Raw genomic sequence first — 571,802 nt, 5'->3', positions numbered from 1 at the left:
GGGGTTGCTGGGAGCTGCCGCGCCTTGGTGCAGATGTCGGAGACCTCAAATGTCTGCCGGAAATTACAGCTCATGTCGGGCCGGGAGACGTGCGCTTCCCCGGCTGGGGAGCGCAGCGGGAGCCCCCCTACCCCGTGCCGCCCTCCCCGCGCTGGGGCTGGCAACTCCGGCCCTCGCCAAACCCAGCTCGTAAATTAGCTCGACTGGAGAAAAATGCACGTAGGAAAATGTCTCGGAGCAGGAAAAGAGGGGAAGGGAAAATGAAAGGTGGAAAAAAAAAAAAAAACAAAACCAACCACCAAGCAACCTTCGCCGGGACAGGGTCGTGAGGAGGCCGGGCCCTGCTGGGCGGGCAGCCCGGGGGGGAGGCTACGGCCGCGGCCATGGCAGGGAGGCGGGGAGGAGCGGGGCGGTGCCCCCAGCCCCGCGCAGGCCGGCAAAGCTGCCCGGAGAGGCCGCCCCGCTGCGCTCGGCAGCCCGGAGCGTTTCCCAAATAAACGCCGCAGCGGCGGCCCTGCCTCGCTTCGCAGTGAGGGCGGCCGGGACAGTCCTGCCCCACACCCGCGGCAGGGGGGAGGCGAGTGTGCCGCGCTCAGATCCGCAGCCTTCATAGCGGCGACCGCCTGCAAAAGGCTGGGAACGTGGGAAAGTGACCGGGTGTGCGCAGCGAAACGGGTTACAGGAGGGTGTTGTAAGTGAAGCAGAACGTAAGAGCATTCGGGTGCCCTGGGGAATGTCTGCCGGAACAGCGAGAGCAACACCTCAACTGCCTCGAACAGCCAGGAGCAGGGTGTCTCATGCTGCCATTTCAGCATTACTCACCCCAAGGATCAGGCGCTTCCCCACCCAGCTACACATGAGCAGGAAATTACAGGCTGCGCTGCTCCCCGCCTGCCTGAGCGACTGCCATATCATATGATACCCACCAGAGCGGCGTGTCCGATGGAACAGCGCAGCAGCGAGTGCTTAGGGAAACACTAATGTTTTGTGGAAAAGACGTGCTGGGCTGGGTCGGACTGTCATTTGGTGTCCTGAATGCATGCTCCCTCTTGCACATCTTGCCATTAATTAAAATACCGGATAAAAATGAAATTGTAATCTTTCTTACACTTGCTGCTCACTGATTTTTCTTCTGGTAGACTCCACAGGCAGCCCTGGGTGGCTTAGGTGTTGCAATTCCTCTCTCTCTTACTCCATCCATCCAATTTGTGGACAAACTAATTTTTCTTCACACCCAGTGTTCACAAGATCTTTTTTCCTGTAGCCATTGTATCAAGGGCTCTGCATCTCTCATCTTTGTTACCATAGCATTCATATCCCAGATCAGATGTGCACTTCTCCCTGCAGTACACAGCAAATGGAGCTAGAAAGGTCATCTCTGCAGCACACTGTCATGTCCCTGGCTTGAATTTATCTACTTCCTACTTAACTGAGTTTAAGGAACTTCTTACAATGAAAGTCACCTGTGCAAGACTGTGCATTCATCTTTTCCAGTACGCTTCTCCCTGTCTCCTCCAAATAATACTGTGAGCTTTTGCTAAACCTGCCAGTCTCCTCACGTCCTTTCATGCCGTTCTCTAATACCTCTTTGCTCCACCTTTGGCAGCAGCATCTCTACTCAGGTCAGCTTTCTGCAGCTAAGGTAGTTTCATCTCTTACGGTTTTGTGTTCTATTCATTCCAAGCACCACCTTAAAGCTCTTTCCTTCCATGTGTTTTTAAAAGCTTCAATCTGTGTGAATTTTCTGAAGTCTGAGAAAATACAAAGTCCTGTTGCAACCTACTTCAGAGCTGAGGAAAAAGGTCTTTTCTTGCTTTTTTGTTTTAATGAAATTAAGTATATCTGAACCAGCTTCTCACCCATCCAATTTGCTTTTAGTTGACCAATGTATCAAAAATCATACATGCATCTGACAGACCTATGATGTCATACACTCTCCCCCCACCAGATACCTTGTGATCACACAAACCTTTCTTTGCAAAATCAGACATAAATTGTCACTGCAAAACCATGTGCTGCTACTCATTACTCCTCTTCTATAGTAATTGTTTTCCTTTCACTATTGGTCTGTGCTTGCCTTTTTATAACTTCTACTCCTGAGGGCAGAGTCCAGGCTCTTTTCTGTTTCTGCAGAGTGTTAAGTGCCTTATGGGCATAATAACTTCGTTTAGTTAATAACTGCTAACAATTTGCATTAGTATCATATGTCCTGCCATGTCACATCAGACCGCTGCTCCAGCCAGTCAAACGTGAACCTCTGTCTCATGGTGCTCTGAATCAATTGTCCCCCGGTGAGGTGAGGCCCTCACGTGTGGTAGTGCTTGGACACCCAGTTCTGGTCTCATTTTGCAGAGTCTGTCCAAGACTTGCTCGTCCTTAGTGAATCCATTGCCCAGCCAATCTCAGATCTGAGCTCCTGCATAAAGGGACAGTCTAGGCTAGGTGAACTTGGTAGCCTATCTGACAGAGTGAGATTAGCCAAAGTGTTCAGAGGCAAGGATGATGGCTCTGTAATATTCCCAGCATGGCAGTGATCTAGGGTAGACAAAACACAAGGATTAAGTAGGACTCCTCACTGACCCCAGCCCTTCTGTGCCTCCCGGCACTGGGGGTTGGAACTTCCTTTCACCCAATTCCCAGTGCCTTTCTGTTCCTTAGAGATGTCTCTTTTTTCTTTAAAATACAGTATTTGCTTCCCTAATATCATGCAGTAGCAAATTCCACAGTTTATCCTATAATGCTTTGCTTCAAGGAGAGATAATATGTTTTTGGTAAAAATCAACTGATTTTTTACATCCTGTATCAATCATACTGAATTATGAAGAAAACTGGGAGTCTCCTGGGAGCGTTTGATGACTTTAAGTGGAAAGAATCAGAAATGTGAAACTTGGGTGAAGAATTTCAATTAAAAGGAAGCCGGGAAGACTTCTGAGGCAAGGTGGACCCCTGTATTCTATTCTAAGAAATATTTTTTGTTTGTATATCTTATATTTCATACCCTGCACAAAGCCTTTTTCAACAGAGAATCCTACACTGAGAATCAGCAGATGGATGATTCAGCACAAAAAATAACACATTCAGGAGAGGGGAAATGAGCTACTCCTTGAACTTTGTTCATTTATCTACTGTTTGGTCTTTGCAGCGTGACTGTCATCCTGCCTAGGAACGGGAAGAGACTTTCAGGCAATGAAAGCAGTATGAGAAAAGAGAAGGGACAAGACTGCATTGCCACTTGGGAAGATTTCAAGGATGATTGAAAGTGCTGTTGAACTGGGAAGAGCCAGAAACTGAATTGCTCATTGTATGCAGTTGGAAGCCGTGGTGAACATTCTGCAAAGGCTTTCTACTGGGAGATGACTCTGGTCGCTGCTCCTTCCATAGCAGCTGGTCCCTGTGAGACACTGCAGCCTCAACACAACTTACAAGGGTAGCTGAAGACCTGAAAGAAATGCTGGTGCACCTGATGTTTATGATATACTGTCCCAGGAGTCATGTGAGATTAACAGGTGGTAAATGAACAACGTTCAAGGGGTAGCTCATTTCCCCCCCTAGCATGACCTAGTTGGTGACTGAGATATCTGTTGTTTATAGGCAATGATTCCTCAGAAACAAATCAACTAAATGAACAAACTGGGTGATAAAGTAGAACCGAGAACTGCATTGTCCTCCTCAGAGTCATAAAAATTCGTCCGTTTTACAACTGCTGAGTGCTTTGCCAATATCATGCCAAGGTGAGAGCAGTGGGGGGAAGGGAAGGATATTGAAAAGGAAAATAAATAGGCCAGGTAAACAGTGCTGCTGCTGCTGCTGCTGCTGCTGCTGCAGAAGCCCTGGTTGCCATGGCAGCTGAGGTGAAGAAGAGGAGGAGGAGGAGGAGGAGGAGGAGGAGGAGGGAGGCAGATTGATCGATAGTCCTGTGCTGGCTCATCTAGCTTCCATCCACGTGCTACTACAGAGGGAGAGAAAATCAAAGAGCCACACGCAGGGTGGCCAGGTCTCCAATTCAATACATGGCAGCAGCTTGATCAATAGCTTGTTGGAAGGTGGGTAATTGACTCCCCTTCTACCCAGGAGAGAGCACAGTGGTGACAGAGATGTGTTTGGTAGCTACTGATTCTCAGCTCTGCTTTATTACCCAGCTTGTTCATTTAGGTGATTTGTTTGCTTGCTTGCTTGAGATCCCTCTTCAGTCTGATTTCTCCCTGTACCTGTCAAAGATGAGCACCAGCTGCTGGAGCAGAGCCAAACTGCCCCCAAGTTTCTGAGTTGTTTTCCCTCTCTTCTCCTTTATCCTTCTTTGCTCATACTGGGGTTTTTATCTCACATTGGCAAGGGGTTTGACAGGGAAAGCTAGAAACAAAGACAACCTTTTCTTCTGGGATTTCTTGAGCTTCCTTTCCTGGGGTTTGGAGGGACGTGATTATGGCCCATCTAAATACAAGGAGCATACTAGCCCCTCAAAAAATTTAATAATTAAGTCTATTTTTGCACCTCACAAACCAAGTGAATTATAGGGAGAGATTTACAACAATTATTTTTGTATGTCTGCCCTTCTCCAGAGGAATTATCTGCAGAGGATGACTAGGTGATGCTATCAGAAAAGACAAAAACCAAAGAGAGGTATCAAAGAAAAGGGCAGGAATCAGGGCATGCTGAGGGAAAAAAAACAAGAAAAAAAAAAAAAACAAAAAAAAAAAAAAAAAAAAAAAAAAAAACAAGAAAAAAAAAAAAGTAGAAAATAGGAAGATGCAGAAAAAGTGTTATTTCTGAGGAAAGCACATACTCATGAAATACTGAGATAGTGTAGTCTAATTTCTCCATTGCTACCTAGACCAGGGCAGGGAGCTTTGGCACAATGTACCCATTTGACCTTGATGCAGGCAATGCTGCATTTTGTAAACCAGCCTGTATGATACAACCAAATTCACCCTCATGCTGAATAAGCTTCTGCAGGTGTTTTCCAACAAAACATAGGGGAATTTGAGAAGCAAAACCAGGACTTAATGTTTTGTATTTTCTGTCAAAGCAAGAAGGTCAAACCTCCCTATCGCCTTCTTGGGACACTAGGAACATAATTGACTTCAACGGGGGAAAAAAAAAGGCCACTTTTTTGTGGTGCAACACCCGTCAGCAAACTGATCACAAAATGGTAAATCTAGACTCTGAGATGCTCTGGAAGGCAAGGGCCACCTCTTTGCTCTATACTTGTCTATTGTCCAGCTTGCTGGAGTCCTGGTCTACAGTGAGCACATAGGCCTATAATAATAATAAGAGCAGTAGTGCATTGCTGGGTAACTGATACCGCTTTGTAGAGCAACTGGCCCCTTAGGGTATAGATAAGAAGAGGCAAACACACAAGAAATATCACTTCCTTCAGTTCCCTGGATTTTTCTTGGAGCTAACACATTTAAATGCACTGATGTTCAATTTTATTTAGCTTCTGAATTAAAAATGAAAACTCGCTTGGAATTCTGCTTCCCTTAAGTTAGTTGGCTGCAGTCCAGTTCTCAAGGCTTGTGCTTTTAGAGCTTGATTGAATCCCAGAGAAGTCACTGAAAATTGCTCCACTGATTTTAATGAGTCAAACCACTGCATGAGGAGTAAGCTATAATCTCTCAAGGCTTTTTTTTTTATTATTATTATTTCTTCTGTATGCTTTGAAGCACCAGCTGGTGTATCTCAGAGACGCTGGATGTAAATCACAGTGGGAAGAGGGGGCTGTGTGAGCACAACTGCTCCCTGTTGCATAACCTAGAAGATGCAGGTTAATTCAGGCGATGCGTACAAGGTAGAGACTACAGCTCTTCTCATTCCCCAGTGTATCTGCCTCTGGAAATATTTACAAACCACCCAAAGATGCCTCTGTGCCCTGCAGAATATTTTCCTTCAGTTCCTTTGTGAGTGGATAAATAAGAGCATCCTAACCTCTGGGCACAATTTATGGCAGAAATAACTAGCAGGATGATAGAACAGCTCTAAAGTAAATTACTGAAAATATTCACCTGCCAGCTCTCCAGAGAAAGCAGGCAGGTGGGTGAGCCAGGATCAAGTCAGACTAAAAACCTTAGAGGAATAGAGTAGTTTCTTCTAGTCATAAAGGAACAAAATGTGTTTGCAGCACCTGCAGGCTGTTTCCTCACTTGAAGGAATTTGGGAGGTTGAACAAAATATTATAGTGACAATGAAACAGTCTGTAGTCAAATTTGCACTTGGGCAAGATAAATGAAAGGACACATAATATTCAACATTACAAATTCCTACACTACCTGCCAACAAGAAGCATATTTATTTGCTGAGTCATTATGTCTGACACAGACTGAAAAAGGAATGGGGTACATGGAAGACATGGGAAAGGCAGGACAGATCTCTTACATGTCAGTAGGACTCCAGAGAATCAGCTCAGCGAATCTTGCTGCTTAATGTGCAAATTCAAGGGCCTGGCTACTGAAATGTAGTTTAAAATCTGGGAAGAATGAGTTGCTCCAAATACTCTGTGAGCATATGTACAAGGGGAATAATGTAACACACAAACAGGCTGTGCCTTTCTCAAAAGGGACCTTTCTTAAAGGGCTTTCTGAGGCTACATGGGTGTTGTAAAAGGACATATCTCATCTGCTTCTGCGTTAGTGTACCTTCACAGCTGTATCGGGGCCATGAAGACAGGTAAAGCACAGGATTATGGTAACACTGAGGATACTGTATCCTAAAAATGTAACAAAAACAACTGCTGGCTGCACAGATGAAAGTACCAGTGCAGCCATTCTGCAGTGCACACCATAAAGCTTACCCGAGGCCTTGAAACAAGGATCATGCAACAAACCCAGAAGGGTCTGGCACGGAGATGTCTGACTGGCCATCTGTGGGCTGTGATCAGGCCATGACATTTTCCTTTGACTACCACCTTGGCAACAGAAGAGCTAGGAAAAGATGATTAAGGAATCCCTTGAAGGCCATTTTTAGTTCATTCCTGCAAACTCGAGCCACAGGCTCTTCAATTGCTTTTTTGTCCAGCTGTGGGGGGGAGGATAGTCTGGAAAGCTGCTTCTCACTGTACCTGCAGATCATCACAGCATCCACAAGGCATCTGAGAGAAGACAGTGCTGACTTTGGGTCCTTTAGCACTGGAAAAACTGGATACTTTGGTAGCTGACAAACTGTTCTAGGGAAAACACAGAGAACAAAGAGTGCATAAGATGATCATTTGCTTTTAGAAGAGCAGCCAGTGGGCATGAGAGACTGAGGCACTGGTCTTTGTAAGGATAGAAAAATCTTTCCTAAAACTGACACAGACTGGGACAATTCTTGGGAGGGTCATTGCGGCTCTCAGATCTGCTTCAAATCCACAAAGTGTGACAGTGCTTTATTCCCTTTACCTCAGCACCAAGAGTGAGTTGTGACCTGGAGCACTCAGTGTGCTCAACTGAAAGTCTGTTCTTGTGCCCAAACAAGCAGCTGTCTACATCCTGGGTGTCCTATATTACACCCAAAATGTGAAAAGAGCCTGAAGTCTCTAACTTGACCTTAGAGCACCCTCAACCTGAGAAGCTGAGCCAAGGCTCATCAGTACTGTAACTTGAATTCTAAGCTCTCATGCTGCCGAGATGCATTGTTGTATGATTAATGGATGCCATTAAACTAGAGTGACTCGTCAGCCAGCAGTGAAAACTCAAGAGAAATACCAGACAGTCAGCCACAGTCAAGGGAGCTGAACAAAAAAAAAAAAAAAAAAAATTAAAAAATGCTTGTGGTTTAAGAAAACTGACTTTCAATCTCTCCAAGATTGCCCCATTCTAAATTGTTAATACACACTGATACACTTTAAGACAGATGGTAGGGCCACCTCGTGCCCGTGCAACTCCCTAGGCAGGAGGAATGGTGTGAGTCCCAGCAAGGACAGGGCATGACAGAGTCAGTCAACTTTGGTCCTACCCTGACTCCTGTTCCTAGTGGGAAGGCAAAGCCTGGACATTTTGCTGATGCTACCTCAGGTTCTTTTAGATGTAACTGGTTACACAGAGAGGTTGCTATGAAGAGGAAGGTAGCAGGCAGCTGGTAATAACTTCAGCTATGTCAGTGCACCTGCTCTGCTGGTGATGGAATCCTACCTATGCAAGAATTTGCACTAAGTGGGCCAAGCAAAGTTAGCTCCTAATTGTAGTCAAAATGCACTTCAGTTAGCTCATCTGAAGCAAATCTTGGTGATGATTTGGGGGTTTATAGTGCTGATAAGCTTATCACTGGTCACAAATGCTTGAGAAAAGAGTGTATTGAATGCAGACAGGAAATACTACATATGCTTTTTTGGCACAGAACAGAGTGAACATTGTGCTTATTAAGCAATTAAAATGCCAGTTATTTGTGAATTTGGACCATCTCTTATGGGTTAGCATTTGATGATTTCTCGTGCTACGCAAGAGGCCAGCTGTTTACACCAGTGACAGAATCCTCCTGAACCGGGGAGGATGTGGCGGACAGAGCCAAAGGAGCGGACAGAAATGCAGCTCAAAGTCCTGGGAAGCTGGAGAAAAGCAGGCAGCAGGTATCAGAAGTGTATAAGGAGGGTGCACCCCGAAGCAGGCAGGATTGCAGGTGCCTCCATCCCTGCACTGCCACATGGATGGTTTTAAAGCAGAGCCAGTTGCCATAGCAACCGCACCTACCAGAGCTGCCAGCCGTCAGGATGCAACTCCCAGGGAAGGTAAAGAACCAGGCTGACCTACCTCCACACTAACCCCACTAGCAGCACAAAGCCCTGTCCCCGGCCAGCTGTGCTGCTCCCAAGCCAGAGTTTTCCCTGTAAGGAGGAAGGCCAAGAGCTCTTCACTCAAGCTCCCAGTGACAGCTGCATCAGCTGAACAGCAGCTCCTGATTTGGAGCAATGCTCAACCAATTTTTGGATTCCCAGGAAATTAAGATACTGAGCTAAATTTTGTCATGTTGAGGAACAGGTCAGAGGACAGGAGAACACACAAAAGAATTCTCAGCAGAAAAGAACAGAGGGATCCCCCTTTTCTGACATATTTCCAGACAACTGCTTTTCCTTCCCCTTGCACCTACCTTTCCATCTTGCTTTTAACTACTACTGCTACTTCTTTGCTGTTGCTTTTTGTTCATACCCTCCCTTCCGGTGTTCCAGCAAAATCTCCTGCTTTGTAGGCATGATGCCAATGAAAACTGATGTTTACCAGCTCTAGTAGGGTTCATTTTCTTACTTACACAGTTCACACTTTCTCCCAGAGAGAAAGAAGTCATGGAGGAGGGAGGCTGCCATTAGCAGGATTAAATGTCAGACACCTGAGAAAGCTGACACTGAAGAATTGATGGAGGCAGTTCTTCATGAACAGGTGGCTACATCATAAAAGCTCTTACACCTGATACTACCCAGCCCCAGGCTGGCAAGCCTTGGTAGAAGGGCCAGTGGCCAAATGGATCAGAGACCTCTCATGCCAGGCAGGCTTCTTCTAGGTCTGGACTGGACTGGACTGCAGTGACTGAGTCTGCGCTCTCACCAAAGCCTGCTTCTGCTCCTTCTCTGTTGTCTTACCTGGGCTGTGAATCTCACATCTTTCAGCAGGATAGAATTTGTCTTACACTGAACACCAGGGATAAAAAATACAGGGAAATTGTTAGGCTCTGATCAACAAACATTTTCAGGAATAATTTCATCTTACTGACTGTGGAAATTTGTGACAGTTCTGAGCTCAGGCAAATCAAGCAAACTGCTCATTCTGATACTGTGAGAGAAAGCAGCAGCAGCCAGAGAAATGGAAAGATCGACAGTTAATTGGAAATGTTACATCTGCTGTTTATGCAAAAGGCATAAATATTTATATCCTGAAGGCTGACTTTTGGGTTTGCTCCTCAGCAGGAAGATATTTACATTTCGAATGAAGACTTTTTTCTTTCTCCTTCTCAGTAAACGTGAGCAGCTTATTATTTCTTTAAACAGAAATCCGTAGCCAAGTCCCCCAGTCCTGTTAGTCACATGCATGCAGATTCCCTTGGCTTCAACAGAAATTACAGGTGTGTGCAGATTGTGGCATCCATCTCCCTCTTTATTATAGACAGAAAGAGAGTAGTGGGACTGAAATGAAGGGGCAGGAACTGAGATCACAAAATGAAAAGGCAGAAAACGCAGTGACAATTCAAAGGCACCTGAGATAATAAACTGCTTTTCTAAATCTGCTTTTGGTAGGAAAATAATGAAAGTTTGCACCTTGAAAGATTTTATAACATTAGCTGTATAGAGCAAGGAAAGAAATACTTGAAAAATTTAAGTACAACACTACATTGGATTAAGCTGCCTTCACCACAGTGTGATGAGTGAACCAGCTAACAAAAGTATTTACATATGCAGTGATTCTAGAAAAAACAGGGAAATATGCTGAACTACAGCAATATTAAGAAAACCAACTGAAAGTCTGTTATCCTGCAAACCATTTTGTGCCCTATCTGGCCTCCACATCTCCTGTTTCTCTTTGCTTTTCCTTGCTCCTGTGCATACTGAGCCAGGCTTCATCTCCGTCCCTGTCCTGTCCCATACTGCAGTGCCAACTGCATTGTCCTCAGCTTGCTCACCCTCCTGTCCCGTGGTCTCCCATCCGGCTCCACTCTGTATCCTCATCTCTGCCTGCTTCCATCCTTGTTCTCTATCTCAAATTTCACCGGCTGTCCTACTCACCTCTCACTGCATTTTATTTTACCACATGTGGCTCCAGCCTCTACCCTCATCCCCGTCATTTCCCAATTTGAGGCTCTTCTCCATCATCTTTCCCTGTTACTTGATCTGTTCTTGTCATCTTCTCTCTCCATCTGCTCTCTTCTCTTTGCCCAATCCCAGTGTCAGCCCTTGAGTCTGCCCCTTACATTCTCAGAAGACCTCAAACCCACACATCTCTGTGTGGATGCTGAAGCTGTTTGCCTTAGTCTTTTCTACAGCATCATTAATTTCTCATTTTAATCATTCCCTCTGATTAGCTGTAACATTAAAGCTAAAAAAGAGTTACAGATAAGCAATAACAAAACACTCTGATGAGATGTAGGATGGTGTGGATTATTCTCTTTAGTACTTATCAAACACACTGGTCCACCCCTGAAGGCTGGAGCCCACATTACAGTGCTGCCAGGCATCCAGCCATTGCTTGAGGGTCCCAGACTTAGGCCTTGGACATCTCAAACAGTGCCTCTTGCCCCCTGTTTAATGATAAAAACAATGCCTCTTTCAGGGACTAGACATTCTCCAAAGATATGATGTCATTATTTGAAAGTACTTGTATGAAACATGGTTAGTTTATAGAAGGAGAGCCTGCTGTGAACAAGAGGGATACCTGACAGGAGTACTGATTTGTGCCTCCGTGGTGCAGAGCTACCAAAATAAAGCAGAGCATTCACATTCCCAAAGGATCAGCAGATCAGGTCAAAGGTATGGTGGAATTTACTTTCACCTCCTTTTTAGCAATCACTGGATCATTTTCAATGACTTCTCCCTTGCCTCTCACAAAAAAAAAAAAAAAAAACACCACACCAAAAAAAAAAAAAAAAAAAAAAAAAAAAAAAAAAAAAACAAAAAAACACACCACCACATCAAGATCACAAGAGGATGTTGGCATTCTCCTCTGGTTTGTCCCTTGTTTCTGAAATCCTAGAATCTCACAGCAAGATTTTATTTTAGTTTAAGGGAATTTTTGTGTGTGTTTTAAAATGCTTTGTCCTCTGGGACTATTTTTTCTGGCTCACATCGTTTCTGTTTCCATGGCAACTACAGCTGGCTCAGATGTGCAGTTGCCATGGCAACTGTCTGGTCCTCCTTTCAAATGACACATTGAAACAGGAATGATATTTGCATCCCCAATGATGTATGGAGCAAATCTCTTTCACCGCACATGGGGAAGACATAAGACAACTGTATAAAATCAGCACAAAATCCAATTTAAATCCTCTCACAGAGGGTTTTAGACAGCTGGCGATATGAGAGAATTGCAGAGAAATTGGGCTTTTCCATTGAAGGGCTTAGGGGGAGGCTGGCACTTGACTGGCATTTTCAAAGTCTGTTCTGGGCAAAGCAGTATGCTTGGAAATACCCGCATAGGAAGAACACAAGATATTCCAGGAACAGCTAATTCATGTAAAAGCTACCACATCTTACTTTCTGTAAGATCTCAAGATAAATTATTATGTGTTAAGAAACACATGGTAAAATATACCTCAGTATTTCATCCTAAAGAACAGATCAAAGCTTGCATCACTCATGATGGTATCTTGGATATGACTACTGTTAGGATGCCTGGGACCCTCTTAGGTATGCACTGTTCCAGATTTGCAGAATAATAACACATATCCAACTCATGTCCCCCTCTCTGCATGTGTAGCTCCCCAGACATCAAGTGGGAGGTGCCCTGCAGATGCACGGCGACACCACGAGGCACCGTAACTGCCTGCCCATCACAAGACATAGTACCAGAGGTGCATTTCTCTTCTGTGACATCAGGCAAAAAGGTGACAATGGTAGGATTCACTGTGTAGCATATCTAAGGGCTTTGTCTTTAATTTCCTTGTGTCATCTACATGTGCCTGCATTCACTCTGTTGTTTGTCTTCTTTGGTTTTCGTTTTTTCTATCTTGTTGCTACTGTTAGGACAAATTGTGAAGAAAGGCATAGGCAGGTCTCTGCAAGGCTCTGCTGGTTCTGTCCTCTTCACTTGTCTTCTGTAGCTTCCCTAAGGATTTTGATGTTCCTAACAGGTTAACAAAAGACAACAGCTGTGCAGTGGAGTACTGTGGGGAAAATGAGTGCATTTCCTTGGGGAAGCAAGGAGTTGGCACCTTTCTTTTACACCATCAGCAGCTGTCCCTGTGCTGTCTTGGGCTTTATCATGCTGCTGGGCTGAACATGATTCTCCTTGGAGGGGTGCAGTTGAATCTGAATGTTCTGCTTTCCAGATGGGCGCTGTCCCAGCTGCCTTGCTTGCAATAGTCACAGTCCAAAAGACTGAATTCCTGAATTAGTGCATGGCTTTGAGGTGAGGTAACTTTCCCATCTTTCCCATCAGCCAAAGCAATTTAAAAACAGTGCTGTTAGAAAGGACTAGGAAAGAGCAGGAATAATTAAAGAGCAAAAATTACCACAGGGTCCAAGTCTAGCTTCTCTTAGGGCACGGGGCTTATACAGTACACCTTATTATTTAACAATTTTGCCCCTTTCATCAACTCCTACTGGTGTCTCCAGAACTTACTTGGTCCCATTGACCAACAGAATATTGTAGACAGTCATTAACAAATTTATTCTACTGTCTAATGTCAGAGGAAGATCATTATCCTTACTGGAAAAACAAGACACTTGAGAGCCAAGAAACTTGCCTAAATCAGGTGATCTATGAGAGCACAGGGACTGGAACTCAGGAGGCCCTCAACTTAGGCATTACATCCCTTCAGTGAAAGCATGGTTTCTTATCACTTCATTTGTGCCCAGAGCTTTTAAGCGGCAGCACCTCTGCCATCCGAATACAGTAAAAGCTTTAATGTGTAAACAATGGGTCAAAAAAAATTCCAAATAAGGTGCTAAGTTCTGTGTGGCTTTCCTTCTTCATTTTGGGGATTTTCAGGAAAACTACCCTTTCATTCAAGAGTGATGGAATCAATATGTGTTTCCATCATTTATGTTGGAAGGAGCACCATAATACAACACTCTTTCAATTACAGAAGATGGAATCAATACATTTCACCTCCTTTTATGTGGTTAAGGTCTAAGTCAGCATAGCCCACCCTGTATTTATGGGGGTGGCCTTAATATAGCTCACTTTCATTTAATGGGGAGGAACTAATATGTCTTGCTTTCACTTCCAGGGGGTGGGAAGAAAAGAATCAATAAATCCACCATCATTTATTGGGAGGGATCTATAGATCTCACCTTGATTTACCAGGGAGATCAATATCTCAACCTTCATTAAAAGGGGTGGTATTTTGGACTAAATATGGTTCTAAATAAGGTTTTAGAGCAAATTGACAGAATATGTCTCTCCATGTATGGGGAGACGATTCAGTATGGCCTTCATATATATATATATATATATAAGGCTTGGACACCATATGTTTCACCAGCTAACACAGGGGTACATGCATTTCAGCTCAACAATAGGACTGGGAAGACAAGGGCAGGTTCAATACGGTGGGGGTGTGGACTCTGCACAGTGGAGCTTCTGACTTGGAAATCTGTTTGTGTTTTGCTGTTTATGAAAGGCAAAGATTCAGTTCAGAGTGTGAGGAAGCCCCTGGATTCAGCATAATATATCTTCTTCTACAGAAGACAGTCCAAAGGCAGTTCTTTATTTAGGCAGAGGTAGATATGGTGGGCTCCCTCATTTACAAAAGCTGTATTCACTATTCCTTATCATGCTTAATAGGGAGCTAATGTGAACTGTACATTAATTGTAGGAGGAAAAAAAGGAGTATGATGTATTCCAGGATGACAACATTGTGGCAGCCTATCTGAATGTCTGAGAAAGAAATGCTTCTTCACAGCTTCTCAGAGCACAGTGAAGCAAGATTAAGTAGGTATATTGCTATGAAGAAAAGGGAAGATTCACAAGAACCCAGCCTACTTTTACATCAGACCTGTTACTGGCATGATTTTTCTCTGCTGCATCGCACAGTCTGCAGAAAAAGCTGATGTCACTGCATTTTAGAGCTGCTACTTCAGGCTGCTTCAGGTTACTTTGTCTCCAAAAGACACTAATCACCACCCTTCATATCATCCTCCCTCGAAACAGCTCAAAGCACAGCTGAAAAGAGTGTGACTTGTCCTTTAATCACCTATTAAGCATCTAACACCACAGGACTCTCGTGGACACCACAGCAGGGAGCCTTTCAAATTTAGGCTACTGATTTGATAGGAGCTCAGATTACCAGTGAGTGACCAGAAATAATGCTAGTTGATGCAGCCAAGGGGCTTGCATGATATGAGTTAGGGGGCATCAGTACAATTCCCAGAGGAGATATGTCAGAACAACTTGGGAAAAAAATATCAACCCAAGTGCACACCTTGTTGGGTTTCTCAGCAGGAAGCCTGTGGACTGAAAGGACCCCAGAGATCGAACTGCCCTGTCACTTTTCATTATGTGCAATAGCTGCACAGCACACAATCACCTGCAGCTCCCATTTCAAGGTGAAAAGATAAAAAGCAAATAGACAGCACTGCAATATTACCATAAAAATACAGTGTCTTGACAGCATGGCAATCCCTGCTGACCTCTCCTTTTTCCCAGGCAAAAAGAGGAAATGGGCAAGCATGAGGTAAGGAAGCAAAAGCAAACTGGTTTTGACTCAAGCTAGCTGCTTCTTTTAGCTGGTGAAAAGGTGCAGCAGATTTCTGGGAGGCAGATGGGATGTGCCTTTTCTAACCCTGAAGTAGCAGGAATGCTTATTTTCATCACTGCATTGCATCAGCATCACTGCTTCTCCATCCTGGCTGCTTGTAGTGCTGTACTTATAACTGTGTGTCTCTGTGCAAAATGACTTTTCACAGTCTGCCTTTTTATATGATACTGGGTTAACTAGGTAGACAGACAGAATGTGAGAATTCCTATTTGCCCATAGTATTTGTATTACAAGCAGGATAAATCCACAGTCCTTCCCTTCCAAGGCTCTCATGCTACCATATTCTCTTGTCCTCAAAGACACTACCACTTCATTTTTTTTTTTTGTCTCTTTTCAATCCAAAATATAACAGCAGTGTTTCTAAATCTCCCTTCCTTTATGCCCTAATGTCCTGGCTTTGCCTCCTGCCTTCCTTCTGTTTCTCTCTGGGCTCTTTCTTTAAGACGCCCTTCCTTAGACCTCCAGGTAAGCTTCTCAATATTGCTAAAAAATATTAACATCCTCCAGTCACCTCCATAAACCTATGTAATATTATGTTATATCTCTTCCTAGTCTAATACAATGGTAAATTACAGAGAGAGAGAGAGAGAGATTCAGTATGCCACCCTTTTTTTCTTAAAGCTTTCTGAGAAATCTTCAGCAGCTATGGAGTATGAGTTCTGATGCTACTGAATTCTTAAGGCACACAATACAAGCGGAGTCTCCCATGACTACTCAGATGAACTCCTGGAATGTGATTTGGAAAAAGACCAGCCATGTGGAGAGGATCCAGCAGGCTACCTCTGAAATTATTGCAAATTCCATCCAGAACTGGAATAAACCAAGGGAAGGAATAAGAATATCCTCCTTAGGGCAGAAGTGTGCCTTAATTACAGAATATAAGAGACCACATGGTATGATGATGGGCTTGTTAGAAGAATCTGAATTCATATCCAGCTCTTACATGATTCTTTTTGTTAGAAGAATTCAAAGTGCTTCACCAGTGGCACAAAAATGATGATATTTAGCCAAAAGCAGCCAGTGGCAGGACCACAAATGGAAACCAGCTGTCCCAAGCATCCTGGGAGAGTGTGCTAGTTCCTAGCCATACTTTCTCCCATAAAAGGAATAAGAAATGAGTTCAGCTTCTTGCACGCACCAACTGTAAATAAGCAGAAGGACACATGTGAATCCTTTCAGGGGTCACCTTCATAAAAATACCTCTTTTCTGTAATTCTGCAAGCCCTACTCTGCATATGTTCTCCCCCTTACTTCTGCCTTTGTCTACCATAGCAGCCAGTGAAGCTTGGGCACAACTTAGAGCAAGCCTAACCTGCAGAGAAGTCATTGCAGCTCCAGCTGAAAGCAACACCAATTCCTCTTTTCTTGGTATGAGCAGATGAGCAAATTCAGTGCAGTGATTGAGAAGTGGTATTTTGTGATCCACAACGTATTTTTACACCTTTTCATCATGAGATGACCATGCAGGCTTTTTGCACTCTTTCCGTATCTGTTTGATTGTGCTTTCAGTAGCTGTAAACAAGGACACAATAACAGTCTTCCGTCTGCATGGAGTCTTGTTCTGCATTATTCATACACTGCCTTCCTATTTCACACACTTATGTCAGTCCTCACTCAAGCAAAATTCATGCTAAATGATTCACACTCTCTTTCTCCATGTATCTTTCTCTTTTTCTCTGTCTTTGAAATGGGAATGAGAAAAAAAAAAATTAAAAAACCCCTGTGATTAGACTTCTCTCTCCCTTTTTCCTTTTCCCCTCCTCAGCTAGACCCCAATTCCCAGTGACATCTATATCTGGTCTCTTGATTTTAGTGTGCCTGATGCAAAGAAAATGGAGCAGAGGAGCCATCATTGTCAAAAAGTCTCACCAATATTGTCCTCTTATGCGCTGATTAATTATAATTTCTGAGATTAAAGAATGAAACCTTATCATCGTTGCTTCCACCAGAGATCAATCTTATATTTCTCCTTTCCCTGCCCTGCCTCAGGACATTTGCCTGAGAAGCTTGCACACCTATCTTAGGAGCATACTAGTTGCTCCCGGGCACTTGCTGGGTAATAGGCAGTTCTGTTTTGCTACTTTCATGACTTGATATTCGTATGGGATTAATAAAGGGCCAGCAAAAAGGCACACGTTGTGGCATTCTGTACACAGGGATGAATCCCAGCTTTGTGGTTAGTCTTTTTCTGCTTGCATATATGATTCATCTGAATGACTTAACCTGCAGTTGCCTGACTGCAGTTCTCCAACGCTACATCAAGAGATGACTGAGGTGCTGGTGATGGGTTGAAGAAAGCAACCAAGGATGCTGGAGCCAGTTTTCACAGTTCACCCCACAGGGGAGGTATCAAAGCCAGAATGATTTTAGATTACCATACATGTCAGTGTCCGAGACTGCATTTTTCTATCTTAATATGGCTAAAGGGTTGCAATCATTCCCCTCAGAGCAGAAATCCCTACTGTCATCTATGATTTACGTCATGCTCAATGTGCTCTAAGGCACTGCATCAGGGGATGTACTCTCAGTGCACTAAGAAACTGAAACTACTGTTGAATGCAGATGACTGCCAGCTGAATAGACTTTCTCACTGGGAATTACCAGTGCTTGCCAAACTGCAGTGGGTGGCCATTGCTTTTCTTGGGGAATGTGAAAGGTTCCTTTGGTTTGTTAGAGCCCTGAGTAAGACCAGTGTAACTAAGAGATACCTACCTCCCACTGAGATCCTGCAGTGCCATAGTCAGCAGAGACTCTTCAGCTGATGCCCTGCCTGTAGTGGCAAATAGGCTGAGTGCTTCTGTCAGGGCAAACCACATAAAAGAGTCTTAGTTTAGGGGTTTTTTCCTCCTCATGGTCCTAAAATATATTTGAATTTTACATTTCATCTGTTGTGTTTTAGTGTCTGCTACAAAAGCCACCTACTTTACTGAAACCTGTGAAGCATGAACTTTCCTTCTGGAATCAACCATTTAAGTCCAATTATACTGTTACCTTTTCTCTGAAACTGGCTGATGTCGGAGGATTATGGGGAAGGTACAGACAGCCCATTGATGACAGATGGTTTGAGTGCAAGAATTATTGCAGTAATACAGTAGTTTTCAAATAAAAAATTTTGCTTTATGGAGACTTTGTAATGTTGCTGAGAAATTATCCTTTGTAAGGATTTGTACCTCTTATCTAGAAATGAAACAGGTGTGGCTTCTTGCATTGAGAAAATTAGGGAATAAAGCAAGCAAGGACTTACTTGAATGAGTTTTTTTCCTGATATTGATAGCAAATGCTCTTTCAGCTTTCCTATATTCTTCCTGGTTAAAGGCTTTTGAAACAATATGAACATTTTTTGTGGTCTTTACAGTTTAGAAGCCTGTAAGCACATCATGGTACTTTTCCACATTAGCCGATTTTTCAAAGAACATCAGCCAAAGGAAGCTGTCTGCTGCCAAGGAAGCTCTGCAATTGCGAAAGTGTGAAGAAAGACACACCAAGAGGAATGGGAATTCTTTTATCCCTTCACACACCAAGACGAAGGGAAATTGTTTTATCCCCTCCAAACCCTGCCCCATTCTGTGCAACCTCAGTTTCAGAGCAGTGATTATCCTAACATCTGGGTATGCTCAGCTGGGTTTGTTCTTGCTGGACGATATCAATCAGACCTAGCCACTATTGCTAGTGATGCAATTTCTGAGTGGCTTCTTGGCTCAGTTCAGGGGTGGGATCCTCTTTTTTTGGGTTAGGACCAGCTTCATCCTGGCTTCCAACAATGGGTGGAACAGTTTCCTTGCCCAGCCTTTCTCTGCAATGCCTTCATCTAACTGTTTTTTTGGGGTGACGATGGAATGCTGACATTTGTGATGCTTTGTTTCCCACCCTGCCTTTTTTTTGCATCCAGAAATCCTCCAGAGACACAAATTCATCTTCCACACTGTGAAGCAATGCTGGGAAAGGGGAGGGACTGCAGACTGATTTCCAGGAGACTCCACTGCTCAGCAGAGGGACTGTATCCAGGCAACCTGCTTCCCCTGCCTGAGACAAGAACACACAGCTGGGACTTTGGAAAACTAAGAAGAAGCTACTGTAAAGAGTGGGCTACATGGGGGCAGCAGGGGAAATGGTGCAGGAGGGAGCCATGTTATTTTGAGCAGATTATTTCTGCGCTGGCATCTTCATGACGCTGGACCCAGCTGCAGTAGCCAACTCAGCCACCCAGCTGCTCCTTTCTGGGTCCCCACCAAGAGACAGGAAAGGGAACAACTTTTTCATTCAACATTTCATTCATAGGATGAGCCTGGGGAAAGGGCTTGCCCTACCTTTTGCAGGAGCCATTCCCCAGCTCCTGAGCAAAGAGGAGTATAGTACACTACAATCCTGCCTCCTGGGAAACAGTGAGAAAAAGCCCTGTGTTGTTTGGAAAGCTCCAATCCTGCACCATGATGGATGGACAGACAAAACAACACACATGGGCAGAAGATGCTGTGAGACATCAGAGTGGCCCGTGCTGAGATCCTCCACAGACAAGCACCTCAGGAGTTAAAACCTCCTGTACTGCATTGCTTTCTACCTCAGCTGGTGCAGGTGAGTCTTAGATTCCGCACACCTGCTTTGGCCAAGTTCCTAGGATTTGGACCCAGCTTCAGACCTCATCTGACACATTACCAGCCAGGAGCAAGGGTGGGCTGCCAACAGCTCTGCAAAGCACAGGAAAAGCCTCTCCACAATGACCGTCTCATTCTCTCCCTAAAGGCAAAGACCTGACTTTCTCCTGGACCCAGCACCTTCTTGCTTGTCAGCTGTTCGTTGTTCACTGGCAAGTCCCATCTAATAGCAAGGTAAAAGGTATGTCCTTTAAGTGGAGCTGCCTACATGCCTTCTCCTCACACCTCCGGAGCGTGGGTCTGGCTTTGATATTTAGGGACTCTGCAAGGGATGAGGAAGCCCATAGCCCTTTGGCGAGAGATCCTTCAGGCTTCCAAACTGAGGGAAGTAAAATTGCTCTTCGTTTCTCTTTTGTCTTTCTCTCAGTCATACTCTAAGAGTGCATACTGTCCTTCACCTCAATTAGTCCCCTTTGCTTACCACAACTCTATTGCATCTCCCTATCTCTCTTCCTACTCTTCCTTTACTGTCTCCCCTTCTTCATACGGTTTTCCAGATCTGAGCCCCATCACCCTGTCTGCCTGTGCTGACAAGACTGCTTAATAAGCAGAGCTAGGCTAGGAGGGGCTCCTACCCACGGCTCAGGCATTTCCTGACCTTTCAAGTGCCTCTCTCAGAGGAGTATCTCCGTTGCCTGCCCTTTGACTTTTTTCAGTGCTTTTTAACCTGTGACTGAGTAGCTCACGAAGCGCCGTTTGCCAAGAGGAGAAAAATGAACGGGGTAGGGGGGAGAGGAAGGGGAGGGGCAGGGGTCTTGGAAAGAACATTAAGGAGCTAAAAATAACCATGGGTCAACTCTGAATGAGCCTGAGGCACTTCTCCTCCCCCTGCCCCCAGCTGATGCCGCAGTCAAAGAGAGGACAAGCAGCCATGAAGTATTCTGTCTTCGGAAGCGGCTCCTCTCCCTTCCCTCAGGGCGTGCCTGCTGCCAGGACGGTGATTGCTACACTGCTATAGAAAGAGGAAAACAAAACAAATTAAAAGGATTCTGCCCCAAAATAACCCCTCTGCCTTCTGGCACCACGTCAGCCACAAAAAATTCCGTGAACCACAGATGTTAGGCAGGAAAAGACCTATTAGTTCCCATCGAACCTCCAACCAGGAGGTGGGAGAAGAAGTTAGTGCCAGATTATCCCCTCCAGATTATTTAAATCAAGTATATCAGATAGGAAATTCTCTTTAGAGACAACAGACAGAGACACAGGCCCACTTTGAACACAGTGATTCCCCTTCAAGTTTCCATCCATGTCTGATTCAGAACGGCTCATAGGGACGAAGCAAAGAAGATTATAAAACACCATGGCATAACATCTGGTGTTTGGTAAGATCTAACTAAGAACTAAAAAGAAAGTTTTGATTGTCCTAACCCATGACTTGCATGAGGAAGTTTCACCAGCTTGCATGAGAATTAAGGAGTAAGAAACACAAAGTCAAGGCAAGTGTTTCTAATGTGTCTGGGGAAAGTAGTACTACTAATTTAAAAACACTACACATGGTATTTTAAAAACCTACATATAACTGTAAAGATAGCAGAGGCCAGCAGAGGTGAGAGATGCACGTGCAGCAATCCAGTCTTTAACTCTCATTTCCCTTCTTTCAGATCCCTGCCTATTCAGTATAGCAGACATCTTAAAGTATTCAGCAAATGAGGACATCATCAGCCTTCCTTCCAGTCCAGTGAATTGTACCAATTCCAATTTGAAACTCAGGTTACAATATCTACTTTCTCTCTCCAGTCTTCTTACAGCCTGAGCTTAGGCACAAGGGATTTAGGACTACTGGAAGGCTTGACGTTTTTTCAAATGTAGGTCCTACTAAAGACAGTGATGCACACCTTGCCAGCAGATTTCACAGTTGTAAGCTGACAGATGAGAAGTATCAGTATGCAGATATAATGAATTGTGATCCAGGTTCTCAGCTTCATCAGTGTTCCTGTGACCTTTCTGCTGTCACTCATACACTTCCTCATTCTTCTTAACTTCTACACCATCTTTTTATCTGTCCTTGTCATCCAACTTCTGCTCCTCTCATACTTTGAAACTTGAGAGAGAGCTTAAGACAGGAGCCAAATGATACTTGCCAGGTGTGGAGGATGCAGGCAATCCCGCAGTGATGAGAAGCATGATCACACAGATTTGCCATGTATGGTGCTACATGCTGGGATTAACTTCAAGGTCTGGGGAGCTTTGCTTCTCTAACTATTTACAGTATAAAACAATAAATGAGCAGCTCTGCAGTGGAGAGGGGAAGTGGGTGAGATCCTCACAAATTTTGTGCATTTCCCTCCCTTTGACAATCAAATGAGAAGGAATAAAATTGGCTACAGAAGTGGCTACTTCCTATTTGTCACCAGCCTGCTAAGCAGTGTACAGTCCAAGGAAAACATGAAGTTCAGCCAAGCTGAGACTTCCCAGCTCTCAGACTGAGGACATTCCCACTGCGTTCCCTGAACTCTTCTCTAACGGCCCTGCTGACACCTGTGCGCATTCACTGGTGTGACATAAAGTCAGGGGAAACTGAACCAAACACATCCAGGGACTTGCGAACACATAACCCAGCTAGTTACCTCTTCAGGCAGAACTAGCTCACACAGAGCACAAAAAAGGGATAAGACAGCCCAAGAGTCCTGGCAAGGGATATGGTAAACTGCTATAGTGAACAGGCCTGAAGGACCTAAGAGAAGGATGTGGAGGTTCTCATCATGAAGCCCCCGGAGCAATTCATCTAACATTTGCCATGAATACTATCCTGTGGGGAATAAGGGGATGAATGGAATGATCTAATCCTGCCTTCCAATCCTGTGACCAACCTAATTAATTTCAGGCATTGGTTAAAAAGGTAGTCTGCAGGATGCTCCTACAAGACGCTTCCTGAATTCATATTCTCTTGTGTCTTAAAAGTAGCCTTCTAGATTTAAGAAGGTACTGCTTGACATGACTAGGGAAGTGCAGAGCTGAAGCCAAGTCTATGAGAAAACCCCTACTCAGCAGCACCTTTATTTTAAGTTCCCAGCACCTGACACTGGAAGGCTGCCATTCTCCTCTAATCCCAGAACACAAACGAGACCAGCATTTTCCCACTGCAAGCTGCCTTAAGATACCATCATTGCCTTTTTTCAGAAAGGCAACCTGGACTGTATCAATGAGTGGTCTGGTGTCCAGCAGAAAAATGTGACTCATTCTTTCTTTGTCACAGTCAAAAGAGCCACAATAGGACATGGTGCCCCTGATGGCAGGAGACAGGAGAGGATGACCCAGAAGGTCATCCTAGAAAACCCTTTCTTCCAGTCCTGTGTTGCTTGCCCAGCGAAACTGAGAAAGAAACAATGCTTTCAATGCTAAGAGAAAGGATCGGGAGACTTTAATTTGTCCCTATCTTGCCACTGACTGTGAAGGGTTTACTGTATCCCTTCTATTATTTTACCTGTAAAACATGGGCACTAAAACACACTAAACAAAAGAAAAGTGTAGAATTCAATGAATGGATAATTGTGTATCTTGGGAACAAAGTATGCATTTCCAATTAACTGAAAATATCATTCTCTATTGCCACCAGCCTTTGTAAAGCACCCTGCTCAGAAAGAAACATATAATACACAGTTAGCAGCACACATTATTAAATTATTCGTTCACCCTACAATTCTATATGCCAGCATATTTATGCTGTGCCAGTTGGTTTGGTTTCTAGGTGAGGAATGCACAATATTGAACTCAAATTAATGAAATCAAATACCTTACATATTGGGATTTGAAATGCTACAGATTATTTCCAAAATAGTTAACAGAGCAATCTATGGCTTTCCATGTTCAGGAGGTTTTTATTGCTGCAATTGGTGATACAGTTTGGGATCACTAAGACAAAAGATGTTACATAAATACCAATGCAATAGTATATCTACAGTTTCTCGCTAACAAAATCCCAAAGGCTTTCTGCATACTTTGCATAGTTGTTTATTACTATTACTAATTTTATTATAACTTTTTAAAAAGTCAAGTAATATAATTATTCATTATTATTGTAATTATCATTCCAGATTCTCTGATATATTTCCTTTCAGAAGGGACTAGAATCTCAATGACTACCTTCCAGTTTGGGCAGGGATCTATCTTCTGGCAGTTTCTATCTTCTCCCACTTCTATTCAATTTCAGCTGGATATAATCTGATTCCTTCCATAAGAGATGATGAAAGTGCTACTCTGTACTGTTAAATAATTGTCATGACAACTAAGAATGACTGCATTTCAACAGTGGGATAAGCAATTTCTGTATTTTATCTGTAAATACTTGGCATGTTTCAAATGTAAATGCTTACCTAAAGAGTTAATTTCAAATATTTGTGCTTAGTGATCTTTATCCCTTCTCTTTTAATTTCTTTCTAGTCCAGATCTCCTGGTCTAAGTGGGAGGAAGGATTACAGAGCTCAAAGTGTCTTTAAGCTACTTAAATACTTCAGTAATTCTGGGCTAGTGGTGGGTCAGTTTAGCTCCTAGGGATCATGCCAATGGCATCACCTGCTCAAACAAGACAGAGCTAAAAGATGGGACCTGCAGATCTGAGCATTCATGGGCCAGATGAAAAGAAATCATACACCAGACTAAGATGGGAAATCACAGTTGCAGGATGAAAAGGGAGCAGTTGTAAGAACTGAAGATTTCCAGAGGCAGTTTTTAACCACTGGTTTGAGGATCAGCTGTGATTTCAACAGCCACAACTACCCAACTGGACTGAACCACCTCCAGCACAGGAAAAGCCTCAGGGAGAAGATGAAAGTTTAATTAACTAATGCTTGTAAAATGCTTTGAGACCCTCAGATGGAACACACTAGAGAAGCAGAAAGACTTAATTATTTTTACCACTGATATTATGGGGAGCCATTGATAATATCTTATTTAGATGCTATAGTGCTTTCATTCTTTTTAGGCTGGATCTGATCTGCCCGTGGTATCTGAGACCTAAGAACAACTAGCAGAAATAATGAAATTATAATCTCAAGCATTTGGTTTGTAAAAATCAAATATTCCTCTTCATACATATGCTCAACATTTTGTCAGACCTGCTGCTAAAAAGTAATCGACCTACAGCATAAGCAAACCTTAAACCAGCCACTGAATTATGCCTTTGTCTCCTGCTACAGCAGTTCTTTTTCCCTTATTTCCCTTTACATGACTTTGCAACAGGAAATGTAGCTATTAGCTAAATGGCAGCAAAAGATTCATACTGCCATTATCAGAGTTAACCTGCTGAATAAGCACAAGGAGATACTGGCTAGTTTAGCAAGACAGGAAAACAGATTCCAGATCCTTTCACCTCCCTGTCACCAGGTTCAGCCCAGTCTAGATTGATTATTACAAAAATGCCATTTGACACCTTTTTGGCACACTGGACAAAATGAACTGGGCAAGGGAAGGATGGAAAAATCTCAGCCCAAGTCCCACTGGGACAAGTATCAACACTACAAATGGCACTTCTTGCCAGGTCAGAAAAGAGACCATTGCATTCCTCAGACACGTTACTTCCAGGAGGGCAGCAGGAATAATGTCAAAACCATGTTAAAAAAATGTACCCTGTCCTGCATGTACCTTTTAAATGTCAAAATTAACTGAGTGCCTTCCATCATAAAAAATACCCACTTTAAAGGGCAGAGGTGAGAAAGTAGGTATCAGTAGAGGGAGTGTTATTTGCAGGTGTTTTCCCAAAAGTAGCTGCTTTAGGAACGTGCTTCAGGAAAGAAACGGGAATCTGGGAATTACTGTTAGTAATCTGTTGTAACTCCATGTTACTAAAATACATCTGCACCCCTGCACTGTATCCGTCCCTGGTTTGTTTGCTGCAGGAAGCATAGCTTATTTGGAATGAAATTCTGACTCTCAAAGTTACAGTATCTTAGAGACCCTTGAGTCTTTGCTATAACACTTGGGCACTGCCTTGTCCTTAGCATATTTTTCATTTTGATACCTGGTGCCCCTTCAGATGTTCTTGTAAATGCTGTGGTCAGCATGGATCTTATTGCGGTTGCCCATGCACGTCATATGAACAAGCCTGGATTTTTTAAGGAACTGTGTTTGGCATATCACAGAATTGTAGAAAGTTAAGTGCTGCAAAATTATGGAACTAAAACTGAGGGCCTGAATTTGCAGCAAAGCTACCCTGAACTTTATCTCTTGTGATAAAGAGATAAACCACTTTCTGACATTCACAAGGAAGGTTAACAGAGAGATAATTTAGCTGACCTTTGAACATGGTTCCTTATGGGATGCATATCTGATAAATTATGTGTGTTACACAGAATAGATAGCTGTGGGCTTTTCTGTATGGTGCAAGATTTATGAAGTTTCTTGGTACTGCAGAAGGCCAACAACAAGGAATGAGGACTCACTATTTTCGTGCATCTGTAGTGGTTTGAATCCTGGATGAAATGGGTTTACCCCTTGTAACTCCTTGTCCTGGCTGACAGGATGAGAAAATTCATAGATTAAAATTTTGAAGCTCGGGCACAGCAGCATAACCAAAGTGCTTTGTGACCACTGCTATGACAGGATGAGCAGGAGGAAGGCCCTAGCCACATTCCTTGAGAGGAGAACAGGAACACCTAGACGGCCACAGCTCCTCCACAGCCACATTGATGTGTAGATGTATAACCCTGACCCAAGCCCAAACTACAGTTAGACCTTTTTACTGGATGAAGAATCAAAGCATGAAGGGATGCCAGATTCAAAAGCTATTTAGACACCTAATTATGCAGATAGATGCCAGCTATTATTTTCAGAAAACACTGTTCAACAGCTAAGAGATCAGTAAAAATCTGCCCCAAATCAGCCTACAACCAAGCAGAAAATCACAGGGGTCAGAGAGGTCACCAGAGGAACAGCAAGCTGCTGAGTGTCAGCTGCTCTGCAGGAAGCACCTTGGTGCATACTCCTCTCTTTTGGTAAAGGTGAAGTAGTGTGAGGCTGCTGTGGTTTCTGTTGTCTGTCAACAGGAAGGAATGAACTGTCTCAGGTTTAGTGTGACATAAAGGTGTGTAAATGGATACTGCGCTGCTAGTCTCTTGATACAGAGGCGACTTACAAGGCAGAGCATTACAGTTCCTAGAAAGAAATCCAACAAACTCAGAAAATAAAACATTCTGACCTACTTTCACCTCCACTAACCTAGTCCTTCCTTAAAAGCTTAAGCAGACACATTCACTTGTTGCTAGGCTCTCAGCAGCAGGATTTGAAGTCCAGGGATTCCAGTTATGCTTAGCAAAGGAGCATGTAGTGGTGCCCGGAATACAAAGCCATTGTCTCTCACCCCCATTCTCACAAATAGGAGGACTGATAGCTTGAATGCGTTTGCAGCTCTCAGTTGAGCTCAGCTTTTGTGAAAGCCTGTAAGCAGAGAGATGGGTCTCAGAGCACTCAGAGCACTAAAACCTTCTCGGGTCATAGCAAGGGCTTTCAGAGCCGGGATCACCACAGAACTTTGGCTAAATCACTCTGACCAGCTTATCGTAAATGAGGATGATAACATGTTAGTGTCTGACTGACCAGGAACACGGATATGCAATGTGTGAAGGTGAGGCTAAAAAACTAGATGTATTTTCTTCTTGGGTCCTCTGAGGGTTTGCAACTCACACCCTGTCTGAGAGCACTGGTGACCTGGCCTCAGAGATGGAAAGACAAGAGGAGATGCACAGGATTTTAACAACAAAGTGTGTTTGCAGTTCCACTAGTGCTGAATCCAGGAAATTTCATTGTTCACAGCATAGGCCATGACCGCTGCAGCCTGCTTTAGAAGCAGTGACCTCTGCCAAATGGTGACAGAACTCAGCTCCTACTTTCAGCTTAATCCTGACCTGCAGCTCCACCTTTTAGCCCCTGGCTTCCCAAATCACTTTGACAAGACACTGAACTCCTGACCTACAGAATCCTCTTTTAGTCCAGTCCTTATCCCGCTCTGTCTCTATCGTTTCATCACCCTGAGCTCTGCTGAAGCCTCTCACTCTGGATCTGTGACACCTTTCTTATTCCCATACTGAATGTACGAGCAATGCCGTTCTCACCAGTAAACTCTTCTGCCCGACCCTTGCCAACACTCCTTGACCCTTACAGTACTGGCTTTGTTAGCCACACTGATGGGTTAAACTGAACCCCTCCCAGTTTGAAGTGCCTCTGCTACTACAGTTCTGGGCTCACCCTTCCTCCAGCTGTGTTGATTCACCTCCCTCTTAAGAGACTCTCAGCATACTTTATTCTTAATGGCTACAGCCTGCAAAGATGCTGAAACAGGAAGCCAGATGAATGCTGTGCAACCTTGGGAATGCAAATTCCATGTGTCTGTGAAGTCAAAGCAAGCCATTTCCTTCCCCAGTCCCTCCTCCCTTCACAGGCGTGCAAGCTGCAGCTAATAGGAAAACACACAGGCACACACAAAGCTTTGTCCATACTAATTGCCAGGAGCTGAGGCCCAGTCATCCTGTTGACTAATTTGTCAGCCGCTGCTGACTCAGCAATCTGGGGAGGCATTTTCTCCCATTCGCTTAAGTGCATTGGGAAGTAAATGGCTCTTATTGTTCTTTCCTTCCCTTCACTCTGGTGTCTGTATTTGTGGACAATTCTTGCCCCGGGCTTGACCTTGGCTGCAGCAGTGACTGGAGGGCTGGGATTGCCACGCTAGTGGGCCTCTCATTAAACCCTAATGGAAAGAACAGGCTCAAGAGCGGCAGCAGAAAGAGGGGGGAATGTGTGACCTCATCTGGAAATAGCATGTACTCCAGCAGGGCAGGACAGAGAGGAGAGTGAGGAAAGAGCTGACCTGAATTTTGTGCCTTACATGAGTTAAAAACAAGTGAGATCAACAAACTAAGCCGTCTGGAACAAACATCCCTAAAACAGCCTGAAATATGCAGGACTTCCTCACTGAGTGCTGCCTCTGCCCTTTGCTTGAACAGCAGATCTGGGCAGGAGCCCAGGCAAAAGTTCTCAGGCCAAAGGGAGAAACTGCTGCTGGTGAACTGCAGATGACACGGGAAGAGGCAGAGGCACCCTTGGGCCGATGCTGCAGCAGGACAGACACCTGCAGCCGCTCCACGCAGCGGCGTGCCGTTCTGAACAGCCGTGCAAGAGGGCCGTCCCATATCCTGGCTCTCTAAGGACTTGTTTGCAAAAAGCTTAATGGAAAATGAGAGACAAAGTAGGGGAGGAGACAGAAAACAAAGTCCTGTGGAATTCCCTTTATCCCAGACCGTTCATGGAGATCAGTGCCCCAAAGTGCACAGGTAGGACAGCCCATATTGCATAGGCACATCTAACCCAACGCACAGTGGCCAAAAACATGAATTTGTCCCACAGCTGTATGAGCCCATGCACACTTTTAAAGTGCACAAACCTATATGGAGGGAGAAACACCACTGCGTGCTAAACTGCTGTCTCATATGCACCCATTATTTGTACATGGGGCTTCTGTTTGGTCATATCCCTGGTGTATCCCTGGTGTATCCTGAGCACACCCACCAGCCCAGCTCTGCCCATAGGCCTGACTCAGTCCATCCCTGACCGAGTAGCTCTGTCAGTACTGTGAAACTTGGCTTAGCTGATAGCAGCAGAATCAAATCCTTTCTTGGAGAACGGCAAGCAGAGCGCATTTCTGCAGTCACTGCGGAGGGAGTGCTGTGAATGCATAATACTGCTTGGCAGAACACTACAGACAGGGATTCTGTTGGAGTGTCATCTGGAGGTGATTAAATAATTCATTATCAATAATACTGAGAATTTTGGCACTATTTTCATTGAACAAATATTCACAAATATGTTTCCATTCCATCCCATTTAATATGCAGCTCTACTGGACTTTGTTTCCGGTAGAGGTAGGAAAATAAACTGGAGTCTGTAAGATGTGTGGATCCCAGAAAATTTTAGCCAGTGTTGCAATCAGCAGGTGGCATTTATCTAATTGTCTATTTGTGAGAAAGGGCTTTGCTATGCAATGTTTTCTTAAGCAGTCTGGGAATCCCAAAAGTGTTTATTAAGAGATCTAGTCATTTATAGTATGTACAACTTCTGTCTGCATTTTCTTTAAATTCTTTCATTTGCAAATTCTCAGAAATACCAGGTTTGCTGTTTTTCACTTTGACCTGTATGCCCTGTTTATTGCACTTTGAAGAAATTATTCTTCTTTTGGAGAGTATTCTGCATGTCAGTAAGATGAGTAGGTCTTCTGAAGGTAACAGGCATGTTTTTTTCAGGGTCACTGTTTTGAGAAAGCCTTAGAAAACAAACCTTCTTCTATCTTTCTCTGGCTGCCAAAACAGATATGAAACAAAACTTTGCAGGTTAGTCCTGTGGGGTTTTTTCTAAACATCCTCAGTATAGCCTGCTCTGTTCCTGACTTGCAAGAGTCTAGATCATTGTTAGGCTGTTAAAGAATTTGCTTTTATTCCAGGCTTTCTGAAGTTCACTTTTCTCATCTCTTTCTGTCCATCTCAGTTTAGTTACAAATCTCTCTCCTCCTGGGAATTTCTCTGCTCTGCTAGTGAGTCTGCATCCTTTTATATGGCTCATAAAGAGCTCATGGACTCCTGGGAGGTTCAGAAGACTATAATGAATAACTCAAAAAAATAATCATTCCACCACGTAGAAATACTGAGAGGCTCTAATTTCTATTGAGGGCAAATCATACGAACGTGGCCCTTCTAAGCCAAACCCATTTTAAAATAGAATATTCCAACAATCACTGGAAGGCTTTTTAGAGATAAAAAACTTCTCACTGTCCAGACAGCCCCTTCATTAAATGCCTCATGTAATTCGTTGGAATCTCTCCATATTAGGCATAATACCAAACACTAAAATGTATCAGGTAGAAAGAAATATGAAAGTGAAGTTGGGACCTGAATTGTCACAGAAAATTACTTCATAATGTTAAATTGAACTCATGACCACAGTCCCATAAAAGTGGGTATTTATCAATGATCTGAACGAGACAGATCCTTAGTCTTGGCTGTACTCTATGTATGTATTAAGTTCAAGGACAGAGGTGGTCTTAAACCACCCTTGATGTCACCAGTCATAATGTGCTGAGTTCTCTGATGTAAATTAGAGCTGACAAATGACTCTTACTAAAGAGGTTTGATATTTTTCTAGATGTTGGAAATCAGTCACAGGCACAAAGTCAAGACCCTTTACCGTGGAGGGGTTTACAAAACCTGGCAGTAAAATGTGCCACAGCACTTCTCTCTGGCTGGAGAAGTGAGACCCTTCAGCAGTCTAGGGCCTACACGAGAGCCCCATCTACTCACCAGCACCACACTGCAACCTGCACCTCTTGACCAGCTTCACAGTGTGAAAGCAATAAGCTCTTTGGACTTCTTTGTAAATCAAGAGTTAGAGCAGACTAGGCATGTACTATCTTTTATTCTTACTGCAAAGTGTTTTCCAAATAACCGTTAGCTTTTCTTTCCTTTCCTGAGAATGAGGATGTTTCTCCAATGTATGAGGAACTCAAGGAAAAGGAAAATCCTACCTTTTTTATTTTAAAGGGGGTACTTTTATTTTATTTATGAGAGAAAATAATTTCTTCACCCATCAGCTTCTCAAAAGAAAATTATGATTTCTGTGAAAAAATGTGAAGCCAAATAGAAAGAGGTGAAAACATGATCCTGAAATACTACAGCCTGTTTCCTCTTTTCCCTTTTTCTTCCTTTTTCTTTCATTTTCTTCCCTTTTCCTCTGCCTCTTAGTCCAACACTATCTACCTTCTCTGTATAAAATTAGAGGTTTACAAAATCCAGTTCTGCTGCTGTTGCCGTGGTATCTAGGAAAGTCTTGAGAAGCACAGGCAATAACAAACCAGGCCAAGCTTTGCATAAGTGACTTCTCTGAAAGAGGGAAGAGGAGCCAGTGCAACCCCTGTGGATTTAGGAAACAAGTAAGAAGCTTCTCATGAAAGGAAACAAGCAATTTCCCTGGAAATTGCAAGGGCACTGGTCACCTTTTCAGTACTTTGGCTTGAGTGGAGAGTCACTCAGTCTCTCCTGCCACATTCCAATGGGACCTAAATGAATTACAAAAAAGCAGCAGAGTACTTCCCCTTTGGGTGATCATGCCTGTGGTAGTGCAATGCTGGGGAAGGCTGAAGGGACAGCAGGGAGCTCCCATGTGTCTCTACTTCTGGGTGACAGCACTGAAGCAGGACAGCCAGGTTACACTGCAGAACTGACTCATTTGTTCTACACCACCAACCACCAGTGTTTTGGAAGGACTTGTCTAGCAACATTAGCAACATTAAAACATAGGCTAAATTGGTCCTTAAGCCATCAGTTTTTTCTGAGGGATGGATTTTTTCTCCTGATTTCACCTTCCCCTCTTGCTACCCTCCCTGTGTTTGCATCTGGCCTGATCTCTGTGGGAGCTTGGACAGCACTCTCTACCTCCAGTTTGACATCTGGGGTTAGCAACACCAACATCCATCCCAGAGAGACAGGCTTTGTGGGGGTGATGTTTGGTGAATTCATGTCTACAATCACTTTGAGATCCTCTTACAGTCTCACAGTAGAAAATTACTATTTTTGACTGCTGCTGTCTCTCCCATAGGCCAGTTCTTGGGAGAACTTCTCAACCTGATGCTCTGCCTAAAGCTCTTGTGCCCTTTATACAGGGGTGTGACAGTTCCTGAGCAGAGCCTCCTTCACACAGGTTATTTCTGTATCAGAGTTGCTGCACACTAGGCTGCCTAAATCCGGTGCAATCCAGGAAGAAATGATTCCTCCTCTGCCTGCCCTGCTCACAGCGCGTTGTCACCTACTCCATGAACCACGCCAGATGCTGTGCTGCAGCTTTGCTTTTACTTGGGGAATTACATGCTAAGGTGGTTCCTCCTTCCCATCCCCCATTATCTCCAGTCACAAAAACAAGCAAATGCTTGTGAGCTAATCCTGTGCAGAGACTTTATTAAATAAACACAACTGGTACTGGTGACTTGTTTGTTTGGGGTTGGTTTTTTTTTGTTTTGCATTTGCTATCTTTGGAAAGCTAATCCTCTGGAGTCCACCCAGCGATTTCAGTCACCTCCAAATAACACTTACTAATAATCTTAATAAATCCATCTCCTAAGCAGCAGTCACTACTGCCTGGCACTGAATTACACAGAACAGCTCAGAAGCTCTGCTTCAGCTGACGCCCTTGCCCTTGTTTATCTTGATTATAAGTGAAATGGAGCACTTGCTCCATACATTCTCAAACCTCCTTGAATGGCTCTTTTGGGCAGTGTGACTGCACACATTAATGAAGAGGAAGGTGGTCAGGAGGATGTGACTTGCAGGTTTCCTCTTTTCCTCCACCCTGCTCCAAGCCAGCTCCTGAGCACTTCTCACAAGGTTGCTTATATCTGGCTTAAGAGAGACATATGAAATGTGTGTGTAGCCATAAAGAGAGAAACTGTTTGATTTCTAGGGAAAAATTAAAGCTCATCATCAAAACAGTGGTCCTAATCAAAGCAGGGAAACCTCAGGACATATTCTTCACACTTTTGGTGGCTGGTCTAAGTACTCATGGCAAGAGATGGGGTGTCAGGACATAGACATTCTATTCTCATCTATTTACTTGGCTTTTTTATGTTCAGACAAGTTATATAAGGAGAGATCCATCAGGCACCAAGACTGGCTTATATGCATGTTTCTCAGTTCAGACTGCAAACCTTACTCTTCCTGGGTTCCACAGCCTAATTTAGGGTCCCTGAAAAGTGCTCCTGTTTGTAACTTGGCAGAGCTCCTGTTTATAACATTATCTTTCCCCTGCTACTTGTAGACCTTCAGGCCTTCTATGATGATCTCATGCCTTCTATGATTATCTCATGCTTAACATGCTTCCTCCACTTCGCTCCTGAAGAACTTCAAACTGACACACAAATTCACACAAAGACTCCTTCAGTAAGTCTCCATTTCCTTCAAAACAACTCTATAAGAGGCACTGCTCTGCTTAAGTATTATTAACTCCTGGTGGTACTGATGGGAAAATTAAAGATCCGTGTGAAATGACTAGCTTATAGCAGTGGCAAATCAGGTACCAAGGCAGAGAGAAGACTGGAGATTTCTTGCATTTAGATCCTCAGTCGACACAGCCAGACCCTTTTGAAGTTCTTGGTTTAATGATTTAATCACAGCTTATTATATGCTCTGAAATATCTGGATGACAGACATTATGCATATTACCACTTTAACTTGTCTGTATGTCTCCTTTAGAGTGGCTGACACTACAGGCAGCTTCCTTATTATACCACTGGTGAAATCCAATGCTTGCTACAGTCTGGCTCCACTTTTTCTGACTGGTTTTCAGTATTCTGTGTTTCACAGGGAGAAGAAAGCTCTTGGGAAAGATGCCAGGGTCTTGGCTTTGATTACACTAATTGAGAAGTGAGGCAGTTCCAAACCTCTACCAGCAGAAACTGATAGAGAATTTTGTAGCACTGATGCCCTGTAATACTGGAACTGGCACAGGCAAGGCTGGGCAGAAAGAGAGAATCCTATTTCTAATACAAGCTCATCCTTGCTTACGACCATCTCTTCAGAGTCAAGGCAAGGTTAAGCCAAACACTAAGAGAATTAAAAGGTTTGCAGTTTTTATCCTACATTAACCATTTGGCCTCACCCCTCCAATCACCCTCTAAGGATTTTGTCAGCTAAACCTTCTTCCAAGACCCCTTTGAACCATTGGGGAACTACAGATTTTGGGGAGTTTATTTTTGTTCTGCTTCCCTGTGTTGTGCTCTTTGAGATTCTGAATGCCATAAGCAGAGGCCATATGAAGGGGAGAGACACCAAACCAAACTGCCTACAGGAATTTGCTGTGTTAAGGACTACTATGAAATTAAAAAAAAAAAAAAAAAAAAAAAAAAAAAAAAAAAAAAAACCTTTACAAGGAACATGCTATGAAAAAGGGACTGATTGTACAGGCAGAATAGATAACATTTAAAACATTTGTTATGGGAACAGGAGTTTGCTGTGTGATGGGGGGAAGGGAAGAGAAAAGAAAATACATGACTGGAAAGATAAGACAGAATACTATAGACAAAAGAGAAAGAAAGGAAAAAAAATAGTCTCATTTTCTTTTTCATTCATAGTTCTCAATTGTGAAGCACTTTCTTGACAAAGACAAAAAAATGCAAGCGATCCCTACATTTCTTTTCCCCTTAGTGTATAGTACATGAAAACTTATCTGTGCACAGAAAATAAATGCAACTCCGACACTTAAAAGGAAGAAGACTGAGCAATGCAGACACAGAATGACAGATAAATATGGAGATGCACAGATACATATGGGCATAGAGCCACAGATACACAGCACCCACAGACATGAGAAAGAAACAACACAAAACCCATGTGCATGCAGCAGACCCCCCACACGCACACATCCTGAATAAAAGCAATAAAACGCTTCTAAATACTAGAATTTTGCACTACCAGACTGGTTTCACTATGAAGCAAACAAAAGGCTCTCCTTGTCAGAGCTGCGCTCCCTGTGTCTGCCAGCCCGGCATGGCAGCATGCAAATCCTGCCGCATGCTCTCCTCTTCTACCAGCCTGGAGTGCAGACACCCAGCTCAGCCAAGGTCTGTGCTGTCAGAACTTTTTATGTGGTACTAAAAAACTCAGCAAGTTTCAGATGGCTAAAACGCTGAAATCACTGCCTCTGACTAATCTTCATTTTCTATTTAAGCTGCCCTTCCCCCGCCCCCCCCCCCCCCCCCTTTCTGACAGCGTGCTGATTACATGCAGAATTTCCAGGCACAAAAGCGAACTGTATTTTAGCTATGTGTACATGACTGTACAATCTCCCGATCAGAGCAGCATGTGCTTTTCTCGATGACAACGTTGAGACAGAACCCGGGTGTCGGGTGGCAAAAGCTGCAGCCAGTTTCCCATAAGTCTATTTCTGGTGCAATGCAAGTGCTTGAGCATGGGGCTGGATGTATATTTAACTCCACATGCTTTAATCCAAAGAGGTCAGGAAATAGGAGCATGAATGCTCTTGTTGTGGCAGATGGGAATGTGTTGGATTGCCCACATTGTCAGGCAAGGGGCCCTGGGCCTGGAGGTAGTGCTGACATCATTGTCTCTCTCTGGGTTTTGCCTGGAGCCCCAGACACAGAGAGCTGTGCAGACAGTAACCCTTTCCTGCCTGAGCGCCCGTCTAGCACGCTCTGCCACAATCTCCTCTTTGTCACTCTATCTGCAGTCGCAGCCAAGGCAGCCTTCAAAGAAAATTGCTTTGGGCCTGCTACAGCTGTGATATTTCCCTTCCAAAAGAAATAAATTGTATCAGCTCTTGGGGGAGAAGGTTAAACTGAACGGGAATGTGTCACCTCGGCTGCGGAAAAACACAAGCCCAGTAGAAAGCCTTGGCATTTATCATCATTCAAGTACACAGATAGGAGTGCACAAGGACACAAACCTTCTGCTATAAACACCCAAACCTAAGTAAATTTAGGACTACATAAAAACTTGACATTTAAATACCCTTGACTTAAGGCAATCATATAAAACCAGGAAAAGGAACAAGCTAACCAGCTTCAACCTCAACTTCTTCAGTGCTTCCAGTGGTTTTCAGACCTTCAGGAAATGGCTGAGGCTCAACTAGTCCAGTTATCACTTTGCTCTGCCTCGCAGACACTCCTGTTTCTGATCTCGTGCTCTCATTTCCCCACCGACACAACCTGTCCCTGACACCTCAGCAGGTACCCAGGGGACTCAGCACAACAGGGGATCAAGTGTTAGGTCTGCAGAGAAACTCTGGCAATGCCACGAGAGTATGCAAATAAATCCAGTAAAATCAAAATAAATCAAAAAAGTCAGCGCACACAGAAATATCACTCTGTTTCTATGCATTGCTCAATAGCTTTTAAGCTCTCTTACAGTTTATCTCCACCATCCAGACTGATGTAACAGCAATTTGGAGAATGTGAGACAGCAACACCCAATCAGTAGCTCTTGGGAATCTTTAAAAGTACCTTTCCTTGTATATCATTTTCTTCACCATTCTTCTCCGTGGTGGCATGGAAACAAGCCACGAAAAAAAAAAAAAAAAAAGAATTTTGCAGAAAAAGAGTTTCATTCTGTGTTTGCACTTTTCCACAGACAGCAATCCCCCTATGATTTGGAGTAATTTTCTCTTGCCTGTTCCTTTTTATTCTAGCAACATTTAAAAAAAAAAAAAAAAAAAAAAAAAAAAAAAAAAAAAAAAACCACTAAGAAAATATGCACTCACTGTTCAAATAACAGAGAAGGACTAACTCCCTTTGCCCCAGTAATGCCAGAGAATTCCACAATGCACGCTGACCTCTCCTTCATTCAGCCCTGCTCTGCCCAGGGATTACAGCAGTCTCACTACAGGCTTGTCCATGCATGGGCTGTGATTCCCAAGATTAATGATCTTTAATAAATGCAATTTCAGCCTTATCCACATTTTCTGACTTCTCTGTATTCCCATCTTCGTTCTCCCTTTCTTGATGTAAAAGTAACCAACATTGTTAACACTTCAGAGCAGGAATTTTGCATTTTTACCCATATGTAGATGATCCTGCAGCAATACTGTGTCATAAATGAAAAAACAATTTGGTGGTGTGTATCTGTGGATGCACTGAACTGCAGAGGGGAGTATGAGAAAGAAGACAGCAGTGGTTTGGAACAAAACATATTTAGGCTCTTGTATCAGGGGTTGTGAAACTGAAAAATGAGACAAGTCTTCAGTCTCACCTGCAGCTTCTCTGCAGTATAAAATTAACCCCTGCCTGAACACAGGGCTATGAATTTACTTTCCACACCCACACAATCCTCTGCTTCATGTAGGAAAAAAGACAAAGGCAGAGCATATGCTTCTACCTGCTCTCTGGGCAGCGTTGCTGCTGTGGCTGCGGCATTGAAAAAAAACCAACCAAACAAAAAAACCCCACCATAACAAAACCTCAAAACAAAAAACACCCCGCTGTTCAGACACAGTACCTCACTTCAGCTCCTGTTCTGCTGGGATCCACATTAGCCTACAGGTAGGTCAAAATTAGAGGAAAAAAATGGGGCCCACTTTCTTCCCCTGTTCTCCTAAACTGCAGATAACTATTGAGTGTTCACGTTCAGTGCCTCAGGCAATGGAGTAGACCATGAGGAGATGATTAAAGTGCCTGGACTGCAAAGAAGTGTGAGGCAGAAAGGAAGTGTTAAACTTGCACTAAGCGTCTGACTTGATAAGTCTCCATTAGATGGCATTGGCAAAACCTTGTAAACCTTAGGGATCCCCTGCTAGCTACCAAAAAACCCCCAAAAATTTCTGTGGTGAGTGTGAGCTCAAAGTCTTCATTTCTAAGATCCTGTCGTAAATAATTTGACAAGTACCACTCCACAAACCTTGGATTTGGACTGCAGACCGGGCCAGCCTTTTTCAGTTGCCTTTCAGGTCCTTCATCTGGTGCCAGTCTAACCCGTCCCGCGGGCTCCCGGCCCAGGCTGTGCGCCACACAGCCCCGGTGAGTCAGCAGTCCCGAAAACAGCCTGCCATGGCTGCCTGGCCCTGCGCTACGAGAAGAAACCCGCCATTGTCGCCGAGGGCATGTGCACATGCCTGGGGCCGCGCCGTGCGGGTAATTTGCCTCAGTGCACATGGGTGCGGGTTTATTGTGTGTGAACCTACACGCATGAGAGAGGAGTTTCCGCTGGGATCACCAGAGGGATTTTTTTTTTTTTTTTTTCCCTGCTAGGAAAGGGTTAACCGGAGTGCCCTTGCTGAGCTCCGTGTCTCCTTGCATTCCAGGGTAAATGGTGTTTTGCAGAGCCCGGTTACCTATGGCAACAGCGGAGAGGAATACTGCAGGCGATCTTCTGAATCACAGGATTTACAGCCCGTATGTTTATTCTGCAGTGAAACACTTCCAGCCCTGCTTCTGATGTGAGCTGGGAACCGCGAGAGGGCTTTACAGAGCCATTTAAAAGGCAATGTGAGCTGGAAGCGAGGCATTTTTAATCAAAGGCCAGGTTTAAAAAAGAAAAACATAGCAGAATCAGAGGAGTCTCCAGAATGAGCTCCGGTGTCACCAAGTACCTGCAAGTCACACGCGCCGCCATTAATAACCTCCTCACAACTTCGTGGCTGCTCTCCGAATTTCTCACCCCTGCCTCAGCTCTTGCACAGCCCCCCTGGGCAAATCGGCAGCGGCTCCGCAGCCAGCACGGCCGGGGCACGGCTCCGAACGGGCTGCCCGGGGCCTGGAGCAGTACCCGGGCTGGGCACTGCCCCGGCGGCTGCAAGAGCGCAAGAAAGCATCTGCTTTCATTCTGTGCACGTACTACTGACTTACTGACCGCTGCATGGGCGGTTTTCCTTATGGCTTGATAAACGCTTGAACAGGATTTTTTTAAATCATCACAACCGGAGAGAGTATTTTGAGCCTGTTAAGAATTAAGAATATTTACGACAACGTTTGAAAAACAAGACTACAAATACATACTTTTATGTATAATTTTGAAATGCCATTGGCTTCGCTGAACTAACTGTGTTTCACCTCAACCCTTCTCAGAAAATAAGCAGTTCCAGGCCTGGCTAAGCTGTGGTGGGAAGTCATCTGGGAATTCAGGAAGCTAACGGCACAAGCCAAGGAGCTGTGGTTGAATGCTTGAGCAAAGATTCATTTCACCTAACTCCAACCCTCAGAAAGTCGGGAATCTGGTTTCAGCTGCCTCTGTCGTAAGCAGAGATAAATTCAGTTGCTCAAAGACAACTCATCACACCTAAAAGAAATACCTGTGTGGCTGAGTGTGTGCTTGCAGGTGCATCTTGCAGCACTGGAGACAGTGATGCAGTCTTGGTACAATCAGGGCAGGTCACTGTAAACACGGATAGACAGACACGTCAGACCAAACCCATATGGAAACGTCCAATTTATACTCTTCGTTCTGGAACTTGAACGCTCCCATATGTTACTGCTTTTTTCCTAAGAAATTTTCCGTATATGCTCCATATTAATCAAGCTATCTCAAAGCTTGAGAGGAAAACATTATCCTAGCTGAATGAGGAGATGGATGTTTTGCAGTAATCTGCTGCTCATTTTTGAAAGCACAGAGACAGGTCATTCCAAACTGTACTTGCTGTAACCTAGGAGGAATTTGCCTTGCTGATAAATATTTAACAGTCACAAAGGACTTATCTGCTAGTCCTTGTATGGACACTCTTTCAGTAGGTTCAAAGCACTACACACCATTTTTCAGGGCTGCTGTTCCAAGTAATTTTTTTTTTTTTTTTTTTTCCCAGAAAGGGAAAGGAAAATCAAAAGTAAGATACAAAACAGTTGGATCACAGGGCTTCTGTGTGAGCCCTAAGAATTCAGAAACAGGCATATGTGTTTAACTCAGATTTTTGTTCCACTTAGCTAAAAAGAAAACATTTACTTTGTCTTAATATTTTTCTTTCCCTCAATTTAGAAGAGAAAACAGAATCTGAATTTATTGATCCATTGAAATTTATTTGGGAAATCGCTTTGCAGGCTGGACTAAGATAAACAGTAATTCATAATATATGTAGCAAATGATCATGCAAATCACAGAAAAAGAGAGAATAGAAGATAGTGGGAGGAAAAATTCATCCCTTAGATGGAAAATGAATGAATTTTTAAAACAGTAGAACTGGCGGGGAATCTGCTGCCTATCCGTACATCGCTTTCTCGGCGTACCCGTCTATTGTATACAAACATTAAATACAAAATTAAAAATGTAGTTCAGTTTGCCTATTCATCATTCCCAGTTTAATGTTTTTTGTTTGTTTGTTCGTGGCTTGTATTCAAGCTTTCTTTACAGCAGGGAGATGTAAAGGGCTGAAGGCTTTGTATTGTGCAGTGAAATCACTCAAACTTCAGATGATTTTGGTCAGATGGAGGGAGGGGTCTTTCTTTTTCCCTACAAATCAATCCTGGAATTTGCCTTGCATCTGGCTGAGGTTGTAAGGTTTTAGAAAAAGAACTGGCAATTCTGCTAGCAGGAGGAATTTTGCATAGTTAAAGAATGGAGTTAAAGCAATCTCTCCTGCAAAAGCATATGTGCACCCTTGTGTTAGTTCCTCATTCTCCACCATTTCCTGAAATCAGGGCTTAGGGAAAAAGCACATCGACACATAACATTTTTCCATTAGCAGAGCAAGCGGGGGAAGGTAATGGTTTGGGGGGAGGGGGTGGTAATCAGAGATCTGCTTAGTCTTCATAGAAAGAAAAATGCCTGGGCGCCTGCTTTGCCATAAATTGCATCTGGTGGTTGGAGCTGCAGCAAGTTATTAAAGCGACTGCATTAAAGTCATAATTCAGCAGGTCAGCAGCACGGTCTGCAAGCCCTCCTCCATCACTCCTCCCAGCCCCATTTTCTGAAGGGACCGAACACCCGTTGCCTGAATCATCTCATGCTGCTGCACTTGGTGGTTTTTCCCTGGGAGGGGAAGGAGAGGGGAGAAAAGAAGGCGAGCTCGTGCTACTGACTTATTTTGCTTTGCAGGGTCAAGTGGAGATGGTGCTGCACACCCAGGCCTCGGCAATACAGGAAAAATCTCACTTCCCAAATGTAGCTTTCCCCCCACAGCAGCAGGGTGACTCCCTGGCTCCAGGCCTGCTCATTCACAGTAAATTGTTCTCCCAGCTTCCTCGCTGGGCTGGGAGAGGTGGAGGAGGGGAGGAAATCAAGATGTCAGCATACCTCAGGGTCGGGGTTGAAGGCAGAGGAATAGATATTGCTTGTGTCTGATCAGATGGAGGGATGGGAACAAAAACAACATCCCACAAACCTCAAGATGGATGCCGGAGCGGGGGCTGTAAACAGCCAGCTTAGCGGAAGGCGCTCACTGTCGAGGTCAGATGCTGGCTCAGAGGAGGCAACATTTGTCTCACATTTTGTCTTATTATACTTGAGCTGCTCCCCGCCTCGCTGCTATGATGAAAGCTGCCTTCAGATAATAGCTTCCATTTTGTTTTCTTCAGTGAAAAATCAGGCACATACTACATTAGAACAAAAAGGTTCAGGCATCCCAAGCAGCTTTTCTGATAACAAGCTTGTGCACATGTGACTAAAAAGAGATGTGTAGGGGAAAACTCCATTGAACCCCAAACTAAAGGGAAAGTGGATTTTCATCTCAGCCTCCCAGTCAAAACCCATGATTTATTAGAAAACAAGATTTTTTTTTTTTAAGTGAATCACCTTGCTAAGATCCTATTTAACATCCTCAAATGCAGAAGGTCATCACGACCAGGGTTGGGTCACCTTTTGTAGATGTGACCCATTTCTCCTGTTTCCAAGGGAACAGAAGTGCCCTGGAGTCACCCTTGCACCCTCAAAAAGTGCTCTGGGGTTCTGTTTTTGTTGGCTTGGATGTAGGGAGCACAGCAGGCCACAGGGTGCTTCCTTTCTTCGGATGCTAAATATTTTCTTAATGAATCTAAGGAAGAACACTGAAGTTGAAACTGCTGAGATGACAAATAGGTGTATGAGGTCACCCAGCAGTACCAACTCAAGAAAAATGCCAGGTTTTCAGTACACGTTCATGGAACATGGAAAACAGTATGCCAGAGGAAAAAAGCCTGCACTCTGCTTATTCTCTTAGCAGCAAAGATTCCTTGCTTAAAACCAACATGCAAATGTGTATTTTTCTGCAGATTACATGTGTTAGAGACACTCTCATTTTTCCTTCTGTTTTTCACTAGCAGTATAAATATATACCTCACAGCGACTCCAGCAGAACACTGGGGGATGGGTTTCTTCTGGCTCCACAAAATTGTCACACAGCTCCCTTGATGCACAGCCACACTTAGACCCACAACTATGGAGGACAAGTAGAACATGCCATTGCCTTCTGGGTCAGGGTTTTTCTTCCCATTGAGATTTTATTATAGGCTTGAGATCCTCTGAGAATTAAATCTGCTGCTTGTCTACAGAATAGATAATGGCAGGGCAACCTTCCCACAGCACTGTCTCCTGCCAATGCGGCTCAGCCCTGACCTGGCTACCATTCATGACTGGACAGAGCAGAGTTCATTCTCTGTATCCCATTCATAGCCACTGCTCTTTGCAAATAAGGAGCAATTTAGAATCCAATTTGATTTTTTTTATTTTTTTTTTTTTTAAAGAAGAGAAACCAACCAGCAAACCAAGCAGGAACTGAGCTGCAAGCCACAAAAATGATTTCAAATAAATTTCATTAATACAATGTGGATGACAACAATGTCAGAGTACTAGTAATCTAAGGAAAGTAAAGAAGAATACAGAATTAAAATACAGAATCTCCCATACCCATACAGAGCTGCTTCAAACCTTGTGTGTGTGGCACTCACTGGGGCTGCTTCGAAAACATTCGTCACTTTAGTCTCCATCTCTATCATTTACTAAAGCAGTAGTCGCGATGCCCTAAGCACGTTAGAAAAGTAAGCAGGTGGGAAAAGTGATGGGAGAACTTGTACGGCTGAATGCTCGTCTGTATTTTGCAAGACTAAAAAATTGAAAAAATGTATTTCCTCTGCCTACAGTCCTCTCTGGAGCTTGCCCCTCAGTCGTGTTTGTGCTTCCGAGTGTTCGGCAGTTCAGACAAGCGCCAGGCACTGTAGCTGCGATTGCCGTATTTGTTATTCCGGATGCCACAGCAATGAGACAGACATTCCTATGTGAGGTCTACGATTTTCCCCCAAATGTGAGGATATTAGTCAAGCTCCCATTACAACGTGAAAACAGTGCGCGTATTTCCAGAGTCATTTCTAGCAACAAGAGGGCAGCAGGGAGCCTCCAGCAGAGCCCGGGATCCAGCAAGAGCAGACGGGTGTCAGCTCCTTATTTCCCGACTGCTTCTGGCTGCGATCATAGATTCATAGAATCGTTTAGGTTGGAAAATGGAGGAAAGCCCACTTCTTGTGGAATATAATACAGCCAAACCCCAGGTTAATACACTTGGGGGTCTTAGCGTGTTTCTCAAGCAGATGGACTTAGGAGAATCCCGCTCATTCTCTTCAGGGTATCTCTTACTTGTTTCTTGTTTCTAAAAAATCTGACGGTACAAATAATTTTTCTTCATCAAGCATTTATGCTCTTTCACTTCACTCGTAAGGGACGAGCTGGGATGTTCAGAATTTAGATTTTCAATAAGCCAGTTGCTGATCTTTCGTATATGTAATTCAACTTGGTAAATGTACTGGATCTCACCATTAAAGTGGGGTTTGAGGTTGAAACCACCATTTCAAACCTGCAGGTGCATCCTCACCAGTGGGACAGAAGGACCATGAATGTAATTTAATTTCCTACAGGATTCACCACAGGGAGTATTATCCCTATCAAATTCTCACTCCTCTGGCTGGCTGTCCACCTCCCTCACAGCCAGGTGTACAGAATTCCGCCCATGGCCGTATCTCCACGTTCTCCCCTGAAGTACCCTAAAGAGAAACAACCTGTGAAATGTCCCTAATATTTTGGAAGCATTTAGTGTGCACAGCTGCAAATAAACTACCTGCAGAGGCATTATAGACATGTTTGGGAAATTCACAAATCAAAGGCAGAATGTGATTATTCCTACTGTTCAGACAAAAATGTAGACTAGTATTTGTGAAGAAATTTGAGAGCAGCTTCACCAAGCAAACTACAGTTTAGCCAGACTCAGAGCTGCTGTCATTCCCTGCGACAGGGCTTCTCAGTAAATCACAGCAGCTGTCCCTCCAGCACCAGCAGCAGCCGGGAACACAAGGAACCATTTTTTCTCTTTCCAGCGCAGAAGCAACACAGGAAAGTCACAGAGCAGCACTGAGTCAGGGCTCTGCGGCACAGTAAATTTCTGAGGCTGCCTGGTATTCTAGGCACATCCTAACAGCAATAAACTCCCCAGCATCATATCCCAGCCAGGAGAGAATCTGGAGCAGCTAAAAATATAACCCATGCATCTCAGATGCTTGCACACAGCAAACTATTGCCTGTGACCTCCACACCCTCCTCTCCCAGCACACACACACCCAAGGCAGGTGGGGATTGGCCCCAGTTCACAAGGCAGGGACTAAAGACAGCACCCACTCTACATTGTGATGGGCATTACACACAAATTTAGGAACAAAACTGGGTTTCTTGTAGAAAGGAGAATTTATTCTTTCTTGGTACATGAGAAAAGTCAGGTGGGGTCTGCACTGCCTTGGTCTTTGAGGCACTTTGTTCAGCACAGTGGAACACCCCGAAGATTCTGGCATTAGCAGGCACTATAAATCTCGAGGACACCACATGTGTGACCGGATTATATATAGCTCTGCTTTCACATTACACACAACTCCAAAACACCACACAAAGAAGATAATGAAACATCCACCTCTCCAGTCATCGCTCTCTAATCTGAAACGGCATTTCCAGGAGCCATTTTCACTCAACCACGGAGTCTAGGAACAAACGCGTTCTCACCCTCCCACTCACTGTCAGACAGCCCCACAACTGGCACGCACGTACACAATCACACACATATTCATTCTCTACATTTCTTACCAAGAGATACAAAAAGTCTCATGTATTTGCAGTTTATCACATGCAAACATACACATCTCTCCCCTTTCAGTCATGAAAATACACAATCAAAAACGCACTCAGGGTTAAATTCTATTTTCACTTATGCTATGCAAATATAAAAGCTGAATACTTCCATTAAGATAACAGATTTACAACTGTGTAACTCAGATCAGAATATGGTGCTGACTCTCTCATACATAAATTTCCATAGTTGCTCCTGAATTTGTCTTTTTCCTCAGCCGCCTCTCTGTGCATTAATCATTCAACATTTAAATCAGCCATCCACTTGCTTCTTTTTGCTTTGTCAATGAAAATTGTTCAGCATTAATTATAAAACTCATTCTCTGCTGAGGTTTTCTTGGATTTTTTTCATTAGTGGGTGGAAGTGTCAATTTACAGTCATCTTGTTCTGTCTTCAAAAATACCCTGTGTACCAGCTATACTGCAGAACACATTCTCTGTGTGAGAGTGCCTGTAAATGTGTGTCTGAGCTAGTGAATGTGTGAGTTTGTAAATGTATATGCAAGATTGGGAGTGCATGTGCATACATGTGTATATGTAGAAAAGATATAGAGATGGTGTTTGAATTAGCGAGGCTAAATGTTTCTCAGGCTTTATTTACCAGTTTGAATTTTAGCCATTTTCTGAATTTAAATATTTTAATTGTAGTAGTACAGATGATTTCAAGTTACAAAGCAGAGTTTATGGCAACCGTAAATGTATTTGAAATCAAGTATCTTTGGCGACAACGCCACAATACACATCTAATTTTTGTAGCAGTAAAACCTCTCCAGATTTGCTTTCATACTTTATAATCAAAAGGATTGGACATTCTCGGTCCAGCATCCTGTGCGATTTTTTGCAGTACAAAACCAATGCAAGTGCCACAATGCATATGGTAAGATAATAAACCAGTATGCTGTAGCCAACAGCATATCACAAGGTAATAAAACACAAGGGCTAGAGAACTTGGTTTAAATGGGAAACATTTTAGTGTATGGACTAAATGCAGTAAAGATGGAGGCTGACTAAACTTGTATTTGCAGGTGTGATATTCACAATTGTGAATGTCTTACTCTGTTACTACAAAGCAGAAAATACTCCAGCGTGTAAATGTTTTCCAATCTTTTCATTATACTGGGATGCTGCAACCTATATTTAACCCAAGGGGAGGGATGTTCTCAAAAAACAATTCAGTCCTTGGCAATCATTTCTGCTACCAGTTACATAAAATGTTAGACCACTTTAGCTGCCAGGCAGGGAATATAAAAAAGAGAGTGAAAAGGCAACCAGGAAAAACCTATATCTCTTTGCAAAAATTTATTACGAAGCAATAAAAGATCTGAGTCAAGAAACTACAGTAATCTCCCAGGCAACAACAGAAAGATGAACGGTGCAAGTGCAAATGCTCTTCCCCTTCTGGGATTCTGGTATGAGTTTGTCCTGTCCTGGTGCATTTACAGTGTCATGACCTTCATGGGGGCCTTGTTTTGTGGAAAAAGATGGTTCAGGCAACCAGGTATGTGATGTACTGACTTCCCTTCCCTTCCCTTCCCTTCCCTTCCCTTCCCTTCCCTTCCCTTCCCTTCCCTTCCCTTCCCTTCCCTTCCCTTCCCTTCCCTTCCCTTCCCTTCCCTTCCCTTCCCTTCCCTTCCCTTCCCTTCCCTTCCCTTCCCTTCCCTTCCCTTCCCTTCCCTTCCCTTCCCTTCCCTTCCCTTCCCTTCCCTTCCCTTCCCTTCCCTTCCCTTCCCTTCCCTTCCCTTCCCTTCCCTTCCCTTCCCTCAGCCTGGGCTAGTGGCCATTGAAACACTGAAATGTGGTGCTTGTTCTGGATGCTCTGTGCTGCTGAGATGGAGGTGCAGTTTCAGCTCAGTCTCAGAGGATTGCTGCCCACCCCAAAATCCTGCTCTGCAACAGGCATGAATTGTCTCAATTGCAGAAAACACACCAAGTGAGACTCAGAACAGAGATCAAGAATGGAATGAGTCCTGAACACTAAACTGGCGAGGAACAAGAAACTGTTGAGAGAAGGAAGCTAATACTACCCACGCTATATCCATTCTGTGAAAAAACAAGAAACCTTCAATCTCCAAGGCTATCAGGCAGTGCTTTTCACTCATACTGAAAAATGGGAAAATAGAAAGTTCCTTTTTACTCTATGATGAAATGATAATAAGTAGAAATTACAGTCTTTAGTCAAACAACAGAGCACCTCTCCAACAGAAGTTCTGCTTTAGCTAAACACTCAGAGAGTGAGCTGGGAATACAGCCCAGGGTTTGGGTTTATTTTTTTGTACAGACCCCTGCATGTGCTGCCCTGATGAGGTTATCATACGAACAAAGAGGTAAGACAGCAAGTCAAGCAGTGCTTTCTCTCCCACCGATAGAACAGGAGGAAAAACGTGAGTTTGATTCTCATTTAAATCAAAACCATTTTGTATGCCCAGGAGTGAAAAAAATGAGCTCAAAGTCAAGTCTGTGTTAGGGAGCACTTCTCTGGGGTAGGTAACCTGTGAAAGCACCACAAATATACTTCTACAGATGAGCCACACTTTTGTGCATGGAACAGGCTCACTAGGTGAGGAGACTAAAAGAGCTGTGGCCCCAGCTCTCACATGGCTTCCCACCCAGAGCACAAGCTTCAGATACATCATGCAAAAGTGCCTGGCAACCCTCCTTACCTTCCCCCCCATGCCTGCTGCTGTGCATTCCTACAGAAAGTAAGATGTACTCCATCTTGTCTCCTTCTCTCAAGAAAAATAACCTCTGCTAAAAAAGGCATGTCTTTGCCATTATAGACACATTGACACTAGAAATACTTATTAGCAGAGCTACACTGGTCAGACATCATCTGTACCATACTCATGTCAGCAGAGCTAGGACAGACCGGCCCTTAGAAGGAGAGAAAAGAATTTTGTGCCAAATTCTAATTTACAGCCATAATTTTTTAGAGTTCTTGCCAGCATGAAGGAGCATTGGAAGAAGCATATATCGTACCTGTTTTGACCCTGCTTGCACTTCTTACTAGTGTGAATGAGAATTTGGAACTGTGAGTCCATATGTGCCTTTAAATTGCTTCCAGTTTCTCTACATGCTTATTTTAGCAGTAGTTGTCACCCATGTGTATGCAAATTAAGCTTGCAGAGGAGCTCTGAGTAATAGGGAGAAAACAGCCTACCACTGTTTATTAGACTACAGCTGATGCCACAGTAAAAAATGCTGTTGGTAATTTTAGTTCCCTTCCTCAGGGACACTTCCTGCTCTTCCACATCATTGTGAAAACTGCTGGTGACAACGCATCTGATCCCAGTACTGGGAGCTCCTCAGAAAGACTCATAACAAAACAGGCTCTTGAGCCTGGTTTTTTTGGTTGTTTTGGGGTTTTTTTCTGCTAATCTTCCAAGTATGGATCTTCTTTATCTTCCAGATGAGAGCTGAAATGCATAGCATGGCAGAACAAATGAGGCTTTTCTATCCTTTTCCCATGGATCTCCTTTTCCTAAAGTCACAGAACTTCATTCACAAGAACTGTCAGCTCAATTCCTTTCCTAGCCGTGATATTACCTGAAAGAGTTTTTAATGCACTTAGATTTTTGTATTGTATTTTCAAACTTTTCATCTTAGGTTTCATTGTCTGATAAGTCATCTAAGACTTTGAAAGCCACATTTTCCTTTGAGTGATTCTGTCTTCTTCCACTTGGCAAGTGTCACATTTTTCTGTGATTTTCTTATGGCATTTAAAGCAACAGGAACCTTTTTATTTACTTCTCTCACTGGGCAATCACATAATTCCTAATTTCTCTAGAAAAATTTACAACTCCAGAGTTACTGCACCTGCAAAATCATCCAGAGAAGGCCAGCTACTTTGTCTGACCTCCAAAGCTGGTGGCAAATTTTGGTTTTTATTTAAGCAAAAATTCTGAGTTATTGAGATACATATATTCAAGTTTTCAGCCACTTTACATATTAGACATATTCTAAATTTGAATGAAATCATTTGCACATGTGCAACCTACATTTATGCATGCAAATCAGGCAATTAGGTACAAAATTACCTGATTTGCATACATAATGCTAGAACTGAGCAAGTAATATGCAACAAAAAACACATTCTATTAATATTATTTTCTTCTCTTCTGAAATTAGTTGCAACTGGATTAGAAAATACTCAAGATTTTCATCACTCAAAGTGATTATATGATGAACGTTTCTAGGTCTATTGATATGCTGGATAATTACACATCTCAAATGATACTGATTTTGTATCATGTTTGGTAACCTAGCGTGAAGTTCATAATAAAACGTGCAATACTACCTTTTTCATGTTTAGAATTCAACTTAAAATTCATTTGTACGAATAAATCTCGAGTGCATGAATATTAAAGCATAGCAACACAAGACCCCCAAAATTTGCTTTTGAATTAAAATTGATTTTTTTTTGCTGTTTGTGTAATGCAGCTGCTTTTCCACGTACACAAATATGGAGCTGCTGTAAAAGCATCTGAATATGTAGAAAAAGAGGCCAGTGAAAACCATTTGTGGAGTCTGGAGGGTATTTCCTACAGTACTGCAGTTGTAAGCAGACAGGTCATATCTCACAGATGAAACAAGAAGCTTTTCCTCACTACAGCAACACTAGAGGAGCCTGCCTTACTGGAAGGTAAGTGCATACCCTGGGAGGGCTCTGGTGATACCTTTGACCCTGACCTCTCCCGTGACTCTGCCTCCCTGCTCCGCACATGTACCAACACACTTCTTTTGGTTTGCTTCCTTTTGCTGTGCTCTATCTTGCTCAGAAGGCAAACTCCTCAGGCACAGACCTGTCCTATTTGTCTACAAAGCCTTATGCATACTAAGGGGCTTTAGCTGTAGAATAAATAATAACTGCACTTCTGCTGTGGTGCAGAGACATTTTTGCATGTCTCTAACTGTTCTCATGGGCTTACCTCCAAACCCCTTTAAGCAGTTCATTATAATTTTTAAGATGGGGTCACCAATACTCTTTCAGGTAAGGGCAGATCTTGGTTCCTTGTCATGGCGGTACAAAGCTCCACATAGCATCCAGCATTTCATCCCTCATGCATCCTGGCATTCACTTTCTGATCAGATGCCCATTTTACAGACAGGAGCTTCCAATAAGTTACCCAGTGGCAATCAGCCCTTCCTGACAAATACCCTGGTATCTTTAATAAAACTAGGCAATACGCTTAGGAAAATTATTTCCTCACAGCATGCACGACTGCATATGCCATAAATATAACCTGCTGCTGTCTGCATCATTCACCTATCAGCAGTGTGCCAAGTCCTACTGGTTTGATTTTCTTTTTTGGCTCAAATGGCACTTTCAAACATTTCAACATCCCCTCTTGGTTTTTCTCCTTTAGTGTTTAAAACCTAAGCATTTCTAAGACAACCGTGTCTTTGTCTTCTAAAAACTATGTTGCACATCTTTGCTGATACAAGAATATAACAGTAACGACCACCAAGGTATTAGACAAGATCCGCATTTAAGAACCATCATCTTGCAACAACCTTGCTTCTCAATATCTATTGTCTCTCATTTCAGGAACAACTTTGTTTCTTATTCATTGACAAATTGATAATGAGGGACTCTTCACATCACAACCTATTGGTCAACTATAATTAATTTTATTTCCAACGCCTCTGCTGCTCTGCAAAGTTTTGCTGCTCATAACTATGCAGTCATTTGGCTTTTATGTGTCTGTTTATCACAACAGATTCAGAGCATCTCTCAAGCATTTAAACCCAGAAAACTTTGCATGTCTCCCTTTCCTTTTCATCCCCACGTACTGAAGGATAGAGTTTGTATAATTTTTCTTTCTTGCCTTTGCCACTGGCACTTGCTCTTACTTCATCCTCTATTTCAGGTTAAGGGTCTCCAGATCTCCTTGACACGCATCCCAAAAGAGTTGCATTTCCATTTCTTGATCTTTCCTGACAGCAACCATCCCTTTCAACACTCAGCAATTTCATTCTAGAAGGAAATATATATAGAGGCAATTCAGCACCACCTCTGTAAGCTCAGGAATTTGTAAGAGGCACTGGAAAGTTCTGCAGGCCAAGAACGTAAGCTCATCTGTAAGTGATAGCTCAGTTGGTTAGAGTACAGTGCTAGTAACACCAAGGTTGTGGGTTTGATCCCTGTATGGGCCATTTACTTAAGAGCTGGACTTGATTCTTGTGAGTCCCTCCCAACTCAGAATGTTTTGTGAACTCTGTGATACGTATTTCAAGCTCTGAAGGTAAAAAACAACAATAGTTCTTCAGTCCCAAGTAAGGTGTACTTCATTCTAATCCTGACATCTATCATTGTCACTTTCAAGTGACAATGACTCATGGCATTTCATCATTCGTATTTGTCCCACAAATCTAATTTAACCTCACAAATTCCCAAAGTGAAAAAAAAAAAGTTTTGTAGGAGTTGCTATGTTTATATCACAAATAACAATGCTACAAACAAATTGCTAAATGCAACCTGCCTAAGGACCCGTGATCCTGGAGCAAACCAACTATGTAAAAATCATCAAACCCAGCAGAGAAGGAGCCAGAGGTATTACAGAAAAGACTTAGAAATGGGAGCAAAATAAATAGATGGAATTTGTGTGGTTTGCATTGCTGCAGCAAGCAGATATGCTCAAAGGAGGACAAACTGCTGACTGAATGGACTTGGGACTCTTGAGACAGAGAAATCCTTAGGGAAAACAAACCAGAAATTTGTGCACCATCAAGCACATTGACGGAAAGATGGATTGAATCACTAAGAGAAAAACAGAGCAACTACATAAAAAATATTGGCAAAACCAATAAGCAGATATATGTCAATGGACTCTTGTGCTGTGAGGGGGAAAGACAGCAATGTCACTTATCTGCTGATGAAAAATCAGTAGCAGACCAGGTACTCCTCCTGCAGAGTTAACAACAGCAACAGGAAGTGCAGCTTGCACTTCAGCAGGAGAGACTGCTGCAATGTCCACTGACATGGAGCCTGGGAGTACTGCTGGACTGGCAGAAGGTGGTTTGGCCCTGCTTAACTCAGGGCTGGTGGAGTGAAAACACACATGCACACCTGCATCTCTGGATGCCTAATGCTGCTGCTGTAGAGGGTTAAAACTGAGTAGCTACAGAAAAGCTCCCCTCAACAAAGGAGGGCCAAGCAGCATAAGGAGTGTTGAGCTACTTGGCTCTTGTTCTGGCCAGGCTGAGGGTAGCTCCAGAAGCATACCCTCATGGCATCTGGGGGGATGTGCTCATTTACACCCAGGGAACATCACTACCTGTGTGTTCAGAGATGAAAATAGCCTTGGAATGACTTCCACAGGGTGTGCTGGTAGAGCTTAAATGGATTGCCACCCACCTGAGAACTCCTTCGTGAGTAACTTGATGGAGGAAGTGGCATGGAGGGAATGAATTCATGTTAGACTATAGCATTTTGCTGCAAGAGGTAAGGAAGAGTCATTAGTTCTACAGCAGCTTACAGAAGGTCCTTTTGAGAGCAGGGATACTCCAATGTTACACAGCTGACATGCAAATTTGCACAAGGGAAAGGATTATTCACTGGACCATATATAGGTATGTGCCCATCATACACAGACACGTGTGCCATTTGAGACATGGAGCTGTTCAATAGAGCAGTTACAGAAACTCCTATGTAGTAAGTGGGTGGTATAAAGTTGAATTGAGACCAAATGGTCTTAAATTGTGTGGGAACTCCGCTGTGAACCAAATGAAAAACCAAGAGAAGTCTGGTAACTACATTGCCAGGATTCCTTAGGGAACAACAGCCAAAAAGGCTTAAGAAGCTTACTAAGAGAGTTATCCATACCCAGACATTTTTAGGCATCAAAGAAGGTTGGTGTATCAGTACACAGACTCTACAACCCTGAAACAGAACATCATCAAGAAGTCTGTGTGGTAGTGGGATGGGTCCCCATCAAATTGTAGAACTTGGTTTGGACAAGACCCTGAGAGTAAGGAAGTGTGTGCTGCCAAAGACTGATGTCTTAAGTGCTTGCAGCAAGTGATACAAAATATAGTGACTCTCGGAGCACTGGGAAGGAATCAGGCAACTCTACAAAGCTCATTTGAGGAGGAAATGGTTTGGAGCTGATGTTCCCACAGACTCAGACCAAGATATGAGTATGAAGAGTCCGCTTCAAACAGGAAAATAACTGCTCTAATCTGATCCCTTGCTTCTAAAGTTTGAAGAATTTTACTGGCTTTAAGCATCTTCCATCTTTTCTGAGCTGGAGGACATATCTGACAGCTACACATGCGGGTCAAATGAGGAAGAATACAACTGTACTGACATGTTCTATGCTGAAAGGATTATTTTCCTTAAAATACTAGAAAATAAATGTTTAATTTTACAGAAGTCCCCCTTTACAATAACAGAAAGGAAATCTGGGGTGTTTTAAAGTGGCATTAACCTAATGTTGTTGTTTTCAACAAAGATGCTATTAAGAACTTTTACTGTTATATAGTTTATGTTGCAAATTATTTCCATAGCAACCTGATCACGTCATATATTTTGGGTTATAACTCAGAGGGAGAGGGGATGGGAAAAGCAAAGAATGGAGACTACAGAGCAAAACCTGTCCTGATTATTACCTGAATCTTGAATGTTCTTTTTAGTCCGATTTGTTTAAAGAGTGTTTATTTGCAGGCAATGTTGAGGATCCAGCCAGGCTGCACCTGCCTTCCCAGGCATGCTCAAACACAGCCTAGGATTGCACATCTTCAAGGGAGAGCAGGGTGGGGTTCCTTCAAATGACAGAACATTCTGCAAGGAGGAAGCTTCAAGCTGTAACTTGCAAAGTATGTACTGTAAAAATCCAGCCATCAGAACACGGAAGATCTATGCAGAGACCTGCATCTAATCACGCAAAAACCTGAAAGGAGTTGCTCTTTGTATTAAGCATGTGCAGTGCAGTTCTCAAGAAATGCTGTCATCAGTTCTAGCATGAGGAAAGACAGGTACAAAAGAGCATGAGAATTTCTGCATTGCTTCCTGATATTTAACTGTCACACAACCCACTAGACATTCGATCAAGGCTGCTGACTAATGAATCTATCTTAGGCCAAGGGTCCTCATTAGCACAATGTGACTAGATATCCACAGATCACACAACTGATACTATCCTTGATGCCTGCACCTCTTCCTGACTCCCCTCCAGCAGAAATGGTGCAGTGAGCACAGCTGAATGAGTACAGTTGCAGAAAAAAAAGTTAACTGGAAGGGGGGGATAAAGAGCTAGGGGTTGGAGTCAGAGAACCACTTAAAAACCACACCAAATGTTTGCCAAACAGTATGTGCACTTAGCAAGGTACAGCTCTTGAAAGGCTGCATCTTTTTGATAAGATACATAGCATAATCTTTCATTGCAGGAGATGGGATACAATAAATGTGCCAACTGGCCCTTCTTATCAATGCAGTCTGAATTCTTCAGGGAGGAATTATCTTTATATGTAACAGGGAGTCAGGAACATCAACAATACTTGAGCAAGTAATAAAAAATACTCCAAAATTTACTGCTGCAGGAAGACAAGAGCATTTTCAGTTGTTTTAATCTCAGATGTTTTATACTTTGTCTTCTTATTTTACAGAAATCAGTTATAGACACTGAGAGGGCTCTAAGAGAAAATGTCTAGCATATCAAGCTAGATCAAACAAACTTTCAACATCTACAAGTCAGTGGCCTATATTTTCCAGTAGCAGACCAGATATTCAGGCTTCCCACTCCCTCGCTAATTCTGCCCCTAGCTCTTACATACATCAAACCTACAACAGTGTATTGTCCTTACTCCAACAGCGTGCCGGTCTGGACACGTTCAAATGAAAACCTGAGCTACACTATGATCTTGCCTCTTGTTGCCATGATGTGTGCAGTGAAGAGTAAGATAGCCTTAGATAATCCGGAATACAGCAATTCAAAGCAACCCCATCCTGTCTTTGATTTGGATGTGGTGTGCTTTCCATCATAGCCAAAGGGGAGCTCCTACCTCTGACACACAGGTATGCACTCTCCTTCACCCCAGCCCTCTGTATGTTGCATCAGCAAGAACAGCAACAGCCTCCAGCCTCGGAGCTATCAGAGTGAAGGACGTACGCTCGCTACAGGCAACTGGCCCGGCACTGAACGTTGTTATTCCCAAACACCTGTGTCACACAAGCGCTTTTCAGTTCAGCTGCACAGTTGTTGGAACAACATGCTTTTATTCCAGAGGAAAGGAGACTAGCATTTGGGGCGGTAACCGATGGCTATGGACTCCCTTGTTCTGATAGGCTGTGTGACCCTGGCTCAAACACTTGAGATTACCCATCTGGAAAATTGATAAACTAATGCGGTAACTTGAGGAGTAGCTTCACCATTTCCTAGGCGCAGATCTCAAATATGGTTAGCAAAGTCCCAGGCAGCTTTTCATAAAAAGCACTTGCTTAAAGAAGGGCAAAATGCTGTTTTGGAGTCACACCGATTCGGTGCTGTCCCCCCTGGAGAAGCCCCCTATGCCTCGCCAGTTTGGCAGCCCAGAAGCAGAAGCAGGCTGCTAAATCTGTGGTTTGCCTGAGGAGCGAGCGGAGGCTTGCAGCAGCATGGCTGCTTTCTCTGCACATTCCTCTGGTGACGCTGCTTATTACCCAGCATGCAGATAACCCTGAGTCAAGGCTTTGGTATGAGCGGCGCTGCCAGGAGCTGCGTGCTTGAAATAGAGGGTTACAGTTTAAACCGAGGTGAAGCGCCGTCCCCAGCCAGCTGCACCCCGCCTGCCTCTCCTACTCGGCTGGAGCCAGCCACCCCTTCACCTATTTGCAGAAAAGGAGCTTTCCAGTCCCTCCCCTCCACCCCATCGCTCACCCAGGGATCATTCCCATTGAGAAGCTCTCGGTATAATAGTAATCCCGACGAATTTAGCTGCTGCTAATAAATCCCACCCTCTGCCCCTCCCAACCTGCCTCCATGCAAATCCATTTGTAGGTTACTTGAACAATAGCGGAGCTGTAATCAGCCCTCCCCTCTGGCAGCCTGCAGGGAGGGAGGGGAGGAGGATGATGACAGTGGGGAATTCTGCTCGGCTCCTTGAAGCTGCACAGACATGTTTCGTGTCCCCATTCCCGTTCCCTGCGCAGAGGCGGGCAGGCAGGAGGGCAGGAGGACAGGCAGGGAATCACATGGCTGTCTAGGTCGGCCCAACCCAGCGGCAACTGCGTGCCCTGGCGACCCTCCCCAGCCCAGCCCGGTTTGGTTCAGTTCAGTTCAGTCCCTGCCTAAGCCGCCATGCCGCAGCAGTGCCAAGCCGCTGCGCGCTGCGGTGGAGTTGCCAGGCTCAGCCTCCACTCCCTAAACAAAGTAAAGGGCCTTTGCGCTGGCCAAAAAAAAAAAAAAAAAAAAAAAAAAAAAAAAAAAAAAAAAAAAAGAGAGAGAGACAGAGAAAGAAGACACCCCAGTGAAGCAGACTTGAGCGAACTGGTGGCCTGGCACACCCAGTACTGCCGGGAGAGCAGCGCCAGCCAGAGAAAGGCTCAGCTCTCCATTACAGGGTCTTTGGGGACGACAGAAAACCAGAGTCTTCTCGCTGTTAAAAATGATCGTGTGGGAAGGGGGTGTTTCCCTGAAAATAAATTGCTATTTGCACCAGTTCACATCTTAAAGGCTTCTTTGCAAAGGGTCATAAAAGCAGCAGCGAGTGCATGTGGCCGGTCAGGGCTACGGAGGGGGGTGGGGGGCGGGGAGGGCCGTGAGCCGATGCCAAATCAGCTGAAACCTAAGAAGCTTGACCTTCCTCACCTCCACCCCTGCTCCCACCGCCTCCAAAAAACCTTACAAGGGCGCTTCGGGAAGGCAAGGCACACAGCAGCGAGAATGCAGCCGCAACCCGGCAACAGGCAGGGTTGTGTGGCTGTGTCAGTGAACGGGGGAAGAGAGTGCTTCAGGGTAGCTGCGTTCGCTCTCAGCAACACAGACTTACACCAGCATGGTTCATTGCATCCAGCCAAGCAGTCAGACCTTGGAATCCTGAACCTACCTAGCCCCAAGTAGCTCAGCCAGTCCAACCAGTCACAGACTGTACTGGCCAGACAGACTTTTGGTGAGCATCCTCCCCTTCCCATTCACATGTCTAACTGCTCCCTTCTGCTGTTCACTCTAAAGTTCCCTGAATGGCTGAAAGAGAGTGGGTTTGCTGTCAGAAACTTGAAATGGCATGTAATCTCCCATGTTTCTTCTCATGGAGTAAGGCAAGTCCATTCCCAGGGAGAACTGGATTCCTGCAGGGCCTCCCAGTCGGGGATAGCAGCATGGGGCTGGGCTGCCCTATGGCAAATATGTGGAGACAGAAATGTTTGTCTGGCTCATCAGAGGAGCCCTGTGGTAGCCTCAGTCAGTGCACACATGCCTAATTCTTCTTTTAAGACATACATCTGAGAATAGACTTTGTATGCTGCTCTTTTCACATCACCCTATCATCAGAGGCACTCCCCTTCCCAAACTGCATTAGAGGTTTTAAGTCAGGGGCTGAAACAACAAAAGCTTGACTACATGGTTTTCAGAGACTTTGAAGATAAACCCAGCAGTGCGTGTTTCTGTACAGGAAGGTATAACCGTGCCCGCTGCATCTTCTAGGGGATGGCTGTGAGGACAACTCTGTAGGTCCAGAGCTGTGTTTTGGGTAGAAAATGCATGCTGTAATGGATTCTGATGGCTGAATGCCAAGGGGGAAGCTGTTCTGCTTCAAGAATAGCCTTATGAGAGTCAGCACTACAGTGACAGTTCAGTACTCTGCTGCAGATCTACAGGATGTGTCACTTTGGCAGAGAAAGAGGCTGCTAATGCACAACAAAATCCATCCTACAATGAATGGAGAATGACTGCATTTAAAAAAAAAAAAAAAAAAAAAAAGGCAAGACCTAGGGAAAAAGGAAGCTGCAAGGCAACTACTGCATAGTAAGCTGGGAACCTGAGAGCTCTGAAGACAAAGCCCTTTCCCTTGAGGGGAAGAAAATCTCAGCTCACAAGACACATAAAGAAGCAGACAACCCTTTTTCCAGTGGCTGCTGCAACCCTGCAAAGCTGTGCTGGCAGCCAGCCTATTTGAAGATATTGCAGTTTCAAAACAATGTTAGTCCTGACTAGTTTGGGAGGCAAGCATGCTCATATGCACAACATTGCTGAGCAAATAAAAAAGATAAGAAGGTTTGTATTAAATTACACCAGTTACCATTGGTAAACTCAAGCTCCTGTTGGAATGGTAGTATTCCCCCCAAATGGACATAGCAGCTCTTCACTGCACAAACATGTCTATCTCCAACTCACACACAGCTGCCAATGCTTAAAAAACAAACATCCAGTGACACACATGTTCTAACCCATTTCTAAGAAAATAGGCTACAAGGCTATTAAAAGAAATGTCAAGAATAATCTAACTGGGGGAAAACAAAACAAAACAAAGCAAAAAACCCCAAAACAACAACCCTCCCTGGGAAAATAAACCATTTAAATACTTCCCCATTACAAGAAGGAATGAAAGCACAATAAATGACCATCTGGACAAATAAATTAACTTACACCATTTATTCAAGCAAACATTGGGCTGTACCTTAAATAAGTGGCAAGTATGGGGGATTGGGAGCATTACTGTAAAATACAGAAATCAGCTGAATCTCTGTATGTGAGACACTCAGCAGCTCCCTTTTCCTCCTCGAAAAAAAGGTTACAACTTGTTTGTCAGCTGTGGACATCTTCAGAAAGATAAAAACCTATGGAGTGGGTTCAAAGAAGTGCCGGCTAGTATGCCCAGACTGGCTGCTTAATGAGCCCGAGTAAAAGAAAGGGTCACATGGTTACAAAAAAACCTCCATACAAAAAACACCCCGTAGCTATGGTTAACTTTAATTAACTGCAGTATTACAATTCACTTCAAGCTTATTTTCCACCTATGTCTACTGCACCTTACCTTTCCTTTCCCTGCTAAAAATCAAACTGCTTAGTCTCGTAAGTGGGCTTATGTTTCAAAAAATAAGAGCTTTTCAAAAATTATCTGAAATTTAAAAATTCCACCAAATGGGTCTCTTTCTAGCTATAACTACTAATGAATGACTTCAAGACTACAGGAGAGGTTGTTTATGTAAATCAGGGTATTCACGTTTCTGTGACATTATTTAATGTTGAATAGCCAGTAGTTCTTCTCTTTTAATGGCAGCTGCAATTCACAAATGAAAATTATTTCTCCTTAAGTTTAAACTTGAATTTCAACCATGTGTACATTTTTTCTCCATCAGTAATGAGCTTACAATGTTAGTCTCCCTATCTCAGAATTTAAAAATAAACTGCTGTGTGAGAATTGCATGCTTAGAAATAACTGAAAATAGGATCAATACAAATCTATACGCTAAAAATCATGTAAATTGTATCCAACAATTAAATCATAAAGGCTGACTCTGACAATTAACTCAAAACATTATTTTTCTGCATTGCTTCTTTGATCCATTACATAAGAACAATATGTTTGGAGATTTTAAAGCACTGATATATCACTTGGCAGAAAAAAAAAATTAAATATATATATATATATATATACACACGCACAGAGTCATTGTCTGAAATCACAGATATAGTGATGCTAAATACTAAATCTCAAAACATAACAAGCCTCACCCCCTCCCCACACACATGAAACAGCCAGAGTGTGTATCTATGCGAGACAGCAAAGATCTGTAGGCACACTAAGCATACAGTCTCAAGGCTTCTACCATCCTTCCCACCAGGAATACAAATCAAGTATGTATTAAGACCAAGCAGATACCAAATGCCATCCAGACTTTCCTTTATATAACTATGGGGCTTTGGTGGGTGGGGATCCTTACTATTCAATAAAACTAAGAGATCATAACCCATGATACTGTTACATTTGGAACCCTGTGTTCTGCTGGTCAAACTGCAATGGATTTCTGCAGTGCTGCTGGTTTTGTTTCAGGTTTTCCCCATTCCTCCATTTGCCTCACTGGAAAGGACAAAGTTCACGTTAGGTTTGTTTGCATTTTCTAGCTAGCATGAGGCCTGTGTATTTACTTTGCCTGTTGATCACTTAACAGGTATTACACTGCTCGCCTATCTGCAGAAAATGCCAATGTCACACAGAATAGTTAATTATACAAAGAATCACATATAATCATTTCAAAAAGAAAGCACACTTCAGTGCTTAAAGGAAGTTTCCTTGCCTGAAAACACAATAAAGCCCCTGAATTGTTCATCAATTCAAAAAGCCAGTGCCTAAATGGGGTAGCAACCCACCAGCTGCAACACCAACTGTAGCTGTTCTTTCACGCTACCCTTTTCTGTGCTCTGTTCAGCTACAGCCCTGCCTTACCATGAGTTTGTGGCTAATGTCAAACTTTGACAACCACTCTTAAAATCAACTAAAATTATTAACCACGTGATGCTGGGAGGTCTTTTAGTGAAAAGAGGGCTTCATTTTAAATCTCAAGCCTTATTAAATTGCACAGGCAACGTATGCATCCTGTATTGCAAACAGCTTGCAGCTGGAGAGCTGGTGGGGGGGGAGGAGAAGGGAGGAGGAAATGAGATGCAGGAACAGTAAATAGAAAATGCTTAGTCAGCAACCGTTACTGCAACATTAAAGGTGAAATGTAAATAGGCACCGTGCCAAGATTTAAGTAATTTTGATAACACCATCAACATCATAATCTTACTACATATAAGTGAAAATGTGCATACAAGTGCCACAATTATCACAACGAACTGCAGACTCTTGGTATAATGGAGACCTTTAAAAAAGGCAACATGGCTTGTGCATACTGCCTAAGCTTAAAGAAAAATAAAACTTGCTACTCGAGAAGTATTAATATCAATTGAATTTATTACAATTTACTAAGCTCCAAGGCACATTACAGTGTTCTGTTAACTACAGAAATGTATAAAGGACAAACAGAGCATGTTTCTCATGTACAGCATTTTGCTCTACTGTTCAAAAGCATCCGTGCATCAATAAAAGCAAAAACAAAAAACACATGAAGATTAAAAACGTTCAGATCAATAGAAACAAACTGAAACATTTTCCTTACAAACTTGCAACAAAAAAACACCCTCCCCCCACAGCCACCCCACCGTTTTGCAACAAAAAAAAAACCCAAAACAAACAAACAAACAAAAAAAAATAAAGTGAAAGACTAACACTCAGGGCTTGTAAAACGTAAGCTGTCACCATTTTTGTAGCAATTTTTTAGGCATCAACACTGGCCTTGGCAAAATTTTTTTTTTTTGTCTTTTGTGTTTTTCTTCTTCTTTCAGAGAAGTGCATACATTTACAAAAATACACACCAGCAGCAGGTAATCGCTAAGGGCTATTAACTTTGTACCTAGCCAACACACTGCCAAAGAAATGAGAACAGGTATTATGTAGTAACCAAACAATATTATATTCTGTTTAACAAAAACCAGCTCTATCCTTCAAATGAAGAAGAGTACATACCTTTGTTTCAAAATATAGAAACATACGACGAAAATAATGTCTATACATAAGACTAACTTTTGCAGTTTGTTATATTCACAATTCTACATCTTCAGGAGTCTGAAGGGATTGGATTTCTTATTCAAGGGTCTCTCTCCTTTTTCACTTTAACGTCCCCAGCTAAAATGGTAGCGATCTCTCCCTGCATAAATGCCCAAGGCACATTGGAACCGACTAGGGGGCATTTCTCTCCACTGGGGCAGTAGACTTCGCCAGTCGCCCCTTGGGCCTTGATGCTCTCTCTGGAACAAGGGAAGCAGAACTTGTGGCTGGGCACAGAGGGGCACTGAACAAAGTGGGTGTCCTCCAAGCGTTCGTGGCAAATGGTGCAGCACAGGGGCCCGCTGTTGGCCATGGGGGAGTCCGGAATGTTTTGGGGGTGCACTTGGTCCATGGCGGGGTGGGTGCTGGGGGGAGGAGGGGCCACTTGCAGATTCATGTCCCCGTTGCGAGAGGCCAGACGGCGCTGGCCCGGCACCGAGGCCGGCGACACGGGGCTGCTGCTGTTCCTGCGGGTGGACGTGGTGGAGTGCACCGAGCTGCCGTCCTTGGGCGAGTGGGCATTACCCAGCGTGTCGGCCACCGACATGAGCGCGGCCATGGGGGACTGTCCGTTCTGGGGGGCGGACTCGGGTGGCGTGGTCCGGTTGGAGTGAGGCCCGAGGGGCGGCGGCGGCGGGGGGCCCCCGCCGTGCACCGCCCCGAAGCCCCCGGCCGACATAGTGAGCTTGAGCGCTTCGCTCTGGCTGGCCATCCACTGCTGCCGCTGTTGCTCATCGCTGAGCTTCAGAGCCCCCTCGGCCGAGTCCGAGGGCTCGGGAGAGGCTTTCCTCTTGCGCATCGCCCCACCGCCGCCGCCGCCGCCGCCGCCGCCAGGTCCCCTAGAGGCGGCGGCCGTGCCCTGCGCCCCGCCGGCCCCGGCCCCCGGCCGCGGGAGACTCACCAGCGCCGTGGGCAGCATGGGGCAGCTGGCGTCCAGGTAGGGCTGCGGCAGCATGTCGGCGCCCACTAGCTCCTTGAAGAAGCGCACAGACTCGGGCAGCAGGTCCCCCAGGAGCCGCCAGTCGCCAGAGCCGTGCTTCTTCTCGTACTCCAGGTACTTGAAGCCCGAGGAGAGGCCGCGGCCGAAGTCCTTCATACAGTCCTGGTACATCTGCTTGGCCACGCCGGAGGCGCTGGAGAAGACGGTGCCGGAGCCGCTGGGGTACTCGATGAAGAGCTTCAGCTCATAGTCCATGCCCGGCTTGGAGACGGCGTCGAAGGCAAAGACGCGGCCCAGCAAGGCGTGATCCTTCTTGAAGCGCACCTCGTAGGGGGTGCAGCCGGCCAGAGTGAGGAGCGTGTCCCGCACGATCTTGGGCTTGCTGGCCCACTCCTCGGCCCGATTCCGCAAACTCTCGCTGAGCTCGGCCAGCGCCTCCGCGTTGCGCTGCTTCTCCTTCAGCTCCCGCTCTTGGTCGCTGCTGGATACCGAGCCCGGCCGCTTGCCGCAGGCCTCGGAGGACGAGCCGCCGCCTCCCCCGGCACCTCCGCCGCAGGTGCCCCCTTGGGAAGAGGCGGAGGGAGCCGGGGGACCCCCGCCGCCGCGGCCGCTCAGGCCCCCGTGCGGCGGAGGCAGCGCCACGCCGGAGGCGGCGGGGCCGTTCAGCAGCGTCTGTGGCAGAAGGTTGGGGGGCACGTTCATCTGAGCGCCGGCGGCCCCCGGGGGCAGGCCAGACACGAGCCCCCCGTGCGCCCCGCGACGGGATGAGGAAGAAGAGGAGGAGGAGTTGGGGCTCTGCCGGTTCAGCTCCGGCGGCCCGTCCTCAGGCGGCTTGGGGAAGCCATTGGGCCCCCCCAGCCCGTTGGGCAGGCGGGCGCCATGGCCGCTGCCCAGGCTGCCCGGCGGCGGCGGGTACTCGAAACGGCTGCGCTGCTCCGCCGCGGCGGCGCTGAGCCCGTAGCGGTCCAGGCTGGACTGGGTCAGCCCCGCCGAGGCCGCCTTAGAGGTGGCATCCACATGGTTGAGCTGCTGCTGGGCTGCCGCCGCCGCCGCCGCTTCTTTGGCGGAGAGCGTCACTGCCTTCACGCCGACCGGCGGCGGGGGCCCCGGGGAACGACCGTCCTGGAAGCAGCCGTGCGCCCGCTTCAACTGCCGGGCCGTCTCGATCACGAACTCGATGCGGTCGGCGCCCTCGTAATTAACGCAGCCTCGGCAGACGGGCTCCGTGAAGTCCCAGATCATGGCCCAGGGCATGCGGGGCAGATCGCATAGGTAGCACGACTGCCTTCGCGACGAGGACACCTGCGCGGCGGACATGGTGCTGCTGGCTGGGGAGTTGCTGCCGCTGCCGCCGGGGTAGGGGCTGGTTCAGTCTATCCCCCCGGGCTGCAGGGGGGGTGGCTCTCCGTACCTGATCCCGTTGCCCGTTTCAGCAAGGGAGGATCGTCTGCTTTTACTTCGCTCCTGCTGCCGGAGACGGCTTCCTCTACCTGGTCCTGCCGCTGCTGCCCCGCTGGGGTGGGAAACGCTTCCACTGCTCCTCCGGGGGGCTGGCTGGGTGGGGGTCGCCTTCTAGCCGCTTCTGTTTCCCTGCGCTCTCTAGCTCTCCGCTTGCTGCTGCTCCTCCTCCGGGAGGAGGCGGAGGTGCACGGAGGAAGATGGGGGGGTCACCTTCCACCCGCCACGGCCGCCTCGTGAGCTTGCAGTTCTGTACGTGCTGATCCGCCGCCGCGAGCAAGACGGGGGCACCCGCACGGAGCCGTTCGGTCCCGGCAGCGGCGGCTTCCCCGAGCGCCGGCGGAGCCGCGGCAATCCAGGAGCGGCGGCGGCAGCAGCGTGGCGAGCGGCGCCGCCTGCTCCTCACTCACATCCTCGCCGCTGCTCGCAGTCCGAGCGCGGGGTGCTGCGCGCCGCCGCGTGTGGCTGCGCGCCCCCTCCGCCGCGCCGCGCTCCCCCCGCGCCGCGACGCCCCTCCCCTTCTCCGCGCCGTGCTCCCGGCTCGGCTGCACCCGGGCGGGGCCCCGCGTCACCGCCGAGCGCCCGCGCCCCGCTCCCCTCCCCCCGGCCGCCGGCGCGGAGCCCACTTGTTGCGCGGGGCGCGCATGCCCGGCGCGCTGCCCGCGCCCTCCCCGGCGCGGCCGCAGCTGGAGCGCGGCGGGGCGCGGGCAGCCTGCGCTGCCGGCTATGTTTGGAAACTTGAACGCCAGATCGCGCCCTCACTCTCCTCCCCGGCCGCGCTGCCGGCCCCCCGCCGCGGCACCGCGGCCAGGGCGCGCATGCACAGTCGTCGTCGTCGTGGTGGGTGGTGGGTGGTTTTTTTTTTTTTGTTTGGTTGCTTGGGTTTTTTTCCCTGACTGCGCTTTCTAAGTTCAGACGTCTCGCTTTCGGGATTTTGTAAACCCGCGGTTCGCCCCGCTTTGCTTCCGTGACGGCTGCGCGGCTTTCTGCCACCGCGACTGTCGGTGGGATTCCCGTGCGCTCCGGCTGCTGAGGCAAATGGGGGATCCCGCCTTAATATCCGATTTCGTGTTTCTCTTGCAGTGATCCCAGTGACAGAATGACACAGTTTTTGTAAGCCTGTGACTGCATCAGAAGCTCTTCCACTTTTGATTTGTTTAAACCAGCCATGTTTGCTAAGTGTTTAAGGTTGGGCTGGGAAAGATAGTGCTGTGCATTGCTCAAGGGTGTAGGAGAGGCCAGGCAGGTGAGTAATCGTTGTGATCTCATCTCGCTAATGCAAAGGGACATAGGATTTCCCCGGCGTTGTGAGAACATACAGCTCTTTTTTTTTTTTTTTTTTTTTTTTTTTTTTTTCTCCTTTCTTTCCCCCTTTAAATAGCTAGCTAACATTTGCATAACACTGTTAACAGGCAAATTACTCAAAACAACCTCGGTTCATGCAAATAAGCCGAGAATTCATTTCACTGGGAGGAAAACAAAATAAAACCCCCCGAAGCTTGCCTTCTCCCGCCCGCCATCCCCGAAGTTGCCCGCTCCCCGCCCGGCCCCGCGGCCACGCCGGTGCCCGTGCTGGCCAGGAGGGGCTCTGTAGAACCCGCTTTTGCACTCGGTGCAGTCGGCGGCTGTTTTTGCAAACATCGACATCGCTGCCTGCGTCCAAAGAATAATAAACTGTCTCTGCGGGGACGCGGTTCGGCCGGGACCCGGCGCGGTGCTCTGCAAGCGGCCACCGGCACCGCGTCACTGGTGCGCAGCCGGGCGCACGGTGCCCGCGGAGACAGCGCGCAGCGGGGGAGGGCCGTGGGGGAAAGCGCTTGCACGCTCGGCGAACGCGGAAACTCTCCCAGCTGGGCTGTGTTGGATGGATTTCTTTCTTTCAGTACCTCTTCCTGATTCCTTTGTTGCTAGAAACGCTGAAACCCCGGTCACTGCAGGTTTCCCTCTGTGCTGTAAAAGGACATAGTGTTTCTATGGCGAGGTGCCACGGCTTCCTTACACCGGCACGCCAGCAGCCATGCAGCACCGACGGGGAAAGATACCTTCTATTCGATTAATAACGTTTTCGAACTCACACGACAAAAAGCCCTTTCTTTAAATATTTCATTTCATATCACCAATGCGTGTCATTTCCTTTTTTAGTTGTCTAAAGCATTTTGTATGTGTCTGGTTCTAATATAAAAAGCTGGCAAATGAGTTTGATTATACATGCGTGGAATTATTTTATAGGGAAGGCTTAAGGAAATTCACACGTTGAAGTTACAGAAATGGTAGGACGATAAAATACAGTTAGAAAATCAATTGTGCTAAAGTGACTTTCAGGGGAACCTTGTAGATGCAGTAAGTAGAGATAGAAAAGTCTTCGAATTATGTGAGTCTCCTGTGTGCAAACTGACTGAAGAAGATGCGCTAAAGGGGAGTGGATTTCACACTTAGAAATTTCACACCTAAACTGTGGACATTACAGAAGCTTCACAGAAGTATGGCAGATGAAAGCTGGTCAAAGTAAAAGTCGTTGCTTCCAGCCACACTGATTTAGTGACGGCTGCAGGATTTCTACGTTAGTATGTCTTTACTTGACTAAACAAGCATGTGTTCCCTCTGATTCATACTGGAACGTCAGCTCCTTTCTTATCCTTTTACTGTTCCATGTTGACCTTCATATGAGGAGCAGAAATGGGCTGTGGTAGGTCAGCCACTGCTTAAAAATCTCGGGTTGAGAGAGCTGAAGCTTTCCCTTCATCCTGCATGTCTGGGAATTCAGAACTGCAGCATATCCTGACTGTATTTCAGTCTCCGGGTTACACAAATCCAACACATGACAAGGCACTCCATGTGCTTGAACTGCCCCTCACCCTGGATCCTCGCTCCAATGAATCCTCCTGCAAGAAAGCCCTTTTTTGGTAAACTCACCTCACAGGAACAGACTTCTTGGCCCACAAGAGCAGACTTATAGTGGGTGTAAACAATAATCACCTTAGATATAATCTAGCCTCAGAAAACCATTTACAGGTGCTGTCAACTCCCTTTATAGTTTGTGAATAGAAAAAGAGAGAGATTAGCATCTGTGACCCGACCAAACTGCCTTTACTCTTACTTGCAGGATACACAGTTGCGGAAATATGTTTGTCTTTCCGTAATGATTAAACTTTGATTTAAACTTTGGTCATGGGCACGTACTGTACCATTACGCAAGCAGCACTTAAGGATGAAGTGTCAGCATAGCAACAATATGGCCAGCAGCAGCAGTGATCGCTGCAAAGCTGATTGATGAACAGAACTGCAATGTAAATGCAAATAAATGCCACGCTGTGGCACCTTCACAGGGAACGACTTGTCAGTATCAATCTAATCTGGGTAGGGAAAAATAGATTGAACGGTGGCAATGTAACAAGCTTCCCATCTATGGCAGCACTGTCCTTGCAAGGGTAGCAGAAAGCTTTCCTGCTCACCTTCTACTTTTTCTCTTTGCCATGTGAGTGACGGGATAGGAGCAATGCAGATCGGTCTTGCTGGATTTATACTAAACACGTCTGGTGTTTATTTATCTCTGAAATAATCCAGGGATTAATGTTACTTTTGGAGGAGGCAAAGAGGAAGCCCCAACAATGAATCCATTCAGGTGTCTAATCTGGCTAACTGAAAGAAAGAAGCGAGCAAACAAAAAATAGCGTAAGAACCCCCCCAAACAGACGATTGTTTAGTGAGATGAAGGGGAGCGCAAGGAGGAATGGAGCTGGGGCTGCAAACAATTGCTACCCAGCTACTGCTTTTTGTGCAGGAACACAAGTCAGCACTGTGGGTGCAGCATTAGGGATTCTGCAGAGATTGCCCAAGGTTTACGACCTGCCAGTAGTCCGAAGGGACAAAGACTATAATTTTCACAATCAGAAGTGAAATCTACTTATTCCTTCCTTTCAGTCCTACAATAAATGCTGCCATCCGATAATCACTTTCCCTTTATTCCTATTACCATCTTTATTTGAAAGTACACACATGCACATATGGGTCTGTGTAACAATAAAATGGCAGGTGAAGCATCAATTTAAATGAAGGAATCAAAATGATCATACAAAATACAGCGTGCAGGAGCTGGCCACTACCTTTCCTAGTGTCACCAGCAGGTATGGAAAGCAGAGGGTGCAACACGCCATGAAGGACAAAGTGACAAAGCCCAGGTGGCCTGGCTGCACCCCAGGCACTACCCCATGCCGGTCCCAGACACGAGCTCCCAAAACACGGGCGTTACTGTTGATCTGGGTGAGAGAGGAGTACGGTGGATTATCGATCAGCAGCCCGGCGTTAATTATGCAGAATAGAGGACAGCCCCAAAGTTTGCAAGTGATAATAATTAGGAGCCCATGATCTCAGCAGCTTGGAAATGAACACTCTGGTCTGGCTCTAAATGCTCACAGCCTGGGAATATGTTTAACTCTTTCTTGCTCGCTTTACAAAGTTTTGGCATTGATCTCTGCAGCCGTCACAGCAGCCGGCTCTTCTGCAGGCACTCACCTACAGAAATGGCTCTTTCTTTACCGATCAAAACAGCAGCTACAGCTGGGAAAAAATACAAGAACGAGAAGGGTGGCACACTCCAGAAAGTGTAATTTACATGGATTTACCTCCAAATAGCAAATAAAATCCGTCACAATCAAATGACTGGCTTCAAAACAATTCAGAGATTAGCAGTGAACAGAGCACTTGGTGGTAAAGAGTGTGTGCAGCAAATCAAAACACAAACACTTCAGGAAGAAGTTGCATAATTTTGTCAAATTAAAAGTTAAACAACATTGTCTTCTACCAGAAGCTGCCAGGAAGTGTCAAAACACTCAGTTACAAAGAATAGGAGTAGTTACATGTTTCTGTTTATCGTTTCAGTTCTCATCTCGTTATAATTCTGGTTTTTTTCCTACCATTTTTCAGGTAGCGAGCCTTGTGGACATACAGAGCTTATTGCGTTCCCACCTAGGAGCTCTCCTTAAGACACATTTGTTAACGGACGTCGCCTCTCGTTTCCTCTGCTTTTCCCGGTCCCCTTTCCCCATCGGTGCTGCTGCGCGGAGCCGAGGGCACGGCGGGGCGGGCGCTGCCCTGCCCGCAGCCCGGCCGCCCCACGTGTGCAGCCGCGGCAGCGCTCCAAGGCCCCCGACACGGGCTCCCGCCTTTGCCCCGGGAAGCACCCAGGGGTCCCTCTCTGAGACCCACTCCACACCGATTCTCCGACAGCTGTCTTTAAGGTTTGAAAACCTGCCTGGGAGCCTAGATTTCCGCACATTAACCTTTGCCAAATCTTACGGTGCAAAATAAGACGCCTATAATTAATTCTGCTCGCTCTGCAAGGGACCAGCGACTGGGCAGTGTGTTTTAGTCTGGGATATGCAGAGCTGGGGCCTCCGCTGTTGTTATTTTTACTTTTTCCTGGACCGTTTTCATCTTACATCCTGTGGACGTAGTAAACAATCAACAACAATGAATCAACTGAATCGGTACATTTTTTAAGGCTATTCCCACTGAGAACCACTTGCACTTTCGTGACAGTTAAGAATCTGCCAAATATTAGCTTAGTTACCAGCAAGACAGGCTCCTCCCTCCCTTCACCCCATACACAGATTGTTTATCAAAACGTGCTGCCAAGAAAAATATCCCTGCTTTTGGCCTCCACCAGTGATTAATAACACTTGAGAACTGAACAAAACTTTACTGTGTTTTCCGAAAAATAAGGGAGGTGGGAAAGGGGGGAAGAAAAAAGAGAAGGAAAGAAAAGAAAAGAGAAAAGAAAAGAAAAAGAAAAGAAAAGAAAATGAAACAGAAAAGAAAAGAAAAGAAAAGAAAAGAAAAGAAAAGAAAAGAAAGGAAAGAAAAGAAAAGAAAAGAAAAGAAAAGAAAAGAAAAGAAAAGAAAAGAAAGAAAAGAAAAGAAAAGAAAAGAAAAGAAAAGAAAAGAAAAGAAAGAAAAGAAAAGAAAAGAAAAGAAAAGAAAAGAAAAGAAAAGAAGGAGAAAGAGACCCTGACACTCTTTTAAGTTATTTCACTTGGCATAACCTCCTTTTCCTCTCTAACTAGGCCATCTGAAAAGACCAAACCCACTTTTTCTCCAAGACCATGTTACAAATGCTGATTAATATTGTTATTGAAAGAAGGATGATATGGACAGAGGATAACGGTGAGGATAGAAGGCGGGGTGGAGGCTGTTTCTTCTATTAGCACATATCAAGATGAGCTAAGGGGAGAAACCAAGAAGAAAAAAAAAAAAAAATCATTTACTTTTTTACAAAGACTGTTGGTAAAATTCCTAAGGGAGACTAACTGCCAGAATTAACTGTCTTGGTGTATTACTTTTAGACACTACTGCCTGGGTGAATTAAGTCAAATCTTCAAGCAGCAGCCAAAGATAGCTGCAAGCTGAAAAAGAGGCTCTATATTTCCTTGGGTTTTTTGGTGAAACTCACAAATTTGTGGAGATTGTCTTTGCTCCAGGGTTTTCTCATCTCTCTCTCTCTCTCTCTCTCTCTTGCCTTCTGGGCTATTTTTACTACTTTAAATTTGGCATTATAAATGTGTTTTGTAATGGGAAGACAAGGTAAGAAACAAGCAGTTGTTCAGAAAAACAGAAAAGTAATACTGTGAGAATGCACCCTAGCATACCGTATCTATTTATGTGTATACATACATGTGAGACTATATGTATATATGTAAGTAATATCAGGTATTTTTCATTACTTTGTTCTCCAAAAGATATTATTTGGTAAAAGATAATAAACAGCTCTTGAACAGTGGGATATAGACTAGTGGGATATAGACTAGTGAAAACAGTTTACTGAAATTAATGATACTGGATTGAACCAAACCTTCCTCCCTTTGGAATTAGTGCCAGACATAGTTTTCCTGAACCCAGTCCAACTGCCTGAGCGACAGACAATTTTCATTTTATTTGTGCTAAAGGCTTATGACTAGTGCTGGAAAATGAAGCCCTTACCCTTGATCTCAGTGCAGATTAAAAAAAAAAAAAAAAAAAAAAGCAGAACTGTGCCAATTTGTTTCCTCTGCCAATAGAAGCCCTTGTGCTTTGGGTAATGCAAAACAATAAAAAGTTCACATGAAAACTCTCCACTGAAAGGAAACCCACCAACAGCCATATATCTCTGCTACACTCATCAGTCAGTTTCTGAGATTCTCAGAATCTCAGATATCATCAGAATACAGAGGGTAACCAGCAACACTCTCTTATTTTTCTGTTTCACATCTCACAGCTATGTATTTGATAATGACTGCTAAAAAATACTGCACTGTAAATAACTATCCTCTCCCTTCTGCTGACACCAATCTTCCCACATTCAGGTGGTGCATATAGATTTAGGGCTGTGCAGCCCCTGTTATCGGAGCTAATTCTATTTCTAAGGGATGAAATACACATTTGACATACACACCCCGAGTTATAAACAGTGGCTATACCGTAGTGCTGTCAGCCAGTTAATCTGATTGCTTTTTCCTAGATTATTAATAAAATTAGAATCCCAAGCAGAAGGCATTTGCTTTCATTGTACAGTCTGCACTTGTGACATGGTACATGTGGAAAATTTTGAGTGCACTGCAGTGAATGGTCTGGGGGTTAGTTTTTAGCTTCCGCTAAGTACCTGGCAGGCTGCCATGCTGAAGGATTCTGGGAACTGAAAGGCTCCCAAGTACAAACTGCCAGCATTAAGCAGTCCTGACAGCTCTGCTCCTTCCACACTTGGCAGCAGTTCAAAGTGCTCTTTCATTTGAAAGGCTGGAAGGCTGCCATGTGCAATGCAGATTTGCTGTGCCTGCTCTCATAAGGAACTGATAAATGCCGTTGCTGTTGCCATGGGGACGGGAGGCTATCAGAATGGCCTTGTGATCTGCAGCCTCTCAGCTCTGCAGGTTTGGGTTTGGGGGGTTTGGTGGTGGTGGGTTTTTTTGTGTTTTTTTGGTTTTTGGTTTTTTTTTTTTTTTTTTTTGTTGGGTTGTAATTTTGTGTGTGTGTGTGGTTTGGTTTTTTCTCTCTGAGATGGTGAAATAAATGTTCTAGAGAAGGTTAACTCTTGAAGGACAGGAAGCGCTGATTTGAAAAGACAGGGTAAGCCTCTGTTCGTGGCTCCTCCGAAGTGCTGGGAACAAGATTAACACATACCTGCCAACTGTCCCTATTCGGGAAGGACTGGTTGCAGGGTTGGTTGTTTTTGGGGTTTTTTTTGTTTGTTGGTTTGGTGGTTTTTTGTTTGTGGGTTTTTTTTTTTTTTTTTTTTTTTGGAAGGCAGGAGGGTGGGAGGGAGAGAGGAAGTGAGAAGGAAAGACCTTCTCCCCACTCAGTCCCTTCAGATTTCTCTTCTTGCTCATGATCTCCCAACATAATTAAAAGGCCATCCTCTTTCTTCCCCTTGCTAACCCCACACAGAGTTTTCGGATGCTCTGGAAATGAATTAATTTACCACTGGATGTTGTAGCCTGCCCAATGTCTTTAGCTCTCATTAACATCAGTGGACAGCTAGCAGGATTAGACCCATTATGCGCACTTCACGTGTGGTTAGTGTGAGTGAAAAGAATGAACAGTGTGATATAAGACTGCATGTTTAAGAGCAATCTTAGTGATGATGCAAGTCCTGAGAGTGAATCTTGGCTTGTCCTAGTTCCCAAAATTAAAATAAACACTCCCTTGAGCTATGCACAATTTGAGTGTGTATAGATGAGTGTGCATATCTGCTTCTGTAAAGGTGTAGAGAAAAATATAAGCAGCAAATATTTTAGTCAGAATTTATACCCATTTCTCTACATTGTCTTTTTAAATTTTCCACATAATTTCTTCTCATCTCTGCTACAGCAATAGATTTGTCTTCCCTAAAGATATTTTGCTGCAGTCCAGTAAACTGAATGCTGTTCAACCAAGGCAAAGTCTGAGAATTACATCATAGCAGGGAACAATGGAGTCCATCACTGCTCTCCCTGACCACGCAGCAAACTTCAGAGCAGCATTTAAATAGATCAGTATGGACATGCATCTATGTTTACAGGCACATGTAAAATGCAATATGCATTCAGATAGCAGCACAAAACAGGAAAAACAAAGCACTGGGGGAATTTTCTTTGTATACTCAAGTATTAACAGTCTGAGAGCCTTGCTCAAACCTGGGGAAAAAAGTCATCCACCCCCCATGTGAACAAAACCTCCTTACTCTAAACATGGGGCACGGCCTTTCAGAATTGTATACTTGTATCTTTCCAATATATGTGAACAGGCATATGTGAAATGAAACATTATAACAGAATTTCAAAGCTGTATTCGACAGATAATCTGGTTAACCACCTGCTGGTTAAAATCTAGCTTTTTAAATAAACGCCACCACTCTCACTTATTTGACTCTTGCTCCTCTTTAGTTTTACTTATTTTTTTACTGTATTCAGTTTTGAAGCTTTTTGGCTGTGAAGGTGTTAATCAAAGATTTGAATAAAGAAAGTAGTCATTTGAAAAACATACAGGAGAGAATTTTTAAGGAGATACAGAGAAATATGCACCATAAGTGTGTGTATACACACATACCCACACACCCCCTCTACCTTTTCTGAATTCTCTTCTAGCTTATATTTTCAAGCAAATTAAAGCATATGTGATTCTGAATCTTGTATCTGACATCAAATCCTGATAGTTAAAATAATCAACATATTCAAATCAAGATAAAAGCTACTTGTATACATTTACAAAGAAATTTGAAAATTACAAACAAGGCGGTATTTCATAAGTCTTTGCACCACAATGAGCTAGGCCAAAGGAAATATTTCTTCCTGATTTCTTTGGATTATAATTAAAGGGGAAAAAAAAAAAAAAAAAAAAAAGGAAGAAATGTGAAGTTAATTGTAATTCTACTGTAATATCTTTACCTGATTCTCTCTGGGTTCTTGCCTATGGTTGTCATGGTAATTTGATAATTCTGGCTTGTTCTCTACACATTCTGTTTGTCTCACTGGATTTCCTGATTATTCAGAAAACTCTTTTAAAAAACCCTCCAGTCTCTCTCCCTCTGCCCCCATTCTGGCTCAATCCTGCTTTTTTCATTCACTCAGCATACAGGAATGTGTACTATTTTGCTACTAATCTGCTAGGGTGAAGATGTTTGCTCCACTTACCTGAAAATGGAGATAATGAGCACACATACTGGAGTTCTTCTTAAATTATCTTCCATAGTCTATGATAGGGGGTAGAGGTGAAATGTGGAAAGATAACTGCATATAAATTTCTTGCAAAGTACTTGGATCTTAATCCTATAGATATTATTTAGGGTTTAACTGCTGCATTTCTGACAGCAGAAACATGTATTTAACTGTTGCCTTTTCAAATGTGACAGACACATTTGTACCTAGAGCGAGAGTTAGAATATATTCTCTCTATATGACAGAGTAGAAGCAATATTTTTATTCAGGGGTTCAGGTGACAATTTATGCCAAAAGAAACAAACTGATCCTGCTTTAAATGCACCAGTGAAACTCAAAGAAAAATGCACAGAGCTAAGTAATATTTAGCTCAGGTGTGTAGTTACAAAAGGTTTATGTCATTGATATGTGCATATTTTAAAAGCATTCGGCATTAAATTACTTATACAAAATATATATGTACATATTATAGATGTATACATAATATATATGTATGAAGGTACATAAAACTGGGGGGGGGGGAGCTGTGGTTCTTCGGTTCTTTCCCAGACAGTACAGGATTTTATGATAAAAGCATGGAGTACCATTTGTACCTATGGTTACTTTAAATAATTTGCTTGAATATTACATCTCATGTTATTACCTTTCATAGTCCTCGTACATTTAGCCTCTACACTCTTCAAGAAAGGGTATGAATTTTATTTTGCTGGTCAATACCTCATACAACTACAACATGAAATCATAAGAATCTCAAAGAATTATTTCAAGGCAAGTAATTCACCATCATTATTAGTCATTACTGAAACGCTGGTCCAATTTATGACAATTTTGATGCAGTAATTTCCACTTTACACTGTCTTTACAATGAATCAATTGAATCTGCAGTGCCTCTGAATTAAAAGTATCTGTATCAACTAGAAGTACCTGTATCAATGAAAGCTACAAATTCTTCTGTGTGGTGTCTTTTGTTTACTTCTTCTTCTCTTTTTTGTACTGTAAAGCACATTTGGGATTTCTTACTAAGTGCTTTTGATGGCTACATGCTGTGGAATCTGCTAAACTCAGTAAGCAGTTCAGCTGTGACAGCCTCTCTGTCCCAATCTATTGCCATAATCTAGCACATCAGTGACATCATCTGACAGTCTGTGACATCACCCTGTGGATCACAAGACCAGTAAAGGTTGCTGTTGGTGTCATAGGTGGTATTTGTAATGTGTTCACACTAGTTTTTAACTGTGAAAATGCTGTTAAAATAACCTCTTGTACCTAAAAAATTATTTGGATTTTTTTTCAACTGTACAAATCCTTTCTTCTTCTTACTTTGATTTTCAAATTTTTATTGTCAGTAAAATAAAAATTACATATTTTATCCAATTCCTATGTAATGCAATAAAGCAGCAAGGAACACATTTTCTCTTACATGCTAAAAAGTACCTATCACTGCCACTCAGCAGAAAAGATTTTAGTAAATCACATATAGGACATCTAATGTTAAAATGTTCTTGAATTTACTTTAAATTCCTATTTATTCATGCATTTCTAGAATGTAGACACTGCAGAAAATCAATAGACCATACACTTCATACTTAGCACAAAAATTATGCCCTCTTTTCTGAAAAGAAGTCTGAGCAGGGCAATGGTCTCTTTTATCTTCTGCTAACACCTAATTATTTTTTATGAAACATATCTAGTAGCATTTATTATTTGAGCAATCATAAATATTTACAAAGAAATTATAGTCTTGAAAGCAACCTACATGCTGATGCTTTTTTTCTTTTCCTAGAATGTTGTTTGTTTACATACCTGCTAATTGTTAAAATTCAGTAATCTATAGTGATCTTACTTTTATTTGTGTAAATTAGTGAAGTCTTGCTGCACAAATTATGAAGGCTTTGCCATGCAATTGTACTAGGCTCAGCTATTTCATTTAAAAGTCAGCGTGACCCAGTCCAATTTTTTTATTACTGTTATCTTTAGTTCTGTGAAGCCTTGGAACATTTCCCAGTCTGGATCTATAGAACGTTTCCCAGGAAAACGTATAAAGAGCCTGTGTTCTGCTTTACTCTGCAGTGCCTGCGTGCTTTTGGTGGGCTACATCTTTGAAGACCCAGCCCATGCACGGAGTCCAGTCAGGCTGAAAAATTTAGTAATTGAGATATTTTACAATCTAAAATCTCTTTTAAACAAAGGTGTGGTTTAGCAGGACTGGCTGCTTCTGACCTCTTTCAGTCTCTTATTATTGCAGCTGCTATGATGTAAGGCTGAGTATGGTAGAGCTAAAGAAGCTGGGGCTCAGGGAGAAATGCTGAGAACAGCTGTTTTACTGTAAACATTAACAAGGGTTTGACTTCATTTGCAAGCTGGGAGCATTCACAGTTTCTGCACAAATAATACTTGGGGAATTTGTTCTAGATGTTCACAGCACACACACAAAAAATTATCCCTTCTATACACTACTTCAGCTTTGAAAGAAACAAATTCTCTACAGAGAGATGCATTCCATTCAAATCAACAAGGAATTTTTCACATTAATACACAGCTTCACACAGATGATACAGACATACACACAGGGAAAGAAGAAATATTTATCTGCTTTAGCTATTTCTAAAGCTCCTATCACATTAGTATCTAAGTGCCAATTAGATACCAAAAATACTCAGTTGTAGCAGACACTGATGTCTGCTGATTATTACAGAGCTACAAACAGAATTCTATCCAAGAGGGCAGAGAGGGACTTGAATGCTTTCCCCCTAGCTCGGTGCTGCAATTCATGGATGTTAGGAAACAAATTTCAGACCTCATTTCCTTCATTGCATTCTTGAGGCTGCTTTATTCTGAAGCAAATGAAAAATCTCAGACAAAGTGACCTTTGCAGGGAGCAGGGGACATTCACTGACACCACATGCATCTGCATATGCACACACAGGCACATGGGCCAGATCCTCCAGACACTGAAAGCTGGTTTTCTGCCACATTATCACTGCAATGGAGTGTTGAGGCAGCTCAGCCAGCTACTTGCACATCAGCCAGTGCAGATATGACAAAGCCTCAGCTGGTGTGCAGCCACTGCAGAGACTGCAATGGCTCTTCCTTTCCTGAGTCCTTGTGACAGGCATAGAGTTTAGAAAGGGCTGGGCCAAGCCTGTTTCTCATGAGTTCCCAGTTACCAGAGTAGTTTCTTGGGTACAGTGGTAGTCCCTGCAAAATTCAGTAGCTCTGCTGGTGTTACAGTTTACACAAGGGACCACACTGGCAGGGAGACAGCCCTAGGATGATGTAAGGATGGCTTAAAGCTGCATTTTCACCACCCTCACTGAAGCCTGCCAAGAACTGCTTGGCCAAAGCTTGGAGCCTGGGCAACAGTCCCTACTTACAGACTCCTTCTAGAAACTCCCCGTATTAAATACAAAGCTACATAAATCTTCACTATCGTCTTCATTTGCTACTATTACTGTTCACAGCTAAGTAGCATAAACTCTGCTGAGCCTTTGGTAAAAGACCAGGCAAACCTGGAATCCAGAAAGGCTTGTTAAAATTCACCACTTCATCATAAAGTTGTGCCCCTGCTGTTGGATATGGAACCCTTCAAATGAGAAATAAAATTACTGATTGGATATGTGATCTTTTTAATGTTCCCAGGACATTTCCCACAAATCTGGAAGTATTGAATTTAGTATATCTCTAAAATTCAAAGCTAGTTAACTATATTCTGTTCTTAAAATGTTTGGGTTTGTGCAGAATAAAGGGAGGTTTTTGGTGTTTGTCCTGTTTTATAGTGTTAATCTCTTGTGCAGTGAAACAGCTACTGTCTCCTCTTCCAGAGTGGCTGTGTTTCTTCAGATCATTATTTGCTTTTATATTTTGGTATGAAGCAACATGAAACTCTGTCTACCTGGTACAGCTATAAATAATGCTTCTCTTGCATCCCTGTATATAGTGGAAAACAAAAATATTCTGTGTACCATTTGTTCCTGACCCCAGGTATCTTTAAATCTCCAATTAGAGTTTCACCATCCAAGTGTGACAATGGAGGCTTTGAAATGCACCTGGAAACATATCTCCCTCCCTCCCTCCCTCCCTCCCTCCCTCCCTCCCTCCCTTCCTCCCTCCCTCCCTCCCTCCCTCCCTTCCTTCCTTCCTTCCTTCCTTCCTTCCTTCCTTCCTTCCTTCCTTCCTTCCTTCCTTCCTTCCTTCCTTCCTTCCTTCCTTCCTTCCTTCCTTCCCTCCTTCCCTCCCTCCCTCTCTCCCTCCCTCTGACAAGGTTTCAGACCTCTGGAACCACATCTGTTGTGAGTTAACCTTTCCCTAGTCATACTCTTTATTGTACAAATGGTAAAAAAAAATACTCAGTTGTTTACCTAGATCTTGTAACCAAAACAAGGCCCAGGCTGTCCTCTTCCACCACCCATGCCTATAATTTCTTCTCAAGCTGAATGCTGAATGGGGCTAAAGCCAGCATATTATTATGTTTGGAACCAGGTTCAGTCCAGGAAAATGATACAAATGAACCTGGGAAATAAGCTGCAGCTTGAGAAAGTAATAAAGCATGTTAGAGTGCTCATATGTAACTGGAGATAGGGGAGCTGCTTCCAGAACAGGGACTGGAAAGGACATACTGGCACCTGTGTAATTTGTGAACCACTGAAGTCAAATTCTTTCCTCTGTGTCTTGGCAAGGGTAGTGATCAGATGAGATGCCATGGCCTGGCCAAAAGAGAGAATGCTCTGGCACTACAGAAAACTCTTCTGTAGCAATTTTTTCCTGTGCTAGTAGCTCTTCTCACCACCTCAAAAGTGCTTCCTGAAGCATCAGCCCAAGCTCACTTTCTACAACTCAAAGAAACATCTGTCACCACCACTAGAAACACTCAAAGAAAGAGTGTGATGAGGCACCTTACAGCACTGGGTGAGCAAATAACCCTGCTCAAGGCTTGCAGCACATATTCAGGCTGCTTTATCAAGGTATGGTGATTCTGAAGGACACTGAATGCTCTTTGCCAAAGATTCCTGGTAAAACTAGGTCCAATGGTTTTGGCACTATATTGAAATTCTATTAAACATCCCTATAAAATGAACATTTGGTCTTGTTGTCTGTTCCCATTTACTAATCTCTCCTAGAACCCATCTTGCCTACAAACGTGCCAGACACACACAGCTGTCCACCAGAAAGCAGATGAAACCAACAAATTGGGTAACTCACAACACTAACCCACACTGGTTTTCCTCTCATTTAGAGACCTGAGAGAGGCTGACCTCTATGCATACAATTCAATGCTATTGATTCACAATCCAAATTATAAATACTTTTTTAAAAATTCACCCATTCATTGATACATCAGAAATAAAACCTCATTTCTCAAATAAGTGTATTTGAAAATCAATCTGCCACTTCTGGGCCTCACTGCTGTCCTCACTCATATGTCAGCACCCACCACAGCCCATTTCCTAATGTTCTTCACGCCAGTGTGACACTTCTGGTCATGAAGAACTGCACATATATCCCTTCTGAGTGCTCCCTTACAGAATGCTGAACCAGTCAGGTTTAAGGAAATCATTGCAAAACTGTAGAAGTTTAGGTCAGAAACTGAACCTCCAAAAAGCCAATCATATTGCTCACATTGCTTACATGAAATGTTCTAATTAAAGAAAAGGGGGGTGGGGAATGGGTGGAGGAGGGAAAGATTCCTGCTATTTTCCTCAAACATTTTTCAAAGTCAGTTTTTCTCTAAATATAATCCAAAACTTCATCTGTAAGGGTGTGTATTTATTCCAATCCAGGCAGTGCTTGGGGGAAACACATAAAACACCAAACTGTATCACAAATGTTTTTGATTAGAAAAACAACTCCAATCTAGCTTGTTATCTGAAAATAAGCATAGTCAAGCTTCTGTAATGGGAAAATGGCTGCATTCTGTAACAGGTCAAAACAAAAATGTACCCTAGTCAAAGATAAAGCCTGACCTGATTTTTGAAGCTTTTCATTTTAAAGCTATCCAGAAGAGCCAAAGGAATAATGGAGCACTTGTAAGAAGGAATACAAAAAACCCATCAGTGCCAAATACACTGGGAAAGGAAATATGATGGAGACTGTGAATCTCTGAACTAGACTTCTGAGGTAATAGCCTGAGGATCAGGAATTAGTTACTCAGAACTTCAACCCCACAGTGCCAAAGTGAAAGGTGCTGGGTTCCTAGAGGGGAGTTCAGAACCTCTTGTTCTGTGTCTAGATTTCCTGTATAGAGCATGGGAAAAATTAGGCATCTCTGAGTACGGTATTCAAAACATCTGTTTCTGCAGTTTATCCAGTGACTATTTATATGAAATATTTAAGAAGCAGGCCAGTAAGAGAATCTAAGGTTTTGTCTGTCAGATGGGTGCCTTAACCAGTACAGTCATGCTTTCTCTTACGCTTTCTCTACTCCCCGTGACCCCCCTTCTCTTTCTCTGAACCAATGAACTTAAATTATTTTCTCCAGCATGGCACAGTTTCAATAGGAAGGGTGGAGACTGCCTGCCTCCAAAACAGCTTGCAATCTGGTGGTCAGGCCGCTCTCCTGGGACGTGTGAGTCGGAGTCTCCTCACGCACAGAACATTCCTGTGCTCAGAGGCAGGAAACAGTGAGGGTGCACTTGAGAATTCACTTTTTTTTTTTTTTTTTTTTTTTTTTTTTTTTTTAACTGTAGCTGCTATGATACAGATAATAAAAGGAAATATTTAACAATAACCATGAGAATTACCAACACTTATAGACATCTTTAATCTTTGAAATTCCAAAACAAACAATGGACTATGCTGAAGCAACTTTGCCCTTTGGACTTAGCAGAAGCACCCAAGAATGCAGAAATGGGCTTTGCTGTACTTCTTAAAATGTTGTAATGCATGGGGTTTTTTTGTGAGCTAGATCAACTCTGTAGGCTGAGTCAGAAGAAAATTCTGCTTGCACAGTATCCTTTTCTGTCCACTCTGTGAAGACTCACTAATACCATTTCAGCTTTAACTTTCTTCAGCTCCTCTTCCTCTTGAGCAAAACTATAACAGTTGTATTTAAGCACTGTGCAGGACCTCAGAGGGGTCTTACCCACAGGTATGTACATTTGAATCACACGGCTTCCTATGAGCTTATTGTCTCTTGGGGCACCATGCAAACAACAGTGTACAAGCTTAGGTTAAGACATGAAGAAAGCTACTTCAGCTTGTAACTGGAAGTTCAGGAAAGAGCTTGAAGGAAGCAGAAAATAAAGCATGTTGGATTTTGTCCCAGACGGTGAGAATTAATAACCTGACTTCCATCAGCATACCTTGAGATCTATTGTAGCTATGGCCAGTTGACTGCCAGGTTGTTGGTTTTACATGGATTTGACAGTTTTGCAGGTTGAATGACTTTGAATCTACTTTAATTCCTAATCTATTTAAATAAAAGAAAAAGAAGAGGAATTTCTCAGTCTGCATAGCACAGCTTCTGCTGGCAAAACTCCACAGAGCTCATAGAACAGTAGGAAGGGAACTTTCCAGAAAATGGATGGCTCTTTTTCTGGCCAAAGCAACACCTGCTGCTCAGACAATGACAGCCAGTCAGTCCCAGGCTGTCTCTGTGCTGCAACCAGCCAGGAGTCTTAGCAGTGCAGGTCCTATTTCCAGGGGTACTCCACCATCCCTCCAGCTCCTGCACTTACATGAGATGCAGTTGTGATGGCCCCTTGCAGTGCCTTCATTTGAGTCAGCCTCTCTGTGCCAATTGCTGTGTATTGGCAGACCTTGTATACTGAAGGAACATGAGCCAAACCTATCTCAGTTTTCTCAGTTTCTAGTTTTTTGACTCAGGAAGCTTATGTAATGCGGGAAGCTATGGTTTCCCAAGTCCTCTCCATAAATAGTGTCTTTGGTGAGCTTTTTACTCCTCTATGACCCAATCGAATCACGGGCAGTTAGACTATAACTTCATGTCAGTATTCAAATGTTTTGCTGAATATGGGCCTAAGTAAGATGTATTTAAAGATAAAAAGATTCATAAAATTATTGATTGGGAACCTTTGTGCATACCTTAAAAAAATAAGAACTAGTGATATTTTTCTAATAGTTTCAACAACATTCTACACCAATTTTTTTTTTTCCTACTTAAATGTAGAGTATTAAGGCTTGTGAAATATGTGCTTTTACTTTAGAGTTTGCTATAATTTTTGCTTTTGAATTTTTTTCACCATTAAACATATGTGGTTTTCAGTGTTATGCATTCAAGATGACCAGTTTGGGCTATGATAAAGGAGGACTCCCTATAAAAGAACTCCCTTTTCCAGCAGAAAATCTCTAGCACACGACAGTGGAGAAAAAATGAATGTCACCTATTCTGTATCAGCCAACATGACATCCTAAAACCTTAGCATGTATTTTTTTTTTCCCGATTCACACAAATTCCTACTGCAATATATATTGTGGCATTAAATATTTTGAATAATTTAGACATTGAATACCACTCAGTTTCTCTCACAAGCAAACACACAGAGACACATATATGCAGTATTATATTCTCACCACTTACAATTATGAGCCTTTATCATAACAATGGCTACACTGGGAAAACATATATTCTCACTGCATCTTTGTTAGACATGTCATTTTACACACCTGGGCATGTGATATGGGTTGCACACACTATTCCAATCTGAGGACCTTTTGAGAAGGCAAGATGTGCCCACATTCTCTGAGCACACACTGAATAAGCAGATAAGAGCAACAGCACAAGAGCTATGCTCTGGCTCTGCCTCCCAGCAGCACCAGTCCCTGCAACATGTGTTCCATTCTGACTCATTTGCGTCACACAGCCTGTGTGTGTGTGCAAACAGGACTTCAGCCAGCACTGTCCATCATCTTCTGCTTTGCAACTTTGATATATACACATGGTGCCTCTTGCTGCAACTTCTGTTTCTGTGCTATCGGTTTGGATGGGATCAGACTTTGAGGAAGTAACTTAGACACAGTGGGATGGGATATGAGGGTTCTCAGTGACTAGAGTTTGGGGCTGCAGGACTCTCCCTCACCCTGGACAAAGGGAGATGGTTCTGTTCAGAACAGAGCAGCTCTGCTACTTATCTAGCTTACTCCTGTAGCAGTCTCTATCAAATACACATCTCTCCAGCAAATAGAGGATGGGAAAAGATGAGTATGCAGAGGAGGACTGCTTCGCTTTCTACAGAGAGAGAATGGACAGTAACTCCACCACTTTAGATAAGGAGTCACTCTGTGCAAACAATTGGAGCCTGCCCAGCACGATGATGGGCTTTAACCTCGTGTCCATAAGCACAGAGATCTGTTCACAAAGTCTAGACATTCCTGACTCCTGCAACCAGACAGAAAAATTAATTGTCACCTGGCTAGCACAGATGTCCTCAGCTCCACCATACCCAAATGGTGTTGCCCTGAGATCTGTTATGGTTTGACACTGGCCAGATGCCAAGCACCCAGGAAAGCTGCTCACTCATCCTCCTGTTACAGCTGGACAGACAAGAGAAAAATGTAACAAAGGGTTCATGGGTTGAGATAAGGACCAGGACAAAACACTCCAAGGGCCAAACAGGCTCAACTCAGAGATATAAAGTGAGTTTATTACTAACAAAACGAGAGAAGGATAATGAGAAGTAAAACAAGTCCTTAAAAACACCTTTTCTTCCTGCAACCCGTCCTTCCTTCCCACCGACAGCACAGGGAAACAGGGGGTGGAGGTCTTGGTCATTTGTCACCCAAGGTTTGCTTCCACTGCTCAGGAGAAGAGTCCTTCTCCTGGGAGACCGTGGGGTCCCTCCCGTGGAAGACAGTTCTCTGTGAACTATTCCAACAAGGGCCCAATCTCATGAGCAGTAGTTCTCCCAAAACTCCTGCAACGTGAGTCCCTCCCATGGGCACACATTTCTTCCTCACTCTTCCACAGGGTGCAGTCCTCCAAGGACAGGTTGCTCCAGCCTGGAAGTAAGGGTCCTCTCTCTCCACTGGGTCTCCCACTGGATCACAGCCTCCTCCAGGCATCCAACTGCACCTGCACGGGCACCTCCCCCATGGGCAACGGGTGGATCTCTGCATGCCCTGTGGATCCATGGGCTCCAGGGGCACAGCTGCTTCACCACGGTCCTCACCACAGCCTGCAGAGAAATCCCGGGTCCTCAGCCTGAAGTACCTCCTCCCCCCACCTCCTTCACTGACAGTGGTGTCTCCATGTTGTTTTCCTCACATATTCATACCTCCTCTTCTTGTCTGCTGGAATTAAAACTGTGTCACTACTTTTGTTTCGATTTCTTCTTAAATATGCAATCACAGAAGCATTACCATCATCTCTAATTGACCCAGCCTTGGCCAGTAGCATGTCCATCTTCAGAGCCATCAGGGATTGGCTCTACTGGACATAGTGGAAGCTTCTACCAACTTCTCACAAAAGCCACGTCTGTGGCCCACCCCCGCTACCAAAAACCAGGCCATACAAAACCAACACAAGATCATAAGACAGTCACCCAGAAAGTATGGTCAGAGGGACAGGGGCCAAGGGATTAGCCAATTATACCTCGTGTAGAGGGCCTTCAACAAAGTTATTCAGAAGAGATTTCACTTCCCAACCTATAGAACCTTGCTGAGTACAAGGAAGAATACAAGGACATTATGACAAAATGTAAGCACTGAACATGAGATTCTTGTATTTTCTACATTGGGATATTGATTACAGTTTGATCAGTGCTATCTATCTTGTGCTCTCCTGGTCATGCTGTCCTACCAGACAGGGAGGCAAACATGAGTATTTCATCAAGCACTAAACCCCTGATGGGTAGAGAATAAATGAGCTTTCGATCAACACATCAAGGTTACCGTGTCCTCCAAAACTTCTATACTGGGGCCCATGAGAGCTTTTCCTTTCAGAATAAATGCCGCAAAGAGAGTCTTACCTAGCAACATCTTAAAAGCACCAGGGTAGGCAGTGAGTCTAGCTTCCTAATGGGGAAACAAGTCAGAGTTTATTTTGCAACAGAACTCACAGCATGCTCAGAAAGTGCAAATATGTGAGTAAATGGCCACCACCAGTGGTCATTTCCCCATTTCTTGTACCCACCCTTTTCACTCCTTGATTTCCCTCATGACCTAGCCCTTCAGCCTCTTATTGAATGATGTCTTCTTCCCCAGGAAGATCCATGGGCTCCAGCCCCTAAAAGGAAGCCAAAGGCTAATAGTGTGATTTTCCCATCACTGTGTTATGTGCCTTTGGAGGGAACTCCCTCCTACTATGCTAGAAAAGTTTTTCTTCTGTCAGTGCAGTGTCCCTCTGGGCACTGTAGGGGGTTTCTCCCTCTACACAAGATGCCTATTTTGGCATAAACACAAAGCCCAGGAAGGTGAGGGGAACATTACATAAAGAAAGTGCCAGCACCTAAAAATTCTGAAAAATGTAAGAGGCCACATTATTGTAGGGCAATATTCATTTTACAATTAGCTCATTATTTTGCAAAAAAAGCCTAAAGAGAGCAATAAACTATTTATCCTCAGCAAACAGATAATTGAGGATTTGGGCACTAATAAGAATATAGCAGAAGGTTTTGGAGGGAGTCACATAGAGACTTATTAACATGACCAAAAGGGACAGAAATACCTTTACATTTTGCTATCTCTCCCCCCATCAATTCATGCTTCTCACTGTCCACCAGCAAGGCACCAAGTTTTGCAAAGAAGCATCTGCACTTGCAAGCCCGGAATGCTTGTCAGGGTATCTCTGGAGACCTGAAACTTGATAATGTCTAGCACAGGCTGAATCTTTACTGTTTGTCTATAAATCAAAGCAAGTTTTTCCTGCCCCAAGACCTATTAGCTTCCCCTTTACTAGAAAACCTTGGCATAAATTAAGCTTGTATTTTGTAGAGATGGGTGAGGGATGAAGAGATCATCACGAAACAGGGGTTCATGGTTTGCGGATACACACAAAATAGAATAGGGCATCTCTAATCTTAGCATAGTCTTGTAAACTATGCTTTTGCCTGGATCAGGTAAATTATAATGTCCCAGGTTAAGCCTAGTACTTCTCAAAAATATCAGTAAATGTCCAGATCTTCCTCTTCAAACAACTATCACATTAACTAGCAGATCACCTATTTCTTATGTAGTAGTCCAGTGTTGATACAACTAGAAAATGAATTATACTTCTAATTAGTGGGGATATATGGTAATTGTATTAAATTAGAACTTCTGATCTAAGACAGAACACAAGTTAGTATTTTGTTCAAAATTTAGAACTTTTGAAAATCTCACCTAATATGGGTAATAATACTATATACTGTAACAGAGATTCCAATTAGCTTTTTATATAAAAAGAGGAGCTGCCCTGCTATTTTTAAAATTAAGTTATTTTAGTCTCTTTGAATAAATTGACAATAAAACACTTAATGATCAACAGCACTACATAATTACTAGTGAACTACAGAAGACATAAACTGATAGAAATAGGAAGATAAAATTATTCCATTTTACACTTGCCATATGTGGGTTTGTTTCCAGCCAACTACCAAAATAAGTAAATTGTTTTGTTATGAGACTAGGTTTCATACAAAGGTCTTCAGAAATGTCACAGTTTATAGTGGCTAAAAACACTGAAAAGAGATGATCAAGATAATTTTTTCTCCTTTGAACGCCCTTGCTAACAAAATCTATTATACTGAATCCAAAAGCCCTTTAAAATATTATTTTGCAACAATTAGTCTGCTTAGTTTGTTTATTGAGTTCCCTAAATACTGGCAGTGAAACAAAGCTGATCTCTGTCAGGGTTGTTTTTAATCTGTCGTGCTTTCTGAGTCCCATGTAGCTCTGTACATGCATCCTCCCTATTACAGTCTTAGATATTAATGGGAAAGTCTTGCATTTGTCAAGATCTGATAAACTGGAGTGTTAGTTATCTAACACTTGATGTTATGAGGCCTTGGTTTAGTTGCTTATAACTGCCAAACTAGTAATTTGAATTTAAATTTTCTGTGCTGCTGCATCTCAGGCTGATACATTTTACAATGTCAGCATAGATATCTCTGTCTTTTCTGATAAATAACTTACAGACAATGCTAAAAGTGTTTTGTCAATGCTAAAAAATTCTACCATTTGTTTGCAGAAGGTTCAGTAACCTGACACTTCAGAACTGCACACCAAATGTTAGAGTAGCTTTGTTAGAGAGGGGTTTTTTATGTTTCCTAGGTAATTTGTGCTGGTCAGGTGGAAAATAACCTGACATAATACAGCCTACAAGGGTTAGCTGTGTATACTCAGTACAGATTAGAGATTAGTATATAAATGTGTTGATAATTTCATCCATTACTAAGCATCTCTTACTAAAGGCTGAGCTGGGCTGATGGGGAGTTCTTTTCTAGATACAGGAGACAGATTTTAGAGAGTAAGAGCAGAGCGTCTGTAGCCATTAGGCACTTACAGTACCAGGACACGGCTTCCCAAGTTCCATCATTCCTCAGGTGTCAGCAAATAGTCATGAAATAACTTTGCAAAGTGGTTGTCTCATTTTGTCTTTAGACAGTGGTCATAATAAAGCATAGCCGCCTGTTTTTAAGGTCAGTTAGCTCAAATGGTAAAGATCTGAACAAACATACCTAAGGTTCAGCTCTACTAATGATCCATATGAAACTTACTGTGGTTCCACAAGATGGAATTAACACAGGAGATTAACATAAAGAGATTTTATTAAAAGAATATTATGGCTACAAAGTCAAACACTTCAAAATTTAAAATACTAAAATTCACATCACCATGAAATCTTCATTCATTCATTTCCAGTTGTTCACAGAGCACAAGATGAGCAACAGGGTCAAAACTGTGGGTACAATCAGGTCCCAGGAAATCAGCTGCATTATTTACCTTGTATTTGGCAGAGGATGCTTACTTAACTGTTGCACTGAAGAGAATTATGCAGAGTAAAAATAAGGACAATTATATATATATATAATCAGCCATTCATGTACCATGCAAATATTTTGAAAAATAAAACATAGTTCAAGAGTTATGCAAATCTTATCATCATCATCAAAAGTGCTTCATGATGCATGAATTTAGGGCTTTTCTTTGCCTGTGTTAATCTCAAAGAGATAGAAAATTACTTTGTGTTTCTAGGAGTGTGTGACTAGTAAACCCTGCTCAAGACTCCTGATAATATGGTTAGCATACCTAGCACGATTTTATGAGGCAAAGTCATTCTCTGTGGCAGAGCAAGTTGTGTATGAGTTCCCTTTTCCCGCATTATCAGGCCCTGAAATTCCTGTGAACCAAGTACACAAATCAAGCAGATTTCTTCTTCCCCTCCTTGCTTGTATCAAGATTCCTGGGCACCAAGCTGATTACTTCCTTCCTTACTGGACTGAAAGGTCCCAGGTCTCAGATGTTGCAACAGGACAGGGAAGCCTACCAGCACATAGAGCACTGTCTACAAAATCAGGCAGTTGCAAGTCCTAAGTGGGGAACTTGGACAAGAAATGTTGATAGATAGTGAGACCTGTGACTCCCCCGTGGCCAAGGATGTCTCCACAGCCATTTCCTGCATCCAAGGATTAAGTGACTTGGATTCTTTATACGATTTTTGAGTTTAGGTTATACTGGTTATATTGACACTGCAAAATTTGTATTAAGATCTAATCTGATCTGCAGAGGTCTTGGTGACTAGAAACCATAAGTTAAGTTAGGGTCTAGGTGATTTGAAAATGTAAATTGTATTATAAATTCTGTATTAAGCTTTTTATAAATTGTACTACATTGATTCTGCTCGTAGAAATCCTGTGCAATTCTAATAACAAATTCTGTGCTATTCTAGCCATAATACCATATTGAGAAAACTTTTAATTGTAACTACAATTTAGTGCCATCATCACTGTGCCAAGGGACCCTAAAAGAATCTGTCTTGCTCTTTAGTGTGTGACAATGTTTTAGACCCATCAGAATTGGCAATAAATTATAATTATTGTGCTATGTAAACAATCAGCTTCATCCTCAAACAGAAACTGGACTGTGAAATAAACTGTAAATTCACAGTAGAAAGAAGCGTAGATGCTAGTTTATACATACACTGCTTACACAACAGCTTAAACCCTGGAAATTTCAGCTCTAACATGTAGTGACTTGGGCTTCATTTCCACATTCTTGGTGTCACTTCTCCTTGATGGAATTATAGCTTTCATTGACAGTGGTGATTATTGATTTTATATAAGTCTGCATGAAAATAATTAAACTGATAATTCTGGCTTATACGTGATTGATGAACATCAAAATCCAGCGCCTCCTGAAGCTTGGAAATGTTTCTCGCCTGTGACGCTACAATTGATCTTGAATTGGTCATCTGAAGTTTGACTCCATAATTTCTTTAATGCTGTTTTCACCTTACTCACAATTGAAGAGACTAGCTGTTCACAGATTATCACAATAAATTTTCCAAAATCAGAATCCTGGGTTCTTCTGATAAAATAGGCACTCTTTGAAATAACCCACTGTCTTCCAATAAAAATATGTACATATTGAAACAACTCATTTTATTTGCCTGACCCTCAAGGATTAGGTACCTTAGTTTTCTCTTAGCAGAAAATTAAATGTCCCAATCAGAATCTCAAAGAAGATTCGTGGTGATCTGCACAAAGATACGTAATGGGCCAGAAATGTCAAATGCTATTGAACCCGGGGCTTGCATCTTAAAGGTAAGAACTCAGAGTATCAGGTTAGTGAGTCCTGCCCCTTCTTGTCTGCCATTTTTGTGGAACCATAAATCTTGTGCTCCTTTCAGCACAAAGGCATAGAGCCAACAGGAAGAAAAGCACTGCCCCTACCTCAGCCAGTTAGTTAACTGTTAAGGTAGGCTCCCAGGGAGGAAGAAGATGGCATAATTGAACCTTCTCAAGCAAACCACTGGCTTACAGGGTAAGAAAAGAGCTCTAGCACAAGGTAAGATAACTACCATATAAAAGGTGGTTACATCCTACAATCTCATTTGAAGAAGAAATTAGTTATGATTCCTTTTCTAGTTTTCAGTTCTGAAACTATTGTATAGTATAAAAATCCATTGTTAAACAGCTGCAATATTCCTACCCAGAAGTGGCAGTATTTTAGCCATGAATGAGCAGCCACCTGGGATATATGTAACTGGAAAAAGGGGAGAGGATCTGATTATTTATGAAATATTTTTCTATCACCAGGATGAATGACAACAGCCAAAGGTAGTATTTTTTGCCCATAGTTTCATATGCTGCCTAAAAAAACACAGGTAAATCATAATAATACCTTTCCCTAACTTCCTTATTCTTTCCCCTATGGGCAAATGCAGACATTTGCAATGGTCTTAGCTTTGCTATCCTTATAGGAAGTCATCTGCACAACAAGAAAACAAGAAAATTATCAACAATGTGCATTTTTACTTGGCGCTACAATGATTTTCATATTAAAGTCATCAGCACTCCCTTAAAAGGGTCCCTAATAAACTCAACAGGTAGTTTATATTTGAGGTTTGGCTTCTTCCCTTGTGACCATCTTTAATAGACACTTGCTTTTAAATTAACCGGAGGAATGACTGGCATCTAATACAGAATCAGATACATTCCCTTACTCAATATTGCCAGATACTTTATACCATTTCTTTATATTTGAAAATGCAGTGATTTTTTTTCTTTCCCCTTTTTTTTTTTCATTTCACTTGCATTCTCTTTTCTATGAGCCATAATAATCAGAGGAATGGATTGAGAGCTGTCGCATAGAGACAGCCTCCCTCAGTACCTGCCCTGCATACTAATCAAGTGTTTCCAGTCTGCAGGCTGGGACATGGAATCAGTCTTACAAGTCAGCCCAAGGCTGAAAATGAAAATGAAAAGCTATAAACCTCTCTCAGCAGAATGGGAAGCATAAGGCTGCCGGGATGTTGTATTGTTCAAGTTACATTCATGAATTCAGTGAAAAGGACTAAAAGAATCTGCTGTGATAAAAAGTGCAATGGATCAGGGAGATTTCTTAGGAGAGCTGGGCACAAATTCCAGCGACTGATATGTTTTCATTTCATCTGCAATATCTGCCATCTCATTGTTCACTCCCCCTTTTATAAGTAACTGCTCAATATATTACATGCAATAGGAGTAGTTAGTATCATACCTTGTGGCTCCCCACTATTAACCTTTTGTCATGTGGAAAATCTAACAGTTCTGCATTTTAATCTGCATCTACTTCATAAAAGTATTACCTCATATCTGTGATTTTAATAGCCTTAATAACTTAGTCTAAAGCTTTGCCTGTGAGATTCATGATTAGTGAATGTATAACTCCCTTGCTCTATAGTCCCTGAACCAGCAGAGGTCCAATGGGAAGACTGAAAACATCAGGCAGCCAGGAGTTTCCTGTGCAATTTCTGTGCAAAGAAGCTCAGACTAGGCAGAGTTAAAGCTGACTGTTAAGCTGAGTGGAGAATGCAACCAGGGAGAGGTAAGACACTGTTCTCAAATACTGTATAACTTGGTTATGGAAGACTGAGTTTGCTTCCTTGTTCAGAATCTTAGAAGGAGTGAGAGATTTTGGTTATTTACGTTTTGTTTCAGTTGTGTCTGTCTATCGCACCTGGAAAATAGGCTCTAGCTTCTCTGTTTTGCAAACAGAAGCAGCTTGGGGTTCAAGTATTCTCTTGAAGTAAAAGAAGATGACATTTTTTCCTTCCAGCAATGAATGTAGAAGAGCTCTGTTAATGTGCATGTTTATCACACATCCAGAAGACATAAATCTCTTTTGATGAGCTGTTGGCAAACCAGAGCTATGGTAGAAACGTCCTCCCACCTTTGTGGTGGAAAGATGCTGTGGATGTCACAATTTCTAGGAACTCTTCTGGGCATAAATCTGGCAAGTGGACTGCCCTGGAAAGAGAGATACCATTGGGATAAGCTTATTCTGATGATGTTTGATTCCTAAAATATGGGATTGGATGTCCTCAATTTTTTTTTTCCTTTAAAGGGAAAAACTCTGTGAGAATGAACACATTTTATCATGACACAGATGCCCCAAGACCTTCCTGATATACAAAGGAGCACTGTAGCCTGGCTGACAGAAAAGGGTTAATGTTAATGGTAGGCAATAGTGTACTGATTGCAAAGTTTTCTCTATGTTGGCTTTTTTTTCCTGAGAAACATAGAAGTTCAAAAACAGTTCCTTTAAAGGTAGGGGAAGTAGGCAGAGCAATACCCCCCTTGGCTTATCTGAAATATTCTCAGTCTGCTCAAAACCAAAAGAGAAGCATATCAAGAGATGGAAAAGCAGACAAACACCCATTGAGAACTACAAAAGCATTTCCAGGGTGTGCAGAGGTGCAGTTAAAAAAGCAAAATCTTAGCTTAAATTGAAATAGTCCAGAAATGCCAAAAAACACAATAAAGGGTTCTTCAGGTAAGTAAACAACAAGCAGAAACAGAAGGAAAATATTGGCCCGTTGTTAAACAGGGGAGGTGAATCTGTCACCAGCAACACTGAAAAGGAAGAGGGTCTCAAAGTTTACTCCACGTCTGTCTTTACCAGCACTGTTGGGGTGCATGCCTTGGGAACAAATTCCAGGTTGATGCAAACACAAACCTACCATCAGTGAAGAAAGAGTTCATATGGCAGCTGTTACAGGAACTTGATCCCTACAAATTGATGGACCCTGACAATAATCACCCAAGCGTAAGAGAGCTGGCTGATATTGTTGCAAGGCTATTCTCCAAATCTTTGAGAAGTCATGGAGACTGTGGGACATCCCAGAAGACTGGAGGAAGTCTACAGGAAGGACTTAAAGGAGGATCCAGGAAGTTATAGGCCCATCAGTCTTACTTCAGTCCCCGGGAAAGTTACGGAAGAAATTATCATGGGGGCTATCACAAGTCAGATGAAACATGTGATTGGGAAAAGCCAGCATGGATTCACCAAGGGCAAGTCATACTTGACAAACCTGATCATCTTCAATGGCAAAGAAACCTGTTTGGCTGTTGTAGGGTATGCAGTGGACATTGTCTACCTGGATTTTTCCAAAGCTTTTGAAATGGTTTCCCACAGCCTCCTCCTAGTGAAACTGATGTGATCTGTGCGGTGGGTGGGGAACTGGCCGACAGGCAGCACCCAGAGGCTGGTGGTGATTAGCTCCCTTTCCAACCAGCAACCTGTCACAAGTGGGGTTCCCCTGGGATTGATATTAGGCCAAACACTGTTTAATATCTCCATAAGTTATCTGAAAGATGGGATCAAGCATACTCTGCCAAAGTTTGCCGATGATACCAAACTGATCGGGGAAGTGGACTCTCCAGAAGGGAGAGCCAACCCTGAAGGAGGATCTGGATGGTCTGGAAAAGTGGGTTAACAAGAACCTTAGGAAGTTCAACAAGGACAAGTGTAACATCTTGCACTTGGAAAATATAATCCAGGAGGGCAGCATGGGCTGGTATCTACTGGACTGGGGAGTAGCTCTGCCAAATGGGTCTGGGAGTCCTGGTGGACAAGAAGCTCAGTCTGAAAGAACAGTGTGCTGCTACAGCAAAGAAAGCCAACAGGATGCTGGGTTGCATCAAAAAGAGCATCAGCAGCAGAGATAAAGAAGTAATTCATTATCCCACTCTATTCAGTGTGTGTCAGGACACACCTGGAATGCTGTGTTTAGTTTTGGTCCCTGCTATACAAAATAAAGATGTGGACAGGATGGAGTGGGTCCAGAGAAGGGCCAGAAAGATGATCAAGGGCTGGGAAGCCTTCTATGTGAGGAAACTGTAAGAGCAGGGTTTGTTCAGCATGAGAAAAGAAGGCTGAGGAAAGTTTATCATCATGTGCCAGTATTTACAGGGCAAAGAAGATGGACACTCCTTTTTTTTCAAGGAGTTCCATGGAAAAGATGAGGGTTAATGGGTACAAGTTAATCCTGGGGAGATTTCTGTGAGATACAAGAGGGAAGTTTTCACAATGTGAACAATCAACCATTGAAATAATCTCCCAGGAAAGTTGTGGATTTGCCAGTGTTGGAGAGTTTAGGATTTAACTAAACAGGGTGCTGGGCCATCTTGTCTAGACCGTACTTTTTCCAAAAAAGGTTGGGTCAGGTCATCCTCAAGGTCCCCTTCCAACTTGGTATTCTATGATTCTATTGATTAAGAATTGCTCGGGTTTTTTGATTGGAAACCAATAATGACTTTGGGAGCAGGCTAAAAGAAGAACATATTAATCAAAGTATATTTGGTCAGTATTTGATCCAGTCTTTGATGTGTTGATGGAAAATGCATCAAGTCCAAACTTCAAATGCTTATTCTGTACTTTAAACTCTCTTTCTATGGTATAGATCATATCCAAAATGCATATCATTCTTCAGTATAAAATTAACAAAATAATGTAACCTGTGTATCCTGTTGTGGACATAGATTGATCTGTCTACACTAAATTTTAGAAGCTGTCTAAGCACATGTAAACTAAAGCCCTTTTGAGACCCTAAGTGGCCTCTGTCAAAGAAAAAATCTGAAATGGGGCAAAATAAAGTCTTATTTTGACAGAGATTCTGAAAGTAATGTTTCCCGGAAGGCATGAACTACCCTACTGTAAAAATGATCTCTAATAAGTAAGTATATGCACCTGCAGACATTAACAACAAAGATAAAACCATTGCCAAGCATTTAATGATAGCCTAAGGGATAATGAAGATCTGAAGGATTGCAACTTGAAAGGCAATGGTCACAGCCCACCGAGAACATGATGTACTTTCTTGTCTTACTGAGAAATAGGTGGAAATGATTCAGAAGCCTAGAGACCCAAATTCATCCTGAATATTGAAAGGATGCATTACTGCTCTCTAGTAAAGCAGGCAGAATTTCCTTCTACTGAGCTATTTGTCCTAATTGCAGAAATTTAAATCCAGTGTATATATATATTGTGTGTGTGCATTTGGAAAAAGAATATAGGAATTGAAACTCTTTCTCCTGGCAATGTCTTCTATGATTGACATTTTCACAATCGACATGTATTACTCTTCAAGGGTTTTTTCACAGATAAAGGCAGCTCATCATAGAATATTCTGAATTGGAAAAGATGAGGATAATTGAGCCCAACACTTACATGAAAGGCCCAAACAGGGATCAAACCCACAACATTGGCATCATTAGCACCATGTTCTAATCAACTGAGCTAATCTCAGGGGTTTCATGAAAAAGATACCAGAAGCATAATGGAACAAGTTTCTAGACAGAATCCTTACTCTTTTGAACCTTTCAAACCAAATGACTAGAAGAAAAGGCAAGACAAAGCATCATCAGGAGAGAAATAAAGCCATCTCATCTGTGGCTTTGGGAGAATGGCAACAGGGTTTTTTTTTTTTTTTGCAGGCTCTCTTGATTTCTTCTGACGGATTCTTGTTGTGTTTGAAAGTAGCCAGTTCCTAAAAGAGGGTTGGTAACTGCTGTTAATCCCAGAACTGGAAAGATTTCCTGCAACAGCCAAGCTTCATTCAAGCCCTGAAAATAGGTTGTGAACTCAGTGGCTTTCAGCTCTTCCTAAAAGTTGCCTGCCTTGGGCTGAAGAGATCTCAGTGAATCCAGTTTCTCAGATAAACAGAAAAGGAATTTTCATTTCTCTGCTCAAGTTCTTATACTAGCCCAGTCTCTGAGACATTAGTCAAAAATGTCTTCTGAGAGAAACCATCGTGTCTAAAGACCATCAGCAGCACAAAACATCAAAGAAACATTGAGGAAGTGTTTGGACACTTCCCTAGATTGCCTTGAAAAATTCCAGATACTTCTGAACCCAAGAGCCAGCCATGAACCATACTGAGTCTGTCTGGCCATAACTACTCAATAATTGGCAGCTGCAAGTATTGAGAGAGCCAAAGAATAAACCTTTCCTCCAAACATGTTCAATTGTTTGGACACTGTCTCTAGGGGCTGATGACACTTCTCTCAGTTTTAGAGTTGCAGTCTTACAGCCAAAACCACAACAAGACAGGATAGGTTGCAGGAAATAAATCAGATGCCACCCTTTTCTGGAAATTATTTTCTGCAGCTATTTGGCAACATTTTTAGGTTTGTGGACCGGAAAGTTGTTAGACTGAACAACTCAGGAGACAGGAAAAGGAACAAATTTCATCATTGGAATTGCTATGCAATCCTGCCCATCTTCTCCCAGCCAGTTTAATATCTATTATCTCTCCTTTAGGGTTTTTTAAAAATTGTATCTGAAAAAGACACAAATGGTTGAGTGAGGAGACAGTACTGGATATCTGTGCCAACACATTTAGATAAATCTTTAATGAACAAAATCTTAAATTATTCTTCAGTATTTAGAATATGAACCAAGATTCCTATTAACTTTTTCTTCCCCAAAGTAGCGGTGTGCCTTGTTCTCCCCCAAGTTCTTTTCTGTTCTTTCCTATCTTCCTTATGTTCACTTTCTGTCTAAAGGAGGTCTGATGCAGGAAGCCACAACAATCCTCAATTTGCACAATGCTCCACGAACCAGTGACAATAAGTGGTGCATTACACAAGTCAAAACTAGGAAAAGCTTGTCTAAGAAGAATGCTGAACCTGCCACTTTCCAAAAATTACTCTGTGTGTGGTGACACAAATGAAAGTCACACTCACCCTCTATATTATTTTTTTTCCCCACCCATCCTAATTTTTTTTAATTTATAAAGTAAACCAATGAACAAACCAACCCAAGGCAACTGGTGCCAGCACATCAATTCCACCTGGCTAATTCTTTCTACTTGTTCACTTTTTTGTTTTCTAGAAGGTACATTTAATACCACCTTTTAAAGCTTTGAACCGAATGATTAAAATTAACTGTACACACCTGGTGGACAAAATAAAGATCTTGCTGTACTTCTTTTACTTCTTTTTTTCCCCATGTCAAAACTCTTTTCCCCTCTTTCTATATCTAAGGAAAAATGAAAAAAAGGATTTAATTGATCACTTGCTGTACATATACCTGACTATAAATATACTTGCAAGGCATGTCACAAACCAGTCTAAAAATCATCTGCAGAAGTATTCCCCTGAAAGAGGATATTGCCTGAATTTCTATGTACTGACAGGTATAGAAACAAGGTTTCCTGCCAGAGGAATGGGTGATAGATGAGTAGATTTTAGCACCAATAGCCCATGCTACAGAATGCCTGGAAGAAAATTGAAGTCAGAAGTTGAACTGTAGAGCAACCTGAACTATCAGCAATGGCTTCAAAGGTGTTATCTTGCTTAAACATGATTTTTATTAAGTGGAGTTTCAAAAGCTAGGCCCGCAGCTCTGAGGGGTTTATGACCGCAAGATGGGATCTATTGGTTTCAGAAATTTGGTGACCTAAAGTTGTCTTTAAACTTTGATTTCCCTTACACAAAGTAGTCTTTTTGCTGGACTCTCATTTAGTCCAAGAAAATGCTTCCTAGAGATAAGGCAGCAGTAATTGATGATTTGACACTTCCTTCATAAGTACCTCCAAAGACATCAGCTGATGGTATCATGACCAGGCCAGGTTAAGTGGCACATTGCTATAGATGAATGAAGCAGTCAGTCTAGATTCAAGAAGCTTTTGTCCCTGAGATAGGATCCAAAGTTGTTGACTAAACAGATCAACAGATCCAACAGACTGTTGGAGCACCTTCTCTTCCTTTCTTTGCTCATATTACAGGAGTTGCTTTCCTTCATTTCTTCTGACAAAATCAAAACTTCTGCCACTGGAAACCCCTTAACAGTTCAGTGTCAGGGATAACACACATAAACCCCTTCCTGGTTCACTTTGCATTTCAATTCTTCCACTGTGTGAGAACAGAAAAGTAGCTCCTTCATGCTACTTGAACTAACAGCTGTGACTTGTTAGTCTACTAGAAAGAAGAACTCTTTCTCTTCTTAGCAGGGGAGGCTATAAAATAGCGAGTCAGGGGTAGAGGGCAGGAGGAGCACATTCCTCTCAGGGAAGGGAGGAAGAAACCAAAGGAAAAACCTATAAGCCAAGGAGGTGGCCATGGCTCCCCTATAGCTTCTTCTAGTCTTCCTTTATAAGAGAATTTCTCCTTTGAAAGATTCAATAAAAATACTGTATTGGCCACATGTACATGATCTTTTAGGAGCCATCCTATCTTTTTAGGTTTAAGTGGGGAGTCTTGAAAGACAAAGCTCTTAAGCTAAGAACTGTATCCCTGGATACAATGTATTCTGGATACCTTAGGGAAAGGTTTTCAACACCATATCCCATCAACAGTTTTTAATGGCATAAAGGCAATATCTGTGTCCTGGAATGACAAACACTGGGAATGCGTCTGCTATATTGAGAAAGGTCAAAATGTTAGGAACCTACCCTCAAGATTTTTTTTTTCTTAAACAACTTATAATTTTACAAATTTCTTTCTTTCATAAAAAAGTTTCTTCTGAAAGAAGACATTGGTATGTCTAGTGCAGCTATCTGATAACAAAGTCTCTGATAAATAAATTAGTTTCATTGCATTTAGATTGTAAATTCAGTATCCTTCACAGCAGCATTTATAATTAGGTACAAAATTTACCTCTATGCAAATGTTTGGAATATTGTCATAACTTCTTTAAGATTTTTAAAAATAGACTGAATATTTCATTAGTAGCTCAGTTATTTCAAGAAATCTATAAAAGCTAGAAAGTGGTAGATGGTAATATTTTTGTCCCATTAGAATTGCTCATCTCTGCTTTAAATTTTTCCCTTACACCTGGTATTTGGGCTGCATTTTTCTTTTCTGGAGATAAAAATACTAATTTGTCTTAAATTACAATGTGAACCACTTCACTTAATGTTTTCCTTTACTTTTTGTCTGGTTTGGAGTTTAATCATTACAACCCCATTTAAGGTAGGATATGTTTTTATACTTCATATCATATTTAATAGTAAAGTCATAATAATTTAATAAAAATCTAAGATGATAAATGTTAATGTCCCAGCACAATGTGTCTTAGAAACTGCTCCCTGCAAGACAGCACAATAAGGATTATAAATTTATCTGTCCCATAATTTAAATGCATCCAAACTCTCAAATGCAGAAAAGCATATAGCAGTACTAAACAGCAGTTCGGGGAGTGCTGAAGCATATCACGCCTAGTTCAAACTTTAGAGGGAATGCAGTCAGTCAGCTGGTAATTCATCACAAAGCTGTAGTTAGAAATTCAATTCTCGAGAAAGATGCTACCAAACTGCAATAAAATCAAAGAACTTGGATTTATTCTTCATCATTAAAACAGTAGTTTCTGAATCATATCAATATCATGTGTCAGTTCCATCCTGGAACACAGAATGAAAAAGTACACTACAGGTACAAGAAAACACACAGTTTCCATCTTCCAGAAGTCACTTCTGATGCCCCTATAATGACAGGGGTATTGTTGCGTTGAACTCAAATGACACTAAAGTGAAACAGTCTTCATAAAAGGAAGGGCTCCCTCCAAGACATTCTGCAGCCTCAAGAAGATCCTTGCCAACTTGACCACTTAAAACAATTTTCATTCTGACTTGAAATCAGTGCAGCAAAACTAAAATCTCATCAAAGCTCCTCTCATGGCCAATCTCATCAGAGGAAGTTGGGAGAGTGAAAAATATTTCAAAAATGAAATTACACTACCAGAATGGAGTGAGGAAAACAGTATTTTTTTTCTCCTCTTCCTCAGGCAATGAATGGAAACTCAGAAGCATGTGATACATTAATTAAATACAACAATTAAATACAATTACCACTGAAAGCTCATGATCCAGTAAGAGATAAAGAACCTTATCTAATAAGTGAGTGTGGGTGGGCTCAATCCTCTGTCCTTGCACATATCAGCCATAGAAACCCTTGGAGCCCATACTGAAACCTGAGCTTCAACAGACAGTTGGTTTGCTTTCCTGGACATGCCTGATATCCACAGGACAGAAACCATGCCTGTACTTATCTTTTCCTTTTGCCAGCGCCACTATATCTAATTTTTAGCTTTTCTGGCTTTATTCTTTTTTTACTCAATAATTTTACAGCAAAGCTTGTGCCACCAAACACTTTCTGACACAGCTGTACATGGAGAGGAAACCTTCCTTTAGTGCTCTTATAAGAATGACAGAAAACCAAATGCACAGTCTCATTTCACAAGCTTTGCTTTTTAACCTCATGACCATCTCTAGCTTGTTTAAAATTTACAAATCTTCACCTTGTAAACCATTAAGATTCCTTGCACCCATTACTGTGTCTGGGACACAGTTCCAGAAGTTCCTTTTTCTGATGGCTTGAGAACTTCTGTCAACTTCCTGTCTAAATGCATTATTGATTAATTCATAGCCATCTGATCTTATATTTTAACTTTAATTGTTCTTCTCCCTACTTGCTATTTACCCGCAAATTTACTTCTAGAAAGTAATCATATTCTCTTTGATTCTTCCTCTTGGTCAGCCAAACCAAGCCATGTTCTTGTAATCTCCTCTCAACAGACTTTTTTACCATTCCATTAAAGGTCCTTGAAGATTTTTCCTAGGTTTGTTCCAGTTAAGATTCACTTTTTCTTCCAGTACAGAAAGTCAGTCTGATACCAGTAATCCAGATGAGATCTAACAGTATTTTGTCTTAATTGTATCAATATTTTCCAATATCCAGGAAGAAATCTAGGCTTGACATTTACAAGGCCTTCTTCATGGCTGAAAAATACTACCAGGTTTAACTTCCTGCATCCCTGCTGACCAATGAGCCTCTAGCTCACAGAAGAAGGTTCTAAATGCATGACTTTGCAGTATTAATTTTTTTTCTCATTGTGATGATTCCTGCTGACTGTTATGTCATTATTCCTATCTCACAGACAGATTCTCCTCAGTATTAATAATACCTCCTAACCCTCCATTATCTGAAAATTTCATGAGCACAAACCGGGTTTTGAATTAGGGTCATTAATGTAAAATGAGTAAAGAGAATCAGTCACAAGATGAATTTTGAAAAATACCATAAATCAATTCTCTGTGTTTTTACAACCTCTCTTTCAAAAAAACCTCTCTGTAAGTCTTCAGATAGTTTTTAATTCCAAATCCTGTCCTCTTCCGCTTAAATAAAGATTTCCATTAACACAGTGTGGTGGTTTAGCAAGGAAGTGATTCGTCTGAGGAAGTTATAACAAGACCAATCAGTGACTAGGCATGAAAATTGAGAGCTAATATAGCCATTAGACAGGTGACACACCTCTGTGAACACACAGGGTTAAAAATCAGAGAAATTGTGGGCAGAACCACTTTTTCCTTCCAGCCTGAGGAGCAGGTAACAACTGGGCGCCAGCAGCTGCTCCTCCGTGTTGGCAGAGCTGGCCTGGCCTGGCTCGGCCCCCAGGCCCAGCTGCTGTTGGCAGGGAACGGGAAGTCATGGTTATTAACATCCAGCCGACCCTAAGGGCTGCCTGCCACCGGCCTGGATGAAGGAGGTGTCCACCAGGCCCACCCTGATGAGACCGAGGGGTGGGGGGACGCGTCCACCAGCCGGGCTACTAAGATCCTGGCCGCCATTCCTGAGCCATCCTCCATCCACAGGGCTTTGAAATCCAACAGCTGTGCAGCCAGAGCAGTGGCACCCGGCAGCAATCACATGACCATCTGCAGGCCCGGGCGAGATGTTAACTTTTTCCTTCCACAGATGAAACTTCCAGAGCACTAACCCTTCTCTGAGGGAGAGGGAAAGACAGAGTGATTGAAACGCAGAGAGACACGGCATGAGACTGAAGTCAGTGAAGAGAGAGTAAAAGTTCTAATTGAGAGAAAGGATTGACAAGTTGCCTACTTTGGGCTGGACTTCTCTTGTGAGGCCATGGAGACTGGACTAAAATACTCCTTTAAACAGTTGAAAAATATGCATTTTGGGTAGATGACGAGAGTATTTAAATTGTAGAAATAAGCAAAGGATGTAATAGACTAAAGAAAATATTGAAGTAGTTGTGGTCTCACGAGAAGCTTGAGCAGAGATGAGATGAAGATGAAGACCTGCCCCTAGAAAGAGGAAGAGATTCCTTGAGATAAAAAAATCCTTTTGCTTTTGGAGCTGTTAATGTTTAAAATGAATCCAAATGAATTCCATGGCCCATATGCAGCTGTGGGGAAAGCTACCAATGGGAGAGACTTCACGGTTTGCAGAATTCCCCAGGCGGCTGCGGATTCGTGACATGGGAGCCACCAAAGAACTGTTTCTAGTGGTGATGTCTCCATGGGATTCTAAGAGAGACTTCTCTCCCTAAGAATTGATGAAAGACTATTTTAGAGTGGTGGAACTGAAAATCCCAGGTTTTGTCTCTTTATGTTGTTAGTGAGAAAGTGAACACTTGTGGGGGGAGGAAAAGTGTTTTGAAGGTTTCACTTTGATTCTCATTCTTTTCTTTTAGTGTTTGTTAATAAATCTATCTTTATACCTTTTAAGATTTGAGCCTGCTTTGCTTTTCTCCTGATCCTATCTATTTGAGCCTGCTTCGCTTTTCTCCTGATCCTATCTCACAGCAAAACATGAATGATTATGGTAGACACTTAGACCTCTACACTAATTTTGTGAAACGGAAATTGGCGAATGTGAAACCACTACATGAACTGGTGTTTCTGCCTGGTTGCGATCTAAAACCATCACACAGTTTCAAAAGTTTTGCTTAAACCCAGATATATCAGGTCCACTACACCACAGTTTTCAAAGAAAACCCTTATCCTATCAGTGAAAGTTGAGGTTTGTCTGACATGATCTACTTTTGCTAAACTACCCCATATTTTATCCCATTCTCTATTTACCGCTACTTCCATGATCTTGATTGCTCCTTCCTTTCAAAGGTTTTCTAAGACCTTGCACAACATCACGGTCAAACAACAATCCTGTAGATTTTCCCTCTTTTTACAAACAAATGTTAATATATGGCAATCCCATTGTACCACCCCAGAATTGAAAGAATAATTAAAAATTCTTGCTAGTGGAATTGCAATTTCAAGTGCTAGTCTTCTGGCACATAATACAGGTTTCCTGTTTTCTCAGGTAAGAACTCTAAATTTTCTACATTCTCACACATTGATGATAGTAATTTCTATCATCCTATCATTAGTCTCATTGGGTATACTATCCTTGTCCTCTGAATGTAATTATTTTTATTCTCCATTTAATTCTCAAATCATGAAGACCACACTTGCACCTTATAAAACTTATTTTTATATTTAAATACAGTAGGTCACCAAAACAACAAAAGTATACGTCTTATATTAGCACTATGGTTAATGTGATATAAGAAATGGTCAACATAGTATAAAAGAGTATAAAGGAAGCTCCGTGAACATAATCTGGCTCAGTGATATTGGAAGAGTATCACTGAAATCAGGAAAACATTCACAAGAAGCTATAACTCCCACCACTGCTTTCTACTAGAGGCACCAAGAACGTTGCAATTTTTCCATTCAGTGTGAAGAAAAAGTATTACATCGGTTTCACTCCTTATTTCATGAAAGGAGGAAGACGTTGCAAAGGGGAATGAACATCTAAGTTTTATGCCATGAAATTTTATCAAATATAAAAGTGTATACCATGTAAAATGTAAGTTTATAGACTGTAAACAGAAGAGCACATGGATTCACTGGTTTGTTATATTTGCTTTTTATTTTGTATTGCTTTCTTTTTACTATTACTATTCCATGAGAAAAACCCATTTAAGTTCTTCCTGAGGCAGCATTTCAGAAGGAAGCCATTTTAAAATGTCATTATATGCATCTAAGAACAGGGAGAGATCACTAAAATTAAGTTCTTATTCTCTTTTTATTCAGAGGAATTATGACATTTCTTCTATCTGCATTCTCAGCCCACAGAAATGTGAAATAAAACACAGAGTTCTCACAGCTCTTCAATCATAGCTTTCTATCATCCTTGAGACTGGAGAACCATGTACAAAATTTGGAGAAACAGCATATCTTTCATTCCAGCATCTCCAGACTCCCATCAAGCTCTGCTCAGCCAACCTAGTATGCTTGGACAAACAAGGCATCAATCTGACAATTAGTTAAACATAATACCCTTTGAGATTTCTTCCAAGTTACCCTAAAACAGAACAAAGGAAATGAGGAACTGGGTCTAAATAATTCTTTTGAATGCAGAAACAGAACCTAAAAGAGGTATTTTTCTTCCAGAATATTTTAAAAGTACTCTATAGCCATCTCAGAGAGATCTGCCTTCAGGATAGCCTTTTCCTATTTAATTGCCTTGGCCTCTTTCTCATTCCCTTCAATCTCACTGTTCCCATTAAAGGGCCACTGATGTTACAGATACAAGCATTCATAAGATTGCAAATGACAGCAGTAGTTTTTTTCCTGTACATTCATTAGAATAAGTTTATAATTGCATGACCACATAGTATTTCCATGGTACCATTCCACTTTGAACATCTAAGAACATGTAATTGGACTACTTCAGAACAGTTTGGAAAAAATTTGTTCAGGGAGCCTACATTCTGTTTTGCCACTTCTGAAAGTATGAGTTAGAACTTCAAATTTTTTTTGAGGTATTTTTTTAGTAAAATGCATTTTTTTTTTCTCTAAATTCATAGGTCAGAAAGGACTTTTAAAAATTTTTAGTGGGATCTCTGGCATATCATGTCTATTAAATTTTATCTCATACTAAGGCTACTTACTTATTTTCCACAAATGTAAGAAAATAACCCCCAGTTCTGTTTTGATCTAAAGGTTATTCATATTTTTTAGAGAAACTTTCAAATCTTCATCTTAAAGGTTGAAGAATCTCCATCTTCCTCTGTAGTTTAGTCCATCACTGTTAAAATCTTTTGAGTTTTGTTCCTAAGGTGGATTTATTTGGATCCAGGTTCCAGAACAAAAGGATGTTACCGTACTATGTCTATCCTCCCTAAAATTAATAGCTCTTTAGAATGCCAGAATTTCTCTACAGGAAAGCATTTACACATCATAATCAAATCACTTCTGAACAATTTCTCCCTTCCTCTTTCTTAAAAATAAAAGAAATAGGCTGACGGGCTGTTCAGTTTTCAAGCTACAAAGTAATTCTCCACAATTGTTTCTGTGGCTCTCTATCCACTCAAAATGCTCACCATTCTCTTTAAAATGCAACTCTCATCCTGCCATTAGTCAGGATTCCAGCACCAATTCCATATGCAAAATTTAAATGACTTCTCAAGTGGTTCATTTCCAATTCAATTTACCTATTTTTGCCAAATCATTACAGTAGGAACCCAGGTTGACTCATTTGTCCACTGTGACTTTGAAATCTTTTTCAGAATCTGTTTTCCAGGAAACAACTCCTCTTCCTATAGATGAACAGACAGCATGTTTTCTGCTCATAAAGATATGATCTTGCTTTTGTTAGTGTTACAATATAACTTCCTTTGAATGGCCATAACTTGCTGAACCAGACCAAGTGGTCCTGTAAGACTTCCCTGGCTTCACTCAGTATTCACTATTTCTCCTATTTTTATACTATCTGCAAATGCTACCAAATGCACTTAGTATCATTTCTTTCTTGAAATAATGGGGAAAATATGGATTAACATTAGCCATTCCACCAGCCTACTAATAATATGTGTCAATCCTTGTGCAAGGTAAACTCCATTCATGATGACTCCCAATTAACAACTACTTTTTTTGTCTTCCAAGTCCTTCAACCAGAGCATGTGCCTTGTTAACACTGTATATGGTTCATTCTTGAATTAGGTTATTTTTTGTTAGCCACAGTTCAACTGCCTTATAAGAATCTGTATATATTTTCTCTATAAATTAGTAAACATATAAATGTCAGACTGACTAGACTGATTTTCTGTACATCACCTTTGACTGGCATTTATTCTATTTCCAATATTTAATTCCTCTTTTTAGAAACAAATTCCTAATAACTTTCTATTGTATTGGCATGGATTGATGCCAGGGTAACAGATCTATAATTACTTGAGAAAGTCTGCTTACCTTCTAGAATGTAAGCATAACCTTATTGCTCTCCTTGTGTCATAGAATAAATAATTAAGTAAGGGTGAATGCAAATTCCATCATACGAACCTATGTTGATCTCTACAATAGTAGGGTTCTAATCTTTAAATTCTTAGTACATGCTGCTGTCAGAGTTAGACTGCATTAATAAAATCACCAGTATAAATGCAATATAGGTCACAACATGGAAGTGAATAAGAATCACTCTGCTAGTAGATATCAGATATGTTTTATGATAGCAAAAGAACACCAGGACTCAGATTTAATTACATGTTCTGCTAATTAAAGAACTTCCTTCCCTTCTTTTCTGTTTACTGAGCCTAGCTGGTGCTGTACTTCTTATGTCCTGACAAATATTGTACCTCTACCTGATCCATGACTATCTTTTCTTCCTCATTCTGTTTTAAGTCAGGTAGTTTGCTTCATCTACTCTATTCCCATTCCTACCAAGAGGAAGCAGCTTTAAGATGCAAGGAAAAAGGTTTTACCAGTTTTCCCTCTGGTACCATGGCATTCCAGAATTACAGTGTCTGGAAAAGTCATGGTCCGTGTTAATCCATTCAGAGAGTTTTTGGAAATGGACCATTTGTTCTCCCTTTATAAAGGGGATCCAGCAGGAGGAAAGAAGATGAGTAGACACAGACAATGCTCAGGGTATTTGGCAGCTGGATTCTGACAAGCCATTCCAGAATACTGAAAAACTGTCTTTCAGAGATTAACTGTTCAACCAAATAAATCTGAATCACCAGAGACACATACTGAGCTTGCTGAACAGAACTGTATATATTTTGCAAAACTGACATCTGTCAGAATTTGAGTATCTATTCACTGTGATTCATCTCCCAGATTTCACTCTTTTGACATAAATTGTGGCATCACTCATTCCCATACATGTCATGTACAAAGCCTGTTAGTGTTAAAAGAAGGAAGGAAAGTAGGCTTAGAGTCTACATTCCACGTTTCTGCTACTTTTCTTAATTTAGACAAAAAACAGGCAACTGTATGAATAATCAATGATGCTGGTTAAATAACATTTCTAATCACAAAAATTCTAGAAATAATCAAAGAATATTTTTTCTCCCTGTGTGGATCTAGCTGTTAATTAGGTAGGCCATTTTTTTTCCCTGTGAGCATGGCTGTAGACTTGCATCTCCATAAAATTTCTATCTGCCAAACCCACATTGTAATAGCTTTTGTAAATGTAATGTATCTGAAAAAAAAACCAAAAAACAAACAAAAACCAAACAAACAAAAAAAAAAACCAACAAACACACACACACACACACACACACACACAAAAAAAAACCAAAAACAAAACAACAACAAAAAAAACAACAAAAAAAAAAAAAAAAAAACAAAAAAAACAAAAAAAAAAAACCCACCACAGTAAAATCTCTTGTGTTTTGACCACACTTTGGGCTCAGCACAAATTTGAAAGCCTCTGTCATTTCTTATGAAAGTATAAAGACCTTTCAGATCTGATTTCCTTTGACCAAAAAATGACATAATACTGCTTGGATGCTGTAAAATGGACTTGGAGGTGTGTTTAGGTCACCCCATGCTATGTAAGTAATTATCTTTCTGTAAATGAAAATCAGGTCCAAAATTTTGCAGAGAATTCCTCTGAATGTTGTTGAGAAAGTGCAGCATCAATCCTCTTTTTTTAATCAAATATGAGAGAGATGGTTGCAGGAAAATCTTTGAACTCCCAAAATATACCATACTTTGTGAAATATGTGAAATGCTACATTATTTCACAACTGTACCATCAATGTATACCGAACACCTACCACAGAAATGTTTAAAGTGAATTTTAATGTAAATAGCTTTACTCTCCTTATTTCTATCATTAGAACAAATGAAAAGATCCCTCCTCTTGTTTTCTTTTGAGCTAGTAGGCAACATCTATACCAACCTGGACACAATATTCTTTGCTTTTCTTTTCAGACACAAAATCGATAGCATTAAGTAGGAGCCCGTTTTTCTCTATGGATACTTGTATCCATTATTGGATTATTTCTCATGTGCAATGAACCATATGCCTTAATGTCAAAGTTGATTCTTTTAGTTGTTCCTTTAATTTTTTTCCTCTGTCTCTTCACTTGCAGTATCTAATGTGAAACCACAAATTTAAATCTGTCTGAATGAGAGTATTCAGGGCAAAGTGCTTCAATCATTTTCAAATTGCTCATTTTGTGCTACACTGATGTTTTTAGAAGAAAAGAAGGTTGCAACTTTCTATCAAGTTCAAGTCTTTGACTTCATTTCTTTCTTCCTTTTTTTTAAGGTGCAGTCACCAATTGATCTGTTATATTGTGGTTTTCAAAGATTGTAGAAATTACTTCTCTGCTGTGGACTCCAGGACGGTGTGGATGAATGTAGACGAGAGATCTCTGAAGTTGGGTTTTAGAAGATGAGGTTTATTGTAAAGGATATGAGGCCTTGCTTGGAGCTGCCAGACTGCAGCTCGTGGCAAGGCCTAGGAAGGTGGGGGAAGGGAGAGGTAGGGAGAGGAAATTCCAAGAGAGGAAAGTGCTCGGGGAAGGGTGCCAGGCAAAGAGGGCATCCAGCCCCCTTGGGACCCCTTATCAGGGGGCTTCAAGGTGGGCTGGAACAGGATTTGGGCCAATGGGGTTACAGATACCTGATACTTCAGGGGAGGGGTACAGGTGTGGGATGAACCATACATTGGGGGTGAGACAGAACATCCCATTTGGCCTCTGGGTCTGGCTTCAGGTGACCTTCAGCTGGTCACATAACTGTTTTCCCAGATATCCAGTAGCTAGGACATCTCAAACATCAAAACTTACTTTCAATTCTATCTCACTTACAGGTTTCACATTCTCAGAATCTAAGCAGTCATATTTATAGGGCTTTCTGGCTTCATCCTCCCCAACAAAAGATGAACTGAGAATGCTCCAAAAGGAGTTCGAAGTTGAAGAGCTGCAGGAAGACCTAGTGTAGGGAATTACATTTTCATTGTGGCTAACTTTCAATGACACTGAAGACATCTCACTTGGAAGATCATCAAGCCCATGTTTTCTCTTCTACTTCAACAGACAAAGCTTCATTCATTTGATGTAGAAACTCTGAAGAAACTAATTTTCATTTTGAAATAAGTGTGAATTCTTTTTATCTTGAGATTTAACAACTCTTGACAATGCTTACATTTCACTTCAGAAAAATTAGCTGTTTTCATAACTTCAGTCTTTCCAATCACTTTTTCCCACTAAGTCTTTTAGTACTCCCTTTCTCAAGCCAGGTTAATACATATGGAATTTTAGTTATAACTACTTCTAAATTACCTATTTGTTGTATTAATAAAAAACTACACCATTTATTAAAAATAAAATCAAAATAAACACTTCTTGAAGTTAACACTCTAAAGAACAGAAAAAAGATTTGCTAATCATGATCTTCAATGATTTATCTTCCATTAATTTCTAGCAGATCAAATTCATGCTTGATTACATGATACTCTTACCAATTTTCTCCACTATATCTAACATTTAGCTCCATCTCTGTTCTCACATGGCTAAGAATGTAATAAACTCCACCCATAAGGCTTCCAGTTCCATAACTATGCTTAGTACAAAGAAATTTTTGTTGTTGTTTTATAATATTTATTTCACAAAGATTTAATGTACAAGAATGGAGACAGGAATAAAAGTGAAATAAGGCCTAACTTCTGGAAAAGTATATTATTTTGTTCTTTCTTTTTCTAAGAATGCTGATTTTTTTTCAAGTCACTGTAGGTCTGAAACTTATTTTTTATTAAGCAGTTCACATACTGTTCTGGGACTTACCATGTTACTGGGCAATAACAATAATGCTCTACGTTCTTCTTTTGTAAGCAGGGCAGTGCTAAGGCCTTGTGATGTCCTTTGGTGAGATAATACTTTACACAGACATCACAATTTTTACCTGAACTACAGATACAACTTTCAGAATTTTGTTAGGTGAAGCCAAAAATTTCTAACTAAATTAGAAGTCATTTTGAAGCTCCCAATACAATATTTTTAAAAGCTCATGGAGGAAAAACATTGGAAAAGGAAAAATGAAGATGGCTTACAGTTGGTGGGTGACTTTTGCACTGAAAACATGAAAGCTATTTTTGGTTTACATATCAACTGCATGTAAGTCTAACAGTTTCTGCCCCCAACTTTACTTGGATACAGAGAAGCTTTTTCTGACATTTGTATTACAAAAATCAGAATACCTCTTTCCTTTTCACAAAATGTTATTGAAGTGAATATTGAAAGAGAATCCTGAAGAGTGCTTTGTTGCCACCACCATTGTCTAAAAAGTGTTTGACATAGACACAAGATTGGGACACCCAAGGTTGGAGAAGGGCAAATTTTTGACATAAGATGCCACTGGTAAGTACCTTCAAAGCTCATCTGATCTATCTACTGCCTTGATGCAGGGCAAAAGTATCAGTAACATTTCTGAGCACAGGTAATGTGAACATAACAAACCCCATTAACAGAGATTTGACATCATCTCTTCACAACATATGCCTGTGCTTCATTATTTCTACTTATTCCTCCCAATATCTAATCTGAATTTCTCTAGCTGCATTTCAGAACTCTTATTTCTTGTCCTGTCTGTGCTGAACATGGAGAAAAATTATACTCCTTCATTCTGGGGTAGCTTAGAAGCCTTATCTAAAGTCATGTTTTACCTCAGACTTTTCTCATAGAATAAACTCCATCAGTTCTTCAAAATTTCCTCATAAATCAAGTCTTCCTGCTTTGCTTAGGAAAACATGGCATATATATGATACATAAGGATGGTCAGAAAACCTGCTGAAGTCAAGATACACAACATCTATTATTGCTCTTCTGTTCACAGATCTATTGGCCCAAAGAACAAGGAAAACAGATTGGTTTGATGTGGGCTGCTCTCAACAGATCCATTCTGTCTGTCAGCCATTTCTTTGCTATCTTCCAGATGTTTACATATAACTCATTTGATTATTTGTCTATTTTATTTGTTCTAGCAATTTTTAGGAATTGCAGTTAAAGTGGCTGATGAAAAATTCCCTGGCTTTTTTTTATATTTTAAGCATTATATTATTCCTTTGTTAATCTCCTAGAGCCCTTGCAAGTATCCCCTGTGCTATCAGAGATGCTTGCTGACAGCTTTAAATAGTTTTGGCCAGTGCTCCAAATAAGCTAGAGTCCATTTTATTAGTCTGCAAGATCATGGTCCTTAGTTTTTCATAATAATTATATTAGCCACATGATTACAGAAGACTTCTGTAGTGAATACTGAAACAAAAAAGGCATTAAATTGACCAATATATTACTATTTTTCTCTCTCAGCTTGGTATAGAATAGTTTCTCAGTCTTTCTTTTATTCCTTACAGAATTCAAGTAGAAACTCCATAGACATAAACTGTGATGTCCTTTATAAAAACATTTTTTTTTTTAGCTGGTCACTTATAAAAGGCTTATTGTTCCTCCTAATTATAACTTCTTCTGTGCCTTGTTCTTTTTGATTTCTGTCCCCACATACATATGCACGCCTCTATACTAATCCTAGTAATCTCACATAATTTTCATTTCCTGTATGACTCACATGTTTGAGGTCAATGTATATGATTTAACCAGATGATTTCTTGCTATATGCTTGCTATTCTTTCCTTGCATCGGGATCATTAAATTCCAAAGAGCATGTTTTCCATCAGGAAGTGCTTAATACCTTTATTCCTTTAAATTTCTCTTCCATGACATGTGATCTCCCAGTATCCTGAGTTTGCTGAAGTCTGCTTTCTTGAAATCTTTTTTCCTCTGCATTGCTGTTCTCCCTCCTTTCCTTCAAAAGGATCATGGATACTTTCATTTCATGTTCACACAAGTTCTCTTTCACTCTCGTGTTCTCATCCACATCCTATTTAGCACAAAGCTGCTATTCTAATTGGTCTAGTTGCTTCCTTACTTTCTGTATCAAGGCTGACACAAAATATTTTTTTCTCTCTCTCTCTTTCACTGTAAGCTGTTATATTTCTTTCCAGATGAAGTCTACATAAACTTTTTCCCTGTTTTTCCCTGTTTCGTGCCCTAGAGCATCTGGCTAATTTCTCAAAGAAAGCAAAAAACACCCCAAAAAAGTGCTACTCCACAAAATCCAATCCAAAACTAAATTCAAGCCTTATACACCAAGTATTTCTGGCTTGGGATTGCAGTGGAAATCTCCCTGTTTTGTCATCAGGTGTATGTATCCTCCTTCTGGACAAGTCACCATGTGTGCCCTCATATTTCCATCAAATGAGCCATTTTAACAATCCATTACTATGCTAGCTGACTTGGAGTGTCATATACAGAATACACCCAGGTTTTCAATTACTATTTTCTATTCCCAGTTTCTATGTGTGAAGAAACATTTCTAGATCTGAAAGGAGCGCAGGTCACTCAGGTTTCAGATTGCCTACTTAGCTGGTCATAAAAGGAGAAACACCCATTCTCATGGAACTGTTTATATTAGATTTTTCAATTAAAATCCCAAACTCTTCCCATGTGCATTCATCATTTGGGGTTTTTTCTGCTGACTCTCAGTCTGACATTTGGAGTTTGCTTCTATATACTATAAAAGAAAGAGAATGGCACCTACACTCCAGATTTAGATGCATTTGCTATATACAGAAGAAAAATGGGAGGAATATTTGGTCTTAAAACTGGAAAATAAGCTAGAAATCTCAAGTTATTTTCTCACTCTCCTACTTACGCAGATATTGTGTTTATTAAGAACACGTGCTTTTCATGTGCTTTAAATAAAGTACAGGTACAGTCCTGGTGAAGACAAGAGAGCTATAGCATGAATCCAATTTCTTGAAGTAAACTCTAAGATTAAAAACTTTTTCTGTTGGTGACAGTGCCCTGGTGTGTGAACTTCGGCAACTCATTTATCTGTTCCTTTAATTTTTGGTTCCCCAAGTGCAAAATGACTAAGACAAGAGTTATCAAACTCATAGAGTCTTTGTCTTAGAGAATATTTATAAGCCCAAAAAGGTCACTACATGATAAATGCTACAGAGAGCAAAGGATTTTTATTAATGATGCCCACTCAGAATGATGCTTGTATCTTAGTGATAACTTCATCCCTAAAATCACTACAAGAAGATTTAAGAGCTTACAGAAAATGTTGAAATGAGGCAAATTTCCTCTCATCTCTGTAGAGCAGCAGCACTGAGAGCTCCAGCATACATCTGTCATCTGGAGGCCAAGCAGGCATTCCACAATTCCAGGAAATCAATTCCAAAGACTGTAGATTGTCAGTTGCTTGTACACTGGAGGCCATCCAGGCAGCAGATTAAATTGTATGAGAAAATTGTAGCAGGCTCTAGACTGCATGTAATGGAGACCCTCAATGACCTTTCCGAGGACTTGGGAAATATGCATTGAAATTGCCAGTGGGCCCTTTTGTAGCACCAAAACTGCATACTGAATTTCTCTTACTTATCACACAGAGTCATTCACAACTGAGCTGTTTCTGAAGAGGAAAAACAAACCAGAAACTGTAATCACCATATTTTCTTCTTTCAGAAAAGGTATAAGGCTACCTGAGATACATTATCTGTATAAAACACAAAAAGAAAAAAAAAGTTGGTACTTGTGAAAGCCATAGTCTTTAGCAACATTTAACGGGGCTACCATTCCTGAATTTTTTACCCCTGAGAGATTTTGGCAGAATACACAAAACATTGGCCAAAATAATTGCTGATTGCAGAAGGTTGATTTAGATGAATAATAGTTTCAGTTTTGTTGTTTTATTCAGACTGTTAACCACCCCCTGTTTTTTAGGTTTCATTTTTTCTAGAGTAGACCTTGACCTTTCAAACTACAAATGTGACCCTTTCAATGCTGCTGACCTGGGGGTTCAGGCTACAGCATGCAACTCTCCTTGCCACGAACAGAAAAACTGCACCCACACAAAGAATGTAAACCCCTTTAAAAATATAGATGAGCCACATGAAATCCTGTTTCTTACTTCTGACCAGCCTATGGTTTCAAAAATGGCAGACTTAACACCCCTGACTTGTAATTTCCCATTTATAAGTGGCAAGGTGAGCTGGTCATTTTATCTCACTTCTTAATAGTATTTCTACACTTTAGGAAAGCTGCATGGCTTAACATATATTTGTTTTGTTTTGTTTTGTTTTTAATCTATTAAAAAAGATTTTCAGGGCATTTTAAGCAGATGGAATGAGTAGATTTATTAGTGTGAAACGTGGTTGTGCTTCTCTGAATAGCTTCTTTACATTCACCATGACAGATAAATGTGTCCTTTTGCTTTGCTAAAAGATCATATGAAATCATATCCCACGCTGCCCATAACTTCAGATTTTTGTGTTTAGCTTCAAAGCAGCTTTGAGGGCATCAGACTAAGTAAGTTTTTGGTCTGACAGCAAGGCTCTACAATCTCTGTAAGGCACATGACCAGGGAGGGAAGTGGTGAACAGGAACTGCCCTTACTATTCTCATGTTTTGTTGACTCTGCTACAGACTTCCTATATGACCTTGACCAAGTTTTTAAAACTATTTCTGAATTCCCTGTACAGCATTCTGGGGCAGTAATTCCCCATGTCAGAAGTATCTGAATATAAATTTGCTGCTAAATGTCTTTTATGCTAAGACTTCTAAGTAATATACTCTTTCAAAGAAGATTACCTTTCTGCTAGAGGAGCAGTTGGTCTACTGATTATAAACTAGCCTTGTTTATATTTTGAACTTTGCTTTATCGGAGATCTTGGTCTGATACATCTGTATATTGTACCTTATGCTTTCACACCAGTACTTTTCTGCCACTTATATTAGATACTCTTACAAACTTTTTGATCAGCTATAGCACATTTGATGCTAGCTACTGTAGAATTAGACCTCCTATGTTCTGGGAAGGCAAGACGGGGAGAAAGGAACGGAGCAGCAATCCTTGTACACACACGAAAAGGAAATCTATGGGCTAAATGACTGAAGAATGGAATGAATGGCATATGAATATAAAGAGCAGACTTTCAAAGACTGTTTTAGCCACAGGCCTTTTCATGTCAAATATCTGGTGTATCCAGGCTGCAAAAAGCAAAGCAGGAATTTCTGATAGATTTTCATCCCTTTGACTCATCCCCTTCCTTTGCCCATTTGCTCTCGTAAGACAGGTCCAGAGTGTGCAACAGGAAACCAAGCAAAAACAATACAAGAAAAACGCATTTTAATTTTAGCAACACAGCTGCTTCTGGGTTCTTTAAATACACTCCTCTCTAAGTGCTTCCACACACCAAGATATCTAAGCGCTCTAGACAGGCTGAGTCTCAACTGCAAACTCATTCCACAACTAATCGCTGTCTGGCATTGTTACAGCAATCAAACCAAGTTGGTCAAATGCCCAGTTGGGGCAAACTGGGTGCTTATCCAAAGGCTCTCTGTTACGTGACTTGAAATGATGAGCTACAGTCTCTTTGGGCAGAAAAAAATTTGTGGATAGGAATTAAACACAGACTCTTTTTTTTACTTATCCTCTCCCTCTGCACATTAATACACAGCATAAGAAACCAAAAATATCTTTTGAAGGCATGCCTGTGAGTGACACTGTGCCCTAGTATAATGTGACAGGTGACCTATTCTCCTTGTTCCAGGCTGCATGTAGCCTTGCTGTCTGGAAAACTATCTGGGGAATTTAAGGCCTACCAGGAGAAAAATGGGAAATCTAAAAGCTCAGTCACATACTCAGTTCTTCATCTTGGGTTGTTTGTTTCCTGATGGCTTTTGAAGGTGAAACAAACCACCTCTGAAGTCCAGAGGTTTTTTACTGCCATCATGTGGAGAGTTTCCTTTAAAAAGAGAAAAACTGTCTTTCCTGACAAGATATGATTTTTCCTACCTTTGGCAAAACTGAAAGAATCTAATTCAGTCTTGCATCTACACAGAGTTAGCCCTGGAGCCTCGAATGCCATAACATCTGGTAAATATTCAACTGTCTTTAGTACATTTTACTTTTGCCCTATTGAAACAGTTTTATTTGTTGGCATAGCAGAGCTGGACAAGATTGTGACAGCCTCGGTATGCTTGTCAATTCTAATATTCCATTACAGGTTTCCTTCTCTGGTTTGCAGGAACATACAAGCACCTAATATTAATGCTATTTCTCTCCATGCAGCAATGCTACAAAGGAAAACAGTATTACAGCAGGGTGTCACAAATCCAGTTACATAAATTATCTTGGGATCAGAAATACACATTTTTCAGGCATTCCTATTTCCACTATGCAATCCTCCATTTTATCTGACCACTATAACAATCACACTTGAGAAATCTGATAAACATAAAACTGTTCCAGAAGGCTGGAAATTTACAGACCTATATTAATTTTAATAAAAGAAGAAGAGTATTTTTACATTCCAGGAAAGTCCAAGATTTCAAAAGTTTCCAACAACAGCAATGACTATGTTTCAATTAGCAACGTCACCAGATTTTATACCTATTTTATTTCTTTTTAATTCTGTACTGTACTGATTAACATTGTATGCACAAGTAAACCACGTGATTTTTCAGTGAGCTTTTCACAGATGTCGACAGACATTCCTTTATGGTTTCCTTCATATTAAATCAATACAATCTGAAAGACAATTACTGTCAGAACATTTCATAGAAACCATCATTTTCCCAAAGACAAACAAACAAGTGGTCCCATTTTCAAGACTGGTGAATCACATCAAATAAAACCTGGTTTTTCGTTTCTCCTGGACCATAGGTAGCATACAGTAATTAGGGACCGCAGCAGAGTCCATAAATTACTCCAGAACAAAAGCATATTTTAATTGATACTGACATCCTCTAACAAGACCTCTTCAGAAGAGCTGCTACACCCACCAAGTTTAAAAAGTTGGTCTGAAGATCTGTGAAGTACTACCACCAAGAATCCACTCATAAAAATCTGTTCAGATTTGGCTACATTATACACAGTCCACTGTAAAAATCAGAGCTTAGCAGATTTTTCTTGATCTGCTCCTATAAGCCCTCACAATTCCTGTTGCACTAGACACAAACTGTTCAGTGTTTTGCTGTGCTAGTCAGTGCAGTGCAGGTTTCTAAGTTAAAGGTAAAATATATCCCGCTACTACTCCCTATAATAGGGGAACATACTTTGCCCTGCAAACCAAGAGGCACTTCTATATTTGTCTTTCAGATGGTTCTAGTAATTCTGAACGTTTCACAATCATACTGTTAGGCAAAGTTTCAACCACTACTAAGAGAACCCCCACACACCAGATTAATTCAGCCATCTAACATAACAAGCCCACAGGGAAAGCAACTGAGTCACAGTGGCATCTGAGCTTCTCGGAAAGCCTACGTCCAGTCTATATCCCTGGCTCATCTATCCATACTGTGAGGCACAGCACACTGCTGTATCAACGTTACCACATCATATGATCTCCTACTGACTAGTCTGTAGGAAATGTAATCCTTCTATGTGCAATTAATATGGCTGGTCTTTAATCCTCTGCAGAAACAGGTCTGCACCGAAGGCTCCGGATTCAAGTACTCTTCTGCACGAAGTATGTTTCTTATCCTTGTGTAAAAAGTTACAAATTCGTGCCTTTTCATTTGCTTGCAAAAATGACAAAAATAACAGACCAAAATCTTTACCAAAATCATAATCTCAAACACAGCCATGTCAACTATAGTTCCCAAATATTAGGAAAATGTTGATTTGAGATCACCAATTCATCTTAGCTCTGCTATGTTATACATTTATGATATCAGGATTTCTTTAATTACCTACCGACATCTTAGGGTTTTTCTGCCAAACAAGGTGTCATTCAGTCAAATGACTAAATGGTAATGGGAATAAAACATGTAGAGAATTAGGCTGTTGTTTGTAGTATTCCTATCTCATATTAGGACCCTTGGTACATAAACAAAAAATCACAGTCTCACAAAATATTCTGAGCTGGAAGGAGCCCACAAAGCTCATCTTAATCCAACTACTGTCCCTGCACAGGACAGCCCAAGAATCACACATTTACCTAAACAAATAAAATTATTTTAAAGTAAGATTTGTGACTCCTTATTGTAATCCTATGTCAATTAGACAAAGGCCTTTTCACCCGGGGGGGGGGCGGGGGGGATAAAAATAATTTTAAAAAAAGGTCCATAAGCCGTCCTCGATTGGACTAAATTTGTCCTTCTCTATATCCTGTAATCCAAAGAGACTCACGACACCCAGTGGTTATTACAAGTAACGCAACCATACAGAAGCCATGTAGAATGTGGAGATTCTTCTCTCAGTTCTCGGTTCTCAAAATTAAGATGCAACTAGAAAAATGAAGACACTGGACAAGTTACAATCCATATTAAAGACTCTATAGAAATGATCTTAGCAAACTCAACGCTTATGAAAAAAAAAAACCACCGAAAGCTACCACCAATATCTGAAATACAAACCCAAATAATTTTTGAACTCCAGGAAAACATGATACCTAGAGTGCTTTGCAGCAAATAGTAGCTCTTCCATGACAACAGTGTAAATCCTGTAGATTTTTCCACCAGAAAAAAAACACTATCATGAGGAGATCTCCCTGACAGCATCGCACCAATTAAGTAAAGCTATCTTACACCCTGTAGCTTTCCACACGCTATATTGAAGAGTAGACAGAGAAGATGGCTGTGCTGGGGAGGAGAGGGAACACAAAAGGGCTCACTGCTCCCCAGAGTACTCTGGACTGCTGCAATGCTCTGGTGCTGCAAGGGTTAAAAGCAGTCACTGGGGTTGCTCTTTTGCACCATTTCCCCAAAGCCTCAATTGGCGCAAGTCTAGGAGTTGTAAAGGGAATATTAAATCCACCCTTGTTCTCCTCCAACATACAACAGTACAGAAGAGTGTAAGAGCACCAAAAGTGCTTTATTCTTGATATGCCATCTCTGTTAATAATTTTTTGTTTTTAAATTACCTTCTGCCTTGCCTTAGACTCGATACATTCATGGTAAAGATGAAGTTGCAGATGGATATAACAATATGAAAGATGTGTACTTTGAAAAGAATACATATCTAAAGTTAAAATTTAGAAGAAAAGGAGCCATTACTAAAGTACTTTCATTAGAGAAAAAACTTGTTAAGTCAACTTCTGGGTGAAATTCTAGGACCTGTGATAGACTGCAGGTCAGAACACATGATCACACGTTTCCTGCTTTGATATTTATTAAATAAGATACTAATTATTAACAAAATACATATGTGGAATGTCTTTTCAAAGAGATTTTGAGCTTTAATATTGTTTTAATGACCAAGAACACACTTTATTTGCATTAATTCATTATTTTGTTGAGACCAACGAAAACTTAAGAGGCATCATCTGAACAATATTCTTCCATTTATGTATTAAAATTACAGAAGCGAATAACAGAAGGAACAAAGATACCTGTATTAAAAAATCTTAAAAATTAGAGTGGTTCAATGAAGTGAGATGAATAAAGCTATTTACAAACTAACCTAATACAATATAGTACTTGTTAAATTGTATTTTGTCCATGATAGCAAAAAAAAGCAGTGAGTATATGAAGACAAAAGATTGAGTACATGGTGTTTTCAGACCTAACCTTTCCAGTTCAGACAGTGTACTATGAAACCACATTCTTCTAACCTGGCTATGCTTTGCTTCCAAAGTTTGCCAAACATGTCTTTCTGCTGCTGTCTTAGGACAAAAGAATCTTTGTCCCACAAGCATTTATGAAGTCTATGCATCAACACCTTTATTAATCGTTCAATAAGCACACAAGACCTATTATTTAACCACCTTATTAGATAAAAACTTGCCTTTGTCCCTCTTAAGCCATGAAAGATGATTTCTGCATCTTCTCCTGAAAGAAGAGATTCAACACTTTTTTTTTAGTAAGTGTTGAAACACCTACACTGAATAAACATGCAGTCATGCTTCAGTCACATTCTTTTCACTCTTTTCCTGTTGAATGACCAGAATAAACAAGGAAGTGAACAAAAAGTTAATACTTATTTGTCAAAACACTCACCTTTAGGATAAACAAATCAACCACTGTATAACATAAGGAAAAAGGAAAACATCCTGTTGCCACTGACTGTAATCGCTGAACTCACAAAGTAAATAAGACCTTGGATCAATGAAGAATCAAATGAAAAGGAAAGGAAGAGAAGTGGCAATGACAGAAATATTATTAAAACTCCAAAAACAGATGATTAGATTATCAATATAAACCTAAGGTTTAAGTCAACTTAATTCAGCAACAATTTGGGTGATAAGATTTAATTTATTTAGAACAGAGGTTTACCTTGACTATCCAAGAAAACTTCTCTATTAAACAGTATAGTATTTCAGTTCTCCTACCTGCCACCCTTGGATGAAGGCCTAGCGTCACATATTCCAAATCTGTTCTGAATCACCTGAATTGAACAGCAGGTTGTCTGTCCCAAACACAGGCTACTTGCTCTCTGGTGAGCTGTTTTCACTGAGCACCCACACATAATCCATACCCTGACAAATCTGGCCTCTGTGGAGGAGAGTAAGGGTTGTTTCTGGGTACAGGGCAACCCAGAACCATGCCTGTGCAAATAAGATGATACAACAGCATTCTTAGCATGCTTTTCCTCAGAACTCAAAACTCCTGAACAGTCAGGGATCCAAATCCAGAGTCTAGAGATCTCACTTCTCACACTACAGCTTAGACGTAATCAGAGCCATCTCTGGCATCTAAGTGCTCAAAAATACATCCTAAGAATAAGAGTCACTAGTGTTCTCCCACAACATTTCAGATTGGCAGGACTGGAGCCCACCAGTCCCATCTTTTTTAAAATGATGGTGTCGTTTCATGTAACCTCAGACATTTTTGTGTTGCACTTGACAAGTTGTTTATGAGGCTATGCTGAGATTAAAGGTCCTTCTCTTTTTCATTCAGGAATTTATTAGACCTTGCTGACCTCTTTAATCAGCATATTTCAGGTTCTTTAACAAGATCATCATAACAATGAAAGTGTTTCTTTCCATTTCTATTCAAGGAATTCATAGTGTCTTTGTTCAGGTCTTCCACACAGCCTTTTCAGTTTTCTCTAATGAAATGGCTTTCATGTTCAAGTGCAAAATATTCTGACAGATTTCTGGGTGCTGGTAGCATTTATGTAGTTCTCAGAACAAGAATAGCAACTCTAGTTATATTCATTGAACCAGGGACTCACTTCCTCCTATTTATTTGCTCTTGGTTTATATGCAGTTCATGTAAACCAAATCCACGTATTTCACAATTCCCAACCACGTAAAGGTTGGGGGTTTTTGTTGTTTTCACTCATGACAGGAAAAAGTGATTCTTGTCCTGTACTCGGCACTAGTGAACCACACCTTGAGTTCTGTGTCCAGTTTTGGGTCCCTCCATTCAGGAAAGGACTAGGAGGTGCTGGAATGACTGTAGAGAAGGACAGTAAAGCTGGTGAAGGATCTAGAGCACAAGTTCTGTGAGGAGCAGAAGGGGGTGTTCAGCCCAGAAAAAAAAAAAGGAGACTCAGGGGTGTCCTTATCACTCTTCCAAGGAGGCTGGAAGGAGGCTGTACTGTACCCACATGGGGTTTGGCCTTTTCTCCCAGCAACCAGACAGGACATAGTCTCTAGCTGTGCCAGGGGAGGTGCAGGTTGGAGATGAGAAGGAATTTCTTCACAAAAAGGATGATTAGACATTGGAACGGGATGCCCAAGGAAGTGATGGAGTCACCGTCCCTGAAAGTGTTTAAGAAAAGACTGGATGTAGCACCTAGTGCCATGGTCTAGTTGACATGGTGGCGTTAGGTCGCAGGTTGGACTCGATGATCCGAGGTCTTTTCCAACCTAATTGATTCTGTGACTCCTTTTTTGCCGCGTTTCCCCCCTTTGAGACAAGTTTGAGACCCCTTTGATGCTGCTTTCCTCATATTTGAAGTGTCTGTGTTTCCTCGCTCATTCATGCAGTGAGAGAGGCTGCACAAATGCCTAACCTTCTGTGTGGGGAAGAATCGGACGTTCTTGTACAGTATTCGGGAGGCCCAGCAGCACCTCAAACTCCCGGCTCCTCTCCCTCACACGCTCGGGCACGGCAATCCGCACTCCCACCGCCCGCACGGCCGCCCGCCCGCTCTGCGCATGCGCGCGCGGGGCGCGGCGGCCGCGCTGCCCCTCGGCGGCCGTGAGGGCGGGGCGTGCCCGGGGCGGGGTGCGGCGCATGCGCGGCGCGGCTGAGCTGTGGCGGCCCCGCGCCCAGGTGAGGGGCGGCCCGGCGCGGCCCGGCCCGGTCCGGCTCGGCTCGGCTCGGCTCGGCTCGGCTCGGCCCGGCCCGGCCCGGCCCGGCGGGAGGCGGCGGCCCTGGGGCCCCGGGACTGTGCTGTACCTGGTGCGCCTCGCCGTGTGGCGGGGCGGCCGCTCGGGCCCGGCAGCCGAGTGGCTCGGCCCGCGTGCGCGGGCTCTCCTCGTGCCGCAGGAGTCTGGCGTGCGGGCCCGGGAGGCGCTTGGGTGGGATCAGCGGGAGGGACGGTCCTGGACCACGGCGTGGGCTCCCGGTTCGAAAGGCGGTGCGCAGTGGAGGTCCTGCTCGCCGGGCCCGGGCGGGCGGCTCTGGCCCGAGGATAGGCAGGAGGGTTGTTCTCACGCCCGTGCCTCGGGGGAGTTGCACTTCTGGTTTGTTTATTTTCGGCTGTGGTTGTCGTGGTTTGCTTTTTTTCTGTGAGAGAAGATGGTGTGTCAGCTCTTCGCAAAGCCTCACTTGATGCAAAGCTGGCAGATGAAGTGTTCTTGTTTTATTTCTAGCCCTCTTTCTGTTTCTTGTTTTGAGGGGGTTTCTGGTTTTCTGGGGTTTTGGGGTTTTATTTCAGATTAACATTTCTGTGGATCACTTTCTTAAAAGAATACATTTGTTTTGGAAAGGGCTAAGTAGTGAGAGCGTGGATCAGGACTTAAACCACTTCTTCCATTGCAGGGATGGCATCTACGTTGCGCTTATGTAACCATGTTTGTTCCATACCTGTTAGCAGGCAGGCAGGTGTGACTGAAGATGGAAAGGAAAAGTGATTCAAGTAGCTAGTCGAGGAGATTTTCTCCTGGTGACCACTATTCCATCATTCTTGGAATAGACAGTCATACTCCCATTTCAGGATTCAGTACCGGTACTAAGGCTCAGGATTTTCTGGCGCACTTCTAACAAAGTTGGCAGAACCTGAAGGAGGAACTTGCATTTTGGCATAGATTATTCCAGAATGTATGTTGCAATGTCATTTGAAGCAGCTTGTACTGGATACTGCTGCTAATGGACACCCGAGTTCCTGTTTTTGTACTTTAAGTATAAAACTTAACATGGAGACATAACTTCAGTGGCTTAGTTTATAGGAAAATAATTTCTACAGATAATAGTAGCAATAATTTCTGCACTGAATTCTGGCAGTTTTCTGTTAGTCAGTTTCTCAATTACCTTCTTTAAGTGAAGCAGAAATTTAGTCTTACTAGATGCTGCCTACCCTCGGGAAGCAGCTGAAGGTTGTCACAAGTATGTAATGTGGGAGGCCATAATGTTACTACATTTTTCTGATTTTCATAGCTTTAGTTTCAGCCTTTCAATGTTTGCATTCTGGGTGTGGGCATTTCTGAGGCTCTCTCTCTCCCCTAGGAGAGTATTACAGTATGTGTTGCGCTTTTAGCAGCATAGACTTCTTCAGCCCTCACTGTGTTCACTGATCACTCATTCTTTTCTCTGATGACTTACTCTACTCTTGACAATTAAACAAACTGTGTTAGCAAAACCACAGCTTTGCAGGTTCAGCTTGTAAGAGCTTCATTCAGCCAGCGCAACTGTCTTGTTTTGCAATTCAGCCCTTGGGACAACAAAGCTTTCATAAGATAAATAATGCCCTGACTAATTTTAGTTCTTGAAGTAAATGTTGTTTATGAATAGCCTTTAATTTTTAGTTTATTTTACCTTTCTGGGGTGGAAAGACATGTCCAATACATTAGCTTTTGATCTAAATTTCATTCTTTCAGCATTTTGAGATATTTCTTAAAGTCTGCAGTTAGCTCACTGGCAGTATGAAAGGAGATAGGCAACCATTGTTGTCTTATACTGATGGAACTTTCTTTAGATTCAGAAAAAGTGCTTTTTTGTTCTTAACTGTTTTTGTAGTTCCCGAATGGAAAACGTGTTAAAAACTGCCCACAGCACTATGGAAGCACTCAGACAAAATAGTCATTTACTGACACCCTTGAGGAATTGTTGGGCAAAGTGACTGAAATGAAGAGCTTCAATCATCGCTTCAGTATGGCAGCAGCTGAATCTGACAAAGACTCCGGATATTCAGGTTTAGAAAAACATTGTGTTACCTTTTTTGTGTCTTACCGTGCTGAGGCTGTGCTTTAATTGGAGACATGTAACAAATCTGAGTAACCCCTTCCAGTTTTTGTCTCGTTACGTTGGAGGGCCTTTCTATGCAAGATAGGTTTCACCTGCAAACTATCCTACCACCAAAGTCCTTTGAAGTGAAACATTGCCAAGTTAAAAAGTTCATCCTGTGAATTTGAATGGCATGGGAATTTAGAATTAATGGAAAAAACTTAGACTTTAGAGTCTAGAATTGGAGTTGTCAAAATTACTTTTTATTCTTTGCAGTGATGAATGAATTGTTGGATTATGCTGTCCAGTGTCTCTTATGATCTGACCATATTGTCAGTAGAGTCTGGTGAACCAGAGAGTAATGGTTATAACATCAGTAAAGTAATAGGCATGATGTGCCATTTTAGTACTCAACAAAACTGTGCAAAAATGACCTTTAAACAAGAAAAAAAGCACTACTATGAGAGATACCTGCTTTACTGGGTTTTAGATAGAAAATTTCAAGACACGAAATGCCTGCATCGCAGACTATGGATGTGGCAATGCTGGAGCCTCCAGTGCTTTCCTGTATCCAGTTTTTAGAGCAGTGCAACCTTCATGATACTGTGCAGTCCCTTGGAGACTAAATACAAAAGACCAGAAAGTAATAGATTTTTGGGGGAGAAAATGCCTGTATAAGAACTGACCTGAAATACAAAGCCTTTTTTAAGAGGCTGTCTGATAGCTGTCATAGCAGCTTTAAATTTGTTAATATTACAGAACTAAAACTCTGTTGTTCTTTGTGACTTGGTTGAAGGAGGCAAAATATTAGAACTGAAAGGCAGTAGTAAGCATGTTGCATGTGGAACAAGTAACAGCTGAATTCTGCATCTGGCAGATGGAAGTTCAGAGTGCCCGAGTGCTATGGAGCAGACAGACTCTGAGGATGTGCTGAATGCGCTGTGTTGGAATGCAGAGGATGGACCTTGGCAATGCCCGAGGACCTCAAGCAGCTCCCTTCCTGCACTGTCTCCTATGGTTGTTATGAAAAATGTGTTGGTTAAGCAGGTAAGAAAGAAATAATATCTTGAAAAATGATGCATGTTCTTAATTTTTTTAAAAAACATTTTTCCTTTCAAAAAAGATGTTGCCGTCCAGAAAGTAACTGGTAATTTGTGAAGTTCTAATGTGATTCTCTGCTCTTTTGAGAAGCAGCTGGGATCACTAAGATGGAATGTGAAATAGAGAAACTCTTCCATCTCCTAAACCTCTTTGTCTCAAAGGAATCCCCCCCCCCAAATACATCTTCAGTAATGTTATATGAATAGCACCAAAGATTAAACAGAAAAGGCTAATTTGTTTTTGAAAGCTGCTGTTGTCTTTTGCATTCAATAAAGATGGTGAAGTAGGTTGATAGGTTTGTTTCCTCATTCTTAGGTTCTAGAAGTGTTTCATATGTAATGGGAAACACTAATCCAAATGGTATAAATGAAAAAGTTAAATCCTTATCTGCAGTTAGCTGTGGTACTTCTGCTTTAATAGTTGTTTCATTTAATTGCATGTGATGGCTCACGTTGCAACAATTACATTCCCTATTTATGTTCTCCAGTATTTTCTTAAAGTGTAGTTTCTCCAGCACATCTGTGAGACCCCCTGTGTAACTTTAACATTTTAGCTGAAGGTATGAGAAGTCCAAAGTACTGTCATATTATTAGACCTGCTCTGTACTCACTCATTTTTGGAGCAGAGCAAAAGTTCTTCAATTTTTTTTTTTTTTTTTCCTAGAATACTTCTGAGAATACAGTGGGAAGGGAAAAAAAGAATATAGATCCTGATTATTTTTCTGCTGAACCTGTTATGACAACAAGCAAGACATAGTATTCACTGTTAGTATTTAGCAGATTATGTAGTTGTAGGGGAGGTAGTTCTGTTCTCTGAGCATCATGCTTTATCTTGACAAGAAACAATTTTATTTTATAGTCACATTCATAGATGTGTGGACAAAATACTGTGTAAGCAAATGCTGTTTTTATATATAAAGTCAGGAATAGGCAAGCTTCACCAAAGGCTGATAGCCTTTGGCCCGGAGCTCAAAAATTAAGACATTACCTACACTGATTCCAGTGCTAAACTCCAAGCTGTGTTGCAAATAAGAAGAAATAGCAACTAATAATAAGTAGCTTACATAGAGAGAGATTAAAAAAAAAAAAAAAATCCAGCCACACACACAGAAAGGAAATTTGGCTAGGAAGAGTTGAAGATGGATAAAATGACCATACTTGGTTCTCTTGAGCCGTGTATCATAATATCTAACTATGATTATAAGTATAATTGAAGACAGTAATGTCAAATTGAAAAACATTTACTACAATAAATGAAAGCAACAAGTCTAGGTCAGAATAATAATAAAATGTCTTTCTGCCTTTCATCGTTATGCCTAGTTAGCTGGGATGATTATCTTTTTAAAATGGTCTTTTCAACACAGCATTCAGTTGGTCTTGCTGGACTTAAAAAAAAAAAGCAGCATCCAGTTAATGTTGTTTATTTGTTCTAGTTTCGATTTCAGTCAGCATCATCCTCTGTCTTGGAACCACTGTGATCCTCTACAGTGCTGGTTACTTGCTGGCCCAGTTTCAGAATGTAAACAGCTAACAGTAATGCTGCTAAAAAAAGAATCAAGTGGCAAGTAATGCTCTAGAGCACAGTACTGATTGTGGTAAGGTTTCTGTAAGGCTTGTAAAAGTCTTTAATAAGTAGGAGGGCTTTTTAGGCAAGTAACACTGATACATCAGGAAGTTGACTTTCGTAGCTTTCATTAAAAAATGAAACAAGCACACAACAGTTTGCAGAGATAGTAAAATAAAAGTGGCCTTCTCTACTAAAAATGAGATTTTGGTTAGGAGGACAAGAGCACAGTGCTAGTGAGAGGGAAAGGAAGAAAGTACAGAGATAGGAAGAAACAAGAAACCCAAGGACAAGATAAACAGTTACCACAGCTCTTTTGGCCTCAATGATAATGGGGCTCTGCCATGCTTGGTGCTGCTCAGCAGTGCAGTAAATGGCAACTTCTGGCTCCAAACCCTTGCCCCTTAAGGCTGTGTATTCTGTCCTGTGTATGTATGGCTACAGTATTTATATGCTTCCTCATTCCTTACATCTCCAGATACTTTTGCTTTGAATGTTCTTTCTTCTGTGTTAAGGTAGTAATATTTATTTTTACAGGTAGCTGTTCTGTACCCCTATTCCATAAGCATCTTGCCCACTGAACCAAAGAAACATTGTGTCAGAGTAGGTAATTGAATCTTATCTCCAAGTCTCAGTGTCCTAATCAGTGGGTAATACCTCCTTTTGGTAAGTTGCAAGTCCTTTGCTGGGGGAATGGACTTTAACAAAGCATGTTAGCATTTGCCAGTTTCATACTTATGAGACTGGTGGAAAGGATATGGATTTCAGATACTTAATACAGTACTAAAACTAGTAAGATGTATTTGTGGTAGCTAAAATCTGCCTTCAGCAGGCCTGCCAGCTGTGTTCCAAGTTGTAAGGAATTGAAAAAGCAGCTGACAATATATTAGTATAATTGTAGCGGTGATGGCTTAAATATATTAAGAAGTGAGATTTTGCTTTAGAAAGGAATAGTATCTCTTACCAGACCATTTGATGTCTTTGGAGAAAGGCAATCATGTTTTTGGCCAGAAGATTTCATGAAGATCTGTAGTGAGGTGTTGCAGGAAAAAGAGGTAATGTCTTGTAAATATGGATGTTTTCCCCATTCTACAGTATGGCTTGTGGGAAGGAATAAAGCCTTGGGCATTGTTCTTGAAATAAAATGCTTTTAAAGGTTTACCGGTGCGCACTGTTTCACCAGAGGTACAAAGTTAAACTCCTCTGGGCTTACCAAGGGGTTTTCTCCTTGCATTGGTTGATATTCAGCCTTTTTTTTTTTTTTCTTTTTTTTTTCCTGCTTCATATATGTTTACTATTTATTTTATTTTATGTTTACTGAAACTGCATATTGTACTTCACATTACAAGGCTCCTGAACAGATGTTGTGTATCTTAAATAACCATTTCAAAATCTTGCTATAAGGATGAATTTGAAAAGATTTGAGTTGTTACCTTTCAACAAACAGGGAGCCTGAATTGTTCTTAAATGTCTGTGCAGTCTTTCCTTGACTCTTAAGATATTTCTTAACGGAAAGCTTAATTATTTTTCAGCTTTCCTGTACACTTGTAGTTTGACCCCAAGCCTGGGTTGAATTTTTGAATGAACATTTTACAATATAAGCTTGTGCTTTAATTCTCACTTAGGACAGCATATATGAGTTCAGATTGAATTGTTTTTAAATAGATCTGCTGTTGCATAGTGAAAGGATTATAGATTACAGCCTTATTTCCAGTGTTACGCTCCATCGTCAGAGAAAGAGAAGGATGAGTTTGATAGAAAACTCTTCATAACACATTATTTGGACAGTATGGCACAGTTCATCTGTTTAAGTTTGTTTTTATTGTCTTCTATAACACTTTAAGACTTGTGGTTTTTCCCTATTTGTGCTTCTCAGGGGAGTTCATCACAGCTGCAGTCTTGGACCGTGCAGCCATCCTTTGAGGTGATTCCAGCTCAGCCACAGCTAGTGTTTCTGCGTCCATCAATTCCACCTCCCATTAATCCTCACCCTGTTGGGAAAAAGAGAAATGATTCCACTAATTACCTGCCCATCCTGAACTCTTTTCCCAAAATAGCACCACAGCCCTGCAAAAGAGATCACTCCTTTGATCTAGAAGAATGTCAGGAAACCACTTGCCATAAACGACTCTGCACAGAAGCACCCAAGATGGAGACTTCTCCTGTGGTGATGAGCACAGGCTCGCCTACTAGTCCTTTTTCCCACCTACCAGTTAGCTTTAAAACCCCTCAGGATTCTAACCAGCAAAGTTCTTCAGCTCTGGTGACAAGTGGAAAACTGTCAACTCTTCCTGGTTTTCATTGTGTTCCCGGTGACACTCAGAAAGCGCCAGGTTTGACTCCCCTTTTGCCTTTTGGAACTCTGCAGGCAACAAAGTGCACCTTTCATGAGGGTGAGAGTGCATCACAGACTACAGTGCCTTCTGCAGTGTGGAGCCCTCCGTTGATACCAGAAGAGATTTGCACTACCCCTGAGCTGCTCTTGCAACAACAAAGCAAGTGCAGACGTTTCCAGAATACTCTTGTTGTGCTGCGCAGGTCAGGATTGCTGGAAATCACTTTAAAAACCAAGGAACTCATTCATCAGAACCAGGTGACACAGGCTGAGCTGGACCGGCTGAAGCACCAAACACAGCTTTTTATAGAGGCAATAAAGAACAATGCTCCGCAGTCATGGGCAGAGCTAGAAGCATCTCTGACAGCATCTGATAAAGCTGATAGCAACCTTGAGGACCCCACTTATCCCAACATGTAGTAAAAACATGCATAGCTGTTGGTCAAGTTATTTCTGTGCCTCCTTTTTCCTGTCTCAAACTTCTACTTGAGCATTTTTTGAGTCCAAGATTTGCAAAGTTGCATTGCCATGACAGTTTGTCTTCAGAACCAGCTATAGGACTGGAATAGCATGGTGGGTTCTAGAAAGAATGGGTACTTAGTACTGCAGTGTGACCTTGAATTTCATGCTAACTCTGTGTAATTCCTTGGTCTGAAGAAGTTTGTATGTGCTTTGCTGGCGCGTTCCCATTCTTGAAGTGAAGAAAGTAATTTGCAGTATTCTGCAAGCATCTTCTTATTCCCATATTCAGATAGTTTTTTCTGAGAGAGCAGCAGCAGAACAGGCCCCACTGTTGGGCCATCATCTGTTCCAAGCAGGTGAAGGGAGTTGATGTGAGGTGAAATAAGTCCTTCTCCCATACCCTTCCTTCTTTTTTTTTTACTTAATCAGATGAATGTAGTAAGGGTGGGAGGTATGTCAGTGTGGATAAACTCGCTAAAAATTTTATCTACCTAAGTCTGAAGTTCAAAAAAGAAACTACAAAATATTTTTTCCTACATTGCCGTAGACTGATGGCATTGCTTGGCTGCTTGCCGTGAGATATTGCTAGCACCACAGTGTGCATAAGATACTGACATTGCTAGTGGAGAGCCACAGCAGTCACATTACAAAAGCTTTTTTACAGACATTTATTTCATTGCAGTTATCTAGACACTTAACTACATCACTCCCTGCAACCTGAAGGGATTTTTTCTGGAGGAAGTTTGTGTAGAAAACTGAGAACAGCCTTGTCTAAGAACATTAAGGCATCTGGATCGTCTGTGGTATGTTCCTTTCTGTGTGACAGTGTTTTCAAAAACTCATGCTGTCTAGGTGACTAGCTATTTGATTCCTTTTATCATCTCTTTCAGACTGTTAAAAAAAGAAACTTGAAAGTAGAGTGGATATCTTGCTAATTTGTGACTAGACCTTTACATTTTCTGATGCCTCTAGGAATCTGTATTGTGGAAGACTGTAGAGAATACTTTTACAGTCCTTCCTGAAATAGGTGGATTAGAGAAATTGTAAGGGACTTTTCTCTTGTAAGGGATTTCACCCTTTTTACACTGATGAAAAGAAATGCTTTACATGTCTTATGAAGCTGAGGTATGTGAGTCCTATTTGTATAACCATGGGCCTGGAGAGAAATGTGGCAGGGTTTGCTTTAGTGGATCTGTAGCAAGCTAGTAGCCATGCCTTTCATGGGCTCCTGCCTACCTGCTGAAGACTGCTGCAGTACATGGGAATTGTTTAAAAGTGTTCGTAGACACTGTTCTGGCATTTATTTTTTTTAATATACCCAATATAGTTGTGATACTACCATGTCTCATAACTCACAGCCTGGAAATATCACATCTCAGCCAGCAAGCCCAGAAGGCAGCACAGTGCAATGAAATAATGTAGAACATGTCCAATATAGGCACAGTCTATCAGGTGTGATATTTGCACCAAATTACATTTGGCAGGATAGATGTGATGGTACCTTAGTTCATTTATGAAAGAAAATCTTGTTTTCATCTGAACTTCTTACAAGGAGAGGAGGCAGTTTCATTGATCAAATACACGTAATAGGTCTAGAGGTGTGAGGTATGAGACAGTGCATAGGGTATTTTTCCTACTTTTCCTAAAGTTCTTATTCTACCTATTAAATAGAGAGGAGAATTTGAAGTTCAGAATATGTATTTTTAGGAAGCGATTGTCCTAGAAAACAAGATGATGGGCTCGGGGTACCTAGAGATGAAAAGGAGGCAGAAAAAATGAAGTCAAATTGTAGCTGTTTGAGACAAGGAAAAATGATTCTACCAGTGACCTCCATTCTATTTCCACTGCTCTAATAGAGTATAAAGGAGTGAAAAACTTGCTTTGCAGGGCAGTGTCCTCTGACTTAGGGAGACTTAGCTGGTGGAAATTTTTCATAGTCCTTATAGTACCACATGTACTTTTTCCCTGACAGTATGGAGGGTGGGCTGAAGTGGGTGTGCTTACAGCTAATGGGCCTTTCAGCTGGTGTAATTTGTATAAATATGTGTTCAATAAAACAGTGAATAAAGTCCAGCAGCTTGTTAGAAATCTCCTACTGGGCATCAGTCCAGACTTAAATAGTATTTACTGAATTAGAAAAATCCATTCTGGAACTCATACTTAAATCTGGGGCTCCTTAGGAAGTGTATCACTAGATAATGGGAAACCTTAACTCAACATCTATGAAAAAAAAGGACGTTGAAGGTCTCTGGTGATAAATATGTCATCAGGTACCATTCTGTCCAGTTTTCTTAGTTGCCTTTATTCCTGGGAGCCCTGATAAAGCTTTAAAACAATAAGGGCTTTCCTTTCTTGGCTGCAATATAATAAAATAAGTTAGCTTGGAAATGCATTCGGAAAATCAGTTGACTTCATCAGGACCAGGAGAAGTCCAGATTCTGGGTAGGATCTGAAAGTGGTTCAGTAGATTTGAACAAAAATGTTAGCCTCTGAATGGAAACTGTAAGCAATGGATTCACAGGTTTTTTTGATCGTTGAAGCAGCAAGACTTGGTATTAAGAAGTTAGCTGAAGACAGCTGCCTTGATCTCATCAGTCAGATGGTCTGCTGCAGCTTCAGCTGTTGCTGACAGCTTATAAGTGGGGTGGCTTGATGGGTCAGACAGACTGGTTTTTGTATTAAGTTTTAATAAATGTTGGTATTTTTGATTACTTTTACTATGTCTTTTTGAAATTATGCTGTTCTGGTTGGAATGTAAATATTTTTCTGTACTTTCAAAGCCCATTGCTAGCTCTGAATACAGTAGCCTAACACCTCTGTTATAGAACATGACCTTTTTTGCTAAAACTTTACAGAAATTTACAGTGAAATATGAATGAAATAAAGCATATACTTGAAAAGTTTATGGATTATTTAGTGCTGTTGAACTGCAAAGTCCCTGGTTCCAAAGCATGCTTTAAATACATCTCCACAGCAGCATGTTGCCCATGTGGGAAAGTTCAGGTACAAAAGTGATACTATGATGTATCTCTCTGAAGAGAGTCACATGAGCTTTAACTGTATCTATGAATTAAAGGGTTTCTGGGAGGAGCATGAATAGAAATAGGCTGTACAGAACTCTAAAAATATATTGTCGTGGGTGACTGCTGCCATAGATCTGTCGTGAACAACCTGGAAGGATTTTTCCATCTCTGAGCTGTTGTCTCCATGATGACTGTACATTATGCTCACCGTCTGTGCAGGGTGAGCTCCTACGCTGTGTCTTAATCCTGTCAGCTGGGTATGCAGAAGTCTGAAATTGTGAAGAATCTTGGCTACTGAAAGAATTACTGGACTAAAAAATGTTACACTCTTTTAAGGAATATTCTCCAGCTAAATCTGTATACCAGCTTTTCACCAAGCCACATTTCTTCAAAATGTAGCTGTCTTTATGTGGTCTTTTGATCAAACATGACACAGGGACAACTAGGCACTCATGTACAAAACAGCCAGCAGCCTTGTGGCATGAGATCTTGTCCTAAGATATAAGAGATTCTGGTCAAATCTCTTACTTGGCACCAGACAAGACAACTTGAATCTCATTGCCTTAAATCCAAAAAGGAGCGCCATCAATTGGAATCCTGAGACTAGAAACTCAGTGTTTGCAAATTTGATATTCACAAAAGTATGGATGCAATTTAAGCAGGAAATTCTCTACCTTTTCCTTTACATGGTTACGTTTATCTGTAGTGTGTCAAGCCTCTTCCCCTTTATTTCATGGATGCCAAAAAGGTGAATTTCTTCTTTCAAGTGCATTGCATCTGTCTTTTCTTTCTCATGATAAAAGCAGTCTGAAAGGAACAGTACCCCTGCAGGCTTGGGCTGAGCAATCTCCTGGCATGCAAATTTTCTGGCATCCGCTAGACTGAACATAGCATGCTGTTACTGCTTTCATTTTCATAATTTGTAGTACAAAATGTAGGGTCCATCCCTACCTACATAATTTTGCACTCTTGTTTTACCTGTGTGATGCTTCTTTCAGGTAGTGGTGTAATGCGGCCATATAGTCCCAACTGACCTGCATGGTCCTGTGTGTCCAAAATGCCTGTGCCTTCTCTTTTTAAATCTACCTCCTTTGAGGTATTTCCATGAGAAAAATATAACAGTTCCTGTGTAAACTGATTTGGAAGAGGGAGGGAAATGCCATGTGTTCAATCTGCTCTCTTACTGAGTAGTTTCCAAGATTTCCTCAAATTCTTGTTTGAACTAAAGCTGTAGAAGCATCCTGTACTGATTTGAAAGCTCCTAGAATTAAGAATCCAAGCAAATTTTTTAAAGTATAATTACTTACTATTAAACACATGCCTTTTGCATTGAGGCTGAATTTGTCATCTTTCTATATCCAGCAGTCAGATCTTTTGTCTGTTGTCTGCTACTGAAGTGCATGGTGTGACGCTGTTTTCACTGTAAGCATTTACAAACTGAACAAGTCACTCTTCCGCTTTGTTTTTTTTTAAAAAAAGTAAATAGATTCAAGTCTTCTGGATCCTCTGTGGCTCTCTTCTTAGGATCCTTTACAATAATTTAAATGCATTTCTAATTGGAACAATAAGAGCAAAACAGGACTGCGAAAAGAATTATACACTATCAACTCTCCCTACTGCTACTCTACCTCATTTTTATGTTAACAGTCTTGGCAGTGACATCAGATTTGAAGTATAAATAATCCCTGTGCCTGTTGCTTCTGTGGTTGGTGAACCCCTGCCCTGTATGTTTCCACATTCCGTTGAATGCAGTTTGCAGCCAGAAAACAAAGCAAGCTGGTTTAGGAAGTGACCGGTTGTATTCATTAGTTTTCTCTGCTTCTCTCCTTTGAAACTTTCTCATCTTTAGATGAGATTTGAAAGGTAATTTTATCTTGTATTTCAATTGTTGAAAATAATATTAAATAATGTTAGGGTAAAGAACCAATATTTAAAATAAGAATAGAAGATTGTGCTTAATGGATGTCCTTATACAATTCAGAAACCATAGTTGCAACGTAAATCTGGCTTCAGTCTCGTGGCACAATTTTAAATGCCCATCAGTAGTATAAATACTACATGTGTGTTGGCTTTGTCTTCAACCAAGTTTTAATTCTAGCTGATCAATATAAGGAGTCCATTTTATCTGACCAGCTCTATTTCTTGCAAGCTTTAGTAATTTCAATTCGTTTTGGTTTCTATGTCCTGGAATGATCAAAAGCTATGGGTTATTCCATTATTTTCTTTCTGTTTCCTGCTATGTCAGTTTAAATCAGGCTACTACCTACTCACTGAAAATCTGATGGTGTATTAGTTCTTTCCTCACCTCAGTCCTCTGAAATTTTTCCTAGCAGTGTGAAATTCGTTTAAATAGTATTGGTGGTCCAGAGAGCTTCTTGATTAGCTCTGTCAAATTTTCAGTCACAACTTACTCAGACTTGCTTAATTTAAAATGCGTAATAGCTGCTGTTTGAAATGTTCTGAATTACTTTTTGAAGTGGAAATCAAGCTACTGTTATGATCTGAGAGGAATAATACATCTTTTTTCTAATTGCTCAACAAGAATTTTGTGAAATGCTTTTGCCATTATGCACTGCAGCATTGTAATTTTTATTTTGAACTGAAATGCTGCCAGCAAAGATTTCTTTTGCATCTCATATGTGTTAAGAAATGGAGGAAATGGACTTTCCAGGGCCAAAAGGGGAGTTTCATCAGCTTCTTAATTGTTTTCTTCATGTTCTTATTGTGATTAAATTAATTTAGTTAGTGGGAACTGAAATGCTGCTTACCATGCTCACTTACCACAATCTTATTTTTTTCTATAGCAGTAGTATGGATTATTTTTTTTTTTTTTGGCCACGTATTTAGGCCAGGACTAAGAAATCCAAGAACAGACAGAAAACCAATCCTTAGTGTTTTTTAACAGATAGGACTGTTTGAAAAATCTGTATGTTTTCAGTGGAAAACTCAGGTGGGTTATTTTGAAAATGAAAACATCTTCTGGCTGAAAGCTTAAGTGTTCTTTGGTGTTAGTCATAGCATTTATTTTTCAGTGAATCTCAAGCACTATAGAAATAGTCTGGACTGTGGGAAAGGGGGAAGATGTTATTTCTCTAAAGAAATGAGAATAATTCATCTCCTTCACCTGTTTTGGGTTGCCTGTACAAGAAACAGGACCCCAACTTTGATGAGTGGTTCCACCACCTCACGCTGATGACACAGAAGCCCACACAGCCAATCAAAACTGCTCAGTTGTTTGCAATGGCAGAGGAGACTAATAGAGAGATCCCGAGTAAGTGAGGATGAAACAGCATCTCCCAAGAGAATCGCTGGCTTAGTGAGTACAAATACCATTTTTTCACCCTAAAAATTCTACTTAAAAAAAAAAAAAGTGGTGGTTTTTTTGGCATAAGGCATCATGTTGCTGGATAGGCCTCATTATAGATTTGCCAGAGGAGAGTTCGGTGCAGTGACTATTGTGTGAAACGGGCAGTGTTTAGTGTGCAGAGTGTGAAATACGAGTGGTCAGTGGGAAAGCTCTTTTACCTGGGGTGAATGTTAGCAATGCCTATTGTTTTGTGTTCTTGCTAAGTATTGTCTCCTATGCAAATGATAATATTATACATATCCAGACATGCTCAGAAGTCAGAATAGGATAGTCTGTATCAAAGCAAAAATGGTTTTCGCTGTTCAACATCCTATCACTAACCTTGTTTACAGAGCACTTAGACATTAATGCTTTTTTAGAACAAAACTTCTGAAAGGGGGTCACTGAGATTAATTATGTGATAAATAGCCAGAGAGTATTCCAAAACATTTGTTTGCAAACTGATCCTTATTGTGCAAGGATGAAAGTCTGAGCCTGATGGTAATCATCTAAATAGTGAAACGCCTTCTGTTGCATAATGGGAACTGCAGCCTACCCAAACTGGGACAGAGCAGAGCAAGTAACTGCACTGAGGTCTACTGCTGTAATGCTCCTGTGCAGTGGCAGCATTTGGGTACAGAATGTTAAGAGGCTGCAGTTAAGACAGATATTTTCATTGAGAGTGAGATGGTGCACCGATAAACCAATGGCCCTGACTATCTTCTAGCAGTGCAGAAACACTCGGCAGTCTGAACACACACCTCATGGCCAAAGCCTCTATTTCTTTGAAAGACTGGGAGGCAAAGGTCAAACTTGCCTGCACATTAAAATTGTTACCCTATTCAATTTTTTCTGCTGCCAAACTTAAAACAGTGGTGTTAGGAGAAGCAGAGTGATACACTGCTTCTGCCTGATCTTGGAGCCAGTAAAGTTGTGGAAAAGATAATTGCAGTTTCTAAGGCTTGCTTTTTTTCAAAGTACACTGCTTCTCTAGCATCTAAACACCTACCAGCCTGAGACACTACAGCCATGTGATGTGAAAGGTGTATCAGTGAGCTTTGTTGGGTGAGTGGAAGAAGATGGATGCCTTTCATTCCAGGGGGCAAGTGATGTGTTGGTACCACTTTTCCTGCTTCCCGTTTCCACATTATAATACCTGTTCATCTTCAGATGAATGCCTCAGAGGAGTGCCACATTCCTGCTTCATCTCACTGCTCTGGCAGTCAGCTCAGTAACAACCAAGTGCTCAGTAGCCACACAGACATTCACTATTTCATAAAATATAACAATAACAATGACATGCCACTGCGTACCTCTCATATTAGTATGGTGAAGGAAGGAAAACATTCCATTAATCTCCACGTCTTAGATTATCTTTGGGCATGCTTTTGTAATTTCTTTATCACACCCTGTTCTGATGCAAGATCAATCCTTAACATCATTTTTTGGTAAATGGGCTACTGCATCCATTTTAGGTCCCTTCAGAATATAAATATGATTAAAAATAAGTCTCGGTTTGTCCGAGATTATTTTCTGTTTGGGATGAGAACAAGAATAGCAGCACTTAGTTCTTCTTGGATCTTCATACATTTCCGTGACACCCAAGCTCCAGGTGAGAACCTCTCTAACCTAAGCACACATAACAGCATGAAATTGATACTGTGTTCACACTTAATGTCCTACAGGTGCCATGAGCATGACTGTCTAACATACGCTTTTGAACTTCTTCCTTATTTTGAGATTTGCCCTGGTCTCTTTCTTATTAAATCAAAAAAGATCTCAATGAAAATGTGATATTTACAATGTGAAGCATCAGCTCTCAGTCTTACTTTAGAGGATTCTATCAACATTTCCTTGGCATGAGAAAGTATTTGTTTTAAATCACACACTGTTGTCAATGCACTGTAATTTTCCACTGCTTTTCTACTGTCTAAATTTTCATGTCAGGTGGAAGATAAAATAAGAGAACTTTGAGTGAGGGACTGGTTGCCATATGGCTGACACCTAAAATCTCGGCAATTTGACGTGAAGAAAGTGGAAAAAGATGAAGTAAATTTCGCAAAATTAATGCCATAAGTAGGTGGCAGCTGTTAGTAAAGGAGGAAGAACAAAGGGAAAGGAAACAAAAGGAAAAGAATACTGAACACCAAAGTTACCAAAGATTTTTCTCACAGATGCATGAAAATAGATTTCAGTGTAACTGTCCACACAGTAGACCAGTTTTCCAGGTTTCTTTTTAAAAATCTGTTTTTAAGCATAAAGATTTTCCCCCACTGGATTTAGATATATAAGCTGAAATGTATCTTGGTTGTGAAGAGGAACTAACTTGTTGCTTTCGTTGAGTGCTCCTTCCTCTCTTCCAGCCAAAAAATGTGCTGTAGGTTCAAATTTGTTGCTTTAATCCCACAAATCACACCCACCTCAAAAGCACTTGGCACTGGCATTGGTACTGCTGCATGAAATGATTCAAACAATAACATATGGCTGGAATTGAGATGGCCCCAGGCTCAGTTTCTTGTTCCTCATTGTAGAAGGAACTTTCATCTTCTCGGCGGTAAAATGAGAAAAGCCAAACTTATTCCCTGTTATAAAGTGCTTCAAGCTTCTTGTGTAAGAATTGGAGCAACAAGTCGTGGCTGTGGGCTATCATGGTTCTGGTGCTAGATTTTCTAAAGGCTGAGCGTTTGTGTGGTTATACTAACCCACTTCTTTTTTTTTTCATGTTAATAGATTAAACTACATACTCGCTGGGTTAATTTCCCTAATGTAATTCCACAAGTGAGTAATAGAGACTGTTTTCTTGTGGTTTGGAAAACTATAAGAAAGAAAAAAAAGAAAAAATATAGCTTACTAAAATCTCTACTTCTATTGCCTATCCAGGGAAACTTCTATAAATATCTCAAGGTTGATAAGGATAGAGGAATGGACAGAGTGTTAGCTGGCTGTGTTGCAGACGCTAAAAAAAACTTTTGTGGAGTAAACAGACATCTGTTGTGCCCCTCCATCATGTATTAATTTATGCCCATGCATGTAATTTGCCTTTCCAGCATGTAAACCTCTTCATGTAACTGTAATAATGCAACATATGAAATTGGGTCAAAAACTTGGGGACTTATCAGATGTCACATTATTCTATCTAAATAGATACAGTAATTTGAAATCAGAAAAATGCCCTCAATGCAGTCCTGGAAGCCATTGAGTACTGCAGTCTAACCAGCATACCTAGAAAACACACGAGTAAAATGAAGGGTGTGAGTAGTGCAGCTGCAGTTATGGGATTATGCTAGAAGCTAAGAATATGCTCAAATCTTTTCTCCTGGACAGAGATACAGTTCTCTGCTTCCTGTAGGACTGAGTGTTTTCATTATTGTCTTCATCTACGAAGCTTCTGTCCCTCTTGTTTTCATGTGTTCACATAGTTTGCACAATTTTGTTGGAGAGACGCTGGGATTTGTCAGAGTCTAAGGTAAAAAGGATCAGGACTCCTAAGTACTGACCCTTGAGACAGTGTAAATTTTTAAAATAATATCAGATGGCTTCTAATCTATAGTGGTGCATTAATGAGTGGAATTTTTCTATGCCTTGAAGAATCTTTAGGGGCACAGTCTTGCCGTTTGTGCACCTATATAACCCAGATGATTGGGCCTTCCTCCCAAAATTCACATTTGTTAAAAGACTCAACATTTGGCTAGTTAACTGCAAAATCATTACTTTTTCTGATGTAGTACTGGAGACGTCTGACCATCAGAGTAATGCTTCTAATGCCTCAGGGACTTCCTGTGGGGAGTGGAAATCTGTACAGGCTCTTAACACTTCAACTTAAGTATGAACTTTAATTTTAGGCTTTTGCTGGAAATCTAAATTATGAATTGGATACATTTCCAGTGGGGTTTCAGTAAGTAAATTTTATCAAAGAAGTATAAAAGGTCATTCTAGTTGATTCATAAATAGTAATAGCTGAGCTAATGAAATGTCTGCTTTCTCATCTTTGGTACTTCCCACGTGCTGTAAAGGTCTCCCAGTTCTTCCATGTAGGTCTCATCTATATGACCTGTTGTGTTTTAACATAAATGTTTCCATGTATTATTTGGAAACAGAGGGAAAAGGAGCAAGAGTGAAAAAGAAAAAGAAAGGCTGTCTTAAAATTATGTCAGAATTCAAAGTGATCTTAAATCTTTTATGACATCTCAGTTTCCGTGTGTTTATGTAGCTGCTCTATTTGAGGGCCTTGACATCACCAGAAGTTCTTAGCTGGCAGCATTTTTCCAAACCATCTGAAAGTTGTGTTATAGGAAGCTAACACACCTTGTTCATTTCAAAGTTTTAAAAAAAATGAAATAAAAATCTGCTTTCTGCTTTGGCACACAGAGTGGTCATTCTGATGGTCCCTAAATGTATAAAAAAGGGTAAAAACATGAGCAGCTTAAGGGTATCTCTTAGTCCTATTGACATTCCAAGAAATAGCACTGTAACTCATCATTGAACAAAAACTGCTTTAAGAATGTAACATTGTGATATTGTTGGCCTTCTCTCAATCATTGCTAAGCATTTACAAACAGAAGCCATGTGGGAATCAAGCTCTAATACCATGCTTATGAAGAGAAGACCAAAATTCTGTTTCAACACATAGCACCTATGTGTAATTTATTTACACAACTATTTCTGTTTCTTGTTACTTTCATTGAATAAATTAGCACTGATACTAATAAATATTTTGAACCCAGATGAGATAATAAGTGAAACACAGAAAAGAAAAGGATAGCTTCTCTTGGATTACACTTGAATGACTGTCTAGGTAAAAAGTGGAAGCTTCTCTGGTTTATTTTTTCCACTATGACTATTTATTTTTCCAGCAACAGCAGGCACTTCCCTATTAACTGTTCTTTACCTTCTTCATCCTGTAGCTCCCTAGATTTGAAGATTTCAACTTCTCCAATGTAAATTTATTCCAAAGTCCGACAGTGGAAGAACTGCTGTTTGGAAGTATTTCCTGAAATGTTAATGTATAATTTCCTTTTCTTAAACTGAACACTGCTTCTAGTTGATGCCTGTTTGTCCAACATGAATTCTTTTTCTCACCCTCCAAAATACGTGGGTGGTTGTCACATTTTCCTTACATCCACTTTAGTTGTAGTTTCCTGAGCTAGATGAATACAATTTTTTAAATCTTACAAATCAATCTCTCAGTTTCTTAATCACTTACGTATTTTCTTTGAACTCCATTTGGTTGACTAATAAAGGTAAAGCTGAATATAATATTCCATTTCTTTCTGCATTACAGAACTATGGGAAAGATTTGTTGTAATTTTTTGCTTCAAGTCCATATGCTGTCTAAAATGCTGCCATCTTATTCTGCAGGCTCATCTCAGTTTGTCCTTCATGCTGTAAATTGCAGGCTGGGTTGTCATGCTCCTTCACTTATTTCATCCTTTCACAGAAGATGCTAATATCTGACTGGGTGATGTTGAACAAGTTTTGGCCAAATCAGTCCGTGAGGAGTAGTTCACAGACGAAGGCAAGAAGAGATAGTCGGGGGAGAAATGTGATGTTGGCCGGCAGTGTGTTGTAGTTGGATCTGAGAGGAATCTTCTGTCCAACAGGAAAGCTCCTTATCTGAACTAGGAGGCTTCTAGTGCCCTGTTAACAGCCTGGATATTAACATTTTTTTCTGAGCTGATGGCACCTCTTGCAGCAGGCACCGGCTCTGGAAGTTGTACCTCCGGCTGCATTGATCATACAGTCACATTTCTGACCTGCCTGTCTATCCTGAAGCAATAGAATGATCTGAGGTGATGGTGGGCTGAATCCATACACCTGGAAAGCACTCCAGTTCTGGTAGACAGAAACTGGATCTTAGAGTTTGATTTGAAATTTCACCTTTTCTCCTGGAATGAAATTATTATGTTTCTTGGAGCTTGGTTTCCAGAGCTATAAAAGAGATTTTAAGTGTCCATGAACAGTACAGCTGATACCTAGGTAAAATTTTGTTGCCACATTTTGCTTTCTTAAGCTTCTTTCAGTGGCTTCATATTCACAAATTGACTTATTTCCTTGGATGTTTAGTGACAATGGGAGCATAAAGGAAGACAGCAAGAGGGGTCAGTAAATTGCAGTCTAGTGCACACTACTGATAGATCAGTCCAAAAGATTTTATTCCTCTACTGTGTCTTGAAGAGAAAAGGAAAAATTATTTCTCTTGACAATAATGATGTCAGTCAGGTTTTCTGTAGTGTAATAATCTGCTTGGTTAATCGAGGTTTTCTCAGACAAATCCCACTGAGTGTTTCATGTGTTCCCTGGAGAAGAAAATCATAGTATCGATGGCTGCTACTGGGATGACCTTTGTTGGTCTTCAGTATTGAGTAAACGACTCAATATAGCACTGGATGTTTTGAGAGAACATCTAGTGACAGCTTTAAATATCAAACTCAGTGGACATTGATAAAGAACTGATACTTGAAAGCTGTCCGTAGGGGGACAGGCTCTCCAAGCTTTGAAGGACTCAAAACATTGATCCTAACATTGAGTTCTTGGGAATTCTTAATTAGAGAATCACTTTCTCCTTTAGGTAATGCTATGTCGAAGTTTCTTCTCAAACCAGCTTTCACAGCATCTGGACTTGGTGGTACTGTCTGACTTCAGCAGTTCATGTTTAGCCCTAGAAAGATTGCTTCTGTTGTACTGCTCAGCAGTTTCCTCCTGGTGATTGTGAACCATTAGGAGTACCAGCAGATCTGTCTCTTTTTTAACCTGTCACTAACTATAATGCTCATCTCTGGTCTCAAGCAGGTCTGGATGATAACATAATTCCTTGATAACAGCCTCTGTGACGAGGCTGCATTCAGCAGTTTCTTGTTAACTCCTAGGGACTCTTGAGTGGGTCCACTGCGTTAAATCCATTGCCCAGTGAATATATAAGATTATTAAGAGTATTGTGTTGACAAACCAATCTATTGTATTTTCAGCAGTCTGATGATACATTGGTTCAGGTCTTCATCTCTTCTTGTCCAACACAAGCAGCTAAAAGACTGAGATAATGAAAATCTTTCAGTTGGGCACAGTAATTTTGAAATGACTGGTGCTAAAGACAGACTGAGCAAAAGAGCTGAAACAGAGGCCAGAGGCTGTGCATTCCCCTAAGCTGGTGGATATACAGTAAAATCAGTAGCAGACAAATGAAACTTTGGCACACAGAGCTTCCTACCGCCCCCACCTTACCTCTTGTGAAGTAAACTGATCAACACTTGTTTTTCGTTATTTATTTATATGCTCCATTTATTTTTAATTGTTAGCAACTCTGGAACCACTGTTAAGGTGACTGACAGCATGTTAAATGAGGCACTGTGCAAACAGTGTATGACACTGTATATTGAGACTGCATGACCAGATTTTGGTAGTGCAGAGGCTACAGGGTGGCTTCTGTGTGAGACTGCCAGAAGCTTCCTCCATGTCCAGCAGAGTCAATGCCAGGTGGCTCCAAGATGGATGTGCTGCTGACTAAGGCTGAGCCAAACAGGAATTGCAGTAACACCTCTGTGATAACGTGTTTGAGAAGAGAAAAAAATGTTGTTGAGCAGATGTAATTGCAGCCAGAGAAGTAGGGGGTGAAAATACATGACAGGAGCAACTCTGCAGGACACCAAGTGGAGCAGAGGGAGGAAGTGTTCCAGGTGCCAGAGCTGAGATTCCTCTGCAGCCCTTGGTGACAGCCATGGTGAGGCAGCTCTCACCCTGCAGCCCAGAGAGGACCACAGGGCTACAGAGATCCACCTGCAGCCTGTGGCCAAGACCCACACCAGAGCAGATGGATGCCTGAGAGGAGGCTGTGAACCCATGGGAGGCCTGTGCTGGGACAGGCTCCTGGCAGGGGCTGCAGACACATGGAGAGAGGAGCCCACGCTGGAGCAGGTTTCCTGGTAGGACCTGGGGACCCACGCTGTATCAGGCTGTACCTAAAGGACTATATCCCACGGAAGAGTGGCCCATGTTGCAGCAGTTCATGGAGAACTGTTACCCATGGGATGGACTTACATTGGAGAAGTTTGTGGAGGATTGTCTCCCATGAGAGACCCCACGCTGGAGCAGGGGGGAACTCCTCTCCCTGGTTGGCAGCAGAAAAAATGAGTGATGAACTGACCATGACCCTCATTCCCCAGCTCCCTGCACTCTCTTGGGGAGAGGAGGTAGGTCTCAGGAAGGAGGGGAGAGAGAGGTGGGGAGAAGGTGTTTTTAGGATTTATTTTACTTCTTATCATCCTGCTCTGATTTTTTTTTAGTAATAAATTCAATTAATATCCCCAATTCAAATCTCTTTTACCCAAGACAGTATTTGGTATGTGATCTCTCCCAATACCTATCTCAACCCACGAACCCTTCCTTAGTTATATTTTCTCTCCCCTTCCAGATGCAGAGGGGAGTAGTAGAGTGGCTTTGGTGGGTGCCTGGTGTCCAGCCAGGATCAACCCCCTACAGACTTGAGAACTTAGAGCTTTTATTTGTAAATATTCTGGGCAAACTAGAAAAATCTGGCTCCAAAAACCTTAAGAGACATGGGCCTGGCATGCTAGAGCTCTAGTATCACTTGCCAGTTAGATTCAGTAGGACAGCTAATGCTAAAAGCTCTTTTGTGTAATGAAGACAAGACTACTGCCAGGATGGACTGAAGCACTCTTTGGTCCGTGTTTACTGATTTTTGGTGTAATCTCCAAGGATTCTTTATTCCCCTGACTTTCTGGAAAAGAGCTGGAAAATCAAAAAACCTACATGTGGATATGTCATTATTAAAGACCATCTTGCTGTTTGTTAAGTTGTCTGACATGTTTCCATAGATTTAAATGTCAAGCAGGACGCAGAGACTTCACACGGGTTTAAATTTTCTTCTCCTTTCATTTGTATTGGACAAACGGATCATTTCTTTACTCCAACTATGATAGTTCTGTCTAGTCTTCAAATAACTCAGAGAGAACTATCTGGACTCTGCTGTTGCTGCTTGTGGTTTCTATCCATGCATCCCCTTTTTATAACATAATTTTCTGCTCAAGAGAGAAAAAACCCTTTTGGCTCTGCTGGGGCTTTGAGGTTTTTTGAGCAGGAAGTGATTAGCAATGAGTTTTCTTAACTTTCTTTGTGTCCATTCAGCCAACAATCAACGAAGTTAACTTGAAATGTGTTGTCATACCTCATACTGCCTGATGGCTCTCATCGTCCCTACGCACATCAAATCACTTCTGCTCTCACTGGGGCCACTTCCTCTGATTGCTCTCCACCTCAGCTTTCCTTTCAGTCCAGGACTGCTTGTCCTCCTCCAGCTATATCCTTACAGTTAATGAGCCTTCTCATTCATGCAGTCTGTCTCCTTGAAAGTATTTTTAGACTGTGATCATCTCCCTTGAGCTGGCTATTTCTTAAGATAAATGCGATGTCACGTCATCTTTTCTTCTATGTTCCCTTAGCTTTAAAACTTTAACGTTTTAACTCTATATTCTCTGAGGATATCTAATGAAGACCTTTTGGCATGCAGGCCTTCAGGGCCACCTGGCAGCTCAGTATGGAGAGGAACACCATCTACTACTTTTTATGAGATTCTTACTGTACATAAGAACAGATTTCTGGTTTGCTTCAGAGTTGCATCCCCTCATTTCCTCTATAGTGCCATTGCAAAGGCTTCTGAGACCTTCGAGGTGACACCATTTTTTCAGATGGTCACACTTAATATAGACGAGCTGCTAAGTAAATGTCTGTGGTTTCTGTGCAAGGTCTTTAGCAACAGGGAGCTTTTACTCCAGCCACTAACATTCCCAGAGAAGAAATCTGGTGGTCATCTGATTTTCCAAAGCCAGAGAAGCCTAAGTGCTTTATTTTTAAAACCTTTGCAAGTATTTTGACATTGTCACAAGAAATCACGTTCCAAAATATATTTGCTATTGCAGCTGCTATGTAATGAAATGTAAATAGTAAGTAATGACTCTTTAAGCACAGAAGATGAGAAGCTTTTATTCTTTATCCTTAGAAAATGTTAGAACCATTGAACAGATTTATCATTTGCAGCATTGCCGTTGAGCTCAGCCTTCATTTACTAAATCACGGCTAATAGCAAAAGTTCTGTTCACAGTTGTTGACCCCTGTTACTTTTTCTTGCCAAGGATTTCTGTAAGTATAGAAAGGTGTGACAAAGAAGGGATGTCAGAGCAGCTGACTAATTAAAAAATACTCTTAACTGTTCCTGCAGAACCAGTACCCCGAACAGGGCAGTCTGCACACTTGGGAATGAACAGAGAAACAAGCCAATATACAGGGTCTAATGCTACATTTTTATAGCTCTTTCCATCCCAGAGGATCATAACTGTAAAGGCTGTATCCATCCGAAAGTCCCACCATGAGTGCTGAAATCCAGTACTTTGCTGCAAATGAACCATTTAGCTGCATAAAATGGTGATGCAGCAATTTCCAGGCAGGAACACAGGTGTCTGACAGGAGGAATGGTTGTGCGTGACTGTGCTGCAGTGACTCAAACTGGGATCTGTCTGTGCTTCCACAAGGGCTGAAATTTTGTGGCAAGGGCAGACAGCTGTAACCGTGACACAGGGGCCGAGCATGATCTAGTCCTGATGTGAAGAAGCAGCAGGCTTCATGGGCAACTAATGTTGTACTGGATGGGTTCTGTCCTTGCAGAGTGGCCCACTGAAACTCTGGGTTGTTTTGCCCCTCTCAGTGTGCAGCCCTAAGGAGCTTTGCAGCCTGTTCCTGCAGGTGCCAAGTGCCGTAAGCTGCCTGAGACTGCAGCGTCCCTCAAAAGCCAAAGGCAGAGGGCAAAGATGTCAAACCGTAATTCCTGCTGCTGGGAGGGAGCTTCTGGCTGAAATGCTGAAAGCCTGTTGTCTTTAAGTCTACAAAAGTGGAGAGGTTGGATCAGCGAGCCTGTGGAGCAAGAATAATCCTTCCAAGGCAAAGTGTATTGCATAAGACTCTGGCTCTGGTTCCAGTGTCCAGGTGACTGTCTGCTCACCTTGACACCATTTGCCAAAGGACGGAAAAATTTATGTTGAGATGCTGTTTGTGGATGATGATAATAGCTTAATTTTCCCATAGCTTTGAGTTGACAAGCTATGACTTTGGTAGAGTAATTTATAAATAGAAATTAGAATGGACCTGCAAATTGGTTATTAGATGCGGTTTTAGATTGGTTATTACATTAAAGTAGGGAGGGTGAAAGGACTTGTCAAAAATCACATGATGAATTATTGGCAATGGCAGTAAACAAATCCTAATTTCTTCCTTTGACGCATCCGTGTGTATGCTGTAACAAATGTACAGGGACAGCTAATGAAAGCTGTCAAAAAGCACAATAGAGCTCATGTAAAAAATCAGAATACCTTTTATTGTTCAGTGTTAGAGAAAATACAGCATATTACACATGGAAACAATGGTGTGTTCATGCGAACACACACAGTGTGGAAGGATGTATATCCTCCATGTTTCAGTTATCCAGCTGAGGGTTTTTCCAGTATATTTTCAAGGTTACTCTGCTCATCACGACAGACTTTATTTGTTATTGATTCAACTGTGTATTCAAGTGAAAAGCAGTCAAAGAACGTTACAAAGCCTGTTGGAATGAGGGACTCCATTCTGGCTTGTGAGAAACACAAGGATAAAATCAAGGTGCATTCCACTATCAGGAACGTACCAAGAGCCTTTCTGAGGAAGAAATAACATTTTTCACGGCTTGTCAGCGTACTCCCCAGCCTATTAAAGAGAAGCAATGGATTCCTGTCTAACCCACATAAGCTGATGCAATTTGCCGAAACAGAGACTTCTCCTTGCAGCTGCTGGGGAATCCAGTGCTATGATCCTGGTAGAGATGTTATGGTATCCTTTGTTAAGGCATCTATAAGCATAGGATCTCATTGCTGATCTAACGGTCTGCTGCTGCAGCTAAAAAACCACTGACACATGAAGTTGATTAATCCCTGTGGTAATTCTATTAACATCCTTAATGGAGTTATGACATGGATGATTTTACCTCTCAGCAGCAATGCGAGAGGGAATCGCCCTGCAGAGCCTGTAACTAAAGCGTGGCAGGGATGTCTGAGAAAAGCATTCTTCTGGTTGTTTCAGTGCAAAATGAAGTGCCCTGATGGGCTGGAAAACCTCCCTGTTTTCTGGGATTTTGAACTCTTCACAGCACTAACGGTGCAGGTGTCCCCTGTGAGAGGGTGATGCATCAGGGCTCTGACACAGCAGCAATGCTCTTGGCACCCTCCCAAATATTTACTGTGTGGCCACATTTCCTTCTGCTTCTCTCACAGGTATGCATAGCCTGTCTCATCACACAGCTTCTCAAACACAGCATTTTCATTCACCTTTGTGGTTTCCTCTCTTTGTCCCTCCATCTGACCATGATTAATCTGCTTGCTGCTCCCTGTCAGAAGGACGGCTATGCCTGGACTCTGTCATTGGACAGAGGATTGCTAAAAATAAGTAGCAGAGCCACAGTCTTGACCTACCATTGTGTAGGGAACAGATCAAGACAAGAAATGAGAAATTCTTAATTTATTTTTGTTTTCCCCCTGATTTTCTAGCCTGCGGAGAGAAGGTTTGCCCGATGCATTAACCATGTTCCTAGCCTGTTCCTAGGACAGCTTGATTGCATTGCAGTTCTGTCACTAAGGGCTTGTCAGTATTGTGAATCAAGAATCATATCTTGAGATAGAAGGGGCTCACAAGGATCATTGAAATCCAGCTCTTTTCCCTGCACAGGACAATCTCAAGAATCACACCGTGTACCTGAGATCACTGTCCAAACACTTCTGGAATGATGCTCTCATGTGAAGTTACCTCAAGTATATAAAAGCCAAACAGGCACTCCCCAAAACCTTCCCAAAGAGTAAACACCATTTCTACAGTCTTCCACAACAGCCCAGGCTCCTGCTGCAGTTTGTAAAGACTATATAGGGTGACTGATGGGGCTGGGGACTGGGGATTCAGACAGGAAGCCACGGGAAGGTCTGACTAAGTTTTCTGCTAGTTCAAAGACTGTTGCCACATATGCAGGTGCAGTGATGTGACTACTAAACTGCAGTGTCTCATCTACATGGTTTGTGATTTCCATGCTAATATACTAAATTTATTCTATTTGGTAGCCCATCCTTTCCTCCCTCAGAGGCTCCAGTCCCAAGAGATGGAGTAGCCCAGCTCTGTAGTGATCCAGGAGACAGTGGGAGAGAACAGGGAAGGTGTTCCGTGCGTGGGATGCGCACACACACACACTCACACAAGGGGAAGTTATTTCTCTTTCTGCCTGCGGTAGCTACTCTCCACATTCTGCACAGGGATGAGAAGTCCTAGCAGCCACTTCTTGCCAAAGACTTCTCGCAGGTTCTCCCTCCAGGGCCGGGCTTTTACCACCATTCCTTTCCGCACCTGGTACCGTGTCTGCCCACGCAGGATCAGCAGCATCTGGTGGCAGCAGAAGCCAGCGCAGGCCAGTCCAATCCCAAGCCAGAGGTAGAGCATGAGGATGACAAACATCTCAGAGCTAAGCAGAGCTCCTGAAAACCAGGAGGGAGGGAGGACAACAAGAGAAAGAGCTTAGACACACCCCACATGCAGTGTAACACAGCCCCAGGAACCAACAAACCAGCTGTTTTCTCTGGGCAGAAGTGAGGAGGTAGGAACAAGACAGACTGGTTGCTCTAACTATATTGAATTATTTCCTTCATAGTGTCTCATGCAATGGTTCTGCTGTGGAAATATTAAAATTATAATGATCTCTTGCACACTTATCCTTTTGCTGTTAATGTCAGGATCTAGATTACAGGGACAAATTCAGCCAGAAGTAAAGCATATCTGTAAGTTTCCAGCACTATTCTGAACAATGATTAATTTATTTAAGGATTTACGTGCTCATGACGGAATCTAAGTTTTCTAGGATTTTGAAAAGACAAGTGGATCCTACAGCATGTAGATCCTTCTAGAAGCCTTACTGTTTGTACTAACACAAGGCAGAAATATTTCGGATTTCTCTTTTTCTCTGTCTCTACTATATGTGTGCGCATATATATATATATACACACCTACCTACCTCAAATTTTTAAAAACAAAAATAAATTAATAATGATTTTCCTTCCTTTGGGGCAAGGCAGTTTTCATGTGAATGCAAGAAAGAAACCTTTCTGAAATACAATCCAAAGTCCTTTCTAGATGCTGCTAGAATACTCAAAATACTTTGAATATCTGAAGCTCCTAATTCAACTTAGGGGTTTTTAGTATATATATGTGATGAATATGTTTGAATAAAAATATTCTGCAGGGCCTTTGAGCTACAATGATTTTAGAACTCCTTCTGGAAAATATTAGGATAACAGCAGGTGTCACTGAGTGACCTTTCAGTGTGTAAGCAGATCTAAACCCATTAATATAATATTCTCTGTGTGCCCATATGATGTTTATGCACGTATTTTGTGCATATTGGTATATTATTAAACACCCATATTTACACCCAGACATATTTACACAAAGGAAATAAAATATGTGTCAATACTGGTATAAATAGCTGATATCTTTTCACTGGTTCCTATAAGGTTTAGAAATAAAAAAGCTCTCACATCCTTCTGTTACTCTGGAAGACCATTGGGGCCTACAAGACCAAAGGTGATAGAGCAGGGATTGATGGTAGAAGTGTGCTGCCTGAAAGAGGGACATGGGTTTTAAGTTCAACAGAAGGGTGACTGGATATGCACCTCTTGTTTCCCTTATGCAGAAAGCTGGATTAGGTTGTATCACCTGGTTCTGCAATCTGTGAATCCCATCTTTTCCACCTGGCAGTGCTGTAAGTGAAAGATTGGGGCAGGCTCCTCTGAGGATAATTTGTAAGGACACTGACTACAGCCTCAAGCTTTCAGAGACTGTCTTCACTTGAAAAAGGTGCAGGAAACATTCCGTTTTCTTCCTAAATGCAATGTCATCTTTCCCTTCTTGTTAGATCCCATTCAGCTCAATGGGATCGGTATGCAGCACAGCAAAAGAAGAACAAGCCCCTTAGGATAATGACAAATCCTCACACCAATTCTGTCAAAATAACTTAATCTACCAGAGCCAAATACTGGATTCTCTGTCCCTCTTTTACTGGACCAGAGTGTGACAGACATTTGGTTTTTCCTACATCTAATACTGAGATGGGATATGGAGACATTTTCTTTAGACCCTTTGCAAGGCACTTATAAGCTTTATTTATCTGACTTGCTGAAATTCAACATTTAGGAAGTAATTACCCTTGTTTTCCCTTGAAAGTATTAAGCATCTCTGAGCCATCCTTTCCAGATACATGATTTTTTTTAACCTTTTCTTCAGGCTACCTACATAAAGTGTTTTTATAACTTATTTTGTGTAGTCCAATATGAAGTGTTTACAATAGTGCTCTCCATTTGCCCCTCATCCCCACAGTCTCTTTTAGTGTCGGATTCTTTTTTGCTCTAAGTGACCCAGTGTGATCTCAAGCTTATATTGCCATATATTATCCGTGCCAGAAAAGGTGTATTGTAGGCTGTAGTTATGGACTTTGAATATCTGAAATCCATGCCTGAGTACGCTCTGGGCAGAATGAGCCCGCTGAAAACTTTCCCAGCACGAAAGCAGGGAACACTTAGTTGACATAAGACCAGCAGATTAACCTTCATCTTCCTTTCCTACTTCTGCAGTACGGTGGGCATGATGGAGAAGAAGAAAGATAAAGTTATTTCCCTGCTACCGCAGTCCTCTCCTTGGATCATACAACTACCCTTAAGGAACAGTTACATTTGCTGAAAAATACTGTGTGAGCAACCCTTCCAGGTGACTGTTCAAGACTGTGTTTTTCTTTCCTGGAATGGAGGTTAAATGTGCTGGTAGAAACCCAGTGGGCCCTTCTTCCCAAGGAATCAAGGCACCACGTGCCTGTGTCTTGCTGTGTGGGGCAGCAGTTCTCTTCTCAGCAGAACTCCAGGTGTGGTGGGAGCTGCTGGAGCTGCTGCCTCTCAAGGGTGTTCTGGCTCTTAGCTCTGCACCCAGCCTTGTGTCCCACTCAAACACTGCCCACATGTTGTCTTGGCACCACAGCTGCTGCCGCCAGAGCTGGGGCACTTCAGTGTCTCTGCAAATATATGCCAGGACCCACCTCTGTGCAGATGAGCCCTCAGAGTCAGAGAGAACTAATTCCTTGATAATCTCCTCCCATATCCCCGCTCCCCCTCCCAGACTGCTGTGCTGAGCAGAGCTTAGGCACAGGGGAAAATCATTCCCAGTGTTTTTAATGCTAGTAAAGCTCATGCAACATTATTTACAAAAATTTTTCCAGTTGGAAAAAATGATTCCATAAAAACGTCATGGCAGGATTTCATGTTTATTGTCTTTCAGTGATGACCATGACAAATCTGCAAATTTGCCAAGTAGAGAGATATTTGTTTGTTTTCAGATGGCAGCCCAGCCTGGAATCTGAAAAGCAAGCTGGGGCCTCTCTGGCTCCTGCATTGCCAGCAGTGGAGTCTCCACACTCAGGTCTTAATCAACACTTCTGGTGGCAGTGCACAAACCAAAACAGACTCCCTTCTTCCTAAGCTCAGCTGAACCTGCAAAGCTAAAATATATAGGATACCTATTTTAGTCTAGTAAAAGCTGATGTAAGTGTATGAGGCAGGAGCGTAGGGGAGAGATTGCAATTTTCTGCAGTCACTCTCAGGACAGAGCAACAGCCTAGGCTGTCTGCATAATCCCTTCTCTGAGGTCAAAATCTGTCTGCCTTTTGGGTTTGGTCAGAGAAATGTTTGAGGTTGGAGAGTTTGAGTGTCTGTTGAAAGGTGAAGAGGCAAGGCTTCTTGCTCTGCAAGAGCAGAGGATGAGTTATAGGAGCAAAATCAGGACAGGGAAGGAGAAGAGTTGTGGAGATTTACAGAAAGGCAGGGAGAGAGGGGAAAGGAGAAGTAGAAAGAAGGGTAAGGAATGGTAGCAAGGAGGAGGTATTTCTTTTGGTGTGGAGCTTTTGCAAAGAGCAGCACAGAGAATTTCTACTGGTTATCTGTGGGCTTGTGTCCCAGGCTAGGGTCACAAGAGAGGTAGCTAATCATGTCACATTAACTCCTCTCTTGGTTTCTGTTGACTGAACCCCAGCTCTCCTGTGCTGGAAGGATGAAAAGATCTCATTAAGTTTGTACTGCCAGGAGGCAGGAGGCGGGTGACAGTGAAGGGAGTGGACCTGGGTAAGATGTACCTGATGGGTTATGGGCAACCTAGAGATTTGTAGCCTCTACCTGGACTTTACCTGTAGGACAGGCAAAAGATCCCCCATGCCTGCAGTGAAATCCATCCCCTCTGCCTAATTATTACACGTCCTGCACAGGAGATATCTATATTCTATCACCGCCAAGTTGGTTATGGGGCGTTTTCCAGAGCCCAATGCACTGGGAATATAGCTATGGATGTGGGTCCCAGCTTCTGTTTCAGGTGAAGCAAAGTCTTTTGAAAAGGCTGGCTGTAGCCTCCAAAGAAGGCCGATTGCCCCTCTTGCCCATTTCCATACCACACCTCCACACAGATGGCTATCCAAGGAAGATGAGGTCCCCCCATCCCAGGAGCCCTGGAGGAGGAACATGCTCCTCATCTCTGAGCAAAGAGTCCTTACCTGAGAAGAACTGGCTGATGGAGTGAGGCAGAAGAGTGAGGAAGGCCAGCGGGTCCGCAAAGGACATGGAGAGCGTAGCAGAAATGTAAGCCATGCCTGCCACCAGGGAGTCAAGGCAAGCCAGGGAGGTGTAGAGGCAGAACATGATGAAGTTTCGCATGTTCCTGCTCCCGATGCAGTTCCCTGTGAAGAAACAGTGGTGGTCATGCCTCTGGGTGACTCTGGCACACAGTCTACAGAAGTGAGTGCTGGGCAGGGCTGAGCCAGGGGACCTGCTTCCATCCAGCCAGTCTGCCACTTCGGCTCCTTCGCCCAAGTTTAAGTCCTTGCCCAAGTCCTCGGGGGAGCTCTGGATCACAAGGACGTAGTTGCCCAGGGCATTAGCTGAGAGGAAGAGGAAGAGGGCCCCGTGCAGCAGAGCAGGCGAGAAAAGTGAGGTGGTGGAAGGGTCTCTGAACATGCTGGGGATGAAGACAAAGAGCTGGAGGACGAAGGTCACTAGGGAGATGCACAAGAAGTAGGCTGGAGCGACAACATTGAGCAACCTGAGAACTAGCATTGCGGATTACGTTCCTGCGGGGGAAAGCAAGGAGAGAAGGAACATCACCGCTCCGGCTGCACACTTCATCCTTCCATTTCCTGCCGGGTCTCGGCCCCGCTGCCTTCGGGAAATGCCCTCCGGGGGCCGCTCTCCCTCGCCGCCGCCCCACGGCCCCTGCCGGGCCGAGCCAAAGGGACAGCCCGTGGGCAGCCACCGCTCCCCGCCTCCCGGAGGAGACACGCCGGCCCCGGCGCCAGCCTCCGGGGAACTTGCAGCAGCGGTGCCCCGGAGGGGCTGCAGCGGCTCAGAGGGGAGAGGCGGCTCCCGCGGCGTGCTGGCGATGTGAGCACTGCTCTGTTCGCCCAGCAGAGTCTCTCTGCCAGACAGGGTCAGTTTTGGTATTGCATGAGAGGAAAAAAGGTGGTGCTGGAGGAGGGGGGAGTGAATTGGAAAGGAGGGGTGGGAGGAGGAGAAGGGGAGGGGGGAGAGGTTGCTCTAATCCACTGCAATACGGATCAAATCCAACGCTCTAATTTATCCCTTAAAGCCACGGATCTACAGATTACCTCTATGACCGCTGCCCTGTTCTGCACGAAATTAGAAAATATAGAAAACAGCCGGTCAAGTGCCGTCCGGATGCAACCTGCGGCGCTCGGCTACCGAGCCGGGGCAGCCCCGCAGCTGCAGCAGCAGCTCTGGCCGGGCACCGCGCATCCCCGCCGGGCGGGCGATCGCCCCCGGCCCCGGGGCACAGCCGGCATCGTCAGCGCACACGATAGCCCGGGGAGCCACAGGCGGCTGGCAGCGGGCTGGGTGGCTGCGTGGGTGCCCCGGCACCCCGAGCACACCCACGGCGGCAGCCTAAAGGAACTCCTCAGCGCCGGTGTCCGCAGAGCCCCGGCGGCCCCGGACCCGCGGCGGCCCCGCTGCGCTGCGGGCTGCACGCTGCCACGCTGCAGTCCCCTTGTCCCCAGGCGCGGCGGGTACCGCCCGGTACCGGCGCGTCTGGAACCGACGGAGCCGCCGCTGCAGCCGGCCGTGCCGAGATCCCCACGGCAGCCGAGCCGGAGCGCAGCCCGGAGTCTGCCCCGTTCTCCCTCTCCGTCTCCCTCTCCCTCTCCTCTCTGCCCTTGCCCCGTGTCTCTCTCCGTCCAATGCCCCGTGTCTCTCACTGTCCCTGTCCTTGTCCCTGTGCTGTTCAACCTCGAACTTCTCCCTCCCTGTCTGTATCTCCCTCCCCCGTTTTGCTCCTGTCCGGGCCCGTCTCCACCGTAGCTGTCCCTTCAGCACCACCCGCACCTGCTGCAGGTCCTGCCACCTCTCACCGAGCACAACCCGGCCCAGGAGAAGAGAAAGGTGCTCTTGGGCCTCTGAGGTCCTGACAACTCCCACGGGGGGAGCAGAAGGGTGGGAAGCGACATTCTGCTGCTTCAGCCCGTAGAACCCCATTTCTTCCCGTAGTGTGGGTGGTGGAGGCAAGGTGAGGTTTCTGTGTCCCCGTGCCTCCCCAAAGCTGCCCCTGCTGGAACCAGCATTGGAGGCAAGGGGAATATGTGTGTGTGTGCGGGGGGAGTCTTTCCAGGTTCAAAGCCTCCCTTAATACGAGCAGGAAAGGCTTTGATCTGGGCAGGTGCCTGGGCAGTAGCAGTAGCCTGGTGCTGGTAGAAGTTCTGCAGATGTGTTTGCTCTCTGACAGCTACACACCTTCACTCCCCTCTGCCCACCCACGCTCTTCTTGTACTGTCTACACAGGCTCTGTGCACAGCCTCTCCTTCTCCTGCACACCTACGTGCTGCACCCTCCCAGCTCTGATGAATAGCATCCCTGTCTCCCTCCACAGATGAGCCACCCATGACAGAAGAAAAGAGGAGGGCTATTGGGCTGCAGTTGTGTCCCTGGAGACAGCCAAACTGCACTGTGAAAAGTCAAAGAAAAATGCATTTTATATCATCTTAAGTCCTAGGCTTACCGGCCAGCACCTCGGCACAGACTCTGCAACTTCACAAGAGGCTCTCCCTTTGCCTGAAGGTTCAGAGCAAAATGAAATTGTGTCTCATGTCTCAGTTTCTAGAGAGAGAGGACTGGAGAGAGTGGCTGTGCTTGTCTCCTGCACGTGCACTGGAATGGAAGGTGATGACAGCCACCAAGTGTTCAAGGGTTCTTTATTAGAAATAACTCTTCTCCCAGATAACTTTCACGGTCCAACATTTCTGAGAAAAGCCGTGGCAATAACACAAGCAAGTGAAAACCAAACCTGTAGGCACTGGATCTGCAGTGACGAACAGCTAAGAGACACCTCTGGCAGAACTGAAGGGGAGGCTGCTCAGAACAGATCTAGTTCTCACTCCCACCTCCCTCATTCTCCTGTCACGACTACTGAGAATAAAAATTCCTCCAATATTCCCTCAACTCATCAATGTAAAGTAGACTGAGCCTTGCAATAGAGATACATGACCCAGTCTAGGTTTTATCTTTAAATAATCAGACAGTGTTTTCTCCATATTTTAACAGCTTACATCAAAATAATAATAATAAAAAAATTACAGAGAAATCTTTTCATGTCATGAAAGACTCCCGACTGAGGGGACTGCATCTCATGAAAGACATTAAGCCTGCCTGCATAGGGAACATCAAAAGCTGTAGCCGAAGTGGGAGGAGGAAGGGAAGGGAAGGGAAGGGAAGGGAAGGGAAGGGAAGGAAGGGAAGGGAAGGGGAAGGGAAAGGGAAGGGAAGGGAATGGAATGGAAAGGGAAGGGACAGGAAGGGAATTGAAGGGAAGGGAAGGTAAGGGAATTTTCATTTCCTTTCATTTCCTTTCCTTTCCTTTCATTCCTTTCCTTTCCTTTTCATTCATGTTCCCTTTCCTTTCTACTTTCTTTCCTTTCCTTTCCTTTCCTTTCCCTTCCTTTCCTTCCTTTCCTTTCCTTTCCTTTCCTTTCCTTTCCTTTCCTTTCCGTCCGTTCCTTTCCATCTTGTTTTCCCACTGGAAGAGAAGATTGGTGAGGCAGGTTATTTGCTACATTGTCATTAAAATGCTCCTGCACATTGATGCTTATGATTTGTCACTGTCAAAATAGTGGATTCATATTTTACAATATAGCAAAAAAATCCTCTTTCAGTGCTGTTGTGTTGATATAATCAGCTGTTTGCAGGATGGGGGAGAAATTGACTGGAGATGAATTTGCCTGTGTATATGCATGTGTATATAAGAGAGATATGGGTAAATAAGGAGATTAGCATGGGAAGTAAGAAAAAAAATGGGAACAGTAGTTAACTTGGAGCAAGCATTAAAAAGTAATAACTTTTACTGCATGAAATGGGTTTTCTCCTGCTGTAAAATCAACATCATGAGACGACTTGGGGGTGTGACGCCCAGAAACATTTTGTCCCTTTTTTTTCTCTGAGTCTGGTTGTGACCCAGGAGATGGAGTATTTCCCCATTCTGCTTTTCAACCATAGGTAAAATCACTTCACTCATATGTCAAGATTTTCTTGTCTTCTGAGTATGGCAAGGATTATGCTATCTGCCTTTGTCTGGAAGAACTTGGCAGCTGGGCATAAGAAATACATGTAAGAGTAATTTATTGTTCTCATTAGCTACTGTGCAGATGTTCTCTGGAAATTAGCACAGCATACCACAGCCAGCACCTCTCTCACCCCAGCACTGGTGATTCTGAGTGTCACCACTCCACTCTTCCCTGCTGGCCAGCTGTGTGCAGGGACTTTCCTTAGTAGGGGCTCTTTCCCAAAATGTCCCTTTGGCAAGCAGGGTAGGAAGCTACTGACATAATCTGTACAGTTGTCAGCCAGCTGATGACTCCATCCTGTCATTCAGTCATCTGGGCTACATTTGACTGTGACTGGCAGGTGACAGTTTTTGTAGCTTTGTCCCCAGTTCTTCTAATTCTTTGTGCTGAGAGATTTCAAACAGAATAAAACACTGTTCCAGTTGATGCCGTGCTCTGATACAGCCTGCCCAACACCTTTGAAGGTTTCACTTTAAATTGCATCCCAAATTATGTATAATTTCTTCCATCTCAAAATGTGCATTGTGCTAGCCCACACCATTAGTTTATTGTTCAAGATACAGTCTGATGGTGATTTTTCTCTGGAATGAGTAATTTAACCTCTGCTATTTGCTGGGACATTTTTAAAGAAATGAATGCTCTCCATGGTAAACCAGGTGCTGCTTGATTTAAATTATCATTTAACTACAAGTTTCTGGTTTGGTTTGACTTTTCTTTTCCTGGGTAGTCAGCCTTCAGAATTTGAACACCCACAATGTCTGGAGAGGTTTCCTGATTGATTAGGTAAAGCTGAATGGCCAAGAAAAGTAATGGGGGCAGCCAAATGTCTTCAGTTTAGCAACAAAATAAATATAGCATGGTTGAGTTGCATGCCTTTAAGCTGACCAGGTTCAAATCTGCCAGGGTGGAGGCACGGATACTGAGAACAAAAGGGTGCTCAGCCCTTTCCTCATTCAGCTCTGGGTTGTCAGGACCTGACCTTCTGTAAACATAAATCTAATGCTAAGCTTCTACTCAGGGTGAGAAATGGCCTTCAGAGACCAACTCAACCATCTTTCCCAATTTTCCATACCCTTACTCTAAGTTTACCTGTCCTTTGCAGGCAAAAGCCTGATAAAGCCATGAAGATCTCAGGTGGTGGAGATTCTCCACCACTCCAGGCAATCCTTTCAGCAATGTGTTATTCATTCAGAATATTTCATGCATAATGTGGCACTCCCTTGCAGCAGTCTAAGGTCTTCGTCCTTACTCCAGTGGATTCAGAGAAAGACAAATCCTTTCCTCACTGCAGGCTTTTGCATACTTGGAAGTGGCTGCCATGTCTTCCCTAGATGAAGCCATCCAAACCTCTTGGATTGTGTTCGAAAACTTGTGAGAGAAAGAGCGAGGGTCCTGGGGTATGGATCCTGTTGTACAAGCACCTGAGAGGGGCACCCAGCACTCAGGCCAGGCAGACTGACAGCATGGATTGAGGCAGCTGGGCTTTAAATCATGTAGATTGCCCACGGCGCTGCTTCAGTTGTGCTGGAGGGTTTGATGGGGAGGGTGTTTATTAACAAAGGAGGAGATGGTAACACGTTTCCAAGGAGCTGGGACATCACGTTGTTCACGATGCTCTGAGGGTCCATTCTAGCTGGCCCACGCAGTGGAGCAACAGACCTGTGTGAAAAAAGGGCTCTAAGTCACAGTTTAGGATGTGCCCTGCTGTGTCAGGAAAGCTGTTGCAAAAATCAGCATTTCACTTATTTGCTGCTTATTGGTGGTTTCAGGAAACAAACTTTTGCAGTCAAGTGAATTTCAGTGTGTCAGAGCATAAAAGCAGGAAGAAAAAATGTTGATCATAGGTGGGAAGGGAGTGTTATGGGAGGGAAGGCGCTCTTGGGCCCAAGCTCAGGCTAGGACTTTTGCCTCTGGCTGTGGTCCGCTCTCTCCTCCAACCCTCTGGCCCTGCAAAAGGCCCCTGAGTTCTGTTCTCATAATGGTGTGGGAATTCTTCCCCTTAGAGATTCAAGATTCTTCCCTTCCAGTGCCTACAGCTGCTGCCTTTATCAACCCCTGCCCATGATACTGTCTCAGCACCAGAGGAACGGCTGAATGCTGCAGCAAAACCCCCTGTGGAAAAGCTCCAGCAGTGAAAAGAAAAAGAAGAATGAGGGAAGGGGAAGTACTTACAGGCATTTTGTTCTTGCAAAGCTCTGAGCATCCTCTGCAGGTGTCTGGGTGCTCTCAAATTCCCGTCATCCCCAGCAGGCCTCAGTACCACATGTTATATCCTCACAACAAGGGGTCAGGCTGCCACTTGATGGGACTGGTCTCCTTGCTTTCAAGATACTTTGACTATCAGGTTAAGTACACAATAAAACATCTCTAAATTATTTGTCTCAGCTGACTGATTTGGAGTTCCTGAGCCATAAAGCTCAAGCCAGCTGAACAGACCAGTCACTCCCAGGTGACTATCATGGAAAGTTATTGGAGCAAGGTTCCTGACATTCTGCATCATTTCCAGGCAGGAAATGACAGGAACAGAGCTCTTAAGGAGTAGAAAATTAAACTAATAAATGTAAATGGTGTTTACTGCAAGGGAGGATTAAACCCCAAACTAACAGGCATGAATATGTGAGGATGGTCATCCGAAGAAATCTTCTGTCAGTAGAAGCAGCTACTGCTCCAGAAATTGTGCTCTGTCCTTTTCCACAGGTCTGGCATCTTCCTTCTCACTCGCAGCTGCCTGCTCAACCCTCGTCTGCCATCGTTGGATGCTTCGAGCATTGTGTCAAATTTATACTGGACACATGAAGATGCAGGAGCCCTGGTCTTCCTTTCTGCTTGTGAAGTGTCAAGCACACCCAGGGAATCCTATAAATAATAAATAAAAATAACACATGCACATATTCATAACAGAGTAATTGTTTCTGTAGTGAATATTCAGCACACACCAGATGGTTCTTCTTTCACTGCCTCCAAAATGGAAATGACCAGTTACTAAAGATAAAATATTCCTTCCCTCTGCTGCTTCCCTAGGGCTCTTACTTGTTGTTCTCTTGTAGAACTGCTACTCCCTAGAGAAGAAAGCCTTTCAGCCTTGGAAACATTCAAATCTGATATATGAAATGTTTCAGCAGAAGCTGCAGAGAAATGAACACAGTGTTAAATCAATTCCAGAAAATAGGTTTGGATTAATCCTCCTGCATGCTGCAGCAGTGCTCTGGGAGAAGAAATCTCTCTCCCCCCTGTCACATGGCTGCTGCCTCTGCTATCAAGATGTCCCTCCACTGGGTCTGTAAGAGCAGTTCTTAAATTGGTTTTGCTCTTCAAAACTGCTAGCTAGCAGCCAGTGTACTGCACATGACCACCACCCAGCCGCACTGCAGGTGCCAATGATTTTAACTGACTGATGTTAACTGTTGCTACACTGAGGGCCAGACTCTGCCTGCTTCATTTCCACCATCCCAGTGGCTGCAGGTTTTATTTATGATCTCTTACAAAAGATTCACTAACAGCACTGGGAGCAGTGATCAGGCCCTCAGCCACTCAATGCCAAGCCAAACCATCTTACTTCTTGCCTTCCTTTGTCCCCATGTGCAACACATAAGCTTGCCCAGATCCATTGAAGGAGATGGTCCCATCCCATCCCAGCCCAGCCCATCCCAGCCCAGCCCAGCCCCTCCTTTGGTATGAAAGACACTGGGCTCAAACCATGGCAGGGTTAGGAGGACCTTGAGTCCAGGCACTTCACTTTCCAAGCACATATTTAAACCCCAGATTGGTGCAGAAGGGCCATTATCTCTGCCAGTCAGGTGCCAGCCAGGTGCCCCCATGGAGGGGAATGCCACACTGATCCCTTAGTCAAGATGCATTCTGTGCAGCTCTGAGCTAGACACCTGTTCAGCACCATCACCAGCCAGGGCATCCTCTGGGCAGCTCTCTGTCCCTACCGGTGAGGAACAGCATCTTTTTCTGGAGCCAATCTGCCTTGCTTTAACAGAAGAAATTCAAAGTACTGTAGGAAGAAGAGGCAGAACTATGTCCTGCTCTCAGGAGGCTGCAGGCAGCCCCACGCTCACCTTTTCCCAGCCCCTGTGTGACCTGGACTTTCAGGGGAGACAACTCTCTCTGTGCCAGAAGGATGGGGGCAGGGGTGGGGCTGGGCAAGCCATCCCTATAAATGTTGGGAGCAAACCCCAGGCTCCTGAGGCCAATGCCACCTCTGGGCTAGGCAGGGCTGAAGGGTAAGCCTTGTTCTAGGAATATCAACTCCCTAGACGAGCCAAGGGAAAATAATTGAGATGCTACTTTCTTTTTGCAGCTGTAGGAAAAGAAAGCCATGATTTGATTATGGGCAGCTGTTTGCCAGTTCCCAGGAGTCACCTGATGTCTTCAATATCAAACAAATGAAGGCCTTGTACAGCTTTGAGTAAGACTAAGGTTAAGCTGATGGCACTGCATCAAGGTCAACTACACAAGTCTGCTAGAAGAAAGAGCACGCACATGTCAGATGGCAATTTCCCTTATCCCCAAGCTTCTGGGCACCTCCAAAGGCCAGTGGTAGGCCAGGGACTACAGAGCCACTGTGGTGTCTCCTGTGGGACAGCACCTTCAGTCATATTCTCCCTCCTTGCAGGAGTAGTGACTGCATGAAGAAAACCAGCGGACTGCACTGGAGAAGCAGTGGTTCTGCTCAAGGGAGGACTGTAGGGGATAACTGCTGAGGACCACAGTGTAAACAGCAAGAAAAAGGATGAATTTTACCCATCTGAAGACCCACTGAGGAGCTAAGGGAGGAAACAGAAAAATGAGGATAAATATAAGGGAGAAGTCCCATAGCAGTGAGATTTGGACTTTCTCCACACTTGTCTTCACTTGCTTCTCTCAGATTCCTGTCTGGTGGATTGGGGGCAAGCACAGCCAGTAGCTATGTTTCCAAAATGCCTGCAAGAAGCAGAAGCCAGAATCTGCTTCACTCACAGCTTGGGAAAGGGAGTTATCCCATAGATCTTGGGGGGGTGGGTGGGGTAGCAGGCACCTTCCACTCTGGGAGCAGATGGAGCAGTGGCTGTATAGTGGACAGCAAGGACAAGGTCACTTTGGGGGGTTCGAGGGGCCCAGGGCCAAGAGGAGCCCTGTGGAGAGCTCAAGCAGAGGAAATCCTGGCATGATGCGGAGGACGGGATGTAAAGGAGCTGGGAAACAAGAATGGAAGAGATGAAGATGCGGGGATGAAGGGGATTTTGGTGTAATGTGAAAGCTGGAAAGAGCAAGGGTGGCTGGGTCAGAAAGATCCAGCTGAGAGCCAGCACGGCTCGGCTCGGCTCGGCTCGGCTCGGCTCGGCTCGGCTCGGCTGGGCTCGGCACGGCACGGCTCGGCACGGCTCGGCTCGGCTCGGCACGACTCGGCTCGGCTCGGCTCGGCTCGGCTCGGCTCGGCTCGGCTCGGCTCGGCACGGCCCTGGGCGTGGCAGGGATGCCGGGCCGGGCCGGCAGATGGCGCCGGGAAGCCGCCGGGAGCGGCAGGTGGAGGGAGCGGAGAGGAGGAGTGCGCGGCCTGCCCGCGGTTTCACGGGGGATGTGGGGTGGGAGCCGACCATCGCTACCCAAGAGTGGTCTCTGCCCCGTCTCCCTCTCCGGCTGCGCCGCGGAGCCCCCAGCCCTGCAGCTGTGATCAGCCCTGGGAGCGCAGCGCCTTCCTCCCGAGCAGGACCCACATGCAGAGCAGCATCCCGCAGCCGCAGCTCCCCAGACTGCCACGGGTAAGGACTGCAGTCCTCAGAAGAATAAAAGATACCTCAGATCAGTGAATCCTACCCGCTGCAGTGGGATGCTCTTTTGCAACGTGGCTGAATATGCTCCAGGAGTCCTCCAAGCTTTTGTTTGGGAGGTGCAGTGCTTTGCCCTTGTTTGTTATGCCGCATATTACATTGGTCACCAACAGGGAGCAAAAGAGCTGGTGCATCTGCCCTGTCTCAGAATGGTGGAGCTCTCCCTGCAGCTCTGGGAGGTCTGCTGAAGCAGTTCCTGAGCTACCTGGGAAGGTGGATGAGGGCCCAGAAAGATGTAGGGCAGCAGTGACCGCCAGTGTTTTAGGACTCTGCTTGTCGTGAGTTGGCATTATTAACCATAAATTCCTTGTCATTCACTCACATTTCCATTCTGGTTTCAGTTCAGCTGAGCATTCCCAGCTCCTCCCATGTGTAACTCCAGCCTGATAAACTCCATATTATCTCCACCTGAGTGGTGCCTTCATTTCAGTGCGTGTGAAAAGGAAGGGAAAGATAAGAGAGGCGGAAAGAATAGAGCCATAGAATCAGAGTAGTCTGGGTTGGAAGGAAGATTCTACATCACCTAGTTCTAATGTCCTGCCATTAGCGGGGACACCTTCTACTAGAACAGGTTGGTCAAAGCCCCATCCAGCCTTGGCCTTGAGCATTTTCAGAGATGGGGCTGCCACAATTTCTCTGATCAACTTGGTCCAGTGCATCATTACTCTCACAGTAAAGAATTTCTTCCTAATATTTAATTTAAACCTACTTTCTTTCATTTTGAAGCCACTGCCCCTTGTCCTATCACTACATGCCTAAAGAGTCCCTATCCAGCTCACTTGTATGCTGCCTTTAGGCTCTGGAAGGCCTCTATAAACCGTAACCCTGTCTTCACCAGTCTGAACAACCTCAGTTCTCTCATCCCATCTTCACAGAAGATGAATGAAGTTGAATGTGATAAATTATACACACAGTAAGAACATAGGTAAAGCCAACAGCATGAGCAGAGAAATGAATAAATAATTCTTTGTTGTTGACTAGGCTCAGACGTTGACCACATATTCCAGGCAGAGAAATGTGTGATTGCGGCTTGCAAAGCAATCACATGGAGACAAGAGATTTGCAGGGCAGAGTTGCTCCTTGGAGAGAGAGAGAGCCCAAGGCCGAGCGCCTCTCCGCCTGTTTATTTCTTACTTTTTATACATTTGTGGGTCTGGTTGTGGATTGGCTTCTGGGGTTACCATCTCTCAGCCCAGTGGCCAGACCAGCTGTCAGTTACAATTGTTTTTAGGTTAGAAATATGTAAACAAAGGACAGGGAATGAAAAACAAAAGATTTTTTATATTCCCATATGTGAGAAAAGTGAAAACTGCTCTTAATATTGTGTAGAAGCTAAAGAATCTGACTCCATCTTATGAACAAGTAGAAGGTTTAAAAAAAACACAGAAAAACCAGGGTGACAGAAATGGGTGAAAGTAGCTTGTCAGTGGGTCAGAAGACACACAACGAGACATTGTGTTCTTCATACAATGTGTGGTTTCACCAGGGAACATCTTGCTGCAGAGTGCTGTGAATGTCCACATTTTATATGCTTCTAAATCTCTTTCAAGAGCTATGTGTTTGCTGGTGAATGGGAGGGGGCACTGAAGGAGCATCATCCACCTGCTCTGTTCTTACCCTCTTCTCAAGGTGTCTGCTGCCAGCCTTTCCAGAAACAGAATGATAGCTTACACAAACCTGTTTTCTGACCTAAAACAGCCTCTTTCTTTTTTTTTTTTTTTTTTTTTAAATTATTATTATTATTTATTCTGGTGCTATTCTTTACATGGAAGAAGGGCCAATGAGCAACTTAGGAAATAAGTTATTGTGGAATATTTTGTTTATGAGACATCCTATTTAGAGTTAATGACTTTCACAAAGGACTGTGCCATTGTGCATTAGCTAGCTGCGCTTCTGGCAACTGTTTTAGCCAGGGAGAACATCAGTGCATTGAGTGTTTGCTCCCAGGAAGGCTGGCGTGTGGGCAGAGACACAGCCTGCACACAGAGCCCTGCATTTGGCCAGAACAGTATGGTTCATTACATGATGTGCATCTTCCTCACTGCCTCTCCCAGCTCAGCCTGTTAGCTTATATCTTTCCCCTATAATCCACTGTCATTCTCATTAAAACTACCATCACTTTTTCCTGGTCTATCTACAATCGGTCTTTCATTGCTCTAAACATCATTAAAAATGCCATTTACTGTTTCAAAAGGTCAAGTGCTCAGCCTGGATCTTCTTCTCCTATGTCAGGAATTACCAGTTACACCTCTTGAAGCAGAGGGCTCATTTCCCTGAGATTTCCAGAAAACATTTCATTCTGATCCATGACCTCCATTTCAAGCTCCATATAAACATGCATTTATTTTGTTTCTCTCTCATACACATTTGTCTAAGAGAGGGAGATGTGTTTTGCACACAGTAAATGAACCCATGTTCCTTTCTGCAACCATCTCCACAAGGTGACACAGCACATCCCAGGCTTTGAGAGCAGACACGAGGGGCCACGACAGAATGTCTGGTATTGAGGATAGGTGAGCAGAAGTTCTGACCTCTGGGGAAGTGCAGACTACCTATTTGCAGAATGGTGCAAGGATTTTTGATGCACAGAGTCTGGATTGGGGCTATTAAGTGCAAGCTCTCCACAGGGTCCTCCTTCAAGGAGGTCAGTGAACTGTTCCACGGATTTAGGCTGCACTGGGGACTTGGACAACTTGAGCTGCCTGTGCTGGGAGCCAGCTATGGTGTCTTTTGGAGCAGGGCTGGTGGTGTCTGGGCAGCACCATGGGAGTACCTTGCTTACCCAGGCCAGCCAAAGAACAGAGATGCAGAGTCACAGAGAAATCCTGTGCCGGCAAGTACTGAACCACACTGTCCCGCCTGACCGGCTATTGGGAAGAGCCAATTAGCATATTTTAATGCAACTGATTAGAGCGTGGTCACACAGTCTGGGTGGTGGGAGATTTTTGAAGCAGATTTGAAAGTATAAGCATGCAGACACCAAACCACGAGGGAGCTTGCATGGGGGAGAGATAATTTCCCAGCGTAGTAGCTGTGGCCCCAGTTTCTCAGCTATTCCCAATGGCAAGCTGCCTTCAAAGACCCCTGAGAAGGCCCGGGGTGAGCGCTTGAAAATTAAGAAATTAACTTTTTTAATTAACGGAACTGAGGTGGCTGGTGTGATGCCGGCTCAGCTTGTGCTGCAGCTCTCCCAGCTTCTCCTTTCGCACAGCCCAAGCCCCGTGCTGTCCCGTGGGAAGGGAGAAGCGCCTTGCTCGGGGCCGCGGGTCCCCGGCAGGCAGCGCCCAGGGGAGGGCCCAGAGCTCTTGTTTGTGCGGTTGTGCCGGCTGGCAGCGGCTGTGTGCGGGAGGTGCCGCCCTCACCCGGCTCTGGCAGCGGGCCGCGGGGCAGCCCGGCGTTCCCTGGCCGGGATGGGGCTATCCGGCCCGGGGGCGCGCCCGCAGCTCCCCCGCCCATCGATGTGAGCGCTGCGAGGAGCTGCCGCCGACAGGGAGCTCCGTTTCCTTAGTTACGGCAGGCAGGAGATATTCCGGGAAGGAGGCTGGCAGCGCTAGGAAAGGCCGGTGTGGGGAGGGACGGCCCTGCGCGGGGCTTCACCAACCCCTTACGCCGTGCCTGGGATCCGTTTCCCGGCTGTCCGCCCGGTGCCCCGGAGTCCGGATCGAAGGAATGCCGGGAACCCACGGCCGGGGCTGGAACTGGCACAGAAGAGCTGCAGTGCCGTGCCAGGAGGAGTCCAACCAGCACCGCGGGGTGAGCATCGCTCCGACCTCCGCAGGTGTGAGCTTCCATCTCTTCCCAGGGGGGGAGCCCCCGCACGTCCAGAGATGAGAGGAAAATCATTCCTGCTTTTGCAGCCTGAAAATAATGTAATGCCCTCCGAGGAAATAAGTAATTCTGTCCCAGAAGCGGTTTGCAGATAAGAAGGTCTGGGACCACATGCAGGACTGCGCTATGCCATTTTGTGCTTTTGCCCATTTCAAGCCTTACCTCCCCGGTTCTGTATCCAGGCCTGCCCATGGAGCCCTGCACTGGCTCCCACCCCTGCACCAGGGAGGGCAGGGCTCTCTTCGACGTTTGCCTACAGGTAACCATTTGCCACGGGCTCGCATGCTGTGCTCACCACACTCCAGCTGGCCCACTCATCCTGGTGGGGAGCGGGCAGCATGGGGATATCCTGGCAGTGCCATGTGCCATGCCAAGCTGGGCTGTCAGCCAGGGACACAAACACAGTCTAGCTGGCTCCAGGCACAGACATCAAGGACTAAAGGGTGTTTTGATTCCCTGACCCTTCAAGTTTGCCGCTGGTCTGCGCAAATTGCAATGTTCCAGTTTCACAAGCATCAGCTCCACAGGGATATTCAAAGGCACATCTCCAGCTAAAGGCCACACCTTTGCCAGTATTTGGCTCTGAAGCTCAGAGACACTGGTGCTGCCCAAGGGTAAACCAACAACTTTTTAAAAAAACATAGACGCAATAACCTTTTTCTACAGATGTCATTCTCAGGAACAGTTGCGCCATCTTGCTCAAAGGTGTCTAGGCAAATTCAGCCTGAGCCCTTCAGTCTGCCTGGAGAAATTCAGCGTAAATATTAAAGCCTTAAATGGTGGAAAAGAGGAATTATGATTGGCAGATTCATAAAGAAAGCAGGATGCAGTGCTACAGCCCCAGCTGCTGAGCAGCTCCCCATGTCTCATCTTCCTGCTGCCTCTGGCTGCAGCTCCACGTCTCTCCTGCACTGCTGCAGGGTTATAAGCAATGCAGGAAGGAGGTATTGTGCTCCTTCATGCACAGAGCTGCAGATGAGCCACACACTGCTCAGGCTTCTCGGGCGTGTGGAGGACTTAACCATGGGATGCCTGAGCCCCTGTGAGACTGCACACATAAGGCTCTTGGGCCAGAATTGTGGTAACTGAGACCCAGTACATAACAGAAAATGAAGGAGTTTTTCCTCCCTTTGGGGGCTGCTCTGTGTTTCCATTTTTTGTTTACTATTCTATTCTATTCTATTCTATTCTATTCTATTCTATTCTATTCTATTCTATTCTATTCTAGCTAGGCACAGTCTGAGCCAGAGGCAGGAAGAAACCAGTATCTCCGGGGAATGACTTACATACAGGCTAGGTTTGTCCAGCTTTGTGTGTTCCCTGATGTCTTGGCAGGCCAAAGGAAGGGGAGAGGGTGTTTCTTTGGGACTGGGGCATCTCACCAGCAGCAAGGTTGCCAGGTCCTCTCAGAAGTCAACATTTCCCAGCAGTGTTTGCCAATTTAAGTGATCAAACACTTTGGCCTCCAGTTCAGTAAGTCAGAGAAGCCACAGCTTATGAAAAGTACTCTTTACTTGCCCAGAAGTAGGGGATCAAATATTGGGGACTCAGTGGCAGATCAGTCATGAGGCAATTTAAAAAATCCCCGTGGATTTGTTTCTCCCACAACCTCCCATTACTAAGCTGGCATGGTCATCTCTGCTCTATCCTGAGGCAGACTGTGTCCCCTGACGCACGGCAGCAGTCAAGGTCTCCAGTCACGCTCCAGGACTGGCACTGGCTTGTCTGGAGTGAGAGGGCAAGCTGTGTGGCTTCTGCTTGTCATACATATGGCTAAAGAAGATAGCAGTGAAAGAGATTTGGAATTTTTTTTTTTTTTTTTTTTTTTTTTTTAATTCAGCTGTTCCCTAAAGTTTTAGGCACGTGTTGTTTGGGCTATGGTAGCTCCTGGTTGGAGATAAAGGTCTCATTTATATGATACTCATTTACATGAAACCTAAGTTGTATCAAAAGATACAACATGTATCAATATGTTGTAGCCAATCTGTTCTCTGCACCACGCTCCAGCAGACCAGAAGTCAGCTGAGGGCTACCTCAGCCTTGGGGAGCCAAAAAAAAGGAAGACACCACAGGGGACACAGGGCTTTCACCCCTTGGTTCCTCATGGTCTGTGAGCTGTGCCAGACATTTCCACTAGCAGTATGAATGAAGATTCTTTGCTGGCAGCTGTTATATTATGTTCATTTCCTGATGCTTCTCCTGTGCTTGTGAGACTGGAAGGTCCTTTACTTAAATGACTGGAGTTTAACCACTGGACTGTGCTTCTTCAGCCCAAAATGACCCTTCAGAGGATGCAGCAGAACAACACTGTTTACTCAGCATCTGGAGAAGTCATGAATGTGGGACTCCAGGTCCCCACATGAGGCGGGAGCAGTGAAGCACTTGGCATGTCAGTGAGGCTTCTCTTCAGTCACTTTCTGGTGACTGTCCCCTGGTAGCCCACTTGCAGCTGCGTCTCTGACCATCACTTGAGAACAGTGCTGGCCGTGCAAGACACCAGTACTGCAGCCCTGAGGGTGCTGCGGGCGGTTTCTCCAGCACAGAGCGCACTGCCTGCGTTCTCACAGTGCAGAAATGGGAAGCGGGCTGGGATGCTCATGGAATACAGGGCTTTCAGCGCCCCTTTGCATTTGGTGGGTCAGGTTCCTCTCTCTCCTGCTGGTCATTCCTGATGAAGGCAGAGACTGCAGGAACAAGACCCCTAGGAAGTTTCTTAGCTACCACCCCTGCTGCCACCCCTGCCAAGCATCCGAGCAACGCTTCATCAAGGGGAGAGGTTTTGCAAACGGTGTTGAGGTTTTGAATGCACCCACCCACCCGCCCCTACCACCGCGGGGGCTGACCGCCCGTGTGCCCCACCGCCCCCGGGGCACAAGCCGGGCAGCCCTCCCGAGGAGCCCGAGCGCCGCGGAAGCTGCTCGGAGCGGCGGGCGCAGCCTCACGCCCAGAAATAGCCAGAGACGCGCAGACCCCGCACCCAGGCGTTCTGCCGCCGCCCCGCCGCCCGCTCTCGGCTGCGAGCGCCGGGGCCGCCGCCTCCTCCCCGCACGGATGCCACGGGGAGCACGGTAGGCAGAGCGGCGGGGGCTGCCCGACCCCGCCTCGGGCTCCCCACGCGGGGCCCGGAGCTCCGGCGGCGCAGGCCCCGAGGCCCGGCACCGGTGAGGAGGGGGAGCGGCCCCGGCCCCGGCCCCGCGGACCGCGGCCTCTCCGCCGCAGCGGGGCGGGCGGGGGGCGGGGCGGCGGCGGCCCCGGCCCCTTCCCCTTCCCCCGCCGGGCCCGGGCCGGTGCCGGGCAGCCCGAGGCGGCCGCGGGGAGGGGAGGAGGGAGGCGGCGGGCGCAGGGCCCGGAGCGAGCGGGGCCGGGACCCCCCAGCAGGTCAGTGCGGGGCGGGAGGCGGCGGCGGGACGGGCTGCGGGGCTCGGCCGGAGCGGCAGCGGGCTGGAGGCCCGGCGGGCAGCGGGGCTCCAGCGAGGGGGACCGGGGCGTCCCTGGGGTGCAGGAGGGAGCCGGGGGCACGACCCGGTGGTTGGAGTGGGGAGGAAGCCTGCGTGGGACTGACCCCGGCCCGCCCACGCCGGGCTGCGCCTGCCGGGTGCGACTGCGGCGGGGATGCTCGCTGGGCGGGTAAGCCAGCATCTCCTCGGGCAGCCCTGGGACGGCTCGCCAGGGCCGTTCTGCGGGCCCGGGAGGCACGGACGGGCTTGGGTCGCTGGTGTGGGAGATTTCTGAGTACTCGGCTCTGTTTGGACGATGTTTGCCCGCCTTCATCTCGGACCGTGTACCAAAGTGTTTGTAACTGATGCTTGCGTCTGCTCGCCTGATGGGTGGCTGAGGCCCAGCAGGGCACAGGGGCTTCCCTGGGCTGCTGGAACAAGTTGGTGGCAGGAGCAGGGAGCGAGCCCCAGCCCCTCGGTGTCCTCTCCCAGCGCACATGCACTGGCCTGCGCCACTGGCCTGTGATGTGAGATAAAATGCCACCCCACCGCTGTGTCATGTCATGGCTTTGCTCGGTCCCCACGTCATCCTGGCCACAGAATCCTCCTTCTGGGAGCTACACCTGAGGGTGTTAGATATGCTTTGTGCCGGCAGGGGAGAGGAGGGGGAACCTTTCCCCATTTCTCCATCCAGTTTTGTTATACTAATGATTTTGAGCGGACTGGTAGGTCAGGGCGATCTAATGCTCTGACCAAGCTGCTCTTCCCCAGTTTATAACTTCATCCAGATTTGTCCATGGATGAAGGCCCTGCCTTCTTGTTTGCTTGCTTCCCCATCCTCACTAGCAGCAGCCGTGCTGCACAGTGGGTTTGCTATTCAGAAACCTCCTGAACAGAAGGAGTGTTTTCCAGGAGAATGAGAGAGAGAGAGAGACCTTTGTCTAGCTGACAGACATTATTTCTGCATGAACATCTTTTTCCTTTTAACTGTTTAGCCACCATCTCCAGGACTGATGTACATGCCAGCCTTTTCCCCTTTCAGAGAGTTCACGGGGGAGTAGGGTGTGAAGGGAAAACTGGGTGGGGAAACGAGGTATGAGAAAGCACTTTGCCCCATGTGGAGATTTACAGTTCTGTAGGACCGGTCAGGCTGCCTGTCTGAGCAAAAGAGAGATAACAAAATATGCCATTTGGGAGAAAAGGTGCTGTTGTAGTGGTTTGCAGTATTTATTCAAAGGGGAGAGGGGAGAAAAAAGGGGAAAAATAGGAAGCAGAAAGACTGACTCTGATACCAAACCAGAGCCTTGGCCTCGCTGCCTTCCCTGCTGCCCTACAAAGTGGTGGTCATTGCTGGGCAGCAGATGGAGAGGGAGGCAGAAGCAGCTCCTTCAGGAAGGATTTGTCAAAAGTATCCTGGCAAAGAGCCACTGGCAAACAAGTAAGTAATAAATAAAAGCAGGGAGGCCACCAGCACCCCTGCAGCCTCTGATTCCATAGCACATATGGGCTTTTCTGGCTTTCCTGTGAGCTTAAACCTCTGCCTTCTTCTCATGGTTCCATCCTGGCTCCCGAAACTCCATTCCAATTCAAAGCTTTCCCTGAGGTTAACTGTTTCATCTCTGTTTTGGTGGCTGCTGACAGTGGTAGGCATAGGGTGGTCCTGTGCAGGATAGAAATAGTGGTGCTTGCTGGGGATGCTGATCAGGGGTGTGTGTAGGCCCTTGCAGGTAAATACCGTCCTCCTTCCATGCAGAGACTTCTGGCCCACAGCAACATAAGGCAGATTTCAGCACATATTCAGAGCCTGCATCTGCAGAACTGTGAAAGGATGAGTGTCTCTGCTTTAAAATATTCCTTGCAGGAAATACTCTCATCTTAAGAGACTTAAGAGACTTCAAGAGCTTTCTGAAAACACAAAGAAGAGGGAGAAATGTTTCTAACACCCACAAGTGAATTCAATTGATATTAAACTAATCAGTCACCCAAACTCCTTGGCAAACATCAGCGTGCTGTGCAAATGCTGACTCCACTACGAGTCCTACAAATGCCAAAGCCTTCTACTGTTGTCGCTCCTGTGTTTCTTACTTACTTTAGTTGCTGTAAATACATTTTGTACTTAGCCCTAAGTTTGAAGAAAACATTGAATTGCTGATGCGCTGTGCGCAGAGCAAAAGCAGGTTTGCTTTGAGATTATTTCAGAAGCAGCTCTAGTACTAATTTCCTTCAACTATGGTTTAAACACATTCAGTCCCTAACTAGCTGTCACAAGAGAACTTAGAGCTTTAAAAAGATCCCACTTCGCATTTATCTGCACTTTAAGGTGCCTAAATATCCTTTCAAAGCTTGTTTGAAGTTACTGCTTCAAATGAGTCTGAAACTAGTAATTAGGCTGTGATCACACCTTGTTATTAGGTGGGGACAATGTCAGCAGTTTGCTCACGCTATTACTGCAACAATGGGACAGACAGAGCGGGGCACAGCCCTTCCCATCACCGGGGACACTATTGTTGCTGGTTAATGGGTGAGAAAGGGCACAGCAAGTCCCCCTGGGTCTCTCTGCAGAGTAGCTTGGAGGGGGGCACAGACTTACATTTCCTAGCCTGCTGCCCTGGTCCCCGTGTCACCCTCACCCAACATAATGTCCTGCCTTTGAGGAGCATGAACACCATTGTATAGAAGCATTTCAACACCGGAAAAAGTTTTTAGTTCCAAGCAGAGTCCCCACGAGAAGCTGGGGTTACCATTTTGACCAAGGAGGGGCTCCATGCAGTCATAGTTTGATCTTAAATAAAGATGTGTTTAAAATGGAGTACTGGAGCAGAGAGATTCAGCGCTCCTGTTCAGTTGGGAGCATGTGAAAACTTTGGGTGACCTCATTTCCCCCTCACCAGCACCAAAGTCTTGTGTCTTGTCATCAGCAGATTTGTAGGTGAACAGGGAGGAAGGCAGGATCTGAACAAAGACAAGCTCCGCTGCACCCCCAAGTGCTAAAAGGCAGCTTTTAGCTGTGAGAGGTGGAGAGCTATGTCATCATGTAATTTTGGGTTTCTCTAACAGACATAGGAAAGTGTTCTGGCCCTGCTTCACTGGAGGACACTTTGTTATTATCTGGGAGCTGGTGGTTGGAGATAGCTGGGGCAGGAGGTGAGGGAGGTTGAGACAATGAGCCCCTAATGTGCTGTGTTGGACGGGCAAGGGGAGACCAAAATTCAGAGAAGCTGGGGGTGTGGGAGTTAGGGCAAACAACAGTTTTGGAAATGTAGCTGGGGAGTGGCTCCCAGTTGTTGCCCAAAGTGAGCCTGTGGTATCCTGAGGCAAGGTCTGGGGCTTCTGCATTGGCCAAGCCAAGGTGACCCTGTCAGAGCAATCCTCTTGCTGTACTACCCGTGCAGCAAGGTGATCCACACTAAGATGACGCACCAGGGAAGTGGCTGAGGTGCTGAGATCCTTTGAGGGCTGGCAAGCTGGAAGGTGACTCCTGAGGCATGGAAGTGGCTGGCCATGGACCACAGGCATCTGTGCAGCTAGCATCCCAGCCAGCATTGAGACAACCTCTAGTAACACAGGGCTTGGGACACACCTGGCTGGAGGATCTGGTTCCAACAGCAGGTTGGGATGGTCTTCTTGGCATGGCAGTGGTTTGGAGCAGAATGTTCATACTTTGAGATACTCAAAACCTGCCTGCACGTGGCCCTGAGGAACATCGTCTAGGTGACACTGCTTTGAGAAGGGAGGTGGGACTATGGGGAGGTGGGACTGTGTGACCTCCCTTCAGCCTCAGTGCTTCTGAGCTTATTTGTCCTGTTTTCTGACAAATTCAGTCCCCATGGGATAATCCCCAAGGCAGCATTAGAGAAATGACCAGAAGTTGAAGTTGGCCTAGCTTCTCTTTGTCTGCAAGCGATATTCCAGAGGTCTCTACAACACTAGGAGACCTCCAGGGCTTGCAGGCTCCAGGCTGGGGGACATGCACTGTTCGTTGTATTTCTGGGCTGCTTTTCTCAGGGAGGCAGAACTATGTGGAAGTATAATGGCAAAGAGGACAGAAAAACAAATCAAACTTTATAGACTTCAGAGTAAACTTGGTCTGTGCCTTGTTTGGCTCTTGACCCGCTGCTAAACAGGATGGATGAATTAAAGTCAGGACTTAAGTTAACAATCAGAAAGCCACGACCTAAGTACCTGTTTCTAATCTCACTGTGTTTGTTCTTCTGCTCTTTTCCTAAGGACAAGCTGATTCTCAGTGATGAGCATGATGTGATGCTTAGGGCTGAGCAGGAGGCTGCACTGTGCTTAAGTGAGTGGGTTTATAGCTAACATATGGGTTTTTAGATACTTAATATCTATATTTCTTGTATTACAAAATGGTGAATTATGCATTTCTTACTAGATAACAATTATTTATTATAAATTTGGTCCAGCTGTATTTCAATGGAAAATGTATTCCAATGGAAATTGCAGAATGTGAACATTAAAAAGGTGGTTTCTGTTGGTTAAATAAAACTGCTTGAAATGTTTGAGTCCACAAAATAAAAGAGAATAAGTTTATGAAGACATTATTTATATATGTAATGAATTTAACAATACTCTACTGCTATACCATATTGTATTATTATAATACCAAATCATAAGAACAAAATTTTATTATAGGAGATACAAAATATAGCCTGTTATATAACCTGATTATTTTTTAACATTTAAGAATTCAGAACTGGTAGAGATTATCCTCTCACAGTTCATCTTCATTAGGCTTTGAAAGGGAACTGGGCTTTCCTGCATTAACCTGCAGTAATTTTTCAGAACTTTTACCAAACTAATCCATGTACTAAGTTAATGGAAACTTTTTTTCCCCTCTACTTTCGAAAAAGGTTGTTGTTGTCAGAGCCACTTTTGCAGTTCTTCAGGCCTTAGCTCCAGATTCTCAACCACTGAGCAGATCTGGCAGCAAGGATATACTGCATGAATTTCTATTTTTCATTGATGAGGGGGATATGAGGTCTTATCATGTAGGTTTTAATAATTTCCAGTTTTAAATTGGCTGTCTTTTTAATTTAAAAAGTTTTAAGTTCAGACAAAATCTGATTACTTTTCAGTCAGGTGTATGTTTCCAAGAATCATAATTCTTTTATTTGTTCTGGTTCCAAGTCCCCTTTATTGCTTTTTCCTTTCATATTACTGCTGCTAATCTTCTCATCAAGCAGTTTCATTTGATTTTTCTGCTGGGAGGTTTTCATCAAGGTTAATTTTCTTTTATCCAAGTTTTTAATTTCTTAAGATTTCTTCCATGAAATTTCATCAATTTCTTCCTTCTTTAAAAACAAAGAAACCCCAAACAAAGGGAGTATTGATAATAATTCCGGTAGTGGCTGTGTAACCTCCTGAGAATTGTGCATTTTAAGGACTTTCATGTTTTGTTCAGTCATTTCAGGAGTCAGAGGATGCATGTCTTTGGAAATACAGTCCTCTGATATCCTATGCATTGGGCTGGAAAAAGCCAGCCGTGGAAAACTTTAGTAACTGAACTTAAGAGAACCTATGACCACATCCTATGTCTTGTCCTGGGTACATACATACACTTTGATGACTGTAGCTTTATGTGTGCTCCAGGTTTTAGCATTCCTTCATGCTGACGGTGGTGTTTGAAGGACCAGCTGTTTATTTGGACAGTCCCTGCACAGAGTTAAACTTCAGGGGTTTCTTGCCCTCCATAATGAGAAGGTGAATTTCCAGCCCTCTTAAAAGGCATGTTGCAGTTTGTCTCAGCAGGGAAGAGATGTCACTCCACATTTCTTTGGGCCTTTTTTTTTTTTCTTTTTGGGGATGTCTTGGGGGGTTGTTTCGGTTTGTTGTTGTTGTTGCTTATTTGGAGGGTGTTTGTTTGTTTGGGGTTTTGTTGGTTTTGGTTTTGGCGGGGTTGGTTTGGGGTTATGTTGTTTTGGGTTTTGTTTGTTTTGGTTTTGTTTTATGAAAAATATCCTGGAGGCAACATAATTTTCTGTACATGTGTAGCGTTAAAAGTCCAAGCTGGGAGCGATACTCGGGGATATCCATCCAACTCCCCAGCCGCCCATGGAAGCAAAACCTTAACACCCTCCGTGCCAGTGCCGTGTCCTCTCCATCCCCTGGGGCAGGAGAAGAGCTGCAGAGGCATTGATGGGACCCTGCTGACCCTTGGCTCCGGTCCTGCTCTCTGTGCTGCAGGCTGGTGTGCTCCCTGAACACCCTGAGGAAAGCTCCGTGTTCCTCAGAGCTCACCTTGTCTGAGAGGTAGAAAGCAGGGAGGGTGTTGGTGTCAGCAGGTATCTCGGCCCGCCTGAGCAGAGCTAAGCGGGGTGGATGGGTCTGTGGCCACGGCCTGAGCGTGACCAGCCCGGCGCTCTGCACGGCGCTGTGGGAGCTCCCGGGTTCAGTCTGGTCCTGCGGCTCATTTAGCACTGCGTCTCTCCGTGACATGGTGAGCATTAGGAGGAGCCTTTCCAATGCCCTCCTGTGGCTCCTCACACCTGGCTCTTGTTACTTCTTGGTCCCCTCCCTCCAGCATGACATCTGTGTGTCCTGTGACAGAGCTGTGCTGCCAGAAGCATGGAAAGCAGCTGGGCAGGGTTTGGAGACCAGTGTGTCCCGCAGGTATCGGGGTATCCCCAGGGAAAAAGCAACAGTGTGTAATTCAGCTTCACTCAAATGTTGGTGCCCCCCACTCTGGGCTGCCTGTTTAGAGCTGTGCTCACCCTCCCAGAGCTGTGGTGGTCATAAGGATGTTGGGATGAGCAGCCAGAACCTCCGTAGCATCTGTGGTTGAGATTTTTGTCTCTGGTGAGTACAGGTGTGCTGCTGGCAGTAGTAAAGCAGAGGGGTGTTTCACTGCATGATGTGTCCATGCTTTACTGGAAGAGCCTGTTGCCCAGGGAGCCAGCCTGGGAGGTGGCAGCTCTGCTGAGGTCTCATGCATTTGCACCTTGCATTTTCCCAAAGTGGCTGGAGGTGTTTCCAGGTGGGGAGATGCTTCCCAGAGCAGGGACAGCAGCTATGAAGCATGGTGAGCACCAAACTGCCCCTTCCATCCGTCACATAGCGGATGAGGAGGTGGAGACCCTCACTCATTTAGTAAATGCCTTGCTGGTGCTGCAGAGGCTGAATGTGGGATCAGATTCTCGGGGTGCTCAGTGCAGAGCCACAGCACATGGTGGCAGGTTGGGATGTGCTGGGTGGGGATGCAGGAAGGGAGAACAGCATATACAAAGCCAGGCATAAAGAAGGAGCCTTGTCTGGGACTGGGCCAGCATACCCAGCCGTTCCACAAATACCTCCATATCAATGCTGCATCCCCAATCATCTCTTTTGAAATGGACAGAGCCTGTCTGATTCCTAATTGTGGCAGGACCTCAATAGCTGCTGGGCTGTGGAGAGGCTTGCCGTGGCTCTTGCTGGGACACTGATCCCTGCAGGGTGGAGAGGATCAGAGAGAGAGATGCCATCCTGCTGATACTAGGACCCCAAATCTCTTCAACTAGCTGTAGTCCTAGTGCTGGCTCTGCTGTACCCAAACCACCCTGGAAGGACAAGGAGCTGTGAACCTGGGGAGGTTCGTTTTGCAGCCATCTTCTGCAATGCCTCGTGTTTTCCCATTCTTTTCTGTTTCAAGTGAGCAGTGTTTATGTGGAGGGCAGGGGCTGGCTGCCTGTGAGGACCCTGTGCTTTTGGCAGAGTGGGCAAATCAGCACAGGGGCTGCCAGCCCTTCCCTGAGCTGCCTGTGTGGCCCTGTGTCAGGGAAGGTGGGCTTGTGAAGAGAAGCCAGGTGCAATCTCTCTGCCTTCCCTCCTTTTTCCCCCTCATCCTAGATAGCCTTTTTCCAAGGCTGAATTGCCCATCAAGCATCTCTGATGCTCCCTTTTGGATGCAGCATGTTTGAAAAGATGCAACCCCGCAGCAAACTGCCAGGCTGGGCTGGCAGCCCCTGCGCAGTGTTGTGTTGTGTTGTGTGCTCTTGCAGCGGAAAAGGCTTGCAGGTCGCTCTGTGACCACCCCGCTGCCAAATCTGCCATCTGTCTCACATCCTCTGGGCCATGCTGTGCCTCCCAGCCCACAGCTTCTCTTCTCCCAATGCCTTGTCCTTTTCCCAGCCCTGCTGCTGCACATGTCCAGATGTGACACTTCCTTCTCTGCCTGAAGGGAAAAAAACATTTGTGTCTTTCTCCATCATGTCTGTTGCTCCCAACACCCCTTGCGCTGGTGTGGGCAGCTGCTGGCCAGGGGGTGTAGCCAGAACGGGGCAGGACAGCAGCACAGCGGGTGCAGGCAGTGCCAGCCTGCAGCACTGGCACAACCCAGTCTGTTTGTCATCCCCTGTGCTGGGCCACCTGCCATGATAGCTGTGAATGGGGGGGGTGTGGACCATGACCCCAGTTCTTGTCCCAAAAGTCCTATGATTTCCTTCTTATCTCTGGTGCTTCAGAGCCATTTGACTCCAGATCTTTTCCATCAAGGAGATGAGAGCAGGCTGGTGTGATGGGTGTGATGGGGTGCCTGCTCTGCTCTGCTTGGCTCTGCTGTCCCCTGCAGCAGGCACGTGACTGTAGCTGTGCTTGGGTGTTGTGGGCGAGGGGAATTCCTGGGGATGATGCAAGTGATGGGGACAAGTCTTGTCACCATACATGAGCACCTGTCACACTGGAAGGAGGTTGAAACAGTTGTGCTTTGCAGAGCCACGTGTCTGTGGCTCCACATGTGCCCAGGAGACCTGCCTTCCTTCCTGGCTGCAGCAGCAGCTTTCCTCTCATCTCCCCCAAAAGCTGCAGAGACAGCTAGATGAGTGCCCCAGCAACTGGAGAAGTGACTACCTGCTCCGTCTGCTTCCCAGTGAAAAGCAGTACCAGGATTGCCCTGCATGGTGTACCCCATCAAAAGCTTTCCCTTCCCTTTGATGCGCTATCGACTCAAACCAGTGTGCTGAGTGCTAATCCCTCTGGCACAGTTGGATGCAACGAGCATGGCTGCATGTGACTGGCACACTGGGGCCATCCCAACTTGTGCAACCCACTGCTGGCAGCTCCCATGCTCCCAGGGCAGCGTGATTCATCCCAGTCATACAGTGTTACCCAAATCTGCTCAGAAGCTGGGCAGAGGTGGGAGGAAAGCCTTGTCAAGGCCAGGGTTGGTGAGCAGTTATGCTTATGGGCTCCTGCTGCAGTCCAAACCTCATTCAGCTCTTGGCACCAAGCACAGTCAATAGAAATGTTCTAGCACTGCTCGAGATTTTAGATGCTCTAAAATTATATGTGTGTTTATATGTAGTGCTCTGAGTAAGAAGCTTCTGTGCTTGCAGAGAGGGGAGCTGGGCAGGGCAGGAATGTTTCTTTGCTTCTGCAGCAGTGTCAGCTGTGGAGGATGTTGTGACTGCTTGAAGATGGGGAGGGGTGAAGGGTGGAGAGGCCGGTGGCAGCCAGGCACCAGGGCATCCCCCAGAGCAGTGTGGAGGAAGGTGCACGTATGGACCCAGGAGAAGGGGATCAACAGGATAACCATAGCGCTGCCCACCATGTGTGCCCACTCCACATTGCACAGCGGGCTGATGGGCATCAGCCGTGAGGAGGGCTGGCTGGAGCTCAGCAGCTGAGAGCAGCTGTGCAAGGGCTTGAAATGTGCCTGCTTTCTCCGCCAACTCAGCAGTGAGGTCCCTGCCATCCCCAGGTGTGTCATGCTGTCCTGGCCAGGCAGGACACTGGGGTCCAAAGCCACCAGAACTGGTGGCCCAAACACTGTGATGCTGGGCTTCCAAGTTTGCATCCCTCTCATGCGCAACCCAACTTCTCTCCTTGCCAGTCTCCTTCCCTCTGCCCTCAGGTTATGGCTCCAGCTGGGCTGGCTGCTCCCATGGCTAACAGTCTCTGCAGCAGGTGGCTTTATAAAAGGTAAATCTCCCACTCTCCTTTCTCCCTCCCATAGCTCTCTGCTCCCCAAACAGTGGAAGGGACTTGGGGAAGAAAGAGCTGCCTTTTCCCTATTTCCATCCTGTCTTGTTCCCCTTCTCAAGAAACCAAAGTGCACCTGGCACCTTGTGGCATGGTGAGAGATGCCTCTAATTCACGGTGGCAGCTTCAGTCTGGACCCTGAGCAAAGCACAGCTACTCCTGGTTTCCGTACAGGTTTCCACAAGGCAGTGTTTTTCCCAGTGAACATGGTGCTTTTCTTCACAAAGGCCTTAAAATCCTCTGTGTGAGCACTGTAACCTGGGTGGCAGAAGAGGCAATCTGCCTGTAATTGCCTGACATCTCAGCGCAGTTGCAGTCTTGCTGAGGTACCTTCCTTGGTCTTCAATGCCAAATGGGAGCTGCCTCTGCAAAGTGGGCTGTGCATGGGGGCATATGCTGTGATCTTGGAGCTGGCAGGCAATAAGGAACCTGGAGATACCCTTTGCAGGGAAGTTCAAACCCTTCCCTAGGTCCAGCTGCTGCCGTGGCCCTCAGTCACACAGGCAGCAGGGGCTGGGAGTTGTTATCATCTGCATATATCATCATTAATTAATTGCAAGCGCAGGGGTTGCTCTGGGGACTGTGAAGAGCATGCAGCAGCCCAGCTTGGAGCAGGGATCTGATGGCACCAGGGTATATCTTTACTGTTTTCCTGAAATACTGTTTTTCTGAATGGACGTGTGTGTGCATGTGTATCGGTTAACTGAGAGCCCAAGGATGATATCCTTCCCCTTTACCACATGTGAGCTCCCTGAGTCTCCATTCCTTGAAGTCCCTGGCTTTGTCATAGTATCATACAAAAGTTTGGGTTGAAAAGGACCTTTAAATGTCTTCTAGTCCAATGCCCCTGCAATGAGTATGGACATCTTCAACTTGATGAGGTTGCCCACGGCCTTGTCCAACCTGACCTTGAATTTTCCAGGGATGGGGCATCTGTCACCTATGTGGGCAACTCATTGCCAGTGTTTCACCATCCTCAACCTGGAAAATTTCTTTCTTATATCTAGTCTGAATCTACCCTCCTTTAGTTTAGGATTATGTCACTACAAGGTCTTTTAAAGTCTGTTACATCTTTATTATAAGGCCCCTTTCCCATCTCTCTGCTCCCAGCCATCACCTACCAGCAGCCTGGCATCACCCCACTCTCTCCTTGGGTTGGTCCTGGTCCAGGCAATCCTTTGTGCTGAAGAGTGTTGATTTAAGTTTTATCAGAGGACAAAGGTGCATGATACTCTGGGGAGCTTGCAGCCCCATTAGCTCATGTTTGCTTGGTGCACTGCACACACCAAGTGTGGTGTGATGGGCTGCGTGCACAGCGGGAGAGTGAAACGCGAACCAAATGTGCATTAGAGCCAACCTGCACTGGCAGCTTAGTCAAATGTGGCAAAAATGGCTGGGGGTGGAATAAATAAATTCCGCTCCGATTCTTCCTTCCCAGTCTCAGTGTGCTGGCTCCAGCAGCTGCTGGCTCGCACATGTGTGCTGGAGAGGAGCTGCTCTCTGCACAGCATCTCCCACGCACTGGCCCAAACAAATCTCCCTGGTTGTAGATATCACTGTAAGCACTGTTTGCTCTCAGTTGCCTGGGGTTTGGCTTTATTCTGCCAAGGAGCAGTCCAGCAAGTCAGTGTTGGTCTGCTCGGTCCACAGCATACCTGCAGGAGAAGGGGCTTATCCAGGTGGCTGTTTGGAAGGCCACAACCATTGTCCTGCAGGGTCCCAAGGGGACTGGGATGCCTTCTCATTCAAAAACTTCATGGAACTGAGTCTGTCCAAGTGCCAAAAACCCGCCCTGCATGGTGGTGCTGGGGAAGAAGGGCAGGGCAGGGAGCTGTGGGTGATGTGGCAGCCACCACAGGGACACATAGCAGGGGAGGGGTATGTACTGGTTTCAGGCTAGTCCCTGGGGCAGCATGACCCTGTACAGGGTTTCCTGAAGGTAGTGGCAACCTGCCAATCCTGAGTGCAGAAAAATCTACTTAGCTCCCCAAAGTCGGGTTACTCTCAGCCTCCTAGTGGGTTATGTTGTTTAGATGAACAGTGTTTGCAGGGCAGGTTGGGAATGGTGAAGCACTGGGGGTAGGAGCAGCAGTGCCAGAGGCAGACTCACCACTGAGGGGAAGGACCTCGCTGTGAGGTTTGCATCCCCAGGGCTTGGGGGGTTCATAGGTTGGCCCTTTCCCCAGCCTTCCTGCCCTGGCTGGCAGCGGGCCCGGCTTTGTACTCCTCAGTGAGAGAGCACTGCCAGAGCTTACTGGTAGGGAAGATGAAGTTTATCTATACCATTTTTAAGCAGGTTTTTCTAAAGCTGTCATGCACCCACTTTCATTTTCTCATTGAGTGGTGGGTGTGAGTTGGAGTAGGATCAATGAAACATGAGTCCTCATGACCTCTCCAAGTGGTCATATCTTCCTTGGCAATGTAAAAAATAATATTTCAGCAGGTGTTTTTTTACCTGTTAGGGGTCATCTGTTGCTGCAGAGTGGTCTTTTGCCTCCAAACCTTGTTAAACCCTGTCTCCGTAGCTGACAAACCATGTTGCTGCTGGTTTGATCCTCCTTGTTTGGAAGATGCATCTGATTTGTAGCAGACTAACAGAACAGGCTGGTGTATGTCCCATGTCCTGCTGGTGATAGGATGGGGTGTTCTGCTGGTGGGTTGTCTGTCTCGTACCCTGAGAGGGTGTGGGCACAGCATTCACACCAGTGTCGTTGAGCCCTGCCCAGGGATGCTGCTGCCCCACAGGTGCTCACCTCACAGACCATGAGCAGCCAGATCCTCTCTTTGCTTTTTGGACCTCGAGGCCATTAATCTTAAGAGGGAAGATTGAAGGGAGAAGCAGGGAGGAATGTCGTGGACCTCTGTGGGGTTTTGGAGAACTGTGTCTCTGGTCCCATTCCCTCTGTGCTCGTACCTCTTGGGGACAGATGTGGCCCATGCTGTGCCTGTTCTCCCATGCACCAAGCTACAGGAATGGAGAGGTCACCATGCCCTGTGGTGCCAAAACTGCCAGGGTGTGTGCTGAGCTCAGCACAGGCTGTTGAAGAGCCTTTTCCCATCCTGAGGTTCTTGGTTAGCCATGCTGAGTAAGTGGCAGTGGCTCGGGTTTCCTGCCCTCCCTGTCACTGCAGTCCCGCAAGGTCGCTCACTGCAGTCCTGCAGGGTGGGATGCTGGAGGTTTGCCTGCCTGCCCGGTCCTGTGCACACCAGGGTATGAACCTGATCTCCCTGTTACAGCACTCCTTGATTTTCCCTTCCACAGCCTTGCCACAATCTACTTGTAGTGGAAGGAGGATGTAGAGACAGTCAGCTAGCTCAGATGCTTGTTTTCTGGGTCTAGGTCCTCAGCCTGTCTTTTCTGTGTGGCCACACACTGCTCCATCAAGAGCCTCATGCCCTTGCTGCCCTCCGGCCAGCCAAAGTCAGTAATCCCACCTGTGTCAGAGCGGGATGCTGAGGCTGGAGGAGCGTAGGCATGCTGGGAAACCCAGCTTAGTCATCTCAGTGCTTCCAGGATTGTTTTGATGTTTTGCTCCTCCAGCTGTCCATGAATCCCCTAGCAAATGAGTTTGCTGGCAAGATGCTTCAAGGGAAAGACAAATTATGAAAAATCGTATTCGCATAAAAGACATGCCTTATTTTTAATTGGAAATCTGATTCTCTGGATTAGTGCCTACCCAACCGGAGAGAAGAAACATATGCTGATGTATCAACAAAACAAAGAGGGCACTGAATATTCAAGGCAAAGCTTCCACGCACTAAAAAAGCTTCATAGAAGTTATACAGCAAATCAGTTTCAGTGGCGAATCTCACGCATTCACTGTGCATTCAAAGGCCACAAAGAGGAGAAAAAATTGCTCTATGTGTTTTTTGACTTCTTTTCTGATGCTGTTTTAGTATCTTCCCTCTAAGTCAGACCTATAGTGAATAGACCATATATTGAAATTTCTGCCTTTATGTTATTGCTTTATTTTCCCACCTGCAGCCCTTTAGCCTTGTGTTTCTGGACTAGTCCATTGCTGTCACTTCTCCTGGACAGTGGCTGCTCTGAAGGACATCTCTCTGTGATTGGCATCTAGAGGCCCTGCCTCATACACAGCTAATGGGAAGCTGTCCCGACACCTTCTGGAGCTGACACCCATCCAGCTCTGTTATTCACAACAGTATTTGTTCCTTTGGCCCCTAAAGATTGGGAAAAGCACAATGGCAGTGGCATAGCAGGGAACAGGAACTGGTTAGGTGATGCTGTGGGTTTTGTTGACCTTTTCAGATACTCTTGCAGAGTGCCATCAACTGAATATTGCAAAATGCTGAATTTTCTCATTTGTGTGATGTGAAAATTTAGCTTAGGCATTTCAACAATGACTTCAAGTGTGGCCTGCAGTGTCCCTGTGATTTCTCCTTCTGTATACCAAAAAACTTAGCTCTCCAACAAGAGGAAGTTTGAACATGTTCTACAGGTCTGAGTTAAGCTGTTCTTGGTGCGTGTGAGCAGAAATCTCTCACTGTTTCTGCTGCATGCTGTTCCTAGAACATATACATGATTTACTTTTAGCTGGTTGCCCCCAATAGTTATTTTAATGGTAACACTGCAGCTATATAATTTGCATAAGCTTTTCTGAGAGCAGCACCATAAAAGGTGAGACTAGCTAGAACAAATGGTCTAGCTAGTGATTTGAGTATTTGGAGGAGAGTTTCTGTGGCTACCTGGTGATGAAAGGAGCAGCGAAAGGGCAGGAGAGTGGCTTGAGATCAGGTTCAGAGGAGCTGTGATACACTGCAAAGACTGTGTTTACAGGCCTGAGCATGACATGACGGCTCCTTTGGAGCTGGGGGTGCTTAAGAGAGAGGGGACAGAGCTGGACTGGGTCTTCAAGTATCTTCTGCTCCTGAAATTTCTCTGTGCAGTCCGGCATTGTACTGGCAGTGCTGTGCGGAGAGAAACGAGCTGGTTGGGCTGAAGGGTGAAGGCTTGCATTTGGGAGGTTTCTGGGTGGATAGCTGGGAGCAGGATATACTAACACCATCTCCAGGTGAAACACGTTGCTTTTGGCCACCAGGAGCAAAATATCTGATATGGGAGAGAAAGAGATAGCAACAAGGACTTGATAGAGAAACACAACTTGAACAGATCCCTGTGAAAATCCCCCTCACCCTGCCATCCCTGACAGGATGTTCCTCCTACAAGTGTGAAGCCGGTGCCTAGAAACAAGCTGCAGGATCTTATTGCTGTGTAGTGAAGTGGTGGTGATGGAGAAGGGACTTGGAGGTTGCTAAGGGTCTCCTTGTTTGTTTGCTGATGATCTAACAGCTCCCTTGGTCAGAGACACACTCTCCTTGTTAACAAAAAGGCAGTGAATTATTTAGCAGCTGAAAATGCCAGATGGCAATGCCTCTGCTGCTTACAGGAGGAGAGGAGAGAGACATGCACATGGTGAGGAACAGATTGAGAGCATAGCAAAGAGCATGAGGTCCTGGTGGCCCAGGTGGCAAGCAGGGGCAGGCAAGCCAGGGCAAAGAGATTCTGCTTTCCAGAGTAGCCCCCCTCAGTTCTTACAGGTTTCTTCTGGATGTCCCTTGTCAGGGGTCATTATCCTGATGGGACCATGCTAGCCCTTGAAGTACAGGACTCCCAGCCATGTCTGGGAGACAGGCTGTGACTGAGGGCACTGCAGGGAGACTTTGCCAGCCCATCCATCACCCCACACCTGGGTGCAAGTATCAGCCCCAACTCTACTGAGATGCCCTTTGGAGAAGTATCAGCATATCTCAAGTGACCTGGCAGTTCTTTTGAGAGTCACACTAATGTTCAGCTGCCCTCACTTGGGCAGTGATGTTTCCAGACATCATAGTTTGGACAGATGGATGTGTATGTGGATAGGGACCTTTGAGGAGAACTGAAGATGCAGCATGGGCAGGTCTGTAACAGACACTGAAGCCCATGGCTCAGGTGACTTTGCACCATAGGCACCAGAAAAGGGACTCCTGTATCTGCATGTCCTGGGGAACTTGCTGCCTGTAGCTCAGCAGCTTCTGACATCCCTTCAGGGCATCTATGCAGGTAGACAGATGTCAGCCTAATGTTGCAGTGGAGTGAGACTCAAGCTCTTCTGGGCTCATAGCCTTGGTCCAGTCATCTCAGGCACTCTTAGGCTTCCAGTGGAGATTTTTCTATGGAATGGAATTTATGCTTCAGAAATGAAGAAAATAGCAAGTCACCATCACAGTCCCTTGGGAATCCTCAGTGTCCAGGTTGCCAGACCTTTTTTCTTTTTTTTTCCTTTTTTTTTTTTTTTTTTTTTTTACCCCACCCCAACTCTTGTGTTTGAAAACCTTCCTCCTCAGCTTTTTCTTTCCCTGGATGAGGAGGTCAAGGAGATTCAGTCTCTCAAGCATGCAACATATGTCAGCTCCTGCACCAGCACTCCAGTCCTGCCTGCTCTGGTCAGCTGTAGGTTGGGGGTGTCTGGGCTCCCTGTCAACTTTAGGACAGGACTCCTCAAGCAGCAAACTGTAAGGTCTAAGAGACAGAGGCTGAGGGCACAGCCTTGCATATAAAATCAGGTGCTACTGTAGTCCCCCATCTATCACACTGACAGAGCACAAGCAGATGTTTCCTAACAAAAGCAGATCTGTGTAGAGTTTAGAAATATCCCCTTTCTAAGCCAACTAATTTTCTGTGTGCTGTCTCTGTGCTCCCTAAGGACGCCTCAATTAGGTTTCCTTTGGTATTGAAGATTTGATCTTGTTTGGTCTTGGTGGCAAAAACTGCCATAAACACTTTGTGTCTCCACATCCCTGGAGGTCCCATCTGTCCTGTCTTTGTTTGCATTCTTCTCCACTGCTTAATCAAACCATGGCTCCTGCTTCTCTTCCTCCACCCTGTTCATGTGGGCTTTGAGCCTCCTCCAGCAGGGATTACCTGGTGCTGGATGACTGCAGGAGCTGTAACAGTGTCTTAGTTGTGGCTAGAATATAGATGAAAAGGAAGGAGAGGAATGAATGCTCAGTGACTTGAATGCCAGCTCCCAGGTGTACATATTATAATCCACTCCTGAGTTTTCACACAGCCTTTGCACAGGTCACAATATACTGATCTCAATATGTTGTGGCCATCATGTCTGCAGGGCAAGGCACTTATATAGCTCCTTATAAACTTCAGGCAGGCCTGAAAATGTTCTTGTCAGGGGCACAAGAATAAGAATAGGGATATAGAATAATTGTGGTTGGAAGGGCTCCCTTGGAGGTCATCTAAAGATAGGGATAAAACCCTTGCTCAGGGCCAGGCCATCTTCGAAATTATATTTGGCTGCTCAAGGCCTCCAAAGACTGGATCATCTCACCACAGACATAGCTGTTCTTCTCTGAAGGCCATGAAGCTCTTCAGGCACGAGAAGCAGCTGGCTAAAGGTGTTGAGGGTGACTCCAAAGCACAGAGGCAGGACAGGCACAGGCAGGACAGGTGAGGACAAGAGACTCTGGCCCCCTTGCCCCACCTCATGTTTTTTAGTGTTTGCTGTGCTGGTTGCCTCTCCTCATCTTTGGTGAGTGTAGCAGCTGCTCAGTACTGTCCTGTGGCATCCCTGTGAGTAACAGCCATGCTGGCTGCTGTAGCGGGGTCCCAGGGGTCCCAGGCAATGCAGGTTTGGAGAGGATCCTCTCCTACCTAAAGTATGGTGGTAAGAAAGGTTTTGGAAACAAGCCACAGTGTTGGCCATTAATGGCCTTTAAGTGTCTCCTGCTGGTGAGGACTGTAACCCGTGGTATCAGCTCCCGGGGAAGGTGGCGGGAAACCTGACATTTAGGGTTTTGAGAAGCTAACTCTTCTGAAGAGATCAAGATATCTTGGAAGGAGCAATTCTGCTTAGGTGGAAAGACGAAAGGGAAGTCCTCTGACTCCTGAGTCACGCAAATCATGATGCTGGAGGAGGAGAGCAGGATAAGGGATATTCCATAGGCAGTAGATACTTGGCTATGGGGAGAGAAGCAAGTACAGCCCCAGCAGCCCAATTGTCAATATTATCCTTGCTGGTTTTTTCAGAAATTCAAACAAATGCTTCAGCTTCTCATTCCTGCCTGCTGACAACACCAGAGTGGCCATGACTCAACCAGCTCCCAGGACTGAGGGGCAGAGGTGGTGAAAGACCTGTCTCAGGTATGACAGAGACAACCAAATAGCATGAGATTTAATGGGGTGAGGAAAGGGCAGGTAGCTGTGAGATTTCTTCAGCAACACCCTCTGCCTTGTGTCCAACAACTTCTCCCTGAGAGAAACTGGGACTGGGAAGCTCTGAGGTCACCAGCCACTCTTCTCTCCTCCCAACCCTTAGTGAGCTCCTCAGACCTTGATGGAAGAGACCTGGAAGAGCCATGTCCCCTTTTCAAGCAAAAGCTTCTCCATCTGTGCTCCTGTCTCTGCGTTGCAGGGTGAGACCCTACGACGGTGCCAATGGAAAGCACGTACTCGATGGAGCCAGCACCTGACGGTGCTGGCCTCACCTCGCTGGATGTGCTCATCTTCCTGGATGCCCCGGTGAACAGCACGGAGGAGCAGTGCTTCAGCGCCCGCTCCCGCAGCACTGTCCTGGAGGGGCTGCCCTTTGGTGGCGTGCCCACTGTGCTCGCCATCAACTTCATCCTCTGGCTGGTGAGTGGGCCAGGAGGGTGCCATTTCTACCGCTCTGCAGCCCCCATGTGCACTGACAGCCACACACAAGTGCAGCCTGTGCAGCTGGCTGATGGGGGAGCAGGGATGACTGCACTGGTGCACCTGGCTGAGGGGGGAACAGGAATGAGTGCAGAGGTCCAAGGGCTTTGCCCACATCATGGTGGGCAGCAGTGGGCACTTGGGCAGGAGTGGTGAGATCAGGGAGCAGGAACAGTTTGGGGTAAGAGTTTTGCACGAGTTTGGGCTCATGAGTGAGAAAGCAGAGAAGAGGGATATGAGAAGATCCCATGGGGTGAGATCTCACTGCAAAACACTTCTCTTTCTTCTTCTTCTTCCAGCTTCTCCTTCTGGTCTTCTCATGTCTTCGGAAAGCGGCTTGGGACTACGGGCGCCTGGCGCTGCTGATGGACAATGATAGGTGAGGAGGATGCAAAGCTGCTGCAGGTGATGGCTCCATTCTCCTCAAGAGGGCTGGAAGGGAGACCAGCACTGTGGCATGGCACACAGAGATCAACAGGTGTTCCTGCCCCTCCTTCCCACTGGGAATGGCCTGGTGGCCACCATTCCCATGGAGACACAATCACCATCTGCTGCAGGGAGAGGGAAAGCCCAGGCCAGCTTTCATTCCCTCTAGCATTTGCTGACAGTGTTCTTGGTGCCATTGCAGGCACTGTTCTGGGAAGGACAAAGAGCTGTTTTTCACTGGGGACTCTGTGCTGCTGCATCTTCTTCCACCACTCTCTTGGCGTGAGCAGGACTGGCTGGTGGAGGATGCAGAGTGAGACACACAGTAATAGCACTGTTCCTCATGTCACCACAGCAACTTGCCTGGCCCGTCATTTGGGCTAAGTGCAGAGTTCCACAAAAATAAGCAGTGTTCTGGTAAAAGTAGAGCCCAGACCGTATTTCCAGGTGGGCTGTGCTGCTTGCCAGAGCACAGCTCACCTTGGGCAACAAAGCATCTTTCTTTGCACAGGCTGGTGCACAGAGGATGGGTCTATGCAAGGCTGGGCAGCCCACAAGAGTAAGCTCTGTTAAAGTCCCTCTTCTGCATTCTCCCTTCCAGTTCCTCTTGGTCTCTGAATCTGGAGCTGAGTCTGGCAATGAATGCATGATGTTTTCCCTTCACCAGTGGGATCAAAGGGCAATCAAGATTTAAAATGCAAGCTCTGATTACATTCCTTTTTACTGTAAAACCATTTGAGACATCTGAGAACAGTGAAATAGAAATTATGTTTCAACAGTCCCTTGTAATGGAGCTAAGGCTACATCTCCATGAGCCCATCATGGATCAGGGACACAAAGAAGCTGGGGAAACTTGTTGGTGTGGAGGCAGCAAGATGCAACCCTTTTGTCCCAAGCCCAGCAGTAATCATTGTTCCAGCCACAGTGTAGGATGCAGGGAGGTGGGGAGGCATTTTTTGGGCTGTTATCGTAGGAGAGACTTCTCCAAGGGTGCTTATCCTCTCATGTCTGCTGCTTCTCTTCTGCCTCACCCCTCCACTCCTCCCCTCACTGCAAAGCCTGACATCACTTTTCTACGGAGAGCAGAGCGAGAAGGAGAAGTCCCCGTCAGAGAGCAGCCCTCTGGATGCCGACAACAAGGATGTGGTGAGTGCCTGTGCCCGTGGCAGTGGGAACCTGGGCCGGGCTTGTCCTGGCCCAGCCTGTCCTGTTCTCCATCAGAAACCCAGGTCAGAAGTTAAGTGTGAGAAATTAAACCTCCTGCTCAACAGCCTTCAGCTGTGGGGATTTCCTGGAAGCTGGAGGGATTTTTGTCCTGAATTATTTGAGGCATATATTTTGAATGGCAGTTTGGAGGGGATGCTCCTGTTGGTAAGTGTCTCCCAGCTGCATGGTTGTGCTTGCAGCTGTGGGGATCTAGTATCATGCATGGCCAGAGCCTGGCTGCATGCCTGCAAGGATCTTTCCCACTCCTCAGGATAAAGTCCCCCACACCACATTTCCTCCTCTGCCAGCATGGTGGGGCTTTAAAGTAATCTTTGGTTTCCCTCTACCACACCAGGCTTTGCTGGAAACAAACAGAGATGGACGCATTTTGCTGCCTCTTTCTATTTCTATTTTGGCAGCAAAAGCTCAAGAATCAGTCATTGGTACAACTATGAAAAAAATGTCATGATTTATTAAAAAATCTAGGTACAAAACAAGAAGAAGATGCAAAATCCTTGCAGGTGGCAGGAGACCTGTTCAAAGGTTCTGTACCAGATGCTCTAGGCAAGTGTATATTGCTCATCAAAAAATAAATGAAAAAGACTACAGTGAAAGCCAGCACACTAGAGAGTAGATTAAAGGAGATTATTAGAAGACGACATCCTTTAAAAAGCGAAACTGTTCACAAATGAGGAAAATCTCAACTCTGCAATGTTAGATGGAAAATACACTAAGAGGGGAGAAGAGCAGTTTTGAGAAGAAATTTATAGAGAGCATAAAAAGCCCAGAATGACAAAATCACAAAATGGATAGAGTTGAAAGGAACCAATGTGGGTCATCTGGTCCAACCTCCTTGTTCAAGCAGAGTCATCCTAGAGCACATGGCACAAGATTGTATCTTGAATATCTCCGGTGAAGGAGACTCCACAACCTCCTCTGGGCAATCTGTTCCAGTGCGTGGTGCTTTCTTCCAGTCCTCAAGCACCTCTACTGATCACCAGGACCTTTCAAAGATGATCATGAGCTGCCTTGCTGTGGTGTCCACCAGCTCTCCTTGCAGTTGTGGATGCATCCTGTCAGGGCTCATGGACTTGTGGATGTCAAGTCTGCCTAGGTGTTTTCTAACCCAATCCTCCTTCACCAGGGGAAAGTCTGAAAACCCGTATGTGCACACAGTGACAGGGAATAAACTAGTCAGTGCACAAGAACTTAGGTTGTCCTGTAGCACTCTACAGCAGTGCCACCTCAGCACTTGATAGTGGTTAAAAACATGCATTGAATGTTAGGGACTTTCGTGGAAGGGAAAGAGGAGGGAGCTCTGGAAGTAGGACACCGTGATGCTCCTTAATATTCAGAAGCTGAGGCCCAGCAAGTCACCCCTGAAACAGTGGGTTAATTCTTGACCTCATCTTCCTCTGCAAATCCTCCTGCAGCCAAAAATTGACAACCTGACAGGATGATTGATTTTTGTAGGGATTTTCCCTGTCCCTTTATACCCCTGCCTCAGCAGACACCTTGTTCCCACTCACAGAAATTCTCTTATCACTACTTTGGGAAGGTCGCATGGTCCCTCAGGGCTTTTGCCACCTGGAAGAGAGGTTGTGCTCAGCTTCCCATCAGCTCTTTGGAGTGTGCTTTCCTTGCTCCTCCTGAGCCAGCTGCCTTTGCCACTAGGCTGAGCATTGCTGAGCTGCCTTGGGCACTGCCTCCATTTGCTCAGCCCCCTGGCCATAGGCACTGCACCACCTCAGAGTGTTTTCTCAGCATATGTTGTGACCCAGTCCCTCACCAGGGAGGCGGAGTGGTTGCCCTTGTCTCATCCTGACTCTTTCCTTCTAGGGATTCTGTTCCTGGCTCCTTTCTATCTACCAGATGAAGTAAGTTTGTGTCTTTGGCATTATGGTCATGCTTCACTGCTGCCCACCCATGGGGAGCTGGTGCCCACAGGTGGTGGCCAGCAGCAGAGGCGAGCCCTCTTAAAACATTCACTCTGAAGAGAGAGCAGAGAGCTCACCTCTGCATTTCCTCCTGGCCTCTCGATCCTATCCCAAAGAAAAGGGCTTCAGCCTCTCCTGATAGGAACCAATCCTGTAATGAGATGTCAGCTGGAGGGCTGCTTGGGTCCCTCTTTCCCTCTGTGCTTAAATCCTTTGTGCCACAGTCAGGATGTCATGAGTTGGTGTGGGCTGTGGGAGACTGGAGCAAGCCAGTGTCCCCATGGTGGGAGGTGGTGGGGAGGAACCACCAGCACTGACCCCCACCTGCCTCTCTCCAGGGATGAGGAGATTCAGAGCAAGTGTGGGATCGATGCCACCACCTACCTCTCCTTCCAGCGGCACCTCCTGGTCTTGCTGATGTTGGTTTGTGTGCTCTCCGTGGCTGTTATCCTGCCTGTCAACTTCTCAGGGGACCTCCTGGGTAGGTGCTTCCCTGGTCACAGGAAGACTCAGGAGTGCCATGCAAGCTTCTAAGCCTTTGGGCAAGCACTATGCCTCTGGGAAAGAAGGCAAAAAAGCCCCTCTCTCAGAAGCTCCCATGTCAGCAGGAGCCCACCATCAGCTGGGTGACAGAGGAACATAAGAGACTGGGAAATTCAGAGTATTGGGGACCTGGGAGATTGAAAAGAAGGGAGCAAAGAGCAGAGCCAATAACTGCTATATGGATGTGCACACTGCACTGGTTCTCTTAACCTTCTCCTTCTCCTCTTTCTCTGCAGGACACAATCCCACCCACTTTGGCCGGACAACCATCGCCAACATCCCAACTCAGTAGGTGCTCCCAGAGGCAGGGGGGCTGTGTGTGCTGCCACTGTGGTGAGCACTGCTGGGAGCAGAACATGGCACAGCCCCGTGCTGGGGACAGGGACAGGTCCACGTGAGCAGCACACCGCTCACAGTAGCTCTCCTGTCTCTCTGTACTACATGAGCACAGTCAGAGCAGCCAACCCAGTGGCACTGCTCATTGCACACCACTGCTGGCAGAAGTGCTGTTGGGGATGTTGTGTGGCCCCGTTTCTGTAGTATCTCAGTCAACAGCCTGGGTGCTGCCCCTCTAGTTCCTGGGGTGAGTGTCTGGCAGCTGGCACGGGGAGGTCCTGCTGGGTGGGAGGGGTGGCCATAGGTGAGATGTTGAGTGCCAGGCTGATCCCCACATGCTCACCACAGTGCTCACTGATCCCCACTTCCTCTCTTCCAGAGACCGTCTCCTGTGGCTGCACAGCATCTTCGCCCTCATCTATTTTATCTTCACCATCCTTTGCATGGCTCACCACTCTGTCCACCTGGAATACAGAGAGAATGAGAAGGTGAGAAACCATCCCTCCTACAACCCTGCCTTGTTCAGTGCTAATGGACAACTGCTTGCTCTGCACAAATGCTGGTCCCGGTAGGTACAGAGGTCTTTAGGAACAGCCAGGAGTTGGGCTGGCAGGGAAAGGTATGGCTGACTTTCACCAGTTTCTGGATAAAGTGACAGCCTGGAGACAAATCCCTGTCTTGTCTCTTGAGACTGAAGCTCTGCTGTATCCATCTGTCTGTGCCCCCAGGGTTTGGGACTGGGCATTGAGGAGGTCTGTGCTGACTTGCCTCCGGGGTGGCAGTTGGTGCCCCAACTCGCTGCTGGGTGGACGGGGTGGGAGCGCTATATCCTGCAGATCCCTGCCCATCCTGCAGTTCCATCCTGCAGATCCATCCTGCAGATCCATCCTGCAGATCCATTTGCCTCTTCTCTTCCCCCAGGTCGCCCGGACACTGATGGTTACCCACATCCCCAAGGAGATCACAGACCCTTCACTTATCATCAAGCATTTCCAGTGAGTAGCCATGTGCCACAGCCTTGCTGGGCCAGTGGCAGGCAGGTGGCAGGGACCGTCCCTGTCCCTTGGCTCCCGGTGTCACCATGCCCCTGTGCTTGCAGCGAGGCTTATCCCAGCTGCACCGTCACCAATGTCCAGTTCTGCTTCGACGTGCGCAAGCTGATGAAGCTGGATGCGGAGAGGTGAGCGCATGCGCGTCCGTGTTGCCTCTGGGGGAGGGTGTACTGCTCCTGCCCACCGCATCGAGGCACCCAGTCTGGGTTTATGTCTGTGTGCCTGGTGCTGCCCAAATGACCTGTGCTTCCCGGCTTCCCGGCAATGACTGCTTCCTGGCAGGCGCAAAGCAATGAAGGGGCGGCTTTACTTCACCACCAAGGCGCAAAAAGAGGGGAAGATCATGATCAAAACTCACCCCTGCGCCCGCATCTTCTGCTGCCACTTCTGTGGCTTTGATGAGGTAGGAGGGTGCGGGCAGGGCTGCAGGCAGCACACCTGCACCGTAGGCAAGGCAGAGCGTGGCAGCTTGCCCCTGCCCCAGCCCAGTGCGCAGCACAGCCCTGGCTGCTCCCACAGGTGGATGCTGAGCAGTACTACGGGGAGCTGGAGGAGAAGCTCACAGATGAGTTCAACGCGGAGCGCAACCGCATCACACTCAAGCGGCTTGATATGGCCTTTGTCACCTTCCAGGACGAGCGGATGACAGCTGTGTGAGTGTCCCTCATGGGGGATGTCCCCCAGCCTGTTGGCCACCACTGCCAGGGAAGCGGGGCACCTTGCTAGCTTTTCCAACCAAAGCCAGGCAATGGGTCGGTCTCTTCTGTGCCTGTGCCGTCTGTGGAGTTGGCTGCCCTATTAGGGCTGCAGGAAGGGTCTCACAAGAAGTGAGACCTGACCCATGGCTCCCTCTTCCTGCAGGATTTTGAAGGACTACAGCCACATCCACTGCCGCAAGCACCCCCAGCAGTCCTCTGTCACCACCGTGGTCAAGTCACACCACTGGGGTGTTCGCTATGCCCCTGCACCCAGCGATATCATCTGGTGAACCCCACGGCAGGAGAGAGGGAGGGAGGGGGAACAAGCAAACATGGGGAAGCCCATGTCCATACCTATAAGGGCCCCATGCCCATAGCTGCAGGGAGCCCATATAGCTATAGGGAACCTGTGTCTGTATCTGTAGGATGCTTTCCCAGGGTGATGGGGTCTGAAAGTCCCTCCTATTTCCATAGCAGAAGTCAGCAGGGGTGATTGGGGTGATCATCCCAAGGGTGGCAGGCGCCAGCCAGCTGAAACTGGGGGTGATTGCCGGACTCTGATTTCTCTGGCCTGCTTCCAAAGCCTCCTGGTGGTATGGACCTCTGCTGTGGCTGTTCTCTGGTCCAGGGGGCTCTGCATGTGACAGCAAAGCAGCGTGGGAAGGGGAAGAAAGCAAGCTCAGAATAATGTCTGCCAGGATGGTTGGTGCAGATAGCAGGAGGCAGAGCTTCATGAAGCTATGCTGGGAGGCCCAGGACACAGGGCCTTTCTTCCTCATCATGTCCAAGTTGTGTTTTCCTCTTACAGGGAGAATTTATCAGTCCGTGGCACATCGTGGTGGGTGCGATTCATTCTGCTTAATATCTGCCTGTTCGTCCTTCTCTTCTTCCTCACTACGCCAGCCATCATTGTCAACACTATGGACATGTTCAATGTCACACACCCTGTGGAGAGCCTCAAGGTAGTCCCTAACCCATGACAATTTTCCTAAAAGGTCATCATTTCCAGGCTTATTTGTGACGGGGGGTGGGCAGGGGGGGCACCAGCTCTACACCATCCCAAGCAGACAAGCTATCACTAGGATGGGCATTGATGAGAAACAAGGTCATTGAGGAGGTTGTGTCTGTGCTTGCTATCTATCCCCTTCTCCTTGTGTTTCCAGCGGCAGAGCCCTGGAGCAGCACCTGAGCTTTGGTGCTGGTGTCCATGGAGTCAGGCAGGTTGCTGTCCATTCAAGAAGAAAGCTCTGGAAAGAGCTCTGGAGATGTTAGGAGGTCCCAGCAGCACAGCTCCTTCTTGCTCATTGACCTGTGAGCTTTTGGGTGGGCACTCAGGACATGGCTGTGGTGCCTTTGGCTGGCCTCAAGTTCTTATCTCCTGAAACAAATGCCCCTGCTCAGGGAGGGAATGCTCCAGCCCACTGCTGCGTGCACCATCGTGTGCTGTCTCAGCATGGCTGTGCTGTGTTGGGTTGCTGAGGGGGCGTTCGGTATCTCTCTTTCTGCAGAACCCCATCATCACCCAGTTTTTCCCCACGCTGCTGCTCTGGGCCTTCTCTGTCTTCTTGCCCTTCCTTGTCTACTACTCAGCATTCTTCGAGTCTCACTGGACAAGGTAACGGGGCTGGCCCCCACAGTCCCCCAGGGCTGCCATACAGGGGAGGAGCTGCAGTGGAAGGGGAACCCAACCTGCAGGGTGGCAGGCAGTGAGCAGTAGATCCCCACAGTGGAGCAGAATCCCCTGGGTGTTTCTCTCCATAGAAAGAGCCTCAAGTCCATGCTGAAAGGAGCCATTTGCTTCCCATAGTTCTGAACACTTTCAGGCTACTGACAAAGTCAAGTGGTTTTAAGATGGATCGGAAGAAGTTTGTAAGAGGGGCGGTGTGATGGTGGACTGGCAGCAGCAGGGCCATCCCAGGCATGCTTCCAGCCCTCCAAGGCAGAGGTATGAATTCAGGATGCTTGAAGTAGAGGAAACTGCCCAGCTTCTACAATGCACTCTCTGTCTTGATCCTCCATCATCCCTAAGCTCTGCCTGGTCTGATGAGTCCTTGCAGGAGCTTTGTCACTACCTCCCTTCCTTTTTCTGGGAGAAACAGGAGGTCGTGAACTGATACTCGATACCCATCTGCCTCTTGCTGGGTGTCTATACCAGCAGGGTTGGTAGGAGAGGAGATGAAGGAGAAAGATGAAAGAGGTTGGGAGTAGGAGAGCTTTCGCTACAGCAGATTACTCATGGTGCCACACCCTAGCCTGGGAAAGGCTTTGCAAGGTCCCAGTGGAGGCACAGATCAAATGCACACAGCTTTGCGAGGCAGGGAGTAACTCCTTGGTGGAGAGCAAGACCAAGTCCAGCCCCTCACCCTACTTGCTGCTCTTTCCCCAAAAAGTGCAATGTTCTTTTCTTGTCTTCCCTCTCTGCAGGTCAAGTGAAAATCAGATCACCATGCACAAGTGCTTCTTCTTCCTGGTGTTCATGGTTATCATCCTGCCCTCGCTGGGTCTAACCAGGTACAGACCACCCTGCCATGCTGCTCTCCCTGCTCTCGAGCTGCCAGGATCACACCCAGCCCCCTCGCCCTGGCAATACAGCCCCAAAGGGCTAAGATCCCATTGCCACAGAAACACAGTGATCCCTGGGGAGGAAAACACTCTTCAGCAGTGCTGAGCCACTCACACATGGTCACAGATGGAAACCTTCCCCACAGAGGAGTGGAGCAGAGCAGTTTACCAGGCTGCCACAGCTGACCCAAGGGAGCTGGTGGCAGTGGTCAGCTGCTGCTTGGGTTCAGCAGACCCTAAAAGGACCTGGTCAGGTATCTGCATAGCTCCAGCTACAGCAATCCTGGCCATCCAGGAGAAACACTCCACAGTGGTCTCATGTGGTAGAACGGGCTGCTCTGGCAGTGCGGGGTGCAAAGGGTCTTGCCCACTCAGGACAGGGAAAAGCACGTGCCTGCTGAGTGTCTCTCACATCGCTCTGTAGCTTCCCTTCTGTCTGAACTGCTCCTCTTCTGTCCCTTCCAGCCTGGACCTGTTTTTCCGCTGGCTCTTCGACACTCACTTTCTGGATGAGGCTGAAATCAAGTTCCAGTGAGTAGCAGGAAGCTCCCAAACTTCCCAGGCAAGCGGGAGCACCTGTTGTCCACCACCAGCAGCTCTTGCAGCTCCTGCCTGAGCATCCTCTCACTGTCTCACCTCTCTGTCCCTGGGCCAGGTGCGTTTTCCTCCCAGACAACGGCGCCTTCTTTGTCAACTACGTCGTCACCTCCAGCCTGATTGGGACGGCCATGGAGCTGCTGCGCATCCCCGGCCTCCTCGTCTACACTGCTCGCCTGTGCTTTGCCAAGTCTGAGCCCGAGCGGCTCCACGTCAAGCGGGTAGGTGGCTCTGCTCCCCTGTGAGCCTTCGTGACCCCCAGCACAGCAGGGGTGCACTCGCTGGAAACTCGCGCTGTCGTGGTTCTCTGGGGACGCTTGTGGGGACCTCTGCAGGCCCCGTGGGGGCTAGTGGGGGTGAGGCAGTCCTGTGGGCCTGGGTGCAAAGGCAAGTGCAGGCTTTGCAGTGACGGGGGCGGCACTGACACTGTTGGTTTTGCCCCAGAGCCAGGCATACCAGTTCCAGTTTGGACTGGAGTACGCCTGGACCTGCTGTATCTTCTCTGTTGTCATGACCTACAGCATCACCTGCCCCATCATCGTCCCCTTTGGTGAGTATGATCCCATGCCCATGGTCCCAACCATGCCAAGGACAAGCCTGTCCCAGCCACCAGCAGCAGCATGGGAGTGCAGGCTTCCAGCATGGTACAGGAAGGCACCCTTGGGCATCATCCCCAGGGCCTGCCGTGCTGTCCCTGTGACCTGGCTGTCCCCGTTGCCCTCCACCCAAATGGCTCCTCTTGCCCCTCCAGGGTTGCTCTACATGCTGCTCAAGCACATGGTTGACCGGTACAACATTTACTACGTGTACATCCCCACCAAACTGAACCAGCGCCTCCACGTCGCTGCCATCAGCCAGGTTGTGGTGGCCCCCATCCTCTGCATGTTCTGGCTGCTCTTCTTCTCCGTCCTGCGCCTCGGTAGGGAGAGCTTGGGGCTGCGCCCTGCCACTGCTGAGGGTCCTGTCTGATGCTTGGGGGTGACAAGCCATTGGTGTCATCCTTGAGTTAGGCATGGCATTGAGGGGGCAGGTGTTGTGAAGACCTGGCAGATGAAGGAGGTGTCAGCTTGTATTTTGGGAAGGGGATTGAGAACTTGTAAAACCCAAAGCAGGCACCACCCTGGGGCTCAGCTGGAAATGCAGCAGGTTCTTGGAGGCTTATGTGCTGCCCCAGTGTGTCTGTGCTCTAGGTCCCACCCGGCCTGTCACCCTCTTCACCTTTGTGGTCCTCCTTTCCTGCATCGTCTTCTCTTTCTTTGGCCTCTGCTTGAAGAAGCTGCAGCCACGGAAACCCTCTAGCTACCAGGTGAGCGCAGACAGCCACCCACTCTGTTCCTTCACCTCAGTGCATCCCCTCCTTGATTGCCATGAGGAACCTGAGATAGCACCTGGCTGTCCCTAGCCAAAGGTGCACCCCCCCAAACCATGATTTCCTTATGGCCTCCTCCTCCTCAGATGTCTGACCAGTCTGAGGGCGCCTTCAATGACGTGGAGCGGAGCAGCGTTTCCTCCACCCCTAACTCCAACGTGAGTACCCCTCCACAGCCCCGCTGTGCCAATTGCTCTTGCTCTTCTGGGTCCTGATGGCCCACTGCCCCCCGGGGCAGCTCTTTGTGGCCACTGTCCTGCAGGAGCCTGAGCTGAGCCTGACACCGGCAGCCTCTCCGGCACACCAGTCCTATGGCACCATGGGCAACCACCTGGAGCCAGTGGAGGATGGGGAGGATGGAGGCCTGCAGAGCTTTGAGACAGAGCTGGAGACAGTGGAGGGCGAGTACAGGAGCGGCCCCGTGATAGAGAGCCAGGCTCGCTACCAGTGAACATCCCTGCCACAGGCTGAGACAGATGTGCTGAGAGCGGAGGACGTGCCGTGGGGTGGGAAGGCGCCTTCCCTGCACTGGGGGGACCATCTTGCTAATGAGGTGACAGGACTGATGTGAGGGAGAGACCCCATTGCATGGGCAGTGGCAGGAGGCTCTGATGGTCCCTCCCGCTGCCTGCACTGGCTGAGCCCCCTAGTGTCCCCCTGTCCCCACCTGTCTCTTCAGCACACGGTGGGGAAGAGGGGGTGCAGCAGTATAGGGAGAGGGTCTCTCTGAGAGGTCATGCTTTTGAGGGCAGGAGGGAGGCCCTGGCCCCTCTGCGAGGAGGAAGCAGCCCAGATAGCCCAGATGAATGTGCCTGCCACCGCGCTGTCCTCTGAGTCCTCAGTGGCAGGGGACAGCCACCCCTAAACCTTGCATCTCAACTGATCCACCTACTGCTCAGACAGCTGTCCTGCTGCCTTCCCTGCTGCTGGCCTGCAGGCTGCTGCCTGCCCCTGCTTTGCCCATTTTAGCAGGGACTGCTGACACGCGTTGTGTTTTGGTGGAGGAGGTGAGTGTCCCTACATCTGCCACCAGCGCCCCTACATAAGCACCAACAACTCTGCACCATGGCAGGCATCAAATGCAAGCCCAGCTCTTCCTCAGCCTCCCACCCCATCCCCCCATCTTGCTGCACAATGCCTGTGCCCTTGGGCTCTTGGGGAGAAGTGGGAGGGCAAGATACAGGTGTGTTTAATGGCTTTGAGCACAGCTCCTTGTCACTCCTCTTCCCTGGCAGCACCTCATCGTGCTCATGCTCTCATCGGGGCTGCCCATGAGACCCAGAATAGCTCTGTCCTAATGCAACAGAACAGGGGGGACAGGTGGAGGCTAGCCTGGACTTCCAGGTGCACCTGGTCCACCACATCCTGCCTGCCTGCCCTTGTCCACAAGCTGCAGCTGTGGGATGCTCCCCCAGTAGCCACACTGCCTCTCGAGTGTGAATCCTGCTGTGATTAGTGTAAATGCACCATTACCTGCCTAGACAGCATCCCTGGAGTTTTCCAGCTCATCCAGAGTAGCTGTGGTGGCCCCTGGGGACAAGGGTTTATCCTCATCCTGCTCAGCTCCTCTCCCACCATAGCCCACCTGGGCATGCTGGCTCCTCACTCAGCCCTGCTTTGGCCTCAGGGCTGATTTTCCTGTCCCTGATTCTCCTGCTAGCTTCAGAGCAGCTAGAGTTGCCACCGTCCCAGGGCAGTGCAGGGAGGGAAGGGAGGAAAGTGCAGCTCTGCCAGCACCAGGGTTGCTGGCATGGGCAGTGCTGTTGTGCAAAGGCAGATGCTCAGCCAAGGCACTGGTTAGCATTAGTAGTGCCACTGGGAGGAGGGGTAGTGTGCCAGTTCTGGGCTGAGGGAGAGGTTAAAAGGCAGCCCAGCAGTGAGAGCATCAAGGGGGCTCTTAGGACATTCCTGTGGTGCTGGTGGGTCTCAGCTCAGCCACGCTCCTGCATGCTGGGGTTGGCTGCAGCACACTTGCCAGAAAATGGTTGCCTCGGGGGAGCCTTGAGCTCAGATACACCCTTCCAACCCAAAAAAGCTCCCTGGGGGGCTTGTGGCCTCCTGCCCAGGTGTCCCCATGGCTGCCCATGGCTCGGCTGCTCCCCTCACTGCCTGCTCCAGAGGCAGCCCCAGGCAGGGCGTGGGGATGCTGGTGGCCTCTCTAAGGGTAAAAGCAAGTGCCTGCTAGTGGCACTGTGTCCTTGGGAGCTCGGGCTGCTGGTCTGATTGCCCTTGGCTGCCCCACTGTAGGAATGTGCCAGAGGTCTGTACCTTCTCGTGATTTATTGCTATGACCGTGCCTTGAATAAAATGACTTCACCCAGCTGCTGCCTGGTGTCATCACCCCCATGCGTCTTTCCTGACACTGGTTTAGGGAGAGCCCTTGCCACTGGAGCCTTTTCCCACCTGTGTGCTGCTTGGACACATCCCCACCTCCAGATGGCCCACTATGATCCCCATAAAAACAAACCCCAACAAGTGGGCAGAAGCAGCAAAGTTTCAGGAGTGGAAGAGCACATCACTGTGTCCCAGATAGACTGGCACAGCCCTTGGCACCATCCCTCCGATGAGTTGCAGTCCTGGGAGAGTTGTGTGCCTTTCTTGCCCACCTGTCAGCAGTCACTCCACTGGCAGAGCTGGCTCAGAACACCACCAAAGGCACAGATGCTGCCTGAAGGTAGCAGGAGGGTGGCCTGGAGCCCCTCTAGAACCACAGCAAGGTCAGAGGCAGGAGGAACCCAATCCCATCTGAGGTTGGAGAAGATGTTCAGAAAACTGAACTACCCACCAGCAAATCTCAGGGAAGGGGGTGAACACCATTTGGAAGGCCTTCTCTAGATTTTGAGAGAACAGTGCTCTTTTCTGCCCTCCTCCCTCCCAAAATATACACTATTTTTACCTGAATTCCTACTTGAATGATGTGCCTCTGGTTTTAGCAGGTTCCTCCTGCTGGCTCCTCCACAGCTTCCTCAAGGTGAGCCCTGCCACTCTGGCACAGGGCAGAAGGCGTGGGGAGGGCTTCCCTTCGGGTGAAAAACAGGAAAATTAAAGACCCATCGCATGCCCCTACAGAGGACCCCATGGTTTGTAAGGAGTGATAACCAGAGTTAACACAGGGCATCGCTGTGCTGGGGAGCTGGGCAGCAGCTCTGGCTGTGAGCCAGGGCTGTGATTGCCGCCGGTCACAGCTTTCCCGGCCCTCACACTGGGAGGCTCTCACGGCCCAGTGAGGGGGTGTCAGCCCCATCACACTGCACCTCTGCCTCGAAACCCGCTCAGGAACCCGCTCCTGATTGCAACCTGCACGCTCACAGTCCCTCACAGCCGGGCCCAGCAATGGCATGGAGTCTTCCCCTGTGCCGGCCGGTGGCAGGCAGTGACGGGAGCATCCCCACCGGGCAGCAGGCACAGCAAAGGGCAGTTTGTAGGCGCTGTGGCAAACCTCCCTGCTGGCACAGGCAGTCAGAGGGGAGTGCTTCTGGAGGCTGCCATGTTGGCCCTTCCTGCAGTGCCAGTCCCACCACCAGTCCTGAGGCCAGGAAGAGCTGGAAAACTTATTTTATCAATGATCCAAAGGGGGTATTTCTTGGCAATCAGATTGCTGCTGCTCTCCTTGCCCTTCACAGCCCATCACACATTGCCTTGTGGAACAAGCCCATCCTAAATGAGCAGCATGGCTCTCCTAGGATGTTTTCCCTTCTCTCCTGTGCCAGGGCTGGGATTTCCAGCCTTTGGGAGAAGCTATTACAGACCCTGAGTTGGATTCCCCACTCCAGGCACCATTCTTCAGCATCAAGTGCCCAACTCTCACAGGGCTGGAAACCCATTGTGTCAAAGCTAGGACATGCTAGAGGACAGGACCTCCTGCATCCTCACCAGCTGCTCCCTGGGCAGGGCTGCTGGAATGACTCCACAATCCAGCTGGCAGAGTGAATGGTGCTCCGTGAAGCCAGACAGGACTTTGTTATGAAGCCGTGCTCTGCTGCTGCAGATTACACAGTGGGTGACCAGCAGCAGGTCATCAGCAACAGGTGAGCCAATACTATGTCAAAAAACAAAAGCAGCAGCTGAACAACAGAAAAGCGATTTTTTAGACTGATTGCTTAAAATTCTGATTCCATTAGAGATTATTATACTTGAAGGGTCTGAGCAATCAGTAGCAGGGTGTCTCCGTTAGCCCCTCCACTGCTCATCCATTCAATTACCAGGCACAAAAGTTCCCAACACGCTATTGCTGGTGGATATCTTCTCACGTCAGTCAAGCTCCACTACACAAGTGCTCCCAGTGACCAGTATCTCCAAAGCTAGAACCAAGAAGAAACCAGTAAACCCCTATCATATTTTTTTCTGGTCTGCTTGGGCCTTTTATATTAAAATAAACACAAGGCATTAGAAACGGCTAAGACTCACTGTTGTTTTTTAATAAACAGTACAGCTGGGTATAAGAGGCACACAGACTACTTCAGTTCTCTTGGGAGTTACACAAAACGTGGCACAGAAGAGCAGAAGTCAAGGAGCTGGGAAAGCTAGAGGGAGCAGGGATGGTTTGGGCAGTAACACCCACACCCCACCCATCACACAGCTGCCTACTTGTCACATGGAGCCAGAAGGTGTCCCGCTCCCAGGATGCTGAAGGGCGATGCCCCGTAACAGTGTTGCAAAGAGGACATCCCCATTCCCAAACCCTCCTGCCCCATACCATGCCATCAAAGCTAGTGTCTCACCCCAGCTCTCCCATCCCTCACCGCTGGGTGCAGACTTCACCTGACCCAGCTGATGGAGAGAGCCATGGGCCAGGATTCACACCACGGCACTGCAGGGCTGCTGAGGCAGAACATGGTACCATGAGGAGGACAAGGAACGTGGGGATGTTCACTGCCTGTTTCACAAAACCTGTTAGCTTGCCTCCCTAATACAGTCTGGAGGGGTTCCTTTGCTTGCTGGAAGCCCATCAGGCCTGGTGGCAGGGCACTAGAGACCCATCTCACAGGGCACCTCATCATCCCCTCCATGGCTCAGGCTGAGGAGTCCTCAGTTATGTTGAGCAGGCAACCTTCTCCTGCCCCAGAGTGGAGGACATCTGCCAACAGGAGGAATGTGTCCTCAGAACAGGACCATCTCAGACCTCAACATTAGGCTCCTCCTGTCCTGAAGAAGAGGCAAAAAAAGGGTGCTGCCTGTAACCGAATAATTTTTCCATGTCCTTGTTGTGGGGCTAGTGGTGGCTAGAAACATGGTTCTGCTTGTTTCACAGTGACTTCCCCATAAAGATGAACTCTTCCTCAAAGTACTCAAGTTCAGCCTCTTCAAAGAGTCCTCAGGTGCTGCCTCTCAGCAGTTTTCTGGGATTTCTTCTAGCAGATGCTATCTCCTTGCTCCTGTGAGGGCAAGGAGCTCTGCAGATGGGCACTGAGAGCAGCTGGGCAGTGCTCCAGACCTGACAGCATCAGCAGAAAGATTCCAGCTACGCTTCCTCTGGCCAAGAGCCACAATTTCTGGAAGCTGTTGCTATGACACAATTGCAACCTTCATTTTTATTTTAAGACATCTTTTCCTTGGATTTACTTTATTTTCTTTTACACAGAGCAGTAAACAGACATTGCTACTGTTGCTGCTGTGCTGCTGCATTTCAAATGGCTCGAAGGTTAAACCAGCTGGCCAAATCAACACAAAGCCTTTCAGCTGGCAGCCCAACCCTGCCAAAAGTAGTCTCACCTTGGGATTAAAGTGACACCACTGCCTGAAGCATCCCTAGGAAACCTACTGGGTTGTGGCCAACATGACACAGGGAAAAGCCAGGGATCCCATCCAGGTCAGAGGCAAGGCAGAAGAAAGCACCAGGATTTACCATCTGGTAATGATATATTGATGAAGGGAGAGGGGGAAAACTCTCTGCAAGGTTTGAGGAAAGCCACAGGGTGTGACCAGCCTTGCTCTCTTGCTGCCTTTCGACCTGGATGGAGCCAAATCTGTCACTGCCACAGCCAAACCAGGTACAGCAGCACAGGACTGAGCAGTGTCAGACCTGGCAGGTAAAGCACAGAAAACAGGACTTGGGGCAAGTAAGCCCAAGAGGCCTATGCCAGCTGTCACCTACCTAGGGTGGGTAGCAAGAGGAGGGAAGATGAGCAAGCTAAATCCCAGAGTAGGTACATGGGTGTTGACGTTCCTGAAGGAACCTGGGGCAGGGTGGCATACCTGTGCTGTGGCACTGCCAGGCTCCACTGCAGGGACATGCCCTGCCAGCCCTTAGCAAAGGCAGAGCTGGGTGGAACCATGTGAGAGCCCCACAGCACGCGGTGAGTGGCAGAGGCAGCCATGGGCCGGTGCACACACAAGGACAGAGATGGGGAGAGGCAGCGAGCGTGGCGTGAGACTCCCCGTGCTCAGGACCGCTGCACGTCAGGGATAGGGATGGCTGGCAGGATCTAGTCCCCTTCTGGGAGGGTCTCCCAGCCACGTTGCATGGCTTTCACCACAGAATTGTAGAGTTTGCTCCAAGCTTCCTGCACCTCTGGGCTGAAGGCAGCACCAAGGCATTTCTCCAGCATGTACAGCAAGGACTCGCCGACAGTCTGCAAACCAAACAAGGAGGTGTCAAGCTCAGCACCAGAGGATCACCTGTAGCCTCTTGTCTCACTCTGCCACCTTTTTTGACTTCTCCAATTGCAGGGCACCCACTCCTCTTCCACGAACAGTACCAGGCCCCTCCAGTCCCTGGCTCGTCAGAGGGGGCCCAGAACCAGCCCATGTCATCCTCTTCCCTTGCCCTGTGCTGGCCCTCACCATGCAAAGTGCAGAGAGGAAGTCAGGGAGCAAGGGCTGACACGCACACGTAACACCAGGGGAGAGGTGCACATCCAGTTTCTGTGGCTCCCAGGTGCAGGTAGCTGGCCCTATCCCTCGGCATAGCAGTGGAGCAGCAGAGCTGAGCAATGCCCTGATGTCAGGAGGGGAGATCAGACTTAGGGCATGTCCCAGTGCCTCTCAGGCTTCTCCACAGGGTGCTGCTCGTACCAGAGCTGTGAGCAGCCCCGTGCAGGGGCACCCCCCCACTGAGTGCAGAGCTGGTGGGGAACACTACCCCAGACAAAAGGGACCCTGCTCCCTCTGAAGAAAACAAAAGCTAGCAATATCAGGAATGAGCCATGTGTGGATTAGAAAGCTTTCCTTCAGCCACCCCTCCCCACTGCATTTCTGTCCATGCTTGATAGCGGGAGAGGAGTAATCAGGGGTTTAATATGGAGGATGCTTGGGTGTTACTGGCGTGGAGGAAGCAGGGGCTGAGGTGCAGCAACTCCATCCCAGTGCAGACACAGAGAGGCAGATGCTCCCTTTTCCAGGTTTGCCCCGAGCATTAGATGCAAAGGATCCAGGGCAAAGGCTGAGCCTGCAGCCCTGTGGCACAGGAGAGACTTCAGTGTCCCAAATCACAGCCCTCTTCAAACACTGGATATGCTTTGGTCCCATTTATCCCTTCTGCCTGGGCTTGCTGGGCAAGGGCAAAAAACAAGGGGAGCTCAAAGGTTCCCCCTCATTGGGGCAATGTCACTGCATTGGTATCAGCACCTTGGACAGGCAGCCCTGAGCCATCAGCTTTCCCTCCAGACAGCTGAACCCAGAGGAAGGATGGGGACAGCTGAGGGTTGCAGTCGGGGCTGAACAAACCCAGCCACAGCGAGACAAGAGAGAACACCTCACCGAGAAAGACTCAGCCTTCACACCAACTGCCTGGTGCTTCTTGCCAAGGTTGCAGAGATACTCTTCCAGGCAGGACAAGTTCTCCAGGTGGCTCACAGCAGCATCAATCACCAGCATCACCTGGCACAGGAGCAGAAAGGCAGAGTGGCATTAACAGAAAGGTTCAGCTTCCCTCCCAGAGGAAACAAAATGACTGACCCTCTACTTCACCCTTGTCAGCCTGATCCCCTCCCAGCACAGATGCCCTCTGAGCTTTCCTTTGCTTTACTGTGATCCACGTGTCACGTCAGTGAGGCTGGCAGCAGCACACACCACATCCTTCCATGGGACACTACCAGAGCTGCAGAGCAAGCAGCACTGCTGACCACACTGCCCCAGAGGGGACAAACAGCCCTACAGCAGAGCAGTTGATCTGGCATTAAGGCTGAATGCTGATGCATTAATTACAACTCCTAGGACCCAAGGACAATGGCATGGGAACTCTTGACCTGGTAAAACATATACCATAGTCTCCCAGGAACAGAAACAGGACAGAAGGATGAAGGGACAGACACAAAAAGTTAGAAGAAGAGATTAAAGCCAGGGCATGGTTATCTTGGCAAAGCCAAGAGGTGATAGAATTGTGCTCTGTAATTTCAACAGGCAATCTATCTCCAATAAGAGCAAAGAACTCAAGGCAATAATCTTAACTTTGCCAATAAAGAGAGGGTGGAAAATAACAAAAAGCTTGCAGCTATCAGAGGAGCCCAGTCCTGAAACAGCCTCCTAACAAGGAATAAAGACGAGCAAGCAAAGCACTGAACTTGGTTTAAGATGGAGCCAGACAGTTTATGAAGGCATCTGCAAGCTAAGGCTGTGCTTTGTCCGGGTGTGGCTTCTCTTCAGGGCTCAGCAAAGGATCCCTGCTGCACCAGGCGCACTGAGACTCACAGCAGCGTTGCTCCTTTCTCTCTTTGGGGAGGAGGGGAATGTGGCGTGCAGCACGCCCTCGGAGGTTCTCTGAGAGGTGCTGTGGGCCTCCTGGCTCTGCAGCTGCACCAAGAACCTCTCCAGAGCAGCAGGTGCAGGGCAGCCTGGCACACTGCCCAGCTCTGGGCCACCTCCTGGTCAGGTGTGGCCAAGCAGAGAGCTTCAGTCCTCATCGGGGCACAGGTGAGCTCCCCGAGGCACCTCCACAGGAGGAGAAGGATTCTGCCAGCTTTCATAGGAAGCAATCCACTCTCAGATGGGGGCATGGAAATCAGCATGGTGCCTCTTAGTCACCATAACCTGTCTTCTCATCCCCTCCCCACTGTTGTAAGAGACTTTGTCCTGGCCTTCTGCCAGCCTGAGTAACCCCCTACAGTTACCATCTCAGGAGGAGATTTCCCATGTGTTCCCTGGCCAGACACAACACGAACCCAAATCATTGCCTAAGAGTTTCTTCCCCATGGAGACTGCTCCAGCCATAGCATCTCACCTTCCTGATGTGATCCAGGAACTCAGGGGCAGAGAGGCACTCCTGAGGGCTGGCAAACTGCTTGCAGTTGTACTGGAAAAGGGGCAGCAGGTCAGGATCCAAGTCAAACAGCCTGCAACAGCAAGAAAGAACACCCCATCTTCTCACTTCCTCAGCTTTATTTAAAGTCCCACTCACCCCATCAGCAGCACACCTACAGCTCACTTCTGCCTCGCTTCCCACCTACTGATCCCTCCTCATCTGCAAAAGATCCAAAAGTTCTGAAAAGTTTTCATTTTGGGCAATCCAGATTATCTATAGACAATAACCTTTCTGTTTCTCCAGCCCATAACCCCAGCTCTCAGATATATATTTATGGCACCTGAGAACTAGTCCCAACCCTCTGGAATTCCTCCCAGCCTGGCTCTTCTCCTCAAAGTCTCGGCTGTTGTCTCAACTATTCCCATTCCCACTTTTTGATCCCCTTGAACCCAAAACCTCTCAAATCAGGGAAGGCCTCCAAGCTCCAGCTGCCATCTGGACCCAGGGGGGCACGTACAAACTCAGCTGATGCCCGACTGCCTGACACCATCACCAGCTCCCATTTCCTTTCCCTCTGCTCCCTGCCCCATCCTCCCTTGCCAGTGTATGTCAGCAGCCACCCAGGTAGATCTAAAGGGCACCGATAATTCAGGCAAGACAGCCTCTCTTCTCCTCATCCTGCACATGAAACTACTGCACCCCTCTCCCCCACATCGTTGTCACTGCTTCAGTCCTGCTCTGGGAGATTTGGATCCCTCCCGCTCCGGAAGCTGCTCATCAACTCTCCAAATGTCATTTTCAAATTACTTTTCATTGATTTTTCCTTTTTTTCTCTTGGCATCATTGATAGATTAATCTGCTGAGGAGAGGCAAGAAGCTGGCTATCAGCCATCCCACCCGGCACAGCGTTTCCTCTGCCCTGCCACTGAATCCCTCCCTGGCGGCCAGGTCTGCGCCTGGGGCCGCGCAGCACTTCCCTGACCGGGGAACGATCGGCCGGCCCTTCCACGCACCCCTCAGAGCCAAGCGGACACACAGCCCTCCGAAGAGCAGAAGTCGCGGCGACAAGGCGGGGATCAGCGGGCAGGAACGCGTAAAACCCGCCCGCCGCTCCTCTCCGCTCTCCGTCTCCGGGCGGCGAAGTTCTCACCGGCGAGGGACGGGCAGGGCAGGGCAGGGCAGGGCAGGGCAGCAGCGCGGAAAGGAGCGGAGCCCAGCCCTGCCCCACGCCGCTGCCCCGCGGCACCCGCGGCTCCGGCTCCCCGCGGACCCCGGCCGCGGCACGGGAGAGCGGCCAGGGGAGGGGAGGGGGCCGGGAGCCGTCGCCAAGCGCAGGGGAGCGTTTCTCTCCGGGAAGCGGAGCCCGCCCGTCCCTCCCGCCCGGCTCGGTGGGGCGGGCAGGCGGCCGGGAGCGGGGCGTCGGTGGCCGCACGGCGCCGCTCACCTGGTGAAGAGGACGAGGCCGTGCTGCACGGGGCTGCCGCTCACCCGCCGCCAGCTCTCCCGGATCAGCGCTCGCTGCCCGCCCGACAGCGGCGTCCCGCTCTCCATGGCGGGGGCGGGGGCCCTGCCCGGAGGCCGGGCGCCGGTACCGCGGCTCCGCGGGCGGAGGGGCCGGCGAGCCGCGGCCCGCCCGCCCCTCGCTCCGCCGGGGGAGCGCCGGCGCTGCCCCCGCGCCCCCCGGGGCCCGCCCCCGCCGCGACCGCGGCCGCGCTCCGCCCGCCGGCACCGCCCGCGGCTGCCCCGGCCGGGGAAGGGAGATCGCGCCGGGTGTTTCCCACCCGGGAGAGGGGAGGAAGGAAGGAAGGAGGGGTGGAAGGAAGGAAAAAGAAATTCGAAATGCCCAAACTTCCCCATGTCGGCCCCGCGGGGCAGAACGGAAAGTTCAGCTGGTTCACGGTTGACATTTCCCGTCCTCCCGATTTTACAGCGGGGCAGAGCCGTGCCGGCGAGGAGACCACCGGGACCTGGCCACCTTCGCTCACCACCAGCACAGCTCCCTCTGAGGGTAACGGTGCTTGGAAGGGCCTCAGCGATGCTCCACAGCATCCTCTTGCTCTTGGCCACTTCCACTGAGACTCTGGATGCCACGCAGCCACCTGCTATCTCCACAGGCAGATGAAGTCTAGACACTACAAGGTACGTGTCTAATTTAAGGCTAATTATGCCAGCAGGCAAAGTTGTTAATAACAGATGAGAAGACATGACATCTTTGTCAAATGTGTTCAGGATGCACAGATTCTCTTTGCTGTTCAGACGCTGCTTAATTTGGCCCCAGGTTTTATGCGGCACAGAGGAAACAAAGCAAGAAAAGGCAAATGAGGTCTCAAGCAACACAAGGGAAGTCAGGAAAGTTAGGGTTTTCCGAAGGATGAGAGCAATACAAAAGCACAACTGACACTGAAACCATCACAGCCTGCACCAAAATAACAATTGTGTTGATCTTATTACAGGTTCTGCTTCTGTACATCAGACTTATCAGGAGAAAAGACAGAAGCCTCCAACCCATCCCAGGGCACATTGACTCAGTGTAGGCAGAAAGGAGGCTCTTCTTTTGGGAGAATTGAAAACATTCCCTGGGAGATGAGTTCAAAGGCTCGATATTATGTTCCCAGCCCCAGCTTGTCTCCCAGGGGCCTTTCTCCTGTAGAGCTGTAGTGACAGCACTGACTGCAGTGACAGCAGGAAGCTACCTGAGATGGCTCTGCAAGTGCCAGAATAAATTACCTGTTTTCTCAGGATTTTGAGACTTTACATTCTCAGCCAAGACCAGACAAGATGCTGCATAGGAAAAGCTCCACATGTGTTAAAGGAGGCTGAAGAACCCTAAAGTTGGACACTTGAAGGAAGAGTCCAACTCAAACAAAAACCCCAACCCCCCCCCCCCCCCCCCCCAAAAAAAAAAAAAAACCAAAAAAACCCTCACCAAAACTGTTAGATGGGACTAAGGAGTCAGATAAAACAGCATCTTAACTGTGTGGTTTCAAAGGGCATATTCACATGGGCTGATGATGAAACTGCTGAAGCAGCAAGGAGCCTGAAAGGGCAGCTGGGACAGCAGCAGGAAATACAGGGTTAACCTGAGCAGGGTGAAGAAGACCAGCCCGGCAGCACAAACACAAACATTAACCTTTAGCTATCTTGCAGCTGATGGAGCGAACCAGCAAGGAGCATGAAGTGTCATCATCCTCTGTCATCTGTGCAAGGTACTCTGACATTTCAGCCAGTTGTCACAACCACACAGAGCGGGAGCTTCACCAGAGCCTGGCTGGACAGTTCAGCCTGGCCCTGCTAACAGTAAAAGGTAGGATAGATTGGCAGTGGTGTGCTGCCAGGGTACTGGAAAGGAGCATGAAGACTCATCCCAGGCCACAGCATACTGAGGAGAAGAATTGAAGCATATATGTGCAGTCAGAGCAGCAACCGAGGCTGGTTATGTGCCTAGCAACATTTTGAATACATTCAAAGCTCGCTGATAGTATATATAGGCTGATAGTAAGGAAGAGAAACTCCGCAAAAGCAAGTTGTAGTCAAGAGTGATCAGTTCCTGAAGATTTGTTGGGATGTGGGACACCTTTCCTCCCATCCACATGGGGCACGGTATCAGCTGCCCTATCCCAGGGCAACAACAAAGCCATTGTTCCTGATAGAAAGGGTGTCTCAGACAATAGCAGTGAAGCTGTGATGGCAAAAGGAAGCGGTAGCTCTTGTCCAAAATGTTCCCCCTGTACGTTCCCTCTATGCCATAGGTGGCAGCTGAACGCTCCCAGACAAGGGCCTGACTTCTGGCACTGACACATCTCCACTCTTAATAACCCCAGCATTGTTCCCCTCTGACAGCACAGGTCTCCCAGCACAGGAAGAAGGAGCTGCAGGGAGGGACTTGAGATGGGAGACAGGGAGAGCTCAGGGGTAAGAAACGCTCAAACCACCATTCAAATGACTTAAAAGACTGAGAGCTTGGGAGAGACTGTGCTCCTGCCTGTGTGCAAAGCAGCTTCTCCCTTGCAGTTATGTGGCTGTCAGAGTTCCTCCTGCTGTCACAGCACTGAGGTGCTGAGAGCACAAGTCAAGTTCAGAGAGGATTTAAAGTACAAGGAAGCAAACCAGAAAACCTCTCTTCTTGTTCCAAATGTTTTGTGAACCTTCAAGCATGAGAATCTCAGTGGGAGATTGAGCACTGCAAATGTTTCCATAGTCTGGGGGTTTCCTCTGATGGTTCCCAGCTCCCTTGGCTCCATGTACCTAACCTGGCAGTTCAGCTCTTTTCTGAGCTGCTCTTGGATTTCTGCAAGACCGTCCCTGGAGCTCTCATGAGTGAAGAACAACCAGGTCAGCAGCACAGACTGCACCAAAATCATCTGTAGACCACTTGAAGAAAGGGGAGGGAGGTTTTTGGAGAAATTCACTGACATGCAAAGAGGATGATGATGCTCTTTTATGCTTTGGGAGAAAACAAACGTGTGTTTTTAGTTTGCAGTGGGTTTCGTTATTGTAATCTACATCTGCTTCACGTTACAGCACCAGCACTCAACTTCCCTTGCCAAGTGTCAGCTTTACGTGTTCAGTGCCTCAGTTTACCCAGATGGAAAGAATGTTTCCCAATCTCATAAAACAGTGTGAAAGAACTAGGAGTAAGCTCACCAATGACAGTCCCCAGCCCAGCACGCAGGGTTCACAGCACCTGGAGAACCCTCCCTTCCCAGGGAGGCCCTATCTGCCTGGCCCAGGGATGATTGCTTTGACCGTGCTGCTGTGGCACTGTCAGCTTTCATCCCAGCTGCTGCACTAACAAACCCATATCTCCCTTTGAACTCCTGCTCATTTCCAATCCTACATCTGTGAGTCTTCATGAATGAAGACACTCTGATCTATCTGCCTCAGGCTCCCTGCTCACTTAGGATACAGACCCCTGGGCTTGGCTAATCCCCTTTGTTTCCCCTTGTCCCCAGTTTCAAAACCACAGATCATGACAGGTTCTCTTTTTCTCAGACTCCCGTCCTCTCCCATCCCATCCTCAGGTGGGTGCAGAAATCATGCAATGTTCCCAAATTTCTTCTCAAGCTACGCCCTCAGGCCATGGTATGGCACAGCTCAGTAGCAAAGCAAGTCACGAAAGATGGTTGCATAACAAGAATCAAAAGTGATGCAGAAGGCACTAATCTTATCCATAAAATAATTAAGATGAGCTGCAGAGCTTGCTTGCTGACACCATGGCTGTGGAGAGAGCACTACCACCCTCAGTGGTGGGGATCTGGGCTAAGGGAAGAGGTATAGGCAGAGGGAGGACTCAATGGTAGAGGTGAAACAGTCCTAGGATGACCAGACATGAAGTGGTGAGAAAAGTCAAAGGGGATCACACTGAGCTGTTGGACCAAGTCTGGCACTTGCAGATGCTCAGACCTCACCCCAGGTGCTATTCACCTTGGGCTCCCTAGCATAATGATAACCCAACACCAGCAGGCTGATCTTCCAAGAGGCAACCTCTGCCTTTTGTAAGTCACTCTGCCAGAGTGAGTTCAAAGAGTTCAAGACCATGTCAGTGTTGACACACAAGCTGTATTTGGTTACAAGATACAGCTGTGGGGGTGCATGCACCCCAAGCTGGTGGGACGCAAGCAAAAAGCTCTCCAGCCTCATTAGCTCAACAAGGTTCTCTAGCTAATATCCCTGGCCACTTGGCAAGCATTGTGTTAGCACAGTTACCTGGTTTCTGTCCTACCTAGAGATGATGCACATGGTCTTGGATCTTCATCCAGTTGTCCTTACGCTTCTGGACTGGCTTATCCCTCAGCTGCTGAAACATCACAGCAAAAGCTTGTAAAAAAATGCTTTATTCATTGTGGAGTCTCCTCTGTAGTTTCTCCCCTGAACTTCTTGTTTCAGAAGCACTGCTGGTCTCTCAAGTGGTCATTGATTGTCTTCTCTCTGATCTCAATTCTCTTTGTTCTCTCCCTCCTTGCAATTTAAGTTGACACTATTGATTAGGCCGTCTCTTATAAATGTTTGACCTACAGCAGGTGTCTCCAGGAATAGCATTTTTTATATGATCTATTAAAACACAGATTTTGTATTTTACTGCTCCCATTCCTTCATGTCAGGGCTGTGCCAGCATTCCCACATTTCAGCTTTGTACTCAGCTACCTGCTCTCAAAGTGCACTTCTGGCTTGAGACCTTCTCCTCCTCACCTAAGCCATTACAGCTTTGGGGCTTTGTCAAAAATAATTCTCCTGTGCAGTGAGGAATTTTTCACCTGCAAACTGCACTGCTAGGTTCACCACTAAACCATGTCCCCAAGTGTCACAGCTACGTGTTTTTTGTACACTTTAAGGTATGGTAATTCCACCACTTCCCTGGGCAAGCTGTTCCAACACCTAGCCACTCTCTGAATGAAGACATTTTTCCTCATATTCCATCTAAACCTGGCCTGGTACAACTTGAGGCCATTTCCTCTCATCCTGTCACTTGTCACTTGAAAGAAGAGACTGACGCTCACCTGGCTACAGCCTCCTTTCAGGTAGTTGGAGAGAGAGATAAGGTCCTCCCTGAGCTGCTTCTCCTCCAGGCTAAACATCCCCAGCTCCATCAGCTGCTTCTCATCAGAATTGTGTTCCAGATCCTTTACCAGCTCTGTTACCCTTCTCTGGACATGCCCCAGTACCTCAACATCTTTCTTGAAGTGAGAGATCCCAAAAATGAACACAGGATTTGAGGTGTGAGTGCTGAGAAGGGGACAATCATTACCTTGGTCCTGCTTGGCCACACTTTCTGATGCATGTCAAGAATGTACCATCTTAATGCACGTTCACATTCCCATCTTAGCTGATTCTCTCCACTTCTTAGCTGCCTTCATTCTCCACCTTATAACCAAACAGTTATTGTCCCTAAAGCACTGCAAGGCACCAGCACACTGCCAGGGTGTGACTCAGCTGACCCAACACAGATGCTTTCATAAGGACACATAATCTGAACTCTCATTCTGATCAATGGAGAAACCCAAGTACTTCAGAACCACCTCATCCTAAAATACATGGTGAAAAAAATAAGTCAGGCAAATGAAGCCTTAAGACTACTTTTTGTCAGCTGCATGACAAGAAGATGACAGGCTTTGGATGCAATACAAAGAGATAAAGCAATGACTGCAAGAAGGACAAAAATGGAAAAGCAATTTACAAAAATTATAATGCTTGTCAGACTTACACCCATTCTATAAAGCACAAACTTTCTACTTCCAGAGCACACATTACATGGGCCAGAGTTAGTTAGCGGTGGTGTATTAGAAAACAACCCTGAAGTGTACAACCACAATACTTGGACGTAAATTAGGCAGCAGTGGTAGGTGTAGTGAAGATGAAATCTGTATGATTTCAGCATATGGACCTTGGGAGACTGATGTTGGAAGACACAGTACAGAGTGGGAAACCTTACGGGTAAACCAAAGAAAATGGAAAGGAGGTCATGGGAGATTGAGGGCCAAAGGAAGCAATTTGCATTGGAAGTCTCTGTTTGGTTAGAAAAGAGAATATTAAGAAGCGTCTTGAAGACAGAGCACAAAATCTGTATTAAAACACCAGGTTGTAAAAAAGCCTCATTCTTGTTGAAGAACAGATAACAAGGTGGTGGCTGGAATCTAGAAGCCTTCAAATCTGGCAGGTTCAAATCAGATTGGAATCAGTCACCACTATTCACCCATGTGAGATCGCTTACATGCAGAAAGCAGCCATTCTTCCTTTAGAGAGCAGTGAGAAGTTTACTTCAGATATCAGCATTTTATGAACAACACTCCCTTCTTTTTTGGTCATCTCCCTACATTCGAGCTTCTATATCAGCAGTCTTCCCTTCCAGAACAATAGCCCTGATCAGACATTATTCAAAGACCAACTTGTACTGTGTGAAGCAATACAAGAAGTCAATAAGCTTTTCAGTAACCATTTAATAGCCTATTGTATCACCCTGTACAGGCCACAGTCCAGTTTCTAGCTGTCCTGGCTATACTTCAGCAGCCCTTGGAACATGTCCAAAACCAGACTAGTTTGCTCTCCTCCAGCACTCAGCTGGACATCAATGTGTAGTCCCAGGTAAGGTGCCTTCATGTTGGTTTTTCCCATCTAGTTCCACCCCAAGCAATCCCTTTTTACACTGTACTCAAAAGCATATCCCAGCCCCTCACTACAGCCTTGTATAAAGCCAGATTCTGATTTTCAGTGTTTCAGTTTTATTACAGATGCTTACATTCAGTTCACAGGAAGGGTTTCATTCGTACAAAACTGTGCACCAGTCTGGTGTTATGGGCACTACAGACTGAGCATGACTTACAGAAAAATGCTGGGTGTCCAAAACAAAATGCTTGACCTGTCAAATGAATAGGTAACCTATCAGAAGCTTGATGAAAATACCCATTAAACCTGACATATTATACATATTGACAATTTACCACATCTGTAATAGGGAGAAATAAACTTGCTTTGACAGACAGTACTTTATTCTTGTCCAAATGTACCACTTTCACTTCCCGTTGTGCTTACCAATACATTGCTTGGATTGTAGTAAAATCTGATCTCCCAGAATTGCAGTCCAGCAATACTTATGTGCTAAAAGCTGATGTACATCATCATTATCCGAGATTAATTTCTCCAGTGGGTCCATTTCATGTAGTTACTTCAAGCATGTATGTGAGGAAGAACGAAAGGGAAAAAAACCTACACCAAAATCTAGACACAAAGAGATTGCTTCAAAGAAGAGATATTTATTACAAAATTAAATTCTAAATTCTACCTCGTTTTCCATTATCACCTGTACAAAACACATCTATAGCACAAGGGGACATTCCCCCATCCACACCATATGGTACAGTAATTGCACTGTAGTTAGAAGAATTCAGTTCACAGACATGTGAACAGACATGAACAGCACACACACACACCCCCCGGCATTAGTAAGAAAGGTTCAGAATTACCAAAGAACCCCTCTCACTGTTGCTCCAAACTCTTGCTTAGCCAGCGGCAAGCTCTTCAAGGATGGCTCTAAACCATGTCTCTTGTAAAATACAGTAAGCTCACTTGGCAAAGTTTTAGAATCAATTACAAATTCAGCAGGACTGGTATCTATGCTAACATGTGATTGCCTCAGATGTTATTTGTGAAAACCATAGCCCTTGACATTCAAGTAAAGAGCATAAAAAAGTTTACAAAGTGAAGCATCTTGAAACCAACCACACAAGCAAAGTCTTAGTACTTTAAAGAAGACAGAGAATTTTCAGTCCTGACTGCTTGCAGCCAACAGCCCCGCCCTGAAGGAAGTATGCTACGGAGGTGGTGTTCTTATCCTCAGCCTTCCTTTCCCAGCAGGGAAGAGCCTTATGCTGTTCCAACAGTCCACAGAGTTTTGCTTATATTTGCCCATGTGTGGAGTCATGGGGTCACTTTGCTGTAAAGGGGGGAGAAAAAAACGCCTTACCTACATTCCCCAGCTGGCAGAGACACAGGGCACTGCTAAGGAGGTTTTCACATTGCCAGCAGGATCCTGAGAGGAGGAAACAGTGCTTGTGCACAGAGTGCCCACCCAGAGGGCTACTCAGTCACAGCATGGAGGGGAAGCTGCTAAGTATGGTAATGGAGAATTTCAGGTAAATGCCTTGTGTTTCCACATTAACAGTTGGTCCGCTCTCAAGTCCCTTAAAAACAATTCTCTGAAGATTCAGGGGGGACAGGAGGGAACTATCACGTAACATATTTGTTTACCTTTCCACAACAAGGTTCTGGTTTTGCTCTCAGACCATGTGACAGGTATTCGTGCACTCAAGCATCACAAGATGTCCTGTCTTACCCCTTGTTCAGACACCTGTATGAAATGAATGCATAGCCCAAAAATTAAGGGAAGCAAAGTCCTGTACTTTAGGCATTCTTCAAGAACCAGAAGGAAGGAGGAATATATAAAAAAGTACATTCTGTCAATGCCCTTTGTGCATCTATCAGCCTTTCCAATCAAGATACAAAAAGAAAACTCTGCACAGACTGAAGAGTGGTGGTAGCTCCCAGGGCCGCAAACAATGGTGGCAAACAGTGACGACACAAACTCCTCCACCTGGACCAAGGGCAACCTTGGCACAGAAATCTCCATGCAAATCCTCCTCACAGTCACATCTGTCTCACAGCATGAGTGGTCCAGTTCCTGGAAATAGGCCAGCCCCTGCTCCTGGAAGAGATGTGTGTGTATCGATGTCCTGAAGCGCCTGTTAACAGAAACCTTTTAAGATGGATGGATTGCCTAGGATAAAGCTGGATGAGCCTAAAGGCCCTCTATCTATCCTTCAGAGACTGAAGAGTCGAAAATAGAGTTTACACACAAAAAAGAATTTGAATCAGGGAACGTGGCAGCCTGCAGCTTTTTGTGATTTGAATCCCTGGATACAGTTTGATGAAATACTTTGTCAGTGATAAAAGGAGCCCTGTCAAGCAAGGTTCAAAGAGAGCAGCTGCTCAGAGAACAGCACCTTCTGGCCTCAGAAAGCACTGTTAACTATTTTCCACATGACTGGAGAAGACGACTAATGAGCAGTTCTCAAAAAGAACCTGAACTCATTCCACAAGCACAACTGGAAAAACTGAACCAAAGCAGCCCAAATTCCATCCCAAAAGCAAAAGAGTGCCTTGCACCCATTGCCTCACATCTGTACCACTCAAGTATTTCAAGACAGTCAGGAAGGGAATCCAAATTATTGTCTTTTATTGATCTCACAAAATATCAGTTACTATTATGTTTCAGCAATGGCCTGACAGGTTTTGTTTTAAGAAGCAAATACTAAAGGTCAAATTCTAACTGGAGTAATTTTTCAGTATTTTTCTCCTAAAAGAAGACAGAGCTACATCAATGTATGCTTACTTGAAAACTCAGCCCTTGGAGTACTGAGAATGCAGAGGAAATGTCTGTCCTCTAGCCTTCAACGCAAACCTTTCAATCCTTTTAACTCCAGATCAAAAATAAAAATTCTGCTGCAAGTTGCTCCCTCTTGTGGAATAGCTAGGTTCTTTTTTCACTGTATGCCTCCACCCCCTTACCAGCACACAAGACCTAAGAAAAGTCTCACTGTCAATCAAATGCTCTCAACAGAATTTCTGAAGTGACAGTCCTAAAGAAAAATAAACCTTTTTTATGTGTCAAAACAGAAGCTGGACTTGTGCATAGGAAGGTTGGATGGGAGCATTAAATTTGCCACCTTCAGCACTCAGCTGCCAATCCACATCCAAAAGATTATTAGTAATAAAGGATGGAGGGATCCTAGCCAAGGGACAGAGTAGCTCATCTCCCTCACGCCAGGTCCTGCAAAACTCACCCCTTCATAATAACTGAAGAAACCAAGGTTATTGACTCAATTTGTGCATTCCCAAGGTTTAATATGGTGAATAAAGAGTGTGAAAAATGGTAATTCCAAAAACACACATTTCTTACATTTCTGTGTTATTAATGCTAAGGGGAAGTGTGTAATTGCACGTGTTGGAAAAAAACTGCATTTTAAATCATGGATTTTGCCAGCTCTTCTGGCCAATCCTCCCCATGATAATGGGACTACGTTAGGGAAAGCTCATATTGAGAATAGCAATGTATGAAGTCAATCTCACCATGAGTAGAAGATGCTGGATCACATTGTTACAAGGCAGCACTGTCTGCCTTCCACATTGCCAACAGTTAACAATTTGCTGCTGCTGTCAGATCTGGCAGGTTCTGAAGAAGTTTGCATCCTTCCCCTACATCCTTCTTGCCTATATATCACCTTTATGAACCCCTGGCTCATGCAGGTAGGAGCACTTCCTGCAATAACAAGTTGAAAAGAATCATCAAACCCAGCAGCTAATTATTGCAATGACTTCCCACCATGTATAAGCAGCAGGTGATCAACTCAGAACCTTTAGAATCAAAAGCACAGCTCCATCCCATCTGAGCTAGTATCGACAGGAGTCATTTTCTGGAGAGGTGTGACATACCAAGCCAGAGCCTTACAAAGCAAGCAGCTGCCTCACTGAACAATGCCATGGATCTCAACTAAAGAGGAACCAAAGCAAGTCTGACTGGAGTCTAGTCCCCCCCACAGAACAACTATGCTAATGCAGCCCTTCTGTGTGGTAGGAAATGTATTGGAATCCAAGATTTATTAAGAGAAATAAACGCACAGTCCGTGTTTAAAGGCAGACACACCCACCAGCTACTCTCCCTCTACCTGTAGTTTTGATGCAAGGCTGTGAAGCAAAGCAAGAACTCTGAAATGAAAGGCATGAGTTCATTGAAACGTGCACAAAAGAGTTTTTCAAATATTACTTCTTGAGACAGGAACACAGCTGTGATCTAAGTGTCATTCACGCTGGATGCTACCAAATAGCAACTTGAACTGCGACAAGAAATCGACACTGGATGAAGAGTAAGAAATGGAATAAAAAAACACAGACAGAAATAGACCTAACACAGGATAAAGGCACCTGATAAACTAAACTCCACTTTCTTGGAAGGGGTGGATTCAACATCCAATGGCTCCTGACACTTCACAGACAAAGAATTTTTGCCTGGCCTCACATTTCCTTGTAATTTGATATTCAGCAGTCTAGAGAAGGAACTTGTTCAATATGGGAACACTGAGCACATACTTTGGCACCAGCAGCCAGTTTTGCAGATGCCACATACATGGAGATGAAACCTTCCCCTAAAAGCACAGGCACTGGCACGGAAATAGCTGGGAACAAAAGCTGAATGACAGCTGTCTGTAAGATTTCCAAGCTATCATTACAGTCTCTAGTACCTCCCCATGCCGGTCTCCACAGCATACTGGGGCTGAAAATAAATCACCTGCCATTTCTGCTGTAATTTCCTTCAGACAGAGCTGAAAGAAGCTACAAAGAGCTAAGCTGGAACAGTCCGGCCCTGGAAACAGGCCTGCTAGATGAGTTGTATAAATGATTAAAGGTGACCAAAAAGCAAGGCAGTATATAGAAATAAACAATTTCCATCTCTGCAGAAGGCCTGGGAGACAGGCAAGGCACAATGGCTCAGGAGATTTCAAACAGACCCTTTCAGTCAAATGTTAAAAATCCAGGGTCAGAACAAAAAAAACCTTCAGATAACCAAGGCAGGTAGAATGAAGGTCCCCAGATACTTACAGTAAGCTTTCAAAACCTCACAACAGATACTTACAGTAAGCTTTCAAAAACTTCACAATAAGAGAGGTTGTTAATCATGACAGAAGTCCTATAGTGCTTTAAACTGTAGTGGTGCTTAGATTACAAGAAGGAAGACACACACACACACACAGAGTGTGCATGCAACTGCAGACAGCCTCCAACTTGCTGGTCTGGTTGCTGGAATGCCACTGCTGTTTGACACATACTGCTTCAAAGAATTGGCATTCAGGCAGCCAGTTGTCCATTAATATAACCTAAGGATTCAGGGCATGAATCTTTTAATTTAAGGGGACCTTCTCATCCTCTGCATCTTCCAATGCAGACAGTGCAAACAAATGACAAAGCAACAGGGTTACTATACCCAGAGTTCTCCGGAGAGGGTGTTTTATAGTCACGTCTTCAAAGCACCAAATCAGCCTGACATGCAGCAGATCTCATGTTCCTGATCCGCTGTTCCCAGGCTTCCTTTGCTCTAGAATTCCCAGGAGTCCATCCACCGGAGCCCTGCCATGGGGCTGCTAGGGTTGGAGGCCATGGGTCCTATCATCCCATAGGACAGTGGATGGAAGAGGTAGAAGCTGTGGAAAGAAACCAAATGCCCATCAAACACAGCAGTTTTCTGTCTCAAGAAGTTTGCAGCCTGTGGGACTTTTGTCTTTGGGCGGCTCTAAGCTCTACTGGGAACCTTCTTATCTCTGCTGAACCCAATGTATACATAGCACACAGTTTTATCACACATGGTATTTTCTCTGAGAATCTGGTAAAATCTACAATAATGAAAAATTTGCCTGTATTTGAGAAATATGTCACCATCACTGGGATTAGAACTGCAAACCGCCGAACGGTGGGTTTGGAGGAGAAGTGTTCACACTGTGTGCTGCAACAAAAGAAAGCTTCCCATCAATGGAATGCATTCTGTAATGCATTACTGGGACACAGATGCTGAATCTGATGAAATTTGAAGGTTTAGGACTAGGCTTGAGGATGTCTGACAAATTCAGCAGAGAAGAGAAAAGGGAACAAAGGCTAAGGATGATTAACAGGCAGTAAAGTTTCTATTGAGATGGCAACTGTCATTCATTCCATTCATGATATGTTCAGCTTTCAGCACTCACCTGTACAGGATGAGCAGAACCAGTGCCAGGAATCCACCTCCATATACCTTTCTAGCTGTAGTGCTGGGTGACAAGAACCCAGCACAGAACTTCAGTAGTGCATCCCAGGTGATTCCTAGGAGAAGGAAGAGGTAGGAGTCAGAAGAACAGAGCTGCTATGTTCACAGACTAGGCTGATGAAACTGTTCCAAAAAACCATGCCCATTTTTAAATTCATTTACCTTGGTAACCTTCAGAACCATAGAGATTGTTTTGTAACAGAAAAGGTTCTTTTTGTCCTACCTTTCCATCTGAATAAATGCAAAAGCGATCTGGTGCTAATGAAGTTGGTATAAAATCACAGGAAAAACCACCAAGGTCAAATTATAAACAGACATGACAGAAAAGTGTTGGGAGTAAACTAAGAGGGAAGTAACTTATAGACAAGCATATATAAGAAAAGTGAAATAGCTCTAAATTTAAATGCCCTAAGCACTAGCCATCTTCAGGGTGATAACAAAAACCAACCAACCAACCAGCCAATCAACCACCACCAAAACCCAAAATCAAACAGACTAACAAAAAATTGGACCTGCAAGCTCCTTTGTGGAAGACATTTTGAGTAAGTCAATGCTTTCAAGCACTTTGCACAAGCAAACAAAGCCTATAAAAATATTAAACTTTTTAGGCTGAAGAACATTCAGTTTAACAGAATATCACCTTTTCCGCTACCTTGTCTTCTCCAAGACTCTAGTATTTACCTGTCAACATACTGGAAAAAAGCATGGCAGGAAAGTAGTGGTGGAAGTAGAGAACTCGTCCCATCATAAAAAAAGGGAGGTAATGAAGGAGCCAGCCCAGTGTGATCTGCCCTCCAGCACGTAGCACAACTCTGGACAGCTCTGGAGCACAAAAAAACAGACTTCAGCAGAGAAAAACTCAGGTACAGTTCCTATTTGCAAACCTTAACACTAAGCAAACTCAACAGGAATAATCTTTGCAGGAAGTCATGTATTGGTCTGGAATTGCTTCAAGTCTCTGCACCATCCTAGCTGCATTCTTTACAAACATACAAGCACCCTTCAGGAGAACAGCTGTCAGAAAAGATATACAAAGACCTAAGTCTCAAGATGTGGCAGGAGGTTGCCCATGCTCTATGTTAAGACCAAATGTGCAGTTTCCCCAGATGTACATCAGACTAACCACGTGATTCTGGTTTCTGATGATTTTCATTGTCTCTGCAGTGAGAGCCATCCACATGATCACTTTGTCAGCCCTTCCTGGAAAGAAGTGGTGCCTAGCTTTCAGAGGCTGGGGAAGAGACTAAGAGCTCTGCTGTCTGTATACAGCTTAGCCAATAACTTATTGTATAATTGAGTAGTTTCCCATCACATTTTAGAACTGACTTCCCATGAGGAGATCTACAAAATGAAGCAACCATTGATGGAAACAGGAGTGCTGAGAGTATGACTAATTAAGGCTTGTGAAAAGCTCCAAAACCTTGGCAATGGACACAAAAAAGGATCATTTTACCTCTTGCATTTGTCAGCTGCTTTGCATAAATACCAAAAAAAGATTTCTTGTCTTAAAACACTCCGCAAACATGTACAGAGCACATGCAGAGCTTGATAGCAGGACATGAATTAAATGGCCTGTATCCCTTGCAGCCAGTGTAGGTAGCCATGCACTTTTTTTGTAGATCTGTGCTGTTCACTATTAAACTACAGCTATGAAGTTCCCACTCTTTTCCCTGTGGATGCTGCTTGATAATCCAAGCTCAATGGTTTCCCACCCTTGACACATGAAGTCCTGTCACTCACACACTTTTAAGGTTCCTGCAAAAGGCATTTATGAAAAGGAAGACTGACCTCACCTTTGAGTTCAGATGTCAGCTGGACACCTCTCTTCAGTGCCACTGCAGTGCAAACTGTTATCAGAAGATATAACCCAATAGTGACCAGATTTAGCCACCAAATCACCTACACAAGAGAAAAATACTTGGCACCTTATGCTGGACGTGTGCATGTGACATGCAAACATTAAGAGTCCAAAAGGAGAAGAAAAAGAATTGACAAAAGCAAGACTAAGCTAAAATTTGCCAAAGACATTGGCTTGGAATGTCTCACTCCAACTTACCGGGTTTCCAAGCAAATAAACCCGATAATCTGTCTCATTGACACCAGAAAAACGCAGTCCCTGAGGAAAGAGATCAGAAGGGAGAAAAACAGATATTCATCACTCCAGTTTGTATTTTGCAGTGTCTAAGGTGCGACAAATTCCCACCCATGCATCTAAGGTGCTACAAAAGAAAGCTGACAGCATCTTCAATGCAATTACAAGGTTTTGAGCTTCAAAAGGCACTGCAAAAGCACTTGAAAATACAAAGGAACATGGATTGATCAACATACCTGGTAGTTGATGGGCCAGTGCCAAGGTTTGGATGTAACTTCATTGTCCTTTGGTTTGAGGCCACTGTTTCCCTGCAGATAAATCAACAAAATTTATATGAGCAGGCAGTGATGCTGCAACGTCTGCTCAGAAATGTCCGTGTACACAAGTGTACATCAACACCTGTCCTGAGTGAAAGTTCCTTTTTGACCTAAACACATCATCTTCCACAGTGGTCACAATTAGGACTACGAATGTTCTAATACTACTGTGCAAGTGGAAATGGGTTTGGGGTAGCAAAAGAGGCAGTATTCTCTCATTTCCCTTCTTCAGCTTTTCTGTCACTGAGGACACATGTTGCGTAAGCAAGATCTTTTTTCATTAAGAGACTACTGTATGCGGTTTTCCTCCACTATTAAAAAAAGCCTCAAAGATTATTTCCATGGAAACTCATGCAGGTGGCTTCCTTACCTGAGACAGCATTATTGCTAATTGCCATGGAAACGGTGCACAAAAACACTTTACAAGTACTAACAGTAATGTGCTTGACTACTTTTTTCTCTTTAAAATCTGAGAAGAGCTTCACAAACGGTAGCAAAGAAAACCTTAGACTCCTTTCTCAAAATATTAACTTCCTATTCTTCAGAAGAAGGATTGAGGAGCTGGAAGCAGAAGGGCTGTGGCCAAGAGTACAAAGATCACAGGAAAAGACTGCAAGAGCAGTCCACCTTGCAAATATTAAATCTGCTCTTTTTAAAAAATATATATTCAGAGATAAAAAGGAAACCAGAAATCACAGCTCCTTAATGAACTTGAAAAAAATCAGAAGATTTCCATTTTCAATACAAACACTTACTGTTTTTTTAAGTGTCTGTTTAGCTAATTTTCCTGATTTTGACCACAGTAATATCCTCCTGCCTCACAAATACTAATTTTCCTCTCTAGCCTTACAGGAAGGTAGGGAAAACATTACATAACTAGGCTGTAGCTAAAGCACACCAACAGCAGAGCCAGGCATTAAGCCCAAGGCTTCCAAACTTGGACTTGGAAGATTTAGCTCCAAGACCATCCTTTTTTCTAAGTATAAATTCAAGTAGGTTGCTTGGGCATGCAAATTCTGCCCTAGCTTGCAGCCATAACCTAGATCTCTCAGAAAGTGCTATCTCTTCTTGAATGCAAGAGAGAGGAGGACGAAAATTATAATCTGTAATCAATGATATCCTACCCGGATCATAACCATGTGGGATTCCAGCAGAATTTCTGCAAAAGAAGGCTTCAAAACATCCAGGCTGATATTGGGCACTTAAAAAAAAAAAAAAAAAAAAAATTGGAAGTTTGTATGGTTTACTTTTATTTGCCTTTTTCATAATAAACTAAACTCTATCCTCCTACAACAAATCTGCTTTCAGAACTTTAAACACAATGGCTTCCAGTCAGAAGTATCCCCCAGTGAACTTTACAACTGTTGTACTTCTAAATTTCCTACTTTATTTCCAGGAGCAATAGAAATATATAAAAGTCCATGAAATAGATTTGTACTTCTGGCTGAAATTAGAGACATACTCTTCTTAGGTTGCTGTTTATCTGTAAATGAGCCATAAGTGTGGGAATGTTAAATGCATTACAACAGAAGAAGAAATTCTACCAAGTCAACAGCCCAGGATTTCTCTCTTTTAGTTTGCATACAGTTGCTCTCACAGTCCAATAACTCAGAACTCAGCCCAGTCACCTGAAATTCATGGGATAAAAATTGTGTTGGACAACCCCGGGCCAGATGAGCCTGTGAGACATATGTAACTCCTGGCTGAGGCTGCAAGGCCCACCTGTCACCACTGGCAAACTTGGATCTCTGTCACACACTACTTATTTCTTGATGGTACCACAAAGTCACCATTTACCACACCCCCAGTAGAAGAAGGAAAAAAATACAAAGGAACAGACTGGATCCAAACTTTTTTTTTAAAAATCATTGAAATATATACGACATACTCATATAAATGACGATTCTCAATTAAGCGATGTTAGAAATAACGGCCTATACTGGAGTGCTTCACACCTTTGTACGTACACAAGTGTAATGTGTACTTCACATTAAAATCTCAAAATCCTTTAAAAAGTCTTTATACTTCCACTACACTTCAAGTATTATCACCAGCTTCCAGTACAAACAGTGAAATAGAAAAGGGCTCTGCATCCCTGCACATGCTCAAGTTCAGCAAATTTGCATTTAAGCTGGGAAAGAACACATACATTTCAAATGCAGAATGCCAGTTACTGCTATCTGATAGCTCATCCCTTCTTTTAACAACAAGCCAAGATGCACTCTCAAATGAGAAGCAAATCAATTACTTACATTTAGGGTTAATATGATCTTCAAAGTTCCAGAGGGAATTGGGTGTCTCCTTCAGGTATGGTGTGCAGGTGACTTCTACTTGTTCCCAGCCCCTGAGGAACAGCAGAACAGCTCACCACCACCCCACAGGAATACTCAATATTTCCATTTTGTATTTACTTTTTCCCCATTGAGCTTTATAATTCTCTGTAATGCTTCAGCAGTTGCATTCTTACGTGCCGTAAGAACCATGTAGAAACCAAAACAGATCTGCAAGGCACCTGACATCAGTTCTACGGTTCACATTGACAAACGTGACCCACATTTCTCATTTCTCATCTAAAAAGCCCTGGGTGGATATGTGGGATTTTTGAAAATTATGCACCTTACCAACTAGAAACTACTTCCAATTCAACCCTTATAGTCCAACCCTAAGAAAATCACCATCATCAATTTAAGTCAATCCATATCTACAAGAACTGTATTACAGAAACAAAACAGTTACCTCAGAGGATACTAGTAACTGTTCTTTAATCTGTCACCCTATGTCTAGCAGGTAACATCAAAGATTTTGGTAGAAAGTGCATCCAATCTGGCAGTAATATGACATTAATAGGGAATTTTCTATCAATCACCACTTAGCAAATTTCACTAATTAAGTAGTCCATTAAATAATTACCACTAAATTCTCTGAAGGACAGTGATTACTACCTATTAAATAAAAAAAAAAAAATCCAATATATACTCTAACCATCCTTATTTGAAGTTAACAAGTATTTTTCTTCCCCTCAGCTGTTTCTATCATCAATATTTTGTCACAATAACTTCAATTCACGTAATAAATTTTTAGAGGGGAAAAAAAAAAACCAATTCACAGTGTTTTTTGAATGCTCTTGATGGAGATTGGCTTTTTCTTTTTAACTGAACACATTATGTATACATAAGTCCAGTTTTATGGTGACATCTAAGTGTCTAAGTGGCATTTGCACTCCTGGCCAGGCAGTTGCCAGAGGCACCTGCCAGCTCAATAACTCAGCATCCACAGGATTCCTTAGAATCTGGTTTTACCACAACACAGTGAAGGGAAACCTAGAGCAGCAGAAAGGGAGGCTGCTCTGGAAACAGCAGCAACATGAGTGCACAGCCTCTGCCTCAGGATCCATGTCAGCATCCCACATGGTGCAGCTTTACAGACAGGGCAGCTTGCTTGGCATCAGCCTGGATGTCTCTGCATACACCTCATCTGAATGATGAAGATGTATAATTCAAGGACATATAAAATCCTGACCCCTGCTAATAGCAGCTTTTAACCACTGCCTCGCTTCAGATGCTGCATGCAAAAATGGCAAAGGTCTTCTAATCACAAGGTAAATTAATACCAACAGAAAGCAGTGTTGAAGATTGTGGTACAGAACAGCACGAACTGCCCCAGTTCTCAGTGATGTCTGCAAACCCCAAGGATAAATAACACGTTAAATAACACATCTGTCATCCCCTCTTGGCTTTATCAGATGACAAGATCTATGTCCATGCCACTGTTGAATCTCTTATTAAGGGATATTATTTTTCAGAGCCCTATGCCTTCACTGTAACAGACTGCATAATCCTAACCCAGATCTCCCCCTCTGGTCATATTTTTAGCACCTGCTAGTTACATCTTCATTCTTTCAAAGAAACGGAAGAAATGTAGTTATTGCTTAGTCTAAAAGTACCATTGAGTAAAGGAACATGTCAGCTCAAGGCCCTGCAGGGGTGGATGGGGATTACAAACTGTTTACCATTTGGGCAGAGTCTTTCCAGAAGATCCCAGCAGACACCCTGTGGCCACATGGGTTAGCCGGACCTGGCTCCGCAGGACTTTGATGAGCTTCCCACTCTTTCTGCCCACCACTTCAATCCGCCAGAAGTCATTGGAGTCTCCTGTTCCATTCTATCACGCAAACATACCATTAGAGAAAAAAAAAAAATTACAGAAACAGAGAAAAGAAACTAAAGAATGCCCAAACTAGAAGACACACAGAACTGAAGCACTGCAAATAGGAAATGCTGAAACTTCACTGGGTGCAAAGCTAAAAAAACTAGCTCAGACCAGCCTCACTCACACTTCACCGAAGAGATTCCCCATCAGGAAGACATCATTCTAGACATAAGAAACCACTTGCAAATATATCTCAATCCTGCCAACCTTAATTTTGTTTGCTTTCAATTTATTCTTGACTGTAGCTCAGAGTTAGAGCATAAACAGCGGCAACTTGGCTGCTTCACAAAAGGGGTTTAGGCGACAGATCTTTGCATTTAGAAGTTTAGCTCTCAAAGCATATTTCATCCTTGTGATTCAAAATTCTGTCATCATTCTGTCAAAAAAACAATTGTCTATGTGACAAGGCCAAACACATAAAATAATACTTGTCAGAGCAACTTCAAGGTTGCTCAGTTTGTCATTTCTGGAGTTGAATGCTGCCAAAGCTAGACTGACAGTAAAAGTTTAACTTATTTTTTTTATCTGTGTTCACATTAAATAGACCTTAAATATGAGATAAGGCATTTCATACTACATCAGTTTTTTTCCTTGAGGATGGCAGATGTCCATCCATCATCCTGGCTAACAAACTAAAAAAGCAACAATAAATTCCCTTGGCATGATATGAACTCTTCCCAAAAGAAGCACCTTTTTTTTTTTTTATCTTGCCTTCACTTACTATTCCATAGCCAGTGACCTGAAAATGCTTCCTTGTCAGGGGAGCCTCATGCTGGTGACTGTGCAGATTTCTAGAAGTTCTGAAATGAAATTAAAAGTCAAACCTTTGAACCCTGTCAATTTGTGATAAAAACATTGGTTTGAGCCATTCAGAGATCTGCCAGTACTCTAACCATTGAATTCCAGCTGAGGGCACAGCAGGATTCAGCCTTAAAGGGATGGGGGACATGGACTGAAACTGTCACTTCCCAGCATGTGACTTTGAGCTTATGCCACACTGGGCAGTGACAGAAAAGGATGACAGCATGAATAAATCCAACCCTCAAACTACAATCTACCACAACTAAAAGGAAAAGAGATTTGTTTTGGTTTGCTCTGTTTTGTTGGTTTTTTTTTTTTTAATTAACAGTAAAAGCGGGACAAAGAGACCTGTCTTGTAAGAAGAAAAGCAAGACCCTGACCTTCAGTGACTGTCAGTTTTGCTTTTGCGGGGAAAGATTGTAACATTTAGGGGGGAAATCAGTGGCCACCATTTAGGACCAGCACAGCGCAGACAAACAGCCTCTCACTCTGGCAGGGTCTGCCAACTGAGGCAACCAGAGAAACCTGGCCATGGCCCATCGGTCCTTGCCAAAGGCACCGGGACAGCGCCCAGCGTGCTGCCATCGGCTGCATCAGCATGGACACGGCTGTCCCGCAGGATGCGCCACAGGCCGGATCCCTCCCCAGCACCGCCGAGCCGCTCCGAGCCAGAGAGCTCATCAGGACTTACACCGTTTTGCCTAATCAACATTTTATCATCCTCATTACCATGTATTAGATAGTAAACTCCCAAATTCAAAATTTAAAAAAGTAAGTCTTATCATCATTTTGGAAACCCAAGCAATGATTTGTGCATACACCACACTGAATACAATACAACATGATTTCCTCATAAGTTTAGAGGCTGTGTTAAGAAACCAAAGCTGTGAAAGCACAGAGCATTTTGGTACAGTGACATTAGACTAAACAAAGACAAAATATCAAGTCACTACGGTTCCTCTGCTTCCTCTTAGGTATCTCCCCCGCAGAAAAGGAAGGGATCAGCTTCCATTTTCATTCAAAGTGTTTAACTGCTATGATCTCAGTGCTGTTGAGAATTTCAGTGGGTGGATTCTGCCTATGAACATAGGAACAGGATACTTGCAGTACACTGACAAAAAAACTCTGTATTCTATTTGTCTAGAAAATTCAGCATGGAGACAGGCAACACAATGAGGGGTTTGAAACTGCTTCTCTAGAAGAGTTACCCTGATTATTGCACCTCACACAAATGAACAAATCTCCCTGCGGATGAGATACATAGTTCTAATGAAGTTGTGATCTCTTAAAAGTTTCTCATTCAACAGACACTTTTCAAAATGTAAACCACAGAAGAAAAACTCTACAAACCTCTCAGTGGAAATTCAGATATACAGATACCTCTGCCACACAGCCTGCTTGTGCTTGTCTAAGCACAGTCTCCAGCAGGACAAGTCTCCCACCAATGCTGGTCAATCACACAATCTCTCTGAATCCCGGAAATCATCCTTACTCTTTATGTTCCAGACGAATAATGTCTCCATGCCTCACAAACTCCACAGGGCTTGAGGGGTCAGACAGATCTGCTGAAGGAAGATGATCTAATCATATCACTTACAAACTTACCAGGGTCTTAGAAAGTTTCTTGTTGATGCTCATGCCTCAAGCAGATAATAAAGCAAACAAAGTTGAGCTGACTCTAAGCCTGGTGTAAAACACTGTTCTAGACTCTAACCCTGAGAGTTACCCCAAAGAATGTGAACTATAAATGACACTTGCAACACTGATTATAATTTTTCTTATATATCTACGTTATTTACATTTTTTGCTGTTAAACACATGCAGCAGGTAAAAAAAGGAAACTGCCAGACCAAGCATGCCTCAGATACATACACTATACAATGTAAACCAACAGCCTTCTGTACAAACCACAGATCATTGCATTCAGTACTCTTATCTTCTCCCAAGCAATCAGACAAAAATCTGTCACACACAATGCACCAGACTGTAACAGGACCCAGCTTTCCCAAGACTCTTGGCAACAATAACAGATTGCAAAAAATATTAACTCAGTTCAGACGAACTTCCTCTCTGCTGTAATTTGCAGCCCTACACAGCCGAAAAATTGTCAATGCAACCTTCAGCTAAGAAAAACTTATTTACTTCAGCTGTACAATCTGAAGAACAACCAAAAACACAGTAGACACACACAGTGTAAATCAACATGGAGACAGCTTCCCCTTCTTCTTCCTCCTCTCCCCCTCATATCCATGAAGGTTATTCTGCCCTGGAAAGAACTCGGAATATTTATGTGAAAAACAGAAGCAACAGTTATAAAAGCACTTCACAAGTATTTGTTACCTGTATCTGAATCATGTTTCTTTATGATCCACAGGTTATTCAAATCTTTATGTAAGTAGGCAGTGACCTGAAATGACAAGATTAATTATTTTACCTAACAAGAGAAAGGTTTTTGACAGCAGTCACACATTCACCAGCAAATCAAAGCCCCAAATGAATGCACCAACCACACAGAAATCCTGGGGTTTACCTTTATGACAGTGCCTTCTAGGAAACCAGTTATGGGCTGCTTCTTAACCCTCTTAGCCAGTGTATAACCCCCACTCAGAAACACCACACTTCATGGCAGTTCACATGCACCACCAGCCTCTAAACACAGTCTGACCTCCTCTCACCCTGTTTCAGAGGCTCCTTCTACAACAACAGGATATCCAAACCAGAACCCTTGAATAATCACTGACCACTATCCAAAGCAGGAGATAGAAGCAGGACTGGCTTTACAGACAGTAGAGATTTATGACAACCGGATGACTGTGACAACCATAATATCTGCCAAAAGATCCAGGCAAGGTAAGGATTCAGGGATCCCCCATTAGAGCCACACATGCTACACCGCTAACCCTTGCCAGCCTGCTCAACCTCAAACAGAGTAACTGCATCTACTGCCACCATGGACACAAAAGACCATCTTAGTGCAGGCTGCTGCTCCCCAGAGCACATGGAGCTGTACTCCCTTTGCCCACCCTCCTCTTACAGAGCAGCAAGCCGTGCCCTGTGCGACCCTAGCCCAGTGCCCCACTCGTGCCTCTCTCTTGGGTGGGAGCAGATGGCCCAGTGGGTGGGTGAGACAGCACGGAGTGTCTGATGACGGGGAAAAAGGGAGAGCTAGAGGTAGAACCTCATACCCTGAGGTCAAGCCATCAGGAGAGGAGGGGAAAGTGGAAGCAGAGAGATGACTTTTTCCTTCCTAAATCTCCTCCAAGTTCTAAACTCCCTTCCCCTCTCCAGAGCCCTGAAACAACCCTAGAATCCTACTGTTGTCCTACCACCAGGGCAGGGAGCAGAGGGGGGAAAAATCTCCACCCTTTCCCAGTTTCCACAAGAAACTCCCATTAGTGTCCTCTCCAAATTGCCTTTCCCTGCTTTTAGTGTCATAAAGCATGATCTGCACTCCAATTTTGCCTATGCTTGTGGCAGTTTAGCGTGACATCTCCATACACAATAATAAACATTAGTGTCATGCCAGACTATTAGAAATTCTGATTGTGACAAGCAGCAGGAATAAAAAGATTGAGACAAAGCTGTCACTTCTGAAAACTTCCTCCTAGCCACAGAGACAGCAGGGAGTTAAAAACCAAACACTTGTGTTTCTCTGACAACTTTCTTTCAAGGATCTCAGAGCAATTTTTAGACACCAATAATCAAACTGCAGAATACATCTTGGTAGAAGTGCAGAAGCAACAAAAATTTGTGAATCTTGATGATAATGAACAAGAATAAGAAATCCACTCAATGTTTGCACTTCTTAATTAGAGATAGTTACATGATTTCTCATTTCTACGTTTGCTTATGGTTTAATCATTTAATGAGAAGCCCTTAGTTCAGATGGTTTCCATATGGGTACATTAGTGTACAAATGTACAGTATCTAATTTAATGAGCAAAGCATTACAAATTCTTTGGTTGACAGATGAAGGAAGCAAGGCACAAAGGAGAGGAATTCATGTAAGGTCACAGAGGCCAGTGGCTGGAGTACAACTAATATACAGCAGTTCCACTCCCTTGCTTTTAATATACAGCCAGAAAACCTGTAAGATAATGTACTTGTTTTAAACAAAGTTTTACGACTTTCCTTGAGGTAACTTTCACTACAGAAGACTATTCTGAAGTCCTCTTGGACTCCATTTATAGATGGTGGTCTTGCAAAGCCTTGTTACTCTAAGTCATCCCCCTGGTGCAGTGTGCTAGGCTCTCTTCAAGCCTCCTTTTTAGTCAGAGTTCCAAGCCATGTGCACAGCTGTGGCACTAAGGTAACTCCTACCAGTTTGGCCCCTAATGCTAAATGCAAAGAGAGGAAGTCAGTGGTTGTAGTAACAGGCAATACTACCACAGCACACCAACCTGCTGCTGGCGAGCCCCAATGCCCTCTGGATAGAGGTGCCAGTGGGAGTGAAGGTATCCCCCTGCCATCCGAAGGTTCTTCATTGTCACCACAGACCCATATGCCAAATCTGCATGAGAAAGCAAGAGGAAAAAAGACATAAGGCAGTTCTCCTGTATCTCCCCCAGTTAGTCTACAGTGCTCAATCAGGCATGCACTCTCCATTGGTTTGATGGAAGTTTGTTTCCTGTTTGACACATTACTCCACAGGGCCCATTGCAAGCTTATCTCCCATCCCTAACAAGGATTCCGTGAAACTGCCATATAACATTTGGCTGAAACACTTAAAACGCTCCAAAAAGTTTTAACATAAACAGACATGCTAAGACATTCCTTTGTTTGTAATTTCATCATGAGAGTTTTGACATAGCTTTCCCTAAGGGTATACAGTCAAATTAAAACACTGCTGACCCCTACAGCAATTCAAGACGGAAGGAAGGCAAGCTCTGCTATTGGATAGTAGAGGTGATACACTGGCTTAAGACATCTTTCCTCCTAGCCCCTCAATCCAAGTGAGAGAACTTAGCCTTGGAGAACAGACCTAATGCTCCCCCACTGACAGCTTTAGAGCACAGAACAGCCAGGAAAAAAGCTAAAGTAATCAGAAAGCTAAACCATTTTAAAGGCTCAGTAGTCCCTAGACAATCTGAGGATTAGGGAATAAGCACAGGGCCTTCTTTTTGCTAAATTCAGATGCATTCTGAATACAACACAGCTGGATGAGCGGCACACTGTGTCACAAAAGTTGATAGCTTCCATATACGCATATTTTGGAAACAAATCCCACATCTGAATACCTACAGATCTAAGGTGAACAGGAAAAACACCTTTCTGTTGTCTCAAGCAATATAGAACCAAAGAATAAGATGCATGCTCACAAGTCAAACCCCCTCAAAATGGCATCTTTCCCTCTAGATGGAATATGGTGAAACAGCTAGTGACCATGCAATGAACATGGTGGCATTTTCAGCCTTTTTCTTTCTGTCAATACCTACAGCTGCACAGAGGAAGAGCATGGATCTGGCCTTGACCATGGAAGGCATAATTCCCACTGCCCTGCAGTGAGTCATGGGGACACCATTTTTATTTAAGTTCTCATGCACACTGTCATTCAGGATGCTTTATTCATTCAGCCACTCACGTTCTGGAACAGAGACATTATGAAGATTGTTCCCAATCAGCTGGGATTGAAATGCTGAACTGAAGAAACCATCCCCAGGACCACTACAAAAGAGAGTAAAGAATATGAGTTTGAAGTCTCACTGAACAGCATACAAACCTCCGTCATGCATTACCAAGTTGTTTTTACAGAAGAAAAATTATAAAACCAGACTGGGTATCTGAAGAAGAGTGGGTGCAGTTCCATTAAGAGGCACACTTCTCTAATGCTGTGAATCACAGCAGATAGAGAAAGACTTCCAGGAAATTGTCCAGAGCTGCAAGGGCTTGAGGTCACAAAAATGTACATGGTACCACTGCACAAAGCATCAGAACTGTCTTTGGGGGTGTTCTTACAACAAATAAACTGACCCGCTGTCAGGAGAGATACAACAAAGACGTTCTCTGTGGCTCCTGTAGTCTTACTTCTGCTAAGAAGTTAGTGGTAAAACCAGTCAACTTTAACTGAAAAATAACAGATCTACTTTTCTATTCTTTTTCTACAGTGAAATGTTTATTCACCTCATTTTGTAATGTTGAACACGGAAAACATTACTTGGCCATTTTACTAGCTCTTTCCTTGGAAAAAGCATCCCTTGGTTGCAAGCACTCAGGAAAGAGCCCTCCTTTCAGGCACAGGCTCTTTTAATCAAAGCCGTTTTTCAGGAGTACAATGACTTTTTTTTAATTACAAAAAGACAAAGAATGGAGTTGAGACATTTTCAGGTCCCAGAAAGAGAAGAGGAAAAAAAAATGAGACAGGAAGTTTGGTTAGGTTACTTGCTTGGCATTTCAGAAAGTCTCAAGCTCAAATTCAATTTCACTGCCAGCCTGGCCAGAGAGTTGGGGAAGGGAATTAAACAAAGACACAGCTTGGGGCTGTGCTTCTGACACTGAAAAGTGAAGTACTGTATAACCAATAGCCTCTAATTCAAAGCAAAGACAAGTAATTCTTCTGGAGAAAACATTGTGAAATACCTTCTATTCAACACTGCAAAATGAACAGCGAACATGGCCGTGTAGAGGGCAAGAGGGAGCACGATGAGGCAGAGTACACGAGCCAGTAAATGCTTCCCAAACATGACCTGTAACAAACACAATCTGGATCAAACAGTGCAGGAACAACTTCACTCCTTACTTCACAAGACCCCGAGCAGCAGTCCTAGAGCTGGAGCTTGCTGTGCAAGAAAGCTCACCAGGCTGAAAAATCACCTCAGAAAGGCCCAGAGCGAGGTAAAAGCCGAGGCAGACCTTGCACTGTATCTCCAAAAGCTGGAGTTGTGTTAACTCAAAATTTTAGGGTCATGGGAAAAAAGACAAAAACAGGCAATAGGAGGGTTAAGGGTTCCAAAGTGCTGAGCATCCCTAACTTTGGAAAAAGAGCTTGGGCAGCCCCCATTGAAAATACTTTTGAGAGCAAGGACCTTAACTTGTTTATCAGTGGTACACATCTTGACCCCAAATCCCAGCAAAGAGATGGTTTCCAAAATAGTAACTACCAAAGCTAAGCAAGAGGGAAAACGAAAATTTGTTCCCCCAATTAAGTCTATGCAAATGTCAATGTAACCACGACATCTTGGGGATCCAGATATGCTTCACTTATAGAAATCACCTTGCTTAGCAAGGATGCTCTCACACTGCAACTTCTAGTGCTGCTCAGCCAGAACCTACAGAAAAGTCAGCAGCAAAACCTGTTCTTCAGATGTCCCAAAATGAAAGCAAAATATTTTATTTCAACCAACTGAAAAGGTGGTTTGCAAACATATGCCAAAGAAGCTATTACATTTTCACATCCTACTGACACTGCTGGTAGTAGAGTAAATAATGTAAAATAGAGGGTGGATAATAAATAGCTGTGGAAGAAGAAAAAAATTAACCAGCAAAAACTGCTTGCTAAATGCCCACACTAACTTCAAAGTGGATGAAAGCAGATGCACTTGCTGTTCTCCATATTTTTTAACATGGCACCTATCATATAATCATTAAGCTAATCATTCTCCATCCCTTAGTACCCAAAGCAATTAATTCAAAAGGAATGGAAAAAGCTGAACACATTGCAAAATTCATTGAAGTCAACAAAGGAAAGAGCTGTTCAGTTCAAGTACTTTAGCAAAACACATAATAACCACTGGACATTTACAAAAATGCTGATTGACGGTACATAACCAAATACAGGCAGTGGAGAGGCACATGAACTAACCTCCAGTTCCCTACTTAGAAAAGCCTCAATATGCTTCAATTTTCATGAAATGGTTTTCTTTAACTAAAGACTTCAATGCAAAGTTTAAAAAAAAAAAAAAAAAAAAAAAAAAAGTGCATGTGAAAAACAGCAGTGAGCAAACCAGAAGAATGGACCAACAATCTGAGAACTCTAGAAGTCAAGCTACATGCAAAAAATTGCATGTAAATAATCATGAGTAACTTCCTAACAAATGCAGAGCTAAGTTATTCAGGCTTTCAGGAGATTAATCCTTATCTTTTTATTTTTTTCCCTTCTCCTCAAGCACCAGGGTTGCCAAATAGCTATTCAGAAAGCATCTACCTCCTGAAGTAAATTTCTTTACATATTCTAACACTCAGGGGTTTGCTGCCTTTGCTGCCAGCAGCACAAATGAAATCACTGTGCAGCTGTCTGCTGGCAGAAAGCTTAGACATGATGGATTTGTTCGATTTCAAATGCAATTAACTGACTTTGCTCAAGAAGTGTTTCTCTGGAGTTGGAACATTGAATCTTTGCAGCCCATATTGATTCACATTAATCAAAGAAAACAAATCACACAGGAGGAATAGAAAAAGTCCCCCCATGCCCCCACTGTTTATAACACAAACAAGACAAAACCAGTAAGTGAAAGAAATAAAGTTTTCAAGCTTCAAAAGAGGCTGAGAAAAGAGGAGAACTGAACACATTTTAAAAGATATGACTGAAGAATTTGTCTTCCTGCTGGTTTCAAGACAGCAAATGGTACATCAAGGCATTTCTCCAAACAGCAGATTCCACGCTTTGCAAACATAAAATGCAATATATTAGACCAGGACACTCAAACCCACTAAAAATTTTTTTAGGGCTTAGAAGAACTAAATGCGTGTGACATCAAGCAGGCTGTGGCTGCCTTCATTCTCTAGACTGGCTATGGATACTGCAGGTTGCACAGCACTTCTATGACTGGTGCTGCTCCTGATATGCAGCCTCTGCCCCCTTACTCTCACAAAGCAGAGCTTGAGCTCACATTGCTTATGCAAACTAAGTGCTGCAAGACATGCCTGTCTGCACATTCTCCTTGGAAGGTCAGGTAACAGTGCTGGACGACATCTTGCTTTGGGCCACTGTAAAGCCATTCCCAAGGAGCATTTTTAGCTTAGACTGAAAATTTAGCCAACTGGAATGGTAAGTTTCTCTCAGGAAAAAGTAATAAACTTTCTGCTGCACTTGTTGTCTATACTATTACATCCTGCTAATATAAGTGTGTTTGGTTTTTTTTTCAGAAGTCTGGCAGTAATTTTTTCATTATAACCTTAATCTCCACTTTTCATCACCTATATCAGATGCCCCTCTTTGCTGCAGAGTATCTCTGTTTGGGTACTTGCAGGGTTGTCAAAGACTAGGAGAATTACAAAGAAAACAAAACAAAGAAACCCTTAAAGTAAAGAAAAGCCTTTGAAACTCACCAGTGACAGGCTGAGGTTCCCCAGCAAGTCCCATAGGTCACAGATTGTGTTCAGGCCAACCAAGAGGACTACAAAAAGGCCAACAAATTTTACCCCCATTGCTCCAGCAAGGCTCACGCCAGTCAGACTCAGCCAGAACCACCAGGAGGCAGAAAATGGCCTGCAGGACCAGTAGAGCAAGTCAGTAAATAAAATGATGGCTACATGAATGGGAAGCCTGTGATCACAGAAATAAATAACAAATCAGTTACCCCACAAAATTACAGTCCCTCCTCTCAGGAACCCATAAGAAGTGGGAAAACAAGTTTTTCATTTAGTTTAGAATCACACAAGGATACTGGTTTTAGGTACAGGCCTGTGAAGCCTTGATACAGGCTTCAGGTAGACTGAAGCCAGGGGCAACCCTAGATCTCTCATTCAAGGATGGAAACACAGACATCAGGTATAAGCTAAAATACTAGTGTGAAGAAAGTCTGACTACACGGAAGTTCTGAGAACAGAAACAAGAACTGTGCTCCAGAAAGTGCAAACTTACTTCTCTCAGAAATTTAGGGACATGGACAAGAACAAGAGGCAAAGAGCAGCTGCCCTTACTAAAGCAAGAAAGCCTCAGCGGAAAACATCTATTGAAAACACAAACAAAAGCTGCAGCTAAAAGCAAACAAGTTATAAACTGACATTAAATTGAATCATAGAAGAGAGATGATAAAAAATGACAGCAGAATTTAGAACTTTTTTCCTTCTGATTCCTAATGTCTTGATGCTTTTATTTCAACTAGACAAAATCCCCGTGACCTGCTAAGCAACAGGATAGCTACTGTCAACTGCATGGACAACAGGATTAGTTCTAGGATATGAAAAATAAATCCAGGTCAAGGCATAAAGAGCTGATCAAGCAGTGCTCTGTAATTTAGTGTTTGCATTCCCTGGGGAATGTGCTGCAGATAAGGATGGCCTTGGGATAGATGCACATAATGCTGCAGGCTGCATTTCAGCCACTTGAACGGCAGACACACTAAGATTGAAACGATCAGTTCTTGAATGTTTCATGAAATAAAAACAGCTCATATATAACACAGAATTTCGACATTTAATGTTTTTGAATTTGGGATGCATTTCAAGGAAACTACATTGTGCACCCCAGCCACAAAGAAGCCTTCTGACATAACCCATTACCCATAAACCACCACCCTCTCTGGATGGGTCTGTAGCAAATATCCTTTGCAACTTGACTACTTTATTCAGAATCATGCTGGATATATCCCTCTAGGTTTTTGTAGCCATTTCTCTAAACCAAACAAATTACACTATTTACCTCAGACAGCAGGATTTTTATAGGTGCTTACAGTCACAGATAAGTTGGCGTACTCCAGTCACAATACTTTCTCCCTAACTACACAACCCCTCATAGTAAAAATTTCTCTCTGCTACCAACAGTCATTTTCACCTTCAAATTTCCTGAAATAATCTCATTTCAGGATTCACACATCACCAACGGCAGACATTACCTTAACTGTATGAAAGTTAAATACCCATAGTTTAACAGAATTATCATCCTTATCTTACCTGTCTGCACAGCTGTTGCATTTCACCATACTCAGAACAGCTCCCGTGAGAAAGAACATTAGAATGGGATCCAGCAGAATATACTGGGATAATGTAATACAGCCTGTATCTGCAAAGAGACACACAGCAATGCAGAAAGACTTGCAGTTTCAAAGCGAATCTAAGATTGTGGGAATTCAGTTTCTTCAATGTAGTGATGACAAGAATAAGGCAGGAAATTTTAGAAACAGAAGGAGATCACAACATTTCATCTGCTCCCTGGATAACAAAGAAAAAAAAAGCAAACAAAACCCAAAAACATATACAAAAACAAAAGGCAGGATAGCAGTATCTGTGAAACACCATTTGGAAAGTGCTGTTAACGTATTTAGATGGAGAGGATTACAGCCAGTAATGATCTACGTAGCTAGTAATGATCTACCTATGGCACCACCATGGTGCCAGAGGATGCCAGAGGACAAGCCATCTTCAGAATATGGCTTTGATATTTTAAGTCTCCATTTCTCAATACCTGTGTGTCCTCACAAACCCCCTATTTGGTAACTCCATTTGCAAGGTCAATTTCCCCACTTGGCTCAATTCAACAAGGAACTTTATAAATTTCTTATTGTGAACTCTTCTAAAGTAATGCAGGGGTTGTTAAACATCTCTACAATTCATATGGGAAATATCAATATTTCACTAGTGGGCAGAATCATTCCTGTCCATCCACATAATAAAAATTTTTAAAATTAAGGTGCAATCTAATCCAATACTGTGGTTATGTAAATAACAGAAGTACCTATGAACTAAACAAGATGGTAAAGTTCTCAAGGGGACCACCAATTAAAAAGCCTCATATATATATATATATATATATATATAAATATATATAAAGATATATATACAAAAGTGGAATTACTTTGCTTTTGAGAAAGTCTCTCATTAGCCTAAATATCCCTTGGTTAGGTAACACATGGTAGTCCAGAAATTAAATTACCTGACCAGTTAAGACACTCAATTTTGCTGTAACAGGAACACCTACCAAAAATAAGGATGAAAGCCGTGAGTAAGGCTGCAGGCAGTGACTTTGACAGTTCCAACACTGTGAGGTAGGCAAAGGGAACCAGGCAAGAGCCAAGAAATGCACAAAACTGCAGGAAAAGATCATGGGAGAAATTACAACCCCACCCACGGTAGACAAGAGCTTGCACCCTCTCCCCTTTCCTTTCCCCCTTCTTTTCCCCTTCTCCCATACCTACAACAACAGGAGGTGTAGCAGCAGCTGAACTGAGTCACAAAGAACCCTGGACAAAAGCCAACTGCACAAAGACACTGCTCAGAGGAGCTCAGAGGCTTACTCTGTGCTGCAGAGGTGTCAGTAACAGGCAGTCACACTTTTGCAAGACTACACCAGATATTCACAAAAGGATGCGTCAAGTAGGTGCACTACACATCCACTACAATCAGCCTTTTTTTAACAAGATACTGGATTATGAAAGCTAAGAACAAAATACACCTGCACCTTTTTATCTTTAGCAGAAAAATTCCCCTCTCTTACACAAATGAGACCAAGGATAGTTGGAGGAGAAAGAGGAGAAAAAGGAGAAACCAAAACAAAAAAAAGGCAAGATCACAGTAAAATGTATTATCTTTTATGTCTGTTTCTAGCACCTCTCCCACCTCTGGTTCAGGGAAATCTAAAACCATGAACTTCTGGAAACTAAACTAACAAAATATGCCTTGCCAGTTTCCAGTTTTCTTTCTAGGTAGTAGCAATTGGCAACTGTTTCTCCCTTTGACTTATCTGCTGTCATTTATATGGCTCTTGGTCTTTGTAAATAGCAGTACAGTCAGGGTTTCAGATCGAATACAACTCTGAATTCTGCCCTGCTGGCCCAGGCTCCATCAGCATACTCAGCTCAGTGTCAGTGGTGGTGGCAAACTGCAGGTCACAGTGGATGATCCTGGCTTTTTGATATCCTTTTTGAAGCTCAAACTTAGTAAAGTTTGTTTTTCAGAACATGCAAGATATCTATCCTATGCAGCAGTGTAGTCTCACTAATTAGCAGGAAGAGTTGGCTTCAATTTTCACCTTGATTTCTTACCTGGCCTCTCACAGACACACATTAAGACTTATTCACAATTGAACCACTAACACTTTTTGAAGGAGCTTAAAGACAAGGCACAAGGCTGAACAGACCTCTGACTTGCTCAAGAAGAGCTGTCCTAAAGACGTAACACTGTGCATTGAAAGGCACAGGAAAGCCAACCAGCTTGACACCAGCCTGCAGAGCCTTACCCCTCTCATCCCTATGTAGTTGTGCTGCTCATATCGATCCCCTGGCTTCTGGAAAGGAAATGTACCATCATATCCACTAAGGTAGCCAGCAAGTCCAATCAGCATCTGAAGAGGAAAGGTGAAAAAAAATGGTCAGGAAAATCATACTGGAGGAAAAAGTATCCAAGCTAGTAGCAGGTAAGATTTCTATTAGAAGCCACATTGATCCAGAGGACAAATAATTCAGACACATCATCCAAAGAAGAGTTTATTTGCAGAAATCATATGTATACATACCGCCCTTTGTCTAAAGGCAAAATCAGAATTATTTTTGCAACAGACTGTAAGGATGACTGCAAGCTCAAGAAGAATACCAGGTGTAGAATTGAGCAGAGAGAATTCTGTAGAGTCCCTCATAGCTCCCTACTCCTTTAGTTTCAGGAGACTCAGCCTGAAAGGAAGATAACCCTTATGAGGCAGGAGGATGCATCTTCATCCACACTACACATCTGCTAAAACAAGTTCATTTACAGAGCAGGAAATCAGCGTTCTCAGGGTCATTTGTGGCAAGCATCTAATTTGCTCACAAGTTACCAGGAACTGTTTGCTTCCTTTAAAATGTAGACTTCTATTACATACACCCTCCAAGTGTCACATTGTTTTTTTTGCATGTCAAAGCTTTCAAAAACCCAGCATGCAATACTGTTTGGTTTTCTTATATTTGAAGCTTTTTTTGTGAAGCCAAAAAGTTGCAAGTTGAGGCTCTGGACACAGAATGCACATTACTATCATGTCAACAACAGTTAGGAAGGATTTTGCGGTTTGCCACGTCCTTTGGCCAGACGGCAGACTTTTATTGGCCCCTCCTGTGGCTTCTGAAACACGTAACAGAAGAAGCTTACCTTCCCCAAAGGGGGATGGACATCAAAGAAGAAGGTCCGATTAATGTAGTAACTTCCCATCTTCCCAAAATGAGTTTCATCCCAACTGGAAAAAACACACCAACAAAACACAAACCACAATAACCAATCTGCTACAACGCGGGGGGGGGGGGGAATCCAGGAAGGTTTTTTTAATCATGCATTTTATAGAATAGAGGGTTACTGCCATACATTCCATTATGAGACAATGCGTTATACTCAGTGGGAAATCCTAGAGAGAGCACTGTAGCCGCTGTAGGAAAGGTCTTGTTTTTTAAAGCGTTTGCTGTTATCACTCCAAAACCTCTGGTTTGCCCTCTTGATTCCAAATTGACCTTAGCGAGGTTAAAAAGTCGGCCCGCTGCACACAGACCCCAAAACCGCCTCCCTGGGACCCGGTGCCCCCCTGCAGCACGTCCCGAGAGCAGAGGGGAGGGAGCAGGGGCGAGGCCGGGGCCAGAGACCGCAGCACTTTCTTGCGACCCTCACCGCCACGTCCCATCCCTCCACCTGCCTTGGGACCACCAGGGATCCCTCCCACGCCGGGCAAGGCCGGGGCGGGGAGGGGGCGCGGTCCCGGCCGCCGTGGCCGGGAGGAGGCGGACACGCACCCACCCGTGCCCCGGGCAGCGCCCGGCCGGAGGGGCGCACGCCCCGCCCGGCCCCGGCCCCGGCCCGTACCATACGTGCGGCGGCTCCCGCAGGCGGTGGAAGCGGGAGGCGAAGCTGAGGAGGGTGACGAGGGCCAGCGCGGCCGGGCGGGTGGCGCCGGGCGGGGCGGAGGGACGCGCCGGCCCTCCCGGCCCCCCCGGCCCCCGGCGGGGCTCCCGCTGGCGCGGCGGCATCCGCGGGCACCCGCCGCGCGCTGCTCCGCGCCGGGCGCGGCGCATCCGGGGCGCGGAGCGCGGGCGCGGCGCGGGGCACGCCGGGGAATGCAGTCCCGGGAATGCGGTGCCCCGAGAGGAGGCCATGAGCGCTGCCGCCGCCAAGGTACGCGGCGCTGGAGGGGAAAGGGGGGGCGATGGCGGCGCCAGAGCCGGAGGGAGCGGGGCTTGAGGAGGCGGCTCTCCGCCTTCGGCCTGAGCGGGCCGGGTCGGCCTTGTCGCCGGCTGTGGCTCCCGGTGCCCGGCGTCCCGGGGAGGCCGGAATGGCAGTTCCCGGGAGGACCGCGCCCTCGCTGCCCCGGCCTGCGCCCTGTCTCTGTCGCAGTGAAAAACAAGGAATTGAACCCCATGCTAAATAAAATGCTTTAGTGTGCTTTTAGCGGTGGTGCTTGCTTACCATATTTTATTCTGGCGCACTGTTCACACCAAGTCCTGTTGAAGAGAGACTGAGAATTTAGAAGCAGATCTGTTCTTTCTGCTTTACATTTGAACGCAGCAGAGTACAAGCAGTGCCTTTCAGCCACCATGATGTCCCCTACGCCAGCCCCCAGGAGCAGTGGCTGTGTGCAGGCTTGATGGGTCTCAGGAAAGGTGAGAGATTTAGCCTTTCCAAGCACATCCCCTGTATCGCCTGGAAAGAGCTGGGATCCAGAGCAGACCATACTGAAGAAGACAGGAAACCTAAGAGGTCAACACACATGGTTTGGGGTGCCTCTTCTGTCTTTCACAACAGGGAAATGCATTTCCCAAATTTTTACTCTGGACTGGTATTTAGGCCCAAACTTTCCTCAGTGATTGCCAGAAAACAGAACAAAACCAGAACTCTAAATAGACATCAAACAAATCCTGTCCTCCTGCTATTGTCCCAGCTCCAGCCAGTGTAAACTACAGATTTTGGGGGTTTTATCCCACAGGGTTGTAAATGCAGGAAATTCTTTCCTGAGACTTTCCTGGACCATCCACAGCATTTCCTCTGAGGAAGACACAGTGTCACTCGGATCTGTCCACTGAGGACAAAACATTTCTGCTGTCTCTAGTCTTTACTTAGCTGATTATTTTTGCCTGTGGTCTGCCCTGCTGTTAGGAGCAACGCAGCATGAACTCCAGAGATCACTCTGTGCCCCAGCCTCTGGAGACAGTTCCCAGCTGAACGATGGGCTGGTTTCCATGTTCTTTTTGGTGAAATCCCCCAGGGCCTTGAAATTATAGAGCAAGGCAATTAGCTTAGTACAGTTTATTCCAAATGATAGCACAGGCTGTAAAACCAAAAAAGAATTGCAGAGAGCATCGGGAGAAAGGTGTCTCTGCTGGCTGAGAGGCCAGAGTCCAAAACAGATGTGGTGAAGCACATTAATTTCTGAGCCAAAAAATCATTAGCAAGGTCCTCAGGAAAGGCAGGTAAAATTAATATCTCGTTAATGTTCTGTGTTTCTCTTTTGAAGCCATAGTTTCTGTTTCTTTCTCTGAAACTCAGCAGGTTAGACATTTGAAAAACTAACGTAGCTGATATTTCTAATGCCCCGATCCCAGAAGAAGAGAATTTAAGGAAATCAGTAAATACTTTGCCCACTAAAGTGTTACCAGTACTGCCATCACTTTCCTCCTCACTTACAAATCTGAGTAATTTTGTCAAAGACATATCTCATTTGAAGTTACTTGAGCCAATCTAAACTGTAAGACAAGCATGAAGTTTACAAAGGAGACTGGAGCACAGAGATCATCAGTGTCTCTGGTTTTCTGTTGACAGACTATGATTGAGCCTATCCCTGCTTTCTTTTGTCTTGCTGCCAGTCTCTGGAAAACTTTTTATGCATTTTGGAAGGGTGGAAGGGGAGAGACACAGAGAGATCCATTGCATTCCATGGGATCTGTGTAAGCAAGGAGAGACATAATTACATGTTTATTTAGAGACATACATGGGTACCAATTTCCTGTGTAGAAAGAAAAGACACAAAAAAAAGCAATCTTTTCTTTTACGTGAAGTTGGTCTGAGAGCAGAGTAGCAGCTTCTCCCATATCTGCAATGTAGAAAATCCCCTGTACTGGCCAGTGAGAGCAGGGCTACAGGACCACACTAAGGAACCTCCCTGCAAAGGCAGCCCATTCCTGGAGCTAGCAGTCATTCCCTAGTGAAACAAATTCTGCAAGCAACTTTGGTTTTCTTTTTTTTTTTTGTTCTCCAGGGTTAGATTTCTGCATTGGCAACTGGTGACACCCTGGGAAGCTCTCTAGGTGTCTTACTTGTTTCATGATGAAACACTACAGAAATAAGAATAGTTCCCAAATGGTCGGTTAATGGTTTTGATAGCAGGGCTGGGAGAGGGTGACTGCAGTGACTCAGGATTGAATCTGACTGGCTGGTTTTTGTGTCCTAACTGGGGGGCATAGTCCTTTCCTCATTGGTTTTAGGAAAGAAGCCTTCCCCCATTCCAGCTGAGTTAAAAGGAAGAACACACAGGTAGTTTTTATTTCGTGGAGACAACGGTACACACGATGGCATCTGAAAAGGTGAGAGTTTGGACAGGGTGTAAGCATCTGGGAAGGCTGCCTTAGTGTTATAGTTCAGGTAGAGATGAATTGTCTGTCTTCTGGCTTTCATCTCAAACATCAGAAGCTCTACTTGTTTGGAAAGAGATCTGGCTTTTCCCTACATGGCTGGAAAAGCTATTGCAATCCATGCAAATACCCAGTGCAGGTGCTTGGCACAATCAGTACAGAAATTGTTTCAGAAATCTAAGATGGGATAGATGTTAGCAATATTGGATAGGGACAAAGAGGGAAGCTTTATAGGGAGTAATTTCAAGGTCATTTGTGCATTGCTGAAAACATCAGGTGCAACTGGATAATGAGAAGGCTATTATGAGAGACAGTGATGCTATCTGTATGCCCAAATCAGGAACAGTTACTTTCAGAAAGGAGCCCTCTCTCCTCCAAAGGTTGCTCTCCCCTGTCTTCAAGTTCCTGAAATGCCTTCTGCTCGTGCATTCCTCTCCTTACATACAACACTGGTGCTCCCAGCATATAACCCTTTTACCTTTCTCTTCTCAGCCGATACTTTACAGCTATTTCCGAAGTTCCTGTTCTTGGAGAGTGCGAATCGGTAAGATTTAGTCAATCTCTCTTTTTGTCTCAATATTGCAGCATCCTCCCCTTCACTAACGCAATTAATCAATCACTTATTAACAGAAAAGTCAGCAAACATGAGCCTGGAACAGTGAGGCATCTCCCCATGGGGAGGGAGGGGAAGACTGCAGCTTACTGGGAGCAGGTGGAATAGAGGGGAACAGATAAGAGGGCTTCATGATACTGCCTCAGACTCTGGCCTGCCCAGGTCTGGAGAGCTAAGCAGGGCTGGGACTGGTCCCTACTTGTACTGAGACAGAAAGGTTTTACAGGTGAGCACATGGTACCCTGCCCTCTATCAGCCAAATCAAGGAAGGGCTGTGCTGAAAGGAGTTGTAAAGCTTATTTTGAAAAATGCAGTGGTTTTGCCAGGTCTGATCTTTAGTACTTTGGTCCTTCATTTGCCAGAGCACTGTCTTCTCAGTAGATTCAGGCCACCCTCCTTAAGGGATAGGGTCTTTTTTCCAATGTAGATGCTAACTGGTCCCAGTGTAGCTGTCTGAGGCTGTTACACTCTGCTCTCCCTAGCACTGGCTCTGAAAGGAATTTCCTATGACCTGGTCCCAGTGAACCTCATTAAGGATGGAGGACAGCAGGTAAGGATAAAAATACCACTGCTCTCCCCAGGGGTACTGAACTTGAGGATCATTAGGATACTTGGGATTAGCACTAGAACATGCAAAGCTACTGAATTCCTCACCACTTCTCTGCAATTAATAGTTGCTTTCAGCCAGTATTCCGTGGCATGTGAGGCAGGAGGAGAATATGACTGCAGGAGACTAGAGGCTTTTTCCTCTGTCAGACATTTGTGACTGAATCCATAAGGCTGAAGGTCTTTTGCTTACTGTGATACAACTGAATACGCTGGCAGCACAGAGTTCGGAGAAGCTGCCCTACACTTTAAACAGACACAATTCAATTAGCACCAGAAAATGCGTGGAGGTGGGGATAGAGGTTGTCCAAAAGACACTATATTGCAGGGGGCTGCAAAGGGCCTGCAAAAGGAAGAGATGTGTTGCCAAAAGATCTTCACTGAGACCTTACTTGGGGGTCCATAGGAGGGAGTTGTGCACCTCATAGTACCACTGGCTCAATGGGCTGGTATGGGCTAAGGCAGAGTTGGACAACTGGGACAGTATTGGTGGCAGTGATACAGTACCACCCATTCTGGGCATTGCAGTGGTGCTTTATCAAGAGATAAGGCAGTCTGGCCATGAATGCAGTGATCCCTGAGCCCCAGTGAGAGCTTGCTGTAGGTTATTAGTACAGCATAATTTACTGCAAAGATTAGTATTAAGGTAGAGAGAAAAAAGGTAGGAAAAAATTTGATAACTGAGTTCTGGGAGAAGAAAACAAGGAAGGAAAATTTCTCATTGCTGTAAAGTAATCACAGGTTTGTTTCCACAGTTTTCTGCTGAATTCAAGGCATTAAATCCAATGCAGCAAGTCCCAGCCTTGAAAATTCATGGCATCACCCTTTCTCAGTCGGTGAGTTATCAGCCACATCCCTGTTAACCTTCCACTCCAGACTGCTACCCAATCTGGACGGGATGGCTTTGTCTCATCATCCTTTTCCCCAGAGCTCTCACCTATACATTGGAAAAGCGATGGCATTTGTGATCCCACTCGGGAACAGAAATAGCACATAGTCCCTGATGGGAAACTACTGTCAAGGATTTCAATTCTGCTTTGGTTCTTAACTCTGCCTTTCACCAAGCAGCTTGTAGTCTGACTTCAATAGCTATTTCATGGTTTGCCTGAAATTACAGCTGGACCAAAATGACAAGAAGATCACAGGCAGATGACAGAGGGGTTATTCCATTCCTTCAATTGGTAACAAACTGCCTTCAAAGCTGTTGTATTCTCTTGGATCAGCTCCCCTTTCCCAGGTGTCCAGAATGTGAAGTTTTCCTTGGCTCTCCAATAACCTCCCATTATCTCTTTGTTCATTACAGCTAGCGATAATTAATTACCTAGAAGAGACATATCCTAACCCCAGGCTTCTGCCCCAAGATCCAAAGAAGAGAGCCCAAGTCAGAATGATTGCTGATCACATTGCCTCTGGCATTCAACCACTCCAGGTACTGCCTTGTCAGATCCATGCAAATAAGAAAATCAGAAAGGATTTCTGTCTCTGAAATTCTCAGTCTCCTTAAATTGTTGCCAGCCAACTGGGTGGCAGAACTTCAGGTTGGTGTGCTAGTAGATAAAATGTGCTTAACCTCTGCCTGATCTGTCAATGGCAACCGTGCAGTATTTCCAACAGCGCAAATCCTATAGAATCCCAGGGTTCTTTCCAGAAAGGGCTGAATCCTTATGGTTTTACTGCTGAGTCTAAGACATTTTAGGAAGAAGAGAATTGAGCAGCCCAAAGGGAAGTGGCAAAGGATACACTGACAACTGTTACAGAAGGGTAGTGCCAAGAGAAAGATAACACAGAGTGCATGATTCGGTGCAGGTGAGGTCAGAACTGACCCAACCAACTGAACTCAGGCCAGGTGTTCAGCCTTGGCAACTCCCCATCTCCCCTCTACTCCACTGGATGACACAGTAAGATCCCGCCAGCAGTATCCATCTAACCTAGAGATTGCTTTGCCTTCACAGAACCTGAGTGTCCTGAAACAAATGGGAGAGAAAAAAATGGAATGGGCTCAGAACTGTATCACATCTGGCTTTCAAGGTACATCCCACATCCAAAATGATCAGTATTTTGGCTGACCTTACAAAATGCTGCACCGCTGGCATCCTACTTGGCTTTTCAAGTAGAACCACAGATATTCCTAGGCTGGTGTGCTGGGGTCCTACCTTGCTGACAGAAACAGTGCGCTTCCTGCCCAGAGTCTCTTGTTTAGGACTGGACAAGCTCCCCAGGATCTCAGATGTGCACAGAACACTTCCACTGCTGCACATGGAAGAGGGGAAGCCTGGTGCCATCCTGCACACTGCAGCAGTTGATTCATTCTGAAGCACAAGGGCTCACAGCATATCTAAGGTTCTACATATATATACAGATAGATATAGATACATAGATATGCTTTTGTAATCAGACATCTAATGGCAAACTCCCACATAGTCTAGGGAGTAGCAGAGTATTTCTTTGCCTCTGAAAGAAATAAAGTACTTTTGGTTCCCTCAAGAACCTTTTCCCCCTGTGCTGCAATGACAGGCCCATCTTCACTTCTGACAGACACCAACTGACTGAACCTTTGTATTTTTCCCCTCCCCAGTCAAGTATTTCTACATTATCCTTGTAGTATTTCAAGTGCATTGTCTGAAGCAGCTGAAATCACCCTGGGTCCAACAAAGCTGAAAGACCCTAAAGACTCCCATAACTATAGTTAAGATTTCTGTTCCTTCTAGTTTCTGTCCCAAAATGCTCCTTTTTCATACTCTGCTTGGGGTTAAGATGCCCTTGTACATAATTCCCAGTCTAGAAAGTGTTTGGTGTCCCTTCCAATTGACTTTCCAATGCCTCACTCCAGTGTACCACCTCTCTCGACAGCAGTGGAGCAGATTCTGCAGCACACCGCTGGACGCTACTGTGTGGGGGATGAAGTAAGTATCTGAGAGAGCCCCGTGTGCTATTGCAGAACTGAAAACCCCAGTATCTTCTCTTAAAATAGGAAAGAAAATTAGTTGAGGAAACAAGAGCACAACCCCATTCAGTGCCTAGAACTGCATGCAATGCCTTCACCATAACGAAAAACAGCTGCACAGATCCTACTTAGGCCATTATTGGCTGGCAGAGAGTTTTGGAGATGTCTACTTTTCCCTACCTATAACCTGCTGATGGCCAGATTATGCAGCTGTATCTAGGATCTGGCTAGTACTAGAGGATGTGGAAAAATATGATATATCATTTCAGCTTTATGGAATTTGGACTTCAAACATGTCCTGGCATAGGGGCAAAACCTGGCTCAAGAAACATGGGTTCAGTTCTTAGCTCTGTTCTGTGGAACCTTTAACCACCTTGTATTTTTCTGCTCTCATCATCTAGTTTTAATATGGACAGATTTCACAGAGCTCACATAAAAGCTGTTCTGACCCTTACCACACTAGAGGCAGCTCAGGTCTTTTCCATGTATTAGTTCTGCTGCCAAGCAAAAGATCTTTCCTATAAAGGCCTTAGAAAAAAGGAAGGCTCCTGCATTATCTTGGGATGCAGAAGATTGTGTAGTAGCAGCTTTATGGAGCCCTTGGTAGGCAAAGGCTACTTACAAGTGCTCTGAGAGGCACCCACAGCTTTGTGACCTGGGGAGCAGGGTGGGGGCAGCTGCCTCTGTGCAGATAGGCAGCCAGCAGCACTGTCCTTGAGTCTTCTGTTCAGATTGCATGTCTCTGAGCCTGTGTGCAGAGGCCCTATCACATATCAAGTCTTGATTGGCAGGGCCTGCTTGATACTCCTGCAGTGCAAACAAGCAAAATTTACTTAACTTTTCCCAGTCATGCAAACACCCCTCTCCCTCCATCACCTCCCTCTGCAACTTGCCAGCAGACCTGTTTGCTCAGAGGCAGTTGCCATAGAAGCACAGTGTCCTTGAGGTCATATTGATCACCTGGTAAATATAAAGCTCCCTGAAAGCCGATGGCTTCTATTAGTGACTGCAATTAAGTTATTTTTCTTGTACTGTTACTGTATTATTAATGCTGAAATAAAAAATTAGACCATCATGACAACTCCTCTGTACTGGCTGATAAAATAATTTCGGTCCTGGTCTCAAAGCCTGCCACCACTGGGAAGTGTGAGGAGGCTCTGACGTACTCTAACCCTTTTCTTTGCTGTATTTGCAGGTTTCCATGGCTGATCTGTGTTTAGTGCCTCAAGTTGCCAATGCTGAAAGGTAATTAAGGCTAAGCTTGACATATTCTTCAACACACCTACTTACGCTGGGCTGTCAGCGCTTACCTTCTGCTGCTCCTTGTGCCTGTTAGAAAGTATCCCTCCTGCCTGCCCTATCCACTTATGTTTTCTCTCTCCACGAATTTTCCTGTTTCATAAACACTGTGTCTTTTGGAAGGTTTCCTCTGAGAGGCCTCTGGGGAAACCTGATCTATGACCTTAGAAAAGCTGAGGTTCCCCACACTCCATGATCTCTGTCCTATTTGCTCTATTCTTACACTGCACACAGGAGGAAAAGATTAATCAGACTTTATTTCTTAAACCCATACCAGTAGTGGCTGCATGATTCTCAGGAAAAGCAGTGTTTTCTTACCTTGTGCTGCTCATTAAATAAAAATCTGGTGAAGATCACACAACCACAGAATCACTAGGGTTGGAAGGGAATTCTGGAGGTCATCCAGTCCAATTTCCCTGGTAGAGGAAGTGGCACAGGATTGTATCCAGCTGGGTTGTGAGGAGAGACTCTCCATCTCTAGAGAAGGAGACTTTACAACCTCTCCAGACACTGAATAATCTCTCTAGTATTTGTTTTTAAACCTGCAAGGATGAACCTTTTCTGTTAGTGTAAATGCCTGTGGGAATCTCCCATACTAGGCAGGCCCGTTACATTGCTCTGCACTTCTGCTCACTGCTGCACTGGCTCTCCAACTCATAATACTTCACTAATTCTTTTCCTTTTACAGATTCAAAGTGGACATGAGTCCATATCCCACAATAACCAGAATAAATAAAGCTCTCTTGGAGTTAGAGGCCTTCAAAGTGAGCCACCCTTCCCGGCAGCCAGATACTCCTGCAGAGCTGCGAGCTTGAATCCTTTCTACTCGTTAAATCTAGAAAGCTGATGTGATAAAGAAGACAACACCTACAGTGTGAGCAGGACTTCAGTGCCAGTAGGAATCCTTAGTACTATTGTTTCCCTTTCATCTGGGTGGACAGGGCAGAGGACGTGGAAATAGCGTGGATAACTTACAGGAACTATGCGTGTGCTGGAACACCTGGAGCTACTACTTTCTATGCAGTCTATCCCCATGAAGCAGATTAAAGCAGAAGTATCCATAATGATCAGAAGTACCCTCTGTATGGCTCTGGGTTGGGGAATGTGGCCACAAACCAGTGTGAGGCATTGAGCCAATTCTGTATTGCCCACGGGGGCTACTTCTTTCTACCATCTACAGAAACAGCATCAGGGAATCAGCATACACAGTGTCCTTATCCTTGGAGCTGCCTCAGAGCCACAGCATGGTCATCAGTTCTGTGGATATAAACAATAAGATCTAGTCTCTGCTGGAAGATAGTTTAACCCTTGTTGGGATCTTCAAAGAGCCAAGTCAGCAACTCTGCCACCTCTTGCAATAACAAGAGCAGTCGTACAGAATTTATAAAAGGTCTGCCTAGAACAAAGCTAAGTGATTGTGCCATAGACAGCAAGGCACAATCAGCTCTCTCCCCTGCACTGAAAATTATGTTCTCTTCCTTTTCCCATCCTCAGATGCTGCTCTCAGATGTTTTCCTAGCCTTCAGCTGCAGACTGTTGCCCAAGGGAATCCCACCCCAGATTCCCTCCAAACCAGAATCATGCCTGTGCTTTTACTGTGAGGACTTTCCAAATAGTCACCTTCAAAACTGAAAGCACTCTGGAAATTCCAGCTAAAAACCTGTAGGGCAAGAAGGGAACCCATAACCTTGTGTCTGTTCTTGTGCAGACTCAGCTCAGATCCCACTGAATGTTTTGGCACCTGAGCCCAGGTACTGTATATCGGGTACCCTAAGAGAAGGATACCCATGGCCTTCAGACTACAAACCCACAGTAATCTCTTGTACCACGGTGGCACTCACCTCCATACAGACACCTGGACTGCCACGTTGCTTGGACTCATTTATTGCCATCCATATCTGTATTTAGGCTGGTGAAGAGCCTTGCTGTTCAGGCTCTTTCTGAGAATCATGCATTATCTTAGATCCAGCTGGATCTTGACTGTGCTGTTATAAAAGGTCCCAGCACAGTTGGAGCCCCCAAAGACCAACACCGTGTGCCGGTTCTGCTCTTTGTTCTTGTCCATATCCATCAAGTGGGCAGGAGTCAGGTCAAGCAATGTGTGGCCAGCTCGGGGAACAGAGCAGAGGTCGTGGTGGATCACTGTGCTCCATGAAAGCGTATCTGAAGTGGAAAGGGGATATCAATACTGACAAGCCCATTCTTAGTGCACAGCTTGAGACAAATGGATTAGACTAGGTGTTCAGAAACACCACTGCAGCCCCAGAGTCACCTTCAGCTATCAGAAGAGGGCAGGAGAGTCACTCACCTAGGTGGAAGACAAAGGCATCATGCAAGGCTCCTCTGGCATTGCAGCCTCCACTGATTAGAACCTTCTGGTCCGACACAGCCAGAGCTGCATGAAAACTGCGACCAAAGCAAAGTCAAAAGGTGACTACAACAAAACCTGCTGGGATGGCCTCAGTCAGCAAAGGGTGGGGATGAGCAAACTTGATCAGGAAGCTGGGGGCTTAAGCTGCAGGAAGAAAGTTGACTTCTGCTCCTCTCTGCCCTGACTTGCAGAGTAACCCTAAAAGAGATGTTTGCCTCTGTAGATCAGGCCACAGTTGGGCCTGAAGAGCAACTCATTATCTCAGAAGGAGCTATCAAAACTCCAGTGCTTTGCTCTGTGGGGTGAGATAGCAGGCTAGCTGGGCTCTGCATTGATTTTAGGTCATTGTTCTAGTAAGCAATTCTGTCCCTTCAGGAACAGCGTAGTCCTGGTACAGGAGTTTCTTCCTCTGTGTGGCACAGTACCTCTCCAGGCACTGTGAAGACCAAACAGCTGGCCATACAGTTTACTAGCACACGGCAGAAAACTTACCCTAGCCTGAAAGACAGATTTCCAGGGAGACTAAGGGATATCCCTCACAGCATACAGGCACCAACAAGGACAGCACAGGAATTCTTGGCCCCACAGCAGAGAGAAGATCCACTCTATTTTGACTAGTGGGACAGAGGTATGCAGCTGGCTCTGATCACAAGCACTGTTTAAACCTGGCTTCAAAGAGAAATGACAAAAGAAGATAGCTCCTGGGCCTGTAATAGAATCTTACCAGCGTGCAGAAGGCTGTCCTGCCAGGAGGGGGACTGGTGTGTACTCCATGAAACCTGACAGACAGAGAAAAGGCAGGTGAATTGTCCAAAAACCTCAGCCTCATAACTAGACAAAAACTTAGATCCTCTGCCACATCAACAACTTGCCTTCTCTGTTACCCAACTTCTCCCAAAAAAGCCTTTGTTTTTTCCTCATCCCTTCCCTTATTGCCCTAGAAAGGGTGTTTTTTTAACCCACAGTTTTTCATCTCCATTGCCTAGTCAAGAGCTGTATAATGTTATTGCTATTTTCCCACTGAGCACACCTCACTCCCAAGTCCCTGTCTTGGAACAGACCTTCCCAAGGGAGCCCGATGGCACAGACTTTCTTACCCAGATCCAGAATGTGCATGTCACTGAGGTAGAGAGAAGTCCTCTGACCCCCAAAAATCAGCAGCTTGTTTTTCAACAGAGTAGCTGAATGCCTGGGCAGAGAGCAAGCAAATGAATAAAACAATCTTCAGCAAACCCAAAACTTCCGGTTTCGCCTTGGCTTCTTCTACTGGGCTGCCACAGCATCAGTCTACACCTGGGACAGAACCCCGTCAGGATTCACAACAGGAGGTACTGAGAATCCCATTGCTCTAAACACAGCCCTATCTTAAGGAGTACATGGTGGATAACAATCATCTAATATTTAGGAAATCACACTGGTGTGGGAGGGAAGGTAAGCAGAAGTTCCTGCACTATTTTGGATAGCTGAAATTAGAGCACTCTCACCCAAGCCTAGGCAGAGGCTTCTCCCCTTCTGAAATGGGCTGATACCAAATTTCATGCTCTGGATTGAAGACATAGAGCACATTGCTGCAGGGTGCAACTGCCAGTGATGCCTTTCTGGGGAAAGTTCCTCCAAAAACAAAGAGCTCCTTGTGGTAGATAGTTGCACTGTGGTAGGTGAGCACTGGTATCCTCCCTTTAGCCTAGAAAAGGTTCAATATAAATTTGTTACAAGAAGTGCATTATTTGCTGCATGACACATAGGAAAGGGGCCCACATCATGCAGTGAGTTTAGCAAGTCTCCATTTTCACTTTATTGGCTCCCCAGCCAGATCTTTGCTGCACAGACAGTACATTCCTTGCATGCTCTACACCACCAGAATGCTCTGATAAGAAGAAGAACTCAGCCTCCCACACCTTTCTCAGAAGATGTCGCAGAACAGAAAGATCTCATCCAGGCTTACTCTGTAAAAGCCATTTTGTGCTTTACCAGGAAAGAGACAGATAGTCCCATGCTGACAAGGGCTCAGAATTCTGCTGTGCTCAGGGCAGTTCCTGATTTGAGAAGACCAGCTCTTCACCTCAGCATCTGGACCTGCTCTCAATGGCACCATATAAAATGAGAGGACACTTCCCTCTGCTGCTTCCCACCCTTGAGCTTGGTCAGGCACAGCCCCCTGTAGCAACCATTTTTTCACATTGCTTCATTTTCACTGTAGGCACAGCTCCTGGTTTCCATTCAGCATGTGGCTTTCAACACAGCCTCCTAATACCTGCCAAACCCAACTATGCATCTCAGACAACCTGCAGCAACAGTGGACCAAGACTACTGGACTGAGGACATGGGCACATGCACTGCCACATTTAGGCAGGACCTGCCACCCCTCCTGCACTTTTGTCTTGGAAGAGATGTAGTACTCACAGCCACAAGGAGCCATTTCCAGGTGACTGTGTCCAGAATGTAGATGCTGCTGTAGTCTTTGTCCTCCCTTATGCCCCCAAAGACATAGATACGCTTGGTGTCAGGGTCATAGGTAGCTGTGTGACCATGCAAGCACGATGGCATGGCATTTTGTAGCTGGAAACCCACTGGAAGCCATAAATCACTGTCTGTGGGAGCAACAGCAGACACATGATGTGGGAGTTCAAAAAGGTTCTTGATTTCTCTAGATTTAAAGAATATGCCTTAAAATCTTCACTCAAAACCTTGTTCCCTTTGTCTCATCTCCTTTGATTCAGGGCTAGAGAGAACTCATACAAAATTGTTTCTGTAAGGAATGATGGGGAATAGCAAGGTGAAAGAGAAGACCAGTGAGGTACAGAAAGACACAAGGCACTGGAATTGTATCTCACACTTCCCCACCAGTCACCAGACACAGACTGCAGACTGAAAACTGCACTGTTGCTTTTACCCCTTAAAATTACATTCTTTCCAGAACTTGTACCTTAGCTCCTAGAGGGCTCTCAAGTCCAGTCCCAGAGCCTCATAAGGCACTCGATGCTGTCAGCTCAGCCTGGTGACATGCCAGATGTGATGCCTTTGCTGTCCCTTCCATATGCACAGATGGCCAAATACCCCCTCTCATCTGCATGAGCTATCCTCGAGTCCCACTGTCCCCACTGATTTTGACAGCCCTAAAGTCCCTACCAATTTCCAGCTTCCAGAGAGCATCCCTGCAGGACTGTTGATTCACACCTTCTCCACCAATGAGAACAGCTGTCCCCAGGTCACTGAGGCACATGGCATGGCACCACCGAGGGCTGGGACTGCCTGAGGGGGCAAGAGCACAGACCTGTGAACAGTCAGACACAAGGCACCCTCAGAGCTCCCTTCCCTGCTGGGGAGAACAAGCCACCTGAGTGCTCAGAGGGGGGAAATGGTAAGGCAAGGAGCCCTGGTCCCTTCCCTCTGCAGGGGAAAAAGACGTACCTCTCTGAGCAATATTTTCAGTTGGCTTGATGTACTTAGAGAGACCTCAGGAGCAAGGAGCAGCTGGATATGGGATACATTCAGGCTGCCACTTCAGACAGGCTTGGATGTCCCCCATTTACTACCCCATCTCCAGAAGTGACATCTAGAGTTGTGCTACCTATCCTGCACTACTCCTCGTGAGGGAGAACTACCCAGGGACAGCTTGTCAGTGCCTAAGATAGAACAATCAGAAGCCTGGAGCTGCGTCCAGAGGTATTCCTTGAACTGCTCTGTTCCTCCTCCCTTCCCCTCCCAGGCCCCTGCAGTTGGCTGAGCAAGCTAAAAAAATACTTTTTAAGCAAAGTCTATTTCATATCTTATTTTTTTCCCTCAAAGAGCTATGTACCCAGAGGTGTGCCTGAGATTCAGAGGGGCTAAAGAAACATATTTGAGAGCCTAACAGTATTGGAAGCACTGATGGCAATTGCATGAAGAGGAACAGTATATACACACAACCTACTTGTTGATCACTGGAGAAATACAGGGAGAAGCTTGAGAGGCTTCTGATGTTGAAGGGAGGGAATATCATCACTGAGTGACTGAAAAGACAAACCAGGGTCTAGGAACCAAATCCTCACCTTGCAACTCCTTCACCGCCAGATCTGCAGAGGGAACACAGAGATGGCCCCATAAAGCAGCCAGCAGACATACTAAGGAAAGTGCTCAGCTCCACTGTGTAAGAGCCCTTTGACCTTCCTTCTTCCAACCTCCAGCACAAAGCTACCTCACTGCAACAAAAGTGCAAGACCAAGAATCACGAACTGTCTCATCAGAAGAAATGCATAAGATTGGTAACAGCAGAGCACACTTCCTCTGCCAAATGCTGTCACCATTGCATTTTACCCTTCTGATGGAAGTTTGCTTCCCTCCTTCTCACACTGCCTGCAGCAGAAAAAAAACTTTATGATGGAGCTATATTTGCATTTATGACAAGCAAGCCAACTCCCAATAAGTAATTTCTTATGGGAACCACTAAGTTATTGCCAAACCTTTACACCTAAACTTGGTCACACTCTGGAGCTAGCTTGGAATTCCCACTCCAGAAGCCTAAGGTTTTGTTTCCAAATCCCTTGGCAGTTACCTTCTCACTACTTATATAGTAGAATTATACTAATTACATATATATATTCCTTTTCATATTTCCTATACCATAATAATAACCAATGTCTTCTATGGAGCAAGTGGTATGCTATTAGTGCAAACAGACTAATGCAGAGCTTACAGAAGGTCACTGTAGGTGACTTTCTTGTGCCTCAATTTACTCTTTTGTAGAACAAGGTTAACAATATTTGCCTTAATTTATAAAACAATTTTACTTTTACAAAAAGATAGGCATTATGTCACGGTAAAAAGTGGTGGCACTAAGAATATCCCATGTTCTATTTCTGGCCTTTTCCCAGCAGGCAAAAACTCATCAAGCAGCTGATCCAGAAATAAAGAGCATTCTCAGTATTTCAAAGCCAAACATACAAGTCCATCATGCCTTAGAGGTACATCAAGAAATAGACTGAAAAGGTGCAGCCCAGCAGTATTGACAGATCATTCAGACAAGACCTGTAAAATGAAGTTGCAAGCTAGCAGAGTTACCTTCTTCATCGAGATCTCTCTCAGATGCCGTGGGTTCAAATAAAACTTTTCTGGGCTTTTTGGAGTGGACTCTTGCTGGTCCTTGGTCAGGACTCTTCCTCCAGGTGCATTCCACCTTTCCAGCTGGTGACTTCAGGGCACAGGGTACCACCACGGTTCTCAGTGGTGACTGGACATCCTTCTTCACAGGCCTGGATGCTCTGGCAGCCACCTCTGAGCTCTGACTCTTAACCTGTGACATGAGTCCCAGCCAAATCAGCCCTGAAGAAAGATACTTGAGGCGACTGTGAATTGTATCTTACTGGGCCAGAGATGTGGTAACTGTTCTTAGGCTCATCTTCCCATTGAGTTTAAAGGGCCAATGTGCCATCAGGATCAGCTGCCAAACAGATGCTGAGCAATGCAGCTACCTGCTGCTGCGTGCTATAGTTGGTTTTCAGACTGCTGGCTGCTGGGCGCAGCCAGAACATGGAAGGGCAAAAAGGCTGTCTGTACTAGGAATGATCATCCCACCAAGGACTACTACATTCAACCTTTAAAAGGGCATTTCAGTGGAAAATATATCTTTCTTCAGCACAAGAGAAACTTTGGCTCCAGAACTTGCTTAGGCATATCTCCACTGAAAAAATGGCAGCAAATGTTTCAGCTAGACATCAACTGAATGGCTACTGGTGAGGGAGAAGATACTACGAAAAAGGTGAAATAACAAGAAGACTACTCCAAAATACACATACCCCAGTAGTATCCTCCAGGTCCTGGCCAGGGGTGATATCATCTGCTGGGAGCACTGGTGACTGTGTGGTCTCTGGTGCAAGGAAGGGACGGGCAGGTGTGCTGCTGGAGACACCTCGGAGCAGCTGCAGCAGAAACAGCAACAGAATGAAAGGCCGTAAGTGTGCTGGCCTCCATCCACACAAAGGATGAGCAAAAACACATCTTGCAAGGGACAGGTTCCCTGCAATGGGATAAGCTGCCTTTTATCTCCCACACCAACAAAACAGGGAAAAGGAAAGCCAGGCACTGAAAGATGCTAAATCCACTGGCTTCAGATCAAGGTAAAACAGCTATGTAAGTACCAAATACTCAGGAGAGAGTGGAACTAGAAGTGAACAGCTGTCTGCTACCCATCTCCTGCAACACACAAGGTCTTCTGGCAAAACTGTGTTCAGAGGATAAGCCTGGAGCATCACAGAGGATTCAGGCCCAGCACAGATGTGCATTAACAGATCCACATTTGTCAGCTCTACCTTGGAGCAGCAGAGAAGGAAAAGGTGAGCAGAGAGAGGAGGCTCTGGGGCTCAGAAGTGACAACATTTGAATCCCTGGGCAGGAAGAGAGGAGAGTGTCAATTCTTTTTACCTGTCCATTGACGGTCAGAACAAGCCTCACAGGGTTGCCTTTGTCCATCTCTTTCAACGAGGCCATGAAAATATCTGTTCTCCAGTCATCTTCCCACACCAGACACCTGCACAAAGGACCGTGGCTTTTCAGCTCACAAGTGACACCGACCAGGACAAAACTCCTGCTCCCATACTAGATGAAAACAGCCCAAAGCCAAAAGAGATCCAACCCTGAAAGCAGACGAAAGAAATCATCACTAGAGAGAAAGTAGAGGTAGAGGGCCAGCAGGCTTGAGAAGCTTTTGGATAACAGCAGCAGAATCGGGCAGCTCCAGAGATCAGAAAGCTTTTCCAGGATGCCCCTCCTGACAGCCCAGCAGCCCCTGCCGTAACCTGCGGGTGGGCTCCAGCGTGCCGACCCGCTGCGGCGCCACGCCTGGGGACACCAGCACATCCACTGCGATGCTCGTGTCCGGAGAGTAACAGCTCCAGTCTCCCAGCCCGAACACCACCAGCTGCTTCGGCAACGGCAGGGGCAGCCAAGCCTGGAAACCCATCTGGCTGGACTGGCTGCAAGGTGGGGGGGAAGAAAAACGAGAGATAGTAATCAAGGAGTAAAATAAAACGTGGAAAAAATACATGAAAACTCCTAAAAATACGTTTATGCCAGGGAAGGTTGAAAGGAGAGGGCTTGTGTCATGTAAAGATGAAACCACGCAAGGACGCAGGGAAGGAAATAACCGGTGGGAAGGGAGAGCCGCCAGGAGCTGGAGCAGCGCAGCCTCGCGGGCAGCGGCACTTGCAGAGAGGGCCAAGGCAGGTGCCCCGGCCCGCGGTGGAGCCCAACCCTGGCAGGGACCGGCCGCACCTGCCGAGCCGCCGCGGCGGCTCCCGCAGAGCCCACAGCACGTAGAAGGCGAGGCCGCCCTGCCGGGCGCTGCCCGCCGGCCCCGGCCAGCCCCGGCGGCGGGCGCGCAGCATGGCGGACAGCAGGGCCGGGGCCGCCGCGCCCACATTAAAGCGCCGCGGCGCAGCGGGGGCGGCCCCGGCATCCCCCGGGCCGGGCCCACAGCTGCGGAGGGGCCCGGCGGGCCCGCCCTGCCCCTGCCCCTGCCCGGGCCGGGAGTGCCCGGGGCGCGGCCCGCCCCGCCGGGCCGCGAGGAGGGCGGGGAACAGGGCCGGCTGCTCGGGCCTTCCGAAGCCGGGATCAGCCTTGCCTTCGTACCAAAATAGCCTCTGTAGAATCACAGAATTAATTAGGTTGGAAAAGACCTCTGAGATCATCGAGAATAGCCTGTGACCGAACTCCATGTCAACTAGACACGGGCGCTACACATCCAGTCTTCCCTTAAACACCTCCAGCGATGGTGACTCCACCACCTCCCATGCAGCCCATTCCAGAATATAATCACCCCTTCTGTGAAGAAATTCCTTATAATGTCCAGCCTAAACTTGCCCTGGCACAGCTTGAGATTATGTTCTCTTGTCCTGTCACTGGCTGCCTGGGAGAAGAGGCCAATTCCCACCTGGCTACCACCTCCTTTCAGGTAGTTGTAGAGAGTGGTAAAGTGTCCTCTAAGCCTCCTCCAGCCTAAACAACCCCTGCTCCCTCAGCCACTCCTCAAAGCACTAGTGCTCCAGACATCCACCGTTTCTAGAGCCCAAGCCACATGATCCTTTCCAGAGGATAATTTGCCTGGTGATTCCTAAGTGATGGTATCTGTACACGTTTCTTGATCAGCCTTCATGAAAAAGAGCAGGTGTGAACCTTCCTTCTCTTACTCTGCAGTCATGGCTCATATTGAAGATACAATGGTGGCAGATACTCCTTAAGCAGCAATTACATGTGCATGTGTGTGTTACTACAGAGGCTCCACTGGGTAACTGATACCACCTGTATAACCATGAGTAGCTCTGCTAAGCTTAAAACTGCTGTTGATAACCAAACACTACCAAAAGCAGTGACAGGACTCCAGCAGCCAAAGTACAGTATTCTCCCTACTGACCTGAAATGAGAAGAGCCACTTCCCTGGCAGAGGCAACAAAGCCTGCTGCAAGGCCTTCATGGAGCACTTCATGATCAGTGTTTCTGCTGCAGCCCATCCACAAAAGTTACAGAAGGGGGGAGTGGCAGCGTGGGGGTGGATGGGAAGAACTTATGTGAAATTTTGCATCACTTCCCTGCATCCCCACTGTTTTCCTTAGTTTTCCTCTTGGCCGTATGCCTGAGCCAAGCACAAGGATGTATCATGAGTACATCGTAATAAAGTAGCTGTAGCACTGTTTCTCTTTGGTGATCTTAAAAGGCAATGAAACATCTTTAATTTGGCAGAAACTTCTATCCTTTGGATCAGCTTGGTTGATGAGTGCTCCTGCCCATCAATTAGTTTATGGAAGTGCTTCAAGGGAACATCGGACTAGAACAGAGAATTGAACTTCTGCAGCACTTGTCCTGACTAACCTAAAATGAGATAGGTGAGAAAAGATGACTACAGGCATCATTTTTTATTTTGACCAACAAGTGCTTCTTTCAAGACATTTAAATAGAGCCTTTGTAGTATGATAAAACTGATGGGCAAAGCAGCTGTGGGGAACTGTGAAGGGCTCTAGGACTTTTTTTCTAGACAATTGAATGAGTATCTGGTAACTAAAGAGATGTTTTTAAATCCTCCAGATTGAAAGGTGAAGTAACAAAGGAGCTAGGGGATCTCTGCAAATGGAGGTGACAAGTGTAAAGAACTGGGGGGTAAACTCTACTTATGTACATTATATGAGCTTGGTTACTTGCTTGTTCCTCTCCAATTCCTCAAGCATTTGGTACGATCTTAAGAAAAATATTCCAGCAATTCATTTTAACAGACAAAAGATTTCCTGGCTGGAACCATCATCATGTGCTAATAGGGCATTTTCCCATCCATTTGCATCAGAATCTCCTGTACACTGCGAAGTGTATTTTGCGTATTTGCCTCTTCTTTGCTCCTAGAACTGCATTGTTGTTTTGTTGGAAAGTCTGTAGTTGAATTTTTCATATCAAGATATTCATTTGCCTTAAACAGAAGACAAAGTTCTTGGTTGCATAGTGAAAAGTTTATTTAAAGGGAGTAAATTCCAATATATTATTACAAATCAACCACAACACATCAAATATAAACAATACAAACCAATTGTAGAAGGAATGCAAGCACACTATAAATATAGCCTTCATATGTGCCCTTCAGAAAGAGTCCAGTGCTACAGTTTGTTAAAATATCCTCCTCTCTATTTAACTCACCTCTTGGTGAGCACATGAAAAGCAAACAGCTGGTGCTGAGAACTCAATTTTGACATCACAGGACACCAAAAATATCCACATCACATAGATAAGGACTAACAACCATCACAGTTCACAAGAACATAGGTCTGAAAAAGGCATGACCAGCTACAAGGTGCTCCCAATTGAATGCCTGTGCTAATAGCTTGGAGCTGTGAGTGGAAAGCAGCCTGCTTCCCTCTGAGAAGAGCTGTCCCTAGGGCATCTTGGAGGTTGCAGGGAGGCCATCTCCAGCTATTTATCATTTCCTAACAGGGCTCCTAAATGTCAAGGTCATTGCTTGGCAAGGTCTCCTTAGCTCTAAATTTTGTGGCTGGCATCCTTCTTCTTGCCCAAGGGACTTGACTCACCAGTCCAGATGGGTTTAAAACAGATAATCCTCACTGATGGATCAGAAAATTCTTCCTCTCTCCCTTCCCAATAAAGGCTACATTTAATGTATGATGATTCTGAGAAAGCAACATGTAAAATCCAGAAGGGAACCTAGAAAGGCTGAGGGAACTCAGATCCACCATTCACCTGGCCTGATGCACCTTCAGCTGCAACAGCACCGCAGTTTCAGAATAAGTATCCAGAGACTCTCTCCAGACAAATGTGGAATATCCCCCCAGAAGACTCTCCTCCTTGCAATATACATTTGAACTCTGCTGTTCTATGTACGTTCTAAAACTTTATTTAATTGGTATTTACTGCAAATCAACTTCTTTAGATAAATGCCTTAGTACTTTGGCTCCTGCTAAACTCCTGTCTTCTTTCACAGTCTAATTAGCAGTGTATTTAACACAATCAGTTCCCAGTTTTTCATTCTGCCAGTTGTGAAGTTTTCATTCATCTACATGACATGGTCACATCCAATATTTTCCCATCTATGAGAAAAGGAGAAATAGTCTTTTCTTTTACACTTGTACAAATAAAAAATAAAAACAAAACCAAAAAACTTTGTTGCTTTGGTCTCTCATCCACACTCAATATGCATAAGTACACAACACTCACAACTCTGGACTTCAACACTCTTTATGACAAAATTATGAATGGCCACAAGAAACTTCTATGTCTATCAAGTGTTCCTCTGGTCCTTGGGTTTAGTGTCAGCATATCAAAAGGAGTAGTCTTCTGATGTTCCTAGACATCTGACAGCAGCATATGAAGGCAAAGAATGTATGGCACCAGGAAATTCAAATACCATTGTACTACTCATTTTACAGCAACAAGGCAGTCTATGAACAGCTTAGAGGGTCTCTCCCTGCCTGACCTTACCAAGTACCACCCCCTACCCAAATGGGCAGAGAAATAAGAAGAAATCTCTTGTATTAATGACACCTGTGGTTCTTATTTCAGACATGCTCTTTTTTCCTAAGGCACCTTGTGATAAATCCTCCGTAGTGTGGCTTTAATAGGGGTCATGAGACAAGAAGGAAGAGTATAAGCAGTGGGAATAAAGTGAAATCATTTAGGGTTACCCTAAATTCCCCACAACAACAAAATCTTTCAGCAGCTAGACCTGTAATAAGGTTTACCTCAAATTCACCTCACCAGGTCCAGCACCACAATAACTGACCCCCTGCAGGCCATAGATGAAGGTTACATGCACACACAGGTACAAGGAGACAAGCTGACAGGGCAGAGCCACAAGGAAAGGCATGCAGATGCCTTCCAGACTCAGTGCACAGTAACTCGACTTTCTTAGCACCTGAAGTCACGTAACTAAGCTCTTCCTCTTAACACATTTTCATCTTACCTGTCTGTGCATATTAAATGGGTCCCAAGCAATAAGTTGCTACAAGCCTGTGTCTGACACCAGTAACCTTTCCTGAGAACATGTATTACAGGCTTCCAAAGAGTCTGAGTAAAAGTAAGCAGTACCAATAGTGGTCCTTGATTTAAGCAATTTCAACTCTCTGTTCTCAATAAAACACATACATTTTAAACTCCTGCTGCTATATTACACCTAAAGCAAAAAACAGAGAACAGTGGAGAGCTTATTACCTCCTCTGACATAAAAAATTCCAAAAGATTAGTACCATTATTAAAACTAAACAGTTATACAAGGCAATTTTATACAAGTCCTTTGCTGCAGGATATATGTCTGACTGAATATGTAAATTTTATTTAGATATAAATTATATTCAAAACAAAATGGAAAACAATTTTGTGCTTTCACAAAAATCAAACCCAAAATGCAAAAGAAGCTTATTGATTTAGCTTTCTGAATTTCTAGAGAATATTTAGAGGGAAAGGAAACATATATTAAAAACCTATTTGAAATCTTCCTTCCACAGAAATGAAGAAGAAATTTTCCTTTCCTGAGGATTAATTTCCCTCTCTGAAGTGCAACTGCATTTAAACTTTATTTTTCTTTCTTGACCCAAGGTCTAATTCCAAAGATCTCTATTTAAATAAGAACAGTTTCTATAACTGCCTAAGCCAGCTAGCAGGATGTTTTATATCAGCAAACATACTGCTATTTCTCTGTTAGAAGTGAAGTGTGTCACTCCATCAGCAATATCTAAGAACTTGATAGACAAAGGATGAAAAACAAACAAACAAACAAACCCAAACACCTTACCTAAATTGCTCAAGGCCTGATTTAAGTGCTGTAGATGGTTCTTCATTTCATCCACAAGAGGTTAAAGGAAGAAACAGCCCTCTCCAAGCTGCTAACTGAAAGAGCATCTTGCTCTGACAGATACCAAGCCCTACTGTCTCCCTGTGCTTGACCTTGAATAAGGCAGCTTTGCATTTCGCCCCCACCATGGTAAACATACTCTCTTTTGAGGAAGGTAGCTGTTTTCTCCCCATCTCAGAGCCAAAAGCAGCAAAAACTCTGCTCCTTGCTCACTTCCCCAGAAAGCCACTGTGCTGCAAGCAGTGATCTTCCAATTTCCACTTCTCCTGCTCCCAGCTTGGGCTGCTCTATTGTAGGCTGACTGCTTCCTCTCTTGCCATTTTGACCTACTTAAGTGCTCTGGAGCAGTGAAACAGTAAGCAGAGATAGTTAAAAAAATTAAGCTTGAATATAGAGCAACTTGTACAGCATTACAATATACCCTTAATAGGAAATATGCAGCCCTCCTATGAGAGCAAAATCTTTGGCTTTAACTACCCCAAATAATTCTGTCCATCATTTCCTCTCAGTAGAAGGAATGGACCAAGTAGAGGTGCTTTACCTGGATGATTTAAAAATAAAACTCTTCTAGAACTTTTCTAGTATCACCATGGAAAGTCATTTTGTGTCTCTGCAAAGAGGTATCAAAATGTAAATACAGCAGTATTCTTAGAAAAGAGGACAATTTCAAGTTAAAAGTATTAAAATAAATGACAGTTAGAAATAAAAATGTTTTAGAATTCATCTCTGATGATTAACTTCTCCTTGTTCAACTCAGCCACTACTTAAGCAAAAGGTGGTAACTAATAACCATCACTAGTCACCAAAACGTGCCAAAGAACTTCCTAACAATACCTTTGCAGCAGCAATAGCAGCTGACAAACTGCATTTCTCTGGGAGCCTTTTCCTTGCTACATATGGTTGGAATACCAGTGAACCAACATCCCACTGCTAAGAATCACTTCCCATATATTTATTGGTCGTATTCCAACCATTTTGTGTACGTTCAGCATGGCAATAAGTAATGTCTTCTGCTTCACATCTGGATTACAGAAAAAAACTTCTGGTAATTAGGGAGGTTTTAATCATCTACATATGCCTATAACCAACAGATGTAACATCCAATTCTTAATCTGTAGAAAAGCCTTCCTATGGACTATGAGGTGTGCACTCTGCTCCCACCCCCTGTTCAAACATGAGCTGTGACTGCTATTTGGGGCCCACCTGTCGTAGCACTGCCAGGCCACCGCAGCATGGGCTGCTGCTGGCCAGCTGCACTCCCACCCTTCACTCGTGTGAGTGAAGGAAGCACTGACTGTAGCGATGGTAGGTGATGGGGTTACCCTGGCGAAGTGACAAGCCAGCTGTGCTTCTGGCTCACTGAAGCTAACAGCTGCCCTCTAGTGATGCAGATGCAGCAGGAGAGTTGGAAAAGTTATTCACAAAATAGTAACAGATTATTTTCACTTCATTTTGTACCAGCACAACAGATCAGAACCACAACCACCTAAATGTGGCTTCTGAGCAACTGCCAGCTGTGATGTGAAGGCCCAACCCGATGCCTGCATGGAGCAGACCACCTCCTGAAGTTTTAGAGAAAGAGCAGCCGCCTGGGAACAACCAGGCAGTCACAACTATCTTTCTCCCCGGGGCAGTGGGAAGAAGGGCGTGAGGAGAAACCAGTTCATGTCCAAAGAAGAGCTGGCAGAATTGCGCCGTGGTTCTGTCGCACAGCGGTGCCCGTCAGGCAGTACCAGGGCTGGGTGGCAGCCTGCTACGCTCACCATCACCTGCCTGCCATCCTTGCCCCTTCCCTGTTCTTCAGCTAGTGTAGTAGACGTGGAAGAAGAGAGTCTTATTGCGGAGCAGAGAGTACGAGTTATCGAATTTCAGCAGGTAGATGCCCTCGCCCGGGTACTCATGGCTGCCTGCCTGCACCTCGCGATGGCTGTTCCTCCGGTACACAGGCATGATCTCTCCATAGCGGTTCCGCAGATAGCTTTTGGAACCCCGCTCCACATCGCCTACAGGGGACAGTCCTGAATGGGAGAGAGGGGACAAGTAAGTAGGCCAGAACCACTACATAATCCAGAAAAAGACCAACAGGACCAGAATGCAACACAGATATGTAGCTCTGTGGAAGGTTAAGTGTGACAGCATTACCCAGAGCATCTCCTCCGACCCTTATGCAAGTAATTCCCACAAAGTCTGGTCTTCCTTATCGTAACAAAGGTCCTATCAGCACCCAGTTCTCTTGGGAATACTGATGGGACAGTATTTACTAGCCTGCCAGCCCAGTCTCCTCTCTTTTTTTAACTTACCTTTTAGACACTTCACTGCTTTTATACAAGCAACAGCAGTCCTGTGATACAGACTTGAAGCACAAAGAGGCAGGAAAGCTCTTAGCTGTTACCTCATAGTGTCTATGTCCTCAATTCACTTCTCCAAGAGGATTCCTCATAAAGGAACCTACCCCTGCTTACAGCACCTGCCAAATGCAGACACGAACCTCACAGCTACACTGGTCACGCATACTCTGAAGCCACAGAACAGGCAACGTTACTGCGTGTTTCCCAAGTACAGTGACACAGGTAGCAAACATTTCACATACACTCAGAAGGAGCTACTGATGTACTGGGGGGGAAAAAAAAAAAAAAAAAAAAAAAGAAAAAACCCAAAAAACAGGCAACACTCCCCCCCAACAAACAACAAAAACCACACACCCCCCCAAAACACAACAAAAACAAGCAAAAAACCAAACAAACAACAAAAAAAACTAAATAAACCCCCCAAAAAACCCAACGTCCCACAACAAAATCTTGCCTCCACTCACCACGAGAAATTTCTCAGTGTGAGGATCTAACAAAAACAGTCAGGTTGTAATTTCAGACTTTAACCTTTTTATCAGCTAGAAGTTGACTGAGTGAATTCTGATTTTATTTTTCCATGTGTTCAATTTTAAGAATGCTCACAGAGAGGACAGCCATTGACATATGCTGAAGCAGGAAGGGCCAAATGCTTTCTTATCATGCTTACACAGAACCCAAAAGGCTGCAGAGATAGCAAACAGGCTGACTAAACAAAGTAGATGGAAATTATAGCATCTGACAGATACTCTCAGCAGCATGGCAACAAGCAACACAAATTAACCTTTAAAAGATCTGCACTAACCTTCAACTTCCTCATCCTCCTCTTCATCCTCCTCATCACTGGATTCACTGACCTGAACAGTAATGGCAGTGCTAGTAACTGTGGTCCAGTCAAAATAGACTCCAAACCCAATGTCATAGTCATCTGTAGCAAACTCCCAGCAAATGCACTTCCCATCAGGATGGGTTGGCACACGGACTGTCACCACCTCGCCTCGTTTCACCACCATCCGGCCATTCCTCTCCTTTCCCATCTTAGCTTTGAATTCCTTCATCTTCTCAGTGGTCCACATGGTGGGTGCAGCCAGAGGGGGAGGCTGAGCTGAGACAAGGGAAAAGTTCACAGGCTTACATGACTTTTCACTACTGACAAACTGTTACCTGAAAACAGTGAAGCTATTTCTGGTAAGGGGCCTGCATTCTGGGGCCTGATCCCAAAAGCCCCAGATGTGAAGTTTTTCCTCTCACTAGCCAGGAGCCCAAATTTCCAGCAGGAATTAGAAGTATCTCCAGGACAGTCTCTGCTCTTCTAGCCAGGACAGGCACTTAAAAAATTACCCAAATGAGAGTTCTGCATTCATGACTCACTTTTTCTCTGTTCCCCAAGGAGGTCTGCAGTCTCCAGCTCAGCTGAAAGGATATCCACAGCACCAGTGTGATCTGACTGAATCATGACTATATCCCCTACTCCCTGAGGTACATGATAGTTGGTTAATCGAACAGCTTCCTGCACAAAACACATAAAAAACATTGTCACAAAGACCATCCTGGTTAAAAAGTCTCTGCCTAGATTTGAAACAACTCATTAGTAACTCTGGCATCTTTATGAAATCAAGTCAGACATGCAGAAGCTTCTATTAATAGTGTAGGCTAGCTCTGAGACACCTCTCAGCATTGTTTCCTGTACTGCACCAAAGTCATGAACTTTGAAGTCAAATGCTGCATTAGTGTCACAAATTTCACTCCCCTTGGCCTCCCTGGGAGTCCTGGGCAGGCACAGTTTTGCACTTGCATCAGAGTTAACTGTCATCCCTCAACAAAGCAACAGCCTTATAGGTTTAGCCGACTATTCTTGCAAAGTATTCCCAACACACAATCTCTCTAGGGAGACAATTTCAGCTCTGTGTGCATCTAGACTACAGCCACAATCACTCATTGCCATATCTTAGTTAGAAGTCCAGCTGGTTCACTAGGGTCTCTCTTCTCATATATGCAAACTCACAGGTCCTGACCTCGGTGTCACTTGCACTTGTCACTCTATCTGTAAGGCAAACAATTTGGCTGCTCACAAGAAGAAACAAGGGACTTTCAGTTCCCTCTTCCGTAAATATGCAAGAATGGAATTTCCAGAAGTACCAGATAAGACCAGAAGGTGAGAATTACCTTGAAGCCTCAGTGAGCAAGGAAGCAAGGACTAGCTGAAGACACAAGAGGGATTTTGCAAATAAGACTGATACCATTTAGCTCCCACTAATGTACAGAAAAAACTGTAATGTAACCGAATCTATGTTAATCTATGTTAATCTATGTTAATTCTGCTTTTATCTTAACACAACCCTTAGAGCCTCAGCCCCATAGCGGCAAGCACAGTAGTAGGGTGGGAGAACTGTTGCTGCACTTCTGTCTTTGTTCTCAGACATAAGAAACATCCATCTACCTTTCTGAGAGATGGGATTTGGTCAGGCAGCTTCTCTTCTAGTTCAGCCACTTTCTGGTCCCCCAGAGTGCCAATTTCTTCTTCCGAACGTTCTCTTGTGCCCACGCTCAGGTGTGCCCCAGCCTGTGACCTTTTGGAGGAAGAGAGCAGTACAATTCAGCACTTGCACTGAGGGCACAGCCAGCAGAGGAATCACTGCTCTGGAACTCAGATGAACTGAAGGAACAAGCTTCTGTGGTCAGCACCTGCCAGCTGGACAAAGAACCCCTTCCCACCCCAATCCTGCCATCTCTGCATGATTATCTTCCATGTGAGCCAGGGGGAGCAACTTCAGTGGGATACTCCATACTTACAATCCTTTAGATAGCAGAAATTCACTGCACTCACCCCACAGCATGCTGGCTCACCAACACTGTACTAACTGTACAAGACTGACAGACATCAGTAGCAACTTTTCTACTGCATGGCATCTGAATACTCCCTCAGAGGTCAACTGGATCAATGAAAGAATTCAGAATTTTGACAGCCATCTGAGACAGCCATTTAAGTAGCCCATTATGCCTTTTCCACAGCAATCCCAACAGATACAGGGAGCACCCAAGTGTGTCTCTCTCATATTCAGATACACTCCACAGATAAGCAAGGAAGACAATGGGCAGCACAATAATTTAAGCAAAGAGGTCCGAGTACTGCAGTCTAACAAAAGAATATGGACATGCTAAAACAATAAGAATGGTACGCAGCAGGAAAAGAATGGGCAAGAAAGGAAATGTCTCTGGCATTTATTGTCTGTTGAGGGTTTTCTTCTAAATTATGTTGGAAAAAAATGCTGCATGTTGTCTGCAGCTAGATTTATAATCCCAAATTAACTCAGATGCCAGAAGTGTCCTCTGTAAGGCTCTCATTACGTACTCCTATGAGAAGCAACCTAGTGTTAAATAAGAATAGAAATATTTGCACTTTTGAAAATCAAAACCTTCTCACAGCACTATAAAACCAATGTCAATTGCCTTGCTCTAAAGGATCAGAAACATAAGAACACATCATTAATGGGAAAAAATACATTTCTTCAAACGTCTCCTTTCAGAAATGAAAAAGATTCTCATTAGCAAGGAAACAGACTATGAGTATAGTTTGGAATAATTAAAAATAAAATAAAATGAAATATACACAGCTCAATTAAGACACATTCTGCATCCACGGAGAAGACTTGAACAGGGCAAATGTGGCTTTTGTCTTCAAATTGTTACCCCTATGGCACTACAGAATTTATCCAGAAACAAAGCCATTTTTTACTTACATTCTCTCAACAGTGTGATATCCTCTCTTAGAACTGGCACGATAGACCAGAAGGTCTGTAAGAACAACTCAAATGAGATGAATAGCAGGTTCACAGAATGGCAGCAGATGGACAAGATAAGAAGGGACACTTGGTGGGAACAATTTTTTAAAAGAATTCTTGGACTTCTATGCTATCATTTTCCAGCCTATTTGCATTTCAGTTTAGCAGTTGCATGAACACACAGAGATGGGCTATTTGGTAATTTACTACCATAGGTGCACACACCTCAAAAAGTTCTCTGTCAACACAGAAGCTCACAGGTTGGGAATTTTTTCCTCTAGATACCACTGATACCCAAGAGTCTCACTGAGAGATTAGGAAGAGCTACACAAGCTTTACAAGCAGACTTACAGAGTTCACCTGATTCCTCCTCACACAAACCTTTCAGACCTCTCCATCCTCTTCAAAGAAGATCTAAATTTAATGATGTCCACAAATATCAATCATCTACTTTGGCTCTTTTGCTCACAGCCTGTGTTAATCTCTTTAAAGAAAATTAGAGTATATAATAAAAAGATGGAAGAACTCATTTATAGTCAGGAAGCCTGATAGAGATGTCAGCAGCATCAAACCAAGATGGCATCAAACTGTTGTTTTGGTAAGAAGGGTAGTTTGATGTGGGTTTTTTTTTTCCTGGATTTTTGCCTTTTTTTATGAAGCTGTGGTTTACCTGCTGTAATTAACTCACACATTTCTGAAATTGTATCCTGTGTATCAAATGTACAGTGGCAAATGAAATTGCACTGCATAGTATTAGTACTTGTAACCAATGAAATTACTTGGCCACAAACACCACATGCCCAGCCGGTACCAACAAGCCAAATATCTGATAACAGGGTTGATCAGCAGCATTAAAGGAGAGATACAGAAAACAAACAGTGAAGAAAAAAGCCAAAACATTGCCAAGATAATAGTAAAAAGTATTTTCTTGTACAGCTTCCACCAGATTTACAGACAGTGGCATGCTCCATTATTAACACGTCCTTCAGACATGATATAGAAAATTTCCCCTGAAAATGTACTAGCTCTTATAATGGATTGTAAAACCCTACAGGGTTCATTTCAAGGTGAATGACTCTGTGATTTGAATAGCTGAACCACGAACTACATTTCACAAGCTTTAAAACCACCTCAAAGCCTCTAAGAACAGGCCTTCCCATACTGATTCCGGTATATACTGTCCCAAAGCAGACAGTTCAGTCTCCATTTACCTGCACAGAACAAACTGCCATACAGAAGAGGTCACAGGAGTGAAACAGACTGTCATGCATGTGGGCCACAACACAAAAAAAGGTTTTCCTACCTGCTTTGCGAAGCATTGGACTCCAAAGAATCAACTAGGTGACCTGCAGGCTCTGTCTTTTGGGTTGAGTCCTCATTTTCTAACAACAAACAGAGTAAAGGAAAAGAAAGTTAAATAAATATTGGTGTTTATAATACACTGACAGGAAAAAATAACCTGCAGCCAGCACTCAAACTCTGACAAGGTCACACAGCTGTGGAACAAAGACCTGTGCCAACCAGTTTTTTGTGTTATGAGCTGTATCTAGAACCTTGCAAAACAAAGATTTTTAATGGCTTCAGCCCTAGGAAAGGGAGAACAAAAATATACACATGTTTTTGGTGTAAAGCCATTCTCAGAAGCAGGGTTCATTCAGGAACTACTAATTCTAGCTTTAGAAGGACAGAACAAGGCCAAATTTCATCATGTAAAGCTGAGCTGACAAAGCCCTGGAAAAAGCAATCATGCAGCAGTTCACAAAGGATACGGACGAGATGGAAATTCCTAGGTCAGCGCTACAAAGACTGTCTATAAAGATAGCTCCTGGTCTTCCCCGAGTCTCCTGAACTCAGGGAAAGTTCTGTCCCCGTACGACTGCGGTAAGCACTTCACAGCCCCGCTCTCCGCTCGCCTTAGGGCAGTGAAAAGGGCACGGACAACTTGCGGCTTCTGCAGGTCGCGGATGCCCCTCGGTGCCGCTGGCTATTCCCAAGAGTCAGGGCGGGAGGGAGACAGCTCCAGCCCAGGGGAACGCAGCCCACGGCACTGTCCAGCTCCCGGCTAGACGGGGCCTCTCTCACCGGGGAAAGCACAGACCTCCATCAACCCCCGCTCCCCACCGCCCCGGGAGGAACCCTTGCGGCAGTTCCAGGCGCCCGAGCGGCAGGTGAGTCGCGCAGAGACCACAGCCCGTCCCTCTCCGCTCGGCCCCGGCACAGCCGGCACCGCGGGCGGCACCGGGGCGCTGCTGTCCGCGGCGGGCGCCGCACTGCCACCGCAGGGAGCTGCCGCCCGGAAACACGGCTTCTCCGCCACGAACGAGCAAACCCACCACGGAAAGGAAACTCTCCCCGTAAGGCCGAGGCTAGCCGCGCGCCCCCGGGCTGCCCCCTGCCCCGCCCAGCCCGTACCTGCGGGCCCCCGGGGCGCGGTGTCGCCGCACGGGGTCTCGGAGCGGGAGCCGGCGGCGGCGGAGAGCGCGGCCGACATGGGCACGGCTCGGCGGGCGGGCGGAAACACCCGAACGTGGCCGGAGAGGGGCGGCCGGAAACACCCGAGCGGGGGGGGACGGAAACACCCGAGCGAGTGCGTGTGAGCCGGGCCACAGAGAGATGGTGGCGCCTCGGTGCTCATCCCTCAGCCTCCCCCCTCGACAACGCAGCCAATCAACATTGAGTTCTGCAGAGCCGAGGGGCGCGGGCGGCGTTGCGGGCTGACAGCAGGGAGGGAGTGGCGGAAGGGAGAGGGGGGCGCACCCCCAGGAAGTGATGGTTGCCAGGGTAACGGGGCCCCGGAAAGACGCGTTGCCGTGGGTGGCCTGGGGACGGAGGCGATGGAGCCGCGCCCGGGTCCCGCGGGGCCTGGCGTGCCTGGAGGGCCGCAGCCTGAGTCCGAGGGCGTGGTGGGACCGCGGTCCGTGTGCGCCTTCCTGACCTGGAGCGCCGAGGAAGTGGCTGAGTGGGTGGCGCGGCTCGGCTTCCCCCAGTACGAGGTGCGGGGCTGCCGTTCCGCTCAGGAAGCCCCCGCCCTCGGCGCCGCCTGGCCCCGGCCCTGAGCTCAATGTGTGTGTGAGCGCGTGCGTGCGTGAGCCAAAGCGGGGCGGTAGCGGCAGAGGGTCATCCGTCTTTCCCTCCGCTTCCCTGCCCAGGAATGTTTCAGGGCCAACGGCATCACCGGCCGCCGCCTCATCCACGCGAACTGCTCCAGCCTGCCCGCCATGGGCGTCACGGACTTCGGCCACATGCAGGTGCGCCCGGCTGCGGCTCCCGGAGCTGCCTCGGCGCCCAGCGCTGACCCTGCCTGCTGCAGGCGGGCTGGGCTATGGCCCGTCTGCCCGGGCAGAGCGCTGATTCCAAGAGTGAGCCTGAAACCGGGCAACAGAATTTATACAATCAGTCATAGCTTTAGGGTATAGATCTATTCAGGCCTTTAGCTGGCTGCAGATCTAGGGCCTCTTCTCTGGGGCACCGTAAGTGCTTAGCCTTTCTTTAAGTGTATGATACCCTCTGGCCCCATAAAATTGCTTAGCAAGATATACACACCCTCAGAATTTCCTTTTCCACTTACTGATTTGTAGAACTTATGAAAATCTAGTTAGATTTAATCTGCAGCAATCAAGATGCTGATCTCAAGCAGAAAAAGGGACACTGGTTTTTACTTCATTCTTTTATGCTTTGCTGGACACAAACAGGAACTCTGTCTCTTCCTCATTTTATGAACACATAATTGATCTTTTTCCTTTCAAGCCTACATATTTTCTTTAACAAACACTGATAGTTAAGGCTGAATTTCAGGGCTATAGTCTGGCCTTCCAAAGCGTCCTAAAAGTTCGTAAAATCAACAAGTTGACTTTAATTTCATTACCGTCTTTCCCCCTCCTAGTGGAAACCACAGAGGGACTGCATTTACAGAGCCAAATAATCTGTTTTGCATCAAAATTTGAGGTTGCTTTCACCAGAAGACACAGGTGGAAGTTCAAACCAAGGAGAAGCTTCTTTATGTTCCAGTGACTGGAGTATTAACAGTTTATTCTACAGTACCAAAATGCAATTTGACCACAGTTCTGTCTGGTTGTGCAATCTTAACTGTTTGTTTGAAACTAAATATGCCACCAAAGCCATTAACTACTGCCATGACTTTGCCTCACCCTTGTATTGGGATATAGGGATTATGTATGGTGTTAGTTCAACTGCTGAGTAATACTAGGCCATGGGTTAGACATATCAACTGTAACCCATTCTTCCTCTCATAGGAACTGAAATTCCTCTAGATAAGTGATAGACAGCCAGGACACTGCTGCAAGCTTGGAAGCGAGACTGTCTCAGTAACGTTCTCCAAAGCTTGCAAGTGAATTTGGAACATTTCACTGACTTCAGTGGAACCTAGATGTTCTCAAAGGTCAAGCCCTATCCTGCCAGTTATTTGTGTTTTAAAGAAATGCATTCTGACAGAATCCAAGTGTGCAGAGCTCTGTGGGATGTGGCCCTTTGGGTCTTCCAGGAAGTGTCTGCTAGAGCAGGTGAAAAGTTTAAGCCGCAATTTCCCAACGAGAAATACAAACAAAAGGCTGTGAGCAGTCAAAATTGATAAAGTTACTATAGAAATAAGAGTGATAGCATCAGCTCAGCGAGACAGAAACTGTTTGCTGTTTAGGGGAAATGGCAGTTTGGTGGAGAATTACACAGCTAATTAGGTGGAAGCTATGCAGTGTGGACAAGTGACGTTACTGCTGGTTTTAATCCCACTGTACTGGAATTTTAAATATCAAAACCACTCAAGATAAGATTCTGGTGTTCTTTTGTTATCACAAAAAGTACTGTACTAGTTTTCAGAGTCAAGCTAAAGTTGGGGGAAGGTTTTGAGCAAATACTGTGAAAGATCAGTAAAACCTTGCAAATTGTATTTTGAAGCTTCAATTAAATTAGATAGTTAAATTCTCACAAGTTGCTTCAAAAACAATGGTAAGGCTCTGCTCACTCACAGTTCCAGGTCCAGCTGGCTCACATAACCATACACCCATCATATTCTAAATGAACAACATGACTTTTTGCTAATTATTTTTTACACCTTTGTGTAGACTGTCATTTACATTATAATTTAACAAACAGCGATGATTTTTCATTAAGCAGAAGAGACTGCAGTTCATTCACCCATCACTTGTTTGTCCTTGAAGTGCAAGGATGAAAGCAGAGCTATTTATGTCACTGAGAGATCAGATGTGATGCCATCCCTGATAGTAAATCTGGAGAGAAAGCGATATGCACTGCTTTTACAGCATCACATGGGGCTTATGTATTCAAATACCTCTTGAGTTGCAGCTTCAAGCATGAAACTGTACCAAAATTCAGAATATCACTTCTTTTTCCTGCTGCTTTGACATGGAATGGATAGTTTTAGCTGTTCTCCTATTGTCTTGGTTTGAGAAATGAGAATTTCTGGTGTTTTGTATTTCAGGAAATTTCACGACAGGTGCGAGAGTTGCTGGGGATTGAGGAGCCTCTCTTCAGCAGATCCATCGCCCTCCCGTACAGAGACAATATGGGTCTCTTCCTAGAGAGAAAGGCACCAACAGGAGAGAAAGCAGATGCCCTCACTTTCTCACAGTTTATCCAAGAAGCAGGACTGGAGCCCTGTACTACAGTTCCTTCTTTGCAAGCATCCCAGACCGTGGTGGGAGTGGATGCTCTCCCTGCATCACAGGACATGCAGAGGCAGAATTAGAGACTCATGCTGCACTTTTGCCTCTGTAAGAAGCCCAGCAGCCACAGCAGACTGTACCCTTATTACGTTGCAGATTGTTCAAGGAGGTGCAGTTCCACCTTTTCACAATTACAAAAAATTGTGCACTGCACTACCACTGCAACTCTTAGACATTTTATTACACCAAACCCATTCCCACATTGTCTCCTTTCTGCAATACTTCATTTGCTTATAGGAACTAAGTGAAGTGGAGGTTGTAGATCAGACTGTACCATTGTCTGTCTTTCACTTCTGCTTCACAGTTGGCTAAAAAAGACCAAAAAACAATCATAGACATATTTTAGGCACAAATGATTGATAAGAACTTCCCAGATGCTCAAGTGAATAGATTTCTCCCAGGCTTTAGTGTCTGCAGACTGGGTTTGCTCTGAAACCCACATGTAAGATAAATGACATATACAGTAACTGGTGTACAGGTGTGGTGGCAGCTGCTGTCAGCAATCATAATTAAGTAAGGGGTCTAGGTGCAACACGCATAACTAATCCTTGGCCTCGCCACAGAAATGATTTCCTGTGAGGCAAAACCAGGCAGGCAGTGTTTTATCATGGTAAACAGTACTGAAACACAATAGATGGTGGCAAAAAAAAGTACAAAGGAATACTGAACTAGAGAATTTGGGAATAAAAATTGCTTTGTCCTAGGTGGATTTGGACAGAGTATCCAGTTACCTCCTCTTTCCTTGAAGGACATATAATATAGTCTGTGGTGATGAGGGTGGGATGCATTATCACCAGCAAGGAAGCAGAAGTAAGTGCTGATGAAAGCCTGTCTTAACAGAAAGAGCATTCCTGACTAAATCATTAGTATGTGGTCAAGATTCAATTGCTTTCCCAAGATCCCCCTTGGGAAATAAAAAAAATACAACAACAAAAAAAGACTGGGGCTGATCCTGTTTAATTTGTTACACCAAAGCCGTAGCCACTACAAAGCAACTGTAATTTGGTTTTGTAATTCAGTTTTGTATTGAAGTTGCAATAGAAACACAGTGAAACTGAAGCAGTTCACGTGCCAAGAAGACCATGTAATAAGCAAATTCAGAGAAAAAATAGAAAAGCTCAGACAACCAGGGAACAAGCAAGTTTCCTGAGCAGTGTTGAGTGAAACTCATAGAAGAAAATGTGTATGTAGGGTTATTGGATGGAATAGTTTAAAGAATCTGAGAGTTAACAGTGCTGGTTCTTGCACTGCTTAGTCCCATGAAGCAGCTGGGATGAGATCTCAGCAAAGCACTCCTCATAGGTTTCATTGGTTTATGAAGATTTAGAATCATACTCAGCGTTTTCCTCTGGAATTTCTGAGAAATTGTTGGAAGCAGCTGTGGCAAATGGAGATTTGTCACCCAATAGCACGCTAGGCTCCACTACTGCTGAACTGACAGTCTCTAGAGGGTGCCTGGTACAGTAGATCACCAGGCATTACGTGGCACTAGACAAGCTCTCTCTTTTCTAGCAGCTGGCTAAAGAGAGACTCTCAGTGGCACAGCTGTCAGGTTAAACCAGGGGAAGGTCCTGGGAAGGGAAAACAAGTGCAAATGTTTACTGGCAACAACAGTCCAAAGCAGCTTGCTAATAACCTAACAAATAGTGGTTTTCTTCAGTGTCTGACTACAAGACTTTCTCAGGCCTTTGAGGAACCACCAGACTCAGAGACTTGAATATAAAATGTTCCAGGCATTACTCTGACAAGTGAAATAAATCTGAGACTAATGCCTCTAGAATAGTCCCTCAAAAGCAGGAATTCTTTCCCTCAAGCAGCATTCTTCTGATTTAACATCCTCAATAGTCCAGTTCATGATATGTCATAAGATCATTACCCCCAAGAACTGTCCTCTCTAGATATCGAGATATTCCCATAGGATTTTTTTTTTTTTTTTTTTTTTTTTTAAATCCAATGTCCTAGTCTTGATCAGTTGCTTCAGACAACACTGATAAGTAGGATCTAGGGACAAAACTCAATCTGGGTCTTCTGTTGCTAATACATCATCTAAGGCAATTCCTGGGGCAGAGATGTGGTCCTAAGCACAACATAGAGTTCAGCACCTTCCAACCCAACAAGGCAGCCCATGTTTTATGTGAGATGAGGCAAGGTGCAAAGCAGAGACAAAAAGTACCTCAGCATTCTACTGTCTACTTTCTCCTCTTGAGTAATCGAAGAGGCAAGATCTTTGCTGAAAAAACTCTTGCACACAAAGCTGGGCAGGAAGGTTTTTGCTCTGCACAGATGAGGCCACATTCAGGAAAGCTGAGGTCACTGTTTAATTTCAGTGCCTTCTGGTGAGGCAGATTCTGCCACATGATGCTGTTCAAGCCTGCATTAGAAATGACCACTGTTCATGGAATTTTATTTTCCTTGCAGGATGAACAAAATCAAGTATTAATTACCAGTGTGCACACAGATGTGAGGAGATATTCTCATCTCACACTGCTGTGAGGAATCACACTGACAACCAGACCTGTTTGGTTTGAAACCTCTTATCTGGGACCATTTTAGGTGAGGGATGCTAAAATTAATAGTAACAAGTCCAATATAGCTTGTATTTTATGTAGCTCATACTACATGAGTAAACAGAAGTCCTTGATAGGCTGCATATGAAGTCATATAACCATCTGACCACAATGGCAGAGTGAGCACTGTGGGGGCTTCAAGAGCACTATTTAGTTTTATTGCACTATTAACAACGTGCTAATTACAGGGTGGTTGTTCTGATGTTTTGAGTCCCTTTTTGTAGAAGCAATGGGTTTGAGTCCCATCCAGTGGTAAAACCCAAAAACTGCAAGTTTGAGTCCTGCAGCGAATCCTGCAGTAAATCCTGTAGAGAAACTATGGTGAAAGATGCACTGAGAAGGTTTTTTAGGCCACATGTAAGTTAGTAAGTTAGAAGCTTTTATGGTGGAGCTTTCTCAGATGCTTGGAGTTCTTTTAACTCTCAGGGAGCTCTATGAGTTCAGTGCAGCTTCAATGAATATTTTTGCGTGTGTTAAGAAGAGTAAGTTATGTGTTACGTCTGCCAGCATAAAAAAAAAATGACATAGGGACGCCCAGGACATAAAACTTGTTTGCTCAAAAATTGTTTCTGATAAATGCATAGATATGTTATATCTTGTACAGGACATGTGTAGTTGGAATGATTTTCACTGCACAGCTTGGCCAGAATAAAATAATGCAACTCATGGACATCTCAAAGATAGAGTCAGAGAGTTTCATTTCTTCCTGAGTTTGGTGACAGTTCCAGGCTCTGAAATGGCATGGTCTATTTTTCTTGAGAGGAGGGATGGAGGTGTCAAGGCTGTACACAGTGACAGGACAAATGACAGCAGATAGACAGCATGTGTGACAGGAGGCAGCAGAGGAGGCCACCAGGTGAGCATTGTCACAGAAGTGCGTAAAGCTCTGCTTCTGCAGGGCTGCTGCACTAAGCAAGGAGAAAGGGACTCAAAAGCCCAGAGAGACAGCAGAGCTGACCAACCAATACCTCGAGACACTGGAACACAATTATCTGTGCTCTGCCACATGCAGGTGACACACAAGCCACTGCTACCAGACTGCCAGCACTGTCTGCCTCCCCAAAGTGGCACAGAGGGACTTTGGTGGTTGCCCATCACTGTTCTTACATAGCAAAGGGCAGCAGCAGAGTGACACAGGGATAAACATGCAATGAGCTCAGCTGACTGGCCCCGTCCTGCAGGCTGATTTATTAAAGTCTTTAGCTGAAACAGCTGAGCCTTGGGATCTGGCTAGTTTTCAAGATCTATAAAAAGCTATTTCATAATCCCTGTTTTGTCTCTTCCCTGAGATGATTAGAACAAAGATTTTATTCCAAACATCTCCTGGAGAACCATTCTCCCCATTTGTCTCGTCTAAGAGTTTATGGGGTTATATGACTTTATATGCAGCCTGTAAATGACTTCTGTTTACTCAATTAGTATGAGCTACGTAAAATTAGACTTGTTAATATTAATTTTAGCATCCCTCACCTAAAATGGTCCTAGATCAAGGGCAACTTTGTCAATTTATTCAAGTATGTGATGAGAGGGAGTGAAGAAAGGGACCCAAACCCTCTTCAGTGGTGCCTAGCGACGACAAGGGGCACTGGGCACAAACTGACATGTGCTGGTCTGCCTGAAGACACAAACCCACCTTTTACTGCGAGTGTTGCCAAATTCAGAACAGGTTTCCCAGGGAAACTTAGTCATCTCCAGCTGTGATGATACTGAAAACCCACACAGCCACAGTCCCAGTCTGCCTGTTCCAGGTGATCCTGCAAAAGCAGGAGTGGACTAGATGATCAAGAGGTCCCTTCCAACCCAAATGATTCCATAAGAAAAAAAAACAAACACCAACAGAAAAAACAAAAAGAGAATTCACAGTGCAGCAGGGAGGCTGGAATCTAAATCTACTCTCATGTTTGTGTCATCCCCTGTGGCAGCAAACTCTCTAAAATTAATTCATCGGTGCTGATGGCACTGCAGGAGTGTAATAAGGTTCTGCTGCAAGCAATGTCACTCCATGGTGACATGCACTGTGCTTTCCAGAACATTAAAAAACATCCTGCACCTCATTCTGTGGGAGGTGATAAATTGCTCAGGATTAACACACAAGAGTGACAATGTGCTTAGTGGAGGAAGGAAAGAAACAGCCCAAGGAGAAAAGAGACAGCTTTATTTACAGAATTGAAGTGAGGTCTGGAAGGATGAAGCCAGCAGCTGCCTGAGGAGTTGTGTTTCTGAGAAAGTGCATTTCAATCCTTCCTGGCATAACACTTTCTGAGAAAAGAGCTGCTGGGTCCAGCAGGTTTGTGTAACTGAGAAAGGTCCCTGCTTGCTCTCCATCCAACCCATCAGGACTCCGAGCACCTCCACACTAGGTATTTCTGTGATAGAGGGACCTTCCAAATGCTGTGGAGTGCTAGCAGAAGGATACTGGCAGAGGTTGCTGTCCTGGCTCTCTGCAGAAGTTCACACACCTCTTTTCCCAGGATGAGCCAGAACCAACCAACCAACCAAAAAAAAAAAAAAAAAAGTGCAACTGGTCCTTTCCCCCAACACTTTCACACAGGGAGAACATGGTCCAGGTAGGTTTTACTCCAGTCACAGCCATGATTAGCGATGCCCAAGCCAGCTTGGCTGTTACAGGGACTGGTCAGCTGGTCAGCACTGTCCAGTGGAGAGACTCACAAGTGTGACTGACACATTCCTCTTGCAAGAGTAAGCCCAGGCACCACCCAGAGCAAACATTCATCCTGCTGTGCCCAGCAGCTTCCCTTCATACACACAAGAGATGCCCGACTTACAGCCACATCAAAGACAATCAGATTCCAAAATGAATCAGCCCAGATGGATCAGTACCATGGTTTTGCCAGCCTGAATGCCACGGTCCCACAAGCCATGGGTACCCACCGACGAACGCTGATCATGCAATGAGCAGGAACAGAGCTGCTCTGTTGGCACTGGACTGGGTTTTGCAGTTCCCTCTTTCAGTGACAAGGCGATGGCCAAACAGGCTGTTTCACAGGTGTTCAGTTCTTCCACCGGATTTGCTAAAAAGAGAGAACAAGACATGATTAACAGCAATGCTGAACAGAGTCCTAGGGACCAGCTTAGTGACTCCCAATCCCTGACAAGGACAGCTATGGCCAAGCGTGCCATTTCTATCACTTTAATAATTCATTTCTACCCTGAATGCAACCCGAACAAAAGATTAGCTCCCCAGGGCGGATATAAAGTATTAGGATAGCCATACCCCTACACCTAATGTATATCTGTTTCTGATGAGAGTGTCTGGAAGAAAGAGTAAGCATTCTTACCATGTTGCTGAGAATGTTGTGTATCTTCTCTTCCTCTGCAGAACCTCGCTCCACTTTGCATTTATACTCAGTCAGCTGGATACGATCCTTTAGATCCCGGTAGGTCTAGATAAAGAGCAAAACCGGCACCCAGCTGAGAGAAAGGGACACTTCCATGGTTAGATGATGTCCTGCAGATGGGCAGGGCAACTCTGCAATTCCCCATCCAGTTCCTGACACAACAATTTCACAGCACAAATGCTAGGAGCCACTCTCCTGGCTCATGGACTTCTACTGGGAACCTTATCATTTTTACCAGGCCACAGGGATAAACGAACCCCACCAGGCACATGACAGAAGTGGCACATGGCAGAGAACAGGAAAGAGAAAAAGCAGATCCGTGTCCCATCTCTTCACACAGCAGCAATCTACCTCTATGACAACATCGTGGCACTTGTATTTGGTAGCGAGGTTCAGCCGGGTATCCACATCTTCCACCAGGCGCACGTATTCCTGCAGCACCTGTGAGAGACAGAAGAATGTCTCAGCTCCTTTCCACATTCCACATGTCCTGCCTCATTCCTTCACCCCAGTCCCAAAGCCTTTCAAGGCTGCTGGTCACACAGACTTGGCCCCTTCCTTGGGGAAAATGTGACCTCAACAAGACTGTTCAGGATCCCAGAGGCTCTGCTTACAAAGCTCAGAATCACAGAATAAGCTGAGTTAGAAGGGACCCACAAGGATCATAGAGTCCAACTCCTGTCCCAGCACAGCACCATCCCCAAGGGTCAGAACACATGCCTGAGAGCGTTGTCCAAATGTTTCTTGAATTCTGTCAAGCTTCATGCTGTGACCACTTCTCTGGGGAGCCTGTCCCAGTGTGCAATCACCCTCTGGGTGAAGAGCCTTCTTCCAATACCCAACCTAAACTTTCCCTGACACAATTTCAGGGTCCTGTCACTGGTCACCCCTCCTCTTCTCCTCACAAAGAAGTTGTAGACTGCAATGAGCTTTCCCTTCAGGCTCTTCTTCTCCATGCTGAACAGACCAAATAACTGCAGCTGCTCCTCATACAGCTCCCTCTCAAGGCCCTTCACCATCTTCATGGTCTTCCTTTAGACACTCTCTAATAGCTTTATAACCTTCTTAAATTGCGGTGCCCAAAAACGCACACAGCCCTCGAGGTGAGGCTGCCCCAGTGCAGAGCAGAGCAGGACAGTCCCCCCCCTTGCCTGGCTGGCCCTGCTGTGCCTGATGCACCCCAGGGCAGGGCTGGCCCTCCTGGCTGCCAGGGCACTGCTCACTCATGTTCATCTTGCCAGTGACAGGGATCCACGGTGCTGCTCTCCAGCCTCTCATTCCCCAGTCTGCCCGTACATCCTGGGTTGCGCCATCCCATCACTCTCCCTTGCTGAATTCCCTTTAATTTTGGTGACTGCCCAGCCCTCCAATTTGTTGAGGTCTCTCTGCAGAGCCTCCTTGCCGTCAAGGGAGTCAACAGCTCCCCCCAGTTTTGTATCATCTATGAACTTCTCAGTATCTCCTCCAATCATGCATCCAAGCCATTTATGAAGAGCAAAGGGACAAGGATGGAGCCCTGTGAAACCCCACTAGTGACCAGTCACCAGTCTGATGTCACCCTATTCACTATAATCCTTGATGCCCAACCCATGAACCAGATGGTCACCCATCTCATCACCTGTTTATCCAGCTGTGAGCAGGACATTTTGTCCAGAAGGATACTCTGAGAGACATCAAAAGCTTTACTGAAATCCAAAAACATTACATGGAGTGGCTTCCCTTGATCAACCAAGTGGGATACCTCGTCATAAAAGGAAATCAGATTTGACAAACAGAACTCTCCTCTCATGAAGCCATGCTGGCTGTGATCAACGACTGTGTTGTGCTCCAGGTTTTTCAATACCTCTCAGAATAATCGTCTCCATAACTTTATCATGCACTGAAATGAGACTACAGCAGGCCTACAGTCTCCAAGGCCCACCTTCCTGGGACATTACCCAGCCTCCACTCATCTGGGATCTCTCCAGATTCTCAAGACCACTCAAAAAATCATTGAGCGGTTTTGTGATGACATCAGCTGGCTCTTCGAGGATTCTTTGATGAATCTCATCATGCCCCACAGATTTCAAACTGAAGCAGCAGATCCTGCATAGATTCAGGATCTACTGGGAGTTGATCACTTTCACAGTCATTGTCCTTCAGCTCAGGGCACTGAGACCCACTTGATCCATCATCTGTTTGTGGGGCGACCATCCTCATCCTGTAACGGGCCAATGTTATTTCTACACCGCCTACTGCCATTGAAATATTTGTAAAAACTCTGTTGCTCCCCACAGTTCTGCCCACCTTCAACTTCAGTAGAGCTTTGGCTGCACTAATTTTTCTCCCTACAGTGGAAAGCAGCATCTCTGTATTCTTCTCCTATCATTTGACCTTGCCTTTTCTGCCTTATTTCCAAGAGAAGATTCCTGTTTAGTCAAGCTGGCCTTCTGCCTTGCCTGCCTGACTTTCAACATTTGGGAATTGCCTGCTCCTGTACCCTTAGAAGGTCATGTTTAAAAAGTGACTGATGGACCCCACAGCCTGCAAAAACATTCTCCCAGTGGACCTTACCAATTCTCTGAGAAGCCTGAAGTCTGTTCTCCTCACGTCCAGAGTTGAGGTTCTGCTGATGCTTTTCCTCCTATCAACACTCGTAGCCTACCTCTCCCTTACAGATCAGGTTAACCATTGCCAGCCAGATTAAGAAAGAAAACTTAATGTAGCAAAGAAAGACGGCAATGCACATGGGAAGAGAGTTCCCAGACAACTCTGACCAGCTGTCCCTCTTGCAGCCAGAGCTAGGACCCAGCCCTCAACAGCACCCACACCTGCTGTTGATGTATGGGTCACTCAGCTGAGTGCTGGGCCCACCTGGCAGAGCCAGAAAATCAGCAAGCTTTTCCCACTTTCAGCTAGGATGCAGCTCACCTGAGGAGTCATTCATACACCAAATCCCAACAAAGAGCAGGACATAAGCAGGGGTTCCTGGCTCACCTGCACAGGAGCATTGTTCCTCTGCAAAATCTCCACCACACGGTGGAAACCAATAGGTGCCTTCTTTTTGGTGTAACCCAGCCAGTTCTGAAATGAGAATCAAACCTGTGTTAACCCAAAAGAACAATCCCTCCAGCCACAAGAAAAATCTGCTTTTTTCTACCAGTGCCAGCAATGTACTCCACAGCCACCACATGCAGCCCATGGCAGAGCCCTTGGGCATAGGCTGGCAGCAATCCCTTTGGAAACAGAGCTCGGGGGCAGCCCCCTTCTCTGATCTTTCTGCTGCAGCCAAGCCAGGCCCAGCACAGGTCTTGGGCAGGGAGAAGAGGGAAGCATTGCAACACCCAGCAGCAGAGGTGCTGGGCCCTGCTGAAATAAATCCAGTCTGCCCAGTAACTCCAGAATAAGCCAGCTATCAGTAGCAGACACCAGTAGTTGGGACTGTGTCCCCAGCAAGGCTTTCTGCAGCTCACCTTGGTGGTGAGGAGGGCATCCACATCACCCCAGGCCCGCAGCTTGGCACGAGCAGCCAGGGCAGTCAGCACATACTGCTTATCAGGAATCTGCAAGGCAGAAAGCTGCAGTCAGAACAGCAGCACAGCTCAGGAGGCCTGTGTGGGCTGGACATGAATGGCACATGCCCCAGCCCTCTCAGGACCCACACCAGCACCTGGCTAAGAGGCAAGATGATGCCTGATGCCACACAGTACCGCAGAGAGTAGGAAGTGTGGATTTGCAAGTGCTGCTGCAGACAGGGGACATCCATTGAAAGTCTCAACATGGCTTCCACTTGCCTTTCTGAGACTCCAGAAGGGCCCTGCTCAAAAAGGATGCCATGGCCTCCCCTCCCTAGCTTAGTGCTGAGCCCCTCAAATTCCTCCTACTGAGCCCCTTCATTACATACAGTTTGTCTGCACATGTTTTCAGCTAGTGCTGCCACAACAGGGGAGACTCACACACCTTAAATGTTTTCTTCAGGTTGGCGGGGCTGCTGAACATTCCCTAGAGAAAGCAGACAGGTCAGTGCAAACTCAGAAGGGCAGGCCACAGCAGGGGTTCAGACACCTCTTATACAGCACCTGCCTTGCACAGAGTCAATCTTCTCAAGATTTTACTGCTTCTTGCTAACATCAGTGCCACAAAAAGAAGCATCTGGCAGGAGACAGCAACCATCCCACCCCATTAGCTCTCTGGTCTGTTTCCCTGCATCCTCAACTGGTGCACCTCCAGCACTTCCAAAACCAGTAGCATGCACCTCAGCCTCATGGGATTTACAGTGGTTTCTAAGAGGCAACACCCTGACAAACAATGCCAGGTTGAATGTCTTGGAGCACAAAACTTCAAACTGGTGCCAGGGGACAAAGTCTCTCTGAGGGATGAAATATGCCCTCTCTTTCCCTTTCTCTCCTTAACATGCCACAGCTTGACCACCCCACATCTTGAGGGCTACAAGGATGAGATGCAACCTTATCTTCTGCCACATCATCCTCACCTCAGCCTCTGTGTAGTGGTAGAAACAGGAATAGAAGAGGGTGGTCACTAGTGGCATGTTGAGAATTGAAGCCTTGCGAGGATATTTCCGAAACAGCTCTGACTGCCCGGCCGTCTCCAAGTGCCGATCATTAGCCTGTGGAATCAGGAAGACAGCCAGGGTGAACATGAGCCAGGACAACTGCCTGTTTAGCTGTGAGACCTAGAGAGAATGTTGTGACAGCAATGTGCAAGCATAGCCCTAGGATGCTATCAAGTCTCAGATCTGGTATTTCACACGTGCCTGGCACAGCAGTCTGAATAACAATTACAACTACACTAGTCAGGGCAGGCTGGTTAGATCCAAAGTGATGTAAGTTAGGGACAGCAAGAGATCTCACAGGTAGTCCCAGCCATCTTCTGAACAGCAGAGAAGATTTCATACCTCAATGATGATCTGTCGCTCCAACAGGGTATAATGGTCTTGGATGTGAGATGTATCCTCAGCTGAAAATGGCAGCCTGGTCAGATATGAAGGAAAGAGACACTGTGACCAGCTCTTAAGTAGAGAATCATTAATTTACTTCTAAATACACTTAGAAGATTTTTCTTTTCTACCAAACAAACTCCTATTCTTCCCAGCTTGAATGGCTAGTGGGTACTCAAGTTCCTGACCCACTGCCCTCTCCAACTGGCTCTCTCCTAGACAGGCTCCAGAGAAAGAAACAGTATGTGGCACCGCTCACAGAAGAGCCTAAAATGGACGCTACCAACTTCCTCAAGTGCTCAGGCACCCAGACTTTCACCCATTACAATCTGAAGGGTCAATGATCACAAAGTCCTTCAAAGCATTTTTCCTCCTGAATAAGCAGCAAAAGTTGCTGGACTTGTGCCAATGATTCCTCTCTGGTCTACACTGTATCCACAACTCTCCTCCCACTCCCCACTAAAGGAAATCCCCACATCAGCTCACAAACTACATAAGCCATGGCACTAGTGCAGAGGTCTAATTTTCTTCACTACCCCCTTCTGTGAAGAATCCACATCTCTCCCCTGCTTTTGCATTTCTTACCCAATGCAACCTTTCAGAAATTCCCTCCTTTTTTCTACATCCTGGATGTTCAAATGCTCCCGGTACTGAGACAGCTGGAGGGAGAGAGGAAAGAAGCAGTCTGTTCTCAAGAATTTGGGAGCTACAGTATTCAAGTGGGTGAAACTGGGATGAAAAGTTATTGCCCGATTCCCACACACTCTGCAGCCAGCCTCCCCCTGAAGTAAGGGAGCTTACACTCCTGGGAATACTCACAGCAACTTCCTCAGTCCTGTCTAAGAACCTGCAAAAGGGAATTAGCAAGCATTAACTTGTAGGCATGTTCCTAGCAGCATGCTCAGCCCTGCCACAAGATGTATCAACAGCCTCACCTGAGCAGATCCAGAAGGAATTTCTGCTCACCCATCTCTCTGAGGAAATGGATCAGATGGCACAAGGCCACCTGCCGCATCTCCAGCTCCCGAAACAAGATCTCTACATGGGAGAGAGTTCACGTACAGGTGGGTAAAGTAAGATAGCGCTACCAAGCAGAGAGAACTTAGCACAGTGCATGGAGTTGAAAGTCATTGGCAGGATTCAACAACTTTATCCCATCTCAAATCACAGTCTTGGAGGCTGGAGCACAGAAGAGCCCAAACACTGGGCTGACAGCTGAATTCCCAGCCATGTGCTACCTCTACAGATTCATTTTCATTCATCCCATCACCACCACCTACCACTGCTTAAAGCTCCTCTCTGGAGCCTTTGTAGGCATCACTATCCCCCCTGCCTCCCACGCTGCACTTGCTACAAAAATATTTCATGCTTAGTAAAAAAGCAATACCCCAGATGCTCTCTTTGTAACTTGCACACAGTGAAAAGATTACCCCCCTCTTCACTGAAACTCACTACAGAAATCCCAGCCCCAGTCACGCTCACCTCTCCTTAGCGTCCGTTTCAGGAATATCAGGACCTGTGAGCACAAACAGACAGCTCAGAATTACAACAACCAAAGAGCACACTGGTCAAGACCTAGAGGCACTTTTGCAAAGGGCAGCTCTTACAACACAGCTCTTACAGCACTGAACTTAATTCTGGTACCCACAACACTCAAGACAAGCAGTGAGCCTGGGCCACAGCTAGATTCTTGCCTAAGCTCCTACTCTGGAGTTTAGATAAAGTGAGACCAAAATTTACAAAGGAAAACCTTTCCATGCAAAATCCAAGTAATTAAAAGACCTGGATGAAGAAAGCTCTGACCCAATCCCATTTCCTGACACTTTAAAAGCCAGAAAAACTGGTGAGGCCCCAGATCCCAAATGCCAAGTCCCAGTTCTTCTGTGCTGCAATGAGCAGATTAAACCTTGAGCCTCAAGAAGCAGTTGCAAAAATCTGATGGATCAGGTTCCTTGTTATTAACATCAATTCTGCAGAATGGCAGGAAAGACAGGAGGAACACAGAATTTCCCAGTCTTAAGCTTTGACACTTTCCAGTAACTGTTCGGTTTGAACTAAAGAACACCCCCCAGTCTTGCAAGACTGGGTGGCCAGCTGACTGCATTCTCAAGCTCTCTCTGTGGGGTCACCCAGAAGTCCCAGCCCTGTATGACGCCAGCAGGACTCACAGCTGTAATGACATTCCCATCATGCCCTGCCACAGCTTCATCCAAGAGCACCAGCTTGTCCTGCAGGGAGCGAAATCTCTCTAGAGAGCAGACCTAGAGATAGAACAGGAAGAAGTAGGCATGTGGGACATGAGACAGTCCTCAGGCTGAACCCAAGGCATTATTTATTCCTCTCCCATAAGCTCAACAAGTGGAGAAATTCTCATTTAGTGGAAACCACGTGCTGCATAATCCCTGGAAATCTGTCCACCCTCATTACTGCCCAGTCTAGGACAGCAAACAACATACATTCAGCACAAACACCATTGTATCAAGACAGAACTTTCTTATATACCATAAACCACTAGCCTTGACAGGAGGAGGGAACTCTGCAGGCCCCTTTCCACAAAGGAGACCAGAAAAATAGTCATAACTTTCTCCCTTCTTACCCCACATCTGTGGCCTCTCAGCCTTTAGTTCACCTCAGCCTTTGAGGAGACACATGCAGAGATCTCACATGCAGAAACCACAATCTCCCTATGTGTTCACTGTACACTGAGGCAGCTGAGACTAAGAATACAGCTCCAGTGAAACCATTTTCATCTTCCTCCCTCAATTTGCCACCAACTGAAAATGGAGATAAAGCCCCACCCCCTCAGATTTTTAAAATAAACCCAGCCCCAGGGAGCAGAAAGGGTAGAAAGGGACACAGCAGTACAGATACCTACTGTCAGAGCCTTGCTGAGGGGACAACTCAAGTAAACAAAGCAACAAAACCCTGAGGTTCTCCTGCTGCTCCTGAGCTAGTGTGATCCCAGCACTGCCACCTGGCAAAGTAACAGAGAGGCAGACCACCAACCCTGCTAGGTGCTGAAAGCAACACAGATCCCTCCCCTTGCTCCCAGAACAGCCAGGAGCACAGGACAGTGTTAAGCATTTTGGGACCACCCACCCTCCATCTCTTAAAAGCAGGTGGGAGTGCAAAGTCCTTACCTTGCCCCTCTGCATTCGCCTGACTGTATCCTTGGGGCTCCAGTCACTGCTGTAATCCTGCCACAAGATAATTAAAGCCTCAGATCGTTTCAGCAGTCTCCAAGCTCCTTTCCACTCCTGCTGCATCAGTGACAACCCACATGTAGCTACTCATACCTATATCATTCAACTGCTCCAGGAAAGGTGTTAGTAGGATGTGTATGTAAATTTTTCAGATGCAAACGCTGAGCCCTCAGACTCTGCATACGCTGGTGTGGAGGGAAGCTAAAGGCTCATACGTTAACACAGCCTTTCTATTGCCTCAGTAAGGTCTGTCATTATAGCCTTTGTAAGAAGTGCATTGCATCAGGTTGTTCTCCTTGCAAACTCTGTTGCTTTCAGGACAAACAAAATACATGCAAAACAGACTAACCCAGAACTGACGGGCAAGGAGTCAGTTTCTTGTTACAATTCAGACAGACCTCTGCTGGTGAGCCTTCCACAGCAGCGTGAAGAGCACAGGGACAACAGCCTCAGACAAGCACCTGGGGAGTTGCACAACACAAGGACAATGTGACAAAGGCATTGAAGCCTGGAGGAGGACCATCTTAAGGTAGTGTGCTACCACTGCTTCAACGACCAGAATTCTCCCCCTGCAGCAGGCAGACACTATGATATGAAGCACTGGATAAAAAGTGATGGTGGCCTGAGCCACTCCTAACTCAGACACCATAAAGTCATCTAGGTCTCTGTGAGGCACTCAAGCCAGTGGTTGCAATTCAGCTTTCTGACTCAAAAGGCCCAGAGAAAGGGAGCAACAAGAACCAGCTCTGAGGACACTGAATTTTAAATCTATTGAAGATTTATTGAAAGCCCAAATCTAAGGATGAAGGGTCTGACACAGTCCTATTAGGGGACCTCTGCACATGAGTCTCTCAAAGCAATGTACAGCTGAATGTCAAATATCCTGAACACCGGGGTTCCCTCCAGCACCTCTGGCCAGACGTAGTTTCTCAGCCTGTCACCGTCATGACACTCATCAAAAGCTGCCACTACCTTTCCCTTTGTTCCACCCCACTTACACCACTCCTGTCTGCATTTAAGAGGCTGTATTATCCTTCTCCTTCCTGTTTCACGGATTCTGCAGGCCCAGAACAGACCACAACAGGGCACTCTTATTTCTCCTGTTGTGCTTTGAGGAAGTGCTGTCTTCAGGTTATGTCATTAATGGCTAACTGACAAAATACACCAACCTGGGGAGGATCAGATGGCCAAGGACAGGTGGACCATAAACCCCAGCAGCTCAAAGATACAACTGCCAGCCACTGGAGCAGACTGGGGTCTGGGATTCAGCTACAAAACAAACCAGATGTCTAAGACCAGCTACTGGAGGGACCCACAGAGTGTATGTTCCACTAGTGGAATTGGTCAGACAGAAAGGAAACTCAGGATCAAGCTTGAGTGTTTTCCGTATGTGTCTATTTATAAAGGCTTTGGCTTCTGTCTGTGTTAATCCATGCAGGCAGCTGTGTTAGTGTCGTGCATGTCTGCATCTGTAGGGAATACGGGCTCAGTCCTGTTACTGTCTAGGGACATGGGACCACAATCTCACACCTAATAAGAGGAATCCACCCAGTCCCAAAATCCCCTAGATTCTCCAATGCCTATCACAGCATATCTGGTAGACAAACATTCCTGCCAATTAGAGCACTACCTCTGCACAACTCTCTCTGTTTTGTCCCTGTGATTCATGAACAGGAAATTTCAAAACTTTCATAGTTAAAAAAATGTAAAAACCACATGTGATGCCAGTTTATCTGACCCAGCATGAAAGCAGCTTACACACAAAGCACTATTTTGAAATCCTTTCCACAAAGACTGCTGGGCTATTCATTAGAAGGAGTAACCAAAACCAAGGCCCCCAGCAAAGCTCCGTATTTCTGAGCAAAAGCAGAGAAGGCTTAAATTACTGCAAGGCTGCATTTTGCAGTTCCCTGTCCTATTCCCTGCACTGCCCTCTTCTGTCTGAAACAACAACAAATTGCTTCCCATGAAACCAGCAGAGTAGGAAGTTCACTAATCTCAGCATATATCAAGCACAGGCTGCTCACCTTGTACTCAGCTTTTGGTCTGCGCAGCTCTGGGGCATAGCTTTTAACTCCTGTGTCAGTGAGGGCTGAGGGGGAAAGGACAGATGAGTAGCACATAAAAATCCTGATTCACATCCACTTCCAAACCCATCCCTTCCTTGGTTTTTATGGCACAAGGCCCAAACTTAAGCACCAAATGGCAGTACAGCATTACGCTAAAACAAACGGTTGTCAGTTGTGCATAAGTAATTACCCCAAATCATCATGCCAATTCTTTAATTTCTTTGAGGAAAGTACCAGCCATAACTGAACTTTTAGACAGCATGTGATACTGTTTCCCTTTTTGCACCATAAGGCTGATGACACTTCCCTTTTTTTTGGAAATGCTTTGTTTAATGTAAATATGCATCCCTCCCAGAATGAGGCAAGGACCCAAAACTTACCATCTGAAAGGGACTGGAAACTGGAGAGTTTGTTTCGTCCTGAAATAAAAACACTTATGAGACACTGTCCCTTCACCAGCAACATCTCCTGCACAGGGAACACAAGCCTAGACTACAAGGCCAGTTTACTGCAGCAATGCCCCTGTAGAACAAGCCACCCTGTATGGTGATTCACACTACCCCAGCACAGCTGGGGTTCACCTGCTGACATTCGAAGGCATTGAAGTCGTCTGCGGCATCGCAAACCACGTCACACTCCGTCCCTATCTGCTCTCTTGGTGCTGAGGCCAGGAGAGGTTAGAGCCTGAATTCACGCATCTACCTGCAGAGCAGAGGCTCAAGCACACAGCACTGCAACACAGGCCATGGCAATATGGACAGCTCCGCTCATCAGGGCTGCAATTTGGATGCCTTTCTTCAGCACTTTATTGTCAAAGGTGAGAGTAAAAAAACACCCCAGAGAAAAGAGACAAAGTAAAAGCTGTTTTATTGTCTTGCTGTGAGAGAACAGAGCTGAACTCTTGCAAGCTGCTCATGTTTGCCCATGGCGTGCTGCACAGCTCCCCCATAACCAGCTATGCTGCCACTGCTGTTATCATGGGTTTGCTGAACCAACACCAACAGCAGCCAGCTGAGCTCCAAGTAAAGGACAATCAATCCGTGTTCTCTACAGAACTGAAAATCAAATGAGGGCTACACGGGTCAAGCCAGTCCCTTTGCAGCCTGCTCTTTTCCACCAACCAAATGGATTGCCACACGGTGCTGCGCTCTACCATGCTGTTCTTTGGAACCTCCAAAAAGGTAATCTCCAAAGCCCCTTCCTACTCCACAAAAGCATGGGATCTACTGCACAGGACAGTCTTCAATTTCTGACCAGTGAGCAATACACTTCCACCCTGAGGAGAGATTGGAGCTTCCCTGTCTCACAATACACTTCAGATAAAACCATTTACATAAGAGAACACAACTGCCCCCTAACAGTCATAAAGGAAAACACATTTGTCAATATGGTCCATAATGAACCTCACCTTTGAACAGGCTGCTTAGGGAATAGGAAGATGCCTGTTTGGGAAGAGCAGCATAGGAGGAGGAGCCCTTCTGTAGGCTGGAGTCTCGGCCATCCAGGGAGCTAGTGCTGCCAGAGGCTGTCTCTTTGATTGACCAGGAGATACCTGTGTGCAGACAGATAATTTTTAACCAAGAAAGAGCCAGTAAAGAATGATCTTCTGGCACAGCAGAAACATTAGGAGGTGTGTGCTGGTCAGTTCTGCACTAGCACATCTTGGTAAGTGTGACCCTCAGCACTAAGTAGTAGCAGTGCATCTCTCTATGCAGCATCCCAGTCTCATGTTATGTTCCTTATTAAGCAGTGGCATGTTGTCCTCCAGAAATGGCTGGTTTCACCAACATTATACACCTAGCTATGGCTTGTATAAAAGGAACACATAGACATCCCCACCACTGATATATTACTGCACTGGAAAAAGCACAGTCCTTGTTCTAAAAGTACAAAGCACGACAGGGAGTCCCTGGCCTACCTCAAATTGCAGAAGCCTGAGAGGATACTTTCCTGAACACTGAAGACTAAGATAGTTTTCCTTCCCTCACAGACAAAGCAGCTCTCGGTGTGCACATGTTGCTGGCAACAATGCATATGTCTCCCTCCTACCTGTTCAATACAGTTTCCCCTTGTTTTCACACAGCTGCACAACACACATATTTTAGGATTAGGATAACAGACAAAACCCTACAATAGGTACAGAGACCCTGGGTGGGAAAAGAAAGCAGAGGGAGGAGCTATAGCAAAGGACAAGAAAATCAGTCTTGGAAGATCCTTTGGGTGATCCATATGTAAATTTTCATGGTTTGACACTGGCTAGCAAGTGTCACAGTTCTGTGGGTCACGAACTCAAAAGCACAGCACACAGTGTTGTGTGTGGGCCATGAGTTTGCTCCCATCATCACTAGAAACACATCTGCATAATGCTTGCAACTGCCTTTCAAACTTCAAGCATAAAGAGTCATTCTATAAACATACATTGAACCCTGGATTATCTGCGTAAGTGTTGTGGGGTCAAAACACAGAAACTTCAAATAGTGCCATTTCAGGCAGTGGTGTGAAGGAATTGATCACCTAGAAGCTCGCAGGCCGCCTGAGCATGATGAGTATTAATCCATAATCTCCAAAATACCTGCTCTGATCTTGGTTACATATTAGAAAAAACACAGTGAATTCCCTCCACTTATCTGCACTCCCCTTTTTTACACAACTTGGGCTTCTGCTCACTCTCTTTTCAGTGGATCTGCTCAGGTAAATCAAGCAGCTCACAATGTGACCTGGGAGACTACAATCAGATTAGATATGCAGGATTAGATAGCAAATAAAACTCCTGACTTAAGTGACTTGATTTAAGCAGCAATTTTAAACCCACCCTGTCTCAAGGATAATTTGCAGTACTACTGCACTTACTTCCCACGGGTTCTCCACTCCAGCTGACCCTCTCGAGGTCGTCATCATCATCATCGACAATATCCCGAAGGCTGTTCACTGTCCGCTTGGATTCCTTCAGCTACACACACAAGAGTGACCTTGCATAAGGACCATCAGAATTGCAGAATGCACTTTGTTACCTATTACCATCAAACATCTCCCAAAGAACTTTGAATACGGCTTCTTCAGCTTCCATTGCTTCTTCTCGAAATGATATTTTAGTCCTGTAGCTGTGCAGCACAGGAGCCATTCCCCACCACTGAGAACCCCAAGGACACCTACATGGACACTAACAGCTCAACCAGTGGGAGATGCAGTTTGGTGCGTGGGTGAGGAACCACGTCCTAATGAGACTTCGGACTGGCTGCTGTGGAGGGAGAGACATGGGCCCTTGGTACCCTCCGCAGTGGACAGGAGATGACAATCCACCCGTAGAACGCCAACTCTCCGCGATGTGCAGGGCCGAGGCCTGCGCTGGGACGCCTACGGGGGCCCACCCGGCAAGGGTGTCTTACCGGCAGTTCCGGGGTCGGACCCTGCCTACCTGCGAGAGCTCGTCATCCTCATCGTCAAAGGTGAAGGCCCGGAACTTGGAGCTGTGCCAGTACTCCTCCTCGTCCGCCCGCACCCTGCTCATCTGCAACGGCAACGCGCGGCCGCCTCAGCAGAGGGAGGGAGCGGCTGCCTCGGGGGTATCACCACCCCCGCCCCTGGTCCTGGTCCCGGTCCCGCCGCCCCCAGCCCCTCTCTCACCTCGCCGCCCCTCCCGCGCCAGCAGCACCGGCGTCCTCACGGCAGGGCAGGGCAAGGCGGGGCGGGGCAGCCGCGCGCGGGGCACGCCGGGACACGTAGTTCTCCCGCTGGGCGCGGCGTTGCCGCTCCTTGTTCGCGCACTACGAATCCCGGCGAGCCCCGCGGGCCGCATTGACGTGCCTTCGGACTACCAGTCCCAGAGGGCTGCGAGTGCGGCGGTGCGCTGTCTGGGCCGGCAGCCGGGATCGGGGCTCTGGGAACTGTGCTCCGACTCCGGGAGCTGTGGGCCGTCGAGGACGGGACGGAAGCACCAGCCCCAGCTGCCTGCAGTGCGGCGGAACCAATTAGCCGGGCGGAACCAATAAGCCGGGGTCGCGCGGCGGGGGCGTGCCGGAAGGGCCCGCGCCGGGCGGAAGGCGGGAGGCGGCGCGGCGGTTCTAGCAGTTTCCACGGGCGCTGAGAGCGGAGGCGGCGATCCCGGTCCCGATGGCCAAGTGGGGGGAGGGAGACCCGCGCTGGATCGTGGAGCAGCGGGCGGACGCCACCAACGTCAACAACTGGCACTGGTGAGCGGGGCGGCTGCTGCCAGACCCGCCCGGGAGGCCCCGGGGCGGAGGGGGCTGCACGGCCGGAGCCGCGGGCAGCGCGGCCGCCTCCCGTGCTCTCCTCGCGGACTGGTGCTGAGGCGGGGTTGTCCGGGCTGATCCTCCGGAGCGGCCCCTGGCTCTGCGTGTGTAGGGGGTGCCCGAGCCGAAGTGTGCCGGGGGAATGCGCGGAGGTGGCTCGGGGAAGAAATCTCCGTGTGTTTGTGTTGAAGCGGGACAGGGACACAAGACGGGAACACTGGACAGTGCCAACTGTCATTGTGGCCTATCCCAGACTGTCACCCCGCTCGGTTTTCCTGCAGGACGGAGAGGGATGCCTCCAACTGGTCCACGGAGCGGCTGAAAGCTCTCCTCCTGCCTGTCAGGGTGGAGGGTGAAGAAGGGGCGTGTGAGGTGACAGAAGTGAGCAAACTGGATGGAGAGGCCTCCATTAACAACCGCAAAGGGAAACTTATCTTCTTCTATGAATGGGCTATCAAGCTGGCGTGGACTGGTGAGTGATGTGCACCCCTCCTGTTTCAAGGTCAGATTCATGTATAATATCAAGGGCAAGGATACTTATCTCGTATGGGAAATAATAAGAAAGGCAAGTATTGTATTTTGATACAAGTTTGCTTTGACAACAACCAGAGTAAAAAGGGTTGATCTGAACAATATAATTGCAGGCACCTCAAAGACAGGAGTGAAGTACAAAGGTTATGTGGAGATTCCTAATCTCTCAGATGAAAATGACATTGATGAAGTTGAGGTAAGTACAGCTGGATATATGGAGTATTCTAATAGGAATAGTCACAGCATTAATATTTCCTTCCCTTTTACCTTTCTTAGAACATTTGTGTAGATTTTTTTACTTCTAGAGACTGCTTAAGTTAATAGAATCAAAGAGTGGTTTGGATGAGATCTTTAAAGGTCATCTATTACCATGCTCAGCCATGAGCAGGGACATCTGTCACTAGACCAGGTTACTCAGAGCTCCATCCAACCTGGCCCTGGACACATCCAGGGATGGAGCACCCACAGATTCTCTGAGCAACCTGTTCTAGTGCCTCACCACCCTTAGTGTAAGGAATTAGAGTAAAGAATTTCTTTCTAATTTTTAATCTCTATCTACGCTCTTTCAAGTTAAAACCGTTATCTTTCATTCTCTCACTACCCTCCCTGATAGGGTCTCTCCCCCATCATGTTGCATCTTTATCAAATTAATTCCTGTCTTCTAGATGCAAAGGGCTCTGTAGCACAGGAAGGTCTTTAGGCACACACGTACAGTACTGTAGGCTGAGGAGGATGAAGTGAAAGATGAATAAAACTGCAGGGCTGTTTATGGAAGTTTAGCCAAAGCCTGTGATGTTGAATTGAGTAATAAAAGAGCTGTGCACATTTGTCCTTGTTAATTAATGCTTATCTTTGTTGTTTAGATCCTTGTCAGCCTTGCTAAAGATGAGCCTGACACTAACTTGAAGACCCTGATGAAGCAAGAGGGTGCAAAGAAAATTAGAGATGCAATGAAAACTTACATCAGCACTCTGAAAACGGGTCTGTAACTGAGAGGGAGAAGTGTTATGGGAATCCATATGGGCTAATTCTAAAGGAGGGATGGGGATAAAGAGAGGAGTGGCTCACTCCCATCTCAACAAAAAGGTGTCAGAGCAATAACAGTAACTTTGGAAGGAAGCATTTCTAGAGAATATCTTCTCCAGTTTGTCCCTCTTGCCACATTGGTAAAGACATCTGGTATTACTTGGATTTTAGAATAACTGATGTCTGGAAATTGCTCTGCAGGTTTTGTTGGTGTCTTTTAATGACCTGTCTCAGGATCTGGATATTTTTTTTTTTTTTTTTTTTTTTTTTTTTTTTTTTTTTTTTTTAAGTTAAATCTAAGTCCAGCAGTTGGAGTTAAATTGATGTGCTTTGGTTGAGTTTGGTTTCCCTCTCAAATACAGGCTGGGAATGCTACAGTTCCTTTTTATATCCATTTACCTATATTACACTACATGTTCTAGACATGTTGGGTACAAACCACCACTGATTGCTGTTTTTCCAGGATCAAATTTCTGTACTCCTGGGTTTTTTTCAGCATTATAATGTTCAGGCTGGGAAATGCAGTCACTCAGTGAAAGATCTGAATGCAGAAATCAGAAAAAACGGTATGATCTTTTGGGCTGCAATAAATGAGAATAAGTGTATTACAGGATATTATCAAGTATTACAGGATACAGGTTTGTGCACATATGACAAAATTCTGCTTTCTATTGGAATTTTGCTACTCTGAACAGATGAAGGGGAAGAAAAAGGAGCAAGACGTTGTATAATTGGTAAAAGCAGAAGTGACTGAGCTGGAGAAAAAGCAAATGTAATTCTGAATGAGGCTGAAGGTTGTGATGGGATTACAAGAGTGTTAGTGCTGCTGGACAGGGCGCTGGCGAAGCTTGCCTGGCTTTCCGTGTATAGTCCTGACATCTGGTGTCGAAAAAGATATATCAAAGAGGGAGGTAGAAGTTACTATTGGCTACTGCAGTGATATAAGAAATGAAGATCCAGAGTTAAAAAAAAATGGAAAAGCTTGGTTTGGTGTGTCTAGGCCCGCAAGGCAAAAGTTTTTGAGGTGTGATTGCAATTTATATTAAAGAATGAGAGGAAAAAAGCTACCTAAGTCTAAGGTTAACCAACATTAATGTGAGAGCAGTGTGTGGAAGATGCTATGTCTAGGCTGCAAAGAGGAGGTAAGTTCCTAATTGTTAGTGTAGGCAAGTTCTGACAGGGCCTTTGGTGGAGAGTAGTAAGGGAAAGAATTAATTGCTTGTAAAAAGAAGTCTGTTCACTTTTTCAAAAAACTGTTTCAAGTCGTGGGTGTTAGCAAGAGGAAGGGGGAAATCAGGAAGCCCTTTTTGATTGTGTATTTCAAAGTACAGTCAGAAGGTTTACTTGATCTTTTATTGGCTTCATGGGCACATTCCTGTCTTTCCAGAATTCACCCAGGGCATGATTTTGCCCACAGTGAATGGTGAACATATGGAAACAGCGCCTCAGGTGGCTCCTAAAGCAGAAGACCGCAAGGTAAACAAAACTGAAAACATGCTCTGGGATCAGTGAAGAAAGGTACACTGTATTAGACTCTGGGACTTACAGGAACAACCTGTGTTGTGTATAGCATATATGCATTCAGGAATTGGCAATCTGTGGAATCGGCATGACAGTTTCCATTGGCAGCACATGATGTTTCTGCCAAGCAAGTGATAAATCTGTTTTTTACATTAAAGTATGGTTGTATCTAATTGCATCTTTACTAAGAGCCTTTGTTTTACCTCTTGGATATGTGAACCATTTGTTGAATTTTGGTTTGGCTTTGGTTTTCTATGGTGAAAAAAAGTGTGTGTTTGTTTTCCTTGTTTTGTTAGATGGCTGCCAGGAGCAGTACTGCCACATCACAGTCCAAATCCATAGGAGTCAAGATCCCTACCTGTAAGATCAGTTTGAGGGACACCTTCCTAACATCTCCTGAAGAGCTCTACCGGGTGTTCGTTACTCAGGAGGTAATGCCTGGCTTGTTCTGAGGGTTTTTCTTTGCATATAGAAGGCTCTTCCTGATAAGCTTTTTTAGCAGTTCTGTAGGACACTCAATCCATGAGAATGGAGTAAGAAAGCTGTTCTGCAGAGTAGCTGCTGACAGCTTGTGTGTGCATCTTCTCACACAGCTGACAAGAGGGGATTAATGCCTACCAGAAGCAAGTTCCTGACAGCTGTCAGCACCTATGTATAGGTGTGTCCCTTGCTGCATGTGGCCAGATCATTTGGTATTTACAGTTATGTCCTTCTGGTTGGTTTTTGCTTTTTCCTTTTAAGGTTAGGTGCTATCAAAAGTGTGCTTTGGGAATAGCTTCCACTTTTCTGCATGCTATTATATAGTTTAGGATGAAAGCAGCATTGTATCATTATTTAAACGTGGTCTTAGTCTTTTGTTCTTCCTATTTTGATAAGAAAAATGAAAAAGCAAATAATATTTTTTCTTAGAACTAGGTTTCATTAAGAAGTCAACAAAATAAATCACTGTGTGTTTCAGAACACTGCCTAGCACTAGAAAGGTGGAGGTTCTTTTCCTTGGGCAGGTGAAATGTTACTGTAGTGACTAAAAACTTACTTTTCTGGCCAGGGCAGGGGGTTTTTTCTTTTGCTGAAGGCATTACACTATTGACTTACCTCCTCTTGCAGAACTTTTGTAGCTGGGTGGGAGGCATTAGGCAAAAAGTTTTCAGGAAGATAATGTCAAGTAATACAGGTCTGCTGCTGAATTCTTTTCAGATGGTCCAAGCTTTCACCCACGCACAGGCCACCTTGGAGGCCGATAAAGGAGGCAAGTTTCAGTTGCTGGATGGCAGTGTCACAGGAGAGTTTGTTGACCTAGTAAGTACTAACTAGTTCTCAGAGGCAGCACTGTTATCAGGCTGTAACTTTTATCAGTTCTGTTAAAATGCTTCTGTTAGCTAACTGTGGGGTTCTACCTGGTGCCCAACAGTTATCTATAATTTCTGTGGCTGTTGAAGCATTCCTATTAGTATGGATTAAGGCATGGCACTTCAGTCTGGGGAGAAAATGTGGCTTCCAGTCATACATCTTCCCTGTCTTTGTGTGATTTTACTTACCAGGGGTTGGAGGAGTGTTAAAGATGGTAACTGACCCTTTTTCTCTTTGGCTCAGTTGCCACTAAAGTCTTCTATACAAAGACTCTGTCTCAGTGTTTGGGGCAGTACTATTGCATACCTTTCTAGAAGGGGCTTGAAAAGGAAATGACACTTAAAATCTCCCTCTATGTGTGTGTTTCTCAGGGGATCTCTAAGGCTTCATTCATATCAATACAATTCTAAATGTTTGCTATTAGACTGCAGGATTTACAAGAAATTACTACTCAGTCTTTTGTCTCCCTTTTCAAGGTTCCTGAGAAGCAACTTGTCATGAAATGGAGATTTAAATCTTGGCCAGCTGGTAAGTAGTCCAGAAATGGACTTGCCTGTCTCTGAAGGATACCAGCCCCGTTTGCCACACTTTATTGTGGCTCGTGATCGGGGAGCACACGATGTTCTGGGGGCTGCTCCAGTGTTACCCCAGCTTCCTGTCCCACATTATCATGTCTGCCTCTTCAGCCGCTGTGTAGAGCAGTGACCAGGGAGGAAGGATGAAGCAGCTGCTTGTGCAGCTCCAGCTGCAACTGCTTCAATCCGCAGGAAGAGGGAGCCCTCTCCGAGCTGTGTTTCTAGGGAGGGCCTACAGCTGCCATAAGTAGACCCTCTGGGAAGGACCTCGAAGAGTCTTTTAAGCGGTGCCCTGTGAAAGGAGGGACAGAGCAGCCTCTGGGAGCTGTACTGTACTCACTGCTGACAGATTTGCTTTGTTTCCTCTAGGGCATTTTGCGACCATTACCTTGAACTTCAATGACAAAGGCGGAGAGACGGAGGTGTGCTTGGAAGGCAAGGGCATTCCTGCCAGTGAGGAAGAAAGAACAAAGCAAGGCTGGCAGCGCTACTACTTTGAGGGCATTAAACAGACATTTGGCTACGGTGCCCGCTTGTTTTAATACCGGTTGCTGGGAGGCTCTGCCTGAAGACTCTGCCACGTGGACTGATACATTTCTTGCCTGTTCCTTTCTAATCTTGGCCCTGCCGCTGAGTAAAGTGGGATGACAGGTGATGAGGAAGGCCATGGAGCAGCACCATTTTCAGTCCCTCACTGCTTTGTGCATGTCTTGTGCTGCAGGGGATTCTCTTACATGTACATACTTCTATTGCTAAATAAACCTAACTTAAAAAAACACTGTGGAATTTGTGTCCTCAAATTGGCTTGAGTTCAAAGGGTTGGGCCATAGGCTGAGGGAGGGATTTGTCTGGAAAAGCACTGATCAATGAAGATTGCTGATGCCAATGTGATTTACTCCTCACTTCTGGGGGAGTAGAGAGCATGAGCTTGATGCAGTTTTTAGTCTGAGCAGCTGCTCGTTTTCCCTCTGCTTTTGATCTGCCGCTAGTAAATGTTTCAAACCCTTCCCATTTTTAAAGGCATCTGTGATCCTGTTCAAGCTGTTCCTTTCCTTTGCATATCCTCTTTGACACAGTCATTTCTTACACTTCCACTAGTCTGCTCTACAAGAACGACAATCATGCAAACCAGTGCTAGGGAAATCCCCACCTACAGAATGGTTCTAGAAGGTTGTTCGGCCCAGGGCCAGCCTCTGCCAAAAACTTCAGGCCAAAGCAAACTGTTTTTTTTCAGAAAATCAATCCCACCTCCATTTAGAGTCCACAGGGTGCAGTACTTTTTGTTCATCATACTTCAGCTAGTGCTTTAACTGATGAGGAAGAAGAAAATCGCTTGTTCTCACCTGTTAATACATTAGCTCCTTGAGCTGTCTTCAAAAGCAATAAACTTGTTTATAGGAGGGGAGAAAATCTGAGCGGAAGTGTCAACCTGCTTAACCTCAAGGGTAACAAGTGCCCGGTTGTCCTTTGGAGGCATGAGCTTCTCTTGTATACTTTGTTTTCTCCTAGTGTTTCCTGCAGAGCTCCTCTAGTAAGCTAGAAGAGAGTAATGTTACTGTGTGAAATTTACTGGTTTGGGGATTTTTCTGGGATTTTTCTTGTGGGTTTTTTTAAAATTTTTTTTAAATCTGAATCTCATGTGATAACTTCCCTTCAATAGAAGAGACAGGAAAATACTTCTGTGCCTGTTTAAAAGAAAAGCCTGAACGTAGTTGTTAGTCTCCTTTTAAACTATAAAGAGCGTTCTGCCTGTTCTCACTACTCCAAAGTGCTGAAGTATGAAAAACCCATGATAAAGTGTGTACAGACAGACATCAAAAATGCAGCATGGAACTAAATTCTGTGGTGTGTACTCGTCCCTTGAGCTGACCTGTGAGAGCAAAAGTTGTACAAAGAGGCAGCTGTAGATAGTGGTAGAGCTTCCCTGTGCCATTCAGAGTTGTCTTCCCTAAAGCACTGTCTGACTGGGAAAATGGATGCAGGTATTTTGCCAGGATTTTTGTGCACCTGGTAGGCTGCAGGGGCTATGTACGGGTAACACGATGGAGCCACACTGATCTCACTGTACAGCCTGTATGCTTGGTTTTCTGCTTGGGAAATCCTGGACAGAAACGTGGGAAACCTTAAACAGCAGGGCTAGCAAGTGAGTTCACAGCCAAAAGCTTGGATTTGGTAAAAGAAAAGTAAAAATAATTAAATTCTGAAAAAAAATGAGCTTGTTCTAAGTCGACTTGAGACAGACATGACAGCTGATTTGCGATGTCTTTGCTGTGCTCCAGCAGCTCTGCTGCAGTAGCAGTGCTCGCTCGCCTGCTGCAGGCTCTGCTGGCACAGCTGGGCCAGGGCGGTACGAGGCAGGCCCTGCTAATCACCTGCTGCTGGAAGGTTAGGAAGTGGGACAGGAAGGCAACTGAAGTGGAATTTTAATTGCCTTCCTTTCATCACAAGCAGGGTTTACTTCAGGCACCCTGCTGCTACTCTAATAGGGCACGCTTCGGCCTCGGCCAGCAACCCACATGCATGGGGCTCACGGACTCGGGGCTTTGCTCGGAGGCCATCTGAGGGCTCTTCCAGCAAAACTGACTACCCTGGGTTATGCTGGTGCCTCCCCAGCTGGCTCCTTGCCCCACAGTCTGGAAATCACCATCCCCACGGCAGAACAGTCTGTGTAATGTAGCCTTGCCTTGGCTGCCGTTCACACGTGAATCTCTTGGACTAACCCAGCACTGTGCACTGAGGCAGAGCGTGCCAGGCTGTGCCAGCTCTAACGAGGCACAGCAATGGTAATTAAGGCCTTACACCACTTCAGACGTTTACTTGGTGAAGGAGATCGGAGCCTTAAGTCATGCTAGAGAAGGTCGCCGCACTACATCTGCCTACTGCCAGCAGACACACACTCCTCCAGCTACAGCTGACCTCCAGGGCAGCTACACGATGCTAATGAGAAACCCCAGACCTCTGCTTTACTTGGAAGTTTTGGGAGACAGTCACAGTTTAGTAGTCCTTCAGCTATTTGGGGAAAGGAGGGATGTATAAGTTTAGGGAGAAAAACAACGTTCAGTATACTCTGGCCCAAAGGTTCTTTAAGAATCTGACATATGACAAAAGGGAAAGACTTGTAAATTAAAGAAAACAAAGGTTAAAATAACAGAAAACAGAAGTGAATTTTTCACAGTGATGAAAGTTAGAGGTCAATCCTCACTGACTATGCCATTATGAGGCACATGGAGATGACTAAGGTGCAACCATCAAACAATAAACCAAAAGGGGTCTTTGGACTTTTTTAAGACTGTAGGCAATGCGCTAGATAATAGTTTTATTAGTAAATAAGTGAAGGCCTAACAAAGCTGTAATGAATCCTCTACATTTCAGTATAGAAGATAACTTAAAAAAAAAAAAAAAATACATTACCATTGGTGCTGTAAAAGACAAGGTTAGGAGACAAATTTAGGATCAAAAATGACCTTGACTAAGTGGAAAAGTGAGGTCAGCAGGACTACAGCTGAAAACTTGCAGTATGCTGGGGTTTGGTTTTTTCCTAGTCTTCTGTTCCAGAGGTCTGCCACCGGCACAGAAGACTAATATGGCCACACAGTGGGGTGTGGCCCTTCACAGGCCAGAAAAGGGGTGTCTGAAAAGTTTATTTCCTCTCTAAAACTACAGTTTTAACTCAGGCTCCACAGACCACAACCACACCTTCCTCTTTCCTAGGTTAATACCAGGCATTGCAGTTCAGGCCTGCTGCATAGGCTTCAGCTAAACTCTCCTGGCATTATCATTCTGTTTTCTCCTTCCAGAGGAGATCCTTCTGGGCCCAGCTGGGCTTTTTGTGTGCTTTCTAAGAAGCAGATTCTTGGAGCTGGAGCCCTGAAAAAAACCAGACAGGTAACGGGATCTCTGTTTCTGTAAACATGTTCCTACAAAATCTCATGTTCATCCGGAGAGATGGGCTTTACTCACCCTACCTGTGCCCCAGCAAAATCTGGGCATGGCTCCTTCTGTATGCAAACATCACTGCACACTGGATGCCAGGGGACTGGTCCAGCTCAGCTCCAGTCAAGGCTGGCAGACAAAGACAACTCAACAGCAACTGGTTAAGAAGTTTTGTGTTCAAAGCAGCAGGCAAAAGTGCAGCTTAAGACTGCCACAGACTCACTCTGTGATTTCAGGTGACATCTCCAGGTCTTCAGCACCTGCAGAATTAGGGCAGGAATTCTTCCTGCTTCCATTCTCTGGCTGTGGGATTTCTATATCCCAGGAGTTTCACAGCAGGGTTCATCATCCAACACAGCAAGGACCTTGTGCAGAGGATACAAGCACATTAAGCATGTTATATACATAGCAGTAACTGCTGACTGCCCCTCCAGGGAAAGAGTGATTTTCTCTGAGCAGAGTGGAGCTCAGCCTGCTCCTCTGGCTTGGGCTCCGTGTAACCCTGTCTTTGGTGCTGCAGAAGGCCAGGAGGAAGCCCCTAGCATCCTTCACTGAGAGGAGTCACCTGCTTCTCATTGGCCAGCAATGGTGCAAGCAGCTGTGAAACAGAGTCCCATGTCCTTCACAGATGTGCAGCCGGCACGAAGCAGAAGAAGCAAGAGAGAAGGAGGAGAAACAGCTGGAAACAGCAAGAGCTTGGAAGTGTTTATGATTTACACACTAAATTAACAGCAGCAAAAAGTTGTGATCCCTGGAAATCTTTGCAAATTCCCCTGCTATAATCAGCTGTTGGCTCTGGAGGTGGTTTGCCAAATGATGATGATGATAGGGTTTTTTCCCCCTGCTTCTATGCCTAATACTCCTGCTTAAAGTGGTGTGCTGGACCATAAGTCAGTACCCAGCTCCGGCCAGGCTGACCATGGAATAAAACCCAAGGTCAGGGCTGGGGCACAGGCAATGCACTTGCTTCTCACCACTTGCCCTGAGGGTCTTGTGGGAAGCTTCCTTCCCTGTAAGCAGAACTTCACATATCCCATGGGCTCCAGATAGCCTTCCTTCCCTGTGACTTTTGCAGCCAGACAACTTCAAATGCAAATGTGAAGGGAAGGAAGCAAAGCCATCAGGGCCCCAGCTATGGCTGGGGACCCAAGACATACATCATTAAACACAGTATCATCCCTCTCAACCAAAATAAATAGCAACACATGCTTCAGTCACAACTGAATGACATCAGCATGACATACACATGTATAAAGTGCTTTATTGCAGCATCAGATTAAAGAATTCTTCTCTGTGAATTTTTTAGGGAATAAAAGACATTTTATATATATATTATATATATATAAAAACCCAATAAACTTAAGGAGTGAAAGTTTAGAGATTCATTACTTAAATAGCAGTGGGCTGGACAGAATCTTTGACGGGATATAAAAATAAACACTTGCCTAATGTCTACTTTTCTCACAGTGTTCTGCAAAGCCCCACGGTGTGTAAGGTGCTTGTATGAGGAACAACAATGCTTGTTTCTCATGCTCCAGTTTGTGCCTGTATTGTCCAAACCACAGAGGCAGCAAGGCCGAGCAGTTACTTGGCTCTCAGCTAGGTTTTGTGGGGGCATTGGGGAGCCGGACAGTATCAAGGCAAGAATTTTTTTACTTGCTCATGGATTGGAACTCCAGTTATTACAGAAATTACAAGTCTTTTTTCTGGGGGTTAGACTGGTTGACATAGCCAGTGTAAAGAGGAGGAGGAGGGTAAAAATCCTGGGTAACACTTTTACTGTAAGAGCACTTCCTTAGAGAGCAGCCAGTCTAACAAACAAATTGGTTGAGCTTTTGCAAGTCTTCAAGAAAGAGTGTTTGTAGAAGTCCTGCTTCCATGTGTGAGTCTAATACTGAGCACCAGGCATGTTCAACAGGAGGTTGCTTTAAAGAAGTCTGCACTGATGATAGAAAAACTCCACTGAGAACTTGATGATGCTAATGATGGCAGATGGTATGGGAGTGGAAATACGCTCTGCTGAATGACTGCAGTTACCAAACTCGTCCTTCCATGGCTTCAGATGTTCGATTTGTTTGCTTCCATGTCTCTTGCTGAGGCTCCCTGGCTCTCAGAATCAAGCCACCAGATCACTGTCACCCCCTCTTGACCACCTCCATATGACCTACCTCTTTGCCAGAAACTAGTGAGTGAGTGACCATCGGAGCTAGAAAACACGTAGTGATCATGGAAATGTTCCAAAGTCTAGGTCTCCATCCACGCTTATTTGGTTCTCTTCCTTCTCACCATTTACAGAACACTGGTCATCTCAGACTGCATGTCTGTGTGGAAATGGATGCTGTCTGCCTGTATTTTGATAGAACCCATACCCAGAGACTAGAGATACAAGGGTGCAATAATAGTTGAGTAAGAATAATTCAGTTATAATTTCATTAACACTTTTGTTTTTACCAGCTATGAAGTCTTAGGTATGGATGAACAAGGGTGAAATATTCTATCAGTAATCAAGGCAAATGGATCAACATACACTCAACAGATACAGACACCCCCAGAAAGACTCCCCTAAGAGCTTTCAGACCAAGGACATTCACTGAGGCTGGAGAAAGCTCCTGTAAGGACAGACAGCACAGGATGGTCAACTAAGGACTTCTGCAACAATTTTTTTGGTTCAGCAGTGTCCTGCAGAAGTACAGGGAGTTGCTAGCAGCCTTGCATGAAACCTCTTGCGTAGAAATGACTCCATTCTTCTTTATGTGTGCTTGACTTTTATTTCCCCTGATTTGTTAAATAAAAGCTATAAATTTTCTGCCAGCTCAGCAACTGAATGTCCAGGGACAAAGGTGCTCAGCCTAGTTTCTCTGCAGAAAAGCTTCCAAAATATGCTGGGAGACACTGCCATGGACCTGTGAAAAGCCGAATGAAGCCCAGGCAAGATCAAAGTGCCAACACTGAGCATCACAATCCCTGATCTGTGGACACCAGGTATTGACATTATTAGCCTGTGTGCATCTCCCTCCTCTGGAGCCATACTTGTGAGCCTGGCCTGGAAGTGAGCCTGAGGGGTCCATGGCTCGGTTTATCTGGGCTGCCTCCAGGTGGGGACCTGGGCAGACACAGGATGGAGCAGCTGGGGACATGGGCAGACTCGGCATGCAGCGGGGCCTAGCTTGGCTCAGTGCTTTTTGCTCCTCAACAGCACGAGCACTGGCCAAGGTGCCTCCTGTCCCCGGCAGGGCCATGAGAGGGAAACACAGGACTTTCTTTTGGGCTGTGTCACAGGTGCTCCTGAGACCCTCTGGGGACTGCCAAGGGGCCAAGGTGTGCTAGAGAGCTAGTGCTGTGACTTGCACAGATGCTACCACCCTGTTCCCCCAAGCACCAAGGCAGAGGGGCTGAAACGCACACGGGTGGTGTGTCCCCATGCTGACCTCCTCTGAGGTCCACCTATGTGTAGCTTTGGCAGCCAAAACCCTGGTGGCTAAGCAATCTTGCCAAGGAAGCCCAGGCAGCCGGTCTCCTCCTGCTCCACAACCCCCTCCCCCAGACCCACGGACCCTGATAAGCTTTTCCCTGCTCCCTCCCAACTGTGCATGCACAAACCCAAGCATGGGGGAGGCCCTGCTCTGTACGCATGGCTGGAACCGCCCTGCACTCTCTACCCCCGGTTTCAGACATAAACCAGCGTGTGCCAGGGCAGGTGTACAGACAAGAGCAGGCAGCCATGCCTGCGGCAGCTCCTCAGATGTGGTGTGAAGCCAGCAGGAGCTGAGCCCGCTTCACCCTGTGCTCAGCATTCGGGCTGCGCTGACAGGTCATAGAGAACAAAAGCAGACAAGAGCAGCCCCTTGTTCCCTTTATACCTCCCAGCCCCTGCTGCTCCCCACGTGCCAGGCCAGGAGCCCTGGACTGCAGGACTGCCATGGGTGGCATGGCAGGGACTGCACCACAATAACCTCCAGCACCCTCAGAAATCGGAGGGGGGCCGAGACACCCCTCTGAGGGGATGAGACAGACGGCACATCCTCCCCGTTTTGCCTGGCGCCGCTGAGGAGCCCATGAGCAGGGTCAGGGCTGGCCAGGCTGCGCAGGGGTGCAAGCCAGTGGCGGTCGTGGCACCTTTTGAGGGCGGCTGTGGCTAGTACTCCTTGGCCTCCTGCAGCTGGGACAGGTACTCCTCCTCGGCGGGGTTGTCGGCGCACCGCTGCCCGTTGTTGGGGGGCCGGACGGCGTGATAGCGGCTCCAGTCACCCTTGCAAAGGATCCAGGGCAGCATGTCCACCTTGTAGTGCAGCTCCGGAGAGAACTCGGTGCTGATGAGGTTGGGGACGCCAGCCCCCTTGCCGCGCGTGATGAGGCGGGTGTGCTCGTCATAGCAGCAGTGCTGGGCAGCCAGGGTGGTGCTGTCAAGGGAGAGCATGGAGCGCAGGCAGAAGCGTGCCGTCGGCTTGTAGATGTCCAGGCGCTCCTTGGGGCCGCTGGCATCCCGCCATCGGAAGCTCTTGCCCTGCTGCTCGTCCCGCAGGTTGACGGCGCTGTAGACGGCCTCCAGCGGGTAGGAGCAGGGGCAGCTGGGCAGGTCCGTCAGGACCTTGCTCAGGTACTTGGTGAGGAAGTCGCTCTTGCAGTTCAGCCACTTCTCACAGCTGTCCACCTCTGGGGGAAGGGTTACACCAAAAGGGTGAGGGCACGCACACTCTGCACCCCACTTCACCCCACTTCAACCCAGCTGCCCTTTGCCTGAAGCCACGCCAACACCACCAGTGGAGCCTGCAACTGCCGGCGAGGAGCAGCCAGGCTCTTGGGAAGAGCTGGAGCCAGGCTCCGTCCCCAAGGCAGTGACAGAGGGAAGGGGGTTTGTGCTGGGGCCAGGCTGGCAACATTCCCTCAGGGAATGGCATGGGGCAGGCTGGCCTCAGCCACCGAACCCTAAAGCAGGACTGTGTTGTACCAGGGCTGTGGGTTTCCCAGCACGACCTGCACACGGCAGTGGTTTGGGTGACTTAGGTCTGGACACCAGACACAGGACCCCACGGCTGAGCCCTCCCCGCCAGCCAGCCACGACCCTCCCAAGGTCTGTCACTGAGACCCTCAGTGCAAAGAGAGGCAGAGGCTGACCTGTGTTGAACAGCTCTGTGGTGTTGTCGCTTTTGAAAGGTGCCTCCTCTGTGGGGAAGACCATTTCTCCTTCTGCTCCTTGAGACAGAAAACAAAAAAAACAAGGAGTCTGGTTGAACACCGGGAGGAATGGTGGATTTTTCCCTGTGTATGCACCAGACACCGTCCATCTCCAGCCCCTCTCCTGCCACTTGTTTGGCAACATGGCCCTGTGTTCGGAAGGAAGGGCCAGCAGCAAGGCTGGCCCAGCAGAGGCTGTTAATTATATAAATCCCAGTGGATAGAGCTGGATCACAATATGCCTCAGGAGAGGACTTCAAGCTCCCAATGTGAGAGAGGTGCAAGAAGTCACACACCAAACTTGATGCCAACTCTGCCGCCCCTGGGCCCCACACAACTGCCTGGAGAGCCATGAAGCCCAATCATAGCTTCTTTGTGGAAACAAAGCCCCGTGGTCATTAGCCCTGATCACATTAAACATAACTAATTCTTGAAGCACGAGCAATGCTCAGCCTGCAGCAGTGGGGAACCAGCCCACATCCAAGTCAGACAGTGGCCAAGGACTGATATGGGCAGGGGCTCACCAGGGCAGTGTGTCAGATCGCAGGTCCTCGACTCTGTCGCTGTGCAGGCATAGCCACAGGACCGCGTCCTCTTCTGGTTGCCACTACCACAGGTGATGCTGCAAGGGGACCATGGGCTCCACTCCTCCTCATCTTCGTAGTCTGTGCACGGCAGGGAAGAGGCAGAGAGCGATGGACCTCAGCAAAGCTTTAGCAGGAGGGGAGACAACAGCACCTGGGACCTCCCTCAGCTCTACCTCCATCCCTGAGCAGGGACAGTGCTGCCTGGGCCACACAGAGATGTGCAGCCACACAAAGCCAAGGGCCAACCCCATCCTCACTGCCAGCCCCATCCTCACTGCCAACCCCGCAGGAGCAGCCCTGAGCAAAGGCTCTCATTCTCACAGCTTTGCTCCCAGTCATACCAACCCAAACAGGTACAGCTGCCCACCCCCACACGGCCTAGCACACGGACCATGATGCTGAACATCAAGTATTAGCAAAGGCTGGCTGTTTTTGGGGCCATGGCCAGGAAGCTGCAGGAGGGAGCTGGTGTGGTGCCCTGTCCCATCTGTACACTAGAATCCGCCACCTAGCTCTCTGCACCTCCTCTCTTGAGGGGCACCCAGGTCTGTGGAAAGGGCTTCTGGCACTGATGTCACTACAGGGACCCGGGGCAATGGCAGCAGCACTTGTCATTAAACATTTACATTGCACGTCTCATCTGAGCGTGCTTCGCTAGAGCCCATGCTCCAGTGTGATCACACGCGAGGTAATTCCCACCAGGACACCGGCATGTCTGGCTGCTGGCAGCCCCAGCTGAGTGTGCTGGCCTTGCTCCTTCGGCATGCTTGCTTATTTTGTAAGTAGGAGCTGAGCACCAGCGCGCTGTGATTCCTGGTGCAGGGCTGCAGGCCAGGCAGGACAGGGGAGGACATTACTGGTCTGCAGAGCAGCTGCACATGCCAAGAGGACTCACCGTAATTATATTTTTCCTTAAAGATCCAGTTCTTCTGCCCGGGCCATCGCTGGTCCCAGTTACCGCCTACTCCGCTAAGCACAGACTCCTCCTCCTCATACTCTGCTGTGTAATCTTCCTCCTCCTCATCATCCTCTTCTTCTTCCTTGTCCCCTACATCCAGGTTATCATCCGCTTCCTCCTCTTCCTCCTCCTCTTCCTCTTCCTCCTCCTCCTCCCCCTCAGCAGGGTCAGTGTATTCCCAGAAGAGGGGCCAAAACAGGTCCTTGTGAGACAACCACTCAGACGATGTCAGAGACCAATCATTGCTCGTCTCCTTCAACAAGTCCATCTCCATCTCAGCCTGAGGATCATCCACCACTTCAATGGTCACCTGGTGGGCAGATATGAGGCAAAGCAGTGAGCTGGGGCACAGCCCTTGGACCATGCACTGGCTCCCAGCCCAAGAGGCCAGAGGCTGCAGGACCAAATAAGGTGCACAAATGGTTCCTACTCATCCAGAGAGACCGAGCAGGGACAGAGTGGGAAGCACAGGGTGGCTGGTGGTCATCCACACGGGCCAATGCCACCCTCAGAAACTGAGAGGTCACCCACATTAGGAGGGTTTCTACTCCTGCTCTATGAGGAGGGGCTGGGGGGGTGAGGGGAAAGGCTGCAAGCAAATTCCTCAGTCAAGAAGCTTCTCCATGCCAGCTATCTGCAGCTGGGAGTCACCAAGAAAACAGATTACAGCAGCTACACAGACCCTGCTCATGAAATCTTTTCTCTTAAGGAACCAAATGAGGCTGGAGAGCACCACTTTCACCACAGTGCTCACCCCCATCCCCCGCGGCCTTCCCAGATCCACTCCCCACCTGGATGTTGGGGTTCTGGGCACTCAGGTCCACATCGGCCAGCCCCGGCAAGTTCTGCAGGTCCAGCATGAAGGGCAGGCTCTCCTCCTGGCCAGCTCCTCCGGGCTGGGGCAGCGCTGGGCTCCTGGCAGCCTGCTGAGCCACCCCTCTGCGCCTGTGCCGCCGCGGGCCAGCCTGCCCGCTCCGCCGCAGCCCCCGCGCCTTGCCCGACGGCGGCAGCTCCTCGTCCCCTGCTGAACGGGGGTGGGATGATGCTGAGACCTGGAGAGGGAAGGGCCAGAGAGAACATCTCTTGAGGGTGGTGGCGCAGGGCAGGGAGCAAACCACCACCCAGCAAAGACGGGTCTGGTCTCTGCCCCAAACAGTTCCTCCACCCCATCTTATCGCAGCACCAGGATAGCAATTAACATGTTAATCAATCAAGTTAATACCAAGTGCCCTGTGCTGTGCCAGCGCTCAGTTCTGCTGCATCTGAACCCACAGGTTAATTCAGACTTGTACTTCCCAGCCCCATGACCACCCTCTCTGCACCCCTCTGCTGTCCCATTGCCCATCTTGCCTGGCTTTCCACTTCTCACTCTCCCTTTTCAGCTATTTCTCAGTCCCTGGAAATGGGCTAACAGCAAGAATTACCACAGGTCATGTTTAATAATTTTATGTATTTAAAGTTTACAACCAGGGCTTTATGACAAAGGGGAAAACCTCACCCAAATAAATTGTTCTGTGGTACTGGTATTAGGGCAGACGACTTCAAGCAACACAGGTTTAATTGAAATTTCTGATGGTGCCCAAAGGCTACCACAAAGACAGGAAGAAACTGCTGGCAAATATAACCCAGCTACCTTTAGCTCTTGGGAAAGGGAAGACGCCCAGCCAAACAAGTCAACAAAACTCACTCTCGAGCGCTGCCAATGGCTCTAAGTGCTGCTGCCGCTGCAGGGGCACACGGCTTGCCCTCAGTGCCAGGAGGAGCAGGGGTAGCAGACAGGGAACCTTGCCCGAGAGGCAGCACCAGGGGCCAGGGAGGTGGCCGGCGCACGCTGCGCTTGCACCGCGTTCCCACGTTGCTGGTCCCGCACTCGGAGCGCCCTGGCACGAAAGAGCGTGACTCCAGGGGCCAGCAGGCTCCAGCGTGCCCAAGAAACCCGAGATGGGAACAACTGGCAAAGCCCCCCGAGGCACGGGCGTCCTTGGGAAGGTCTGCAGGGCCCCGCGGCTCCAGGCTGAGAGCAGAGGTGCCCGATCTCCCAGCATCTCCGCCAGTGCCCGCCTATTTCTGGCTGCCGGCTGAAGCCCCCTTTTGTTCCCAAGCTCTCACCCTTCGCGTCGGCCCGGTCGAGAGCCGTGGGATTAACGAAGAGCGTGGAGTGCCCCCTCCCCACGGCGCCGGGCGGGGGGGGACGCAGAGAGGCATTTCTACCTGCAATTAGAGCCAGATGGTTTGGGGAAGGACTCCCCTCCCTTTCATCCTGATCACTGGAGCACTTCAAAGGCAGCTGGAGCCTAGCCAGACTCTCATGAGCGCACACAGCCCGTCCCCAGCCCTGTCCCTGTACATCAAAGCCCACGATCCCTCCATCCCAGGGGGAGGGAAAAGAGCAGCAGGGACGCTGCTGGTCCCTTGGCTGCTGCCCAGAGCAGGCTGAACGCAGGGAAGGGCCCGTGACGGACTTCACCAGATGGGCCCGGAGGAGAGAGAAGACAGAACCTGTGCTGCCTGGAGAGAGCATTTGGGGCCTGTCCCTCTCCCTGGCCTGGAGGACTCCTGTGGCACTGCTGGTAGCCAACCTGAGCAGAAAGACCCCCCTGCATACACCTTCCCCTCCCAGCTCCCTCTCTCCCCGTGCAAACCACAATGGTTTTGGGAAGAATGCGTGGGAATGGTGCCTGGCTCTGTCTCAGCCTATTTCCCAGTGCCTTAGGCCCTTGCTAGGTCTCCTGTCACATCCCAGGAGTCCCTGACAAGGAGCAAGGAGCGCAGGTGGAACAAAAACTGCAAGCAGGGCTGAGCAGGCACACCTAGCCATGTCCCACTGCTGGCTGCGTGACGCTGCTTGCTGGTGCTGGGTTTGCTGCACATGCCCAACACAACCCCTGCACGAGAGACTGACAACAGCCCTGCAAGGCTGGCATTCCTGCCTAATTTGCAAAGAGCTTATTGGGCTGGGCAAGCTCGTTTCACACACAATCCAAATTTAATACACATGGAAAGTGAGGCCTCCTCTAGCAACAAGATCTGAGCTCACCCAAGGACACCAGAGCAAGCAAGCCAAGAACAGACTCAAAGTCTCCAAATTTACACTCAGTGCTTATTCAGATTTTACGCCCAAACAAGCTCAAGAAATTCAGAGTACTGTTCCCACAGGGAAAATGTAAAACTGCTCCAGGGGAAACTGGCTGCAAGAGTGTTGCAGGGCAGACAGAACTCCCTCAGCTGCCAGATACTCTGGAGACATAAGCACAACAAGGGTGGCCACCCTGGATGGCCAAGAGCCCTTCAGCCGAGGTCACTACAACGCACCACCCAACTCTTCCCTGCTGTTGCCATCTGCGTTGCTCTGAAGCTTTGCTGGGTTAAAATCTGTCCCTGCATCAGATGTCCCTCCCATGTCATCAAGGGTCCCCTGACAGCCACACAAGCAGCTGCCCTTGAGGTTTGCACTCCTGCTGTGTGACACCCACCCTCTCTCCTCTGCACTGTCCGAGGAGCAGCTGGATAAAACCATCAAGCCTGGAGCTAAGCCACTGCAGTGGGATAAGGGAAGGGAACACTTTGCTTGTCCAGCGGGAACACTGCTCTCTATAGAGCACAGGAGAAAGCCTGCAAACCATTGGAGAGCTGGTCATCAGCAGCTCCCTTCTCCTTCAACCACCACGGAAGCAGAGTGCAGTGCTGGGAAGCCATCAGTGTCTTGCAGACTAGTTCCAGCCTTCTCCTGCCACCAGCCAGCACCAAGCAAAGGAAAAAGCTGAACAAGGAATTGCCACAGCTGCTCCTGTTTACTCTTGGCATATCCTACCTGTCTGGGAATAAGGGTTCCCAGGGCAGGAACCTGAGAGAAGCTCTGGGGCAGCACTCAGGAAAGAGCATGGACTTTCCATTTGCGAAGATCATGTCTTGGCTGAAGGCTACAGGCAGGACCACACCTGCCTACCTACCAGCCCAGGAGCCCTTCCCACATAGTCCAGGCTGTCCCACACGTAGGACTGACCACTGAAACACCTTTGAGGCACAAGCTTAGAAGAGATGATTGGAAGCAGAAGTAACTCATTAGCACCCCGGTGTCATGCCAGTTTTATACATAACACAGGTAAAAACCTGTGTGGAAAAGGTGGGGGAAAAAGCCCACACATCATTGCTCTAGAGACTAAAGGCTGTCATTTTTCCATTTCTAGTCCATACACCTCTATTAGAATTGCTCAAAAATCTGGAGATGATGAAGAGAACAGCCACAAAAACATTTCAAGGGATGGAAAGACATTTCCAGTGAGAGACTTGTACAATTAAATTTGTTTGTCATGCTGAAAAAGGAAAGTAGTGACTCAGTTTTCCAGTTCTTTAAGGCAGTAATCCATCAGGCACCAGAGACTCTATAATCCAGAACAGAAACACATAATAGGAAGCAATGTGCCCAAGTCAAAACCAAACAGATTTAACTGAGAAATAAGAATTGTGCTTTTAGTGCCATAGGTAATTAACCACAGGAACAATTAACAAGAAAAGTGACAATTTCTCTTGTGGAGACTGTCAAAACCCACATCACTGGGCTCAACATGAGCCCTGCAACTGCACTAGAGAAGAAATGCAAGGCTCTAGTAATTTCCTCTGCTCTTAAAATTTAGAAATGTCTGTAAGGTTTTGAACTAAATTTGGGTTAAGGAAGCAAATGACCAGTGTTCATGTGCTGCAGCTCTTACTGTTAGAGACATAACATTTCAGAACCTACAGCAGTTTAAAACCTGAAAACACCATCAGACTAGATCCTGTGCTGTACTGCACTTTGACAACCAGGGACACCACCACACTGCCACTTACACAACCACAGGTTCTTGTCTCTCCAGCACGTTCCTCAGCATCTCTGTAGGTGTTGCGAGTTGCCAGAGCACCAAACAGCAGTGCTCTTTGTAACTGCATACACTGCTGAGCAGAGCTGCCCCGTATCATGGGGTTAAACCAATCCAAGTACATTTGAGAGAACTCCCCTGGCAGCGAAGCACTGTGCATCAGCAGCCAGTGGAGCAAGCAAGTCACCAGCACAGGACAAGCTCAGAGGATGCAGCTTCTACCCACACCTATCCCAAGCCAATTATCGAGCACATAAACTCATTCAACTTGAACCAAAGAAACCTGTGCACACAGCAGTCAGATCAGAGGCAACATTCAGGCTGTGCTTTGGGCTTGTTAACACTGCAGTGAAGAAAATGACGTATTTGCTAAAGGCTGGTATCACACTGAGCTATAATTATAAGGAATGGGGGCTTTTGTTGCTTAATCATTACTGCTTGTGTTAGGTTTCCTTTGAACGGTTTTACCATGCTGTATTGAAACAAGAAACCACCAGAAGAACTATTGATCTTTTCCTGAATAGACCTTCCTTCTCTTTCCCCCAAGCTCTCTCCAACATTATTTTAAAATTTGTCTGTTGCAAACTTGCCCATTTATGAATTGGTCAAGTACAAATTTTTTATTTTTTTAACCATAGAACTTTTCTTTTTATATTTACGTAAATGAGCTGCAAGGATCTGGAGAAAGCATTAAAAAAAATATCTCTGGACTGAAACTAGGCAGGAACAACTCCAAAGCAGGATTTAATATAAAGCCATACTTTAAAGCTATGGAAGTAGAGGAGGCTGGTTGGATGCATTAGAAGGAAGCCCAGCGCGTCTGGGGTTAGCCCTGGGGCTGCAGTTTGTAGAAAGTCTCATGACGATTTTTGCTGGTGGGATGGGGAGAAAGGGAGGTTTTTCTAGTACTAACAGGTAACACTGTTGTCTCTTTAAAATAAAATAAGGGTGAAGAGCAGGGTAATTACCAAGAAGAAATGCAGTGTGCCACGATGCCTCCCTCCTATAGTACATGCTTTCTCCTCTATGAGGCACTGCTCAAATAAAGGGATTTTTTCCAGCCAGCTGAAACCACCGTGGCCTCCTGAGGGCTGTAGTTTGATCCTCCTGGCTCATAACCCATCCACCAGCACATAACCTGTCTACTGGCAGCTTTTCAGCCACATGGAAAATCCATGGGACGCGCATTAGGCAAGTGACCTCTGCCGCCCATCAGCTCATCACCCACTTAAGGGATTCCCCAGAGCCGTGACAGAGCACAGCATCTTCCAGAGGTGTCAAGAGCTGGGTGGGTACCTAGGAGATAACAGGGAAAGCAAACATGCCGCTCAGTTCCTGTTACTGTCTGTAAGACCTTCTGAGCCGCAATCCCAGCCATCAGATCCAGCACATTTGGACTTACAGGCAGGCGGCGTTGCAGGAGCTATCACTCAGGATTTTGACGTGTGAGCTCTGGAAGATCTGCCAGAGGTAATTTAAAGAAGTGAACACCTCCAGTTGCCTCCCTTTTCTTGTGCCCGGTGTTACACTCCTGCCCAGAAAGGGGCTGTGGCACAGGTGAAGAGCAGAACGGAGACTTCCCAAATGCTGTACTATCCGGTCCACCCCAGGCTCAACTTACACGGGTGCTGTGGGGGGGTATTGGTTTGTTTGTTTGTTTTGTTGGTTTGTTCTTTTCTTTTAATAAAGACTCCCTTTAAGTTTAAGGAGAGTTCTACAAGTGCTCATGGAACAGACAAGGCACTTGGTTATCACGCTTACGTGGGCAGATCCTGTTTCTGACAGACCAGCAGGAGCCAGCAGCAAACTGTGGGCTGTGCAGATAATTATTACGCCCTCGTGATTATAATTTTCATGCAGTTATCAAAATACTTTAGATCATATGGTATCACTTTCTTTTCTAACTAGCTTCATTCCAACTCTCTTGGGTAGGGAGCCGCAGGAGGCAGCATCAAAGGCTTCCTCATGTTTCACATTTATTTTCATGTCTCACAGTTGCAACAACTGTAATCTCAAAACTCTTTCCAAGGTCGGTGACTCAGTTGCCCCTGAGGCAGAGTCAGCCCTGGAGCAGAAGACAGCACAGCAGAGAGAAGCAGCAGCACATAGCACCATGACGAGCAAGGACACAGCACGGCTGACTGTGCAAGACCGAAAATGAGAAGGTTGTCCCGGCTACAGAGAATGCTCCTCACCATGCCTCCCGCTGGCACAGCCCAGCTCCTCTCACCACAGTCGCTCTCCTGTGGGTGTGCTCATGAGTAAATTGCCCATGGCATCCTGCTCCCCTGATCACTTGTGACACAAGGAGGAAAAGCAGCAGCCTCATGGCCTTTCACCTCACCATGCCAAACCGTTGCCCTCCTCATGGAGATCGTGGTTGTTGCACTGGCAGATGTTTCCCTGCCATAAACATCTTCTCCTTCAACACTGAGACAATTTTCTTTGTCTGAAAATCTCCCGTTTTGCCGACAAAGAAAATGACGTGTTCCTCAGGTATCCTGTGGCAAGGCCAGGCATACAGGTGCGTCTCCTACGTCGCGCTTGGAGAAGACTTTCGAGGAGGTTCACCACAGCTCAGTTTCTTCTCCCCATCTGCCCTGAAGGGGAAAACGGTCTGTTTCTACACAGATGCACCACACCTCCTTGCAGCGGAGGAGCCGGAGCATATCCCCGGCACGGCCGATGCATCCCAGCACAGCAGGCGGGGCTGTCCTCGCACCAGAGCCTCTGCCCAAGCGCACGGGCCCCGGGGGCCAGCTCCTGACGGGCGGTGCCTGCTGCAAGGACAGCAAGGTGGCAAGGCACCCACTACTTGAACACCCTGGGGCCTCTGCTAAGTCGTGGGTATGGGAGCAAGGCCCCCTCAGAGACTGCGTGCAGAGGTCGCCCAGAGAGATGACCAGGCACACCGCCACATCCTCTGGTGCTCTCTGGCAAATGCTCCTGCTAGGGCACATGGTTTCTGTTAAGATAGTTGAGCAGTAATACACACAAGCTCCCAACGCAGCAGAGGGAGTCGCTGCTCACTTGTTCCAGCTCTAAACCCCATGTGCTTCAGTAACCATTAACTAGTTTCAGCTAATGATCTGCTTTTGCTAGTCTGCACACCGTAACTCTCCACTGCTCCAGCTGCTGCTTCCCCGCCTCCCATAGCCCAGGCAAAACTGCAAAAGGAAGAAAATCCCAAATATTGAAAAGCAGGTGTAGAAACTGACAGGACGAGACCAACACCAGCCTCCCCCTGCCGGCTAGAAGAGGTGGGGATGGGAATCACAGGCAGGACGGAGCGCAGGGGACACCTGCTCCCCTTGTCCCCCGAAGGGTGCACAGACTGCCCCTCCACACAACAGTGCAGCACGGAATGCAGCCAACCAAACAAATGTAAATCCATCAGGGATCCCCTCAACAACAGACAAAATGGGCACCTGAGCCAGACCTGGAGTACCTCCATGCCCTGCACAGGAAGGGATCCAGGCAGGGATGCTGCATCTCGTCCTCCTGAAGGGGCAAAGCCGGGCTGACTCTGAGCCAGCAGCCCCTGCCCCAGTGCTTGGCTGCAGCTCCCCAGCCTGGGGTCAAGCTCACCTCCCCTCCCCAGCCAGCTCTGAGTTTAAGGAGCCAGCAGCCTTAGCATGCAATAAAAGCACACTGTCTCCAGAGGGGAGGTGTTGGGAGCTGCATGCATGAGGACATCTGTTCAACACCTTGTCTCGATGGAGGTGCACAGTGCAGCACAGTGCAGCCGGAGTTCCCTGTGATTTTGGCTGCTGTGGGAATGGCTGCAGGTGAAGGGGAGGGCAGGGAGGACAGCAGGAGGGAGTGCCAAGTGTTAAGGAGGAGAAGACATCCCAGGAAGGCACAGAGATGTCGATTTTGCAGGAGGCACCTCCCAGAGCACCTCCAGGCCACGCAGCAAACAGTGCCTCCTCAGACAGCAGGTACCTGGGGCTCAGCTGCTGGGAAAGAGCTGGGGCTGCCTTGCTCACCCTAGGCCAGGGCTGCCAAGGCTGGCATGGAAGGCGGCTCACCTGATGGCACTGTACCCATGCCATGTGCCAGCCTCCTACTGAGCCTTGCATGGTAGTGGCTCTCTTGGTCTGGGACAAGTACCCACACCTGCCTTGCAGCCCAAGTCCTGAGTGCTAGAAAAGACCCTGAAAGACCAGACCAACCACCAGCTCCTAATCCGAGATAAATCCACGCCTCACCACCTCATCCCTGCATGTTTCCTGGCCTGGTCTGCAGCCAGGTCTCTACCTTGTGCCTGTCTTTTGGTGCCAGGGACAGCAGAAGGCAGCAATTTTGTTCTCTTTGAAGTTGTATCCTTGCCCTGGAGACTAAACCAACCTGAACCTCAAAAGGCATTGGTGCCCTTCACGCCAAAGGCCACCTAGGACTCAGAGGCAGGTAGGTCACCATATTTTTGGTGTATTCATCTCATAAGTAGTGAGTACATCTCATAAGTACTCAAAGTACCTCTCAAACAGCTTCTCAGACAAGTCCCTGCACAGAAGGAACATGGAGAAACTGAACTGCTTGGAAGCAACACCATGCAGGCTGACTTTTACAACTGGCCACATAAAAGCATGAGGCTGCCCAATGAAGGTTCCTTGCAAAAACATTCTACCAAAACAATCAAACAAACAAAAAATAGTCCTTACACTGCACTTTTGCAAGCTTCTGTCTGAAACAAATACAATTTAACACTGAAATATGCTGCAATCTCTTCCTTGCTCCAGTGTACCATACAAAACCTGAGCCTCTGGCTGCTAACATTTGCTTTGAAGGAGCAGGACAGCACAGGTACACCTTGCTGGCCGGTCTACAGCTCAGACTGTCCCCAGGCTTCCCTAAGGGACGTATCAGGCTTCCTGTTTTGAGGATTATTCTGAGAGGAAGAGTACACTACTGCTACTGTGGACCAGTTTGCACTCCCTACCCCTAAGACACCGTCAAGAGGAAAGCGGGAATCGGTCTCTAGCACGCTCCCTCTATCGCCCCACGGGGAAGGACCACGGCTGGAGGCAGGACGAGTCCCCCAGCTTGACTGACTTTGAGGAAAGGGTCTGCAAGGGTTGGACAATTTTGGGAACCCAGAGTGCAGGGCGATACCCTGTGGGGCGATTTATGCCTAATCTCTTCCCCTTACATGTGCCTTTTACAGGAACCCCTTTGATTGTAACAATGGGAACGCAGCAGACCTATTTGTGCAGTGAAAATGGAAGAAGCCCCCTTGTTGGGCAGCTTCCCTACACCCGGCTCTCCTTTGTTTCTGCTGCTGTCTCAGCCCCAGGGCGGGAGGGTTTTCAACTGTGTTGACTAAGATAATTTGGCACTTCTCAAAAGGGAATTTGCTACAAAGGGCGAAGTACCTCCCTGCACACAAAGAGCCCCTTTCAGAGCGGAAGGATGCTTCAGTGAACGTTTTGTACCCACAAATCCGACCTCCGCCAAGGACAAAGCCAGGGACAAGAACGCTTAATTGCTGAAGAAATGAAAAGGTAAAAAGCACATCCCCGGGCAAAATGACTCTGCTACTGACACAGCCCGCAGTGGCGGCGGGGATGTGGCTGCGCGGGCCGCAGCACGGAGCCAGCCGCCCGCTCGCAGCGCAGCTGGGCTCTCCCGAGGAGGCGGCAGCCCCGCAAGGCGCAGGGCAGACGTGGGGAACGCAAGCGGGAGACTCACAGCACGGCGAGACGGCTCCGGGGAAACGGAGATACCCTCTTGGCCAGAGCCCTAGAGGAGTACGAGCTGGGGAGGAGGCGCAGGCAGGCTCCCGCAGACCTCTGTGCCTGTGCAGCCCATCACCGCAGTGGTCTCCCCACACCGATGTGTCTAGGCTACATTAGGGCTCCCAAATTACAGGGCTACCCCGATTTGCAGCCTCCTGTCGAACTCCACTCGAGCCCAGCTGATATTTCTTTCCCTTTAACACTTTTTTAATCCAGTACAGCCACACCCCGTCACCTTGGAGCTCCTTCACTCTCTGTCTACTGGTATCTCCGGCATCATATCACTGCTATACATTTAATTCTTACATTATTCTTATCAGGTGTAGACCTTCAGTTTTACAAGCATTTTCCCAACGCTTTTCTCACTGCCTGGTTTAACCAGTAAATAATGTGTAGTGTCGTTACTTGCTTCCTCATTTCTCAGGGGCCAGGAGCCAGTCATATCAGGTGCTGCACAAACCCACTGATTTGCAGCCAACTCGGCCTCTGTGCTATGCTTGATTTTTCTTTTGTTGCCTTCCATTATCTCTTATCGCAGATGCCAGATTTGCTTTGCTCACAGCCTCAGACCAGGGGAAATCCAACGGCAAGTTCCAGCCCGGATCTGCCCCCTGTCCCAGCCCTGCAGTAACACCCTGGGTGCTTTGGGGAGTTGCTGACATTGCTCTTGGGCTCCTCTCTCAAGAGCGATTCCCTCCTGCAAAAGAGCACCCACCAAGCCCACCAGAGCTGGACTGGGTGGTCCAGACCCTCTGCAAAACACAGCTGGCTTGCTCTGCCTCACCCTGTCAGCGCCGGGATGCTCCAACACTCCCATCATCATTCCCGCCGGCACGGTTATTCCTGTGCACAACTATCGAAACTCTTGTGTTAGTTCACACAGATTTAATCACTCCTAACGTTTACCTTTGTAGTATGTCAGCACTGTGGCTGTTTTCTGTTTACCAGAACAGCACCGTAACTGACTGATATCAGCTGGAAAGAATCCAAACATCTATTAACAATGTTCAGAGCCAATATTTTGAAATCCAGTGAGTTTATCTAAACATATTTTTCATTTATACCTCTTGACTTCATAAATAAATAAACAAACCATTAAGTGATCTGGTGAGCTGTACCTTGTCTGCACAAGGGACACAAGTTTTCAAAATATTAAGTTACCCAAATCTGAAGAGCCACTTAATGGTCAGTGCTCCATCCTGCCACATTTCTGCCCACATCAAAGTACGATGCATCCAACCTGAAAACACGCTTCTTAAACCCCTGCTGTACACCCGTCTGCTGTTTCTGAACCCACCTGCCTTCCCAAACATCACCAACAAACCTCAAAATTAGCAGGTATCTTCTCTTGTTAGAGTCAAGCCACAGTTTGGAAAGAAAACTGCCTTTCAACTTTTTCATCCTGCCTTTTAAACTTCTAGTCAAATAGACAGAAGAAATAGACATCTTTTGTTCATGCTGAGCGCAGTACAATTCAGGCAAAGCTCTGCTGACCAGTGTCATTGCTGAGATAATGTAAATGCATGTGCTTGCTCCTTTGGTAATGGCTGGAAGTACTGGATCCTGACTGAAGTACAGGACTTTAGACATAAAGTGTAAACACATAAACACATGCTTTACTTTTTAGACATGAAGTCTAAAGACATAAACATATGCTTATCAGCTAAGGTTAACACCCAAAAATAAAGCATGTGTTCCCTCCATCCTTACTACAATAATAAGACTCTCTATCTCAAAAAAAAAAAATACTGAAAAACTTTTTGTTTTAATTTTCCTAAACTATTTTAGTGTAGAAGCACAGATTACAAAAATTTCCATTCAGTTCTAAACCAAGGAGAAATGTTTGCTTTAAACAAAGTTATTAAAATAAGTCCAAGTTATGTAATTGTTTAATGGTTTTGATTGTCTATCTGCTCTGCTCTGTCATTTCTATTTTTCTCCTCACAGCCCCCTTCATCCTACCCACATCTGTAGGGCATTACCCATAGTGTAACCAATACTCCAGCTGTGGCTGCCCTGCTGCCATAGAGACAAGGACGTATCAGTGCTGCAACAGGAACCATCTGTGTGTATGACCCAAAATCACTCTGGATTTTTTTTAACCACCACGCTGCTTGCTTATGCTCTCTGCTTTAGTTCAAACAGCTGGGCATGACTACTCTTAACTGCCCCTGCATACACCAGAAACAGAGGATTTCATCCCAGAACACAGCTAGGAGACACGTGCCAATACCTACTGCTTCCTCCCTGCCACGAGAACTGTGCTCCCAGCACTCTGAGGGATGCAGGGTGCACCAACAGACTGCCAGAGGAATCCATTCTTCCACTTCCTCCTTGCTCCTAACCTCCACCCTCAAAGCTTTGCCTACACCCTTCTCGCGTGTTTGTATTTCTGCAAGAAGCAAAGGTCCCGGGGACAGAGGCTGCGCTGTGTAAGTGCCGTGTGTGATCTTTGGCTGGCGGCACAACGCTCCCCATTCACAGCCATTCACAAACCGCGACTGACAGCGGCTCACATGCTCTCCCACGTATTTTAGATGTCAGATAAAAACGAGCCTGAGACTGCGCTGCAGGGTCCCGTGGTGAGGGCATGCACAACTTCTAACAGACAGCTAGTCCCTATCCTTGGTCCCTGCCAGAGGGCTGCAATACCTTCCTGGCTTTGAAGTGTAAATCCCTACTCCTGCAGCTGCAGCCTGAGGTCACTGCCTGACATTTGTCTGGCAACTGAAGCAGCATCTTCGTCCACGGTTGAAGTTTCACTAGCAAAGTACAGCACCAACGCGGTATTACCAGCACGACAGCACAGCATCCCCAGCAATTCTCTTTGCATCTGTTCCGTCCACACTCCACTCAAGTGGTACTTGGCTGCATGCAGCCTGTGCCTTCTCTTGCTCCTTGGCCAAGCATTCCATGCGGCAGATTCCCTCCTCACAGTTGTGCCCTAGACTCCATGCTGGAATGGAGTTTAGTGCATCCGACAGGAGCTGCCAGCATGACTCCTCCACAGATTAGACCCTCTTTTGGCATTAAACTTACAATACGGTATATTCCCATCACTTTGCATGTCCTCTCCCAGTCTGACTGGCACTGGAGGTCAAATCTGCTGCTTTCCATTCTGCTGTGTATCGCCATTGAGGACTGAGCTGCTCTTACCCTGTCCTGCTCAAACTCCTCCTATCATCACTTTTCTCAATCATTCCTTTCACCTCCTTTTAGCAGCAGCATTCTTTGAAAGAGTACTTTTTAAACACAGCTCTGCTGCCTGAATGACTTTTCCTCCAGAGAACAATTTCAAGATGGCAAACAACTTGTTTTAACTATCCAGTAGTCTTCCTTACTACCCGCTCTCCCGGTAGTTTCTTTCCCATTCCATTCCTGTCATCCCTATCAGGTCCCACCAGTCGGTTCCCAGCTTGACCAGTCCCGCACTGCCTGCTGAAGTTTCCCCTTCCACAATCCGCGCTCGACAGGCAGCGCGGGGCAGGATCCGGCACTCCGGGGAGCGGGAGCGGGAGGCGCAGCCCCGGGACATCGCTTCCTCCCGGCGCGGGGGCTCCCGAGGCCGCCTGTCCCGCGGGACACGGCACGGGCTGCCGGGATCACCAGGGAGCATGGCCGCCCCGGAACCTGCCCCAGCGGCGTTTGGCGGGGAGGGGAGGAGAGGAGAGATGGTGGCTGAAATCTATCTTGTCTTAGGTTTCTGGTAGAGGAGATTCGGCGTTCCCGGCAGGGCACCAGCTGTTAATTTGACTGCAGCCGGACGCCTCTCTGCCACCTGGGATGTCGGCCGCCGGAGGCAACGGATCTTCCCGGGCACTGGGTCACGGCACTCGGCCCCGAAAACTCAGAAAGCCTAAAACATCCCCTTTCCTTCAGCCTCTGCGCAGTGCGAAGACCTGAGGCTTCCCGAGAATCCCGCAGGCCAGGAAAAGGAACAGCCGATAGGAGAAGAGGGGGGGCCCTGCTTCTCCCCGCTGCTGCTTCTCTCCCCGGAGCTCTGGCGGCCGGGCCGCGGGACACGTGTTGGATGCTGCTCCCGTCCGAGATGCACAGCTACCTCCGAGGGGAGCCCCAGCGACCGCCCAGGTGGCCGGCTGCCACCCTCAGCTTTCCTGGGCACGAAAGGGGGTGCAGAGGCTGAGGAAGAGCTCGCCCTAGCACCCTCCCGGCTCTCCGTATTTCCCCAAAGATCGCCCTTACCTCCGCCAGCTTGGAGCTCCTCTCCTTCGGGGTATTGCTGCGCTGTTTCCCCCTCACGGGTAGCCCTCTCACCGCAGCCAGGAAAGTTGTCAGGAAGACGAATCCGAGGATAAGCACGACTTTCCCTCTAATCAGAGGCATCTCTCCCCACCTCGCACGTCCAGGGCAGGCGGTCTGGCAGCACTCCCGCGCTTAATGCTCCAAATCCTGTCCTCCGAGAGGAGCAGTAAACACGTAAAAATAATATATATATATATCTTATATATATATATACACACACACATATATATATAAACCACCGGGTCCGGGAAGTGCGGTGCCCCGCGGGCGCGGGCAGGGGCCGGGGCAGGGTCTGCCGGCCCGGGCCACTCCGCTCCCTCTGATCGCTCTTGCAGTTTGCCGAGCACCTTCCGCCGTCGCGGCTTCCCCCGGGTCGCCCGCCGGTACTGATGCTGAAGGGTAACTCTGAAAAGCTTCACAAATGCGTGCGGGGAGGGAGAGAGGGAGGGAGGGAGAGAACTTCGGCTCCCCACCCCACTTCCTAATCCTTTCGGCAATCCGATTTCTTTTCCTCCTCTTCTCCTCCCCTCGCCGAGTCACTCCCCGGTGCTGCCGCGGCTCTGCAGGCACCGCCGGGCACCGGAGGGCGGACGGGAGGCCGCTCGGCGGGGAGAGGCTCCCGCTCGCGTCGAGAGCGCTCCAGCCCCTCCCGGGCGACCGCCGCGGCTCCCGGCCCCGGGCACGGCCCCGCCGCGCCCCTGCCCCGCTCGGAGCCTGCCGGCACCGCCAGACCTCCCCCCTCTCCCTCCGGGCGCTGCCCCCTCCGGGGCGCCACCGCCCGCTCCGCTCCTCCCCTCCCGGCAGCTGCATGGCCGGGGCGGCCGCCGCCCCCTCCGCCCGGCGGTGCCCGCGGGGCGCTGCCCCCGCGGCGGGGCCGGTCCGGCCCGGGGCTCTTTGTTCCGCGCCTCGGCGGCGCCGGCCCCGCACGAGCCCCGCGGCACCGGGCGCTTCCCGCCGCCGCTGCGCCCTCCCGGCGGGGCGGGGCGGGGCGGCCGCGGGCCCCGGCGGCTCCGGCCCGGCCGCACGAGGCGGGGAGGATGGAGGAGCCCGGGACCGAGGGGCGGGAGCGGGGACGCGGCCGGGCGGGGGGCTCAGAGCCTCCCGCCGCGCCCCCGGGGAAAAGAGCTGGCGAAAGCCGCCCCTCTTCTCCCTTCTCCGAGCGCCAGGGCTGGGGCCGCGCTGCGGGAGGAGGGGACGGGGCCCCCGCCCCGGGGCCGGCCCGCGACAGGCAGAAACGCGGCTCTGTGCTCCCGGGTGAAAGCCCCGGCTGTTCCCGAATTGCGGGAGAAAGCTTCTACCACTCAAAAAAGGGTCTTTATTCCATGATCTGCTCTCTTCTGCGCCGGCAGCATCTTATCCAGCCCTCAAAGCCTGTTGGAAACATGGAGCGGCTGGTTACGTGGGGTGTAGAGAACATCTTTTCCAGGATTGCCACAGGCGTTCATGAGCCTATGAAGGAAATTAGGGAAAGGACTATGAAAAAATTTTTAGGGAAGGACGCTGTAAGGAGGTTTTGCAGCCCACTGAGAAGTGCCAGTGCTGGCAGAGTCCGAGAAAGGGAGACGGTAGAAGCGAAAACCCAACATTTCTACAGCCTTAGCACAAAGCTGCAAATCACCTGGGCCCGTTTGTATACCCACAGCTGAAATCGGGACCCACACCTCCTTTTCAAAATGCCGACATCTGGTTTATGCAGACTTAGGGCTGAGATGAATGGAAGGAAATATTTAAAACAAGACACAAACTGCAAGACAGATGTGAGGCCAAGAATCCCGTGCGAGATGGATCAAGAAGCCCTTTCAAACATCTCATTAGCAGCACGGCAGCTGAGAGCAGTCTGACACTCTAACAGCACCCAGGGGCAGCAGCCGAGCTTTCCAGCACAGCAGCTTTTGGGGCCAGCACCGAGCTAGAGCGGGCACTCATCGTGGGAGTGCTGCACACCAGAACAGCAGCTACGACTGCAGGCGTCTCTCCGCAACAGAAGCGGCTCTTCTAGACTGCACATCAAAGCCGTTGCTGTACGATGGACCAGACACTGCCAAAAAACAGCTAAGCACCCATCTCACATGCAAGGTTTCCTGGCTCTGGAGTACAAGGCTAGAGGGGAACAGTGATCTGTCCGAGCTCTCAAACAGCCTTTGGTTTTACCTAGTCTCGTGTTTAATTTTTTTGAGGTTTTTCTTTCGGGGGTGGGTGGGAGAGGGATGGGGAAAAGAGAAAAAGGGTTCAGTCTCCTTAATAGGGAAAGCCTCATTAAGGAAAAAAGCACCAAAATCCTGTTATAGTGGGTTTTTAAAAGTCTTTATTATGCAGAACATAGAATATATTTGAATGTTTTTTCCCCAAGCATTTTTCTTTTTTTTTTTTGTTGTTGTTGGGGTTTTTTTGTTTGTTTTTTAACATGCATTGTTACCTTTTTAAAGCCAATGTACCATCCATTTATCTTTTTCCCTGCCCACAGAGCATCCATATTCATGTTAATCACAAGTGTAAAAAAAATTAGACATCTGGCATAAAATATTTTGGGGGGAGCCCATTTAAAAATTTTATCTAAAATGTCTTATCTACAAAAAAATCCAATATATATGTACATTATAGCAACACAGAGGCATAAGAATACAGTGCAATTTAAGATGAAGTGCTGTGACTTGGTAATCCTGCCCAGGGCTCATGGAAATGTGGGCCACCATTGGCTTTGGGGCTGCTAGCCTAAAGCCTCAGGCTCCAGCATTCCTCAGTTCTCAAATGGGTCTGAAGTTAATATTGGGAGGCTAGAGATGCATTAAGCTTAATATACCATTAGGGGGTAGCAGAAATACTGTCTGAATAGGATAAGCTTTGGCATTAAAAAAAAAAAAAAAAAAAAAAAAAAAAAAAAAAAAAGTTTACAAAGGTCAGATGGTTTGGTGCATGTTTCACCTCACCGTGGGTATTTTTGGAATGGCACCAACCCTTGGCATATTCATGTGAGACCTGTTCACCGAGCGTTGAGGGAATGAATTTGCTAGCTGCCACTGGTTCTGAAATCCCTGACAGTCTCAATAAATCTCCCACTTTCAGCTGCCCAGGAACAAGTTACTGATGGAACTACACAGGAACTGTGTAAGCTACACAAGAACATCAGTGCAGAGAACTGCACTGCTTTTTGTTCTCACATTCAGACATCTCCTTAAACAGCTGCTAGCCAGGGTCACACACAAATTGAGTTTTGAACCGCTCCCTCTCAAGAAAACAGCAGCACATACTGCTTAATTAAGAGCAACGAGTATTCTTCTGTGGGTTAAAATCCACTGCATTCTTCAAGGTCAGTCTTAATTTTAATTCTTCATACCAAGAATCACAGTTTAAGGCCTTCAACACACACCACAGTCATCATCTGCTTCACCCAGCCCCTTTTGGGGATATAAGCACAACAGTTCCAATGTCTGCAGCAAACGCTTCTCTTTTTAGTGAAAGGTTAAGCACAATATTTCACACAAATACTTCATGTTTGTGCTGTAGTATTATGTCTGAATCCTTGAACAGGTGAACAGCTGCAAGGCTGGGAATGTTTACAGGAATACAAAACCATCAGAATGGCATTGGAGATTTTTTTTTTTCCTTTTAAAACCATGTTCAGGTCATGCAGGTCAAATCACTCGTGCTTTTCCCAAATAGTGATCCAATGCCACTTGGGTGTCAGGTCCAGCACCAAAGCCAACAAGGCACCTGCTGAGGGGTCACACTAAACGTGCCTGAACAGCTCAGCACTTCACTAGTGCTGAAAAAAACCCAGACTGCAGGTGCCTCAAATCTCCATGCAGAAGGTGCCATCCACACAGATCCCAGCATGCTTGACATTTTCATAGGCCAAATGTAAACTGAAAAAATAATGTATATAAACTGTCTACATTCTGACTGAGCTTTGTATATTGGGATACATCTCCATAAGTTTCCTTCTCTGTGATGCAGCGAGGGGGCTCATGCACAGTACTTCAGATCCAGTGCTGCAAGGTTTTCTCTTAGATGAAGAGTCATGCTCACACTTTTGCTCTCCTATGATCTCCCTGAATGGAAAACATGGCTTCTGAACAAGCAAACAGCTGTAAGCCAAATACTTTTCAGAGGTAAAGAAATCAAAATTTGTACAGAAGGAAAAGAAGTATTTACTTGGTGTGGAAAAGTTTTAGAGGAGTGTCCACTCAGGCACTGAAAGCTGCATTCCTGATTTAGGGATACTTGTTCAAGTACACATGAAAGACCCCTGTACAGCTGAAAATAAGCCACGATTGACTACCCCTTTTCTCCATCTCTGCTGTAGCAGTCCTTCATCCACACAGCACAGAACTGCTGATTTTATGGGCACACTTCCCTTGCCTGTTCCTTGTGAAGGTGCAGCTCTAACAGTGAGTACCACATCTGCAGTCTTAGAGGAAACAGCAAGAAGAGGATGGATAATGCAATTCCTTCAGATGTTTGGTCAACTCTCTCCTGAGTCTTTGCCTAAAGCAGAAGCATACTACACCTGTAACTCAAGAACCAGAACTGTTCATTAAGGATGCTACTTAGAAAGGAAAAGATAGAGCAACTAAAGAGTTAAATATACCATATACATACTATACAAAAGTTTATGTCATATAAAAAACCAATGAAGGCCCTAAATAATTCTGACACAAAAAAAAATCGGTTTCTTCTCTGCCAAAGAACTAAAGGAAAACTATGAATCAGGTTCCTTAAGACAAAGATCTACTTGGGAAGGCCAGTTTCTAATAAGAAGCAGATCTCTCACTCTTTGCTGATGTTCGGTAATAGGAGCTTCTCAATTTTCTTACAAGTGAAAGAATATGGCCATCAGCCTTAGAAACAGTAATGGTTCTAAACTCTTTACTCTGCTTAACAGAGGCAAAAACTTGCTTGCTTAGTTCTTCAGAGAGGTACTGGGAAGATAACTTTTGTATATTTATGAGTAAGTTTAGCCAATATACAGTACTGGGCAAAATCCTTTGTTCAAAAGCAGCCTTCATTTTCTTTTCAATTTTGCATCTCTTAAGAAATACCAGGAGTCATTTTCAATTAGAATGTCTCTGAAAAGTTGGCAGAGACTGAAGTTTTATTTCTTAAGCAGCTTTTCTTCCTTTGTGATCTCTCAAGATTGGTTCTTTCATTCATTTCTACTGCCAGGAGAAAAAGGAGACAGATTTCTGGTCAGTACATAAATATCAAAGCAGCAATCCATCCTACACATACTGTGACAGCATACACGCTGTAGGTTTGCCTAGCACAAACCCTTACTGGAGATTTTTTAGCAGATGCAAAAAGGTTTTCTTGGCTTTCAAGCTCAGTGAATTACTGAATTACTGAATTAAAAGCGTGAAATCTTGGACTTGTAACTCTTACATTTTCAGAAGCAGTTTCAACAGGTTTCATTATTTTTACAAGGCTTTGTCAAAACAGGTTCTCTTGAACAAAAGGCCTCAGAGAGGAGTGGGAGAATTTGCTTCCCAAAAAGGACATGGCAAGGCTGAAATGCAACCAAGCAGTCTGCAAATGCTAAATGCTGGAATTATTTCTGAAGTGTCTTTGCAACCCCAAATTCAAAGTTATACGCAGACAGTGTGACATAGCAAAAAGATACTAAAAGGCAGAAGCCTGAACACAATTTCTTCAACAAGTGCCACTAGAAACCAAATGGACACTAGTAATTTTTAAACACTGGCCATTTCGGAAGTATTACAGAGGATTTACTTATATTATGAAGATTTCCCCAGATGCTTTTCTCCCTTCCAAAGACAAGCTGCTCTAAAACTGATTCCCAGGGACAAGGTTAAGATTCAACACTTGCAGAAGCTATGATAACCCACTTCTAACTTAATACATCACAGTTCCCAAACTGACTCGACTACACAGCAGACAAACACACTGTACATTTGTGAATGCTTAAAAAACAAGTACCTACTGATCCAAGCCTTTAAATTGGTCAGGTTTGTCTGCTCTTAAACCATTTCATGATCAAGTTAATAGGATCAGGGCTGAAGTCAGGGCTTCCTGTACTAATGTCCTCTTGTTCCCTAGTACAATCCAGAGAGGAAAAAAAATAAAAATCAATAATTCTTTGAGGTAAAGCTTCTTGAAGTTAGAAAGCAGGTAATTTGCTGGAATGTTAGAGCCAGTCCTGGGCAGAACATGGGTGAGAAGGTAAGCTCAGCTAACTGCCATTTATTCACTCTGGCTGAGCCTGTGAGACTATTTCATTGCTATCCAAGCTGCACATACAGATTTCTCAGACTCTGCATTCACTCAGCTCCAGAAGAAGAGCCAACCAAGATTAATGGACTAAGACAGAAATAGTTATCTGAACCTATTTTCAAACAGTCAATTTCAGTTCTTTTCATATAATTAAATTTCTGAAATTCAATGGGGAAAAAAATGAACCAGTGTTTTGAAGTTCCATTATATTAAAATGTAACAAGATCTATAAATGCATTAAGTTAGATAGTCTATAAAATAGAAGCCAATTCTGCTTTAACTCACCACATCTATTTGCAGAACTGCTTGGCCAAAACACTCTCCCTGTTAGTCGCAGAGTGAACATTAAAGAACTTTAAAAGAATGAATTTCTTTTTTTCAGCACCACACAAAGAGCTTTGAGTTGCTCTCTGCTTTAGTATTATGATGATGAGTCTGTTTCTAAAACCTCAGTAAACTGCAAAAATTATCTCACTAACCCAAACTGAAGAGCTGGCCCAACCCAATTGACACAATGTTAACATTTTACTATCTTTGCAGTAATTGTATATGTCTAAATATAAAATACAGAAAAGAACTATGCTGCAATTGACCCATATTTAAAAATTTTGGTACCTTTTTGTTGATCCATTCTGTTCACTGAAAGAATTCAAGATGCAAAATTAAGTGAAGACCAGTTCTAAGGTGTGTTAGAGCAAAGGCATCTATTTGAAACAGAGGGACAGTATGAAACTTGCAGATAAAGACTCCAAACAGCAACTGGCTCAGCGAACACTCATTTGAGCAGTGCTGAGCAGTAACAGAAGTACAAAAGAATAAAGATATTGAACTAAATGCAGTTTAGTTCAGGACATTCTCTTTCTTCAGGGAAGGCCTACAGACACGCAGCTGCCAACGGGAACTTTGCTGGCCAGGCAAAATGAAACATGCCTACAAGATTCAAGCTGTCCATATGCGTAACAGGGCCAGTGAAGAACACCTCACAGATGCAAGAAACAGTGAGCACAGCAAAGGGCAGCAGTCTTTCACAGATCTACATGAAATAGATGGTTCTCCTAACAGTCACCCCTTGTATAGGCCTGCTTATTGAGGGGGCTTAGTCCTAAGACTAAGCACGAGATGTATTCTAGTTTGTTTAAACCCAAGAGCACCCTTCTAGGACTCAGTGACTTGTTCGTGACTTTATGATAATTCTAAAGCAAGAGAAAATAACCTGAAGATGAGAAAGCAACACATGCACAACCCATATTTTTTTCTTTTTTTAAACAGAAATATTAAAAACAAAACAAACCCTTCCCCATCACTTACCCTCTATCAAAGGGGCAATTAGTGTCAAAACCAGGAGACAATCTGGTATCCATACTGGGAAGGAAAAGAGGTACAGTTCCAGAAGTCCTTCTGCCTGTGGCTTACAAAACTAAATAATGTTTGGGAACAATGGTCCTGTCAGTGACATGTCAACAACACATTTATTTTAAAAAGGCTAAATTCAAGTTTTAAACATAAGTAACTGCAAATGAAAAAAAACAACTTTGGTTGATTATCCATCTTGTTAAATATGTCAAAGTTAGCAATCAACAGTTTCTCTAGGAAGTCTCCAGAAACAGACAGGTCAGCTCATTCCTTATTGGGAAGATCAGACACCTAGCAGTGACACTGAAAATGCTGCCGTGCCAGCGTCACACATGCTCACAACATCTCAGCCAGCATTTGGGAGGCTAATGGTGCATACAAAGTCTGAACTAATCAGCCACAGCCAACTTGGGTTGCTGTGAACTCACTGAGACAAATAAATTAAAAAAAAAAAAAAGGCAACAAGAAAAAAAAAAAAATAAAAAAAGCCAAGCACCTCTAGGGCCAGACCCTGAAGATACAGGAATCAAAGAATTTTTTTCTGCGCTCCCTATTTACAAAATGCCATTTAGAGCTGATGTGGCCACTTCAGTACTGTGAGGAAATGTCTCTTATACTAAGCAGTCATAAGTGTGTTGTTCACAGATGCTGTGGCCTGTGTGCCACGGAGTGTCCCATGGGGTTTGTCCCTCCCACTGAGGCACATGGAGGGAGTTCAGTCTTCTGTTTCTTCATACGTTGTCTCGTCAAACGGCCGGTCCAAGAGAGGTACCAAACGGCGACGGGAATATTTCAGTTGCAAAAGGTCCCCAACTTCATTGATTTCTTTTAAAGCCTGACAAAGAGACCACAGTGGATCAGCAGAGGAGACAGATGCAAGTTATCAGCACATCTTCCTTTATACATTCCTGCAGACTACTCTGACAGCCATTTCACTTGAGATTTTACTGTGATAGAAGCCAGTACGTTCAGAAGTGCATAGGATTTTTTTTTTTTTTATTTAGAGTTCAGAAATTTTTTGACCGCATAAACAGCACTGGTCACTTAACTGAGAGTGTCTATGCATCTACAAGACTATTACAGTTCCAGAAGAGGATCGTAATATCCAGCAAACCCCGTGACTATTCATCAATAGAAAAACAGAATAATGTTCCTCCCTTCCTGGAGGTAATGAAGCTGAAATATAAAAAAAAAAGTACATTTTGTTTGAGGTTTGACTCCTCCTTATGTGTCAGTCAGTTTGAAAACAACCTGCACTAGCAAACCTGATCTGTATTTTTTAAAGTGCAAAATAGCAAAGACAAACTACGTTAAGTGAGCTAAAAAGTTCTATAGATGCATTTGTTCTATCTACATTTGGTTAATTTGCATTGTCCATATACAACTAGAGATGAAAGCTATCTGTCATAAACCATATGGCACAGGAGAATTTTGCCAGACAATCCAAGGAAAGAAAAACAAAAAGTTATTCTGGGTAGGACCCCAAGCATTTTCTCCGTGGAAAGCAAATCCCACTGAGGTTGCCACAAAGGCCGCACTCAAGCAACTGATGACCCAGAACACTTCTACTGAATTAGCACAGCCTTTCACCATTTTGACCTGAACTCAAATATTATGAAGTTTACCAGAGATCAAACATCTGCTTGCGTAAGGAATGAGGGAAGTCCCAGCTCAGTTAATCATACTTCCATTATGTTGCAATCTCTGATAAGACATTGGTCCACACACAATAGGGTCTGTTAAAAGCCAAATCCTAAACTTCATTTCTCTACAGAACACTCTTAGAGCAAAGTACAAAATAAATCAGTTGCTGCAGACAAATCTGCGATAGCACGTGATGCTACTTATTTTATATAGGCAAGTGACAAAAATTAATTCAGAAGATCACTTCCAAGTCCAATGTGATTTTTTGAATTCAAAGGTTGGCATTCTTCACTGCTTTGAATTGTAAATTTACAGGGATAGGTACATCCAGCATTGCTTCAGAATTTCATTAATTCAACGTTAATGCTCCAATCTGGGTCAAATGCTTGTCTCTTGAGGACAGTTGGCAGATGGGGGTTAATAGCTCTACATGTTTTTTCTTCCTAGATGGATAGTTCAAGTTTTTGTTTCTTTAAACAATGGCCCTTCATGCTTGTTATATCTGGCAGCAAAAAGCCCTGCACTCCAAAATCTGGGGGAACGACAAACCCAGGAGTTGGACCTCGGTAAAAACAAAACAAAACAAAAGTATGGGCACAGTCTGCCAAAGCTTTAAGTAAAGATCCCATATGGAAGCAATTTAAAGCTGAATTTCTGTTGAAAGAGTATGTTAACTGTTATTCTTGAATGCAGATTTAGGATTTTATTAATTTAAAACAAAAAGGGCCATGTGACCAGCAAAGACTACAAAGGAAATGGCATTGGTGTACTCTGACTTTAGGAGAGTGTAATATATTTTTCATCACTGAAAAGAAAGCACAGCCCACAGCGATGCAGGTTATGAGGAACTTCACTCTGATCCTAAGCCAAATATTTTTAGGCAAGGAAGTTTTATTTACATAAAACAGTTAAGATTTTAACTAAGAACTGTTCCTCATCATGTGGGTGTATTTAATAAGAACAAGGAAGCATTACAAATATCACTATTTGCAAGACAAGCTTCTCTTCCCTATGCTTCAAACCTAGATAAGTTTTGTTTAAAAAAATACCACAGGAGCCCTTGTTAGTATCCCTGAATACACAGATGGGATAACAAGTTGTCCTCTCTGTCAATGAAGTGAAGCTGTCTGCCAGCTCTCCCCAAGTCCATTCACTTTAGATCTTCCTCCTCCGGGATACTGACACAGTTAGCAGAGGGATTGGACCTGAGGTCGGCTTAACGATTAGCTGCCTGAAATCAATCCCTTTTCACTGCATCACAAGAAAACACAGCACAAAGCTACTGACACAAAGACTTGCTCCTTATTAACTCCTCTTGCCAGTGTTCTGGGTTCTGAGCATGCAGCATAAAGGGGTTACGCTAACTTGGAAAAAAGCCTCCACACGCTGAGCTAAACTGGGATTTCTACATTCACTTCAAAATTCACACCTCATTTTGCTCTGGATTAATTTTCTTAGCAGACAAGCTCTAATATATTGAACATGCATTTCTTTAATTTAGTACATTTAACACTTACAGAGGCGCTCTAGCAATGAGTCTTATGTGAAATGCACAAAATTTGAAACCTTTTTTGGAAAATGCAGAAAGAATTGACAGGAAAAGAGGTTTTTAAAGCAGAGTAATAAAAGTTACAGATAGATTTTGGAAGAGAGCAAATGTGGTACTTACACAGACCTCAACTCAGGAGCAGCAAGTACAGCACTGCAGATACACAGCAGGTTGATACTACTCAATGACACTTCACACACATTATGAAACTGCTCACACCATGCACTGCCTTAGTAACTTTTTAAACAGAAATTAAATTTTAAAAGTGTGTAATTTTAAGCTGTTGATTTTTATGTAAGTTCTGCAGCAGTCAAGTGTGAAAAGGTTGAGTCTATTTTTTTTTTTTACAAGACATTAGTAAATATTGGTTAGATATCCTATTTGCTGTTCACATATTGAAGTGTTATCACATGATCATACTTGGACATTGGGCATGATTTCCCCTTCCTAAATCTGTGACTACTCCCAGTCACCTTATCCACAAAATGTTTGAAAATCGTTTCAATATTTTTTTTTCTCCACAATCTTCTCAAGATAAAGGCAAGGCTTCTCAACCTGCAGTTCCTCACACTTTTTTGCCCTTCTTCAAGAAGAACGTGACATTTGCTGTCTTCCAGTCCTCAGGAGCCTCCCCCAACCACCATGAACTCTTCCCCCAAAGGTGATAGTCAAGAGTAGCCTTACAGTGACTGCCAACTCCCACAATGCTTGTGGATGCAGCTCACCAGATCCTATGGACTTGTGGATGTTGATTTTGTTTATATGTTCTATTATTGGAGCCTTCCTCGCACCAAAGGTAAGTCTTTACTGCTCCATACTTTTCCACTAATCTCATGGTCTCAGGATTCCTAATTCTCACCAGCAGACTGCGACAACAAAGGCACTGAGTACCCTTGCCTCTTGCACGTATTTCTCACCTGTTTCCCTGTGCCATTCAGCAGCAGTCCTCCAAATTTTCTCTACTCTTTCTTTTGCTACTAATGGCCCATAAAAGCTCTGCCTGTTGCATTTGATGTCCTTTGACAGACTGAGTACCAGGTGGGCCTTGGTTTTCCTGACCCCATCCCTGCATGCTCAAGACTGCATGTCTATACTTCCTTGGTCACCTGTCCGTGTTTGCATCTCTTGCACACTTTCATAATATATTTCTGTTGGCTTGTTCATCCATGCAGGCTTCACTCTGAATTACACATTCACCACATTCACTCTCCTTTAAGTCAGGATAGATCATTCTTCAGGGAAGGAGTGAGGAGGAATAAATCAATTAGCTGTCCTGGACACCTCTGCTCTTTTGAGACTGTATCCTATGGGATTCTTTCAAGTAGGTGTCTGGATAGGACAAAGTCTACTCTCACAAAGTCCAGATTCATGACTCAACCTAGTTTATATTCTGAATCACAGACCCTCGAAGTGGGGGAAAAGTGCAATACAGAACTTTGGCAGTGCCTAAAACAGCCCACGTACACATGTCCATCAAAAAAGATTATTCAGAAGACTCAAAACTGAATGTAGCTACCACACCAAGACATACTAAGAATACATAAAAATGCCAAGACATACATAAGAATAGACAGATTTATTCATATAATCCTCTTTCGACTGTTATTCAGAGAGTAAGCACCATCCTCACTGAAGGCAGCATCTCCTAACTGTGATGCAGGTCTCCTTCAAGGAGACCTCCATTCCCTCTGCAAGAGCCAGAGAGAGAAAGGCAGTGCACATGGTACAGACTCACTAGGACAGGTTTATTTAAGATACAGTGCTCTGCAGCTTTAAACAAGAACAGAAATAGTCATGTCTGGAAAAAAAATTCTCATTAGTAATCATGCTTTATATTCCTTTTGAGAGGAATATAAATGTTTTGGAGGTTCTCAGGATTTTTAAAAAATTTTTCCTTACCGTTAGCATCTAGGGTTAGAAGATGCAAAATGTTTCCTTCTAACCAGTTCAATGCAAGGTATAGCCTTTAAAGAGGGTAAAAAGCATTGTCTCCTTTAAAAATAGGATAAAGAAAGTCCTGAGGTTTACTCTGAGCAGCCATTCCACACTGTTGAAGCAAGGAAAGAGATGGAGCTGTTACCAGCTCTATTGCAAAGGGCTTTGAAGATTAGGTTCAGCTATGTCGTGTACCAAACACTGAACCAGTGTACAAAACCCAGACAGTTTTTGTATCTGTTTATTAGCAGGTGTGAGCAGAAGGAAGACAAGATGAGAGACTTACTGTATCAAGCATCTCTTTGGTATGTGCTGCAGACAAACAGAATCTGGCTCTGGACTCGATGATGGGGGTGGCAGGGAAGCCCACAACCACAACACCGATGTTCCGCTTCAGCATCTCACGCCCAAACGCGCTGCCAGAGAGAACGAGATCGTCACAATTACTGCGGCAAAGCAGGAGCATGAAGGACTCAGGATGGTAACCCATACACGCCTTTGTTGTGGCAAGGCCGTCAGACCAGAGTCTGGAGCTCCCAGTGCTTTTTTAGAGGCAGAAATGCCTGCTCACAAAAGCCTTTTTTAAATTCAGTCCCAAGGTGGTCCTTCTCAAAAGGTTTCAGTGTATTAAATTCTAACAAACATGAAAGATTATATGTGGCAGAGACTTGTCTTCTAGCAAGCTGTTTCTAAATGGATTTGCACCCTAAGCTTGGAAATCTTTCCAACAGGAAAGAGTGATTTTGGCTCAGAAGTCTGGCTGTACATGGAATCCCTCATGCTGCAATGACCCAAAGTGGATGTTTCTGCAAATTCAAGATGTTTTGTTTTCATGAATTTAATTCGATTAAAGTACATTATTGCATCACAGAATGTACCATCACATACATAATTTATAAGTATCACAGGAGAACCACTGAATCACCACAGTCAATTGAGATCATTTAATATGATACCTAATATTTTTAAGGAAGGTGCAAAAATACTATACAACTGTCACACGCTATCTTCAACAAAACAAATTCTTAAGGAGATTAAAGAAAGTAGCGCCTGTGATTTAGACAATGAGAGGCACAAAGATTTTGATCAGATCTGTAATGGCAGTGCAGTTGGGGGTGTCTCTACAAGCCACAGGAAATGGTTAATCCTTTTTCAACTGACCTTTTGTGAGAAGTTGCAATGAAATTAAGAGGTTTATAAGGACATATAAAAATAACATTATTTAATAGGTCTTTAAATTTTCTGCCACAGCTATTTTACTTATATATAGGTGCATCCTGATACACTTCATTTTGTATCCCTTTAATACTCTTGAACTATTCTAAAAGCAGGCTACGAGAGACAAAGGATCAAGTAAACCTGATGCAGATCTTAAGGGCCAGCTCTCATCAGAGCTCTCTGTTCTTGCTCATTTTAAGTAAGATACTGGCCCAACTGCTCAGCTAATGAATATTTCCATGAACATTTCCAAGGAAAAGATTGTATTGACTGGTAGAGAGGCTGGGCAGTGGAAACAGCTGCCTCTGTGTGCTGGACATGGAATCTGCAGCACCCATAAAGGTAACAGGCCTTTTAAAATTTTATTACACTGAGAAGGGTGGAGAAGGACTGTATCTAGCTCCATAAAAAGTGCCAGACTGAAGCCTGAGCTAGTCAAGCACTAGAGACATTCAGTACAGTTTAAAATGAAATTGTTTTCCAAATCAGAAAATGTTGATTGAGCACTGCATTATACAGACCCTGAAAAGTAGCGATCAAAGCCAAGCTGTCCTTGAAATCAGGGTTTTTTTAATGTTGAAAAAAATTTCAATATATACTTTATATATCCTCCTTGCAGAATTTTAGCCTTAATTATCCACACAGCATCCCACAAACTCACAAGCATTTACAAACCTATGTGCTACAGTTGTTTTAATATTTACGATACCAATATCTGAGTGATTATATCTAGACCTCTTAAAAACTTGGAATACATGAAAGACATCATGTCTTGCCCCGCTGCTTTTCCTTTTCTAATTTTCAAAATGCATCAATGAAAATGCTGGCTCCTTCTGATCCAGGAGCTAGTTCAAAGACTTCCTCCAGTGACGTTTAATGTTAATTTCCATTCAGTTTCAGCTCCTCTTTGGGACACTTATACATTTTACATATAAGTACAATGGAAATACACAACCCAACCTTTAAAACAGGACACACAGAGGCGAAATTGCTTCCCCGAAATACTTTCTTGATGCCCCAAGCTACAAGCCTCGATTTTCTCAAGATCACTTATAGAAATTTCCATATTTTATAAGACTCAGTAATGATCATAAAAGCAAAAACCAAACTGAACTTTTCTTATATTTAGAAAACTTTTAATTCTTACACCAACCTAGCTTTAAAGAAGATGGGTAAGAAGTTATGCTGCCAAACATACCCAATTTTTGCTGGCATGTACAGCATCAGAGGCACGACAGGGGAATCTTCATTTCCATAGATGATGAAGCCCATCTCTTTCAGTCGTCTCCTGAAGTATCTCGTGTTCTCTGCTAGCTGCTGCACACGTGCTCTCCCTAGAAAAGAACTGAAGGTGAGACTGAACTCAATTGTCCTAAGTCACATCCATAACTGCAATACAAGACTTCAAACTAAAGTACAAGACATCAATGTCCTGCTTGTGCTTATGGAAGTGTTAAGAATAAATGCAAATTGGGATTTGCAGTTTCTTCTCCTTCATGTAACCAAGATTAATCATGCATTTTCTGAAAAGTCTGAACGGACCAGTACAGGCACAACTACCCAGCCCAAGCACTGCTTAGTTTTTCCATATCAGGTTTTCTTTCATCAAGAGGGATCTGGCAACAGCAACAACAACAAAAAAAGGCAGTTACCTGCTTTAAAACAAGATTCAACGTCTTCTCAGAATTCACTAGTACCTGCATCTTGAAGAAGAGTTTGCTTACACTTTGAATTAGTAATGGAAAACCTATTGAATCAGCTAGTGCTGTTCACCATGTTTTATCCTGCTTGCCTGCATTATTGTAAATTACTACTTTCCTCTTTAGATCTCTTTTCTGGACTATCATGTGGCTGCTCCCTAACCTTTTTCAGTTAAAATGAGCTGGGTCTAAATTAAACCGATTACTTCTGATAATCCAGCTCACTTCACTTAAGCGGCAGCAGCCAATTTATCATGTATTCAGCCATTTCTGTAGGGATTATTTGAATTTTGTCAGAATTAGTACACAGGACATTAGACACCAAGTACAATTTAAGTATTTCAGATGTTCAGCTATATGTATAGAACAACATACTTATCAGTTAACTAAATTCTAGCCTAGCACACTGTACTACATTCCTGTATTGCCCAGAAAAAGGTTCACATCATCTCACTTAAGCACATTGTAATAAATTTCTGATCAACTAATACTCTAATGTGCTTAAGAGATTAAGCAGTATGCCATTGATGAGACTACAATAAGTAACACTTAACTTACTTGTTTCTGGTCCACAAAGTATATTTCTGGATAACTGATTACCCAAACACTGCCTTGCCCAGGAGGGTGATTCATAAACTGAACCATTAAATGTACAGCATGGAGATGTATGCCACATAGTGAAGGTGGCTGCTAGACATTAATTGTCTTCCTTTAAATTTGTAGATAACCTAAGGTGATTAACTAACAGGAATGTCAGGTCTCAAAGAAACATGCAACACCCACACAGCTCTGCTCCAGGCCAGAACAAATGTAATTTTAAGAACCTATATAGTACTTGTTGCCAAGAGTATCAGACATTCCACCCACAACCAGGCAAACAAAAGCAAAATCCCATCAAAGGCACAGCATAAGGAAAAAAAGGTGAAACCTGTTAAGTTTGCAAAACTTGGCCTATCATTAGTGGGTAGAAGCTGGTATTTTTAATAGCACTGACTGCCACTTAAGACATCTCTTCTTCTCCATTAACAGCATTATTTCTTAATCTTTTCTCCCCCAGAGTTTCTCCAGAAGTTTAATTCCTCTCCCCCAAAAAAGCAGTAAGATTTCAATAAAACACAAAGGCTTCTTGAACTTAACGAGACTAAACTTTTAATTTATTCACATCAGATCAGATCCTCTGCTGCAGACCCAGATTTCTCTTATGTTTTCAGACCAATTATTTGGTCATTTTAAATAACCCAGACTGCTAAATGAAGTTGAAAAGAAGAAACAAACTCAATAAAATTTAAAAAAAAGAGGCTTACTACAAGATACTAAAAACAGTGGGCCTAAAGCCACTACTTGTGTTTCTAATATTGAGGCAATCAATAAATAAACAAGAGTCCACACAACCTATATTTAAAAAAAAAAAAAAAAAAAAAAGCTATTTTGCTATCTTCTGACAAATCTGCATCTGCACATCTCTTACACAGAAATGCACCAATTTCTGGTATGCCAGGTCAGTGATGTACAATTGCATCAAAATACAAATCCGCTTTCACCAGTATGGAGCAGTAAAGTAACATACACAGCTGCTGTGATCAGCCCCTTGCCCAGGACAAGGAATGCAGCCTTTGCCATACATACATCTTCTCTGTGTTCCCATAAAGCATGGAGTTTACAGTGTTGAAGCAGAAGGAATTTCCTCACCTTTATGGTTTTCCCCTCTATACATTCGCACCCTTTTCCGCGTTGTTGAGAGCCTTCCAGACTAAAGAGCAACGTTAATTTGTAATTAGCAGCTGCTTCACAGTTTTCCCTAAAATCCTACCACTAAAAACAGATTATGATTCTACATTTGTCCTTATAGAGCTTTGTGATGTAAACACGTCTCAAGAACAATTCTTTCAGTTCTCTACAGAGGTGTAATCACCTATTAAAAGTAACTGTCAGATCTGGAAGATACTGCCTTGTTCAGGTTTGTGGGTCTCAAAAGTCTATCAGCTTTTACTTCACTCTAGACCCATCAAGTAATTTAATGAAATTATTACTTCTTTTAAAACTTGTGGCTACGATAACATTACCAAGAACTTCAAAACATATTCAGCGGCATCTCTACCCAATGGCTCACTACTCATCACACGTCATTACCATCTGAAGAGAACTGTAGTTGTGGTGAAACAAAGCACCAGGAATCAAACAAAAATTGAACACAGGTTCTTTGTCCTCTGCTTGCCTTTCTCCCTGCATTCTGTGCAAGTACTCTTCTCTGTATTTCAACGTGCTTAACATTTGCTGGTTCAGACCCATTGGTATACACTGGTGCAGCAGGCTGTTAACTCTAGTACAGTTCCACCATGTTTTTTGGGAACCACAAAGACAAATTAAGCAGTGCTGGAAACAGCAGTGAGTGCTAATCACACTCACAACCCAAACAGTGCTTGGGCACTCAAACTCAACTCTAAATCCCTTCCCAGCCCAAGCATCTCCTGAAGGTTAGAGCTTTGTTCACAACTACTCAACTGTAGGTCTAGAAAAACTGTCAGGACTGCATAAATTTTCCAGCAACCGGCTTTTTTGGCAGTATGCAGCTGCATTTTTAAGACCACGCAAAAAAAGGCCAGATCAGACGCTACCCTGCCAACTGTTCTTGCATAGAAGTTGTGCAATGATTCTGGTAACATCCTTTCATCTAGGAAACTGGAATGTGATGACCTTCAGCAAAGGAAGGAAAGGCGGAAGCAAGGGAAGATTACTGGAACTGAGTTCTTCAGAAGGTTAAAAAAACTAGAACTGTTCATCAGATCAACTCATCTCAAGTCCCTCATGGGTCCTGTTAATGGCTTAAACTAGCTACTGACTGAGAAACACTGAAATTAGAGGATAACTAATAACTTTTCCTGTACTTCTATACCCTTTTGCAAGCAGACTGCAATCATATCAAGATTGCTCTTACAATTTAGTAAAACACTTCCTTGCTTGTAGTAGCCTGGGCATCATATAGGCTAAAGTGCATAGATACCTCCTAAAGAACATTCTGCTTGTGTATCAGAAGTAAAGGTCACATGCCATCTAAAGGAGAGAAACACTTTCCTATCACAAATACACACTGTAAGCAATACTCTTTAAAAAATGCAGCTAGCATGTACCTGAAAAAAAAAGATATTTCAACACCCTAGAGGAAGTACTCCATTATGAATCTGAAAGCATATGAGATGCATATGCCTTGCAACCACTGGAAGCAAATTCGTGTCTTTGCCAGAACAGGTTCCCATAGGATAAAAAAATGACCCTGAGATTAGTTCAGATGATTAGAGCATGGTGCCAATAATGCCATGTTGTGGGTCCAATACCTGTATGGGCCATTCATGTAAGACTTGGAGTTCACAATCCTTCTGGGTCCCTTCCAACTCAGGATATACAGTGATTCTGTGAATAATGCTTCATCACTTGTGAAGGTGTCTGCTTTAGAGGTCATAATACTCAGAAAGGCAGAAGTTATGATGAAAACAGGAAAGCAGAGAGGGCAGAGCTACTGAATGCCTTCTTCATATCAATCTTCACTGACACGACCAGTCCTCAGGAATCTCTGACCCAGAAGACCAGGAAGGGTAAAGGAGTATTGTAAAGATGACTCTCCCCCGGTGAAGGAGGATTGGGTTAGAAAACACCTAGGCAGACTTGACATCCGCAAGTCCATGAGCCCTGACAGGATGCATCCCCAACTGCAAGGAGAGCTGGTGGACACCACAGCAAGGCAGCTCATGATCATCTTTGAAAGGTCCTGGTGATCAGTAGAGGTGCCTGAGGACTGAAAGAAAGCAAATGTTCCCCCAGTCTTCAAAAAGGCAAGAAGAAGCGCCCAGGAAATACTGGCCAGTCAGCCTCACCTCAATCCCAGGAAAGGTGAGGGAGCACATCATTCTGGAGACCATCTCTATCCACATGGATGACAAGAAGGTGATCAGGAGTAGTCAGCATGGATTCACTAAAGGCAATTCACGTTTGATGAACCTGATTGACCTCTATGATGAGTCAGCTATCTGGATGGATGAGGGGAGAGAATGGATATTGTTTGCCTAGACTTCAGCAAGACTTTTGACACTATCTCTCACAATATCCTCACAGGCAAATTCAGGAAGTATGGAATGGATAAGTAGACTCATCCACTGAGTGAGGTGGATTGAGAAGTGAATTCAGAAGGTCTGAACAGCAGACACCAGAGGGTTGGGAAAAAAAAAAAAAGAAGACAGTTCTTAGAGCTTATGTCCATGTAACTTCTCAGTTCCATGTTAAAAAAAAAAAAAATCTATACAAAGAACAAAGAACCCCAAGAATTTGTGGAAGTTACTCTTACAAAAATCTAGTATTTATAACATTTCTGTCATCTATTAAGGTTGATAAATAAGCTATCATAGATGGTATTGGACACAAAGGAAAATTCAATTTAACCAGGATATACTTGTTTCCCTTCCCCTCGCCTTGATCTCTATACAGTAATTGGAGAGCAATCACAAATCTGTTCTAAACAGTGCAACACTTCATCAGCATGGCTTCTTGAGAAATTAAAAGCACGTTGCATTATACACAGACTACCCTCTGACACTGAACTCGGAGGGGCAAACCAACTTCAGATAGGCAAAACCACACACAGGCAGGATTTTATGTGCTTGTCATACTAGGGATCACTGCCTCCTGGATCTAAAACAAAGATACTTACTGCAATATAAAGCAAGATTTACATTTTTTAAAAGTTCTTGCAAAGGCAGAATAGTAGGAAACATCTTGAAAAATGCCTCCTAATCAGTGAAACTCTAAGTTCTACACACAAGCTCCTACTGGTCAACAAATACCAGTTCACATTAGACAGCTATGATGAAGTTACTCTATATTCTTTCATCAACCAATCTTGTAGATGTTCAACATTAATATTAGAGTTTTATTATTCCAGCCTTATTTAACCTATTTACTTTGTTGTCAACAAAAAAGAGAGGCTAAACTAAGCAATTTCCTGCCTTTGCCTTACATACTGATTGAAAACTAACATATTTGTTTTTAATGATGAAATGAAAAATGCAGAATAAAAAACCCTCTTGATACAAATAGATTGCAATTCAGTACATACAGAATCATTCTACTTGTGATACATATTTACTGGCCCAGTTACTCAGTCCCTCAATAACAGCTCATGCTGTAACACAGTCAAACACCTTCAGGTTCACTTTTCATTATGTGATCAAGGAAATTAAAACATTTATTAGCAGAGATTTGTAAGAATTCTGTAAGAACTTGTGAAGATGTAGTCTGACAGCACACGGCCTCTGGTAAGACTCAGAATGTGTCTAACAAGAAATAGGTTTTGTTAACAAGACTGTTAGGTGCATATTAAAGATGTTTTAAATCACTGTAAGAAGATTATAGCAAGTTAATATCAAATCCATAAGGCACCTTTAAGATGAAAATACTCTATTAATTATTTGTGGAAAAGTTGCTTCCAGTCTCTATTGTAATTCACCTCCCACTGTTTTTCAAGCTGGTCCCATCTTAATTCTTGCCAGGTGTTGCAGACAAGAAGCATTATATTAACTACTGACAGATGTGCCATCCTTAATTTGTGGCAGAATCACTTATCTTAGTAGAGCTTATTTAAATCAAGGAAGGGATTTATCTGGCAAGCAGTTTACCCTGCCAAATATCACAACTTTACTGATGTTAGCATGACCTCTGCAGATACACTCTACTAGGAGGGCTATGAATTTTATAGGACTGCTTACCTGGGCAGGTTTCTTGCCTTCTCTTCTCCTGATAGCCACAATCCAGGAATATAATAAAATTTTTCCCTTCCTTGGACAAATGCTTTCCCAGAACTAAACAAGTTTCAGTCTTTCTTAGAACTAAAAATAAGTAAGATCAATAAAAAAAAAATCAAGCTAACTAAAACAAGGTAATTGGCCAACTAAATGCTTATGGGGATTATGGCAGCTCTGAGTGCATGCATACACAGACTGGGTAAGGAAGGGACCAAGGTGGGTCATTTCATCAAACCTTCCTGCTCAAGCAGGGTCAGCCTAGAGCACCTTGCACAGAATTGTATCCAGACATTTCTGTACTATCTCCAGCGAGGGAGACTCCACAACCTCTCTGGGCAATCTGTTACAGTGTTCAGTCATCTACATCTCAAAAACTAAATAATTTCTTCCTCATATTCAGGTGGAACTGGACACAGCACTCCAGCTGTGGCCTCACCAGGGCTTAGTAGAAGGGGCAGGATCACCTCCCTTGACCTGCTGGCAACGCTCTTCCTAATGCACCCTGGGACACTTGGCCTCCTTGGCCACAAGGAAGGGCACACTGCTGGCTCATGGACAACACCTTGTTGTCCACCAGCACCCCCCTCGTCCCTCTCCAGAGAGCTGCTTCCCAGCAAGTCAGCCCAGATGTAAAGCAGCATGCATATCTTGTGAAAGGAGATCAAAGCAGCAGATCTCAACCTACTTTTTCAGGAAATAATGCTGAAAGGCATTTTATAACCTAAGCATTAATGGTGATTGACTTTGTTTAGAATAAAAAGAGCTTGTGGAAAGGGTAGGTTCTGTAGCATCCACCATTGTTCCCAAACATGACAATCTATAACCCAATTTTACAGAAATCCTGGACCTTGTAAGCTTACTGCAATTTTTAGCAGACATGTATACAATTAGAAGTCCTCCATCACAGAAAACAAACAAAACAAAGAGAAGGAAATCACAATCCACTCCAGTGGCACAGAGAACAATGTGATGCCATTGTGTCCTGTTTCCTCAAACACACGATGGCTACATACAACCTACACAGCAAGGATATGGACCAGGCTGCAATACTCTGTGGTTGCTTTTCTGAGAGCACCAGCATCAGTGACAGAAAAGATAAAGCACTATTTCATTAATGGGACAGCACTTTTCTCCATATACCTTGGTATCAATGGGCCAAACAAAAGAAAATACGATAAAATTTCTACTTCAAAAAGCCTGTATTTTCAGACATTGGGAAGTGCTTAAATCAAAGTAAACTGGCAAGGAAAACTTGGTTACATGTATTATTCTCTAAAAGTTTGTTTCTTCAAGTCAGAGTGATACTGTTATACAATCAAGCTTGTAAATTTTTCCACATTAAAACCCCCTTGTTTTTGCAAAGGCTTATACTTTCATACTGTTTATTATTCCTACATTTCCATCTTTTGGTTGGCTGTTTCAGTGAAAGACATAATTCAGCATATTCTGTTTTGGAAACAAGCATTTTTCAAATCTCAACCAGGAATTCAATATTCTTCTGCTGATTTAACAGATTCTCCACTAAGCTTTCAGAAGCTAAGTTGCCTCCCAAGGGCTTATGAAGATCTTTTGCAATGTTAACATAATAAGTCAAGTTGTTTTCTGGACATTATACTTGTAAATACCGCAACATTAAAAAAACCAACACAACAGCCAATGTCTTTCTTTTGAGAAGACATAAAACCACTACTACCCTATTACTGCCATGAATGTGTTTTTCATAGAGGATATAGAAAACTCTCCTCTTGAAGGCTTCTCCTGAAAAACACAAGTCAAGTATGACTTCTAATATTTGCATGATGAAAAAAAAAAGCAAAATGGATTTGGATTTGCCAACTACCAGAAAGGACAAGCACAGCTTATGAATATCTGACTGGAAGCAAGGGTCAGACAGGAAATAAAGTAGTACCTATTAGGGGCTACAGTGAGTAACTTAAAACCAGAGAAAGGAGAGTGAGATTCTAAACCAAAAAAGAACACTAAACAAAATTCCACTTCAACAGTGACTAAATGCCAAAACTTTTACCTTTTAAGGAAAAGTTGCACTAAGAGACAGGGAGAGCACAATGTTGTTAAAAATGCTGTAATGGATGTTTAAGGACCAAGCATGTGCTGATTTTGAGCTGATTCTAAGACACTTGTCGCATCATGCCAGAAAGCAGACTCATGACACGAATTGACACCCAAGGCAGAAAGAGGGATCAAGTGTGATTCACCTGCACAACCCACCCAAAGGCATCACTCACCCACACAGTAAGGGAGAGCTGACCTCCTACAGCAGCTTACTGTCAGCCTAAAAAAGTGATTTACAACAGCTCATAAACAAGATGGAGGTATAAACCAGGGTTTTGCTGGTTTCTTCCGAGAGATCGCTCTATAAAAGATAAGTAAAATTTATTTATATATTACCTGCAGATTTCTTATCTTTCAAAATACTTTTCCTATCTCATTGCTAAGGTTCCAGCTACAAGGTGACTTCACATGTTTCAGTCCGCTTCCTCCAAGTTTCCTTATGTGAACGCTGCATCACTGCCAATATTTGCAGTAGGAATTTTACATCCTCCCCTTCAGATGCTGTCCGGAGATTTTCATTACAGAGCTTCAGAAAAGTATTATATACAATTGCACAATGTAACCTGAGATTGCATAGATATATTAAAATGTATGGGCCAGAATACTGTACTCCCCCAGTTTTACATTAGAAAGAACCAGCTCACATCAGCAAATGCCAAGAGAATCTTCAAGCACAATGGGAAACCTAAAAAAAGCAATTAGAATAATTAGAATTAGAATAATTTCTTAACTGTTTAATAGCTCAAACTGTAGTATTCAGCAAACCAGTCCGAAGGCACAATCAACTGGGTTTTTTCTCAGGGCTGATGGGGAATCCAGGTTTAAAGCAAATGAGGCAACGGGAAGTCTTTGGGGTGTCCGTGTGAAGCCCGAGGTGAGCAGAAGGGCCGGGCACCGCTCTCCGGAGGCCAGCGCTGCAGCCCGGAGCCGCCAGGCGCAGCAGCCGCTCGCAGCCCGCGCTCCGCACAAGCGCTGCACCGCACCGCGGCACGGGAAGGCCTCACCCAGGAGCACGAACGGGACAGCCGAGTCGAGTCAGCTGTTCTTCTGATCACACGCTTCCCGAGTTCACCGCTCGGGACAGAAACTACAGACGCGGCGGGAGGAGGCCAGTTTAAGAGTCAGCGCGCTTGAAAGCGTGGATGAGGAAATCAAAAGACGGCTGGGAGCTCACGTTCGTTGGCATATGGCAGCAGCATAAGCAACGAATTTATTTTAGGAGAAGCAGTGAAGGGCTTGGCTCGTGACCATTCTGAGTTAACCCCCTAACTGTGGCTTTTAACAGCACTGTATGCAGGGGATTTGCCTGGATTATGTGGGTACTCAGTATGGAGCCACTGCAGAGGCGATGGTAAGAATGCCCAGTGATTTTAAAGGAGAGAGGAAAACAGCTAAATCTGATTTTTAAATATTGGCAGCGGTAAAGCCAAAGAGAATCAGAAATGGAAAAAGGAGAAAAGAAAAATTATGGCTGATATTCTTGGCATTAAAATGTCTCAGACAAACAAAATTTATGCTAATATTAAGTATCCATCATTGCATTTGTTATCAAACTAAATAGTTCCAGTGGAGTCTAAAGGCATGCCAAAAAACAGCTGGGTGCATGTACTGTGTATTCACTGAGTTTATATATACTGGTGAGATTGAAGCCTTTGGCATATGCCAGAGCTCAGAGGAGTATTTTTATATTTGCACTTTCTGATTTTGTTTGCAACTACCAGCTGCATGTAAAGAACTCCAAGGCAGCCTCCTCTCCCCACGAACTTCATCATAAAAAGATGCAGCTCACCAAGAAGAGATCATGTTGCTTGATGTGACAGGAAAGATGCAATCTGTTAGAATCACTGAACAGTTTGGGTTGGAAGGGACCTTAAAGATCACCTAGTTCCAACATGGCTGCCATAAGCAGGGACACCTAACACTAGACCAGGTTGCTCAGAATACCATCCAGCCTGGCCTGGAATGATTCCAGGAATGGGGGCATCTACCATTTCTCTGGGGAATCTGAGCCTGTGTTCCACCAGCCTTGAAAAAAAAAAATCCTTCCTTATATCTAGTCTGAATTTGCCTTCTTTTAGTTTAAAACCATTGCCTCTTGCCCTACTGCAACAGGTCCTACCAAAATGTTTGTCCCCATCTTTCGCATAAGCTCCCTTTAACTGCAGGAAGACCACAATAGAGGCGCCTTGCCAGAGGATCCTACTAATTGTTCAAAACAGCACATTTCACGGTTTATTATTCTATTAATAGAATATCTGTGTTGGTAACCACAAAAGAACTTGAAGGCTCTGGCTGCTACTACTTGAAATATCACAGTAGTAGCATAGCCCAACCTTGCTGCAGCCAATAAAATAGTATCCATAAGCCTGATTTCTTCCTACTGCCCTGCTCTCTGTATCATTTAAACCTCTCTAGAGCAGTAACAATATGTGTACAGCAGTTAGCACAACAGACTTAGCTCATGTCAAAGGGTTTCTGTAGTATGGGGACACAAAGATGTTACAAAATGAGACTGTAATAAAATCAGCTAAGATGGCTGCTCCTCTGTGCACAGCCATGACAGTATTACAATTATTTGATTAGTCATCTTTTGCCTCAAACAGCAGGCTTCATCAAGTGAGCAGAAAGACTTTGAAATAAGATACATGTGCTAAGGAGACCAGCATGAATAAACATTAAGGAGTTAGAAAAGGCAGTATTAAAATGAATTGATTTAAACTGAGACAATGTTTATCCAACTACAGGATAGTTGGATAAAAGGAGTCAGCTTTTCTAAAGCAAAAGTACTTTTTGTAAGATCCTGAAAATGCAAGCTTTAAAGAGAAAGAGATTAAACCAGTAGAAATCTACTGATCCTACAGAAAAAAGAGTTAACAGTTCATCCTGCCTCAAATCTGGCCAGTCTTGGCTCCTAAAACAAGCATACACCAAACACGTAGTAATACCTGCGAATACATAAAATGAGTAAATTTCACTGGAAATGTTGATAGCTGAAATTTAGAAATTATTAATCCATAGTCGTTAAAGTGGATGTAAAATTACTTCTTGATAACCCAATTCTTTAATTATCTTGTATGCATGTAGGTTTTATCTTCTGCGTGCACATACATCATTAGTAATCAACTACACTTTTTGCCTTTGTAGTTGGCACAATTGTAGAGAAGCCTGCATCTTCCCCCATGTGATTTGGACAAGGCTAACGTGCAGCCTTACATGCGTCCTTTACAGTCCCTCAACTACTGAATTCAGTCACCCACTAAGGATTCAGAGGAAAGTTACTGTGCATGAAAATAACATACTAAGTGTTAAGAAAGGTAAATCTAAAAATCAGAATAAAAGACTCCAGTCAGTCCCTATCATTACAATTAGTCAACAATGGGTCCAAGTCTTTAAAACAGATATGAAGAGAAGGCTACTTTATCAAATGCAGCATCACTATCATATACTGTACCAGTGGTGGGGATTCTGATGAAGCCACGACTGAAATGTAAGATTGATGGACCTGCAGGTATCTGAAGGATATTTTTAAGTTATTTTGGGCTATGTTAGAATATTTTAGCAGAGTATGCTTCCACTAGAGAAGACTTCTGTAACCAATCCTAATAGCTCATGGAGTGACTGCAGTCACTGATAAACTGAAGCCTTTAACAACACTTGATTGTTCTCTATTATTGGAAGTTTCAGTCCTGAAGTACAAAGCTTAAACAAATCAAAAATTCAAGATTTGTATGAAAACCAATCATTAGGAGGAAAAACTAAAAAAAACCCTAAAAGCTGTCATTCCTTTGCAGCAAGATCACCAAAATAGTAATCCTCAGAGAAGGGAAAAGAAACTGACTGTGACCCTTATGAGGTGTGTAAATATAGGAGGAATGAAAATTGGAATTTGCCTTAGAGGAGTTTTTTATTGAAGGAAACACCTTTATTGGACTGCTTTGGTACTTCAGGACTACAGGGTGACTGAATGGAGGAAATGGCTTCTCAAAGACCTAAGTGGCCAAGGCAGATGCAAGAAATCTATCTAAACAATGGGTACATTTGAAAGACAGTAATCAAACAGCTACTCCAGAACTGCTGAGCAAGGGACATGTAACAGCTTGTACATGGCACAAAACAGTCTATTTGGCAACACAAGAATGTCCCCTTGGGTCTTGGCCTGCTTACCAATTAGCACATCCTTTATAAGTGTCACAGTGGTCTACACATGGGCATCATTCAACTCCAGACAGAGGTTCCAAATGCTTTGACGATCTCCTGATGTGATTCTGCTCAATCAGATCTGAGAATATGTAATATATCTAGGGTCTGTCCAAGAAATGAGATGCTAGAATTATCCTCACTTGGCCAGGTCTAGTAGGATGGGCTGACACATTGTATTGGCTTATCAAAGACCATCAGAAGGAACCTCATCAGAGGACAAGTCAGTTTCTTTGACCATAGGTTGGAACTGGCTGTAAGCAAATAAACAGAAATCACCTACGAAGCATAAGGAACTGATATCATTACAAGTGTCAATACAATGAGGTCATTATAGGATGCATCTTGCACAGACAATGACTCTGGATACAACTGCTCTGCACCCTTCCTGTGGCACTGAAAAAGGTTTTAGTGGAATGTAAAAGAAGCTCTGCAGATTCATTATTCTCTGTGTAAAAATATAAAATGTCTCAAGTGGTGAAAAGAGCTGACATGGAAGGTACCACTTTCACTTTTCACAAATTCTTTAGGTTGGAATAGATGTCTTGAAATCAGTCAGTACAACCTGCCTGCTCAAGCACAATCACCTAGAGTAGGTTGCCCAGAACTGTGTCTGTTTGGGGTTTTGACTGTCTTCACAGATGGAGACTCTACAACCTCCATGAGCAGTGTGTTCCAATGCTTAAGAACCCTTATAGTCTGAGTTTTCAGAAACTCTTTCCCTCTTTGGTGAATCCTAAAATTATCAAAGACTTACAGTTTACCTGGTGCAGAAAACATTACACACGTTACAATTATAAACATTTAGTTCTACCTCGTACTTCAAGCTGTCTTCCACAACAGAGGATAAAATTTCAAGTCTATTGGTTTGAGAGACTAATAATAATAATAATAATGAGCACTTTATAACTTTTGCTCATCCACAAACTGTGCATATTAGACATGAGGCATTAGCCTAAATAGCTTGAAGCTGCTGAGGCATTTTGACTACAAAAGGTGAAGGTCTAAGCTGCCAAACCCCAGAATAATACACATCCGCTTCTTATACACCCTGGCAGCCAAACAGTGAGTCAAACTTGCCAGGGCACTTAGCTCATTATACATAGAATTCTTGACTAAATTTTAGTAACAACTCAGCGTGGCTTCAGAGTTATTTTAACCTGTGGCCAATCCCCACATCCATGTCCAAACTGCCTAGCCACAGAAATAACAAGCATAGCAAAGCCAGGTTCAAAGTGTTTCCTCTTTACATCTATATCTAAGATAAATGTTATTCATGCCACGTTGTGCAAATATAACTGCAAGGATCCAACTCCAAAAACAGCAGTAGTAGGAAAGCAAAAACTAGTAATGAGCGGTATTACTGCTCCTCAGCCCAAATTAAAAAGACTGAAATGCTTTGCAGAGTTAGTTGATGACACTTTCCTCTGCAGCAACTAGCCTCACAAAAGATACCAGAAGAACTCATCAAGAATAAGCTTCATCATAGTGTGCTGCATTTATGTTTTTAAAACAAATAAAAACAACAAATGGAAGAAATTTCTAAACCCTAAACAGTAATGTGTGGCAAGGGAATTTAAAGTCACGTTCTGAAATGAAGTCTGGAAGTAGGTACCCGCCAACATTCTCAACAAATCAGACACTACAGGAAGTCGCATGCAGTATGTTTTACTTGCAAACATTTAAACCTGTCTTACAGTTCTAATTCAGACATTATGAGAACCAAAAATGCCTCTACCCTCCCAAGATCCCTGCAGACATTTCTCTTTAATAATCACCATTGGCTCAGATGTTTGTTTTTATCAGGGCTCAAGAACAGAGCCTGAATGTATCATATCATTAAATGGTATAAAATTAAACAGGTTAGAAGAAGAAGTAATACTCTGGCTAGGACAGCAAGAGAAAGAAGTAACTGCCAGGATAACAAATTCGCTAGCAAACTACCTAACAGCACTCTGAACTTTTACTTATGGATGTAAACTGACTACTTGGCAAGCTTTCAGAAAAAGAACCTCCCTGAAGCTACAGCAACAAACAAGTTTAAGTACAACCAGTTCTTGAGAAAAACCCTTTAATAATCTGTACTGTTCTTACTGCTAGGTGAGAACTACACTAACAGTGTTTGGGTGGTAAAGTAAAATAAATGGTGCCAATTACACCTGAAATACTCAAGATTTCCATCATCATTTTTTCAAGCTCTCCCTCAAGAGATTAGAGGAATTTACCTAGCAGCAAGAATTGGTTCCTAAATATCCTTTATACCACCTTGCTTTCTGAAATCTTCCTTTAGAGATACAGCTGAAAGACATTAAAAAACCCCAAAAACTTAGTGACTCACTGGGGGTTAAACCATGACACGACGCACAGGGAAGTGTGTCATTTACATTAAAAATCTTTATTTCTTATTTTCTACCATCTGGACGTAAAGCTTTTACGTCACCCATTGCTACCAAAAAGCTGCAGCCTTGCCAGGGCCATGTAATTTATCACAACCAGATGGTGCGCTGTCAATAAAGGAGAGGCCGCTATCATTCCAGGGCAGAATAATTACCTTTCCTTTGAACCAAGGACAATGTTTTCAATAAAAACCCAAAGCTGTTTAATGCAACTTCCAGTCTGTCAAGACTCCCACTGTGCAGCTCCAGGATTCATTAGACTCACAGAAGTGAAGGAGACCATTTGTTAAAAACATACACAAGTGTCTCAGAAGACATTGATGGCACACAATTTAAAAAAACATTTTGAATCTTCTTTAAAAGCTTTTTGCATAGACTTTTTTTCATCACAAATTTTACAGCAAAGGTAGCTGTATTGCCTTAAAATGCCACCTCTGTCCCAGGCCTTTTAGGTAAACTTTGGAAGATATTCATTGCTCTGCTACGCACTCTTCTGCTTTGCATTTCTGCATCTCAAAAGTTGGAGTAGCAACGTTTATTCTGGGAGGAAAGGTTGTAAAGCACAGAAAATTAAAATTAATTAGCAAGGAATCCTAAAAACTGAAAGCTGTCTCTCACACACCAAAACACTACTAGGTTGACACTCCTTTGACATCTGGAAACACATGGCAATCATACTGGAGTAATTCAGAGGACTGGACCTTGCAGGATAATTAAACAAGTTACAGTACCATCAAATGGTACCTTCACTTTGAGCAATGCAAGAAACTGGATGAATTTCACTTACATACTAAATTTCCCCTCGAGTTTCAAACCCCGCCAAATAAAAAGCAGTAATTATTTGAACACTCAAAGCATTTTCTGAACCTACTTCCACGCCAAAAACTGACTTTTAACTTGTCATTCTTTCAACAGTACATATTTAATGAAGTGGTTAAGAAACACATCTTTTTTTCCTAATACCAGAACATTTTGTTCACCTTGAAAAAGTAGAATAACTGTCTAGCTTGGGAAATTAAACATGAGCTGGAAGACCAAGTGTGACCATTTCCAGGAATTACATCTAACAGAATAGAACAGAAATATTCCTGAAGTTTCAGTTCCACAGTGGTAATAAATGTATTAAAAGATGTCTTAGCTCAGTTTACTTTTGACTGACCCTCTCTCTAGCTAAGATCAAATCAGTATATTTTTCTCTTCATGTAACAGTTGTCTAAAGGATGCTATTATAGATTCTATTACATTTTACATGTAATTTACAGCCTTAGAAGAAAAATACATTGGGGCAAAACATGATAGGAAACAAAAAAAACAAACCACCACCACAACTGAACAGCGTTTAAGACTTTGCAAAAATCTCAGCTGACAAATTTCTGTTCATCACCTCCAGAAGCTGCATGACTTAGCTGATGACTTAACATCCAGAAGACCGTAACTCATTAAAAAAGGGTAGAAGATAAAGCATGATCCTTTGGTTCTCCCAAGAAGCAGAGTTATGTGTATTAACAAAAATGCTTCACAAAGAGTAAGTTGTCTCCTCTGTCTTAATGAGCTACGGCGGCTCTTATCTTCAGATACCAGGGTCCAGTCCCACCAGAATTTAAAATATCACTAGAAAATGTCTTTATTATTCACTGTTAATAAGTACATGCAGTGGGGACATAACACATTGGAGACAGCAACTGATAAACTTCCACAGATACAGATCTGTTTTTGCTAACACTTCAAACTGTTCTCAGATTTTAGGCATTTCTTGCACCTATGCAGTAGCCTTAGAGATTTTGCAGGCTTTTCCAAAGCCCAGACACAGGTGTGCAGCAACTCATACTCAGTGTGCGAAGATGCACACAAGAAAAAGCTCAATGCCCTTTCCAAGTTGAAGGCTTCTATTTGTTTTCCAACACATGACAACTAGTCCCACCTTAATAACAAAACATTTTTACTGTTCTTGTTTTGTACAATACTGTTATCTCCAACTCTGCCATATTACAGAAAATGTATGACAAAATCAACTTTTTTGAGATTCCCTGGCAGCTATAAAGCATTAATGTTGCCACTACTATTAAAACAATGGTAGTGAAAAAGTAGAGCAAACGGAAACCAGTCAATCCCCAATCAAGCTAAAGGCAACTGAAGGCATTCGTGTTAACATGAAGAAAATACATTCAGAACCACCAATATCAGCTGATGCACAGTACTTGGAAAAATAAAGCCAAAGAACATAGGCTACACCACAGCACAGATGATCAGCTGTTAATTATGTCAGCACTTACACCAAGGCAGAACCAGACTGCAGCATGTTCGGAATTTTCCTCTTGATCAATCTCCTGCGCCAGTAAGGGACTGAAGAAGTGATACCACCTTCCAATTAAAACCATATTAACATCATGTAATACAACTCCAAGGACAAACATGTCTGAACGGTTTTCATGTAAGTTTTATTACGACTCTTCCTTCTAGTTTGCAATTTAGATTTCCTAATTAATCCAAATTTTCTAGAGCCAGGAACTGAATTAAACTATTTTATTAACAGAAACACCTTAGTCTCTCTTGACACAGAATGAACTGATGAACTGGCATCTGCACTGAGGTGTAATTAAATGAAACAGAGGGACACCCTGCCAGAAAAGCCCACGACTAACAAAAACCACAAGGCGCCAATGATCAGTTTTGCTGAACTCTGTGCGAGTTATAATGAAGTGAATTTCATTACAGTTCTGGGGAACACAGATTTTTAGAGGCTCCACTGGTGTGTAAATCATGGCTCGCATACTGACTAGGATTTTTTAAAATACCAGGCACTTTCAGCATTCTGATAAAAATACAGCTAATAGAATACACCGACTATTTCAATGGATGAACCTTCAAATCTCTCTGTTTAAAATACTGTTCCACAACACACACTACTCTTTGGTACATCCAAAAGACAGGATTATTTGTAATTTAATATGGAAACATTTCAGCTGTCTTGATACCAGGATAATTCCTACGGAAGTCTGGTATTTGAGACACGCTACATATTTGTCGCTGAAGTGTGTGAGGTTTTGTGCTTTTATGTGAGGTTCATCAGTTGATGCCTTGGCCATAACAGTACCTCCTCCCACACATTCAGGCTGCTGAAGAGATCAGCTCTCTGAACCTGGAGCTTTTTCATCAGACCATTTATTTGTTCTATAAGGTACACGCAGCCCTCAGGAATTCACAGCTAAAGGGATACTAACAGCCTAATCTGGCTGTAATTCAACATAATGCATGTGTTTACATTTGTCAACCTTTAAAAGAGATCTGAAGAACCACTGAGCTTGTAGCAGCAACCATCACAAGGTTTAACACTTGAGCTGCAGTGCTTTTCACCCTGATTTTAAAAACTGCCATTTCCCTCTGTATAGATAAGAAAATGACACACAACAGGGATCCAGAGTCATTACCATCTCAGACTCCCTGAGTGATAATCAGAGGCAATGATCTGCCGACCTCAGGCAGCCTTTGAAGTCTGCACAAACATTACCTAGAGAAGATGGAAGGACTCTCCAGCAGGACATACATCCCCCTAGGCCTGCCTCTCCAGTGGTTCTCTCAAACCCTGAAAACACCTGGGCTGCCAGAAAACTGGTTATAGAGAATGTTCAAAGACTGCTGTGAAACAGACTTTGTCTATCAGTGTTTCATTTAGGCCTAACATGCAAAAACTGTCATGCAGCAAGCACTGACTTCTTTTCTTTAGGTCTGAGTTACTAATAATTTAGCATCAGGGAAAAACAAAAGAAACCAACCACAAAAAATCCAATCCCCTCCAAAGAGAGGCCCCAAATAAAACCACGGTTCCGATTTATGTTTATGCAGGCTTTTATCTTATACAAGACAGCACGCAAAGTAAAATGGAATTACTCCCATTGTTTAGCTTCAGCAGACCCTTGATTTTAAAGATACAGAAATTATAAAATAGCAGATCCACATCATATAAACTATCTACTGGAGTTAGCCATGTAAAAGAGAGCCTTGCCCTCAAATGTAACACCAGCTTACAATGAATTGCAATAACTCAGTTTCAAGCAATGGAAAGTCATAACATCATCTCTTGCTACCTCTCTTCAGTCAAAATGCACTTTGAATTACAGAAACCTGCTTTTTTTTAACACTTAGGAAAATCTAAAAAGACTGCTCGTTGCTGGTATTATTGGATTCCTTAATGACTACTAGAATCACGTTAATCTGGTAATTTGCTTTTAAGTTTTTTCCCCTAGTACTAACTCAAAGGTATACCAGACACTGCAGAAATAGCAACTGTCTCTACTTTAAAGTTCACGCAAGACAGAACAAAAGATTCCATGCTCTCCTCTTGTGTTTAGTGTGACTCTTCACAGGAAATCCACCTAGACAGAAGTAGGATTTGACATCTTTGATGAAGAATGGATCTTGTCCAAGGCAACAACAACAAACAAAAACCAAACCAAAACACTGCCTCCTGTCAGAAGGCTGTCAGAAACACACAAGCCCTTTCCACTTGAAGGAGAATTCAAGATAATTGCTGGTTGATTAAGTTGATAAAATTACCCATGAACTCCATTTTAGCATTTAAAAAAGAACAAGAAAGCAATAGCATGTGCCTGTGTATCAAAAAATTAATGACTGGCTGAGCACAAAATTATTTCATATGTAAAGAATTCCATAGGAACAACAGTTACATTTCATAGTCACATTGCACTCATCTCCTCTGATGTGTTTCAAGCCTTAGTGCAGTGAGAGACTAGGTTCATGAGACCCAGAAGGGTTCCCTAACCCCAACTCCACATCTACCACCATATTTTTTCACACAAAACTTTTCCAGAGGCTGAATTTCTACTGAAAGCAGTTTAAGTTCTCTCTAGAGTTATCACAGCTAAATATGTTAGGCATACAGACAAAGAAAATCTACTGTGAGAGAAAGTGAGAACAAAAGCATGTTACCAGCCAACTTCACTCTGACACTAGCTGAAGGATCTGCTGAAGAATAGCAGGATTGCCTGCAAGAATTCTGCCCCCCAACCCCCTAGGCAATCCAGAAAGCAATTTCTGCAGTGATTAGACAAGACAAACACTTGTAGTGGATTTTTTTTTTTTTTAAATATAAATAACACTTTCCAAATGTTTCCCTTGGTACTAAAATTTTCAAGTTGATAAAGAACCAAAATCTATGGACTCAACCAGGATTCCAGGGTGCCATATCCAGAGTCAACAGGCTACAAGTTACTAATGCCTTCTTCCTAATGGACAAAACCCATGCAGCTACTGCATTCACAAGAGCTGTTCCTGCTTGTTTGTACCTTGCTCACTGTATCTGGTGGCACTGTTGTCATATGACTAAAATTCCCTGCATCCTAACAATTATAATTTACAGTCACTGAACTTATAAAGCATTGGTTCAGATCAACAGGTAATTTTAAAGAACATGATTAGGGCTATCACTCCAGAACAAAGAAATTAATAGATTTACCCAGCAACAAAAGCTTATCTAACAGTATGTATTAATCACTGTGAAGATTTGTGGGATTGTATTAATACTACTTGCACCTAAGCTCATACAGATTTTGTATTATCACAAATGCAGTCATCATAACAGCATTCATAATCATTAAAAAGACAGGTGTACATCTCCTGTTTGACAGCTACTCTTGTGTCTTGCTGAGAAGAAAGAAAAGAAATGCACACTCATCAGGCCTCTTCTGAACTAGTTACAGCACCTTCACTATTAAGTCAGAACCATGAAAAAAATTACCTTTATACAGTTTCAATGAAGCTTACCTGGCCAAGTTAATTGAATTGTTGAGAAAAGCAAGCATTTAAAACCTTCTGTTTTCATTATGATACCATGGACACTGAAATTAAAAAGCACATCTTTGCTTTTAAAAATCTCAGAAGCAAGCATCAGTCTTCAAAGAAGGGATTGAAGAAAAAAAAGAAAAAAAGAGTCGAACCTTTGTACAGTACAAATAGGTTGGCAGGCCTTATGGCAGATTGAAGCCACAGAGAGTAAAAACATCAGGAACACATACAAACACCACATTTCTTTAGAAGCTAAGGAATGTGCAAGCTTTGACAAAGCATATTATATTAAGGATGTTTATAATCTACTTCCATGGAGACAGTTCAGTAGCTTTACAACATAGCAACAAAGAGTGTGAACTATATTTTCCATCTGTTTTGTGCAGACTGTTTTTTTACAATGGAAGTCAGTATCAAAGCTAACTGTTCCTCGGGATTTTAAACAGCAACACAAAGTGGTAAAGAAATCTTTTCCTATGTAGTACAAGAGAAGATGGAGGATATAAATGGCTATTAAATATATATACAAAAATATGTGATGAAGACCTCTTGTTCCAAGCAGGAAATGTTACACATAATGTAGCAGTCACCTAGTTTCAGCTAATATTACTGAGTTTATTAATTGTAAAATATCACACAGATATAAAAAACCTTACAGAACCAGACAGATTATCACTTCCAGCTGAACATGTGCAATAAGAACAGCAAAGCAGCCCCTTTCCACATTTTAAGAGAGGTATAATCAAAAATGGAAAGACACAGCCAGTATAAAACATGAAATCAGCTTTAGGTCAAGCATGAGGAGAACAAAAAGGACAGCACTGTAAGTGCTTCTTCCAGAGGAAAACAAAAATACCAGTATTGGAAGGACTCCTTCCATCTCCAAAGTTCATTTACAGTGGTAGCATAAAATTTCTTCTGAATCTATCCACATCAAAACAGATAAAACAAATAACAAAAAGCATCTATTGTACTCATATATTATTAGCACAAGTTCTGCCATTCTGCTGCTGTTAGGCTGGAGTTCACCCTCTGTTATAAGCCATAGCTCTTCTCTACACACACAGACCACAGAAAATAATGCAGAAAACCGTATTTCTTTTCCCAGAACACAAAAAAGCTGCAGTGCACACCAGCTTTTCCAAGAAAAAGCACAATGCTTAAGTTTAATAGGTGTGATCTATACAGACAACACTTTAAAAGAAAAAGCACTTGAAACACTCCACAGTACATTACTATGATAGAAAAACAAATGTGCATGGAATATACAGCCCTCGTGGCCACATGTTAGACTACACTCAAATCCAAAGGGAAGTCATTGAACATTTATACCCTGCCTTAGGAAAAATATTCCCAAAGTCCCTCATATGAGCCTCAATCCCACTGAATACATCAAACACAAAACTTGAGCTATTTTGTGAAGACCACCACACAGATTCAAGACCATGCCTGAGCAGCAGCAGTGCCTCCCACCATGCCAATAAATGTCATTACAACAGAACTGTCAACCCCCCCAGATCCTACACATCTACTTCCCAGAACACATCGTAGTTTCCCTCGTTTACCAGGTTATCTACAGAGCTTCCATGAAGACACTGTTATGCAAACCCTTCACTTCATGATGAATTGTCAAAAGAACTAATCCCTAGACAAGACAAACACTCGTAGTGGATTTTTTTTTTAATCTATATTAACACTTTACACAGGTTTCCCTTGGTACTAAGATTTTCAAGTTGATAAAGTACCAAAATCTACGGACTCTACCAGCATATTAGGACACCATATCCAGAATCAACAGGCTACAAGCTACTAAAGCCTTCTTCCTAATGGAGAAAATCCCCTCAAAAAACAAAACCAAAACAAAACCAAAACAAAACCAAAACAAAACCAAAACAAAACCAAAACAAGCCACAACCAACCAAAAAAACCCCCACACCAAAACAAAAAAAAACCCCCACAGCCCAAAACCAAACCAAAAACCAACAAAAAAGTCCACACAAAAAAAAAAAAAAAACAAAGCACAAAAACAAAACACACCCCCCCCACCCCAGAAGACACCAACCAAGAAAAACCTCAGCAAAACAAACCAAAAAACCCCTAAGTGGCCATGTAGCCTTCTTCTACCCCCAACTGTTCCTACTTCTCTCAAAATATAATCAAGGAAGAAGGTACAAGTATGAAGTATTATAAAAATGTAAAGTATTAAAATCCTATAAAAACGACTGCACAAAACACAGGTTATAGCCAAAGCTATCGGGTTAGAAAAGATGAAGAGCCTGACCACCACACCCAATGTCTCTGACTGACCTGGGTTAACAGGAAACACTTCCCAAAGCCAAACTTGGGAAAGAATTAGCTCTGCTGCATTCAGAAAATAAAGCAAAATTCCCCCCAAATTTCCCAAACACAAGAATAGTCTTCTGGGAAATGTAGTGAAGTGTAGTCTGTGTAGTTTCACGGAAAAGTTATTATTTATTAACAGTACTAACATTTAGTATATTTATCCTGCCATTAGGCACATCTCTAACAAGTTTACAAACAGAATCCATAGACTGGACAAGATAGCCAAGTACTCAGCTTCAGAGGAGTAATTCAGTAGCTCTTCTAACTGAGCTTTAATACACTAGCTTCCCTATGGAACTCTTGCTAGCTGGTCATAAAAATTAAGATTTTTTTTTTCCCCCTGCATTGTTTTTTGAATGGTATATCAAATGAGTATAAAAGCACAAGGCTTTACAATATCCATAGGTCGTAATCTATTCTTCTAAAACTCAAAGTCAGTTCAGCCAAATAGAGGGATTTGTATGCCACATAAATCAGGCAGTAAGGTAGACTAAGAAACAGTACAAATTAACTGCAGATGACTAGCAACAGTCTTCTCCCTCATTCCCTGCAGCTGCCTTAGCCACATACTGAAGCACTGCTCTTAAATTCAAAATCAGATAGGAATGCTCTAAGTGCAAGAAACAGCATTCAGCAAGATACAAAAGCAGCTGGTCACACTGACTGGTTACACTCCATGTCAACACCTTAAAAGCTTCTAACAGCACTGCTGCTAAAGCAGCTGGACTAACGCTCAAGTTCTAGCAGAGCAAGGCTTGTTATTCACTGGAAAAGACACCAGCCAGCTATAAAGTGTCCACCTTTGGTTAGAAATAGCCAGCTTTGGTTAGAAATAATCAGCTTCATCTAGAAAGCAACAAATAGAGCTAGGGCATCCATTCTCTTGCCTGGATAGTGAGGTATCCCTGAGGGGGTACCACCTGAGGGATGGGATGTGTTTGACTGCTGTACTCTTTGGCAAACTCCTTTGGGAGGTGGCAGCCATAAACACTGAAGTACCATCTTCTGGCCAAACTGAACAGAAGCCAGCTCTATAAAGAAAGGATGCCAAGAGTCCTATGAAACAGGCTCCATGTGAGCTAGAGATAATAATGAGATCCTACACAGAAGTATGCTTTGACCAGTAACTCGTACTGTAAGGTACTATGAGTAATATTTATCTCTGTGTTAGTCTGAAAATCCAGGAAAGCAGCATGGCAGACAGACTACTTTCTACTATGTCTCTTCATAGAAGAATCTTTTAAGGGCTAGAGAAAGAGAACAGAACAGTCCTCAATAACTGCTTTTCATCAGTGGTACTAAATAGGACCTTATGGAATGGAGCACGTTAAGTTCCGAAGTTTTTCCTGTCCTTCAACAGGACTTTGATATACCACCCAATATAATATTGCTACAGATTTCACCTAACACAAGGCACAATGGGAGAGACAGGATGCTGCAAGTGTGTATGTGCTTTTTACTAATGTGTTCTAAAATTAAGAACTTTCACTCTAAACAAGTTGGTTCAGTTTGTTTTTTTCAATAGGAAGCTTTTGTATGAAGTCACTGAGAAAGCTGCACCTGAATCTTTCACAGAATACATCTTCATACATCTTCTGTGAAGACTTTGATCCATTCAATAAGAAGTCCTTTACAACATTTCAAGTTTCTCCTTTGACATCAAAGATGCTTCTATCCAAGTTCAGCTTATGATAAAAACTACAGCTTGCAAATTTCCTACCAAGTCTGTTGTGCACATCTGCCTGTATATGTTATAGCAGCCATACTTGTCCTTCTACAGTGTGCTCTCTAAAACTCTTTAATAATTTCAATAGCAAGGGTGTAGAGCTTTCCCAAGTTAGTAAGTTGTATTTGGCAAGAAGCTTTTGGTATCCTGCCACCTGGAACTGCAGTCAGGTGGAAGAGCAGGCTTTGTGTCTGGAAAGGCCCAAACCCTGGGGACCTTGTCTCCCCTTTGACATTTACAGACTTGTATTTCCTGAACAGCCCTGTTTTCCAGGGATCTTGGAAAGATCAAAGCTGTGCATTTAAAACTCACCAATTGCCTCTATGCTGCCGTGTCCTGAACAAAAGGCTACTTGTCAGGAATACAGCTATAATCCTAGAAAACACAAGCTACATTTCAGATTGGAGGTACTTTGCTTCCAGCTCCTGGTACAGTTACTCTCTAAGAGCGACACATCTGTTTGCACAGAGTATTCAGTTCTAAAGATTTAAGTAGCAGGACAAATGAGTTCTCTGCTGCCCATTTAGAGCCTGAGTTTGCCAACACACTTATGTGATACAATATTAAGCTGACCAGCTGGAAGGCATGCTTGAAAGTCTTAAAAAGCTTCAGAAGTATTTTACTGGCGCCTTTTTTCTTCCTTTTTTTTGCAATCCCAGTGTCTATGGACAAACAGTTAAGAAATCCTAGGAGCTGCTAGCCAACATGAACTTGAGAAGCATGCATACTCTGTAACACATTTTCCCCCCATGTAGGCAGTATTGTAACCACAACTTTTCCACTATGCAACAATTAGGCAATAACCTGAGCACTAACAGAAGCTTACTTGTGGCAGAAAGAAGCCCTATAGGTTGGTTTATTCTGTCCTTGACAAGTCAATTTGTTTTGAACTAAACCCCAATACCGAAATTGAGAATCCGCTCAATCTTATTAAAAGTAATCTCAAATCTCTCCTCTGGCCATACGCTCTTAAAACACATTAATTGGCATGCAGGTTTTTCAGGCTGCTTCTTCCTTAAGAGATTAAATCTGTACTAAGAAAGTTTATTCATTCTGAAACATTAGCAAACATCTGCACTCTAGCAGGAGCAAAAGAACACACAGTAGATTGTCAAGATTGTCTGTGTTTGGGAATTTGTGGTAGGTCAACTGCATTGATGTGAAATGGCACGAGTTGACCTTGTGCCAAACATATTTTCCATCAGAACCCACTAAAGTAGGCATGGACAGTAGCTCAGCTGGCCTGCAAGTCCCACATAGCCTAACACAGAAAGGGCTTCATTACTGACTATTGCCTGTTTCCAAAGAAGACAGAGGCAATTATACTACATAGTCTTCAGAGAAGTCCCTATACTGCAGATAATATTGCAGTACTAATATTCTTTCTATATAGAAAATTGGTGCAGCTGCCAGGAGTGATGATAGGAGGTAGTGCTTGTGTGGGTCATTCAGGTATTCTCTAAAAACTCTGCTCTAGTATATCATGTAGCACTTCAGGAACCATGAACTCTATTTCACACTAACCCAGAGAATGACAGAGTGCACATCATCTCATCTGCGACTACTCCTGTCAAAATGCTGTACCTCAATATTACTGATTTAGAAGCATTTTAGTTGCACTGTTGCTAACAATATATCCTATACATACTAGTAACTTGCTAGCAGTATTTTCTCCTTTTTCTGTATGAGCAGCACACCAGCATTCCGTAGAAACCTGGCACCTCATATGCAATTGAGAGTATAAAGTGAGACACACATTTTAAATCAAATGTAGTACAAAAAAATGAAGAAAAATTAAATTACTTCAACAAAGCAACATTTCTAGTTGTATTTCTGCTATGACAGATCAGTGTTTAGTCTGTGAAGACACAGGATGACAGCTCCTACCTGAAAAGAAATAGCAAGAACCAGAATGTTATGAGAACAAAGCAGGTGTACGCTTAGAAAGGTTTGTAAGTTCTATACAAACACTATGATGAATAAAGCCCAAAAGAAGAGGCACTGAAGATTTCTCACATTTCAATGTACAGCACAAAGGGTACAACTCTGCTAATGTCTGTAAACACTCTTCAAAGCATCAAAGGCTGAAAGATTTCTCCTGCCCAGCCCAGGTTAAAGCAGTTTCTCTGGAAGCTTGCCATGCTCTGTGGGAGGGAGGTAGGGGTGCAGCAACAAGCTGGATTTAAAAGATCCTCAGCTGGAAGTACAAATACAGAGAATGATGTTTAAAACTGTTAGACCCCTGGAGAGAAGCAGGAAACTCTTTATGACCCCCAGAGTATTTGTTTTTCCAACAGTTTCCCAGCTCAGCTTGAGATTCTCAAGAGCAGCAACAAAACAAAACAAAAAAAATCACTCTGCTCAAATTAGTTTTGACTGGTCCCCAGGTTCCCAAGGTGATAATTTAACACCTCATTAACAAGTGCATTATTGGAGGAAATTCAAATGAACCGATTTTAATGATAATTGAATGTTTTCAGCCTCAGCCTGCAGAAGGAGTATTTCCCCATTGGAGTACAACAGCAGTCAGTGCTTCCATTTGTGGATTGACTGCTGAGAATGAATGGCAAAGCACAGACTTCATTTATAAATATACCATAAGCTACTTAAAATTCAATTCTAGGTGCTGAAACACGGGCTATTCCTTCATTACTGCTTATAATTGGTTTAACTTGCATATAGTTCTGGTTTGTCTTTGGAAAGAAAAAGGTAATGTCCAGCTTCAAGAAACCTACTGATTAGGCAGATGATTTAACTGCTGAGGTCCTATCTTTGCCTTGAGGGTCTGATTAACCACATGGAAGTTAAAGTACTAACTGCAGTCTTTTTTCCTCCAGAATTTAAGCAGACTATCTAAGCTTGGTTTGGTGTTTGGTTCTTTTTTCCCAGCATGCTTCTCCCTGGGCATATTAACAGTACAACAATGGTCCTGAATTCTGAGTTATGCTCAATTCTCTGCCAAGACAGCTGTACATTCTTATTACTTCTGGTTATAATTGGTTTAACTGCCTCCTCTGATTTAACTCACTCAATATTGTTGCACATAGCAATGGCAAGAGTAAAATTTTTTAAAAACTTTTTTTAATGTTTTCACTGATGAAATGGAATCAATTACTGCCTTTTCACAACTGAGGTGCTGAAGACAAATACCAATCTGACTCCATGCTGCTAACTGACTGACCAGCCTTCAAAGAACAGTTACTTGTTCCCAATAGTTTAGCAGCTGAGATGGCCAATGCAGCTGCTACCTCCACTGAATTATGTTGATTAATAATCCTTCATTTCTAGACAGAACTCAAGACAACATTCAGTCAAAATTTAAGCCATCTTGGATAAAGTCTATCCACCACTTACTCTATCCATGCTATGTGTGGTGCTGTGATTAGGTGTGGGATACTTGCCTCCAAAAACCCACATGGAAGTCAGTCAAACTCGTTACAAATGTCAAGAGGTATAATTACTATTACTGAGTTAAGGTCTGTGGAAAGAAATAGTTCACCTCTTTTACAAGCCATTAGTACTGCCAGCTTTAGTTGAAACTTAAAACACACCTGGATTTAAGGCTCATCTTCAGTTTTCAACACATAGGAGAGCAAACTAAGTTTCACCTCTGATGGTGGTTAACCAGTACACAGATTAGTTTCACTCTGCATGTTTTGATTTACCTGCATCACACTTGGGTTACTTAAGATTTTCTTCCACTCGCCCCCAGCAATGTTATCAGGGCAACAAACAGGCTGGGTCCTGAACAGTGGTTCAGGTACAATGCTAACAGAGCTCCAGTTGTATAGGATGCATCACTGGCTCTTACATAAATAACAGAAAGGAGCCAGCTGGATTCCCAGTCCTAGAGAGATTGTAGCAGCAAAAAAATCCAGCTTTCAACTCAAACCAAATCATTGATGCTGAAAAATTCACCAAGACAGGTCAAGCACTTAACATCATAAATCACAACAATGTCTCATTTACCGTGACAAGAACCAAGCTGTCTCATTTTCCCTACAGTCAATTTAAGTAACAGCAATAATCAAGTGGCTCTATGTTACAGCTTTCCAAAACTCCATTCCAAGAATCAATTTGTCATCTTTGTGTACGTATACTATGACCCTGAAAAGTCTGCTTATTGTGTCTTTTTATTATCATTGTTTAAAAAGCTCCTTTATCTACAAAACTATCTGGCATTCATTCATTTTGTGGCTGAACAGAGCAAGAGCAACATTCACCGAACTGCTGACAAGCATCTGCAACACTTTCTCCTTAAAGTTTTCAACCACAGAGACTTTGAATTGGAAAACAGTTCCAAAAGTTTGTTTTTGCAGAAAGAAGATTTCTCCATCCCTCCTACTTACCTTGCTCTACTATATATTAAAGCCAAATGTGATGATATGCAAGATATTCATGCGCAGTGTCACCTGAGTTCTCTGAAGAGAGTCTATATGCTCAACGTGTTCGACACTTGTGAGGATGACCGCTCCTTTGAAGAAATTCTCAAAGGGATCACAGATCAAATATATTTTGTTTAAGACCCCATGATGGTCACCCAATTACAGTAGAAGACAAGTAATGGAAAGTAAAATAGGAGAGACAGAACACTGATCTGATAACACAGAGGAGGTGCAGTACTGGAAGCACCACTACCAAGAATCCGAAAGGTGGCTCTGCCATTGCTTTAGCTGTTAGCATAGTTTTTGCAGTCTGGATGAAGGAACAGGTAATATACTCATATATAATTATACTGCTGAAACTGTCTTCAGGGTGATTGAAGACAGTCACTTAGATGCATACACCTTACAAAGAATTAACAGATTAACTGAATAGAAATCAAGACACAAAAAACTACTCTAACAACTAAGGCAGCACATTTGCACTTAAGCATGTCTTACATTCTCTGTAGAGAAGCTTTACATAGCATCTGTATTTTGTCTGTGCTGCCTCCTACCAATATCCTATTTAGTCACTGGCAGCTTGCTGGAAACCTCTGAAAGGAGATATTCACTTTCTTTAGTTACATAAAGTTTTAGTAATTATAACACCTTATGTTGTAAGTATAGAGTCTTCAGATGCTTCTTTAAATTTAGAAATAACCTAGACAATATATTCTTGCAAAATTATATACAAAACCCCTGTTGTCTTCAAAAACTACTTGGTTCCTATTACTTATTCTTCAGCTACAGACTATCTCAATCTGACATGACAATTTCCACAAAGATTTGATGCCATGGAGGACAGCAAGTTTTACAAATAGCATGTGGTAAACAGAAGCAGGCAGACAAAGAAGCCGCAAAGGCTCTTTTCAAGAAAGCATTCTTGAAGCTATTAAAAGATTTAGCTGTGGTCCAAAACATTTGCTTGGGAGCTAGCCATCTACTGTTCTGATTCCAGCTCCAACTCCTGTGCTGCTGTAAAACCATTGCCCTGTCTCAGTTTCCTTTACCAATTCATTCAGCTTGACTAACTTAAAGGCAATGAAATTTTTGTAGTACACAGTCAGTTCAGAGGTGCTTACCAGTGACCCAGTTTAACACTGTTTCTCCACTTGTCTTTCACAGTTAACAACTACTACCAGCACCCATGTACTCCTTATTTGTTCAAAGTCAAACCAACTGCAGGCAGTGGTCCTCCAGAGCCCCACTTGTAACTCCACAGAATCCAAACAGAAATTTTTCAGCCAAAGCCTTTCAACAGTGAAAAAATTTTGTCATGCTAATCAGCTCTTTAGTTCACCCAATTGAACTTTTGCCAACTTCGTCCACAGAAAATGTCTACAAAGTAATATTATCTCTAAAGTCTTAAAGCAATTTAAAAAATGCATGACTGGGAAACAGCGCTCTGCAGTAAATAAATAGAAAAGCACTTTCATGCAGAAATCATCCTATGAGGTGCTTATCTTAACTCAAAGTTGACTTAGATGCTTAAAAAGCCAGTAACATTTTCACGAGACATGTAGCCGAGGCATCCTTTGAGATTTGACAGGGCTCTGGCTATCCAGCTGTTATATCTATCACTTACAAAAAGTGCTAAAGCTTATATAGAAAGTGGACATACAGAGACTTCTTGGAAATGATACACCTATCAAACACCAAAACAACTCATTTTCTCATTAGAATCCCTAGGAATTCTGGTACCTCTTTGCAATAAATTAACAGGATGTAGCTCAACATTCATTCTAAGCAACATGAGAACAAAAACAATGTTTTGAGTTTATTTTTTTGCCATATTGGTTCCTGATCTGGTTTGCCTTTCAGCTCAGATGGATCTTGCTGGCATAATGGCAGGAGAACAGTGTGGAATGGAAGTTAATTCCATTCTCCTGGCTTGAACAAATACCACACTGTAGCCTCAAAAAGAGACACAAATGCCTGAGTTTAAATACTGCAAACAGAAATCAGTTACACATTCCTTGCTTCCTGCTTCATTAAGCAAAACAGATACTGGAAGAAACCCAAACCAAGCAATGCCTAAGCTGACCACAGATTGCTGGCAAATCATCAGCTATAAAAACCTCAAACAATTACTTTTAAGACTATAGCAAGACAACTTTTTGTGTAGTGTGAAGTTTGCTTAATACCTGTACTCGAGAGCAGGAAGTCACCTCCTGGCTCTTGGCACAGGTCTTTCACATGGACCTCTCAGAAGCACTCAAAGCCAGCAGAGACACAGGCTGCTGCCCAGCTGTACTTGCCTCACTGACAATGTCTCTACTGAGCAACCACCCACACCAACTGCTGGCACTTAACTGTGTTCTCAGATAATATAAGCAAACCAAGTGAAAACTGTTATAACAGGAAAATTCTCAAGTCATTTCTCCAGTGAGCTTTTCCAGCAGGTTGGCTGGTCAGATGATGCATGTTCAAAAGCCAATTCATTTCCTCAGCATACACCACCACCACCTCGTGGCCAGATGCCTCAAACTCCAAGAATTCAATATATACTGCAGTTAGAATTCTAAAAACCTCCAAACTAAATGCCACCAACAGATCCTCAACAAACTACATCAGCATTCTGTGTGAGCTGCTCACAATTTTTTAATTACCTGTGAAAAGGGAAAAGTGACCTACATGCAAACTGTACCATTTCAGTTTCGAGGCAGACCTATTTACTTCATGCTGTAACTGAAGGAAGCTGCTACCCATAGACAAATGAGGCACAAGGATCTGTCTTTATTACTTTGACTGCCCAGAGAGTAGTACAGATTTCCCCTTTTTTACTTCTACAATGAAACAGGAAAACTAAGACAACAAAGACAAATATGCTGAATTTCTTCTCCTAGTCCATTAAGTTCACTGATTTTGAAAAATGCCTCCAGCTCCCCAAGTAAAAAGGGATTTCAGAAACATTTCCATATTTACTTTAAGTGAGATGCAAATATCAAATTATACTAGAGATGAAAATTGAAAGCACAGTCCTTGCAATAAACCAGAACACAACTGTAAAAGATACAACAGCAAAATACTCTGAAATCAATGCTTACAGTGGGGCAAATAACAAAGGACAGACAATGGAAAGAAAAAGCAGGTAGTTAGAATAGCTTGACAGAGAACAAAAATCAGTACAAGAAAATAGTGTGTCTTAGACAAGACTAAGGTGACTTACCTCTAACTGAAAACTCTTTATGCTGTTATTAAGCTGATCTGCCAAGCAGAACTGTAAAGTGGTTTATTTACACAGAAATTCCAGCCGTAGAACTACTAACAGATAATTATGAAAGCATCCACTTAATGTGTTATTTCTCAAACTGACAGAGGCTCTTTTTGGTTTCCCCTTTCTACATGCTTACTGCTAGAAAGACTCACCAACAGTTGTACCATCTTCACCCATAATGCACTTCACAGAGGTGATGATTTGCTCCACAACAGGAGGTGACATTGATGTTGCATATGCAGCACTGTGAGAGTATGTCCTGAGGTAATCAATCAGTTCCTAGCAAACACAAGAGGCATCAGACAGTCTTCCCAGCATGCAGAGAAATGCTTCTGTCATTAACTTTAATCACAATAAAACAGGGCACCACAAAAAACCTCTTTCAGAATGCCCCGTAAGAGAACAAGTATCTCAAGGATTAATTTTACAGTACAAGAAACAGCAGGGACATGACAACTCATAATGTCACAGGGCAAGAACGTGTGTTTATCAGAGACAAATGTCTATGACAGACTTGTTTAGCTAGCACCATCAGCAGTGGATTGCAACAAGGGTTTGCATTATGTTTGCATTACTTGAGCTGTACCTAGGGTGAGTTTCACAAGTTATTATTAGAACAGTGCGAATATAAAGAAAATGAAACACTTGCTAGCTGTACTTTCCAATAGAAAGAGACAGTAGCCAAAAAAACAAAAGGCCCCCAAACCCCAAGAGCTCAAACAAACAAAATGCCAAAACAAACCAAACCCAAAACCATCATCCAGCCAAAAAAGAAAAAGGGAAAAGGTGTCTTTTCAGAAAGCAAACTGCTTGTACCCAGGGGAAATCAATTCTACCAGACTAACCTAAGAGGATTTTCCTCCAAACAGATTGAAAAACTTAAGCTTCTGGCACTTTTCTTTCAAGTCTCTTCAAAATTCATCAAGAAATCCCTGCTTCCTGCCTCCTAGCCCTTCCTAGAAAGATATTACATCACTACTGTATATTCTGCAAGCTCAGATCATCACTGATCATGCGAGAGCTACACAATTATGAGGTATTTTACTAGACTAGACTCTTCTGCACTGACGACTTTCACAGTATTAGACAGCATGTAACATTATGAAACAAATGGACAATAGGGTATCTGGGGAATAGATTAAATTTAAAATGTTTAATGAAGAATTCCACCACCTGCCTGAAATGGACTTCACCACCATGAGATTCCCAGCTTTTACCTTCTTGCCCCCAATGTATCCTCCTGCAGCTCCAAAGCTTTTGGTGAATGTTCCCATCATAACATCCACATCTTCAGGACTGAGTCCAAAATACTCCACTACACCCCGGCCACTGGGACCCAGGGCACCTATACTATGAGCTTCATCAAGGTACAGATAGGATTTGTACTTCTTCTTAAGGGCAATCACCTCAGGCAAACGGACTATGGATCCCTCCATACTGTTGAGAAACAGAAATTCACCATAAGTTGATTTAATAGTTGGGACCACCTTATAGAGCCTAAAGTCACTAAGCTTTCATTTCTTCCCTCTTTTAGTAATTATAAACAACTAAAATTTGCTAGACCCACCAGAGATGCACCTCTCCTCCCTGCACCTGGGGCCCAGATCTCTGCTTTCTACCTGTTCAGCATCTCTGGGATGCTGACACAGACTAAACAATAGCAGCAACAGGAAGTTAGGGCACAGGAATGTGTTCAGTGATAATTCATTTATAAAATTATCTCAGTTTTACTTCCACCCTAATGTCAGTATTCCGACTTGACATCTACTTACCTGATGTTTCTAAGAACTGACTAGGCTTTCATTAGTTACACTCCAAAACACACATTTTGTACTGAAAGTCACTAGGATTTAAATGCCTAACACAGTTACACTTACTGCTCCTACTCACTCTTAGCAAAAACATTAAATTTCTGAAATTCCATTCACACTAGCATAATCTAGTGAGCACAGAAAGAATGGAATGGACAAGCAACTTAAGACCATAGCTCTGATATAAATAATTAGTTTTAATTAATTAATTTCTACAATCTAATCAGGATGTGGGAAGCATTGTGATACCACCAGGTGCAGTTCTAGCAACAGAAAGCCCAGGATGTGAGACATACACAGTGTAATTTAATTCACAGATGATAAAATGAAATAACTATGAAGTGACAATATTCATAGTTTGATTTGGCAAAGAAACCCAAATACTAAGCATTTAGATCTTATGTGGAGGGTCTTAGGAATATAAAGAATAGTTTGTACCTGTATATTCCTTCCACCAAGATAAGAATTTTTTTCCAGGGCCTCCGTGTACGAGGTTGCCCATGCACAATAGCATCTTTGAGCAGCTTCTCCAGGCTTTGCATATCTGCACCAGAAATTACTGTTAAATGGTACCAAAACAGCTACCAGCTTGAACTTTGACATGACTGAAGACAGCAATACTCCAGAAAGGCACAAATTGCTCCAGCATGGAGGACAGACCATATACGAGTCAATAAGCACAGGCTTCATCTACCTATAGGCCCATGGATGAGACTGAAGGGAATAGGTGACTGTATGAACTCTAAGGAAGAATTTCATTACTTTAAACTAAAAGCACAAATTAGAGCACTAGGCACAAACAAAGAAAGTGAGAGGGGGGGAATAAAAAAAGGAAGGTATCTAATTCTGATGAAAACAGGAGGCGATTTAGGTAGTAAGAATGTCCTTGTGGATAGAAGTAATTCAGAATAGAACAGAAGAGAGCTAGAACACAAGTTCAAGGATATCAATTAAAGATAAGTAGAAGATAAACCAAAGTGCAGGAAAAGAAGCAGGGCAAGTGTAGTTTATTTCTTTGTTTAAAATTGAAGGTATTGGAAGTGGGAATGGGAAGCCTCTAAACCAAAGGAGAGAAGGGAAAAAAAGAGAAGCACCAGTGTAGGAAAGAGGACAATGTTCAGCACATCAGCAACTAGACAGATGAAACTGTAATAGAAACGTATTCTGAAATCTTACAAGCTTTGGTTACAAACACTTGATGTGATCCTAAGAGACCTAACTAATGTGAACAAATACATACATGTGGAATCAGTCCCGAAAAAAACCTCTGAGGAAAGGAGTGAACATGGGATTAATCAGAGCATAAAAGCAAAGTGCTGAGCAAGAGACAGATATAAACAATAGGGCATGAAAAAGAGCACGAATTAATAATGGAAGAAGAACTGGTAGACTAGGGCAGTTGTAGCAGCAAGAGAAGATTGTGAACTAGGTTTAGACTAAAAACTAGCAAAGTAGATCAGTTAATGGATTGTTAAAAGACATCTAATGTTGAGAAAGTTAATGATGAAGAAATCAACAGTGGCTCCAACAGGTCTCTCAATGAAGGAAAGACAAGGTTAACGCAGTTAGGGAGAACAATGGAAAATGAACTTCTACTCTGATCTTTCAAGAAGGAGGGGAAGATGAGTCTGAGCTTAATAAAAAGGACAAATAAGGCAGAAAAAAATAAAAACACTGAACAAGGAAATTCAGAGGAATTTTTCATTCCCCCCAACTGAATATGAATGAAGTCATTAGCATACCAAGAAAATGGCATTAAAAAGGCAGAATAGAGTATAGCAAGAATAGGACTGAGAACACATACAGAAATAGGAACTGAATATCATCTTGACAGGCCAAGGCCACTGTTTGCATTTTGCCTTGATTCTAATCTGCCATTACATTCTCTTCCACAGAAACCCACCATCTAGAATGTTTCTAGAATACCCCCAATTTCCCCAGGATTAGTTTGTAGCCCATTCCCACAAATCATCTATTTTTCATTATAGCAGCTTCTAAGCCCTTCTCCCCATAGCCAAAACTATGTTGGTCAGCAATGTTCTTTCAAAATTCTGAAACTGGATGCAGTGTTCAGACGCATGTCCATAAAAATGTAGAAGTTGAATGCAAAGCTTTCGTGATCTTGCCCAGCAATCAAAATTTATGAGGAATTAAAAAAAAAGAAAAAAGTTAAAATAAGCTCTACTCTTTTGTAAAACCAATTATTCAAGTGACAGAAAACAAGAAAGAGTGAACACAAAAGAAACAGCAAACACAGCAAAGAGAATCCACACTATCAAGTAGGACAAAGGAAGAAAGATAACTGCAGTCATCCAAGTTTTGCTGTTACCACCACACACCTTAAAGAGAGCAAGAGTCATCGTGATCTCAGACACTGACACTCTAAAGAGTATTAGGAGAACCTGAAGAATGAAGGTAGTTCTTACTAATCAAGAACAACCATGCACTTCTTTCATCAAGAGAAAGAGAGGGAAATCCAAGGTAGTTTTAACCTGAAGGTTATTATAAATACCTCCACTGGAGGAAGATGAAACTAGGAAATTTAAAAATCTGTGTATTTTGGAAACAAATACTTAAATATTTAAAGCAAGTAATTAATTGAACTTAATCTATGCTTCATGTCCCAAAAATTCTTTTACTACTACATTGTGCCAACTCTTGACTGACTAGTTTACCTAGGACATCTGCAATCATAAGCTTTTCTTACTGTAAGAGCATAAAATAATTTAATTCTAAAATTAAACTTCCTTATCCCTCAAATTGTAACCTAGACCCCTACAAGATTGCATTATTATGTGACACCTTGCCAGAATAGTCTAACCATGCTGAACTGCCCAAGCATGGTAGAACAAGAAACAAATGTTAAAACACCAGTGCCCCTAGACTTGCCAAAGGGGTAGCGCGTTCTTCTCCATATGCAGCAGATGTAGGCCAGAACAGCTTCAGGATAAAAGTGTTATTAGTTGGGACTGAACATATAAAAAAAAATCTGATTCAGGATGATTCACCTTTCAACAGCAGCAGTCTTCTGACTTTTTACGTAACTAGCAATTGTTTTCCTTGCATGAAATTGGATTTCCAGCTATTAGACGATAGAAAATATTTTATCTGCTCTACAGCATCTGCAGAAAGGCCGAGTCCACATACTTACTGTTGTGCTTAAAGATCCGAATAGTTGCTCCTGACAGTCTTGCTCCAAGCACTAGTGATGCATGATTCAGTTCATCACTCAGAATCAGACAGCCCTGAATTAGAAGGGGAAAGAGGAAGATAATGAAAAGGTTATGTTTCACAGCCAAGCATGTGACACCTTTCAGCTCTGAAGAGCCTCAAGATCATTCAAGAAAAAAAAATTCTAACAAATGCAGCTAGTCCAGGCAAGACTTGCTAAGATCCAATTTGCAGCCTTAGTACAGCAAATAAAAATAAACGACTGCTCTTAACTGAAAGAATCACTCAAGTTTCACTTTTCCTGGAAGTCCTGCAGCTGAATCTGCCTGAATATTTCATGCTGCTGATGAGTACTCATCCTCCTATGCAGTCAGGGAAAAGAGGGAGCAGAGCAGCTTGCCACAGTTTGCTCAGCAGGTGGACAGTGCTGCTAAGAAACAGGACACCAAAGACCTAGCTTAAAGGCCTTATCAAAGTTGCACTGTTACTTTCATTAGGAGGCAACCACTGACTAAACCCACGTCTAGATGGAGCTAATATACAAGAGACAGAAAGTGAAAAACAGAACTGTGCAGTGAAATCGAGAAGTTTTCTGAAGCCATTAAACATTATACTGAATTAATTTGCTTTTTCGGAAAACCCCAGAAGATAAATCCTTGGATAAACATTACAACAGGAAATGTTTGTTTTGAGAGCAGTGATGATTACAGGTCAATAACTGGTATGTTGAACATTCAGTCACAGCATTATCACTGTGGACTACAGGAAGGTATGTATATTGGGGGATTAATATATAAGGGAGCAACAATATTTCTAAATAACCTTGGCCACTCCATTTCTAGGCAAATGTGCTGCAACTTTAGAAGTATCTTTGCTCAGTCAAAAATCTAAAAAGGATGCCATGATGCTGAAGATCTAACACTGAAACATGCCCATTCCATGCCTCTCTAACAACAACTGGTGGAGGGAACAATCAAGAGGATTTCTTCTCTGCAATGGGAATTACTAGAAAGGCCTGTGAAAAGCATTGCCTATAGTTATACAAGGAGTGCCAGACAACAGGAGCACTCTATCCAGAACAAAATAAACTGCACCAGAGCTGCGATGCACCTAGAAACATTCTACATTCTGAGAAAGCTCGAGACTGGTTTGCCCCAGGAACTGCAGCAAATGCAGCAGTGCTCATACTGCTGCTACAAACATTCACACTACATGTTTCATAAACTTTGGCATATGAAGTATGGAAATTTCCAATTAGTGTTTGCTCTTTGAAACTACTATACCAGAGTATGTATACATCAGAGGGCATTGCTGTTAAACATTACTTTATCAAATAATGTGAACATAATAATCCTTCTTAAATGGTAGAAAGCAGGAAAAGTGATAGGTAAAAAAAAAAAAAAAAAAAAAAAAAAGGGGAAAAAAAAAAGATATTAATTGCCTAGGAAAAGCTTTTCCATAAAAAAAAGGACGAGCTTTTGGTGGAGAAAGCAGACTTAACAAACTGAGCAGCAGCCTCTTTTCACCCTCTGCTAATGGGACATTCAATTAGAAACAAATTAATTTGAAACTGAAGAAGCAGTAACTAGTCTAGTACTGTCTGCCACTAGAGAGAGGGCAATGGATCACATAATCCACTGGCACAGTACAGCAATCACTAATGTGTAAAACTGGGTGATGCTACTACAATGATAAGACTTCAGCTGCATTTATCAGCAAATTTACATTTGAGAAAGCATCCAGGACAAGGCTAACAGTAACTGGAGATAACACTGCTTGGGCTCTAGAAAAATATGTCAGTGAAGATCAGGCTTACCACCACATCCTGCAAGGCAAATGGAAGAGAATGCCACATCTTACTACAGAGTGCTACGTACATGAACTGTGTAACTCAGTCCTGAGCACTTAATTTTACAACTCACCTATATATGGAATTTAATTTACTTTCCTACAATTAAAAAAATATCCTTCAAGCATCATTGTTCTAACTCAATTGTCTAGCGCTCTGTGAGAAAGGCAGTACAGAATGATGTTATTACCTCATTATACTAACTACATTAATGACACTTAATCCAAAACAGGCAAGTTTGAGAGTCTAGCTCAGCCTCAAATGGTCTAACAACTTCTGACTAAGTGACCATCAAATTTCACATTATCTGTGGTCTAGACTCAGCATAATTGGCAGTGACTGTACCAGGCATGTGACAACTTGGCTGTGAACAGAGGGTCTCTACTGCTGAAAACTGCCAGATGCAGAAAGACCCGGTTTTAGTGATGCTTTAACAGTGCTGAAACACAACTTTCAGTCTACACCAACTATACCTATTTTCAACATCTGCTTAGTAGAGGCTGCTTTTAACAAGGCATAGTGAAAAAAGATCAACTAAATAATGATGAAGCTTTTAAATTCCTTTTGCCAACTAATGCTGATCAAATTATGGAATAGAGATGGATTTAGGATAGTCAGACTGTGTATGTTGTTATAAAAGAGGATTCAGTAGGAACACAAACTAATTGCTTCAGGATTCCACAGAGCAGAAAAAGAACAGGTGGTCCAGTATATGTGAGCAACTATACTCAGTACATTGTTTTTAGCTAATTAAGTAGTAATATAGGAGTCCAGATATCATTACCTTCAATTCCAAACAGTTTTGCAGTTGAAAACGTAAGGACATGCAAAAAGACACAAACAGTCATTGAAAAGAAAAGAAAAGAAAAGAAAAGAGCACAAGAATTTAATCAAGCAAGAGAATCTCTGAGCTTTTACTGAGAACTGTCAAAGCATTGCCAAACAGGTTGTGCACACACAATTAATTGTGTACTGGGTGGTGCCAAAATTCAGGATTTATGTGTCCTTATTTGCAGACAATGAAGAAATCAAATGTGCAGTGAGAAGCAACTTCAGGCAGCCAAAAAAAAAAACAAACCCACAACATTTAGTGAACATTCTGAACTGCAAAATGGTTCATTTGACAAAACCTCTTTTTCTTCACCAGAGAGCAATTTCTGTTTGGAGTATTCACCTGAGAATAAGAGCACTTGCATTGTTACAAGGCAAAAGCTTCTTACTACTTTATTTCTGTATGAGAAACTAAGTATCCTCATAACTAACCCAGCAGGCACTGCTGTACCCATTTAGGACAAGAGTTGGCTTAGTGAAGCGAGCTGCATAAAAACAAAGATTTCCAATAGACTAGCAGTATTAGGCTAACAGCAAATCATTTTCATAAAAAAACCCCACCTGTTCCAGTACTTACACTATTTTACTCTATGGAGGAGCTAAGAGAACATGAATTTTGCATCAGAATAGGCAAAGAAAAATTTCACTTTTATTTCATTTTCCAGTAACTAAGATAGCATAGTTGGAGATACTGGACACTCAGACTAATCGTCTACTGTTTTATGGGGCACACAGTAAACATCATGAGTCTTTACAGTTCACCTTATTTTCCCCAAACATCATTCTTTTTCTTCAAAGGAAGGATTTTTTAGCTGTCACTCAAAGATAATAAATTCTCTATGTACCAACATGAATTCAGCTCATCTGTGTAGCTAACACAGTTAGTTCTTAGTGTCTCAAAAGCACCAAAATACCGTCAGCCAATCAGTCTGTTAAACAGCCACCATTTCACACACTAAGGAGCCTGAAGAAGCAAGCCTTAACATGCTAGGCTTTCTCCCAGAAAGTTCTAGGCTACTATTTGTCCCATGAATACTGTTTCCAAAAGAGTTTTTTGCAATGGTTAGAGATGCATACTGTGACCTACAGTTTCCATAGAGAATACCTGCAGGAGCTCCATTAAGGAAAAACAAAAGCAAACAAGTAGCTTTTAGAAAAATTAACCACTAGAATCTTTGTTAGGTGGGCTTTTGTCCATGATTTAAGCCATACCTTGCCAACTAAAGCAGGAATGTTCATAGAGTTGGTTGCAAATCCCATTCCATATGCCATTGCAGATTCCACACCTAGGAACCTGGCAACTAGCTTTTCCAGCTCCTCATGCTTGTCCAAGTTTCCTGCACATAAAACAAATGGGAAAATCAGAGTAAGGAGAAGCTTTTGCTATTGCTAAATTCTACGAAGAGACTCTCCACCAACCAAGCTTAGCTTTATTTAAAGGCCCATAAGAGAACACTGAAAAAAACCCACATATGAAAACATAAGTAAGATAAATGGTGTGCAATGTAAACTAAATCCAGGAAGTCAATTTGTCTTCACTGAAGTAAAAGCTGCTTTATCAGTTTGACTAAAGTTCAATGATGAAACAATTAATGTTTCAAAGACCTGCAATCAGATACAGACTTTGAAATACACATTCAGGGAACATACTATCATCTTCCAACTTACCCATCTCCTGCCTAGTGCTACACACCCCAGCTCCATACTGGGACAGAACTTTAGCAGCTGCTTCTTGGCAAGGCCCAGTCTTCTGTGCAAACCCAAGGTAGTTGTAGGAACCCATATTTATGATGTCTTTTATCACTCTCCCTGTGTATCTGTGTTTTAAAAACAGCACAAGTTAGGACACCCAAAATTTAAAACCTTATCTACACCAGAAGATTATTATTTATTAGACTATACACTGAAATGTTAAAACTCAATAGAACCAACTGCTGAATTATTTCAGTACTCCTCTCATCATCAAACTGCAACAATCAGTGAAAAATATTCTCTCCCTATCTTACAATCTCAAATTAATTCCCAGAAGAATTTACATTTACAGGTGAATTTGCTATTACACATAAAATTGCTTGAGGCTTCTCAAACCATCTGTTGCTCTGACGTGTTTCTCCCTCCATTCCAGAAACATACAACTTTTCTTTCAATTCCAAAATAACATCTCTAGATCAATTAACTTGGCAGCCCCTCAAGCGGGATATCCTCTAGCCACAGAAAGGAAACACATCTGGCACTTCTGCGCTAACAATACGTGACAAGGAGAATAAGGAAGAAGTTTAGCAGAAAAAAAAATAAAATTAATCCTTTTGCCCTTGAAAGCCAAGAAGAGGCATAACTGGTTTCACCAAGTATTTATTGTGCTGCAAACCTATTCACATCAAACCTGTGATATATCATTTCCAATTTGTAAAAAGCCTTCATTGTATTTCTATTTGTTTCTGTGTTTTGAGTTATGACTCAAAACAATCACGTTAAATTCCGTTCAGGCAGCAGCATTTACTTCAAGCAGGAGAACTTCTTCTAAATCAACACAGTCACAAGAAGCAGTGCAATCCAAAGTATCCACACCAGGTTCCTGTCATCATGCACAAAGGTATTAATTTTATTACAGGTGCATGCCCAGGAAATCTTAGTAAAGTAGCCAAAAGATTATATACAAATCATCACCTTGGTGGCTAAATGTATTTCAAAAGAACAAAATTCATTGATTCAAGCTGCTAGAAAACTCCAACTTTGATAATAAAGCTCATAATTCACTGCTCCTTTAACCTCCCAGCCTGTAACTTGCTCTTAAGAGACCCTATATTTCAAGACAGGTCTTGCAAGTGTTTTCTTCAATTCTGACTCACGTGAATGTCCAGTTATAGTCATGGGAAACTCTCTCCATCATGTCCACCTTGGCCCCTGGCACACTACAGATTGGACGGTTCCAGCTGTCCCGAATGCGCATGTAGAGGTTTCTGTTGTAGAAATTTTCAAAGTCCTGGTACAATGGGACAAAGTCCTGAAACACATCAAGAACACTCAAAGTAAAAGGAAAAAATATATAATAGCAAAATAAGGGTAACAGTAATAATTATTTTCTGTCATTCTGGCGTAATGAAAAAACTCAAGAAAACATAAAACATGAAATCGACCACTTCATTAAATCATGAAATTCATTAAATCATAAAATTCAGTAAATTCATTAAATAATCTTTGCAGCAGAGGTACAGTCAGCCTTGGAGTTAAGCAGAGCAAGAGAACATGCAATGGCTTTTTGGCACCAAACAGTATGCACTCCTGTACTGAATACACAAAGACTTTGAAAACTAAGGTGCTCTGCTATATTTCATCTGTGCACAAGAACTGCATTTAATATAGCACTACTAGCATTATTTTTACACATTACCTTTAGAACCTTCCACAGTTTTTTTGTTTTTCATAGAAGCTAATAAGCTGCATTATGGCACCTCTTTTCTGCATAGCTTATCAACACTGAAGTCCCACGTGATTTTTATGAATGAGTCTTTCCTGACTTTTAGCTTCCCTTCCAATGTTTTCCAGGAAAAGTAAGTGACTGCCTTGAATGGATAACACAAGAATGTCAAACTAACTGTGGCAGCAAGGACATCTGAGCACTCAAGAACATTTTCTTTCTTGCTCCAAAGTCACAAGATTTCCTTTTTACTATTTAATTAAAGAAAGGTCGACATTTAGTAGAGATAAGAATGCATAATTCTTTTGCTTCTGTTGGGAAAAAAAAAAAAAGAAAGAAAGAAAGAAAAAAAAAAAACCAAAACAAAACACAACACCCGACCTTTTCAATCATCTACAGAAGGAAAAAAGTAGAATTTATTACAAAGGTAAGAGCCAGCAGAGCATTTCTTCCTGTTTTCCACAAGAAAAATGCAAACATTGTGACAAGAATTTTATTTTTGGTGACAGTATGAGAAAGGCAGAGTATCTCATCAAGTACTGTAGTGCCAGACATTTGTACCACTGAAGCAAAACTGGGAGCATTTATGGCAGATTTTTAGTAAAAACACAAACAGGCACTTACAAGCTCTTACTTGCAATGCTTGTCTGCAGGAGGAGTACTTTTTTCATTACTTTCCTATTTTAATGATTTAACAACTTTGTCCTTGCAGTTTGAAGTAAAGGAACATTTAGGTCCACACCTTTGGATCCTCCTACCAGCAGCTGCACAGAAAAGACCAAGCCCAAAAGTGCCAACTTCTAAGCAGATACAGTTTTACCTAAACCCATTTCTGATTTGCTTGTGCTAAAAAGGCACAAAGACATGAATTTCCATCATTTCAACTATGGAAAAACAACCCAAATTTAGCTAGCAATCACTCTTTCAGAGAATCACAAGCATGTCCTTTCTCAAAAACAGACAGCAGGAATAAAATTTCTAGGTTCTAAGATGCACAGAAGGGCAATTATTTCTATCATGTTCCTGTCCCAATCCATGACACCATATCAAAGTAATTATCAACAATTGTTTCAAATCTTCTGCTATGTTACTTGTAAAGGGATGGGGGAACTGAGACAAAACTGATTAGAAGATCAGCACTTCAGAGACTTGATAAATCTAATTGTAATCTACTGAGATGCTTCCAAGTATTTTCAACTCCTCTTAACCATCTACACACAAGAGAAGAGTTCAGCTTTGCAATAGTTATCCAAGCACACCAACTAAGTGAGCCAAGAAACAACTGATATTTTAGCCAAGGTTCTTGGCTGGGAGCGGAAGGCTGGAAATGAGTCATTTTACCAACTCAAGCAGGTATGCCTGGGTTGATACAGCCCAATGCCCCTTCAGATTACTCATCAGATGAGTTTTGTTTTGAAACCCAAGCTGACAAAGCCAGAACAGTAACAAGCTGGCGAGATAAGGACAATCACTCACAACAAGTTGGCACCACCAGTATATGTAGCACAAGCATGATCTTCAAAGCCAGCGCTAGAACTGAGTTCAAGGTTACTATGAAGTAGAGCAGTTTTCTGAACCTATTGGATTATGATTTAAAAAAATGTTTTAAAAGTCAACAAGAATTCAAGGAATAAATTATGGGTAAGGGAATTAAGGTTTGATATGGGACACTAGCTTTAGTTTTTTGGGGTATCTAGTTGTAGGATTATAGTAAAGGGCTTTAAGTGTAGCTATCAGCACACTGTCAACTCCTTTGTTATCTATACATGTACTGCTCCCTCCAACAAACCATCCTCAGACAGGTCTCATGACAGAGTTCCTTGGAATAGGACAAGCAGAAAGTGTAATTTTGGCATAATGCAAAAATGGATTAACTATTTCCTCAGTGATCCTAACCCCACTGAGGGGTTCTCATCTCATCTCACGAGGCATCTGAGAACCTAAAAAACAAAGGGTAAGGATATTGTGCCTTTATAAACTGATACTGACTTTTGGAGCCCTCTTTTGGAGCTGGCATACAGGAGCAGATGGTTTGCTGGTTCGTTTGGGGGTTGTTTTTTTTGTTTACCTCCTGCATCCTTCTACAGTGTGGCATTCCAGATGAAGAGTATATAGTACAACAAAAAGACTACTTGAATTCCTCATGCTAATTTAGTGTTTTCAATATTCGAACAAAAACAAAACATCCCTCTCTTCCTGGGGAGGAAGGGAGGGGTGAACTCTATCAATCAATACTTTTCACCCAGTGGGTATTCACCCAGAGGCTCCCAAGAGGAAGTGGTGACAGCACCAAGCTTGATAGAGATCAAGAAGTTTGGAAACCCTCCCAGATACACAGTGTGACTTTTTGGGGTGTCCTGTGCAGGCCTAAGAGCTGGACTTCAATGTCCTTGTGGGTGCCTTCCAACTTAGCATATTGAGCGATTTCAATTTTTTGACACATCCTAGAGTTAGAAGCAACCACTATCACCTTTAAACAGCCTTCAGATCTTGTTATTGTCCTATCAATTTCACATCTTATTTCAGACACAATATTCTTCCTAAGTGAAAGGGTTCCTAAGAATACCAGTCTGAGATGAAACTGTTTCATTCAGAGGAAAAATATTCTAGGAGTTGCTCCTTTGAGCAATCTTCTGAGCAAATAGAGTCAAACAACTGCAACACTGGACCCAAAAGAGGGAGCAAAATTCCTTCATTTATGGAGCTAAAGAAAAAAAGCTAAAAAAGTTCTATTCCTGTCAATTTCAGCCTAGAACACCATCCCCTATTTACAAAGGAAAGCCTGATGAAGAAACCAAAGTATTAGTGATCTCCCAGAAGCCTGAGAAGTATAGCAATTTCAATGAAAAGCACAGCCAATTAAGGGAAGGATAAAATTCTCCCTTGGGGTGCAACACCTTAGCATAGGTCATTTGGGAATGCATTATTTCATCATACTCTAAATTAATGTTGCAACAAGTGAAGGTCATCATGAGAGCTTTGCAGCCTTTAGCTCAGGGCACATGCAAATGCAGTGATTATGCTACTTTTAGAGCAAACTTTTCACCTAAGCTAACAAACGGTGCCAGGAGCACCAGCACGGCTTATCTGCAATTCGTGTAATGTGCCCTCTGATAACACATAACTGACTCTGAACAGAAACTGAGCAGACAATTGCAACAAATTTCAGACTTCTACAAGGAAGCAGAAAGACTAGTTTCATCTCGCTGCTATTTGAGTCAAAAAAAGTGAAGCAATACCTGTGGGTAGCCTTTGTATCATCAGGAGGCCTCTGATGAGCTACAGAGATGCTAAGACAACATAGAACAAGTGACTCCAGTTTACTGCCCCTGAAAAATTCCTACAGCTGGACTCCCATATGTGTTTGAAAGCCCTAGATGCTAGAAACATGTTCGAACTGGGGGAAGCACAAATCACGAAGCAGTATATTAGAGACTTACCAGCCCTATTTACAGTCACTCCCAAACACAAAACATATAAGGTAATCTACAGGCAAACCAGACTGGAGGAAAGGTAAAAGTGATTTTCATCCTGCCTGTAAAATCCTGGAAACATTTAACTATATTTTATGATCAGACAGCACATTAGATTGGGTATGCATAAATTCCAGGGCAATTGAAAATTGTTAATCTCTCCATTTACCCGTCCCTAAAACAGACCAGTAATGCTTCAGAGAGGATGTGCTACACAACACTGGTTTCCAGGAAAAGCTCAGCTGGATATATTTTAAACAAAGCCAAAACCCATGAAACTATTTCCTGGAAATCAGCACTAGCAAAGTCTGTCCCTTTTCACCCCATTGTGTTTCAACAGTGACTATTAGGTTTTCCTGGAATCATTCATATCAATGCATGGCTCTAATAAATCCCAAGGAATTTACCTGCCAGAGACAGTTGTAATTCAAACCTGTTCAAAATCCTGTTCTGCTCTTTAAAATAGTTTGGTCACTTGCAGTTTCCTAGTTATGATGCAGAATAAGATTATACTATTAAGTGACAATTTAAGGAAGGACTTGTTCTACTGAAATAAACTGCCCTCCATAACAAAAAAAAAACACAAGTCTTTTCCTTGTGTTTGTTTTTAATACCATTTTGGACCTAAGTTTATGTTTTGCTTTTATATGTAATCACCTTCAGAAATCCACAACAGAAAATCCACATACTTCAGTTCCGTGATTTTCAGAACAGCTTCATTCAGCCCTTTACAAAATACTTCCTCACACTATGTAATTTTGTAATTTTTCACCTCTGCAATTATGAACTATTTCAAATAGGTAAGGCTAATTATTTTGTTTGATACTCAAGAAAATCGTAACATCCTAGCTGGCTCTTCAGAATTTCAATAATAAAAATTTTACTTTCCACACAGAGGAAAGATTTCCACAAATCTGCCAGAAAGTACCCCAGTCTAATCACGGGGGTTTTTCCATTTGAATGAATTAATAATAACTAAAAGGTGAATTTTGAGCCTTTTCTGCACACTAAAACCTGCGTTCCCTTACCAAACGGTGACTGGGCTGTCATCCAGCAGAGAGACTCAAATATTGGAGAAAATAATTTCAAAACAAGTAATTGAGCACACACCTCCCCCTCCATCTCCTGCACCAAAATAACCCCTGGCTCCCACACCAGACATGCTGCAACGTGCTCTCATCAATTTATTTGCAAGCAAACAAAGCTTAAAGCAGCAAAGGGTGAGGATAAGTACTGTATGTTCTAGACCTCACATGACCACTTTTCTATTTGTCTGATACCAGAAGCAGCTACTACAATCTAAGTGCTAGAGATTTGATTTGGGGAACTACACTAGGCTGAGATTTCTCTACCACCAAAACTTCTTTAAACAGGATTTCCTATTTTTCACTCTTACGCAATATTCACTGGCACTTCTTATTAGCTCTATCCACAGACATCCTATGTACAAAACAAAACCAGAATATGTGCATCTCTTCACGGAAGCTGTAACCAACACAGAAACTGAGAGTTTCAATTCAGCTGTCCAGAAGGCATACTTGTTAAGCAAATGTCTTTTAGAGTAAGATGCAATGCTGAGTAAATTTATAAAAAAATTCAAGGATACATTTCTCTTATGACTAGGATAATCTGTTCCTAACAACCTCTGTAGCAATCTTTACTGAGAGCCTTATATCAGTAATGTGTTTCTGAATTAACCTACTGCTCCCCTTTTTACACTCACTCATGTAAGAGCCATGACTGCTCCCACGGAGGAGGGCTGCTGGAAGCAGTTCTTACCCACTGAAAACAGGACAAAAGTGTCACAACAACGGTGCAACAGAAATGTAACAATTACAGTATAGAGTAACTGCACCAACACTTCAGTTACTCCTTTATAATTCTCAACACCTTGAATACATACCAATATTTAAACTTATTCTAATGTCTTGGTAGTTTTCTGCAACTATTTTGACTGTTCTCTGCTGTATCAACTTCTGCTTTATACAAAGAAAAGTATAAGGGTGTCATGTTCTCAAGTGTCATAAACCAAAGTGCCTCAAAAAGCATCAAGTTTTAAGTTGAGATTCAACCAGCATTCTTTAATCAGGTATTTTAACTGTTAAAAGGGATCCAAGATTTTTACTTTCATATTCAGAAGTCAGTTTTGGCAATAGTGTAAATTTAAACTCCTGTACTTTTAACCAACATTAAATGCCTTTTACTCATTAAACTCCTGTTAGAATGCTTCTATTTTGGAATTTAGTGCCGTACTATGAATCTGTTCAATTCTACCTCACAATGTTCAGAAAGAAGCTACTGTGAGGTAATTTTAGGCACTGGTCCTTAGCTAATCTACTGTAAAAATACATGCACTTTACTCCAGTGCTGTCTCCAAAATAAGGCTCCTTTGGAGCCTTCCCTTTTTTAGTTCCTCCCTGCCACCCTTGATTATCTGTTTGCCTTCCTGAGATGTCCTTTCTGGCCCCCCCATTTTCTGCTAGCCAACTGCTTCTGTGACTGCACAGAGAACCAGAGGCCAGCAACTGGAAAAGGAACTCCCTTAACATTTTATAAGCCACATTGGCTCTCCAAAGCAGTTGAGAGAAACAGAATCCACATCAGCAAGACTTAGACCTTTGGAGAAAAGTCACTGGTAGTCAGTCTTCTAAGAGGGCTCACATTAAGAGTTAGCAAGAAGATAGCTTGTGAACTTCATGTTTCAACAGCAGCTTCCGAAAAACAATTAACTCCTGTGGGGAATAAAGATCTCTAAAAATTACTTACAGTTACTGAAAATCAGAATTATCCATTCCAGGCTAACTGCTGAAGCAGCCAGACCTTTCACCTAGTAAGAGAAGCTTTTGTGAATAAGTCTTAACATGAATTAATTCTTTCTAATCACTATCAGTGAGCCATGAGTCAGTATCTCAAATTACTCACCACCTAACCTGCTAGTGGTTCTAGACTCCAGAAGAATTTAAAGTTACACAGCTTGTGCTTTGGATCTGACCCATAAGCTTCTCTTTGTAACTGCTCCAGATAAAGAGAATTGATAACATTTCTAAATCAAAACTCAGCCGCCAGGTCAGCATCAGCCTCCCACTGGTATCAAACTAAAACCAGAGCCTTTCTTTAGATCCTGGATGCTGGAACACAGTCTCTCTTCCCCGAACCCTCATTTCTGCAGCTGAGGGATCTTTCAGTACATTGCTACAACTGTTGATGCAGCTTTGCACTGAGACAGATGAGGAAACTACTCTGAAACTTGAGACATTATTTTTTCTGACACAGGAGTACTTGTAGAGTATTTGGGGCACCAGAAGATAAGGAAAACAGCAGAAAGCTTTAAACACCACTTTTCCCCAAAGAAACACTCAAGACTCAGCCATATCATTTCCCATCGAACATTATTTCCCAGTGGTTACCTTCTGTTCTTCTCTTTCTGTTGCATTTTGACACTTCTCAATCTTCCACTGCCGCATGAAATCTCGCAGATATCCAAAGAGAGTGAGAACACCATAGCCTACATAGGTCAGCACAGCAACCAGCATTGGTGTTTCTTCAAAAGCTTCATTGAAAGGCCTTTTGTATAATCCTCCATTGTGCACAATATGATTAATCTATAGTAGAAATTTAAAGAAAGGCAGTTGAGGTATCAATTGAAGAAAAGGCAAGTAAGACATTTCAGAGTAGTCCCCAGCCCTGTGGTCAGTTATACACTCTGCATCCCCACCACTCAGCAAAAACTGCCTCCAGCTAAGCTCAGCCACTACTGATAAATACTGCCAGTCTCCATGTATGAAGCTAGCAAGCCACTGATATAACCCAAATCACAGTTACCAATCATGGGCACCTTAGTCAAACATCTCATTAAAACTATTCAGTTTGCAAAACTAAATACAGAGCATTGCTTACATCTAGGCAAATCAAAATGAAAAAAGTGCCTACACCAAGAGGGCACAAACACCTGAGGTGATGCATCCCAGGATTACTACAGAGAAAAACAAAATAGAAAGTAATAGTTTTATTGATCTAAACAGTATATTCTCAGACTTGGAAGCCTATATCAGCGTAACAAAACGATTATAATCCACCTTTCTCTGTAGCTGTTAGCCTAAAGATGCTGACATAAACAATGTACTCATCCATGAGGCGGACATGACAGGACAGACAAAAAAGTCATTGTATACAGAGTCTCAACACAGCATATATGCCAGCATACAGAACAAAGCATGGCTTTCTGCATAAAATCCATGCTAAAAGTCATCTTGCTACTTACATGTCATCTGAAGGTAAGAGATTTACTAGCTGCCTAGTGCATACACCAGATTTATCTCAAGTACAATTACTGGAATATGCAATATTTGTGACTATTACAGAAAAATTTCACAGCTACAAGGCAAGTGCTCACCCAATATTAACACTAGGGGAAAACATCATTGTTTTAACTAGACTACTTTTTCAAATCGTTAAGTTAAAGATCAGATCTCATACGTCAATGAACAAAAACACAGAAATCCAGCCATTAGATGCAAACTGTGCGGCTAAGATATAGAATGGCTGCACAATAATAAAATAGCTACATATGAAAGAACACTCTACAAGACATAAATCCCCTTTGTCTAGCATCAAATATATAAAATTGGAAATGTATTCCTTAAAATGTACTAATCAAAGAAACCTCAACACCTAGGAAAGAGGTTGAACCTAAATTCACCAGAAAAAAGACAATGGCAAATAATTCCTGAGGGGTATGGGCCAGCAGACAGAATAAAACTATTTATTCACCTATGTCACTCACATTATCATATGGGAAAGTCAGGTAGAATCATACTAACCTCTACAACAGTTGATGAATCAATAAGGCACACATACTTGCTGGCATCACCAGACACCGCATTATTTGGAAAGTGATACCTGCTCATCTCTGGAGCAAGTCTGTATTTCAAGTCTGTCATTAATACCATGAAAGCAATTTTTCAGAAGCAAGGATCTGTTCTTAGGGATACAATTATGCTACAGCTATGCAGCCACTGAGTATAAACCACAACAGCACCTTCCCTCCTGATAATAATTTCTACCTCTTCCCTTCTGACACAGTTTTAAGCAAAGCAAATACTTGATTTGGTCAGCACAGTTGTGGGGACTTTAGAATAGGCGTAAATATGGTGTAGCAAAGACAGCTCTTTCAGCAGCAGCACCTAAAGCCAGATGCAGGTAACTAACCTGCAGCGCTTTGAGGCCAGGTTTAAAATTGAAGTACTATTTTAAATACATACTGCATACAGTGATGGCCATAGCTTTGGAACAAGCGTAGGAACACTTGCTTACCTCACTGTAGCCCAAGTGCTGGCAATTTAAGGCGTTAAAGCAGGCCAAAGGTTCATACACTGTTCTCTTCACAAACAATGTCAGCCGAAGAAATTCCCCTGCCCCATTCACTCCCACTTTGAGCCATCTGCACCAGCCTCCAGCTTGCACAACTAAAGCAACTAAATCTGATTATCAGCATAGCATCCCATCAACACTGAACCAATCCATGTTGAAAATACAATCTCTTGCAGAAGGTTATTCATTAGACCGTAATAGTCTTTAGAGCACTGCTCCACAAAGTGATTCGATAGAGCTCAGCAAACAAGAGGCAGCAGATTTTTGGAGAGAGAGGTGGGGCAGCAGCAGCATGACAATCGCAGAATCAGTGAGCCAACACTGCAAAGGAAAAACCGTGCAAGCCACCTCTTCTCTATTACTCTCAGGATTGCTCAACTGTATCACTATGGCTCCTGTACACAAAACTAGAGAATTTTGTTGCATCCAGATACAAGAATAATCACACACCGAAGCTCCAACCACCACGGTTTCACAGCTTGGGGAATTAAAAGCTGAAGTTTGCATCCTCACATTGTCAGATCAGGCTGTGAATAGCAGCTGTTCAGGAGCAGGCACACTACATACCTGCCATCTGTGCCTGCCAGCAGCTGATTTGTGGATAAGCAGACAGAAAACTGGTAGTGACTACTTTGCAAATTACCTAGTATTGAGTAACTAGAGAACACATCAAAGCTTCTAATGTCTTTCCAGGTAACTGGAAGTTCATCTGGAAGAGATGACAGGCTACATCCTAACATAATGGATCTGAGATTAGCAAACACCAAAAAGTAGTTACTTAAAAAAAAAATAACTAAGAGACCCAAATCTATATGCCAACTTAATCAGAATAAAAACATATCAATTTCTCCAGGTCTTTGGAGATGCCTGTGCTTTTAACGAATGCTAAAACTAAAAAAGCTATTCAATATGGTCAATCCCAATATTTCTCTAAGAAACGCTGCTTTAGGAATACCTATATTCATTCAACCCATACTTCAGTTGATTTCACTTCTCAGTCCTCTTCCACTAGTGTGCTAATACATCCTTAAATTTGCATGTCAGCTACTACATCAGCTGAGAAGCTTGTGTTAGCCTAGCTGAATCAGAAAATTAAAGACTGAATGCAATTCCACAAACTCTTCATGAGGCATATGACCATAAAAAAACCTCTAGAATTTGACTACAGAAGAGACATTTGTAGTCACATTAAATACAAGCCTATTTGTTTTTCTAAGAATGCCTTATAAATCCACACATTAGCCCTCAAATGAAGGCTTACATGCTTCAAGCTCCAAAGCTGCTGCAAAAGAACACCAATTTTAGTTCCAGAGACCAAGAAAGAAGGTAGCTACAGTTCAGTGCTTAATTTCCTTTTATCAGGGGGAGAAAAAAGGCTTGGAAGATTAAGACTTTTTATGATTTCAACAAGCCTTATGATCATAAAGTGAGCCATGACCTTTGAAGTAGAATATACAGCGTATCCAATACTAAGAAAAGTCAGAGTTCACTTAAACATATAGCTCAAAAAAAGTAGGTATATCCTCACCTACACCTCTCTTTCCTGTACTGTGCAGAGTACATGTATGCAGAAGAGCACCGTCACATTAAGGAACTCAGCTGCAGGAGAATCAGAAAGCACAACTCAGCTGGTTACAGAAGGCAGCAAAGAACCAGCTACTGGTAATGCCTATGTTGGGCCAAACTCTTGGAGAAACAATCCCATGAAATAGTATTGCAGCAGTTACTGAGCAGCAGCAGCAGCATCACAGCTACTGCTAGACAGGACTCCACAGGTCTAAGCAAAACACATCAGGGTCTGATGATAACCACAGAATGTACTGAGTTCGACCCACAAGGACCATCAAGGCCAACTCCTGTCCCTGCACAGCACAACCCCAAGAGTCACACCATCTGTCTGAGGGAGTTGTCCAAGAGCTTCTTGAATTCTGTCAGGCTTGGCGCTGTGACCACTTCCCTAGGACACTGTTCTGGTGTCTGACCACCCACCCACTAGATGAAGAACCTTTTTCCAATATCCAGCCTAAACCTGCCCCAGAACAGCTTCATGCCCTTCCCTTGGGCACTGTCACTGACCACCAGATTGAAGAGATCAGTGCTTCCCCTCGTGAGGATGTTGTAACTACAATGAGCCGTGCCCTCTGTCCCCTCCAGGCTGAACAGACCAAGTGTCCTCAGTGACTCTTCATAAAGCCTTCCTTCTAGATCCTTTCACCATCTCTGTAGCCCTCCTTTGGATGCTCTCTGTATTCTTTGTGAGTGAGAAGACAAAAGCCATGTGCAAACACGGGAACATTTGCAGATGCTGCTGTAGACAACACACAGGATTTACCACAGGACTCTGGGTACACACCTTGCACGGCAGGCACGAACTTTAGGGAGATAAGATGCCACAAGTGCAATACATGCTGCACACAGTACAAGAGCAGTACACAGTAACTGCTTATTGCTGCTACTCCAGGAAAGATCCAGCACTCTGTACTAAAGAGGCTGTTTCATCTCATGCTGAAAGGAAGAGCAAATTCCGACAAACCTGGCAGACTTCACGGAAATGCATTAAAAAGATTATTTATGCTGGAACACAACTTTGCTAAATTCTTATTAAAATTTAATAGCTTCTCATTGCCACATACCACACATGCTGCAGCAATTTTACTAACAGGTTTGCAGCTTCTATTTTTAGAAACACAGTGTGAAAGACCGCATCCATGAGTGTGCCTCCCTATGCAAAAGTGGTCACATTTATTACAAAGGATTGAGGAAATCAGCACTACAGAAACCACAGCAGTGAGAATTCCATGAAGGCAGCTGCTCTAAACTGTTAGGTACTCTGTGTCGATTTTACTGTCACCTCTAGCCGTTTCCCTTGCACTGCTTTGCTTAGACTTCAAAAATCAGACTGTTGCATAGGTAAAAAGACCAAGTACCGACAACCAAAATTAGAATTAACTGGTTTGAACCATATTTTAAGCTTTAAAAAAAAAAAACTCCACAGGAGGTAAACTTGTTTTATGAAACAGACTTTAAGAGTATATTCCTAACTAAATATTTGTTCTTCCTGACAAGTATTCTCAAATATTTTTATTTGTGACTAGTTACTCACAGCAAATCTGACAGTCCTTGTTTAAGATGCACTTACCACATCTACAAAAACAGTGTTAATCTTCATAATGTTTAAAAGTTGTTTGGACTCCTCTCTGCCCCCCATTAGCAAGTAAAGGATGCACTTAACCTTCGGGTTTTTTTGCTTGCTACATATAGGTGACAATTTGATTTCTACTGAGAATATACTATTTTTCTGACACTTTACCTTAAATCACCTGAACCTTACAAGTAACTTTATCTATTACATTCAGCTGATTTCAGGCATACAGAATACTAAATATGATCTATAATAAAGATTTCCAAAGACATAACAGGTCGGCAATGCTTCCTTAGTACATCAATATCCAGGCTCTCACACACCTCTGAACGCATTTCCTGACTTGTTTTAGAATCTGCTCTCATTTTTATAGACATTAAACCCCCTTACTTCCTAAACTTTTCAACTCCTGCTTTCTCAACTATAACTATTCCTCATAACTACACCTTTGAATTAAAAATACTTCTTTTTCTAGGATTCATTTCTTAATGGTTGCAAAACAAAAACCTGCAAACTTCACTGAAGATGGGACAATGTTTTACGTTCCACATAGAGAAACTGAAGTCAATAGATAACTCAGATAAAGCTTATGTCCCCTGAACAAATTGAAAACATGAAATTTAGAAAAAACATTGTTTTTGTTGTACAATTAAGACAGAAAATACAACACACCACTCAAGTAGATATAGTAAAAAAAAAAATAACTTGTATACACTTATAACAATTTCTAAGAGCATTTAAGGCTTATCACCAGCCAAATTTGGCTTATCACCAGTCCAAATATAATCAACAGATTTTAACACTTCACCCAAACTAATTTCTCAGTAGCACATATTCAGATCTAAGAGAAGCCCATCATATCAGCAGCTATCATGGGTGTTTGTTTCTATACCAGCACAGACACACAAATTCTCTACAAGTACAATACTGGCACTACACCTACTAATTTAATATGATGGCCTCAAATATTCATTTAGTCAGGGAAAACGTTGAGTAATTTTTCCGTCCACAAAGGCCTACAGTCTTTTATAATTGAATTTGGTAGTAGAAAAAGATCATTGTGCACAAGTACACTTTTTCAAAAATAAAAGTTTTGTCAATTAAAATATCTGAATAAGGCTGCAGTCTTTTTTAGATCAAACAGCTTTCTTCTCCCTTCAGTTTCATGTTACTGACACAATAAATACAGCCAATCATAAAACCAAGCAAGAGTCAGAAAGTAGTAATTTCTTCCCTCAGAGCACCTGCTATCAGCCCTAAGGTGTACATTTTTACAGGGGTTCAGGGATTAAATGCTAATATCTAAACCAGGACAAACTCTGCTGCAGTCCATGAGTTCATCCCTAACCATGGAATAACTAAGGTTGGAAGAGAACTCAAGAGGCCATCGTGTCCAAGCCACAACTCAAAACAGGGCTAATTGCAACAGGTTGCCAAAAGCCACGTCCAACAGTCTTGAACTTCTTGAACTCCTCCATGGATGGAGATTCCACAACCTCTTTGGGCAATTTCTTCCAGTATTTTACCACCCTCACGGGAAAAATTATTTTCCTTATGCACAATCAAAATTTCCCATTCCTGCAAATTACATGTTGCCTCCCATAGTATTGCCACATGCTTCCAAGAGTCTGGCCCCATTTTCTTTATATCCTGCAGCCAGCTAGTCAAGCCTTCTCTCCTCCTAAGGCTGAGCAAACCCAGCTCTCACAGCCTCTTCCTTTCTTGGGGACCCTCCACTGGATTCACAGATTGATGTGGTTATGTCAGCATCTTTCTGGGAAGCTCAAAACTGGACACCATTTGCAAGATGCAGTCCTCCAAATGCCGAGTAAGGGGAAACAATCACTTCTTCATGAAGAATTTAATGAGATTTAGATTCTCAGAAACGTTTTTTCCGTCAGAAACACATGAATTTTAAATTTGCACGCAGATGTGAAAAAACCCCACAATTCTGTACTCCAACTCCTTTTTACACCAGTGAATAGGGTAGCTATTTAATACATTTATCTTATTCTAACTTTCATCTGAAACAAGATTCACATCACTGCTACCATTAAATTACTTGTAGCAAGAACTTGCAGTATCTGCTGCAGCCATTTTAAGTGTGCTCTCCAAAGAAAACTACACTAACCTGAATTCCAGCAAAAGCATCTTAAAAATCATGATGAAGCCACTGCTCCCCAGCATCCTGAAGCATCCCACAAGATGAACCTACAAGCAGTTTGCTCCGTTTAAAAAAAGCAAGCACAAATCACAAGACTATACAACCTGTTTTCTGTATGCCCGCACCAGAACTTCCAGGAAAGAAATACCTAAGCTGGCCATTTTAATAGCTGTTAGAATTCGGGACCTGTGGCAATCTTAAAGAAATACAAATCCCACACTCCTCCCACTTTTCTCAACCAAACTATTCCTTGTCTTCCTGAGGAAGCAGTACAAGACCTCGTTGACAATGGCATGTATGTTATCTGGAAGTTGCTACAGGACGGCATTTGAAAACTTTCTAGAACCATCAGGGAAATCAAAATTTGTTTATATAATTCCAGCTCCTGTCTAACTGACTTGGAGATACTGCACACAACAGAAATTAAGAACTTGATATCTAAAACCTATATTCCAATTTTATTTTTTCAGGTTGAGACTACTTCTTTAACTTCTGGAAGCACAACTGAATCATTCTAATGTGAGAAGCTCGATTAAGGACTGAAAAGAAATCACATTACTAAGAATTTGTTCACAATAATAGGTGGATTCAAATAAATTACTTTGGAAAATACGGGCGTCTTCTCCCATTAAAGATGTCCCAATCTCCCTATTCTAAGCAGGAAAAGTCTTTTCAGATGCAGCATTGGAAAACAATTAGTCATTTGCAAAACATTCCAATGGAGAAATACATTCCAGTTTAAAATTGCATTGCAGAAAGAAAAAGCAGTTTTCCCCCACTTATTATTCCCAAAAGTGACTTGATAGCTCCTACACAGCATTTTTATATTGAACTCAACACTCTCCCCAAAAGAGCATAAAAAGAAGAATCATGCACAACTTGAAGTGGTAACTTCACATCTCTTTTACTAAGATTTACTCTCTTTCTCCTACCTATGTTCAATTCCTCACATCATGACAATACCCTTTGAGATGTCAGACTTTTATCTTATATAGTGCAGTATGACACCAGATCAATTCTAAATCCATCCATAAATTACTGTTCTTTCTAACCATGAACACCCTTAATTGCACACAGTCAAAAAAAAAGTCACTTTCTCTAACATCCCACAATTTTAAATTTCTATATGGTTCTTCAATTCTTTCTATATGGTTCTTATCTTTTTTTAATTAAGGTGCTCATAATGAGATTGAAATTCAGCGAATGCAACAATTTCTTAACAGATTAACTTCAAGCAGGAGCCAAGTAATTTGAACTCAAGACATCTCAGGAAAGCCAAGAGCTGTTATTTATCTTAGTATTTCAGCAGAATGTTTTTACTGTGCTGGAACCCTAATTTCAAATGGTCACTTTCCTAGTCACTGACAATACTTCATTAATCTCCAAGGTAGCAAAAGTCTGTTACTGCACTGTTTTAGTAGGCAGCAAGTTTCCCTCTACTCTTACCAAAGAGGTTTAGCAGTTCAGAAGGAGACAAATACAACCTCTCTGAAAATTCGATGAACTATTTCACCCTCTTCTGTTCATGCTGGATAAACAATAAAGAACCCACTCTATGTCAAATACCACCCTTAGCGGAGGGAGTATCATAAAGAAACCTTTGAATTTAAGCTTTATTTTCTTTAGGATAAAAACCCACCAAACAACATAAACAAATTAAGAATTAAAAAAACCCAAAACTTATATAGATAGCCTGAGCAGAATCTCCCTAAAGAGAAGACGACTACTTTTTTTTCATATAGTTAAAAACGGATAGAGCTTTTCTGCACTATCAAACCCTACTAGAAGGCATGGTAATGCACTACCCTGTCCCTAAGCTCCCCCCTCAGAAACCCCATGTTTTTTCCAGATAAATTGTTAATGACTGCAATATTTCTTTAAACTGAAGGTTCTCCTTGCTCCTCCTCTTCCCATCATTTTAGCTAGGTCTCACTTTGCCTCTTATTTCTCACACAAAACCCATGAAGGGCTTTCTTGAAAAAGTTCTTCTACTCATCCTTACTCTTCCGGTTTTTTCCCTACTAAGTAACAATCTCATTCTTTTGTGTAAGCTGCCTGCTTTTTGGTACTTGCTTACAGTTGCAGATTCTCAAGTGCTGTATGTGGTATGTACATAGTAAATACATACGCAGACAAATATATTCAACACAAAGTGAGCATGCACGTGTTTCCCTTCTTCTGTAGAAAGGCCCAAAAAACAAAACTGAAAAGGCAAAAGACCAATCAAGTAGCCAAATCTGTAATATATCAGTAAACACATCTTTTGGCAGCTTACCACCGCTGATGCTATCTGAGAAAGCCGGACATAATTAGTTCCCCTAAACAGCTGCTTCTTCCAGTCCAGTTCTAACATTCAGACCCTCTCTTTGAAAGTTTGCATAAAGACAGCCCACCTAAAATTATGGAGAAAATAATGTAATACTCCTAATTATAAATCTCTGTTTGACCAGCAAGCAGCTGCCAGAAAGACATCAAACTTTTCTACACTCTTCTTATGTCCTCTGACAGCGCTGCTACATGTTGGATTTTCGGTAAGATTTCACTTCTCCAGTGAACCCTGACCTGCATTAGAAATAGTTATCTCAAACACCTCACGTCTCCAAAACATAGCTGAGCATAGTATCATGTGCAAGCTATGAAGTGAACAGAATATCTCATAAACCACCAAGGTTTTTAAGCTTCCTCAGTTTGACATCTATGGTTTTCCCATTCACAGGCTGCATCTCCCATGTTTTCCAGATACACAGGTGAACAAAGTCCTTGAGAAAAATGGTTCCCTATCCTACTTTCTGATCTTCTGAAGTAGAGTATAACTGTATTCAGACCTTCTTCTTTGGAAAGCACAGGGTGAAGAAAAACACCATCACCACACCTTGTCTTACTACAAAGATTTACATGCAAGGTTTTATAGCCAGTAGTGCTTGGTGTTTGAAAGGCAAGACTACCAAAGCCACGGCTTCCCGAACCAGTACAAGCTGACGCTGCTGCCAGATGAAGGTACTGTACCTCCCTCCATTTGTCTACTTCCAGTATTGTGCTGTATGTCCCAAGGGCCAGGGCAAGACTATGAGCATCCATTCAGTTAAAAAATACAGTAAGTATCCTCAATTGAAGATAACTCAGAGAAAAAAAAAGTTTTGTTTTATCCTGCATCAGTTCTCAATCCCGTTCACAGAGTGAGTGCACAAGCCTACACTGAAAAAATAGAAGGGACAGCAGAAGACTGAAAAGCAGAAGTACCAGGAGAGATGATGACAGAGGAAGGCTGCTCTCAAGCAGCTTGAGGTGTTCAAGGAAACACAACTACTGCCTTCTGCTGAGGCTGACTCCATGACAACCTCTAAGTTCCTTACGCTGTAACAAAACTTGAGTGTTTTGCAAAGAAACAACTGAAGTCTGCAAGCACAAACGCACACTTGCACCACAGGGTGATAATACAGCCAGATGGGAAGTGCCGCAGCAACCTCCAACTCCGCTCTAGAAGGGAAGTCCCTGCCCAAGGCTACTTGTACCCACAGCCCCCCGCGTCGCACCTGTAACAACGAAACAGCGGTGAAGGACTGCTAAAACCTTTTCTTCTAACCCACTAACCTACTGCGGTATAGCGAGTTCAAAGGTCTGCCACCAGTAAAAGCCTCGGAGCAAAGTTACAGCCGCGACTCGAGGGACAGTCATTTCCCGAGCCGCCAGCAGTGCCGTGAGTGAGCACCCGCGGGCGCTGCCCTCCCTCCCCAGGCAGGGCAGGCGACGCACACCACCCGGGTCCTGCCGACATCCCTCACAGCCACGCCGCGGTGCCTTCCGGGACCCCGCCGCCGCGCTGCCCGCCCGCCCCGGCGCCCCCCTCCCCCGCGCACACCTGGGTGCCGGGCGGGCCGCGCACGAAGCCGTTGCGGAGCGCGCCGTGGGCGCCGCCGCAGCCGTTGGCGCGGGGCCGCTCGGGCCGCTCCATCGCGCCGGCCCCGCCGCGCCCGCTCCGCCGCCCCCGCCCGGCCGGGCCGCACCGGAAGCGCGACCCGCGCTCCCCCAATGGCCGGCGCGGGCGTCACGCGAGGGGACGGGCCCCGCCCGGACGCGCCGGCGCGCGTGCGAGGCGGGCAGCCGGGGCCCAGCGAGAGCCCGCGCGCCACCCGGGTGGGAGGGGAGCACGGCCGAGGGAGGGGCTCGTCCAATCGCAAAGCGGAACGCCCCAGGGGAGGCGGAGCCAGAGGGGGAGCATTGCCCAATCACTTGGCAAAGATGGGACGAGGCGTGGAGAGGAGGGGAATAGCTAACCAATCACGGCGCGAGACCGAGGGAGGGGCGCGAGGGAGACGCAGCGTCCGTCCAATGGCGGAGGGGTGAGTGGGGTGGGGCTGAGGGGGCAGCCAATGGGCTGGGGGGCGCATGGCGCTGGCGGGGCCGCTGGAATGGGGCCTGGGACGGGGCCGTGGGAGCCGCCCCGCCCTCCTCGTTCCGCGCCCGGAGGGACCGGAGCGCCTGTGAGCGCGTTCCCGCGCGCGGTGGGGACGGGGCCAGCGCAGCGCGGGTTGGTGCTGCCGCCGTCACCATCCCCGCCGGGAAACCGGCAGCCCTGGCTCGGGCACGCTGGTGGCTGGAGCGGGGTAAGGCAGAGGGCAGCCCCTCGCTGTTTCGTGTTGAGGGAGCCGATGAACGAAGCGGTCCCTCCGAGCCCTGGAGGGCTGTCCCAGGACGCCTTGGGCTGTGTCCTAATGAACTCGTCCGTCGGAGCCCACGGAGAGCCCTGAGGGAGAGCTCCGGAAGGCGATTAGGATCAGACGTAGTTACTGTAACGCCCTTGCCAGCAGCTCGAAAGAGATGTGTCTTGTCCGGAGTCCCCCGGAACATCGAAGGCCCTTGCAGGGAGCCCTGCAGACCAGCCTCGGGCAGAGCTTAATTCCAATAGGATTTACACATGGGCTGAAGGACCGGTGTGCGCCTGGCCACCCTGCTGAGGTGTGTCGCCCCGGCAGCTGGAGCTGCCCTGCTGCTCGCTCTGCCCTGTTTAACACCGTAACAGGTTTATGTATAAACGCGTTTTCTGACCGGGTTTGGAAAGACGTACTTCGTTCAAAGAGCAGGTGAACTGAATGCTGTCTTTAGTTCAGGGGTGGGTGTTACGAGCCTCAGTACAGTTTGGGTAACCAAGCGTCACCCAGACAAGGCCAGAAGGAAACCACAGTGCGTCTGTATTTGTGCGCTATTAAACACCTGTATGCATCCTGGTGAGGGAGTAGGGGGCGGTTCCTGAGCTGCAGGGGTGTTAATTGGCAGAAAGGAAGTACCCTAACATGTTTAATCACACACTGAAAAGAGGGAAGAGTGTGACCTTTGATTTCTCCAGTGTAATTTAGAGGGAAGGGCTGTGGTTTTTCTTTGCACTTAGAAACAGGGAAAAAAACAAAATTAAGAGTTACTAGGTTCAAGCATATGAATTTGAGAGAATGGTCTCATCCTTTTCTCTCTGATTTGCTACTATTTATAGTTATTTTTATGTATTATAGTCACATCTTGGAGCCTTTGTCATGGATCTTACTGCAAATTTGGTATGAACATGCAGTACCTAACAAGTGAGTTAGCTTCTGTGAAAGACAGTCATTTTTCTTCCCTCAGGAAGGCAGGAATGCTTCACAGCCTGGTTTCAGCCTATTTGTAGGCAGCAGTGCATGTCCAGTCTGCTTCATGTCCCCATGTCCCCTTTGGACGAGAGGGCGTTTTGTAATGAGGGCACAAACACAGCCTCAGCGGTAACAAGTGCAAGCTGGGTGTTTGATCTTGTTCCTTTTCTTGCTGTCTGTGGCCAGTCCCATATCTGGGCTGCCACTGAAGCAGGCATGTAAGCTTTCTTCACCTGGTTTTGACATGCAGTGAGAGAGGGCCACCAGCTATGATGGGCTGGGCCATGTCCCATTTCTTGTCTTACAGGCTGGGACCATGGGCGAGACCGGTGTTACTAGGACAGACCTTGGGATCAAAGCCTCAAACACCCCTGCTTAGCACTTGAGTGCTTGTGCAAGTGGAGTGGCTTTGGTGTAGGTGCTGTGAGAAGCACTGGTGTGGAAGAGGCACAGGTAATTTATTTCTGGATGAGCAGGGGAGGGCTTTTGCAGAGCTGAAGTAATCTATGAGGAAACTAATAAATATAATGAAAAAAAAGGAGCAAGGGAAGTGTGTTAGGGGACCACATACTGTAGACTTTCTGAAGTATTTTTTTCCCCTGTTGCCATAGTTGGTTGTAAGCATTTTCCTTGAGCCTCCTCTCCCTTTGAACAGAACAGATTGAATTATACTGACTGGTTTTTGGTGTGGGGTGCAGATGGCCCATCAATCTACACTCACAAGGCCTATGTAGGGCAGCACCCTCCAGCCCCTGCCTGCCCACCTGCACAGGGAGGAGTTTCACCTGCTAATGCCCTACTTCTAGAGAGGATAAGCTGCTTCATCTGCCAGGCACAGGATCTCACCTGCTGTGTTATCTATTAAAGCACAAACTCTTTTCACATGCGGTTACCTACAGACTGGTCACTTCATTTGTCCTTGAACGCAACAAACATGGACCCTTAGAATGTGATGGTTTCAGTTTTGGTTTAGGAAATCTAAATGACATTAAGGGACCTATTGGTTAGCTCATGCAGGACTGTACAATCCCACACCACGGCTGCAGTGCTCCCCTGCACAGAGGAACCTCACCCTGCCCTGAGCATGGGGCCAGCATAGCCTGGTGTTTTAAGGGCACCTGTTCCCTTGCAGCACAGTGCAGGGGACACAGATGGCCAGGCTCACACTGAGGCTGCTGGGTGTGCTGGGTGTGCTGGACAGAAGAGTCCAGGATATCCATGGAGAGAAGTTGCAGCTGGGGATGCCATCCCAGGGCACAGCTACTGCCACAGGCAGAACTAAATACATCCCATGGAGCTCCTAGAATCACACCTGCAGGCAACTCTGATGTGGCTCTGTGCACTGCACAGGACACCTGTGTACACAAGTGGCTGCAGCTTGTGCCTCTGGACTAGGCAGTTACAAAATAGAGAAGCCAAATGAAATCTGAAGAGCAAATTCCAGTTTTAAATTACATTTTAAGTCTCAAGGATACTATTCCAGTGAACTGGCAGAGCAAACTCCCTTACTTTTCCAACTGAACAATATCAATATCACCCAACATGGGTGTCAAAAAAGACAGAGATCCTGATAGTTTACAACCATGGGACTGTTTTTTTGCTGTAAAGAGCTCAAAGCGTCTCACTTAGGACTGCACTTTGTAGGGTCACAAGAGAGTTTGCTTTAGCCATGGTGATTTTCTATCCTGCCTGCAATTCCAGTTGTTTTGCTATCAAGCTTTCAAATAAAAGATACATTTGGGTTGTTATTCAGGCAGGAAAAGTAGGTTTGCAAGGCTGTTTGTTGAAAAGCAGGAGCTGATTAGACAGCATGGGTTCCCGGGAGCAGACTGTTTCTGATAAGCTCAAGAGGACCTGAGCCCAGGTGCTGTTCATCAAGGCTGAGGCATGACAAGCATTACATTGTAGTGCATCCAGAGGTGAGGAGGAAGGGGGCATGCACCATCACACCTTTTTTCAGATCATACCAAAGAGCTGGTTTCTTCTAGGCTTTAGTCAGGGCTGACTAGAAGATCAACCTAGCTTTGTTTGGAGCCTCCTATGCTTTATCTGCTTTTACTTATGTTCCTGTCCCCAAGACTTCTGTAAAAAACAGTACTTAGAAGGTCATATCTGTTGCCATCCCACCCTCCTCCGTTGGATTTTCTGGATATTTGGGCCTCCTTTGGACAGTGACTTGTGCAGTGTTGTGGAATGGAGATAGCTGTTTCTCTGCAATGGAACTAGACTCTAACTTATAGCCAGCTTAAGACCAGCAGTAGCACCCATCCACTTTCACTGCATTTCACCCAGCAGTGGAAAGGTGACTGAGGGTGATATCACAGGAAATGGAGAGATTACATTCATGGCTGAATAGAGGTTATAACAGTATGGAAATTATAGAGTAAAATACAGCTGTTGCTTCCTGAATGGAATGAGGTTGGTGTGCCCAAAACCTATTTCATGATGATTCCCCACACCCACAGTCTGCAACCACAGCACTTGCTAAGGGGGATGGAACAGAGGGTGAAGTGGAGACACCTCATTTGGGCTCTGCTGAAATCCTTGCAGGGACAGGAACTCAATGGCACTTTGCAGCTGAGAAACGGCATAAAACTTGTCAGCCAAGGGAGACAGGAGATGTCCTGCTGCTGAGCCAACAGCTGTGGTGAAATCATTCTCCTTGGAGGAACTCGGTTCATTATAGCCTAATTGTAACATCAACACACACCTCTGCCCCAAAGTTACACTCGCCCAAGGTACAACCACCTCTCATTGGACAGGTGCTCTGTATGGACTGTATGTTTAAAAACAAAGTGAGAGAATTTTACACCAATCACTAACAAAGTATGCATGACTGGAGTCACCCAAGCTCCACCTAAATGTACAGAAGTAGTATATAAGTAAGTTGAGAATGGGGGAAAAGTTAGGAAAGACTTCATCATAACTACCAGTTGATAGGCTGAACCTGTCTTCTCCCCTGTGGAGACACCTTTTGGGTAAGACTCAAACTCTATGCATGCTAAATATTTTATTGAGGATTAGAGCTTTTCTTTGCCTTGCTTTGAATACGTTTTTGCAGCCAGATACTATCACCGGCACTCATCAAACCTTAGCCTGTTACAGTTTTATATTAATGAAGCGCTATTCCATAAACTGTGTGAGTCCTTCACAGGCACTGGAAGTCACCACCAGCAGGTCATGTACTCAAATAAAGAAGAACCACTGAGAGGTCTACCTTATGCTTTTGGTTGTGTCCCTGACTAAGGCAGTGGGACCATCCTATGATCCAGCAGGACTGCTCAGTGAAGGGTCCCCATTGCAGGACTCTGACAGACTGGCCAGGCACAAGGATCTTGGCTTCCCTGAGGTCTCTTCCCTGAGACAAATCAAACACTAAGAGTCAAGTAAATCTCCTCACACTAAGAGTTGAGGAAATCTCCCCTTTTCACATGACACTAACTCATGACACCACCTGCTTTTTCTGGAGCCTGAATTTTGGATCTTTGTTTATGCCATCGCCCAGGAACTGTTTGGGTTTGTGTCTTCGTAGGTTGCTACTGGTGCTGCTGGGCCAACAAAGGCGGTAGCTCTAGGACCCTTGTAATCGCCACAGAGAGAGGCTGATACAAGTTAATCTTGCCAGAAAAAAAAATAATTAGCTTGGTCCTACTATGCAATTTACCTTGTATCCATGTCAGATACATAGTTTAGTACAGCAGCGTTTGGGAATGCAGAGGCATGTTTGGGAATGAAGTTGAAATGTGATCAGTTATTTCATCATTCTTGGCTTATGTTGCCTTTTGTAAATGGAAATTTGGCCTGACAGGGTCTGATGTCAAGCTGCAGAAGTACTGGCAAAATGGAGGTGCAGTCAGTGTGTATTTACTTGGGGCACCACTTGGAAGCAAGGTAATCTCTGTAGCTTCTGATCTCGTTTGGTTCCTGTGGCTTCAGCTTTTATGGCCATCCTGCACGGACATTCACTCATGCCTATTGCCACTCAGGCTGGTGAGTGGAGCAGCAGCATTCTAGAAACTTCAGGTGAGTTTCTGACAGTGCATTTAAACAGGTTCCCATGCCTTGTGTTCAGGGCTCCCTGGGGCATTCATTCCTAATGTCTTCATCTCAAACTCAAATACAAAGACATCGGGAATTTGACCTCACATAAGGAGAGGCTCCCATGAGCCAAGGGATGACTCACTTGTCTCCCCCTCCCTACAGTTAAACAGTCCCATGGTTGTAAACTATGATCAGGATCTCTGCCATTTTTGACACCCATGTTGGGTGATATTGGACCAGTGAGTTCATTTTGTTTGTGCCTTCTTTCTTAGACTACAAAATGAGAGTAGTGAGACCATGACTGTCTCCGCCCGCCCTCCCCATCCAGGATGGAGTGAAAGGCTGCATCTGTGCGGTATAAACAAAGCCCTAATTTACATGTAAATGCGTGTGATATCGCTGTAGCAGCAGAGTTGTAGCAGTGAAGCCCTCCTTGTGTGCAGGCAGCTTATGTCAGCAGAATGAGGCTCTTTTTTGAGCAGAACGTTACCGAGCACCATCAGCTATATCAGCAAAAACACTGAATACCAATATAACTACATTCTCAAGGGACTATGGGACTTCAAGGCCCATAGTATTATAATTTCTAGCTACTTCTGGGTGCTTAAATACTTTTGATGATCTGCACCTACCCATTGGGACAATGGAATTCACCCTCTTTCAATCAGAACCCTGGCAAACAGGTTCAGAGTAGATCGTTCAGGTTCACTATCAGTGGCTGCAGAGTGCTCTGAAAAACTCTGGTAAAGGGCCCAGAGCCCAGCAGAGCATGATCAGGCTGCTATGGCTGACTTCAAGGGCAGCATAACTGCTGTTGCTGCTTCTGACAGTGCTGTTAGTACTGCAGGAGACTGGACAGGTTCTTCCTTATTCACTTCTTCCCATGAGAACAACGGAACTAAAAGTGGTGTTCCCTTGAAAATGCCTTTGTTGATGGTTTTCATTTCATCCTGTACTGATGCTATTACAAAAGTGGCATATGAGATGACAGCATACTGTAGAGAGACAGTGAAAACAGTGCTCTAGTACCTGAGCAGTGACCAAACCTTGATGGTATAGAAGGAGCAATTTGCCACCTTTCCAATACCAAGTACTGATTTGCAGGTTCTTATTTTCCTACCTCTCTTTAGGAAAAAAAAAAAAAAAAAAAAAAAAAAAAAAAAAAAAAAAAAAAAAAAAAAAAAAAAATTGAAGGAAGAAGATGAACAAGCTGGCAAAATACATGGCTAAAGGAGCTTTTCTTTTTTGTAGTGTTCAACTTTCTACTTGCAGAGTCAGTTAAACTCATCCAACAGAAAATTATCCCATGGAAAATTTTCTTCAGGCTTGTGGACTGGTAGCTGGAGGAAGGTGGCCATAGATTAGACATAAGGGGAAATTACCCCATCTGTGCTTTTGAATTACAAAATCTGGTATTAGGGGTGATGGGAACACATAAAGAACCTGAAGTTCAGACAAAAAGGTCAATACAGGAACACAGAAGGCTGCTCTCTCTCCTTTTGTCAAGCATATTATTACAGATAGGAGAGAGAGAAAGATATTGCCATGCAGCGAAATGGGGCAAGGGAGAAATATAAGAGAGTCCTTAACTACCCATAACTAGGTAGTTAAAAACTTTCCCCCCAAAGTCAAAGGAAGTAGAAGTCATACTCAGCTTGAGGAGATGGAAAATGTTAGAGAATGTGCACTACCAAGAGGGGAAATCTACCCCAGGACCAGGGATTGATGCTTGGCCTTCCATAAGAGAGAGTGTGATGCTGCAGGCGGGACTGAGCACTCATGTCTTTCCCAGTCACACTGCTCACAGTGTGTGCTGCTCAGAGCTGCAAAACTCTCTGCTCGATCCTCGACTGCGAGGAGACATGTCTGTGTCCAACAAGTGTGAGAGAAAACTACGGGAAATGTTTCATAGGTATAAGTTCATAGGAAATTCATAAATATTCATGGGAAAATCGCATCTCCAGTGAAGATGCTGCGGGCCTGCGTGGTTGCTGTATCGGGCACGGCCATAAGAGGGAAGTGTGTGCTCAGGCTTTAGGTGCTTTCTCTGGGCTGGAGCAGCCCCGGCTGTGTTTGCTGTGGGCTCTGCAAGCACCATGGATCTGCCTGGGTCCCACCTCCTCTGCACGGCTGGAAACAGGGCCAGTGCCTTCCGAGGCACCTGAGCTCAGCCACAGGCAAGCGTGCGGCTAGCGATGATGGGGTGAGAGGGGAGCAAGGGTGGGAAAGTGAATTGTCACTTCCTCGAGATAGGGGAGGATAAGAAGTGCAGCCCTGAGAAGTCCTGGGAGAACCGGAGATGTCTTGTCCAGAGATGATGGGCAGTCAGGTGGGGAAATCTCACTTCGGTTTTCTCCTCAGACATATACAGATGTCTGATTGTGTTAGCTGGATCGTACTCAGATTAGGGCATTCAGGCTCGAGGGAGGTGCTTTTAGGAAGGGTAGGGGACCTCAGGAGAAAGAGAGCTGAAGTCAGCAAGCTTGAAAGATTTACAAAGAGGAATAAAGGTCCAAAAGGATATGGGGAGGCAACCCTGCTAGCTCTCTACGGGAGACATTTTGCCTGAAGCACTTCTAACAACATTTTGTAGGCCACATGAATAGAGCACACAAGCTTGTAGCAGTAACAAGTGGGTCTTGGTTGTTAGCAGCCCTGTCGGACTCAGGTGACTGTCACCCTCAGCCACAAGCCATCCCTGACTGCATGCCTTTGCTACATGCTTGTTAACTCACCACTGCACAAGGTAGAAAAGGATGCTTACACCATGTAATATGGGAACTTGAGGCTTCACCAAGTCTGTACCTGCTGATTTCCATGGACCCTGTTAGCTGGAGCTGTTGTGTGTGTATGGCTGAGGAGTTTCTGCTTGTCTCCTGGAGATCCTGCAGGGACCCACAGGGTGCTTTGAAGAGAAATAAAACTAAGATTGATTTCCTGTCCCTACTTGCCAAGAAATGTGAGCAGCAGGGTCCAGTCAGGAGCACCAAATCCCTGGATCATCAGTTTCCCTTAAGCTGGCTCTGCAGAAAGGCATTCAGGCTTCTCCTTATAGATCTGCTTCTCTGGGAGTTGTGATTTTTTTTTTAATATATATATATATTTTAATATATATATATATATATATGTATTATTATTATTTTGTTTTGGGTTTTTGGTTTCTTTTGGTCAGAGGCAGAAACAGAGGAAAATGAATGGGACAGAGATACATTTATTCCTTGTTCAGCATGAAAACAAAATGCATCTAAGAATTAACTGTACAAGAGCTGTGTGGTGGCAAGGCCGGGGGAGACAGGGTGGGTGCATCTTTTGGTGCCTGGCTGAGCATGTGCTGATCCTGTGCTCCCAGAGCATCTTATGCCTGTGCAGTAGAGGGACCTACAGTTGTTGGAGCAGGGACTGGATGGTTATCTAGAGGCACGGGTGACATGATGGGGAGTTCTGAAAGAGTGTGAACTGCTGAGCACATTCACGTTGTGTATTATCTACGGGCAGCGGTGTTGCCCAGCAGGGGATGTGTTGTGTAGCTGCGGGCCGCAGGCAGGGGGTTGCTGTTCTGGGCATGGATACAAATAACCACACGAGGTCACTCGGCAGTTAAATGAGGTGAAGAATTACCGTGGCGACTGGACCCCTCTCCCTGACAGATGCCAAGCTTCCAGGCAGTAGTATCTGTGCATTGCTCTATTGCCCCAAACTCTCTCTCCCTCTTTTCTGAAAGAGTGAGGACCATGCTGCCCCATCTCTAGACTGGGAGAATGGTAAACACCGGGATATGGAGTGGTTTCTGCACACTCCGTCTTTCAGTAGGAGGGGCCCCTGTCTGGGTACCTCCTACGCTGGTCACTACTGCAGTGCATAGACAAAAGGGCTGTGGTTCACACTACTGGGACACAGTGTGGTTCTTGCACTGTGTGTCCACTCGGTGTGTCCTCAGGAGCAATGAGGTCAGAGCCAGCTGCCAGCCCTCGGGCACAGACTGCCTGTGTGCAGAGAGCTGCGTTGGAGGACATCGCACCTGTGCTGCAAGAGGTGCTCCAGGGAGCACCACAGAGAACAACTCCAGTCCTGGTGGCACCAGGAGCTTGGAGCTCACCAGCAATAGGTACTGCAAGATTCCAAGGACAGACAAAAGACAAACGTGCACCAGAACATAAAGCCTTTTTGCACCTAGTGTATTCACGCTTGCTTTTAGTGCCCACATAGAACGTGTTCTCTGTTCTTACTTAGTTGGATCAAATCATGTGCTAGGCAAAGAAAGTACAGCTGCATCTTTCAGGTACCACAGGTGTGTTCCTCGAAGACTTCTATATTTCATCTTCAGGGATCTTACTCCTTTCAGCTTCAGAACCCTTACTTCTTTCATCAGTTCCCTAGTTCTAAGTGGTTTGTGAGGCTATTAGAAATCATATTTCTCCTGTGTTCTCAGGGGTTTGGGGAGATAGTTATTTTGTGGTCTGTGAGGAAAACTTGAAGGAGGAAAGGCTCTGTGGACTAAAAATGTTTGGAGATGCTTAGTCTGGGGAGCAACACTGATGCATCCTGCACAGACTCATGAGAAAAAGCTGGAAAGAAGAAACCAGGTAAATGGTCATGCTGGTCCTCTAGGCTGAAGTACAACAGGAAACCAGGGAGGTGCTGTAGACCAGCAAGCAGGTCGTGTCACTTCTGCTGCACTGGTATTTTGCAGACATGCAGAACACAGCTCAAGGCAAAGGTCCAGAGCTTCTCCGCTCTGATGTGCCCCTTGCAGCATCCTCCCTTGAGTACTCATCTTTTCCCTGTAAGGGTATTTGTTTAAATCACAGAAAAGCATTCTAGACACTGACAAACAGGTATCGTCATCTTGCAGAAGGCTGGCAAAAGAACAAATAGCTGCACTTCAGTGGATGTTCAGCAATCTTTCCACACAGCAGAGACTAGCTAATTTGCATGGTCATGAGGTCTCATTGGAAAGATATTTTTAAATGAAAAAGCAAGGAAATGATGCAAAATAGATTTGAACAGATTCCAGGAGATAGCTGAATTTTTCATAGTGAAACCCAATAATAGATCAGTCTGTGTGCTATGAACCTCTCACAACAAAAATAAATCACAGGAGGCTTCTGCTATCTATTCTGGGCTGAGCACTGACCTTGGCTATTAGATCTCAATTAAGCATGTATGTGACTAATGCTTCTTGCTCTTACACTTTTTTGCTGCAGAAAATAATATTAATGGAAAGTATTTGCACAGTCACTCTCCAGATGGGACCCATGGTTTCTCAGTAGGTTTCATGCCATGTGAAAAAAGCATTTCTAATGTGAAATTCAGGGAAAAGAAGTATTAAACATCTGTGGAGCCAACAACTGCAGCCTTCAGCACTGAGCCCCTCTGCTGTTCCAGAATGGTGTGCAGTGATGCTTGCAGCTGTTGGCGGGGTTGAGTAGGCCACAGGGAGAGAAAGAGCATACCATATCTTCACTCCTTTATGCTTGCTCATCTGGCATCCTTCTTTCCTTTAATTTCTTCCTTATCATTTTGATCTAGGAGAAGGGAAGAAGTTATAGTGAACTTGACAGTGGTAGTAATAAGACTATGCAAGACTTGCTTTCATGCTTAAGATTCCTATGCAAGCCAAGACCTGTCTGCAGACTTGTTCTACTTTCAGCTCACCTAAATGCTGAACCATCAAAACAGCATGCCAAGCTCAGATCTATCCTGGAGCATAATGACAGTGTTGGGCCAGGAAGGGCTTGGAGGCAATCATATCCCTGCACTCATATTTGACAGGTCAGGTCTGGGGACTAGAGAACTGGCAAGCCTCACCTTTATGCCTGGGAAGATCATGGAGCAGATCCTCCTAGAAAATATGCTAAGGTACATGCTATGCCAAAAGCAAAAGGGATGCCAATTTTTCACCAGCCTTGTGATGAGGATTTGATGGAGCAATGTCATCATGAAGAACAGAAGATGGTTCTCCTACAAGGTGGAACAAAAGCCTTGCTTTAAAAGGGCCTGAGGTATGTTTTCAGCTATGTGAACTGAAAAGAGGATTATTTGTGTGCAGCATTCAGCGAGGTTTAGAATGGCTGCAGATTATTTGCATCAGTGTGGCTAAAATCTTCCTGACCTGTCATAGATACCTGACAATCAGCAATTCTCCCAAGTCATGTTTCATCATAGCAATGAGAACAAGCTGACAAACTCAAACCAGTCATCACAAGATTGGTGCAGTCCTCTGACAGCCTTTCCAGGTGCTGGCTATATTTGACGACAGGTCAGGCTAACATCTGACTCTTATCTTAGAGAAATGTCTGAAAAGCCAAGGGGGAAAAGACCAGTGAAAATGAAAATGTGCTGACTGGAGTGGCAGAAAGCTATACGTAAGCTTGGTCTCAGCCACTGGGACCAGATAAGACGATGCCAAATCAATTCTCTCTGTTCTAGAAAAGGTGGGACATGCTACTCACCACCTGGTAGTGAGAGTGTGTTAGATTTTGGTGCTTGTCTCATATTCAGAGTATGTTTTTTTCCATTTCTCTGCCTGCCCAGGCCATGGTAAGCAGCGACATTTTGTCCTTGGAAAAAACCTATTTCCAACCTTTTTTTTGTTACCATTGCTGCTAAAAATGTCTTGATGTTCCACTCATGTTTACTTTTTTTCAGCTCCATTCCATGACTCCTAGTTCTCATAATCTCAACATTTGTCTAAGAAGTTATCCCATTATGTACCAGTGAGTCTTCCCAAAATTTAAATTCTGTCTGGAAAAAAATCTAACACCAAAGCTTTAGCATCAACCAACACCTCTGCCTGGACTGATTGTTTTCAGCAAGAACAGCGCTTTGAAAGATGAGTCTCCTTTCCAGGTTGTGTGCTCTCTTTTGGCTACTCCATCATTTCCAAATCAATAGCTGTCTCTGATTGCCCCCCTCCCCTCCAGATCCTGCTCTTTGCTACCTCATTTTGGTTTTAATTTGCCACAGCAAAATTGCAGTCATTTTTCCCCCACCCTAATTAAGAAACCTATCCGTTATAGAGAAAGAAAATAAAAACAAAACCTTCTTATCTAAGCCTTTAGCGCAGAACAGAGGAGGAATGATTGGTGAGATGATCACCTCTAGAAAGCCAAGGCCTTTATTGATTCTTCTGGCCTTCCTCAGTAAATACAGAATGAGTATTTTAAATTCACCTACAAGGAAGAGAAAAGTTAATGTAAAATACTGACTTCTCAGCATCAGAGGAGAAAGACTGTATGTCTTCTAGGCTGACTCACTTTTTATTCTCTATACATAGTTCAACAAGAATATTTGGAGAGTGTTTCACTGTGCCTCATAGATTCATAAAATCATTTAGGTTGGAAAATGCTCTAAGATCACCAAGTCCAAACATAAAAATATAACCTAGATCTAAACCTTGGCTGTAGTGGACAGCCAAGTCCACCACTAAATCATGTCCTTAAGCAACACTTCTACACATAAGTGGTGGTAAGTGCCACCTCACATTGCCCGTATTTCAATTTCCCCACATTTTGTTATAAACTAGCCTTGCTGCTGAACTTCTGGGGGCTGATGGTTCTGACCTATGTTTTAGAAGAGCTTTGAGATCATGAAACAGATTAGAAAAGTTGTATTGTGGGCAGGTGGCAGCAGCACTGAGCTCTTGAATGAAGGAAATAAGCATTGAGTGATGGTGAAGGAGGGCACAACCCCAGTGCTGAGATGTACAATTACATGGACAAAAAGGGTCAGGCTACACAGAGAAACTCAGGGGGGCGTCAAGTACACAGGGGGATTTTGTAGAAGAGGACATTCAACAGCCCCTCAGGAAAAAGTCAGAGACAGAATAATCTCTACCAACCTGGGAAAAAACCAAGACGGGACGTGTCTCCACAAAGTTAAAGCTTTCACTTCCTCATCTAGAGGAATAAACACCTGTATTCTGAAAGGAGGGAAAGCTACTGTAGGCTTTTCCAGACTTTATCCTCTCTCTCCTTCACCCCATATCCAGTGGAAGTGGTACTTTCCGTGATGCCTATCTGAATACAAGCTTTAGCTTTGAATAAAAATCAGGTCCGACTCTCTGCTGTACTCGAGACTTATGTACCACATTGGAGAGATAAGCATTTAGCTGATTAAGTTCGGTCTCTGGGCATAGTCAGCTTCTTCTAAGGGGGGGTGATATAATTGCAAGAACCAGATGGGGATTGTGCCTGCTGGACTAAAATTATTTTGATATTCCAGATTGTTTCTGTCCTCTCTGGGATGTCAAGAGCAGAATCCTTCAGAGCAGGACTACAGGAGTCCAGATCAGCTTGCATTAAGAGCATGAAAGTATCCTTTTGAGACTGGTTTCCTAAAGGAAGAAAGCATAAGTTCTTATGGGTTGTGCATGTGTTAAACTTTGTGCGTCCTCACGTTCCTGAGCAGTAATGTTGAGACCTGTTGGTCTATTTTTAAACTAGATTTGATAAATTTCACAGCAAACAAAGTTCTTGCAGGTAGTAGGTAGCCAGTTAGAGGAGAGGGACCCTATAACTGTCCTAATTCAGGAAAATGGTGCACTGTGCATGTATTAAACTATGGGGACATCACATACAAAAAAATTACATATACTCATCTAAATGAAAAGCTTCAGTGAGAACTCAGTTTTTCAGGAAGAGAAATCCATAGGGGACCATGGCTCATTCATTCTGCACCTCACAAAACTACTACTTCTATTTCATTATGATGTAGATGGGAGGAAAAAGTATTTCATTTAGGAAACACTAAAAAAGTGGATCTAGTGCATCTAGCAGGTTTAGGAACTAGGATTCAGAAGTCAATTTGCTGTTGGCTTCCTGATTGTAACAGAAACCAGCCCTAGCAGAGAGAGTGGTTGTTGGGGTTTAAGTCTCTGTGGAATTTTTTCCCCCCTCCCAAGTTGCTAGGAGACTAAGTGCTGAGTGCTTAACGTGGACAAAAGAACTGATAACTTAGTTTTGGGGGAGGGAAAAAAAAGCTCCCGGAGAGAGCGGAGGGTGGGGGGATCTCGCGGCTTTTCTTTTTTTCTTCTTCCGGGGGGGAGAACCGAGCGGGCCACAGTTGTTGGAGTCCACAGTTAACGAAGGAGTCTGGTCCTGGGAATTCTATCATCTGTTGGAGTATCCAGGAATTCGGAGTTTCTTCGTTGTCCTGCTGGATTTTGGGTGAGCCCGGGTCCCGCCGCTGCTGCTTCTCCGGCACTGCCACCTCTGCCTGCCAAAGACACCCCGTGCCTGCGGAGGACAGTCCACCGCGCCCGGCTTCCAGCCATCAGCGCCGGAGCTGCCACCGTGTGCCCTCGGGGTTCTTGGTTCTGTTCTACTATTGTTATAATTGCTGTTGTTTTTTGTCTGTCCTGTTATATTAACTAGTAAAGGACTGTTATTCCTTTTCCCCACAGCTCTGACTGAAAAGTTTTATTTTTAATCTTCCAAATTATAATAACACGGAGGGAAGGATTCAAATTCCTCATTTCCTAGAGAGGCCTGCCTCTCCTTAGCAGACACCTGTCTTTTTCAAAACCAGGACAGAATTTGGCGCCCAGATCGTGGGGCATTGAGAGAAAAAGGAATAACAGTTCTTAAGTGCCTACATTGCTGTGCACTGGATATCATGTGGTCTGGCTTAACCTAGTTTGGGTGGCATGTGGGTGTGGCCGTATTTCTCCCATTTGCAGGCCCTTTTCTAAACATGGGCCCTGTAACTAAGGTTACTGTGGCTGTCATCAATCTTGCTATATGGGTTAACGAAGTGAGGAAATCGTGGATTTTTAATTTCCTCTGGAAGGCAGGCACATGTATTCAGGGCTATCATACACTAACTGTGTGTTTCTGGAGTTACTTTAACAACGGTCCCTACTGTGAAGAAATGACACCAGGGGAAATTTTTTCACAACCCTTCACCCAGCTCTTTGGGCCTACCCCACCAGTCTTTGAAGGGTTCAAATCTCTGAATGTTAATGACATCATACAGTGGCTGGTGTTGCTGGTATGCCTGTTCTGTTTAGCATTTAGAGATAAGGGGAGACTGACCTGGATAACTACCCTGATACCTACACTAGAGAATAAGGATGCTGCCCCACAGCCTGAGCCTGTCCCACAGCCTGACCCTGCCCCACAGCCTGACCCTGCCCCACAGCGTGACCCTGCCCCACAGCCTGACCCTGCCCCACAGCCTGAGCCCGTCCCACAGCCTGACCCTGCCCCACAGCCTGAGCCCGTCCCACAGCCTGACCCTGCCCCACAACCTGACACTGTCCCACAGCCTGCCTCAGGAATAAACCACCCAGATTGGGTGAAGGAGATAGGTGAGATGCTGAGGGAGTACCTTTCCCCTGTCGTAGCCTCATTAGCCCCAGCTGCTGGGAAACCCTCCCCCTGCCCCGACAAAGGAGAGTCTGATGGTGCAGCAGCAGAACCCACAGACGTTACAACCGTCCAGGTTCCAGCTGAACCACAGGGGCAGCCACAGCCAGCAGCAGTGGCCCCTGTGGAAACAAAGAAGTATAAGGTGAAATCAGAGCACCCAGGCAACAAGGATAAGAAAGGAGGGCCCTCACAACCCGGGGAGGAGTCAGAGGTTGAGATCATCACTGAGTCCCTGACATATGAAAGTCTCCGTAATCTGCAAAAAGATCTTGCACGGCGGGGACGTGAGGCTTATACAGCCTGGTTACTTCGGGTCTGGGACCTTATAGGTACAGGTGTGCAGCTAGATAGTAGTGAAGCAAGGAATTTGGGACCCTTGACCCAGGACTCAGGTGTGAATCAGGTATTCGTAAGGGAGCCAGGGCCCCTTTCCCTTTGAGAGCGGCTTTTAATGAGTGTACGAGAGAGGTTTGTCCACAGAAACAGAATGCAAGAGCACCATCATAGAATGCGCTGGAAGACCCTTGAGGAAGGGATCCAACAGTTGAGAGAAGTGGCGGTATTGGAGGTACTCTTTGGGAGGGGTGGACAGCATGATAATGACCCCGACAAAGTCAAGTGCACAGGGCAAATGCTGTGGAATCTGGCAACTCTAGGACCATCTCAATACGCCACATACATTGCAACAATTCATCCTGATACCAACCGAGAGACAGTGGGTTCTGTAGCCAACAAGCTTAGAAATTATGAGAGTATCATCAATAGCCCAATGCAGGCTCAGGTCTCTGCCGTGGCTAAGGAACTCAGAGAGGAGATAAGGGAGAAGATGGAGGAGGTGACAGAGAAAATGGAGGAGATGATGAGGAGGAACAGTTCCCATGTAGCACCGGTGCGAGCTACAGGCCCCAGAGTCAGAGCTCAACAGCCCCCAGCTAGAGAGAGAGGGTACACCCCACAAGCTGACCTGTGGTACTTTCTGCGTGACCATGGGGAAGACATGGGAAGGTGGGATGGAAAACCCACTTCTGCCCTGGCAGCACGGGTGCGTGAACTCAAGGAGAGAAACACTAACCGAGGGGGTTCCACTAAGATAAAAGTAGCCTCGACATCGCACGACCAGGCTGCCAGGTATTATAGAAGTGAGAATGATATGTCAGATCCCCGTGAAGGAACCTCTACCATGTATGCTCAGGAGGGGAATAATGACCGGTGCTAGAAGGGCCCTGCCTCTAGCCAGGGAGAGGCACGGGAAAACCGAGTCTATTGGACGGTGTGGATCCGATGGCCTGGCACATCAGAGCCACAGAAATATGAAGCTTTAGTTGATACTAGTTCTCAGTGTACCCTGATACCATCGGAATATGTGGGGACAGAACCTATTTCCATTGCTGGGGTGACGGGGGGATCACAGGAACTGACTCTGTTGGAAGCCGAGGTGAGCCTGACCGGGAAGGAGTGGCAGAAACATCCAATTGTGACTGGCTCAGGGGCCCCGTGTATTTTGGGCATAGACTTCCTCCGGAATGGTTATTACAAAGACTCTAAGGGATTCAGGTGGGCTTTTGGAATAGCAGCTGTGGAGGCAGAGGGCATTAAGAAATTGAATAGCTTGCCTGGACTGTCGGAGAACCCATCTGCAGTAGGACTTCTAAAGGTAGAAGAGCAACGAGTTCCAGTTGCCACCTCGACGGTGCACCGCCGACAGTATCGGACAAATCGAGATGCCGTGATCCCCATCCACAAGATGATTCGGGAGCTGGAGAGCCAAGGGGTGGTCAGCAAAACCCACTCACCCTTCAACAGCCCCATCTGGCCTGTGCGCAAGCCTGACGGAGAATGGAGATTGACTGTGGACTACCGTGCCTTGAACGAAGTGACTCCACCATTGAGCGCTGCTGTGCCGGACATGCTGGAACTCCAGTACGAGCTGGAGTCCAAGGCAGTAAAATAGTACGCCACAATTGACATTGCTAATGCCTTTTTCTCCATTCCTCTGGCTGCAGAATGCAGGCCTCAGTTTGCTTTCACCTGGAGGGGCGTGCAGTACACCTGGAACCGACTGCCCCAAAGGTGGAAACACAGCCCCACCATCTGCCATGGACTGATCCAGGCTGCACTGGAAAAGGGTGAGGCTCCGGAGCACCTACAGTATATCGATGACATCATTGTGTGGGGGAACACGGCAATGGAAGTGTTTGAGAAAGGAGAAAAGATCATCCACATTCTCCTGAAAGCTGGTTTTGCCATCAAGCAGAGCAAGGTCAAGGGACCTGCCCGAGAGATCCAGTTCCTGGGAGTAAAGTGGCAAGATAGACGGCGGCAGATTCCCGCTGAGGTCATCAATAAGATCACTGCAATGTCCCCACCGACCAGCAAGAAGGAGACACAAGCTTTCCTAGGCGCCATAGGTTTCTGGAGAATGCACATTCCTGAGTACAGCCAGATTGTGAGCCCTCTCTACCTGGTCACCCGCAAGAAGAACGATTTCCACTGGGGCCCTGAACAGCAACAAGCCTTTGCCCAGATCAAGCAGGAGATCGCTCATGCAGTAGCCCTTGGCCCAGTGAGGACGGGACCAGATGTGAAGAATGTGCTCTACTCTGCAGCCGGGAACAATGGCCTGTCCTGGAGCCTTTGGCAGAAGGTGCCTGGGGAGACTCGGGGCCGACCACTGGGATTCTAGAGCCGAAGCTACAGAGGGTCAGAAGCCAACTACACTCCCACAGAGAAGGAAATCTTGGCCGCCTATGAAGGAGTTCAAGCTGCCTCAGAGGTGATTGGCACAGAAGCACAACTCCTGCTGGCACCCCAACTACCAGTGCTGGGGTGGATGTTTAAAGAAAAAGTTCCCTCCACCCATCATGCCACCGACGCCACGTAGAGCAAATGGATTGCCCTCATCACTCAGCGCGCCCGCATTGGAAACCCAAATCGCCCTAGGATTTTGGAGATAATTACAAACTGGCCGGAAAGTGAAAACTTTGGTCTCATGGATGAAGAGGAGCAGGAACAAGTGACACGTGCTGAAGAAGCTCCACCATACAACCAACTGCCAGCAGAAGAAACACGCTATGCTCTTTTCACTGACGGTTCCTGCCGCGTCGTAGGGATGAACCGGAAGTGGAAAGCAGCCGTATAGAGCCCCACACGACAGGTTGCACAAGCCACTGAAGGAGAAGGTGGGTCAAGCCAACTTGCTGAACTCAAAGCTGTTCAACTGGCCCTGGACATTGCTGAAAGAGAGAAGTGGCCAAAGCTCTACCTCTACACTGATTCGTGGATGGTAGCCAATGCTCTGTGGGGCTGGCTGGACAGGTGGAAAAAGGCCAATTGGCAGCGTAGGGGAAAACCAATCTGAGCTGCAGATGAGTGGAAGGACATTGCCACTCGGGTAGAGAAGCTACCTGTCAAAGTCCGTCATGTAGATGCCCATGTCCCCAAAAGTCGAGCTAATGAGGAGCACCAAAACAACGAGCAGGTAGATCAGGCTGCCAAGATAGAGGTGTCAAAGATAGACTTAGATTGGCAACACAAGGGAGAGTTGTTCCTAGCTCGATGAGCCCATGATGCCTCAGGCCATCAGGGCAGAGATGCCACCTATAAGTGGGCACAAGACCGAGGGGTGGATCTAACTATGGACAGTATTTCTCAAGTTATCCATGACTGTGAGACGTGTGCTGCCATCAAGCAGGCCAAGCGGGTGAAGCCCCTATGGTATGGCGAGCGATGGTCCAAGTATAAGTACGGAGAAGCCTGGCAGGTTGACTACATCACCCTTCCCCAAACCCGCCAAGGCAAGCGCTATGTGCTGACCATGGTAGAAGCCACCACTGGATGGCTGGAGACCTACCCTGTGCCCCATGCTACTGCCCGGAACACCATCCTGAGCCTTGAAAAGCAAATCCTGTGGAGACATGGTACCCCTGAGAGGATTGAGTCTGACAACGGGACTCATTTCAAGAACAGCCTTATAAACACCTGGGCTAGGGAACATGGCATTGAGTGGGTGTACCATATTCCTTATCATGCGCCAGCAGCCGGGAAAGTTGAACGATGCAATGGCCTGCTTAAAACCACTTTGAAGGCACTGGGTGCAGGAACTTTTAAGAACTGGGAGAATAACTTAGCAAAGGCCACCTGGTTAGTGAACACTCGAAGTTCCACCAACCGAGCAGGCCCTGCCCAATCTAAGCCCCTGGGAACAAGAGATAGAGATAAAGTTCCTGTAGTACACATGAGAGGAATGCTGAGAAAAACTGTTTAGATTAATTCTGCCTCCAGCAAAGACAATCCCGCTCCTGGGGTTGTTTTTGCTCAGGGACCTGGCTGCACATGGTGGGTGATGCAAAGGGATGGAGAGACCCGCTGCATACCTCAAGGGGACCTTGTTTTTCAGTGAACACTGTGACTGTGTCTGTATTTATATTCACATGTATATATATGTATATTATTTAAAGATTTAAATTCAATATAATATGTTGGTGTGGGAAAAAAATTCGGGGTGGATAATGTTGGGGTTTAAGTCTCTGTGGAATTTTTTCCCCCCTCCCAAGTTGCTAGGAGACTAAGTGCTGAGTGCTTAACGTGGACAAAAGAACTGATAACTTAGTTTTGGGGGAGGGAAAAAAAAGCTCCCGGAGAGAGCGGAGGGTGGGGGGATCTCGCGGCTTTTCTTTTTTTCTTCTTCCGGGGGGGAGAACCGAGCGGGCCACAGTTGTTGGAGTCCACAGTTAACGAAGAAGTCTGGTCCTGGGAATTCTATCATCTGTTGGAGTATCCAGGAATTCGGAGTTTCTTCGTTGTCCTGCTGGATTTTGGGTGAGCCCGAGTCCCGCCGCTGCTGCTTCTCCGGCACTGCCACCTCTGCCTGCCAAAGACACCCCCTGCCTGCCGAGGACAGTCCACCGCGCCCGGCTTCCAGCCATCAGCGCCGGAACTGCCACCGTGTGCCCTCGGGGTTCTTGGTTCTGTTCTACTATTGTTATAATTGCTGTTGTTTTTTGTCTGTCCTGTTATATTTACTAGTAAAGGACTGTTATTCCTTTTCCCCACAGCTCTGACTGAAAAGTTTTATTTTTAATCTTCCAAATTATAATAACACGGAGGGAAGGATTCAAATTCCTCATTTCCTAGAGAGGCCTGCCTCTCCTTAGCAGACACCTGTCTTTTTCAAAACCAGGACAGTGGTGCAGCACCTGGAATTGAAAAAGGTTTTGAACAGGGCTAAAGTGAAGAAAGGTGGGGGTCCAGGGCACCATATCTATAGGGAAATGTTGTGCTTCCTGGGGTCCTTCCATGTGGCTCAGAGTAGACTAAGGGGAGATGGTCTAACTGTACACTTAAATTATTTGTAGGAGAGTTACAAGGAAAGTGGAAGCAAACTCCTGATAGTAATAGATGATAAGAAAAAGGCAGAGAGAATGGACAGAGGTTGTATCCTGAGAAACTCAGACAAGTGAAATTTCTTCATAAGGTGAGTATGACAGCACTGGGCACAAGTTACTGAAAGAAATGGTAGACTCTCCATCAGGGAAGGTTTCTAAGTCTCATGTAGACAACAGCACTAATTCCTAGTGGGAGGTTGGACTAGACACCTCCAGAGATCTCTTCAACCACCATTTCTGCAGTCCTTTACCTTCTGTCCAGATGAAGATGCAAGAAAACAGCTTTGTATGAGCAAAGCTGTCACTTACAGGGTGGCAACTTTTATCTCACCTCAACTTCACCAGAGGACATATGAACATATTCTTAGTCATTGTTCAAATCCTTGTATAGAAAAATGGTTTTATTAAGGTATTTGTGATTATTATTTTCTGAGTATAAATGATGAAACTTATTTTGTACTGTGCTAAACTCATGTCAGACACACCTTGTGCCTCCTTGTACCATACCTATAGCATTATGCTATAGACTGTTTTCAACCAGCTTTGGTTGTTAGAATTTATGGAGGCATCAGCAGACTGTGGATGACTGTAACTGGTTTTCTCTGAGTCTCTACTTGCATAAAGATTATTAACAACAAAAAAATAGCCTTTCATATATGGGTCTTTTGAGGCCTCTATCAAGGTATTTTTCTGGATCATTAAGGTCTGCAGGCCATGTACTTCTGTTAACTTTTGGAGGCAACGTTCAGACTTAGGCAAGTTTTACGATTCCATTAGTATGCTTAGAGCACACTGAATTATTGCTCAATTAATTTTGCATCCTAATTAAGTAGAAGACAATCTTATCACTGACAAGTCTCTTTTCTGTGTTAAATCTATGCTGTTTCAGGTGTGATGCAGATAATAACTTATATTAATAGAACAAGACAGATCTGAGCTGCTGTCTGCACTACAAATACTAGCCAGCTTCACCCCAGCCGCGGTAGTGTGATGTTGCCACTGTCTTGGCAGTCCCTACCCCAGCTTCCTTCCCCAGCCACTTGATTCTCTCTACCTACTAGCACAGCAGAGCACATAGCAAAATAGAGGAGCTTAGGTGCACCTTACCACAATCTGTAGAAATTGTAGAAATTTCTACAGAAATCTGCTGTGAAACTGTGAGGAAAAAATGTCAACGAGCTCCCAAAGAATGGAAAATTATCTAAGATGAGAATCATTCCAGCAGCAGGCACAGCTTTAGGGAGTACCTAGCCCGTAAGTTACTGCCTGGCAGCATTGAGAAGCCATGCAGTAAATCTGTCTTGGACAGTAGCCAGCAGTCCAGTTGTAACCCTGAACTGTTCTAGCACAGTTCTCTCAAGAGGACTGAAAACTTTTAGCTTGTGCAGAGAGCTTCCTGTTCTGCTTCCAGTATTCATCCCACTGCACTTTTTCATTTAACTGGAGATTTATTTATTCTTGATTAAAAAAAAAAAAAAAAAAAAATCAGTAATTGTTGGACAGCTAGCTTTATCCATAGATCACATAATGAACAGCATACATGTGGTAAATAATGTACTTCAGTTCCAGGTGGCTTTCAAAGAAACACATGCTTATCTTCCTGTAATCAACTCATTACATAAATTTTCTTGTAGAATTGGTCCAGATGTCCCCTTCTTTCCCTCTTTTCCCTCAGAGGAATTACAAACTACAGAAATTATCTCAGCATGCACCTCTATGAACACAAACAATTATTTGTGGTACCTACAGATACAAAAATTTGTGTTATGAAAAAAATCTTTTTATGCCATCACAAACCCAAGCAAAAGTGGGGCAAATGTCAGATTCAAAAAGCTGTGTGGAGTAGGTCAATGTTTCCTGAGTGTATTACTGGATGCAGTCCTATTCCCTTCCCAGGATTTACTGCCTCTTTGAAATTATAATCTGGAAGCACAGTCTGCAGAGCCTGCAGAAGTCCTGTGGTTTGCTTACTTGTACTCCACTCTGCTCTGGTCACAGAACCAATGGTCCTGTTGGCTGGCAGTTCAGGAAATTCTCACTTCTTATTGTTATTTCTCTTGGTACATGGATGGATGCTTTGTTTTTCTGGGTGATTTCCCGTATGTCCATTTCTGGGTCATGGACTTTTCATTTTCTGGGAGTCTGATACAGAATTAGATCAAGGCTGTCTTACAATAGCATTACATAAAAAGCTTGATTGCAAGTAATTCAGCAAATTCTCAACTCAGTCACATCTAAGCATAAGGCTTCAACTGACTGGATACATCTCATGACCGACTGCTATCAGTAGTTTGCAGCATTTACTACAGTTTTTAACTGCAGAGGGTAAACAGTATGGTTTCTTGTCTTTGAATCACAGGAGCAACTGAATCCTGGAATAAACGATTGCTTATTTATAGGGAACAAAAGACACGAAAACCATGGACTTACAATTCAGCCTGTGACATGAAGAAGGCAGCTCCTGTTCACCCCTTCTAGTTCTATGACTGTCTTGTCCCATCATCAGAGATGTGTGAGTTGGACAATCCTTGCTTCCTTCTCCAGAGTGAAGAACAGTCTGCCTTCTCAGTTAGGAAAACAGATATTCCTCTCGATCCTTCTCCATCTTCAGGTGCCACTAAGGGAGCTTTGCTGTTTTGAGCTTGACTCGGTCAACTTTCCTTTCTGGTCATGTTGTAACCTCTCTGCATAACATATTCGCTCTCCTAGGGCTCAGCTGTAAATAGACCAGGCCCAGGCTAAAGAAAGGACAAACATCTAGCATAGAATAAGATATTAAAACTCATATCTAATTATTTCAGACCTTAAGTTACTGTAACTCTTTCCACTATCGTATAAGGAATTAGTTGCGTGCAAACACACATTCACCTCCATGAAATAAGCAGACCAGACACCTTACCCATGAGGAAAAGCTGCCACATATGTATTAAATTGGACTTTGATACTGCAGGCAATACCGCTCTGAAACTGCCTAAAAGCAAAGCAGCCCTGCAGACATATGCAGGGCTCTTCCACAGGAGCTAGCAGATTGCAGAGGCAGGAGATCCAAAAGTAGCCTGGAGGGAACTGCACAAGAGACACAGCAGCATTAACAATACACTGAAACAACAGGGAAAAAAAGAAAGGAAGAAAATAGCCAGCCCAAAACCGATAGAGATCTTTAATTTAAAAACCAAGTACATTTATTCATTGGAAAAGTGCAACAAAATACCCCAGGGATAGTGCATTCCATTCCAACAATTAAAATTGCATTAAAAAGTAGACAGGAAGGTCTGAATCTTAAAAAAACTAGCACAAAAGCTAGTGCTTTTCTTTGTTTCAGTACATTTATCTTTGGGTGACAGAGACAGTCACTGATTAATTTTTTAGGTACTTAATTTACAGGTTCTTTGCTTTATTTGCAAGTCATCCTGTTCCTTACAGATGCCACCTTGGGACTGGAGAACCATAACACACAGGCACTTAGGAGGGGCAGTTCTGAAAGAATGGCAGTGTTGGGCTCAGTCACATATTTAGTGCTAGAAGGATATCCAAGTGAGAGCTACTAGATATTCTAAGCAGATATCGTCCCAACTGTTTCTCTCTAAAAACTGAGCTAAGATGTTCAGTACCATTCATAAAAGCAGATTTTGCTGCAGCTGAGGGGATGCAAGCAGGCAAAAGGAGAGCACAGAACCACAGCAAGCTTACAGCAGGCTGCTTAAGGGTGCTGCCAGTTTCTGACCACTAAACCCGTTTTTGCTGTAGAAGTAATTATCTTGAAAATGTTGCAGGTAGTTCTTTACACCCATAGCAGCCTATTCTCATTCATACTTGTTACTCCGCTACAGCTGAGCTTTACAAGCCCAACAGGATTCTCTATCACATAGCAATTATGTATCTTTTGCTAACACTCTCTGCCCAATGATATCAAAACACTTCATAAGCATCACTCCTAAAGCTTAAACCAACCTTCACCAAAGCTTAAACCATTTAAGCTTAACCAAGCTTAAAATTCTCTGACATACAGGTATTTTAAAGAAAACAGAGTACAGTAAACATTTATAACAAAATGCCAATGGAGTTAATCTCCTGAGTTCCAGTCCTGAACTTATCCTTCTTTTCCTTCTAAATTTTTTCTCCTCCCACCTATTTATATTACAGCAAGAAGGACTACATTTATTCTGCACAAGTTTATTAACAGCAACACAGACAAGTGACTTGCAGTATTACACCAGTTCCTAATTCCATATGGAGATTGCCTGCCTGGTCCATGGCAGTATGATCTCCTGGTCTCAGCTGCCTGTGTTTGGTTTATGTCTTTTGGCTTTGCTGTTCTCATGATAACTGTCTTCAGAGGCTGCTTGGCCCTTTCCATTTGTCCCAGATTCCTCTGGAAATTTCTGGCCTTCAGCCAGCACTTGTCGAATAGTCATGTTGATGCGGGAGGACTGCAGGTATTTGGCACACACCTGCCAATCCTCATCGGAGCTGTGCTCAATGACTGAGCCAACAGGAAGGTCTGAAGAGAGGGGCTGCTGGAGGCACGAAGGCAGAGCTGTCCCCTCAGGGTTGGGGAGGACCCGGGGGACAGCGTGGTACAGCAGGCGGCTGAAGCCAGACATCACCATGATATCTCCGCTGTGCATGAACATTGCAGTCGGGGCCTCCTCCCGCTTCATGCCTCCAAGCAAAAATATCGAGGATTGCCCAAAACTAGAGATGGTATGAGGATGGAGAGAGAAAACAAATTCAGGTAGAGAATAATTTTCTGTACAGTAAGAAAATATCAGCAGTTATATTTCTTTATAAAAAACACCCCAAGCAATCGCAAAAATCAGAGGGACCTTTAACAACATCTTTTAGGTGGGAACATGGCAAACAGACGAAGAGAACTGGTTCAAGATAGGCACAGTGAGAGCAGTTGCTCTGTCAGGTTTGAAGCTCTGTTGAGATACTTCTCTAGTACCCAACTGACACTGCTGCTTTAGAACAGAACTGTGCTCTCTGCAAAAGAACTCTTCACTCCAGGCACTACATCCAGGCTATTCGAGCAGTCCTTAAAGAAAAACCCATGTCCCTGACCTACAGCCTTTTACTATTCAAATCTTCTGAGAGTGAAGATTATATACCCAATTAGTAAACTACATCACACTGCCTTCCCATAATCATATGCAACCCTAGAAAAAAGCCACCGGTCTTTCCATAGCACTCAAGTGTGCTTTCCCTGACTCACCTGAATGATAACAGGGGCCGAGAATGGTCTAGTTCAGACTCATCCACATGAATTCCCAGAGAAGAGTCAAAATGATAGTAGTTCAAGATCCCTGCTTGGGCTTGGAAACCCCGAAACCCACAGGCTGCAGCCACTTGTTCTGATAGGAATGCAAGGTCTGAGGGGAAAGGAGTGTGGTGATTTGCTGAGTACTTCTGGAAGGGGGAAAGGGGGGAGAAAAAAAAAAAGAAAGCCACGCCTGACACATCAGAGCAGCATATACACTTGGAAACAAACATCGAAAAAGAACTCAAAAGCTTGGCTGATAAGTCACGGAGAAGGACATCACATTTACCTAGAAAATTACTACAACACAGGCAGAACCACAGCAAATTTACCTCTTATCATTAAGTTTGTGGCCTAGGCTGAGACTGCCAGAGATTCAATTAATTGTGAAGTTCATCATTATATCTAGATACTATACTGGAAATCAGTAAAATTAGTACAAACATCCTGAGGATCTTCTCAGTCACAACCTGAAGCTGCCAGTGGAAACACAGTTCCATAGCTCACCAACAAGTTCCAAAACAAGCATCTTTATTCCTTCCATCAATAACAAGCAGGAATCAATTGCAAACCTACTTTTTGTCTCTCCCATAAGGCATTCTGAGATTACTGGAAGATAATAACCAAACTTTTATTAAGGCCATCCAATAACAGGTTGATCTGGTGAATAAAAGGCTGCAAGCAGATTTGGTTATCTGCAATACACAGATAAGATGCATATTCACTCTGCCAGTGTTTATCAGACTCCATCTATCTCAGTCTCATGGAAAAAAAGTTTATTTTGATTAGGATCCTCAAAACAGCTGTAGTTGGTAAGAATGCACTCTAGTGGTTCAGACTCATTTAAGTTCAAAATCACATGAGCAGCAGTCTCTTCTTGCTCCTGCCCACCCCACCAAAGAGTAGTTTCCCAGAAGTCACACTCAGCTTAAGTAGTTAGCAATGCTTTTGTAATCATCCCTGTTGATAGGTAAAAACCACTTACCCTGAAATAGTCACAGGTTTAGAGCTGAGTGAATGCCATCACGTTAACTTTCAAAGAAAAGAATGCAGCAGTGAACTTTTGCTGTTGAACCCTTCACAGTAAACCAATACAGATTAAAATGTTCTTAAAAGCACAGTCTGTTAGTGCCTTTCCTCGAGACTGTCTTGTAAGATCATAAACATTTTATTCCATTATGTCCTTCTCTGTTTGCCCTTTTGAGTGCTTATGGCTAAGAAAAATGGAGAAGAATTTAATCTCAATACCTTAGTATCCCAGTTATAATGGTAACCAAGGGTCACCCAGCGCAGCTTCTCCAATAGGCTCTTGGGCTCCCATTTACTGGAACCTTTCCTTCTAGAAAGATAAAATATAAAGAAATAGGATGTGTGTTAATTTCTATAGGGTCTTCTGGTAGGGCAGCATACAGTCATGAGAGTCACTCCTCTATTTCACAGCCTATTAAAACCAGTCAATGCTAAACTTTTATTTTCAGTGCCAATACTTTCTTCCTCCAAAGACCTTGAAAATTTAGCTCATGGAAAGTGTGCAAACCATGAGGCCTACAACCAACTGTTGTCAGTTTGAAAGCTTGTATTTTCAACATGGTATCTAAGAGATTATCAGATGGAAACACAATGAGCAGCATAGATTAAGAAATCAGAATTAAACATGTCCTATTTGAGCACCCAAAAGTGAAAGACAAGAATCTGAAGATCTGAAAGCTGCAAATGTAAGGGAAAAATATTCTAGGCACTTAATGGAAAATTACAAGAAAGGAAAATGAGTTGCCTGACAGTGAAGCATAGCATGCTGCCTAATATTGCTAAGGTTGGTTAGTTCTACTACTTGGTATTTTGATAAAATGTCCTTAGGACAGACTGACTCACAGTAAAAAGCAAGTCTTCTCTAGCTATGACCACACGTCAAGAAGTCTAGACTGCAGGTGTCCCCTTATCCAGACTGCTATGCAGGACAAAGAATTGCTCCTCTCATGTGACAACCATGAAGTAAAGCAACTGAGCGGTCTGAAGCCAAACACCAATTTACCATTCTTACTTGAAGGTGATGAAAGCAAGAAGAGGCATCAAGGAGAGGCTTCTAGTACGGACTATGGAAAAGCCCTTGAAAAGTTACAGAGTATAAGTAACTAAATCAGGTAGAAATATGTTAATGACAAATACCAAAAGGAAGGTACACATCTATCTTCTAGTCTACTCCTTCCAGCAATTTCAGCGTACTGTACTCAAGCCAAGTCACATTTTATGGTAAAAAAAGAAAAAGATAGGAAAGGGAAATATACTCGGAAGATAAACAGTAGTACCAGACAGCTGGCTCTCATTTATAACCTCATTAGTTCAGCATGACCGGCTCTCTTTCACAAAAAAAGATTGATATTTGTGCTGCCGTGGTCAAGTCTCAGCCAAACATCTGCATTTAATGTGCATTTCTACCTGGATATGCAGCTTGTTCCTGCCCTTCAACTATGCCACACTGATAGCTCCTAAGATAAATCAGGAACAGGAATAAAAAGGCCAGTTTCTTTACCTTTAGTAATTTTTCTTACCTCACTGATTACTGAAAATAGTCTTTCCAATTTCCATCTGTCATAGGGTAACAGCAACTGCAATTACCATAAACACCAACACAATAACTGTCAAATACATGCTGCTTGGAACAATTTGTGTAGCCCACAAGCAGGTAACACAGCATTTAGAAAAGGGAGAGCCCACAGTTTGTTCTTGTGCATCTTTCAACTGACAAACAATGTTCATAATGAAAGCATTTTAGCATGCACCTTTCAAAAGTGCCCTTCTTTTGCTACAGTGCTAGACAACAGCAAGAGCCAAAATGCATGTATGAAATCCTTATTCCCAGAACTTGGTATATTGCATGTGATTTCATATGTGATGGCTAAGAAGGGGTACGTGTAAGTGTCGTGTATCTGGAAACAATGAGGTCCCACAAGAAAGCATAGGAAAGGTTTGGTATAACTATGTTAGAAAAGGACTGAACAGCATGGGAGCTTCAGTCTGAAGATCCCTTGTTTCTTTATTTGCTGGTAATGATTGCGTCTATAAAACCCCTCCAGCCTTCTCCTTATACACAAGGATAGACATATAGATATATCTGTATATTTATATCTCCCTTGTGGGAATGCTCTATTCCCTTTTATGCTTTTAATTGTCCCCAGCACCAGACAAAATACTCAGGCTCCACTTTGTGAGGAAAGCATAGCATATATGTCTAGGAACTGTACAGATTCACCCTACCTTGTGATTCCTGCATCCTGAAAAGAGCAGATCAGCCATGACCCAAGCACGCATGCATGCATTATCCTGATGGCTTTAAACAGCATTAAAATTGTGACCCATCTTGGAAGTAGACCTCATTTAGTTAAGCACTGTTTCTCACCTCCCTGAAAGGCTTTCACTCCAGATACTAGAGAGATTGGCTAGTTTCATCTGCTACCCATTGGTGTAAGCATAAATACAGCAGTTTGCTCACTCACGTAAGTACTTCATAAAACTGCCAGCGTTGCTGCCAGCCATCACTCTTCCAAACACTGTTTTCAACTGAACTGGATTCAGCTGCAAATTAACCTCTGTTCTGATTATTCTCTGCATGCAGGAGGTCCTGCTGGGAGAGGCCTGTCAAACTGGAGCAGGACCCCACTATTTTCAGCCATTGGGCACAATGCACAATCCTTTCACAGAACAATATTTTCATTCTTGATGGAACACAAAAATGGTGTCTACATTTCTCTAACTAATTCTGACTGAGCCTGGAAAACACAAGTGAGAGTGTAACTTCTCTCCTAGGTGCAAACAGTTAGAAGTCCCAATCTCGCTTTTGCCTTCTATACCTTGTAGATGTCAAGACTCTTTTTGAAGAAAAATCTCAGCATGCAAACCTCACTAAGAGACTGAGGTTCCCTGAGAATTACTGGAAGCTCTGGTTGCACCATCACACAAAACAGTCATCATGAAAAATAAGCCCTGGAATCAGTAAGGTAACAATAAATATCCAAATAGCTAAAAGATTGTGTATTGTAAACACTCTGTCTCATATGTATTTTTACAGGTGCCGTTATTAAAGTCCAAGCTTTAAAAGATTTTTCCTTTTCTAAAAATTTCTACTTGATTTCAAAACTGGGACAAAGTCTCCATTAAATTCCAAATCAGGTAGAGGAAAGGCATTTACATAAGCCACAGAATTCTGAACCTGAAGGAATCTTTCATATTAAACAGGATTGCCATTAAAATGGTACATTTAATACAATGTCATGCTGAATTAAGAAGAACCACAAACAAAACCAAAATAAATACTTTAGAAAATAAGAACACAGAAACTGGAAGAATTGAGAAGTTCAAGAAAGTACAGCTAACAGCATTTCAGTTACAGTGTACTGGGTCTAAGGGCTGACTAGGAAGAAGTGCTAATATTAGTGGGGAATTTTGGAAAGGATCTGTTTTGCCTCAGGAAAACTGAGGCCTAGAGGGACTTCACGGTTCCGCTGGTAGCTGAGCTTAGCAAGCTTCAAGCACCACATCAGCCAGGGTCACTACTTAACATTTCACCAGTGCCTTTAGAACAATATGCTACTAGAAAATCCCATTGAAAATGAAAGCAGAGAATTAACAAGGATGCACATGAAGCCATGAAATATCCATCTTTAACTTGGCATGTCTGACACCATCTGTGTTCTGCCAGCACGTACACAATCTTCTTCAGCTTCCCTTCCCTGCTCAATTTTCTTAGACCTTCTCAAAGGTCTGGCTCCATCAGTTTTGACCACAACAGGTGATAGTGGACTTACTTCAGCTGCTCCTTGCTCTGTCCCCACAGGTCAGCGGTCTTCTCAGGAGCCATGTGCAGGTCCAGGTTGCAGACATTGGGTTTCTCAGGGTATAGCTTGAGACACTGCTTGACCCAGTGACGCTGGCAGCCAGGAAGGAAAGGGTTTGGTATGAAGATAAACCCTGAGGATAAAGGAAAAGGAGAGGATGGAGACGAAGTAGGATTAGGCGTTTTACTGGATTTTTTTCCTTAATCTAGAGCAAAGAAAGGAGTCAGAGGTAATGAAAAAACCTCTTAGACATACAGCCATTGACTGCGCATATAAGCTGATGAAATCTACTATAGGTAAAACTTATTGGTTTTTTCAGAAAAAAAAATGGTGGCACAAGGTTGAAGGCAGATAGGGCAGCCAACACTGGTCCAAACAAAAATTACAATAAAGGACATATCTATATAAGGCATACTGATTACAGGAGATAAAGGAGTAAGAACATGGAAATCCAATTGCTTTGGAGTAAATTTTATTTTTTAAATTATTCAGCATAACTTTTCTCTTAAGCCCAGCAAAGTTAAAGTAATTCTGGCCTAGTTTTTCTGTGCTTCAAACTAACCTTATCCCTGTCTCTGAACTTACACTATCTTCCTATTGGTACCTCAGAAAGAAGCCCCTGGGCTGAGCAAGTGTCTAGTAATGTAAAGTGTCCTCCCCTTTGCTTCATGCCTATTTCCAGGTAAGTCTGGTTGTATCCATATTTGAAGTGTGAAAGGGGCGTGAAAGTCAAATTATATCTCAAACCACTTGTTGTTGACTGCGAATACTTTTCAGGCATTGATAATTAACAAAACAAAATAAACTTGCAGCTATTCTGCACATTCATTTAGCCAGGCACCTCAGGCAGGGTTCAAGCCCATCTAGAAATTCTATTAGTCTGTACTGTACCTACTCTGAGAATCAAGGCACTCTTTCAAAGACTGTCAATTCAGTAAGACCCACCAACACAAAATCCACATGTAAAGAGAGAAAAGGGTGTAAGAGGAACAAAGGAAAAGGAGGTTTTAAGGTTTTGCCCTACTGTGTCTTTTTGAACTTCTCAGTCATAACAAGTTAACAAAGACAAAAATAGATTAAAAAAGAAGCAGCAAGCTAGGAGTCTCAGTAGGATACAAACTTGTCTTGTGGCCTTATGAAAGTGGTAATAAAAACACAAAAAGAGCTTCCTGCCAGCATACCTCACAGACTCAAGATTAAAATAACTGGTTAGAAGAAAAGCTTTCAGTGTATTAATAACATATGGTCATTCACTTCACTCAATTCCCTGCACTTTCAGACTATGGCAACCTTCTGATAGGTTTGGCTACAAGAAGTTTCTTTGCCAGATGCATTACATTTCCTTTCTGTTGGCATTGGCACAGAACAGAATAATACTGCCCCTCCTGTCTACAGCTTTTGATGTGGGGTTCTTGAAGCACTTTATTACATTCATGAAATTACACTCTACAATATATGTATCATCCCCAGGTATTAATGAAGGCATTGAAGCCTGGAGAGTTAGTTAGTTACAAGCAGAGATGAGAACAAGAATCCAGATTTTTTGCATTTATATAACAAACTTAGAATGTGCTCATGTCTCTCCAAACCTTGACCTAGGTTTCTCTTAAGAAACTAAACTGATCTAGATTTACAAAAGCAGTAACAACTAAAACGTGGGTTACTACTATGCTTATTGTGTCAAGAAAGGCAGAAACTGAATTTGTAACAGTTGCAGAGTTTTACTACAAAATTCTATGCAAACATAGAACAAAGACTAATAGTGCTAGAAATCAGTGACTTGCACACATAGGAGGGAGAAGAATTAGAAACAAGAAATACAGTTCTGTAGCAATCTTTCTGAACTGACTGAAGAACATTACAGACAAACTTTGAAGACAACATAATTGAACCTCTTAGCCTTGAAAGATGCGGGGGGAAAGAATTATTATTTGTGAATCTGTATACTAAAGGAAACTGCCCTGAGGAATCAGATGCAATTCTCTTAGTGCAGCACTATCTTGCTATGTACTACAAATTAATTTGCAGCTAATGAAAAGGGATATCCAACCTCAGTCAAAGGAAGGATAAGACATGCATATGCCTAACAAGAAAAACATTTCATTAAAAAAAAGTGTCAGTTACAAAGACCCAAAGACATCATCACATGCTTCTCAGAGAACTCAGACCATAACAGAAATTCACACAGTCTCCTTAGTCTTCTATTTCACTGCTTACTGTAGGGACAAAACCAAATTACTTCCTTTCCATTAGCTCAAAGGAAAACTAAAGAAATTTTTACTTCACTTAGAAGGCTATTGGGACAGCTGGTTACACATCTCCTACTGTTTTAGGATGTCCAGATACAGGTAGCTGAAAAATGACAAATTATTATTCTCTTCAAGTCCATACATGACTTGATTCTAAATAGGACAGACAATTTGTCAATGTATTTGCATTTCATTTTAGTAAAAGGTTTCCTTTGCCAAAGCAGTAGAGAAATGCATTCAAGTGGAACACCTGTGATTCCCCACACCCCCTATGTAATTACTACGGAAGATGTTTAGACAGACAGTAAATGACAAGCAGACCAAGCGAGGGCAGCTATAATATGACAGATAAGTGGAACAAAACATTTATAGAGGCAAGAAGAGGCAGAAGCCTTTCTCCTGAAGTTATTCAATTCCCTGTGTATTCAACATCGCAGATGGGTAGCACCTCAGTTTCAGAAACACTAGTCTAGCTTCAAATCAACCAAAACTCAGCCTCGGAAACTGACTGAGGTCCCAATGAATCAAAAGAAACATGAGCAAAAACATAATTAATCAAACGAGAATTCCTGAGATACGGAGGATCCGGGGAACTACAAACTCATTAGGCTTACCAAAACCCCTGATAAAATGATGAAGCAAACTTTCATGACAGCCACTTCCAGACACATGGTGGTTGGGAACAGACAGCATGGAAGGCAAATTTTGTCTAACCGGCCTTACTGCCTGCTACAGTGAAATGTCCAGACAAGGGGAAAACAGGGGATGATGTTTACCTTGGCTTAAGAAAAGTTTTCCACTTGGTCTTCTATAGCACCATTGGAGCCAAACTGTGAGCCATAAATTTTTTGGGCAAATTGAAAGGGTAAGCAAAAGGTGGCTGGATTACCAGGCTTAAAGAATCATGATTTGATGATTCAAAGTCTAACCAGCAGCTGTTACAAGCTACATTGATCCTGGGCAAAGACTGATAACTACAACTACATCAACAACATGGATGATGGGATGACCATCCTCATTTCACTAACAGATTACACTAAATTGGGGCAGCAGTGGATATGCTGGAGGCTACTGCTGCCCCTGAAAAGGACTTTGACAAATGAAGAACGGGCTAAAGAGAACCTCAGAAGTTCAACAGTGGTAATTCTGCATCTGGGGCAGAATAACCCCATGCAACTGTATGGCCCAAGTGTCAAGAGCAGCTCCAAACCAAGGCCAGACTGCCTTGAGGACAAACTGTGAGCAGCAGCGAGGGCTAATGACACAACCTGGTGAGCACCACCTACAAGCATGAGAGAGGAGGGGAGCCAGATTCTTCTCAAGTGCGCACAACAAGATTATGAGAGACAACAGTTACAAATAAAAGCAAGACAAAATTTTATTAGACATAAGGTTTAGGAAAAAAATATGGCCAAACATTGGTACAGGTGTCCAGAGAAGGTGTGTAATCCCTGTCCTTGGAGATTTCCAGAATTTACCCACAAAAAAGCACTCAGGATCCTGAAGTTGATCCTGCAACTTCATCCTACTTTAGGTGTTGGCCTAGACCCCTGGAGGTGCCTCCCAAACTAATACCTCTCTGTGACTGTACCAGGTAAACAGCAAACCTAAACCACATTTCCATTTCTGAAATAACCTGCCTAATGAAATTACTCTGCATATTGAATAGGCCAAAATGTTCTTATTCACTTATTGTACTCTGTGTCCAACACTGACAAGTAGATGCCATGCTTCAACTGTGAAACTACTGTATTTCAGCTATGTACCCAATGTCCATGATATATACTGAGGAAAAACAGATTCTACAGAAATAAAGTCTCTGACAAAGGCAACAGGAATGCATTCTCATGAACTATGGTCTGGTTGGTCGCACTGTGAAACAACTGGCTCTTCTCACCTTCGTAAATATTGTTGTTTCCCCCCCTTTAGCAGATTTGTTCATCCTCCTGCACTTATGACAACAATAAATTATACTTAGGCAAACCAAAATAGCTTTTTCAGGAAGGACAAGAAAGATAATATTGAAACTGCATGAATTCAAATCAGTTGTTGTGTTTAATTTTTCTTGAAATAAAAGGTACCTACCTGGATACCCACTGAGGCCATAGGCTTTCCATTGGCTAACTGGCTGTAATCCTGCTCTGTAGGCATCTTGATCACTGACTGAAGAAATACTGAGCGGTGATCTGAAAACCTGGCAAAAGAAAACAGATCTGGTTAAAAAAAGAGTGAGAAACACAAAACTCATGCAAAAATAGCATCTAAAAGGAAGAGTGCTACCACGCTTGAAGGTGACTCTCATGAAAACGCCAAATGTACCACAGAACTACTATCTAAACAGCTGTGACCAGGACATGGCGAACAGAGCCAGTACACATTCAACATAAGAATCAAAAGGTACTTACAGGTTTTACCTAAGGATGAGATGTCCCCCACTCGTTAAAAAACCCAAACAATATATACCAATGAGAAAAAATTCATCATGATTTGTCCATTTCCAAAGCCTCCACAGTACTGCCTCATCAGTATAAAAACATTCTGGTAATTATCAACCTCCACTAGAGAGCAATGTACTCATAACACTTTATACTTCCAAAGAACATTCCAAATCCAAGTTGCTCATAATCCTATAGGGTAGATGACTATTCTCATCTCTAATTTACAGAAGGATAAGCAGTATGGCAATGAAGAAGCCAAAGCTGTCAGATATGAAGGACTGCAGAAACTCTGTCAATTCTGAATGCTGCCCTGCCAATTCTGTTCCCAACAGCAGGATCAACAGCTCAAAGCTTGGCAAGATGTATTTATTTGATATACTCCCTTAAGCTGAAATAATACATGTATTTAAGCTAATATTTGCTGAAAAAAACCCCACCAAACTCATTCTATTGTATTCCCATTCCCTTCTTCCCTTAGGACAGGGAATTGTCTTCAGGAGGGCAAGGTAGAGGCAAGCTGGTTTTGTTCTGGCTTAGTTCCCCAGTCCAGCTCTCCATGCAGCAGTGGAAAAGTACAGGCTCATATAAGGAAAGAGATGGACAGGCACAGTAGGAATAAACAGGCAGAGACTGCCAGACTTTGTGTAGGACAACTTAAAATGTATATCAAATTAAGGCCTTTGCACACAGCCTCTGTAGTGGTGAATGCGTAAATCAGTCCCTGCAGCTGACAACTCTGGTTAACATTTTCTGAGCAACAGGAATAAATTAGAATTTCTCAGAAATTCTGAACTACTGCTGGACAGCACCTTCTGGCAATAATAGTCAGCTTTACCCATTTTTCATCTCTTTGTCAGTGCCAGCCTTGAGCTTACTTCACAGTCCTGTCCACAGAGTGTCCCCAGGAAAGCTCATCCTCTGACCAAAACTCTGCCACCTCACTGCCTGCCCAAAGTGCTTCCACACCAGCTACTGCCCAGGCTTCTGGAGAACAGGAGATGTTTCTGTGCTGAATCAGTTAAATAAGCCTGGTAACAGGGCAGATGGGGTATGTCACACTTCACTGAAGAGCTCAAGTGCTGGAAGCAGTTTTCTGAGAAAAAAGAAGCAATATTATCTGGAAAAAATTTGTCTGGCCTGTAGCTCTTAAAGAGAAAAGCAGATGTTTTTAACCTGGGGGAAAGAGGAATAAAAGATGTTTTCACTAGTAAGCTATCACCTGTTCTTAGAAGGTAACAGGCACAAAAAGAATCATATTGAGAGAGGACAGATCCTTGTGGTGTTTTCACATACTTTGAATTTCCCAGAAGAGCCATAATGCTGTAATCCTTTACCAAATACAGGATTCCTGCAAGCTCAAGGCTGAAATGTTAAAAACTTCCTTGATTAATTCTAATGCCGCTAACATTTCATATGGATCAGGTTTAACGTTCCATTAGCAACAGCAAAATTATAGTCTGAAAAGAGAAAAATAAATAGTTTTATAGGACACGAAAAAAAACCCACTAATTAAGCACTGAAACTATGAAAAATTCAGGAAAGTTTCATTTTAATTACGTTCCTAACTCCTTTTTTTCACATAAGCTCACAAGTAGAAAATCGCCGGTTAATGACACTTTAGCAGATATGTGTCATCTTTTTGTGAGGTGACAAAACAGGAAACAAGTTTTAAGGATCACAGAAAATGATTACTGATCTTCATCACTGAAGACATGGTAAGCTACTATGATGGTTACTACTTTCAGCTGTGCTGATGACTGTAATCCCTACCCACAGTAACAGCTGAATTCATCTTGATGACTAGCCAAGCATTTATTACACAGGAGAGAGAAAGAAGAAGAAACTTTACTAGGGGGAAGGCAGCACAGCAAGGGGAAGCTGATTGCAGCCCACCCAGGTATTTCAGGGCTGAGACAAGAGCCAGCAGGCCCAGGAAACACAGTTCTGAGTGAAACTTAGGGTTTTCTACGTCCATACGTTCCACTGCTTAAGTATCACGTGATTCTGTAAGAGGTTTTGAAGATCCCCTACTGCAGTGTAGGGAGCTAATTAAGCATTATGAAAGTAAATATAAGCAAAAGTAGTAAATCTGTGAGTGGGCATCGCGCTGGCCAGGGGCGGCTGCATGACACCCTGTGCCCTGGGGCAGCCTCCCATGGCTCCGGGACAGCCAGCGAGAGCCCGGCTCTGGGGCCCGTAGGCAGAGGGGCCCGGCCCTTCCCAGCTGCCCCTCTCGGGTAACACCCTCGCTTTTAAAACACCACAGGGACTGCCAAGAGGCTCAGCGCTCGAGTGCTACGTCCTCTAGCCAGAAACGGGGCGGCACTAGGGTTCGGCGTGGGACATGAGAGGAAACAGCAGGCGGAGAGAACGGGCTGCGGCGACACCGCCACAGCCCCGCACGAAGACACCGCGCAGAGAGCGGGATGCGCTCCGAGCCGCTCGCCGCGGGGCACGGGCAGAGGCAGCCCAGCATTACCTGGCCCCCCGGCGCGGAGAAGTCCACTACGCCCCGCAGGTCGGACGCGTCGCGCTGTCGATAGAAGCGAAAAAGCCGGCGGAACGCATCCTCCCCACCCTCACGGGTCAGGGCCGCCGCCGCCATTTCGGACCGGCCGGGGCGGGGCCGCCCCTCCTCTCCCGTCCGTCCCTCCTTCTCACCGCAGTCCCGACATGGCGGCGACCAGTGTGGTGCGGGCGGCCGGGCGCCGCTCCCGGCGGCTCTTCGACATCTTCGTGGCTGAGATTCCCTGGACGGTGTCGAGCAGTGAGTCTGCGCCCCCTCTCCCATCCCTCACCGCTGCTGGGGCTGGCGGGGTCGGGCGGCCCCGCCGCGTGTGCCGGCACAGGCCGGGCGGGGGTCGGGCCAGGGCGGCGCGGCTGCGCGGAGGCGCCGGGCCCGGGTAACCAGGTGCGTTTTCCCACAGAGGAGCTGAAGGAGTACTTCTCCCAATTCGGGTCGGTGCAGAGGTGCCAGCTGCCGTTCGTGAGTACCCGCGCCTCCTCCGGGCCGCAGTTCGTGTCTTCTCGGCGAAGCGGGAAAGAGCCGCCGGCTGCTCCTGCGGCTGAGGCCTTGCCCCGACGCAGCTTCCCCGCTTCCTCTGCAGTCTGGACGCCTCACCTTGAACTCTAGAGAGGTTTTTCAATGCTCTCTATCCATAGCTCCTTCCAGGAGCGCCACCACTTGTCTGCGAGCGCTCGGCCTTATTGAAGCTTAGTAGTTTCCACTGGCTTTCAAAGAGCTTTATGAAGTACATCCTTTACATCCTGTTGATGCGGCCATTTCTGAATAATTAATCTGAAAGTGCTTTGAGCTTCTCTGTCATCGTGTTACCATTCTTCTAGAAGAAGACAGAGAATAAAGTTTTTGTGTGCTTGGTCTGACTGGCCAAAAACTAAAGGTGTGGGTATGAACCTACCGTCTTTTCCTGCTGGGGATTCAGACCCCATCCAGAGTGCAGGGCTAACACAAACCCCATAATCTCTGCAGGGTGCTGCCAATGCCTCTGTCACTTAGGCTGTTTATCTTCTGAGTGTATAGGTCGAGGATCGTAGCCTCTAGTGCAGTTTTTTAGAGAGGAACAGTCAAAAAAAAGGCGTTCCTTTGCAGGTAAATTGCAGGCCGTTGCTGAAAGTGTAAAGGTTCTGTCTGCTTGTGTTTCTCCACATGAAGCAATCCTGTTAAATTAAGCTCAGTGTGTAGTGAACTTTAGTTAGGAGCTGATGGGTTTACTTTCCATTGAGGACTAGTTTGGAAATGGAGAAAGTTTGAAACGGGCTGGTTGTTTTGAACTCTTGAAGCTTAGGTGTCTGCCTGTCACATTTTTTCCTCAAGCCCAGGTCATACTGCATTGTTTTGTTGCAAAGTGTCTGGTACCTTACTACAAACCCGCCTTCATCACTGATTCAAGTGATGCAAACCCGCCTTCATCACTGATTCAAGTGATGCATGTGTGTACGTTTAGATTCAGTAAATACTTGAAGAGTTTCATTAATGCTTAAAAACCCGAAGAACAAAAATCACTAGTGTAGGACAGCCTAATTTAGACATCACTGTGATACTAAAACCAGTCAGTACCCTGTAGGTGGTTTGGAATTGTTGCCTGTTACGCCTGATGATGAGAGCGGCTGAGCTGTTGTGAGATCTGAGTGGGATCAGAGTAGGCACTTGGATACACCTGGCTTTTCCTCATTATCTCCTGTTTATTGACAACTGACTTTTCTGACTGGCAAATTATTTCCAAAAATAACTTTTTTTTTTTAGTGCAGTTAGTGCTTGTCATTTTGAATTGCATTCTGGTTGTGTAGTCTCTTAAGAAGCTGCTTTACCTTGCTGAATGTTTTTCAAGTACTGTGGCCATTAAATGTCAGCTCTGTTGTGACTAGCTTATTAGTAGATAAATACTGCAGCTTGAAACTACTGTCTATACATTATTCCAGGCTTCAGCTATATCTTAAGATCATGATTGTTTGTTATTATTGCTAGATTCAAATTGAAAGGGATGTAGAACAGCCTTGCTAGACCCCTGATGCTGTCACTGACAGCAGATATCTTAGTGAAAAAGGCTTCTTGAAACAGCAAGTGTGCCAGTTCCTCTGGTAATTTCTGAATCCTTATATTCAATGTCAGTAGAAAGTTTTTAACAGCCTATGGGAATGTTTCTTATAGTAACTGCATTTTTTTTTTCTTAACTGGTAATTAGGACAGAGATACGGGCTTTCACAGACGTTATTGCTGGATTAAATTCTCAACTCCAGAGGAAGCTCAGAATGTGTTACAGAAGGACTCTCACATTCTTGAAGGTTCCAAGGTAATGTGCTAATTCCTTTAATGAAGTAGTGTGACAAATTGACTCTGTTTCAACTAGACTCAGTAACATGAAAATATTACCATATTATTTCAAAGTGTGGTTAAGGGTTTTGTCACTCTTTTGTGCTTTTGATGTTTTTTAAATCATTACCTCTTCTGTTTATTCACTCCCCACAACTTGAGTTGTTAGAGGTCAAGATCGTAAGAGAAATCAGGGAGCTCACGCTGAAGAGACTAAAAACTTCTGCTCTGCTAAAGTAATGTGAACACAGTAAAACTGTTTGGGATTTGCTATGCAATGAGTTTGCAGTTTGTAATGCAGGTTTCTGCAGGTAGGTTCCAACATCTGAGCTGGATGTTGAGTGGCAGGGGGAACATGATAAAGGAAGTGATGCTAAGCTTCAAACTTTAGTGAAATTTATTTTTCTTCAGCTGTCATTTCATACAGGAGAAATCAGCTGCTTGCTTTCATGTGTTCAAGACAACTGTAAATTTGCTTTAGTATAGGGTCTTGTTCTCTCCATCTTCAATATTTTATATGTTAGTAAAGGAAAAAATACAAGACTTCGGCAATCTCAGGGCATTAGTGTATGGTAATCGAGCCAGTGTAATGGTCAGTACACGTACAAAAGTGTCTATCCTTGACTGGTCAGCTAGAGCCAGACAACTGTATCCTCCAGCTTGACTCCAGCACAGAAACAGAGCACAGCCCTCTCACCGCTTTCCCCACAGTGGTGTTGACAGATAAGGAATAAAGAACAGTGAGTCAATGGGTGCCCAAAGCTATTGATTTATTATGAGCTCTCATGTCAGAATAATTCAAAACTTGCATCTGGTATGTTGCCTAAATAGGGGATTTTCTTGCAGACTTTTATGTGCTTCAGCTGCTAAAACTACTCAGTGTAGTAGAGTGAAGCCATGAACAACAGGCAGGCTGGTGTATCAGACACAATCAGTTCAAGCCTTTGATTAATTAATAATAATTCTTCAATACCCTTTTGTCAACTAGTTTCTTATTTTGAGACTTTAAATGCTAGGAGATGGTAAAAGGAATTGATGAGAGACTTCAGTGATGCAGTATTTTGATTGTAGTGAAGTATTTCACTTGCCCCGTTTCATACTACTGCATAATCATCGTTGGTTGTGGTTACTTCAGTACCTATTCCCAAGAAGAACCAACCTGCAAGTTCCAACTGTGGTACAAAAATGGAAGCAGAAATGAAGACTCTTTTTAACTGGGATTAGATGGGCAGTAGGCTGGTCCTTCATAAATTGTGCTGAACTATGATGTTATCTGTATGCAATTATCAAATTAGGTACTAGAAATAGCATAGTATTTAGTGTCAATTTCCTGTAATTTTTTACTGCTTTTTATTCTTGAAGCTGTAAGGATAGCCACATGCACTTAACTGCCTAGGCTTTAAAAACTATACTCTCACAACAAGTGCAAGCCAAGAGGCTTCTTTATAATTAAATAAAAAATAGACGGCAAGCAGCAGTTACTTTCATTTCTTAAAAAATGGAGGCTTCTCTAGAATATGTGCACACTTTTCCCACTTTTTTCTAGGCTAGGTTTAGACAGATACATTTTATTAATTCCAGTTGAAGGCACAAACTTTTAAAATGCATTTTGCTAGTACAACTAGCAATTGCTGTGCATATATATTCAACTTGCCTGTCGGGAAAGCCCTGGCTTGGGGCTTATGAAACTGAATTGGTTATAAACATTTCTGCTTTCTGTATCAAGGTTCTGGGGGATCAGAAATGAAAAATAACAAACCCTCTTGTCTAGCTAATTTCGGTAATTTCCATTGTTTTCAGCTCACTCTCAAACAGCAGATCCGTAGAAGAGGCAGTCAAAGAAAGAATCCACGTGAGTGAGTGGTGGAAGGAGGCTTTATTTCACTAAATGTAAAGGAACTAAAATAAAGATTACTGAGAAACTATGAATGAGTACTTGCTTTAAAACAGAATCCAGCTGTTTCCCCTCCCTTGTTCAAATAAACTGTAATAGCCACATGAAAACACTGAATCATTAACACCCCAGCATCTGTTTACAGTGTAAGACAATCATTATATACAGCAGGAGAGCCTTTAACAGATTAAGTCAAAGTTTTAGCTACCTACAAAACCTAAAGCTGTAGGAAGGGGGCTACATTCTTACCCTGAGATGCTGGGCAACGGGGAATCAGAAAAGTCAGAGAACTTGCTAACAAATAATTAATTCCCTTATGAAATGTTTCAAAGTGGTGTCCATGTCTTCTCTCCCCTCAGGCAGCTGTCCTGTGTAGAAGAATTTGTGTGTGTGTATATCCACACGGCCAGAGTTGTGAACTGCTGTGTTACAATGCCATCCTGTACACCCAGAATTAAAAATCCTTTTGCATGAAGTCCAAGCTTGCAGTCCATTTCCCTACCTCTCAAGGAGCAGCGGCATTCAGTCCTTCCTCCTCTTTTTGCTCTCATGCTCGTGTTCCTTAGGGCGGCTGCTGTCCGATGGCCGTTTAGAACCACCGTGTTGCTTAGCTTCTTCCAGAAACTTGTCCAAACCAAATGGATCCTCCTCAAACTGAACTGGTCCATCTCTGCCCCTGCCTCTGGTGTTACGATCCGAGTTAGAGAACTCTTTATCAGGAACAAACCTGCAGGAGAAGAGGATACTCAGTTGACTATATTCAGAGTACTAATTAAGAATATTTCTTAAATTTATTTCCTTACCTGTTGGTCTTTATTCGAGCTTCTAGATCATCACCATACATGTCCTTATCCACATTCTTACTTGGCCTGTAGATGTTTTGGGCCATATCCTTGCCACTCCTCCAAGGCTGGTCATAAACATTATAAATTTCATCCTCTCCTCCAGCAAAGCCACTGTCCATACCCTGTAAAGAACAGCAGAACAGCCCAAGTTAGCTGACAAAATGTCAGGTAACTTATTTTAACAACAAAATACACTGATGATGTTAATCAAAGATGATATGGTGTGATTTACGGTTGATTTTCAAATTAATCCAAGTACTTAATGAGGATAGGAGTGGTTTTGGGTCTGGGATTAAGTCCAGAGCATATGACATTACAAGCCTCAGTCCTACTCTTCCAGATAGCAACAAGATTACAGGCCATCCATATTTCAGAATAATGGATCATTTCAGTCCGCCCTGCAAGTACAGCTGTCTGTAATAGCTAAGTACAACCATATAGAAATGTGTATTATTCAGAAAAACATGATTTAAGCTGACTGATCCAAATCACACAGGGGCTTATATAAACTGTGAAAGTAGAAGTGTCTGCTTGTTCATTTTTGTTCATCAGCTTTCCCTTCTTGCCTGCAAGTCTTTCACTGGAGACATGAAAAAGAGTGATTGACAAACTGCAGGTCTATTGAGGAATTTGCTGAAGCCCAATCTATTTTGTCATCTCTGAATAGTATAAAATTCAGGGAAAATAAATGTTGCTGTTAACTGTTTGTATCTTCAGAAGTATTAACACAAGCAGTATTGGGAACAGAAGGTATTTACTTTTCTCTGAAAGCAGATTTCCTATTCAGTCAGGACATTCGTACCAGAAAAGAAAATGAGGTCACTGCAGCTTGAATGCAAAATAGTTTTTCTCTGCACTCCCCAGTGAGAAAAATCAAAACAAAACTTTAATCCAGTTATACACTTTTTTTTTTTTTTTGCATAGGCTCTGGATAAAGGAAATCAATATTTTCTTAATCACTTATGTAAAGAGTTTTTTTTTCTGAATGTATCCACACCAACTATGAGAACTGGCTCCCTTTTACTATTCTAGCTGTACCCACAAAGGAAGGATGAACATTTTCTCATAGAAAGCTACACAGCTGTGAAAAAGTATTTTACCTTGCTCTGGTTGAACAGCCTCTGGTCATATTGGATTTCATTGGATGGCCTGGGGTTGGGTACCCCCAGGGCAATAACTTCACTGATATCTCTGTTCTCATTTCTTTGCAGCTTTGACCTGAATTAAAAATTTGAAAGTTTTATGAGGTCAGTAAACCATACTTGTTGACATGCTCAATTGCAACCTGATCTTGTATTTCTTGCTAATGATTTGCCTCAGGAGCCAGATTTTGACTGCTGTTTTTCCTTACTAGGTAACTTGAAAATTTGTCTCCTGGCAAAGGAAACATTTGGAAAAGTCACGTACAGCTGGGCATGACATTTAAATTTGCTTTCCACTATCTGCAATTCCCATAAAGCTGACTTGGTCTAAAATGTCATATTTATTTTTTTGCAAGAATCAGTGTACTTATATGCTGGAAAGGCTGAACAATTCCATTTCAACATATCAAGAGACTTTAGACATCCAGAAACCATTTGCTTTGCACTCAGAAAGCTCAGTGGCTTCAGCTAATAAGATACTTCAGCCTACCTTCATAAATCTAAGCTTACTTAAAATGAATAGTTTCAAGAAACAAAGCCACTATTGGTAACTGGTTTCACCAAATTAGAAGATTCAGGTTTCAATCTCTGCTGTCAACATGTTAATTAAACCTGAACATACTTAAGTCCTGCTGAAGAAAAACCCACCCAAAACCAACACAGCACACCCCTCCCATTCACATGAAAAATTGTATGTTCTGAAGAGAGTACTGCAGTATTTTAATACCTTTTCATACAATGAACAAACTGCTTCATACCAGTCACTATCTCCACAAGATTCAATTCAGGCACATACATCAAGAAAAGGAAAGCCCAGTAACAGGTTGCCTAGTGGAGAAGCCAGTGCCAGCAGAGGAATAAACCAGCTTTTTTTTGTGACTCACCTTTTATCCGGGGCTGCCCGGGAAAGATTTCTGTCGTGCTGTCTCTCTTTGCGCCGGTCATGTCTGATTTCATCTCTTTCTCTAGCTTCCCCATCCTCTGAACAAGTACGAGATTGCTCATTATAGACAAATATTTGAAGTTTGAATTAATTATGCCATAGACATTGGCAGAGTAATTCAATTCAGTATTCTCTTACAGAAGAGTAGTGACCCTTAGCATTATTTATAACGTTACACTTTAAATAAACTGAACACACGAACACCACAGCTTTCTTATGCCCGAAGCAAGTGACTGTCCTTGGTAAGCCAAAGGAGACATATCCTAACACTGTGTTCTTGCAACTTCTAAGAGCTTAGAATAATTGTCCGTCTAGGGATTAATATCCTAAAACATTTACAGATCATTATATTCTAAGCATAAAAATATCATTGAAACACGCAGAGATTTACATGTTTTGAAGAACATTCTGTGATACAGTATCAGTGATCAGAAATTCAGGCTGGTCAAGGCTTTTTCCCACTCAGGTGAGGAAAACCTAAAGGATAGAGACTGACAGATTTCCTAGTCAACCTGCTCCACTGCTGTTTGTCTTCATGGTGAAAATTTTTCTCCTGACACATAGTTGAAACCTCCTACTTCAGCTCTTGACCACTGTCTCATTCTTCCACCAAACAACTTGGTGAAGAGCTCTGATGATCATTTAAGGATCATTGTGGAATGACCTTGTAGGTAACCTTTCCATTAACTGGCCCCAATGGCACATCATCTCCTAGCAGAACAAGCCTCATTGTCTCAGCATCTCCTGAACAGGCAGTTACTTGAGCCCCATGACCATTCTGATGGCCTTCCACTGAACTGTCTCCCATTTACCAATGTCTTTCTTGTACATGGAGGCCCATAACTGCACAAAGTATTGCAGATGCAGTCCAACAGGTCCCCAGTAAAAGGAAATTATTACTTCCCTTGACTTACTGCTCATCCTGCAGATGCAGCTTTGTATGCCCTTAGCACTAGTGTTGCCAAGGCACACTGCTGGCTTATATTCAGCATATTGTTCACTACAACTCCTGGGTCCTTTCCAACAGAGTGGTTCTCCAGCTGGCCAGCCCCCAGACTGTTGGTAAGAGGTTAATACATCCCAGCTGCAGGATTTGGCATATGACCATATCCCTCCACCTTCTGCAGAGATCCTAACTGCTCTCAAAGTTCATCATCTTGATTTTGGAAGTGTAATTTCAATCAGAATGTAAGACTTAGCACAATGGAGACAATTTAGTTAGGTTGGCAGCAGGGCTGTTTGGGGCCTACCGGCCAACAAAATTGCAGCTCTGCAAGATCAGTTGCAACAGTGCAAGAGCCAGAATAGTGCATCTACCACCTTTAAAAGCTTAAATATGGTTCAGTTCTAGACAAAGCTGCCCTTCGTCTGCAATAAGCTTAAAAAAATTAGTTTAGAACTGTCCATGAAAGCCATCACTTGCACTAATGCATTATTAGCTCAAAAATTCTCAATGTCCTAAACCTGTATACACCAACATACTGATGTGAGGTTCAAACCCGCATCCCATCAAACCAGCCAGTGAATTAACCAATAAAGACATGAACTGATGTGATACTTAGAAACTTCAGCTAGTATTTAGATATTTTAAGTTCTCAGATTATTGCTCCAGAACCACACTTCACAGTGTTAAAAAAGCCATTGCCATCTTAATAACAAAGAAATTACCTTTTTCAACATGGGTTTTGATCCCTGCTCTTCTCTCCCTAGCTTTCTGAGCCATTTCTCTGAGCTTTTCTTCATGTTTCTCCTTTTCTTTCTGAGCCATCTTCCTCTCCACCTGGGCACGCATCTCTACTGCCTCACGAGCCTGCAGAAATAAGACGTGGTTAAAAATATGGAAAGCGTAGAACCTGGGATACAAGCACATCTGTCACGGAGTCAGCTAGTAAACAGGACAGAAATGAAGCCAAAATTAGGAAGCTTAAAGCCCATCAGCAGTAAGAGCTGAGAGACAAGACCCATGACTTCCAATAACTTAACCTATGCTGAGCCCATGTTTCAGAGATAGTGTGGTTAAGGTCTTACGTTAGCAAAGAAGCAGGAGAAATCAAAAAGCTATAGCCTATTCACAGCTGATTTTCTGAAGGAAATTAACATACAAAGATGGTAAAACTATATGGAACAAAACAGTTTAAAGAACTACCTGACCTTTCTGTCAGCAATATAGAGTGCCTCAGCAAGTTTGGCAAAGTTTTCATTAATATGAACAGTCTGCAATCCTCTGCCATCTGCAGCCAGACGCTTATCTAATGGAATGGTGTAACCCTACAGTAGAAACAGAGAGGCAGTTAATCACAGAAACAGTATTTGTAGTAACAAGCATTATTATATTTGTTGAGTAAGAAAACAAACACACAGAAAATTCACAGCCCATCATTATGCCTCAATGGATCTCCTTTTCACAGGTACTTCAAATTCTTGCCATACAAAGCTTCACTCTAGTTCCACCCTCCCACCAAATCCAAATCACAGCTTCCCTTCAAGGTTCATCTTAGGACAAAAGACAGTTTTCAAGTGATAAGGTCCACTTTTTGTTTTGTGTTAAGAACTACAGATAATCGCTTCTCAAGTCTCTAAGCTGTTTTACCATTTTCTGCTTAATAATTGTTTTACCTAAACTGTCTCCATATCTGTTAAGAGATTAGCTGATTCAAAATGAGAAAGGGACAAGGCAGTCAGCAAAAGTAAGACACACTAAATACCAATTTTATTTTCCAAAGCTGAACCTCAAAATTATTTATAGATTATATTTTAAGATTTTTTTGGTGAGGTCTAGAAAATTTTGTTTTAGCATCTGTAACCTAAAATTTGATCTCCTAATTAGCGTCAGTCCCAGTTAGACAGCTGTGTTGGGGTAGGGAAAAAAAAATAACATCCAAACATGCAGCTTGTCCTCCCTCCATTTGAAGAGGCTGTCTCAGGACAACAGTTCAGTACGTTTCAGAATGATTAGACCAGTTACTGCAGCAAATAAATTCTCTCATCTATAGGAGCATAAACTTAATGTATTGATAAAAATCAAAACGACAGAACATACATAACAAACAAGGAACAAAAACAGCCAGCTGACCAGTGATAAAAATTAATTAATGAAAGAATGCATCAAGGGAAACTTTCCAGAAATACAAACTGCAGTATTAAAAGAAACATGCTTGGGTCTCTGGTACTCTGTTCTTTTTCAGTTTAGGTGGCTTTACTTTGCGACCTTCAGAGATTTTGACTTTGGACTGCACTATTATGGGAATTTTCACCAATATATTTTTTTCCTCTCAAAATTTACAATCTCTGCCATGAAGTAACATATTTGCCCTCAGTTCTATACTCTCAATTGGACAATCCTTATATACCAAATGGAAGAAAAATGAACTGTATCATCGTGTGTTCTCTATGCCGGAAGCAGCCAGTTTACCTAACCCTAGATGTTTAAAATCAGTACTGTTCAAGCTTAAATCATTTAAATAAATAAAATAAATAAAATTAATTAAATAAATAAATAAATAAAAATTAAATTTACGACAACTTAATTACCTTTGCATTTTTCCAGTTTGAAATGCATGGAGGAATTTTCCACTCTTGCTGCTCTTTCACAGTCATCTGATTTAAGAGAAGAAGCAAAGTAATCTTCAGATTTATAGTAAAAGGAAATACTGTTTTCTTTCTCAAAGACAGCTATGAAACTATTGAAGTAAGAGTAGAAAGTTCAGGATTCCACAACAAAACCCCAACTCTTCTTAGCAGCAGTAAGATTACAGAATCAAGGAATGGTTTGATTGGAAGGGACCTTAGAGATCAGCTGGCTCCAAACCCTCTGCCAGGGAATTTATTTTTCCACTGTATCTTTGCCAACACTGAATAAAGTCCCAAGGGCTCTTGAGCATCTTCCTAAACTTTCATCACAGAGGCTGAACTCACAGCCAGCTTGCTAACATCTGCGCATTTAGTAGCTATTCCAGCTGTACCAAACACTCATCTCTCATAAGGAGCTAATCCTTAATGACACAAGTTAGTGTTATTAAGGATTAGTTTAACAGTGTTGTCTAAAAGCAACATAAGAGTAACTAGGCTTGGTCAACTCGTTCATGCCATGAACAAATTCAGCAATGTAGTTCTGCATAAAATATATGAGATACCTACTCAACCTCTGATAGGATAAATGAAAAGACAGCTACTTTCAGAACTGCTCAAATGAAAAAAAGAAAGAAAATAAACAAAAAGACTGCACTGGACACCAAGTTTCATCACTTAACATCACATCCAAAGATCAGTAAGGAGAAGGCACCCAGAAATGAAACTAGATCAAAGAAGAATTTGTGGGCCTACCTAAGCCTTCAAAACTGAGAACATTATGGCATTTCATACCTTTCTACTTGGAGAGTGCATTACAGGTGCTGGAGGAGATGGTGGTCCTCGTGGAATCTTCTTGTTAATTCTGAGCAATTAAGAAAACAATTACAATTACAATCAGCATGTTGCACAGAAATACACTTCAGAATCTTCTATTTGCCATGAACAAGCTGTTAATACTTACTTGAATCTTGGAGGCTCCATAGGGTCCTTCTGCATTTCCACCATCCTAATGACTCTCTGTTTTGCTCCAGAGTTGAATGCAACTCCTTGCTGTGATGGTGTGTACCTGAATAAAACAGAGAGCTCAGTTCTCTGCACACAGCTAGATATTCCTTTCCCAGCTCCATTTTTACTCAGTTCACTGCTCTAGCTGTGGTTTCATTTTATCCACAACAGTTTAAGACTACCCCACTATGAATGTCAGCAGCAGGCAACTGCACAGATGATACTGCACAGACGTGTGCAGACTCAGTTACACCAGACAGAATGTAACTTCTCTTCAGGGTCATATTCTCCCATTTCAACCTAGATTCTGAAATAGAAGAAAAACAAGTAGAGTACATACAGCTTGTCACATACTCCCTACCTATGTCTGTGAAGCCCAGGTGTCTTCTTACTGTTCATTAAGAACCTCTTCACACACTTTTTTTCAGAATTAACCTCAAGCCAAGTGTAACCCTGCCATGAAATTTTATGTGTTTGAAACATAAAATCATCATAAATAAGTAGTAGCCTCCTCATAATTCCAGTTGTTTCCAAACGCTCATTTTCTGTGAAGGAAGAACTTTCTTACAAGCCGTGTTGTGGCTTGAAACTTACAGTAAATACTTCACTTCCACGGCAGCATCATTAATAGTGATGCCTGGCAAATCTGTGTTTTGTTGCTAAAACAATAACTCCTCCAAAGTGCCATAACTCACGACATGTTAAAGACATATTTCTACACACTTCAAACCAGGTGATAATCAGCGGGTTAATTCAAAATACAGAAGCCAGTTTCATATTCCTTATGGAAGAACAGAATTCAAGAGGAATTTCTGCTCTCCGAAATTCAAAAAATATGCCAATTTTGATCTGTTCTGTATATCAACATCTCACACAAACACCAGCACTACATACCGAATGTACTGTGCAGGAGCCAGCTTGTCAGCAGCTCGAACTGGCATGGCTGCTGCAACTTTTTGGGAGACTGATTTCTCCAAGGCTGCTCTTGTCTTCTCTGTTATCTGAAGAAAAAATACCACAGTATACATCTCATGCCATTGCAAGACATAAAGCCTACCACTGCTAACGAGGCACATCAGTGCATACAGTACCTCTCTAATTGCCTCCTCATCTGGTCTTTGCAGTTCAGGATCATCCACATTCATGACCTCTTTTGGCACAAGATCTGTGTACTTGCTGTAAATAACCTGGAAGACATTAGATTTTACTAGTGCTGGTGAACAGGAATAAATGTACCTATATCAAAAGAAATGCTTGAGGCTTAGACTATACTTTGGGTACTAATTAAAATTAATATAAAACTATAAGTATATTACAATTACACAGTTACATATTGTTCAATTACTCTCATAGAAGACCTGGTTAAATATATACTCTGGACCCCATTTTACAGATGGAGTAATCAAATAAACAAATATAATTGTATAAGATGCTCTCAGAATTGGCATTAGACAGCAGTTTTCTGCTTCCCATTCCTAGTATTTTCCCTTTTTTAGGGATCCCAAACTGATAAAATCCCGCACATTTCACTTTGTTTTCAAGGTTTACTCAAGAATTTGATACAAGTATTTTCCAGCATCTAGATTTTTAAAATTTTATTATGTTTACTGTTTTCTTGAAAAAATAAATACTTGAGAAATCTGGTCTTGACACTTTTCCTTATATAGGTACTTGAGTTTTCACAAAACATGCAGCTAGCAGCTGGCAGCTTTAAGTCCCAATTTTAAGTACAGGGAAAGAACACTATTAGATGGCTTCAGGGAAAAATGTATTGTATTATATTTATGCTTCCCATGTATCCAACAAAATAGGAAGTTTTAGTTTAAAGGGATAAAAGTCCAACTACATGTCCAACTACAAAATTAACCTTTAGCCTCAGCATTAATTAATCACATGAGAGCCATTTTCTGCTTCTCAGCCTTCACTCCTAAAATTTTAATCCTTTGAATTAATATCAGTAATATTCCAGCTTCTCAGATGCTGAATGAAAGACATCTGAAGAGAAGTGTTCCTCTATGGTAATTAACTCATAAGTCCAAGTGTCTTGCTAAAGAAGAACATGAAGAACAAAGTATGCTGAAGGAGCTTTAGAGCATCCCCACCCCCCCAAAAAAAAAAAAAAGAAGATACTGATTGTGGTGATCCAAGAGCGATCTAAAAACTACTTTACACCAAGGTACAAATGATCTATATGAACTATTTAAACTCTGAAGTATTGCACGCAAATGGCAAGATGCTTTATTGTGGAAGAAATATATAATATAGATTAGGCTATCCTGAAAATACAAATATTTCTGTTGCCATCAAAAACTTTATACACTTGCATGTTTTCACTGTAGTCCTTTTCTGAAGTGATACAAAGAGGCAGACAGAATTTATAGTTCTTTTTGTTGTTTTTCTAGACATCTTATTTTACAAGTAATGTTGAGACATTTCATTCATGTAAGTTAGAGAAGAGACTGGCAATGTTTGATATTGTACTGTGCCCATCCACTACCATTCTTCAATCTACAGAATTTGAAAGGAAGCACCAGCCTGTGTTTTATATATTTCACACTGATTACTACTGAAAAGCAGAAATTTCCTTCTAGGCAGAAAGAAAAACCTCAAGTTTTGCTGCAGTTACATGATTTCCTGGCTGGGGCAGCCTTAACAGGCAGCAAATAGAAATCTGCACACCATTGCAATCAAGATGCAAGCATCTTGATAGAAAATTCTTAATTTGCTACACAGAAAACTGCAACATTTTTTGTTCAATATATCCCAACCAGCCCTGTACAGTGTTCATCAATCCTATATGTAAATCAAGAATTTACTATCAAGCAATGCAGCATGAATTCCTTCCTTGTCAAAGAATGGTTTCTCCAAACACAGCATATAAAATTTTAGAAATTGTTAAGATTGCACTGTTGTAAGCCGGGTACACACACCAGATAAAAAACTGGTAACAAACTCTAAAACCAAGCTCTGCCACAAAGGCAAATAAGTTGCAAGTAAGTAACACTTCTGATGAGTTGAGTTAGATTCATGTTCTCTTGACCTGTTCCATAGCTGTGACAAAGACTTCCTTCAACAATGCAATAACTCTCTTATAAATGTTTTGATTGAACTGACAATCTTGGGAAGAAAAACTTGTAAATAAGCCTTGTGACTGTTTTTTTTCTCCATTAACAAATAAGCCAGAGCCTTGGGCTGTGAAGAAGAAATCCAACTCCAGCACATAAATTTATTCTTGCTGGATAAAAGGAAGTTCCATTAACAGTTCCACTCCTTGATTTCACTCTTTCTTCTCTCTTCATAAAAACATGGGATAGAATTACATGTTCTTATTTTCCTAATAAGGGGACAGCATAAGTCTCACCGAAATATATCACTACTGATGCTTTATTTAGCCTGGCTTTTAGTAATGTAAGTAGAGAAAGTACTGAAAGAATTTAGAGCAGCACAAGAGCTAACCACATAACTTTGCTAGAAATCATTCATCTCGACAACCAGACGGAACTCCATTCGCAGATCCATAAGGTCATGCATCCAGGCCTGTCAATGTTATCCAGCATTTCATGTCTAGCAGACCTTCTGCCAAACCCAAACAGGAGGCTTGTCAGACTATCACATTTATGTCAGTATTTTTCAAGGAAAATTCTCTGAAGCAACAATTTTTTAAATACGCAAGGGAACAGATGCAAGGGAGATGAACCACTGCAACAGTGGAAACTGCTGACAAGTCATCTAAAGATAGGGGCTGGGTGATGGAACTGCTGCCTCTACAAAAAGGCAGAATACTAAATTCAACTTCAAAAAATCCATAAGCTGTAGCGAACGCAAAATTTGCTTCCTAACTCACACCAAACAAGTAGCTCCTAGAATAGGTTTATAAACTCAATCTCATTTCTGGCAGGCTGCTAAGTATCTGTTTCTTTTAGGTCTAAGTATTAAGATTGAAGAAATATTGAATTATGGCTGCAGCTCTCTGCAAAATGAAACTTCTGTATCTAATCCTACTGACACTGTACTATCAGAAGCTCTTAAGAGAAAATTTTCCACATTACTCAACTCAACACAGATCAGTGAAGAACTGGTCTCTATGACATATCTGCCAATACTTCCTCCTGCAAAGCAAATCAAATCAAGCAATAGTAGTTCTGCTGTTTCCAGTGAAATTGTTTCAAATACCTGTTGCAGCACAGAAAGTCAATTTTATGCTGAGCTACATCAAAAGCAGTGTGGCCAGCAGTTTGAGGGAGGTGATTCTGGCCCTCTACTTTGCTCTAGTGAGACACAAGCTGGTGTGCTGCATCCAGCTCTGAGGCCTCAAACACAAAGACACGTTGACCTGTTGGAATGAGGCCACTGTGTTTTCTGTCCAGTTTTTTGCCCCCTCTCTCTACACACTGAAATGAGGCTGCAGAATTGTTTTCAGTTTCTTGCTTTCATTGGAAAAAGAAAACTGCTAAGCCATCAAGTAAGTTCTGTACAAAGATTTTCACCATTTTTGCTTTATCTTTTAATTATACTATAGAGAAGATCACAATTTCTGTCTGACATTATTTTCGTTCTTAAACAAGAAAAGAGGACACAATCCATGTGGCTCATGCCAGACCAATGAGTTCAAGTATATGCAACGTGTACATACAACTTTTCCAAGTATACATTCCAGCTGACATATTGGAAGTAGTATTACCTTGTCCTTTGACTGTCCTTGTCGAGCAATTGCATCGTATTTTATTTTTCCTTCTGCATCCACCTGAACAGCCAAAGCATTCGACATTTTCTTCTTTCGGCCCATATCCAATGGATATTGGGCCACATGAATTTCTGGGAAAGCACCCCCATCTCCAAAATCCTACAGAAAAGAAAAAGTAGTGAATGTCCAAAAGACAAAAAAATGCAAAATGGAATGGAAGAACAGACTGATTTCAACAGAAACAAATGCTCCAGTAACTTAATTATTTCACTGGTAAGAGAGCAATTAATGAGAGAACTTACAGTTATTAAAAGACACTGAAAAGGAGAGACATCTTGCAGTAATTATTCCTGGCACAAAGTAGGAAGAGATATTACTGACTAGAATGTGCAGGCAATACTATGCTACAGACAATACAAAATTAAGTATTTAATTCTCATGTGAGGAATTAATTAGAACTTCAAAAACTGACCTTCTGAGATAAAGCAACAGTGGATACTAAAATTACAAGAGCAGCATTTTTATGAAGACTTCTACTGGTTATTTGTTGCTTTTCACACAATAATGAAGAAGATAAAAAAAACATTCCACTCTTTTCAAAGCCTGTAGCTCATAGCTTTACAACGCTACATGTGTCAAACATTTCCTTACTTTGACATGTAAACACCCTGAAAATTGGGCCAGCACCCAAAGCCCAATATTCTTACAGTTTATTCCTCTCCCCTCTTGGTGTAAAAGCATTTAATAAGCAGATAACCAAAAGACTTCTTAAAGCAGATCATCCTGGCCCAGTACCACATAGGATGCAGTGGTACCATGCACAAAACAACTTCAGGCTACTGTTTCAAATACAACTCTTTGGAAGAAGCATTTGCTTAAAGCAGCATGAGCATCTCTCCCTTTCTCTGGAGTCTGGTAACAAAACAGATTAAAAAAAAAAAGAAAAAGGAATGTGTGTATTGAGCAGATCAATCTCCCTCCATTCTCACCATGTGACCCAGTGGTTACCACCACTGGGATGGAATGAACTGCGACTAGAAATGACCAAAAAGAACATTTCCAAACAGGGACAGTGTGCTTATACCGTCTGCAAATGCCCCTTGAAACACAGTCTTCATTATCTGAAGTTTTCCACTGGATGTCCCACATTCAACAATGAGTTGTTAAAGTATTAGCCAAAACCAAATTCAGTCATTCTTCCATTTTTTTTTCCCCCCACAACTCTTTATATATTAAGAACAAGTTTTGCAGTATCCAGCAATGGCAGTCCAGGGTCACTGGAAAAGGTTATGCTTTGAAAGCATTTACTGCAATTTACACTTATTTCTGAAGAGAAAGGAGCCCTTAATAGGCTTTCTGGGATGTGTATTAATTTGTGGCCAAGTGGTGCTGCAAACTCTTTCCAAACTTTCAGCACCTGGCTTCTTAAAAAAAATTTCTTTATTAACATTAAGAAAGAATAAGCACTAAAATACTAACTCTAGTACTCAGCAGTGTAGGAAGGGAAACCTACACTGGGTATAATGAAAGTCTAATTTTTGACATCACACATACACAGCATATGACTTAATGCTGTACCCACATAAGAATGTTTTCTTTCAGTGAACCACTAGAACTACTACTTGGAAGTACATGGATCACCACAGAACAGTGTTTGATTTACAAAAATGGCACTCAAACATAAATAAGGGCAACGTTGTTACAAGCTGATGAAATTATGTTATTTGGAAACAATGTAGGATCATACATGAACTACTGTAATAAAACCTCAACAGCATGCTTGGTCCCAAAAGACTCCTCAGCACAGGTCTCAGAAGTTATTGTCAAGAATCACTTCAAAATGTAAGGTTTTTCCGGCTCACAGTGAGAGACTGTACTAAAACAGTTTTGTAATCAGTGCTACACATTTCCATTTTCTTTCTACCTTCAGCAGTTTCAGTTCAGATTATAAGGATTATAACAAATGGCACACAACATTGTCTAAAATCCTTTAGCCAGTAACATACTTAAACAACAAATATTTGACTAAATTTCCTTCCAACTGTAATAATTTTGACCCCTGACAGCAGCTATCTTTTTAAACAGAACACATGAATGTTCTCTTCTCTGATACACACACATTCACTTATTTCAGCTATAATCCAGAATGTGTATTTAACACTAACAAGGAACAATATGGATGTCTTTCTCAGGGGAACCCTGTGTTCACAGACTGTAAACCCAAGGGACCACAGACACATTTCCATATTACAACACAACAGTCTCTGAAGAGACACAGACCACCCTGTTTACCATCAAATGTTTTAAGAAATCTGTTGGATTAGAACTTCTCCCAACACAAGAATATATCAAGTGGTCTGGATGATGCACGTTGTAAGGTTTTGCACAATTCTCAGCTACATTCAAGGCACTCAGAATTTATTTCTACTTCAGATTTTTTTTTTCCCTTTAGCAGACACACTACTAGTGCATCAATTTAAATACTTACCTCTAGTGCCCGTGGTATCCATCCTTTCCGGTAACCATATGGGGGTGGTTCCCTTCGTGATGAGACCAGAGCAGTCTGCCTGGATCTCTGAGCTCTTGCTCTTTCTTCTAGTTCTAGCTGATCTTGGGACAGCTGGGTTGGAGCTGGCAAAAAACTGGACATCCATGGGCAGCAACCAAAAGAGAAAGACATAAAAAGTTTATTCTGGTAACTTCACTCACGGACACTCAACTATGCTTGAGTTAACTTTTTTCTAAGTTAATACTTTCTCTACAATCACTCTGTACTAAGAAAAATTTATGAAACTTGAGCATTGCACTCATAAGTACGAGAGCAACTTCTGAGATTCAGTAACTTCTGAGATTAGAGCGGCTAAGGCAACGTGTGCTTTCTCAGCATTCTGGAAGATTCCTAAAAAAACTACTGCTAAATTCACCCACATTCACATCGTGTTTGAACAGAAGAGTTACAATGCTCGTTTTCCAACAGGAATGTTACATATCACTGGTATTCTCTACGCAACTACGAATAGGAAAGAAATACTATGTTCCTATGTCTCTAGTCCCAATGACTCGCTCTTCCTTTCTCTCAAGGCAAACACCGACAGACAGATCGGACAACCTCCCCTCGCAACGCTTGACACCTCCCTGCCAAGGGCAAGTAGAACCCAAATTTCTTCACTTCCCCTTCTTCAGCTCTTCTTCTCTACAGAGCCCTTTTGTGCATTTAGTAAGAAAGTAACCAGAGAAACCCGAGATTCCGGGGCAGCCACCGGAACTGCGCTCCCATGCCCTGGGAGAGGCACTACAACACGTAACAAAGACCGCTCGCCCTCTCTGACGGTGAAGAAACCTCGATAAAACCCCACAGCCCCAACCGAGGCGTAGGAGCTCCGCCCACCCGCAGCGAACACGCGAAAGAAGCAGAGCCCTGACCAGGGGACAGACACCCGCTCCCGCCAGGGCTCCCCTCGGCCCTCCCGGCCCTCCCCGCAACCCCTGCGGCCGCGGCCCGGCCGGCGGGCCAGTGCCCAGAACAGGCCGCGGTCCCTCAGCGCACTCCCTAAAGGCGGCCGCTCCCGTCGGCGGAGCTCCGCAGCGCGGCAGGGAATCGCCGGGCCGGCTAGTGGGGGGTGCAAAGCGCCCTCACGGCCCGGCTGGGCCCACCCGACCAACCTGGTGAGCGCCATCTTGACCGCGTACGCCGTCCGCTCCACAGCCGGGCCGCCGAGGAGAGAGAAGTTGGCGACACCTGCACATGCGCCTTAGCCGCAGTGTGGCCTGGGAGTTGTAGTTTCCGTTGCAGTTACTTGCGGCGCGGCGGCGGACGCGGTAGGCCGCAAGGCATCCTGGGAGGTGTAGTTTTACAGTATCCCCGGTAATTTCTTCAGCCATCCTATTCCGCTCCCCTGCATTATTCACAGTCTCCAGCAAGTTCGGTAACTTCACGGTTCATCCAGATGAAAATGTCCAAGTAAAAAGCAGAAAATATATAGCAAATGGGTTGGAATAAAATTTATTCTGATGCCTGCTGCTCGGAAATCTCACAATGAGATGATGTAATTGTATCACTCATGTGGTGTGCCTTAATGGCCTGCTAACAGAAGATATCTCCCTGGAGGGAGGATGGGCCTTGGAAGAGATACAGAATATTGCTACATTTGGTTTTAACAGCTGGCCTATTAAAAGAAGACATCTGCCCCCTCCCCCCTCGAGCTATGAGTAATGGTTTATATGAGAGATAAAGAAAACATCCTCCCAACCAGTTTCTACAGATGGAAAACAGAATACACATTTTTGGTTACATATTGCAAACACAGACACATATGGATGCCCATTTAACACAGACAGCACAATTCCTTTTTAATGCAGAAGTTTTTCTATTTTAAATCAATATTTTTATGTCACTTTAAGTCTCCCAGTGGGAGGAGCCAACCATTCCCACTAAGATAAAAACTGGGAGTCAGAAACACCAAGGAGGTCTGTTTCACATTCCAGAGGAAGACCAGACACATCTCACCGTCACTGGACCCGTTCTACAGGATCGTATCTACTCCAACAGAACCGCATCTGTTACTCCAGGAGGATTCATTTGGATTGCTTCCAACACCTTGACCAACAGAGTGTTAGGTTGTATTTCTGACACTGTCTGGGTTTCTAGGATTTTCGTTTGTTTGCTTGCTTCTTTTATTTTTTGTTTGTTTGTTTTTGGGTTTTTTTTTTTTACTGCTACATTTGTATTTTTAATATTCCTAGTAAAAATACTGTTATTCCTATTCCCATATCTTTGCTGAAAGCCCCTAATTGCAAAATTATAATAATCTAGGGGGAGGGGGTTTACATTCTCCAAGGGGAGTTCCAGCTTTCCCTAGCAGATACTTGTCTTTCCAAACCAAGACAATATGTTACACAGGAGTTCTTTAAATCAAATAAAGAGATGCACTCTTTAGAGTATAATTAAAATTTGGAATATGGAAAAATACTTCTCAGGAAGTTGTAATACACAGGAACTAGGTGGAGCTTTATATAGGAAAGTCACTATTTGAGTTAAAGTGGCAATATATAGCACCATATATAACCAAAGATGGTTAATAATTAGTAGTTGCTATTGCTGGGTCACATCTAGTGAAACAAAGGCAGAAGACTCCCACTGAGCCAGGCACAGTTCATCTAGAAGAGAAAGAGAAGCCAGACAGGGAAGAAAAGGGTAAAATCACCAAAGAAGCAAACATGGTCTATCAGAGATTAAAAAATCATGCCATAAGAGGCAGGAATACGACACAGCAGAGTAACTGTCTTGTAGTCCTCTAGTCATTTTGTCTGCCTTACTGTCTCCCAATCTGAAGGGTGAACTGCTCCTGCAGGCTAAATTAAGCTGCTACAACTTCTAGGACAGGAAAGATTTGGAGGATGGTAAGAGCAATCCTGTGTAGTCTCTCTATGCCCAAACTCATCATCTCCAGCGGGAATCAGCTTTTGGCTTGACATTGTGATGACAGCAGCTCTGTCACCACCTCTATGAATGACAGATACTTCCCCATCTCTCTGAGATAGCTGGTGTCTTATGAGCACTTCAGACAAAGCTAAAGATACAAGACTTTGTCACCAACCATTTATCAATAATTTTCCTAAGCAAAACTCATCTGTCATCCCTTCTACCCATTTCTGTCACTCATTTAGTAACAGTGTTGCTGTTGTCATTTCTGGCAATATTGCCACCTGATTCAGGAGTCTTCTTTTCCTCTTAGAAGTTGCAAAGGGTTCTGTGCCCAGCTGTCATAATAGTCTTAGTGGAAAAATTATGTTTAATCCCTCCTACTTTGACATTTCTCCTTCTTCCTTTGCTGCGGAGTATTATCTAATGCTGTATGGGGGGAATGCACCCCCACACCATTACTTCTATCTTCTGCTTCTGATGATGTTTTGATTAAAGAATTAGTACTGTGCAACACTCGAAGAGGTGTGCCACTGAGGTTGGGAAAGTGGCTGGCATTTCAAAATACTAAGGAATCGTCAGCAGTGGATCAATGTTGCATAAAGTGTTTCTGAGGAATTTACAGAGGAAGGGACACACTGTGATTTATACTAGTCATAATTTTCATCAGCTTGCTATCAATATGAAATTGCTATTCATAAAGTCTGTATGTTTCAAAATGTGTGGCAAAATGTTCAGGGGTACTGGTAGGAGAGCCATACAGTGTGAGCTAGATGACTTGGTAAATAGAATCCATTTAAATGAGCTGTGTTTCAACATCACATTGTGCAGACATATATCTGTAAGTAAGAAATGTGGGGTTAAGTATAGGCTGTGCTGGGAACCAATGACTCTGAAAAGGACCCATAAGGGTTATGAGAAACAAACAGCTTAGAACAAATTTCTCGTGCTATGAAGTAACAAAAAGTCTCATGCAGGCTGTGGATGTAGAAGCAGGGATATGGTAAACTCCAGAGGGACTCTTGTCCTGGTCTTCAAGTTTCTAAAACAATGCTGGAAGGTAGAGGAGGGTTAAAAGACTACACAGGTATTATAAGGTTATCATTAATTGGAAGTGTAGGGGAAATACAATAAGTAAATAAGTGAAGTTTAAGAGGTAAATGTTAGGATTGCCAGATAAGAATAAGGCTAACTCCATTTATCTGTCCTTTGACAATGACATTACAAGGACAAATTACCTGAGTGAGCAAAGGAAAACATTTAGTATATTTTTTTTTTATTATAAATAATTGAGAGATTTAACCATCTTGTATATCTACCTGTAAAAATTAGAAATGAAAGTTATTAAGCCATTCCTTAATCTCTTAGAGGAAGGCAAAACAATAACCAGTGACTGGAAGTAGAAATGAGGGAAATTCAAATGAGAAATTAGGTTGAAATATTTAACAATTAAAGCGATTAACCTTTGAAAAACTGTGGAAGGTGCTCACTTTTCTATCCTTTGTAATCTTCTAATCAAAGCTGAAATCTTCTGAGAAGAGATGGTTTCTTTACTACCAGATCTGCTTTGGGCAAGCCTGAGCAACCAGGGCCCATACAGGAACAGTCAGATGAAATTTAATGTCCCACCACCAGAGGGACAAGAAAAGTTAATATTCCCTTCTGAATTGATGATCTCTGTGCATCTTCATGTATCTGCCAGGTCTGGACTTTTTCTGATTCAGACCTGGTAATTGTTCAAATGGCAGTGCTGTACTCTGCTCTACTCCGGTGATTTTGGGCACCACAATGTAAGAAGGATATAAAGCTATTACAGAATGTCCAAAGGAGGGCTCACTTCGAGTGCTGTGTGCAGTTTTGGGCACCACAATGTAAGAAGGACATAAAGCTATTACAGGATGCCCAAAGGAGGGCTAACAAGATGGTGAAGGGCTTTGAGCAGAAGGCTTCTGAGGAGCAAACTGAGGTCCCTTGGTCTGTTCAGCCTGGAGAAGAGAAGACTGAAGAGAGGCCTCATTGCAGTTACAGCTTCCTCATGAGAGAAGGGGAGGGGCAGACACTGATCTCTTCTCTCTGGGGACCAGGGGCAGGACCTGAGGGAGTGGCCTGAAATTGTGTCCAGAGGTTTAAGTTGCATATTGGGAAGAGGTTCTTCACCCAGAGGATGGTTGGGCACTGGAACAGGCTCCCCAGGGAAGTGGTCACAGCACCAAACCTGACACAGTTCAAGAAGCATCAGGACAATGCTCCCAGGCGTATGGTGTGACTCTTGGGGTGTCCTGTGCAGGGCCAGGAGCTTGACTCAATGCTCCTGTGTTTCCCTTCCAGCTTAGCTTATTCTGTGCTTCTCTCAAAAGAAACACTAGGCAAAGAATGGTTCTGAGAATCTGAAATGTATTTTCCCCAAATATAAATCTCTCTCTAAGACAAAAAGGATTAATTCATTTCTGGTTCTATCAGGATATTTTTGGACAATATATTTCTGGACAATAATGATATCAGGTTTCCACCTGCATTTCTATTCACAAAGTGATTGTGCCAAAATGATCCTAGGTATAGTAAGTAAGGAGTTCAGGCTCTGAGGAGGTCTTGGCATGGCTGGGAGCAGGGACATTTTTAGTTTGATGAGAATATCACAGCTGGTTTTAAGAGCATATTTCTGATGCATTCTGAGGAGTCTTTTGGGGTAGATTTAGGCTGTTAAATTCTCTGCACCTTTTTAATCTACTTCACAGCACTTTTCACATTTGCAAATCCAGAATTAAATGGTTCATGAAATATCTTGTAACAAATGAAGATGATGATACAAAGTAATGGAATAAACTATTGTTAATATCAGATATCTGTATGCCTACCAGTTGCTGCACATGATAGTATAAAAATGATCAAAATAAATGACTCTTCTTAACTCAAGGGATAAATTATGGACAGGCAAGATGCTAAACAGTGAAAGAGAAGAGATTTAACTAGATAGAAAGATTCAACCACATCAGCAGCCCCTGTACTTCATGTTCCCTTAGGGGTTATGGGCAGCACTCAGAAGGAATAATTATAGCTGGGGGGGGAAAGATCACAAAGTTTATTAGTGCCTCTGTAAAAACAAAACAAAACAAAAAACTTTAAATTCTTCAAGCCTTGTCTGTGTTCTCTGGAATGACTGAAATGATGGCTGGTTTAATTTCTGTTATTTGTTGCATATTGTAGAAAAGTAAACTTTCTCAGGCAAAAATGTTCTCATGTACTTCTGTAAAAACCACTGACACTGGAGATGTTTTGCAAAGGTCTCAGGAGCATTCCACTGCCAGGTAATAAGATTATTTCACACAGGACATGTTGGCCCATTGACACTTCCCAACAGCCTGCAAGAAAAAGTGGAGTGCCCTTTAGGCACCAACAGCTTTAGCAAATAAAGCAAGAGGAATTTTTTTGCCAACAGAAATTACAAGAGGTATGGAGGTGGCATGTAATTGTCCAAACTGATACCACAAAACAAAGTTGAGCAAAGGCCTTGAAGGAGCAAAATACTGGTAGAATTGGATTTTGCTGCTCATGTAAAGCCTCTCCAAGGAACACCTCACTTTCTATTGTCACATTCAGATTGGTGACTACTGAGTCACAGGGACTGAATGGCCTTGGTCAATGGGGACATTTTTGTCAAGAGATATTTTATCCAAACATTGGCTCTGAACAGTAAGATTCGTAAGAAGATGCTATTTTAAAAATTGATGGCTTCCGGAGTCAGCTCTGAACTTTCTGTTGCTGATATAAAGGCAAAATCTGCCAATATCCATTTAAGTTGGACCGAGAATGGGGTGGGTTTGACCTATGTGAATATGTTATGTTCTGGAATTTCCTCCAGGTAGGAGGTTGCTGTATTTTTTATCTTCCATGTTGCTTTGCAAATTTGTCAACCATTATATGGAGATACTTGTAATATTTCATGTGGTGACCTGACCAGATCAGAAAAGAACCAGAAAACTTTGAGAAGTACAAATCTCTAGCAGTAGAGATCCCACTAGCCACATCTTTAACTTGTACAAATTGGCATTGCTACAGTGATTTTTAGAGTTGAACTTGTTTATAGCTGCAGAAGATAGTTCTGCCTCAATATTTATGTTGTTGACCATCCACAGGATGGAGATCAGAAGAGTCCAGGGTCAAGGTCTTCTGGTAGTAATTTCTCACCATACATTTTCATATTTCCTCTAAGATGCTCCTCTGGGTCCACAAAATCAGAGGATCACCTGCTTTCTGGGACTCTTCTGTTCTCTTTTCCCATGCCTCCTCTCCGTACATGAGGAATATCTAGTATAAATGAGGCTTTGCGGGTATCTTGTCATGTTCTTCATCAAAGTGAATCTAAAAAAGACATTGATTCTCAACAGGGAGGGCTGATGCTGACCTTCTGCCCTCTCTTCAGGCAGTCTGGCTGCTCTTGCTGCTCGGGTGCTTGGGATGGAGGGGCTGAGTCTTTGGGTTTGCATCTGCATTTCATGAGATTCACACCTGGGATGCAAAAGTCTTCAACGGGAATGAAAAGGAAACGCTTTTCACAGTTTGTCTTTCACAGCAATTTGGGGTAATCTGAGATTTAATTTATTCACCAGTTGAAAAGGGAAGGGAAATCAAGCCAGTATTTTTCTTTCAAGCCAAGGTTTTTCTTGCATAGCCCCATGCAGGCGCACACAAAAGAGCTCTGATCACTCTAACTAGGTGCTTGTTCTAATTATAGAAAGATTTAGCGTTGGTTACATAATTGCCCACTGCACATCAGCACAAGGCATTGTTATGCTACAAAAAGCCTCTTTTTTATTCCCCTCTCTGCAGCAGACCCAGTGTCAGCCTGTTTAACAGAAAGCTGCAAGGAACAAAATAATTCTGAAGAAACCTCCCATAGCTCTCCCGGGAGAGGCCAGCAAAAATCAGATGCTAACGTGCTCCCTGTGCTGGGAGCACTGCCAGCCTGTGGGATCTAGCCGTTAAAGCAGGGGATTGATAGCCCGGACAGCAGTCTTTAAAGCATCCCGGGCAGAAGCAGTGGGCTGTGGTCAGGAATCAGTGGTTGTGCTGAGGTTAGAGTCGCTATTTTTGATTTTTATATGCAATAGCACAGTAGCTTTAAATGGACACCCCACTATCAGCCTGAGCCATGGAGGTTGTGAATTTGCAAACACGAAAACCTATCGCAAAACTTACATCTGCTTTAGCAGCCACAAGAACAGTAGACCTTTTCCCTGTATTTTTAAGCTTTTTAAATTATATGGTTCAGCATTGTTACTTCACATTCAGTCTGTATTTATTTCTCTCATTTCCTCAGCAGTAGATTAGGTGCACATCTCCCTGACTTTTTATTTTCTTCTTTTCCCTCCAAACTGTGAAGCTTCCTTGCAACCAATAGCCTTTCCTACATAATTTGTAATGGTCCAAGACTAAGCTGTGATGCTTCACTGCCCCCCATCAGTTCAAAAGCTCCCATCTGTCCTAGAAAGGAAAGAAATTTATGGGATTGCAGCCAGTTTAGCCATCATATGGCTGATGCAGCAACTGGCCATGTGGGCCCTGTATCCTCAGTGTGCTAGCAGGGTAATCACCCTTATCTCTGCCCTTCATAATTTGTAGCTGCTTTGTTTCTTAGAGATAATATTTAGCAGGAAGCCCTCACTGTGCAGGCATTGACATTAAGGTCTGCCGCAGAGTACAAGTGAGGAAAATAAAAATGAAGTGAAGCTGGGCAGAAACAAAAGGGATACTGTGGCGGCTTGACTCTATCTGGATGGCATGTGTCAACCAATGCTGCTCTGTCACACCCCTCCTCAGCTGGACAGGGAGAGACAATAACAAAAGCCACATGGGTTAAGATAAAGGCAGGTAAAGATTAAGCATTAATTACTGTCAGGGGCAAAACCTGGGGACTGGGGAAAATGAAATGAATTTATTTTTATTACCAATCATATTGGAGTAGGATAGTAAGAAATAACCCCAAACTTTAAAAAACACCTTCCTCAACTCTCCTTTCTTCCCAGGCTCAACTTCACTCCCAGTTTTCTCTATGTCCCCTCCACCAGAAGAGCAGGGTGACAGGGAATGGGAGTTGTAGTCAGTTTATCACACATGAATGTATGTGTCTGCTCCTTCTATGACAGGGGTAGAACTACTCACACTCTTTCCCTGCTCCGTTGTGGGGTCCCTCCCCTTGAGAGTTCTCCACAAACTTCTCCAATGTGAGTCCTTCCCATGACCTCCAGCTCCTCATGAACTTCTCCAGCACGGCCCCTCCACAGGGTCACAAGTCCTGCTAGCAAATCTGCTATGGGCTTCTCTTTTCATAGGTCCACAAGTCCTGCTCCAGGGGGTCACAGGGTCACAGCCTCCTTTGGGCACCCACTCGCTGCAGTGTGGGGTCCTCCGCAGGCTGCAGGTGGATATCTGATACACCATTGCCCTCCATGGGCTGCAGGGGCACTGCTGCCTCATCATGGTCTTCGCCACAGGCTGCAGGGGAATCTCAGCTCTGGCACCTGGAGTATTATGACCCTGAGATTAGCTCAGCTGGTTAGAGAATGGTGCTAATAACATCGAGGTTGTGGGATTGATCCCACCGTGGGCCATTCACTGAAGAGTTGGACTTGATGTTCCTTCTGGGTGCCTTAGGATATTTTGTGATCTGAAAATGGCCACCTCCTGCCTCTTCTTCACTGATCTTGATGTCTGCAAAAGCTGTTTCTCTCACTTATTTCCACTCCTTTCTTCTCTGACTGCAAGTATTTCTGCACAATAATTTTTTTTTTCTTTTCTTAACTATCCTATCGCAGAGGTGCTACCACTGTCACTGACAGGCTCAGCCTTGGCCAGTGGCGGGCCTGTCTTGGAGCCATCTGGTGTTGGTCCTGTCAGACATGGGGGACGCTTCTATCAGGTTTTCACAGAAGCCACCCTGTAGCCTCCCCCACTAATAAAACCTTGCCACACAAATCCAATACAGGTACCCATCCAATTTTCCCAATATTATGTTGATCTTTTACAAAAATATTTAACACACCATTGTTCCACAGCCAGGGAGAAAGTACTTTTCCATAGGGGTTTGGATGAAAAACCTATTAATCCAGGAAGAGAGACTTGCCATCAGGATGTTTTCTTGAGTGCAATGTCCTGGTCTCCTGAGCTAGTAGATGGGGACAGGGAGCAGAATAGTCCACCTGTAATCCAGGAGAAAGCAGTTAGTGACCTGCTGAGCCACTTAGATGCTCACGAGTCTGTGGGACCAGATGGGATCCATCCTAGGGTGATGAGGGAGCTGGTAGATGAGCTTGTGAAGCTGCTCTCCGTAATTTACCATCAGTCCTGGCTCCCTGGGGAGGTCCCAGATGACTCAAGGTTACCCAGTGTGAACCCATCCATAAGAAGGGCTAAAAGGGGGATCTGGGAAACTACAGGCCTGTTAGCCTGACTTCGGTGCCTGGCAAACTTATGGAACAGATCATCTTGAGTAAAATCACACTTCACCTACAGGACACCCAAGTGGAGGGAGAGGCCTTGCCTGATCAAGGCAGGTTCCTTTTAGAATTAGAGGACCTGCCTGGTATATGAGGGGAAGGCTGTGAATGTTGTCTGCCTGGACTAGAGGAGGCCCTGGAGAACAAGTCCTGTGAGGAGTGGCTGAGGGAGCTGGGATCGTTTAGCCTGGAGAGAAGGCTCAGGGGAGACCTTATCACTCTCTATGACTACCTGAAAGAAAGCTGTAGCCAGGTGAGGGCTGGCACCTTCTCCCAGGCAACCAGCAATAGCACAAGCTGTGGAAGGGGAGGTTTGCGCTGGATATTGGGAAGAAGTTCTTCACTGAAAGGGTGATTAAACATTGGAGTGGGCTGCCCGGGGAGGTGGTGGAGTCAATAACCCTGGAGGTGTTTAAGAAAAGACTTTATGTGGCACTTAGCGACACAAGTACATGACAAAGAAGAATCGGTTAGGTCACAGATTGGACTCAGTGATCTTAAAGGTCTTTTCCAACCTGGTTGACTCTGTGAAATAGAATGTGAAATTTAATTTAAGCGTGACATTTTTTTAAGCGCGCAGAAGATAGGTTTTCTGGGAACCCCACCGACACACTCGGACTACGTTACCGTGCAGTTACTCAGCGGGAGGAGACAGCAATCCTGCAGTCCGGGGGCGAGCCGCGCACTGCCCCGCAGCAAGGGCGGAGGCGCCGGCACAGTCCAGGAGGCGTCGAAGTGCAGCGCCCTCCCGGACTCTCCCCCTGCTAGTCTCCCGTGGGCTCGCCCAAAGGCCGCCCCTTGCAGTCCCACCGCGCCCCCTCCCCGCCGAGCTGCCGCGACGGGAGACTACGTTTCCCGGCGTGCCTCGCGGGCCAGGGCCGTACCGTGTGCGAGGCGGAGGGGGGAGCGGCGTGGGGCGCGCGCGAGTTAAGTGCCGGCGAGGCGGTCGGTAAGTGCCGCTCCGAGCCGTCCCGCCCTCACAGCCCTCGCGGCCGCCTCGGCCCGTGCCGGGGACTCCGGGCCCAGGTGGCGAATGCCGCCCTCAGCTGCGGCCCCGGCGGCGGGGACACGATTGTCGCAGGGCTCGGCGAGGCCGGGGCTGTTCGCGGAGGCGGGAGCGGCGCGGGGCGCGGACGCTGCTCCGGGAGACCCGGCCCGGGCTGAAGGAGAACCGAAAGCAGGAGGCCCCTTGTGTCCTTCGCGGGCAGATTTCGGGCGCGGCGGCGGACACGGGCTCGGTGGCCGGAGCGGCCTGGCTTAGGGCTTTGAGGGGCCCTGGGTCCCAACTGTCCTCGGGGCTATCAGCGGTCGCCGCCGCTCCCGGGCCTGGGCAGGTGCCGGTGGGGTCACCTTCGGGGCTCCGACGGGAACCGGCACCCTCCCCGTCCCGGCTGCCCCTGGTGGGACCAGGAGAAACCTAGCTGTAACGCGAAGGACATTCAGGTGCGCCAAGTTGAGTGAAAGTCAAAGAATCCACCTCCCCTAGGTGAGAAAATAGCTGGAGGTGATCTATCAAGACAGGGCTTAATAACAGAGGCAGTGACATCCCAAGGCTTCTTTCACAGCTGACAGGGCCCTTTAGATATCCCTAGGGGTGTCGTAATGGCTCATTTACATGGAAAACGCTCCTCTGTACTTTATGCAAAACTCTGAAATACAATTTACTTCAGATAATTCTGTTTCTGTACCTTATATTGGAGGGGTTTTAATTATTCCCTTTTTTATTGCTACAACATGCTAGGCATGAAAGCAGGAACTTTCTTGCTGAAGAATTCAGCTTTGCTGCCTGTTTGTTTGCTACCTAAAGCTCCCATCTTCTGTTCGTGAGGTACAGCTGGCGGGTATGGCAATAGATGTGATGTAACAAACTGCAGATTATAGCTTCAGGTAGGAATAAGATGCAAGAACAGATGGACCTGCATCCTGCTTTCAATAAAATGCTCTTTTAGTAATTGAGAAAGTGAAGGGAAAAAAATAATGAAAAAGAGAGGCTTATTTTCTGTTAAGAAATGTCACTGCATCTTCCACTTTTCAATAAATGAAATTTTACAGAAATGCACAAGGATCAGAAGTTAAAACACTTTGCAAGAAATTACTTTTGAAGGTGACAGGGGGTACAAGAGATCTCTGTACAAAAAAAGATTGGTCCTGCTGGAAGAAACCCCAAAATTTCTAGAACACCAGTGAGGCGGGGGAAGGAGGGCAACTTTTTTTTTGTGAAGTGCGTGTACCTTTGGCTGCAGTCAAGAGCCCAGGTTTATTTTCTGTTGAGTTTGATCATAGGTTCAAAGGAGTCCTGGTCAGCCAGCTACCCATTCTGACAGGAGAAAGAGCTGGGTTGCTGCAGGCAGCTCTGACAGGCACTGACAGAATGTGTCTCAGTTTTTCTGCATCACAATTACCTAGGGTTTGTAAGGAAATAAAAGGAAATAATAAAGTTTAGCTAAGGTTCATGTACAAAGGTCTCTTGTGCTATATTAGCTTATTTTCCTGATTGTGTTCTTGTGAACTGTTTTTGAACAACTTGACCTGTGTCACTGCATGTGTTTTTTGGTTACAAGGCTCCTGAGAGAAAAGGCACAAGCCAGACTGACCCTGCTAAAACTTCACAATGAGAATTAGGCAAGTTTCTCAGTCAAGCCTAGGAGTGGGAGGATTAGTAGACTCCATCTTGATGGGGTAAGAGCCTGCACTGTGTCGAGGGTGCTCTTGAGAGCTTGCAGAGAAGTGACAATACCTTTTGATTTGTGGTAGAAGCAGAAGGAATGGTCAGTCATACTTTCTGCCCAATACCACACATAGGGAGAGGAAAGAAAAATATACCAAGCTTGTTGGGGTTTTTTTTGTATCTGTGTCCTCTATGGTGATATAAAGAAATGGAAAAAATATATATATTAACATGTAATGAGTTACATGTTTATGCTAATTTATATACTGCAAACAATGATTGTAGTAATCCAGAGTACTTCGTGTGGGAAATGTGTTCATTCCCCACTCTTGTCTCACAGAAAAAAGGTGGTTGGGACATGTGTCACCCCAGGCCTGTATTGGGCCTGTGACAGAGCTAGGAACAGGCTGTAGATTCCTGCAGATGACTGTTCTACCAGTACATTCCCTGTCTGGCACTTGAGTGGGATGGTGATAACGAGAAAACAAATCTCACTTGGTCACTCCGATCCGCTGCATTCTCTGTGGTTGTCTGGCACTGACTGCTGGAGTGGCATACAACCTCCTGGGATGCACTGCCTCTTCCTAGACCACTCATCATCAGTGTGGAACTTTTAAAACTAGCCTGGCAGAGTTTCTGTCAAGCTTTGGATGTTCTTGATGTTGCAAGAGCTCTTTTTAAACCTTAGTTTTAATGTTTTCTGTTGTCCCCTTAAAATCTGCCTATGCTGTGATATCTTCAAAACTTTGTGTTAAGAAGCGCCTGTTGATAGGATCAGAATTGACTTTTGGTGGTCTCGTGTTTCCTTCTGTCTGTCCACCTGTTGTGTCTCCTTGAAAAGCCTTTGGGATCCTGAACAAGTGTTTTGTTGCACATATGCGAGGTCTAGCAGTGAGTTGCTTCTGGATTTGTGGCCAATAGACGCTGTTGAGTTAGGAATAGCAATGAGCAGCTTACCCTCAGTTGCTGCGTGATTACTTGAGCTCTTGGCTGGGGGCAGTGCTAGCAATGTGTCATTAGGAAAGGAGTGATTAAAAGTTGGATTGTCAGGTCCTTTGGGGCTGTAGGCATTGGACCACTAAGTCCTTATCAGATGTTACAGTTGCTGTTTTGTGTCTCAGCAGGGTTCATCAGTCATGGCACTGAGGGCCTTGAAATTTGCCTCATTGACCGCAGCTGCTTCTGGCATCTGTCTGTATGGAAACAAGTTCCTGGATCCTAATGATTTTGGAGTTGTTCGTGTGGGCCGTGCCATAGCCACAGTAAGTTCTACCATAGCAATGGGCAGGAAGATTCCTAGATGGGTAAGAGAATTGAAGTTCCCAAGTACTTGGGATTTGCTGTGTTCCCTGTCTGCATTTTCAGTTGGCAGCTGGCTTAGGAAATCAGAATGTCTGTGGGGAGCTCTTCAAGTCCTTGACACAGTGGGGATTAAGGAGGTGAAAGCATGTAAGCTGTTTGCACATTTTGGAAAGAGAAAAATGGAGATACTGAGCTGCAGAGAGCTGTCTCTGCTTCCTTGGGTAGGGTGGGACTTTCAGAGCAAAGACTCACTTCAGGCCCACATTTTCATCAGCCACCCTTCAAGGTCAGTTGCCCAAGTGGAGTGTCCTGCTGCCTTTTAAGAGTGCCTTAGTTCAAACCCTCTTCTCTGCACATGCCACTTTTACATTTTGTTGTAAGTATCCTGGTTGTATTGATAGACTGCGGTAACCATTGCCCTATGATCCTTGGTATAAGATTTGGGGAGAGAAGGACTGGTGTTTTGAGAATCATTCTTAAAGCAAAAGTAAAGTAAGGATGGGTGATTACTACTTCTGAGGCTGGAGTGGTTTCCAGATGTGTAAAATGAATGCTATATCTGGCTAGCCTCACTGATATTTCTCAGAAAACTGGGAATGGAGACTGCTGCCTTCTCCTTGACGATGTTCACTGACGATTCCATGACCAGCCAGGAACATGGAGGGCAGAGACTCTGGAGTGGGTATCAGTCTCCCTGTACCTCACTTGCATTATACATCTGTCACTTCAGGCCACAATCTCCATCGTTTACAGACCCCCAGTGGTAAGCAGCTGTCTGTCTGCATTTCCTGTGACTTTTAAGCACTCTGTTAATGAGTTCTACAAGGAGTCAGCTCCTGAGGGCAGATGCAATAAGAAACAAGCTCTATGCATTGGCTCAGGTGCCATGTGCATACAGCATCATAAACTGTTGTGAAAAATGAATGTTTATTTTGAAAGGGTGAAGGCAGAAATACAAACTGTAATCTTTCCTTCTTACTTTACAAGTGCTAAGCTTCCTGCTCTGTCCCTGACCATAAGGTAGTGCTGCCTGGTGGCAGGGAGCAGCTCCTTCCCTTTTAAAGTGCATGAAATTGAGGCATGGAGAGGGAATGCAGCTTCTTGTTGCTGGAGGAGAATCTGTTATTCAGGATGTTTGGGTTCTCCAGTGTGTCCCGGAGTTCTGCCTGCTTGACTAGTGTTTCTCTGTCTTTCTCAAGGCACTGCTTTTGTGGTAATCTACTGTTTATGACAAAAATAAGTGAGAAGTTCCAGTGATGAGTGTGCAGTTGGTCTGTGTTTTAAGTGATGGTGAGAGATTCCTTTCCTGAAGAACAGGAAGTAGGGGAAAGGAAATAGTCTTTGCTTTAGATGTTGGCAAATCACAGACATGCCTGACTCTGATGCCTTCAGGCAGGTCACAAGTCATTGGCTGTAAAGTGCTTCACTGGTCCTGCTCTTAAATGCATTAGGGGATTCTGCACCCCTAGCTGCAAGCAGTGACCCCAGAACCAAGTCACCAATGCTCAGTCTTCTGTAGGTGATGGCAGCATGCATTTAAATATGTGTGTATACTTTTGAAAAATAATATTCTGTCTGTTTCTGCATTCTCTGTTTCCTCTGGTACGTTTGACTGCACGTGTTTGAGTTGCTTCTGAGAGATTCATTAGTCTTGCTGCATCAGTGACCTCTGCCTTCTCTGCTCATTGTTGGACAGTCAGAAATCAGCTCTCATCTGAGCACAGGGCACCTGAACTGCTGTTACTCCTTAGCCATGGACCAGGTGAAGCCAATAGAGCAGACATGTTTACTTCAAAGAAGCTCAGCTTTGGGATTATTCTTTTTGCAAATGAAAGATAAATCTCTGTAGCAAACAAGTGATTTTGGATATTGGTGGCATCTACATGGACCTAAAGCATCTAGCCCTGCCCTGCCTTCTTATCTGGATGCTTGACTCCATCATTGAACCATAGCCAGACAAAAGCAGACTGTAATGAAGAGACTGCAATTCTTAAGAGCTAGTAAGTTTACCAGCAGCAGACACAAAACTTTAAGGCAAGTTATAATGGAACAAAACAAAAGAGAAGCCTGGAGAAAAGAACACATGAGGCTCGGGGAACCTGACGTACAACTATGAGACTCTGGACAAATTTCGTCTGAGCTTGATTAGAGGGATTTGAATCTGGTTGTATTTTAAGCGTGTTGGTTCAGTAGTTCTTATGCAGACTCCATAAGAAACTTGATGAGGCTCACTAGCAGAAAATTTCTTTTTAGCTCTCTGTGTAGGGAACTTGCTCTTATGTATGGATAGACAGCTATTCAGGAGGAACAATGTGCTATGACTTGGTAAGCTCTGAGGATAGGTTTAGGAGCAGTGGGAGAGTGTACAGTGTTGAGAATTCATTGATACCAAGTGGAACATTTAACACTGGGTAGGATGCAAGCTCAGTAAAAGTAATGTGGCATTTGTAAAGGGAGGGATTGGTTGATTTTGTATATCTTTTTATAACTTTGAGCTTCAGTCTCACACTGTAACATGAATGACAGCACCAGTCTTGGATGAGAACGAAGTCAGTGGTGTGGGCAGCATCACGCTGCAGAGCATTTCTGTATTCTGGTAAAATTAGAAACCTGGCACAGCCGTTGTGCATTTGCCGTATTCTTTTGAGAGCATGCGAGTTGTTTTGGTTGTGTGGAAGGAACATTCTGTGCAGTAGCTAGACACTGGGAGGGATTTGGCAATGTCAGAGTTGCCTATCAGGATCATCATAATATTAATTTAGTGTTTAAGATTACAGTGTAATTAGCAACTGCTTAATTAATTCCCTCTTCCTCTGTAATACAGGCCAATCTGTTAGCTGCGTCTTTTTGAATTGGAGGTGATAATTACCCTTGTGGACCAGAGATAAAATAAGAACCAACTCAAGCCTTCATGCAAGACTGATTCGAACCTCCCTCCTCTTCACAGTTGTTCTTTGAGGTTGTGAAGATGCTTTGAAACATTTCTGTTCTGAATGCTCTCTGTAAGCTGTGCATCTCCTGAGTTCACCAGGGGCAAGAGAGCCTGAAAAGCCAGAAAAAAAATATTGCTGTGTTCAGTTTACAAATTGGAAAACAGGAAACATGAGAAACCTAACCTCCACAAGGAGGGAGTATATTTGTTTGTTACTAATTCCCAACTCGGTTCACACTTAGATGCATTTCTGAATTTTTGACTCTTTCCGTATTGTCAGTTCTGCTGGCTTTGTCTCAAACCAGGTTTGCTTCCCTTGCCTCCCTGGCTTTCATGATGTGTTGACTGTACTTTGTGCCTTTCCTGGGCATGTTTATGGTGAAAGGTGAGGCTAGTATCCTGTGCCAGAATGGAATGCTATCCATTCAGTAGGGAGATTTGAGGGAAACTTGGCTTTCAATGGGAGTTAGGCAAATGGTTCTTCATGGTAAGGATCTTGAAGTTCAAATGACCCGTAGCGGACAGGCTCCTCTAGGTGTACATTCCTTTCTCTCCCTCCAGACATGACCTCTATGTTTCTCTCCCATTCACTGCTGTTCTGACTGTGGAAAGAGAGGAACTTTAGTGATAGGAATTGTGAAATACCATAGATCTATTTTCAGAAATCATTAAGGCACTTAAGAATATAATTCCATTGTCCGTGGCCATGTCTAACTAACAGGCTTGAGCTGGATCCCATATCCTGGTTTTGTAATTGGGTATTTGACCCTTTGGCCCCATAGTCCTTTGTGCAGTTGAACATCCTCAAAAGTACTGCTGCTAGTGCTAATCTGAGTTTGTCTTCAGTCACTCTATTCCCTGCTGTGTCTCTTCCCAGAGCAAGCTAGTTAGGCAATGTGGAGCTGTGAAGTGTGGGATGACTGATGGGGCACGAGCAGAGTCTGGATGGCCTCTGTTACTAGCAGCAGACCTTACTGTGGAAACTCCAGGTGGCTGACTGAAGATGAAAGTCTGCTGGGCAAGGTTCTATACAGAGATTAGGAAAATGCTTTGAGCATCTCAAATAGAAGATAGTATAGAAGTCAAGTGTTGCTTGCATATAGCTACATATCAATGAGGCCCCTGCCTCCACTTCTTTTTGTAAGTGTTCATTGAAATTAAAATATTTTCATTTAATGTATTAATGAGTGTGTTGCCATAGGCTTCACTGTGGAGCCTGAACTTTGAAGGCTAAGGTACATGCATTCTCTTTAACAGAAGTCTTATTTTGTTTTGGTATCTGTAGAACTTACTCAGCATTTCTGGTTTCATTTGCAGACAGCAGTTATCACGTATGACTACCTCACCTCTCTTCGGAGTGTCCCATACGGATCAGAGGAGTATGAATTCCTAAAATCACAGGTAGGTAGTAGCACTGAACTGCATTCCTTGGAAACTGCAAGGCACAGGTGTGTTGCTGTAATGCTGTCAGCTTAATAATTCAATATGCTTTCTACCAGATTGTTAACAGCAATATTAGATAACAGCTCCATATTAGATCAGCATCTTGCAGGACTTGCATTGCCCAATGGAGAAGGTCCTTTTTCAAAAGTAGCCATTTGTATCCAGTGCTCACTTAAGTTCAACAGAGGCTCAAGTCCTTGGTGCATACATTTGGGCTCTGCTGCCAGATCTCTGCTGCCCCGACTGCTTGTGTGGCAATCAGCTACTGACAGTGGCCTGGCAGCACTTTCTTATTCTGTGTATTGTTTGGTAATGGCCCTAACACGAAGGCTGACTGATTTGAGTAAAAGGAGTGTGTTGAAAAGGAAATAATAGGGATGAATCAAACTTGCAGATCTCTGAGGAAATGTGAACTGTGCAAAGAAGTGTGCATCTCATTGTGAAACACACTGTTGTGTTTTGAGATGAGTAATTAACAATAATAGCAAAAGCATTTCTAGTGAGAAGGAAGACAAGCACCGGCACTGCTCCTCTCAAGTCTTGTGCTGCACCTTTCATTCCAGCCTGCAGCCCTATAGTTCATTGAGCTGTGAATGACACCCAGTTTTAGCTGAGTGCTTGTGATGTATGTTAGCTAGGGTTTCTCTGCTATTCCGGTTCAAGGCCTCTTTGGAGTGGGAAGTAGATCTTGTGCCAAATTGGCCACAAGGCCAGTTGGCATAGTGTTTGAAGTAAGGTCTTTAGCCCAATTTTTCTGGTTGGTGCATGTAGGTTTTAGGCCACTGATGTGGCCTAAATATATGCATGGAGGGGTGCTCTCCAGGGCTTCTCTGACTGGAGGGACTATAAAGCTGTAAACAGTCTTGAGTAAGGGAGAAATCAGTGACATTGGACTCCAGCATGCTTTAGTATTGCTCTGGCAGGAAACCCCCATCATCAATGTGGTCTTAATATATCTGGAATGGTTTGCAGAATGGCTTCATTGGGCTTGTTCTCATCCTCTGCTGTCTAAAGATGTTAAGCTGTTCTAATGTAGCTCCCCATCCCAAGTGAGTGTCCCTGATGCCCTGGCGTACACTGGAGATAGGTGTGTTGGAGTCTGGAGCTTCACTGTCCATCTGCCCTTGTCTCTGCCCTGAACCTTGGAAACCTGGTTTGTGGAGGGACTGCATGTAGTTTCCTTGAGTGACACCCAAGTTGTGGAGTTATCAGTACTGTGGGCAGCATACCATTTGGCAGAATTTGCAGCAGCTGTTGGAAATTCCTCACCTTTTGCCACGTATCTCCATGGTTTAGTTAACCTCTGTTATGCACGTTTTGATGATTTGTCAATCCACGTCTCAAGCAGCCAGAAAGGGCCCTGTTTGCTGGCATTGCACAGAGCTGTGGCCTCCCTGCTTGGCAGCCAGGACTAGCTGCCAGGGCTAGTCAGCCCCTGCACATGGCAGAGCCAGTGGCAAGCACAGCATGCCAGCATGGCCAGCGTTAGCCTTCAGCTGCAGAAAGGAGCATGAGCTGGGAGAGAGGAGGAAGTCGGCACAGGCATGGCATGAATTGGTGAAACTCGTTGACCAGGGGAGGCTGGTCCTGCTGTTGACAGGTGTTATGGAGTGCCACCACTGAGCCTGGCAGGAACAGCACTTGTGGGTTCTTCAGCAACAACCCTGTAGAGCTTGGTGTCCTGGTTTAGGGACAAATTTGGGAGAAAACCCCTGAATAGGATCCCTCTGGGAAGCAAACCCAAGTGGCCCCTCCCTCCAACTGGTCCAGTAAGAAACTTCTTTGGAGAAAAGTGGAAAAAACTATTTAACTTAACAAACGAAGTGCATACAAGTATAAAGAATGAATAATATGAAACAATAAAACCTCTCGTTCTGGAGTGAGATGGCAAATTGAGAAAGTCCTTGCCGTGGGTGTAGCTCGGCTCTCTCTCTCAGTCTCTCCTCAGTCCCAGTCCCTCCGGCGCTGCTGGAAAATGCCGAGATCCAGGCCCTGGTGGGCCACAGGTGCAGCCCCCAGTGCTTCCTTGGGTTTTCTGTCCTGAGCAGGTTTAAACAGTTCCAAGAAAAAGGAAAAAAAAAAAACCAAAAAAAACCCAACAGTCCAGGGAACTTCTCTGCCCTAGCTAGCTGAAACTAACTAAAAGCAAAAAGATCTCTGTCCTGCAGTCTCTCCAAGCCTCCGCCAATCACCCCGTCTGGAGAAAAATGTGGAGGAGTCAGGCAGTTTTCTCAAAACAAACTCTGCATTTCTCCTTGCTCTTAGAACCAGTCTTAAAGGCACAGAACTCAATATACAGCACGAACAGAACAGTTGATTGGGGATACAAGCATCATAAAGTTACCTAGGACATTTGGCATGGGAGATACTTTGGACCTGGGCAATTGCACACCAAACTGTTTATCTTGGTTCAGTTTTAAGGGGATGGCAACCAAGTCTTTACTACCTTGCAGCTTTTTTAATTCTCTGTGGCAGCTGATTTTGTGGGTCTTGTACTAGCTCAGAATGAGTTGTAAGAAGTTACCCCATTGGAGTTGGTACTTAAGATGAGTCATTGGATAGGGCCAAGAGAATGTCAATGCCCCACCATAATAAGTGTTGTGTTTTAACAATACTTACCCAGATGTTTCTTCTACTAGCTTCTGTCCTGGATAGATCTCTAGTACTCTCAGCCCTTCATTGTACTCTCTCTGTTTCTGTCTTTCCAGTGAAGCCAGCTTAACCTGCTCTTCATATACTGAGAGTTTGTTAATTTTCTTTTAAGCACGTGTATGAATTAGTTGCTGATTTCCAGATGCAGTTTTGGTGCTGTGCCTAGGAGAGAGAGAGACTCTGTGAGGCAGGGTGTGTGTGTGTGTGTGTGTGTGTGAGTGTGTGAGATTCGGTGACCATGGGACTGCTGATAGTGCCAAAAGGTCTGAATCTGGTTTTTGTGTCTCTGTCTCCAGTGTTGCAGTGCAGGTGCATGTATGTCTGTGATGTGCTTGCAACTGGAAGTGGAAAAACACTTTTTCCTGTGGATCTCCTCCTGGTACTTAGCATACTGGTGATGCTACTCCAGTGCAAATAATGCTTAACTTGTTCTCCATGGATTTCCAGTGAAACAATAAACTGGGGTCTCTAAATTACCCATGACCTTGCATAAGAGATGGGAAGGTTCAATGGCAGCACCAGTCCCTGAGCCTACTGGGGCCAAACAGGGACATAGTCATTAGGAAACAATTAAATGCAAAGCAGATTAAGAAGGAAATGGCTTCCCCAGGAACTTTTAGCCAGGTTCCTGCTTAGCTCCATGGAATTAACTTCAGTTTTACTATATATTTCTGTCCCTTGTGAACCACTTTTGATGCTAATACTCAAAGCCCCTCAATTCCTCAGTTCCCAGCACTTTTTTATGGCCAGCAGATGGGGAGTGTTTTACTACTTTCCATGAGGTGGCAAGCAGTAGATGGGAATTCACTGTGTATCCTGAGGTTAGTTTGTATCTCCCTGGATCTCCTGTCAACTAGGAGATATGAGAACCCACTTGCCAGATGGCATACATCACCATCCCTCAGCAGCTGCCATTTTTTCATTCCTGCCCCTCCCTGAGGCAGAAATGAACGTGTTTATGTGCTCAGGCTTTACGTCCTTCCCAATGGTTGCTTCATTTCGTTGATAGCTGAACCACATTGCAAACTCAATCTTTCTCCTAAGTTAGGGATCCTTTCCTGGTGTGTGGGCCCTTTTCCTTCATATGATGGTACTGCCAGTGTACTGATGTCAAGGGCAATGCTAGCCATGGTTGGCTCCAAGATATCATATGTCTGTAGGTCTAGTGTCAGGAGCATTAGGGGAGGTATGACCTTTTCTTCATTTCATATCTGTTTCATTAAATGATTCTGGACATCTTTGCACATGTAAGCCTGGGCATTTCATTTCTACTCCTGCTTGCACTGGGCCAGAGGAGGAAGAAGGGCAGCCTGCTCAGAGCCGTTTTGTTACCTATTATTTTCTCTACAAAACATTTTATTCTATAGAAAGCTACATTTCTCTGGCATTCTTCTGCTTCAATGAATGTTGGCCTTTCACAGTGTTTGTCTCCTCAGTACCAAGTCAGCCTATCATGTGACATTTCCAGTGGTGCTCCTCTCAGTGTAGCATCTGGACGTCTTGGCTGACACTTCTTCATCGCTGTTTCTGTTGAGCCTGCTGTCAGTTAGGAGGTGTATCACAACGTGCAGTTTGTTTAAGGGCTGGTATCAGTGGAGTTCTGAGTTGTCAGTGTGGTAAGAGGGTTGCAATGGGTCAGTTGTCTTGCAGATTTTGGCACTAGTGGCCACAGTTGAAAATTTTGAGCAGGATATCTTTTTGTTCTTTTCCTCTGTAAGACAAAAGGTTACTGCTGTTAGTTTTGGGGGTTTTTTTTGTAATGAAGAGGAAACAGCAAGGAGAAAAAGGATCTGTGGTCAAGGTATCTCAGAAGACAGTGGGAATCCATTCTTGAATTAACTTTGTTGGCTACAAAATTGCTTTGTCAGGGACAAGCCATTTGGGGAGGTTAATTAAATGTACTCCTTTTGAGAGCAGAAGGAGGATGTTTTTCTCATTCAAACTTATGGTTATTAGACTGTCAATACCTGGGCAAGTATTTGGAAAGTGTAACCTTGTGACACCGTCATACAGAATACAATTACTTGCTCCTCGAGGCTCCTCCTGGCTTTGCTATATTTACTTCTCACAGTGGAGTGGGTATTTTCAAAATGAGTTTTGTCTCATGGTGAACTTGAAGGATCTTGGAAAAAAAAGGAGTGAATATACATGTGTGTGTTTTCAAAAATAGTCTACAGTTTCTCGATAGTTTAGCTCAATGAAATAACCTGTGTCTTTGGACTTCCCTTGTGATTCAGTAATACTATGTGCCTTAAATATTAAGTGATGTCCTAAAGTAGTTTCTTCCTGGTGCAAGTGGACTGCATCTGCCGAGAGAAGTCCTCCGGAACTCTCCATGGCATTCCTTCAGAAAGGCAATTGTGAATTGGGACTGTTCTCAACCACAGCCAGTGTGTGCAGTGATGGGTCTGCTTTTGCTTCAGCCTCTGGTGAACTGAGGTGAGAAACAAATGAACTTTCTTATGAGACACAAAATAGCCATTAGGTGGCAGTGACTTTCTGTCACCAAAGTAAATGGGAACCAGTAATAGCGAGGTGAAGAGCTTCAGAGTCCATCCGCAGTCCCCGAGCTGATGATGTTTGGTTGCTCTATTATGTGCTCCTCAGGATATCTCTTCATCTAAAAGGCATGGTCAACACTAATGCAGTCTAAAAAAGCTACTGTCAGGGCCAGCTGGTGGCTTGATGACTCTACATTTGAGCACTGTTGTCTAGCAAACTTCCTGCCAACACATAAAGCATTAAAGCTTTGCACTGAAAACATAACAAGCTGTAAAATAAATCTTATGATTATAAGACACTTCCTTTTCCTCCTTGTGCTTTCTGGAGTGGTGTCAGCTGAATGTTCTGGCCGTAGCGTCTCTAGGTTTTAATTGGGTAGCATTAAAAAGGTCCATTTTTTGTGGGATCTGTGCCTATGAAACTAGATGTTCTTCAATCATCTGCAGTGATTTATTCAGAGAAATGGCCCATGTACTGTGACATTTTTGAAGGAGGAAGAAGGAGAGAAGTGAGGGTAAGGAGGCAGTGCCTCATTTATTGCAAGTTTTTTCCTGGTGGCGCACACTCGTCCCTGAAGTGCTTCACTCCAGGAATGTAAGTGTGAATTGCCGTGCACTCAGCGTGCCTGAGCAGTCTCTCAGCTTCCCGCAGGAGTGACACACTGTGCCTGGGGAGCATTTAGCTGTCTCTCCTCCAGGTGGGGTTATCCCTTTTTATTTGAATCCCTGAGGACCTCATTGCCTTGCTTCCTTAGAGCTTCTGAAGAGGTACATAGGAGCCAGAGTAGTACCTGAAGAACATCTCTTCTGGTAGAATGGGGAAACCATTAGGAAGCCCCGGGAGGATGCAAGCTGCAAGGAGCTTGCATCATAAGAAACATTATAAAAGGAACAAACCAGAAGTGGAGATATAATCAGGTTTTACTTATTGTTTGAACCATGCCTTGGGTCCCAGTGTGAAATGAACACTCAGCAGTGCCAAGTCAAGAGGTATGGCAAGAGATGGTATCTTCTCTGAAGAACTCATGGTCACAGTTGATTTGCCTAGATTTTCACCCTAGATGTGAGTGGTGCAAACACGCGTGAACACGGGATTTCTCAGAGGCTGAAGGTCTGTGTAAAGAGGGAAGGAGGCTAAAAGCCAAGTAAAAGAAATTACTTGGGGTATTATTGTAAGTGACTTAACATTGACATTGTCATTGACATTGGATCACGCCCTGATTAGGGATGTTTTCTTAATGAAGAACTGTGTAGCCTTGAACTACTGACCAGTTTGTATGGTTCATAGAACACAGAAACAGAATATTCTGAGTTGGAAGGCACCCACAAGGATCATTGAGTCCAACTTTTAAGGGAATGGCCCATATGGTTGTTGGAGGCCACTTGTAAAATCAGTAGAGCTGACAGATACCCAGTACTTAATCTATTCTAAGAACAGAAAGACAGCTGGCTTGAGAGTAGAAATAATCTTATCTGAGGCTAGGAAAAATAGATACCTAAAAGTTTTGTTTGGGTGTAGAGACATATACTTGCAATACCAAAGTGGACTTCTGAAATGTTGTTTTGTTTGCACTTTGAGTCCTTAGCAAGACCCATATTGTGGATTCTGTTCCCTTTTTTAAGGTTCTTGTAGTTAGCTTGCAGTGAAACACTATCTTGAAAGACTCCGAATTAGGCGTACAAATTAGATACAAAACCAGGGATGAAGAGAATAGGTGACATGCGGAGGATATTTCATGTGTCAGTCCAGGCTGGAATTTCAGAGCAGGACTAAATATTGTAGATTTGCTCTGCTAAAGCAGTGACCTTATCACATTCTCCCCAAAGTGGATCTGATAAAAGAATATGCTGGAGGGCAGCTCAAAATTACCTTACCTGTCAAGCAAGTGTCTTCATTTAGCCAGTTAAGTCAGTGGTGAGGGAATTGCTGTGGTGGGTGTTGTCTTGCAAACACTCCTCTAGACTTGTTTGCAATGTCAGAGGCATCTTGGTGGGTTCCAGGCAAATCCTTTTAACATATGTAGGGGCTACACTGTTTGCATACTTGAGGGAAAGGTGTCTCTGAAAGGAACTGCTATAATCTTCCATCTGGTCTCCCAGGGCCAGGCAGGACTCTGTCAGGCCTGAGGAATCCCTGTGGACTAGAAACAAAGGAAGCTATGTTTCTCTTGAACTAGAGTATTTGATGATTTAGTTCTAGGAATAAACTAAGAAGTATTGCTCAATGTCAGGTTTTAAAGCTACCCCTTGCTTTATTTACTAGTGTTCATGTGCCCTGCCTATAAATGTGCATTTTTCTACATCTGGACAAGCTCATCTGTTTGCCTGTAGACATGTGCCAATTTGATCAGGTTGGAGTCCTTATAGTAAGGCAGCCATTTTTTGAACAGAGTCAAAGGTTCAATGATGGCTTTGGAAGAGTTAATCCAAGAAGGTAATCACATTCGCTGCTACACTAGTTAAGCCTACTTTTCGTTCTGTAGAACTGGCTTGGAGTGTCTTTATTTTTGTTGGGGTTTTTTTGTTTACTTTTTTCTTTTTTGGCTTGAGAATTCTATCTCAGTGGCTGCAAGTTCTGCTGATGGTGCACCATTCAGAGCAGCTTGCTGCTCCTTCCTCTGCAGTAGCATCATTTTGGCAGGTCTGACACCAGTAACAATTTGTTTTTGTCAGTGTACTGAGCCGATGTGACATGGAAGAGGGCCACAGCCAGCAGATAAACAAGGGTTGTCTTTATAAAGTCTCCACTCTTTACCGAGCTACACTTTAACAAATAATTTGCATGTGAGCTTGCACATATATGAACCTGCCCAGTATTTTATGAAATGCCTTCTGCCAATCCTGAATCCGTTTACTATGTTGTTAGTTTTGCTGAATTTAGAGGTAAATTCTGAAAAGGTCACTAGCAGAATTGCTTTTCAAAAAACCCCCATCTCTTAAATGTCTTTACTGCCTGTGCAGTCTTTGAAAACGTACTCATTTTGAGTTGCCTGTGAACTCTGTAACTGTGCAGCCTGTTTGTTATTGTAGGGCTTTTTTGAACACAAGTTGTTTTTTACAGGACTGCTGAAGGGCAGCAGGCTTTGTTTATGGTAGGACTGTTGTGCGAAGAGAAGTAGGGAAGATAAGCTTTTCTCCCTCGGGCCCTTTCCTTTTCATTCACAGTCAGGCAGCACAGCCAGGCATTTTCAGAGCTCAGCAGGAGCTGTTTCATCTCCTCAATGCCCTGGTATCACCTGTTCTGTTTCTCTTCTTCCTCTCCAGGACAACATCCCTGCTTCTATTTCTTGCAGTCAGCTGAGGTTTTGCTGTGTCAGTCTGAATTGTGAGTTATTCCGTGCCAATATCCAGAATGGTGATCCTTGACTGGGGAATGTTAAATTGGAATAATGGCTCCCGAGTGATGGGGATGGAGAAACAGCAAGGCTGTTAGCTGGAACTGCACTTTCTTCACTCTGAGCTGGTGCTGAGCTCAGAACTGTGTGCTTGAAGACAAGAGGTGGCTGCAATCTGGTGCATGTGAGGGCCTCCGAAGAACAATACCAGCTCCTGCCACCCTGACTGGCAGGGTTGTATTCTCTGCAACTTTCCTTGACTTCTGCTCTTCCCAAAGCAGACTGAATCTGTACCAGAAGTGAGGGTAATGTTTGATTCTTTTAAACCTAAGTTTTGATTTTAGGGTAGCAAGTGTTTGATTAAGTACTGAGCAAAGTGCACACAGAAGCAGCTTCATGCATGCATCACTCCTGGTGTATATCCATCTGAATGCATGCAAGTTTCCACACTGGCCCTACACAGCTGAGCTATCTGTTCACTTCTGCTGCCATCCTGTACCAAGCCTGAATCAGCTTCCTGCCTGCTCCAGCTCTGCCCTTATCTCTGCCCACTGATAGCCCTGCCTGCTGATACCTCAGCCCTGGCTGCCACCTCCCTGGCCTCTGCCCTGCTGGCAGATTTGATATAGGCTTACCCCAGCTGGCCTTGCATTCCTTGGTAATTCCTGTGGAAAAGATTTGCCACAATTCAGATTTTCTGAGAACTTAAACCCAAGTGCTGGGAGGATACATTGCTGTACCCAGCTCTCCCAGGCTGTGGCTTTGTACACTTGTGTCAATGGCAGCCAAACCAGCAGGTTTTCCCTTCTCAGTCCCTCTTTCTGAGAACTTAAACCTGAGTGCTGGGAGGATACATTGCATACTCAGCTCTCCCAGGCTGTGGCTTTGTACGCTTGTGTCAATGGCAGCCAAACCAGCAGGTTTTCCCTTCTCAGTCCCTCTCTGGAGCAGGATTCTCAGCTTTAGCACAACGTGATCCTCATCTGAGAAGATGAGCTTCACGGTGTATGTGCCTTAGTTCTTAGTTTTGTTCCTGTAAATCTCACTCCAGAGACAGTCTGACGTCAGGTTCCGCAATATGTTGAAATCCGACGACCTCACTGCCCAAGGAACTCTTTCGTTTACAAACAGCCTACAAAGAAACCCACTATATATCCTATTAGTATGGATGGAATGAAGTGACTAATGCAGATGTGAATTTTATTTAAAGGATACTAAATTTAAATAAAGTAACAATGAAGAGGTCCAGCTCTGTCCTTTTGCAAAATCTTTGGAATGATGGGATGTATGCGTAGCTAATAAAGGAAAGTTCCTTTAAATAGTTTCCACTGCTTATAACTGTTGGACATAGGTGTAGTAAATTAAAGAAGCAATGTATTGGTAAGACCGTTTAGCCACGGGACCCCCCATCCCAGTGACAGATGCCCCTCCTTCCACCTGCATTGCTCAACACATTTCTTCTCAAGAGGGGAAATGAATTCTCAGTAGCAACATGCCTAGTAATTACCCACACTGTAATTCTGATGTGCAGTGCTGTCACCCACCATCAGGTGGGAGTGGAAAAGGCACTGCATTTTGTTGATGGTTGAACATTTGTTTTCCTCATCATTTTGACATCAGAGGTAATTGCCATTCCTGAAATATTCTCTTGCTACCATTATAAAGCAACTGTTAGGGACAAACTAATTATGAAGAATCTCATTATGACAGATTAATAGGCCAACCAAGGGGATTTCTTTTTTTTCTTTCAGGCAACTGAATAGTAAGATCTAACAGCTTCCATATAACTGCTAGAAGCACATGCTTCTCTGTAAGCCAACAGATTTTTTTCTTAGAGATGGAAGGTTTGAAAATCTAGAACTAGAGTATAGAATGGGTTTCCAAGCTTGCTTTTATTGAGCTTTTGGTTTCTCAATATTATGTGCCAAAATGAGCTAGGGTGGGGGCGTTTCCATATGGAGGGGAGGTCTTCATGGTTGGTATTGGACCAGCATATTCTCTCTGGGTCATGGTTGAGCAGCATCATGAAGGCTTGAAGTGAGGAATGCTGGACTTTTGAATTTTATGGATTTTAGAACAAGATACAAAGTGATTGCCTGGACTGCTTTATTGCTATTAAGGGTTTTCTGTGTCAGGGAGGCCAAACTAATGTGCTGGTTGAGTTCCAAGTGGCCATTATGCTTGTGTCCCCCTGGAAGTTGCTGACTACCTGCTCAAAATTATTATTATTATGGTATGCCCTCTAGGAGCTGTTGTGATATGGCTCAAACATGTCTGCTTTCCTGTAGTAGAGGGGATTGAGGCACCTTGCCTCCCTGAGACTGAACCATTCTGTCAATGCTCAGAAAAGGAGGTCTTTGAAATACCTGTATTTCTCACTGCTGTGTTTAAAAGCTCATGCAGTGTATGAATAGTTTGGACAGCAATGCATGTAGACTTGGTAATTGTGCTTTCAAAGAGGCAGTTAGGTATGTTATCTTGTGGCTGACTAGCTACTGTGGGGTGCTAGTGAATGCCAGATGCTGATGAGAAAACCATTAAGAGAGAGCCAATTAAAATGAGCAAACCATTAAGAGGGAGACTTCAAAACAGAAATAATGTAGATTTAAAGAAGCTCCCGGATTACATCTGTTCACGTTCTCAGCTTTGCCTTGATGTCTCCTTCAAGTTGTCAGGCAACTACAGATCAAAGGATCTCTGTAGTTGGGACTGAGTCCTCTCTTACCCAAGTCCAGCCAAGTGTTTGTCCCTGTAGCACTGTGTCCAGAAAAGGAGGAAATCTTCAGAGGTAATCAATGCACAGCCCCCATTCATGCCATGATCTCCTTAATGAGAGAACAGGGAAGTTCTGTTCTTTTCCAGAGACTGAATCAAGACTGTTTTTATGTCATTTTCTATCTTCTCCTGCCTGCTGACATCAACTCTCTGTTTCACTGTAACTTCATGGGATCTCTGTGTGGAGTATGTAAATACTTTAATATTAAATATCTGAGGGTAAAAGTCATAGATTTGGATTACTTGCATGTACTTTAATTTCTTTGCTTCATGTCCATCTTGTGTTGTGCACATTCTTTAATGTCCTTTTTTTTTTTGCCATGCAAATGTTGTTTTTGGGAACATACACAGTGACTGTACTTGGCCAACAGGATCTGATTCTTTGGAGGATCTCTGTCAGTATTATTGTTCTGTCAGGTTTTGCACAATTACCTTTAGTCTTCAGTTTACTATTTGCATGCTAGCCAACGTTAGACATTGGCCATCTTTGACTAGCCTGCTGATGGAGAAATCTTGAATATATAGTTTTATTTAAGGATGATCTCAGTTTTATTCCCTTCACAACCTTGGTGAGCCACAGCAAAGGGCAGAGGAGGCATGTACTATATCGTTCATTGTGATACCAGCTGCAGTAAAGGCAATTGCCTCTAGTACTGCTGAAGATAATTCCTTCTGCTTTTTGTGGGAGCAAAAGTAATCTACTCTGGATAATGTGGCCTCAGCTGGGCTCTTCTTTTGTTCATCTCAGTTTGGTGCCACGTCAGATATTTGTGTTTTACTTCATTAAATTGCTATCTCATGCTATTTTAAGGTGGCACTCTCATAGTCAGTATAGGTTCTCTTTCTTCCTTCTGTTCCTAGCAGCCATAAGGATTCAGTAGATCAAATAATACCTTCACTGGCACCCACATAAGCCAGTTTTATCCAAATTCTGCTTCCACTGACACCTGCAGAAACCTATTTTTTTTCAGTGAGAAAGCACAGGAGTGGCTGCAAGAAAGAGTTGAACCTTTTAATTGCAGTTTAACAGGTCTATTGTGTATGAATCAGAAGAGACTCCAGTTCAGTCTCCCATACTGGTGACGTTGATGGGATGTTCATAGACACAAGCTGCCTTTCTTGGTGCAGAGTTGTGCCGTGTCAACTAGATGAAAAAGCTGGAGTTATTTACATTTTTTTTTTCACTGAAGTCAGCAACTCTGACAGATACCCAGAAGGGAGCAGACCTGCTGAGTAACAAAGGGATATTCCTTGTGATTTTTTGTCTTTTTTTAACATAGGCACTTGTTTGAACATAGAACCGCACTTTGCCATTGGTGATGACTTACTGGCACTGCAGCCACATTCTCTGTTGGATGTGGTGCTGTAAGAGTCACTGCAGTTTTTTGGAATTGACAGTGTAATCCCATGGTTGTTATCTTTCCTGACTTCCTCGTCAATCCAATTTAATCACTTGTGGGTATTTCATGTGTTACTGTCTCTTTCCTCTTCAGGCATCCTGTTCCTGTGGGAAAAGGTCTGTACTTTAAAGGTCAGAGCTTCTCACATTAAAGAAGGGGGAAGGAATCTGCCTCTGTCAGTTTGGTGAGGGGCTGTATTCTCTTTAAAGACACTGAAATAAAACCCCTTCTTTCGGTGGTCTGTCACCAAGGTGAATGCTGGTGTGTGTCTGCATGACTGTAAGAGAGGGAGCCGGCTTTGCTCCCCTGGCTGTTGGAGTGACTTGCCAGGAGAGAGGTTACATATGTACAAGGGGGAGAAGCTGCTGTTGCACAATTTAATCGCCTGACGTTGACTCAGATAGGTCCTGACTAGAGGTCAGCTGTGACGTGCAGCTGGTAGGGTGGGATTCGACTGCTGGGAAGGGAAAAATGCCAGCCCAGATTCTTCAGCATTGACAAAGTGGATGTGACGATTTCTCCCCTCCAGCTGCAGCAGCTGCCTCTGTGCTTCCTAATTTTCTGCACACCCACAGTAGGAGAGCAGACTGTGAAGCTACCCTGTCTGGACCCTCAGCTGATCTGGATGAGACTTAGCTAAGCTTTCTCAATGGTGCTTGGGCCATTCCTCCTCATAAAACTTACCTTTCAGTGTGCCTTTCAGTCTCTCTTCTGCATGTTGAAGCTTCCTGTGGAGTTCATGGCTTTTCCAGCTCTATTTTATTGCAGGATGGAGTATGGGAACTCTGGGAAGAGGCTGTCAGATCTCCGTCTTCATTCCTGCTGCTAGGATTCTTCACTTAGCTTTGAAAGTGTAGGCAAATCTGTCTGAGCTCCCGTGACAGCTAATTGCTACTGTGGCCTTGTTTAAGCTCTTCCTCCCACCCTCCCAAGACCAAGACCAGCCCTCACTTCCCACACTACTGCCTTTCCACAGTCTCCTTACATGGGAATAGCTGTCTGGGGAGCATTCTCCCTTCAGATGATTTTTACTGCACAACATCATCTCTTGCTATTCCATCAATAGTATGTGGTTTCTGCAGGGTGTGTCAGCAGCTCCTGTTTAGGGAGCACTCCTGAGTAATACACATCTTGGTTGATACTGTTGCTTACAGCAACTGAAAGCAGCGAATGAAACAGGGCTTCCTAGGACTGATGGGAAGGTGTGAGCGTTCCTCCCGCCCCCCCCAGCTAAACACAATGCTAAATAAGATGGTGTCTTTACAGTACTCAGCTTGTTTTCACTGGCATTCCACGTGGTTTGATCCAAGCTGAAGTGAATTAATTTTGTTAGCCAGATTTTGAGAGGTGCTGTGTCAAATTTATTATCATTTCACCTGCCTTCGTGGAGCTGCAGGCTCTGTGATCAATAGATCAAGACAGTGCCTCATTTCACTGTGGCTTCTGTGAATGTCTCCGTGCCTTCCACAGACATGTTGTTGAATTACTTTCTACCCTCCTTGGGTTCTCTGCCACGAAGCACAGGACAGATCTATTTGTAGATCAGCTATCAGGACAACAAGGCACTGAATGCACTTTCATGAACCTGCTGTCTTTGCTAGTACTATATGTTTGTGTATATGTGGGTCTGACCCTTCTGTCTTGGGCAAATCTGTTCTGATCTTATACTCAAGTGTAAGTGACTATTCACGATAATGTTTGTGCCCCACAAGACAGCCTGTGTGAAGGACCTCTTGAATAGTCACAGGGTAAAACAGCCTCAAGAGCAGAACCTTGTTCACCACAGGTAAAGCCTGCGGGTGTAGGGAGCTCCACTTGACTTTCATATTTCTGCCATAGGCACAGAAGTTTTACAGCCCTGTTATTTTAGCATGTTATTTTCCCTTTGTCTCTGACCAGCCCTTCCCTGTGCTCCTTGTTTTCCTGGCTCAGGAGAATTACACAGAGCAGTGCATTTTATCACAGAGGTGTCTAGAGGGGAAACAGCTGCTCTCTTCTGATTTTTATCCCGAACTGCCCCACAGATAACTAACTGCAGCCCAGTTGCTTCTATTAGCTATTTACCTAAAATTGAGCTGGCTAATGAAAATGTTTCTAATTAATACGAGGCAGATTAAAACTCATTACAGCAAGGTCGTCAGAGATAATCAGAGCACAAATGACCGAGCTTGGAGTAAAATGAAGATGGAACACAAGCAGGCGATTGGTGTTGGTTGTGCATGCACCAACCAGCAAGGGCAGGGTTCAGCAAGGTGACTGCTGGTGCTCTGCCCTGCAGTTGAGAAATGCTCCTTCCTACTCTCCAGAGCAGCTTGGGGAGTGACTGGCCAAAGAGGTGGACCTCAACCTAGTGTAAAAATGTTTTCTGAACCAAGTGGCATGTCACACTAGAGGTTTGTTGCTAGGCCAGCCTTCAGTCACCTATATGAACCAAGTTGTGAGTAAGGGTTTTAGCAGGAAGATGTGGGAGTATGTGGCACAAGTGGGACGTCAGCACTTGTGTGTGCTTGTATGTGGAAATTCAGGGTCCTGATGGCTCAAATTGCGTGTCTGTTCAGCATCAAATGTGTTGGCCTAGGTTTGGAAGAGTCCGTTGTGATCTCCAGGGTAGTTTTGCATGAGTTATGAAATGTTTGCTTTAATTTCAGCTATAAGTAGCACTACTGATACAAGGCCACAGCACCAGCACCAGGTTTCAGCTGTCTGTAGGCCTACTGTCTATATTCTATTAGTACTGAGTTTACTGGCCATCCTGCTATTTGTGTGACTCCTTGTTTCTGTGTTTATGAAACAGAAGCTAAGAAGTTGTCAGTTTAGTCAGGGGGATCATCTCCATTCTTAATCCTTTCCAAACTATAAAGCTCTCTTTATCACTTTCTTTCTGTCCCACTGACAACCAACTGTTGTGCCAGAATTTCTGAAGGATCTTATTAAGTTATTCAGAACTCAAAAAAATAACGAATTATTAGGTAGTGAGGTACATCACACCAGGACTTATTCCAGTTCCAAAGGTGTGGATCTATCCCATCATCGGCAGTTACTGTTGGTACATTGGATCAGTTACTATTGGTATAAGGAAGCATTTGAATGGCAAATATCTAGTGTGCCTAGGAATGAGCTTTTGTAAAAGGTAGGTAGAAAAGATAGTGCAAAAAGCAGGCAATAACAATCCAGTTTAGAGTTGTCTTCCTGCAGCATCCTTGCTGCCAGTCAGTTTGATTAACAGGCTGCTAGTGTTAGTGGAGGCTGTTGTAGTTTATATTTACTGTACGCTTATTCAGATTAGTAGAAAGAGGAGATAACAGCCCCTTAGACAGAACTACACTGTCACTGAAATGGGTTCTACGTTTTGTATTGCTGTTTTTAAAGCACCCAAGTACCCTATTCATATCACCAGTAGCTGTATTCTCCCTTAGCATCTTTACAAATCTTTTGGCATGGCCACTGATTTCAGTTTCTCACTGTGTTGAGGTGGACATCTTTTCATTTTTCTCTGGTTTGTGCTGTCCTGGGTATTCTAAAGCTGTTTCTACAGTTTTACTAGTCCTGTGCATATGGCTCTGTCATTATCGGGGCTGGAAGAGAAAAGGACTATGAACAAATTTCTTTCCTATATTCTCTGACGTATCTTTTCTCTCTGTCCAACTGTGTCTTGGCGAGACCCACCACAGAGGTGATGACATCCTCTTTTCCCTCTGTAGGGAGTCCAAAGAACAACTTGGCTCTTCCAGTCCAGTTTCCTACTGCAGACATGTCTGGAAGAGTGTTCTTGTCTAGGATGGCTGATAGCATATATGCTTGCAATGCTTCCACTCACTGTATGCCACAAGTTTCTTCCCAGCATCCCAAAGGCTTAATATGAAAGACCATAAGCAGCAGTTCTGTTGTTTGTGGAAGGAAAGCGAGAGTTCATCATCAATGTCACAAGTCCTTCAAATGGCAGGTAATTTAGTGAATATGAAAGACCCTTGGAAACAGGTTGACCTCAGCAGAATATTTAACCAGAATTTGGGAGCTGGATACACCAAATAGGTTCTCTAAAGGTTTTAATAATGCACCCTGTTTGCATTCTCTCATTGTGGCCAGACGGCAGGGTAATTTTTGTCTTGATGCCTTGAGCAATAGTATTTAAAACCCTTTAGACATTTTATTACCTGTAATGTTCTTACGAGCCTGTAAAATGGAGAATAGTGATCCTGAGTTTTGTAAAGAGCTTTGTAAAAGCACTTTTAGAGATGAAAAGCTCCATATAAAATCAGGTATGGTTGTTTTATCATAAATATCTAAAGCCTTTCTGAATTCCATTAAGCTCTTGGCTTCTCTATCCTCTGACAGTGAATGCCACTAGTTACTGCTGTATTGTGCAAAATGGGATGTAAAAAAAGAAAAAACTTAAAAACATCTGTTGTTTTGTGGAATGCCCTCTTATTTGTGGGTTTATGAGAGTTGGAAATGTAAGCTTTTCTTTTTCATTATTGCGTACAGCTTTTCTCTCTTATGCGTCAACTCTCTGTAATCTCCCAACATTTAGTCTCTGTTTTAATAGACTCTTTTGTATTACATAGTCATATTTCCCCTGTCTTGCTGTGTCCTTTTTTACTTATCTACCTCTTTTTTTTTGTAATAGGATATCTAGAATCCAATGTGGGGTTGTACATTCAGTTTATACAATAGTGTTACGATATTTTTAACATTTTAATCTCTTTTATCATAAACAGTTGTTTTTTGTTGTTGTTGTTGTTGTTTTTCCTGATTCACTCTGAGCATTTAACAGGCTGAGCTGTCCACAAGAATGTGATCCAAGTGCTGGATGGTTCCAGTTAATTGAGAGCCCAGCAATGTATGTGGGGAGGACAGACTGCACCTCCCAGTATGTGTAACCTTGCAGCCATCTCTGCTGAGGGTGAGGTCTCCCAGTGTATTGATTTTTCACCTGTCTTTGGTAGGGACTTAGCAGGGCTTATTTTTCCACAGTGGTGAATAATATCTCTTACATTTCACGGAATTTTTGTCACTGCTCTCTTGTCTCCTTTGCCAGATCACTAGTAGGAAAATTAAACTTTGGTGTAAGAACAGGTATAATGGGACGTTTGCTATTTGTTTTTGACAGTAATGCAGGTCAATCCTTTTATAGTAGAGAGCTCCTTCTGCCTTCTGTGTACTACCTGGACATCTTCCCCTTTTCATCATGTTTCTCTATTTCCGGTGCTAGTTCATACTCCCTGGAAGTAACAATGAATGCAGGTCCTAAGATAGACAAGTCTTCTGCAGGATCATCTGGTCTAAAAATGCTCAGAGCAGGTTGAAATGAAACTGTGGTGAAAACAGCACTAAATGTTGCAGCTTTCTCCTAATTGGAATGTCTTCCATTGCTGCTGTCTGTAGTGCTGTGTTTCTGAGCTGGAATGGGATAAAATGAGCAAGTGATGTTCTTGTATCTCCAATAATTACTGAGTTTTCCTTTCATTCTTTGTGGGGATATTTATTGTAAGCCACTTGAAAGTCCCAGTAAATACCTGTTTTCTAATACCTCTCTTCTATTGGCTATTGTATTAAGAAGCTCACAGCATTTTGGTGGACTGGTGAAGAATGATTTTTTCCCCTCAAAATCCCTGTTGGCTTTTCATCAGTCATATCACATTTACCTAGATGATTTTTAGTACTCCCTGTAATTATAGTCTCAACTAATTTAGCTGATACTGAATTAAAGCTTGCAGGAATATAGTTTCCCAGATTAGTCTGTATTTTTCTTAAAAACAGGGCAACATTTATTCTCTTTCAGTCCTCTTCAAGTTAATAGTTTTAATATGAGATTTCCTTTTATTATGGTTATTAGCATCTCAGATACTTTTTGAATTAATCTCTAATTTTTATGTGATGGAAGTTTTCCAGATGTTTTCTGGAGGCACCTTTCCTGAAATACTGTCTTGGAGAATGTATCTCCATTGTAAGCAGTGATGGGCAGGCTGTTCTCTCCGCATTCCTAATCCTCATTTTGCCAGCTAAGAGTATGCCCTTTGGAGTTGGGATATCTTTTCTGAGGGTTTTCATAGGAGGAGTTGCTTCCACCACTTACTGTACTGTATGGTAAATATGTTTACTATGTAAACATACTTTACTTCTCTTCAGTGGCCTTTCTGAGCAGTTTTGCCACCAGGTCTGTCACCAGGTATCAAATACTGAAGTTGTCACTGGCAGATCTTAGTTGGAGTATTTATTTTTTTTTAATTAATTCTTTTATTTTTAAGGCCGGATTAGCACCTGCCAGTTTATGACATCTGCACATCTGATGTTCTGATGAGCAGTTCTTTGCCAGTAATCTCTCTAAGTAAAGGCTCTTTCCAAAGCAACCAAATTACTTGAGAAGCCAGGTCTGCTTGTACATCAAGCATAAATTAAAATATATCCCTTTGCAACTCTGCTTGCTGAGCATATGCTTTATCCCTGAGATGCCTCCTCTCCACACCTAGGAGTTGTTACTTTCACAGTTTTAATAATCGTGTTCATACCAGTCTAACAGAGGTTTAGGTAGAGCAGAGGAGTCTGATAGCCATGTGGGCCAATGTAGAATTTGTCCTGCTGAAATTTGGAGAAGGGATTTGAGACAGAAAGAGATGCCCATCTGAGGAAAGAGCCATGTACACAGACAGCATTTGTGATCTGAAGAGCTTTCTGGCAGAAGCTTATTCTTGATATTCCTTGATACGTGAAATGCTTCCTTTCTTTGTAGTGTGCTCCTGGGGGTGGTGCGTACAAGTACGTCTGTGTAAAACTAGGTGTTGTTTCCAGCTCTTTCCTCTGATAAAAACAGTCTTCAAAGTATTTCTTGGGCAACAAAGAGCAATATCTTGAAGAAAAGTTCTGAGCCATTCTGGGGATTTCCATTTACATTGCATTTTCTTCAAGGTGGAACAGAAATGTGGGCCACCCCTGCTGGACACCATAGTGGGAATGTGACGCTCTTTGTCTATGATTAGGGGTATGTAGTCCATCAGAGGAACAAGTGCTGCATTTGGCCTGTGACCTATTCTGCGGAGATTCAAGAAAATAATAGAGATCATTAGGAAAATTTCACACTAAAAACCTGATCTGGTAGATAAGCAAAGAGTCCTTGGTAGCTGCATTCACAGTCCTGCTTCATGCTCACTGTATTTCTGCCTCTAATGCAGACTGGAGTTGTGTAAGATGTAGGGATACACATTTGCTTTTGAGACAAGTTGCTTGGTCATCTTATCTCTCTAGAAGTGCAGGAGCTGGAATTCCCTGGTCTAGCCAACCACCCAGGGCAACTATCTCTTAGGAGTTTAAGCCAACCCAGTTGTGAGAGCATTGTGGAAGATGCTTTGCAGGGGGTTTTGTTCTGTTTTGTTCCTGGACCTCTCTGTAAGGGTCCCCTTGTCCAGGACTGCTGCGTCCATGAGGCAAATCAGCTTCTCAACAGTATGGATAATTTGTGAGGGCAAAAAATTTCCTCTCACCTTGCAGAGGAAAGAGAGGCTATTGCCACCTCCTTCTCAGCAGTAACCCAGATGTGAAGATACATCCTGGATGCAAGTGTGTCTACAACCAGTTGCATTTTTAGCTACATTAGTTTTCCAGCCTGTTTTTTCCATCTCCCTTGGGAATCCATGTGGTGTGGGTAATGCACTGGAGCCAGCACCTCTACCCTGAGCTGGCTACTTGGCCTGACACCCAGCACTGCACTACAAGCCCAGGTTGCTGCTGCTCTGCCCTGAGTTGTGCTGCACCCTGGAGTCATTTGATGGGCTCCTGCTGTGCATGGGAGATCGCAGGGCCCTGTGCAGGCCTGAGCTCAATGCGAGGAGCTCACTGCTGGGTTTCTTGGAACATACCTGTAAGAGCCTTGCCCCTGTTTCCTGCCAGTGCCTTTGGCTGTGGCTGCCCAACACCTTGAGGTGTGTGCCTGGCCACCGCTCTCCTCCACTGCTGGCAGGAGTTTTACTCCACAGCTGGAGGCAGTGGGTAGAGGGTGACTATTGGAGCTGCAAAAAAGCTGTTTCACTGTGATGGGCTGCAGTCCTGGTGCTGTGACAAACAACCCAGCTGCACTGGCTCCCTCTCTCCCTTCCTCTTTTATCCCATTACTCCCACCCTGGTTTTCTTGCTCTCTCATCTTCTGTTACAGCTTCCTTTCCTTGTTCCCTTTTAGCCTACTTTTGTCCTTGCTGTGCACAGGGAAGGAGAGCAGATAAAGAGCTAGGGCAGGGGCTTGTTACAGCAGGAGCTTCAAAGCTGTTGTGTAAAATACAGGAGAGTGATGTGGGAGACTTGGGGCATACTCCTGGGTGTTATTTGCAGCCTATATATGTGCAAGGGTTTTTGAGCTGGCAATATGCTGGGAGAAGCTCACTCACCTAGCAGGAGTTACACTTGCTTGTACGTGCCCACCTAGGAGAATGCACGGGTATGTGTGTGAGCACATGTGCATCAAATGGTCCAGTCTCACACTGAGGGCAAGACTTGCACATTAGGCTTTCTCCTCACACTCCCCTAGGCCTGTGTTTCATGCACTTGCAGCTCAGCACTCAGTTTGCCCCTGACACATTCCCAAATGTGAGACACTCAGCCTGTCCATGATGTGACACGGCACTGCTTTGCACAGAGAGCAAAGATAGCTACTGAATGGCGTGGGTGTATTGTGGTCACAAATGTTTGTGGTATTGTTCCTTTTTGTCACATAATTCAAGGTGTTTTGTGGAGTCCATCACAGCAGATTCTTGTGCAATTGAGGGCTGCAGACACAGTATTTGACCTTCAATGACTTCTGACACAGGAGCCAGAGGAATGAGGACACTTCATGCAGATTGGTGTCAGGCGTTAACAGGAGATGGGTACACAGTTATTTTTTGTTATTGATCTGCTTAGGTTTTATTAATGTATCAGGGTAAATTTATATGAAGTTCATTAAATATTATTCAATACAGCTGTGTCCTTGGCAGGAGGCCTTTCTAGTGATAGTAATAAAGGGAGAATAAATCACTGTCAGTGAAGAATGTGGTGGCTGATATATTCTTGAGGAGCAAAATGAACCGTAAGAGCTGAAATACAGACAAGGCAAATGGTTGGCAATGGGTTTTGTCATTTGGTAGTTGGATTTTGGCCACTGTGAGCACAGCTCCAAGGCTTCTAACACGTAGTTGTTCAAACAACTATCACTGCAGATTTTGCTGGCAATGTAAGCAATAAGACCCAAGACCTGACTGGACTGTCGGGTTGTAATTTCCCTTTGTGCATGTCAAAGTGAGGTGAGGAACATGAAGGACTGCCCATACACTGTCCTCCTCACTGCCAAGGAGAGATCTCTAATTTGGATTTTAACAGACTCTTCTGAGTTCCTGGAAGTTTCTGGGATGGTATCTGTGGTTTTCTTCTCATTTTAATTCACTGCACTTACGCTAAGAGTCTAACATAATGGTTGCGGTCATGATTTTTGTCTTTTGACAAGGAGTTTCCAAACTGTGCATCATAGTGCAGGATCACAGTGACAAATCAATGCTGCCCTTTGCCATTGGCCAGACATTTTATTCTGTGCAAGGACGGGCTAAAAACTAATGTGCTGTTACTGATTATGGTGCCTATACAAACAAGTGTTGAAGCCTTTTATATTCTGGAGCATCTTGTCCTGGTCTGGTTCAGACCCTTTAAATCCAACCAGAATCCTAACAGTGAACTGACATGTTAGATGATGATGCCCAGAATCAAGAAAGGAAATCCTTGGTCTGCTTAAATATTGGACAAAAAAGATACGTAGGTGGACATGTGCACGTAACAGACAGCAAAAGGGCTTGGCTGATGTTCTGGTCTCTTTGCAGGTGCACCTCCGCTCTGCTGAGCGCCTCCGGGAGTTGTGCTGCTCCAACCGAGGCACCTTCATCAAGGTGGGACAGCACCTGGGAGCGCTGGACTACCTGCTGCCTGAGGAGTACACCCGCACCCTCAAGGTGCTGCACAGCCAGGCCCCGCAGAGCACCAGGCAGGAGATTGAGCAAGTCATCCGTGAGGATCTGGGCAAAGAGGTAGGGGCAGCCATAGCCTGTGTTGCCTTCTCAGGCCTCAGCAAGGCCTGGACAGCTAGAGGAAGGAAAACTGCTGTTTCTCAGTTGTAAGAGATACCGAGGGGAGATAATTCTTCCTTGCTTCTGGGTGAAGGCCATGCGAGTTTGAGTTTTCCCTGTCCATCAATGGGCATTATTAGCAGGCTTTGGTGAGGAGAAGATAATAGAGGAGTAAGGTTGTGAAAAGTGCCAGATGAAAATGGCAAGATTCAGCAGAGCAGCATACTCTGTATGCCAAGATGAACAGGGTTGCTGGAGGTCAGGATGGAGGGCTGTCTGCCACACTGAGGAGTGGGAGCTGGAGGTATTGATGTTCAGGACAAAGATATATTGGCAGAGCTCTGTGAGGGATGACTGCTCTCCCCTGGCTGCAGTAGACCAATTCCAGCTAGCACTGACAGCCCTTTACTTTCTCAAGCCCCTAATTAACCCCCAAAGAAAATAATAGCATAAATCACTTCTGGTGCTGCAGTCAGGTAACGCAGTAGCTCAGGAGTCAGTGCCATCATTAACCCTCAGCAGCCCACAGCACTGAGATCAGTAGGTAGGTGACTGTGTTCATTAGCTATGAGGGAAGTAACCACAGTAAATTACAGAGGGTGTTCTGCTACTTTGCATCTTGCTCTTTAGAAGATGTCCCCTCACACTCTAGCCCAGGTTGAGGAGAGGCATTTCAAGGATCACAACTGACATGGTAAGGAGGGAGGCAGGCGGCGACAGTGTGCAAAGGTGATGCTAGGGAAAGTGTGTGAAGGGGAGGAAGACAGAAGGCTGAAGAAGGGATGCAGTGTGTACATCTGTTGTTCCTCATATATAGAAGTTTTGGGGGCTGTCTTGGTTTTTTTGGCCTGTCTGACTGTGTGGTAAGGAGGTGTGTGGGAACATAAGGGAGGTGAAGTATTCGCACCTATAGGGTATATTGTGGGCAGATTTGAATGGGGCGAGTCTATCTATGTGTTAAGAGTCTACATATTGTCTAGCCAGGAATGACCATTAATATTTCCCTACAGTTTAATGGCAGGTTTAATGTCAGCCCCCAGTCTGCAACATGCTCCCTCTATCAGCATTCCATCCTTGTAGCATGGCTGGTACCAGCTGTGTTTCGTAGCTCAGTGGATAGATGGAGTAGAGCAGCCTGGCTGCTCCCTGCAGGCCTCTGCCTCCATAGGCTTCCATGTGGCAGTCTCCCTTCCACAGGAGCTGTGGAAAGCCACCCCAGTTAACCCACATTAAATTACCACGCTAGCCCCCTCTGGCACAGTTTGTGTGGTGTCTCTTAAAGGCTGAAGTAGGTGCTTGGAGGTGGGAACTTTTCTTTCAAGTGTGTGTTCAGCTGCCAATGATAATCCCTGGTTTCTTGTGCTTCTTGAGAGCTAGGGGAACGCTCCATGCCTCATTGATTCCCAGTGAAGCACCTCGAATACAGTCTCCACAGCAACCTTACCTCAAAGCACTCACTTCCTTCACATGGGCAGTGCTGGGCAATATTTAATTTTAAAGTTACAGAGGGAGGAAGGGTAAAAAAAGGTAGAAATGGGAAGAAGGTGATGGAGAGGAAATGGTAACAAGAGAAAAAGAGCAATGATAAAAGAGATAAATGAAGAGAATAACGTGTGTAAAAATAAAGGACCTTGTAAAACTGGGCAGTATTAAAAGCTGATGTAAATACCCGTATTAATAGTTACAAGGTACCAAATCAAGATATTTAAAACCAGAAAGGATTTGGGAACCTAATGCACCAAAGCTGTCATTGCTGAAGCCTAGAGGGTTTAATAGAGTTGCTTCAGAACCAAATTTAATTCCAGTGTAGCTAGATCCTCAGTATATTTTCAATATTATATACTTAGCTGAAATATAGGTGGCAGAGCAGCAAGGTGGACTATCAGGGCAGGGAAGAATGTAGAGAGGGATCCTGAAATTTTCCCTCCTGGGGCCAGCATCACACCTGGGAACTTGCAGGTGAATTCAAATAGAAGAAAAAATGGCAATGAGGGAACCTTCTCAGGGTGCCTAGGCCTAGTCCTGGTGCTCTTGAATTCAGTGGTAAGACCTCCAGTTCTCCCATCAGGCCCAAGTGCAGGGCACTTCAGATGAATCTTAAGTGTAGGCAAGAAGTAATTACATACAGCTTGGATTGGTGCAGAACAAATGGGAGAAAGAGCAACTGGAAATACAGAGATACCTAGGGAGGAATGTGACAAGCTAACAAAATAGGCAAGAGCTTGCAAAAGGGCAGGAAGATAAAAAAAAGCCAATTTCATGTACAGAAGCATTATATTTTCAGTCAATTAGAAATAGTCTGCCTTCTGATGTGAGCTACTCCTGTGAATCTTATCATGGGCTTGGATGTTTGACAAATGTTTTGTGGGAAAACTGGCTTAAGTGGAGACCATGCCAATGGGATGGATATTTGAACAAAGACAGAGCATTTGTGAGGTGGATTTGTGGCAGTTCAGCATGACTTTGTTGTCCCCACACAAATTTACTTGATACCCTGCTGCTGTAGGGGGCTCTCCCATTTTAGGCCAGCATCTTGGCTGGATACTGGGAGCTGCAGCATGTAGCTTTGATGTAAAGGTGAATGGCATGTGTGCTGATTTGACACAAAAGGAGAAGCATCATATATGCTGACTAGTGGGTTGTCCTATCCTGTAGAAATATGCCTCTTGCTGCTGAGGACTCCAGGACGGTGTAGATTAATGTAGACGAGAGATCTCTGAAGTTGGGTTTTAGAAGAAGGGGTTTATTGTATAAGATGGGAGGCCTTGCTCAGAGCTGCCAGGCGCAGCTGTAGCATGGCCTTGGAAGGTGGGGGTAGTGAGAGATAAGGAAATTCCAAGAGCAAGATGCAAGAGGTAAACAAAGAGATAAGAGGAGAGAAGAAACAGAAGGAACAGAAGAAGAAGAAGAAACAGAAGAAGGAAGGCCCACTCTTGCAGCCCCCTGATAAGGGGTCTCGAGGTGGGCTGTAACAGGGTTGTGCCAATGGGGTTACAGATTCTTGATACTTCAGGGGGGTGTTACAAGTGTGGGATAAATCATACATTGGGGGTTGTTTTCCTAGGCATCCAGCAGCTAGGACATCTCAAACATCAAAACTTACTTTCAATTCTATCTCAGTTACAGGTTTCACATTCTCAGAATCTAAGCAATCATATTTATAGGGCTTTCTGGCTTCATCCTTCCCAACACTATCCAACCCTATTTTAAGTCCAGGGCTAGTTTTTTTACCTATCAGGGATGATTGGGATAAAAATAATTAGTAGTGAGCAAATGCTGGCTTTCTAATCTCAGCCACAGTGGTTTGGATGAGTGATGGTGGGAGGTGATCATTCTCTTGCGTGTTATATGCAAGAGGTTGAGGTGGATGGGGTGGGATTCACAGGGTAACACAAGTAGTAGCAGTGGGAGAGTCTGCACAAGGAAATCTTTGCAGTAACTCCTGGAAGCAATCACCAGTGAGATCACAGACCAAGAATCCTTTGGGGAGACAGTGGAGATACTGCAAGTTGGGCTTGTTCTGGGTGTATTCCTTGGAGCAGATGGGAAAAGCTGTGTTCATAAGAATGGGTGTTAAGATATGAATGAATGAGTCTCTCCTACCTCTGTTTTTATCTTCCTTGCTTGAACAAGGTTCTGAAAGTGAAAAAGTCTCAAGTGTGAAAAAAGAAAGCAAGCCAAATACGTTCTTCCTCTGCAGAACTATTAATGTTCTATTAACGAACTATTAATTAACACAGGGAGAGACAGCTGGTTCAGGTAAGTGCTCTAACTCAACAAAGTGCATGCAGAGCGGAGCCAGGCAACTTCTGGTGAAATGTGGACACCACACATTTAGAGAGAGAGACTAATGAGGAGCTCTGGAAAATAAAACTTCCAGAGTGGGTGCACCTTAAAAGTGCAAGATCTTTGTGCTTAGAAACTAGAAAATGTGGAAGAAATTTTGACAGCACTGGAATTAGGGACATTTCCTCCCTCTGGTAGGTTTATTGGAAAGGACTGTCATGTGGCTGTGGGCTACAGGGATATTTGGGAAGTGATGCCACTCTGTTCTCGTTAAGGGCGTTTTACAGCATTCCTTATCATAGGATGGAGTGGTTGCAGAAGGACTTGTCAGCTTTTACAACCCTGGTCTTCCAAATATCCTTCATACCTTTCTGTTGCCTGGCTCCACTACTGTCCAGTGCATTCCCTAATATGGGTCTCATTTCTCTGCTGCTGCACAGTCCTGTCACAGTTTAGATACTGTGGCATCTCCTTGCTTCACCGTGTACTCTTCTCTACACCAACACACACTTTTACCTCTTTCTAAAAACCCTCCTCATATTGCGCATCTCAGTGGGCCAGCTCTACTCACTGTATTACTTCTCCTGTGTACATCAGGATGTCACTTTTCACAGCCTGTTGCTCATCAGCTTCCAGCCCATCCTTACACATTGGCATTTTTTAATCAACTTACTGACCTTTTCCCTAAGACGTCTTATTCTCCCTCTTGATATGTTTATGTACTCCATACTCTACCCAGGCCTTAACTCATGTTGGAGGTAATTTTCCTTAGTGGGAGACACTCCTTCCCCATCTGTCACTCTTTCCTTTCAGAAATATCCTAGTTCCTGCTCCTTTCTGGCAGGTTCCTGTTGGGTGGGTTCTCTAGTCGTTGCTCCTGTCTCTGGTATGAGGTAGTTTGACTGGGGATTAGGGCAAGGATAAAGTTAGCACTCCCCCAGCTGAGGGCAGTGTGGTCCCAAGCAGTGTCTTTCCTGTGTTGATGGGGTGCTTGTGTAGTGCGGCTGCCCAGGTGCTGCTCTGTGTCCAGGCTGTCATTGCCTGGGGGGTGATGGGCTGGTCTAAGGCGTGTGCCTAGCCTTGGGGGTGAGTGTCTCTCTTGGTCTCTTGACTTACCTTCACATCTAACAGTTGCTGAAACTTTTGCAGAGGAGTAGAAATGGTTGAAGCTGAGCAGTCTCAGATGTTATCAAATGAGGGATCCCAAGAAATCCTGACTGCAGGTATCCAAATCTGCATACATACTTACGCCATTGCTGGTGTGTTTGCTGTGCTCTGGGGAAGGCTGAGGCAAAACAAGCTCCATAGGGAGAACACATCAGTGATTGAAAGTTCTGCTTACAATGCTTGCTTTGTTCAAGGATGGGAGAAAGGGCTGGGGAGAGTTCAGATGTCAAGGCTTCTCTGCTGAAGCCAAATCATGTAAAGGGCTTAAACAGATGGAGAGATAGTCATTTGGAAGGATGTAATTTTGGCTCTGCTTTGTGGAAATGCAGGTAATGGGAAGTAGTTTCTAATTGCTTGATTACCCAGCAACTCCAAGGAGACCATCCTTTTCATCCACAGTTAATTGCAGCTTTTACAGGTTGTTCAAGCACTATTTTGCCATTTGCAAGAAACCTCCTGCAGCCATACAGTAAAGGAGCTTGTTGATTGAGCAGGGCAGGATACATCAATGGTTTGACTGTGATTTATAAACAAAGCACATGTTGTAGAGGAACCTCCTGTGCTGTGATTTGTGAAGGAGGATGCATTTCCACAGTGATGTTTGGGGGATTCAGCCTTGGATTCCTGCTGTTGTACCTGGCACAGCCCAGTGCTGTGCAAGTAAGAAACAGATACTCCTTGTCAGAGAACTCATTGTCCTTGCAGCAAAACCATGGCTAAGAAGAATACTGCCCTTTGTCAAATGTAAGTGGTAGAGACTAGACAATATAGAATTTTTGTCAAGTGTCTAAAGGGGAAAATGATGCCTAAAGATTTTTAGCTTTTTATATATTTTTCATAGATTTCTAGTCTTGTAGATTGCTAATACATGACTGTGGCTCCTAGTACTTTTCCTACCCTTTCTCCCTACATTTTAGAACAATAAGCTAACCTTCTAACACATTCCCAAAATACTTTTAGTCTTACTTAAGAAGAGGACCACCAACAACGATGTTTTGTTTTGCAACCAGAATCTTAGGAGACACAACCAGAAGTGGGATAGAGAAGCCCCTCTGTATCCAATAGGACCAATTCCAATGGGGCAGTACCCAGTGAAAAATTACCTTACCAACTGCTCTTCTAATTGTGGTTGCTTGGGGCTGTTGACTGACGCAGCATGGCTTTGCTGAACACCCAGGTCTCCTGTAGCTTGTGAACCTGGTTCTGTCCTAAAACACCATCTCCAGCAATGCTGTGCTGGGGTGGTCCGTGAAGTCCATCACTGTGCATCACTAACGGACTCAGGGCAACGAGATCTAGGTCAGCAAGAGCCTCTTTTGCCTGCTATGGGTGTTGTTGGTCACAGGAAATCTCCTCATTCTGCATTAACCCCCATTACCCACCAACGTGGAAGCTGAGCTGTGGTGGCCATTACTCTGGCAGTATTAGGAGCTGGAAAGTGGGATGGGAAGATATGGCCCTTCTCCCACCACTCTGAGACTCTCACAGTACACTTGGCAGAGCTTCCAAACAGACGTCAATAAAAACCACATTTTTATTAAAACTGTAATGACGAATAAAAAACCTTCACGTTTCTTTCAATAACTTGGGAAATAAAAAAGAGATTTTTATCAATTATGAAAAGGATTTTGGCCATAAAAAGGTAATTTAAAGAGTCTGAGATGGATGGCGAATAGCATTAATGTCACCCAGAACAAATGGTCCTGCATTACTTAACTGAAAGGCACAAGTGGCTGCCTGTGCAGGTCCCGCTGCTGCTGCAGCCTCTGCTGTGCTTGTCCTGCCTTGTATCTGGTAAGAGACCCCAGTCACTGGCAGATCCCAGTGTGGCTGCCTCTGCACCAAGCCCTTGTGTGGGCAGCAGCTGTCCAGAACTGCTGCTCCAAGGGCGGATGGGGAGAGCAGAGAGCTTTATGTGGCTCAGGTAGTGAACATTGCTTTGTTTTTTGTGTCCCTGTTCACTCTGTACGCAAGCTCCAGTGTTACTGACCCTTACTGTCGTGCCAAGGGCAGCCTTGTGTCCTTACTGCCAAGGGAGCTTTTGCATAGGGTACTGCCTATTTCCATGGTTTTCTCTCCACTCAGAGCTCCTGGGAGAGTTTGGCTGGGTTCTGCTCTGCAGCCTCTCCCTGGGTACTCTAGGCCCCATAGTCTAGGAGAGGGAAGGTTTTGAGTATAGATTAGAGAATAATCTCCTTTGACTTCTTTCAAAATAGTAAGATTTTCAATATAGGAAGTTGGACAGTAGATTTTCTGAAGGATTGTTTGCAAGGCCTTTTGTAAGGAAGAGAAAAACTTCAGATCAGAAAGTGCAATGGGGAATAGCCTGGTAAGGAATAGTTCTGAACTGGATGCTTAGTGATGTTTTTTGCCTTCAATTTACAAATTCTTTAGGTGCCTGGGGTATATGACATACCTGCATGGAATTTGTTAGCTCAGTGTCTGTGCAGATGGTAAGCTGTGTTCAGTAGAGTTTCCTCAGAGTTTTGATTACACCAGGAGTGTTACTCTGAGGAAAATACAGTATGGCTGATAGTAAACAGGACACCTGTGTCAGGCTGTATCCAGTGTCCACATCCTGCAGAGGTGGTGGATGTGCTGTACAGCAATACTCAAGCCATTGACAGAAAACACTTCTCAGCACGTAACCCTTCCAATTCCAATTATTGGAAATTGCATTCTGCAGCTGGGATTAATAGTCTATATTCTTGCATATGGAGACTTTCTTTTTTCAGATGTGTATTTCCTTTGCTCAGCAATCTCCAGGCATTTCTGACACAGCGGGATCTGTGTAGGGGCAGAAACACTGAGCTGCTATGTTGAGGGACTGGCGTCTATTTCAAAACCCACTGATACCCTCTGAAATGTTCTTGATGCTCTGATCTTGACACAGGCTGGGTTTGCTATGTCTGATTTTTCTCTGAGGGAGTGAAGAATCCCATCATGTGCCTGCTCACTGATCTTTTAATGTCCTACTTGATGCTGCCTAGTTATTATCTCCTAATTTCTTTCAGAATTTTACATCTCTATAGTTACTTGGCTCTTGACCCATGAGAAACATGAAAACATGATGCAGTGAGTCAGGCAACTTACGGCAATAAGTTATTTGCAGATGAAACAAATCATGCAAGATGAAATAAGAAGATGAAATAAGACGTTACAGGGCCTGACCTTGACATATCTGTATTTTTCTAATTCACAGAATAGTCACATAGAATTTTTATGAATTTATAAGATACATGGTGATCTAATATGTTTTGTTTTATGTCACTTCTGGGATCTGTCTGACAGGCAGTTCTTGATTCTGTGGAAGGATGCTGAGCCATAAAAACCATTTCAACTCTGCCTGCAAGTTTTCTTCCCTGTGAAAAAATTGCTAGGAGCACTGGAAATTCTCCTTGTGAGAAGCCACACACTCAACATGCTTTTATGTTTTGAAGATTCAGGCAAAAATTGGGATCTAAGATGTCTAAACTTTCTTTGCACCATTAGTGAGCAGTGTGTTTGTTCCTTATAGGCAGACCAGCCTGAGGAAGTTCTCTTGTTATATTTGTGAACATTAGGCATGTTTTGCACTTAATTTCTGTAAGCTTTGCAGTATTTAGTTTTATAGGATGTATAGTTCAGAGCTAAAGCTCTGAAGCTGTTTGTGACTATTGAAGAAGTAAACTCCCATGACCTGTTGCTTGTGCCAGGAGAGCTCAGCTGAAGCAAAACTACAAGTTTCTCCCTTATAAAGCTCACTGCATCTCAAATTGGCAAGTTCTTGGAAAAGGCTCTTCAGCACTAATCTTTCCAAATTTCAAATTATTTGTAGAAAATTTACATTAGTTAGCTCATTTTGGGTAATGAATGAAACTGAGGTGGTATCAGTTGTGTGTAGAGAACAAAGCTAATTTTCTCAAGCACCTTATTGGATGTAGCTGATTGGTTCAGGTCTATTAACTGCTATTCCCATTTATCAAGAAGGGCTAGAAGGAGGCTAGAGCAATTAAAATTACCAGGGCTTGTTAAGAGGGGTTATAGTAAAGAAGTCTCTCCATGTAACTTTTCCTGCCTTGCCCTTTGTGAACTGCTAATGTTTTTGCCTTGGCTACCAGGGAAACTCATAAGCCAATGCCTCTTCTCCTGGTCCATCTTTCGTCCTTTGGACCATAACCCAATCTATTCCTCTTCTATTTTTTTTTCCCCTTTTTGTTTGAAAGAGGCATGAGTCTGGTTCTCAATGGGATAACCTGGCCAAGGCCTTTGCCAGTCCCTTGCAGTCATTGAAACTAGGTCAGGAATTACAGATTGGCCGCTCAAGATAAACATTTCAGACAGTGGGTGGTTCTCAGCGAGTAGGCAGGAAGGAATGAAAAAGGTATGGAGCACAGTGGTTCTGTGTCCTTATCTCTCTAATGACTACACATAGCACACTGATTACAAGGTGTTGGACTGAGAGTCTCCAATGACTTAGTATCTTGTACCTGATGAGGGAGAAAGTGCAGCCTGACCCCTCTGGAATACTCTCTCCTGGCTTTGCTCTCCACAGGACATGTCTGAAGTGGATCTTGGTACTTGGCCCCTCTTTGGTGAGGTGTATCCTAGGTTGTAATGAGGTGCTTTGGTGCTTTTAGAGATGGTTACAATAGATGGAATCCACCAAACTGTTTATCTTCATCCACAGAAGCCCAAATATTTTGAACTACAGGAAACATAGCTACATACCAGTTAGTATTTAGAGGGTTCCTGTCCTGCTCCTATTCCAGAGACTGCCTTTGTTGCTCCATTTTTGAGCAGCATCAACCTGAGGGAAGGAAGAAAGGCAGTTGGATTCTGGCTTTAGAACATGGGTTGCTAGATTACTTGGAAATGCATGTGAATTAATCAAAATTACCCCCCTAACTGTTTCTGTAGCCCACTTTTGTCCTGGTAACAGTCTCCAGCAGTACATGCTGGGGATGCCAGAGGAGAACTTACATTCAAGCTGTTTCTTACTGTACCCTGGACTGTCAGCCCTTCCCTTTGCAGTACTTGTCACCCTGCAGTGGCAGCAGCAATGCTAGGCCTGTAAGTGTAGTTGATTTATGTTAACTGTTGAAACAATAATGTTTAATCTGTAAAGTGCTAATCTATTTTTTATGTTGATTATGAATAGGCCAGCTGTGCCTACTTTCCTATTCATAGAGTTTAGTGAACAAGCCATTTCACAGGCTGGGTTTGGAGGGTAATTTACATGAGAGCAGATACTGCTTTAAGGAAAGTAAATCAGCTGGGTTATACCAGTGAAGCAGGGATTTGGCAGCCCTGCACTAAGATCTGGGGACAAGGGAAAAAAACATGGGAGGAAGAAGAAAAAGACAGACAATAAAGGAACTGTAGAAGGAGCAGACAGGTCAGAGCAGACATGTGAAAAGCAGGGGAAATATGATCAGGAAAAGGAAAGTTGGTATTCAGTGGAGAGATTGACAAGAAGGAAACAGGACAGGACGTGGCTGGTTTAGCATAGGACTTTTCTCTTTGCATCAGTGCAGAGAGCTCAGGGCTATATGGTTTGTATGACTAGTCATTAGCGGGGACCTAATGCATGGTGCCAGTGACGCTAATGGCAAAGTCAGTTGTGGATTTAATTTGTCATGCAGTTGTCTCTCCTGAAGGACTTTAATTGATCTCTGTACATTTTTTTTTCCAAGAGTTGGCTGCAAAGGATACAAACTCCAGGGCCCCATCGAGACCTCTTTGTAAGTTATTCTGCCTCACCTTCTGCTTAGTCCCTGCACCTTGATCTTTGTGGTGTGGACTGCTGAATAGCTGTGTCTTTCACATTGATTTATCTGCCATGTGTGCTGGTGTTTCACTATCCCATCAAGGCACAGTTAACACCAGTAACTGGCTTATGGGCTTTACATCTCCGGCAGAGCTTTACTACCTTTTAAGCATAATTCTTCTAAAGTAGTGACCTTATTATATCCCGTTCTTGATACCAGTTCAGTTCAGGCAGGGCTGCCCACATCTGCCAGACTGCATGTACTTCCAGGTCCACCTCAGACCTCTACTCCTACTTCCCTGTTCTATTAATCTGGGGCAGTGTTACGCTTCAGTAAGACTTCAGGCCTGCTTGTACCTATGTAATTATAACCAAAAGCAGAGGAAAGGATATAACTGGGCAGAGTCTGTCTGGAACTGGGCTTTGCCCTCTGCATGTCACCATTGTACCATGCCTCTGTCCACCCTGGTGACAGGCTGCTGGATTGTCCAGTGCTGTTTCTGTCATTCCTGCTCTTTGTCCCAAGTGATGAAGATCATCAGAGGGCTGGAACACCTCTCCTGCGAACACAGGGTGAGAGAGTTGAGGTTGTTCAGCCTGGAGGAGGACAGGGGGAGACATCATAGCACCTTCTAGTACCTAAAGGGGGCCTACAAGGAGGCTGGAGAGGGACTTTTACAGTGGTAATGGTAGGACAAGGGGGAATGACTTCAAACTGAAAGATAGTAGGTTTAGGTTAGATACTAGGAAAAAATTTGGATTTTTCTGATTTCTATGAAGGTGGTGAGGTACTGAAACAGACTGCTCAGAGAAATTGTGTCTGCCCCATTCCTATAAGTGTTTAAAGCCAGGCTGGATGGGGGCTTTGAGCAACCTGGTTCAGTGGAAGATGTCACTGCCCATGGCAGGGAGTTTGGAACTAACTGATCTTTAAGGTCCCTTCCAACCCAACCCATTCTATGATACCATAAAACAAAATGCAGTACCGTCCTGCACACACACTGCAGGAACCCTCCACTCCTCCTGCACACCCTGCCTCTGCACACACACAAGCACCTGATCCTGATCCTATTCTTCATTTGCCTCTCTGTGGACAGATTTTGTCTACCATTCCCCATGCAAGCTGTGTATACAGATGCCCTGCTCCATGCTTCCTTTTTAACTCTGCGCTCAAGCCTTGGCACAGCTTCACTTCCTGACCAAATCCTTGCACCTGACCTCTCCCAAACATCCCCTCATAACACTCTGTATAGTCACATAAAACTGCCTACACACATTCCCCACCCCTCAACCCCCTGCCTTGTCTTATACGTTTCTTGGAGCCCCCAGGCTTTCAAAACTGAATCAGAGGCATTTAGGATGAGGCACAGGTGATGTGTGTTCCTGGAGATCCCCATAAATCCTCAGGCTCTGGAAACTGGTTATTTCTCACAGGACTGTTGCTGTTGTGCAGGCTTACTGCTGACAGGGCCTTTGGAGCATCTCTGCAGTCCTCTCTGAGCCTCCTCCTGCCAGGCTGTGACTAACATGGAGCTTGTTTGTGTTGGCTCCTTAACCCTTTCCTCCACAGGTTTCAGCCAGTGCTTGGTGGGGGTATGTTTATATCTGAAGTCAAAATGGTCTTGGAAGTTCATTTGCTTCTGGGTGTTTTCTTAAATCTAACCTTGCTTATGTGTCAACTGGCATTTTCGTGTGAGGCTTCATTTTGGAACAGGTAAGAAATTTTTTACATTGAGAACTACCAATGGCAACAAATTCCCCAGGGATGTGGTAGAGACCTCATTACTGGAGATTTTCAAGATGTTACAATCTCTTCTAGGCTTCCTTTCCCATGAAAAGTTAAACCAGACCATCTTTTGAGGTCTCTTCCAACCAGAGCTGTTCTATGATTTGATGACTCTACAAACATTCTGTCTTTGCACCAGGCTGCTGGCATCTGTAGGGGATGATATGTCCTTTGGGAATATGTCTTCAGGCATTCAGTCTAGGGGTTCTGTGTGTTGGAGACCTCCACATATCTTACTACATGTGTGGCTCAAGAGAAATGGAACTTAGAGGGGATGGGGGACAATTGGCTTGTTTTCACCTGTCATTTGTCATTTCACCAGGCACTTGATGTCTAGAACTAGATTTGGACCTTGAAATGAGGTCAGTGTTGATGACAAGGTCAAAGCTACAGGCACACTTGACAAAGTTGGTGACATTCTCTGTTGTGATGAGAAAGGAGATAGAAGGGATGGTTTGACTGAGAAGATAGGATCTGTGCTTTAGCTTTGTTGAACAGAGATACGACTGTCTGAAAAAAGATGACTGAGAAACAGGCTGAAATTGTAGTTTGGCTAGAAGCAGGCTGATGTACAGTACAGAGTACAGAACTACAAGTCAGCAGAAAGGAAGTGGGAATTTTATGTGAGCTATTATCCAGATGCAGTGGTGGGGGTAGAGGTTGTGAGCAGAGCTTTGTGTAACATCTCCAGAAAGCTGGGAAAGGGATAAACCAGCTGCTCAGATATACTGAGAGAGCCATTAAAAGAGCAGGAGGCTGAGGAGACTTTTCCCTTCCTTAGGAGCTACTGGGATGTTCCTGCTATGTTAGCACTTTTAGCTCTATTGATTAGGAGCTGAAGAGCTGCAAAGAACACAGAAAGCCTTGAAGATCTTAATAGAAAGGGGCCACTACTGCTCTACCTCAGCCATGGAATAAGAATCCCTTTGGCAAGATGCAGCAAAAAGTTGTCTTCTGCTGTGCTTCCACTGTGCACCAGTGTAATAAGTGAGACCCTCCTTTGTTAGCAGTGAGGGGAAAGAGAAAGAATGCTTTCAGTTAAAATACAAAAGATGTCTGGGAGTGGAGTCGTTGTATGCTGTTGAAGGACTGTGATTCCAGTCTGTCTGAACAACTGACAAGTATGGCTCCATTCTCACGGACAGGAGAGATGCAGAGAAGTAGTATTTCCCCAAAAAGTCAGAGAGAAAAGAGTGGATTTAATGAGCATTGCTCAACTGGGAGGAAGATAAAAGAACAAATTAAACAAAGCATTTGTATGTGCAAGGGAAGAGCATGGAAGCATCTGCCCCATAGCCTGCACTGTTGGAGTGAGTAAGTAGCTCATAAGTCACTATTTTTTTTTTTCAGCAGGATGGAATGGAAACAAACAGGATTATAAATGTATATGCACACCTTGGCTTTACTTTGCTTTGGTCTGTGCATTTTGCATAAGCTATAAGATTAAGCTTACATCATGCAAAATAGAATGCACAATAATATTGTTTACTGTGCATATAAGAAAGATTGTTGTTTTACATCTTGCCTTTCCACACAAGCATAGTTTTTGGTGGACTCCTGCTTGACCATTAGGATGAGGTCTCCAGCCTCCACTGGCTGCTGTTGGAGGCCAGACACAGGCAGGCTGGAGTGTGGAAATGGTTTAGGGTATCAGGAAGATGACTAGCTACACAAGATGGTATATTCTGAGATGGAAAGAAGTGGGATGCTGAACAGGTCACAGGTCATTGTGCTAATTAACTGCATCTGGAGACAGAAAATAAGAATTTTCTCAATGTCCACATCAGTGTTAGAGGGACTGTTAATCCCTTTGTTATCACTTGGGGATTTTGAGGAGATAGTTGATTCAGTCATGCAAGGTTCTTCCACCTTCCATCTTCTCCACAGGGAAGTGAACTGGATTTGCAGTTTAAAATTCCGATGTAGCTTCCAACAGCAAAACCTTTCCCTTGGTAATGGACATTTTTGAGAAATACAATTTCTTGGAATGTAATTCTGCAGAGGAGACTATAGACATGGGAGAAAGCCACGTGTATGGAGTACTTTGACCAGGAATAATGTTCACACTGACATGGATTGGATTGGATTGGATTGGATTAGATTAGATTAGATTAGATTAGATTAGATTAGATTAGATTAGAAACTTGTTTGGAGACATCCCAGCTTTGCTGTTTCCTTTCTCTGGTTTCAACTATATGCTTGTGCTACCAAAGATGTCGTGCTAGCCCTGCAGATGATGTTTGGACTCTGCTTTCTTACAATTTAGCTTGATATCTGCCTTACATCAGAAGTATATTGTGCTGTTTCTCTGCTTTTGGAGTGTTTTGTGAAACCAGCACCTGGACATTTGATTGAAGCAACATTTAAGGGGTGAGTGAATCAACATTATGACAAATGAAACTAAACACGGAAGAGGCTGTGGTGAAATGCTGTTGGAAAACCTGTAGAACTCCCAACTGTTGAAAGCGTCTCTGGGTGCTGAGCTAATCTATTAATTTTAGCATCCTGTGTCTCAAGAAGGTAGTAGGACATCCAGAAGCTTAATCAGTGAAAAACATTTATCTCCTTGTGCCAGTCAGGAGGATGTTCCTGAGCCAATTGTGTTTCAGTCTGGCCATGATAATCCTTGCTTTTGTTAGGCTGAATATTGTTTGTTTGTGAGAGCCATGGGTAAGTGGCTCACCTTTTAGAGAGATGGGAGATGAGGTCCACCTCACACACAGAGGCTCAGGAGACATACATCTGCTCTGTCTGCTCATTGCTCTTACTGCCTGTTGTAGCTGTCACCACTGAGATCCAGGTTTCGATCTGGGATGAGTGATAGTCTCAGACAGTTCTGCCTTGTCTTAAGAATCTGACTTACTCAGGAAAATAAATGAAGCTACCTTGAGTGAGTCTGAGCGTAGATTATTATGCAGGAGTCATCAGGGATGGAATAAAAGGTGCTTTTCCTCAAGGTATAGCTCTGTAATAATTAAAGGTACTCTAGCAAATAAAGCAGACTGATACTGTTGCTGCACAGCTCAATGAATATAGTAGTGGCTCTGTGTAGGCTTTTCCACTGCTTGTCTAACCAAAAGAGACTACACTGCTTGTCCTCATAAAAAAAGAGACTTCAACTGCTTGTCTAATTGAAAGAGACTACAGATTGCAGGTGAGCAGAACAGGAAGCAGCCAGGATCCTAGGTATCAGACAATGAGTGAGTGAGCAAATGCTGGTCTCTGGCTGAGTGGGATCAAGGACTCTTCCTTTAGCAAAGTTAATTTTCTGTAACACTAATAGCTTTGTAACTGAGAAATGCTGTTGATAGGATCCCAGAGAAGATTCTCAGGGTTTTAGCAGGTAGTGGGCTGCAGAGGTCCAAACTGGTATGAGGTAGAAATAACAGGAAAAAGTGAACTCCACACTCCATCTGAGTCACAGCCCTTTCCCAGAAGAAATGCTGATGGCTGATGGACAGCCCTGATTTTGTGCTCTTGTGAAACGTTAGCAGTGATTAATGAAGTTAGCGGTGATTGGCATGCCAGGAGCAAATGTGTAACATTGGCACGTGAAGGGACAAATTTGTGGTTGTGTGTAATAACTGCTGTATATGTATTATACAGATAGGTTTTTAAAAGCAAAGCTAAAAATTTGGTCCTTATAAATTAGACAAGGGCAGATTTCTAGCTGTGTTGACAGCCCTTATTCTGCTCACTGAAGCATCAGCGCTGTGACATGGTGTGGCCCAGCATTACATGGGATATCAAGGAGAAACAATGTTAGACTTCAGCTCTTCCAAATTCTAGAAAGGCACCTTATTGCATATCTTCCCCTGAAAAGAACCACCTTACTTTTCTGTTCTGTGCACTGAAAGATGCAGGGATTTTCTGTAATAAGCCATAGGTGATTGTTTCAGTGCGTGAGAACACACACATACCTTTACCTGCTTTCATTTGGATGCAGCATATACCTCTCTAGACAATATGCGCATGTATGTGTAAATGTAATATGAACACCAGCAAATCCATTGAAAACAAAACCACTGTTCTGTGTACATCTACAATATTATTAAAAATACTGAATTAATAAATACATGCTCTTGACAGATGAATTTAGGAACCATCAATTAAGCTTGGCATTCATTAGGTGGGGAGAAGTCCAATCAGATTTCACTGACTCAACAAAGCCGCCTATAAATTGTGGGCTTTTTTGTTCTGACATTTGATGAATTATTCTTCATAATCCACTGTCTACTGCGATAAATCTAACCTTTCAGTTTTTGCTGTCTTAATAATTCTCAGAGCAACACTGTGACATTTTGTTTTTGTAGAGGGGATAGAAAGGCTGGGACAATGGAAAAAACCCTCACTTGCTGTCTGGGAAGTATATTGCTCTACACCAAGGTAACATTTTTCTCACACTTAGAACTCTGGTCTTGCAGACTTGCAGGGATCAGTGAGACCTTGGCAGCATGAGCCGTTATGTGTATCTTGCTGAAAAGATGACCAGCCTAGGATGAGGTTCACATTCCTTAAACCAGGAAGGGCATTCAGATTTCTGAGAGCAATAGCGTGCTAGTGTTGATAAAGTGAATTCTAAAAGTCCTGATGCCTTCTGTTGTTAGTGATCCTGCATCTCACTGCTCCCTAAGTTTGTCTTGAACAAACCATTGACACATGGCCGCCACTGATCACAGTGGCAGAACGGAGCCACCACATCTCATGTAGAACAATGTTAGGTGGTGTTGGGCTGGGGAAGGGCTCCGTGACTTAGGCTTCTGCTCCAGAGTACTGTGCTAGCAGCCTTTCTGGAGAGGGAAGAGAACATACCTCTCTGTGAAGCGGGCAAGTTGAAACCAGGCAGTAATACTCCATCATTTGCTGCAGCACATGGATATAAAAAGGTTGGGATTAAGAAGCAATATGTTTCAAAAGAAATTAGCTAGCAAGACATGCACATTTAACTTTTATGGTTTAGAGATTAAGATATCAGGCTGCAACTTGGGATATCTGGGTTAAATCCCAGCTCTGTCAAAGACTTCTCAGAACATGCTAGGCAGGTCGTGTAAGGTAATACTTTCAGAAAGGACTCAGGATTTGGGAGCTTAAATCCAATTGATTTCCAGTATCTTCCTAAGTGTTTAAGGAGAGGATTCCCAAAACCTACTGAGACATCCTGATGCCAAACATTGTGGCATCGGGTAGTATGTGCTGCATGCCTTGGGAAGAGCAGCTGTGCTTTGGGGAAGCACTTCAGCATGTGAGGAAGCCTGACATCTGGGAACTCCTGGAAAGCATGAGTTTGTGCAGGGCCCATGGTGGCTGTGCTTCTCATACCATGGCACTCTGGGCTTAATGTGGTCTCTTGGTGCAACCTCAGCATGAATACGTGCTAGTAAGAGTCTAAGGAGATAAATCCTGTTAGAGCTTTTTTATCAGTCCCTTGAGGTGTGAGTATTAATACCAACAATAATGTATATTGTGCATATTTAAAATAAAATGAGCTTCATTCTTTAGAATTAAACAGTCAGGGCTGTGTTTCCAGCAAGTACAGTGCACATTCATATGCTAGAGGAGCATGTGCCCAATGGGGGCCTGGCTGTACAGAAGGAGCAAGGGAAATCACTGTGTGCAGGGCCACCACTCACCTGTATGGCTGTAAACCTGCAGCTGACTGTCCTGTTCCTTTGAAAGAGCAGCCATAGTGTTCCTTCTAAACCTTTATTAAAGCTGTTGGGAAACTATGCTTGTTTCATCTCCTACCAGGATTACAGATGGTAATAGCGAGTTTGATGAGGCCATTTGAGACCAGCTAGAGCCTGGAAAAAACTTGAGAGTTCCTTAAGTCAGGTGGGCTCCAAGACTGTCCCAGACCTTTGCTTGCTGAGTATCCATCCTGGAAATGACAGTTTTTGTTAAGGGTGCTTGTGAGCACTAAGACCCTGCAGCCTGTTCCAAGAACCCCTGCTTGCATTAAATGGGTGCAGCCACCATCCCTTGGAAAGACCCCACTCCCCAAGCAGGCAGTGTGGGAACCAGGCTCATTTCTTCTCTGCTTCCATGTCATACCACCTCTTGCTCACTTTTGCCTGTCTGGGACACACAGCCTGCAGCAGAGGCATTAGCTACCTCCATCGAGCTAAGAAAAGACAATTCCATAATGAATGAGGGTCATTTGCTAAGTGGGGGGTCCTGGAGCCCAGCCATAATTGTACTTCTGCTTTATCTCAGCCTCACACCTGCTCATGTAATGGCTCAGCTGTGATCTGTTCCCTCCCCCTGTGCATGCTCTGCCCTTCTCCCCCTGGGGTATCCATCAGTTCTCTGGCCCTGTTGCAGTCCTTTGCCTTGCTGTCCTTGTCTGCAGCCTGTGAACGTGCACAAATTTGCCCTGGAATTGCGGGAGGACCACTGGGCTGGCTCTGCCAGACATGACTGCTGACCTGACTTCCATGTGCTAAGTAGCAAGATTTTAAATGAAACTCTTCTATCCAAAATAACTCCTAGATGCAGCTTTCTTCAATTATGTTTCTTTAGAAAACTTAGTCACACGATAATGAGATATATATTATTCCTGCCAGAAGGAACATGTGCAGCTCTTTTTTCCCCTGCATGCATTCAGTACTGGTGAAAATGGCTGGATTGACAGTGTAGGCAATTAAGAGGTTTTGAAATCCAGAGCAGATGGAATTTCATCCAATTTATATATGATCTTACTATAAATGTACCTTGCTGGATTCAAGCCAGTGAACTCCCAGATCAGTGTTTTAACCTTTGGGGAATGTTACCCAGCTTTTTGACAATTAGACTAGTAACCAGTTAGTAAAGGATACATTTCTCTGATACAAGGATGTGGGTAATGAGAGAGTTGAAGAAAGTCCCAGCTTGACCTCATGTGGCAAGTTCTCTGTTTGTATTTTTTTCTTCCTTATGGGATCTTACAGCCCAGCAGGCTCTTGGCCACCTTAAATCTTTACCCTTAACAGATCCTCTCTTCAAGCAGTACGTACACTTCACATAAAGGTAAAAGTCCCTGTGTCTTGAACACATTTTCTCTTGAGACACAAATGTCAATAGGTTTGAATTATGGACCTGCTGTAATTAAAAACCACATAACTAGTTGTTTTTAAATGCAGTTGTTTTACTTAATTGATTTTGCCGCCAGGACCGAAGAGAATTAATTAAATAAATAAAAATGCACCTTCCTAGTGAATTACTAGAGGCAGCTGAGTCTGTGTTGGTATCTAATTACTGCAAATGCTCCAGTTTGTTGTTAACAATAATTTTCTGTGGAAGGGGCTGGTAGAAAAGGGGTAGGGTGGTGTGGGAGGGGGCTCATTCCTTGGCAGCTGCAGGAGGGAACAGCCTGCTCCTTGTAGGATTTTTCTTCCTTTTCAGCAAAAAGAGTATTCGTTTAAGGCTTTGCATGAAGGCTTGGCTTAGAAGGTCTTTATTCATATTTAATTGCTAGGTTGCTGCAGCTCCCCTCTTTAATTACCTTTTAAAAAGCAGGTTATAAAAATGCACTGACATTCTTTCTTTTTTGTTACTGCATAAATTACAGGCTTCTCAACTGCTCACTTGAAATCAGTTGAGCCCGTGAGAAGGGTAGGACAGGTTCCCTTTGCTGACTTCTGGAAACCTCAGAGTTTATGTTCATCTTGCCCTACAGAGCAGGACAAAAATCCTCAACTAGCATTACATGAACTGTGCCTGAAGCCACGTATCTGTGTTGGCCCTTCCTGTGAGCTGACTGGATATGTGGAGGGGCCTGGCTCATCAGCTAGGCTGAAATCGCACTGCCATGGTTGTAGTGTTTGCAGAGCCTGCGCTGCCTGGTGCTGTCACGAGGGTCTCTAGCAGGGTGCTGTGTTATGCAGGGCAGATGGGCCTTTGCCTCACCCACATCTACCTTGGATTTTGCTTCCTGGCCTTGCTCCTGGTAAATCCATTTCATCTGCAAATTTCCTTGTAGTCTAGTCCTGAATTTCTCAGCCAGAGCTTGTTAATAATGTCCTCTCCTGCTCACCAAATGCTTTGCTGTCCCTGATTGGTGCTTTTTCTGAGTTGAGAGCACTGGTTACATTTACAGAAGGTGTGATGTACAAAGTCCATCGCATTAAACATGTTTTCAGGCCAAGCTGTCAAGGCTGAAGCAGCAATTTTTGACCCCCTGCCCTGAATGCAGCCCTTAACCACTGCCCCCAGTCATGTGCTGGCTTTCACCAAGTAAGCTAGCTGCTGCTGTAATGCGCAGGAATACACACTGTCAGGTTTCAGGGGTGATAGTGGGTGGTATTAAATATCTGCAAAAGAAATATGTGCAAAGGAACAGCTGTTGGCGTCTGCACCCAGGATGCTGAACATAATCACTCCAAACAATTTTCAGGACAGCCTGAAGACGTCTCTCACATACTGCCTGGCCACTTCAAGTCCAAGATGAAACATGCTGCTGTCACAGGTTTCCATAAGCAGAGCACCTCCAAGGCACTTGCATGTTCAGCAGGCTTCTCTCAGAGGTCAAACAATGACAAGGCTAAGAGAGGGAACAGAAGAAAGATGAAAGGGCTGAGTCTGCCCAGCTTTGGCACATGAACTCTCTGGCCTGTGGGCAGGGCTTTCCTGAGAATAACCTCTGTTACCCCAAGCTGATGCTTCTTTCTCTTCTCTTGGCAGATAGAAGAGCTCTTTGTGAGTTTTGAGGACACTCCTTTGGGAGCAGCATCACTAGCCCAGGTACACAAAGCAGTGCTGCAGGATGGGAGAACGGTGGCAGTGAAAATCCAGCACCCCAAGGTCCAAGCTCAGAGCTCCAAGGATATTTTGCTCATGGAGGTAAAACTACCTGTTGACTTCAACTTACAGAGCAATCGCCATTGAAACTTATGGGGACCACATTCACCCATAGTATAAGCAGGTATAACAACACCAACCTGTGGCTTTGAAACCACCACAGAGATCAATGCTGTCTTGCAGGATTAATACAGAAAATTGGTGAGGATTGCAGTGCTGGTGATTGTGTGGACGGAGAGACTGAACAACAGGGTAAGAGGGAAGGAGGGCAGAAGGAGAAGACAGGTAAAGATGAATGACATCATAGTAAGTCTATATAAGATTTAAGAAATAGAGAGTGACTCCTAAAGTCTCTTTTCACCCTGTGTGCCCATTAACTTGTCTCAGTTCTTTTGTAGTGAGGGCTGTGTGGCCAAGGAAAATCATTATCCATGATTAGCATGTTTTTTTCGATTAAATTCTAGTGTGGATTCAACAGTGGATGAGGTTGCTATGATTCAATTTTGTTTCTTGATCAGCTCCTTAATGGTGAGCTCATTCGTGGTAGAAACAAAAACAGTGACATACGGAGAGGGTCACCTAACAGGGGCAAAAACACAAATGAGAGATTCAGCTAGGAAAAAAGTTTCAATGCCTAGCTTCTGTTCCTCTCCTGAGTGGTGGGTACCACTCTTATTTCCCAGTGCAGTGCTGTAGCTTTTCCCAAACTTCTAAGTCTAGCCATGTAAAGGAGGAAATGGAGAAAAATTGCAGCACTGTACTGCATTGCAACAGACAAAAATGCCAATGATATGGTATAGAACAGGAAATGGACCCAGGGCTGAGGTGGAGGAGACGGGAAGGATTAGGTCTGTAAGTGATAGCACTAAAGCTCTTTGCTCTCCTAATAAAGTGCGCATATATACATACATACATACATACATACATACATACATACATATATGTCTGTATATACAGTAAGTACACATTAATTGGCAGACAGGTAGGTAGATCCATGGTACTAAAGAGGGGAAGCTTAAGCTGAGGAGTTCTGATGAGTGTTTGGAGGGTATTGCTGATGCAGTAACACAGTTCTCCATCACAGAAGATCAGAAATCAAAGGTTCTGACAGCAACCTCTCAGAGTACCACGTAACTAAAACTTCTTTAGGTAGTTAAAACCCCACCCTACTTTGAGCAATTCTGGCTAGTCTGCATAGAGGCACAGCTGGTTCCAGTTGCGGCATATTAGTTTGCAACTGAGTATTTAATTTGAACTCATAATGAAAGAAATTTTTGGGTTACAAAGAGATGTCCAAATAAGACAGGATCTGTCTGTTTCAGTGCTGGTTTGACAACACAGAATTGTTTGAACTGGCTTTTGGTCCAGCTGTAGATTTGAATTTGATTCAGATCTTCTCCATGACTCACTGCAGTGGTCTGCCCAGTGAATTTGTTTCTCTGAGTCATCACGTGCACAGCATTTCTCAAGGGGGTTATGACATCCTTCACGCCCTCCCAAAACAAGGTGGCAGAAAAAGGGCAGTCGAGGGTTAAGGATGAGCAGGTAATGAAAGAGTATTGGATCAGGGCAATAAGAAGATTCTGTGTGAATGACTCAAAACCTGTGTTTACCTTGGGACTTTTGCTCTTCTAATAGTGGATATCGTAGAAACTTAGCTCCTCACGCCATGTTGCTGTGATTGCTGCTTATACTAGTAAGAGACATTTAAACAAATAATTTTAGAATAATTCCTGTCTTTTTTGGCTTTAAACTATTCCTCCTGGGAAACTTGAAACAAAGGCAGTTTATTTTCTTCTGGTAGTTTAGTACTGTCCTTGTACAGACAGTCTAGTTTACCATCCGCATGTTGTATATACACAAGTATTGGGAAAGTAGCTCAGAAGGTGACACATGCAGTTTTGTTTTTAAAAGGTCTCTCTTGTGGAGTGTTGGCTTACCTGCATCATTCTATCCTTCTGTGAGACTGTTTTTATTTAGACTTTATAGAAAGCCATATCACATGTGCTAATGTTCTGGTCCTTTAAGAATCAGACAGACATTGCAGGTAGGTAAAGAGGTTAATTTAAATATTGATGGAGATGGTCTTATTTAGAGGCTGATCTGAAGGAATCTGAACAAGAAAAGGTAGCTGAAAAATTCCTAAATTCACTTGAGGTTTCACAGCATCAATGCTGACTCTTTAAAAATCAGTACAGCATCTGATAAACCCAGAGAGAGATACCTCACTGCTCTCTATATATCAATAATTATTTCAAGACAATATGTTAGACAGATGTCAGAAAAGGGTTAGGTAAAATACTTGTTAGGATGTCCCTGCTGGTGGTCAAGTTGGCAAATTGATTGAAAAGAGAATTTGAAGAAAGTGAAAAACATGCATTAATCTTCTCATGTCAGGTACCAATAAAATAATCTTGGAGACCCTATGAAGTATATGTTCATGTTCATGAAGATCGCTGGTTACATTTCATTTAGGTGACATAAATTTGAAAGGATTTATGCCTCTAGATATAACAGTAAAAAATACAATTCAATAGTGTCTGGAACCTGGTGATTACATTTTTAAAGGAACATTGAGTTTGCAACTGACATTTAGATAAGAGAAGTTGAGATGGGGTGGAGAACAAATGTTGTCACACAACTGAACAGGAGTAGTGATGGTTCATAAATTTATTTTTGTCATACATTTCAATGATAGCAGCTTCCTGTGTGTACTTTAAATGTTCCTCCTGCAGTGCAGGAGTTCCCACCTCAATGGTGGAGACTGAGAAAGGGAAACTGCATTAACACACACTTAAAAAGCCTGTTTCTGTTTCCAGATAAATGTGCAGAATAGGTGAAATAAAGACAGTAATGTGCATTCTATTTTTATGGTTTTTTTTACTTGTTTTATGACTTAGTTAAAAACAGGCAAACAAATTAATTTCCTTAAGGTGTGGTCCAAATTGTCAGCTTGTGTAAATTTGCGGCTCTGGTGGAGACACTGTCCCTTTGTTTGAACAGAAAGCATACTTGGCTGCTGTGCAGCTTTCATTATGCCATCCAATTGTGTAATGTTGATTCACTCACCCCTTGAATGTTGCTTCAGTCAAATGTTTCAAGGAACCTTTTGGCTGGGCTTTTCAAGGTGCTGTATTGCTGAATATCTAATCCCTTTAAGAAGAATGGCATTCCATGTGGTGGATATATGATGCTTGAGAAATATCTCCCCAGCCTTGTAAGGATGTCTTTGCCTCATGCTGAAGAGCCACTTGCCCTCTGACTCCCACCAGAAGCGCTATTTCAAGATCTGTAGCCTACTAACTGTATCCAAACGCCACTGTCTTCTTCGAACTGCCCAGAGGATTTTCTGTCCTCAGCAGTGGAAGAAGTAACATAGAGGTAACATAACAAAGATCTTACTTCCTCGTCTGCATTATCTGAGAGCTGTTCAAATGAAGCCAAAGAATGACTTGTAGAATTATAGGACTCAGAAGATAATTGCTCCAGGGCAACACCCTTGGTGAGATGTGGCCATGTGGTCTCTTCTCCAGCGCTTTGTTCTCTTACTTCTAGGCAGCAGCCAGCTGGCCTCCCTTTGATGTGTGTGCCATCATTTAACTCCTAGATGTGCCTTCCTCTGTGGGAGTATAGGCCAGAATTTGTGTTACATGACCAAGGCATGACACTGTGTTGTGTTGTGATACTGCAGGAACCCTAAAAGCACTTTGGTTTTTTATCTGTAAGTTATATGGAATGATCTTATCAAAACAGCACTGGGTGTAGCTGTGTGACTTTGGAGCAAGGATGCAACTGATTGTTTCCTTGTTCTCAGGTTCTCCTCTTGGTTGTGAAGCAGATTTTTCCAGATTTTGAGTTCATGTGGCTCGTGGAAGAAGCTAAGAAGAATCTGCCCTTAGAGCTGGATTTCCTCAATGAAGGCAGGAATGCTGAGAAGGTTGCTCATATGCTCAAAAACTTTGATTTCCTGAAGGTGAGGAAACACATATTTCTGTCTATGTATGTGCATTAATAGTCACCCTTATTGTGTCTTATGCCCCTCATTCACCAAATGGAGGAACCATAAGGAGGGAGAATGGAGTTCAACCCCTCTGTGTTGTTCATCCTAGATGGCCCTGCTGATACAGACCAGACAATGCTCTGAGACGTGCTTCTTTCTGCTTGTTTGTTTCCTGCTGAAGGCGCTCTATTTGGTCAGGAGTGGTGGCTTGTGACTAGCAGTCTTTGGAGCCTGCTACTCATTTTCCCAAGTTTTTTTTTTCTGAATTTCATTTTCATTTTCTTTCTGAAGTTGTTCAGAGACTGTGGATTTGCCATTCTTTGGTGAGCCATCTGATGGTACCTTTCCTTGGGCTCTATCTCAACTGAGGGCAAGAAATGGACGTAGAAGGGAAAAGCTAGACTGAAACTGATGATGTCAAGTAGTATTGAGGACGCCTTGTATCTCAGGAAGAAGCATATTCACATGAGTCTTTCCTACTGCAAAAGAGCACATTCTCACTCTAGAACTGGGCATTTATCCTTCATATACATCTATGGCTAATGCATTCATGTTACCTTCATAGAGAAACCAAATTGCACCCATGTGCGGTCTTCCTCACTGATACTTTTTCCTCACCTCCCCTGCCACACACTTAGGTCACTGACAAATGTCTCAAGTACAAACAGACATGTACACATCTCATTCTTGGAAAGACATAAGGTCGCATCTTCAGAATCACACGTTCAGGAATCTTTTGCTGCCACACAAGAGACACAAGCCTGAGTGTGTGCTTTCTGGAAATACACACAATGCCATGGTTACAGTCACTGATGTGACTGTGCTCATGGCACATACAAAACAGCAGTAAAAAATGCACTCTGCTGTAGACCTTCCTGCATACACAATTCTAAATGAGCTTGTCAGCTCCAGTTTATGCAGAAGTCCCAAGATAGAAGTGACAGGTGTCTGAAATAAGGTGAGTTTTTGTTAAGCTTTACCAGGCTGATCTATCCATTTTTCCTTGCTTCTTCCATGTAAGGGCTGTAATTCCATGTTGCCTAATGTCAGCTTTGGAGCAGTCTTTTTGGAGCTCAGTGGCAGCAGTGGCCTTCTCAGAGGCACAGATAGCTAAAAGCCACCACATGGAAGCCAGAGGCCAATGGTTTTGTTGAGTGGGCGTTGATCAGAAGTGATGCACCTTAGAGAGTGTATCCGTGTATCCTTTGCAACTGCAAGTAGCATGCTGTGAAGTAAATCCCCATGGAGATGGCCAATCACCTCCTTGCTGGGGTAAGGAGCTATCATGATATCAGTATGTGTAACAATAACAAATGACTTGAGATAGCTAGATAATGGATCCTCCTGTCTGACTTGCCAATTCAGAGATGTGTTCATCATCTAAAAGCAACAGAAGAATTGGGCATTGTATAATAAATTTTACTAAACTCGCTAGAAAGCTGAGAAGCAGATTTTGTGCTGTGAACCTATTTGAGCTTTTAAAGCCAGAGATAAATTATATCCACACACAAGCATTAGAGCCAAACATCTGTGAGTAATTAAAAAAATCACTGAAGAATTTGGCTGTGATTGAGAGAGGCATCTTCGACAGTATGAATAGCACTTTACAAGCCCACTGACTTGCCCATGTAAACCCTGGGACAAGAATGAGTGTCACTGGAACTGATCTAAGGGTTCAGTGAGCTAGATGGGATGGGGAACTGTTAGTTTCGGAGTTAGGAGGCTTTCTTACCAATCTAACTGCAAAGAATGGGCATTCAGATAATCTGGGAAGGCTGTGAGTGTCTGAATTCCCCTTGCTCGTAGTGGATCTATGGCATCAAAAGTCTAAGCAAGGTTCACATGCAAAGTATACCAGGAGTGTTAAATGATGGGTCTGAGGGACATTGAAATTGCTCAGCAAAGGAGCCTTTGATGTAAAGTGTCATACACATGCAAAAGTAGAAGTGCTCTCTAGGACAGGAGAAGGAGGGAAGCAGATAGTTTGTAAGGGACTGGGATATTGTCAATAGTTAAAAACAACAAATGCTGCTTATTCTGGAGGTATGCTGCTTGTTCAGGAGCTACAGTGGCCTGGCTGGTCATCCCTTGGTTTGGGTCAGTTGATGGACAACACCTCTTACCGCTTCCTGTCCTACCCCAAAGTGCTGGTCCTGAGCCCATGGCTGAATCAGAAGGGTGAGGAGAGGCAACTGCACAGCTGGCTTACTATTTAAACAATTCAAAATTATTATCTCTTTATTGGGGCACAGTAATGGGAGTGGGCAGAGCTCCCTTATGTCTTTGCTAAAATGTACATGTGTGGCTTCACCCATGTGCAAAAGCAGATTTGGGTAGATTGAGGGTTTGGTCAACACAGTAACGTGGAATTTTGAAAGGGAATTCAGCAAAATGGCTCTTGACAATTGGGACTTCAGCATGGGAGAGATTTGTCTGGAGAGGGAGGCTGAATGGGGAGCCAGCCTGTGCCTTTTGTCACTTGCCTCCCTGGATGACACCAGACCTCTTCTCTGGTACCTCACTCAGCTTGATCTACCACAGCTTGAATGAAAAGTGCTTTGACATTTTACGCTCATTACTGTGTTGTTGGCAATAAGATAGTTAAGGGTCTCCCAGGGTTTCTGTGACAAGTCCCTTGTTTGTGACACTCGATTTTTCTCCCAGTTCAATTGCAGATGGCCTAAGTGTGCAGGGTTTGTCAGCTCAAAGGCGTTCGTGTTCCAAGGGGCACTGCGGAGATACAGTTTATGATGATGGCTTATAGTTTTTAAAGCTGCCTATGTGGACCCTGTGTGTAGCAAACAACGCAGTTCCTGTCTAAAGGAGCTAAGTGGATGATTCAGAACTTGCAATAGGTACTAGTTAAACAGCCCAGCTAGAGGAGCTGCAGAGCAGGTAAGAAAGGTATCTCAGACATCGCTGGGAATGGGAGGTGGTCAGAATCCTGTAGAGCGTGGTCAGAAATGTTGCATGAGATCAGATCCTGCTGTAGTTGAATTGGCCCATTATCCTGGTACACATTGCTGCTGTCCTGCAGAGGAGGCTTATAGACGGATTTACCTCTCTTGTGCTCATCAAAAAAGCCAAGTCTTTGCTTCAGCTGCTTCCATTTTTACTCCTTTTCTGGGATTTGTGTGACATATTCTCCTTCCTTTCCCAAGCTATTGCCTAACCTAACCCATCTGTTTCTGTTTCAGGTCCCCAGGATCTACTGGGAGCTCTCAACAAGGCGTGTCCTTCTCATGGAGTTTATGGAAGGGGGACAAGTGAATGACAGGGCCTATATGGAGAGGAACGGCATCAACGTCAATGAGGTAGTTTCTCAGCTGTCTCTGAATTGGGCGTGCTGAGCAATGCAAAACTGATTCTGACCATGATGCAAAATGGAGGCTGACAGGATGGGATGGGGCAGAAGAGTAAGCACACACAAATGTGAACAGAGCAATCAATCTGAGAGGTGTCTGTTCTTGTGCACTTTGGAAAAGTACATAATCCCTTTTGAGGAACACTCTCCTGTAGGCTGCAGAGCTATGGATATCTTCAAGGAGACAGTGAAAGATGACCATACTCTTACATTAAATACACCCATGGTTTGTTCTGAGGTGGAAGTTCCTGTTATCCTAAAGGAATAACTTCAGTTTCTGTTAATTTTTATCTCGTGGACTTTGCTATTAAGAGAGATTTGAAAAGTTCTGTCTGTAGCAAAACATGGTCAGCTCCATTCATCTGGGCAAGTCAACTAGTCCAAAGTGAGAGAGTTGTTTCTTTGAGTTTATCCTATTCTTCTGCTATAGGCAGAGGTGAAATCTAGCCCACACGCTCAGATAGAAGAATGGATATTTCTCAAGGCTTGAGATAGTCAGAGGGGCCTGTTTTGATGCATTAATAGAAGGGCTCTTGAGCAGTTTGTACATTTAGATTTTGAGGTGGGCTTCCTCATAGATCTCAGGCTGTAGATCCATTTTGAGATTGAGGTAGTTAGCATAGTGTAGCTCCCTGCGATTTTCTTTGAATTTTCTCAGACTGATGGAGGTAGCAAAGTAATAGAGAAACAGCTAATTTCATTTTTTTTAACTTGCAGAAGCTTTTGCTTGTGATAGGAGCAATGTAGGGTGAAAGTTTCTGCTATTTTTTTTTATTTATTCATGCCTTTGAGAAGGTTGTTTTTGTGCTGACTTGGTGCAATATGTTCTATGCAGCAGTAAAATCACGTACTTTCCTGAGTCTGAGCTGGTCTCTAAATAATAGCTAAGAAGTATTTTTTAAAAAGTTGTCAACAGACTTCTACTACTGCAAAGTATAAGCCTCAGATAGTTCCAGCCATCTGTCAGGTAGAGGATGTTACTCAGCTCAGTGGAAGGACTGAATTTTCTTTCTTCCTTTTCCCTCCCCACCACCTGAAATTAATGATTAACTTTTACTGATTGCCAACAAAGCAAGGTAGAAAGGAGAGAATACTGAGCCTGTCAGAATCATGTGGTGGGAAAAGAGGTCTGTTATTATGGCCACAGTAAGAGGTAGGGGCAGTGTACACCCCAGACTTCTCCTGTGGCAAGGTGCAGCAGATGGGGACAAATATTGCTTAGGTTAATTACTGGCTGCTGCTGTTGTTGTCCTGGGTGAGGGGCTGCATGGCGTGGTGGGGAGATGAGCAAAAGGCAGCAGATACTGAAAGGAGCATGAGGAGGGGGTGGCAACCCAGATTTCAAAACTGTGACCTGGCATATAATATGACAGCAATCTTGGCTTTCAAGAGATGCATTAACTCCCTATAAATCACCCAAATATATTTATTTTATCAATCCCTCTATCATTTTTACTCCATTTTGTTTTATGGTGTGAAGGAAGAGGAATCTTCACTAAGCAGGATTTCTCTTTTGTGACAATGCAGCCTTGAAAAGCAAGCTGAGCCTCTCCTCTAAATGGAAAGGATCCCTGAGGTGAAAGCTCCCTTCAAACCAGGTTACTGACATTTACTTAATACCGTCTGTAGCAGGATTATCATTAAAGCTGCCCAAAAGCACATTAATCTCTCTGGATCCGTCCAAGTGCTGGATTGTAATGGCATTTAATCAGAGAAGGCTTTGATTTTAAAGACAAGTGCAAACACTGAAATATCTGCCTGTGGAACAGTTACTTATTCATGTACAAGTGTACTTGTACACTGTAGTGTAGCCGAGAAGGAACATGCAACTAGGATATTGACAGAGAAAGGGAAATCTGGAGAGGGGAGTTACCAAGAATGAGCTGGCAGGAATTTTAAGGGAAGACTAGAACCTGGCAGGGGTAAGAAGGGGGCATATGGAAACTGGGGTCTTCCTGTTTTTAAAGACAATAACATTTGCAGTCTTGGTTGGGAAGGTATATTTGGAAGAAGTGGGTAGAGCAGGGAAGAGAGAAAAATTAGACTGTCAAGGGGTTTGTAGCATACTGTATACAGGATGGTAGGAAGGGCAATAAGGCTACTTAGAGCATGGATTTTTTAAAGAGGATCCCAAGTGGCACAAATGTTCCTTTTGCATCCATTCTGATTATACCAGATTCATTTAGAGAGATCTTATTTGTATTCAAATCTTAACATTATCTTTGGTCTGCTACATGGGTTCTTTGTGTCCTTTCTTGTGAGTTCTCTGCCTGTCTCTGCAGCGGCTGCTGTATCTGCAGGCTCTAGGACCTGTGGAGCTTCCAGATGCGCTCATGGCATGTGCTGTATTGCCTCAAACTAACCAGCCAGCTCAGGTAGCCAAGGGAAGAGTCCCCATGATCAGCCTGATTTGGATTTGAGTCAAGGAAAGGAAACGATGCCACGTACTTCAGCTCACTAAGAGCCTGGTCATGAGCCATGGTTGATTCAGAAGTCAGAAAAGTGTTTTGTCCAGCTGAGAACTGAAAGCAAACAGCTAAGGTACTTAAGATGAGCTACTGTGCACAATTATTGCCATCTGTTACTCCGTCCTACTGTGGCTTTTTGCGTCTTTCTGTTACTAAATGGGTTCTGCACTGAAACGGTATTGCTTAGCTTGATAAAGAGCCCAGTATCCTCCTGTAGCTGACAGGTTTGCAACTTGAAATACGCTTTCAGTGTGGGATTTACCCTTCTGCCAGGAGCCATGAGCTGTAGCTGTGTAGCTGCTAAAATTTAAGTGGGATTTCCCAGTGTGGGATCCTTTTGTCAGCAGTGGAAACCTCTCATGTCTCAAGTATTTGTGCTTATAACACTCAAGTGTTAGATGAATCGGAGCATGGAGAACAACACTGTTTCTGGGGAAAATGGCTATTCTTTATCTTTGCACTTACTGAGTTAGTCTGGGGAGAGGTTTCTTTGCATATTCTCCTACTTTCTATCTTGTCTGAAGCTTAGTGGAATTCACAAGGCACTGATAAGCAGGAATAGTGACCTCCAGTATTTTCAGCTTTTGAACTATGCAGACCCACCTGGTAAAAGAGTTAAATTATACACAGACCTGTTTCTTACAGAAAGTAGGTACTGAACATCAATGTCAATCGATTGCTTAAGTCTCAACAAGATGCTTTACATTAAAACCAAGGAAATACAACTGCATTTAAAGCCAAGGGAGATGATCCCCATGGTCATTTTGGGTCTGACAGAGATGCAAGAAATAATAAAACCCACAATGACTAGTCTTCTCTAGCTGTGTCCTTTTGAGAATCTGTGCAAACTTGATGAGTTAGTGCCTCAGTTCCCTGGGTGGATGAGTCAGCGTATTTCTCCCCACTTACATGCCATGGAAGATGGAGCATTGAGCATGAAAATAATTTCCTGAGTCCCCAACAGAGAGTACAGGGTATGCTAGGAGTGCACTCCAGGAGTCCTAAAAACTATTCCTATGTCTTAATGACATCAAGTGTATTCAAACATCATCTTGCTGTGATGCTAGATCACTGCATAGTAATAGTACTGCCTAACAGAGCACTTTTGATCCTCACAACTGGATCACAGAGGGCAGATATGAAATCAGATCTCTTGTGTAACCACCCTAATCTACTATGGATAAGAGCCATTTCAGAGTAGAGGCAGAGAAGGCTTCAAATTGTGCCTGTTCTCCATCCACACCCTTTGCTAATTTGACACCAGTTTAATTGGGCAGAATTGCCCTAGCAGAATTAAACAAAACCTTAGACGATGGCTGTAATAACAGCAATGAAAGCAAGCAAAAACCCAATACAGTCTTCAATCCAATTAACCTTCGATTAAGGTTCCAAAATCAATGCTATTATTTTGGCCGGAGGAGGTAATATTGAGCCCTGAGAAATGAGCTGCACAACGACCTTTACTTTTAATGAGATCAATAGAAGTTAGTGTCGCCATCTCTTAAAATAATTGGCAAATATTACAGCCAAATTAAGGCCAGAGACTAGTATCTGCTCCTGATCTAAAGAGACAGTCACAGATGGAGGTTGGATGAGAAAGGATGATGCACTATCAGGCAGTTTCATCTAGGACTTATCAGGCGCAGGCAGTGAGATCATCTCTACAGGACCATGACACAGTGTTTTTTTTTCTGTGCTTTTCTTCTTCATGTCAGTTAGAAGCATGGAGCCAGAATCCCTTCAGCTTGCTTACAAGTCCAGGAAAGTAGCAGTGACTTTCCCCAGATAACCCAGGCTGGTTTGTTACGTTGCATTATATCATGCCACCCATGAGCATGATATATGTGCTTTTTACTGTAGGAGGTTTCTTCCTAACTCTTGTGTATTGGTGTTTTTAAAGATACTCACTTGTGATGAACTTTTCTAGAGTTTTGTTACTGTCACGTTGCTCTGTCAGCGGGTGTGCCGATTTGTTGAGGGGAGAGTTGCATACAGGGTGACAGGTTGTCTAGGCTTTCAAAACAGATGGCAACAACATATTGTGGCTGTGTACATATACAAGAAGAAATATATTGCTGCTGGTACCTGCACTACAGCTTGGGATCCTCTGAGTTAGGTGACAGAAATGCAGTAGGTGTACTTGTTAAATTATTTGGTACGCTGCATATTATGACTACATTAACTAGAAAAAGTGGGGATTAGTAGAGAAATTGCAAAGTAGGTAAGAAACTCATAGAGGCAATGGTGGAGAGAAATTATCATAGTAGAGTTTTGTGAGATTTGCTCTTCAAACAAATCTCATGTAACAAACTGGTGGTGACCTCAACATAAGCAAAGCTGTATCAAGGAGATTGTTGATGACACCAAGCTGGGAGGTCTGACATTGTAGAGGAGGACCAGAGTAGCAACAGCACTTGTTGGCCTTGAGGACCAAAGTGGTAGAAAGAGGTGAAAAGGGACATGGCATGTCAAGGGAAAAGTCATGTGCTTGAAAACTAATGAGGAGAGTTTCTTAAATGTACTGGGAGTTTGTCAGAGGGAACTGCCGTATTAGAATTAACTTTAGGATATTAGTCACAGGGTGTGTGTCTTTCCTGTGCAGTGCAACTGCAAAAGGCAGGTGGACTCCTAGGACACACCAGGTAAAGGAGCATCCTGTAGAAAATGGGGCATATTTCTGCTGTTTATTATGCTGAGTATTATCTGACTGGTGGACACACTGGGCTAGTAAATACTGGAGAGGAACAGAGCTAGTTAAACTCTAGGATTATGCTAGCTAAGGAAATGGTTTAAACTGAACATCATTGAAGTTAGGCTGGGATTTAGGGAAAATGTTGACCATCTAAAGCATAAATTTTTGGAACAGCTACCAAAAGTCATACTTTCTGTCTTCTATTTTTCTGGTGAACCTGGCCAGTTTGTAGAAGGACTGTATGATGCTGTACAGTAACAACCCTTAATGTCTGCACTGCATGCTTATTTTCCTCTGTATTTGTTTATAACTCACATAGAATAGCTTGTGGCATGTAACATCCTTGCCAGGTTGAGTACGTAAAAAGCAATTCATGCACTTAGGTTAGTGAACAGTTACTCCCAAGTGCGGCTGTTATACATGTATCTGTCACTCCATTGTTTGATTGTTGTCAGCAATCTATTTATTCCTCAGGTCTGTTTTTATTATTTTTTTTTTTTCAAAATGAAAACATTGGGCTGAAAATGTGTGGTTTGCCTGACACAGTGTCATGGTCATGTCACATAATTTGGCAATGGCAGGTTGGTATTTGCATTGACTGGTAAGGCCACAGGCTCCCTTGGTGACTGTAGTCATCATGTTCTGCTGCAGCACAGACAGGCAAATTTAACTTTTAGGCAATAAAACACATTCTGGCAATAGGCAGGGACATGCCTCTGGCCATATCTAGAGCCTGATGTCATCCTGATATATCAAGCTATGCTCTGCTTGCTGATCAGCATAGTTTTTGTTCTTATGCGTTATGCCCAAATTATGCCTTTCATAATTACACCTGCTTTTGCCCGGTTGTATTTCTTGTAGCACTTACAGAACTACAGGTGCTTCTGATTCCTTGCTATTCAAACTCTTAGCTGGTAGACTGTTCATCCTCTTCCATTCCTTAGCCAACTTTGGAATCTTCAGCTCTTTTAATCTTTTTCCCAAGTAAATGCCTCCTGCATCCTGCTCATTTATTTGCTTTCTCTGAACTCCCTCTGTGTAGTCTACATCTCTTGAGTTAATGAGGTGTTTGGAAGTGAATGCAGAATTCCAAGACTGTTATTACAAGATTATTATTTTTTACAGTGTACAGCAGAACAATGCTGAGGGACACTGGTAATGATAAAGACCTTGTTTTGTTGGATGGTAAACAGGGAAAGGATTGATGACCTCTCTGTGTCATAACGAAAAGACTGTGTGTTAACTGTGGTCTTTGCTTCTGTAAATTATTGCAACCTTTCTTCTAATTTGTGATGCACCTTCACCCTGAGGTCTCGCATAGCCTAAATGCATGTTGAATTCCTCCCTTCTCCTGAGCAGAGGTTTTCAGAAGTCTGTTTTCTTATTTCTCCTAGCCATGTTCTTCCAGAGTGAATTCTGTAGATATTATTTATCCAGTGGCCTTCTCAATAAGGGTGGAATAAAGGCCTGAAGTGACAAGGCACAGTACTGAAGAATTAATGTATATAAAGGTTTCATGTTTTTTTCCTAAACTTTTTTCAAGAAATGTGAACCTCCCTTTGTCTGAATTATAATGATAGGTTGCTACTCACATACTACACTTTAAGACCTAGAGTGTAAAGCTTCCTATTTTGTTTAGAATTTGACAGTATTGTTTCTTTCTATCTTAATTTATTTTTAAATTTCTGTCTTTCTATCTTATTTTAGAGGTATGGCAACAGACAAAATTATGTGAAAATACTTTAGTGTGCACCACAGCTCCATGGTAAATTTCTTCCAAATGTGAAGATTGTTTATATGCTTGAATCATAAATCCCTGTAACATATCTTCTCTGTGCTAATGAAATAGTATAGAATATATTAATATATCTTAAAGAAGTAATAAAGTTTAGTTGAAGATACTGGAGATACTCAAGGTTGCATGTTGGGGAATAGGTAAATGTAAGTACAGGAGGGAAGAGAGAGAGGATGGGAATCTTGCAGTGAACATTGTCTTCTACTCATGACCCAGCCTGTGAGTCTGAACAGGGCTATAGCCCCTCTGTTTCCATAGGAGGATGGGAAGATGGATCTCAGGCTGCTTTTGTGTTGCATTAGGGCTGCAGGAGGCTATGATCATAGATCCATTTAGTCACCTTTCTGCTGATGGTGACTCAGGAGGGACGACCTTCTCTGCATCTGGAGCCATATCATAAGATGCTGTTAATGACGGTGGCATGGATAACCTGGTGAGAGGCATTTTTGTAGGATCCTAGGATACTTGGGTTTGGAAGTGAACTTCAGGAATGCTTCTGTCAAATCTCCTTCTAAGGCAGGGTCAGTTGTAAGGTCAGACCAGCTTACTCAGGGTGTTAGCCAGTCAGGTCTGTAAAACCTCTAAGGATGGAGATTGCACAACCCCTTCAGCCATGGCCAGTCAATAGGTTTGCAGAACTGTCAGCCCTTGTCTGGACTTGTGTTAAATTGGTGTGAGGCATCATGTTGGGCCGTAGGTTGTCCCCAAGTCCTCATCCTCAATAATTCTGTGCATTTCCGTGCCCTTGGAGGACAAGCAGCTGAGACAGCGAGGGCCAAGTGTGTTAGCCCAGAGTGTGCACCGGCGTCAGGGTTGATGCTGTGATCAGTCATAATGTCTCAGTCCATTCCTTCTGGTGCATGGGTCCCTGGGAGACTTTGTGAATGAGTGACGTGATGGGCTTAAAACAGACTGTTAGGCATGTCCTTGGACTGTTAGCAAGGGCTGCTCAGCACTTAAATGAGATCACAGCACCTGGTACTTTGGTCCTATCTAATTTTAGAGCTTGCCCATCAAGGAGACTTATCAGGGTCACTTCACAGCTCTGGTGATCTCTGCTGGTGATTCAGAAGGGAAACATCACTCCCCTTAGTCAGTACTTAAAATAACACCTGCATGGCGTTCAGGAAGCTGCACTACAGGAGATCACAGGGCTGTGCTCTTCTGTCTGTGTGGGTGATTCATCATGGGGCGGGCCAGCATTCACCTGATTCAGCAGTGGTTCCAGGTCCCACTTGAGGGACAGAAGGTTGTTTCACCTGATCCTACCACTGTCCCTGTTGGTGTGCTGCAGGAAGAGTTCTTGTTCTTTTTCATTTGTAGTTACTCGGCCACTATTCGTAGTGAATGCTCTTGTCAGAGGTGGCCACATTTCAGAGATGTGTAAAGCAAGCCCTTTCTTGTCTGTATGGTTTTCTGCAGGATGAGCTGTCATTACTATGCCTGTTAGCTCTTCTACCACCTCTGCTTATGGGGACAGCTGCCAGTTTGCTGCCTACAGAGTGTGTCTGGAGATATGCTTGGAATAATTATAACGACTGTCTTTTAATTGCTTGTTCAGCACTCTGCTGTGTAGCACTGTGCCTCTCTGGGATGTCAGGGAGGGCTGGTGGTGGGATGGCAGGGCAAGGTTGCTGTGTTAGTGCAGGGCATGCGATTGATCCCGTGCCCTGGGGATGTTTGCTTTCTCCTAGGAGGTTTTTAACTTTAATAACATCTTTTGATGATAAAGAGCAATAGTATGGAGGTACACAGCAGTGACTGGATGTTTTAAACAGCTTTTCTGTGCTTCTTCACACACACTGCATATCAGATTAGCATTGGTCTGAGGAAAGGAAGAGGGAAAGTGGGGGACAGTGTGATGGAGGGAGGGACGAGGGAACCCATGTTCATTCTGGTGGGCAGACTGACTGGCTGAGTCTCCACCTGCCCCTTCTCCAACGTGTCCTGTTGCCATCCATGGATGGAAACACTTGAGTCTTCTCCAAGCAGTCTCGCTCACCCCAGCAGCAACCATGCTGCTGTGAACACGTCTGCCAATATTTGCTGTCCCACTTTCCTCCTCATTACCAGAAACCCCAGTCCTGCCTACTATCTCTGTTTTATGCTAGACAAGTGTCTTTAAATAACCTGTGATCCCACAAACACCTTTATGGTGCTCCCTGCATGGATCCTTCCCTGAATGCCCTGAACTGCCCTGCTACCTCTAGATTCCAGCAGCCACCCTGTGCCTCCATCAGTGTGAGGAGCTGCAGGAGATCTGCATGGGGATATCAGCATGTGCTGACCCTTGCTTCATGGATTGTCACACACAGGCTGCCTCCCTTCCCCAGCAGCCACCCTACTGTGGGTGGCAGTGTGTGACCATCTCTTGTCTCCTCACAGATCTCTCGCAACCTGGGGAAGCTCTACAGTGAAATGATCTTTGTGAATGGCTTTGTGCACTGTGACCCACATCCAGGCAACGTGCTAGTGAAGAAGTGCCCGGCCTCTGGCAAGGCTCACATTATCCTCCTGGATCATGGGCTCTACCAGGTATGTAGGTCTGAGGGGCTTCCAGGGCCTTGTGAGGCTGCCTTTGGACATCAGGCTGCAGCCTTGTCCCTCTAAGCATGTACAAATACATTTTTCCTATTACTTCCATAACCCTCCGATGATATTTTTTGACTCTGAAATGGAGGATAGAGCACAGGTAAGGGGTGCAAGACTTTTCCCCCTGTTTCCTGTCCTCTGTGGGCTTCTGGGGACCATGTCTCTCTTCTCAGGTGCTGAGCGAGTCATTCCGCATGGACTACTGCCGCCTTTGGCAGGCCCTCATCAAGGCTGATATGAAGAGAGTGCAGAAGTACAGCCGGCGGCTTGGGGCAGGGGATTTGTATCCTCTCTTTGCCTGCATGCTGACTGCCAGATCTTGGGAATCTGTCAACAGAGGTATTGACCAGTCACCAGTCTCTGCCAGCGAGGTAGGTGTTGTGTGTCCCTCCCTAACGTGTGCTCTTCCTTCTCTTCAGTACCTTTTATTGTTGAAATCACTTGCACCACTGATAGTACAGCAGTGCTGGGCAACCCCTGGCAGCACTGTAGCAATTTCTGCATTGATAACTGAGCTAGAAAAAGCCAGGACTCCTGCAATGTGTTTTATAGTAGCTGAATTTAATTTTCCAGAATCACTTGTCATGGACTGCTTAAATTTTGTATAATATTTTATTACCTCAGTGTTCACTGTTTCTGGCTGGGGAAACATTTGTAGATTGTCCTTTTCTTAAAAAAATGTTGAGTGCAGCTGTGCAGGAAACCATCAAGGAGGCTAGGATAAGGAGACAAAGGTTTAGAGGGGAGACATGAGAAGGATAATGCATTATTCACTATTCATGTAAATTACTATCAGCACTGATATAAACTCCTAAAAACCCCTGGAAATTACCTCCCAATCAAAAACCCTATTAACTTGGAGTCAAGGTTGCTTAACTGCAGATCCTGTCAACTCAATCACTAGAAATCTGGGAAATTGCCACTTACATTCTCCACCCTTTCATATCCACACGTGCTGGGATCCTTCTCATGCCTCCTTGCACACCTGATGCACACAATACCGCACCTTAAGAACAGCAGCAGCCCTGCCAACTGTGGTGTTTCTAGAGAAGAAAATAAAGTGGTGTGATTCAGCCAATAGACAAGTGTCTGTAACTAGAGGTATGTTGTATCCTATGGTTTGCTTTTATCTGCACACATCTGTAGTAGAGAGGATGAAATTCATTTAAGCAGCGTTATAATATTGTCCTATGAAATTCTCTTCTAAAAGTTCCTTCATTTTGATTGATGTGGCAGAATTTGCTGTACTGGCTTGCCATTATCCATAGCAATGAGTAGGTCAGATACCTTGGGTAATGGACCCCCTCCCAATTATCTGAGTTAATTTTCTGCACATCAGAAATAATACAATGGCTATCTAATAGATCTGTGCTTCATCTGGTGAGTTCTGGAACTGGTAGCTCCAGAAGAAAATTCAGAGGTGCCAAAGCAAATTGACTCCAATACTACAAGGCCAGTGTTGAATCTGAGTTAGTGAGCAATGTTTATTCCCAGCTTGCTTGTGAAGGTTACACCAGAGGTGTAGCTGCAGCTACCTGGTACCCTGTATGTGCTAATGAACTTTGTCATTGAATTGAATTGTGTGTATGGAACCAGCTCTCTTGTCTTTGCCTACATGACACAATTAATGCTGAAACTAGATAATCCTGCAGCAGATAATGGGGAGCTGAGCAGATTTGCTGTGGCATTAGGAAATGAGCTGCTGCTTGCCCTTACTTTAGAGGTGAATTTGAAAGATTTTATCAGCAGCAAGAGCTGAGTGCTGTGCAGGCAGGTACCATCAGTGCAGAGCTCCAGGGTGTGTGCCTGAGGATGTATAAACATGACAGCAGCCTGTGAGACAAGGAAGCAACCTTCCTGAAACAAAATCTTATCTGTAGTGCTGTACTCAGTCTGGGACACGGAATCTCAAAAAAGGTTTGATGAAATGGGTAAGTCCGGTAGGAATCTACAAGGACTAGTGGCCAAGCAGATGCAACCCATGAGGTAAGTCTGAGCAAGTTAGGTGAGAAAAAAATCTAGAAAAGGCAGGTCAGGAAGAGTTGTGGAAGTGATTTTCGAGTTTCTTAAAGAGTGCTGAAAGCAGGACAAGTAGTCGTGAGTTTAAATTCAGCTAAACATGAGAAAAGCCAGGTCTAGTGGCAAAGGGGTGAAATGCCAGTGCAGATGGTCTGGGGAGGTTTTGATTCATGTTACTAGAGAGTTTTAAGTGCAGGCTGGGCAAATGTAAGAGGATTGCTATAGGTATAGTTGTTCCTGCCTTAAGCCGGGGCCAGGCAGCTGATTGCTCAGGGTGGCTGCTAGCCTCATCTCATCTAAATTTATGATGTCTTATGCTGCATCCTGCCTCAGCAGCTGCAGCCAAGGGGCTTTTCTCAGGTCCTGTGGCATAGCTTATTTCTTCCTCTGCACACAGGCTTTGCCCTTGACAGAAGATGACAGTTCTGATGACAGATCATGTGGTTGTTTTGTGATGTGGACAAGCAGCTGGAGCTAAAAATAAAAAGAAATAGAAAAGAAAACCTATGTCTGGAAAATAGTGTAGGCTCTGCAATGATGCTGGCTGGGAAAAGGGATAAGAGATAATCAGGGAGGAATTTTCTGCCAACAAATAATGGAACAGAACATTTAGAAGAGCTAAGCATCTTCTTGCTGAAGCCTTGTGTATATCTGGTCCGTGATGGAGGCAGGAAGACACAAAGATTTGTTTGTCAGCAGCAAAGCAACCATGGTGGTGTATGAGCTGTGTACATCTCTGACCATTATGACCTGCACACTCAGTTTGTGCAGGTCTGTTCCTCTGTAATAAGTTTGAAGTTCACAAAGAGTGAGTGTGAGTGTATCATGTAATACAGGCCATCCCTCATTCCAGAGAGAAGGCTGTAGAGCCCCCTTCCTGTAAGAAGTTATTTATTGCCCTCCTGCATGTATCCTTCTGGATTTTTTAGATTTCAGATGTTCCAGGGATGTGTCTTTGGATTTCATGTCATGATTTATGTCACGGCCTCTGTCGGAAGAGGTAGGGACATGGTATGCATGTAGGATCAGCTCCCAGCTACACTGTGCTACATTTACTGGGATGGTGAGGGGACTCTCAGATGTAAAAGCAGGAGGAAGAGGCGTGACTGACTGTCTTGCATGCTCTGGTGGCTGTATTTGGAGAGGAGCTCATCTTAAGTGGCTCAGGCTGTAGCCCCTAAGTTATCACTATGTTCTTACAGTAGGCAATGTGTTTGTTGGAATCTGGAGAACCAGAGAAAATGAAAGATTGCCTTGGACCTGCACTGTTTCCTTAATTATCTGCTACTGGCTGCTGTCATACAGGATATAGAACTAGATCTGACAGATGACATTTTGATGATTTTTGATCTTTTGGGTTAACGTGATGCTTAAGTGCATAATTCTCACCTCTCCTGAATTGTGTTGAGGACAGAGGACTAAACTACGCCTTGGAAATGACTCCATCAGTATAGCATAGAGTCATCAACTGCGTGGGGCAGCAAAGAACAAGCAGCCTGGTTGTCTTTGCTGCATGCTTTCACCTTCCTGAGCAATTCTACTACCTGCAACTCTGCCAGTTTTGGGGCTGGTGAGGTGAGAAGTCTCCAAGGGCAGTAATGAGATCTGGTTGCTGCAGGCTGTCTAGGACCAGGAACCAAGATAGCAGTGAATGGCTGTTCTCCTGAGAGGCCATTAATGCTGCCAGTGAGGGGATAGGTCCTTATCTCACCGAGGGGCAGATGGGATATGGCGGGATTGATCTGTGCTGTGGGTGCTGCGCCCAGTGTCTGCAGGAAAGCAGGACTGAGCTCTGTAGCTTCTGGCCTAGTGTCATGGCCTGTTAAAACACTGTCTCTCCCTGGCAAATCTCAACTGCATCTGACCTGGATTTCCCATGTACTCTCACCTTCTCTCTCCTTTCTCCCTGACATGACCTGGCTGGCCACAGGACATGGAGATCCGGTCCAACGCTGCTGCTTACTTGCCCCAGATCACCCAGCTCCTCAACAATGTTCCCCGCCAGATGCTCCTTCTGCTGAAGACCAATGACTTATTAAGGGGGATTGAGTCAGCCCTGCACACACGGGCCAGTGCCAGCTCCTTCCTCAACATGTCTCGCTGCTGCATCAGAGCTGTTTCCATGTGAGTCTCTTATCCAGGCATCAGAGGCCAGACAGGGAGTAGCAGGATCTGACTGTCCCTGTGGTCTGGGAGATGAGGGAGATCCCAGGTACAGCAGGCCTGTCAGGGTCCAGTCCCATTGCAGCTGAGCAAGGCAAGCAGGACAGACCCTGAGATGGTGGTCCGATCCAGTCAAAAGTCCACATGATGAGGCAGCACCCTAGTGTTGGGGCAGGTCTAAGAATAAACCAGAAAGTCAGTCTGTAGATTATGTTGGCAGTTGTCAAGCAGGGCTGAGGTCAAGCAAAGAGGTCAGTATGTGAGTTGAGGTCCAGGCCATGGGGCTTCACAGCAGGGCATGAACTGAGGGCAATTACTCCTCCAGTGTAGCTCAGGCAGGAACCGAAGGTGCAGGTCTGAGATTAACTGAGGTTCATGGGCCTATGAGCAGAGTGTTGGGGGTGGTTCCAGGCTAGTCAGGGCCATTAGGGCTTATTAGGGCCCATCTCAGGGGGCCTGACAAGGCTCTGACTTAATCTCTTGACCTATTACTGTTAGCTGTGGATCTCTTTCCCTCATTGTGGTCCTATCCCTCCTCAGTTATACATCTCAGCCTCTGCTGTTCTTACATCCATCAGCCTCTCCAGAGGACAAACCTGTCATCCTGGGACTGGGGACGGGGATAGAGTTGGAGGCCTTAGGTTAAGGGTTTAGGATTTGTCCCCCCAGAGGAGGGGAAGGAGATTCTTGCCCATTACAAACATTACCGCTGGGCAGTATTTGTGAGTAGCACAGATCTGAAATTCACGGCAGCCTGATTGAGGGGACTGGTCTGACTGAAGATCAGGCTGATGCTTAAAAGCCAGGAACAGGAGTTGTGGAAGTGATTTCTTTCTGTGAGTCAATGCACTTCTGCCTCAGATTTGTCCTCCTTTGTAGATGAAATAACAGTTATTTCTTGGGCTGATGAGGGACCTATGAATCCCAATTAGCCCCTGCTAAAGAAAGGTGGAGAAATACTTTTCCTGGAATCTGCGTGTCAGGATTGCTGGACTCTTACAAGTGTGCTATCAGGAAAGGCAATAAAAGTTGTGCACCTGTTCCTGTGAGCTGAAGTGAAGCTGGGTATAGAAGCAGAGGAATGCCATAACCCAGGATCACTACACACAGTGGGAAGAGAACTGAGTTCTCAAGGGAGCAGGCTGTCTCTTCTGCCAGATTCACTCCAAGAAAGGTGGTCCCCAGCTCCTCAGAAGCACTGCTTAGAGAAAATCCCTGCTTCCTGGGGAATCTCCAGATGGAGGATAGTGCCCACCCCTCGGGAGGGTCAGTTGTGCAGAAGATGTAGGACAGGCCTCTTTCCTCCTGGGCTGTTTCCTGTGGGATCTAATGCAGCTGTTTCTCTCATTCTAGGTACCAGAGGAGCAAGAGTCACTCGCTTTACAGGAGGGCCCAGATCTCACTCACAGAAGCCCTAAGCCTGTGGCAGATCAACTTATATGAACTCTTTCTGTGGCTGAAGGGGTCCCAGCTGGGGAACTGGGTCATTGCTCTCCTGAGACGGATGCACCATTTCACATACTGACATGAACTGGTGGGAGAGGCCCGGGTGCTCCCTCCCTCCCTTCTGCTCTCCATGGCACGTTTGCCTTTCTGACTATTTCTGTCTATTTTTGGGTCTTACTCCAAATTACACACTGCACTGTCCTTTTCTTTTACAGCATTAGCTTCCTCTGTGGCACAGAGAGGTTGAATTGGTACCAGAGCCCTACTGTTTTGTGGTTTCAGAAAAGTAGGTGCATGATACCTTGTGCCAGGAAAGACAGGAAAGGATACCTTCTTTACTCATTTGTGCAGGTTAAGTTCCACTCAGATTCTAGTGGGATTGTGCTGGAAGCAAATGCCTCTTTGACTCTTTCTGAAACAATCTTAGAGAATTTAAGAGAATCCTAGCCCTGCCTAGAATGCCCCAAAACATTTCTCAGACCCTCAGAGAGAGGTGGTAAGTCCCTTTAAAATGCAATAGGATTTATATTAGTTTGTGCAGTCTCCTTAGTCTGATTTCTGTTCAGGTGTGCAGAAGGTTTCTCAGAAGAGTGAGACCTTGTGGAGACCTGTCACTAGGGTTTTCTCTTCCAGCACCAGGGAAAGAGGACTCAAATGGTGAGAGTGTGGTGGACTGGGAGTCCAACTTCCTAAGGTTCATCTCTAGTCCTGTCAGCAAGTGCCTCTATTTTTGGACTTCTCCTGGACTGTTTCCTTGCAGGTGAAACTGCGGGAAGAGGATAGTGATCTTGCCCCTCCTCTGAAATTCAAGGAAGAACTGAGAACAGGGAAGACAGTAGGAATGACGACTCTGGGCTCTGAAACTGCTGGTAATGTATGTGTACTGTGCAATACTTCCACAAAACAAAATAAATGTGTTGTATCAAAGACCTTTGGGGGAGGGATGCTCGTCTGTGCAATAGTTATGTTGGGCCTCTAACCTAAGTCCTGTTTCCATTTCTCCACAAGGGACTGATTCCAGCCAGTGCTGGCAATTCCTTGTAATCAAAATGTCCACTTGGTCTTTTCTCTATCCAAAAAGTTTATACCACATCTGAGTCCTCTGGTACTGCATCAGGTGTGTGTTGGGATGGGATGGAGGAGGAGGAGGCATCTTTCTGGTGGGAGGACACCTCACGCCCTTCTGCTCAGATCCACGCTGAGCCTGCCTCCTCCCTGCCTGTGGGAGTGCACTGCAGCACATCTGTGAGATGTCACCAGCCTCATGCCACAGTGAGCATTTCACCTCATCAGTGCTTGTGATGTTTTACTGCTCTGGCCTCAGACAAAAACCTGTCATTTGCTCGGTGGTGGACGTGACAGGTCTGATGGCTTTGACTCTGCAGTTGTGGGATAGCTACCAGAAGGTCCCACCTAGAGGCCTGCTTTATGTGAAGCATATTTGAGATACTGGAAGACATATCTGGTGCTTGTAAGAATTCCTTTGGCTAGGAAGGGTGGATGGAGGTGACTGCCCACATCATCTCAGCTTTTCTCATAAACTGTCTCGGTGAAAGGGGACATGAAAGACAGGATGGGAATGTCCGTCTACTGTCAGAAAGCTTGTTAAGCTGAGGGTTACCAGGCACCAAACTGTGCCTGAGAGCAAGCCATAAGAAGGCCATTTACTCTCCCTGTTTCCATACAATTTCCCAACTTGCACAGGTGTGAGACCCTACCTTGAAGTGAATTCATTTGCTTGGGAAGGGAAGCAGGGGACAGGGTGTGTGTGTGTATGTGAATCCCTGGTGAATCAATCATCTTGCTGGGAAAGGGAAGGAATGTCATCCAGAAAAGGTGCCTGGCTGCTGGTGGGCTTGCAGGGACAAATGGTGGCTTGGGGACTGCAGATGTGCAGACAGTGGCTGTGTCCATTCACAAGCATGTTGGCAGAACTGGCTGGCTTGGGACTGCCAGGAAGTGGTGTGTGATTGGCAGAGTTCTGGACAGGGTATTACTGAATGTGGGTTTTAGGTCTCTTTGTGTAGTCAATCACCTGATCCTGGCATGAGCCCTTCCTACTTTGGGGGCAGCAGCAGGAGTGATGTGCTCTCTGATCTTTTCTAAGAGCAAAAAAGAAACCCTGGTTAAGGCTGAATGTCCTTGCAGAGCTTGTCCCCAACCCATGCAATGACAGGTCAGAGATTCCCTTGACTTCTGGTTCGTATGATGGCATCTGGGAATGGAGTGGTGGCAATTGCAGGATGAGACTCCTGTGTTGACAAAGAGTCACTGTGGCCTTGGAATACTGGTGCTGCAGCCTGTCTGTACATGACTAACTCTCCTCATGTGAGCAGTCTGGCTGAATCAGTGTCTTGCTCAGGCACTTACTGCTGGTGGGCTGGCCAGCATGGATGGACCTGACTTGTTCTCATCAAGTAGAGCTCCTCTCAGAAAGTTGGCCTGGTGTGCCTTGTTAAAGTCCCAGAGACCCTCTAGTAATGGTCACCAACTGCACATCCTCATCTTGTAGCTGCTTCTGCAGATGCCTTTGCCTCTTCATGGCTGGATATACTGACCAGAGCACTGTTTGTGTTTCTCATCTGTGAGTGAAAGCTCATCCCTCATTTAGGCCCTCATTTCTAGAGGTTCCCACATTGTGGAGGGGCTCCCCGTAGCTGTCATTTGCATTGGCTGTCAAGCTCACAGTATGTTCTCAGCCATGCGTGTTTTTTCACTCCTTCAAAATCCCACCACATGACGGCTAGTTCTGCTACCTGAGGAAGGTCCTGACTCTGAAAGTGGCGGGGAACCAGCAGCCTCTCAGATTGGTTTCTGGGGGTGTGCAGCAGTCAGAGAACAGGGAATATTTGGCAGAGATTTGTCTATTGTCATTAGTCTCTGTTGGGAGGCTGTGTTGCAGTGTTAGCAGAGGAACTCCTCCATCAGTTGTCCTCAGCTCTCACCCTTCCCACAGTCAATCAATGAAGGATTGTCTTAAGAAAGAACAAACAAACACATGGAGTTTGACCCTGTAACATTCCTGCCTTGTCTTTTTGCTGAAAGCTCTCAAAGGTGAAGGTGTTAACAGGATTTTGAAAAGACACTTTCTCATCCCAATTTGCAGTTGTCAAACATAGGTAACCTGGATCAGGTCTGTTCACTTGGCCTCTCCTTCCAACCTGCATTTATTGGTGTTTGCACTACCAGCAAATACAGCTTCTGCTGCTTTGCTTCCAGGCAGCACATGGGCTGCTGTCTGCCCAGCTTCAGCTGTGAGTGGGCTGAAGTCTGGTGCAGACAAACTGCTAAGAGGGCCTTGCAGCCCACTCAGGACTTTGTTAATCCTGAGTCTTTCTCAGGCGTAACATGAGGGTTAGAGCTGTGGCCAGAGGTGCAAAACTGATGGGCATCTTTCAGCTCCTGTAATAAGAAGTACTTTGTTGTAGCCTTTTGGCATCACCAGTCCTTATGCTCTCAGTGCTCTCAGATGTGTTGGGAAACTAGTGGACATTTCATCTAGCATTTATATGTACCATCATTACATCCTCTGGAGGTGGAAAGTGGGGCAGTCAGGGAAAATGAAGTTGCTGTGCAAAACTTCAAGAATCTTGGGTATGAAGTGAACATGCTTTTGCACATCCATCTGAAGAAAAGCCAAAGAGAGCATTAGTCCAGACTGAACAGTATAGCCTTTGCCTAGCCCATGTAGTGAACGCTAATGATGACAAGTGGGTGGCATTTAGATTTGCAGGTCAAGGCTGCATGGTGCTGTCTACCATCTTGCACCTCTGTGTCCCCTTGTACTAATCCCTCTGCCCACATACTCTGCATCCAGAGGGGTATGGGCAGCCTGTTGGGTCCTGGGGCATGCAAGAAGCTGTCATCCCCACAGTGGGCTGTGCCAAGATGCCCAGCATTCAGATGGGAGCAGAGCGGGATGCCTGGAGTGATGCAGCCCTCAGGGCAGTCAGTGCCTAATTCCTTTCATCCCCTGACAAATGAATGGCTAGAAAGAGGGGATGGATGTTTCTTCCTCCTTGGCTTCCCTCTAGAAGTGAGAGGCTGGGGTCAGCTTCTGCCCCTGCGACCTGAGCTCTGTCTGTGCCCATGTTACCCAGGGTTTGTGATTGTCTGGGTGATGGCAAGAAGTCTGTATTGCAGCTTTCAAATGGCCCAGAGCAAACAAACAGCACTGAGATAAGAGGGGTGCAGGCTGGGGCCATGCACTGTATTGGGGGGGGGCAATTTGCTGGTGCTGCTGAGCTGAAAGGTAGGAGGAATGCTTCAGAGGTTTCCAGTCTTCAGGATAAATCCACATCTGGTTGGGGCTGCTGATTCTCAATTAACTTGGATAGATGTGCCCTAAGGTGAAGCAGGGTGTGTAGAGAAGAAGCAGGTGGAGTCTTTGGGTTTGCTCATGACTTCCTTCTTGGTGTCCTTCAGAAAGCAGCAGAACGGCTTCTCTCTGCACCAAAAAGCCATCTCCTGCCTGCAGGCTAAGGTGAAGGTTGTTTGCTTTAGGAATGCAGTAGCACCCAAGGAATCTTGCTTTCCCCTGCTGCCCCTGCTTTGGGCTCTTAAGCCACATAACTACAGCTTCGCCCTTTGGGCAAGGTCTCAAGCAGTGCTGTGGACCAGGACCTCCAAAGTTTCCTAGAGGCCACCCTGGGCAGGGAGGTGCCAGCAGCTGTTACCTCCAGGGGCAAGCTGCTGCCACCACTCCATGTTCACTGCCTCCTGCCATGTTGTTTGGAGAGAGCCTGCAAGACCCAAAGGCTTTCTCTTTCTTCCCCTTGGCAGTCCTCAGTTTTGCCCATTAGAGGATGATTGCCGTTCTGCCCCTGTTGATGTGAGAGGACTTGGCCTCAGCATCTTTGCTGCAACGTGGCAGTGGCCAGTGGCTAGCACAGTGTTAGCACTCCAGCCAGGCAGCAAACTGCTCTTCACAGAGCAGTGGGAGGATGCATGTGATTCTGAATGTTTGCAGCACTTAATTTTGCTAGTAAGTCCTGGGAGTTTGGAGATGGGAGGGAATGTGAGGAAGGAGAAGGGAAAGGGAAGGAAAGGAAAGGGAAAGGGAAGGGCTGGCCCTCTATCAGCCCCACTGAGGTGCCTGCAGGTTGTGGGTCATCCTCCTTTCTTCAGCATCTGCTCAGGTGTTGGTCAGGACTGTAAAAGAGTTGGACAGTAAGAGGCTGAGATTTAATTAATTATCTGCTTAAGAAAAAATTACTCTTTCCAAGAATCATACAGGTGATGGTGACATCACCTCACATGTTACTCTATGAGGTATCACCAGAACTAGGAAAACCTACTAGTGGACTAGCAGCCCTGCAGCAAGGGGTTATGGGGGACCTCAGGTAAACATAATAGTGGAAATCATGTCCAAGGCTACCTGTTCTCCTCCTCTGCTTGGTGCTACTGAGTCCACACCTGAAACTATGTCCTGTTTTGGTTCTCTTGGTTGAAGATGGATGTTGGAAAACTGTATTGGGTCTGGTGGAGGACACATGACATGGTCAGGACCTTTTCCAATAGCCTGTAAGGGAGATGGACTTGTTTAGTCCTGCAGGGAAGAAATAAAGGGATGACTTCATAATGGCTGGAGACTCTAAAAGGGGATTAGAGCCAATCTCCTTCTGGCAGTACCACATGAGTAAACAAGGGCTGATGGCCACAAGTCAGAGTTTGCAAAGTTAGGAATGAACTTCACCCAGAGGGGGGTGCAGAGCTGGACATGTCATCCAGAAAGGGTCTCCATCCTGGCTGGCCAGCAGAGTGGCTCAGCTGGTCTGCTGGCAGGTCTCCTTCAGATCAGGTGAGGAGTCATACACCCAGTGGCCCCTCCCAGCCAGCCTATTGGTGAAGCCATACAGCCATGGCATGAAGCAGGCAGGGAGCTGGCTTACAGCACCATTGAGTCAGTGCTGTGGGGTGATGTTGGATCTGGGTTTCAGCTTTCCCGGCTCTCCTTCTGCGTGACTGTCTGTGCTCACCCGTGAGATAACATCTCTGACCAGGTCTTGTCTTTGCTTTGAAGTCTAGGCCAAGGCTTACCAACTGTTTTTGTTTGGTTCAGTTGTGAGCTGGGTGTGAGCCTTCCTGTGCTGGCAGATGCCAGCCTGGGTAGCTTGCCTTGCAGTTTTTATCATCCAGCTGCCTCTTGTGTCCCTCTTTCTTGGGCAAAACCTGCACGTCGCAGTGCCTTCAAGAGAAGAGGCAGTGGGTGCACCCTGTTGTGGCTAATGCAGGCTTTAAATAGGTTTTAAACCAGGAGTAAATTGTGTGCACATCCAGCTGAAGGCTTCCTGAGTGGGCTGGAATGATGCGCAGTGATCTCTGTGTCATGGTAATCAGGTCCCATCAAGACAGTTTGGGACAGGGCGTTTGGAGTACACTACACCTGTCTGGGGTAGTGATGAGTGCCTCTGTCCCTTGCAGAGAACAAGGCTGTGTATCCATCCACAGCAGTGCCTGAGGGAGCCCTGAGCAGGGCATTGACCATACTCTTACCCACACCATCTGCTGACCCTGTGCAGCTCATGGTGACCTTGTTAAATGCTAACAACCTTTTTGGATTGACTTGTGTGATCCAGAGAGCATCATTCTATGCCATCCTCCATGTCACTCCAGATCAGCCACGATGTCAGAACTCAAGATGCTCTGTGCACAGCTTCACCTTGAGCTTCTTGTTGTAAGCAGGTAGTCGTGACTTCTGGTAAAGACTGTTCACCTAGACTGCATGAACAGTGGAGTAGGGAGGAGCCTTGGCATTTTACTAATATTTTATTTTGTTTTACTTTCTTTTTATTTCTGTTTGATTCAGAGTCTTTTCTGCTGAGGCTACTTTTCTATACTCTGATACATACAAGCATTAAAAACATTCATAAAGTCTCTTCCTGTAACTGAAGCTCTGCTAAGAAGGTTACAGGACTTGGGTCGACCTAGCAGGACAAGTCTGCATGTAAAATGCACATTAGCTGCTGGTGGTTTGCAGGCTTGCAGCTTCAGGCTTAGCATTGATGTATACAAGCAAGCATCTCCCCAGGGTGGCTGCCCCATGAGCCCTTGCTCTCCTCTCAACCCTCAGCCTAACAGTACATCTACCTTTAATAAAGCAAAGATGGAAGAGGTTGCTAAATGATAGCTAATAAACAAAGTGACATGCATGAAGCCTGGTAATAACATATTGTTCTTAAAGAAAACTTGAAAAAAAAAAAAAATCATGGGCATTGTTATTGCTGTCTTGTACTTCACCAAGGCTAAACTATCCATCATGCTGATAAGGCTGAAAGGAAAACTTGGCAATATAAGATGCATACATCACAGGGCAGTGAGTCCCTTGGCCACCTGCACTGCACCCAGTCTGTGGTGGGACTGCAGTAGCTTCTCTGCATCATCAGATCAACTGGAGCAGGGTCAGCCTGTCACTGTGGTCTTTTAGAGCAAAAAGTCAGCAGGCAAATAGCTGTTCTGCAACAGCTGCTTTGGAGACCTAAGCAATGAGGTGGTGCAGGCTGATGATTTACTTTGGGGTATCAATGGGCCTAAAACACATTGGTGTGAACTGGAGAGAGCACCAGAGGAAGACAAAGGGAAGAAAGCAGACTGATGTGGTGAAGGAGTCAACTAAGTGTGGTACCACTGCTAACTGCACAACAGGCTGAACAATCAATTTTATGGGAGAAGAGTCTTAGCTGGAGAAACCATACTTGGCTGTTTGGTTGTGTTGCCTGAGAATGAGAGCTCCTGAAGCCAGTGAATGATGAAGAGCTGTGCAGGCTGTGTGTAAGGTTGCCCTTCTTCTGCCTAAGCTCTCTCCACAGCCTATCTTCTGCTGGGAATGGGGAAGGGTTATTTGCCATACTGTGCTATGGGGGAAAAAAATCACAACTACATGTGTAGCAAGCAGGTGGCAGAGCACAGAGCTGGCTGTTACCATTGGCAGTTTCCTTCTTCACTTGCTCAGGGGCCTGCAGATGTCAGAGCATGGCTGCTGAAATGAAATGCTCTTAAACTTGAGAAATAAATCATGGGCAGGACACAGTGCTGCGTGACGTGAAGGCTGTCCCTGGCATTTAGCTTGGCCTTGTCACATCAGCACCATAGAAGGGAGGTCTTCTGCAGATCCTGCTGGGCTGGGTCATGATCTGTGTCCATGTAAATGCATCCTATGGCAGTGGTAGCTCAGCAGAGCCAGACACGGCTCTCTGCCTCTTTTCCTTCCTTGTTGCTTTCCTCCTGGGCTGGGCTCCCATGCTGCCTTGCCTTAGCTGCAGCCAGCCCCATCTCTGGCCACTGGGGCAGGTTTCAGGAGAAGATGGAGCACCCCCTGGGAGAGAGGTGCTTTGTACTGTAGTGGCACACCTTGGTCGAGCACAAGGAAGATGTAAAGAAAAGCCTTGGGAATAGCCCAAAGCAAAGTGCTCTCAGGCAGTGGCACGGTGGTGTTATGTGACACCAGGATGATTACCAGGCCCCTCCAGGACCCTGCCAAGGAATGAAAGTTGTCAGGGAGCACAATATGACCAAGTTGCCTTCTGATCTCTCAACTGAGGCATGGGGATGGAGTTGCAGAGGTAGGGGAATAGGGAGAGAGGCTGACAAACTGCTCTGGTCTGGAAATCAGCAACACTTTTGTCTCCTTCAGGACTGCTGGTCATGAAAACTAACAATGTGACAAATACCAAGGGTTGGGGCTGTCCCTGGACAGCTCAGGCTATGCTGTTTACTCACACTCCCCACGCCTCATGCATCCCTATAACCCCCTTTATTGTCTTGATCCTATTCTTACAAGCTCCCATCAGGCTAGCAGAGCCACAGCTGCAGCAGACTTGGGGACCCCACTGCCATCCACACAGCCTCAGGCCCCTCACAGGTACCTGCCCAGATGGGACACATCACGAGTCACTGGAGCCAGCCTCATGGAGGAAGGTCCCCACCAGCTGCCATCAGCCAGTCCAGGACATGCCCCTCTTCCCCATGCAGCAGGGTTTGGCACTGGCTGCCACTGGGGGCACCCAGCTGCTCCCTCTCAGGTAGTGACAAAGGCAATTACCTCACTGCTGAGCTCTCCGGCTGGCTGCTGAGACACTTACCTGAAATTAGCTGTGGCCAGTGTGTGGCAGAGGTGAATACGGTTGTGATTATGAATGCACTTCTTGTTTGTCTTTTCAGTGCTGAAATCCTGTCAACGAGGAGAAGCGATAATAACATGCTATTAAGTTCTTTCTGGATAATGTAATTCAGGAGTCAGGAGGCAGTTTGGTCATTTACGCCTTTGAAAAGCTCAGAATAATTTTCGGTGTCATTATCTTCCTTTTTAAAGAGACCGTTTCAAACATCAATACCAAGAGCCCCTCTCCTCACCGCCTCCCTCCTGCTTATGTGGTTTTCTTCCACTTTTTGTTCCTCTTTTCTCTGAGCTTTCAGGGATCTGGGGTTTGTTTCCAGTCATTCATTCCCCCTGAAACAGACCACACCCGAGCCTCTCTTTCACCCTTTCTTTTTATGGTGGGTTTTGGAACTCTCTGCTATTTTATTCAGCATCTTTAAGTTGTGGTTGGTGAAACATCCCTTTGTGAGGCAGGGGAGCACTGCTTGGGCCTCGGTGGCAGTGAGAGGAGGGCGGATGTGATGTGGATTCAGGTCTGCAGGACTGCAGAGGTTTGAAGTTGTGTGTGTCCCCCTGGGGCCAGCGAGCAGGTGGGCAGAGCTGCCATGAGAGTCTGGCTGCCTTTGGGGGTGGTGGCTGTCTCGGGGCACTGTGCATGCTGGAGGTTTTGGTTGCATTGGGGTGCCCAGGAGCAAGTCCTGCTGCCAAGGCCATGGCACAGGGATGGTGTTAGGGAGTCCTTGCATCCTTGCCACCCTGCTCATGACCACTCCCTCACCATCTCTTCAGGCATGGCTGTAGCCAATGACTTATATGTGGAGCTTGAGCCTTATGTTTTTTGCTCATGCTTAAATGTGTGCTTCAGAGTAAGCAGTTAATGGATGCTTTTGCCCTGAAATAGCCCCAAGGATAGGGTGCTGAGAGGCTCCTTAGCAGATGCAACTTCAACACCAGCTTACACTGCAGGCATGAAAACAGACAGATGTCTCTGAGTGAATGCAGCAAAAATTATTATCCAGAACTAGGGCAGGAAAATAATCTAGCTCCGCTCCAGCATGCGCAGAGCGCGGCTGAAGAAGAGAATTTTATTCATTAAGTTAACTGGCAATGATCCCTGAAATGTCAGCCTTGGCCTTAAGTTTGTCTCTAGGCTTGGAAAGCATCCTAGCCTTTCTGTTTTTAAAAGAGGAAGGTATAGGGCTCCTTCCATTTTTTATGTGCTGGCTCTGCCAAAGTTTTAGTGCAAATAGGAAGGATAACACCCTTCCATTTGCTGCCTACTTCCTTCAGAGGGGAAATGGGATCTTCCAAGCAGAGTACAGAAAATCCGCAGGGAGCACGCAAGAGTCACATCCATCATTAAGCCTGGTTTGTATTGTTCAGCAGCTTCTGAAGGAACTGTTGGGCACTCACGTGCCAGCAAAGTCAGCCGTGGAGTCAGGCTGTGACCTGGCATGAGTTTATTTGCAGAGAGGGTGTGGGAAGACCTGCACAGAGAGCAGGCTCATTGGCCTCGCTCTGCCTAGAGGATGCGGGAGCACTAGCGGCACAGTGTGGCTTCGTTATGAAGCTGGCCCAGCATCGTTAGCATAGAGGATACAGTCTCCTTGGGACAGATGTAAAAAGGGATGAGAATGCTCTTTACTTTGTGAGAGATGGAGATGCCTTTTAAACACTTTTGGCAGTCCCAGACATGAATGCACAGTTCAGGGCTGGCCAATGATGCCAGGAGAGGAACCCACATGATAGACAGGGTGCAATGGATACATCTGCTTCTAGATGCTGTGCCTACTGTCTGCAGAGAAGCCACAGAAACAGAGACCTGCTGCTGATTCAACCATTATGGGCTCTGCCTGCCTCCACTGCCTGCTGACTCCCTGCTCCATGTCTAGCTGCAAGTGCCCTTCTGAGTGCAGAGGCAAATTGTGTTTCCTATGGCCTGTGGTAGTTACAGAATTTCTTCCATGGAGGTTTGCTGGTACTTGGTATTTTAGCTCACACTGCACTCGCTCGCAGCAGAGGTGCTCAGAGAGGCCTCTCTCCCCTCTCCACCTACCTATTTTCATTACATCTAAAAGACTTTAATTATCTCTGGGATCTGTGTGCCTCTCTTGGCTGAAACTGGAGAAGGATTTGAATAGATGCTTGTCAGTAGGAAACTGGTAGAGGTTCAGACAGCCCAGTCCCTCTTCTCAGGGCAGTTTGATGGGATAAGCTGTCAGCCCTTAAAAGAATGACTAATAAGGGAAACACAAAGCAAGAAAAGAGAAAGAAAAAATGGTGAAAACTAGAGGAAAATGGGTTTCTTAAATGGCTTGTTATATCAGCCAGATGCCCATTCACTCTGCCAGCAGCCTGGCCAGCTTTGCCGCACTCCCATCAGGAAGCTTGTGTCTTGCACTTTACCTCTCTTCTTGCATATTTGTTCCACTTGCAGTGGGTTTTCTGAGCCTGTTTTCTCCCCAGTTTCTGCTGCACTGAAAGCCTGTGTGCCGTCACTTCATGGCACTGCTGGCTGGTGCTATGGGCACAGCAAACAAGGCACAAGGGAGGGACTTCAGCACAGGGCACAGCGTCCCTTTGGTCGCTGCTTTAGCCACAAGGTAGATGTTGCCCTATCTTGGCTGCATGAAGCTAGTAGGGCTGTGCCCACCTTCCCAAAGCAGTCTGCACAGTAGACCCATGTGCCAAGTAATTTCCCTGTTATTTTCTTGCTGCACACATCCTTCTTCGCACACTCTGCAGTGATGTTTCTCTCATGTTTGGTTTGCCTCTCCAGGCTGAAAGAGACCTGGCTGTGGTTTGGGCTATATTGTAAAGATGCTGATGTTGCTTATCAATCATCCTTGTTGTGAAGGGATACTGGGTGTGGTTTAGATCACTTCAAAGACCAATAGTTTAGTCTTTAATAGTGGTGTAACTCAGATCTCTGCTCAGCCTGGGCAGTCAGGACAGGCACAGCAGTCAGGCTGGAGGCATTTTGGCAAGGCTATGAGGAAAGCCAAGTCTGCAATGGCATTACCAGGCCAGGAGTTTGTCAACCATCCAGTAGAAGCACCAGCTCTGGCAGGAAAGTCTTAGAGCATTGCAAGAACAAGGCTCAGGGAACCCTGTGGGTTACAGGATGTGAGCTCAGCATGGGCATGATGCTCAGCTCCAGCTCACTTCCATATTTGCTTTAGATAATAACCCTATTCAGGTTCCATAAGGTATCTGAAAACTATCTGGCTCTTAGCAAGGAGAGTTTCCCCTCCTGATTTAATGGAGGTCATTGCCTGCTGTGTGAGAGCAGGCAAGTTGTCTCCTTATAGCTAATTCATTCCTGTGCTCCTCTTCCAGCCTTACTCTGGGTTTTGAGGCTGTGGAGCTGCCAGTATGAGTGTGCATATGTATGCTGATTTTTATGTGTGCACATGCTGGCTGATACACTGAACTCCAGCCTGTGCTGGTCTTGCTCCTGGTGTGCTGCCTTCTCCCCGCTCCACCGGTTGTGCAGTCAGAGACCTTCTAGCACCAGTGCCAAAGGACTGCGACAGCCCCCTGGGTGGCAGCAGGCCATTTGGTTGATGGATTATCCACTCCAAGCACGAGACAGTAATCTTCAGAGGAACAGGCCCAGAGAAGTGGGCAGAGTTAATCACTTTGAGCATGGACAACAGTTGGAGGAGAGGGTGAACAATTCTAAGAGAAAACAGTGTGGTTTGGAGGGGAAGACGAAGCAAAAGCAAAATTAAAAGCAAACTGCAAGATGTCAAGGACTCTTGCTTGGTCAGGAGAGACAGAAGATGATGGTGTTTATTACAGCAGTAGGAGACTCAGCCTCTACCAGCACACTCATTTTGTCATTGATTTCTCACATGTTCAATGGAAAAGAGCTGCCCACTAATCTCTCCACAGTGGGACCCTGCAGCCTCCGCCCATAAATACACACACGCTGCACGGTTACATATGGGAGAGGTTGGGAGAGCAGAGTGCTGTTTAATCTCTGACCTCATTGCCTGTATTGAGATGGCAATGAGAAGTCTCAGGCAGGTACATTATGCCTTATGGATTCAAACAACAGATTCTGCTTGAGACTATATTAAGAAATGGGGAATTTAGATTACAAAGGTAGCTGTGTGTTACTACAATTGTCACATAAAGATGTTTTTGAACTCCATACTACATTACTCCAGGGAAGCCATTCTGGGCTTCACACTAAACCAGCTCTGTGTTGGGCAGAAGGTTTTTTCACTTTTTTGATTGGCAGCTGGGTCAGTGAGTATATTAGCCACTATTTCCAAATCTTAACAGGTTATCTCTAGGCTGCTAGCAGCCTACACAGCAACTCTCATTTCACAGAAGGGCTGAGCATCAATGCCTGAGCTAAAAATTTAATAACCAGTGTCAAGAGACAGGATACGTTTATATTGTCATGGTATGTGCCAGTGGGTGATCCCACTACACACAGTCTTTCAATTTATTTTTCTTTTGTTTGGCCACATAAGGATATGATGTGGCACAGAGATTTTTGCAAGACTTGGGACAGAGTCAGGAGACCTAAAGTGAGAGCCTTATAAGCACCACTGTTCTGTTGTATGTTTTCATCGATGTCAGTTCAAAGGGAAATCCACACCAGTCCTGGACTGAGGTCCCTGAGAGCACTTGCAGGCTCTTCACCACCTCTACTCCAGGGCTGCATGTATAAAGTAAATATGCACTACTATTCCCAGGCAAAAATCTTCTAGTTCTTTTTGTAGAAGGACAAACCACATACTCTAAACATCTGGCATTACACAGACTAAAGGATAATGGATGGAAAAAAGCAATAAAAAATATTAGCACTAGTTAAAATTAAAACCCACAATTTGTAACATAAGACTGGAATCTTAATGGCCAGATTAGACCAATGCTCCATTTAGTCCAGCCTGCAGCCTCCAAAAGTAGTTCTTTCTGGCTGGTACAGAGGGCAGTAGAAAAGCCACACAAATGGACAACACTTAAAACTTGCCAAGCAGAGCAGCTTCTTCTAATTTTATACTTCTGCTTATAACAAGTCTAAACTTTTAACAAGAAAATTTGTATCTCTTAACATTTATAAATATATATGTATGTATTTATATATACTGCAGCTGTGCCTGAGTACTTTTAAACTGTCATACCCAATGCAGGGCACCGTGACAAACCAACTGTGTCTTTCTGGGCCCAGCCATTCCTTGTGATACAACAGTGGCAAAGACTGAGTCACAATGGTCACGAAGGTGTCCTGTCGGAGCCTTCCTAGTCATATGAATCACTTGGCTCCATCACATCACCAGATCATCTTAGGCACTTAAGTTGTGTGGGCTGGAGTTGAATCACCAAGACCATCAGTTCCCAAGATCAGTTCAGTTGCTCCAGTCAACTGTATGTAAATTCCAGAGTGTCTTAAAAAATACAGTAAAGGTATTGTAGAAGCCCAGAAGATAAGGGGCTAATATGCATGTCTCAAACACCAACAGCCAGATAGTCATGGAGCCAGCCAAGGACTGCTGGTAAGAACATGCTGTGCAAATGAGCAAGAACGCTATGTGGCTGGAGAAAGGGGCCATATGGAGGTAGGACACTGCTTTTCTGGGACAAATATTTGTCATCATCATTGTCAAGTTGGCCACAGCACTCAAGAGTGCCTCTTTAAAAACTTCAGGGGGCCTCAAGTATCAGTACCTTGTTACCTAAAATACCTTCTCTACATTGCAGTTCCATGTTATTTAAAAAGTCTTCCATACCTTTGCTAAGTTGCAGTCCTGTGAACAGCCCCACACAGCTCTGGCTCTTTCTCTCTTTCTTCTGCATTTCTAGCATGCTGCGTCCTGTCCCTTCCTCCTCGTATCATGGCCAACAGACACCAACTGACTCCAACTGACCAACCATTCCACCACCTAACTCACTCTTTTATCACCCATAGCTGTGAGGGCAAGGCTGTTCCCACTCTTTGGTAATTAACACAGCTGCAATATATCAGGGACAAAGTGCCTCCAGCACTATCTCTATCTCTTCTCCCACAAATATCCTTGTTCTGGCTCTTAGAGGTTAAGTACAGCATAGTACAGTGCAAGTATAAGGTCAAGAAGTGGTCGTGGACTGTTGAGCCAGGGTCAGTCCTGTAGGGAAAGATCAAGACAACCAAAGACCCCGCAAAAACTTCTGACCCATTTTAACAAAGAAACAAACTGTGCATTATAACTAATTTGCATAGAAAGAGAAACGTAGCTCCAGGGTGAGGAAAATGTATCTATACAGAGGTACCTCCACAAAGCCCAGGTGTGTACCCCCAGAACCCTGGACTTCCTTCCCTCCCTTCCTTCCCTCCCTTCCTTCCTTCCCTCCCTCCCTCCCTCTTTTTCAAAATCTACCTCTGTGTATTTATAAGGGACTAACTTAAATCAATTTCCACACCAAGTGCATCAGTTGTATTATAAAGTAATTTGGCCTTGGAGAACCTCTCCTTGTCCCCTCCCACTCATTGGCCTGATGTTTGGGATGTTGGGGAGCCAGAGAAAAGGTGCTGCTGGTCCCTGTGAAAGAAGGAATCACTTGATGAGAAGAACTGCTGTCTGTCATGGCTTTTGGAGAGAAAGTCAAGAGCACAGGCTGCAATGGTTTGTCTGAAGAATTTGAAGGAGGAGTTGAGAGCCTTGAATTGGAGACAGTGGGCAGGAGATGAAGGTGGAGGACTGTTCATATGTAAGTCCCAGACTTTATATATATAGGGTGGAGAGGGGCTGGCCTCTATTGATCACCACTGCCTGGTGGGCCTGCAGTGCTGGGGAAATGTGGAGGCTGTGGAGGGGCAGGGTCTTGTGAGGACATCTGTAGTTCCAAGCTGAAAGAAGACAAGAATACTCAATGTGATTCAGAGAACAGCCTTGCAGATGCACCACAGCCCACCTTGCAGGGATCCCCCTTGGGATGATGGAACATTTGCTGTCATGGCCTCTCTGGCTCCTCCTGAAGCTTCCAGCAAGGAGGATATCTGGGGAAAATGAGATAGCTCCTGAGCTGCATTTCAGCCTTGGGAGTCCCCAGCCCTGTGGTTGCCATTCGGTATTGAGTGCATGTTTTTTTGTAAAAAAACCCTGTTTTGCAGTTTTCCTCTACAAGTGGAATTACTCAACAGTACTCATTGCGAACAAATTTTTAATAGGTACAATACAAGGGAAAAAGAGCGTCTTGGTTCCAAGCACTTGTTAAAGGGTCTTAAAACCCCCAACCACAGCACATTCTCTGGTTCAACATGACTCAGTGTCTTTGGCTGACGTCTTTGGTGACATTGCGGATGACTAAAGGTTTTTCCCAAGCAGCAGAAAGTTTAACCCTGATTTACAGCAAGGGCTGATATATTAATACCAGCAGTATTTTTCTTTTGCTGTTGTCAGGGTGTGGCACAGAAGGGGAAGAGTGAGTATACCTCTTCCTGCTGGGTCGAGGGTAAGAGTGTACTAGAACCTGTCCTACAATTATGACTGCGCCAAAAGAGCAGGCCAGCCGTATTCCATTCAAAATAATCAGGAGATCTCTAAAGATTCTAATCAGGCAGAAATATTTTCCCATCAACTCATTACAAATTATAGAGATTGCACCTCTGGATTCTGGTTTCCCTTTCTCTTTCTGAAGTTAACAAGGGCACCTGTCGAAGGCTTTGATAGGTCATTTGGTGTGACATGTGGGCAGTGTGAAGAAGGAAGGGAAGAAAGGGCAGGGGGAAGAGCCCAGAGCAGGGAAGATGTCCCAAGGAGCAGGGTTGTTTTGCATGGTGACCTGGAGAAAGGCGAGTATTTGCCTGCTTCTTTGTCTGGGAAAAAAACAAGGCAAGGGTGGCTAGTGGAAGTGCTGATTCTGGAGATGATGGTGGCTTTTGAATATGATAGTGTATCTCTTCTTGAGCTTCTTTGTAGCCTGACAATGAGTACATGAGGGGACCTTCATCCTGTCTTGTATGTTGGTTGTGGGCATGGGATGGTGTGTGATGGCGGTGAGGACAAACGTGAGAATGTGTGAGAAAAGCAAAGCAGTGTGGAGACTGTCGGAGGGAGCTGTGTTTTGTGGAGGTCTCTGTCAGTCTGTATTTCCCCTCACCCCATGTCACTGAGGAGAATTTTGATTGAGTGCATCAATGCATTGCTTACACAGACAAAAAAGATTGCTGCCTGTTGGCTCACCAGCACCTCTGTTTTCCTCCCTGGTCTTCTAAAGAATTTGGCCATGTGAGGAGAAGCTTGCAGTTGAAACCTATCTGGGACACTCAAAACATAAACCACATTTTATTAAACAGTATCTGACACTTTTGCTGAGACTAGTACTAGGTCTTATTGACTGACCAAAGCTACCAAGCCTACTGATCCTGAGAGGCTGCTCTTAAATATGGAGGTCTGTGGCAGGCTGTGTTTGTTATGAAGATAACCCATACTCTTGTTAATCCCCCTTGTGTCAGCTACTCAATAACCTACCTCACAGATTGCTCTGTATCTGTGAAGCCATTTATCTGCTGAGACAAATGTCCTCCTCTCCTACCATCAGTGGCGGAGGTCATCAAGGTAAGCAAAGAGATTCTGTGAAGTGATAGGAATCTGTGGCAAAATAGGTTTTCGATATATAGTTCTGTAAATTCACCACCAACTTTGATGTCAAGATGCTAAATAACAACTTTTGGTTTTGCAGACCCTACAAAGCAATCTTGACTTTTAAATCTTTTTATCTTAGCCACAAGGACTCTCTGGAAACTTGAGGAATGAATGATGTCAGAAGAGCAATGTCCAAGATGGAAGGAATATAAGCAAGGTTCTGAGGCTGCCTATCCAAGAAGAGTTTGTAAATAGATAGGGATTTATGAGGATAAGCTAGAAATGCACCCTTGAGCTCTATGGCTGGCTCTCCCTTCTTGCAGAGTCAGGAAATGAACCTGAGAAGCATCTATTTGATGCTGTTAATATGTTGTGATGCATTTCTTTGGGCTCTGTTAACCTCCAAATAGCTTTTGTTGAAGGGTAGATAGCTATATCTAGTTGACAGACATGACTGAAGGCCCATTCTTTACCTGTTACACAATTTAATGTCTCCACAACATGAAGACAAAAGCCACACAGGAGTTAAAATTATGCTATTCCTCCTATGGTATCTAGGTGCTGGCTAGCAGCAAAAGCTCTCAAGGAAAAAGATGATTGGAGTCTGTGTGGGAGCATTAAATTAGATTTACTTTAATTTGGACAGAAGAATGTTAAGTACAAAAATTAAAACACACAAATAATTAGCATCTGAGGTTGCAGGAAGCAATTCATTTAGTGATTCCACTGTGAGCTTGCTGGGCTTAACGTTCTGGGGTGTGTTCTTAGTTTTTTGCTTCTGGCACTCTTTCAGCTGCTATCTCTATGCTACATTGCTTCATACCTGGATTGACCTGCCTTTATAATGTGTCCTTGACATCCAGTCAAGGTGGTTTTGAAGCAGAAACAGTCCTATTAAAATGCTGGTGAGAAACCAGAGGCTCTCTTTCTAGTGCTATTAATAGTGGGTTTGTATCCTCCTCTAATGTGGCTGTGCTCTCATGCTCCCATCTGAGCCCCTCCAAGGATTCCTGGATGTGTCTGCCAGAGATCCTTGTTCATAGTACTGGGTGTATGTGTTGGAGCAAATGCAGGGAAGGGCCACTAACAGGGCTCCTGTCCAGTCTGAATGTGGTGAAGTACCTGAAGACTAAGGACTAAACCAGACTTTTGGTAGCAGTCTGTTGGAGTCCAGGGCATTCCTTTGGTTGCCCTGGAGGGTCAGGGACCTGGGCAGGGGGGTCTGGGACCCCAGCCCAGAGCCCAGAGCTCAGAGAGACACTGGATTTGATTTCAGTCCATGGGAGAGGCTTCTTGCACTGCAGGAAGCATTGCAGGCCACAAGAGTGTAAAAATAGTAGTTTAGTATATCGCAGGGTGAAAAAACAGTGGGTTTGGGATTCTTGGCATTGAAGTGAATGGGGCAAGATGGAGAATTTAGGGCGTTGTCCCTTTCTTCTTCCTTCTTGTTCCCTCACTCCATTTCTGCAGTGACGTTGACACAAAGTAGTTAGTGAAGATTGGGCCAGAGTAAAGATGACCTTTTTAGTAATAGTGATAGACATTGGTAATAAATAGTAAATAAAGAATACGTAGCAATTAGTATAAAAGATAAGGACAGCCCAGAGACGGGGGGAGTCACCAGATGTCCGAGCCGCGGCAAACATCTTTTGGACACTGAGAAAATTGTAAGATAAGAACTAATAAACGAAGCATGTAACCTTGAAGACTCCGTCTTTTCCTGCATTTGGCACAGAGCTTTGCAGAGGGCCAGAACTCTAAAACCACCTGAATGCCGGGGAATTTAAGCTCCTAAAAAGGAGCCCCCGACAGCAGTCCTGCTGCTTGTCATCTTTCTCTGGCTAGAAATCCCTGTGAAATCTAGAGATCGCTGTGAATGGTGCCTTATCTCCGCAAGAGTAAGAGCAAGCAGCAAGCTTGGTGTGGTTACTATGAAGGCCTCATGCACATGATTTGATTTAGTAACTTTTAGGAAACTTTTAGGTACTTACATGAATTCCTCTCTGCCTGATCTGGATGGTATCCAAGGAATGTCGCAGACAAGCTGTGCTGAAGTGGCTACAGAGTATAGCAATTGACAAGTGGTGTCCCTTGGGAGTCTGTATTGGGACCAGTGTTATTTAA

General features: G+C 44.3%; 17 protein-coding genes and 2 long non-coding RNA genes across 42 annotated transcripts; 7 read left to right on the top strand and 12 right to left on the bottom strand.

Annotated features, from left to right (window-relative positions):
* Positions 1-61,408: 61,408 nt before the first annotated feature.
* Positions 61,409-64,873, bottom strand: IRF2BPL (interferon regulatory factor 2 binding protein like). Its single transcript, XM_040068116.2, has one exon. The coding sequence runs from the start codon at positions 64,374-64,376 to the stop codon at positions 62,160-62,162; it is 2,217 nt and encodes a 738-aa protein (XP_039924050.1). The 5' UTR covers positions 64,377-64,873; the 3' UTR covers positions 61,409-62,159.
* Positions 64,874-122,802: 57,929 nt separating this feature from the next.
* CIPC (CLOCK interacting pacemaker) lies at positions 122,803-133,342 on the top strand. Of its 4 annotated transcripts, XM_058420894.1 has the most exons (5): positions 123,079-123,279; positions 124,772-124,946; positions 125,856-126,025; positions 128,180-128,249; positions 129,519-129,710. In XM_058420894.1, exons 2-5 carry the CDS (start codon positions 124,880-124,882, stop codon positions 129,563-129,565), a joined length of 354 nt encoding a protein of 117 aa, XP_058276877.1. In that variant the 5' UTR covers positions 123,079-123,279; positions 124,772-124,879; the 3' UTR covers positions 129,566-129,710. The 4 variants fall into 4 exon arrangements, with proteins under 4 accessions (XP_039922534.1, XP_039922536.1, XP_058276877.1 ...); XM_040066600.2 differs by lacking the exons at positions 123,079-123,279; positions 128,180-128,249 and adding an exon at positions 122,803-122,866 and having other exon boundaries at positions 129,519-133,342; XM_040066602.2 differs by lacking the exons at positions 123,079-123,279; positions 128,180-128,249 and adding an exon at positions 122,957-122,995 and having other exon boundaries at positions 129,519-133,342.
* A 14,822-nt stretch (positions 133,343-148,164) lies between these two features.
* On the bottom strand, positions 148,165-155,372 carry ZDHHC22 (zinc finger DHHC-type palmitoyltransferase 22). Its single transcript, XM_040066599.2, has 2 exons — positions 154,459-155,372; positions 148,165-150,355 (listed from the first exon to the last, which is right to left on the bottom strand). The coding sequence occupies exons 1-2, from the start codon at positions 155,015-155,017 to the stop codon at positions 150,090-150,092; spliced, it is 825 nt and encodes a 274-aa protein (XP_039922533.1). The 5' UTR covers positions 155,018-155,372; the 3' UTR covers positions 148,165-150,089.
* Positions 155,373-171,130: 15,758 nt separating this feature from the next.
* On the top strand, positions 171,131-203,329 carry TMEM63C (transmembrane protein 63C). 5 transcript variants are annotated; one of them, XM_040067350.1, is made up of 24 exons: positions 171,131-171,238; positions 189,618-189,731; positions 190,003-190,223; positions 190,583-190,662; positions 191,768-191,855; positions 193,755-193,792; positions 194,191-194,333; positions 194,632-194,683; positions 195,111-195,219; positions 195,653-195,726; positions 195,831-195,911; positions 196,066-196,186; positions 196,303-196,436; positions 196,645-196,767; positions 197,290-197,443; positions 197,990-198,096; positions 198,906-198,992; positions 199,509-199,574; positions 199,699-199,861; positions 200,085-200,190; positions 200,392-200,559; positions 200,831-200,946; positions 201,096-201,167; positions 201,248-203,329. In XM_040067350.1, the coding sequence occupies exons 3-24, from the start codon at positions 190,026-190,028 to the stop codon at positions 201,458-201,460; spliced, it is 2,493 nt and encodes an 830-aa protein (XP_039923284.1). In that variant the 5' UTR covers positions 171,131-171,238; positions 189,618-189,731; positions 190,003-190,025; the 3' UTR covers positions 201,461-203,329. The 5 variants fall into 5 exon arrangements, with proteins under 5 accessions (XP_039923284.1, XP_039923285.1, XP_039923283.1 ...); XM_040067351.2 differs by lacking the exon at positions 171,131-171,238 and adding an exon at positions 171,309-171,331; XM_040067349.2 differs by lacking the exon at positions 171,131-171,238 and adding an exon at positions 171,455-171,548.
* A 2,077-nt stretch (positions 203,330-205,406) lies between these two features.
* Positions 205,407-211,763, bottom strand: NGB (neuroglobin). Its single transcript, XM_040067354.1, has 4 exons — positions 211,632-211,763; positions 210,167-210,278; positions 208,708-208,827; positions 205,407-207,581 (listed from the first exon to the last, which is right to left on the bottom strand). The coding sequence occupies exons 1-4, from the start codon at positions 211,736-211,738 to the stop codon at positions 207,435-207,437; spliced, it is 486 nt and encodes a 161-aa protein (XP_039923288.1). The 5' UTR covers positions 211,739-211,763; the 3' UTR covers positions 205,407-207,434.
* Positions 211,764-218,386: 6,623 nt separating this feature from the next.
* POMT2 (protein O-mannosyltransferase 2) lies at positions 218,387-246,751 on the bottom strand. Its single transcript, XM_040066566.1, has 21 exons — positions 246,639-246,751; positions 245,940-246,024; positions 245,059-245,163; positions 243,802-243,910; positions 242,778-242,886; positions 241,212-241,371; positions 238,524-238,630; positions 237,529-237,611; positions 236,348-236,457; positions 234,288-234,354; positions 233,440-233,512; positions 231,868-231,946; positions 230,947-231,098; positions 229,190-229,281; positions 228,062-228,138; positions 226,857-226,928; positions 226,585-226,644; positions 226,322-226,427; positions 225,210-225,350; positions 224,470-224,584; positions 218,387-223,932 (listed from the first exon to the last, which is right to left on the bottom strand). Exons 2-21 carry the CDS (start codon positions 245,997-245,999, stop codon positions 223,827-223,829), a joined length of 1,983 nt encoding a protein of 660 aa, XP_039922500.1. The 5' UTR covers positions 246,000-246,024; positions 246,639-246,751; the 3' UTR covers positions 218,387-223,826.
* A 93-nt stretch (positions 246,752-246,844) lies between these two features.
* GSTZ1 (glutathione S-transferase zeta 1) lies at positions 246,845-256,734 on the top strand. Of its 2 annotated transcripts, XM_040066567.2 has the most exons (9): positions 246,845-246,947; positions 249,890-249,941; positions 250,493-250,560; positions 251,372-251,452; positions 251,920-252,045; positions 252,569-252,644; positions 253,467-253,519; positions 254,756-254,805; positions 255,548-256,734. In XM_040066567.2, the coding sequence occupies exons 1-9, from the start codon at positions 246,927-246,929 to the stop codon at positions 255,672-255,674; spliced, it is 654 nt and encodes a 217-aa protein (XP_039922501.1). In that variant the 5' UTR covers positions 246,845-246,926; the 3' UTR covers positions 255,675-256,734. The 2 variants fall into 2 exon arrangements, with proteins under 2 accessions (XP_039922501.1, XP_039922502.1); XM_040066568.2 differs by lacking the exon at positions 250,493-250,560 and having other exon boundaries at positions 246,900-246,947.
* Positions 256,728-264,591, bottom strand: LOC120753880 (rab9 effector protein with kelch motifs-like). The gene is made up of 13 exons (XM_040066656.1): positions 264,479-264,591; positions 264,004-264,180; positions 263,630-263,735; positions 263,005-263,127; positions 262,271-262,502; positions 261,262-261,285; positions 260,360-260,482; positions 259,634-259,821; positions 258,715-258,914; positions 258,328-258,419; positions 257,955-258,009; positions 257,168-257,265; positions 256,728-257,022 (listed from the first exon to the last, which is right to left on the bottom strand). Exons 1-13 carry the CDS (start codon positions 264,589-264,591, stop codon positions 256,814-256,816), a joined length of 1,740 nt encoding a protein of 579 aa, XP_039922590.1. The 3' UTR covers positions 256,728-256,813.
* Positions 264,592-266,682: 2,091 nt separating this feature from the next.
* TMED8 (transmembrane p24 trafficking protein family member 8) lies at positions 266,683-278,379 on the bottom strand. The gene is made up of 6 exons (XM_040066565.2): positions 278,086-278,379; positions 276,977-277,055; positions 274,332-274,461; positions 273,263-273,401; positions 272,697-272,996; positions 266,683-271,564 (listed from the first exon to the last, which is right to left on the bottom strand). Exons 1-6 carry the CDS (start codon positions 278,306-278,308, stop codon positions 271,347-271,349), a joined length of 1,089 nt encoding a protein of 362 aa, XP_039922499.1. The 5' UTR covers positions 278,309-278,379; the 3' UTR covers positions 266,683-271,346.
* On the top strand, positions 274,004-282,025 carry SAMD15 (sterile alpha motif domain containing 15). The gene is made up of 4 exons (XM_040066655.1): positions 274,004-274,046; positions 277,765-278,027; positions 278,823-278,921; positions 281,129-282,025. Exons 1-4 carry the CDS (start codon positions 274,004-274,006, stop codon positions 281,393-281,395), a joined length of 672 nt encoding a protein of 223 aa, XP_039922589.1. The 3' UTR covers positions 281,396-282,025.
* A 4,050-nt stretch (positions 282,026-286,075) lies between these two features.
* VIPAS39 (VPS33B interacting protein, apical-basolateral polarity regulator, spe-39 homolog) lies at positions 286,076-301,257 on the bottom strand. The gene is made up of 20 exons (XM_040066564.2): positions 301,131-301,257; positions 300,922-301,014; positions 300,357-300,456; positions 298,915-299,058; positions 297,887-297,925; positions 297,465-297,529; positions 295,375-295,431; positions 294,403-294,495; positions 293,717-293,750; positions 293,170-293,272; positions 293,054-293,081; positions 292,820-292,893; positions 292,193-292,268; positions 291,770-291,904; positions 291,238-291,279; positions 290,751-290,840; positions 290,275-290,361; positions 287,650-287,739; positions 287,239-287,343; positions 286,076-286,971 (listed from the first exon to the last, which is right to left on the bottom strand). The coding sequence occupies exons 2-20, from the start codon at positions 301,012-301,014 to the stop codon at positions 286,951-286,953; spliced, it is 1,476 nt and encodes a 491-aa protein (XP_039922498.1). The 5' UTR covers positions 301,131-301,257; the 3' UTR covers positions 286,076-286,950.
* A 241-nt stretch (positions 301,258-301,498) lies between these two features.
* On the top strand, positions 301,499-307,668 carry AHSA1 (activator of HSP90 ATPase activity 1). The gene is made up of 9 exons (XM_040067065.2): positions 301,499-301,696; positions 302,038-302,228; positions 302,401-302,483; positions 303,151-303,268; positions 304,701-304,789; positions 305,131-305,265; positions 306,032-306,133; positions 306,661-306,712; positions 307,129-307,668. The coding sequence occupies exons 1-9, from the start codon at positions 301,617-301,619 to the stop codon at positions 307,299-307,301; spliced, it is 1,023 nt and encodes a 340-aa protein (XP_039922999.1). The 5' UTR covers positions 301,499-301,616; the 3' UTR covers positions 307,302-307,668.
* Positions 307,669-311,265: 3,597 nt separating this feature from the next.
* ISM2 (isthmin 2) lies at positions 311,266-332,838 on the bottom strand. Of its 2 annotated transcripts, none has more exons than XM_040067370.1 (6): positions 332,210-332,838; positions 318,204-318,464; positions 317,350-317,722; positions 316,392-316,532; positions 315,808-315,885; positions 311,266-315,345 (listed from the first exon to the last, which is right to left on the bottom strand). In XM_040067370.1, the coding sequence occupies exons 1-6, from the start codon at positions 332,348-332,350 to the stop codon at positions 314,828-314,830; spliced, it is 1,512 nt and encodes a 503-aa protein (XP_039923304.1). In that variant the 5' UTR covers positions 332,351-332,838; the 3' UTR covers positions 311,266-314,827. The 2 variants fall into 2 exon arrangements, with proteins under 2 accessions (XP_039923304.1, XP_039923305.2); XM_040067371.2 differs by having other exon boundaries at positions 315,808-315,879.
* A 1,713-nt stretch (positions 332,839-334,551) lies between these two features.
* On the bottom strand, positions 334,552-409,020 carry SPTLC2 (serine palmitoyltransferase long chain base subunit 2). Of its 4 annotated transcripts, XR_009207986.1 has the most exons (13): positions 408,952-409,016; positions 397,824-398,018; positions 390,375-390,529; positions 389,194-389,342; positions 388,738-388,862; positions 384,826-384,919; positions 382,113-382,218; positions 381,081-381,300; positions 380,016-380,142; positions 347,395-347,530; positions 345,265-345,394; positions 339,113-340,685; positions 334,552-338,319 (listed from the first exon to the last, which is right to left on the bottom strand). XR_009207986.1 is itself a non-coding variant. In XM_040067631.2 (12 exons), exons 2-12 carry the CDS (start codon positions 397,947-397,949, stop codon positions 340,566-340,568), a joined length of 1,488 nt encoding a protein of 495 aa, XP_039923565.1. In that variant the 5' UTR covers positions 397,950-398,018; positions 408,952-409,020; the 3' UTR covers positions 334,552-340,565. The 4 variants fall into 4 exon arrangements, 3 of the variants coding, with proteins under 3 accessions (XP_039923565.1, XP_039923563.1, XP_039923562.1); XM_040067631.2 differs by having other exon boundaries at positions 334,552-340,685; positions 408,952-409,020; XM_040067629.2 differs by lacking the exon at positions 408,952-409,016 and adding an exon at positions 408,684-408,798 and having other exon boundaries at positions 334,552-340,685.
* A 12,854-nt stretch (positions 409,021-421,874) lies between these two features.
* On the bottom strand, positions 421,875-448,075 carry ALKBH1 (alkB homolog 1, histone H2A dioxygenase). 2 transcript variants are annotated; one of them, XR_005701492.2, is made up of 7 exons: positions 447,764-448,075; positions 444,932-445,040; positions 440,568-440,730; positions 437,014-437,104; positions 435,721-435,914; positions 432,936-435,200; positions 421,875-421,923 (listed from the first exon to the last, which is right to left on the bottom strand). XR_005701492.2 is itself a non-coding variant. In XM_040068459.2 (6 exons), exons 1-6 carry the CDS (start codon positions 448,073-448,075, stop codon positions 434,780-434,782), a joined length of 1,290 nt encoding a protein of 429 aa, XP_039924393.1. In that variant the 3' UTR covers positions 431,997-434,779. The 2 variants fall into 2 exon arrangements, 1 of the variants encoding a protein (XP_039924393.1); XM_040068459.2 differs by lacking the exon at positions 421,875-421,923 and having other exon boundaries at positions 431,997-435,200.
* A 201-nt stretch (positions 448,076-448,276) lies between these two features.
* On the top strand, positions 448,277-451,939 carry LOC120754635 (uncharacterized). The gene is made up of 3 exons (XR_005701493.2): positions 448,277-448,685; positions 449,988-450,095; positions 451,916-451,939. It is a non-coding gene; the product is annotated as an uncharacterized LOC120754635 (long non-coding RNA).
* Positions 451,940-451,972: 33 nt separating this feature from the next.
* SNW1 (SNW domain containing 1) lies at positions 451,973-467,958 on the bottom strand. 2 transcript variants are annotated; one of them, XM_040068458.2, is made up of 14 exons: positions 467,862-467,958; positions 466,687-466,840; positions 464,196-464,357; positions 460,606-460,701; positions 460,409-460,515; positions 459,471-459,575; positions 459,302-459,371; positions 458,471-458,536; positions 457,091-457,207; positions 456,608-456,749; positions 454,881-454,977; positions 453,955-454,072; positions 452,813-452,976; positions 451,973-452,736 (listed from the first exon to the last, which is right to left on the bottom strand). In XM_040068458.2, the coding sequence occupies exons 1-14, from the start codon at positions 467,873-467,875 to the stop codon at positions 452,532-452,534; spliced, it is 1,617 nt and encodes a 538-aa protein (XP_039924392.1). In that variant the 5' UTR covers positions 467,876-467,958; the 3' UTR covers positions 451,973-452,531. The 2 variants fall into 2 exon arrangements, with proteins under 2 accessions (XP_039924392.1, XP_039924391.1); XM_040068457.1 differs by having other exon boundaries at positions 460,409-460,701.
* Positions 467,959-474,000: 6,042 nt separating this feature from the next.
* LOC120754041 (uncharacterized) lies at positions 474,001-478,117 on the bottom strand. 2 transcript variants are annotated; one of them, XR_009207928.1, is made up of 3 exons: positions 477,998-478,117; positions 477,346-477,515; positions 474,001-476,816 (listed from the first exon to the last, which is right to left on the bottom strand). It is a non-coding gene; the product is annotated as an uncharacterized LOC120754041 (long non-coding RNA). The 2 variants fall into 2 exon arrangements; XR_005701313.2 differs by lacking the exon at positions 477,998-478,117 and adding an exon at positions 477,741-477,879.
* ADCK1 (aarF domain containing kinase 1) lies at positions 477,994-552,929 on the top strand. Of its 9 annotated transcripts, XM_040067154.2 has the most exons (13): positions 478,170-478,599; positions 478,855-479,000; positions 480,903-481,043; positions 485,333-485,416; positions 507,955-508,158; positions 518,826-518,873; positions 529,344-529,502; positions 533,275-533,433; positions 536,658-536,774; positions 546,165-546,314; positions 546,545-546,742; positions 550,321-550,514; positions 551,907-552,929. In XM_040067154.2, the coding sequence occupies exons 3-13, from the start codon at positions 480,918-480,920 to the stop codon at positions 552,076-552,078; spliced, it is 1,611 nt and encodes a 536-aa protein (XP_039923088.1). In that variant the 5' UTR covers positions 478,170-478,599; positions 478,855-479,000; positions 480,903-480,917; the 3' UTR covers positions 552,079-552,929. The 9 variants fall into 9 exon arrangements, with proteins under 9 accessions (XP_039923092.1, XP_039923093.1, XP_039923088.1 ...); XM_040067158.2 differs by lacking the exons at positions 478,170-478,599; positions 478,855-479,000 and adding an exon at positions 477,994-478,062; XM_040067159.2 differs by lacking the exons at positions 478,170-478,599; positions 478,855-479,000 and adding an exon at positions 478,054-478,062 and having other exon boundaries at positions 480,906-481,043.
* The last annotated feature ends 18,873 nt before the right edge of the window (positions 552,930-571,802 follow it).

The sequence above is a fragment of the Hirundo rustica genome, chromosome 6, assembly GCF_015227805.2.
Source record: "Hirundo rustica isolate bHirRus1 chromosome 6, bHirRus1.pri.v3, whole genome shotgun sequence".
Lineage (NCBI taxonomy): Eukaryota > Metazoa > Chordata > Aves > Passeriformes > Hirundinidae > Hirundo > Hirundo rustica.
The sequence above is the reverse complement of the archived record's forward strand: the minus strand, read 5'-3'. Positions and strand labels throughout refer to the sequence as shown.

Excerpts from the sequence above, each read along its gene's own strand:
- IRF2BPL (XM_040068116.2), bottom strand. The coding sequence starts at position 64,376 with ATGTCCGCCGCGCAGGTGTCCTCGTCGCGAAGGCAGTCGTGCTACCTA.
- CIPC (XM_040066600.2), top strand. The coding sequence starts at position 124,880 with ATGAAGAGCTTCAATCATCGCTTCAGTATGGCAGCAGCTGAATCTGAC. Across the intron at positions 124,947-125,855 it reads CAAAGACTCCGGATATTCAG|ATGGAAGTTCAGAGTGCCCG; the intron begins GTTTAGAAAAAC and ends TGCATCTGGCAG. Across the intron at positions 126,026-129,518 it reads AAAATGTGTTGGTTAAGCAG|GGGAGTTCATCACAGCTGCA; the intron begins GTAAGAAAGAAA and ends TGTGCTTCTCAG.
- ZDHHC22 (XM_040066599.2), bottom strand. The coding sequence starts at position 155,017 with ATGCTAGTTCTCAGGTTGCTCAATGTTGTCGCTCCAGCCTACTTCTTG. Across the intron at positions 150,356-154,458 it reads CATCAGCCAGTTCTTCTCAG|GAGCTCTGCTTAGCTCTGAG; the intron begins GTAAGGACTCTT and ends CCTGGTTTTCAG.
- TMEM63C (XM_040067350.1), top strand. The coding sequence starts at position 190,026 with ATGGAAAGCACGTACTCGATGGAGCCAGCACCTGACGGTGCTGGCCTC. Across the intron at positions 195,220-195,652 it reads AATACAGAGAGAATGAGAAG|GTCGCCCGGACACTGATGGT; the intron begins GTGAGAAACCAT and ends CTCTTCCCCCAG. Across the intron at positions 196,437-196,644 it reads GACGAGCGGATGACAGCTGT|GATTTTGAAGGACTACAGCC; the intron begins GTGAGTGTCCCT and ends CTCTTCCTGCAG.
- NGB (XM_040067354.1), bottom strand. The coding sequence starts at position 211,738 with ATGGAGAGCGGGACGCCGCTGTCGGGCGGGCAGCGAGCGCTGATCCGG. Across the intron at positions 210,279-211,631 it reads GGCCTCGTCCTCTTCACCAG|GCTGTTTGACTTGGATCCTG; the intron begins GTGAGCGGCGCC and ends TTGCTGTTGCAG. Across the intron at positions 208,828-210,166 it reads TCCTGGATCACATCAGGAAG|GTGATGCTGGTGATTGATGC; the intron begins GTGAGATGCTAT and ends CTCCTGTGCCAG.
- POMT2 (XM_040066566.1), bottom strand. The coding sequence starts at position 245,999 with ATGGGAAGTTACTACATTAATCGGACCTTCTTCTTTGATGTCCATCCC. Across the intron at positions 241,372-242,777 it reads TGCAACAGCTGTGCAGACAG|GCCATTTTCTGCCTCCTGGT; the intron begins GTAAGATAAGGA and ends CTGGTCCTGCAG. Across the intron at positions 226,645-226,856 it reads ACTGGCCCATCAACTACCAG|GGACTGCGTTTTTCTGGTGT; the intron begins GTATGTTGATCA and ends CTCTTTCCTCAG.
- GSTZ1 (XM_040066567.2), top strand. The coding sequence starts at position 246,927 with ATGAGCGCTGCCGCCGCCAAG. Across the intron at positions 251,453-251,919 it reads GCATCACCCTTTCTCAGTCG|CTAGCGATAATTAATTACCT; the intron begins GTGAGTTATCAG and ends TGTTCATTACAG. Across the intron at positions 254,806-255,547 it reads CAAGTTGCCAATGCTGAAAG|ATTCAAAGTGGACATGAGTC; the intron begins GTAATTAAGGCT and ends TTCCTTTTACAG.
- LOC120753880 (XM_040066656.1), bottom strand. The coding sequence starts at position 264,591 with ATGCTGCGCGCCCGCCGCCGGGGCTGGCCGGGGCCGGCGGGCAGCGCC. Across the intron at positions 258,010-258,327 it reads CATGCACATTCTGGATCTGG|GTTTCATGGAGTACACACCA; the intron begins GTAAGAAAGTCT and ends TCTGTCTGTCAG. Across the intron at positions 257,023-257,167 it reads TGCCTTTGTCTTCCACCTAG|ATACGCTTTCATGGAGCACA; the intron begins GTGAGTGACTCT and ends TTTCCACTTCAG.
- SAMD15 (XM_040066655.1), top strand. The coding sequence starts at position 274,004 with ATGCAAGAATGGAATTTCCAGAAGTACCAGATAAGACCAGAAG. Across the intron at positions 274,047-277,764 it reads GTACCAGATAAGACCAGAAG|CACAGACCTCCATCAACCCC; the intron begins GTGAGAATTACC and ends CACCGGGGAAAG. Across the intron at positions 278,922-281,128 it reads CGGACTTCGGCCACATGCAG|GAAATTTCACGACAGGTGCG; the intron begins GTGCGCCCGGCT and ends TTTGTATTTCAG.
- TMED8 (XM_040066565.2), bottom strand. The coding sequence starts at position 278,308 with ATGAGCACCGAGGCGCCACCATCTCTCTGTGGCCCGGCTCACACGCAC. Across the intron at positions 277,056-278,085 it reads CGCGCCCCGGGGGCCCGCAG|AAAATGAGGACTCAACCCAA; the intron begins GTACGGGCTGGG and ends GTTTGTTGTTAG. Across the intron at positions 271,565-272,696 it reads GGAGGATGAGGAAGTTGAAG|GACTGTCCCCTGTAGGCGAT; the intron begins GTTAGTGCAGAT and ends TCTCCCATTCAG.
- VIPAS39 (XM_040066564.2), bottom strand. The coding sequence starts at position 301,014 with ATGAGCAGGGTGCGGGCGGACGAGGAGGAGTACTGGCACAGCTCCAAG. Across the intron at positions 297,926-298,914 it reads CCTAAGCAGCCTGTTCAAAG|GACGAAACAAACTCTCCAGT; the intron begins GTGAGGTTCATT and ends TTTTTATTTCAG. Across the intron at positions 287,344-287,649 it reads GCCACGATGTTGTCATAGAG|ACCTACCGGGATCTAAAGGA; the intron begins GTAGATTGCTGC and ends CTCTTTATCTAG.
- AHSA1 (XM_040067065.2), top strand. The coding sequence starts at position 301,617 with ATGGCCAAGTGGGGGGAGGGAGACCCGCGCTGGATCGTGGAGCAGCGG. Across the intron at positions 304,790-305,130 it reads CTAAAGCAGAAGACCGCAAG|ATGGCTGCCAGGAGCAGTAC; the intron begins GTAAACAAAACT and ends TTGTTTTGTTAG. Across the intron at positions 305,266-306,031 it reads GGGTGTTCGTTACTCAGGAG|ATGGTCCAAGCTTTCACCCA; the intron begins GTAATGCCTGGC and ends AATTCTTTTCAG.
- ISM2 (XM_040067370.1), bottom strand. The coding sequence starts at position 332,350 with ATGCCTCTGATTAGAGGGAAAGTCGTGCTTATCCTCGGATTCGTCTTC. Across the intron at positions 316,533-317,349 it reads TAAGGAAAAATATAATTACG|ACTACGAAGATGAGGAGGAG; the intron begins GTGAGTCCTCTT and ends TGCCGTGCACAG. Across the intron at positions 315,886-316,391 it reads CGATCTGACACACTGCCCTG|GAGCAGAAGGAGAAATGGTC; the intron begins GTGAGCCCCTGC and ends TTCTGTCTCAAG.
- SPTLC2 (XM_040067631.2), bottom strand. The coding sequence starts at position 397,949 with ATGCTGGTTGCTGTGCTGACCTATGTAGGCTATGGTGTTCTCACTCTC. Across the intron at positions 390,530-397,823 it reads CAGAAAGAGAAGAACAGAAG|GACTTTGTCCCATTGTACCA; the intron begins GTAACCACTGGG and ends GATGTGTTTCAG. Across the intron at positions 381,301-382,112 it reads TTGGTGGAAGGAATATACAG|TATGGAGGGATCCATAGTCC; the intron begins GTACAAACTATT and ends GTTTCTCAACAG.
- ALKBH1 (XM_040068459.2), bottom strand. The coding sequence starts at position 448,075 with ATGGGAGAGGGGGCGCAGACTCACTGCTCGACACCGTCCAGGGAATCT. Across the intron at positions 445,041-447,763 it reads TCTCCGCGCCGGGGGGCCAG|GTTTTCAGATCACCGCTCAG; the intron begins GTAATGCTGGGC and ends TTCTTTTGCCAG. Across the intron at positions 440,731-444,931 it reads TGGCCTCAGTGGGTATCCAG|GGTTTATCTTCATACCAAAC; the intron begins GTAGGTACCTTT and ends CTTTATCCTCAG.
- SNW1 (XM_040068457.1), bottom strand. Across the intron at positions 459,372-459,470 it reads ATGGAGCCTCCAAGATTCAA|AATTAACAAGAAGATTCCAC; the intron begins GTAAGTATTAAC and ends TTAATTGCTCAG. Across the intron at positions 454,073-454,880 it reads CGGGCAGCCCCGGATAAAAG|GTCAAAGCTGCAAAGAAATG; the intron begins GTGAGTCACAAA and ends TTTTTAATTCAG.
- ADCK1 (XM_040067158.2), top strand. The coding sequence starts at position 480,918 with ATGGCACTGAGGGCCTTGAAATTTGCCTCATTGACCGCAGCTGCTTCT. Across the intron at positions 481,044-485,332 it reads TGGGCCGTGCCATAGCCACA|ACAGCAGTTATCACGTATGA; the intron begins GTAAGTTCTACC and ends TTTCATTTGCAG. Across the intron at positions 546,315-546,544 it reads TGGATCATGGGCTCTACCAG|GTGCTGAGCGAGTCATTCCG; the intron begins GTATGTAGGTCT and ends CTCTCTTCTCAG.